Here is a 576,716-nt window from a genome sequence, read left to right as displayed (position 1 = left end):
CAGATCATGTCATATGAAAAACATTTGTTTAAACTACATTACCAAGCCCCCCAACAAGATATTGTCTTTAAAAAACATAATTTCTCATAAATCGTTTTTTAAAAAGAGAGCAGATGAGACCTTTCTTGACACTGTGATTTATGCTCATAACCATATAGCCTGTATAAACAGTGAACAGTTATCATTCCTTCATTATTTAACTGATTGACATTAAGTAAGACATGTTTGGTATTATTTTAGCACTGTTGTGGGCAACCAATTGGACCAATTTGCATACATAAAGTACATTAGCTGAACATCCAGTTGAAGTTCAGAAAGTCAAAAATGTGTTGTGAAAAACAAAAGTTATTACACTTATTGCCTTGAATAATTATGTTTAAATCTTCTTTATTAACAATTAGTGGCTAGACTGTGATCAATGGCAATGTTTCTTTGCAGTCACATTTTTTCAATTCATAAATAAAATACAAAACATGAAATTGTTTTAGCTGGAATGGTAAAAAATGGTAAAGAATGCAGTGTGAGATTGTCATTCATCTTAGAAAGCAGATGGATGAGTCATCTAAGAAAGTGACAAAAGTCCATTGAAATTATTGTTGCTGTTTTAGGGTTTAATGCCATTTTTCAGCACGTGATAGGCTATACATGGTGGCCAGTATTAATGGTGGAGGAAGAACCCGGGAAATCGCCGGAAAGAACCAGCAACCCTCGAGAAGCTAGTGGCAAGTTTTCGCACGTACCCACATTGGCCAAATCCAAGACTCGAACCTACACTGACAGAGGTGAGATGGCAGTGATCCATAATGGAAAGCGCTTTTAGACCACTCAGCCACTTGGCCCCCCCCCCATTAAAATTAAATTTCTTAACTTTGGTTGAAACTGCTGCCTCGCTAGGTGCTCAGCGTTAAGAGGTTAGTGTCAGGACAGGTAGGCCTGGTGTCAGGATAATGTGACTGGGTGGTACATCATGCTACATGTCTGTGGCATGATGCCCCAGTGCTAGACATCATTATAAACTGCCATACTGCAGACATCGTAGCGATATGACTGAAAAATTGTTAAAGCTACGTTAAAATTCCTAATCACACACACACAAACTTCTGGTTGAAGGAGTCTGAATTTGTGAAACTGGGCAGCAAAGCAAGCAATTTATACTTTTCTCATACTGCAAACACCATATCAACATTAGTCATTCCAGAGTGATGAACAGTAATGACATCTGCATCAATTTCAAACCCTCCATTAAACTAATACAAGATCAGCAAGGTCAGCAACTACGAGTTATATATATTCCAGTATAATGGATTTAAGAAAACAGAAACTCTGTGTGTGTATGTGTGTTTCTATGTGCAGGGGTCAAAACTAACTTTTTTATTAACTAGTCAAGCAGACTAACAGGGCAAAAGACATACTAGTCCGCAGCAAAATCCATTAGTCCTCAAAATACATGTACTTAACACAACAATAAAGATTTATACACATTATAAATTATATTGATTTGCCATCAGTATGTCCCAAATCATAATCTTCTCCATCCGATTCTGAATAGTCCTCCATATACAGTGGTCTTCATTGTCTCTGTCCAAAAGAGTTCCATAAATATATTCAGCAATGTCTTCACTTAAAAGGTTAATCATTAACAATTAATTCAATACACTGCTGCGCAATCGGCATTTCTAATCAGATTTCGTCATTTTCAATTCACTGAATCCCAGCTCTGCATCTGCAGACAAGGCTGGAAGGATCTCCACCAGCCAAGAATGTTAGTGTGACCTTCTTGAAATCTCTTGTTTACATCACACCATTGTAAGTTCTCTACCTGACATCCACACGCATAAAGTAAACTTTTCAAGAGTTGCCACTCCTCTTCAACCTTGTTGGAATAGAAGCCTGCGATTGTCATTACAGGGGGAAAATGTTCCAGCAGAGTAGTAACATCCTATGATTTGAGTCTATTGGCCATGAATGAAAATCTGCAAAATGTGTGGCTTTCAATACATCACATTGCTGTATGTCAAATCGGGCATCCAAGTGTTCTGCTAAACAGTTGATCATGTCCTCTCTAGCACGAAGTGATAACTGTAATGATGTTCGGGAACTGTTCTTTTAGTACAAAACCATGAAATTCTTTTCCAGGTCCATTACCAATATCCTGCAGAAACTTTTTTAACCTAGGTCCGTCTCTTAATTTCAACTGTTCCAAGACACCAATAGTTGCAAGAACTCTCAGGTACACATCAGACACCAAAGAAGACTCATTCTGAAGAAACAATGACAACTTGGACAGTAAATTTATGACATCTGCCAAGAAATGAGCATAATTAACAAGATGCAGATCTAGCAACATTTTCAGATAGCCAGCTGCCTTCCCAGTAGCTTCAGGTCTTCTAGGTGAAGGCTGATCGGTTTTAGTCATCGTCTGGAGGTGGCTGACTACTGCTGGATATGATTTCCAAAATATGTCCAAAGCCCTCTGCCAATGTGCCAACCATCTAGTTCCACCAACACAAGTAGGGACTATCTTGGTGATTCCCAGCAACTCACATGCACCTAACAAATCACTTCTATTTAAAGGGCTATTCTGATAAAAATAGTAAAGTCCTGTTAACAGCTCCTCAACTTTTGCATGGATAGGCTTTTTTGCAATGGCAGCTTTGTAAGCTAATTCCAAACAATGAGCATGGCAATGTATTCCTACAAGACATTTCTGTGATTCTCTAAATCTGGCAACAACACCAGGTTTTTTTTCCAGTACTGACAGCAGCTCCATCAGAACCAAATCAAACAAGTTTACTTTTGTAATCAGGCATTGCAATTGATGCAAATGCATCATCAATAGCTCCTAAAATCTCATCAGCATTAGCTCGTGAAACTTGTCATACCCAAAATTGAAGTGCATATTTGCCCACCCATGGCAGTTCTCACATAAACAACTTCTTGTTCACAGAACCCTGTATTAGTGGAACCATCAGTGATAATACTATTAAATGGTGCTGATTTAATCTTTTGCTCAAGTTTATTTCTTGCACACTGTGCAATAAATTCTGAAAATACTTGTGCCTCTTTGCCACTGACATATGTTTGACCCACATCAATTCCCTTTCTGGCATTTAACTGGACCAGCCACATATAATCGCTAAACAGCCTTCTCATTTTTACTAGGGTGTGTACATTCCTAAACAAAACTGACATTCTTCCAACAACTTTTTGGTTAAGTATCATGACGATATTACTTGCAAATGACTGTCCTTTGGGTTTTGATAATTCTTGACATGTGATCATGCATTTCTGATGGATTTGTGATTTAGTTTCATGATATACTATTGTTTCCAACAGTAAATTGGAACATCCAACTACAAATGAGCTTTTTTCATCCTCCATTCTGAATGCTCTCTGCAGACGCAGCAAAACATGCTATTTACTTTGGGGTTAAAGTTAAGCCACGGCTGACCACATTTCCACTTCACTAGAAAATTTTGGTCCTATTTTCTTTATCATACTGTTTGTCGTGTTCCCTTTTGTCCTCATTATTGCCAGTCTTCAGCCTTTTGGCCGGATTTTCCACACCTTGTACAAATCGCCACATTGTTCTCTTCACTTTCTTTGTTTAACTATGATCCTGGTCAGTGTGACAATAACACTTTGCACACCATTTGTAATGCTTAATATAAAGTGCCTTGGTGATCTGGATTTAGGTACGGGAGTTAAAAGTTCACTAACAAAAAATAGCAAGTTATTTGTCCGCATTTCTGTTATGGAATTCATTAAAATATACCAGAAAATCAAACTTTAAAATAATTACATGCATTCATTTTTTATTAGTCAGGCAGACTTGTATTGGAACATACTTATTAGTCCATGAGGAAAACTATTAGTCACGGACTGATGGACATCCATTAGTTTTGAACCCTGATGTGTGCGTGTGAAGCTGTAAACAGGTACTCATCTGTTCATAATTGTGCATTGTTGTGTTATTAAATTGCATGCATTAACTTCCCCTCAGGACCACAAAATATGCTTCTGAGTTTAACCCCCAGCACTGTATGTAAGGTTATCTGGGATGCAGCCACTCGTGAACAGTAGTTTCTTACAATTTCATCAGCCAATTTGCATGACTCTCTATAGCAGTGATATTACAGAGTGTAAGTTCTTAAATGCATAGTAAATAAACAAGAAATGAAGCGGACATGAGACGTTTTCTGACTCTACAGCTATGAAAGTACATAATGTAAGTTGTTAAATAAATCAAATAAATGAGAACTATTATGAACCAACTGCCACCACTCTCTAATGCAGTGATAGCACTGAGCCACATCGTATGACTCTCTGCAGCAGTGACAGTATTCAGTGTAAATTTATACACCTCTATGGTATTGACAGCATTCAGTGTAAATGTGTACACCTCTATAGCACTGACAGTATTCAGTGTAAATTTGTACACCTCCATAGTACTGACAGTATTCAGCATAAATTTATACACTTCTAAAGTAGTGACAGTAGTCAGTGTAAATTTGTACACCTATATAGTACTGACAGTATTCAGTGTAAATTTGTACACCTCTATAGTAGTGACAGTATTCAGTGTAAATTTGTACACCTCTATAATAGTGACAGTATTCAGTGTAAATTTGACCACCTCTATAGTACTGACAGTATTCAGTTTAAATTTGTACACTTCTATAGTAGTGACAGTATTCGGTGTAAATTTGTACACCTCTATTGCATTGACAGTGTTCAGTGTAAATGTGTACACCTCTATAGCATTGACAGTATTCAGTGTAAATCTGTACACCTCTATACCATTGACAGTATAAAGTATAAATCTGTACACCTCTCTAGTACTGACAGTATATAGCGTAAATGTGTACACCTCTATAGTACTGATAGTATTCAGGGTAAATTTGTACACCTATAGTAGTGACAGTGTTCAGTGTAAATCTGTACTCTATAGCATTAACAGTATTCAGTATAAATTTGTACAATTCTATAGTAGTGACAGTATAAATCTGTACACATCTATAGCATACACATCTATAGCATTGACAGTATTCACTGTAAATCTGTACACCTCTACAGTAGTGATAGTATACAGTGTAAATTTGTACACCTCTATAGTACTGACAGTATTTAGTTTAAATTTGTACACATCTATAGTACTGATAGTATTCAGTGTAAATTTGTACACTTCTATAGTACTGACAGTATTCAGTGTAAATCTGTACACCTCTATAGCACTGACAGTATTCAGTGTAAATCTGTACACCTCTATAGTACTGACAGTATAATTTAGTGTAAAAGTATAATTTAGTGTAAATTTGTACATCTCTATAGTACTGACAGTATTTAGTGTAAATTTGTACACCTCTACAGCTTTTACAACCTACTTGACACCTTAAGAGACTGGATCACCTCCTGTTTTCCACTAAGTGCATTTTCTTTATTATTTACCAAATCATTATCACAAAATATTTTTCTTCTGAATTTACATTCAAACGAGTGTTTCCTGTGTTGATAAACTTGTTATCTTTCTTTTCCAATGACAAGTCATATTGGAAGCAATAATAAATAAATAAACAGCCTATCTGTATTGCTATGCTGCAAAACACGAAACCAAACTAATATCCTGCACTTAGTAAAGAACATGACAAAATTTGAAGTACTTACGACTCAGCCTCATCTACTGACACATGTCTCTCCTTTTCCAAGTCTATTTTGTTTCCAACTATACAAAGACATATATCACTGCCAAGCATCTTCCGTAATTCTTTCACCCAGTTTTTCACCTGTATAGAAAATTTAAATCATTTTATGATACATACAAAGTAATGAGTAATTTTAGGCGGTTGGAGACACCCTGAACAATGTAAAAGATCAAAAGTGCATGCACCAAATAAAAACAAAAAGCTTGCTGCTACTGAATGGTAACTTCTTGGAAGGGTTTATAGCTCCAAAAAAATTTAACCATAGCCAACACAGACACCTGTAATTTTCAATATGACAGCCAACATAGACACCTGTAATTTTAAATATGATAGCCAACATAGACACCTGTAAATCTAAAATGTAGACAACTCAAACTATCTGCTGAAAATATGTTACATCATCTACTTCACAAATCACTACCAACAAAACTGAGAAGCCTTTACTGAGAGTTTAAAAATTCTATTTCATTATTAAAAGTGAAGTTATAGTCCACTTTTTACAAATGTAAAATGATGCAAGCCAACAAATATTTTAACCCAGAGAATCTTACTTTTTGAAAGGAGTCTTCATCTGTGATATCATAGACTAAAATTGCACCATTGCTGTCTCTGTAGTATATAGGTCCCAAAGCATGGAACCGCTCTTGTCCAGCTGTGTCCTGAAAATAACAGAGTTTGCTTCTTCAACACAAACAGTTCACACTGCTAGATTTGTGTTTGAAAAACATGTATGCCCTCACTGCAGACCAATTGCAAAAGTTCATTAAGTTCTGAAATGTTTGAAAATTGTTATAATGGCACAAAAGTCTACATATGTACGTATGCATACAAACATGTATATCAAATTTAATTTGACTACATACAGTCAGAGGGGGTCACGGGGTGGGATTTGGATTTTTAACATAGCTTTAACAATTTTTCAGGGGCCCAGAGCGGCCAAGTGGTCTAAAGCGCTCTCCGTTACAGATCACTACCATCTCACCTCTGTCTGCGTGGGTTCAAGTCTAGGATTCGGCCAATGTGGGTATGTGAGAAAGATTGCCAGTAGCTTCTCATGGGCTGGTGGTTCTTCCAGGGTTCTTCCTCAACCATTAATACTGGCTGCCATGCATAGCCTATCATGTGCTGAAAACTGGCATTAAACCCCACAACAAGAACTACAATTTTTCACTCATATCACTATGATGTCTGCAGTGTGGCAGTTTATAATGAAGTCTTGCACTGGGGCATATTGCAGCATACATGTAGCATGATGTCCCACAAAGTCACATTATCCTGACACAAGGCTGACCAGTCTTAACACTAACCTCCTAATGCTGAGTGCCAAGAGGCAGCTGTTAGTACCATTTTTACAATTGTTGGTATGACTTGGCTAGGGGTTAAATCCACGATCTCCCACATCTGAGGCAGATGCTCTAACCACTAGGCCACCCGAGTGGTCACATAAAGATCAACTAAGATCATCATCAATCTAATTTACTTTTGTGTTCTGGCTGACCAAAATCATAATTGCCCACACAATGGAAAGCTGGATGTTTCAGCATCTCCTTTGTTTATAATTAGTGTATGTCTTTTGTTTTCTGACATCAGTACATGCCAGTTAATCATTAAAACCCTGAAACTGGCTTGGGTTAAGAGGGAATTTTTACAGGCAACTATAACAGTACTTTGATGTTTAATTGCCTTTCAGTCTATAATATTAGCACGATTATTGTAGATTTGTAAAAATGGGTGTAAGGTCGCTTACAACAAAGCAAACTACAACTCAGTTTTTACGGTATTAGCAGAATTTTCAAAGCATTATTTCTGAAACTTCAGTATTGTATTGTGGATTTATCACTAAAGTTTAGTGCAGTGGTGCCCACGACTTGAATCCAAGGGATGTACTTTTTTCAATGGAATGTACTTCATTCAGCGCTTGTTCAAAACTATGATGTACATGCGGTGGCACCATTATGTAAATACGTGCACTAGCCTAACTGCAAGTGTTGAATCAAACCCTATTGTTGTTCATTCTTGTCACAGTGGGATAATATTTTAATGAGTTTGGTATTTACAATTTCAAGCCAAAAAGCCCCCGTAATTACTGGTGCAATGGTATAAAAAATCTAATGCAATAATGCATATACAAACAACTGAGTCAAAAGGGAGAGGTAGTGTTACAGCAACCCGCTAATGCTTAATTCTTGCCATTGACTGATCAAGTTATACATGAATCTGAATAAGGCAAAAAACATTAAGAAAACAGAAAATTAAATAAATCTCTTGACGTTTCAAACAAATTAATACCATTTCTATGTAATAACTGTACATACCAACCCCAAGAGAGTTATATAGGTACGTTATGCTAATGTAAGTTTGCCTTCATAAATGCATTCAGAACTTAACACTTTCATCTTACGATGTTGTCTCAGACGTTTTGGTCAGCTTATACGCAGGTCATGCACTTCCTAGTGTTTATACCTATTCAGTTTGAGAGGTTGGCTAATAAGTGAACAGGTTTATGAACGATCAATGAAAAACTGAAAATTTACTTTATATAAAATTTTTCACCATCTATTTTCTCCAATCTGTAAAAAATAGTACTACTTTCAAAATTCTTTCACATTTGTTGCCAAATGTGAAGCCTAGCAGAGACCCTGGTAAAGGCAAGTCCACAAATTCTAAATACTGTATTATATTACTGTGGAATTCCCCTCTCAAAAATTGTAAAGTGCTATTGATTTATCATTTCCTGATGCAACATGTTCTTCAATTTAATAACACCCCTCTCCTCTAACATTTTTCAATAATAAACATCCATGAATCATATTGATAAAGCCCATTTCACTTGATAATATTTGCTACCTTGTTTTTCAATATAGATTAGTCTGCTACGTAAGTGTGTATCAAACTATAATTAATCTCTGACAAAAGGTTAAAATTCAAGAAACCAGTCTGTTTTCTTTTAAATATGTCATGTTCAGTTACTATAAATAGAAAATACCATACATACCCTGCAAATGCACAAATACAACAAAAATACTTACCCATATAGCTAAATTTACTCTTTTACCACTAATGTTTAGTTTCTTGTTGAGGAATGAAGCCTGAAAAAGAAAAGAAAAATCACAACCATATTCAAGGACTGAAAATTCCCCAGCCTCAAGGTCCAGAACTCAAGCATTTACCCTGAGATCCATCAGTTATTCCCACTAAGCATCTGGCATACTCAGTCTTTATGAGTGTAACAGCTATGAGGAACCATGAAAATGTAGACGCAGGGATGGAAAATGAAAAGGCAACATACAGCACAAAAATGTCATTATCAAATATAGTACATGATAATACATAATGTTTTACATGCCTTACATGACTTTTGTTACATACTGCAGCACTCAGGGAACAAAAATTACTCACCCCTATCCACACTACTCTCAACAAAGTACAGTTCTCGACTACACTGTCTACTACAGAACCACAGGTAACTGCTGCAAGATTTCTATTAAAATTCAATGGAAACAATATATTTTAATACAAGGTTCCTCAGATAAACATAATAACAATGTCTTCAACTCAAAAAACTGCAGTTGAGCACCTATCCCTTAATTTTATGCCTTAAATTTCCATAAGGCAGAACATACTATTGTGGTATCTGTCAATCAGCCAATCTTGTGTGTTACTAGTTTTGCTTTTGCATAACGGCTCAAGTTTACCAACAGTTTTGTCATTAAAAGGTAAGAGATGAAGGTCACTATAGTCTTCTTTGTCATCACACATGTAAGCCATCCATAAAGTTTGTTAACTGTAGAAGTTAACAAACTTCATGGCAGCTTACACGTGTGATGACAAAGAAGACTATTGATTGTGGGGTCAAAAAATCAAGGTCACTAAGTGATCCATGTTCAGTAGTCCTGTGTGATATTTTGTCTTGAATAAAAGCAGCTGTGAAGAAACCATTTTTTTTAAACAGTTCTAATATAACCTTGACATTGACCATTAGACTCAAACTTGTACGTGTTTCTTCATTACCCAAGTGCAAGCCATCCACAAAGTCTAATCAAGGAAAAAAAGTAATTGTTTCAAAATCCAGTTTTCTTTGAGCCATAGTGACCTTTACCTCTTACCTTTTAATGACAAAATTACTAGGCCTCTTACTTACTTTAAGTGCAAGACCTCCACAAACTTTATTCAATGTACATGGTCTATAACTCAAGTTATTATGCCCCCCAGCTAAATGTTTTTATTATCTTTTTTCTGCCTTGACCAATGATGATTTCACCTGAAAATCAATAGGCTCCTTTCTTCTCAAAAAGATAATCAATCCATAAAGTTTAAGGAAGTTATATGCTCAGGAACAACAATTTTTGCTCAAAAACTTTTACTGTTTTAACCAGAGTGACCCTGACCAAAGCACTTGAACCTAAAATCAATGTTTCTATGATACTCCAAGTGCAAGCCATCCACAAAGTTCCATCCATGTCTGTAATCTAAAACTAAAGCTACTGCACAGAAACTGTATTTCTTTTTAGCTACTGATCATGATTTTCAACCTACTGAACCACAAATTGACTTCCCTACCCCAAGTGCAAGCCCTCCACAAAACCTGGACCAGGTCTATATTGTATAACTAATGTTATTAAGCAGAAGTCCTTTTTTCTTCTTTCAGTCATACTGACCTTGCCTTTCGACCACAAAATCAAATAAGCATTTTTCTTGCTTCAAATGCAAGTGATTTACAAAGTTTGGTCAACACATCTGCTATACAAATCAAGTTGAACTGGAAAGGTTCATTTCAACCAGTCTATGTTACTTTAACTTTTGAGCTGCACTCAGTTTGTTTCTTGCTTGCCACATGGGGCCCAGCATACTACAAACAAGCCTCCCACAATCTCAACATCCCATGTCTTGAATATGGGTTTTTATGGCAGTGGCTTCAAGTCCCAGTTCATCACAACATTTTGTCAAACTTTCTGAATATATTAGACACTCGTACAGGAAAACCAGAAGAAATAATTTGCATGAACTTCCATGCATTAATGTACCATGCTATTTTCACAAACCACTGCTCAGAGTCAGAATAAAAGCATGTCGGTAGGACAGTAGACCTTAGAACTAGGGGCCTAATTCTCAAGAATATGTCATACATTTGGCAGCAATGGCAGCCAAGATCTGCTGAAGTTAGTTAACTTGTGAAAGACTGTTATTAAAGTAAAACTAATCTCATTGCATTTTGGTCAAAAGTTATTATGTCTCAGATTTTGAAAAGCCCAATGACCTGGATATACTTCAGTACGGAAAAAGGCTTCCGTATAAATATAGTAAAACTAAAACAATAATCTATGCAACTATGTAAATATGAGATTCTTTACAGAAAAATTTAACCTCATGTCCTGATATTGACATATCTAAAACATCCAATGAAGCACTGACTGTTCACATACTATGACAGTGACCCTTCCAAGAACCCCTTCATCAACTTCTTCTACTGATGGATGTATCAACAGAAACAATGAAATATGCTCAAAAACCAAATACACATAGTTTTTGCTATAATGCTCATAAAGACAAATGTATCTGAATAATGATTATATAAAAAAATTGAAGCAATTTTTACACAATATATTTAGAGCAGAATTAATGTAATTAAGTAACTCGGTTGTACTTGATTGGACAGTTAGAATAAAAAGCAAATTGTAAAATATATACAGAATGAAAGTATTAAAAGTATCTTCTGACATTATATTATATATTTACAGTAACTTTAAAAAATATAGATATTGACAAACTTTCAAAAATTTCTTAACAAACCCTCTCCACATGACCCTTTTCTTGTACATGTGGTCTTTTTTTAATGCAGTATATATGTATCAGGGCAACTTAATATTTTTTTTAATCATTCTCAGATCCCTGATAGAAGAATGATTTGGGGAATGCATCAGCAGATGTATTCAACATACCATAGTTATCTATTTAAAAAAATCCATTATTTAACCTCTTTTCTAGGATTTTGCTCATTGTTTTAAGTGATAATTTTAAGACACATGGAATGCATTGTGATAGACTGACTTTAACAACAATTACTCAACTTTTTCCCGTTTCAAGAAAATTACCCTGATCTAATTTGCTGTCAGCTGGATGTTTGTATGTGACATATCTGTCTTTTATCTCATTTTACTATCAGTTTCATCTTTACTTACTTAAAAATACACAAATATATAATCTATACATCAGACAATGTACATATATCCAATCTTACTCTTATATTTTGTTTTGACTATTTGCCATTATATCATACCTGTCCAAGCAGGTACAATCAAGTATCGTCATTACATAATTTCTGACAGACATAAACATCAAAATCACTTACATCAACATTTGTTTTGCTTTTTATTGCAATTCAAACAATTACAAATCATAATATTGGAATGTATATATATATACACACACACACACACCTTTCCCTCGATAACTTGTGCACAACAGGGTCCACAAACATAGAGCCCCCACTATAAGCGAGGCACGAGTTACTGAGGAACCTCCAAAAAGTGAAATAAAATCGCCATGACATCGAGAAAACCATGGAGCGGGGATGGCATTAGGGAACTGGGCTGTATATTGACTGAATCCTCATTTTACAATCACATCGATAATAATTTTTTAATAACATGCTTTTTCTAATGAAGTTGTTCATTATTCTGTTTAAATAACATTTATTTTCAAAATGTCCAACATATGAAAGATCGTTCCAACTGGTTTCAACAACTATCATGCAACTGCAAAAAAAAGTCTGTGTATTACATCACAGTATTTTGTTTTCTTAATGAGTCTGGTTCCCGTACTGGTGTTAAATATTAACCTGCCAAATCAGGAGTCCCCATAGCAGGGAACTAGACTAACTGTTGATACACCACCAAACAAGATTCCTTTTTTCCAAAACCATGTGACATTTATTTTGTGAGACAATCGTCTACGCTGAAACTCAATTTTTGTATTGTTGAATTAATATAATATTAATGTCATGATTTTCTTGGAAGTAATAATGAAACTTCTCATCATCCTTGCCAGTTCAAGAATTTTCTGAAATTCGCTTGCACACAATGGTCCATGTCTGTGAAATCAAGCTCTTTATTTTACGAAGTATTCATTTCACTTGGCTGTCTTGTTATCTTTGTTCACAGTTATGAAACAGTCGGTTAATTTAAGGTAGTTTATGCTACATACACAAAAACATTTATAAGTGTTCAATTGATCAAATGATGTGATTTCACCCGACATAAGACCAGGGCCGCTAGATTTTAAGTTTGTCAGATTTTCGTGCCTTTTAACTTTTCTTTTCAGAGAAACACTCATGGACATAGCTGTTACAGTAGATTGCCGCATTTTACATTTAATTACAAGAGGACACATTGTATTGATGATGATTACACTTAAAGGAACTAAACACTAGAACTAGTACACAAATTTCACTTGATAATTTTTTTTATCTGTATTTATTTATTAAAGTGCTGCCTCCACTCAGCATAAGTGACATTTTCATTGATCATAATTTACTTACGTATCGTTATTTGCGGTGTACTAGGAATGTTGTTTGGAAAGAAAATGTAAAAAGTTGTATGACCTATTTTTTTATTTTATATTTCATAGTGCTGATTAAAATTTCCAGGTCCTATCTAAAATTTTCAATGATAAAACGAGCGATATATCATCAAAGTTTGTTACCAATTTTTATCTTGATTTTCTGGTTTAAAAAATGGGATCCATGCCTGACCCACGCGTTATAAATGATCAATAAACAAATGCTATTTAAGTTTCCAGGTTAAGATTACTCTGATATCACGATAATATGGAAGAAATATTGATACCATGGCATACGCTTGTCCTAATGTTGGGAATTTGATGTATATGTTACACACAGTGTAAATCAACTTGAAAAAAATGAATGCTACTTCCATGGCACTCATTCTGCCATATGTGCCATCCAAGAGAATGGAGCATGAAATTACATGCAGACCTCTGACTGTTTAAAGAACTCCCAGTGTTCCAATTACAAGTAGTAAATCATGTACAGCAAAGTTTTAATGTCATCACCTGATAGCCACCAGAAAACAGCAACCTTCCATACTTCACATTTTGACTCTTATTTTCTACCACTGATATGATCCCTTGGTTCTTGACAAATTACCTTTCCTATCCGATATTTTCGTTTAGATTGTCAACCAAATTAGTTAAAATAATTGCTAATTCCGTTCTCAGCCTCATTTGTTTGTGTGCCATATAAGGACACTGAGGCCTTATTTGGAAACCTAAACAGATCGTAGTAAATCTTGGTGCGGTTTGAGCTGGAAATTCTGTGCATTAAAAATAAAAGTAAATACGGTTTATAAGTAACTTTGAAATTCCACCAAGAAGCCATTATTCGTCACTTGACTGATAAAAAGGATGTATTTATCCTGCTACCCACTGGATCTGGAAAGTCAATGACTTTGCCTTTTCTCAACAAAACCTGGTTTCCGCAATTAATGCAAACATCCATTCTCCGTCTTTGTGTGCTGTTATTTAACAATTACAAACAGCATAGACTATCCAAATATGGTCTGGCAAGCCTAATTTAGAAAAGGGGTCATGGTGAGAGTCTTGCATTATCTGTTATGGCAGACATGGTGAGGTTAGTGTAACCATGCCAATTTATTTTATCATGTATGGGCTTAATAAATTCAATATAAGCCAAACTTCTTTCACAACATGATTATACTTACGTAGATTTCTACACTGTTTATTTTTCTGACTTTAGTGACGATTTTGTTATTGCTCCATTACATGATATGGGATCAGTTTGTAGCCTCAACCACAACAAATCAAGTTGAGGCTACGACATCGTAGCTAAATCATAAAATAGATCATAAATACGACTGATGATGGGTCAGGTTCAAAATACAAAATATCAGTGCTTACAGACTAAGAGGAAATTATTGTAACCGTTACATGCAGGTTCAAAATACAAAATATCAGTGCTTACAAACTAAGAGGAAATTATTGTAACCGTTACATGCAAGTTTATATTTAACTCAGTTATATTCAAAATACCTGCAACGTAGTTAAATGTTTGTCATTGAATTTATTTTCAACATAACGCAGAACCACTGATGTTTTTCCAACACAACCTTCTCCAAGCAAAACAACTTTAAAGGAATAGTTTCTGTCATTGGCAACACCAGCCATAGTTTTATATTAACAACTCCTTATATATCTTCTTTATACTACATTTGCAATATGAAACCTCTGCATTAGCACACAATCACGGAGATGTCACTTCCTCGTTCGAAACGAAAACATTACACCTCTTTTCCCAGTGGAAAGTAGAGGAAATACGTCATTGGTCACGAGAACATTATTGTATCGCATATGTAATTAAAAATATAAATATTTACAAGCTAGATTTATCAAACCTATCCCTGCCTTAATCGAACAAATATAATTTAATTTTATCAAAATTCTATTTTATTTGTTTCCTTCGTATAGTTGCTTGCAAATATGTTTAAATGAATATTTTCCCTTTTTCAGTGATGTAAAAGAAAACAGGTGATAAGTACGTCATTAATAAGAATAAAACAGAAGGATGGCATCGAAATCTCAGGTACCAGTTACTCAGCAACATGTCCAGTTAAAACCTGCATAATTTATTTGAATTTCATACATGCCATAGAGTGTTGACCAGCACTAGAGTCCAGTAAATGTGGACAATATTTTCGATGTCGCAATCAGAATCATTGTTACTGAAATTTGAAAATGGGGATGAAACCTGCAAGTTATATGCTTAAGCTACTATCATAAATACCATGAAGATTGTCATCAGGGACAAATGTATTGATTGACATAAATGATTTTATATGCATATAACAATATAAAACCAACTTTATTTTCTTTGCTGACACGACTAAAGTTGTTTTCACGCTTGTGTGATCCATGAGTCATCCATTACCTCAACCTTACCTGTGAGTGACCGTATCACCTTAGATGTATTGGTCATACTCTCGATAATGTTTACACAGGCAAATGACTGTAATTGAATATATAATCCAGTTTTTTCCACGGAACACACTGTTCTTTATTTCACATTTAATCTAACGTGTGAACACTTAGGATTTCCAGTTACATATATGTGCTTGGACTAATAAGCTAAATATTACTGAAAAACAATGCCTCCAAAAATTCAGATGCAGTTAGGATTATCTCGTTCAGCAGCCATTCAAGGGAAATTGAATCAGTTAAGGAAAAGATTAAACTATGTTGACAAAAGCTGTAGAATTTATCATAATACCGAGAGGAATTCAGAGAGGAATATGGTAAGTTTGATGATGATGAGCTGTTAAATCAAAGGTGTCTTAAAGTTTTGTCTAATACACATTCTGGGAAAAAAATTGAAAAAACTAATCCTTTTCATGATTTGAAAAGAAAGCGGTATATCAGTGAAAGACAAATGCACAGAAGATAATGATTGGGGCTAGGCATTCTTCGGAATGATCTGTTTGAAACAAAAACTAAAACAGGTTTGTAAATGATTTTGGCATATTTGTCATTTGAGCAAGCCCTTATAATTAGTGCTGAAGGACCCTTAATAACCCCTGGTCTCTTTAAAATTCATCAGTGTCTAATGATATATTTCTTGTGTGTGAAATATATTGTTTTCTCTGGGATTCACGATTGCACAGATCCCAATTAAATTTAATTGTCATCTTAAAATGAGTAATTGTGCACAAAATATACAGTTGATTTAGTGAGAAGATAGAAAAACCTGTAACATTCACTAATGTTGATGAAGCTAAAAATCTGATCACATTAAATCTAAACATTTTAATCAACTTCTTTACTCAAGCACTTATTATGTGACTCTCAGCAGTTGAGCATTTAGAAACTTTTATTGATTATCTGGTTATTAAAAGTTTTTTTCACCTCGTTGGGCATGGTTATACAATAGTTGGACACGAAGCTTGCAGCAGCAATGTCTACTGTTACATAAAGTCCAAATGCAAATAGTATCGAGCCATTGTCATAACATGATCTGCCCATAATAAAGATAAATGACTTTAAAGTTTATTGTTATTCATTAAAAGTTATTTATCAGACACATTTGCTGAGACATACTTTTAAAGATCCATTCATAGATTCTGTTCTGATATGTATATATAAATTGCCCCAACCATCACTACCATTACCACCACCACCACTTACATTATAAAATGAGATGGCAGTTTCATTCTGAATGAATATCCTGGAGAAATCATTGGAAATGTAACAATTAGGGCAGTATATGAAAGATTTGTTTTATATTTTCACTTGGAATGTAACTATTAGAGCTATATTATCACTGGAAATGTAACTATTAGGGCTAAAAGAAAGGTTTGTAGTATATTATCACTGGAAGTGTAATGGCAGTATGACCCCGCTATAGCATGTTCTGTTATAACACGAATTCGTATATAACATGGTTGTGGCGTGGCTTCCAAAATTTCATATACACCACTCCCTCGATAACTCACACCCTAATAACCCGTGAACCCACTTATAATGTGGGGTCAGGTGTGGATTCCCATTTTTTAAACCAGAAAATAACACCAAAATTGATCCCTTGTTCTTGAATTTGAAGAAAATCGTGATTAAATTGGTAACTGAAACTTTAATATATCACTCGTTTTATGGTCAAAAATGGTAGATAGAACTTGGAAATTTTAACATTTTGAAATTATCAACTTTTAATAAGAAGTCATATAGTTGGTTACATTTTTTTCCAAACGACATTCTTAGTACATGATAATTATAGAAATTTAAGGAAATTTGATCAATGATAATGTCACTTACATCTAGTTGTAGGCAGTACAATAATATTTCAGTGCCAGTTAAATAATTTTTATTAAGTGAAATTTGTGTTTTAATTCTATTTTTTTCGTCCCTTTTAGCTGTAATCATCATAAAGGCAGTATGTTTTTAAGCATAAAATGTGGCAGTCTACCATAACAGCTGTGTCTGAAAGTGTTTTTCTGAGAACTTAATTAAGTGCAGACTGTGTTTTGATAACTGATTTGTGGAAGTATATGTATTGTTGCACTTAATCAAAAGTTGGTTTTCTTTGTATTATCACATTAATTATGTCTTTTGAATCAAATAAAGGAAGTGGGATAAAAGAAAAGGTAAAAGGCATGCAAATCCCACATACTTCAAATCTAGTGGCCTCGGTCATATGTCGGGTGAACTCACATCATTTGATTAATCGAACACTGTTACAAATATTATTGTGTATGTATAATAAACTACCTTAAATTAATGGACTCATTCATAACTGAGATCAAAGATAGCAAGATAACCAAGCAAAATGAATACTTCATAAAATAAAGAGTTTGTTTTCACAGATACTGACCATTGTGGGCAAGCCAGTTTTAGAGACTTCCTGAACTGGCACTTAGAGATATCCTCAAGGATGATAAGAAGTTTCACTATAACTTCCAATGAAATCATGACATCAATATTGTACTAAGTGAACAAAATAAAATCTGTGTTTTGACATAGATGATTGTCTCACGAAATAAATGTCTTTAGTTTTTAATAACAAGGAATCTTGTTTGGTGGTGTATCAACAGTTAGTCTCTAGTTCCCAGCTACATTGACTCCAGACTTGGCAGTGTGATATTAGATACCACTCCAGAAACCAGACAAATCAACAAAACAAAAAGCAGTGACATAAATACACAGATGTTTTCGCGTACACATGATGGTTGTTGAAACCAGTTTAAATGATCTTATACATGTTGGACGTTTGAAAATAAATGCTATTTATACAAAATAACAAACAACTTCATTGGAAAAAGGTCATTATTAAAAATTATTATTGACATGATTATAAACAAGGATTCGGTCATTAAATAGCCCAGTTTCCTAACACATGCACAGACACACACACACACGCACACAGAGTTTTCTCTATGTTTAAGTCGACTTTTTAAATTTTTGGAGGTCCCACAGTAACTCACGCCCTCGCTTATAGTGCGATCTATGTTTGTGGACCCCATTGTGTGTGAGTTATCAAGAGAGAGGTGTACATGTACTTTTCTTCCTTCTTTCTTAAAGGTATGAAATGGAACATGTAGAAAGTTTATTATCATTTTGGAGGAAGAGAGAATTCTGATATAAAATGATCATGCCTTGGTTCCTGCAATTACATATACATGTATTTATCTTTCAGAACACTCATATTTTCTATAGTAATCCCTGTCAGAACAGAACATGTGTATTCATCGCCTGTTGGCCTTTTTAAACAAAAATTCTGATACATCATGAAAGGCATTATCAATCCGCCACCAGAAATGTCACCAAAAACAACTATTAAAAAAAAAACTAATAAAAGAGAATAATAAAAAAAACGAAAACGGAGATCTACTTGTAGGTCTATCAGTGCAACCGCAACTAACTACACTCACCAACTTTGAAAGCAGGAAAAGTAACTGATGCAATCGACCAAACGACAGCTAAATCCTCTTGTTTTTAAAATGCACCCAGAAAAAAATAGTTTTACTGAAACTTCAAACAAAACTGATCACCTTTGAAGCACCAATCTTTCTGTTTAAATACTAAGCAAATGAAGAAGTAAAAATCAGTCTCACTCAAAATGTTCTACAGTTATTTGATGTGTTGCCACAGCAGTAAGAACAGACATCTGTTTGGTCCTCCAATGCTGTCCTTTACCGGTAACTTCAATAACACATGCACAATTTATCAAAGAAAGCTGACTGCACTCTTCACTAAAAACAAATAATTTTTTATGAAAGGAAGTCAGCACCAAATTTAAATTAAAGCAATGGAATCTGATACATTGTTGCATGTACTAAAGTGACTGGAACACATTTATTTTGCCATGAAAGGTTAATTTTTGCAGTAAAAATGTATGCTTATGGTAGCTACCAACTGCAGCATAAAACGCAGTCAATTTAATTGAAGATGGGGTATCTTGCAAAGATGTTTGTTAACTTTTTAATTTGTTTAAGTTTTCATTTCCCTATCAATAGTCTCATACCATAGATAACCTCGGCAAGATAATAGCTGTCTCCAGCTGACCAAAATCTAATCCAATTTAAGTACATGTAAATGTAGCATGTAAACAGCTACAGCCATGTGCTACTTGCAACAATTGTAGTGAATTGTTAAGTGACAATCAGATATAAATCGAAACGATGACTACTGTTTGTTTTAATATATATGTGTTATTTGTGATTTCTAACGGGATGTGAGACATATATGAAGTTTTTAACATGTGATCTATGCTCAGCTTTATGGGTTTATTATATACAAGTACAGTACCTAACACATTAACCCCTGGCAACGAGTTAACATGGCAGGAGGTAGTAGCCTACTGCCAAGCTCTGTAGCTTCAAGGTCATGCATAATACACTAAAGTGGGTGGTATTATAGAAAGGTGGACAGATGTAGCTCTACAATGATACCAAATAATCTGGAAGTTCTAGTTTCACTGCAAAATACAGAGGGAAAAACCTCATTTTTTGGACCCTATTTTTTTCTACCCAAATTTTGCCTGTGGTTTGAATCAGATTTTGTGTCCGGATTTTAGACTTTGGTCTCAGATCTAAGGCAGACCAGTATGAACACCAAACAGACAGATGAACCTTTGCAAAAAGTATTGTAAGGTGGCCATTTGGAATAAAGATTGGTTTCATAACAAAAATAATGGGTCCGTTAAGCAAAAAAAAAAAAGAACTCCAACTTTTACCCATCTGCTCAAGCATGAGCCAAATAGCCAATAAAAAATGATGTTTCTAACACAACTAGGCATTAGGTTATTGGAAAATCACCTGGAAGTTAATGTCTTAGGATGTATTGAGAAATAGCTTTCAAAATGTGTTTCCTACTTGAATTTCAGGCAAAAATGACAAAAACCTCCAGGGGTTAATGTGTTAATGCATTATGGATTGTACTACACAAATGTAAATTGTCTATATACAAGTGTTTTTCAGACTAGCTTGTCTTCATTTGATCAAAATGACATATTTTTGCATGCACTTTTATTACCCCCTCCACCTGCCATAGTTTAAGAAAATGCATCATTTTCATCAGCTAACTGACTTGGTTGGTTATAACACAGTTCGGTCTATAACACAGTCAGTTTCTATGGACCCCAACTACCATGTTATAGTGGGGTCACACTGTATTATGGAAAAATATGAAAGATTTATTGTATAGTATCACTGGAAATGTAAGTGTTATTGCTCTATGAAAGGTTTATAGTATATTATCACTGGAAATGTAACTATTAGGGCTGTATAAAAGGTTTATAATATATTATTACTGGAAATTTAACTATTTAATTTAACTATTAGGACTGTATGAAAAGTTTATTGTGTATTATCACTTGAAATATAACTATTAGGGCTGTATAAAAGGTTTATTGTATATTATGACTGGAAATGTAACTATTAGGGCTATATGAAAGATTTATAGTATACTATTATAACTGGAAATGAAACTATTATGGTTATATGAAGGGTTTATAATATATTATAGCTGTGGCTACATGAAAGTTTGATAGTATATTATAACTGGAAATGTAACTACATGTATATGGGATACATGAAAGGTTTACAGTATATTATCACTGGAAATGTAACTATACAGGGATACATGAAAGGTTTACCAAGTATTATCACTGGAAATGTAACTTTTATGGCTATATAAAAGGTTCATAGTATATTTTCACTGAAAGCTTTCAGAAGCTGGATAAAATAAAGTAATACCCCTAAAATAGTGCCAAAATTTGTACATATATTTTCATTGTTAAAAAACCACACAGTTTTTATCTCTAATATAACAACGTCCATAATTATATTATTTACCTATTGGGTAAAATCTAAATCGTAAAAATGGAAAAATAAACTATACTTTATTAAAGAGAAGAGTTTTAAAGATTTGAATGTCAACTTGAAAGAAACGTCACCTCCATAGTGAATAAGTCTAAAACCTTCACCTAGTTATATAGGTCATATATCTAAGAACATGTTTCAGTGGAGAATAATATTTGTTTTAAAATTAACATAGAGAAAAATGGATTGTTATTTCATGTGTTTTTCATTGCTATCAATTTCTAAGTAATGTAATTAACTTTGATATTAGTCTTATGTAAACTCTGAACCTCTGAAAACCATGAGCAGTTGACTAATTCTGTTACGTGTAGTAATACATGTATTTGGACTCTGACAATATTTTTTCAGTTGCAAATTAAATACTGTTATTAGATCTCTGACAGTATGCATAATTATGAAAAAGATTCATGTGATTTATGTATTTTCATTTTTTCAGTTGTCTCTAAGAAGAGACAAATTTATATTATGGCCTTCATCTGTTGCGCATCATTTGTTTTCGATCCATCATTATTCTTTAAAAATAGTCATTTTCTCAGTTTGAACTAAATTTGGACTGCTTCGGTGACCTAGTGGTTAGAGCGTCTGCTTTGGATGCAGGAGGTCATGGGTTCAACCCATGGCCAAGTCATACCAGAGACATACAAAAATGATACTAACAGCTGCCTTGCTTGGCGTTCAGCATTAAGAGGTTAGTGTTAGGACTGGTTGGCCTGTTGTTGGGATAATGTGATTGGGTGGGACATAATGATAATGTCTACTGCATGATGCCCCAGTGCTAGACATCACTGTAAACTGCCACATTGCAGACATCATAGCGATATGACTGAAAAATTGTTAAAGCTACGTTAAAAATCAAAATCACATCACACATTAAATGTGGCAGACAGCATTATGATATGACACCCTTCTAAGTTAGTACAAATGGTCACTATCCAATATGGCCATTGTTGCTAAATATAGGAAAACCTTTGACTTTTCATAAACTGCTCCCCAGAAATTGACTGAATTTGAAAGCATCATCCTGACCCAGATTCATGTGATATCATAAGTATTCATTATCTGGTCTCAGACTTTTTGTCCGTGATATCATAAGTATTCATTATCTGGTCTCAGACTTTTTGTCCATTTATTTTTGTACACTGAAATATTTTAATATGTTTGGGACAGCAACAAAAAAAATTGGTAACCACACGTAACTTAATAGTAAATACATTATATGGAAATGCCGATATTGTTCCCACCTTTAATTGCCCTTTGAATTCTTCCTATTAATTTACAGTCAAGTTTCCATTGCAGGTGCTGTTTGAAAGAGACGGAGTGTATATTCATATTAATGTCAACTCGAACACATCCGACAAAGATGCTCATATTCCTGGCAAGGTTTACTTACTTCAGAAGGTATGATTTTTTTTTTAACAGACAAAGTGACATCACATGAATGAAAGCTATATGGAGGACATACTCCTTGATTTTGTATTGTGGGTGGTGTATACTGAAATTTGCTCTTGCCATCCTTTACTCTTTCATTTCTAGAGCATGTCCATATGTTCCAAAACCCTTCAAGATGTCCCAATGAAACTTGGTACATATATTAGTTTCAGCATTTTTAATGATGTCATGTATGTATCTATCCATTATCCACACTCTTGTTGCAGGGTAAACACTCCAAAACTGTTTTAGATATACATATGTTAGACTAGTGGTCCAGATGTACCATTTTGTGTCACAGTTTTTCAGATACAATATGTTTTTAGTTTTCATCCATTTATCATTTCTTTCTTCCATCCATCATTCCCACTTTTATTTTGATATAACTCAAAGACTTCTTAAGAATGATATATCTCTATCAAACCAGCTGCACATATTAGACTAGTGGTGTATATGACATATTAGACTAGTGGTATATATGTCATACTAGACTGGTGGTGTATATGACATATTAGACTAAAGGTGTATATGACATTAGACTAGTGGTATATATGACATATTAGACTAGTTTTATATATGACATATTAGACTAGTGGTGTATATGACATATTAGACTAGTGGTGTATATGACATTAGTCTAGTGGTGTATATGACATATTAGACTAGTGGTGTATATGACATTAGACTATTGACGTGTGTGTGTGTGTGTGTATATATATATATATATACAGGGCTCGAATTTAACACAAATTTCTTTGTGGCCAGAAGGATTAGTATATTGAGAAATTTACTAGTCCTGCCAAATCTTCACTAGTCCTGTTCACAAAACAATGTCACACAGCTTTCATGTACATTTACCAATTCAGTTTTAAAGTTCGAACAATCCCTAACAAAACTGGATGTTTTCTGTTTGTTTTTGCGAATTGCATACACCAGTTACACCACATAACGTTCCTTTCCTCGTCATAGTTAAGCCATTCCCTGTCTTTTGTCCATTTCTTATGAAACTTTCTATTACGCTTTTCCCTATCATAAGGATTGTTCCTCATCATTCTCATTCAACTTTTGCTTTTTTTCCCTTTGGCTGAACACTTTCTATCAAATGCCACATTTTGCCTGTCTTATAAGGAGGGAATTGTGATTTGTTTTGAAATACGAGATGTTATAGTATAGCTGACGTGAATTATTTAAAGCAAGAAAAGGAATGGCACATTGTCCTTTATATAAAAAAGTCAGAGCAAGAAACATGTTTCAAAACACATGTCTTTGCCTCCTCCCACAATTAAATGGACTCTCCCTAACAAAGACTTAACTTCAGCGGATGTTCTGCATGATCAAAGCAGTGGCTGTTGTAAACACTGCTATAAAATATTAGCATCAGAAGATAGTGTTAGTTTCAGCTTGGAAAAGGTGTATTCCTATCAAGCGAAGCCATCTGACACTCGGCGCGTTGTATTTAAAGCTCCAATTACGGTATCATAAGTCATAAGTTTGGTAATTGTTCCAAATTAATCGACCCTCAGTGTATTGTTGAAATTAATAATAAGGCGGAAAATTCTCAAATCTTAGATGCCCATGCTCACAGATTTTAATTCCTAACAAATGTACGGCATTCTGCTTGGATACCTCCACATGTATTCAATTATTTGCTCATTCTTGTAAGGGAAAAATATAAAAACTATTCTTATCATCATAGAAAAAGTAGTTGTATGGAAAGGATGTGTCAATAATGTGATCATAATAAATTGATCTAATTCTTATAATTATTTCGATGGAAATGTAAAATATGTAGTTTCCTGTTTTTGCCTGTTGGAGCATCTTAGTTGCGAGCACAAAAAAAAAGAACCTTAAACAAATAAACTTGCAAACTAATTTCTTTGAATAGTTTTTGCCGTGTTCTTTTGCTCTATACCCTACACTGGCTATCCATTCAATCCAGAATCAAACACAGAATTTGTTCTCTGTGCAACATTTCAGTGTCAGACTCCAGTCCAACATACCTATCTGACCTCACCCATGTGTACACACCAGCAAGATACTTACGTGCCTCTTCTGACAATCGTATACTCATTATTCCCACTATGAAAACAAAGTCATATGGACAGCATTCTTTTGCATACCAGGACCCAGCAACGTGGAATGAATTGCCCACTGACACAAAGACACAGTGATCACATTCAAGAGGGCTCTCAGAACTCACTTATTTCGACTGCAAGAACAAACTTAAAGACCTAATAATGTTTCCTACCTGAAATATTCTCAGCATATTTTTTTATTTTTTAATTTTTTCTAATTTCATGTTGTTTGTTTTTGTACTAATATTAATATGTTTCTTATCTTATAGGTGTTGTCTAATATTGTAAAGCGCTTAGAGCTTCTAAAGATTAGGCGCTATACAAAGTCCTCATTATTATTATTAGTAGTAGTAGTAGTAGTATACCGCTTTGTAGTTTGTTACTGTGGTCGAGTGAATAAAGTGTGATAGCATGTCATTTTTTCATTTAATTCGTTATCAGATTAATTAGGATCAATTACCAAACTTCCGTTGTTTATGAAGGGACCATAATTTGCACTGTTAAGTGAAATGCACAAAATCAGATGGATTCTTGTTATAGAAACGCACCTTTCCGAGGCAGAAATTGACTCCATCTTCTCATGCTAATATTTTATGACTATGTTTACAATGGCCACTGCTTTGATTCTACAAAACATCTGCTAAGTTAAGTCTTTATTAGAGAATGGCGTAAACAAATGCTGACTATTGATAACCAAAACTTAATAGCCCATCGTACTATTAACATTATGAAAGTTACTAGTCCGACAGGAAATCTGCAGCCTCGGGCTAGCGGACTACCTCTAATTTCGAGCCTCGTATGTGTGTATATATATATATATATATATATATATATATATATATATATATATATATATATAAGAAAAATTTCTTTCAAAGTACATGAAATAGTTTATTTTAAAAATGTATTATCATTTTGGGGAAGTGATCATGTGTGAATTTGGATATAATACAATCATGGCATGGTTCCTGAAATTTTAAATATATGTATATGTATTTTTCTCATACCCAGAAAAATATTTTTTTAAAGTATGAGAAATGGTGTGTAAAATGTTTATTATCATTTGGGGGAAGAGGGTTCACATATGAATTTGATTATAATATGATTGTGGCATGGCTTCTGAAATTTAACAGTTTTGCCAGGTTCTTGAAGTGCTATGCCAAAATAAACATTATCAGAAATGTTATTTATTACTGATCCATGAGTAAAGCCAGTAAGTAGTATTTGTGATTTTCTTCAATTAATTCTGTATACAATCGTTGCTCAAACATTGGCTGATGTGTTTCTTCTTCAACTGCATACACAGCCAAGCAGCAGACAATGCGGTGGTTGATGAAAGATTCTCACAATTTTTAATAAACATCAAAAAATGAAAGCCACCAACATGTTTGCTGGGCTTGGCGGTGTTATTAGACACAGTCAACTGACCAGTAAATAATGTCCACTTTATTAGCTGAAAATTAAAAGGGTATGAAATTGTACATGCGTTCAGCTCAAAAATCTTTATAGAAGTATTTTTCACACATTTCTTTCGATATTCACAAAATCTGAAGTAAAATTAATATGCACACTGAAACCATGCATAGTTTAATTATTCTTGTTGTAGTCGTTAAAAGGAATAGGCTTACAAGTGTTAATTATTTTGGAATTTACAATGGATAAAGGTACACGGAAATGCATAAAAGAAAATTTTAACAGTATGAAATTTGTACAGTTACCGTTCATAGACCCTAGAATGTAATGAATCATACATGTGCTTTATCTTAACCTAATTTTGCTGTTAATTTTTCCCATTGAATTCAGACACATAATGATCTGTGACAAAATTACTGAATAGTTTAAATATGTTAGCAATTTTTGCAATGGAATTACTTGTATCATGGATTAATTGCATGCCACGATGGTATATCAGATGGTAAGTAAATGGTGTTAATATTCTGTTCATGCTGTATATTAGACACTGAATTCAGACACAATAATCTGTGACAAAATAATTGAATATTTTAAATCAGTGTGCAATTTTTCAATGGAATTACATGCATTATGGATGAATTGGATGGCATGATAGTAAATGGTGTTGTTACCCTATTCATGATATACATTAGACTTAAATAAACCATATATGTGCCAATGCATTGTTCTCTGGAAAAAAGTAAAATACTGTACAGCCCCGCATTAACACGACCTCGCTATTAATGCAATCCAATTTTTTGGACCCCACTTATCGCATTATAGTGGGGTTCCACTGCAGTAGACTGTAGTATGATGGCATTGTTCATACCCATCAGAAGTTAATCCTGTTCTCCAAAGTCACCATAATACACAGAACACTGATATGACACTATGGTTTGTTACTCATTATAAAGACATTTAAGCATATTCAATGTGATATTAACAAGTTTACAAGTTAAAGGAACAGGCATTTGAATGGACTTATACTATAATTATTTGAAACTGTGCATACATTATTGTTGAAGTGTCCTGAAAAACAGAACCCACTTGCAACAAAAAAAGTGAAAAAACAAAACTAGAATTGTACTAGAAAATTCAGTCATTAAAAGCAATGCAGTGCCATACTTGGTCAGTGTCAACTATATCTGTTTAGTGATCCGTGTGTCCATTGCCTCTTCAGGTTAGACAGAAATTAGCTTGAGTAATCTGATTCATTCTCTGTTCATATTGTACATTAATGTATAATGATCTTGCATCTATAGGCAGATGGAACCTTCTTAGAGTGGAAGGCAGAAGAGGTTGTCTCCCTTGATGGGCACTCTGAACAAGACTGGGCTGTTATCAGCTCAGTAGGTTACCAGCCAGATAGAGACTCCGATCCATGTAAGTTAGCTCTTCAATTTTGTAGTTAGTAGAGCTATATATTTATCTTTCACTGACTTGGCGGTGTACACCCAACTGCAAATATAGACTCGTATTTGCTGTTGCATTATGCATCAGCAGATCAAGAACTAACAGCAAAACCTGCAAGTACATGACGTGAAGAAAGACCTGTCTAAGCACCCATAGGAGTAGCTTGTACATTGTATATAAGGATATACGCTATGGGTGAACTGATACACCTGTGCTGCATATCGATGCAATTCATGATACACGGCCTGCAATACATTACATATGAACTTTGTCATCTTTCCATCTTTAGACGGTAGGTGGTGCCCTTTTATGTATGTTGACATTCTGTTTGTATTTCTTATATATAATTTTTATATATATATGTGTTTTATTAAACAATTTAATGGTGGCTCTGTTTAACTCACTTTAGCCACCACTCCCATTGTTTTGTACTACATAAATGCCTTGAAAACATCTTATTACCAACTTCATGTCTCATATTTGGAAGACATTATGATATTATTTTAAAAACTGAAGAAATAATGCAATTTCCTCCTGCAAAGAAAATCTCATCTAGTACAAATCCAGTCATGGGATTGAGGATGAATATCTACAGAATCTGTCACATTGTACTTCCTGCAGATGCAAAAGACTGCTGTGGCAACAGGTACTTGTATATGTTAGTGAAGATGGAAAACTATTGGCAACACCCAGTACTATTCTATTATTTAACTTGCAAAAGGAGATAAACTTGAGTGATTTGAAATCTGACCCATTGCTGATTCTGTGCTAATTTATTTATTCCATAGGCACCTTCATTCACTGGTTAAACATCTCTGCATAAAAATAGAAATTGCATATTTTTCCCCATTGACAATTTATGAAGAGATGCTGCCAGGAGTTTATTTTAAGGAGTTCTCCCCCTTTGTCAAAGAAAAAATAGGAGGAGGAGGAAGAAACAGCCATAGTTAAATATTTACCTAAAATTTTATATCTGTCTCTCTTTCTTCCTGCTACACATTCTTAGAGCTCTACTGAGATCAACATATTTAAAGGATGTCACATCTAGTTGTATAAGCATTAATCTGTTAATTATTTCTGAGCATACTCTGCTCCTTATCATGTATGAATATTATTCTGTGCTTCTATCTGTAGGGGCATACACATAGCTAGCTTTGTCAGCTTGAAGATGATGGGAAACTGATCTTCGTGTATGTTATGTACAGTTTTCCTGAACTCAAAGATTCTTTTGGATACATCTGCTCCAAAATTGGATTTTTTTTCACTTACATAAACTTATTTTGTTAAATCAGTAGCTTACTGAATACAATGCCAGATTTCTTATCTGTTCCACAGTGCTGTATTAGGGTTTTAGTCCATCAGTGCCATAATCTGCTTGTGCCAACAGGTATTCAAATAAATATCTTTACTTCTTAATTTCACTTTTTTGCCCATATTTATTCAATTTATCTTAACCCTGATATGGATACATGGTTTTTTAACATATGATCCGCACAAATTTTGCATGAGTCATGCAATCCCACACTCAGAGAGCATATTTGTTTAAGTACTGTACTTATCAGTTAATGACTTCTGTGTGAAGTCTCTTTGTTGCTTTGCCGGTACTTCCCGTTTATCACACAAAGAATAAGCTACATTAATTTCTGACTGCTGGTTATGGTGTAACCTGGATCGGAACAAGCAATAACCAACAATAAGAATTCATTGTAACATATTTCACCTTGTGACACACCGGTAGTGTAGATTTGAAATTGACCATAGTAGACACGATACATTTCAAAGTAGAAACTTAACATAAAAGTGGTTATGAGATGATGAGTCAAGTACTTCATTATATATGTGGAACACATTTGGAATGTATAGTAAATGCTAAACATACTGCTAGGCCAAGATAATTAGCATGAAATGTGGGGGGTAGCAGATTATGAACCATGTCATTCGTGTTAATTTGTAGACAGCAAGCAAGTATTCTCAGATAGTCTTTTTCATTTTTACTAATAAAAATTAGTGCCTGAGACTGCATATGCTGTTTCAGATGAATTATAATTTTTACAGAATAACATGGTAAACTAATAATAATTATTCACGACTGTCTTTTGGTCTAGAGTCTACTTTTTGTGCATGATTATATCTTGTATTTGTTTTGGAAAATCAAAACTAGTGTACAAAGAACATACGGTTGAAATATCTCTGCTTGAAGATTCAAGATAAACTTTACAGTGGTGTTCATGTGTGCATCTGAGATAATTTAATTGAAATTGTTTATCTGTAAATTAAAGACTTGCTTATCATGTGGCCAAAACATTTGTATCCCAGCTTATATTAAGTATTTTCTTGCACTGTAAGATTAAGGTCTATGCATTTTCTTTGGAGTAATCAGTAGAACAAACAGTAGAGATCCTAATGTGTCAATGCATTATGAAATGGCAGATTAAAGTCTTTCCATTTTGCAGTTGGACTTGCCTTATATGCAAGTATATATATATATATATATATATATATATATATATATATATATATATATATATATATATATATATATATATATATATAGGGTATTTTGCTAAAACTTGATGTTTATGGGCTACTGCAAAATTGTTTTTAAAAAAATTAAGACTACGATATTCGGGCAAATTAAACCAGGGAGTTAAGAAAATAGTTATTTATTTATGGCAAAGATATACTGAAAGATAGAAAACATTCAGTTAGTTGAATGTGTAGACAGTTTTGTTGCCAGGATACAAAAAATGGTAAGAATTGTATGATGTCTTTGTTTTTTGTAATTAGTAACATCTGTTCTTTTAGGTATGAAAGCAGGCAGTAAGGCTGAATGGAAAAAATATAATGTAAACTTTGACATACTGGACCTGAAGAGTTTCAAGAGAAATGCCCCAAACCATGGATGGGCATATATTATCTTCATTCTGAAAGATGGCTCCACATTTCCAGCACTTCATTTTCATAGTGGTGGAAGTAAAGCACTTCTTAAAGAGCTGGAGAAATTTGTTCATATCAGGAGGTAAGGAAATTAGGATTCTCTCTATCCTTGAATTCTATTTCTCTAATGGATTTTTAGTTTCATGCATATGAATTTCTCAGAATAATTCTTATTTGATTTTTTTTTTAAATATATGGTTTCAGCATTTTATCACTGTCTTGGTAAATGGTCATCAGATGTGCCATGAATGATGAGTTTCATAAGTCATGGTAAATGATCATCAAACTTGCCTTGAATGATGCATGTCATAAGTCATGGTAAATGGTCATCAGACTTGCTGTGAATGATGCCTGTCATAAGTCATGGTAAATAATCATCAAACTTGCTGTGAATGATGCCTGTCATAAGTCATGGTAAATGGTCATCAGACTTGCTGCGAATGATGCCTGTCATAAGTCCTGGTAAATGGTCATCAGACTTGCTGTGAATGATGCCTGTCATAAGTCTATGGTAAATGATCATCAGACTTGCCATGAACGATGTATTTCATAACTCATGGTAAATGGTCATCAGACTTGCTGCGAATGATGCCTGTCATAAGTCATGGTAAATAATCATAAAACTTGCTGTGAATGATGCCTGTCATAAGTCATGGTAAATTGTCATCAGACTTGCTGCAAATGATGCCTGTCATGGTAAATGGTCATCAGACTTGCTGCGAATGATGCCTGCCATAAGTCATGGTAAATGGTCATCAGACTTGCTTTGAATGTTGCCTGTCATAAGTCCTGGTAAATGGTCATCAGACTTGCTGCGAATGATGCCTGTCATAAGTCCTGGTAAATGGTCATCAGACTTGCTGTGAATGATGCCTGTCACAAGTCATGGTAAATGATCATCAGACTTGCTTTAAATGAAATCACGCAAAAGACATACATGCCAACCATCACACTTTTTTCACCAAATTGTGTTCTCTGCTAGACTGTATATGGATTATGCTTCTTTGCTACATTAAAAAATAAAATAAAAATAAAGCAATAAAAAGTTGTTTTTGTTATTTTTATTGTTATCTCATTAATTAAAGTCATATAAATTTTAGAATATTCTTAAAAAGGTGACTGTTGTATAAGAATAGCATAAGTGTACTTCCTTATTTGCTACTTATAGCAACTGACCCATTTCCAAGAAAATGAATGAGTTTCTTCGAAAGTGAACTTGCCAAACAAATTCATTTTATTGATGAGTTAGTCATTGAACCAGTCTATAATTTTGAAGAAAATGCGCGAGATGTTAAGTGAGATGCTTTACGGTGCGAGTTGTGGATGTTATGTGACTGAAAATGTTAGAGTAGTTGGATCTTTTAAAACTAAAACATTTCATATCAGAAAAAGTGACAGAACAATACCACTTTACAAACTTTAAAAGAAGAATATGAGAATAACATAATACAGCACTCTGAGCACCTGCCCATGATCATTGCAGAATTCCAGTTCATGGTCATTCAGGAAAAGTTAGACATAGACTAGTTGAAGCTGCATATAAACGGTTTTTCAGTACATATTGTGTTTGTATTCTGGTTCTAATCCATATGGATTTATCCCATTGTGACAATAATTTTGACCAGCTCAGAACCAGGTTAATAGTAAAAATGTATCTTTTTCACATGTGCTGTAATTCTTGCATGTAATACAGACCTGCCAACTCTTATAATTTTGCCATAAGTCTTAAAAAAATTGCCCTTAAAATACGGACTTACAGCATACTAGCAAAAACTGCGGAAAAATGATTGTTGCCGAAAAATCCGGATAATTGGTTCATCTGTGTTTTATTTGGATCTGGGTTCATCTCATAATTATTGAAATTTGGGAACCAGACTAACTTTGCCACAGCACCCCAGACGCTTTAGACTGCTCCTGTTTGTTCATGCAAAGTGTCTGCATGATCAAGCTGTTGATTATAGAATTTTTTTATATGGCATCCAGAAAGCGATGCATGTTTAAGACTAAAGGGAAAACAAGCTTCTAACAAAGTGTTAATAATCAACACAGAATAATAAAAATGAGTATTCAGATTTTTGTGAATAAAGCTGGAAAGGACAAATTACATTCATTGCACATCACGTGCCAATTTGAGTATGTCTTGTGGTGGGAGATATGATTGCTGTCATCATGTGAAATGAAAAAGAATTTCCAAGAATTATGTGAAGTTGAGAGATAGCAACAAGCGATTGAGTTGCATAGGGTTTAGACCTAGAGTTTGTGCAACTGTACTAGTGGTAAATAAAGTCTACGCGTACTTTACAAACTTTTAATTAACGTTTTCCAGGTTTACAGTAGCAGTTATTGATATTCTGTTACACCTTACTGAAAGCTGGTCAATCTTACAGAAAAGAAATAGCTGCCTTACTAAGATGGACTTGTCGCGGTTGGCAGATCTGGTAATATGTAGATTACACTTGTATGCACAAAGTACACATTTTGCCACTTATAATAGCAATAATAATACTTATACCTCTTGGGGTTGGGTTGACATGTATGAAATAATTAACATTACAATTTGTTTTCCAGGTCCCGATATGACAACCGATTGTTCATTATACAGGACCATGACCCTGATGCTCTGTCCAAATCCTTTGATGAACTTAATCTCTTCTCTGATTCTCAGGTTGATTACATAGCAGTAAGTATTTTGTTTGTTTAAAATATAGTAATTATTCAACCAATTTACTGCAAATGTTTCCTTTAGATTTTGTACAGTTCAGCAGATCTACTGGTCGTAGAAGAGTTCTTACAGTGTCTATTCCTCAGTGAAAAAGATGTCAACAGACTCTCTTTATGGTGGTCATCTCGAAAAATATTTTTACATCCATCCATCCCAAATTGATGGCCTTATCAAAAAGAAGTTTTCCCCAGTGAACTTAAAGATACCTAGTTGATCCAAAATGAAAATGGTGTCAACCATAATTCCAATATGGCTGTCATGATGACCATCTTGAAGGTCTTGTTGTTTTTACTGCCCCTGAATGGATGGTCATGTTGACATAGGATTTTTACCAAAAAATTTTAATGATGTCTGTGTGATCCAAAATTAAAATGCTGCCAATCTGACATCCAATATCTAATTTGAAAGTTTATTATTGCTGAAGAATATTAGAGATACTTTCAACACTCAGCAGTTAATATGAAGAAATGGTTATATCTTGAATACTTGGAAAATCTTTTTGGCCAGTAGAGCATCAGTTCCTTTGAGGGACTCTTAACTTTTATTAGGCACTGATGAGTCTTTTTTGTGCTGATGTGCTTTTAAATTATAATACATACATTCAAAAGAGTTGAACATACATAGTCAGGGCTTGTGTTTTGAGGAGCATGAATGCTCTTGCATGCCATTGAGCTCCTTAAATTGCTTCTAGGTGAGCAATCCATCACTCTCCCAGTCATATTGTTCAAAGCAAAGATTTCCAGATGTTTTCTGAGCAATCTTAATTTTTGCCCAAGATTTCATGGCAGTCGCCTTACACAAATGCTGATATGTATACAGGTTTTAGTCTTTAAAACTTTAATTAATTTAGTTTAATGATGAAACATATTATTCCTAACAATTTAACTTATTTGGTAACATGATATAAAACCAGTGTTTATTTTTTGAACATGCAGTCTTACTTCAATGCAGGGTCTCTAGGGGACCTTGAAAAATAAATTGTTTCTTCAAGGCCTTGAAAAACACCTTGACAATACAAAATATTGTCGGGACCCCGAGTGGCCGAGTGGTCTAAAGCGCACTCCGTTACGGATCATTGCCATCTCACCTCTGTCTGCGTGGGTTCGAGTCCCGGATTCAACCTATGTGGGTATGTGAGAAAGCTTGCCAGTAGCTTCTCGTGGGTCGGTGGTTCTTTCTGGGGTTTTCCCGGGCTCTTCCTCCACCATTAATACTGGCCGCCATGTATAGCCTATCGTGTGCTGAAAAATGGCGTTAAACCTACAACAACAACAATAACAACAAAATATTGTCTGGGTACCTTGAAAAGTCTTTATTTTCTTGAAACCAAATGGAATTAATAAACAGTTTTCGTTGTACAGAATTAAATAAAAAGAAAAGAGAAAAAACAAAAACAAAAAACAATCTCTCGCAAAGTTTGTCCAGAATGGAAATTTTTCCACAGCTGGCCACTGTGCAGTCATACATTTGAACTTCAAATTGTACAAAGCCCACATGTAGTAGTGATTTAAATTTGAATCATTCTCTTTGACATGGCTGGCTGCCAATTTCAACTTCAGTGGCTCGATGAAGAAAAATGTAAAGTTTGGATTATGAGATCTTTCTCGGAGAGCTTTGCAAAATGCAAATTATGCCAGAAGGATATTGATTTGCGTGCAATGGGAGAGAGTGCTCCACAGTCACATGCAGCTGAAAAAAAGACCAAGCTCTTGTAATGGCGCTTAATACAGGCAAAACGAGAAGCCTTCAGCACAAAATCATTTTTGACAAAAGAGGTATGTCTCAATGACATTTACATTAACATCCATCAATGTTCCTCTGCGCCTATGCATACAAAAATGCCATGTGCTAAAAAGATAAAAGGGAATTCAGTTCATCTGGTCAATGGTGGAGTGTTCCTGTGTTGGATACAATACTGACAAGATTAATAGTTAAGAATTGGTGACAAAAATAAAGTGTAACATTCGTGCTAGGCATTTGCCATTTGCCAAAAATATTATATGATAGTCATGTTCGTATTTGAGGAGAATGAATAACTCTCTTTGCTACCTGGAGCACAGCTGTCCTGCATTTTACAGTTCACAAGGCTTGCATAGTAGTTGCATTGCTTGTATTACTGAAGTGTGATATTTGTGGTAACATCTGGAAAATGTTACCCACTTTGCATTGAACATCCTCATACTGTTGTGATTTATTTTATATTGATTTTGCAAATTCTTAGATATGTAACATGGACAGCTTAGATGCTCACAGTGTCATTCTTAAGTGACTAAAGTTGAATAACCTGTAGGAAAACACAAATTTGACTGGGTGTAAACTTGTCTTTACGTGAGCTGAAAACAGAAACTATAGAAGTGCAAAGTTAGCATGTTAACACAGATCTTGTATAATGGATCCTCACTAAAAATTTCCTTGCCATAGGAAAATGAACATATCATCACTCATCTGATATAATAATAGATCCTCACTGAGGATTACCTTGACATAGCATAGTGAACATATTACCTCTCAGGCCAAACGAAATTTAGCATCATTGTAAAAAAAAAAAAATAATCAAATAATAGATATATATGTATATAGTCTAAATTGTCACTAGCTGCCATTCATGGGAATATGCAAAACTGTCTGCTGCACACAGGTCACCTCTATACAGATTCACCTTTCAGAATTAGTTTTGTACTGAATATCATGTTAATAATAATAATAATATTATCCTAGAAACGAAATCATCACAGGACTTAAAATCTACACTAATTCTAGCTTATTCATTTTTTAAAAACAATATCAGTTATTTGCTGATCATGCACAGATTAAGACAGCCAGTGTACATGAGAAGCCTGTGATGAAAAGCAAATCAGACAAAGCCGTATGTAGCTCTTTTTTAACCCTTGAACTGAAATTTCACCTGCTTTTACAGACAAGTTTTGAATATGAAATTACCTCTGACCCTGGTAAAAGGGGATGTAACTTGTATCTCATCTTAAAAACAAACTTTGTTCTTCAGAGATAGCTTTGATTCAGAGGCAGATGGATGATAATACTCGAATACAACTCTACCTGTCACACTGGCACAAAAAATGAGATTGATTTCTGCTACAATGACACAATTACCTATTCCCACCATCCAGCAAATGAATTGCTTCGAACCTCTAGCTTCATGATAAACACTGTCTTGCTTTACATAGTGACACCTTTGAGTTACACTGTCAGTGTGACTGGAGTACAGTGAGTAAATCAAGATAAGAAATCTTTGTACATCAATTCACATGATATTCCTGTATCTAAGTAATGCTTTTCTTATGAATCAAAAGACTGAGTGGTCACTGCTGTAGATAAATAACATTGGCCACTTAAGGCAGGGAGAAAGCACTGTTTAGTTAGGAAAAACCTGGCTGCTACTCACAGAAGGCAGGTGACCATTACATACATGACTTTTAGTTATAAATTTGCAGAAGGGAAATAAGAATGGCCATTGTGAGCAGGTGACCACTGAGTAAAGGTGACAGTTTGGGCAGATTTGACTAAAAATATTTATATCAAATAGTTTTACCAACTTTGATTTCATCCTATCCGGTGGTGTGTTTACAAAACAATATTATTTGCATTACATCATGATCAGTGTTAAGAAAAAAGAGAAAACTCAACCAAATGACACAGTCCAAATGGTAAAGACCAAAATGACAGTCCAAATGGTACAGATTAAATGACATGTTCCAAATGGTACAGACCAAATGATGAAATTCAAACGACACAATCCAAATGATAGACCAGATGATGCAATCCAAATGACATGTTCCAAATGGTACAGACCAAATGATGTAATTCAAACAACACAGTCCAAATGACAGACCGAATGACACATTCCAAATGATGCAATCCAAACAACACAGTCCAAATGACACAGACTAAATGACATAGTCCAAATGACACAGACCAAATGATACATTTGAAATGGTAATACTAAATAAGAGTAATCATATTCTGTTCTCATCATTTGCTGAGACAGTGCTGACACCAAGTATACATCTGCTTGCTCTCTGCACTGCACTTGATACAGGGTTCTGCACAGATTTATGGAGTCTTCGCTGGGTCAAATTAAGTGAATCCCCAAGTAATTTTATTCTGGAAGTTTGTTCTTTCTGCTTTTACAAGTAATAATGAATATATGTTATCTTGAATAGATCTATCTCTACCATATGCTAACTAAACAGTGTAGACTCCTATACCACCTCATTCACAACAATGTGTTTGTGGAATTTTATGTAATAAATAAATTTCTATTAAATGCATTATCTTATATCGACTGCACTCAAGTCAGTCTGTCACTGTAAATTTAAACTGTCTAATCTCTTAATTTTTTTTTTAAAGAACTAAATAAAGCCACGAATTTGTTGGGATATATACTTAAGGTAAATCATCATTCTTATAGCCTGCTCATCTAGTGGATAGGAGTCACTGGTAACCATAGTAAATGTATTCATCAGAAAAATTTAAGAGAACGGATTTACTCCCAGATTTGCTTTATTTATCAAAGTTTTGACATATAGCAATTTCTATAATAGCTCTTGTAAGTCAATAATTTGGGATCAAGATGATGGTTAAGTTCTTTATATATACTGTTTATAATGCAAAAAATTAACTTTCATGATCTGTTAAGTTGATTGTAATTATTGTAAGTGAACGAGAACAAAAACTCCAACTGAAATATGATAACAGTATGGAAAAATCTGCATAAATCCTTATGCACAGATTGCATTGTTTGTCTGTGAAAGATGAATACATAGCCGCAGTATACACACCAGGTCTTTAATATCCATCATTGTTTGAGATGCAAATGTTAACAGGCATTTATTTATTTGGTTACTCTTTCTAATCCAAGAACAGGTAATGGACCAACAGTCACTGTTTCATATAAGATATTCTTTTAGTTCAAGGTTTTTAAAGGAGTACTATGTCACAGAACTTAGGATGAAAACTTAAGCATCTTTGATAGCAAATGGATGATGGGAAAAGTGTTTCAGATTTAACAAAATAAATCACAAAGGTGACATATTAGTCATTGGGTTCACACTTTAATATTATACCTACGTCTGTGACTTCTGAGACATCGAATTCTAGCTGCAGTATACTGAGCTTCTACCTCCTTATATATAATCAAAAATGTACTACATAAAAAATAGAGGAAAGGCTTGAAAGAATTTATTAAAAACCCATTCCCACCAGAATTTATGAATGATTAATCTATAAATTGGATCAGTTTAATAGGAAATTATGCCAGATGCCTGAAATAATATTAATAATAATAATAATAATAATAATAATAATAATAATAATAATGGTATTAGGTGCTTGGTATTCATTCAAGAACCAAGTATGAATGGTGAACTTGCATTCAGGTCACATGAACATCAAGGCTAGTTCGGCTTTTCCCATGGGTAGCTACAGGTATAACTGTGAATCAGAATCTTAATACTGTAAAATGTATACTGGATTGTTATAGATGTTACACATGGAAACTTTGGGACATGATGTAAAGTGAACTTAACATGTATAATTCATATCATAACATTCAAGAAAAGAAACCTCACTTGTTTCTATTTTGCTTATTCAAAGGCTGTGTATTTATTGTGGTGTTTGCCCAACTAGACATCACATCAGATTTAATTCACAGTATACTCTAGTGACTGTAATTTTGTCTACACCATTAATCCTCAGAAATTGGGGTGGCTGAGTGGTCTCTGTTACGGATCACTGCCATCTCACCTCTGTCCATGAAAGTTTGAGTCTAGGATTCAGCCAATGTGGGTATGTGAGAAAGCTTGCCAGTAGCTTCTCGTGGGTCGGTGGTTCTTCCCGTGGTTTTCCCGGGTTCTTCTTCCACCATTAATACTGGACGCCATACATAGCCTATCATGTGCTGAAAAATGGTGTTAAACCCCACAACAACAACAACAATCCTCAGAAATTGTTTACTCCATGCTGTCAGAGAAGTGTGGGTATATTTTGAGTCAGTCCATCAATCCATATAAATGGATGTTATGTACATAAATGTGTAATGTGCCACTACTACACTCTTAAGACTAAACATATGAAACCTGGACCAGTGATAGTTTTGTAGGTGCAGATTGTGCCATCAGTTTCAGAATTGTATACTGAAGGTAGGGCCAGGTGAGTGGTTTGATTTTGGCCAGGTAAGTGGCTTGATTTTACATAAATTTCTAAGAATTTCTTGTTGTATCCTTGGGGAAAGGCACTTGCTTATAATTCCTCTGCATGATATAGCAAATATGTGCTAACACTAGTCAACCAATGAGCCAAACTACTTCTGTAAATTATCTTACAACTTACAGATTTGCTTAGAGCTAGATGGGATACAATTACATCAAGTTAAACATTAGAATGGTTTGTTTGTCAACAGAAGTTTGTGAGGGATCCATACACTACAACATTGGGCGGTTTTTCACGTGTGACAAACTTCCTGCGGGAGGCACTCCTCAGTAATGACACACCAGTGACTCGTCCACATGAAGAAATGGCAGAGCTTTTACAGGACGATCTCTCTGGTGTGGAAGTCAGCACCCATGATGAGCCAGGATTTGAAGTTGTTACCAAGGTATAAAAAAAATCAGTTTATCTTTGATCATTTAACAGCTTTTGCAGGAAATACTTGGGTGACTACTGGTCTAATCTGTTTAGTGAAACAGGTTAACTACTAAATTTGTGATCTGCTTTTCTTTAACTCCTTTTTTCAAGCACCTGTCTCAACTCTGGCATATTGTGTTTCGGCAGTCTGTGCATGTCTGTACCACTATCTGTCCTTTAATATTTGCTTATCTGGACCATAACTTTATAACTGTTTCATGAATGTTCACTAAAGTATGTATCGTTACTAGACAGGTCATCATGTATCATAGCCATCTCTTCACCCATGTATGTATCATTACTAGACAGGTCATCATGTACCATAGCCATCTCTTCACCCAAGTATGTATCATTACTAGACAGGTCATCATGTACCAGAGCCATCTCTTCACCCAAGTATGTATTATTAGTAGACAGTTTGTCATATGCCATAGCCATCTCTTCACCCAAGTATGTATCATTACTAGATAGGTCATCAAGTACCATAGCCATCTCTTCACCCAAGTATGTATCATTACTAGACAGTTCATCATGTACCAGAGCCCTCTCTTCACCCAAGTATGTATCATTAGTAGACAGTTTGTCATATACCATAGCCATGCCCATTTCATTAACAAGGTTGTGTCAACAGAAATATGTAACTCTGACTTGTATCCTTGTCTGAAGCATAACCTTTTAAAGATCCAGTTAAGATATTTTAATAAAACTTGAACAATTATACGTCATGGCCTGACAGTGTCACAGCATATCCTTTCCTCCTGCTTCAAGGTAAAGGACACAGCAGGAAAACAAAAACATGTATGTATGGTATAGTCAAGTCAAGATAGTTTAATAAAGTGAAGTCTTTTGTATAGCTTGACTTGAATGTCTTGCAGTCTAACTTTAACACCCCTGGCTAAAGCTGTCAAAATTTTAGAAAACATTTACTGGGTACCCATCAGTCCTAATGATCGGTTAACCAGCTACCTGATCAAAGGGAAATTGTATTAAATGTGTACAACCCTATAATTAAGTCCACATATTTTAAAATTCACAGTATCCAATAAATATCAATACATAATATCATCTGCCACAAAGTCCAAGAAATTCATCTTCATTGTCTGATGTTATTCTGTAATCCTCCATTGTTGGCTAGTAAATCATGGTGGTCTAATCATCATAAATATTGTCTGACTCCTTTTTCTTGGCTTCACTGTCATATGCAGATGCTTAATTTAGAGATTGAGCTTTGTAAGTAACGCTTTGTTCATACCGTTTGTGAAATCTACTAAAAGTTGCTACATAACATGTGTCATTTGTGAGGTTAGATCAAATAACCACCCTTTGTTGCTTGCCACTGTACCACACTTGGGCAAGCATCAGAGGGTTGTCACATGGGAAAACAGCTATGGTCAGTTATTTACTGGAAGAGTCCTACCTCTTCTAAGCAGTGAAAAAGTAGGTGTATTTGTAGCTCAGTCAAAAAGGATTGTCAGCCTGAAAACAAAGTGCTGCCTTAACAAGCACTAGCAGAAAACTTGTATATGGTAAACGGGTACCCTATGGCTTATTTTATTATCCGGGTTATTGTCATCGGGCAGATACCCGAGTATCCAGTTACCAGTTGCCATCTTTGCCCATGACCCACAGATCTTGATATTCTGATGGCTCTTGCTGGACATATTAACCCAAAATTAACATGGCAGCCATATATTTGTGAAAATTAATTTAAAAACATTTAAAGGAGCTATAACAAGTTGTGACAAAAGAGAGAAATTTGGTATATATAATTATTGAATGTACTAGAAAGTCTGTCATTTTCAGTTGCAGTTTTTCAGCAGCTTTAGTAGTAGTGTTATCCTTCCATGATTGACTGGCTTCCTTTCAAACTAATTAAGCTTTAGTATTAGTATTATCCTTCCATGATTGACTGGTTTCCTTTCAAACTAATTCATTATAAAAAAACATTTTTTTTCTTTGTGAAAACTAAACTTTAGAAACCCATCCAACAGCAATATTTTATTCCACTGTACTGTGTTAACTCTACTGGTCATAGAAGAACTTGTGTGATGGTCTGTTGTCATCCATCCATTAGCACACATTTCTTACCACTACAACTCCTAAACTGTTTTGGAAATGCCATGAACTTTACACACACATTCATCTAGTGGTCTGGTTGGTCCTAAATGAAAATAGTCTTATGTCAGCCACAGCATCCAGATTGAAACTATCAGAACTTGATCCAGCCTCCAATGGCATCCAAATTACAGCTGCCCATAAATTAGATTTGCAGAAAAATGTGTTTCAGCAGTGGATTGTTGGAACTGGATCACATACATCCACACCAGCAGAATACAGCTGAACAGTTAACAACATTGTCATAGTCTTAACAGAGATCCTAGTTCTAAGCGAATTCTTTAACTATTTTTAAAGCATTGTTTTAGTTTGATAATGTTGTGTGTCTTTTGAATAGTGGCTGTGGGCATTTTTGTTGCCTTTGGGCATCCAGTTACCTTGCCACACTGATGTTGGAATTAGAAGTAGCATGTGTTTTCAGTCTGCTCAGATGCAGAAGAGTTTTTTATGGAGATACAAGCGTCTATTGAATGCAGACTACATGGAAATACAAGCATCTGTTGAATGCAGACTACATGGAGATACAAGCATCTATTGAATGCAGATTACATGTGGGTTATTTATCTTCTCAGCTGATCCAGATTCATGAGTGTTATTTATTTTTCACTTGGTTTTAATATCATAAAATATCCAATTTGTAAATTAAATTTATTCAGTATACCTACAAATACAAATGGTCAGATGGTCTGGCTACTCATTTTTTGCCCAAGTCCAATGTAAAATTAGCTGGCATCGGACTGGCAGGCTGGCAGCAATTTATACAAACCTGTACAGTTTGGATTACTTTTCGTTCTATAAATTGGTGTGCTTATCAACTTTTAGCTATTTCGAAACAAAAATATTCCAGACAAAATTACCACCAAGACCTGAGGTTGAGAGAGAGAGCCCTCTGACATCCCAGCAGTGGTCACAACACTTGGACAAAGATGGAAAAATAAAGGATGTGGACAAACTAATGGACCAAATATTCAGAGGGGTAAGCAGATGTCTTTTTATTTTTTATTTTAACATGATTCTTACATAAATTTTACCACAAAATTCTCAAGGCAGTCCAGTTTAAAATATGCCATTTATCTCTAGACCTTTTCATTAAATCTGATTCCTATAAGAAATTGAAAAAGTTATTTTTCCTAGAGTGATAATGTGTGTATATCTAGGCCATTTTGTTGTATTTAGCCTATACAAAAGTTATATTTGATATACTCTCCACAGCCAAAAAGTCAGGGATGATTGATGTCCCTGGCTAAGAAGTGGGGGATGATTGATGCCCCAGGCTAAGAAGTGGGGTATGATTGATGCCCCAGGCCAAGAAGCAGGGGATGACTGATGCCCCAGGCCAAGAAGTGGGGGATGATTGATGCCCCTGGGTGACAAGTGGGGGATGATTGACACCTCTGGCTAAGAAGTGGGTGATGATTGATGCCCCTGGCTAAAAATTAGAGGATGATTGATGTCCCTGGCTAAGAAGTGGAGGATGATTGATACCCATGTCTAAGAAGTGGGGGATGATTGATGCCCCTGGCTGAGAAGTGGGGAATGATTGACACCCCTGGCTTAGAAGTGGGGGATGATTGATGCCCCTGGCTGAGACATGGGGGATGATTGATTGCCCTGGCTGAGAAGTGGGGGATGATTGACACCCCAGGCTAAGAAGTGGGGGATGACTGATGCCCCTGGCTAAGAAGTGGGGGATGATTGACACTCCTGGCTAAGAAGTGGGGGATGATTGATGCCCCTGGCTGAGACATGGGGGATAATTGATGATTGGGTTAACGTATGTGAAGAAGCTGAATACCTTAGGAGGGGCCCCGAGTGGTCTAAAGCGCTCTCCGTTATGGATCACTGACATCTCACCTCTGTCTGCGTGGGATCGAGTCTAGGATTCGGCTAATGTGGGTATGTGAGAAAGCTTGCCTGTAGCTTCTCATGGGACCGGGGTTTTCCCGGGTTCTTCCTCCACCATTAATACTGGCCACCATGCATAGCCTATTGTGCTGAAAAATGGCGTTAAACCCCACAACAACAACAACACATCTTAGGAGAGAACTACTACTTCTTCATAAACCCAACCCTCCTAGGCTAAAACTTTTTAGCTGAGAATCTAAAAGTTGTTTGCCCACATAGGTAGAGGTCGTGGGTTCGATCCCCCAGCCAAGTCAAAATGATATTAACAGCTGCCTCGCTTGGCGCTCAGCATTAAGAGGTTAGTGTTAGGACTGGTGTCAAGATAATGTGACTGGGTGAGACATCATGCTACATGTCAGTGGTATGATGCCCCAGTGCTAGACATCACTATAAACTGCCACACTGCAGACATCATAGCAGTATGACTGAAATTTTTTAATGCCAAGTTAAAAATCAAAACCACACACACATACCCATATAGGTAGCAGCTAAATAGAGTGATCTCCCCTTTATACATGGATTGGTAACAAATTCTGTGAATGCTTCATTTACTGCTTATGTTTGTGCTGAGTAGCATGCACTCTACAGACAGAGAGGCCACACAAACTATACAGGTATTCTGGAAGTTTTTCTGCCATAAAGCAAATTGGAGGAGTTTTCTCTTAGAAGAGAATATTCTCCAGCCATAATTGTCCAACATTTCTTGTTCCTTTCTTTTAACAACCATGTTTTCTGTGCTTCATTCATTTTATTTGCACCCCATGGTTCAAGATTGAAACATCAAGCTGGGTTTTGAATAATGTTCAGGTGAAGACTTCACACCGGTTTAGACTTCAAAAAAAGATGCACTTTTTCATGTCCCGCTACACTAATAGTTTGTGATTTGCTTACAAAGGCACCATTGACAAGTTCAGGGCACTGCCATTTGGACTTGGCATTAGTACCATATACTACTTAATATACCTTGAATAAGCAGTTATCAGTCATGATTTTTCTCCATTTTAAAGTGAAACTCTGCTTTTCTCCTGATTTTTCTTGATATAGCCCCTTTTTTTTTATCATCTCCGATCCAGTTTTTTTTAAATAGTCAGTTTGGTCACATTTCACAATGACCCTTGCAACGTATTCGTTTCATCTATTAGTTAGCCCACGACTCTCATGAAGAGTATTCTGTTTGGTCAAAAGTTTAAATTCATCCAATGAATCTTCGTGTAATGAAAACTGATGGCAATGGAAAGAAGAAGCGTGGTTGCAAAAAATGGCATCCCGAGTTGTTGAGAGAGACGATGACACGAGAAGTTTAGATAAAGGTTTAAAAAACATATGCAGTTGACTGCAGCGAAAAGTCGACGGAAATTTAGTTGGTCAGTTTATAAGAAAACTGAACACTAGAGGGCTGGCATTTTGTGACCTCTGCTCTATGGTAATTGTGGTTGGAAGAGTTTGGAACAGCACCTACAAAAGAAGCTGCAATACGGAACAACTGAAGCTCAGAAGGCATCTGGAAAAAGTACGGTCAGTTACTATAAGAAGAAAGATTTCTTGCATGAGAGAACAGATGTAGCTCTGTCAGAATATGCACACTGCATGTCGCCAATACAAGCACCAGCTTGAAAGTATGGGATTATTTGCATATAGTTGATGTACTTGGGTGTTTATTTTACAGATTTGTTATGAAAAGAGAGAAATATAATATATTTGCTGCAAAAGTTGAGAAATTATTATGACTTAATTACAAGGTGAACACTGACATGCACATGAATTAACTTAAGCACCAATAGTATTGGAGAACAAATTCATGTGACAATAAATATTGAGAAATTATTCAAGTCAAGTTGAAAATTGTTGGTAAGTTTGTTAGTTTTTCAAATGATTATTTTGTTATATATTAAGATCATAAGTTGCACCAGGAGCAGTTTTCTATGATTGTAAAATGCAGTTTTGGCTGCGGGCCTTTGGCCCCCTGGACACCCAGCTCAGGGGCACTGCTTCTCGAGACACCATTGGGGGAGAACCCCCAAACCCCGCCCATTTTCAAATTTTCTGCTTTTTTTGTGGAATCTGAGTTATAGATAGGTCTAGTCAGAAACAGATATATTATCAGAGAAAATTTGAATTTGCTTGAGTTAAAAATGTAAATTTTCAGCAGCAAGAAACTAATAAACAAACAATGTTAATTAAATATGCATAACAAAAGAATGAATACAAATAAAAAATATATAGTGGATTATATGATCTATAAAAGTTCAGTGTAGGTTACCTCAAGTTAGCTGTCATTTCAATTGCTTCTATCCCCAACCAAATATTAAAATTGCTTCTACCACCCACTAACCCCTAGCCAGAAATTATGTTAAATAGCATGCTTCTGTAAGGGGAATTGTTTTTCAATTAAAACATACCAGAAGTTGGATCATAACTTTTTAAAATTGCTTCTGTTGTGGATTAGTTGAATTTGAAAGTGCTGTGGGAGTATGTTTTACTGGAACAGGTCCGAAATATGTTTTTTTAATAATACTTACCAAATCCAAATACATACACACCCTTATTGCCTCCCTTCAGTTTTATCCATATAGTGTGCACTCATCTCCAGTAGTAACTGAAGTATTCATGGGATTTGGTGCCAATTCCTGTATCATGGGAAAATCACTCCATCTAGCTGCAACCTATGTGTGCAGAAAACGTTTAGCTTCTTGGCTAAAACGTTTTAGTTTGGGAGGACTGGATTTGCAAGGTAATAGTAGTTTTCCAATGATATTATGATAAGGAAAATGTTATCAAAGAAATGTAGTTTGCTAGAAAATAATGGGTATTTGCAGTTGCAAAAATAAAGTTGTTCCTTGGAACTGTGGGAAATCAAACAAACTTAAAGCTTTGGTTGGCTGGTTTTGAGGACTGAATGGAAAAAACTTTTCAATATGACCTTATTCAAAGGTCAGAGTTGCATGCTGGGCAATTTCAACAACACATTGAGCACACATTTCTGGCTTTAATTTGATCTGAAGTTGAAATATGAGTGCTTGCTATTTCATCTTGCCAGCTAATTTTTTTTTTTTATATGTATGACTTTACCTCAGATCCATTAAGTTGTTGGATTAGAAGAAGAATATATGAGTTAGACTAAATAATCTTTATATTGTCTCTTTTGTAGGGCATAGAGCCATCTTTTAGGTTAGAGGCTTGGAAATTCCTGCTTGGTTATTATGACTGGAACTCTACTTCCAAGTCCAGAACAGAAGCAAGGAAAAGGAAGGTGTAAGTATTGGATTAAATGTCATAATAAGTTATTTTTGAGGGCCTGTGGAACAGGTGCTGTTTATATGATAAATCTTGAATTTCCTCTGATCAAGTAGGAATTAGATCCCAAATATACTTGATAAGAGATTATATTAAGTAACAATACATTATGCTCAATCAAAAAGGGGTTATATTAAGTAACAATACCTTATACTCAATAGAAAAGAGGTTATATTAAATAACAATACATTATACTTAATAGAAAAGAGGTTACATTATGCACAGTTGAAAAGAGGTTAAATTAGGTAACAATACATTATGCTTAATCAAAAAGAGATTATATTAAGTAACAGTACATTATGCTCAATAGAAAACAGGTAATATTAAGTAATAATACATTATGCTCAACAGAATAGAAGTTATATTAGGTAAAAATACATTATGCTTAATCAAAAAGAGGTTATATTAGGTAACTACATTATGCTTAATCAAAAATAGGTTATATTAAGTAACAGTACATAGTGCTCAGTAGAAAAGAGGTAATATCAAGTAATGATACATTATGCTCAGTAGAAACGTGATTATATTACATAACAATACAATATTTCAATCAAAAGTAGGTTATATTAAGTAACAGTACATAATGCTCAATAGAAAAGAGGTAATATCAAGTAATGATACATTATGCTCAGTGGAAAAGTGATTATATTATGTAATAATACAATATGTTCAATCAAAAATAGGTTATATTAAGTAACAGTACATTATGCTCAATAGAAAAGAGGTAATATTAAGTAATGATACATTATGCTCAATAGAAAAGAGGTTATATTAGGTAACAATACATTATGCTTAATCAAAGAGGTTATATTAGGTAACTACATTATGCTTAATCAAAAATAGGTTATATTCAGTAACAGTACGTAATGCTCAATAGAAAAGAGATAATATCAAGTAATGATACGTTATGCTCAGTGGAAAAGTGATTATATTATGTAATAATACAATATGTTCAATCAAAAATAGGTTATATTAAGTAACAGTACATAATGCTCAATAGAAAAGAGGTAATATTAAGTAATGATACATTATGCTCAATAGAAAAGAGGTTATATTAGGTAACAATACATTATGTTCAATAGAAAAGAGGTAATGTTAAGTAATAATACATTATGTTTAATCAAACAGGAACTGTTATATTAAGTAACAGTACATTATGTTCAATCAAAAATAGGTTATGTTAAGTAACAATACATTATGCTCAATAGAAAAGAGGTAATGTTAAGTAATAATACATTATGTTTAATCAAACAGAGGAACTGTTATATTAAGTAACAGTACATTATGTTCAATCAAAAATAGGTTATGTTAAGTAACAATACATTATGCTCAATCAAAGAGGTTATACATGGTAACAATACGTTATGCTAAATAGAAAAGAGGTTATATTAAATAACAATACATTCTACTTAATAGAAAAGAGGTTATATTAAGTAACAATACATTATGCTCAATAGAAAAGAGGTTATATTAAGTAATAATACATTATGCTCAATAGAAAAGAGGTTATATTAAGTAACAATACATTATGCTCAATAGAAAAGAGGTTATATTAAGTAATAATACATGTTGCTTAATAGTAAAGAGGTTATAGTAAGTAACAATACATTATGTTCATAACAATGTTTATTCCTATTCATTATAAAAAATTTAAGTGCAAAAGAAATACTTGAATTGTGTCTCATTTTACAGTAATATTAATACACAGTATATAAAATTGCTCTTTAATCAGAATTATTTTTACTCAACTTTTGCTACTTGATAAACCATTTTCTACTGGGCAAACCATTTTCTACTAGATGAAACATTTTCTGTTGATCAACTGTTTTGTTACTTTGTAAATCATTTTGCTACTTGGTAAGCCCATTTGGTAAATCATTTTCTACTTGATAAACTGGATAAGCTGTTAGCAAAATTGTGATACCGAATACATGGTGATTAGTTCTAACCCTGCCAAGGAATGCATTTGTTACTTCAGAGAATTTGCAGTAGTAAAATTCTTATTTGTGAGGAAGAAAATTATGAAATTTAATTTAACACTTTCAATTCTACTTCCTCTATACTCAAGAAAGCAAAAAATGAAACTTAGGCTGTCTTGTCATTTTTTATGGCTCCATGGATACAAGAAATGATCAGAATCACCAGAGGTGATACAGTCTTTTAAATAGCAGTTCATTGCAACTCAGAATGCAGATTTGGCAATTGAACATTATTTAATGTGTCTTTTATTATTTTTGCAGCTAACTGCCAAACTAATGTATTTTTTTAAGTTGTGCTAATAATTTGTATGTCTCAGTTTTTTTAAGAAAAACACATGAAGAAATGTGTAATATGTTATTAATTTCAAAGTAGAAAAAAAATACATTTTTGAGGTAAATAGATTAAAATAGCAGTATAAGAATGGAGTTAAATATCCAAAAGGGCAAGATCCAAAATTGAACTTTGTCTTTGTTTTAAAGCTTTTGTCTGGTACACCAGATAATCAAGCATCATAAATGTCAGTATTTTATACCAGCTGTCATCTCATTTTTCTTTTGCTATGGAGGCTTGTGTCCCTGTCTATAACTACCATATGTACTCACATATAAGTCAACTGCAAATAACATAGACCCTAATCTACCCACACATAAAACACAAACAGGTCAAGGTCCATTTTGTATGCTCTAGTGATTACTCCTAGCAGACTGCAGAGAGCCAGATTATCTGAAAGCATTATGTGATCAATGTGTATGCAGTGTGCTTGACTTATAAGCAGGTATATATGGTAGTTTGAGATTACAACCAGGGGAATTTGAATTTAAATGAGCTTTCTTACCTTTATGAAATAATATGCACATGCGTTATGTATAATATCAGATTAATATGTAAGGGTTGTTGGTAATTGGTTTAGTCACTGTGCTTTATGGATCAAACTTGTTGATAATTGGTCTGGTCACTGTTTCATTGATCAGAGTTGATGATAATTGGTTTAGTCACTGTGTTTCATTGATCAGAGTTGATGATAATTGGTTTAGTCAGTGTGTTTCATCAATCAGAGTTGATGATAATTGGTTTAGTTACTGTGCTTTATGGAACAAAGTTGTTGATAATTGGTTTAGTTACTGTGCTTCATGGATTAGAGTTGATGATAATTGGTTTAGTCACTGTGCTTCATGAATTAGAGTTGATGGTAATTTGTTTAGTCACTGCTTTATGGATCAAAGTTGATGATAATTTGTTTGGTCAGTGTGCTTCATTGATCAGAGTTGATGATAATTGGTTTAGTCACTGTGCTTTATGGATCAAAGTTGATAATTTGTTTGGTCACTGCTTCATGGATCAGAGTTCATGATAACTTGTTTAGTCACTGTGTTTCATTGATCAGAGTTGATGATATTTGGTTAAGTCACTGTGTTTCATTGAACATAGTTGATGATAATTGGTTTAGGCACTGTTTCTTCGATCAGAGTTGATGATAATTGGTTTAGTCACTGTGTTTCATTGATCAGAGTTGATGATAATGGGTTAAGTCACTGTGTTTCATCAATCAGAGTTGATAATAATTGGTTTAGTCACTGTGCTTTATGGATCAAAGTTGTTGATAATTTGTTTGGTCACTGTGCTCCATGGATCAGAGTTGATGATAATTGGTTTAGTTACTGTGCTTAATGGATTGGAGTTGATGATAATTGATTTAGTCACTTTGCTTCATGGATCACAGTTGATGATAATTGGTTTAGTCACTGTTTTTCATTGATCAGAGTTGATGATAATTGGTTAAGTCACTGTGTTTCATTGAACAGAGTCGATACTTGGTTAAGTCACTGTGTTTCATCAATCAGAGTTGATGATAATTGGTTTAGTCACTGTTCTTTATGGATCAAAGTTGTTGATAATTGGTTTAGTTACTGTGCTTCATGGATTAGAGTTGATGATAATTGGTTTAGTCACTGTGCTTCATAGATCAGGGTTGATGATAATTGGTTTAGTCACTGTGCTTCATGGATCAGAGTTGATGGTGTGTGTGTGTGATTAAGTTTATTAACATAGCTTTAACAATTCGTCAGTCATATAACTAAGATGTCTGCAGTGTGGCAATTTATAGTGATGTCTAGCACTGAGGCATCATGCCACAGACATGTAGTATGATATCCCACCCAGTCATATTATCCTGACACCAGGCCAACCAGTCCTAACACTAACCTCTTAATGCTGAGCGCCTAGCGAGTCAGCTGTTAGTACCATTTTTGTTAGTCTTTGGTATGACTAGGCTGTTGTTCAAACCCACGACCTCCCGCTTCTGAAGTGGATGCTTTAACCACTAGGCCACCGGAGCAGTCAGAGTTGATGGTAATTGGTTTAGTCACTGTGCTTCATGGATCAGAGTTGATGATAATTGGTTTAGTCACTGTGCTTCATGGATCAGAGTTGATTGTAATTGGTATAGCCACTGTGCTTCATGGATCAGAGTTGATGATAATTGGTTTAGTCACTGTGCTTCATGGATCAGGGTTGATGATAATTGGTTTAGTCACTGTGCTTTGTGGATCAGAGTTGATGATAATTGGTTTAGTCACTGTGCTTCATGGATCAGAGTTGATAATTGGTTTAGCCACTGTGCTTCATGGATCAGAGTTGATGATAATTGGTTTAGCCACTATGCTATTGATCAGAGTTGATGATGATTGGTTTAGCCACTGTGCTTCATGGATCAGAGTTGATGATAATTGGTTTCACCACTGTGCTTTATGGATCAGCGTTGATGATAATTGGTTTAGTCACTGTGCTTCATGGATCAGAGTTGATGATAATTGGTTTAGCCACTGTGTTTTATGGATCAGAGTTGATGGTAATTGGTTTAGCCACTGTGCTTCATGGATCAGAGTTGATGATAATTGGTTTAGCCACTGTGCTTTATGGATTATAGCTCTAGATAAACAGGATATCTGCAAATTTTACATGCACTCAAACAAATGTATCAGAAAATATTTATTGACTTAGGTGATGCAAAATAGTTTAAATTAAAGCATTTAGTCCAAAGTTGACAGCATAATTGCTCCTGCCATAAGCAAAGCACATTTTTTGTGATTGTGCATTCGACCAATGTAAATTAGGGCATTGACATAGGTTTCAAATGTAATATGCATGTTGGAAATGACAGTACTTGATCACTGTGAGAACACTTACATAGAATGATATAATCAAATGCACCCTGATTTAGTCTTTCTTACTGAGCCATTTGATGCATTCTTAGAATACAGTCAAATGCACCCTGATTGTTCTTGGTCACAAAGCCATTTGATCTGTTCTTAGGCTGTAATCAAATACATCCTGATTTAGTCTTGTCACTAAGCCATCTGATGCATTCTTGATTTAATATTTGTTCATGGTTAAGACTCAGTATATAATTATAAGGTGTCAGTTTTGCATGGTTCCCTGTGAAAATGTTAACTCAGACTAGTTATTAAAATACCCAATTCATTCCATTATTATATAGGCTGAAGTGGAATTTGTCTTTACAAGCATACCTTTATGAAAGTCATGAAAATGGATGACAAAATTAAAACAGTAAATAACATGAAGTACCAAAAAACGGAATAACAATAAGTTTTATTATTTCAGAGATTCCTATTTTGCTATGAAACTACAATGGAAGACAATCAGTGCAGAACAGGAAAAGAGATTCTCTCTCTTGAAAGAAAGGAAAGGATTAATAGGTGAGTATAAACTATTTTGAGCTGACCAGTGTTTAGATGATTTGATGCTGGTTAAGATAAATTATGGTCATGCTCTTTCTTTGGCCATGATATTTACAGGACATTTTTTTATGTATCATCTCTTTTGCTATGTAGAAGTCTTTATTTAATGTGTTGGGAAAATGTGTACCATGTGCTTAGAGAGGACTACAAGCTGCCTACCATGTGTGTGAACAAACCTTTTGCCTCTCAGTAGATATTTCTAACATTCATCATGTCTGGTTAAAAACATTGGTATTTCATTGAGTATACATATAAAAACTTCATGGTGCCAAATGAAATGTGGAAGTGTACATTAACGTATAAATTTTGGTACATTTTATGAAATAAAGTTCACCCAAGTGAATTATACACAACATTTAGTGGGGAACAAAATATATAAAGTGTGTTTGGTGTGGACAAGCTTTCTGAATTTTTTTTATTTTACTGGTAATAATTCTTTCTATAAGAAAGTTTTACATAACAGTTTGTGCTTGTTGTTACAGAAAAAGATGTGACTAGGACAGACAGAACTCACAAATTCTTTGAGGGAGAAGGGAATCCTAATTTACAAGTCCTGAATGATATCTTGATGACATACTGCATGTATAATTTTGATCTGGGTGAGTTATTTTTAATTTTCATGCATGAAAGGGCAGAAAAGTTGATGCTGTCTTCCTGATATTCACTTCCATTATAGTTGTCATCATTTCCATTACAGTATCATCATTTGCATTAACAAATGTGTAGTCATTGCTGTTATAGTCATTATCATTTGCATTAACGGAATGTGTAGTCATTGCTGTTATAGTCATTGTCATTTGCATTAATGAATATGTAGTCATTGCTGTTAAGTCATTGTCATTTGTATTAATGAATGTGGAGTCATTGCTGTTATAGTCATTATCATTTGCATTAACGAATGTGTAGTCATTGCTGTTATAGTCATTGTCATTTGCATTAACGAATGTGTAGTCATTGCTGTTAAAGTCATTATCATTTGCATTAACGAATGTGTAGTCATTGCTGTTATAGTCATTATCATTTGCATTAACGAATGTGTAGTCATTGCTGTTATAGTCATTATCATTCACATTAACGAATGTGTAGTCATTGCTGTTATAGTCATTGTCATTTGCATTAATGAATATGTAGTCATTGCTGTTAAGTCATTGTCATTTGTATTAATGAATGTGGAGTCATTGCTGTTATAGTCATTATCATTTGCATTAACGAATGTGTAGTCATTGCTGTTATAGTCATTGTCATTTGCATTAATGAATGTGGAGTCATTGCTGTTATAGTCATTGTCATTTGCATTAATGAATGTGTAGTCATTGCTGTTATAGTCATTGTCATTTGCATTAATGAATATGTATTCATTGCTGTTAAGTCATTGTCATTTGCATTAATGAATGTGTAGTCATTGCTGTTATAGTCTTTATCATTTGCATTAACGAATGTGTAGTCTTTGCTGTTATAGTCATTGTCATTTGCATTAATGAATATGTATTCATTGCTGTTAAAGTCATTGTCATTTGCATTAATGAATGTGGAGTCATTGCTGTTATCATTTCCATAAAAGATGTAGATTTTTTTGCTTTTACCATTTTCTTAGTCCCTGTTGCATGTCTTAGTATATTTATACATCCTGTGGAGAAATAACAAAACCATGCTCAAAATAGGTCACTGACCTATATTCTTCAACGAATTTGTAGATGATTTATGTGTAAGCAGGTCAGGTTCTTGGACACTTGTGAGAATATGAAAATATGACATTTGTATGAATGTTGAAATCACAAATATTTGATCTAATGATCAATAAATATACCTCATTATCCAAACTTCCTTAGGAACTCAAAAAGTTTTAGACATTTGCATGAAATAATTAGGCTGACACCAAATCGTGGCAGTTGCTAGAATATAACAAGCGATCACTAAATGCTGACTTGAAAAATTTGGATATGTGGTAACTAGTGTACTAGAAAAATAGGGCTGCTTTGTGCATGTTTCCACTCACAGTCTGACTGTTGTTCATCTGTAGTCATTGACCATTATTATATTTTATTTTATAGTCTCCCATTTTATCTAAAATTTTATTTTGAAAACTAATAAAAGATTGGGGGGCCCCGAGTGGCCGAGTGGTATAAAGTGCTGTCCGTTATGGATCACTGCCATCTCACCTCTGTCTACGCCGGTTCGAGTCTCAGATTCAGCCAATGTGGGTATGTGAGAAAGCTTGCCAGTAGCTTCTCGTGGGTCGGTGGTTCTTTCCGGGGGTTTCCCCTGGTTCTTCCTCCACCATTAATACTGGCCGCCATGTATAGCCTATCGTGTGCTGAAAAATGGCGTTAAACCCCACAACAACAACAACAACAATAAAAGATTGATTTGTTGCTGAACTATGCCATTCTGCAGATTCTTTTATTAAACTACCGGTATTTAGTCCATTCCAATGTACAGCTTCTGAAATGCACTATCTCAAACATACATTACACTGACAGAAGTTATACAACCTCAAAAATAGACAGCATTTACAGAAGTTACACAAACTGGAAAATATATTTCAATAACATAAGTTATACAACCTCTGAATACACTACACTAACAGAAGTTCGTGAACTGACTATGAAAAGTCAAGAGCAAGCCCATTGCTTTTTAGTTGCTGAATATATGCTGTTTTCTTTGACATAACAAATTTTGAGGACTTTGATGAGTTTTAGTAATCACTTTTCAAACACAAAATGCGCGCATTTTGAGGACACATCGGTACATATAATTTATAGAAACCAGTAATAGCGATAACTGAGTTTCAGATGAATGAGTTTCTTCTGTTGTGACATTGTAAATATTTTTCAGTTTTTGTCCTACATTTTCTCCACCAGGTTATGTTCAGGGTATGAGTGACCTTTTGTCCCCCATACTGGTTGTCATGGAGAATGAAGTGGATGCCTTCTGGTGTTTTGCTGGACTTATGGAGAGGATGGTGAGTGTAATTTAGATTCTTTCATTATATATTCACAGTTGGCCAGGACTCAGATGGCTGGTGAAAGAGCAATACAAATCATCTTTTGGACTGAGATGTCACCTTTTAAATGCATCTGAGCAATTTCCACTTTGCATACTGATTTTTTACAGATGCTCCTATTGAAACATGATTTTGAGTTGTATCCTTGTTACTTCTGCCACAGTTTCTTAATGATCTGAGATCCCTGGTGTCTGAAACAGCGTTTATAGTTTATAACAGGATACTAGTATGCCACAATAAATGTAAGACACACCTAGACCCTCTTATCAGATATTTTGTAATTAACAGTCCCACTTGCCCCTACAGATTCTCCATATTTTGTATGGATGACGCCTGAATTTCCAAAATCTTATGTCTTAATGTTTCATTCCACTTATGAAATTTCTTTTTTGTTAAAAAAAACTATTTGATCAGTATCAGATAAGTGCTTATTCAATGGTTCCCTCATAAACTGGTAAACCATCAGCAGGCATTGAAGGGAGCAGTTGTCAGTTCTTGAAAATGGCAAACCAGCATCGTGTGAAAAGAAAACTGTGGAGGAAGTTGAAACGTGTGCTAGCCAGAAGTTTTTAAAGATTTATACATATATGGCCATTAATAAAACATTCTAACAAAGGAGTTCATTATGTTCACTGTGGTATGTGTGTGCGTGCATTGGATTTTTCTGTGACCCTTGGTAGAAGTGATGTAAATAGACATGTTAAATGCAAATTCCACAAAGAATGAGCCAAAATAAAAGACACAAATGTCCTCATTCAGTAAAGAACAGTGCTGACAATGAGGAAATGCATATTGTCAATGTTGAAGTGATGATAAGTCAGCTTTTGGCTAAGTTAAACTTGCCACTGAAAACAGCTGATTCATTAAACAGGATTTTTACAAAATAATTGTAGATAGCAGAATCGCAGCAGGGAAGGTAAACTATTTAAGAATATAGTTAAAAAAGGTAGAGTGGTACTGGTTTTAGGACAAGACGTTTCTTTTCTTCATAAAAGAAACATAACTATTATTTTGTCGGGGCCCCGAGTGGTCTAAAGCGCTCTCCATTACGGATCACTGCCATCTCACCTCTGTCTGCGTGGGTACAAGTCTAGGATTCGGCCATTGTGGGTATGTGAGAAAGCTTGCCAGTAGCTTCTCGTGGGTCGGTGGTTCTTCCCGGTGTTCTTCCTCCACCATTAATACTGGCCACCATGCATAGCCTATCGTGTGCTGAAAAATGACGTTAAACCCCACAACAACAACAGCATTATTTTGTCATTGCCATCAAAGACAATAAATGTATTTGTGGATAAAGTTTCTTTTTTTATTCTTTGATGAAGTTTCTGTTATTGTTGAACTGTTAGCTTTATAGCTATTCTACTGAAAGCTGTCAAAAACTAATGACAGACTGTTTTTGGACTACTGATGGAGCGGGGAAATGGTAAATAGGTCTGATTTAGTCACATTCATAGATGGGGTACATAAGACACACATAGAGACTCTTATCAGTCATTTGTAATTAGTCACATTCATAGATGGGGTACATAAGATACACATAGAGACTCTTATTAGTCATTTGTAATTAGTCACATTCATAGATGGGGTACATAAGACACAGAGAGACTCTTATCAGTCATTTGTAATTAGTCACATTCATAGATTGGGTACATAAGATACACATAGAGACTCTTATTAGTCATTTGTAATTAGTCACATTCATAGATTGGGTATGAAAGGCAGACTTAGACACTCTTATCAGTCATTTGTAATTAGTCACATTCATAGATGGGGTACATAAGGCACACTTAGACTCTCTTGTCAGTCATTTGTAATTAGTCACATTCATTGATGGGGTACATAAGGCACACTTAGACACTCTTATCAGTCATTTGTAATTAGTCACATTCATAGATGGGGTACAGAAGGCACACTTAGACACTCTTGTCAATCGTTTGTAATTAGTCACATTTGCAACAGTATTAAGAAGCATAATTAACAGCTTAGCCCATTATAGAATTGTCCACTAACTTGGATGTTTATGATTTACGTTAACTCGATTAAACACGATTAATTGGAGTATATTATCCTTAACATTAAACTACTTGCTTTAGTCCAAAGGACAATGTGTACAAATACCCATATACGTGTACAGTAATCAGTAAGGTCACCACCAAGGTATTCCAAATAGGACAGCTTTTTTTTCATTAGGATGAACAGTGTATAGTGGTTGGAACTAGGCATATAGAAACTTCTGAGTGAAAACATTACAGGGAAATACATATTTCAAGTAATTTGGGCATTTTTTCTAAATCTCCCATGAAAATAGTAATATTGCATTGATTACCATAGTTTTTCACCATTGTTTGAGAAAGACCTTTTCATGATGAGGTGAAAAAGGTCATTTTACAAAAAAAAACAATTTACAATAATTGTACTCCACAAAATATTTCTTTTCAGAAGATGAGTAGAGAATCCGATGCAGATCATACAAAGTTTTTCTTTTTGTTAACCACATAAAGTACCATTGTTATTTTAAATCAATATACATATGTGAGATGACAATTATAACCACATAAAGTACCATTGTTATTTTAAATCAATATACATATGCGAGATGACAATTATAACCACATAAAGTACCATTGTTATTTTAAATCAGTATACATATGTGAGATGACAATTATAACCACATAAAGTACCATTGTTATTTTAAATCAGTATACATATGTGAGATGAAAATTATAACCACATAAAGTACCATTGTTATTTTAAATCAATATACATATGTGAGATGACAATTATAACCACATAAAGTACCATTGTTATTTTAAATCAGTATACATATGTGAGATGACAATTATAACCACATAAAGAACCATTGTTATTTTAAATCAGTATACATATGTGAGATGACAATTATAACCACATAAAGTACCATTGTTATTTTAAATCAGTATACATATGTGAGATGACAATTATAACCACATAAAGTACCATTGTTATTTTAAATCAGTATACATATGTGAGATGAAAATTATAACCACATAAAGTACCATTGTTATTTTAAATCAGTATACATATGTGAGATGACAATTATAACCACATAAAGTACCATTGTTATTTTAAATCAGTATACATATGTGAGATGACAATTATAACCACATAAAGAACCATTGTTATTTTAAATCAGTATACATATGTGAGATGACAATTATAACCACATAAAGTACCATTGTTATTTTAAATCAGTATACATATGTGAGATGACAATTATAACCACATAAAGTACCATTGTTATTTTAAATCAATATACATATGTGAGATGATAATTATAACCACATAAAGTACCATTATTATTTTAAATCAGTATACATATGTGAGATGACAATTATAACCACATAAAGTACCATTGTTATTTTAAATCAATATACATATGTGAGATGACAATTATAACCACACAAAATACCAGTTATTTTAAATCAATATACATATGTGAGATGACAATTATAACCAAATAAAGTACCATTGTTATTTTAAATCAGTATACATATGTGAGATGACAATTATAACCACACAAAATACCAGTTATTTTAAATCAATATACATATGTGAGATGACAATTATAACCACACAAAATACCAGTTATTTTAAATCAATATACATATGTGAGATGACAATTATAACCACATAAAGTACCATTGTTATTTTAAATCAATATACATATGTGAGATGACAATTATAACCACATAAAGTACCATTGTTATTTTAAATCAGTATACATATGTGAGATGACAATTATAACCACATAAGTACCATTGTTATTTTAAATCAATATACATATGTGAGATGAAAATTATAACCATATAAAGTACCACTGTTATTTTAAATCAGTATACATATGTGAGATGACAATTATAACCACATAAGTACCATTGTTATTTTAAATCAATATACATATGTGAGATGACAATTATAACCACATAAAGTACCATTGTTATTTTAAATCAATATACATATGTGAGATGACAATTATAACCACACAAAATACCAGTTATTTTAAATCAATATACATATGTGAGATGACAATTATAACCAAATAAAGTACCATTGTTATTTTAAATCAGTATACATATGTGAGATGACAATTATAACCACACAAAATACCAGTTATTTTAAATCAATATACATATGTGAGATGACAATTATAACCACACAAAATACCAGTTATTTTAAATCAATATACATATGTGAGATGACAATTATAACCACATAAAGTACCATTGTTATTTTAAATCAATATACATATGTGAGATGACAATTATAACCACATAAAGTACCATTGTTATTTTAAATCAGTATACATATGTGAGATGACAATTATAACCACATAAGTACCATTGTTATTTTAAATCAATATACATATGTGAGATGAAAATTATAACCATATAAAGTACCACTGTTATTTTAAATCAGTATACATATGTGAGATGACAATTATAACCACATAAGTACCATTGTTATTTTAAATCAATATACATATGTGAGATGACAATTATAACCACATAAAGTACCATTGTTATTTTAAATCAATATACATATGTGAGATGACAATTATAACCACATAAAGTACCATTGTTATTTTAAATCAATATACATATGTGAGATGACAATTATAACCACATAAAGTACCATTGTTATTTTAAATCAGTATACATATGTGAGATGACAATTATAACCACATAAAGTACCATTGTTATTTTAAATCAGTATACATATGTGAGATGACAATTATAACCACATAAAGTACCATTGTTATTTTAAATCAGTATACATATGTGAGATGACAATTATAACCACATAAAGTACCATTGTTATTTTAAATCAGTATACATATGTGAGATGACAATTATAACCACATAAAGTACCATTGTTATTTTAAATCAGTATACATATGTGAGATGACAATTATAACCACATAAAGTACCATTGTTATTTTAAATTAGTATACATATGTGAGATGACAATTATAACCACATAAAGTACCATTGTTATTTTAAATCAGTATACATATGTGAGATGAAAATTATATTTTTACTCCACTTCTTTATCCACTCACTTCTCCATTTTTTATCCAGAGGAAAAGTCACTTCTCCCATTTGTCTAAAATTTTATTGGAATATTGTTGTTGTCAGGAAAATTAAGGCTAAGTCAACCTCTAACAGCAATCAGAATTGCTGATTTTATATCAGTAATATTTCTGGCTGTCACTATTTTATAACTTGTCCTTTCTGAAAAACACTTGTCAATGTCATAGGCATTATTCTGTCTTCATTCTATTCACAATGAAATTTTCTCAGCAATGGAAATTCCATATGATTAGCAAACAGTATTCCTCATTCCATTGCTTATCAAATATTCTTTTGATAGTTCAGTGTGATAATTTTCCTTGTATTTGATCATGACAGGCCTTGAACCCTCCCAACCATTTGTGGGTTTGGGAATTATCTTGTAATAAAACAAAAAATTATATTTGGTCATCAAAATTCACTTGAATTTTATCCATCTATATCAATGGTTCCCAAACTTTTTTGGTCCACCACCCCCATGGTTATCTTCAGCGCTCATTACCTTACCCCATAAAAAGCATTATTCAGCATTAGCAGGCCCTCCCTCAGTAATCCCACTGCTCTCACACACCCCCCATTGCGGTACCGCCTACTTTGGGAAGCACTGATCTTTTGACTTTATGTATTTACATTTAGTGGGGGGGTCATTGTCGTCAGTGAAGTTTATAGCATTATGAATACTTTAATCTCCTAGTCACGTTATTAGAGACTACACAGTGTGCAGTATGAATACTTGAATCTCCTAGTCATGTTAGTAGAGACTACATAGTGTGCATTATGAATACTTTAATCTCCTAGTCACATTAGTAGAGACTACACAGTATGCATAATGAATACTTTAATCTCCTAATCAAATTAGTAGAGACTATAATGTGCTTTATGAATACTTTAATCTCCTAGTCATGTTAGTAGAGACTACATAGTGTGGATTATGAATACTTTAACATCCTAGTCACATTAGTAGAGGCTACACAGTGTGCTTTATGAATACTTTAATCTCCTAGTCACATTAGTAGAAACTACACAGTGTGCTTTATGAATACTTTAATCTCCTAGTCACATTAGTAGAGACAACACAGTGTGCTTTATGAATACTTTAATATCCTAGTCACATTAGTAGAGACTACACAGTATGCATTAAAAATACTTTAATCTCCAGTCACATTAGTAGAGACAACACAGTGTGCATTATGAATACTTTAATCTCCTAGTCACATTAGTAGAGACTACACAGTAATCTCCAAGTCACATTGGTAGAGGGTACATAATAAGTATTATTAACAGTTTAATCTCCAAGTCACATTATTAGTAGAGATTACACATTCCTCCATTGATTATTTAGTGAGTTTGACATAAGGTTTTGCTAACGTATGTGGGGTTTTACATGTGTGGAGGGACAGCATGCCTTATGGAATTATGTGACTATAGCAGTCTTTGTTCATGTTTTGATTGCAGTGTCATAACTTTGAGATGGATCAAGGTGGAATGAAGGCACAACTGGCAGAGATTCACAAGCTGATGCAATTTACTGACCCAGAACTGTGTAATTATCTTGGTGAGTCAATCATACTCATTACCTACTTCAAAATTTACGTTATCTAGGTGAGTCATTCGTACTCAATACCTATTACAAAATTTATTTTATCTTAGTGAGTCAATCCTCATTGCCTATTATAAAATTTACATGGTGAGTCAGTCATCCTCATTACTTATTCCAAAATTTACCTTACCTTGGTGAGTCAGTCATACTCAATACCTATTACAAAATTTACCTTATCTTGGTGAGTCAGTCATATGCATTACCTATCAAAAAATTTATTTTATCTTGGTGAGTCAGTCATACTCTACCTATTACAAAATTTACTTTATCCTATTGAGTCAGTTATATGCAATACCTATTACAAAATTTACTTTCTCTTGGTGAGTCAATCACACTCAGTACCTATTACAAAATTTACTGTAATTTATTACAGACATCATGTTACTAATGTGGGTTTGCATGATGTGACACATTTTTGTTATCATTCAGGGGGTGGAAAATGCACAGTATAGCTCAGTCCTGCTGCCCTTAAGCAAAGTGCTCCATTTTAATTGTTTCACAAAATGAGACATTGACACTTGGTTGCTTGGTAACATAGTTATGTCCTGAAGCAAATCACTAATGTGATTGTGCATTGTGATGCAGCATATATTTAGCTCACTTGGCCATAAGACCAGGTCAGATTATAGTATGGCACTTCGTTTGTCCTTCCATCATCTGTTTGACATCTAAATTTGCTTTATATTACCATTCTGATCCAGTTTGGATCAGACATGGAATATAGGTTTTTATATTCAGGATCTCAGACAAGGTTGAGTATGTTGAATGAGGGTCTTGCATACTATTGAGGTGATATTACATCTGATAGATTGAGCATCTTATCAAAGCCATATTTCTGATTCTTATGGAATTAAGATTTCAAAAGAAATAAGGCATTGTGTGATTTGCATGCTTATTAATGAGATGGTCTAACTTTTATAAGAATGGCTGAGATTGTTACTACTTTAGAAACTGTTTTTATGTTCTAATTATATTTAAACTTGGCAAATTAACATAAATCATCAAGATTTTGCATGGGTACAGTTATAAGCAAGATCTGCAGATTTTTGAGGTGTTCATGCATTTGATCGGTTAAGCTTGTCAGCAATTTGGCAACTCTATTTCTGATCAGATTTTTATCAGACATGATAAATAGGCCAAGATCATTTACATAACCAGCTATTTTTGTCATGAGCAGGATGTATTAAAAGTTGATTTTACATCTGTATTTCTTATCTTCTTACCATTTGAAATACATTCTTTCCTACCCAGTCTTAATAAAACTTAAAAAGCCATGCATCCTTCAAGGTCAGTCATATACTGACTAGACAGTGTGTCACACTCCAAAGCCATACATCCTTCTTCAAGGTCAGTCATATAAATCCATTTTCTGTCCATTGAAATTTATAATAAAACTTCTTGGCTCTTTAGTTTCTCATGTATTCACAGTCATACCACATACATCAAGGTCAAGATTGCAATAATGGACAATGCAGGCCATTGTTTAGTTTGAAAAACCAGGCTGTCACTTTTTAAGCCCAGCATGTTTTTGATACAAATCTACTTAGGTCCACGTGATATGATATAGTAGCCATGTCCTAAGCTCAAAGGTCACTTTCATTAGTACTGAAAAGGGCGTATCATGTGCTGTTTGTGGTAGTTTTCTTATAGGTAATAAGTACATCCCCAGTTAGCTTAATATGAAAAGAAAATACACAAAGAAATGGTTTGGAAGCAACAATATACACTCGTCTGGTCCAGACGATCAAAGATGAAGAGTATAGAGACAGACATGTGTTATATACTATCATTGTTTTCTCTTTCAGAGAGTCATGAGTCAGGAAATTTCTACTTCTGTTTCCGCTGGATACTGATTCACTTCAAAAGAGAATTCCCTTTTAATGATGTTCAGAGACTATGGGAGGTAAATTTAGTCATAACTGAAGCTCGAGATTATATTCTTTAATGCTTACATGCATTTTATTTAATATTTTATATATTGTTATGCTTATGTGTTTTAAAATTCACCTGTATTATAATCTTTCAACTTTATTCAACTTCATTTCTTTCAATATCATATGAAATAAGGCAGTTATAAAAGATGTCGTCCCTCTCAGCACTGAAATGATATAGGATTTTCATCAAATAAATTATACAGATACGATTATTACATGAATGTGTCTGAATGTTAATTCCATATATAAAATACCTACTTACATTCACACACAAGTGTAATCTGCAAACTGCATAGACCCTATTGGGAGTTGTGCTGTTTTTTTATTTATAGGATTAATCAATAAACTGGACAACATGCACCCTGATCTGCTTGTATATTATGAGATGGTAGACCATGGTCTATGATGTTTGCAGTTTCATATGTTTGTATATACATTTGAACTAGGACTGTATATAATCCTTATGTTGTATCCCTGGAAGATTACATTATTCAGGAGACAGGTGTGTTTTCCACTAAACATGCATTACTATAGTAAAATAAAGGTCTACTGTTTGTAAATGAGTGCTGTCTTTGAGACATGCATTACTATAGTAAAGTAAAGGTCCATTGTTTGTGCAACGAGTATTGTCTTTGAGACATGCATTACTATATTAAACATTTACTGTTGCATAATGAGTATTGTCTTCGAGACATACATTACTATAGTAAAGTAAAGGTTACTGTTTGTATCATGAGTACTGTTTTTGAGACATGCCTTACTATAGTAAAGTAAAGGTTACTGTTTGTATCATGAGTACTGTTTTTGAGACATGCCTTACTATAGTAAAGTAAAGGTCTACTGTTTCGTAATGAGTACTGTCTTTGAGACACGCATTACTGAAGTAAAGTAATGGTCCATTGTTTGTGTAATGGGTACCGTCTTTGAGACACACATTACTATAGTAAAGGTCTACTGTTGTGTAATGAGAACTGTCTTTGAGACATGCACTACTAGAGTAAAGTAAAGGTCTACTGTTGCATAACAAATACTGTCTTTGAGAACTGCATTGCTTGAGTAAATAATTGCATATTTAACTGTCCATAATCTCAAAATTAAATATTCTTAAGGTACCATATATGTGTGCTTGTATGTGTGTGTGAATTCTTTATCATAAGGTGATCAACATGTATATTCTTTCATGTTAAGGTGATTTGGACAGACAGGCCATGTAAAAACTTCCACCTGTTGATATGTCTGGCCATTCTAGACAGTGAAAAATCCACATTGATGGAAAATAAATTTGGCTTTACAGAAATTCTCAAGGTAAGACTATCAAGTATTTCAAAAAATTTTTATCAACAGAACTTAACACAATAATTGCCACAGATAATCGAGATTATATGATAATGATATGGAACTATGTTTACCTTTTTAAAGTGCTTCAGTATGATGTAATGATGTAAGTTTGCCAGTTCATTCAGTATTTAAATGCTTGCACAAATAGTTTTTAAAAGAAAGATAACAGATGTGAACAAGGATTGTAACCTGTGCTTATCCATGCCTTGAAACATTCAACCCTCTTTGTAACATCAGTACATTATCTTGGTTTATGTTGAATGTTCAGTCACAAATCATTTAAACAGATTACGTTGGATATCTATTTGATACATTGGGTATTTATTTGATACATTGGATATCTATTTAGTACATTGGATATCTATTTAATACATAGGATATCTATTTGATACATTGGATATCTATTTAATACATTGGATATCTATTTAATACATTGGATATCAATTTGATACATTGGATATCTATTTATTACATTGGATATGTATTTGATACATTGGATATCTATTTAATACATTGGATATCTATTTAATACAATGGATATCTATTTAATACATTGGATATCTATTTGATACATTGGATATCTATTTAATGCATTGGATATCTATTTGATACATTGGATATGTATTTGATACATTGGGTATTTATTCAATTATAACTACACATTCACTTCTTTCATCATAGCACATAAATGACATCTGCTTTGCCATCCACCTGGAGGACACGTTGAAGAAAGCAGAAGGCATCTATCTTCAATTAAAAGAGTGCAAAAAGCTTCCTGATAGTATTCAGGAGATTCTAGGCTTTAAGGCTTCTCCTACAAATTCAGGAGCCAGTTCAGGGTACAGTACTCCAGTTGGGGCATCTGGTTTGACATCTTCCGTTCAGAACATTTCTGTTAGTTCTTCATCAAACTCTTCATCTGCATCGGCACCTCTTACTAAGAGTGCTAGATTCAAACCAGATAGCAGTTCCAAGTTACAACTACCTGTACCAGTCAAAGAAAATGGTTTGAGTACCACGTCTGGAAGTGGCTCAACAACACCGGATGATAGCAGTATTGAAATTCTTTCAGAAAACTGTAATAACGGAATGAGCCAGTATTATAGTTGAAAACAAGAAATGCCATGAATTGTGTGTATGCATTTTTGTTCCAAAATTGACTGTGATGTATATCATTAGAAAGTTACATTTCTACTTAGCCATCATGCCAGTTTTCACTTGAGGTGCTCATGTTTTTAGTAGTCATGTTTGTGTACTTCATCCTTAAATATATCAGCACAAAGCCAAATTACCAGTTTGGTATCATTGCTTTTTACAGATGTGGATTTGAAAACAGGGTGACAGAAAATTCTTGATGCAATTAATAAGATACTCTTGAAATAAAATGCCACTAGTTACAGCTCAGTTCTATATGCTTATGGAGTGTGAACACCTAAAATAAAATGCCACTAGTTACAGCTCAGTTCTATATGCTTATGGAGTGTGAACACCTAAAATAAAATGCCACTAGTTACAGCTCAGTTCTATATGCTTATAGAGTGTGAATACCTTAAATAAAATGCCACTAGTTACAGATCACTTCTATATGCTTATAGAGTGTGAATACCTTAAATAAAATGCCACTAGTTACAGATCACTTCTATATGCTTATAGAGTGTGAACACCTGAAATAAAATGCCACTAGTTACAGATCACTTCTATTTGCTTATAGAGTGTGAACACCTGAAATAAAATGCCACCAGTTACAGATCAGCTATATATGCTTATAGAGTGTGAACACCTAAAATAAAATGCCACTAGTTACAGATCACTTCTATATGCTTATAGAGTGTGAACACCTGAAATAAAATGAAATAAAATGCCACCAGTTACAGATCAGCTATATATGCTTATAGAGTGTGAATACCTGAAATAAAATGCCACTAGTTACAGATCACTTCTATTTGCTTATAGAGTGTGAACACCTGAAATAAAAGGCCACTAGTTACAGATCAGTTCTATATGCTTATAGAGTGTGAACACCTGAAATTAAGTTTCCACAAAACAAGTTCAACCCATGATTACACCAGTAATTTAAATTTGTTTCTTTTTTGGATGAAGAAGGAAAAATCAGTAGCCAAATAGATTACTGTGAATTCACTATTTTTGATGGTGTGACAAACTACGCATTAAAGGACCAATGAACATACATACTATACATTATAGAATCCAGTGAGCAATTATCCTTCTGTAGAAACCTTTTCACACTATGTAAATTTAAGTACTAACAGACATTTCATTTTTGCCAAATGCAAGTAGAAATTGGGAAAGGTTAGTAGCCACTGGCTATTGTGGATACTGCTAATGGGAACATTAAGATAATGAATTTATATCTTTGCCATATTAATATTACATTAACTTCATTGCTGGCTATAATAATAAAAATTGCTGTGTAATCTGTTACCCTAACAACCAGTTTGTTTTCCTATCTTTTTTGATGTGGCAACATGGACAAAAAATGTTGAATGACTGTGATACAGTAATATCATATTTTGACATAACCTCACACTAGCCTTCTGTTTTTCTTGCTGACTCTGCATGGTCACATACACAGTCTTCACAGGACTCATTATGACCAAGGAAAAAGCAAGATATTTAGACCAGAGGTACAGTAAAGACTTATACCAGGTCTCCACATGACACAATTTGATCAGGGAAAAATGAATGAACTTGTTTGAGATTGGGTAAATAAATCCATGCTGTTCATGTTCATACAACAGTACTCTGATCTTTGAATACCATCACATCTCTAGATGAAACATAAAAACAACTTACTTGATATCATCCTAACTTGTATTTTGATGATTTTATGTTTCGATGCAGTGTCATAAACTCCTGGTTCTCAAGAAAATGCATGATGTCATAACCACAACATTTCTTTACAACTGATCATCCTGTTATTAATAGTTTTTTATTTTAAACAAAGGCACACAAAATGAAAAATTACTCAGTTTTACCAATTTTCTTTTTTCCAATCAGTACTAGCTACTCTGTGGTGAATCAACTTCCAACCATAACATATTCATTCAGCTATTTAAATGTGATAACTTTATTATTTATTAACTCTGTAGAATATGTACTGCTTATAAAGTTTCATGTGGAACTGTCGTCACTGCTATTCAATGCTGGATCTTTGATTGATGTGTGTAGATTTCAAGGAAAACATTATTCTACCATATTTTCATAGATAATTCTGTGTCCTCCAATTTTTTCTTCTTTCTATTAAACTTTTGCTTTTTTCTGGCAGGTAAAAGGACAATTTGACTTAAAATTTATTTTCATTTTCTGTCCTCTTTTGGAGAGTCTTTTTTCTTGTTTTGACATCATTACAGTTCCTTATTTCTAGTTTTGTAGATAGCGGAAAGAATGATTAGAAATTTAAAATAAAACCTTTCTCTTGTAGCATGATATTTTTTTATCCATGAGTATGTGTACTTAGCGTGAAAGGATTCATGAAGAATGCTAGTAATTTGTGTTGTTCCAAAACAACATTTACAGATAGGTATTTAGCATAGCACATTGTAAATTAATTTCTACACACTGTTGATTTGGGAATCAAAAGGTCAAAATGAATGCTCTTTTCAACTGAAAAAAAGAAAACTGGTTTTTTGCATAAGAATATTAACTCGAGGCCATGTACCTTCACCAAAGTTTGGTGGGGGGGCTGAAAGATGCCTATTGATTTGGGGGTAAAAAGGGTAAAAAGTCTAGGAAATTGTGACTGATTGAAAAATGTTTTGTGCAGGATAACTTATGTTATAAAGAACGTTTCTTGAGCAAACATTCAGGATGGCATACACTCAAGGTAACAAGGAAATATGCAGATTTTGAGGTGTAAAAGTCAAAGGTCATGGGCATAGTAAGTTGAATAAATGGAAAATAATGATTTTGGCACAGTAAGCTTGTATCAGAAACACTTACATTTTCTAAAGGTCTGGGTCATTAAGACTTCTTGGTCTGTAATCTCATGCCCTGTTCACGCCTACAAAGATGACTATTAAACATGGGGAGGCATATAATGTGTCATTCGAGGTACTTATAAAAATAGATCATAATCAACATCTAATTTTTTGGGCTTACAGGTTAAACAAAACTTTCTAATATTGATTTTCCCAAATTTGATTCTTTTGACTTTTATAAAAATTTATCCCAAAACCAAAATCATGATGTAACTAAGAACAGCTTTAGAAATGCTAAATTAAAGTTCTTTATGTAATTTCCCCAATAAACATTTTTTTTCTATGTTATATTGAAGTTATTTTGCCATATATTAGCAACATATCTTGTGTACAACAGTGTAATGGGTAGAAATAAATTCTTGGAAAGCATATCAAAACAGGTGACATTACACACCGACTTGCTGACAAGTGGTCACCTAGTTGCAAACAGGCCTAAAAGAGTATGAGAGTCCTTTACTTTTTATGTACATGTTTTAGAAACTGAATTTATTTTCAAAATGAAAGGAATCAATTTGATTGGAGTATATTTCTGGATAGGTGAAGGTCAGTGCTTAAGTGCATCAAAGCCATCAACTTGTGATATATATCCTCATCAGTATCACTGATACTTTGATTCCTGTCAATTGTGTAAATAGTACTTTTGATTTTGTAATATCAGTAAATTTCACATATTAATAATTATTCTAGTTAGTCATATTTTTGATGTTAGCTAGATAGGTATTCTATGAATTCCTAGTCCTAGCAATAATTTGATAATCTTTCTAGTAATTTGGAGTGATTACAGCCTTTGCCAATATATAAAGCATACCATACCCAGATCTACCAGTACACATTGCATCAGCAGATCAGGTCTATGTCATTTGACTGAAAGCAGGATTAGAATGATAGACATAGACCCAGATCTGCCAGCACACCTTGCATCAGCAGATCAGGTCTAGGCTATTTGACTGAAAACATGAATAGAATGAAATGTATAGACCCAGATCTACCAGTACACATTGCATCAGCAGATTAGATCTATGTTATTTAACTAAAAACATGTATAGAATGAAGTTTATAGACCCAGATCTTCCAGCACACATTACAATGTTAGATATATCTGTTCTATCAGTTAAAAAATATTTACAAATTAGGTGAGCAAACTAATATTTTGCTAAATTATTTTGGTCTTTATACTAGTATTTTGTGATGGAAGCTTGTAACCAGAGTGAGAGATTTATAAAAACCATTCATAAATGCCATGTTGCATGTATACTGTGTGGATGTAATACCTATAACTGTCTTGGATTTGGCTATAAAGAAAGTTTCAGATTTGTTTATATTCTGTCAGTAATTTATTTATACGTTCTTTAAAGTCAGCAGCAATACATGTCATATAATTTGATAATTCCTTGTGTAGGAATAAAAAGAACACAGTACATTTCCTCCATCTTGCATTTAAGGATTCAAAAATATTAAGATTTACTTTTCACAGTTGGTTGCATGTTTTGCACAATAAATATGATTATAAACAGCATCTTGAACTGCCTTTTCATGACCAGCACTTTCAGTATTTTGTAATCATTTGAGAACTGTCATCAGTATTTCTCAAATGAAATTTCTGTCTGTGCCAAATGAAATTGTTACAGTTGCAATGTATCCATTCCAATAAACATTAAACATTTTTATTTCTTCATCCTGAGGCATCTTGATTTTAGACTTGTCTGTCAGTACATAGATGTCCATATGCATATGTCTTCATCCTGTGGCATCTTGATTTTGGACTTGTCTGTCAGTACATAGATGTCCATATGCATATGTCTTCATCCTGTGGCATCTTGATTTTGGACTTGTCTGTCAGTACATAGATGTCCATATGCATATGTCTTCATCCTGAGGTATCTTGATTTTGGACTTGTCTGTCAGTACATAGATGTCCATATACATATGTCTTCATCCTGTGGTATCTTGATTTTGGACTTGTCTGTCAGTACATAGATGTCCATATGCATATGTCTTCATCCTGAGGCATCTTGATTTTGGACTTGTCTGTCAGTACATAGATGTCCATATACATATGTCTTCATCCTGTGGCATCTTGATTTTGGACTTGTCTGTCATTACATAGATGTCCATATGCATATGTATTCATCCTGTGGCATCTTGATTTTGGACTTGCCTGTCAGTACATGGATATATATATGAATCATCCTGAGAAACTCGTTTAACACAATTGTGACAAAACCAATTAATGTATGTGAAATTGTCTGCATGTGTAGTAATGATTAGATTATCAGAGCATGACATCAAATTTTTTCATTTAAAAAAGGCACCACAAATTTTGGGACTATGGCTTTTTTTCAAGAAAACCTTGTTAGCAATATTTTCTACATTTTTGAACTTTTTGGACTACATTTTTGTAGGAAAATATAGCTAGAACTAAGCGAGAATGACTTGAAGTAGATAAATTAAATTTGGTAGGCATATTTGTGTGCATGTGTACATGACTTTTATTTTCAGGCCATTGTAGCAATTTGTAAGCTTTTTTTTAAAGGTTTTGGAATTTTGGCCTGCATTGAGGATATAATTGATTACAAACACAAATCCAGTTTATTCTTGAAAAGTATGTGAACAATTTGTCTGTAAAAAGTGCATCTGAAGAATCAGATCTATTATAATTGAAAAACTTTTTCAGAAATGTTATTTTTATACAAGAACTTAAAATAATTAAATAAAAGTTGTTGCACAAATTAATAATTAATCTCAGTAATGGAGTCTTATTTTGCTTTGCAAGAATTAACAACATATTTTCAAGAGACTATTTGCACATCTTTTTAAAAAAAATTGGTTGTTGAAAAGTGGTAAGAAATGATTTTGTAAAAATAACTTTGTTTTATTTTATTTTGTATATTCATAACCATTCTAGTCAATCAATACTTTATTGACAAAGTACATAAAGACTACTTCATCTAGGAAGAAATGCATATTAATTTGTCTTGGAGTGACAAATGTCATTAGAATCTTCTAACCCTCATCACATAATTTGCAAAATGACATTTTGTTTCTTCAGATAATTTGCATACCCCTCAGTGAAAGTTTCTTTTGGTAGTATATTTACATCAGGTGATGTAATTAGAAATGAAAAATAATGACAACTCTCACGAATGCTTTGCAGGAACTATATAATTGTATTACGATGTTCTGTTTGTATTATTAAATTAGAATCTTTGCTCTAAGTCATTGAATTAGGATGTTTTCTTTGTATCATTGAATTTGAATTTTCTCTATATCACTGAATTAGGATTTTCTCTATATCATTGAATTAGGATTTTCTCTATATCATTGAATTAGGATTTTCTCTATATCATTGAATTAGGATGTTTTCTTTGTATCATTGAATTAGAATGTTTTCGTTGTATCATTAAATTAGGATGTTTTCTTTGTATCATTTGAATTAGAATGTTTTCTCTGGAATAAATGTCAAAACTTGTAATATAAAATCCCTCAGCTTCAGTTGAGCTCAAAGAAATGTTTAAATAAATGTACAGGTGTATATGGTTTACATTTTGGAAATAGATTCATCTAACATGTGGACTAGATGACTACAAGTCATGCATATATTCATGTCATCATGTTGATAAGTTTGAAGATATATTGTAAATTGTACTTTTTTTGTAATGCTGATCATGCAGTTTTATCTTGATTTTGGAATAATAATCATACAGTTGTATATTATCTTCTCCCTTTGTGAAACAAATTTAAAATCTGATTTATGATGATTATTTGATTTTGACTGCTATGTATATAATTTTTTAAATTATCTTTTTATGTATCAAAAGAATGTGTATAAACTGTAAAGCTATAGATTTTTTCAAATGGTCCTTCATTATGGACAAACTTAAGATTTACATCTTGGAATACAAATAAATGTTGTCTTACTTTTATTCACAATTGTTTCCTTTATTATGGTGAAGATAGAAGTTAAAGAAAGTGGAATAAATATAATGGTTTTCTTCAATCTGTAAAACATCCTTTGCTTTACATATATGTTCATTATCAATAGACTTGGTATTTTTGAATAAGCAGAGAATGGAAATTAACAGTTTTCATACACATAGTTAATTAGTGGTTTGTGGTAAACATAGCATGTAAATGGAAATTAACAGTTTTCATGCACATAGTTAATTAACAGTTTGTGGTAAACATAGCATGTAAATGGAAATTAACAGTTTTCATACACATAGTTAATTAACAGTTTGTGGTAAACATAGTATGTAAATGGAAATTAACAGTTTTCATGCACATAGTTAATTAACAGTTTGTGGTAAACATAGCATGTAAATGGAAATTAACAGTTTTCAATAACATAGTTAATTAATAGTTTGTGGTAAACATAGCTTGTAAATTAACATAGGGCAAGAATAGGAGAATTCCACCCAAGACTTGGCACCAAAGGTGACATTGATAACTTAAATTCCTCCAAGTGGAATTTTCCTAACTAACATACCTGCTTGATAAAAACGTTATTTTTTTCGCATTCTTTAATAGAAGCTTGGTTCAAAGTAAAAATCTTGATTTGGTGATGCAGGTACAGTAATAAAAATTAAAATTCCAGTTGAAAACCAGTTGAAATTGTATTCATGATTTAAAAAATAGCATAAGAGTAGAAAACTGAGAAGTGAATGAGTTGAAAATGAAGGCCAGAAGGAAATGGTTGATAAGTGTCTTATCAGCTTGAAAATGTTCGTTAAACTGTAATGAAATTCATTGGTTGAAACACTCTGTGATATGACATGGACAAAGGTAAAAAATTAAAAAAAAGTTTGAAGAAGTATACAATGTCATCTTTTCCTATCCCAGCACAAATTTTGTCCTTTTTATATGTGCATGATTTCAGAGTAATGAATTTTGTAACTGTCATGTGTGGTGAGAATATCAAGAAATCAATTCCACAACCTTCGGATATAACTATTGAATAGAATTGAAGCAATGTTTTATTTGGTATGAGAAGGTAAAAATTAGGCAATATTACACTTGATATAAGGAGGTTAGTTTAGGGACTGAATGTGCAGATTGCAATGCAACTTTATTTGTTCTTATTTGAAGCTTCCTTTTAAAAGATTTATTTCACAAATGACTTCCCTTTTTAATTATCATCATGATCATCATCATCACCTTTAATAATATAAATTATCATAGTATTTTTGTAATGATAAATAAGCGGAGTGGTCTGTGTTTTGAAAGGTGGGGTGCACACTTGTCAAATCAAAAACTTTTCTTGAATAAAGGTTTTACAAAAAATATGTAAGAAAGTCAGAAATGGAATGGGATAGTTCTTTTTGTTATTATTATTATTATTATTATCTGGGGCCTGTTTTTCCATGTAATTCTGATTGAAATTCTTCATGTCCATCATGGTTTTACTTCTTTTTTTTCAGCCACAAATCATTTTTACTATGGTGCAGTTTATCATCTAGTCTTTGCATTATTACTAGAGCTAGTTTTATAGATAAATACTAGTTTCATTTAATATTATTGTGAGAGTGGTTTTTTTTTACCTTTTAGTGTTAAGTAAATCAGGTTTTTCAAAGCAAAAGAATGACTGTTAGGGGTCAGTACAGACTGAAGTAATAACATCTCAGAGTAGCCTAAAATAATACAACTCAACTAACACTTTCAAAACTATGGATAGGTTGTAAGTGCCAGCTAGAGTTAATTACCCCTGAAAAAGGAGAAGAAAAAAATTGTAATTGCCACCTTGAGGTTATCTTTTTCTATGATTATGTTTGACATGAATAACAATTTGTACTATATGTACAAATAAAATCTGTCATATTATGCCATAGAAATACGATTTATCTTGCTTATGGTACTGGTCATACACTTAAAAAAATCATGCTCACTTTTCAAAATAAACTGGCAACCTAAAACCATGCTATTCATAAGGAAACAAAGATTTTTTCAGTGACAGTGATCAAGTATTATCTCCCATTATTGCCATATCATTAGGTGATGCATGCAACTACAAGTGCTGATTTGATTATGAAGAGACATGCCAAATATTTAAAAAATTTAATGTCATTTTGTGATTCTGTTTAATTGCAGTTCTGAGATACAATAATCTTTATTTTGTACTACCATTGTCACATTTTAAAAATATATTTCATGGTCAGTGTTCATAATTGATTCAATGACAGAACTTTGAAAAAAATGAACTCTTTTTATCATAAAATCTAAATGTTAATTGAACATTGCGCTGCCATTTAGTAAGATGGGCAAACTTCTATACAACCATTTGAATATAATTTATGTTTTCCAGTACTCGTGACAAGCCAATTTTTCCTATGAATTGGTGTGAAAATTTAACACAAAGAGAGGTTCAACAGTGATTTAAAGGGAAGCAAATTATCTATGACATACAGTGAATATATTTTGAATGCTGTGAGACATTGAAATTGTTTTCATTAATGCTAGCCAGTCTTATGGATTCTCACAAGTATTTTTTGCATAAAGGTTTAACATTCAGTAGAAAATACATGTGCTTATAGTGGAACATTATTTGCAAAATATTTATTTTAAACATGCAGACAAGTTCACAAAACAACTCATAGCATTAAAATACCCCTATTGTATTAACTACTTTTGTATTTCTTTTGTATTGATTGATGTAGCAGTATTTGCCATATTTACAAATTTTGTAAGCTGTAAGACTGTAAATGACAATCATAAAGAGTAGTCATTAAATTTTGAATGTTCAGCAATTATTATAATCATACATGCTGAGATGGGGGAGGTCATCTTCCAATGATGTATTGCCTTTTTTTTAAAAAGTGCTTTATATTTCATTACCTTGGAGGCAGGCCCATTGAGGAGATATTTCCCCATTGAGTGTACCGGAAATCGAGAAGTTCCAAAGTCTCTTGACTAAAAAAGTTGGTATGAAATAATACTCATTATAAAAATAATGACATGCAAATGGATTTTGTTGTATTGGTTTCAAATAAAAAAGATTTATTGATAATTATGGATTTAGAAACTTCTGTTGATTAGCTATCACTATTTGTCATAAATACTTCTAGCAAGAGACGAAGCTTTTAGGTGACAGCAAAAAATCACTTGCACACATTCCTTCAGGAACAACAGTTGTGTATTAAACAGTTTAAATAATCAATACTGAGTGACGATAAAGACCAACCAGATGTTTCTTGTAGGTCACAGTTAATCTTTTCTTTGATGTGCTGATGCAGTAATCCTCAGATTGAACACATTGTATACATTATGATGACTGTACAAACAACAGCTTAAAATAAACTCAGCAATCATCAGCAATGTATATAATGACTGAAATTTAATAAATAGGTTGCAGTGACTGACATTTAATATTGGGCAGAATCACGATGCATATATGTTATGTTTCATGACCGTACAAACAACAGTGTCCTTAAAACTAACCTGAACATAATGAAATTTGCATGATCACTAGAACAGTTGATCTGTATATGCATCCTGAAGAATAATGTTCTAGTGCTCAGTACTGAAATAGAATGGCTGTAATGACTCTTATTGGTAAATGCCATTGCCATCCATTGTTGATGGGCCTGAAAATGTATTTTGATTTGTAAAAATGCACATTCCGTTTAAACCTGCAAAACAGCTCCTTGTTGCCTACTAATTTTGATGGTGCTGAGGGAGGGGACATTTTAAGTTTTGCTTTTTTCTTCGAGTAATGCAATCAGATTTGTTGGCATATCAGAATTATTCATGCCTACCTGAAAGGCCTTCTTACATCTTGTTTATTGTTGCATTTGATGACATTTCGCTCAGAAGTTTCTAAGAAGTTTATAAAGAGAGCCAGAACTCTATCATCAGGCTTAAAACTCCATTCCTGTTTATTTCTGTCATACTTTAAATTTATCTTTGACTGAGTATTGTGAAGATTGTTATTCCACAATCCTTTGACAACTTCTATTTGAAATCAGAGTCAAGAAGATTAATCTTGGAATCTTCATTGGAAGGAAGTTTCCCTTTTAATAGCTTCAGTGGTCTGCAGACAGTATGTCCAAATACTAATTCAAATACTAAAACCCAATGATTCTTGAATTGATTCCCTGTGAGCAAGCAGCAGTAAATGAACACCCTCAATCCCAGTCCTTTTCCTTCATCAAAACAAAAACGAGCAAACCATATTCTTCAAAGTTTGATGAAGTCTTTCCATAGCCCCTTGACTTTCAGGGTGATAAGCAGAAGATTTCAACTGTTGGACACCTGACTTCAAATTTCACCCTTGATCAGACTGGACAGATTTGTCAAGGTCACCAAGTGTAAAGAACTTGACTAAAGCTTTTACAGTGGTTTTAATTGTAATATTTTCAAAGGAATTGCAGCTGGAAAAAAAATTGTGGACACATTATGGTTAACAAGTATTGGTTGCTTGACTTGGTCTTAGGTAAGGGACTGACACACTGTCTTCCATTATTCCGCGAAACAGGTTACAGATGAGTTGTTGCCATGTTCTGGTAGGATTTTCCTACCATTAGACAAATGAAAAAATTTACAGTATTTACGACACTTTTGATTTTCAACCAACAGAAATTATTCATGATTTTGTGATACGTCATATGGACTCCTAAATGACCAACCAAAGGAGTTTCATGGACTAAACTAATAATTACCTGTCAGTATAACTTTGGAATGACAGTTTGACAACTCTCTGACCACACCTCACCAGCGGGTCCCTCATGTTGTCTCCATTTTCTTGTAAGGACCCCATTTTTTTACAAATAACAAACTGCGACTTGTGTGGCTTCAGTTTCACTAATTGCCCTCTGAAGCAAGCAAGAGATCTCAGGATTGGTCAATACTAGGAACAAAAGTGATCAAATCAAAAGACTGCCATTAAATGTGTCAGCTAAAGGAATAATTTCCTGATCAACATTATTTTCAAGAGCTTTTTCGCCATAGCTCTGGTAACTGCACAAACATAATACAAATAGATTTTTTTCCTCATTAGGATAAACTTTTTTGATCCAAGCAAGGCTTGTCAGTTACAAGTGGATTGAACGCAACCTCATCTCCAGCTAGGTCATTGCCTAGTAATAAATGAATACCCTCTACTGGTAAAGAAGTCACTTCTCCAAACGGTTCTTTCTGAGACTAAGTCTGATGCCAAATTGAAACAGTGGACAGGAACATTAAAAAAGCCACACTCTACTCCCTGAATAAGAACATTCTTACTAGAAGAAGGCTTCTCAGATAACGACAAAGTACTTGACAACAAAAGACTGAGAATCTCCCGTTTACCTTAATTTATATGGATAGGCCTGTCAAAATCACCAATAAAAGTTATAGAACCTTCTGATACGAATGGTTCAGAACCCTGCAAAATAGAATCAGACTGGGTTTGTTTGATCCAAAAATATAGTGCTTTCAATACAAGACTTTGACCTTGACCACTTTGAAATAAGGGCATTTGGAATAGCTATGTATTTATTCTGTTGCTTACTTTTAACCAGTAGCGATCGGAATTGACGTATCCTTTCTTTTTATAAAAAGTGCACGTAGGAAGAGCAAAGGATTTCTAATGAGTCTTATCAGACGTTCGATTTTTTTAAAGTTGTGTCATATTGAGATTTGAAATATTTTAGCAACGTAAAAAACTGCCGAGAAGAAGACTTCATGACAAATGGAACCTGCATCAACAGGTTCATATTTAATTTGTTTTTTTTAAAACACGGTTCTCAGTTATCTTAGTTGAGAGAGAGCTTTCTTAACTCCATGTTATATTCCAATAACATGTATAAACAGTGAACATTCGTGCATAATACTCATGGCAGACTATCACATGTATGCAGTTTATACAGTTGATTGTCACAGGTGATTAAAAGGTAAGTTGGCTAGAGAATTAAAAAAGTACCCTTGCACGTATTAACTGACAATAGCTAGGATGATGCTGAAGTTATGAATCCTTTGTGCACGAAGCCACTTTATTCATTTGCATAACTAAAATATAGAAAGTGGAACAACACAGTTCGTTTGATGTTAAATAAATTAAAGACAAGTGCACTGATGTTTTGGAGAATTAATCAGTAGAAGTTGGGCCGTTAAAATGTTCGTTTTATGTTGTGCTGTTTGGAGTTATTTCAAATTACTTTGATTCAAAAGGATTAACTCCATTATTTTTCTGGAAAATACGCGTGCTCGGCTCGTGTAATATTGTGGAACAAGGACAGTTTTTTTATAAAAATTTTTTCAGCTATCAGAAACGGGAGTGATATTTTTTTTCTACAAGGAACTGTAGATTTCAACACTACATATTGTAGCATATGTCATCGTCTTCCATCTTGAATTCTTCGTCGGGATTCGAACGTGAAATCAGTAGAACATTTTGTTATTAGGACTACTAAAATTGTATTCTCGGATTATTTTTGGATTTGATTCTATAAAACCGTAAGTTCATGTTTTTTTCCTCATTTGTACAGAATTTTTCCAGGGAATAAATTGTCGTATTTTTAAAAGCCTCTTGTTTTCACTCTTTCATGTGTTAAGTTTCTTCGAGCCTAAACAAGTGACACAAGAATTCAATATTACTTTTTTCAATGTAATCGCGTTTAAAAAAAAAATATTTAAAATAAATAAATGTACTCTTAAATGTGCGATACCCAAACCGTCTACCAGACTGCGAGACTGATGATGATGATGACTCTTCAAATATAATAATTCTATTGGATGGGTTCAACACTGATAGAGTTATTATTTGGAATAAAAAGTCATAAAGATGCGATCTATCTTAATTTTACTGGTAACAAGAAACTAATAGAATGATTATTGTGATGGACTTCCAATGAATATTGGTTAGAGGTGATACTGGTATACAGGTTTACCGTCGTATATCAATGACACAACTCACGATACTTTTTTGCTCTACAGGTACTTCGTTAGTTTCCGTCAGCAAGGATTTTATGGAAATTCCAGATTGATGTTACAAATTTAAAGATATAAACATTATTTTTCATGACAAAATAATTAAAACATTATCTTTTTTGCAGAATAATTGTATTCGTCACAAAAATAATTTTGAATATTGAAAATATATTTATATTTATGATCCTTTAATCAAACGTTTGATATATGTCACATGAAACAGCGTGGTGGCCAAATGGCATGTGAAAGATATTCGGGCCAAATACAACTCTAGGATAAATTTCGCATTTTAAAACAAAGGTATTGGAGTGGGGGTATTAACAAGCGTGTTAAATTAAATACACGTATTTCTTTTGTAATACAGCGGATAATCCTAAGATTTTCAGGGTTGCACTTTATTTCTATTTAAATTTTACATCATTTCTCAAGTTCAATAAATATTATAATAAAACTTGTTTTATGTGTTATTTGTCGTTATATCTCCGTTTATAGACTGTTTACATTTTAGTTGTGATTTGTTTCATTATGAGGAGTCAGTCCTTTGAAGATATTTCTCAGACAGAGTAACTAGTTAATTTTTAGAGGCAAATGTCTTAATCTACATTATTCACGTGACTTTGTAACAATATGGATTAGTTTCGTAAAATGGATCGTCGCTAATTTCGTAACATTAGGAATTCCTTATATATGTGTATGTATATGTTTAGTAATTTGAGATAGGAATAATTCTTTGTATTGGATGTTTGTGTCTTTTTTTGTATTTCCCACGTATTGGCATCCCCTTCAAAGTTTCCCCGTCCATTATATCAATAGTGACGCTAGTGACCTGAACTCTTAAGTGTTACTATTTCTTATTTTCTCAAAAAGCTATATAATGTCAGTAAAGTAACTTTTACAGGGTGTTGACCATAGTGGAAGCATAATCATCCCGCTTAAGTTAAACTTTTTAGCAGTCAACTTATGCACCAATTAACAAATATATAGCAACTTCATCTAATTTAAATTACTGACCTTCAATTTTCGGAGGTTGGGGGCTGCATTTTGCTTTTGAACTGAGACATTTTATTATCGAAATATAATTTTTTGTCAAATAATATGATAGACATAGTATGGTGTTATTTTGCTGTAAATCAGAGCAAAATATTTTTCTATCTACTGACAAATGGAATTGTATACTGAAGTAGGTATCGCGGTATGTTCAGAAATACCGCAGTAAAATGCGGTACGAAATTGTTCATGGTACTCAACTCTAGTACTGATTGTGGGGGAAAAAATGCGGAGGAATAGTGCGATAAAACTTGTACATATAGTTTTAGAGAATATCTAAAATCCTACCAGTAAGGAAAACATGCACAACTGACAAAAAAATAATTAACATTTAGAAATAAAAATATATGTAACCTACACAACCTGCTAAAACATACATTTGCTCATATTATTTAATCAAAATTCAATGTATCCAATGAAAATGAAATAAAAAAGAATAAATGGAATATATCTCCATTTTCTCAGCTCATTTACATAATTACTAGTGGCCATTCATGTCAGAAGTGCCAAAAAGAACAATATTGTAAAGTAATGTGTTACATTTAAAAAGTAACACATTATAATCTGATTAAGTTGAAGTATGTTCCTTTAACCAAACGAATAAAAAAAATAGGCTAATATTGAAGAAAGCGTTTTGTTATGTATATTTCCTTTGCATTCTTTGTTAGTTATTGTTTTGTTTTTTTATACATTTTTTATTTCATTATATGCTATTATAAAGTAACATTGTATGTTGGACTTGACCATGTCCAAAATTAAGTTCATTTTCTACTCCACCTGAATCATTGATGTCTTTTTATTCTGTAAACAACTATTAATACATAGTTAAAATGTTCTTTGTTTGTATGGGTTTAACATTAAGTTCATTGTTAATAGAGGTAAACATATTTGTTTGGGTCTGGGTCTAGGTTATTGGAATTCCTCTATAAATATACCTGGTCTAACTGATATATTCCACATCCTATATTAAAATTTTAGTAACAGACCTTCTAAATATAACTAAGACATTATAAAGTTTCTAGAAGGTTATTTTCCTTTAGGTAATATTTTTTTTCTTCTTCAGACAATGCCAATTGTGACCAGAGGTCAAGTAGAGTACTTTATAATTTTTGTGCTGAAAAATTATGCACTCGTGCTTTAAGTTCTTAGTAGAATCAATTGTACTATTGTTGTGTCCAGAAATTCATTTGGACTGGAATTGTATTTGTTAAATTCAAGTAACAAATTCTCTTTTAAAAAAAAAGACATTTTTGGAAATAGAGACTTGAATTTTTAGAGAAATTTCAAATAAAGATTTAATTCTTAGATTGGAGTATTGTGATCCAATAAAGGACTGTTGGCACATCAGCATTATAAAGCGTTGGATTTAATTTGGATTTTCATTAAAGTTTATTCAGAACTTCTCCAGGTTAAAATTTCTCTAAAATATTTAACAAAATTTTGTTTTGAAACTTAATTTCCCCTTCGTTTTGGAATTTTTTTAGTCCCAGTTAATCTTTCGCATTTTATAAATCTGTAGTGAAACCAACAAGATTGTACAATGTCATCTACATTGGAGAACTTTATTTTAAATCTTAGGAATTGCTTGGTTCCTTGAAAAAGAACGAATTACGCCAGCTTGCTAAGGCGAAGGTTTCTTAAACGAAGCAAGAAATAAATAATATTTTGTCCAATATTTGGTGGAAGATAATTATTTGGATAAAGAGCTTTGGGTTGATTAGTAAACATGTATCAGACTCTAACATAAAAGTAAAAGAATTGAAATTAAAATACATTATGGTATTAGAGTTAAGAAAGCTTGAGCTTTAAGAAGAAGAAAGAAAATTGCAGAGGAGGAGAGAGACAAATGCAATTACAGAAAAAAAGAAAGACAATCGAAATGAGAAAGAGAGAGAAACACAGAGAGAGATGTAGATGCAGAGAACGCCAGATAGAGAAAAGGAAGAAAGGGAATTTCAATTTAGATCAACAGAATTAGAACTGGCAGGTGGAAAACAATCGCCACTTTACATAGAAGTATAAGTTTTTATGAGGCTAAAATGTTAGATTAGTACCCCTTTTTAAAGAAAAAGAACATAAATATTTTCCGCATTTTGGAAAAAAAAATGCTGAAATTTTGAAATGGCCAAGACAGCATTGGACTCTATTATTATAAAGTGCACTTTTGGCAAAGCTCATGACATCTACATTTTCCAGTCAGTACAGCAAAGTGTTGATTATGATCTGATCAAGAAATGTATCTTGAAGGGTTATGAGTTAGTATGTAAGGCTTATCGACAAAAGTTTAGGAGCTATAAAAACCTGGACAAACCCATGTCAAATTTGCAAGAGAAAAAGAGAAGTTATTTGATAGGTGGTCCTTAGCCAAGAAGTTTGATAAAGTTTGCGAAAATCTCAGACAACTCATATTAGTTGAAGAGTTCATGAATTGCGACCTTAGTGACACTAAGACTTATGTAGATGAACATAAAGTCGAAACTTGAGAAACTGCAGCTCGCGCAGCTGAAGAGTATACTTTAGCTCATAAAGTTTCTTTTGTCATTAAGTCTTCCACTCAGCAGTCTTCTGGTAAAATATAAACTATTTCAGACTAGTGTAAGCCCTTCCAAATTTCAAACTGGCACAGCTTTTAGAAATCAAGTTTCTGACAAGACTGATCAGAAATCCTTATCTCTACCTACATGTAATTATTGCAAGAAGAAATGTTACGTTATTTCTGGTTGCTAAAAACTGAAAATAGCATCAAAATCAAGACAGAACTATTTCAAATGCTTTTATTTCTAAGAGGTCATGGTCATGTATTGAAAGCAATACATTTGTTGGGTCATACAAACCCCAGTCTGATTTTATTATTGAAAATTATAAACCATTCATGTAGAAGGGTTCTGTATCACTCATTAGTGATTGTGCCAATCCTATCCCTATTAACATTTTAAGGGATGCAGGAACTTCTCAGTCTTTTATTATAACATACTTTGCTTCTTTCTGAGAAGTCTTCCTCTAATGAGTGTTCATATTCTAGGTATAGAGTGTAGCTTTGTATAAATTTGTCATCAGACAGTCTCAGGACCCGTGATAGTCGGAACAGTATAGTCTTTACCCATCGAGGGTATTCATGTATTACTAGGCAGTGACCTAGCTGAAGTAAAGGTTGTGGTGAATTCGTTTGGAACTGACAAGCCTTGTATGGATGAAACATTCGATCCTATTGAGAAAGAAATCCTTGATTTATACATATTGCATAGCTTGTGCAGTTACTAGGGCTATTGCAAAGAAAGGTCTAGAGAATGATGTTGACCAGGAAAGTAGTCTTGTAGGTCACACATGTATTAGTCAGATATCCAATTTTGCTACTTGTTTGGATCAATCAGAAGGTGTAAGTCACAGTGATCCTCTTTTAGCTACTCATTTTCTTTATTCCAATCAAGGTGACAAACGATGATCACTTGTCGTCGAACAGGAAATAGATCCAGAGATCTCCTGTTTCTTTCAGAGTGCTGTTAGCGAAACCGATTTTGTTAAAAATGGAGTCCTTATGAGAAAATAGAGACTACCTGAGGTACCTGCTGGTGACGAGTGATCGGTGAACTATCAAACTGTAGTTCCAAAGTCGTACAGACAGGATATTCTCAGACAATGCAACGTCTTTGGCTGGTCATTACATGATCAGTAAGACTTTTTCACAAGATGCTGAGTCACTTTTATTGGCCAAAAGTTAAAACTGCTGTCTGTAAATAATGCAGATCTTGTCACACTTGTCAAATGATAGGAAAATCCAATTAGAAGATACCTAAGGCTCATCTACAACCTATTCCTTTATTTGATGAACCATTTAGTAGAATAATGATAGATTGTGTCAGTCCCTTACCCAAGACCAAGTCATGCAGCCAATACACACAATAATGTGTTTGTCTACAAGATTCACAAAGGCAATTCTTTTTGAAGAATATAAAAATTAAAACAATAGTAAAGACTGCTCAAGTATTTTTTTCTCCTCAAAAGTTAGCCTTCTGAAATCCGTCCAATCTGATCAAGGATTAAATTTGATGTCTGGAATTTTGCATCAAGCCTTGCATCAATTATGCATCCAGCAATTAAAGTCTTCTACCTATAACCCTGAAAACCAAAGAGCTTTAGAAACCTTTTATCAAACTTTGAAAAATGTGATTCGGTCATATTGATTTGATACTGGAAAAGATTGTGACGAAGGTGTTCATTTACTGTTGTTTGCTGTTAGAGAATCAATTCGAGAACCTGTAGAATTTAGTCCCTTTTAACTAGTTTCTAGAAACACTGTCCACAGACCACTAAATTTGTTAAAAGAGAAACTTCTTTCAAATGAAGAGACAAAAATTAATCATCTCGATTACATTTCTAACTTTCAATACGTGTTGTCAAAAATGTGTGAGGTTGCAAGAATCAGTATGCACTGTACTCAGTTAAAATTGAAATTAATGTATGACAAAAGAATGGAATTTACAGCCTGGTGATAAGAGTTCTGGCTCTGTTGCCCATACCGCAAAATCCTCTTCAGGCTATGGTCCCTACACAGTTGAAAAGAAAGCAAGTGGATTAAATTATATCATCAATACTCCTGGGAGGGGAAAACAAAAACAACTTTGCCATATAGATACATTGAATAAGTATGTGGATGGAGATAGCTAGTTTAATCATGCAGTCAATTTAGTTGTACCTTGTTCCATACAGCGAGGATTTAAGCAAATGAATCCAATCAGACTGAAATGATTTTGGTGCAACCAATCATCGGAATTCTGAAATTATGAATAATCTGGACAAGAAGCTTTCACATCTGCGGCAACAAGAAAATAATGAACTAAAACAGCTGTTACTTGAATATAAGCACTTGTGTCCAGATCCTCCTACATGAAGAAATAAAATCTACCATGACGTTGAAAATGTAGATTCCAAACCTATGAAACGGCACGTATACTTGTACCGAAACCAGATAAAACTTTCCGTATGAATACAGACTATATAAAGGTGAATCGTGTGACCAAAAACAGGTTAGTTTCCATTGCCAAGAATTAATGACTGCATTGACAAAATTGGAAATGCAAAATATGTCATCAAATTTGACTCTTTGAAAGGATTCTGGCAAATTCCACTGATGGACAGGGCAAAGATATTTCATTATTCATGACTCCAGATGGACTTTTTCAATATGAAGTTGTGCCATTTGGGATGAATGGTTCAAATTGTACTTTTCAATGTTTAATGACCACTATGTCTTGTCTAGATAACTGTGATGCTTATATCGATGATGCCATAATCTATGACGACACCTGGAATGATCACTTAGAAACAATTTGGAAATTCTGACAGACTCACTGATGCAAACTGGTTTATCCAAAAGTCAGATTGTCATGCTTGAGTTAGATTTCGAGGACATATCGTGAGACATGGACAAGTTAAAGATAAAGATGCTAAGATCAAGGCTATCTCTTAATTCACTGTCTGTATCAGTAAATAACAACCGATGCATTTTTTGGGTATGGCTGGATACAATCGGAAATTTCACTCCAATTTTTCCATAATTGATAAACCCATGAAAAATTAAGTTGAGTATAAAAACCAAGTTTCATTGGTCTGAAAAATGTTAGGAGGCTTTTAACACATTAACCCCTGGAGATTTTTGTCATTTTCGCCTGAAAATCAAGTAGGAAACACATTTTGAAAGCAATTTCTAAATAGATCCGAAAACACCAAATCTCCGGTGATCTTTCAATAACATACTGCCTAGTTGTGTTAGAAACGTCGTTTTTCATTGGCTATTTGACTCGTGCATGAGCAGAAGGGTAAATTTGTTGGGTTTTTTTGCTAAACGGTGTCATTATTTTTGTATGGAGACCACTCTTTATTCCAACTGCCCATCTTATCCTACTTTTTGCAAAGGCTCATCTGTCTGTTTGCAGTTCATACCGGTTTGCCTTAGATCTGAGACCAAAAGGTCTAAAATCCGGACACAAAATCGGATTTGACCACGGGCAAATTTTCGGTAGAACAAAGTCGGGTCCAAAAAACGTGTTTTTTATATCTGAATTTTGTAGTGCAACTAGATATTCCAGATTATTTGGTATCATTGTAGAGCTACATCTGTCTACCTTTCTATAATACCACCCACGTTAGTGTATCATGCATGACCATGATGCTACTTAGCTCGGCAGTAGGCTACTACATCCTGCCCCGTTAAGTCGTCGCTAGGGGTTAATGTGTTAATAAGTTATGGCCATATGTACATAAGAGTACACCATTTTTCCGGTCCAGATTTCAGTCAATCATTTAAAATGTCTGTTGATAACAGTGATGTTGGGGTTGGAGAAGTACCGATTCATGAAGATAAGCATGGTGTAGATTATCAAGTGTGTTATGTTTCTAAAAAAATTAAATAAGCACCAGAGAAATGATTCCACAATTGAGAAGGATTGTTTGGCTTTGCCATTGGCTTTGCAACACTCTGAAGTGTATATTAGTTCAGCTCCTTCTCCGATTATTGTGTTTAGTGATCACAACCCCCTTGTTTTCATTGGCAAGATGATAAACAAAAATCAGAGATTATTAATGTGGAGTATGATGTTGCAATAATTCAACATTTTTGTCAGGTAAGTAAAGGGAAAAGACAATTTAAGTGCAGATGCACTTTCATGTGTATAGAGATATTATATTGTTTCATGTATACTTTGTGTAATTTATAAGATTTTATCTTAGGTAATTTTTGTTTGTATCAAAGTTATATTTAACTATAAGTAAAAAGAATGCTTTATTGTATAAATCTTTAACTTTATGAGGGGAGGTGTTATGTATATTTAATTTGCATTATTTATTAGTTTTTTCCTATTTTTTAAAATTTCCTTTCTGTTATTGTAATGCAACATTTTATGTTGGACTTGACCTTGTTGGAGTTGACCTTATTTATCCAAAATCAGGTTCATTTTCTACTTGACCTGTATCACTACTGTTTTTTTAATAATTATTCTGTAAACAACTAATATAAAAACTAAAATATTAGTTATGTGTATCTGTTTAATAATTAGGATCATTATTAATAAAGTAAACATGTCTATGTAATTGGAATTCCACTATATATACCTGATCTTAGGAAATAGTCGTAATTTTTTCCTCTTTACGGCTGTGAATTTAACTTTCTGATTTATGACAGTTGACTGAAGACCGAGTCCCACAGTGAATGGATGGCTGTGTTTATTCAGTGATTTGATGGCTGAGTCGGTTGTAGCTTCAAAAGGGATTAAACCCTTTGTGTGGCTAAGGCTAGATTTCTGTGCTCACATATACATGTGAAAGGGTCTTGCCACATGCTACAAACATCAAACCTGGCATACCAGCCAAATGTAATTAAAGAAATTTAAAACTTATCAGAAGGAGATAATGTTAGACAAGGAGACATGAAACATCTAGCCTGTACCTGAGTGAAATTAATCAATGGTTCCTGAACTTTTGAAAGGAGCAGAGGATATAAGAATTATAAAAATAGTTCTAAGGGAAAAGACCACTCCAAGTGACAGACTCATAAAAAGGAAAAAGAGGAATTGGACTGGGAAAAGAAATAGGAAGCTTCTACAGGTAGTAAATATCTTAGCTGAATATTTGTGTTGATTTGTGTAAATAGCAATTTGTTATATTGTGTACTATAACGTATAGCTATTTTATTATGACATGGAACATAACATATTGTAGAATTATTAGAGAATATTACATCATGGTGTATAGTTGAATCTATTAGAATTTGATTTGGGGTAGTCTTTGCTTTTATTATTATTTAGAATAAAAATTATGTGAAGTAGACTGAAATTTTGTATGCATATGTATTTATGTTGTTCTATGTATTATTCTAGTATTCTTAGGACACAAGCGATGTGAACAATTACCATAACAACAACAGGTTGCTATGTCGGAATGTAGCATTTAGATGTGTGTGCATATGTTACGAAACTTCATTATTTGTATGTAGAGCAAGGCATGTATGGGATGAGGTATTCCAGTGTGGGAAAAGGACCTGGTAGAGTGTTCGCCATTTGTCTGATGAGAAGTCTGTGAGTGGAAAATTATGAGAGGAGTACTGGGAGAACCGTGTGTACTTCCCTTATATTTTCCACAGTAATCTCCCTGGATGCATGTAGTGATGGCACTAGCAAGTAGGAGACTAGTACAAGGAGTAACGGAATAGAAGGAGTAGTACAGGAAGGGGGCAGGAGGAGAAAAGTGTAAAAAGCGGTACAGGAAGAGGACAGGAAGAGGGCAGGAGAAGGGAGAAAGGAGAACTGATACAGATGAGTACAAGGGACTACTCAGTGGAAGAAGACTCTCACTTTGGACATTAATTCTCATTTGTAACAGGCCAAATTAATGTATTTATGAGTGCAGTGTAATTGAAATATTTATATTCTGCAACTGTTTGAATACATTTTTTCTTATTAACATTGATTAAATTGTTATAAACATTATTTAAGTATGTTTTGTGTATTTAGGTTATCAACAATGCTTACTGGGGGCTTGTGAGCCACTCATAATGTAAATATCCACCTTTCTACTGCATTATTCCTAATACTGTTGGGGGTTGTGACACATGATATATTCCACATCCATTATCACAATTTTAGTAACAGACCTTCTAATTATAATCAAAATTTTATTTTGTAATCATTAAGAAGTTTCTAGAAGGTTATTGTGACCTGAGATAAAGTGAGAGGACTATATAATCATGTTATTCATTTATGTTTTAAGTTCTTAGCAGAATCATTTATTTTATTGTTTTGTCAGAAATTCATTTGGGTTGGAATTTTCTTTATTCAATTAACTAATTCAAGATGATTCTTCTCTGGAAATACAAATGCTCTTCAAAAATAACAATTCTTGGAAATACAGACTTGAATTTATAGAGAAATTTAAAATAAAGGTTAATTCTTGAATTGAATTATTGTGATCCAACAAAGGACTGTTGGCACATCAGCATTATACAGGTCACCACAGGAACATCAACACTTTCAGTACTGGACTTAATTTGGATTTCCACTCAAGTTTATTTAGAACTTTAATTATTAGGACTTGTGTTTGTAATTTTAGATTTGGGATTCAGTTTGCAATACTGTGATTTTTTGTGTTAAATTTTCACTTTATATGCTATAGAAATAAATTATTTGTTAAATTTTATAAAGTTTGTTGCTTCTCATTCTTTTCTATTACTTCTTTTAAGATCATAGAGTCATAATAGTTCAGAACTTTTAACCAATTTCAGCATTCTTGGCTTCCATCGCATTCCAGCCAACTTAACCTTGTGATTTTGTGAGAATTTCAATTTATTAGAAAAAAGACATCAATGGAAATAAAGTCTACAAAATCAAAACAGCAATAATTTGAAGAAAAGTGTCAATATGAGCTGCCAAATGTGTGAGATATTCCTGAAAATCTGACTTCTCATTCTGATGCTGGTCAACCTCAGAAAACGATACACTGCGCTGTTATTTAGGAGTAAAACAGTAACATAAAAAACAGTATCAGCATTGTAGGACTAGTAAGTTGTATGATTTGTGTAGTCATGTCCAAAAATCACAAAGGGGATAGGAAGGATCAGATGAGACTTGGATTACTATTACTTTACAAATACCATGCCTCGCTTATCAAACAAAGTAAGTTTAAGTTGCATACTAGTAGTGCTTAATATGCTCCAGTGACCATGGAAGGCAGGGTGAAACCACTCCATGGCTAAGAAACACATGGCCACTCACAACTGAAGACAGGTGAGCTCTAATTACATGATATTGATGTAGGAGATTTGCCAAGTGTGGAATTAGAATGGCTGTTGTGACAAGGTGACCGCTGAACTCAGGTGACCATTCGGACAGGTTTGACTAAATAAATAAATATATGTCACAGATTAAGAAGTAATGAGTTTACCTGTCCTACCTAATCACCTGAGTATGTCTACTGCCCGTAGAAATATGCTTTACCATGTTACGTGTTTAGGCTCTAACAAACAGTAACAAAAGAAAGAGTGAAAACAACAATATTTGAAAAATTTAAGAAATAATTTATTTCCCTGGAACAATATTGTAAAAATGAAAACATTAGAATTTACGGTTTTAAGAATCAAATCCAAAAATAATCCAAGAATAATCCATGAATAAAAGTTTAGAAGTCCTAGTAATGAAATGTTCTAATTAATTAAAGTCTGAGTCCCAACAAAAAATCCAAAATGGAAGGCAATGACCAATACAGTAGTCAGTATGATGCTGTAGTGTCTACAGTTCTTTGTTAGTCCACAGACAATAATATTCTGGTGTTCGAATTTCCGACTAAAATTTGAAGAAAAGTCTTTGTTCAAGAATTCTGTACGAGCACTAAAATATTTCCAGGAAAACGAATTAATCTTTAAGAATCCAAATAATCTGAATAAAAATTAAAATATAACTCCAAAATGGTCACAACAAAACGAACACATTACATCGCAGTGTTTAGAAGCCCAACTGACTAATTTCTCCTTAGCAAAAGCTTATACAGTAACTTGTGACGCCAAACAGATTCCCCGATGAGGGTCACATGATCACATTCCAGAACATTTTAGAAGGTATTCACATGTCTATGATCACATATTCCAGTACAGTCTCGATTTCAATATTATGATTCACACATTAAAAATGGATCAAAAAAAAAAGAAGTTGTTTACTTGATTTTCAATCAAGGCCAGGAACTAGGTCAGCAAAAGATACAAAGTTCGGTGTTTACGACTAAACAGGTCAAATTAATTTCTGGAAAATATTAAATTCCTAGTAAACAAAATTACATTACTTTGACATGTAATGAAACTAGAAATAAAAAGATTTTAAAACTTACAAACAATTAAATTAAATCAAATATAAATTAAATCAAATATAGTTAACAGCTTAGAGCAAGCATTCAAATGATCCATACAGCCACTGTAGCTCAATGATTCAAAAATTCTGCAAATACCAAATATTCCAGTAAAAGCTCAATAAATTTTACTCCTGACCTGTGCAGTTGGGTGATTAAGTGTTGGCTGCAAAATCCCCATTTTTTCCCTCAACCATGATCTATCCTGTATTCGTAAAAATAAAGGTCTTTTCATGGTTGTGAACAAACCTATTATTATTTATGACTTTTTCTTATCTCCAGGCAGCATTGGAACCCTGTATCTCAGACTACCATGCAAGTAAGTTAGAATCTAAAAACCTAGCCCACCAAATATCACCCATTCTCTATTTTTTTTAAATGAGGTATGCAATGTACTATAAGACTATTTGTTGCATATACTAAAGGGTTCACAGAAGCTAATTCAAGGTACATATTTTACATATTTTGTAAAACACATTGCTCCTTTATTTCATCAGTAACATAAAAAGCAAAATTACAGATTTACTAACAAAATATATGCATTGCTGAATAATTTATTTGGAATTAAAAGCAAAATATTTTGAAAAATGAAGTAAAACATGAATTTCATATTTACACAGAAAATTGCACCATGGCTTCTTGAAAACCACTTTACAAAATTTGTATGGAAGATAACATGAATACAATTTACATTATATACTCTCAGTTCACAGTAACTTCAGTCTGTCATTTTGGAAAGCACAGATAGATTTATAGCCTGAGGGCAAATTGACTATCCCTGCCATGCCTTTGATTTTACTGCTCATTTGCATATCCAAAGGTAGCGGGTGATATCTAGAAGTTCTCTGACATTTCCAGTCCCTGTATTACATGCTGTCCCTGAAACTATACAACAATCAAAGCATTGAGAATACTGATAGTTTTGACAGTTCAAGCAATCCTAATTTACATAAGATCAGATGAAAGAATATAACTGCAGAGATATTTCTGTTTATGACCTTTTTTGCTATTATAAACATCGTGCTCTAAATAATGTTCATAAAATTTTTCAAATTTTTCTTTTTTTATATGTTGCGTGAGAATTTACTTTAACATCTGAAACATTATTACAGGAATTTTTGTGGTGATTTCCTTTTAAAAGCATTTTCTACTACTGTTTCAAGTTTTACCATCAGTGGAACAATATCCAATGGAGGCAATCAATACCTAAATATGCACTGCCTCCCTGGATGCATTGCTTAACATTGACCTGAAAGGTCACTGAAGCTATACTTTGTTACAAATTTTATTAGGTTCATAAAGTTTGTAACTATTATAAGTAATATAAATTATATCAAGTAACAGAGAATGGACACTATGCTACAAATCCTGGAGGGACTGAAATCCCACCAAGCCAAAACAAAGAACCACAAAATGGAAAGAAAATTCTACAAATGAGTATGATGAAAATTGAATTTATTCCATAAAATAAATCAAAGCATTAATGGCTATTGTATTTTACTAGAAACAAAGTAGACAAAAGTTGGTAGCACAACACAATGCATGTTGAGGAAAACAACATATCCTCGACCTACAAAATCTTCTGATGTAACAGCATCCAAACAGCATGACTTTGTAACATCAAAAGGTTACTTGTTGCAATTAACTGAAACAAAAAACCTTTGCCAAACAGAGTCAAGCATTCTGAATGTGCTAAGGTGATATCGTACATACACTCTAATGGAACATGTCTTCATAAATACAAAAGATGGGAATATTTACGCACAAGTTAGGAGCTTTATGACTAGTAAGATGTTTTATAATGATTTCAATCTTGTAAATAATTCAATGAAATGTTAGAATAATGAGATCTGATGACTGACTATATGTAGAATACTAGTAAATATGCCAGAAAGAAAAATATATTAGAAATGAAAAAGAAATATTTCTTTATTTATGTTACCTGAGCATAGCTCTGGAATTTTTTATACAAAAACTTTTCAGTTTTCAAGGTCTTCTAAAGTTTCTGAAGAGTAATTTTTCTTAAGGAAATTAAATATTTCAATAACGGAGTTTGTTTATCACTGCATGCATACACTGTAGATACAAAAGTAGAAGAACAATACATAACTGCACCATAACAGCAAAGGGACACCACTCCCATCTGATAATTACTGGTGTGTCTTTTGACCCACCTAGTTTTAACCAATATGTACTTATTGGTTGTTTTTAAAAAAAAATTATATACAAATAACTATTCTGAAATTTAAAATGTTTATATTTTTTACATTTAAATATTTTGTATTCATTCAAATAAATTCAAGACATTTTTGGCAAATTTAAGATGGGTTTCAACAAATTCAAGTATGTCTCAAGGATAAAATTAACTTTTGAAGGTCCTGGAGTTTTCGAGGCAACCCCAAAAATTTAAAAAAAATTCAAGACCGAATGAACCATGTGAAACATTTCCACACATCAATGCAGATGAAAATTCTCAAGTATATTCAGTGAGTGTGTGTTTGTTTGTTTGGATTTTTAATGTAGCTTTGCAATTTTTTCAGTTATATCGCTACAATGCCTGCAGTGGGGCAGTTTATAGTGATGTCTAGTACTGGAGCATCATGCCACAGACACATGGCATCATGTGCCACCCAGTCACATTATCCTGACATCAGGCCGACCAGTCCTAATACTGACCTCTTAATGCTGAGCGCCTAGCTAGTGAGCTGTTAGTACCAATTTATATGTCTTTGGTATGACTTGATCAGGATTTGAACCCGCAACCTCCCATATACAAGCGGACGCTCTAACCACTAGGTGTACGGTATATTCAGTGAAGTAAACCCAAGTGTAATCGACAATTACATTATGCATCTCCACCTAAAGTCATCTCTTGTAGCCACTGTAAATATGAATTATCATGCCAAAAATAAGTTGATACTAACTAGAGCTTGAAAATGTAATGTTTGGCACATTTCTCCTGTTACAACTAAAGTTCTTTTTTGCATTTTTCCCTGTTTACACATTTAACTTTCAAGTTTCTAAACTTTAACATTTTACCTACCTACCAACCAACCATAAAATACAAACAAGAGTGTCTTGAAGGGACTGATGCTCTTCTGGGCAAAATGACTTTCCAGGAATTCAAGATAATTTTGTCCTTTTAGCTTATAAATGTCAAAACCATCTCTAATATTCTTCAGTGATAGCAAGATTTTCAAAATAACTTCTGTGGTGGACATAATGGATATCAGCTTGGCACCAATTTCATTTAGGACACAGTACACATTATTATTAGTATTTTGGTCAAAAACACCATATTGTAATAATCATACATTCAGGAGGAGTAGTGACAGCAAGAATTTCATGACAGCCATTTTGGATATATTACTGGTGTACTATTTTCATTCTGGACCAACAAGTTATCATTAAATGTCCATTTGTGAAAAGCCCATGTTGATATAGCCATCCATTTGAGTAGAGATAACAACATTTTCAAGATTGCCGCAATGGTGGCCACATTGAGGGTTAGCCATGTTCATTCAGGACCAAGCAGACAAAAAGAACTCTCCTGGTGAATACCTCATGTCAGATCAGCACCATTTTCAGTTAGACTCAAGAAGTCTTTTGCTGAAAATCCCTATGATTTTCTGTTCAGCAAGAATAAAGATAGAACAAAATTCTATATGAGTGCTCTGGTGGCCTTATTAAATGTCTAATTGGTTTTGTTTTCATTTTGGACCAAGCAGACATCATATTAAATCATTTAGTTAAAACCTCAGGTTGATATGATAATCCATTCAGGGGATTAATAAGATTTTCAAGATAGACATTGTGTGGTAGCCATATTGTATGCCAGATCATCACTATTTTGATTTTTGACCAAATGAACATCATAAGAAGTCTTCGAGTGAAAACTACCAAAACAATATAACATTCTGTTCTGATTTTCAAGATGGTTGTCATGGTGGTCATACTGGATGGGCATGCAGTGCCAATTTCATATATAACCAACTAGACCACAAGAGGAATGTGTATGTAAAGTTTCATGGTAATCCTCCTTGTAGTCCAGGAGACGTAGCGATAAGAAACTTGTGATAATGGATGGAAGGACATCAGATGACACACAACTGACCATCTCATAGGCTCGTGTGGTCTATGATCAGCTGATCAAAAATGTTAAAAGAAAACTTCTGTATGATTTCAAAGTAGAGGTACTGTACAATAAGTTGATAAAAACCAAAGATTAATGTTATTTTTCTTCAAATCAATGTTGTTAAATTCTGCTTAAGAAGCTACTGTCATTGTCTACCCCTAGAAGCCACATTTTACTGGGTGATAATCTCTGACCTTGAGTAACCTTGGACTGAAAGCCAGGAGTAGATGCATATTTAATGCATCAATAATTACCTTGATTAGCCACTACCAATGAGGCATTAGATGAAAAGGGAGCAGCATGTAGTCCACTTAACTAATTTCGATACTCAGTATTATGTAAAATACATAGGGTTAACCTGCTGAGGGTAGCCTATCAAAATATTTACAATGTACTGTGATATTCATTCCATCTGCACTGATCAGAATGGGCCTTCCACTTAGGCTACATGTATGCAGCATGGAAGAATCAATGTAATAAAATAAAAAAACACACCCTATGGTTAGTGAAGCATAACATGTGGGTCACCATGACCTTTTTTGGTTGTGAGGGTGTATTGGTAACACAGATGCATCCAAATTATCAACTTTCATGACTGGAACATAAACAACACCCAATAAAATAACTTTAAACACAAAATTTCAACAAATCTACTGAGGAATAAAATAAAGACCTAAGAGATCTTTACTGACAATTAGGATGTAGAACTTGTCAAGATACATTCACTCTCCAAGATTCATAATTTTAGGTAAGATGGTATGCATACAGCATGCCAAAAATTCATGTGCTAAATGCAAAGACTTATCAAAGTGAAAATTATGTTAAATATTTGGTCAAGGTGAACTTCTTTCACTGTAAGAGTGTGGTAGTAATGGAGATATCATCTATTTCACAACTTTAGCATGAACAGTGCTTCAGAAACAAACACAAAATGTAACCCAAGTGAGTGAAGTGTGAAATGTAAATAATGATCTATCATGACCTAGTACTGAAATGAAGGAACAGTGCTCATCAAAATGCATACCCTCATCAAATTTCATGATCGGAAGAGGACAGTATGTACATAGCAGGCAGAAAATGCACGTGGTCATGAGTCAAATGCAAAAACTTAATAAAATGTGAAATGTAAGTCATGGTGCCCTTTCTGTATTGGTGTGGTAATACTTTATGATTTAAGCAAGAACTGTCAAAATGACATTTACCAACATCCGTGAGGCATGAAATCTGGCTCACAATGACCTTCTTTTAAGATCAACTTGTACCTCATTAGGATACATTGCATCATCAAGTTTCATGACTACAGGCTAAACAGTTGTACTGGAAGTCAAAATATTTTTTTTTTTTTTAAGTTGCTAAAAACCTAAACACAAAAACATAACCAAAGGCAACAAAATGTTAAATGTAGGTAACTGCTACCTTCTTTTGTGAAATGTAGGCAACTACCATTCAAAACTGTTGCCTAGTCTTGAGGTCCAGTGAGGCTGAGGATATGTATGTGCCTTTACCTGTGCAGACCGCGACACTGATGCCTGGGATACTACAAAAGCTTATGTCTACTTTGTATAGGTGAGCTAAATATGTCAGTAAAATGAAACTTTCAGCATGTTTGTCGAATCTGAACCTTCTAAGAGAAATAATAGGAATTAGTCAAAAACCACAAATCTGGTTTCAAATTGGAAAATTAATTACCAAACTGGCTGAAATTCCACCCCAAGGCTTAGAATAAGATAAGCATGATAAAATTCCCAATCCTTTAAAAAAGAAGGAATAGGATAAATTAATATTGTAAAGATGCACATGAAATAAAATGCATATCCTTCTTGTGGCACTGCCATGCCCACCCAATGTGCCAATGCTCTATGCCAAGTTTTTCTTGTCCTAAATGAGTTTTTACATTTGGATACTATGAAGTGATACATTCCCTCATGTGGCTGAGGTGAAAACATCATCTTCATCTTTCAGACAGTCATTAAGTTTAGGGCTTTGTCTTACAGCATTGACCATATCATATACTTAGATAATGTTGTAAAGATATTCAAGTCTTTTCTTCAAAACTTTCAGCACACTCATGGAAATTAGGCATAAAGACTTCAATTTTCACTCAAAATCATTCTGCATAAACTAGTTAAAACCAAGTCATTCACTTGTCGAATGTCACATGTCATTCACCTGCGGCTATCTTCATAAGGAAGGCAAAAACAAACAATAGATCTTAATATTAAGAGATTTACTTTATTTGACCATCAACTGTACTCTCTTGATAGCATGTGCCCAACTCTGGGCAGAGTAAACCCAAATCTGCTGTCACATAATGCACCAGCAATTGGAACATCCTCATCTTTTTCTAATGTCTGACTCTCTGAAAGAGACTTGGATGTATTCATAGTGACACTTCTGAAATTGGTAAGACTTTGTAAACGAACTTCCATCTAGATCTGCAAAGAATATATCCTTAAAAAATGACAGGTGTTTAAAATAATACTTGATGATGCTTTAACCATCAACAAAATACCTATGCTTCTCATTTTTATGATGTAATAAGAATCACAGGCTTAAGGGCAGTTAAAAATGGCCACCATTTAAAGCCAAGATCTTTTTCAAGCAAACAATGGAAAAAGCTAAGTATGTTTTAATGAATGCACCAGTAAATCATAGTCTATACTGTGCATTATTTGAACAATTTCAAGCAAACAGCATTGCAAGCACATTATGCAACTGGAAATCTAAGCCTGCAGTGTTCAAAATTTTAAAAAAATTGTACATGTATCTGCAAATTTTTGTTGCATATATAGTCAAAACACTGACCAGTAGGATAGTGCAAATATTGTCAACTACTGGAAAATGCACAATGCTATGCAAGCAAAACAGAATAAATGATAATGCTGAGTCACAACCAAGATGGGCAAAATTCACAAAAAAGACCCTTTCAAGATACTGTACAAGGGTAAATGACAGCTGAAGGTATTGTCAAATCAAGTACCAGCCACTTGAAATCATCCATAATACTGAATGCAATATGCACTGAACTCATCACAATAAATCTGCAATGAAAAGTACGATACTCATAATTTTCAAAAGAATACAAAGATCTTTGAAATTTGTCTGTCTGCATTATTTCACTTTATGGACCTGGGTTTTGTAACATATTCTAAAACAAAAAATGAAGGGGATTCATGATTCCACCAATCAAGATAAAGTACCCATCAAACACCATTGAAAAAACAGACTGAATTCAATCACATTAGTTGCTGTAATGATGCAAAATTCTGTATACCATTTATTCCGACATAATGCAAAAGCAAAGATATACGGCCAATAAATGTAAATCAGATGGAACACTTTTCTCCATCATCTTAATTAGGCTAATAAAACAATGAATTTCCTTTATACTGCAGGCTTGACATTTTTAAATGCATCAGTTTTGATGAGAAATGACTATGTCATAAATATCAAATTGTAACATTCTTGGTAGCCACACATAGAAGATCCGTAAAGCTCCATGCACAATTTTCTCCTGTATTGCAGAGTCTGGCCTGTGAATATGGAAAAGGAAGATTGTTTCTAAAGTTTTGGGCAACCTTTTCTCCAGTAATTCTAAATTTATTATGGTGCTGCATTAGGATTTTGAATCTCCAGTTTTCTCTTTTAAACTGGAATTTATAACTCCTCTGTACACAGCAATGAATGATAATCAAGTTCATTTATTGATTTCATGATACAAGTTTCAATGTGCAAGAATCACAGAATAAGAGTGTCCATTTTTTAAAATGCCCATCATGATGTATTTGATGACAAAGGAGGCTGAACTTGCCATATATAATGTCACTTCTTAGGTCTGTGATCCAGGACGTGCAGTCTGTTCAATTTTTTTTCTTATTTTACCTGGGGTGTACCCCTCAGGATCCTCACAAATATGAACAACAATGGCAGGCTGATTTTCTGATGGAGGGTGCAACTCATGAGCCTCACCTGAAAATAAAGACAAGAATGAAAATATAGTGGTCTTCACCTTAAACTGCTTCAGTATAACATGATCCCCAATATAACATGGGTATGGAAATTTTGTCATACTGGCTAGAGTCTCTTTTTCCATATAATTAAATGTACTTCAAATAACATGGCCCAAAATATAACATGGCTTTGGTCATAGATCACATCATTCTGACTGAATTATAATTTTCCACACAATGGTTGAATTTTCCATACAATTAAATATCCCAATGTAACATGGGTTTGGCCATGGATCCCATCATAATGGCTGAATTTTCCATATAATTAAATATATCTTAGTATAACAGTCCCCAATGTAACATGGGTTTGGTCACAGATCCCATCATAATGGTTGAATTTTCCATATAATTAAATATACCTCTATATAACAGTCCCCCATCTAACATGGGCTTGGTCATGGATCCCATCATACATCAATGATTGAATTTTCCATACACTGGTAATTAAATATATATCAGAATAACAGTTCACAATGTAACATGGGTTTGGTCATGGATCCCATCATAATGGCTGAATTTTCCATACACTGTAATTACATATATCTTAGTATAACAGTCCCCAATGTAACATGGGTTTGGTTGCAGATCCCATCATAATAGTTGAATTTTCCATATAATTAAATATACCTCTATATAACAGTCCCCAATCTAACATGGGCTTGGTCATGGATCCCATCATAAATTAATGATTGAATTTTCCATACAATGGTAATTAAATATACCTCAATAAAACAGTCTCCAGTGTAACATGGGTTTGGTCATGGATCTCATCATAATGGTTAAATTTTCCATATAATTAAATATACCTATACGGGTGCTCACCCGTTATTATGTACTTTTGAGAGAGTGAGGTAAGGTGAAGTTGTTTGCATTTAAAACATGCACAATGGAGAGAATGTTGGCATACCTCTATGATACATTAATGTAATGTGGATGATATTTCTTTGGATATTGTACTTTTGGAAATTGTACATGATCTAAGCACACTGCTAACTAAAATGACTGCTCCCTTGTGCTAAAAAGTCAGTCTGAATTAGCCTAAAGCACACTATCCATAGCTGCTATTTAAATAGGGAAAATGAATTTTGCCAGACTAGACAATACCAGCTTCTGAAAGTGCAATGAATAAATTACCAAATATACAAAATCTAAAAAAAAGTTATCGGCTCTTTTTTTATGCAATTTATTTGTTATGTTTAGTAATAATTTCAGAGGAATCATTTATTTAAATTATTCATTGGACTTATAAAGTGCTCATTGACTTTTTGGGCTGAAACACTACTTTGGGATTAGTCTTAATTCATTCATAGACAGAGATTATATTATTATGATATATCAAGACTATTGGTCAATTAGTACATTCAAGACTATTGGAACATTAGCACATTGAATTCATTCGGAACATTAATTCTAAACTTTTTAACTTGTTATAGAATATTTAGGATCATTTGGGATTTAGTTCATAATACTGTAAGTTCCTCTTAAATTTTCACTATTTAACCTATGAGAATTAAATTTGTTTTTGTTGACTTTGCTAAACTTGTTAGTCAATGAAAAATAGGGTCAGTCGGCTGACCGGAAACACATTTATTGAGTGCCTAATAGCCATCCATTTGGAAGGAGTAGAGATAACAATATTTTCAAATGGCCACTGGCCATACTTGGGTCAATTTGCATAATTTTAATTTAGGACCATCTTGACAAAAATTGGCATTGTTTTCATTTAATACCACCTAGACAACTTTCAAGAACGACACATGGTGACTATACTGTATACCATATCATCACTTTTTTAATTTAGAGCCAACATGACATTATAATAAGTCTTCTGATGAAAACTCCATGTTGATATGACTTTCCATTTTGGAGGAAAAACAACAGCAATATTTTCAATATCTTTGCAACTGTGGCAATATTAGTATCACATGAGCACCATTTCTATTTAGGAAAAATTAGACATCACGTCGCCAAGTGAAAGCACATTATCATTATGACAAGCAATTCTAGTAGTAGTGATAATAAGTTTTTTTTTCAGATGCCCATTATGGCAGACATATCGGAGGTCAGATTGGCACCATTTTCAATTATGACCAACTAGACATAATAAGAAGCCTTTCAGTGAAAACCCTATGCTGATATCATCATTCATTCAGAAGAGGTAACGATAAAAAGATTTCCAAGATGTCTGAGCTGCACCATTTTTATTTAGGACCAATGAGACATTATAAGAATTCTTTTAGTGAAAAGCCGATGCTGATATGACCATCCATTCTGTAACAAGATTCTCACAAGATGGCAGCAGTGGCAGCCACATTGGATGTGACAGCAGCACCATTTTCATTTAGGACTAACATCAGACCTCTGGTAAATACTGCTTGTCAATATGACTTTTGAAAGTATGATTTTCAAAGTTGCTGCTATGGCAAATTTTAAACATCAGATCAGCTCCATTTTCATTCAGCATCAACTAAACATTTGAAGTGTTAAAAATAACCAAAAAAAACATGTCAATATGAATCTCCATTTAGGTGGAATAGCAATAAGATGAGTTTCAAGATGGCTGCCCTGTGGCCATTCTGGATGACAGATCAGTAACATTTTAATTTACGACCAACTAGATCATGGGGTGAATGTGTGTGTAAACCTTCACGGCATTCTTCCAAGTAGTTTAGAGAAGTAATGCCAACAAACTTGTGCTGCGTGATGGATGGATGACAACAAAAAAAATTTCATAAGCTCTTCTGATCTATAACCAGTAGAGGTAAAAATAGTGACACACTAATTAACAAAATATTTGCAGTTTATATGTTCCTATTATTCATAAGTTTTACTTTCATAATTTATTATTTTTAATTTTATCAAGAGTATGTTAAGAATGGAACAAAACAGTTCCAAACACTTGGCCCTTTACTTTGTTCATTGAGATGCCTTGCTAGGGTCAATCTATGTCTTGAATGTAACCTGAACAAAATAAAATTCTTCATGAAACTGTGTTAACATTTGTTTCTGCAAAATGTAAAACTGCCCATGCTCACTGGAATACTTCTGTTTTGAAATCTTCAGGTTTGGAGGTATGTAGTTCTTGCACATTGTCAAGCTCTTCAATTTCAAAGGAAAGTAAATCTTGCAAGTCCTAAATCCCATAATGCCTAAAGAGAAGTGATCAATTTTGAAACTCACCAGAACTCATGAAATTTGCCAAACTGACCCTCTAACTTACTCCCAACTCCCATTTTTTCTAATACCATATTTTTTAGTAAACATTATTTCTGGAACTATTCACATCTGGTCTGTTCCAGATTTTTAAAAACAAATATTATGGTATTTAGTATTGATTACTCAGAATAGTTCATAGTTCATACCAGTAGTTCTTAAGTTTGCCAAGTGGAACTAATTGACAGAATATACAAATTCATATTTTTAACAGATTTTTAAAACGTCTACCCACCAGCATAACATTTTTCGTGCAAGTTACTGAAAAAATATAACTTCTGTTTACTTGGCCTTGTCCTCTCACAGCTAATATAATAATTCTATAATTAGGTAGACAATCTTTTCAGTTTGAACAATAAATCATTTCTGCTTCTAATTTTATACAGAACTGAAGATAACATAATATTTAATAAACCAATTTTGAGTGTCAGGCATCATAATTATATTCAGGTGAAATAGCTATTAGTCACTAATCACTCCTAAAATCAAACACATAAATACTAAATGTTGTTGCAAAAAAACATTCAGACTATTACTTCTGATAAGAACACAGGAAAAAATATATAATTATCCAAAAAGATGACTACCAGGGTAGATCCCTTGTGTGTGTGTGTGTGAATAATTCATCTGCAGTTCCATGCTGTTTTTTAAAAATATGAAGTACATGTGTAGAATGAATGCACAGAACCTGACCTGCCAGAAAAGGTCAGCATCATGTGATATCAGATCAGGGTCAACCCTATTTGTAATATGTCACACCTTACACAGGAGCAAATATGACATTCAAAATCCTCGTAATATTATACAATCATTGAACTTTGGTGAAATTAATATAAAGCTGATCTCTGTTTTGCTTCATGTTGATCAATATGATGGTTTACATAATATTCCTTAATATTCACCCCACGATGATCAAATATTCACCCCCAATAGTGATCTGATAATTGTTTTTATTACACAGTTTAGCACACAACTTTGATATTTAACTTGTTTCCGAAGAGTGAAAATACAATTTCAGCCACATGGTACCACTAGCATAGTATTAATATGTCACATAAATAATTATGAAAACACAACAGTACAATAAAATGCATTACTGCAAATCACAAGACATCTTGTTATCTGATGAATCATAACAATAATAATTACAACAATATTAAATAGTGAATCCATAAAGCAAAGATCAAATACTGGACTCCAGAATGGCTTTTTAAATTTCTTCTTTAATTCCACTACACCCGACTGCTTGAAATCAAACCTTCAAAAGCATACAGATTATAGCTTCTATTTATCATAAATCGTGGGCTGGACAAATAAGCAAATTATTTAATTAAGGAAGTGATCAAATTTTATGTTTTTATATAAAGGGGGCTCTATTTAATCCTATTCTACCCCAGCCCTGATTACATGAGTTCTCTGCTTCTTTTAACTGCAAATTTATTTCATTTTGCTAGCCATAACTCATTGTCCTATCTTGTCTAAACATTTGCAATCCCTCATAGCCAGATTTGCTAGGTTCACATCTAACAAATAACACATTCCATCTTTAACCATTATTTTTTATTGTATTTATTGAATGAATTTTAACATCTTTTCCTTTTATCTTGTAGCAGTTCATGTTTACATTTATTTGCAAGGGTTTATATTCCTAAAGTGTTGTCAGAATTCTTTATATTACAGTTTCGAACATTACTTTTAATTTTCACCATATACATGTAGCTATTATTGTGTTGATGAAATATTAAATAAACACTAATACATAATCTTAAAGCTAACTAGAGTGTTGTCAATAAGTAAGACAATTCAAGTTGCCCCCCCCCCAATCTTAACAGGCTACCAGTAATCCACATTTGTAGAACTACCTCAATGCCTTGTTTGAAATGACACCACTGTTAGGCTAACAAGAATTGTGGCTAAGAGCACTATAAGATAAAAAGAGCAGTGACAAATAACAGACTTTGTTAAAAAAGATTCTCAAATTATGTAAAGCCAGAACAGATACACAATTATTGGGGGGGGGGGACATGTAGTGGTCAGTTAAGTTTTATGGATGTAAATTAAAACATGTTTAGAGGTGAAGTGGGGGGAGGGATGTAAGTGCCCCATTCCTTGCCTGTATGTGTGGGCGCCCATGGAGACACATCAATCTGTTATAACCACACATGCAATATTTTTTTTTGTCAGACACTCATGTCCCAGCAGTTCATGAATCAGTAGCTAAGCCTGTTTGTCAGTCTATCCATATATAGTGCAGCACCCTTTCTCTCGAGGACTGCACAGCTGCACATTTGTGGACATCAGTGAAAGAAGAGTGCAAGCAAAAGTTGAGAGCAAAATGATAGTGTCAAATGTCAAAATTATGAAAAAGATAAAGTAAAGCATTTTTTTAAGGATATAAAATCAATGACTACTGTTAGAAAACAGCTGATTTGAAGGAGGCTAAAAGTGCACATCAATGTGGTCATGTACATACATATATAGATCTTAAATAAAATAATAATTATTGTTCCATAGTTTATACTAATATAGTTTTTCATTCTCAATTACTGAATGCTCTGCACTTTGGTTGTCAAAATAAAACTTACAGATGAAAATTACTGATTGCTACAGACTTTTACAATGTCAGATAGTTATTAAACTGGTCAAGAAAAGAGGAAATCAAGTCTATCATTAACAATGTAGGGTAGTACAAATTTTGTTCAACATCTAGTGCCTTCTTTCTGACATCACAGCACACAACAATCAATCTGGTTTATACTTGAACATGTCTCTCACTTAACCTCATCCAAAAATGTCCACATACCATAACATTTTGTAATATTGATTGATTGATGGGGAACAAAATAAACTGAACACTGATTATCTACAGACATGTGTAATCAAATTCTTCAAAATGACACCAATTGCTGAAATAATTGGTACTGAACTCCTACATGGTCAAGTATGACATGTGTTATGTAGAGCTATATTGTGTGTTTAACGTATGTCCATTGTTGTAGACTGTAAAGATCATTTGTAAACAACATATTAAATAGCTAATTTTTGCCCATGACTGTAGATTATATTTTAAGATAATGATCATCTGTAAGCAAAATGCTTACTTCGATTTGAGTTCAAGAGATGAGTTTTTACCTTGGAAAAGCCAGGGTCTACCTGATATTTGTCAGGTTGATTCACTAAAGTTTAACTAAACAGCCTGACTTTGTTTACAGTTTGGTGAGTTTGATAAGTTTAAAAAAATATTTGAGCCATGGGAAAACATGAAACATTCCTGAATGAAAATAGTGGAAGGAGGTTTCCATCTTCATTTATATCAGTAATGTTCTTGCTGATGTTGTCTCAGTATACCTTTTGTGAATCATGAGTCCTTGAATGGACTGACACTCTACTGTCATAAAAGAATTTCCAAGTATACAACACAATTTCTTTTTTTATAACTGCTGAGTGTTGAAAACATCATTGATATTCTTGAGTGACAAAATTTTCAAATTAGACAATGTGGCAGCTCCAATGATGTAAGATTAGCAACATTTTCATTTGGGATAAACTAGACACCATTAGAAGACTTTGTTGTAAAAACCTCATGTTGATATGACCATCCATTCTGGAAAATTAGTGACAACATTTACAATATGTTCATTGTGGAATAATAATAATAATAATAATAATAATAATAATATTAAAGTGTCATTAAGCATAATTTGTGAAGTTTTTAGTTAAATTTATCAGATAAATATATTAACCAAAAAGTGTCAGACTTCTGAACCCCATGGCACCATCGTGTGTGTGTGTGTGTGTGTGTGTGTGTGTGTGTGTGTGGTTTAAGAAAACATCATCACAATCCTCACTATATAATAAAGATTAAAAGGTAAGATCTATAAATGAAACCATAATGAAACACTAACTTTAAGATGATAAACCCTTTCAAATAAATGTAAACACTAGTAGTACAAAAGATAAAAAATAAAGACTCTTGGACATGATTCTAAAGAAAAGATGAAGGAAAAGAATATAAAATCCTTAAAATAAAGCCATCATTTCATGCTATTCAAACCACAATTCCTCAAAATGTTGGAGACTGACCTGGATCCATTGAGGCAACTTACAAAACAAAGAATTTGTCCTATGCAAAACATTTACCTATTTGCATCAGGTACCATATAACAGTCATCCATCATTTTGCTTTCAGCGATAAAGTTTCAGTCATGGGGGTGTATTAGAAATAAAAGATAAGGTTTGCAGGCTTCAACTATTTCCATACACAAATAAGGAAAACCCCTACAAACTTCTCTTTCTAGATGCAATATAACAGACTAAACTTCCTTTATTCACTTTTTGCCAATCATTGTGCATATGTGATAAACAATCAAAATCCATATTATGTCTAACAGACATTCAAACCAAACTACTAATCATATTTGATACCATGCATTTTATTAGATTTACTCAATGGTGGTTTCATTACAAAGAAACACCATTGATTGCTAACATGCAAACATTTGCTAACAACTTTTAGTAATATTAAACATTATCTGCAAGAAAACAGTGCCAAGACAACTGCCATGATTGTAAATGTGGTGCAATTTCCAAAACAGAATTCACCTTTTCATGATACATATTTTCCCTGATCAATCTTAGTGGAACACCCATTATGCATTTTGATTTTTAAAAAAAAATAATCTTAATTTGCCTTCTTTGACCTGAATGTGAAATCTACTTTGTTGTCTGAAAGGTAAAACTTCAATGTGACCTGAATCTCAGACATGCATGTTATATGAGATGATTCAAGATTTTGCTTATTGTCATTTCTCTGCGAGCTCCCATCTGGAGTTTTCATTTGGAACAATTTTGTTCAGTTTTTAAGATTCCCTGTGGGCTGGGAGATGTATAATAGGTCTAATGCACTCTCCCTGATGACTTAGGAGGAAACTATTGAATGCTAGTTGTTGTTGTTGTGGGGTTTAACGCCATATTTCAGCACACGATAGGCTATGCATGGCGGCCAGTATTAATGGTGGAGGAAGAACCCGGGAAAACCCTGAGAAGAACCACCAACCCATGAGAAGCTACTGGCAAGCTTTCTCACATACCCACGTTAGCCGAATCCTAGACTCGAACCCACGCAGACAGAGGTGAGATGGCAGTGATCCATAACGGAGAGCACTTTAGACCACTCGGCCACTCGGGGCCCCATTGAATGCTAGAAAGCAGTGCCTCAGTGTTAAGCATGCTAGACTCTTGACCAAAAGGGCATATTGTCAGATCTGCCTCAGTCAACTGCCATAGTGTGTCCCTGGGCAAGATACTTTACTCCAGGTACCTCAACATAAAATAACCTACCTTGAAAATATTGTTATTGCCTCTCTTCCTGAAAGAAAAGTCATGCAGTAAAACCTGTCTTGAGAGACCACTGCTATGTGAGACCACACTCTTAATGCATAAATACATTGATCATATAGCATTGTGACCTGTTATGAGAGACCACCTGTTTTGACAGACCATACTTTTTGGCAAAAGAGGTGGTCTTTCAAGACAGGTTCTACTGTATCAAAATAGGGGTTTTACCAGAAGACATTTTATGATATATACATAGTCCTAAATGAAAATGGTGCCACAAGGGCAGCCAGAATAACCTCCAAATTGGCCATCTTGAAAATTTTATCAATATTCATCCTGATTAGATGTTTATATCAATATTGGGTTTCTGCTCTACTGTATATCACCATTTCAAAAAAATTTTCTTTCCTCTCCAGACTTGGATATAACTGATGAAAGTTGCTGAGTTTTAGAGACACCTGTAATTCATATTTTCCAGTCATCGAGAAGAAAGGAAATGTCTTTTTTCTCATGCTTTGGTGAATTTGGACAAATTACAAGTTCATTATCAAAACTTTGTCAAGTTCCATCATCCAAAGAATGTACTGTATACATGGAATAGGTACACTGTGTATTTTTCCTCTCCTACTTTTAGGAGTCAATATGTTCCCTAGCTTGAAGTCCATTTTCTTTTTGTCTCATCTTTGTCATTATTGTCTTTAATCTTCTTCAAGTTATTTATTTCTCTTCTCAAAAAAATGTTTGATAAATTTCCAAAAGTGTTTGTGTTTGTTTGATTTTAAAGTAATTCCACTGAGCCAAGCAGAAGACAACAATGGTTGTATTCTTTGATAAAGTAGTTACTAATTCATGGATATCATAACTGGGACAACCAGGCTGATATAAAAATAAGGTTAACAAAAAAAGTAAGATTCCTGTCTCATGGGTGAGAAATTTTGCACCAATCCTAACCAATTTTTGCAAGAGGTGGAGGAACATTTTTTTTTTTGTTTTACATGAAAACGGTGTTGATCAACAAACTGCTTATAATATGTTTCAACAAATGTGTGTCATTAAATAACTTTTAATGAATCAAGATAAAACATACAGTATAAGTATTACAGCTGCATAAAACAGCCAAGACATTTCCAATGAATGTCGAAAACTGCATTTCTTCCATTGTACAACCATGTTTAGTGTAGTCTGTAACATCCTTTTAATAGCCAGGTAATGAAAGCATTTCATTGCGCTTAATTATGGTGGTTGACCTTGATTATGGCAGTTGACCTAGAAGCCAAAAAGTTGCATGATCAGACCAAGCTTTGTTAATGAAAACAAATGTTACAGATTTCATTATGCTTATAGTCAACTGACTGTGCTTAATTTTTGTGCACTTATCCATTTTTAATGTGAGAGTAATTCAATTTGGGGGATACACGCATTAGTGCACATTTAAGAAATCCTGTTGTAGTCTTTCAGTTTTGAGTAAAGGTGGTTCATTTTCCTTGCAATGAAGAACTATAGACATTTTTCATTGAAAAACATACTATTTTAAGGTAAAAATATGAGTCATTTGAACCCCTGCTGAATCTGCACCTGCGCAGACAAATAAATTGGACAGACTTCTGGACCATGTCTCAACCCTTGTGTTCCTGGTACATTTTTAACTCAATAGAACTCATCTAATGTTTGAGTAAACCTATAGACTGGGAAGTAATCAATCAAGGTTGTGCACATATTTTATATTATCTGCAGCTTATTATAGTGTGGTAGAAGTGAAACCAAACGACAATTTCTTTACATAAGGCATGTCTGATCTCACAGATATATGACCAGCTGAGCCATAAAACACAATTGATTTAAATCCAGGGTGTGAAAATTCCCAATTTTTTAAATTCTTATTTAGAGTTCTCATGCTAGACCCTGATTTACTGGATAAAGAGGACAGATCTTGGATTATTGGTCCAAATTGCTTCCTATTTCATTATGGTGTCTATTACTGCCAGAATTAAGTGCTTACATCTAACTATGGTAATACAGTCAAGACCACCGACTTCAACAACTCTGATATCTTTTCAAAGGAATGTAATCTGGCCAACTGGCCACTCCTTACAATAATAAAACAGTCAGGATACAAACTTCAATATCTTTTGCCAAATAATAAATAATGCCACTTTCTGAAAGAAAAGTATTTTGTTAGTCATGCCAACAAAACCAATCTGACCCTCACAGTGGTGATAGTGATGTAAGGTAGCTGATTAACAAATTGCACTGATACCAAATGCTTGCTGGAAGATCAGAAGCTACACAAGTATATAAAAATACACCACATGTACATGATTATGAGCAAGTCGTTACTGCCACTGATCAATATCACTGATGAAGGATCTCTCTATCCAACAAGCTAATAGAAATTGCTTCCAATCCTAATGATTTTGTGCCAATTTGCCAGATTTATGTCATCAATGGAGTAAGGAAACCCAAGATAATCCAAACATAAATACAAGGTTATTGTCACTATAATGGGGAAGACTTGGCAAGAAAATGACATAACAATTTGTACTTTATCTAATCTCAAAGATTTGTTTGAAGCTTTGTCATCAGCAAGATCGAAAAAACAAGAAAACAAAGTTTAATCATGAATAGGCATTTCTTTCAAAATATCTCAATCCAAAGTTAGCATTTATCTTGTTTAAGGACCAACAGGAATTTGTCAATGGTAGCCAGCAGGGCTACTAGACCGATCAATTTATGAGCCCAATAAAAGTTTACTGCAGACAAGCTTTTGGATTAGTGAGTGCAAGGTTTTTCACACTAAGAATATTTATGCAGTAGTACTATACAGCACCCCAGCACAAAAGTACCTATCAAGTGCCAACAAAATGATAAATCTTGAAAGTGCAATATCGAATTGCACAAAAATTTAAAAGGATGAGTGTGTGTGTGTGTGTGATTAGGAGTTTTACCGTAGCTTTAACAATTTTTCAGTCACATCGCTACGATGTCTGCAGTGTGGCAGTTTATAGTGATGTCTAGCACTGGGGCATCATGCCGCAGACATGTAGCATGATGTCTCACCCAGTCACATTATTCTGACACCAGGCCAACCAGTCCTAACACCAACCTCTTAACACTGAGCGCCTAGTGAGGCAGCTGTTAGTACCATTTTTGTAAGTCTTTGGTATGACTTGGCCAGGGATCAAACCCATGACCTCCCACTTCCGAGACGGACACTCTAACCACTTGTCCACCGGAGCGGTCTTAAAAGGATGAAACATTTCAAATAAATGTACAGTGAAGTACAAGATAAAACACTAAGATGTAATATTTCTGCAAAATTGTAAATAAATAACAAATAAAGGTAACCCATTTAAAATTCCTCAACATATTAAAATTTGTTTTCTAAACTGCATTCTTTTAAAAAGTCCAAGATTCTCTTGGATGGAATGTCCTTGTACAGTTTCTAGAAGTGTGGCTGTTGTTTTTACAGTAAAAACTGAGGTTTTATCAAGTAACAAGCTCAAGATTATGCCATGAGATGCTGCATGGGCAGCTCCAACTTTGTCGCCATCTTTCAAACTGTACACATGACATTTTGCTATTACAGAAGGCTCTGATTTCATTGAATTTACTCTGAAAACGGAGAAGATTAGTTGAAGACCTTTTGAATTTGCAAAGGTTAAATATTATGTTACAAGGTTTTCATAACCACATTGTTGATGTGGGAATACAGACTTCTGCATTATTCCACAACTAATTCTTACTGTTTCTAAGCGAGGAAAAATTTGTATCCCAAAATATGGAATGAAGTTTAGTTTCTGAATGTACAAATTGATATAAAGTAATGGTTCATATGCCTCAACACAGAGGCTTTCTGAAGGGGAAGATCTAACTGCATTCAAAGAAAGTCCATGTCCCTGACTGTGTATATCAGATCAAGAATATGGCATGAATTGGTAAATACAGCAATTATTCAGATTTTCAGTTCTTGGATTAGAATTGAAATGCTGAAGGACAATTTCCTACTATCAGATAGTGTCTTTGCAAGCATCATCAAACCACCATGGTTTAGGAACTGTCCAAGTTGTTGATACTGTATCCCCAACAGAATGTCCTGATGATAGGAGTATTGGATCTATGCTGTTGTCAAAATGATGGGTTGTCAGCTTGGACCTACTGAGGAATTTAAATGTTTCCCCATCTGTTTTATTCATTTGTTATATCTGCCTGAGCCCTTGAAAATTACTCCTTAACTTATTAACCCCTAGCGATGACTTTATGGGGCAGGAGGTAGTAGCCTACTGCCAAGCTCTGTAGCGTCATGGTCATGCATGGTCATGCATGATACACTAAAGTGGGTGGTATTATAGAAAGGTAGACAGATGTAGCTCTACAATGATACCAAATAATCTGGAATATCTAGTTGCACTACAAAATACAGATAGAAAAACCTCATTTTCTGGACCCGACTTTTTTTACCCAAAATTCACCCATGGTCGGAATCCCATTTTGTGTCCGGATTTTAGACTTTTTGGTCTCAGATCTAAGGCAAACCAGTATGAACTGCAAACAGACAGATGAGTCTTTGCAAAAATTAGGATAAGATGGGCATTTGGAATAAAGAGTGGTCTCCATACAAAAATACAAGCTCCATTTAGCACTACAAAAAAAAAAGAAGAAAAAAAAAGGCCAACATTTACCCTTATGCTCATGCGCGAGACAAATAGCCAGCAAAAAAGGATGTTTCTAACACAACCAGGCAGTATGTTATTGAAAGATGACCGGGAATTTTGGTGTTTTCGGATCTATTCAAAAATAGCTTTCAAAATGTGTTTCCTACTCAATTTTCTGGCAAAAATGACAAAAAGCACCAGGGATTAATGTGTTAAATATACTGAAAAGTGTTCAGTACTATATAGGTCCTCACCAACTTCCCAAGAGATTATGTGGAAGGATCATAAAGTCATATTACAGGACTTGTCATTAAAATAACAAAGATTGTTTCTGAAACAAAGTCTTATATCTTCTTCCAAAGTCATTAATATCTTCACAGCCACCAAGCAAAACAAAACGGTACTGGCAACTGTTCAATAAGATGGTCCAGATAAGAATGAGTGACCAGAGTGCTTGAAGGGAGATGTATGGAACAAAGTGAAAGAGCTTTATATAATAATGATGTACGAATGGGCTACAACTTGTAAAGAAATATCGAGATTAACATGGCTGTGAGGAGTTATATTATTTATGATGATGGGCACTCATATTGCAGCCTTGAAAGTGGCAAAGTTTAAAAGGATGAATCTATCTTTTCTTTTTAATAGGTTTCCTGAAGACAAACAGCAATTGGATCATGTTCTCTAAGTAGATCAATATTTGCCTTTAATCCCTGGCAATTCAACTGTATTACTGTGTAAGACATATTTATGAATCTGGTGAGAGTAAGAACATTTGAAAGCTTTCCCTGGTATAATATCACAGGGCTCTCCAGTGTCTACACTCACTAGACTCAAAAACGTTTCAAAAAGCTTTTTAGGATCGTCCAATCCTTTGGGAAATCGAACAGACCCACTCATCCCCTTTTGTTTGGTTAAAGCATGTATTACCAATGGCAACAACAGTTTTAGCTAGTTTATCTGGAGCAGAGTTCTGAATCATCTGTCATATTGGTTCTACATCTAATGGGATCAACGGTTTGCTGCTCTTTTTGAGAGCTGGATATAGTTGGTTTGCAGCATTTATTTTCAGTTCATACTATGTCACACTGATTCTTTGCACTATATGCTTCAAATGCTGCTAGGATGACTTGCTAACAATTATTTTGATGGCATCCAGACTGAATCTGGCTTTATCTTCTGGTCCTGCAATGTCTGGATGCATATAGTACCTGTACGAGTTTTCTCCTCCACTTTAGCATGTTGGCATAGGATTTGCCAGTTGTGTTCAGTGGAGTCATAGTTTCCAAAAGTTTCCTAGCCCAGAAAATCTGATGCCTTTCTTTCATTTCACTTGTTGGAATTCCTAATCCTCTCTCCACTAAAAGCAGTCTATAGAGTACAAGAAATTTTCTCTCTGGCAATTGTAACAAAAGACTTTCTCTATGCATACTCTTCCTGATGGGGCAGACTGGTTTCATCTTTCAGCCATCCTTGGGGTGGACTTATTTCTGACAGATAAAACAAGTAAGAATTAGGGATGAAAGGGTCAACAGGGATATTCATGTATTGGCACAGCTGATCACAAGGATTATAATATTTGTGGGAATCAACTTGCCATTACAACAAATGTTTATTCAGCCAATACAACAAATGTTTATTCACATCTGTCACATTCTGAGAGCTGAGATTACCAAACATCTCAGTTTCACTGCACCAATCTAACTCTCAAGATTGTACAAGACCTCTTGATAAGTTGAGAGATCTGTGTGGAAATACACAAAACTGTTTACAGCAAAACAGGTCAGCTGAGTGATCTTTGTAGCTAAACTCTACAAGCAGTTGCCCTAAAAAAATGCACTTTTTGTCCACCTTTTGGCTATCCAACCATGCCATGAAATGCTTTAGCTATCACAAAAGGTAACAGCTTGCTGCGACAGTGACAGGTTTCTAGTCATTGTTCTTAAAATAAATATGTTGAGAATTATATGTTCTTTCTGGTTTTTACAAAAGGTATATGACTTTCATTTAATTATTGATATTATGTGACTATTGGACTTCCAATGTCAAAGTTTGAGACTTGTGTAGTTATGTGACTAGTAATTCAAATGGTGAGTACTGGGTCAGGTTTCACCTATGCTGTACTTTCATCTGGTCTGTCAGTGGATTACAAACCTAATGATTATAATACTTGCCATTTATGAAAAAATTTAATCATTTTCCTAACGATTTCATGCACGTATGACTCAATGTAACATTGCTAGTAGCATATTTCAATCAAAATTTTCAAGGTTTTTCAAGGCTTTTTGACTGCTCCGGTGGCCTAGTGGTTAGAGCGTCTGCCTCAGATGCGAGAGGTCGTGGGTTTGATCCACGGCCGAGTCATACCAAAGACTTACAAAAATGGTATTAACAGCTGCCTCGATTGGCACTCAGCATTAAGAGGTTATTGTAGGACTGGTCAGTCTGGTGTCAGGATCATGTGACTGGGTGGGACATCATGCTATATGTCTGTGACATGATGCCCCAGTGCTAGGCATCACTAGAAACTGCCACACTGCAGACATCATAGCCATATGACTGAAAAATTGTTAAAGCTACGTTAAAAATCCAAATCACACACACACACACACACACACACACAAGGCTTTTCAAGGTTCAAAATCGTGTTTTTCAAGGTGCATTATTACATTAATTTTAATGGATACATAAATGAAACTGTATGTAAACACAAGTTAATACTTACTATTCCTCCATACAAGGAACATTTCTTGCCAAATTAAAAAAAAATATAAAAAATAAAAATAAAAAAATGAAGTCAATAGTATGATCATTAATATTAAATATCCTGCATTTGGGCATTAGTATAATAAAGTCACTGAACAAAGTTCATTTTAATCAGTCTACACTACACTATTTAGAAAGTTCAAAATATTTTAGAGTGAATTTTTCAATTCTTGTAGCTTGTCATCAAGCTGTTTTTTTCAAGAGCTCCAGGTTCAGCGATTTTGTCCTTTTCACTTTTTTTCAAATTATTTTGATATCATGATAAAAGAAATTTTCCTATGGATCTTTGCTTTCAATGCATATAGTCATCATCAGCAGCTGTCATTGTCTCAATGTCTTATTGATTACCTTCCTTTCTTCTTCACTCAACCCCATAAACAAAAAAAGAAAACATTTTTGTTATATTACTGCTAATTTAAAAACTGCCTATTGATATTTTAAACTACTTTATATTAGATATAGTAATATTTCTCTCAGCTTATCTATATTCTATATTTCTAGATTTATCGTGTTCACTGCAATTATCGTCTGTCCTATCTCCACTCAATCCCAAAACAGAACTGGATTAAACAAATATCATTACTAAGAAATATAGTTTCTATTTTAAAACTTGAATCTCTGTGTTCACAGACATACCTCTTTCGTCAAAAACAATTTCATGCTGAAGGCTTCTTGTTTTGCTTGTATCAAACGCCATTACAAGAGCTTGTTTTTTTTCTCAGCTGCATGTGACCATAGAGCACTCTCTCCCACTGCATGCAAATCAATATCCTTCTGGCATAATTTGCATTTTGCAAAGCTCACCGAGAAAGATCTCAAAATCAAAACTTTATATTTTTCTTCATCTAACCACCGAAGCTGGAATCGGCAGCCAGCCACGTCGAAGCAAATGATTCAAATTTAAATCACTGCTACATCCAGGCTTTGTACAATCAAAAGTTCAAAATGTACGACTGTGCACTAGGCAGTTGTGGAAAAATTTCTGTTCTGGCACAAACTTAGTGAGAGATTGCTTTTTAGTTGCTTTTTCCCCTTTTCTTTTTATTTAATTCTGTAAAACGAAAACTATTATTAATTCCTTCTGGATTGAAGAAAATCAAATCTTTTCAAGCTACCTAGACAATATTTTGAATGTTCAAGGTGTTTTCAAGGGCTTAAGGAAACAATTAATTTTTCATGGCTTTTCAAGGTTCTGAAGGTCCCTTACAGACCCTGTAAATAAGTCACAGGAGAAATTGGAGATTGTTGTCCTTTGTATTATATATTAAAAAAACAAAGGGGAGCCCCATGTGTGTATCAATACAGGTTTAGGGACTGGTTTAGTGCATTACAAGCTAGCATATACTTTTGAAGGTCTTCTTGTCAAAATTTAAATCAAGCCTTTTGTAAAAAAAATGTTTTTAATGAAGGATTTGAAACAACACACTATTGGTCAACTGTATCCAAAAAGCTTGACGTTACTAGCTTTCTCACTACAAATCTAGCTAAAGCTGAGGTCAAAGATATGTGTTGCATTAGAGCAGCAACTTTTGGCCTGGATTTCCTATACTCATCTACCAGGATCCACTCCTCCAACAACACAGGATACAACCCATAGGAAACATGTTGCCTCCATCCATTGTTTGCTACCTTACAACATGCAGCAGGGATGCATCTGGCCTATTCTAGAACCTGACCCAATTGGGGATTTGAATTAAAAACAAAAAGAGAAAACACAATCAAAACATGAATTAAACCATAACCCAATGCAAGAAAAATTAATCAACCCATGTTGAGCTACTAATGTGAATGAACAGTTTACCAGCTCTTCCATCTTTTTGTACTAGATTTTAGAATTGAACCTTGTTTGGCTCTGCAAACCAAATATGCATAGCTTCCCAGAAGATCGCACAAATAGTATTCACAATAATTATAGGTTACTGCATTTGTATGGGAAAATATGAATGATTTTTTTCTGATAGATATACAGCATGACCTTGGGAATGCAGTACATGTATATCTATCAGAGAAAATGAATTCATATTTTCCCATACAAATGCAATAATCTTTTTATTATATGCTCATTTTCTTATTCTGCCTGGCTTAATTATATATACAAAAATACACAAAGTAACAGAATTTATGCTGTATTTCAAACTAAATACACAATCACAGATTCATCAGTACACAATAACAATATTAATGTGCACATAACTCTGCCCAGCAAAATCTGAACTTAGTCATGTGCTCTACATCATTTTCTAAACAAAGTCATTTTAGTCTACTTAAAATTGAAATTTAAGGTCATAATTTGAATGAAAGCGAATTGCAACAACTTTACCATTTAGTCTGTAATGAATAGATTTTGGTATTTTTGTCGATTCTGCTAAATTTTGTGATTATGGACTGGATTTATCTGTGTCAAGTCTACATGAAGTAACATCTGATTTGTGCAGCAAGGGAGCAGCATCTTGACTCATCTGCATGTGTTGCCGTTCTGTCATTGAATGTTTGGAATCATAGTGTGAGAAAAATATGAACTTTTTCAATTGTAATTATCAAAAAGACACTATGGAATATAATGTTTATTTCATTTTGAGTGCAGTAAGGAGGATGTTATTGCACTTAGAATGTAGTCGAAATTACAGTACAATTTTGAAATGTGTAATCAAGCTTTAGAACCCATGACATACCTCATGTAATTCAGATTTGTAGATGTAAGAAAGTACATTTTGAGGAAATTCATGATGTAAAACTGTAAGTATAGTGTTTGCCATTCTTATTACCAACTAAGGAAGACACGTTTATGCCTTGTCACTTGCATGCTATTTGTAGGGACCCCAGCAATTTTATGACCTGTCTGGCATGTATCACTAGCCTAAATCCAAAAAGTTGTATCAAAAATGTTAACGCAGAATATTACAAAGCAGCTGGTGTGTGGCAGTCCAGACTTATGTCACTTGTTTAGGCTCGAATAAACAGTAACAAAAAAGTGAAAACAGTAAGTTTTGAAAAATACAATAATTTATTTCCCTGGAAATAAATTCTGTAAAATTTAAATAAAATATGAACATATGGTTTTATAGAATCAAATCCAAAAATAATCCAAGAATAAAATTTTAGTAGTCCTAATAACAAAATGTTCTACTGATTTCACATTTGAATTCTGATGAAGAATCCAAGATGGAAGATGATAATGTATGCTGACATCTGAAGTGTTGAAGTCTACAGTTGCTTGTAGAAATAAAAATTATCACTCTGGTTTCTGATAGCTGAATACATTTTTATTAAAACAACTGTTCTTGTTCCACAACATTACATGAGCACATGTATTTTTCAGACAAATAATGGAATTAATCCTTTTGAATCCAAGTAATTTGAAATAACTCCAAACCAAGTAATTTGAAATAACTCCAAACAGCACAGCATACAATTAACAGTTTAACAGCCCATCTTATACTGAGATTAATTCTCCAAAACATGGGTTATATGGGCTTTCTAAAATGTAAACAATGGTCACGTGATCATCTCCTGGAAGCAAGTACTTGTTACAGATCATGTTTACCCAGTGTGACCCTGACAAACCAATCATTTTCATCATGGCCTTGGAAACAACCAATCATTTTAAAATAAAATAGAACTTGTTTATGAAGGTTGCTACAAATTCTGAAACAAGGTCAGGATTTAGAACAACACCTGGTGTTTATAAACTAACAGTAAAGGTCAAACTATTTTCTAAAATAAAGTATCATCTCTAGTGAATAAATTTACATTACAATATTATGTAATGAAAAATAAAAAAATTTAAACTGACAAACAATTAAACTGAAATAAATTCATATTAAATCTGATATAATTAAATCAAATATGCATAACACCAGAAAACAGCTACATGGGTGTACATAATTTGTTTTCAAAGTAGTTCCTAATTCACTATACTACTATAAGACAACATGAAGGTGTTCAATATTGTAAAATATTGCATGATTCTGACAATGTAAAGTTAATGGAGACAAAAATGAGCATATAATAATGACCATTACCCATCATATACAATTATCTATCATGAATTCATGAAATGTTTTGCTGCAGGGAAGCTGATATTAGTGGTTGCCTCAATATAAAGGACACATGCTAACAGTGGATTTATAAATCCCTTTCTTTAATTTTGCCTTCAGATTCAACTCTATGCAAAGGACACCTTCCAATGACAAACCTTTTTTTTATCATTTCTGCATCCTTTCTAGACAGATTTTACTGTATTTTAAATTAAATTGCTCAAAGCATTCAATCTTGAACTGTACTTACTGTGTAAAAAGCATTATTTTTTATTTGATTTGCTATGACCATTGACCTTTACACATGCAAAAGTATAGGTTTCTTTATTGCCCAAGTGTAAGCGATCCAAAGTTTGGTCAATGAACTTACTCTAAAGCAAAAGTTGTTTTGCAAAACCCATTTATTTTTTAATGACCTTGATTACTGACCTCATTATCAACAGTCCTCTTCCATACCTTATGTGCAAACTCTCCAGAGGGTCAAGGTACATGCACTTAAGTTATTTTACAAAACCCATTTTTCATCTTTCAGTTACAGTGACAATGATCTTTGACATTTTAGCCCCAAAAAGAACAGACCTCTTTCTTACCCAAAATGTGAGCAATCCACAAACTTTAGTAAAGGTACATGGTTGAGAAATGATTTTTTTTCTTCATTTTTAAGCTACAGTGAAACCAACTTTTGACCCCAACAATCAAGTTTCTTCCTTACTCCAAGTGCAAGCTATCCACAAAACTAAAAATCTAGATGTCTGAGGAAGAACTAAATTTATTGCACAAAAACCATTTTACCCCAAAATCAACAGGCTTCTCTGTATCCTAAGAGTGCAAGCTATCCAAAAAGTCTGGCCCAGATCTGTAATGCAGAACTAGTTATGGTTTGCAGTTTTTCTTCTTTCAGCCACAGTGAACTTGACATTTTAATCCCAACTCAATTGCTTTTCTTTACCCCAAATGCAAGCCATCCACAAGTTGAGTAAAGCTTGATGGTATAACACAAACGTTTTTAAGCAGAAACAAGAAAGGTAACAGGTGGACATCATACCAACAAACATATTACCTTTCTGCAGACAACCAAATAAAAGTGTCAACTGACAAAACATTATTTTCCTACAAAATGATAAGATGCAAGTAACACAAAATGATATGATCACACCAAAAATCTTGTAGCACTGTTGACATAATAATCCTGCTGCCATGGTCACTACAAAAGCCATGTCTCCTTATGTGTGTACATGGGTGAGACAAAAATAAACACTTACCTGGAGCCAACTGTACAACTGCTGACAAAAGATCTAAGTTAAGAACAGGTTCTGCCTCTGGCTGTTGTTCCCACCCAACTGGTGGTGAGGCAGGAGGAGAGATCAGGAACTGCTTCGTGGGGACTGGAGGGTGTAAATGAGGGCTACGATTACCTTCCCCTGGCTTCAAAGTCTATAAAAATAAGTAAATTCTTTATTAAAAATGTTATTATGAAATGAAAGCATTTATAGTACATAAAAAAAACTAATTATCTACATACAATATATACTCACATAAGTCAGGTTCAACTAAAATTAACATAGATCTGCCACTGGTTCATTTGTTATCAGTAGTAAGTTGGGTCATTGTGTCTAGAGCTCTACACTGTGTACTTGCATATTTAATGCTGACAAATTGTCTTAAAATTGCATAAAGAAAATTGTATATGCATTCAACATATGAAAAGCAATTTAATTTCAAGCATTTATTCCAAAAGATGTCAGTGTATTGCTCTTGTTGTAAGCTCAGTCCAGGTTTTGTGATGGTGTATTCGATGAATAGAAAATATGCTGTTTGTAAAAGTTCCAGGATCTACAGTGCACATTTTTGAAATTATAACACTTTATCACTATGATAACTGTAAACCTACTGGAATTACATATCAAGGATATCTTAAATTAGTCTTGGTCACCAAGCCCTTTGTCACATTCAACTAGGCATTATTAGTGTCTTGATCATTCAATTTGGAAATACCCCATCAAATTTGTTAAAAAAATGCAATTTATTAAATTCCTCTGGGATTCACATTGGTTAGAAACTGGCAAATTCCAATGGGAATTCAAAGCACCAACAAAACTTATGTAGTTTGATATAATCTTCTGTCAAAAAAAGTATGAAACCAACGCTCTGACCATTATTTAGGTGTCCATGTTAAGTCTAAATGACACTTTATTCCATAATACACAGCTATGACCTTCACAAAGGTGCCCATTTAAGTCCCAATGACACACTTTATACTGTAATACACAGCTGTGATCTTCATTAGGTGCCTATGTAAAGTCCCAATGACACACTTTATACTGTAATACACAGCTGTGATCTTCATTAGGTGCCAATGCAAAGTCCCAATGACACACTTTATACTGTAATACACAGCTGTGACCTTCATTAGGTACCTATGTAAAGTCCCAATGACACACTTTATACTGTAATACACAGCTGTAACCTTCATTAGATGGCAGGGTAAAGTTTCGTAAATTGGCCACTGGCAAATTTCTTAACTTAAGGCTATGGTGCGACTTTTTCAGCTACCGGGTATTATTATTTACTATTTAAAGATATTGATAAATTTGTGAACTAGATGTTTCGGGCTTGTGTTGTTCTTGAAATTGATGTCAGGCATGTACACCTTCCATAGTTACTCTGCAGTATGTTGATAGTGAAGTACCAAAATTCAGCTAGGAAGAAAAGCTAGCCTCTCATAGCAATAAACACATGGGTTTGGGGCAAGTAGAATATCTCAAAAGCAGCTTGGATGACAACTATTTTCAGTTGCATCAGCCTGTTTAGTACACACTCTGTTTTGCAGAACTGTCATCTAGGAAAAGGGCTTGTGTTTGCACTGTGAGCATCACATGGTGTCAAAAATGACCTTCAGGCATGAAAATTGCAGGTATAAATTTGGGATTGGGGGTGCATAAACTTCTGCTATGAACTGCCATTGATTTCTTTGGTCAAGTGGATAATATTCTTATGCTTTGTTTTAATATAGTTATCCAAAAATATGGACCTTTTTGACCTCACTTGTGTATTTGATATTTTTATGATTTTTATACCAAATCTGTACATAAAAACTGGCCCCTGCCACCATAGGTGTCCATGTCAAATCCAAATGACACACTTTATTCTATAATACACAGCTATAACCTTCTTTCAGGTGTCAATGTTTAAGTCCAAATGACACACTTCATACTGCAATAAACCAGAGACATTCAGTAAGGCGCCCATGTTAAGTCCAAATGACACTCACTTTATACTGTAATAAATACTGAGACATTCATTCAGTTATGCAACATAAGTCCAAATGACACTTGATCACTGTAGTACACTACTGTGACCTTCATTCAGGTGTCCATGTCGAGTCCAAATACACACTTTATCTGGTAATACATAGCTGTGACCTTCATTCAAGTGTCCATGCTAAGTCCACATGATACATACTGTAATAACAGAGTAAAAGTTCTTCACCTTACTATTCTACATAATAGTTGAACTGATGTTTAAAACAGACTGCAATAAAGGTTTCTTTGAAAATAACAAAGAGCACACAAATGAATCAGTTATTTAGTCATGTTTTAGCTCTTCAGTCCAAAATTGGACACACCTCTAAGCCTTAGCTGTACAATGTATACAAAATTTGTATATTCCAAAATACTACTGGAAACTATGTCATTAATTCCACACAGAGTATAAAAACTGGTCCATTTGCATGTGTAAATAGTGGAACCTTCACATTATTTGATGTCGGTGAGCTCAATACTGATAAGCAGTTTCTCATTCAGCACTAGCTTAGCACCAAATGATTTTGGTTAAGTGAATTAATTATTCATCTAAACCTGACTAATCAAAGTGACTAAAATTAGATTCACTGGTAAAAATTAGGCATGAACATGCCACAGCCACACCTCTATATATAACTAATGCAATCAATGTCAATTTAGGTGATCTACACAATTCCTTATATTAGCAGATATGTGATAGCTGATCATCTTCTGCAATTGCTTCATCAGTAATTACAATAAATAACTGACTGACATGGTTAACCTGAAGCTGATAATTTTAGTTATCATGAATGCACTTTTTTCTCTTGAAATATAACATTTTTATGCTTCTTGGTAACAAATATACAGGAAAATCTTCCAAGTCAGTAAACCCTTCTTAGCATGAGTAGCTAATGTTATCGTGCAGAAACAATTTTTTCTTTCAGCCAGCAACCTTGGTCTCAGACCTTTTGAGTCCCAAACTAAAAGTAGATGATAATGAAAACTTCAGTTTTTGTGTCAAAACCATATTTCATCATTCAGTCAGTGACCTTGATCTCTGTTCTCAACACTAGAATTTATAAGGTACTTTCTTCCCCTAAAGTGCAAGCCATCCACAAAGACTGGTCTAAAGGTTTTTACTATCTTTTGTCTCCAGAATCCAGAAAAAAAAATGCAATCAGAAAGACAGTGATTGGTTTCGTTAAGACAAATAATAAGATATATCAAAGGCTCATGTTACATCTGCATTCAAGCTGCCCAAATTTATAAGAAAAACAAAATAAGAGTCCCTCAAAAGTACTGATTCTCTACTCTGCAAAACGAATTTCTGGGAACTCAAGATCAGACCATTTCTTCCTCTCAAATGTCCAATGCTGAGACCATCTTTCTTCAGCAATAACATGTTCAAATTAGCTGCTGAGATGCACATATTGGATGTCAGCTTGGCATCATTTACATTTAAAACAAAACAGACATCATAAAAAGTATATTGGTAAAATCCCATGTCATCATGATCATCCATTTTGGAGAAGTGACAAATTTTTAAGCAGTTGTTGTGGCAACCATACTGGATATACAACTGGCACCATTTTCATTTAGGATTAACTAGGTACCATAAGACATCTACTGGTGAAAACCCTGTATTAATATAGCCATCTAGAGAAGCAGAGATAACAATATTTTCAAGATATAACTTTCATCTAAGGAGTAGCAAATACAAGAATTTAAAGACGGTTGCTGATGTGGCCATAATGGACATTACGATCAGCACTATTTTTTAAAGTTAAAATCAACTAGATATCATAAGAAACTGGCTGTTATGGTGGCCATTTTGGATCTCACATTGGCATCATTTTCATCTATCACCAAATAGACATAAGATATCTTTGAGTGAAAACCCCATGTTGATATGACCATCTTCACTAGAGAAGTAGCAATAAAAAGATTGTTGCTGTGGTGCCCATACTAGATGTCAGATCAGCATGATTTTCATTTATGACCAACTGGGAATCATAAGAAGTAATTTAATGTAAACCACTGTTGATAAGACAGTCAATGTAGGAGTAGTGATAACAGGATTTTAAAGATGGCCATTTTCAATCCAGATGAACTAGACCCAAGTCTTTATGTGTAAAATCCATGTTGATATGACCATATATTCTGGAGGAATAGTGATAATAAGATTTTCAAGATGGCTGCCATGGTTTATGTATGTGTGTGTGTGTGTATGTTTGTGTGTGTGTGTGTGTGTGTGTGTGTGTATGTGAAGTTTGATGGCAACCCTCCAATCAGTTTAGGAAAAGCAGCAATAAGAACCTTGTGTTAATGGATGTTAGATGATAAACAGACAATGAACAACAGACTACATCCCATTAGCTCTTCCGGTAATGACCAGTAGTAGTTCGTAAGAAAGAGGGAGATGCAATAGCTCAGTTAGTACAGCATTTGACTTGTAATCAATGGGTCATGGATTCAATACTACCCAAGCTGCATGGGTTGGCTGCCTCATTGTCTCCGTCAGAAAGGCACTTGGTTCTCATTTCTTCAGCATGATACAGCAAATAATGTGTTAAGAGTGTCATAAATCAACAAGTAATCAGTGAGACAATGCTACTCTATGTGTGAACAAGTATTTTAAAATGTTTTATGAAGAGCACCTAGTTGTACAAAAAGTCTCATCTTCATGCAGACAAAGGATTATTTCAGATTTTAAAAATGTCACAATACAAATTCCAATGAGTCATGAACCAAGAGTGACTAACAGCTAAGAAATTTAATTTATATTACAAATATTGCCATGGGAAATTCTATAATTGTAGTTTAATTAGGAAAGAATTTCTTAAGCCATTATGGCTGGATGGAACTTACAGCAACAATAGTACTGATGAAAGGCAAGTATAAAATTGTGTGACACTCAAGTCTTTTATTTTAAAAAAGCTGGAAAATATCCTTTTCTACCCTTACAAAAGGATATTCTAGATTTTTAATTGAAATGCCTACCTAAAGCTCAGGTTCACTTTAATACCAAAGAAGCAAACGGTCAATGCTACTGGAAGGAAAGAAAGATCCAACAACTGTCACAAGCAAGATTGTAAAAAAAATGTAAGGCTTATAAGCTACTGTTATTGCATGCTAAATTGATAGAGATTCATGACTTATACCAAATAAACTTGCTTATACATCAGGTCCAACTGCAAACAACACAGAACCTGATTTGCTATCTTATAATATACTGGGTCAATGTTTTTGTTCTACTGATTACTCCTAGCAAATTGCAAAGACCTGGATCTTATGCACATTATGTGATGGCAGATCTAGGTCTATGCAGTTGCAGTCTGATCCAACTTATATGCAAGTACATATGGTAAATTCCTACTCTAAAGATTAGCTAAAGGTCAGTAATGATGGGAGGAGGAAGACCCAACAATTGTCACAAACAATAACATAACACACTTAAGACTTTCAAGCCAGGCAAAACAATGATTTACAATATAAATAACTGTGTTGCAATATGTATCACAATGCATTACTATTAAGCTGACCATAGTGTGAGCTGCTGAGCATGATGTTGACAAATTATCTGAAATCCCTCTAGAATGCCTCATACTATTAATGCATTTATGGCATAATGCTAATGATTTATCAATTTCACCATCTTCTTATCATATAGAGTGAATCAAAACAGCACTATCTGCCTGCCTCCTACATACAAGTTTTGATTCAGGCTTCTTCAACAGTTATTGACCAAAAGGCATTTCTAAAGCACACATCTGAAGGCATCAATTTGTAATACAAAGCAACACATGAGTAAACAAAAATAGTTCCACAACCAGTTTAATAATTAGGGTTAAATTACCTGCAAGGAAGAGTTTGGATCAAATAAAGAATGCAACACAGAGCATACTGATGCATTCTTATAAATTCATATCTGTATACTGTTGTATCTATAAGATATATATACTGTTGGGACTTTCCTCATAAAGAAAATCTCGGCATCCCTCTAATGACTTTCCAGTCTAAATTACATATTGAAAGGAAGAAGTAAAAGACAATCTGAAGATCAAGATATAAAGAATATTCCTTCTGGAGCAAAATAGTTTGATATTTGATTTCTTTAATACAGGTCAAATCAAAGTAAATTATTCAGTTAGCCCGTTATTTCTAACACAAGTGACTAATTTTACAGGATTATCCCTCTTATATATTTACCTGCAGGAAGAAACAATTGATATTTTGACCACAAGCTTCTGTTCCATCTAAATCCAGCCTTGCTCTAGCAGCAAACACTGGTGATGAATAGTTCACTCTTGCCCTTCGAAAGCTTTTGAAATACTGAAATGTTGCATTCTCATCATACACCTTGAAGAGTTTCTCAAACTCAGCCTGTAATGGGATAAAAACATCTCTCTTATCATATTAGTGGAAGGAAATCTATTCGGCACCTAATTAAGTTACTTGCATAGAGTTTTGTAATTTTACTTTTTTTTGTCTTTTGCAGGTCTGACTTCAGACGAGGAAACTAAATCTTATTCTGAAAACACTTTACACAAAATCTAAGTGTTGGAGACAATGACTAAGTCATCCACTTGGTGTGGAAATGGATAGTTTAGTGTTTGAGTGTAATACAGTATACTGAAGGTCAGTTTAACAAAAATAATAGAACTGATTCATTTTCATGTAAATATTAGCAATGGTGTTCCTCCATCTGATGTACATGCCACTGATGGTCACAGGGAGCACCATAATGATAAAATATGGTAACATTTAACAAATTACAGCAACATACAAGATCGGAGGTTACAAAAGATACAACAAAAGTAAAAATGCAATTATTTTTGATGCTACAACAAAATGTAAAAACAGTGCAAATATTCTCTACATGCAATTAATAAAAATAAACAAAAAATGTGATAAACAAATATGAACTCTTTAAAAAAATCTCTCGGTCACAATATCTACATTTCTGGGACAATATTATGATGGAAAATTGTTGTTGTTATAGGGTTTAACGACATTTTTCAGCACAAGATAGGCTATACATGGCAGCCAGTATAAACGGTGGAATAAGAACCTGGGAAAACTCCAGAAAGAACCATCGAAACACGAGAAAATACTGGCATGCTTTCTCATGTACCCACATTGGCCAAGTCCAAGACTCTAACCCACACAGACAGTGGTGAGACGGTAGTGATCTGTAACAGTGAGCACTTTAGACCCCTCGGGGCCCCCTTGTAACGAAAACAAATTACGTACAGAGATACAATATTTTTTTTACATGTATAGTCATCCCACCTTTCTTTATATCAATGCGAATAATACTATTTAATAACTTACAGAGCGTAATATTTGCTTAATGCTAATTGTGAGTTGTCAAAAACCAAACAATGCCCTTCTCTCTTTCTAAGCATACTGTCAGCTACTGCATGGTTTAAGGCTTATTGTGTGATGTAAAGCTAAGAGAAAACTGGAACATTAACCTACGGTTTCATGCCAAACATGTATGTTGGAGCAAGGAATGTTGTATTATTTGATGATAAAAAGCAAATACATCAAGATAGGTACATGTACTACCATGAGAATCAGCACTATGTAATGTAGATTGCATGTGATAGAAATGCAGAATAACTGGCACCTGAGTATATCTACTATATGTTGCCATAATAAATTAATAACAACGCTGTCCTCCTATTACATGTATGTTTTTAAAGAATGCTATTAAAGTTTGTAACCTTTGACTTTGGGCTCGTGAAAAAGGAGAAAAAATTACTGATGATAAGGTGTAACCAGCTGAATAAGTGCCTACAGTCCAATGGTTCTCTGTATAGCCGTGTTTGGAGAAATACAATTTGTTGGACCAGGCCAGGAGATCAGAAACTTACCAGATTGAATTTGAACTAGACATTTTGTGCAAACCAATTAAAATGACTTCACCCAATCACATGTACTTCACTTCTGAAATGACACTGGACTGGCTAAGAATGGAAACTGGTCTCAAATTTCAGTGTAAGGTTTATAGATCAGGGATCCCAGATATCTAAATTGATGGTAATTCTAAAGTTTCCAACCAAAACTATTCCTTCCATGATACAACTAGTGGCCATCATAATAAAAATGTCAAAAATGAGGGGGCTGGCTTATAATCAAAGATATTCTTACCAAAAATTACCAGAATGGTGTAAAAGACATGCTAGATTTATCATTATTCATGATTTTTTTTTCACTGACTAAATATGCTACTGGATTGCTTACCTTTAAAAACATGCTGCCTTTCACCAACATTTTCAAAATCTTACAGAGAGCTAGTATTGTGTGGGGTATTTGGTATATCTGTAGTAATGAAGGCTCAAACACTGACATTGCTAACAATGTCCACCTACAAAACATAAATTAAGGAATTCAGAAAATCCATGCCAACATGGCAAATATTTAATCCGTCCATGCTGTGTCCATCACAGATCTGGCACAGTGATTGCCCTTGTAGTCCACATTGTGTTTTAAAGTGGCTGGATTAAATTGTATTGCCTCCAGCAAAAAGTCATACTAATATAACAATGTAATGGCAGTCACACCTTACTTAACTGTTGGCTGAGCTACTGTTGGTAAATTTATCTTTTTGTGAGTGTGATTGATTTGAATTTTTAACATAGCTTTATAAAAAAAATCAGTCATATCACTACCATGTCTGCAGTGTGACAGTTTATAGTGATGTCTAGCACTAGGGCATCATGCCACAGACATGTTAGCATGATGTCCCACCCAGTCTTATTATCCTGATACCAGGCAGACCAGTCCTAGCCCTAACATCTTAATGCTGAGCACCAAGTGAGGCAGCTGCTAGTACCATATTTATAAGTCTTTGGTATGACTCAGCCGAGTTCAAGCCTGTGACATACTGCATTATATGCCATCTTGACGTATCAGTCCCTAACCCTCCACCTTTATTTGCTACTAAGAGAAACCTCCATATGATAAATAGAACTAAACTAATGCATGACATCCAAGCAAACCTAACAACTTGCTTACCTCCTACAGCTGAACAACTCGATAACAGAATGTGTTCATTGCTCGACAAACATGCCCCAGCCACCAAGTGCAGAGTATCAATTCAAAAGTGTTCTCCATGGTATAGCAGTGTTAGGGACCAGCTTTGCACTGCTAAAAGAGACCGCCGTAAAGCTGAGAGGCTCTGGCTTTCCACCAGACTCACTGTTCATAAGCAAATCTATGAAGCCACTAAGAAGAACGTCACAAACATAGTCCATGCAGTGAAATCAGCCGACTACAGTAATGAAATCATGGAAAGTTCAGCCCAATTAATTCGTCAACCTTTATGTCAACTATCCAAGAAATACCTCTGCGCATTGCATTATTCAATGCCCAGTCGGTAGGACCACCAGAAAAACGCACAAAAATAGTTAATTTTATCAACGACGAAAATGTTGACATATTATTATTGACAGAAACATGGCTAAAAACATCAGGCGATGAGCCCAAGTGTGCGGATCTAACACCCACTGGTTACTCCATCAAGTCGATCCCCCGTAATTCTCGCAGAGGTGGAATTGCTGTCATCACAAAGAACTCCATGATAAAACATCTGAACTACACCACAACATTCAATTTCGACCACACATCGTTTGAACTAGTCCAAACCACACTCACACTGGAGTAAAGGTCAGTCCATTTTTTCTGCCTATACCGCCCTCCTCCTAGTAGAAACAACAAGCTCGCTGACTCTCTCTTTTTGGAGCAGTTTCCGAATCTCCTGGACTATGGAAATTCAATAGGTGGCAACCAAATTGTTCTTGGAGATTTCAACTTTCACTCTGACTGTCCCGGAAACTCAAATACATCAAAACTCCATGATTCCATTAATGTTTTCAACCTCAAACAGTCAGTTAACCAACCCACCCATAAACATGGTCACATTTTAAACTGGATTCTTCATAGACCTGATGATAACATTCTACGGTCCTCCCTGGTATCCCATGACCTTGCATCAGATCACCTCTGCATTTTATGCCATCTTGACATATCAGTCCCTAACCCTCCACATTTATCTGCTACTAAGAGAAACCTCTGTATGATAAATAGAACCAAATTAATGCACGACATCCATGCTAACCTAACAACTTGCTTACCTCCTACCGCAGAACAACTCGATAACTGTCTGCGTTCATTACTTGACAAACATGCCCCAGCTACCAAGTGCAGAGTATCAATTCAAAAGTGTTCTCCATGGTATAGCAGTGTTAGGAACCAGCTTCGCACTGCTAAAAGAGACCGCCGTAAAGCTGAGAGGCTCTGGCTTTCCACCAGACTCACTATTCATAAGCAAATCTATGAAGTCGCTAAGAAGGTCACAAATATAGTCCATGCAGCGAATTCAGCCCACTACACTACTAAGATCATGGAAAGTTCCAGTTGCAAAGAGCTTTTCAAGATTACTAAAAAGCTAATGTCAAGGAACAAATGTACACCACTTCCAACTACCTTCTCTATAGTTGACCTAATGGACCTGTTTGCAAATTAATTTCTTATGTGACAAAGTAAAAACCATTAGAGATAAGCTTGACAACACAATATCAATTGACTCATCGTCACCATACAGTTGGGATACAGAACCATTAGCAGCATTTGAACCTGTCTCTGTGGATTTCATTACGTACAATCGTGATGAAGAGTGCACTAAAAGTCATGGGAACTTGATCCAATTCCAACATCACTGCTGCTTGAGTGCTTAGATCCAATATTGCCTTCGCTAACTGCTGTTATTAATACCTCTGTCTCATCTGGAGAATTCCCATCATTTTTAAAAACTAAAATTGCAAAGCCTCTGCTGAAGAAACCAACACCAGACCATAACGATTTAAAGAACTACCGCACGGTTTCTAATCTCCCATTCATATAAAAAATCTTAAAAAAGGTTGGTCTATAGCAGCTTGTATGTCATCTGAATTCAAACAGTCTTTTTAACGATGTACAGTCTGCATATCGCCCTTACCACAGTACTGAAACTACTCTTCTAGTAGTAGTAATGACATTCTCTCTGCTTTGGATAGCAGAAAGATTACAGTCCTCAACCTCCTTGATTTATCTGCAGCATTTGACACAATAAGACCATGATATATTACTTCACCGTCTCCAGCATGTATTTGGCATTCATGATACAGTCTTACTGTGGTTCAAGTCCTACTCAGTCAACAGGACACAAATTGTGTCTGCAAATGGAATACACTCCAGCCCAGTTAATCTATGTTGTGGTGGTCCACAGGGGTCTTTTCTTGGATCTGTTCTTTTCATTCTATACACTCAGCTGCTCTCAAGTGTCACAGATCATCATCCAGTGTCTCACCAATTGTACACTGACGATACTCAAAAATACAAATCTAGCCACCCAACTGAAGTTGATGCTACCATCCAAGGTGTAGAAAGGTGCATTTCTCATGTGAAATCATGGATGACATGTAACAAGCTGCAAATGAATGATAATAAAACTGAGGCCATTTTGGTCACAACAAAAAGACTTTCTCATTCACATCCTTTACCTCAAACAAAAAATATCAACAACACCAACATAAAATTCACACAGTCAGTACAAATCCTAGGTGTTACTCTGGACACTACTCTCACATTGCACCAACACGTCATGAACATATGCATGGCTGCATATCTTGAGCTGAGATGCATCAGCTCCATTTGCAAATATCTTTCAATTAATGCCACTAAAACACTTGTGTGTTCATTAGTACTTTCAAGATTGGACTAGTGTAACTCAATTCTGTCTGGTTCATCTCAATATCTACTCCAGAAACTTCAAAACACAGCTGCTTGGATCATACTTAGAGTTCCACAACCAGAGCACACCTCCCCGCTGCTCTCTACCCTACACTGGCTATCCATTCAATCCAGAATCAAAACAAAATTTGTTCTCTGTGCTATGTTTCACTGACAGACTCCAGTCCAACATACCTATCCGATCTCACCCATGTCTAGACACCAGCAAGATACTTATGCTCCTCTTCTGACAATTGTATACTCATTATTCCCACTATGAAAACAAAGTCATATGGACAGCATTCTTTTGCATACCAGGGCCCAGCAATGTGGAATGAATTGCCCACTGAACTTAGACACAAAGACACAGTTATCACATTCAAGAGGGCTCTCAAAACTCACTTATTTCAACTGCAAGAACAAACTTAAAGACCTAATAGTTTCCTACCTTAAATATTCTCAGCATGTTTTTTTATATTTTCTAATTTCATCGTGTTTGTTTTTTGTAATCATATCATTATATGTTTTTTATGTTATAGATGTTGTCTAATTGCACTTAGAGCTTCTAAAGATTAGGTGCTATACAAAGTCCTCATTATTATTATCATTATTATCTGAGGCAGACTTTCTTACCAGTAGGCTACCAGAGCTGTTGTTGAAACTGTACAATATGCATTTTAATATTACTTATTCTTGAAAAAAGAATCTGATGAAAATAGGCTTCCTAGAGCCCTGAGTGGCCAAGTGGTCTAAAACGCTCTGCGTCACAGATCACTGCCATCTCACTTCTGTCTGCATGGGTTCGAGCCTCGGGCTCGGCAAATGTGGATATGTGAGAAAGCTTGCTGGTAGCTTCTCATGGGTTGGTGGTTCTTTCTGCGGTTTTCCAGGGTTTGTCCTCCACCATTATTACTGGCTGCCATGTACAGCCTATCTTCTGCTGAAAAATGGCATTAAATCCTATAACAACAACAACAAAAATACATGCTTCCTAAAATACTGGTGTAATAAAGAAAATATATAAAAATACAAGTGTATAGGATTTCTGCCTATTGACTTATGAATGATGGTAAAAAGTCAAGTCAAATCTACCACAGGAGGTGGGGAAAAATCTTAGTTACAATTAGAAGTTCTGCTACTAAAACTATAATAAAGAACATGGTAAACACAAATTTCTTGGGTTTTTTTTATGTAGCCATAACAATTTTCCAGTCACAGCGCTATCAATTACTTTAAGTTCTACTGATAATGATACTAACATTAAACCCACTCTCAAAGACAAAATATTATCTTTGTAATAGCTATTTACAGAATTAAAACAAAATCAATGATTCTGGTCAGGTGGACAGTGAATTTGACTTTGGACAAAGTCAGCTACAAAATACAATTTTGCATAACCCATAGCATTTAAAAATAAACCAAATAAACAACGTAAATTAAATATACATAACAATATGATAATAAAAACCCTACCTACCTACCATAATTTTAAACCAGTGCAGTAGGAAACATATTTTATATGGGCAGCAGAGTGCTGAGTATCAATTAGTTTAATGGAATGCAAGTTAACACAACGACTGGTTAAAATTCATTTGTATATGTACAAGTCACCAAGCTCATACTCTTAAAGAATTAAAAAAATGCAAGCAATGATCTTTGGATAAACGCAAAATTAAACACAAGTGGTTTTCAAAACTTCTTCAAGGTGTGGACATTTTGGTGGTGAAGTCTGCATCATGCAGAACCAGTTAACATATTCACCCCTGGCGATGAGATAATGTGGCAGGAGGTAGTAGCCTACTACCAAGCTCTGTAGCATCAAGGTCATGCATGATACACTAAAGTGGGTGGTATTATAGAAAGGTAGACAGATGTAGATCTACAATGATACCAAATAAACTGGAAGTTCTAGTTGCACTACAAAATACAGAAGGAAAAACCTCATTATTTTTACCCAATTTTTTTCCACCCAAAGTTCTCCCGTGATCGGAATCCAATTTAGTGTCCGGAGTTTAGACTTTTTGGTCTCAGATCTAAGACAGACCAGTATGAACTGCAAACACAAAGATGAACCTTTGCAAAAAGTAGGATAAGATGGGCATTTGGAATAAAGAATGGTCTCATAACGATAATAATGGGTCCATTAAGCAAAAAAATACAACAAAAAAACACCTCCAACTGTTACCCTTCTGGTCATGTACAAGTCAAACAGCCAATGAAAAACAATGTTTCTAACACAACTAGGCATTAGGTTATTGGAAAATTACCTGGAAGTTGATGTCTTAGGATGTATTCAGAAATAGCTTTCAAAATGTGTTTCCTACTTGAATTTCAGGTGAGAAAAGAAAAAAAAATCCAGGGGTTAATGTGTTACATATTACAAGACATGCTGTAGTGAAAAACCCAATACCTTGTTCTTCCACAAGGAGTAACAATAACAATATTTTTCAGATTGGAGGTTAGATAAGAATCATTTTCACAGAGAACCAGCTACAGTGCTCAGTACAGCTGATGCAATTTTTTACTTCACCTACTGCAATGGGGCAGTTATTCTCATCAAGGCTCACTCTGTGCTTAAGTGTCACAGTGGGTGGCAACATAAGAATCATCTTTATGTTCATTTTATATCTGCCTTTTAAATACAAATAATGTCAAGAGTATTGTATATTCAAAACATGTTCTTTTTTAAAAGAGGTCTATTTCTATGCATGACTTGTACTAGCCTTTATTGCCAATGTCAAAACTTAGTACCATCTATACTCGCTTACAAGTCATGTCAAACTCCAAACAAAGCAGATCCTTATCTGCTGTAGCATAATACAACTGCAAATCAGGGTCTATGTTGCTTGTTCTACTGATTATTCCTAACATAGCATTATGTGATGACAGATCTGGGTATTTCCAATTTGCAGTTGGACTCGTCTTATAAAGGAGTATAGATGGCAATCATTTCAAATGGTTTAAACAACGTAGCCTACTAATTTTACACGATGATCAATACAAAGTAGCAATCAATCATGTTTTTACTTTAGTTCCAGGATATCTGAACCAATTTATGCACTGACTTCATGGGATGCTACTTTAAAGCAGCATAAATTTATCCTTTTGTTAGAAAGGTCAAGCAGACCAATGAGATATGCACAATCAAATTCCAAAGGAGACCCACTGCTATTTAATATAAAGAACAGAACAGAAAACACAGAATTTCCACTGAAATGAGAACTGTGCTGAGCCCTTAACTAGTAATGGTGATGCCTACTGTCAACATGTGCTGGCAATGTTATGTAACACAACTTAGAGAGAGACCTTAACTTGAGCCAACCATCTTCAGTTTAGTCATGCTAAAATAACCTAGATTTCATGTGTTACTGCGCCACAAAACACTCCACCCAGCCATATCAAATGTACTTCAAATCATGTATAATTTTTCAATTCTTCAAAATAAAAATAAAGTTTATTGTCCAATATACAAGACTGCTTAATGTACCTTTAAAAAAATACAGTCATATAAGAAGTCATATAGTTGCCTGTCATTGGCAGTTTTATATACAGGGGTATCTCTATCTCAAATTTGGAAAACTACGTTCATTTGATTTTAGCTAATAATGAAATCAGTAGTTCTCAATATTCAATATTCATGGTGTTGTGACAGTTCAAATCCACTCTGTAATCCTTGTTATTCACTATTTATTCGGTTCTATTATGTTATTCTCATCATACAATTTTACATCTTTTCCTAATCATGGTTAATTTTAAATGATAAAATTCACTTTTAAGAATAACTTGTCTTGCATTTAGCAACTGCCAACAACCTACTCTCTCTCTCTCTTCATGTTGTTAACAGAACCTTTAGTTTATTTTTTAATATATAAAAATATCTGTAAATATATTAATATACATATCAGAGCTCCATATTAGATATCAACTGACCACAAAGTTCTCAAATCTTGGAGTCACATTCAAATATTTTGTAATCAATGATGATGGTTGATATGATTTGTGTCCAAGTATTACAGTCCATTATTTCCAACACATACAACTGCCGATGATGTAGACTCAGATCTGCTGGCACATAATACACTGTCACTGGTCAATGCAGTTCACTTCAAATCATCAGAATAATAAAAGGGGACAAATTCTGATCCACAAATGTATCATGCACCAACATGCACACGGTTCATATTAGCATGACCTCTTTACAACGCGGAAATAAGGTATTAAAACAGCTTTATCCAACACTCGTTCAGAATGTCAATGCAATGAAATGAGTGATAAAATGAGGCAGGGTACCTAATAATTTGCTTGCTCAGTACTTGCTAAGAGGAATATCAAAACCTCACGGACTGACAGTTTAGTAGGATAGCTAAAAATATTGCGAACACTTGGTGTTTGTTCAATACTGGAGTAGAGGGATATTGGCAATAAAATACAGAGAGTAAACAGAATTCCACATGACCTCGTCAAAGTTGGGAAAGACTTGAAACTATTGTTGCTAACAAAATAATAATTATAGGTTACATTATTTGTATGGGAAAATATGAACGAGTTTTTCAGATGGATATACTGCATGACCTTGAGAGTGCACTACATCCATCCGACAAAATGAGTTTTTATTCTACCTAAAGCTTAATTAGTTCATTTTCAGATAGATATACGGCATGACCTTGGAAGTGCAGTACATGTATATCTATCAGAGAAAATGAGTTCATATTTTCCCATACAAATGCAATAACCTTTTTATTATATGCTCATTTTCTTATTCTGCCTGGCTTAATTACATAAACAAAAATACACTACAAGAAACAAAGTAACTGAATTTATGCTGTATTCCAAAGTAAATACACAAGCGCAGATTCATCAGTACACAACAACAATATTAATGTGTACATAACTCTGCCCAGCTAAATTTGAACTTAGTCGCACTCTAGATATCACTTTCGAAAGAAAATGGCATTTTGGTCTAGTGAAAATTTTATATTTAGAGTAATATGTGAATGAATGTGCATAGCAACAACTTTTCCATTCAGTCTGAAATGAATATATATTTTTGTAAAGTTTGCTAAATTTCATGATAATGACTGGATTTATCTGTGTCAAGTCTACATGAAGTACATCTGATTTCAGCAGTGAGGGAGCAGAGTGCTGGCATCTACAAGTGTTTCTGTTCTGTCATTGAATGTTTGGAGTCATAATGTGGGAAAAATATGAAGTCTTTCAATTTAAATTATCAAAAAGACGCTATGGAATATAATGTTCATTTAATTTGTAGTGCAGTAGGGAGGATGTAATTGCACCTGGAATGTACCAGTAGCCAAAATTACAGTACAATTTTAAAATGTGTAATCAAGCTTTACAACCCATGACATAGCTCATGTAATTTGGATTTGGAGAAATATGAATGTACATTTTGATTAAATTCAGGATGTAAAATTGCAAGTATATTTTTTGCCATTCTTATTACCAACCAAAGAAAACAAGTCTTGCCTTGTCACTTGCATGTTATCTGCAGGGAGCCAGCAATGTTATGACTTCTCTGGCATCTATTGCTAGCCTAAATTTGTATCAAAAAGTTAATGTGGAATATTGCAAAGCAACTCATATGTGGCAGACCATGAAACTTCTGCTTTAGTTCATTCAGAAAAAAATTTAATCAACCAAAACGTAAAGCATCTACTACTAGAGTGTACATGTTTTGTTTACAAAGTAGTTCCTTATACACTATTGGGCACACGTGTCATGCACATGAGTGCAATATGAAGGTGTGCAATATCATAAAATATTGCACTATTCTGACAATGTAAAGTTAACGAGACAAAAATGAACATATAATAATAATAATAATAATGATAATATCTAGGAAATAGAATTTATCCATCTATATGGCCATGAATTTAACTTTCTTGCTGGCTAATGGCTATATAAGGTTTATGACAGATGGCTTAGAATTTGAATGTGGCAATACATATTACTGATGTGAAAGTTGCTGGTGACAAATTTTTATAAAGTAAATTTTTAATTTTTCATTGATATAAGTGACTTGGGTCACTTAATACATGTTTTCACTATCTGTGGCATTCAGTGGATCATGTCGGTAGATAATAATACTACTAATAATAATGAGGACTTTGTATAGTACCTAATCTTTAGAAGCTCTAAACACTTTACAACATTAGACAACACCTAAAACATAATAAAAACATATAGTGATATGATTACAAAAAACAAACACCATGAAGTTAGAAAGCATAAAACATGCTGAAAATTATTTAAGGCAGGGAACATTATTAGGTCTTTAAGTTTTTTCTTGCAGTCAAAATAGGGCAATATGCAGACTGTACATTGCTAAAAAGACTGTTTGAATTCAGATGAGATACAAGTTGGGATAGAAAAACTTTTTCTAAGATTTTTTATATGAATGCGAGATTACAGACTGGGTAGTAGTTCTTTAAATCATTATGGTCAGGTGTTGGTTTCTTCAGCAGAGACTTTACAATGGCCGTTTTGATAAATTATGGGAATTCCCCAGATGATAGAGAGTTATTAATGACATCAGTTAGTGAAGGCAATATTGGATCTAAGCACTCAAGCAGCAGTGATGTTGGAATTGGATCAAGTTCCCATGACTTTGGTGCACTCTTCATCACTATTGTACGCACTAAATCAAATACTGCTAACGGTTGCCGCTGAAATTCTGTAATGCAAGGGTATGGTGACGAGTCAATTGTTATCAAGCTTATCTCCAATGGTTTGTACTTTGTCACGGAAGATATCTGCAAACAGGTTGGGAAGGTCGACTGGAGAGAAGGTAGTTGGAACTGGTGCACATTTGTTCCTTGACATTTGCTTATTAGTAATCTCAAAGAGTTCTTTGCAGCTTGAACTTCTGTGATCTTAGTACTCTAGTGGGATGATTTCGCTGTGTGAACTATGTGATGTTCTTCTTAGCGGCTTCATAGATTTGCTTATAAACAGTGAGTCTGGTGGAAAGCCAAAGCCTCTCAGCTTTATAGCAGTTTCTTTTAACAGTGTAAAGCTGGTCCCTAACACTGCTATACCACGGAGAAAACTTTTGAATTGATACTCTGCGCTTGGTTGCTGGGGCATGTTTGTCATGTAATGAATGCAGGCAGCTATCGAGTTGTTCTGCTGTAAGAGGTAAGCAAGTTGTTAGGTTTGTTTGGATGTAATGCATTCGTTTGGTTCTATTTATCATATGGAGGTTTCTCTTAGTAGCAAATAAAGGTGGAGGTTTAGGGACTGATATGTCAAGATGGCATATAATGCAGAGGTGATCTGATGCAAGTTCATGGGACACCTGGGAGGACTGTAGAATATTATCATCAGGTCTATGAAGAATCCAGTCTAAAATGTGACCATGTTTATGGGTGGGTTGGTTAACGGTTTGAGATTGAAAACATGAATGGAATCTAGGAGTTTTGATGTACAGTATATGGGTTTCTAGGACAGTCAAAATCTCCAAGAATAATCAGGTTGCCACCTATTGAACTTCCATACTCCAGAAGATTTGGAAACTGCTCCAAAAAGAGAGATTCAGTCAGCTTGTTTTTTTCTACTAGGAGGAGGGCGGTAGAGGCAAAAAAAAATGGACTGACCTTTGTTCCAGTGTGAGTGTGGTTTGGACTAGTACAAATGATGTGTGGTAGAAATTGAAGGTTGTGGTGTGGCGAATAAGATGTTATTAGAACATGATAACAACTAATTGCAAGCTATCAGTTGGTTCTGAGAAGCAATTAAATTTGATAGCAGCAAATAAGGATATACTCTACTGCTGAACAGGTTGGCAAAAAAATTCGGTGTCATTTGCTCATGTTGATATGTTTATTGGAAACTGAGAGTGTGAGATGCACTTGGGACTGCTTAGTGTTTTAGGGATCATTTACATAGATGACATGCTTTGTGGTCTGAACTTAACTGAGTAACACAGGATGCCACTTCAAGGATGCCAGTCATTGACTGTAATGGGCCTGAGTCGCTTATATCGATGAAAAATTACAAATTTACTTTATAAAACACATCTGTATCAGGCACAAAGAATACAGCTACCAGGCTACTTGTTGCCCCTGTTTCTACTGCAGACTATGAGAGGGGGATCAGTCGCCAGAATCTGATCAAAACAAACTTAAAAAATTCTTTGGATATATCTATCCTGAAAAATTTAATGAGAATTTCTATTGATGGGCCCAGTGTTGAAAATTCTGATTTCTGGAAGGCATTTAAGAAATGGTCTGATGGAAAAATGAGGTGGATACTGATGAAGTGTCAGTGAGATTGTTCATAAAGACTAAGCAGTATTTTGTATTATCAGTTACAAAGAAACATTCTTATTCATTCTTGCTTTTCATATGCTATACATTGAACTTCAAGTGTATATAAATTGGTATTGTTATATTAATAATTATTCTTGTGCTTTGAAATGTATGAAAAACATGTTAAAACTGTTTAAATGTCATATTTATATAGATTAAAAATAGGGCCAATATAACATTATGCATATATTTAAGTCTCTGCATCATTGAATAAAATGGCTACTATGGCTGAAAAGTGGCTCCAAATTTTTTAATTTGGCTAATTTCATGGCACATAGAAAAATATTTCCAAGGGAGGCCCTGCATGTGTTAATTTGAATAGATTGGAATTTGACAGATTGTGTATTACAACATATAGTAATCTTATTATGACATGGAACATATTGTTCAATTATTAGATAATATTACATCATTGTTTATAGTTGAATCTATTAGAAAATTGATTTGGGTTGTGTAATTACATTTATTAGAATGTAGTCTAAAGAATTATGTGAAGTAGACAGTGGATTTGTATGCATATGCATTCACGTATTTCTATGCATATGTATTCATGTATTTCTATGTATCATCCTATACTCGTAGGACACAGGCAATTTGAACGATTACTGTAACAACAGTAGACTGTTGTGTCAGAATATAAAATTTTTATGGTGTGCGTGTGTTATGGAACTTCGGAAGTAAAAATATTTATATTCAGAGCAAGACATGTATGGAATGAGATATGTCAGTGTATGAGAAGAGCCTGATAAAAGTGATTGCCATTTGTCTAATGAGAAGTTCATGAGAGAGTGATAGATTATGAGGATGTTTATAGGGAGAACATGATATACATCCCTTATATTTTCTTCAGGAAGCTCCCAGGATGCATGTAAGAGACGGCACTAAACTTCCAAGAGAGCGAAGAAGGAAGTACAAGAATTAGTACAGAAGGAGTGCAGAAAGAAGAGTGCAAGAAGTAGCGCAGGAAGGGTGCAAGAGAAGGAGAAAAGCAATAGAGGCATATAAAGGGGTGCAGGAGGAAAGAAGAAGGGAGAATACAAGAAGAGGGAAACAAATGCACTGTACTTTCTGGACAACAAATTTGTTGAATTTATACCAAAAATGTATTTTTTTGATGATGCACATTTTTGGATGACCAAATGAATTTTAAAACAAACTTTTGTTCAAATAAGAAGAAATCTGCAAATTTAAAATCAAAGATTTTGTTACACAATAACATTTAAGTGTTTTACATAATGAAACTTGCAGTAAATTTGTATAAACAACTGTACTAATAGTGTCTTCCTTAAATCATGACATATATTTACAAGCAGACTAGCATGCTATACATACAAAGCTATCACTCAGTTGAAGATCAATGTAATAATCATTTTTCAGGGCTTGATACCATTGTTTTCTGAGACAAAATCAATGCAACCAACATTAATTCTACAAAGGTTAAGATCTGCACAATTCCTGAATCCATCACAAATTAGCAAAAACAATGAAAAATCTGCAGGTGTGGTCATCTGTACATTTTGCAAAGCTGACATCTATCAATATAAAACCTATACAGACATATCTTCTGCTGTATCAAATGTGTGTTGCAACAAATTTATTCCTCGAGATGTGTGCATGTTGCTGATCAATGTTCCTGCTTGTTACATGTCATCCATGACTTCACCTTGCCTTGGATGGTAGACTCATTTCTGTGAGGCAGCGATATTTATATATTTGAGTGTCATCAGTGTACAACTGGTGACACACCAGATGTCCATCAATGACAAATAAGTGGCTGAGTGAACCGAATGAATGGGCCAAGAACTGGGCCTTGTGGAACACTAAACCCAAATGCATATCAGCTGGGCTGGAATGTTTTCCATTTATGACAAATTTGTGTCCTGTTGACTAAGTAGTACGGTTGTATCATGAATACCAATTATATGCTGAAGATGATGAAGTAATACATCATGGTCCACTGTGTCAAATGCTGCAGACAAATTAAGGAGGGTGAGAAGGTCATTACCTACTTGCAGAGGAGCAGTTTCAGTACTATGGTGAGGGTGATATTCAAACTGTATTTTGCCAAAAGGACTATTTGAAGTCAGATGAGATATAAGTTGAGATAGAACAATATCTTCTCAGATTTTGGCATGAATGAGAGGTTAGAAACAGGGTTGTAGTTATTTAAATCATTATGGTCAAACATCAGTTTCTTCAGCAGACACTTTACATGTCAATTCTGAAAAATGATAGGAATTCACCTGAAAAGAGAAAAGTATTTAAAACATCTGTGAAGGCAATATTGAATCTAAGCACTCAAGTAACAGTGATGTTGGAATCAGAAGTTCCTTTGGGGTGCTCTTCATTGCATTGTATCAAATCCATATAGACAGGTTCAAATGCTTTTAAAAGTTGCCATGTATATTAGGTATCACAACTATATGGTGACAATGAGTCAGCTGAATTTGTGTTGCCAACCTTATCTCTAATGGGCTGAACTTTATCAAAGAAGAAATTTGCAAACAGGTCCAGAAGGTCGACCAGGGAGACAGTCATTAGAAGTGGTGTACATTTATTCCCTGTAATTAGTTTGTATGTAATTTAGAAGAGCTCTTTGCAACTGAAGCTTTCAGTGATCTTAGTACTGTAGTAGGCTGCATGAACTATGTAACATTCTTCTTAACAACTTCATATATGCTTATGAATAGTAAGGCTGGTGGCAAGCTAAACCTCTCACTGTTGTAGCGTTCTCTATTAGCAGTGTATTACAACTCTACAGTCTCAAACTGAATACACAAAAGATCAAAAACCAACAAGTTTTGTAAAATTCAACAAAGTTATTTCCCAAGAATGCGAAGTGAAAAATGTTTAACAAACTTAAAATATTTCAAAATAAATTCTGAATAATCCTTGAATTTCTAACACATGTCCTAAAGATTAAAGTTCTGAATAAACTTTAGTGGTATTCCAAAATAATCCAATGCTGGAAAGGCTTAAGTGCCTGTGATAGCCTGTGTCATAATGATGTACCAACAGTCTTTTGCTGAATCACAATATGTACATGCAATACTAGAGATGGGAATTGGTCAGAAATTCATAATCGATAATTGGTTCCATTTAACAACTGATAATTGATTATAATTGGTTACTAAGAGCAAATATTAATTTTTGTTTGTTATAGTTATTTCATTGATCAAGAGTCAATCTACAGCAGTAATCTCTTTTAATGACATGTATACTTTAACCTGAAAATAATATTACATTTTTGTATGTTGTGTTGGGTGTTATTTTTGTTGTACAACTTTGTTAAATTAACACAACTTTTTATGGCTGATCAGTCATATGTAACTGAAATACAGCTACAATCCGCCAAAGTCCTTTCAATCATGGGATGTGTCTATTAATTATAGAAGGACACGGTTTTCTTGTTTGTCATTGTTTACAAATACTACAAGTGATGTTGCATTTAAGCTGAAACAAATCATCAAAATGTGTTTAAATTTATTAACTTAACAATTTAACAACTTAATCATGTAATAATGACTATACGTTCCTAATTATGACATTATGCACCTATGAAATATCCTATGGTTGCATATTTGTAGTTGTAAAGGAAATTAATAAATTTCAGGTCAACGTTAGTGGCTGGGAATTTATTAACCTCTGTGCTTTGCATAAAACTAAAAAGTAGTCTCTCTTTACACACAATCAATTATGGAGTTCACAACTGATTATCTTATTGGTTTGCTCAACCAACTGATTATTGATTATAATCAATAATCAGAACAACACTATCTAATACAATCAAAGAAGGTATCCTTATTTGAATTTCACTATAAATCCAAGTTTCTTTTTCCAAGAATGTTATTTTTTTAGCACTTTGTATTTCCAGAGAAGAATAAATTCAATCAAATAATTTTAATAAATTCCAGCACAAATGAAACAATGGACACAACAATAATAAAACTGATTTTGCTCAGATCTTACAGCACGAATAAATAATTTCTAGATAAAAAGATTATATACAATATTATATAGTCCTCTACTTGACCTCAGGATATAATTAGGATTTTATAATAAATTTTAAAAAAACTATTACCTAATGGAAGAAAATGGAATTGACTTTGGATAGGTTTAGTCCAAAATACAATTATCCATAGCATGGAATGAATATTAAAAAAACTAACAAACAATGCAAATTAAATACACATAAGTAGTGTAAAACTAGTCCCTAACACTACTATAAAATCAAGAACACTTTTGAATTGATACTAAGCACTTGGTTACTGGGGCATGTTTGTTAAGCAATAAAAACAAGCACTTCTCAGGTTGTATTGCTGAGGGAGATAACCAGGTTGTTAGGTTTGCTAGGATGGTTTACTTGGGTTTTATTTATCTTATGGAGGTTTCTCTCTGTAGCAAACAGAGATGGAGGGTTAGGTACTGACACATTGAGATGGTATATCGTGCTAAGGCGATCTAATGCAAGTTCATGGGACATCAGTAAAGACTGCAAAATATTATCATCAGGTCTATGAAGAATCCAAACAAAAATGTGACCATGTTTTGGGGTGGGTTGGCTAACTGATTATTTGAGGCTGAATATGTGAACTTTACAGTCATATGACTTTTGTGATCTTTGCTATATCTCAACCAGACTCTCAAACGACTGGGGAATATTTGCTATATAATGATCGGGTAAAATTCAACCAAACTCCGATACGACTTTTTGTCATCTTAGGAACTTTGAAAACCAGCTACAGAAAAAATGAATTTTGATATTTTTTACAGACTGAGTGTGGTTGTTGTTTCACTAACACATTCTAATATTGAATAAGAAAACATTCTCCTTTCTTTTCAACAATAATATTATTCAAGGGAAAGTCTGGATAAGAAAACCACTGAGTACCTGTTAAGTGTGAAATGTATTAATACCAATGAATGCCAAGGTGGTTACCCATCAGTGATTTTGTAAATGAAACTAAAAATACTTATGAGTTTTATTTTTAAAAACTTTTGGAAGTGAAGTATGACATAATTCTTCCTTCATTAAACTGTCATACACTGGCTCGTATCAATTAAACACAATGACTCTAGAAGTAAATTTTCTTTCTTGTCTCAGAAATGACCTTGTTGTTATTGTTGTAGGGTTTAATGCCATTTTTCAGCATATGATAGGTTATACATGGTGGCCAGTATTAATGGTGGAGGAAGAACCCAGGAAAACCCCAGAAAGAACCACCGACCCATGAGAAGCTACAGGCAAGCTTTCTCTCATACCCACATTAGTCGAATCCAAGACTCAAACTCACACAGACAGAGGTGAGATGGCAGTAATCCGTAACGGAGAGCACTTTAGACCATTCGGAAATGACCCTGTGTTGTGTATATTTAGTTTGCATTGTTTGTTAGTTTTTCCTCATTGATTATATGTTATGTATAATTGTAACTTGTGATTCACCTTGTCCAAAATTAATTTATTTTGTAAACAACATAATACGTGTAGATAGTTAACATTTCTTTATGAATGTGGACTAAATATGCAGATTATTATTGATATAAACATGTTTATCCTAATCTGAGTCTGGGACATTGGAATTCACATGGAAAAAAAACCTGATCAACCTAAGTTTATTGCATTCTTTATTATAATTTTTGTAACAGATTTTATCTTGTGTACAATATAGAATTTTCTAGAAATGAACTTTTGACCATAATCCTGGTTTTGCTTTTTTCAAATAGTTTTTTTATGTAATGTTGTTTACATGTGATAACATCTGAAGCAGAACCATTTGTATTGTTGTGTTGAATATTTCATTTAGGTCGAAATAATTTATTAGAATTATTATTCACTGGAATTACAAAGTGCTTAATATTTTTAGAGATGTTAACTTAAAACAATAATGAATTCAGACAAATGTTATGTTAATATGATTCATTAAAAGACTTGGCACATCTCAACACTCTAGACCACTAACATACTACATGTAACACATTTTAAACTACAGACACATCAACATATTCAATATTGGATCTTATTTGGAATACCACTGGATTCAGTTGGAACTTTATACATTTGGACTTGTGATAAAACTTGCAGAGCTAATGGAGATTCAATTGACAATGCTGTAAACTCTTTATAAATTTTCATTTAGTACTTTCGGAAAATAAATTACTTGTTGAATGTTAAAAACTTTGTAGTTTTCATTCTTTTCTGTTACTTAGCTTAAGACTATAGAGTGTTATGTATATTTTATTTAATTTGCATTGTTTGTATCTTAATTTTTTTCCCTTCATTACATGCTGCTGTAATGTAACATTGTATGTTGGACGTGACCTTGTCCAAAATTGAGTTCATTTCTGCTTGACCTGAATTTACTTTATTTTATTTTATTCTGTGTAAACAAATAATACATAGCTAAATTATTCTCAATGTGTATGAGTTTATAATCAGTATTATTATTATTAGAAGTAAATATATTTATTTGGGTTTAGGTCTAGGTTTTGAAATTTCCTTAATGTATTTTACAAAGTCCAGATTCTGGTTTTTATTTTGTTGTTGTTGTTGCTGCTGCTGTAGGGTTTAATGCCATTTTTCAGCACAAGATAGGCTATATACATGGCAGCCAGTATAAATAGCAGAGGAAGAACCTGGGAAAACCCCCGAAAGAACCACTGGCCCAAGAAAAGCTACTGGTATGCTTTCTCACATACCCACATTGACCAAAGCTGAGACTCGAACCCACGCAGAGGTGTGATGGCAATGAACCGTAATGGTGAGTGCTTTAGACCACTTTGCCACTCGGGCCCCTTTTTATTTTGTAAACATCAGGATCATTCTAGACGGTTATTTTCCATTAGATAATATTTTTTTAAGAAAATGTTTATTGTGACCACATGTCAAGTGGAGAATCTTGTAAATTGTTGTTGTTGTTGTTGTGGGGTTTAACGCCATTTTTCAGCACGATAGGCTATACATGGCGGCCAGTATTAATGGTGGAGGAAGAACCCGGAAAACCCCGGAAAGAACCACCGACCCACGAGAAGCTACTGGCAGGCTTTCTCACATGCCCACATTGGCTGAATCTTAGACTCGAACCGCCGCAGACAGAGGTGAGATGGCAGTGATCCATAACGAAGAGCGCTTTAGACCACTCGGCCACTCGGGGCCCCCCTTGTAAATTGTATATCTTGAAATATAATCTTGTAACTGAAAGGATTTTTCAGTTGTATTTTAAGATCTAACACTTTCAAGTTGTATTATATCTAGTGTCCAGTATTTCATTTTTGGGATGGAAATTTTATTTCTTCAAATCTTTTAATTCAAGCAATTATTTTCACTGGAAATAAAACTTTGTTTTCGAAATTTACATTCACTTTGTTTCGGAATTTTGTACATTTCAGTTATTATTTCACATATTTTAGAAATCTATACTGAAACCAACAAGCTTTCACAATGTCATCTGAAGTGGAGAACATTATCCTTATAAAGTTAGTAAGTGACTTAAACTGCATCATTAAAAACCCTGGGGTGTTAAAATGTAAAAGGAATATGTTGATACAGATAGCTTTGCTAGTCATGCAGTCAGTTTAGTTGTACCTGTCCCACAACGAGGATTTTAGTAACTGAATGAAACTGTACTGTGTAGTGACTTTCGTGTAACCAATCTTTGAAATTCAGAAATACTGAATAATCTGGACAAGAAACTTTCACAGCTACAGCCACAAGATAAGAATATCCTAAAACAGCTATTACTCAAATAAAAGCACTTGTTTCCAGATGTTCCAACATGCACAAATAAAATCTACCTTTACACTGAACTTGAAGATTCCACACCTGTGAAACTGCAAATATCATAAACAGGAATGTTCGAAAAAAGAAATTCAGTATTTGCTGGAGAACGATTTAACAGAACCAAATAAACATGACTGGAGTTCACCATGTATTCTTGTGCCAAAACCTGATAATACTTTCCATATGTGCATTGATAATAGGAAAATGAAGTGTGACCAAAACTGATTCATTTCTATTGCCAAGAATCAACAATTGCATTGACAAAATTGGATGTGCAAAATAGATCACCAAATTTGACCATTTTGAAAGGATTCTGGCAAATTCCACTAATGGAAAGAACAAAGGAAATTTTGGCATTCACAACCCCTGATGGACTTTATCAATATAAACTGATGCCATTTGGGATGAAAGGTTCACTAGGTATTTTTCAATGTTTAATGAACATGATTATATCTAGTCTAGATAATTATGACACTTATATCAATGATGTCATCATCTACAACACCTGGAAAGATCACTAGAAGACCATCCAGAAATTCTTTAGACAGACTCAGGATACAATCTGACAATTTCAGTGAAAGTGAGTTTTGCAGTGCAGTGCCTGTGTTACATTTCTAGGCCATATCATGGGGCACGGACAAGTCAAACCTAAAGAAATTATGGTCAAAGCTATCTGAGTTCCCTGTGCCTATCAGTAAAAAGCAGCTGATGCGATTTTTGGGTATAGCTGTTTATTATCAGAAATATTGCCCCCATTGTTCCATAAATGCTGAACTAATAAGGCTGCTGTGTTTACAAAAATATGTAAACGTTTATATGGTATACAATAACTGAAACAATACTATTTAACAGTTCTATCTAGCACACAGGTCTGAAAAATAAAAAAAAACAAACACCTCAAATACAAGTGCCAGCTTGTCACCTCTATAAATCCAACAGACCCATTTTGCCATATGCATGTAGGATAAGTTGCCATTCATAGTATCAATCACTAAAAGCAAAATGAGGCTATCACTGCTGCATTAGTAGAGACTGGTGATGGAAATAGTTGCTAAAGTTGGAAAGAAATAGTCATGTTCCATCATTACTTTTAACCAAACAAATAGTTCTTGACTAAAATTTACTGACGATCATTTTATTCTGAAAATGGATGGCCTACTCTCACGAAAGGACAAGATGAAACAAAAAAATCTGCAGTTTTTATGAAATTTTCTGCAACGAGTCTCTAGATTAAGTAAATGATTTACTCCCACTTTGTTCACAATACACGTTGCCTTATAATCCAAGAAACTCAAAAGAATCATTTAATACCAATGTAGAAACTCTTGGTTTAAAAAAATCGTACATACCAATTTATCAAAACGATATGAAATATTCTGCCAAAATCCCCATAACTTTGTTCAACTTAATAAGAGAGATTATTCTTCAATAGACATTCCTGCTCTCGAAATAGGACACAAAACTTCTATGCACACAAAATCATTGTCATTTAATATCAAAAATGTTTCCATCTACATTTGTTTCACAGCCAGACTTAGCAAAATATGCAAATTTTCTTGACCTCAAATTGCACATCATTTTATGTTTTCTTAATTGTTTAGTCTGCCAAAATTCTATTTTGCATTTTGAATTTACATTCTTAACAGTTAGAAAAAGTTTGAAATAAAAATTTATAACCTAGATGTAAAATTTGAATTTAAAGTTTGTGATTAAACTGATTGAAAAATTTCAGAAGATCAGTGACTATTACATGTACATATGTATACCAGTAGCACCTAAGAAAACAACTACAGCACATGCTGTGTTAAGTTCCTGGGCCTCAACCAAACCAACAACATGAAAATGTAATGTTCATGCATCTAAAAGTGTAATTATGGAGAATAAGATATTTTAGTTGTTTTACTTGTTATCACAGGCAATGGGTGTGTCCATTTTGACAGAATACAAAAATAAAATGTGTTTTTAATGGTTTAGTGTATCTGATCAATGTTTAGTTAATATTTAACCAAAAGAATAAAAGGAAAACAATTCCTTCTTTGAATTTAGCATATCCTACAATGCATTTATGCCATGATAGAAGTGATGCTTGTTTTGCAAACAGGAACTTTGTACATGTTCAGTTTAAGCCAAACAAAACTATATGTGATTCCGGTTGGTAGATCATTGGCTTTTCATTGCTGACCCTAGCACTTTTTCCCCCATAGGTTTAAATAAAACACATAAAAAAATCACATTAAATATATATAATGTTAAAAAAAGACCTGACTGCCCCAATTTTAAAACCAGTGCAATAGGAAATACACGTTTTATTTCTTGGCCCTATGTATGCAGTAGTAACTTCATACAACCTGGCTGGCAACAGCAGAGTATTTTATCATACTTAACTATATTTACAGTAATCATGCATACAATATGAGAAACATTTGTTTCGTTGTCTGTAAGTTTATTTTTGTTCCTCAACCAATCAGTGCATAAACACTGTACTAATTTTAAGATAAATTGATATAAATCTGCCATATGTTTATATTCTATTATCTACAGTGCAGGTTCAGGCATAATGAATAAGTAAGATGTACTCTCCTGCATACTGTGAAACTGAAAGGCAACATATGGAGGTTAGCATAGTGGACTCACAACATATAGGGTGTGGGTTTGAATCCTAGTATTGCATCATCCTATCTCAGCTGCAATGCTGTTATTCGGAAAGGCACCTTACTCCAATTGCATGAGGGAACTGATAGTGTTAAGTGATTAGTTGTTGGTTTAACGCCACTTTTAGAATACGATGGGCTATACATGACAGCCACTATAGCTGGTGAAGAAGAACACTAGAAAACCCTAGCAACAATCACTGACCCACGGAAAGCCAATGGCAAGCTTTCTCACATAACCACAGTGGCCAAGCCAGAGTCTCAAACCCATGACAAAAGAGGTGAGATGGAAATGATCAGTAAACTAGGTAAGCTCTTTAGACCAGTAAGCCACCTGGGACCCCGAGTGTTTAGTTTGATGGACTCATGACTGACTGGGTGGTCAGCATAATGGATTTCTGATAAAAAAGTTCAAATCATACCATTGGTACAGTATGGCTACCATAATGTGCCCTCAGGCAAGGTATTTTGCTTCAAACTGAAGCTGAACTGCCTTGGCACCTAACTGTAACAACCTACTCGTATTGCTGTGCCGCAATACACCAAATCAACTGCCTCAGCTATAAATCACCAAATCAACTGCCTCAGTTGGAAATCACCAAAATCAATTGTCTCACCTATTAATCACTTAAATGTGTTGATATGCTGTAAAACACTAAGCCCAATCCAAACCATACAACTCAATTTCCTGTGCAACAAATACTCGAAATCTGGAAGCAGTAGCTTGGATGTTGCATCACCGGTTGCTTAACGTTTCGTGCATTTAACACAAAAAAAGAAGAGAAAAACACGACAATTTAATAAATTAAAAACAAATACCAGTACTTATTATAATTATATTTATAGTGCAGATACTGGGATTTTAATGGGGGGGGGGGGGGGGGTCTTTTGAGAAATTTTCATCGGTTGTAATGGACAAAACGTCAGACTCCCGCGGGTACAATCGTAACTTATTTTAGAACCTACCTTGGAATTGTCATTCTCATATACTGATATATCCACGTTTGTAACCATTAGCTTATCTGGTAAGTCACATTTTATGTCATCAAACAACTCATGCAAGCCTTCATCATTCCGTTCGTTAGGATAATCAACCACGTTAACTACATTTTCTTTATTATCCGAGGACTCGTCTGCTTCCGCCATATTGTTAACGTTATTGGTATTTTCCTGTGAACGCATATTTTGCAAACTGAATCTTCTTTTTGTAGAACAGGCAGCACTACAGTGAACAACTCTGATATACTTAAATAGTTATTTCCTTGTTATTTTATACACAACTGCATTCTGGAAGTCGAAACACCAAGATATGCCAGGGCGAGATAAATGCATCATCATAATCGGAAACCTCCATACTAACAGACGTCACCGTACTTAATCATACACTTCACGATGGGTTACCTCCCCTAAGACCGCGATGAAACACCCGACATTGGGTTTTCTCCCCTTGCTAGGATATTCTGTAACGTATGAGCTCGGCGAGTTAATGGCACCATTCGCGGACTATAGCTTTTGGTGATCTGACCAAAGCTAGATCGCTGAGAGCTTATCCTAGTTGTAAGTATATAAAAAAATAATAGAGACATTGTTTTATTGATGGAATTTCAGTTATTTAACAGTCTTGAGTTTGAAACACTCATTGCTAAAATTAGCACCTGACTCTTTGGTGCGGAATTAAATACACCTTTTAAACACGTGCATCTCCAGAAAATGCCGCGGTTCACATCCTTTCCTCTACACAGAAGCTGACACCCAGGTTTCGTCTATACTGATAAATATAGGTTTGATCATCAGCACTCAGAAATTTTAAGTTATTTCATTTTAAATAACCTGGTGTTTGCATAGGCTTACTAAGGGAACTGAATTAGTACCCTGAGTCCTTCAGTGTTACGCATATTGTGTTAAATTTTCTGAAAGAAAAGATGCTTTATAAACTGTATTTCTTTTTTTAATGGTAACATGTCTTTTCGGCAATTTGCATAAACATTATGTACAGTAGATAACAAATTACCACATGTAATTTATTTTTTATATACAGTGTCATTCACTAATTCATCGTCGTACAACATGTATAATCGATTTTGTTTCTACAACTACGTACAAGCTATCGGGAATTTGCAATATATCTTTTCTAGTTTCTCGAGAAAGAATTTGAACGATTCGGCTATCTCGATTGGTACCTAGGACCTATTCGACGTAGAACGCATTACACATAACAAGAAGCATCTTTGCTAGCCAAGGTTCCGATGTGTTAACCCTATCTACATCTTTGGCGGATCGATCAGATATTTGAGTGCTTTTTCACAGCTACATCTAATGGATTTAAAGAGTTGTCTTCCATATTATGTAATGACAACTAACCAACAGCACGTAAGGAAAGGATGTATTTTGACAAACACCGACCGGCAGTGGAAAATTGCTTATATATCAGTTCATTTCAGTTGGGTGCTCCCCTTGTATCGATCATGTGAGAGCAGTGTTCCAATTTGAACACCTTGATTTTGATTTAATACGGTGACTTACCTCCGCATCCTATGAAATTCACCGACCCGAAGCACTGAATAATCTGATCGATCCGCCAAGGTGTAAATAGGGTTAACACATCGGAACCTTGACTAGCGAAGAGGACCAAGAAGACAGATCGTGCTATTACGATCCTGGCAGCAAAATAGGAAAATTATGTCTAAGAGATGTGCAAAGATCTAGCAATGTCGATTCAGCTGTATATAGGACCAACCCAAGTACAAAGCGGCCAAAAATGGGGCAAAAAGTGTTGCTCTTCTGGCAATGGTTGTTGTATATGTGTACAAAACTGTTCGATTGTCTTGGCAAGAATCTTCGAGCTACCAACAACAAACTCCATTTTCCACGCCTGCATAGGAATCGATGATGGTTGGTAAGTAGGGTAACAACAATCACAAGGAGCAACAACGACCGTGTTGGGAAATCATACTCTTCCTATTTCCTTGGAACGCTTTGCTCTCTCGTTGTAGACAATGAGCGCACCATATTCCAACTAGATTCCGTATACAAGATTGGAGAATCTTTCGTTGATCGCACGATATAGATTGGTCCACTCCATGAAGACAAACGAGTCGACAACACCAACGAAACATAATTAGGTATTACACGTGTCCACAACAGTCGTTGTAGTTAATAATAATAATAATAATAATAATAATAATAATAATAATAATAATAATAATCAGCCGTGTGGTCCTCAATTTTTTTAACCGCTCATGTTTAAATAAATAAATAAATAAAACAAATTTCCAAATGCCTCTTTTGCACTCAGGTATCCTCGTACACGTACTCACACAGATTTAAGATGAATTAATAAGTGTGACTATACCGGTCAACAGATACAAGTAGTTAAGTGGGGCACCCTAGGGACAATGGGACTTAGCATTAAAAAGACCCCTGGGCAACTCTAGGGACAATGGAAATTTAACATGGAGAAAAATCGTGGGCAACTCTAGGGACAATGGGAATTTAACACAGAGTTTGGGTCTGTCTAGGGACAAGGGGAAATTAACATGGGAATAGAGTTTGGGCTTGTCTAGGGAAAAGGGGAATTGAATATGGGATTTTTTTTTTTAAATTTTTTTTTTTTAAATTTAAATTTAAATTTAGGCAATGGAAAGGCTACCTCTTTTCGAGAAATATGGCTGGCCCTGAAAAGGGCCTTTGGGTTTATGTTAATGTATTCATTAACATAAAGGGTACCGCATTGGTCTTCTTCTTGTCCTTAGGCTACGTCTCACTGTTGGTCCGTAAATCAGCACTCTTTTCAGGCATCCTTGTCTTTCAACGTAGATCCTACGTATCCACAGGCTGGTGTTTGTCCTGTGGACAATGGTCCACTTGGATCGGACATACATGGGTATGTCCGTCCGGAACATCATGGAAGACACAAGCGTAGAAGATTGCACATCGGTCCACATCTTGAAGCGACGAGAACAAGTGAATCAATGCACTGAACTGCGCTTATTTATAGGTAGAGGTAGGATTGAAACGGATTGAGTTCATTCACCAATCCAAACACGCGTTACAAAATTGAGTCAGCTCGCATCCAATCCGAAGAGAGTAGTCTGTGACGTCAGTTGGTCTATATAGATTCGCTAGCGCTTGTGTGCAGTCAATCTATGCGACAGTGATTCAACATGACGGAAACTCAGAAAACGATCCATTGGGGTGCACCAGCAGGGGAGACTGCCCAAGGGAACCCGGACTTACTTTCAGAAGAGGTACATTGGGATTTTGTGGATTTTCTTACCTCGCAAGAATTTGTTCCGGAACCTTCGTCACCTTCTTCATTACCGCAAGTGGAGAATTTTAGACAGAGACAGAAAGAAGAATTGGAGAAATTTATGCAACGACAAAAGGAAGCGGAACAAGCTTTTCTCCTACAGCAACAGCAACAGCAACAAGAAGAGGTAAGAAAAAAACATCAGCAACAACAGCAAGAAGAAGTAGCAGCAAAGAAACAAGAGGTGAAAATCAAACGGCTACGGTACTGTTGGACATTTTAGCGGAGTTAAGAAGTCTGAAACAAATGTATCAGACTTCTTTATCACGACCGAAGAGAATACGACCTTCCCGAGCTAAACACGCCAACCCTGTGACTAAGCCTGTCGTACCACCCTTAGTGATTTCAACCCAATCATCAGAAGTAGGCCTTGGCCGTGGCAAAGGCTTAAGGCAGTTAAAGTTGATTGGTTAAACTCACCCCTACACCAAAATAAAAAGGCCCTTTTCAGGGCCACCCACATTTCTCGAAAAGAAATACAATTTCAATTTGCCAATAACTCAAAAATAAACCCCACCCACTTTACCCTTATAGTACGTGTCTGTGTATGAGTGCGTGAGTGTAGCTTCTTATTTTAAAATCAAAACTCAAAGACACTTACCTTATATCATTCATGTATTCTTTAATCCATTGTTACAATCCAATTCACAATTCACCACAGAACACTTTAATTAAAAGTTCATTAACTTCTTCTTTCTCCTTGTTTAGTCTCTCTGTTTTTTGAATTTCTTCACCGTCACACTCTTTTCCTCTTCTTCTTCCTCCTCGCTTTCTTCCCTTCTTCTTTTTTTCTCCTGTTTCTTTGCTTCTTTTAAATAGAATTGTCTTTTTTCTTCCTCTTCTTCCTCTGAAGAATCCCTCTCTTCTTTCGAAGAATCCCTCTCTTCTTCTGAAGAATCCTTCTTTTCTTCTGACTCCTCTTGTTTCTTTTTTGGGCAATCTGGAGACCAATGTCCTTTTTCTTTACAATAATAACAGGTATCTTGACTTTTGTCTTTTTTAGCCCCTGTTTTTTTTTCTTTTTTGACGGTCTGGACACTCTGAAGACCAATGCCCTTTCTTCTGACAGATATAGCAAGTATCCTGACTCTTATCTCGAAAGGAAGGAGAGTAGTCCGTCGGCTGGTGTGAAGAGAATTTTCTAATGACCCCTCGCAAAGCTCTGACGAAACGTTCCATCTGGGTAGTCTCTTCCATCGTTCTCCTCGGTTTGAGAGTGAAATGAATAGTGAAAGGACAAGACACGCCCTTTTTATATACGCTGGTTTGCCATGACTATAAATTAGTCTATGGTGTTTGAACTTGAGTCATTTGACGTTTTGCACTCAAGATGAAACGATCCTATTCATTCGAGAAGAAAGAAGAAGAAGAAAGTAAGAGGTAGAAACGTGATCTATCGCCTCGTACCAGGGATGAAATCTTGGCACAAATTCATGCCAGTGACTTTGAAGAGGACATGAGTGAACCAGAATCCGAACCCTCTAAACCAAGTTCGTTACCCTTAGTCAACCCTGAAAAATACTATTCCATTCGAGAGACGGAAAAGCGCTCCTCTAGAAAATTTAGAACCACGGCTTACACCTACACGGTGAAGTTTAAAGATTTCAAGGCCGACGTACCCTTAGAGAAAGCAGAAGGGTTTATCACCGAGATGTGGGATTCTTTGCTCACTGCACTCAAGCGACAATGTCAACCCAAAGAAGACGATCGCTTGACACTATCCATAGATCACGACGGTTTGAAATCCCCTGTTTGGATCGAGTTTAGCAGACCCGTAGAACTGACCCCTTCCAAAGTCATGGACAAGATTCAACACGTACAACAATCTAATGACCAGTTTGACATCACCGATGGTAAAGCCACACTGAAAATGGCTCACGTCTCTCTTCCTCAAGGGACGGGACGCAAAAAGATGTTATTGGTGGACGACCTTCGCAACACCAAAACAAGTCTCGTCCGAATTAACAACCCTCAAGACCAGATGTGTTTAGCTCGAGCCATCGTGGTGGGACGAACCTATGCCAACAAGAACGACACGGTAGAATGGAAAAGAACCTGGGAGAACATTCGAAAATCGAACAGAACCAAACAACGAAACGAAGCAGAACTCCTGTTGCAACAAGCTGGCCTGTCCAAAGACACACCCTGTGGCATTCCTGAGATGCAAAAATTGCAAGATGCCCTAGCTCCACGCTACACCTTGAAAGTGCACCCTCAAGAAATGCGCGGGTCTCTGTTGTTTCGAGGTCAGGATTGTAAGGACGGAAAATACATTCATGTCTATCATCACGATGACCATTTCGATACCATTACCAGTATCACCGGATTCCTGGGATACAGTTATTATTGTGAGAAATGTGATTATGGTTATAACAATCGAGAGCAAAACAAGCATTGTGGATTGAAATGCCCAGGATGTTTGGCCTCTCCACCCTGTCTGAGCGAAGAACCAGTGCCTTGTTCGACTTGTCTGCGCACGTTTGTCAGCCCTGCCTGTTACCAGCAACATTTGAAAACACAAGGTTCACAGAAGAAATGTGCTTGTCAACTCCTGAGATTGTGCCCTAAGTGTGGACAAGGCATACTTACCAACAATGCCAAGGCACACGTATGTCGAGGAAAGAAAAAATGTCACATTTGTCACCACATCGTGGACTTGGAACACGAATGCTACGTGCAAAAATACCAATCCCCACCAGAGAAAGAGGACGGTCACAAGAAGAAAGGCAATTTCATCTTTTTCGATTTCGAATGCATGCAAGAGACCGGCATTCACATTCCTAATTTCTGCGTGGCTCATCGAGCGTGCGAGAAGTGCATTCAAGAACCTATCTTCAGTCATTGCCCTCACTGCAGCAAGATTCCCGGAGGGCGTGAAAAAATCTTTCGGGGACCAAACATGTTAGCCGATTTTGCCCAATGGGTCTTAGACCCCATCGACAAGACGTGGAGCCAAGAGGAGATCGAACGTTACGGAGATTGTCATCGTCATGCCACAGTGATGGCTCACAATTTCTCCGGATACGATGGACAGTTTCTTTTGAGGTACTATACGGAACATGGCACCGAACGTCCTAAAGTGATTTTGAACGGAGCCAAAATCATTTTCATGCAAGTGGGACAAGTACAGTTTAAAGATTCGATGAGTTACTTGGCCATGCCTTTGAGCCGAATGCCTAAAACGTTTGGAATGACAGAAATGGCTAAAGGGTACTTTCCACACTTTTTCAATACGGAAGCCAATCAACATGCTGTTTTACCCCATTTGCCTGAGGCTCACTATTACGACCCAGACAACATGCGTACCGAACAACGAGAAGCTTTCTACGCTTGGTACCAAGCTCACGCCTCGGACCCTTTCGACTTTCAGGAAGAAATGTTAAAGTATTGTCGTTCCGACGTGGACATTTTACGGCGTTGCTGTGGAAAATTTCGAGAACTGTTCATGGAACACGGAGGGGTCGATCCTTTGAAAGAAGCTTGCACCATTGCCAAAGCGTGTTCCTTAGTGTACCGCCAACGATTCATGCCTGAAAACACCGTGGCTGTCATCAGTCCTCAAACGACCCACTATGTCAAGCGTCAATACTCGGTCAAAGCCCTACGTTGGTTACATTACTTGTGCGACAAGGAAGACAATGGATTCAGCATGCCCGCAACGGAGGAGGCGAAAAGACCATCGGAACGTATTCGGTCGATGGCTGGGACTTAGAAAACCCCAAGATCGTGTACGAGTTTAACGGTTGCTTATTTCACGGATGTCCCGTCTGCTACCCTGACCGTGACACTAAAAATCAGTTTTTACAACGGACCATGGAAGACCTGTACCAGGACACTTGTCAGCGACGCCTAAAGCTAGAACAGCAAGGATACCAAGTGGTGGAAATGTGGGAACACGAGTACGATCACCGTATGAAAACCGATCCCGAGTTTAAACGCCTCGTGGAAAGTTACCAGTTCATGGACCCGCTGAACCCGAGGGATAGTTTGTACGGAGGAAGGACCAATGCCACCTGTTTGCTGTACCAAGCCGACGAAGAGAAAGGAGAAGAAATCAAATACTTGGACGTGTGTTCGCTGTATCCCTACGTGTGCAAATATTGTCGCTTTCCTGTAGGGCACCCGCAATTGTTAACGGAACACATCGACCTGAAAAACATTCGACAATACGAAGGCTTGATCAAGTGTAAAGTTTTGCCTCCCACGAACCTATACCATCCCGTCTTACCTCACCATTGTCAAGGCAAACTGATGTTTCCCTTGTGCCGTACTTGTGCCGAAACGTGCAACCAGGACCAACCTTGCCATCACAGCCAGGAAGAACGGGCCTTGACGGGAACCTGGGTCAGCGTGGAATTGTTCAAAGCTCTGGACATGGGATACCAACTGTTAGAAGTGTACGAAATTTGCCACTTTCCCAAGACACAACAGTACCACAAGGGTGACCCTACTCAGAAAGGCATTTTCGCCGACTACGTGGATGCCTTTTTGAAACTGAAACAAGAAGCCAGCGGCTATCCTTCCTGGTGTCACACTCCCGAAGACCAAATACAATTCAAAGAGAAATACTACGAACAAGAAGGCATCTCTTTAGACCAGATAGAAAAAAACGAAGGCAGGCGATCGTTTGCCAAAGTGATGTTAAATTGCTTGTGGGGTAAAATGGCACAATGACCGTGTTTACCCAAGACGGAATATTTGACAGAACCTTCCCGCTACTTCCAGATGATTCACGACAAAACCAAATACATGAAACACGTGGACGTCGTTCGAGAGGATTTGATCTTGGTCAATTACGAAGAAGATCTGGACTTTGTACAAGACGACCCTTTTGGAAATGTCATCATTGCGGCTTACGTGACAGCTCATGCTCGCTTAAAATTGTACGAAGCTTTAGAACTGTTAGAAGAACGCGTCCTGTACTTTGACACGGACAGTTGCATTTACATCCATCACCCGAGTCAACAGCACCCTGACATCGAAGGAGACCGTTTAGGAGCCTGGACAGACGAGCATCCCGACGACAAGATTCTAAGTTTCGTCAGTGGTGGTCCCAAAAATTACTGCTACGAATACCGGGACAAACAAGGAGAAGTGCACACGACGTGCAAAGTGAAACGACTGACTCTGAATCATCGTACCAGTCGAGTGGTTAACTTTGGGGTATTGAAAGAAGCCTTGCAATCGGGAGAGGATGGAAACTTTAAAGTGACCACCTATCAACCGAACAAGATTGTACGTTTACCCACTCACCACATCGTCAGTCGACCCTTGGAAAAAGTCTATCAAATTGTATACCAGAAGCGAGTGCGACTTCCCAATCACTTCACCTTACCGTACGGTCACGTCGGTATTGGTCTGTATATGAAAAGGAACCCTAGGCAAGATCGATAGTTCATTGTTCATTGAAGTAACTTACCATGTCGTTGACGAAGAAGAAACCAGATTGGTTAGGAGTCAAATGTTGGACATCACCGAGACCAGGGTTTTGAGGCTTGGACACAAGAGGTGGTCCAGTATGCACGGGAGTTATTCAAGGAAAAAAGTTACTTTTCAACCTGTGTTAGGTATGGTCCCAGAAGAACCCGTCACCCAGGACAGGACTGTCGTGGACAGGCCTGAAAGACCCTTTCGGGAGGACACTTGTGTGACCTTACCCCTACTATAGAACTGGTTAGAACTTTACCCAAAACATGTTGTACAGACACTTGTGTTTATTCCACGTTCGTGGTTATCATGTGCCTTTTATTCTTGTACTTAAGCCTTTGGCTTTTATGTATTTTTTGTCTTTCGTATTCATGTTTGAAAAAAACATTCAATAAACGTGTTCTGAAAAAGTATATAAACTCTTGTCTTGTTTGTTTTTCGTGTCACAAGTGACATTTCTCACACCATGGCTACCTCTGCTGTCTCTGTTCCCTCTTCCTCTACTGTCAAAGTCATCGACGAACACTTAGATCGTGCCAGTTGGGAGGCTTTGTATCTTCGCCATCCCTTTAACATGCTCATTGCTGGACCTAGCGGTTCAGGCAAAACCGAATTCGTCAAACGTTTGATCGAACATAAACATCATTTGATCGATCGACCCCCTCAACGAATCGTGTGGTGTTACAAAGAGTGGCAATCGGCGTACAGCCTGTTGCGAGAAAGTCAAGGCGATTCCATCGTGTTTGTGGAAGGCATTCCTAAAGAAGACGATGGCATCGTCTCTGACTCCCGTCTAACCCATTTGGTCATTTTCGACGACATGTTAGGAGAAGACGAAGAAGAAATTAAACTGTGGTTCACGCGCAAAGGGCATCACCGTAATGCCAGTGTCGTTTACATCACCCAAAATTTGTTTCAACAAAGTAAAGCCCATCGCACCATCAGTCTCAATGCGCATTACGTGGTCTTGTTTAAAAGCCCTCGAGATAAATCGCAAGTGCAAGTCTTAGCCAAACAGTTAGGAACGCCTTGGTTGACTCAGGCGTACGACCATGCCACTCAAACTCCACACGCCTATTTACTCGTCGATTTGAAACCTACGACTCCCGAGGATTTGCGATTTCGTACCCACTTGTTTCACCACTGGTGCCAAGACGGAGGGCCTGTCCTGTACACGTCTCCGTCCTCGACTTCATTTCACTCCCCATAAAAAAATCTATAAAAACCTCAGACCCTTTTTCGTCTGTCTCACTCTCAGTGCGAACATGACGTCCCTTCAGTCGCATCTTCCCGTCAAATTGATTCGTGCCTTGTATGGCATCAGTCGAGAAAAAGATCCACAAACACGAGCTCGTGTCTTAGAAGCTAGTCTCAAAGAAGTCTTACGATGGTTCACGGTGACAGCACGTCAATTACTCCAAGGAATCATTCAGATTCCTCATCAAACCAAACGCTTTTTCGATCGAAACAAAGTCGCTTTGGTCCAACTGGCCGATCCCCGCATCGACACTCAAACCAAAAAACAAATCATTTTGAAACCTGGAGGGAGCGGTACTCTAGGAGGGGTCATCATTCGCTCACTCTTAAGATGGGATCCTAATGCCCCCAAAGTTATCCCCAAGACAAAAGTCCAACGAAGCCCCAAGAAGAAAAAGACCAGGTCAAGGAGAACTTCTCCAGTGGCAGGACCCTCCTCTGACCAGACACCACCACCACCCCGGAAAAAGAAAAGAAGCCCCCAGAAAAAGAAAAGTCCACAGAAAACTAGTCGCAAGAGAGGCACTTCGGCCAGGACGCAACCTTACACTCGCAAACCACGACCTGCCACGGCGGTGACTGCGTCTCCGGCAGCTTCACGTTTGTCCACTTCTCCGTTAATGACACCCAGAACTGAAGAGTACTTGGAGACGTTGATCACACCAAGAACTTCTCCGTTGATGACCCCCAAAAGAACTTCCCCAGTGGCAGGACCTTCCAATTTAGTGGCAGTGGCTGCTGCTCACAAAGTACCTTCTCCCAAAATCAAAGTTCAAGAAAGATCGGGCATGTTACAAAGTTTGCTGGATTTGTCCAAGCAAGAACTGGCTCGATTTAGTCCGTTACGTACCCCTGCACGACGTGTCATGCCTGTCCTCAAACTAATACGACGTAAAGACAATCAGTGGCGACGCGTTCCAGTATAATAAAGGCCTGTGACCAAGTCGGGTATCAGTGTTTTTTTGGTGCTCCTGAAGACTCAAAGATGTCACTCTCCAGAAAACCCCAAGGAAAGAAAAGGAAAGGACTGCCACCACGTTTAGCCAAACATGGGGACATGTTATCTGTCCTGTCCAAAGCTTCTCCACCCCTACGAAAAAAACTCATTCAAACAGCCTCCAAAGAGGTCATCGATACCGTGTGCGAATGTTGTTTGAACGTTTTGAAAGGCACGATCCCTTTGTCCAAACACCAGAAACAATGCTTAGGCAAACATCGTCACGTTCTTCGCCAAATGGTTCAAAAGAAAATTCCCATTCGTCAAAAAAAGAAGATGTTAGTGCAACGTGGAGGTATTTTACCTCTCTTGTTAGGCCCCATACTGAAAGGAGTCTTGGGAACCATGTTGGGAGGACTGGTGGGAGCAAGATAAAAAGGCCCTCGGAAGTTCCAAGATCTCAGAATCGACCCCTGACAACCCCATGGAAGGACGAAAACTAGCTTTAGTACCTTACAAACGATGGATGGAATACCATCGGTGGCAAGAACAACGCACCCCGCATTTGCCTCCCAATCCCCATTTGAGCGAGATGTCCCAGTTACAACACGAATTGCAGTCCTTGATGATCGACAAGATTTGTCCGAAACAGAAAAATCGCAAAAGTACGGTCAACTCTTGCAACGACTGCAACTCTTTCACCAGAAAGCTTTAGACGAAACAGCTCTACCCACTCTCAAAGATTTTAAGACCTTGATGAAAAGTCCAGCACCATCACCAGTACCAGTACCAGTACCACCAGTACCCGTGACCAAGACAGAAAAAGGAGAAGAAGAGGAAGGGTTTCAAACTCCACCAGAAAAAGTACGCAAGTTAACAACACCACCTACCTCCAGAATTGGATGGATTAAAAAGATGATGGCCACCCCTTCTTCCTCACAAGAGAAAAAGAAAGTGAAGACAGAAGTGAAGACAGAAATGAAACAAGAACCGATATCCCCCGCTCAGACATCCTTCTCCTCTTCGACACCTATTGCTGGCCGCACACGCAAAGCATTGCAATCCAAGAAAATACCCCAAGAGAAAAAGAGTAGCATCCTCCAAGAGTGGGTGTCTTATTAACACACCAACCAACACAAAAAAAATGGAAAAAGTCTTAGCCAGCATTTACTACGATCCCTCCCATCCTGCAGGTTACGCAGGAGTTCAAAAATTGTATCGTGCTGCCAAAACGCGACTGAAAAGTCTCCGTTTACCTCAAGTGCAACGATGGTTACAAGAACAAGCTACCTACACTTTACACAAACCCATTCGACGCAAGTTTGCCAGAAGTCGCACCCGAGTGGAAGGCATCGATCATCAATGGCAAGCCAATTTAGCCGATGTCTCTCATTTGGTCAGCTACAATCGTGGCTACAAATATTTGTTTTGTGTCATCGACGTCTTTTCCAAATTTGCCTGGGTCGTGCCCTTGACTTCCAAATCGAGCAGCGAGTTAGTGCGAGCCCTGCAACGGGTGTTGAAACAAAGCGGTCGTCACCCTCTTCGATGGCAAACGGACAAAGGCACCGAATTTCTGAACCAAGCTTTCCAAAAAGAATTAAAGAAACGTGACATTCATTTTTTTACCACCGAGAATCCCGAAACCAAAGCCAGCATCGTGGAACGTTTTCAACGCACTTTGAAAGAACGCATGTGGAAATATTTTACGCATCACCACACTCTGAAGTACATCGACATCTTACCGCACCTGGTGCAAGCGTACAACCAATCTTACCATCGAAGCATCGGACGTGCCCCGCAAGACGTGACTCCCGACAACGAAGTGTTGGTGTTTGAGCGCCTGTTTGGTACGTCCCCGACGAGGGCTGTCCCCGAGAAAAGTGGAATGTTGGCCGTAGGAGATTGGGTGCGCATTGGCAAAACCAAACGCACTTTCGACAAAGGTTACTTACCTAACTGGACGACCGAATTGTTTCGCGTCACTGGACGAGTGCATGGCCGTCATCCTGCCGTCTATAAATTGGAAGACATGAACGGAGAAGTGCTCAAAGGAACGTTTTATTTGCCCGAGTTACAACGTGTGACCAAAAAAGAAGACGACGTGTACGACATCGAAAGCATTCTCGAACGCAGAACCCGTAAAGTGGGCAAACGACGTGTCAAAGAAGTCAAAGTACGTTGGAAAGGATATCCACCCAGTTTCGATTCTTGGATCGACGCTTCGCAAGTCATCGACTATAAAAAGAAGTGACCATCATGCCCTTTCACACAGCAGACGCAGCTATGTCGACCACTCCTCCTTCACCTAGTTCTTCTGTGCAAGATTTACAAAAACAACCCTTGTGGGTGTGGTGTGGAGAACGTGTGCCTAAAACGCAAATCGTCTTTTTCTGCCAAATCTTCGTGGTGTATTGTGTCATCGGGGCAGCCATTGCCAATTTGAGTTTGCAACAAGGAGACAAACAATTGTGGACCATTTTATTGAGCAGTTGCATCGGTTACCTGCTTCCTAATCCCTCCCTGAAATTCTCCTCGAACGGGAACCCCGGGAACCTTGTGTCCAGTGCCAGTGCCAGTCACCACTTCAACCACAATCAGAACCCCATTTTAGATGGAGACACGCCTCTGACGTCCAGTAATATCCCCTCGGACAGCCACAGAACTCTGGAATTATGAGTCACCAAAACCAATTTTACTTAACTTTACCCAGTGACAGTTCCATGGAGGTGTTTCCCAAGAACACGTTGTGCTGTTACACGGCCGAATTACCTCAAGCCATCCAGTTAGATCACGAAGCCCATTGGGAAGTGCCTTTAGTAGAAATGATTCACCCGACCCAAGTCCTCAATGTCCTTCCCAGTCAAATTTTTTTTGATGTGGAAGTTCATGACGAGCAAATGCAACAGTGGATGGATAGTAATGTCAAATATGACAAGAAAACCCGTACACAAAAGTACAACACCTATCACTTGTTCATTCCCCCAGGCTATTATTTTAGTGGTCAACATTTGGTCAGCACCATAACCTCCAGGTTTAATGTCGTGTTTCTGAAAGCTTTGGAGCATGTCAACAAAAGTGTCACCATGGAGTACCACAAAGCAGCTCGTCGCTTCTTGATGAAATTTGAACGAAGTAAAATCGTGTCCATTTTATTTTGTCCTGAATTGTTTGACATGTTGGGCGGAGACATGAACATGAGAAAGGCCATGCTCAAGAAAAACGAATTACCCATCGTTTACGACAACGAGTCTTTTAGCAAGTTATTTCGTGCCCCGGTAGAACTGAACCAAGGACTGAATTTGATGTTCGTGTATTCCGATGTGGTGGAGTACAATGTGGTGGGACACACCTCCGTACCGTTACTGCGTGTCATTCCTTTCAAAGTAGATTCTGCCACGAACGCTGACGAGGAAGGTGGAAACACTTACCACGTTCACCGCGAATTTGTACATCCTCACTATTTGCCTGTCAGTAAGTCGTATTTGGACACGGTCAACATTGCTATAAAAGGAGATCTGGGACAAAATATTCCATTCACCAAAGGAAAAGTCACGGTGAAACTCCATTTTCGAAAACGGTTCTCTCACGACTCGTAAGTAAGTCATGTATCCAGTGTACCGAGGGGTTGCTCGACAGCGAGGACACGGCTTAGGAGATATGTTAAAATCGGCCTTTCGTTCGGTGGCCCCGGTGTTGAAACCGATGGTGACACGCGGATTGCACGCCTTGAAAGATGCGGCACTGACGCAAGGCAAAGAATTTCTCCAAAATGTCATCATCGACAAACAAAACCCTAAAGAAGCCTTCATGAGGGCAGGCAAAAATGTCTTGCTGCAAACGGGCAAAGACATTTTAGGCCAACGAGAAACACCTATAAATGCCCTGCACGCTACCGAGTCAGGCATTCAGCAAGGACAAGGCAGAAAGAGACGACGAAGAAAACACCCTTTCACCAGACTTCAAACGAGAAAGGCCAAGAAAAGAAGAACCGTTCGAGACTTAGACGTTTTCGATTATTGAGAAAAGAGACCAAAAAAAATGATGCACCGAGAATCTTGCGCTTGTTCCAAGACGGAACTGGATCTGTTTGCCATGCCCCCCACAATGATGACGATGCAAGAATCCCAGTGGGTGGAATTTCACCCCGTCTCCTCACTGACCGATTCCGCTCCCATCAAGTTTGAAATCAAAGGACAGCCCGAAGATTACATCGATCTGAATAGCAGTTACTTGTACCTGAAAGTCAAAATTCTAGATAAGACTGGAGGTGCTATAGACGATGAAGCAGTAGCTCCCGTCAACAATTTCATGCATTCCTTGTTCAGTGGAGTGGACTTGTATTTGAATAACAAACTGGTCAGTAGCAGCATGGATACTTACCCTTATCGTGCCTACCTGGAAAATCTCTTGACGTACGGAATAGATGCCAAGAACACTCATCTCAATGCCTGTGTGGTATGGGAAGCTGACGAACCTACCAAGTTTGAAATATTGGAAACTGATGAAAAGAAAGACAACAATGATGGATTTCTAGAACGAAGAAAGAGAATCACGGGAGCCGACACAAGTTTAGAACTGATGGATCGTTTGCATTTGGACATGTGGTTGCAAGAAAAGTATTTGCTGAACGGGGTGGATGTCCGCCTGAGACTGAATCGTAGCAGTGCCGCTTTCCATTTGATGGCTGATAGTGACGGTTACAAAACCAAAATCCTAGAAGCCAGACTCTACGTACGCCGTGTGGAAGTGTTACCTAAAGTGGGAAACGACATCAGTCAGACGTTGAGCAGAACGACCGCCAAGTATCCCACACGACGCGTGGAAGTGAAACCTTCACCATTCCCAAGGGACAGCGATCCATGATCGAAGATCATCTGTTCCAAGGACAGTTACCCAAACGTTTGATCGTTGGTATCGTCGAGAATACAGCCTTCAACGGAGCTGCCGAAAAAAATCCTTTCTACTTTCAACACTTTGGCGTGTCCAAAATCGAAGTCAGTCGCGATGGCAAGACCTTGTGTACCCGACCTTTCGAACCTGACTTTACCAAGAAGAATTACTTGAGATCGTACTTGTCCCTGTACGAAGCCACCGGACAGTTAGGAACCAATACCAGTCACGGTATTACGTACGAGGATTATGCAGGAGGCTACGCTTTGTGGGCTTTCGATTTCACTCCAGACCAAGGCAGCGACGAGGGACATTTCCACCCTACAAAATCCGGTCAGATTCGTGTGGAAATTCAGTTTAAAGACCGAGACCCTGATGAAACGGTGAATGTCATCCTGTATGCAGAATTCGATAATACCATAGAAATCAACAGTTTGAGAGAAGTCATCCTAGATTACTAGAAACCATGGAAGACTGTTATCCCTCTTTACCTAGTGGAGAAACTTTAAAGATGGAATGTGATGAGACTGTGGAAAAAATGTTGTATTTTGAAAAAAATTGTTTGATGTTATGATGTTGGATTATTGTTAAAAATGTTAGAGTTGTTGTTTAGTGTTAAGTGATTTTTGAATAAAAAATGTTGTGTTTTGAAAAAATGCCTTTGTCTTTTGTTTAGCTATAAGAATGTTGGATTGATGCTCTTTCATTTCTTACTATCCCTCTCATGACACTCACTAAACGTTGCGACTCAAAAACCGTGTGGGGGATGTTTTCCTTTACGTCCGCGCTTTGACTTTAAGAACCGGGTTGTTTCCAGTCTAACCATCCATTGTCGACTCATCCTCCTAAGAAGATGTGCTCCAAACTAGCTAAACTCAACGAAGCCTACGTGAATTTGCATAGGGTCAGACACAGTCTGATACCGAAGCCAGAAGAAATAGAGAATGTGAGAATGTTAAAAGTCACTGAAGACCTGATAGAAGAGCTCTTCAGAGAAGAAATGAACAGGGAGAAAGAAGAATGGACAGAGAAGTACAGACTTCAGAGACAGCAGCAACAGCAGCAACAACAGCAGCAACCTGAAGCTGACAGAGGCTTTGTCGATTGCCGTATCGACACCAAAGAGTTCTTCTTCTCTTTCCGAAGAAGCAGACCTATCGCCAGAAAGTCTATCCTCAGAGGACATCGCATTCTTAGAAACTAAAAAAGAATGCCATAGCAAACAAAAAAACAGCCCTTTTCAGGGCTACCCAAATACTCTAGAAAAGAAATAACGATCGATTTGCCAATGTGTGTAGGTAGAGTAGTGTGAATATAAACACTAACTCTTTATTGATAGTGAGAGTGTATGTGTTTGTGTGTTTGTAAGTGCTCACGTACATTGGTGTGGATAGTAGATTAAAATGATGTCTTTATTTGGTGTTTGAGGTGTAGATTTGAGGTTAGATTGGATTGCTTTGCGTATGTGGATAGTCTATTGAAGTGATTTATAAAAAATTTTAAAATAGTGATGGGTAGCATAAAAAAGTGAGTGAGTGTTTCTTTTAGGTCCGCGCGTTGTTGTTTTTGGTCATGATGTAGGTAACATCAATTTTATGTTTTTTAGGGGGATGTTTTCCTTCACGTCCGCGCTTTCACTATAAATTGAAACTCGCTGGGCAGTCTAGCTACCCTTGTTGATTGATCAACACCAAAAATGAACACGAGACTGTCTAAACGGTTGGAACTTCATGTGCATCTGGAATATGCCAGGCGCCTGTTGAATGAACTGGCCACGGAAGCCATTGTGGAGGAGGGAAGGATAAGAGAGGAGGAGGAAAGAAGAAAAAAAGAAGAGGAGGAGAGAAGATATAAAGAAGAAGAAGAAAAGGAAAGAAGATACAAAGAGGAGGAGAGAAGAAACAAAGAAGAGGAGGAGGAGAAGGAAAAGAAGAGAAGAAGAATAAATTTCAGAATCCCAGAGAGCGAAAATTGGGATTCTGAAGCGACATATCCTGCCTCTGCTCTCTCCCCAAAAAAAGTAAAAAGTAACTGGGGGATAAGATGTGTATGTGGCGCCAGGCCTGGAAGGTGCCACCATTAACCAGGTGTCCATGAAGTTCCAAAAAAAACCAAAAAAAGAAAACAGCCCTTTTCAGGGCTACCCAATACTCTAGAAAAGAAATAACCATCAATTTGCCAATGTGTAGGTAGAGTAGTGTGAATATAAACACTAACTCTTTTTTAAGATAGTGTGAGGGTATGTGTTTTTGTGTTTGTGTTTGTACCCGCTCACGTACGATTGTGTGAATAGTAGATTATGGATTTGTTTATTGTTTCTTAGTGTATGTGTTTGTGTGTTTGTGTTTGTGTGTTTGTGTTTGTACCCGATCACGTACGATTGTGTGGATAGTAGATTATGGATTTGTTTATTGTTTCTTAGCGTATGTGGAGAGTAAAGTTTGGGTTTTGTAAGCGCTCACGTACGATTGTGAGGATAGTAGATTATGGATTTTGTTTATTGTTTCTTAGCATATGTGTTTGTGTGTTTGTGTTTGTGTGTTTGTGTTTGTGTGTTTGTGTTTGTACCCGCTCACGTACGATTGTGTGGATAGTAGATTATGGATTTGTTTATTGTTTCTTAGCGTATGTGGAGAGTATAGTTTGGGTTTTATTATATGAAATGAAAAAGTAGGGGATGTTTTCCTTCACGTCCGCGCGTTGTTTGGTCATGATCTAGGTAAGATCAATTTTACGTTTTAGGGGGATGTTTTCCTTCACGTACGCGCTTTAAGTATAAGAACCCAGAGTATTCGTCGTTCAAACCATTCTGCAAAGAATAAAAAAAGAAGATGGCTTCTAACCAAATGGACAAAATACAAACATTACAAGACGTTTTAGACAACTTAGGAATGATGGAGCAGATGTTGATAAGACTGGTTGAAGACCATTATTCCTATAGTCCCCATCGTGTAAAGATGCAAATTAATAACTTAATAAAGGTAAAGGACAAGATTAGTGGTGTCATGAAAGAGATAAAAGAGGAGAAGGAGGATGAAGAGGAAAGAATAAGAATAAGCAAATGGAACCAAAAGATTGAAAAAGAAGAAGAAAATGAGAAGAGGAAGAAAGAAGAGGAGGAAGAGAAGAAGAAAGAAGAGCAGGAGAAAAAAAGAAAGAAAAGAAGAGAAAGAGTGTTGGAGATAAAATAAGAACTTGGTGGAGAGAAAGAAGAAACTAGAAGCAGAAGAAAACCCAAAGGCCCTTTTCAGGGCCAGCCATATTTCTCGAAAAGAGATAGCCTTTCCATTGCCTAAATTTAAATTTAAATTTAAAAAAAATTTTTTAAAAAAAAAAATCCCATATTCAATTCCCCTTTTCCCTAGACAAGCCCAAACTCTATTCCCATGTTAATTTCCCCTTGTCCCTAGACAGACCCAAACTCTGTGTTAAATTCCCATTGTCCCTAGAGTTGCCCACGATTTTTCTCCATGTTAAATTTCCATTGTCCCTAGAGTTGCCCAGGGGTCTTTTTAATGATAAGTCCCATTGTCCCTAGGGTGCCCCACTTAACTACTGATACATATGTGAATAATATACTATACACAGATATACACATCTCAGCATAACCGGTATATACATACTATATACATACACCTCTCAGCATAACCGGTATATACTATATACATACACATCTCAGCGTAACCGGTATATACATACTACATACAACACATCTCAGCATAACCGGTATATACATACACTATAAATACATCGAATGAAACATGCACATATTATTCTGGACAAAATGATAAATTCTCTACGGGAAGGTCTTCATACGACTTTACAGCTAGTCAAGAGAGAATTTTTTTTAATGATGTTTTAAACAAAGCAAGGGAATTTGAATTACATCTGCTCAGGGTTAAGAAATTCCGAACGGTAGTTGATGATACAGTGAATGGGCTTTTAAAATGGTTGGTTTTAAACCATGGAATCTGGAGATTGCTGTTGGTTGTTGATGGGAGATTATGCTCGGTATTTGATGATCTTAGTTCAGTTAGGTTAGAGACATACTCTTGTGAAAGGTCGTTTAAAGACGTATATGTCATCATTCCTTTAAAATGAAGAATACGTTTTGGTATGGGTAGCCCTTTTAGACGTGAAAACAAACGATTCGAGTGAGTCATAGTCGGAAGTTTCAGAATTATTCCGTCGGTCCTTTTTTGGAGTTTGTCAGTTTTGGGTAGATTAGAATTGGATATGTTTATCCATATGCTACAAGCAAAACCTATCATATATATCCCGAAAATTTAAAGTTCAATTGACTGAGGAGGTAGACATTTCGACAGTAATTTTAAGAGAGTTACTCTTTTGACCACCAATGCACATACGTGATCAATATGTGTGTTTCAGCTGAGATGTTTTTCTCGATGTAGATACCAGGATGTTTTGGGGTTTTTTGGGGGGTTTTTTGTGTGCTTTTTTGTTTGTTTTGTTTTTGTTGTTGTGGTGGTGTTTTTTTTTTTAATATACAGTAGACACGTCTAAACCATTTTGAGTTAGAGGTAAATCCATGCTAGTCGATAGGATAGACTCTGCCTTATTTCGATTGTCATACATTTCATTTTAGAGACATTAATATGGATTAAATTTTGTTTACACCAAACTGATATTTTGTTGAAATCGATATCAAGTTTCTTTTCAACGGAGTCAAGAGATTTACTAGATGAATGCAATGTAAAGTTGTATGAGATCTGTACTAAAGTGCATTGGATGCAAGTCTAAGTCACTGATAAACAGCATAAAATGAAGAGGCCCTAATATAGATCATTGAAGAACACCACTTAAAATATGACTTGATTCGGACGTATTGTTGTTACCTGTGCAAGCAACATGGGGTCTGTTAGTGTGACACGACGTGAATCAAACCGAAGAAAACAAGCAGGATGAATGAGAACAACATGGTCAACCAAATCGATTCCTTTTTTAAATTGAATTGTCAACCAAACTGAATGGTCAACCAAATCGATTTTTAAAAAATTGAATGGTCAACCAAATCGATTTTTAAAAAATTGAATGGTCAACTAAATCGATTTTTAAAAAATTGAATAGTCAACCAAATCGAGTGCTTTTTTATATATAAAAAATTCAACTGGTCTATTTTATTAGTGTTATTAATAGTGTCAGTTATTGTTATTTCGGGAATATTGTAACTAACATTATTGGGTTCCTTTTCATTCTGGAAGTTAGTAAGTTTGTCTATGTTAGACTCTGTAAAATTGGACCTGTCAAGACTTGTGATATATTATTGAAAAAGAAGTTCAGCTGGTTTGCAATATCGAGCTCATCAGTATAACTATAGCCAGGTGGATCAGTGTCATGTTTACCCCGACCCAGAGTAGCCCAGTTTGAAACATGTATAATCAAGGTAATTCTGACGGGTCATTGTTTGATGTCGAACATTGCCGAAGGCTAGCACTAATCCGTTACATAAGATTGTTGTGGCTAGAATCGAAGGACCGGACATTGGGGTTGCAAAGTCACCTAGGTGTCGAAATGTTTCCAAGATCAAAAGAAATTGCCTGAAGAAGTGGGAGTGTCCTAACTTCTTTCCCCTGCAAACAGACAGACAGGTTGAACTGGCCGCTAAGACGATTGGACAGGGGCACAGCGCCACCCAATCAGAATCGAGATGGGGGGGGGGAGACCTTGATTTGGGTAGAATGATATCCCTGCGTTTTCCGGCAAAAGTTAGTTCGCTGAGAGAAATTACCCAGAGAAGAGGTTAGTGTAACTCCGAATAGCCATTCGTTATTGGCGGGAAAATCTTAGAGCCGGAAGGTCTAAGTACAGAAAGCTTCAAACGGTCAGTAGATATTTGTTCGGTCTTTGTGGAATGCGACTGCATTTTAATTGTAGGTCGTATGTATACTTTATTAGTACTAGAATCGTAGTACGAAGAATTACTTTGTTTTGTTAATATGTTTGCATATTTTGAAGAAATGAGTTGATATTTGTAAAGAATTATATAGCTTCCCAGCCGTCGTAAGAGTTAATATTGTAATTTACTATGTGGGTATTTTATAGTAGACTAACACATATGTTCATATGATTATAGATTTTGGCATTGTTGAATATTTGTAAAGTACAGACATGCGTCTGATTTTGTCAGATTGTAGTACGATGAGATTAAATATATATGTGTATATACTGACGTGACGCAATGTATTGATGTCTGTATAACAATTCGCTGATACTGTGTTATTACGCCATTGTTTACCCTGCAAGAAGTGTGTGGGAATTTCGATGTGTATGCATGCGTGGCCGAAACAGTGACAGCTATCTGATGGTTAATTGTCGTTATAGTGTGAGGTGAGGTTCGATAAAACATTTGTTAACGCCTTGTGGTTTTTCACAGGAAGCTTTGAGGGACAGACCAGTTAAAGTTTGGTCCCGTTGTCTCGGATAGAGAGACGGAGGAAAGGAGGGAAGGAGAAGAGGGTGGAGTTGAAGTCTGGGAGCGGAATTGGAGGAGGAGATAATAGAGAGGGAAAGGAGAAGAAAGGAGAAGTTGAAGCGAAGCTGGAGGAGATAGTAGAGAGGAAACAGAGACAAAGAAGGAGTTAGAGGAACGGAAAGAAGGAAGGAATCAGCGGGAAGAAATAGATGAGTAGATGCAAGGACAGGGGGAAAATCGAACTCACACTGTAAATCACGGGATGAATTAGGCTGTCACTTGGTCGAGGGAAAGACGAGTGATTGGAAGTTATCGTTTTTTTAAATTATCACATTTATTAAATTGTTATTGATTGAATTTCATCTTCGTGTTCTCTATAATTTAACCGTCGGCATCGCTGACTGGGGGCTCAGAGCTGTAAATCTACATCATCACTAATTTAACTTTCTAACCTAACGAGCCAGGGTGGAACTTTCAATTTAATTTAATTAAATTATATTGGGAGAACCCGACCCCAATACGACAGAACGTCACAATCAGTTATAAGTGGTAAGGTGGGGCACTATACGTACAATGGAAATTAGCATTACGGAGACCCCTGGGTGAATATACGTACAATGGAAATTTAACATGGCGAAAAATCGTGGGTTAATATACGTACAAGGGGAATTAACATGGGAAAAAAATTGTGGGCCGATATACGTACAAGGGGAATTTAACATGGGAATAGAGTTTGGGGGTTCGTTTAGGGACAAAGGGGAATTGAATATGGGATTTTTATTTATTTTTTTTTTAAAAAATTTAAAAAAGGGTAGGCAATGGAAAGGCTATCTCTTTTCGAGAAATATGGCTGGCCCTGAAAAGGGCCTTTCGGTTTATGTTAATGTATTCATTAACATAAAGGGCACCGCATTGGTCTTCTTCTTGTCCTTAGGCTACGTCTCACTGTTGGTCCGTAAATCAGCACTCTTTTCAGGCATCCTTGTCTTTCAACGTAGATCCTACGTATCCACAGGCTGGTGTTTGTCCTGTGGACAACGGTCCACTTGGATCGGACATACATGAGCATGTCCGTCCTAAACATCATGGAAGACACAAGGGTGGATGACTCAACTGTGGTCCACATCTTGAAGCGACGAGAACAGGTGAATAAATGCAGTGAACTGCGCTTATTTATAGGTACAGGTAGGATTGAAACGGATTGAGTTCATTCACCAATCCAAACACGCGTTACAAAATTCAGTCAGCTCGCATCCAATCCGAAGAGAGCAGTCTGTGACGTCACGTGGTCTATATAGATTCGTTAGCGCTTGTGTGCAGTCAATCTATGCGACAGTGATTGTCCATGTGGTTACCATTGTAATTGCGTAACGGAGTTTGCAGACGAGTGCGATTGTGAGCCTTGCGATGGATACGATGCTGTACCTTGTGACCTGAGCGATGCCGTAAAGCATCATGGGAACTTTGTTCTCACTGCCCCTATCATGGAAAGTGATGCTGTGCGTGTCAAACCCGAGGGATGCGAAAGCGATGCCGCTCGTCCTCTTAGACATTTTACCGGGTTTAAAGGGGAATGTCGACCTTCACGTTTACCTCCCTACGGATGTCATCCAGCCCTGAGCAAACTCCTGTTCATGTCACCCAACCCTCATCGAAACGAACCTGTGAAAGACGAATATTCGTTTCCTGTGCGTTTGTCGGAATACTGCGACTTTGAAAATCGTCTTCAATCGTTCAAAGGAAAATGGCCTAAGTATCTGGGAGGACCGACCCCCGAAGAATTAGCCAGAGCCGGATTTTTCTACTTGGGCGAAGGAGATAAAGTCAAGTTCTTCAGTTGCGGTGTGTCACTTCACCACTGGGAACCGCAAGATTCGGCCTACGTAGAACATGCTCGATGGTCACCGAATTGTCATTACTTACCCTTAGTGGGACCGAGACATTGAAGTAACTTCTTACCATCATCTGTTCATGGATACTTTACAAGAGAACATTCGTGCTTTGCCTGTGGAGTTGAGAGAACGCATTTACCGAGAGCTGGTCAAAATACAAGTGAAACGTAAAGAACAATTGCATCCGTTACGTCACCGGTGTTTGAACCACTGGTACCTGAATGCTATACAAGGACTGATTGAGTTGAAACTGTTCCATTGGACAGACATTGATCAACGACCTCCTGGTTATAAAAAGGAATGGTTTGGTATTGACGATTCTATCTACTACATTGTAAACGTACTGCATCGAATTCCAGAGAAAGAGTTAACGAATTACCAACATCTTTCACGAAATGTCAACTTGGTGAAAGAGGAAACTTCTGAACGAATTGTAATGTGTAGATTAGTGGTGAAACGATTTAGATTCGACAATGAATTAAAACCATGTTTGTGCAAACAGTACATTTCTTGTGTCAGACCAAAGAGGATTTAGTATGACCTATTCATGGATACTTTGCTAGAGAACATTCGTGCTTTGCCTGTGGAGTTGAGAGAACGCATTTACCGAGAACTGATCAAAATACAAGTGAAACGCAAACTCAAAGTGATTCATCCGTTTTTAAATTATGCTCTGTTCCAAAGTACAAGAAGACTGATTATGAGTGGATATTACATTAGGCACAAAGTTAAACGAGGCTATTGGACACCACGCAACGATTCCAAAAACAGTGTATATACTTATGGATACTTTACAAGAGAACATTTTGGGCTTGCCTGAGGAGTTGAGAGAAAGGATTTACCGAGAGCTGGTGAAAATACAAGTGAAACGTAAAGAACAATTGCATCCGTTACGTCACCAGATCTTTAACCACTGGTACCTGAATGGTATAAGAGAACTTATTCGTCAGAAATTGTTTCAATGGTCAGACATTGTTCAACACTTTGAGGTCGCTAATGATCGACATGTTCATAATTATGGTTACTTCGACATTCACCTAGTGCAACGCATTGAGGAAGACAAGTTAAAGGATTACAAACATATTTTACGTGGAATCTACTTAGAGGAAGAGGAAACACCTAAACGAACTCTGACGTTTCGGTTACAGTATGCAAGATTTAGATTCCCTACTGGAGAACGAAGATCTCTGGCTAGAAAGTACGTGTATTGCATCCGAAAAAAAGAGAATATAAAAACAGGCTGCCATGCCACGGTTTATGTCACATGTCATCCAACAGATTCCGTGGAAGGAACTCAATGACCATATTCAAACCGTGGATCATTACCATCAATTATTACAAGAACTGTATCCATTCAATTTGGGACGACAAGTGGTGTGTGTCTTAGTCACTTGTTTTCTGGGATTTCGTTTACCAGCCGATTCTTTGTGGACTCTTTACGATCAGTACTTACCACCTCAATGGCCTTAAATGGTCACGAAAAACTCCTTTTGCTCAAAGCCTTGCGTTTTCATCTGGATACTTCTCGACCTCAACAGGAAAAAAAGATTCGTCAACTTTTAGCTACTCAAGACGTGTATGACGATGTGTGCGTAGCTTGTGACTTACATCCCCATTGGACAGATGTCCGTGCCTGGAAAGAATGGGATTTTGAGGCTTGGACCCAAGAAGTGGCCCAGTATGCACGAGAGTTGTTCAAGGAAAAAAGTTACTTTTCAACCCGTGTTAGTGACGGTGCCAGAAGAACCCGTCACCCAGGACGGGCCTGTCGTGGACAGAACTGAAAGACCCTTTCGGGAGGACACTTGTGTGACCTTACCCCCTACTATAGAACTGGTTAGAACATTACCCAAAACATGTTGTTGTACAGACACTTGTGTTTATTCCACGTTCGTGGTTATCATGTGCCTTTTATCCTTGTACTTAAGCCTTTGGCTTTTATGTATTTTTGTCTTTCGTATTCATGTTTGAAAAAAAAAACATTTAATAAACGTGTTCTGAAAAAGTATATAAACTCTTGTCTTGTTTGTTTTCGTGTCACAAGTGACATTTCTCACACAATGGCTACCTCTGCTGTCTCTGCTCCCTCTTCCTCTACTGTCAAAGTCATCGACGAACACTTAGATCGTGCCAGTTGGGAGGCTTTGTATCTTCGCCATCCCTTTAACATGCTCATTGCTGGACCTAGCGGTTCAGGCAAAACCGAATTCGTCAAACGTTTGATCGAACATAAACATCATTTGATCGATCGGCCACCTCAACGGATCGTGTGGTGTTACAAAGAGTGGCAATCGGCGTACAACCTCTTGCGAGAAAGTCAAGGCGATTCCATCGTGTTTGTGGAAGGCATTCCTAAAGAAGACGACGGCATCGTCTCTGACTCCCGTCAAACCCATTTGGTCATTTTCGACGACATGTTAGGAGAAGACGAAGAAGAAATTAAACTGTGGTTCACGCGCAAAGGGCATCACCGTAATGCCAGTGTCGTTTACATCACCCAAAATTTGTTTCAACAAAGTAAAGCCCATCGCACCATCAGTCTCAATGCGCATTACGTGGTCTTGTTTAAAAGCCCTCGAGATAAATCGCAAGTGCAAGTCTTAGCCAAACAGTTAGGAACGCCTTGGCTGACTCAGGCGTACGACGATGCCACTCAAACGCCACACGCCTATTTACTCGTCGATTTGAAACCTACGACCCCCGAGGATTTGCGATTTCGTACCCACTTGTTTCACCACTGGTGCCAAGACGGAGGGCCTGTCCTGTACACGTCTCCGTCCTCGACTTCATTTCACTCCCCATAAAAAAATCTATAAAAACCTCAGACCCTTTTTCGTCTGTCTCACACAGTGTGAACATGACGTCCCTTCAGTCGCATCTTCCCGTCAAATTGATTCGTGCCTTGTATGGCATCAGTCGAGAAAAAAATCCACAAACACGAGCTCGTGTCTTAGAAGCTAGTCTCAAAGAAGTCTTACGATGGTTCACGGTGACGGCACGTCAATTACTCCAAGGAATCATTCAGATTCCTCATCAAACCAAACGCTTTTTCGATCGAAACAAAGTCGCTTTGGTCCAACTGGCCGATCCCCGCATCGACACTCAAACCAAAAAACAAATCATTTTGAAACCTGGAGGGAGCGGTACTCTAGGAGGGGTCATCATTCGCTCACTCTTAAGATGGGATCCTAATGCCCCCAAAGTTATCCCCAAGACAAAAGTCCAACGAAGCCCCAAGAAGAAAAACAAAAAGACCAGGTCCCCACGAAGAACTTCTCCAGTGGCGGGACCCTCCTCTTACCAGACACCACCACCCCGGAAAAAGAAAAGAAGCCCCCTGAAAAAGAAACAGAGAAAAAGTCCCCAGAAAAAGAAAAGTCCACAGAAGAAAACTAGTCGCAAGAGAGGCACTTCGGCCAGGACGCAACCTTACACTCGCAAACCACGATCTGCCACCACGGCAGTGACTGCGTCTCCGGCATCCTCACGTTTGTCCACTTCTCCGTTGATGACACCAGGAACTGAAGAGTACTTGGAGACGTTGATCACACCAAGAACTTCTCCGTTGATGACCCCCAAAAGAACTTCCCCAGTGGCAGGACCCTCCAATTTAGCGGCAGTGGCTGCTGCTCACAAAGTACCTTCTCCCAAAATCAAAGTCCATGAAAGATCGGGCATGTTACAAAGTTTACTGGATTTGTCCAAGCAAGAACTGGCTCGATTTAGTCCGTTGCGTACCCCTGCACGACGTGTCATGCCTGTCCTCAAACTAATACGACGTAAAGACAATCAGTGGCGACGCGTTGCAGTATAAAAAAGACCTGTGACCAAGTAGGGTATCAGTGTTTTTTTGGTGCTCCTGAAGACTCAAAGATGTCACCCTCCAGAAAACCCCAAGGAAAGAAAAGGAAAGGACTGCCACCACGTTTAGCCAAACATGGGGACATGTTATCTGTCCTGTCCAAAGCTTCTCCACCCCTACGAAAAAAACTCATTCAAACGGCCTCCAAAGAGGTCATCGATACCGTGTGCGAATGTTGTTTGAACGTTTTGAAAGGCACGATCCCTTTGTCCAAACACCAGAAACAATGCTTAAGCAAGCATCGTCACGTTCTTCGCCAAATGGTTCGAAAGAAAATTCCCATTCGTCAAAAAAAGAAGATGTTGGTCCAACGTGGAGGCATTTTGCCCCTCTTGTTAGGCCCCATACTGAAAGGAGTCTTGGGAACCATGTTGGGAGGACTGGTGGGAGCAAGATAAAAAGGCCCTCGGAAGTCTCAAGATCTCAGAATCGACCCCTGACAACCCCATGGAAGGACGAAAACTAGCTTTAGTGCCTTACAAACGATGGATGGAATACCATCGGTGGCAAGAACAACGCACCCCGCATTTACCTCCCAATCCCAATTTGAGCGAAATGTCCCAGTTACAACACGAATTGCAGTCCTTGATGGATCGCCAAGATTTGTCCGAAACAGAAAAATCGCAAAAGTACGGTCAACTCTTGCAACGACTGCAACTCTTTCACCAGAAAGCTTTAGACGAATCAGCTCTACCCACTCTCAAAGATTTTAAGACCTTGATGAAAAGTCCAGCACCATCACCAGTACCAGTACCAGTACCACCACTACCAGTGACCAAGACAGAAAAAGGAAAAGAAGAAGAAGAAGGGTTTCAAACTCCACCAGAAAAAGTACGCAAGTTAACAACACCACCTACCTCCAGAATTGGGTGGATTAAAAAGATGATGGCCACCCCTTCTTCATCACAAGAGAAAAAGAAAGTGAAGACAGAAGTGAAGACAGAAGTGAAACAAGAACCGATATCCCCCGCTCAGACATCCTTCTCCTCTTCGACACCTATTGCTGGTCGCACACGCAAAGCATTGCAATCCAAGAAAGTACCCCAAGAGAAAAAGAGTAGCCTCTTCCAAGAGTGGGTGCCTTATTAACACAGAAACACAAAAAAAATGGAAAAAGTCTTAGCCAGCATTTACTACGATCCCTCGCATCCTGCAGGTTACGCAGGAGTTCAAAAATTGTATCGTGCTGCCAAAACGCAACTGAAAAGTCTCCGTTTACCTCAAGTGCAACGATGGTTACAAGAACAAGCTACCTACACTTTGCACAAACCCATTCGACGCAAGTTTGCCAGAAGTCGCACCCGAGTGGAAGGCATCGATCATCAATGGCAAGCCGATTTAGCCGATGTCTCTCATTTGGTCAGCTACAATCGTGGCTACAAATATTTGTTTTGTGTCATCGACGTCTTTTCCAAATTTGCCTGGGTCGTGCCCTTGACGTCCAAATCGAGCAGCGAGTTAGTGCGAGCCCTGCAACGAGTGTTGAAACAAAGCGGTCGTCACCCTCTTCGATGGCAAACGGACAAAGGCACCGAATTTCTGAACCAAGCTTTCCAAAAAGAATTAAAGAAACGTGACATTCATTTTTTTACCACCGAGAATCCCGAAACCAAAGCCAGCATCGTGGAACGTTTTCAACGCACTTTGAAAGAACGCATGTGGAAATATTTTACGCATCACCACACTCTGAAGTACATCGACATCTTACCGCACCTGGTGCAAGCGTACAACCAATCTTACCATCGAAGCATCGGACGTGCCCCGCAAGACGTGACTCCCGACAACGAAGTGCTGGTGTTCGAGCGTCTGTTTGGTACGTCCCCGACGAGGGCTGTCCCCAAGAAAAGTGGAGAGTTGGCCGTAGGAGATTGGGTGCGCATTGGCAAAACCAAACGCACTTTCGACAAAGGTTACTTACCTAACTGGACCACCGAATTGTTTCGCGTCACTGGACGAGTGCATGGCCGTCATCCTGCCGTCTATAAATTGGAAGACATGAACGGAGAAGTGCTCAAAGGAACGTTTTATTTGCCCGAGTTACAACGTGTCACCAAAAAAGAAGACGACGTGTACGACATCGAAAGCATTCTCGAACGCAGAACCCGTAAAGTGGGCAAACGACGTGTCAAAGAAGTCAAAGTACGTTGGAAAGGATATCCACCCAGTTTTGATTCTTGGATCGACGCTTCGCAAGTCATCGACTATAAAAAGAAGTGACCATCATGCCCTTTCACACAGACGCAGCTACGTCGACCACTGCTTCACCTAGTTCTTCTGTGCAAGATTTACAAAAACAACCCTTGTGGGTGTGGTGTGGAGAACGTGTGCCTAAAACGCAAATCGTCTTTTTCTGCCAAATCTTCGTGGTGTATTGTGTCATCGGGGCAGCCATTGCCAATTTGAGTTTGCAACAAGGAGACAAACAATTGTGGACCATTTTATTGAGCAGTTGTATCGGTTACCTGCTTCCCAATCCCTCCCTGAAATTCTCCTCGAACGGGAACCTTGTGTCCAGTGCCAGTGTCAGTCACCACTCCACCAACCACAACCAGAACCCCATTTTGGGCGGAGACACGCCTCTTACGTCCAGTAATATCTCCTCGGACAGCCACAGAACTCTGGAATTATGAGTCACGAAAACCAATTTTGCTTAACCTTACCCAGTGACAGTTCCATGGAGGTGTTTCCCAACAACACGTTGTGCTGTTACACGGCTAAATTACCTCAAGCCATCCCCTTAGATCACGAAGCCCATTGGGAAGTGGCTTTAGTAGAAATGATTCACCCGACCCAAGTCCTCAATGTCCTTCCCAATCAAAATTTTTTTGATGTGGAAGTTCATGACGAGCAAATGCAACAGTGGATGGATAGCAATGTCAAATATGACAAGAAAACCCGTACACAAAAGTACACCACCTATCACTTGTTCATTCCCCCAGGCTATTATTTTAGTGGTCAACATTTGGTCAGCACCATAACCTCCAGGTTTAATGTCGTGTTTCTGAAAGCTTTGGAGCATGTCAACAAAAATGTCACCATGGAGTACCACAAAGCAGCTCGTCGCTTCTTGATGAAATTTGAACGAAGTAAAATCGTGTCCATTTTATTTTGTCCTGAATTGTTTGACATGTTGGGCGGAGACATGGACATGAGAAAGGCCATGCTCAAGAAAAACGAATTACCCATCGTTTACGACAACGAGTCTTTTAGCAAGTTATTTCGTGCCCCGGTAGAACTGAACCAAGGACTGAATTTGATGTTCGTGTATTCCGATGTGGTGGAGTACAACGTGGTGGGACACACCTCCGTACCGTTACTGCGTGTCATTCCTTTCAAAGTGGATTCTGCCACGAACGCTGACGAGGAAGGTGGAAACACTTACCACGTCCACCGCGAATTTGTCTATCCTCACTATTTGCCTGTCAGTAAGTCGTATTTGGACACGGTCAACATTGCTATAAAAGGAGATCTGGGACAAAATATTCCATTCACCAAAGGAAAAGTCACGGTGAAACTCCATTTTCGAAAACGGTTCTCTCACGACTCGTAAGTAAGTCATGTATCCAGTGTACCGAGGGGTTGCTCGACAGCGAGGACACGGTTTAGGAGACATGTTAAAATCGGCCTTTCGTTCGGTGGCCTCAGTGTTGAAACCGATGGTGACACGCGGATTGCACGCCTTGAAAGATGCGGAACTGACGCAAGGCAAAGAATTTCTCCAAAATTTCATCATCGACAAACAAAACCCTAAAGAAGCCTTCATGAGGGCAGGCAAAAATGTCTTGCTGCAAACGGGCAAAGACATTTTGCGCCGACGAGACACACCTATAAATGCCCTGCACGCTACCGAGTCAGGCATTCAGCAAGGACAAGGCAGAAAGAGACGACGAAGAAAACACCCTTTCACCAGACTTCAAGCTAGAAAGGCCAAGAAAAGAAGAACCGTTCGAGACTTAGACGTTTTCGATTATTGAAATACAGAAAAAAAAATGATGCACCGAGAGTCTTGCGCTTGTTCCAAGACGGAACTGGATCTGTTTGCCATGCCCCCCACGATGATGACGATGCAAGAATCCCAATGGGTGGAATTTCACCCCGTTTCCTCATTGACAGCCTCAGCTCCCATCGAGTTTGAAATCAAAGGACAGCCCGAAGATTACATCGATCTGAATAGCAGTTACTTGTACTTGAAAGTCAAAGTTATCGATGAGGATAATAATTTGACCCTAGAAGGCGATGAGGTAATAGCTCCCGTCAACAATTTCATGCATTCCTTGTTTAGCGGAGTGGACTTGTACTTGAACAACAAACTGGTTAGCAGCAGCATGGATACTTACCCTTATCGAGCGTACCTGGAAAATCTCTTGACGTACGGAATAGACGCCAAGAACACTCATCTCAATGCCTGTGTGCTATGGGAAGCTGACGAAGCAGGCCAGTTTGAAACATTCGAAACTGATGCAACAGCCAAAACAAACAATGATGGATTTATAGAACGAAGAAACAGAATCATGGGACCCAACAAAAGTTTAGAGTTAGAACTGATGGATCGTTTGCATTTGGACATGTGGTTACAAGAGAAATATTTGCTGAACGGGGTGAATGTCCGCCTGAGACTGAATCGTAGCAGTGCCGCTTTCCATTTGATAGGTAATACCGCTTGCAAAACTGTCATCGAGGAAGCCAGGCTCTACGTACGACGCGTGGAAGTGTTACCTAAAGTGGGTAACGAAATCAGTCAGACGTTGAGCAGAACGACCGCCAAGTATCCCATACGACGCGTGAAAGTGAAAACGTTCACCATTCCCAAGGGACAGCGATCCATGATCGAAGATCATTTGTTCCAAGGACAGCTACCCAAACGTTTAATCCTTGGTATCGTCGAAAATGAAGCCTTCAACGGAGCCTTCAATAAAAATCCTTTCAACTTTCAACACTTTGGCGTGTCCAAGATCGAAGTCAGTCGCGATGGCAAGACCTTGTGTACCCGACCTTTCGAACCCGACTTTGAGAAGAAGAATTACTTGAGATCGTACTTGTCCCTGTACGAAGCCACCGGACAGTTAGGAACCAACACCAGTCATGGCATTACGTACGAAGATTACGCAGGAGGCTATGCTTTGTGGGCTTTCGATTTCACTCCAGACCAAGGCAGCGACGAGGGACATTTCCACCCTATAAAATCCGGCCAGATTCGTGTGGAAATTCAGTTTGCAAAGCGAGAGCCTGATGTAACGGTGAACGTCATCCTGTATGCAGAATTTGACAATACGATAGAAATCAACAGTTTGAGAGAAGTCATTCTAGATTACTAGAAGCCATGGAAGACTGTTATCCCTCTTTACCTAGTGGAGAAACTTTGGAGATGGAATGTGAGGAGACCGTGGAAAAAGAAGAAGAAGTGATCATGATGAAATCGAGATGGCCAGAACAAGAAGCCCATTTAGTCTCCTGTTTTGCCAAACACTTGGTGGAAAAAATGACGGAATTGATCAAGAAAAATTGCTATGGATGTCAAAACGATCATCCCAGTCAAATTCAACACGATAAATGCCTGATGTTAAGTCAAGAAGAAAAATTGGACGAGTATCTGGACGAAACTTGGAGTCTCATCTCGGACAAAGACGTGTTGCACCAGTGGTATAAAGACTTGCGTGAACATTCTTGTCCACCATTAACCACTCAAGAGATCCATCGTATCGAAGCTCTCCTGAATCAGAGTGAGGAAACAGAACGAATAACCGTTTATTCGTCAGACATTTTCAAGCAAAAAGTCAGGATCGAATTGACAACTTATTATTACCTGTGAAGAAGAAGAAAAAAAGCACACACAAAACATGGATACCTGGGAACTTTATTACCTTTTAAACCACAGTTCGTATACGGCTTCTTGGAATCCTGTCGTCTGTGCTAAAGATGAACTCCCTCATCGCAAACCTAAAGACCATCAAGCTTACGTGATCAACACGGACGACAGCCATCTCCCAGGAACCCACTGGGTAACCGTCTACTTTCCTCAAGAAGGATGTGTGGAATATTTCGATTCGTACGGATTGCCCCCTTTGGAAGACGATATCATTGACTTTATGAGAAGAAATGCTCAAACCACCCGATTCAATAACGTGAAATTACAAGGCACAAATTCCTTGGTGTGTGGACAGTACTGTGTGTATTTTCTGCATCATCGCAGCCTGGGCTATTCCTTAGAACATTTAGTGACTCATTTTGATCCTCGTTCTTCTTCTAGAAACGATGTGAAAGTAGATCGATGGTTCTGTGACCATTATGCTTATCTTTTGTCTCAAGCTAGGAAACGTAGTGTCCATCAATGGCCTAATGACTTCCAACAGTGGAAATCACAATTTCATTCACAACGTTGTCAGCCCTGTTTAAAGTAGATTGTCAATTGAGAAAAAACATGTTTGTGATTTGAAACAATTGTTTGATGTTATATTGTTGGATTATTGTTAAAAATTTTAGAGTTGTTGTTTAGTGTTAAGTGATTTTTGAATAAAAAATGTTGTGTTTTGAAAAAAATGCCTTTGTCTTTTGTTTAGCTAGAAGAATGTTGGATTGATGCTCTTTGACTTCTCTCTATCCCTCCCATGACACTATTTGAACGTTGCGGCTCGAAAACCGTGTGTGGATGTTTTCCTTCACGTCCGCGCTTTGACTTTAAGAACCGGGGTTGTTTCCAGTCTAACCATCCATTGTCGACTCATCCTCCTAAGAAGATGTGCTCCAAACTAGCTAAACTCAACGAAGCCTACGTGAATTTGCATAGGGTCAGACACAGTCTGATACCGAAGCCAGAAGAAAAAGAGAATGTGAGAATGTTAAAAATCACTGAAGACCTGACAGAAGAGCTCTTCAGAGAAGAAATGAACAGGGAGAAAGAAGAATGGACAGAGAAGTACAGACTTCAGAGACAGCAGCAACAGCAGCAACCTGAACCTGACAGAGGCTTTGTCGATTGTCGTATCGACACCAAAGAGTTCTTCTTCTCTTTCCGAAGAAGCAGACCTATCGCCAGAAAGTCTATCCTCAGAGGACATCGCATTCTTAGAAACTAAAACAGAATGCCATAGCAAACAAAAAAACAGCCCTTTTCAGGGCTACCCTAATACTCTAGAAAAGAAATAACGATCGATTTGCCAATGTGTGTAGGTAGAGTAGTGTAAATATAAATACTAACTCTTTATTGATAGTGAGAGTGTATGTGTTTGTGTGTGTGTGTGTGTGTGTGTGTGTGTGTGTGTGTGTGTGTGTTTGTAAGTGCTCAAATAAGTTGGTGTGGATAGTAGATTAAAATCATGTTTTTTGGTGTTCGAGGTGTATATTTGGAGTTAGACTGGATTGCTTTGCGTATGTGGATAGTCTATTGAAGTGATTTATAAAAAATTTTAAAATAGTGATGGGTAGCATAAAAAGTGAGTGAGTGTTTCTTTTAGGTCCGCGCGTTGTTTTTTGGTCATGATCTAGGTAAGATCAATTTTATGTTTTTAGGGGGATGTTTTCCATCACGTCCGCGCTTTCAGTATAAATTGAAACTCGCTCGGCAGTCTAGCTACCCTTGTTGATTGATCAACACCAGAAAAATGAACACCAGAATAGTGAAACTGTTAGAACTCCAGATGCACCTGGAATATGCCAGGCGCATAGTAAATGAACTATCAGCGGAGGCTATCGTAGAAGAAGCAAGAATAAAGAAGGAAGAGGAGGAGAGAAGAGAGAGGGAAGAAGAGGAAAAGAAAATAGAAGAGAGGATGTCGTACAATATTCCCGAGACAGAAGATTGGGGTGCTGAAGCGAATCATCCTCCCTCTGCGCTCCCCAGAAGAAAGGTGAAAGGAGACTGGGGAAGAAGATGCGTGTGTGGCGCCAGGCCAGGAAGGTGCAACCATTAGATAGGTGCATCTGGAGTTCAAAAAAAACAGCCCTTTTAAGGGCTACCCAATACTCTAGAAAAGAAATAACTATTAATTTGCCAATGTGTGTAGGTAGAGTAGTGTGAATATAAACACTAACTCTTTTTTAAAAAAATGTGAGTGAATGTGTGTTGGTGTGTTAGTGCTTGTAAGAGCTCAGGTATGTTGGTGTGAATAGTAGATTATAGGTTTCTTAGCGTATGTGAAGAGTATAGTTTGGGTTTTATTATATGAAATGAGAAAGTAGGGGGATGTTTTCCTTCACGTCCGCGCGTTGTTAGGTCATGATCTAGGTAAGATCAATTTTATGTTTTTTAGGGGATGTTTTCCATCACGTCCGCGCTTTCAGTATAAAACTAACAGTGTTGGTCATTGGAGCCCATTCTACGGAATAAGCAAACAAGAAGATGCCAGCAGCTTCAGCTTTATACAACGGTCTTATGGGAAGTTGGTATTGGATGGTAGATGGATTGAGTGTAGCAGAAAGGGTTGAACAGGAATGGAGGTATGCAGTGACAAAAGACTTCGTCTCAAGACAAGTAACCAGCCTCCACTTATCCGTAAATATTGTAAAAGAAATGATAGAGGATGAGGAGAAGAGAATCAGAGGTTTAATTAACCCACCGTATGTGAAAGTGGGTAAGTTAAAAGAAGCAATAGATCATGTGACGAGTGCAAGGTGCTTTCTAGAAGACATTGTAGAATGGACAGATTGGTGTTTCGCGAAGTGGGGGTTAGAAAAACTTAAGAAAGCTGAAGAACTAATGAGGAATGTGCTGACCGAAGAGGTCAAGAAGATCAAAGAAAAGTGGTCAAAGGAAAGAAAAGAAGAAGAAAATAGAAAAAAAAAGGATGAACTAGAAAAACTGAACACAAACTGGATGAAAATCCAAGAGAAGTTCCGGGCCATGGGCCACCCGGACTGGATGCCGGAAACAGAAAAGAAGAAGAAAGGAATGATGGACAAAATAAGAGGATGGTGGAAAAAGTTAAGAAGTTAAAAGAAGAAGAAAAAACCCAAAGGCCCTTTTCAGGGCCAGCCATATTTCTCGAAAAGAGATAGCCTTTCCATTGCCTACCCTTTTTTTAAATTTTTAAAAAAAAAAATAAATAAAAATCCCATATTCAATTCCCCTTTGTCCCTAAACAACCCCCAAACTCTATTCCCATGTTAAATTCCCCTTGTACGTATATTAACCCACGATTTTTCGCCATGTTAAATTTCCATTGTACGTATATTCACCCAGGGGTCTCCGTAATGCTAATTTCCATTGTACGTATAGTGCCCCACCTTACTACTGGTATACGATTATGAAACACTGACTTCATTGAAAAAGGATCGTTTGCGTTTTACAAAGAGTGAATTGAATTTGTTCCGCCATAAGCGATAATATGTAAAATCTTTATGATAGTAGTTTCGTTTACGTTGCGCCTTAGCGAATTTATTAATATACCATTGTGGCTGTTTTGGTCGTTTAACTCTTTTGATTTGTATGGAAGCGTGATTATTTAGGATAGTAAGAAAACGGTGGTTTCAGACAGACAAGTCATAATCTGGGTCTGTATTAGAGAAAGTTAATATTTTATGATAGTTCAGAATTCAGTTTTTAATGCAGTTCGTCGGCACTCGCTGCACAAATTTGTTGTAGCCATTCGTTCACGTTGGCGTTCTCTATTACAGTCGTCGATGTCTTTTCCGAAAAAAGCGAGGTGGTTTCTCTCATTACCAGACTAGACTTTAACCTTAATTGCCTAAGCTAGGTTTATCATAGCCAGTTTAAATACCCCCTCCCCTAATACATTATATACTGTTTACAAAAAAAAAAAACAAAAAAAAAAAAAACATGATTACTGTTATCGTAGTAGTACCACTAAATCACAGCTTGATAAAGTAATGATTGATAAATGAAATAGACATATAGTTAAAACTATACCTGAAAACGAAACAAAACATTGATTGTAATATCAATCATTGAAGTTAAGCATAAGTTCGGTTTAGGCAACCCTCCAAAACCGGATGAGGAGTTGAAGTGGATGATATAGCTAAGTGATAAGTAATGTAAACCAATTACAAAGTTCGCTCAATGCCGCATTGTATCAGATAAAATAGATTCAATATGTTAAACTGATTTGGTTCACATTCAGCAATTTAATAAAGATAATAAATCGTATACATATTTACGATGATTCATACCTTTAGGAAATTGCGTGGGCGATTCACTTCAGAATTAAACTTGGATTATTATACAATTGCTGTTAAAAAAATATATTAATGAAAACAAGGCACATAATGTTGTAATTAAACGTTTTGTACGTAGTTGGATGATAACAATGTTAAAATGTCTAATACGCTTCACGAACGAAAGAGTGTGTTTGTTGAACGTTTTAATGTAACTCTTAGGCGTTTTATCCCGGATGATAGGTAAATATAACAATACAAAACACAGTAGTATTGAAATGAACCAATAATGTAACTCTTTTGTATAATTTAGATTAACTTCTAAAGGTATCCTCTGTGCTTATCGTGTACAGTATTTGAGGTTGGCTATTTCAATTCCAGTTTTATTATGAATCGATAATCTCCAAGCGTATTTACTAAATACACTAATAACGTTTAGTAAGTATTTATACCTTTTATTCCATTTCCTGAATGTTTTCATATCAACTTAATCAGCTGACCAATTATCATCTATTTTGTTAATTAGCAAACCAGTAAACTTACTTTTTATTGGTTTATACTACTCTTCAGTATACTGTATTGTCCGTTTTAGCTGACACGAGTCTTGATTATTTTTTTTTTAAATTTTCCTTAGGCCGATAAATCAGCTTCACACCTAAATTGATACTGACTGGCGGTTATAGTCCACCAGTATCAACACAGTAGTGAGGGATTAATTTATTGGACTGGATTTGCCTAAAGTAACCCAACCTTATGTGTGTGATGTGTGTGTGATTTTGGATTTTGAACGTAGCTTTAAAAAAAATTCAGTCATATCGCTACGATGTCTGCAGTGTGGCAGTTTATAGTGATGTCTAGCACTGGGGCATCATGCCGCAGACATGTAGAATGATGTCCCACCCAGTCACATTATCCTGACACCAGGCTGACCAGTCCTAACACTAACCTCTTAATGCTGAGCGCCAAGTGAGGCAGCTGTTAGTACCATTTTTATAAGTCTTACATTCATCGTTAATAATTAACCTTGCAACGATTTGTTTAATTTAGTTTTGGTTCATTACTTTATCCATATATTTTGCTCATACAACATTTCTTTATTGTGGTTACATTGGTCTTTGTTAACAGGTATTTTCATTGTAACAACAGCCATGCATACATATGTCACTGACGTATTTCCAGGACCACAGTGTTTGTAAAAAGGCAGCATTATCTATCTCTGGCAACAATGGCATGTTTGCCTTATGTACGTCCAGTTTACCGCTATTTGTTGGTGGAAACTATTTTGTACTTTACACAATTACCTTTCTCTTGTCATTTTGTTTAATTGTACTCATTATTTGTTATTCTGTATGTTGATTTTCTATATCTTATACAATATGATCTCATATTTATATAAGCATTTACTAGATTGTTATCGCAGAAATTTTGTTTTCCTTTGTTTAATAAATTTTTCATTCTCCTTTTATGATATTTCTATCAGTTTTAGTTTTTATTATAGCTTCTTTGTTTGTGTCTGTATTTTTTCTTGCATTTCAAACAATATGAATTTATTATATAATTAATTATATCGTTTATATTATTTTGTTTTATAAATTTTATTTTAAAAGTGAGTTTGTAAATAATAAATTAAATAATTTATTATTTATTGTTTTCTTTAATAATTATGTCATACACACAATAATATCTACACATAACCGCATAAGTATGTTGATAATTTGTTTCGTTTGTTTTGCTTTCTGTCATAAATATTTTAATAATATCATTTGAAGGTAGGTCAAATGAATCAAAATAGTCAATATTATTACTTTAGGATCATTAGTAATGTATTCAATCTTCTTTAAAACAGTCGTCAATATTAATAGTTACACATTCTTATATTTTATATTTCTTGGCAACAATCTTTGCTAAACAGCCTCAGGTTGTTATCTTATTATTTCTTATATTTCTTTTATTCTCTGTCTCTTCAAATGACTGCATTTTTCCTCTTTTAAAAAAGAAAAACATCTTTCTGAAATATGTTTACCTCTAGGCCCTGGTTTTATTCTCTTCCCAAAAGGCTATGAATCAATGTTCCTTACAAATCAGCAAGTAAATAAACCCACCTTGTTTGCTTCGTTTTAACTGTGGATGTGAAAAGTTGAGATGAAGACCGTGATTTTGTTTGTGTTTTTGTCAACCTCAGTTTTTCACATCCATGTAACAGAGACGGCAGCAGATTAAGTGCAGCTGCTGATGTGGTTTTTCTATTCACAGCATCTCATAGTTTCTGTTTGTCGTGCGTAAATACAATCCATATTCAATGTATGGCATCTTCTATTATTATATTATATTAAATACGGTTATTTCTATTTAATCTCATCCTAATATCACAATATGTGGATGCGTTTGTAGTTTCCCTGTGATAACACCACAAGCGGAAGTGTGGCTTGCAATACGCAACATTAATTTTATTATATATATATTTTTTTTTTAAATTTATAACTGAAATATTTGTATGCTGCTACTCTTTCACAATTGAGATCAACACCTATCCCAGACTGGCTCGCAGTGCGCACTAAAATAGCATTAATTATATTTTTTCTTTTATTGAAATACATGTATAATGTTACTCTTTCACAACTGAGATCAACCTCTTTTCTAGAGTGACTTGTAATATACAGTACAACGCGAGACATTTCATAGATTTTATTTATTGGCTCATTCCTATGTATATTTACTCACTCCTATGTATATTCAATAAACTATCTGACGGTGAATTTGGTGAAAATATATTTTTTAAATTTTAAAAAATCGTTTTTTTCTTCCATAAAAGTAATTGTTTTATATATATATATATATATATATATATATATATATATATATATATATATATATATATATATATATATATATATATATATATATATATACCAAACTAAATGTTATTAAGAAACTGTTAATTTCTGCTACATTTACTGTTGTAATTCTTTTCCTCCATGTTTTTAATCAAAGCCTACTGTGTTTCGAAGGCTGTTCTCCATTGGGTATTCAATGTCGTAAGGGTGTTTTAACTGTTATGCATCACGGTGATTTAACACTTGGTTCAATTATTATCACTTCTTGCTTCTCTCAAAACATCCTTTGTTTACAGTAATTTATATGTAGGACGGTTGCTTGAAGCAAGCGAATAACGGTAATATGTCATCGAGGGTGTGAAGAATACAGTATTTTTACGAATATTTCAGTTTTTCACTCTCGAATTATATGCGTTATTCATTCGTAGCAAGCACATCTGCTTTTTATTTTATGCTCTGACGTACTGGCTAGCAAGATGTACTGTTTAACAGATATTAAAAAAAAACAGATTTCTTGTGGATCCCTCATAATAGCAGCCGGTTCATCGTTTATGTTCTGCTGTCTTTCGTAGTTATTCGCACAGTAAACATGCAGTAACATAATCCCCCTTCCCAATTCAAAGTAAAACAGCACATTAGGAAAAAGAAAAGTTGTCCCTTGTTGGAATTGAAGTCGATTTCGTCTTTAACGGGATGCGCTCATATTAACCTTTTGACTATATAAGCGTCTAAAAATGATTTCCTGATTATTTTGACGGCCAGTGAAATATCAAAATTACTTCTTTCAGTAATTCACTGCCTACCATAAAATAAACCAGTACTATTATCTGCTGTTGTTGGCATTATCATTAAACTTAAAGTTTATCAATTGTTACGACTCTGTGGTCTCAAATTAAGTAACAGATAAAGCAAGACGAACAAGTTTAGACAAATTTAACAAATAATTTATTTCCCAAAAAAACACGAAAATCTTTGACAGGAATTTACATTATTTTGAATTAAATCCCCGTGGCGTGACGGATTGACATGCAGTCACTGTGGTAGGTGTGGGGTGGGGTGCTTCCAATATTTTATTAAAATTATTATAAAAGTCCCACACAGGCTCGATTTTGGTTGGAAGCTAAATTATTGAAAGATAGATGTAAAGCTCCGAGCCCCCAGTCAGCAATGCCGAAGGTTAAATGATTGAGTATACAAAAAGTGAAATTCAACGAATGACATTTTAATCATAAATCAATAGTCAAGTGCTTCAAATTTCCCAAGTACTCTCCTTCCACTCAACCCTGTGATAGCCTATTGCATCACTTGATTAGTAGTGTGAGATAGCTTTCCACCCGTCCCCGTATTATACTCATCTGTGTATTCTTCTCTCGTATTCCTCCAATTCCTTCTCCTCTTCCTCCCGACTTTCTCTAAATTCCTTCTCCTCCTCGACTTCTCTATCCTCATCCTACTTCTCCACTTTCTCCTCCTCGAATCCTTTTCCTCCTCTTCATCGACTCTTTCCACCGACTAGACTTGTCGACTCTGACTGCTTTGCTAGTCTAACTTCCGTCTCCCGTCTTAGAGACTCGGGCCTCACCTGAACCGAAAGTTCTGTCCCCCAAGAAGCTTCTTGTGAAAACACAAGGACGGTACGGAAGATCTTAAAAAGTTATCAGAGAAAGGATTATTTGGTCAAGTTGAAGAAGGCCAGAAGAAAGTTGCAGACCAAGTTATTGAGCAAACAGGTAAACAAGTCGACATCCAGAAAGAGACGATAACGATAATTGACGAACAGAACATGTCAGCTGAAGAAATGCAAAAATTGATTTTAAAGCAAATCATGGAGGAACAACAACACATTATTAATACGCTAAAAATAAAATTTTGAATAGGAATACTGATGATGAGAACATAAAGTTTGATCATGAAGTATTTGCAATATCGGAGACGAAAAAAGAAATAAAAGGAATGAAAGACGATACAAGAAATTAAATCGTTAGACAACTAGAAAATATTAGAGCATATAGTGAAAGCGCCTTTAACGATATGGTTTCAGCTGCTGATCCGTTGAATGCAATACATTTATCTGACAAATACAGAAAATGTCATTATATTAAGATCATTAAGTATATACTAAAGGGAAAAAAGTTTACTGATGGAAGAAAATTTAGTACATTTGCAGGTGATCTTGATGAGCTACGAGTAAGGGAAAAGAGAGGATACGGCATCAATATATATAAATCCCAGGCTAAAATAGATTACCGGTTGATGTTATTAATAGAATCAAAGGAAACCGGAAATACGAACACATAAATCGATAACGAAATTGTTGAAAGTTTAGATAATCTAAGATCAAACGGTTATCTAACATCGGACGAATATTATATTTTACATTGTGATTTAATTCGCTAACTGCAAAAGCACAAACTGCTAGCAGTTCAGTTTTATCTCTCAGATAAATTCGGAATGTTATCAACTACATCACCGCTGGTTCATCACAGACTATGGCGGACAGTGCAAAAGTTTCTTTTATTTATAATTCTATCAATCGATTTGGACTCAGGGACGCAAAAGTCCCCGACGCAGTATGAAATAGGTTTAGTTTCAGCTACTGCTTGGAATACTATGGCAAATATAAGAACTAATGTTAATGACGATTTCACATTTCAATTGATCCAGCCAGTTGGCCGGGTTTAGATTTTCCGTCAAGATTCAGCAAAGTTATAAAGTTACAGATATAAACAAAGCAATGAAGTTATTAATTACAACTAAAGTTGAATCTGCGTCAGATAATTTTGAACTCATTCCAAACTATAACACACTGCGTGACAGAATTATTTTGAAAAACGGTTTTGTTGATTTTAATACCACAAATAGCATGGGGCCGTTATTAGGTTTTGATCGAAAACAATACGGTTCTGAATCGCAATGTGCTTCGGTTTCATAGGATGGCGAGTCACCCGTTAATATAATACAAGTAAATTCGATTTTAATAAACTACTATATTGCCAGCGGGTCATATACAGCATGTGGTAGTAAAGGCGAAACTATCTACAATTTATCTCCTGACGTACCACCTGGGTCGCTAATGCAAGTAAATCCAAGACAGAGAATCCACTATCCTGTTAGTGTTGAAAATCAAACATCTTCTATCACGATGACACTGTCTGATCAATCCGGCCAGCAGCTAAATCTCAATAACGAAATTGTAAATATTATCTACACATGAGCTAGCAGCTAGAGATCTGCTCACCACAGCTAACTAATCACCGTGAGCTAACTCACCACAACTGTTAATTAATCACAGTGAGCTAGCTCACCAAAGTCAATTTTATCAGACAGTTTTGTATAACAAAATGAAACAACGAAAAATTTATCATAGAAATAACGGAGGAGGTTTATCTGAAAATATGTTCTTTAAAATAATTGAAAATGTACTTGCAAAAAATAGCGCCTATCGCGTAAGTTGCATCAAAAGCTTTTGCCACATCAGCCTCATCTGCGGCAGGTGCAGCCGTTGGACAGAACGTTGTTGATAAAATTAAGGGCGGACCACAAAGTGGTCTGCTAACGGTGTCGGTGCCAAGCAATAGGATATAAAAAAATGAAATTTATATCACCAACATCAGAAACGACTGCGCCGTTAATAAAACGACAGAAAACTGCTATATCCACCAGGCGAAGAAATTATTAGAAAATTAGTAACTAAAACTAGACCTCGGAGTGCTAGCACTCTACTAGTTATTGCGGTGTTCTAATTTTTATCTAACAATAACAGGAAAAGAATGTATGTAAAAAATTACCTTGACCTGACCGAAAAAATACCAACAAATGACTCGACAGCTTAATTGAATACTCTGGGTATCTCGATGAAAATTCAAACGAACCTATCAAAACTGGCATTCGAACTTTTATTACAAGCGAAGAGGACATGTTTTTGCTCCCACACAAAGCCGTACTTGAAGTACGAGGTAGTATAATTGCAGGTGGTACACAAGTGACACTTGTTTTTAGGATTGGAGTTTGTTTAGAAGTGCTAGATATCAACTATCTAATCAAAGAAGAAGATATTTCAATGCACTTACCAATTGCAAGTACAATTATAACATAGATTCGTTCAGTGACGATTACTCCAGATATGTTGCAACAAAATATGATGTGGTTAAAGAATACCGGAACTGGAGATGTTACTTCAAACGAATTTAATTATCTTATTGCAATTGTAAATGGTGCTGATGCTACTGCTGATCTAGCTTTAGTGAGATATTTTCTTAATACAAAAAAAAAGAAGATATCTCTTGGAATTAATGTACCAGCTGAAGCCGCAGATAAGGCTGCTACAAGGACTTCTCTGATAGCAGTTTGTAATTTTCTTCGAAGTACTGCACCAGCTGGTGCATCTGATGGAACTGCAATGTTAGCCATTGTAATCAGATAATAAATGTAATACATATTAGAAATGGAGAGTATAACGAAGGTTACCACTAAACAAAGAGCGTCTACAGACAATTCACATCTTAAATAGTTCACATCTGATCAAAATGATGTTTCCGCTTAGCACAATATTCGGATTTTGCAGAGACTACAAGTTATTTTTCGTGGGATAACACATACACTAATACTTGTATGATGCGAGTTGGTGGTGATGATGCTCAGTTTGTAATTTCGCGAATAGTGTTGTGGAAGCCACGTATAGTTTCATCGATCCATCAATCGATATTTCAGTAGGACTTGAGACGATGCTAACAACATTCACACAACAATTATATTTTATGGAGAGCAAAGCTAATCAAAGACTTTATTCAATACTTCATTTTTATGTCAGTAAGCATAGCGAACGAGCTATCGGGTCAAATTCAGGCACTGACGTCACGTGGACACTTGGGCAGGTTTCAGCTTTTGATTATTATGCCTACGCGCTAATTGTATCTGGTAGATTTTTAACGATACTTCTAAGTGCAGGATGACCGACCAAATCTAAATACTAAGTGCTAAGCGATTGGGTTATAACTTTATCAAACAAGTAGTGGAAATATATTGATTTTCTGATCAAGAATGACTACCGGGTGTTAGGTCCTCCGCACCTTACAATTTTATCAGAGAAGCGGTCGGAATGTATTGATCCCCTAACATGCGGCGGACTGACTACATTACAAATTTCATCCAGCGGAAGAAAAATAAATACAGAATGTATTACATTGTGCATGAACTGAAATTATCACCAGGATAAGTTTAAAAAAGTGAACACATGCTATTGTTAAACGACAGTCTGTTTCGTTGAAGATAGATTTCGGAACAAGATTGCAGAGCGATCCACCAGCAGCAAAACTAATGTTAACACAGCGGCAAATCAATAAAATACGACTGAAAAAAAAACCTTTTATTTTAAATTTATCAGCGACGCAAGTTACTGAAATGTCTAGATTGTAAGCAATTCGTGGAGGATTTATGGGACCACCGTTGGCAACTATTGCAAAAACGGTACTGCCCAAATTACTGCCAGTGCTAGGCACACTGGGGATAGCTGCTGCCTCGAGGCGATATCCGGTGCCACAAAGAAGGATGTGTCGGGTGACGGTATCAAACAGTTAGTGTAAAATGCATTTCACTTTTGTCTAACGATTATAAATAAAAAAGGCTTAAAACAGAAATTTAAAACAGCAAAGAAACGTAAAACAACCTTAGAAAAAGACGAACCGGAAAGCGATCTAATGTGGATGTATCAGGCCGTTGCTTTCTTGAATAGCGGGAGGTCTACTTCCCAATCTACTGGGAATAGTATGTGCGAGAGGATTAATGCTACCCGGTACCAGGAGGTAGATTGCTCTGCGATCCATCTCTAAACAACTTTGAGATCTTAGATAATCTGAAAGATTTCAGCGGATTTCAAGGAGTATTTTCTAAGGATGAGTTATCAGTTTTCTCTCCGCCAGTTGCAGCAAGCTGTGTCATAAATGTTCATAATGTCAACGATGGATCTGGCACGCATTGGGTAACTCTTTATAAAAACAATTATTTTGATTCGTTTATGCTCATCCGAGTGATATTATCAAACAGTAGATGCTATCGTCCCAAAGTACAAAAAAATCATTTATTCGACTAATCAACTACAGTCAGTTGGAACTGCAGTTTGTGGATATTATTGTGTTATATTTATCATACAAATGTCCCAGTCCGATGGCGGGCCGGGTGATTTTCTGAAATTTATATTACAATTTACACATAACCCAAGCCTGGAAAATTATACAATTGCAATTATATCTAACAAGCAAATATAAAAATGACCACGTATTGCCTGAAGTGTAAAACGGAAAATACAAACGTCGGCTCGGAAAATCCCACCATAGAAACTATTAGGAATAACAGACTGATGCTGAAAAATATTTGTGCTAAATGTGGCAGGAAAATGAGTATGTTTCTCAAACGTGACTCACTATTACCTGGAGATCAGGAAATGCCAACATTCATAATACTATTTTAGTCGATGATTGAATTATAATAAAAATGCAAAGCCAATTTGCAAGCAAATCATGTACATGTAAAACTGACCATGCTCATTGTATAGAGCAGGATAAAATAGTAACTTATTGTTAGTGTTGTAATCAACGAGCTGTAATCGGATCCGGCTCAGATATTGACAATTTTATTGGTAAATTACCGAAATCTAAACATGGATGTACCGTGCCTCGACATTGTAATACAAGGCCTTGGAATCTGCTCGATAAGCAGCTTAATGAAAATACAATCCTATCCTGATGGAGGAGCCGTACAAGCAGGTGGATGAAATTGCCATGCGTCATGATATACGTTACAGTGACAACGAAAACGATAAATATGGTTGCGACCGTATTATGCTTGATGAGCTAAGTGATATGAAACCAAGTGGAATAAGAGAGCGAATTGGTCGTAAGCTAGTTCAAGGTATCAGTGGAGCGAAATATAGACTTGGACTCGGTAAAAATGTATTTTAGGACGATGGACCACAGAACGCTCTAGCACTGGAGACTTGACAGACCTAAAAAAAAGTAGTCGAGATGTTACACATTGCAAAGCATAATGACAATAAAAAGTACCTGATGAATACAACTGATATTTTCAGTAAATACGCATTTAATGTGCATGTTACATATAGAACAGGTAAAACTTTAACTGACGTGATGCGAGGTATTATTGTCAGCACAGACAGAAATCCGAATAAGGTATGGACAGATCACGTATCATAATTTTTTAATAAACAATTCGAGCAGTTTCTGGAATAAAATGACATCACCAAATGCACCACTGGAAATGAAAGGGAAAGTGTCGTCGAAAGATTTAATCGTACGCTGAAAGAAAAGATTTAAAAGTAACTTACAGCCAAAAGCACTAACAGGTATGATGACGATCTGCCAAAGATTATATGAGATTACAATAACACGAAACAGAAAACAACTGGAATGTCACCAAATAAAATTGTAAATAATCCAATAATGGCGAACGAGAATATGTACCGACGACACAAGTTTAGCGTGGGTGATAGAGTTAGAATTCGTTAGAGAAGAAAACGTTTGAAAAGGGTTTCACTCCAAACTGGTCCCAGGAAGTATTCGTTGTGGTTCAAATTTTAACAACAGTACCTGTGACATATGAGATGGAACATTCAGCGGGAGAATAAATTATCGGAAGTTAATGTGAACAGGAGCTACAGTGGACAGAGCGGGATATAAACTTCTAATTGTCCACGGTCCATAAATGGCTTCAACAACTCCCAGAATATATGATGCTCAGAGACAGTAAAATAAAACCTGTTAATCTTTTTAGCTAGGTGATATTTTACATTACATTGTGATTTTGCTGTTACATAAACTTGTTTATCTTATGGTATTATACCTTACTCATCATCTAATTTATCATCAGTGACATAAAATAAATATGTTTCTAGATCAAATTTGAAATGATTTACCTGACTGTTATTTAAATTCGTCAAATTCTGATGCGATGGCTGATTGGCGGTGTCACTATCGCTATCAGAGTAAAAATCTAACAGTCTTTTCGCAAACAAGAAATTTGCTTGAGACATCTTATGCATAAGTATTTTATCTAAATTACTGTAATAAAATGCAAGACGAAATAAAAAGAATCGCCATAGCTAATATCTTAAATATGAACTTGCTATTCGACGCTGTCTAGTTGTTTATGAGTGATCAAAAACACAAAGAGCATATGAATTTTCTCGTTGAATACGATCCTCATTCGGAGTTTGATGTGCTACTGCCAGATTCTGAGGTATCAGAACTTGAGAAATATTAAAAATATTTGTAAGATATGATAGAAATACAATTATGAAATGGGGTCACTGCTGTTTGACAAGGGAAGATCTAAAAGATATTTTACAATTTTATATGTGAATAAACTGCAGTTTTATGCTAATTAACAAATAATGGATAAATTTGTTACCCGAGCTAATATTACACTGGACAACAAATTTTTACAAAAGTCATGTTACTGAAATAAAATTAGTCAATTCTTATCAATTTTTATGTGCTGAACACGAATATGACAGTCAAATTGCAAAATTGGCTCTAGTTTTTTTGTAATCTGCAAGAAATTAATGTTTACATAACGAAATGCATTCCAATAGTAAAAGGTCAACTGTAATAGCCTACCTATAAAAAATCAAGTCATTGACTACATCTTAGATTTCTTCGCCTGTCTCTTGTACAGCTGTTCGGGAGCATCTCTGAGGAGTGTCCAGCAGTAGTCAGCCAGCATTGTAGTGGACCATTTTCCCTGGTATCTTTGTTCCATTGTTGCGATATCTTGATGAAAACGTTCGCCGTGTTCATCACTAACAATACCACAGTTGCTAGGAAAGAAATCCAAATGGGAATGAAGGAAGTGAATCTTTAGAGACATATTGCAGCCAAGTTTCTTATACTTCATCAACATGTCTTCTACTAGTTCCTTATAGTTTTCTGCCCTAACATTTCCGAGGAAGTTTGTAGAAACTAGGCGAAAAGCATTCCATGCTTGTTTCGCGTCACCTTCCAGCAAGTTGTTGAACCGGTCATCTTTGAAAAGCTCTCGAATCTGAGGACCCACAAAAACTCCCTCTTTAATCTTTGCTTCGCTGAGTCGAGGGAATTTTTCATGCAGGTATCGGAATGCTGGCAAAGTCCGGTCAATGGCTTTCACGAAGTTCTTCATCAAACCTAGTTTGATGTGAAGGGGTGGTAGCAAGATTTTCTGAGCCTCAACCAGAGATGGGTGTTGGATATTCTTCTCTCCAATGGCTACATTCTGCCTGTGAGTCCATTCCTTCCTCATGTAGTGCATTTCCCTTGCTCGGCTATCCCACTCGCATAAGAAACACATGTATTTTGTTAATCCTTGCTGCAGTCCCATTAAAAGGGCAACTACCTTCAAATCACCACAGAGGTGCCAGCTGTACTTGTTATACTCAATGGAATTCAGTAGCTGCCTTAAGTTATCGTATGTCTCTTTCATGTGGACAGCATACGCTACTGGAATAGATGGAAGAATGTTTCCATTGTGCAAAAGCACAGCCTTGAGACTCAGTTTCGAAGAGTCCACAAATAGTCTCCATTCTTGTGGGTCATGAGTGATTTTTAAAGCATTCATGAGGCCCTCAATATCGGAACAGAATATCAGATTACTTTCCTTTCTGAAGAAAGGCTCCAATTGCTGGTGGCGCTTTCGATATGCAGTAATTGTGACATCTTCTTCTAGAAGATTCCATTGTTGGAGTCTTGATCCTAGCAATTCTGCCTTGTTCTTTGATAAGTCCAAATCACGAATCAGGTCATTTAGTTCTTCCTGTGTTATTCTGTGTGGGGTTGATGATGCACCACAGTGAAAATCTGGATCACTGCATGCTGATGGACCAGGAGAAGAACAGGTCGACTCACCTTTGTCTTCGTCAGATGAATCAAGAGAATATTCTGCTGGAGGTTCTGGAATAGGAAGTCCCTCACCATGTGGAACTGGTCTCAATGCAGACGGAATGTTTGGGTAGACTATTCTCGACTTCTTTCGCTTCGTTATTCCGCCGGAAAGAGGAGGAACCAAGCAGAAGTAACAGTCATTTAGGTGGTTGCTTGGCTCTCTCCACACCATTGGGACTGCAAACGGCATTGATGACCTTTTGCAATTCAACCACTGTGAAAGCTGTGTTGTACATGTAGCACAGCATATATGCGGAGCCCAAGGCTTGTCTTGGTCACCAACCTTGCATCCGAAGTAAAGATGATATGCCTTCTTCACTTGAGAATTGATACTTTTCTTCTGGTTGGCAAATGTCACTTCCCCACAAATATAGCAAAAATTCTCCGCGGTATTAACACACTTTCGAGGCATTACTGTTCTTTATTGTACGTAAATGGATAAAATAATAAGTTTTATGTAACAGTAGCTTGAACTGTCTCGCACAACGTCTAAAATATTTTAAATGCTGAACCTATCTGATTGGGCTTTATATAGTACACTGCTTACGTCAGCTTCAGCAGCCGCCTGGCATTAGTATAATAGGCCTACACATGTATAGTACACTGCTGACGTCAACTTACTTCAGCAGCCGCATGGCATTAGTATTGCACTGCATCAGAAAATGATGCAATCAACTGTGGATGATGTGAGCATGATGGTATTATGCAATGTTACATCATTATTCCGGATGTTGCTGCAGTCCTACTGGAGAAATTTACACAGTGAAACATAGAAAATGAGGTATATGAATATCTTCAAAACGAGAGCCAATACAAATTTTTCACGGTTATATTCGTGTTCGGCACACCAAAATACTACAGATTAGGGCCTTTTCAAGTCAGTAATGATTTCACTGTTGACCAGTGTTATAAATCCCTTTCAGTTGGAAGAGGCTGTAAGAAATATGGTCCACGGTGACAACAACGCGGTAGCTCGCTTTGAAGTAGAAAGAGAAAAAACAGCTGATTTTGTTAAGCAGCATAGAACTTGATTATATGCTGAAAAACGGAAAGCTCCTAGTCGAATACGACAAAGAAACCTTAAACAAATCTCTCAATTACTGCCTGACTAATAGCGACGTCGCTAATATTTAAAATATGAGGTGATACGTATCGAAAGAAGATTCTACTATTAAATCTTTTTGATAAAGCTGATTTAGTGATACCATCTTTGACAAATTTGATTGATTGTGAGTGAACATTAAAATACTTTGAAGCTGATGTAATAAAATTTAGATTTTTGAAATTGTTAGGATTTTCTACATTACTTCGTCGTGTATTTTCTTTCTGTGTTACAAGGTCTAACTTCTCAATTCGGTTATCTGTTCTGATGTTGTTAAGAATATCAACTACCAAACCATCTGAAATAAGTCCATGAAAAACCTCAAACACGAACCTGTGAGATTTGTAACAAATATGATCGGTGTTTGTTCCTCGAATCTTTATAGCTAGATAACCCATATTATTTATATTACCAACAACTTTTTCGTTTTAACATATCTGATCATACATCTGTCATTGGCCTCGTACAGATCATATACTGGATGTTGTTGAAACTCGTCTTGCAATGAAAATTAGCAATGTTATTATCTCTAACACTGCCGTTGTTATGGTTAACTCTCATTCCGTCTGGAACATTATCACCGCTAAACAAGATCCAGAAAAAAATTGTGCAACAACCTCCCGGTGTATTCGGTATCATAACGCCTTTCACTTTCATCTTATAATCCACCGGCGTTAGGATTCCAGTTGCATTATTTCGTTTTCATATTTATCACAACGCAATGCTCGTTATTAGCGAAACGATTATATCTCGGGTGACACCAAAAAATCTCTTGATGTCTAGCAAGACTGTTGATGATCATCGGCATCTGGTATAAATTGTTTAGTAATATACTAATAGCTTTTTCGTTTCTCTAATTGACAATTTTCACAGCACATTCTATTAAAGAAATATAAAATAGTAAATATAAAATGTTGAAACTTGCCGATATAGCAAACAAAAGCCTGTTCTCAACAGAAACATATCAGGCAGCAAAAATCGCAACCGCATTTGCCGGTTTTGATACGTTTTCTATTCGATAATAAACGTTTGCAAGTAAATTTCTCTCCCACAAACTTGTATCATCTGCTTCAGCCAACAGTTATATCCCAGCTTACCATACTCAAGGGCTTGAAAATAATAGTTCCGTTCCATATTAAATTTAATATGCTAAATATATCTCTGGAATTCCTACAGAAAGCCAAGGATGGGCGTGTCAATCAGACGAGTGCGTCAGAGCACCTTGCGGCAGAGCAGCTTGCTGCAAAGCAGCGCGAGGAATTCGCCAATCCTTAGATCCCATTAAAATCTAGTCGAATTCTAACTGCGACAACTTTAATATCGCTGTCAGATAATATAATTTAAGGAGATATGGAAGAAAATAGATGCGTACACTGCATCTGGTTCTGGTTGGAAATTTGATACTGTTCCACAACATAAAATATAATCCATTGCTGGGTATGTCGATCTGCCAACTAAAATAAAAAACTCGAAATGTTGTGTATATATCCAGAACAGTGATAAAAAATGTTTCCAATAAGCACTATTACAAGCGTCATTTCCAGCACGATATCATACGTATCGAGTATCATAATTATACTGGTCATGTTAACAAGCTAAACTTTAGCGGGATTGTCTTTCCTTTTTCTGAATATCAAATTACAGAACTCGAAAAGTAAAGAAAAGCTGTTAACATTAGGTATTAAAGTATTTGGCATCGATGACAAACACAATATATATACCACTTACATCAGCGAGCCATCGTCACAAAAACAGTAAATTTACTATTTAATAGAGATCATTATGCGTTGATAAAAAAACCCTAATGGGCTATGCGGAGGTCAGTATGACAAGCATAAAGAAAAGAAATTTTTGTGTCAGGTGTTTGCTCAAATGTAAATCTTAGCATGTATTTGATAAACATCTCGAATGCTGCTCTAATGTACGGAGAATAGATATGCCTGGCAAAGGCGACTTTTTAACAATTTACAAATTAGATGCACAAGATGAAAGTCCCTTTTATAGCATACGCAGATTTCGAGGCTATTTTACTTCCAGTGCATGGAGCAGAAAAGAACCCTGATAAATCTTCGTCAAGAAAAATACAAGAGCATATTCCGTATAATGTCGTCTGTGCTGTTGAGAAATCTTTATGAAAACCAGTAAAGATTTATCGTTGAAAAGATCCTGCTGTCTGGTTGGTAAGAAACCGTATAGACAAGATCAAAGCTATTATGATGTTAGTGGCTAAGACTAAAAAAAAAAAAATGAAACCACTAACAGTAAAACAAGAAGCTAAATTTACCAGAGCAGAACTATGCCATATTTGCGAGTGGGCGCTTTTGCCTCAAGACCGAGGAAAAGATCGCTGTCATATAACTGGAAAGTATCGTTTAATATATACTACACCATATTTCGTTGTTGTTGTCTTTCATAATTTCAGAGGATATTATGTTCATATAGCTGAAGCATTCGGTAATAAAGATATAATGAACCGCCTAAAAATTAATAACAACAATAAAATAAAGTGCATCCAAAATAACACTTAAAAGTACAAGTCAGTGACACTAGGCAAGATAAGATTTATTGATAGCCTGCAGTTTATGGCAGCGCTGCTGGTTGAGATAGTAAAATGCTGCGGTAAATTTAATAACTTAACTGAACATTTCAGTGATAAATCAAGCTTGCTGACACAAAAAGGCATCTTTCCCTACGAGTATCTTGATAAAAGGGATAACATTAATGAAACGTGTCTACATGACAAAGATAAGTTTTATTCTATGTTAAATCTTGAAAGTGTTAGTGATGATAATTATGCTTCTGCTCGACCGATATGGGATTGGTTCGGTTGTAAAACTTAGCAGATTATCGTGGTTTATATAGTATCACAGACGTGCTGTTGCTCGCAGATATATTAGATATACTATTCGGTACCCGGACTAAGTTGGGACGCATTACCCAAGCACAGTAAAATAAAACTAGAACTGTTAACAGACCCATATATGTTCAAATTTATATAACGTGAAGTCCGAGGGAGAATTAGCGTCATAACGAATAATATGATAACGATAATAATAAATATCTACCCGACTCTGATAGCACAGCTCTATCATGTTTTATAACCTATCTAGATGCTAAAAATTTATATACATATCCAATGTCCGCGTACATACCATACGGTGGTTTCAGATGGATACGTGAAAACAGTTTTTTGATGAAACTGATAAAACAGTAACAGCAGATAATATTAGTTAATTTGCTGAAGTTGATCTTGACTATCTTGTTGAGGTTCATGATGCGCATAATGACTATAATTTTTTCCAGAATCAATGCTGATCGATTACAGTTTATTATCAGGAAAAATACACAGAAATTATTCGTCCAGTCCTAGCACTAGTGGTAAATCTGTTGTTCAAAAATTAGTTCCTCATCTGCCTGACAAACGGAGATACGCTTAACACTATACAAATTTTAAGCACGCAGTTGATAACAAACTTGTTCTAAGAAAAGTTCATCGGATGCTAAAATTTAATCAATCACAGTGGATGACGGGTTATATAGACCCAAACACAGCATGACAAAGCACCTGCCAAATTAGAATTTGAACAAAACTTTTTCAAGCTTATGAACAACAGCATCTTTGGCAAGACCATGGAAAACACCAGAAAGCGAGTCAATACTGAGATCGTCAATAACGTGGAACTTGTAGTATCTGGTGATTTTGTTAGTATGAAAATATTTAATGAACATTTAGTAGCCATTCAACGAAGAAAGACAAACTTGAAGTTAAATAAACCAGTTTATGTTGGTATGGCAGTACTTGAGATATCAAAGCGGCTAATGTACCAATTTCATTACGATTTTGTTGAGATTAATTGGCCGGATGCAAAGCTGTTATTCACAGATACTGACTCGCTAATATACAAGATAGAATCGACATTTACAACGAGTTTTACGATAACCGAGAAATGTTTGCTCTTTCAGATTGTCCACCAAAAAACCCAGAGGATTTCAATGCAACTACAATAAAAAAAAAATTGATAGGAAAATTTAAGAATGAGGTGCTATGAAAGTCATAAACGAGTTCATCGGAATGCGTAGTAAAATATATTGTCTAACATTAGCTGCAAAGTATATTCCAAAACTAGATAAAACTTTCTGCATGTGCACTGATTATAAACAGGTGAACATTGTGACTCAAACAGATTCATTTTCATTGCCAAGAATTGATAACTGCATTCATAAAATTCGAAATTCAAAGTATGCTACCAAATTTGACCTTGTAATGGATTCTGGAAAATTCCACTGACGGAAAGGGCAAATTTTCCGCATTTTTGACTCCAGATGGACTTCATCACTTGTACATTTAAGCATTTAATGAACATTTTCACATCTGGTCTAGATAACTGCAATGCTTACATCGATGATGTCATCATCTACAACGACACCTGGAAAGATCAATTAAGGACGATTCGGACATTCTTTGATAGACTCAGTGTTGCAAAAGCAAAACGTTCCTTTTAACACTTCCCCGTTCATGTCTTCCAATTTATAGACGACAGGATGACGGCCACGCACTCGTCCAGTGACACGAAACAATTCGGTGGTCCAGTTGGGTAAGTAACCTTTGTCGAAAGTGCGTTTCATTTTGCCAATCTCCTACTGCTAACACTCCACTTTTCTTGTCGACAGCCACCGTTGGGACGTGCCAAACAGGCGCTCAGAAACGGTCACTTCGTTGTCGGGAGTCACTTCTTGGGGGTCACGTCCGATGCTTCGATGGTAAGATTGGTCGTACGCTTGAATCAAGTGTGGTAAGACGTCGATGTACTTGAGAGTGTGAGCATGTGTAAAATACTCCCACATGCGTTCTTGCAAGGTAAGTTGAAAACATTCCACGATGCTGGCTTTGGTTTCTGGATTCTCTATGGTGAAAAAATGAATGTTACGTTTCTTTAATTCTTTTTCGAAAGATTGGTTCAGACATTCTGTGCCTTTGTCGGTTTGCCATCAAAGAGGGTGACGACCGCTTTGTTTCAACACCAGTTGGAGGGCTCGCACTAATTCACTGCTCGATTTGGAAGTCATTGTCACGATCCAGGAACATTTGGAAACGATTTTGGAAACGATATCGATGACACAAAACAAATATTTGTAACCACGATTGTATGTGGCCAAATGAGAGACATCGGCTAAATCAGCTTGCCTTTGATGCTCGATGCCCTCCACTCGTGTGCGACTTCAGGGAAATTTTCGTCGAATGGATTTATGTAAAGTGTACATGGCTTGTTCGTGCAACCATCGTTGTACTTGAGGTAAACGGAGTCTTTTCAGACGGGTTTTGGCAGCACGACATAATTTTTGAACTCCTCCGTATACCGCAGGATGGGATGGATCGTAGTAAATGCTGCCCAACACCTTCTCCATTTTGGTTAATAAGTTACCCACTCTTCACTGATGCTACCCTTTTTTTTTTCGTGTGGTAGTTTCCTGGTTTGTGATGCTTTGATAGGTTTTCAGGAAGAAGAGGATATCTCAACAGGGGTAATCAGTTCTTGTTTCAATTCTTTCTTCAGCTTCCTTTTTTGTCTTCTGATGAGGAATAGGTTGCCATCATCTTTTTAATCCATCCAATAATGGATGTAGGTGTTGTTGTTAACTTGCATGCTTTCTCTTGGTGGTGTTGTTAATTTGCAGACTTTTTTTCTGGTGGAGTTTGAAACTCTTCTACTTCTCCTTTTTCTGTCTTAGTCACTGGGGATAGTGGTGGTGGTAAACTTTTCGTTAGGGTATTAAAATCTTTCAGTGTGGGTAGAGCTGTTTGTCTACAGCTTTCTGTTGAAAGAGTTGTAGTCGTTGACCGTATTTTTGCGATTTTTCTGTCTCGGACAAATCGTTTCGATCCAACAACGATTGCAATTCGTGTTGTAAATGTGACATTTCGGTCAAAGTCGGAGTGGGAGAAACATGCGGAGTCCGTTGTTCTTGCCAACGATGGTATTCCATGGTATTCCCCAAAGGAAGAACCCAAACACGTACAGAAAGAGAAAAAAGAGAAAAAAAGAAGACGAGGAGAAAGTGTGGAAGAAGAGGAGGAACAAATGTGAAAGTGGAGAAATTATTTTAAAAAACAGAGAGAGTGAACAAAGACACAGAAGTCTATGAACTTTTTAAAGTGTTGCGTTGCGTTGTGTTGTGAATTGGATTGTAAAATTTGTACCAGAATAGACTAGGCATAAAATGTAAGTGTCTCTTGGTTTTGATTTTTTAGAATATGGACCTACACTCACGCACTCACTAACTCAAACACGTACAGTACGGGAAAAGAAATAGTTTTAATTTTAATTGACTTTGAAGTGGGTGGCTCTGAAAAGGACCGCTGGGTATTTGTTTAAAAAACAAACTCAGGAACGGGACGTAATCATCTTTAATTGCCTTAAGCCTTTTCCACGGCCAAGGCCTAATTCTGGACTGGCTCCTGTCAATGATTTGGTAGAAATCACTAGGGTGGTATCGCATGCGTAGTAACAGGTCTGGGTTCTTGTTTGGCTCGAGAAGGTCTTTTTCTCTTGGGTCTTAATAAAGAAGTCTGATACATTTGTTTCAGACTCCTTAACTCTGCTAAAATGTCAAAAAGTACCGTTATCGTTTGGCTTTCAATATTCTCCTTCTCTTCTAGACATTGTTTCTTCTCTGTTGCTTCTTCCCGTCGTTTCCTTCCGTCCTCTTCTTCTTCTCGTTGTTGCTGTTGAAGGAAAAAAGCTTGTTCTACTTCTTTCTGCTGTTGTAAAAAGTTCTCCAATTCTTCTTTCTGTTTCTGTTTAAAGTCCTCGACGTGTGGTAAAGAAGGAGAAAGTGGAGAAGGTACTGGTACCGGAACAAATTCTTGCGAAGAAGAAAGAAAATCGACTTAATCCCACTTAAAATCGACCTCTTCTGAAGTAAGACTGTGTTGACTTTGGTAGCCGCTGCTATTGCATCGCTTGCTGTCTCCACGGCCGGCGTACCCCAATTCAGCTTCATTTTAGGTTCCGTCATCTTTGAAAACTCTGCTGCATAAATTCACTGCGCACAGACGTTAGCGCATCTATATAGGGAATATGACGTTACAGACCGCTTTCTTCTGATTGGAAGACAGACTGTGTTGTATGGCCCCAAGTGTCCGAGTGGTCTAAAGCGCTCTCCGTTACGGATCACTGCCATCTCACCTCTGTCTGCCTGGGTTCGAGTCTCTAATTCAGTCAATGTGGGTATGTGAGAAAGCTTGCCAGTAGCTTCACGTGGGTCGGTGGTTCTTCCCGGGTTCTTTCTCCACCATTAATACTGGCCGCCATGTATAGCCTATCGTGTGCTAAAAATGGCTTTAAACCCTACAACAACAAAAACAACTCTGTGTTGTGACTGAATTTTGCAACGCGTGTTTGGATTGGTGAATAAACTCAATCCGTTTTAACATAAAACAACAACAAAAAAACAAAAAACAACAAAAAAACAACAAAGGTCCCTTTCAGGGCCACTCATATGCCTCGAATAGATTTGCTTTCTTTTCTAAATTTTTTTTAGTCGGTTTTATAGTTGTTTGTGTTTGTATGTTGTATGTATTATCTATGTTTCTGTCCCGCCAGTCCCGTTCCCGCCAAGCGTTCTAGTTTCCCCACCCCCACCCCCGCTGTTTGGTCGATTGTTGTCAGCTTCTTGCAACAGTGTTACCCATCTTCAGTATTGTGAAGTCTCCTTACCTGTTCCATTCCTATTGTCCGTATATAACCCTAACCTTTTGTCCCTACACAGGCACAATACATTTTTGACTGGGTTTTGCATTGTCCGTATACAGGCCCAGGGGTTTCTGTAGTGTATTTTTTCATTGTCTATAGACTATATATCTCTCCCCTTCACTACTTATATAGCGAAATAATGGGACCGCACCGGCTCCGGTGGTGGCGGATTCAAACCTGGGCAAGTCATACCAAAAAACGTGTGTGTGTGTGTGTGTGATTAGTATTTTTAACGTAATTTTAAAAAAAAATTTCAGTTATATCGCTACGATGTCTGCAGTGTGGTAGTTTATAGTGATGTCTAGTACTGGGGCATCATGTCGCATACATGTAACATGATGACCCACCCAGTCACATCATCCTAACATCAGGCCGACCAGTCCTAACACTAACCTCTGTTAATGCTGGGCGCTAAGCGAGGTAGCTGTTAGTACCATTTTTGTAAGTCTTTGAAAAGTATGACTCGGCCGGGGTTCGAACCGACTACCTTCCGCTTTCTAGGCCACCATAGGTAAAAAAAAAAGTTATAAAAATGATGCTAACAATTGCTTTGCTAGGCTCTCAGCATTAAAGGGTTTTTTGTTAGGACTGGTCGGCCTGGTGCCAGGATAATGTGATGGGGTGAGACATCAGGCTACATGACTGCGGCATGATGCACCAGTGCTATACATCACTGTAAACTGTCGGACTGGTGCCAGAATAATATGACACTAGTGCTAGACATCACTGAAGACATAGTAGTGATACAAGTGAAAAAATGTTAAAGCTACGTTTAAAAACGAAATCACACACACACACACACGCACACACACACACGCTGGGTATGGTATTAATTATAATATTCATGTATGCAAATAAAAGCTTTTTCTTTAATTTCAGATGTACAAACTTCATTCATCATCCACACATATACTAGTATAATAATATTTCACAATATATATATTTCTGTTTTTACTTCGGGAAAAAGTAATTGTTTGGTCTATCGTTGGACTACCTGTTGCGCATATTCGATGACACTTTGTATTTCTCATGGAAGCAGATGACTTCCAAATATATACACATTGTCACGTGATCAGGCGCCATATTTATAAAGGTGTTGACGCAAAAGTTGTCATCAGAGTGATGTTTTTCATGTAAATCAAATAGAAAGAGGAACAAAAATGGGTGAGTTTGTAAGGAAGTAACGTTGAAAAAACATTTTTAAAGTTCCGCAGGCTTTTGGGGTATGTATTAGGATGATCTTTAAAAGTAATTATACAATCGGCAGTCGTCTGATCCTGTCCTCGGCTCTAAGTTGCCCCATCGATGACACAGAGTATATTGCCGACTTGGTCAGCGATTTACCTTTTGACCTGGACAGCGTATCTTTGAAAAGAAGAATTACAATTTTCTTGCTATACTCTTGATGCTGTATCGTGGATTTGTTGGTCAGTGAATTTTGAACTTGGGTTTAACTGGGACTCTTTTGAGAATTGTATCCCAAGCTTCAGTAATGTACTCCTTATAGTAATCGCATGAGATAATAATATAGGCGTTGTTTATTTGTTTTTATGGAGAATCAGAATTGCCGTTTTGAAATAAATTGTGCAGAATTTAAATTTTAATAGTTTGTAATTTATTCTAAGACATCTTATCCATAATTAGATTAGGCACAGTCTACGTAATGATTCGGGTGTATAAAGATTTTCCATGGATTCTGGCACGAAAATGGCGGCCAGTTCCGACAGGAATTTAATGTTGCATTAGTTGTCAATAGTTTGCAAGACCAAGAATATGTCCAGGGTTCTCAGTAGATACCTACCCTTTGGTTTTGATGCTTGATATTTAAATTTGAACCATTTCTGATACCTGTGCATCAGTGTATCCCCCAGGGGTGTAAAATTGAAGGTACCAAAACAACCTTGGTGTCAGAACTGGGGGTGGGATGTCAAGTAAAAAATGTGGGGGTAAAAAATGTGCTGACAACTTATCATCTGACCTGTAATTTTTCAGCTTGAAACAGGATATTGCAACTTGCACATCTCTCTCTCTCTCTAAAATTATAAATAAACAAACATGAACAATTAACAAACAAACTGCTGAGTCATACCAAAGACTTACAAAAATGGTACTAACGACTGCCTCACTTGGTGCCAACATTAAGAGGTTAGTGTTGGGACTGGTCGGCCTGGTGTCAGGATAATGTAACTGGGTGGGACATCATGCTACATGTCTGCGGCATGATGCCCTAGTGCTAGACATCACTATAAACTGCCACACTGCATGCATCATAGTGATATGACTGAAAAATTGTTGTTGTAGGGTTTACCACCATTTTTCAGCACACGATAGGCTATAGATGGCAGCCAATATTAATAGAGGAAGAACCCTGGAAAACCCCGGAAAAAACCACTGACCCACGTGAAGCTACTGGCAAGCTTTCTCACATACCCACATTAGCCGAATCTGAGACTGGAACGCATGCAGACAGATGTGAGATGGCAGTGATCCGTAACGGAGAGTGCTTTAGACCAGTTGACCACTCAGGGCCCCTGACAAATTGTTAAAGCTACATTAAAAATCTAAATCACACACAGACACACAGAATTAACAAACAAATGCATTGTCCATTAAGATGAATAATTTTATTATTTCATTTTTCTTTTAGTTTAAAGTCCTATTTATAGTATTTTCCTTATGATCTTTTTGTAGCAATATTATACAGGGTTTATATGGTCTTTTGAAGGTCTTTGAGAGTTTGGGAAAAATGAGGTAGCATTTCCATGCCCTTGAAAGATTGGGAAAATCAAGTAGATTACCCCGAGGTCTTAAAAGTCTTTGAAAATTGAAATAAGCCCAAAATTTTTACTTTCTTCCCATAATCACAAGTAAAATTGTCCATGGTTGTTCAATTCTGATGTATAGTCTGATTAAACTAACCTGTTTGTTTGTAACTCCCATACCAATTTCAGTAATGGAAATCTTTAATGTGATAAAAAGTGTAAGGAACTTAGTCAATTCATTCATTAATTTATACATTAATTTATAATTTCTAACCTGACTGAGTAGAGTGGCCCTAACACTGTCATAATCTGCGCATTTCATGCTTAATGCAAGTATTCAGTATAATATATGGTCAATGCTCAAGATCCATTTCCAGTTCCTGGACAAGTCCATTTTAGCAAAGGGGTGTGTGCATGACTACAGATGTACATACATATGTCATCTGCTTCTGATATTTACAATGTCAAATCAAGCAAAGAAAGTGAATGACAACAACAAATTTGCCTTTCATGTGGATTTAACAAGCAGTTTAATTTCCATGTTTATGTGTGCAAAGGATATAATTCCAACGTTATGGTAATTTATGAAACTATTTAGCAGTTACCGATTAGAATGAACTACGTCATTATGTCTGATGGAAATAAAGTAACAGATAGTGTAGGCAATATGGCGCCATATTAGCATGGAAAGTCTGTTAAGCATGCAAGGTGCAGGGGATGCCAGTATTAGTGCCATTCTGGTCACAGTCAAGTTATAAATTATAAATCAGTGATTCAGTTGACTTAGTTCTGTGCACTTTTTATCACATTAAATGTTTTCGTTATTGAAACCAATGGGGGCTGGTACAAACAAATGGGGATGTATAGACAGACTATAGTCGAGTTTTCCTGGTTTCTTTTGATGACTCGTTCATTTTCATTGCCTCCACAATAACAAATGAGCACTTGTTTGGCCATCCAAATTTGAATCATTCAGTTTGATTGGGTGAGTCTGTCAGCTTTGGTCAATCAAGATGTTCATTACACTAATTCACAATTTTATTTAACAATACTGTTCAGCACACAAGACTGTTCAGCCAGTTGAATTTTGCTCATTTGATTCATCAATCCATTTTCATTTTCTGTTTTAGCTGAACAAATAATAACTCTCCACACAATGGAAAACTTCATGTTTCTGCGAATTTCTTTAATTTTGCGACAGAAGTTACAGGCCAGTTAATCACTAAAACCTTGAAACTAGTGTGTGATAAGAGGGAATTTTGACCGGTAGCTATGTAACTACATTGATGTGTAATTGCCTTTTATTCCTTAATATTAACATGATTACCGTAGTTTTGTAAAATGGAGGCAAAGGCATACCTATGAACTTTTAAAAAAGCAAGTAGGGAGACTGAACTAAAATAAAAAGAGATTGGGACCTAAAATCCAGAGGTTTTTCGTGGCATTCTTAAAGCTTTGTTTTCACTAAATATTGATTGATCTTCCTGGTCCAATGTGCATGAAATTCTCAAAAAGACTCGCCATTTCCCCTGTGACCTGCCCTATTTTCCCTAGTTTCATATTCTGGTCAGCTGTGGTCAAACTGCACAATAGCCAAAGATTAGTCTTAAATAAACAAGCAAGAAAGCCAGCTTAACTAATTAAAAGTTAATCCTTATCATTGCAACTATTTTGTGAAAATGATTGGTCCTCCGTCGTAATTCAAAGAAACCATGTTCTATACTATTGTGTGGTGTTACCAGACATGATTTTTCTCCATTTTAAAGCGGAATTCTGCTTTTCTCCTGACTTGAATCCGATTTTTCTTGATATAGTCCGATTTTTTAAAATTTATTATGTGGGTTTTCCCGGTTTTTTAAACTGTCTGTTCGGTCCAATTCCGCAACGACCCTTGTAACGTATTCGCTCCATATATTAGTTAGCCCACGACTCTCATAAAGAGTTCTGATTGGTCAAAAGTTTAAATTGATCCAATGAAGCTTCGTGTAAATGAAACTGCTGGCAATGGAAAGAAGAAGCGTGCTTACAAAAAATGCCGTCCCGAGTTGTTGAGAGAGACCATGATACGAGAAGTTTAGATAAAGGTGTAAAAAATGTATGGCAATGGGAATGGCTGAAGTCGATGGAAATTTAGTTGGTCAGTTTATAAGAAAACTAAATGCTTGAGGACTGGCATTTTGTGACCTCTGCAATAAAGATATAAATTACGAAGTCGTGGTTGGAAGAGTCTGGAACAGATGTAGCCCTCTGTCAGAATATGTGCACTGCATGTCGCCAACACAAGCTGGAGCTTGAAAGGAAAAGGGCTTTCGTTGAGAAGGAAAAGAAACGATTGCACATCGAGCCAACAAAATCATTGGTGACAAAAAGGAATCTTTGATAAAGCCGCAAAAAGAGCTCATCTGGCATATCAACAGGTTTTGTCCAATGGACTTCAATACAAGTGAATATATGGGATTATTTGTATATTGGTGATGTACTTGGGTGTTTATTTTACAGATTTGCCATGAAAAGAGAGAAGTGTAATATGTTGGCAGCAAAAAATGCCTAATTATTGACTTAATTACGATGTGAACACTGACATGCACATGAAATAACTTAAGCACCAATAGTATTGGAGAACAAATTCATGTGACAATAAATATTGTGAAATTATTCAAGTTGAAATTTTTTGGTAAGTTTTTTAGTTTTAAAACTGAATATTATGTTATATATTATGATCATAAGTTGCACCAGGAGTGGCTTTTCATGAGTGTAAAATGCACTTTTGGCCACCTGGACCCTGTGATCGGTGATGCTGCCCCTCGAAACCCAGTTGGGGAGGGACCCAAACCCCCTTTTTAGATTTTCAGTTTTTTTTTATGGAAGACCAAAATCATGTCTGCGTTATGCAAGCACCATAAATTGTTTGGCAAATAAAGTATTCCAGTTTTGTTGAACTAAAGGTACTAAAATAGCCTTCCTCACGGTACTGTACATGTGGCAACTATTTCCCCTCTTTGTATATCCGACCTTACTCCCTTATTGTCAGCTCATAAAGCATTTGGTATTGTTTATTATAAAACATGTATTCTGAATTAGTTTTTTAAGGACATATTTGCTGCTTGGTATGTATTTTCATTCCTTTTAATTTAACAATGGTAATTATCATTGGTATGTATGGTATAAAAATGCCATGTGTTCATTCGTGTAAGTTTCTTTCGTGGGAATGGCGCTGTAGCAGATGGAGTTATAGCATTCGTAGTGATCATTCTTGGGATTGAAATTAATTGTGGACAATTTTATTGTTGTGGGTTATTTTTTTATTATTGTAGAGGTAAAAAAATCATTAATTTACGTGAATAATGTTTAAACTTCACATTCTATTTAGTGAAGAAGTGAATTCTTTATAGTAAAGTAATTATTTTGTCACAGCATTAATTCTCAGATGATACAACAGAACATGTAGGACAGGACTTGTTTAGAAGAAATGAAAATCGAAGACATAATGTAATAATCGGGCGTTCTCTGCAAAAATCAGAAGATATGAAATCTGGAGGTAGACATGGAGTGACCCCAAAAATCGAGTTTTTTTCCCCCTCTTGGCATGAAAGTTGACAGGCTTACATCAAACCAAACTACAACTCAGCTTTTACAATATTAGCATCGAACCATATTCTTGTTCGTTGTGTTGTCATACTGGGATTACATTTTAAAGAGTTAGGTATGTACAATTTCAAAGCAAAGTAAAAACGTTATTACTGGTGCACTGATATAAAATGTCCAATGCAATAATGCATAAACAAACAATTGAGTCAAAAAAGAGAGGTTGTGTTACAGGAACTCACGAATGCTAAATTCTTGTCATCATTCGATCAAATTATACACAAATCTAAATTAGGCAGAAACAATAAGTGAACAGAAAATTAAATAAATTACTTTTCAAATAAATTTATACCATTTCTTTTTAATAATCATGCACACCAACCTCGAGATAACTATACATGTAATTTGTTTTAAATATAACTTTGCCTAAATAATGCATATGGAACTTGTACATCTTGAGATGTCTCGGAATTGTAGGTCAGCTTATGCACTTTTTAGTGTTTATACCTGTTCAGTTTGGTGGTCGGCTTATATGTGAATGGGCTTATACACGAGTATATATGGTATAATAATGCATTTAAAGTAGTGCTGATGTCTGTTAATAGAACAGTTCATTTTGTATTAAATTTGATGCATAAGTTATATATTTCTGAAATAACAGGTGAATGTTAACCTGTCTTCCAGATCATTATAGCACAATTTTAGGAAATTAATTATAGTTTGGATTTCATCATTAAACAATATTGTAGTATTTTGCATTCATTGTTTTCTCATATAATCTCTGTACAAAATGTTAGTGAAAATAAATCTTGGAAATCAATGTTTGTGGTCTCTGAAAGTTTGGGAAAAGTCTTTGAATTTATCATTCAGAGTTCAGTATGAACACTGTTATAGACCAACAGATTACATGTAAGCCAATACAAAAAGCCAAATAAATCTTTATAACCAAATGGCAGTTATTTTACTGCCTGTCATAAAATGTGTACTATCATCAGTTTCTTTGTACTTTGTCCTATGTGAAGAATGTCTTGGGTGATAATGTGTTCTTCAGATACCTTGTGGCAAACAAAAGCAGATGTTTTCAAATTCTTAAATCCTGTCACGATCAGAAATCACACTGGTAGTCAAGGGAATAATTTCTCCTTTTTTAATAAAGTTAGTCTTCTGTGTTCTTCTTTCACTTTCCTCACTAATGATCCTTAGTGCACACTGTTTTAGTCTGGAGATCACTTTCTAGTGCAACAAGCATTGAGGTTAAACATCTAGGTGACATCTTGCTGAGCTCGATGGAAATCACATGAGAGCTCGCAAGATATGGGGAAGCTACTCCATCATAACATTGTCAATGATAATCTGCAGCATGCATGTTTCGTATGCTGCCTGCATTGCACTCCGCTATATGAATAGCGGAGTGCAATGCAGAGAGCATTCAAAGCAGGGAACCAGACTATGCCTATGCTTGAAGTAGGCACAATGCCATCCATCATTCCAAAGATTTGGAATTAAATAAATCCTGATCGTATTATGCGAATCCTTTGTGTCAAAAGATGCACGGCAACAAAACGTGTGCATTTTAAATTTTTGATTTGGGCTGAAGCATCATTCTTAATTACCCTTTTTGTATGCATTCCTATGGAGAGTGTGCATTGCATTACATGTTGACTATGTGCCAGTGATCAATATTGCTAGAATTCTTTTTAAACCTCATCTGCCAATAATATCACACCTATGTGAAATCAGTATGAACTGGACAGAGATAATAAATCACTGGTATCACACTTAGGTAGTCTTAACTGAATTGAAGTTAGTTTGTTTTGAGATGACCTTTGACAAAGGCTTGATGAAGAGGGAATGAGTAATGAATTCATTGACCTAACTTTTGATCAACTATTGGCATTTATTTTGTTGCCCATCCATATACATCGATTCTACTGTTGCAGGACCTGAAAATTATGGTGGTCCAGCACTAACCTATTTCACCTTTATATTTCTTATTTATTTTAACTGCCTCTTGTACACTACTTCGTCACAAAATTAGTTTAAAACCAAGTGAACCAGTAATAGGGAAATAACGGTTGATATTGCTGTCTGGGAAGTACCAGTTTATTAGATTGCCTGTTTTCGTAAATCATCTGGCAATTATATTAAAAAAAATATGCAATTCATGTAAAGTAAAGTCTAGGTATTATGTTTTTTAAGATTTAACTTTAAAATGCAATTATATAGGTCAGAAACATATGGGACAATGTTGTGGAATTCATGAGAATGGAGAAGTGTTGTAACAGTAAGATCATAGTTTTCTGACCACTCTTATTTTTGAAAATACAGAAAATGCAGCAAAGCAAATACTATTTAAAAACCAATGCCTACAATTACTACAAGTACATAGACAAATAAATAAACCATAAATTTGCAATCCTATCAATGGACTTGTAATAAGGCAAAGTGAGTGATTGCACATTACGAAAACCCCTCCGACGAAAATTAGATGCACTCATGTCTGTGTTGATTTAGTTGGAAAGAAGACTTTAGTTTATATACCAACCATATCTGTAATTTTATGCATTTTAGTATGTTATGTATGAATGGTTACTGTAATGTTTTATCTGCAACAAAGAAATGAGGAAGAACAGTATGATTTGAAGACACGTGTGTATTAGCCCTCATGTACATGGTACAGGGATTGTTTCAGATGAATTTAGACATCTTTGAAAGTGCCATTATTGATAACCTATATTTAAAAAAAATAAAGACAAATTTAAAAAATAAGCATTGTTACTAACTTGCAATTACAATAATATAGTCTGGTTACTTGGTTAAAATTTGTTACAGTGTTGCTTCTGTTCTCTTTTAGAGTCATATGACCAAAACAACTCAGATAATTTTCAACTTGAAAATAAAGTATTGCTTTACTCCAATGGTAATGCAAATATGCAAGCTGGGAAATAGAGGGCATAATTCAAATAAGAGAATACACTTTATTTAGCTATATATTGCGTTCTTGCTTCACATCCGCTTACTTGCTTCATGTCCACTTCTCCCTGTTGTGCTTTCACTTCTCCCTGTTCTGTCCAGAAGGAGAAGTCATTTCTCCCTAAAATTAAAGTCTGACCCCTGATATCAGACATTGCTCTTGGATCTGTCCATGACTAATGCAGACATGGGCAATTTAGGGTCTTCCTGGTTGTGTACCAGTGAGTCAGAAATGAAATTATTTCGTCCTGCTGTGGTAGAAAAATATATTGTTTTAAGGTTGTCTACAGCACATACACCTCTCCCTCGATATCTTGCACACAACAGGGTCCACAGACATAGACTGCACAGAAGGCGAAGGTGCGAGTTACCAAGAGAGTTCCAAAAACTGAATAAAATCACTTTGACATCAAGAAAAACGTGGGATGGGGTGGAGAACTGGGCTGCTTAATGACCTAATCCTTATTTTACAATCATGTCGATAATTATTTTTTAATGACGTGCTTTTTCTAATGAAGTTGTTCATTATTCTGTTTAAATAGCATTTATTTTCAAAATGTCCAACATGTGAAAGATTGTTCCAACTGGTTTCAGCAACCATCACATGTAAGCGTATTACATCACTGCTCTTGTTTTCTTGATGAGTCTGATTCCTGTAGTGGTGTTTAATAGTATCCTGCCAAATTGGGGGTCCATAGAGCAGGGAACTAGACTGCCGGGTAACTGTTGATAACCATCAAACAAGTTTCCTTTTGTTTTTTTGTCAAAAACACATGACATTTATTTCATTTTACAATTGTCTACATCAAAACTCAATTTGTGTATTGTTCAGTGAGTACAATATTGATGTTGTGATTTCAAAGGAAGTAATAATGAAACTTATAATCCTTGAGGATATCTCTAAGTGCCAGTTCAAATCTGTGAAATCAAGCTTTTTATTTCACAAAGTATTCTTTTCCCTTGGTTGCCTTGCTATCTTTGATCACAGTTATGAAAGAGTTGGTTAATTTAAGGGGGTTTATGTTACATACATAATAACATTTATAACAGTGTTCGATTGATCAAATGAAGTGAGTTCATACGACCGGGGCCAATCGATTTTAAGTTTGTAGGATTTTCGTGCCTTTTAACTTTTCTTTTATTCCACCTTCTTTATTTGATTCAAAAGACATAATGTGATAATACAAAGGAGGCCAGCTTTTAATTCAGTACAACAATACAACAAAGACTTCCTCAAGTCAGTTATCAAAACACGGTCAGCACTTAATTAGGTGCTCAGAGAAACGCTTGTGAACATAGCTGTTTCAGTAGATTGATGCATTTTATGTTTAATTACAAGAGGACACATTGCATTTATGATGATTACACTTAAAAGAAACTGAAAGATAGAACTAGAACACAAATTTCAATTGATAAAAAATTATTTAATTTGTATTTATTTATTAAAGTACTGCCTCTACTCAGCGTAAATGACATTTTCATTGATAGAAATTTCATTACATATCGTTAATTGCAGTGTACTAGGAATGTCATTTGGAAAGAAAATGTAAAAAATTGTCTGTCCTATTTTTACATTTCATGATATTGATTAAAATTTCCAGATCCTATCTACCGTTTTTGATGATAAAATGAGCGATATATCAAAGTTTCCGTTACCAATTTTGATCGTGATTTTCTTCAAGTTCAACAAATAGGGATCAATTTTTGGGGTATTTTCTGGTTTTTAAAAATGGGATCCATGCCTGGCTCCTCATTATAAGTGGGTTTGCAAGTTATCAGTGCGCAAGTTAACGAGGGAGTGGTGTATAATTTTATAGTTGAAATATACCATTCAGATTTTGAAAATGATTATTACTTATATTATTACTATTTAATAACAAAAAGATCAGTATATTTGGGTGCTCTATGCCTACTTTGCTGGAACCAGTGGGAGCAGACCTGCCACCCTCACAAGTATGGCATGAATTTCACAACTTTTGATAGCGATTCATGGATTCACGCCACATTAAACAAAAATCATGATTCCCATATTCTCAATCAGCTTAAATCAGGAATAAAATAACTTTCATCCCGTTAAGTGTTAGTCGAGATAACAGCACTTGGTCACTTATGCCAGGAACAGATCTGTATTGCTAGTCACGATGTTAGTAGAACTATATCCAATTGTTACAGTTTGTCCTTTTGCAAGCATTGTAAAGTATATAATCTATATTTTGAATATAAGTTTTACAAATACTCATAATGAAAACTGGGGCCCAATTGATTTGTTTTTTTAGTGGCACATGTACATACTCATAATATTATTATATAGTACATGTATGACAGATAAATTGTAAGAAATGATATGTGTGACATGAGCCCCTTTGGGCACTTGGCAGAACAATGTGTAGCACGCTGCTAGGAAAAGCTTATAGATATTGGGAAAATTAAGAGCACTCCCAGCACCTGTGACGTCATTGCCGCATTATTATGATGCAGAGAAGACATCCTCAGTTCTTGACAGAATTGTGATTCACATAGTTCTCAATACATGTGGATGCTTACCCTAGTGTTGTGACACCTGGAATTTCAGTGTTACCCATTTCTGACACATGGATATTCCAACTTGTGTTTTAAGATGTACCTTGATTTTGGCCAGAGCATCAGTATTAATTACCTTTGATTGCCATCTGGCATAATATCCTGCAGAGCTACACTGTCATAACAAATTGGCTATGCATCAGTGATCAACATTTGGCAGACTACTATTTATATATCCACCCCTATGCAAAATCAATATGAACTTGGCAGAACCAAAAGATCACTGATGCCACACTAGGTAGGCATGCTGAATCAAGGTTATATAGTTTTGAGATTGTCTTTAATGTTTATGATAAAGGATGAGGGAAAGACTTACATGGATTTACTTTTGAATCAAATATCGATGTTTGTTTGATTGCCCCTCAAGATACAGTGATTCTGCCTGTAGCAGGACGAAAGTAACAATCTAAAGTCCATCTACTGTACATACTATTGCATTGTTAAAATTTATCACTTATAAGATATCCAGTTTTTTATTCTTGAGACAAAAAGAATCAGTGTATTTGTGCTTATTCTTATCAGATTACAGTAACCAGCACAAACCAGTCTAATTAGAGATGGAAATGTGATAACACTGCCATGATGTGAGGAAATCAGGTTACGAATGCTGATGTGTACACATCAAGCTATTTAGTTACTTTTCTGTTGTAATCTAGTGAATCTAGTATGGCCAAATGCAGAATGTTGTATGTGGTGATAAAGTTTGTGTGATTTGGATTTTTTTTAACGTAGCTTTAGCAATTTTTCAGTTATATCGCTACAATATCTGCAGTGTGATATTTTATAGTGAGGTCTAGCACTGGGACATCATGCCGCAGACATGTAGCGTGATGTCCCACCTTGTCACATTATCCTGACACCAGGCCGACCAGTCCTAACACTAACCTCTTAATGCTGAGCTGTTGTTACATTCCATCTTTTCTTATAGGTTGACAAAAAACATACAACCAATTAATCTTTCATGTTTAAAATGTAAACGCATTTTATAAAACATAAATAGAAGTCTTTGCAATGAAGTATGAGATATACGCCACTTCCATCATCAGTGAATTGTCATATGCTGGATTGTAATAATCACAGTGGCTGAAGGAAGTATATTTACTGTCTATCTTATTCTCAGAAACAAGGTGTGACCCTCAGACTCCAAAGAAAAATTAAAGACATTCTGAGAAGGAGAATAAATCAGAAGTCGCAAGAAATGTTCAGCACTAGTTTGCTCCACAGATAAGGAGCAATACCAGTTATGAGCTAATGACTCAGAACTCAAATGACTCTTGAGGTCTGTTTTGACTCCTGATCATGCACTACAGTCTGAATGCCCATTTTAATCCAACATTGATGTGATCTTTCATCACTTCATACCGGATTTAAGAAACACTGTGCAGTTGGAATAAGCCTCTCCTTTCCAAGTTCTACCATAATTCATGCAAGACGAGCTTATGCTGGCATTTTTTGTCCTACTTTACTGAATAACACTTGGAAACAAATTGTGCAGACCTTCATTGTTAGAATTTTCCACTATAATGATTGCAGCAAGAGGTCATATCCATGTTAGAATAACTACGTTCTGCGAGAGGCTTAGATATTCTTTGGATACAGGCATAAAAATGCTGGCAGGTTAAGAGAATAATTTCTACTTGCAGCAGTTATCCTTATCATTAAGATAAGTAGTGGTATACTTATATAGAGATGATAATTTCAAATTGGTGGTCACAGAATTTTCATTTTGAGATATCCCAATCGAAAGTCATGCTTACCAGAACTTGTTTCTTATTCTCTTTTTTTATCTGTGACATGTAATTAGAACAGAACCATAACTTTAGGTTTATCCGTAACAGAAGTCATTCTAATTATGCATATGCTCTGCATTGCTTTCAAGTGCATTTAATTATAGTACATTGGGGTCCAAGTTGAAAGCTAATATTGTGGCAAAATTACGTGTCTTTAGCCAGAATAAGGTGAACTTGGGGTATAAATGTAAATAAACACTTTAAAGTAATATTTATACCTTTTTTTAATGTTAGATTATTGAAATGAGGATGAAATATTATTAAACAGTTGTAAAAAATTAAAACTTGTTTTTGCTTCACCACATTTGTTGTATAATTTATGGTAACTTAGAAAATAGGTAACAGTAAAAAATCTTGAGCATCTTCCATAAGAGAAGTCCTCATTTCTTGTATATATATATATTAGGTGTGAAGTGATACATATATTAAATTTTGACTGTGTTTTCACCTTTGGAAGGTTTCATTTGTGGGGTGATGCCATTTTATATGTTGACATTTGGCATACATACATTATGCTTTTGGTGTAATTATTATGCATTTTTCCACCAAATTACATTTTAGCTAAACTGTGTATGGATTATGCTTTTATGGTACATTAAAAAATAATAATAAAGTGATACAAGTTGTTTTTGTCATTTTTATTATCATCTCATCAAGTCCATTCAAATACATTTGAGAATATTCTTACAAAATTTGTGTGTGTGAATATCAGTAGATTACTTTCCTTATTTGCTCTGTATAGCAACTGTGTATGACCCATTTCCAAGGGTTTTTTCAAATGTAAACTATGCCTTACAGATTCATTATATTGATAAATGAGTTATAAATGAGTTAGCAGATCAGTGTATACTTTTAAAGCAAATGGTGCCAGATGTTAAGTGAAACACTTTGATGTTTTGAGTTGTGTTATATGATGGAAAATGTAAGAGCAGATGGATCTCTTCAAACTTTAAACATGTCAGATCAGAAAAATAGGACTGATCAACACTGTTTTACAAACATTAAAAGAAGAATGTGAGAGTTGTAGTAGCGCCTTTCTGATGTCACTGCGCTATGGGGAATTAGTCACAAGCAAGAGGGTTTCTTCTTTTTCTACCTTTAATGATGTATGTTGCCCCTAGTTCTTCATGCTGACTCCCTGCACTATGTTTGACCTGGTTATTTAAACAATCCTAGCGGACTTCAGAGAAAACATTCCCTGAAGACCTATTCTAAACTAATATTCTGGTCTGATTGTGTTAGGTGCAGACCCTTTATCTAACTCTAATCTACGTATCAAAATGCACAGAATCTAAATTTTGTAATCCAAAATAAAGCCATATATGTACTCTCCATACACACTCTTTTTCCACTGATGCTGTGTGTTAGAATTTACAAAAATATTATTTTGAATATGAAATTACTTGTAAACTTTATCCTTTTGAGCAAATTACTTCAAAATTAAACTAAAACTACTCAACTCTATTTTAAGCACCTTATACCTACTAAAAGAGATTCAAATTTCCCTTCAAATGGTCACTAATTTTAATGTTTAAGCATTATGGCAAACTTGCTATAATTGATTTTAATTAGCTTTACAAACACATCTTCCAACTGTTCTACTGACTCCTTTGTTTCAATTTCTCTGGACTGTAACTTGACACCATAGCATTTGAATAGCTGCTGGTAACCTAGTATTGACCCCAAATCTCTGCCTCTAAATCTAACAGTGACTGTAGAGTTACTCCTCTATCCTAGACATACTGTTATTAAATTTATGTAGAGAATTTAGAAAATTTATACACAAATATATCTTTCCTTCTAAAACTAATATAAATACCATAGCACCTGAAATAACTAAATTTAGCCCTATAATATGTCCCTCCGGCCCAGCAAAATTTGGTCCCCAAATTTTTATAACATACTATTGTTTTTGTCAAATTATTGAATAAAGTGGATTTAGGCATGTATTTCATAATGTTTTATGTGGCATCAGTGTTCACACACACTTCCTTGCACACTAGAAACCTACAAAATCTACTCCCTAAATAGAATTTACATTCCATAGTGCAGGGTATTAAGGTACAAAAATATTGCGATTTATTACAATCTTTTCAGTTAGAAACAGAAATAACTTTATAATCCCAAGAGGTCTTATGGATGCTAATTTTAGGTAAATATCTTGATACATGTATATGTAAAATAATTTCAAACACTTAATTATTAATCACACTAATAATTTATATATCATCTTTGTCTACCAAAAGTCACATGAACAACAGTTCCATAAATGTCTGACTTCTCACCAATCTACAGTACTTTGTATAATGTTCCATGAATGTCACTTCGCTTTGAATGTAATCTGCAGGTATCACAAGGATTTCAAGATTTTCTTGAACTGAATAAGAACTGGCACTAACATTGTGCCATAGACTGCTTTTAAAATTACAGTAGTTATTTGTTTGCAAAGAATAATCCATTTGGAATGTGCAACATAGCTGTCAATTGTCCAAGTGTGGGATTTATACATCTGTTCTGCTATACCATAGGAAGGAAGATGTGCAGGATAGATATGGAAGAAAAGGTTGATAGGAAAGTATAGCACAGCAAAACAAATATAATGAGTCCACCTTTAAGAACTAATTGATCAAGTCCCTTTGGAATCTTCACTTTGCATACTTTCTTCTCTTTCCTTTTCGTGTCTTTGTTACATGAAATTCCCGGAGCAAAAACTGCGGTAAAGCTTCTTCAGGTTCCCATGTAGTCTTGGGGAAGTCTTGCCATTTAACCCTATAAACACGCTTGCCACGATGCCGACTACATGCAGGAATTTTATCAACATGCAGTAAAGTTAGGTTCTTTCGCATTAGAATGTGTGGTATCGGGGAGCTGTGTTTCTCCACATGTGTTCTTTCTGTCAACACAAGGGTGATTTGCAGCCTTGCTCTCGGTTCTTGTTAGTGGCCTGGGTTTAAGAAACCGTCATTAGCCATTGTACATGTCTCCCTCATTTCTTCCTTGGTGTTGTTTCTTTCGTTCCGTATGGGTTATCATTTTGTCTGTTTTCCGTTGATACACTGAGTGTAGGTCCTTGTTCCAGTGTTCGATATTGCTTTTTGTTTTTCTGTTAAGAGGTCCTTGCATATGTATTATCCCTGTTCAGTTCATAGTCCTTTATCGTTGCCTGGTTGTCAACAATTTTTTTTTTTTTTTTAAATCAGTCCAGTTTTGTTAATGATTCTTTTTTTTTTTTTTTTTGTTAAGAAGTCCGTGCAATAGTGTTGTCCGTGTTCAGATCATAGTCCTTTATCGTTTCCTGTTTTTTTATTATTTGATCCATTCATTTTCCCACTGCTGCGACTAGGCGTTCTTGGCTTCCATCACCAGAAAAAGTGGCATGAAACTGAAATCGATGCAGCTTCTATCCATTTTGATGCAGTAGAATCACAAGAATCAAAGGCACATATAGATCTCTAATGACAAATTTTTACCTGACAGATCACTTCGTAAAATTGTAGAATAAAGTGTAAAGAAAGGTCCTAAAGATGAATATACAAAAATTTTGCTACTTAACTTTCATATGGAGTCAGCACAGTCTAAAATAAAATGGAATTCCCCAAAATCCAGTAAAAGTTTTAGAATACAATTTAACACAACATTTCCATTTTAAATTCTCCACCAAACTGTAGTAGCGCCTTTCTGATGTCACTGCGCTATGGGGAATTAGTCACAAGCAAGAGGGTTTCTTCTTTTTCTACCTTTAATGATGTATGTTGCCCCTAGTTCTTCATGCTGACTCCCTGCACTATGTTTGACCTGGTTATTTAAACAATCCTAGCGGACTTCAGAGAAAACATTCCCTGAAGACCTATTCTAAACTAATATTCTGGTCTGATTGTGTTAGGTGCAGACCCTTTATCTAACTCTAATCTACATATCAAAATGCACAGAATCTAAATTTTGTAATCCAAAATAAAGCCATATATGTACTCTCCATACACACTCTTTTTCCACTGATGCTGTGTGTTAGAATTTACAAAAATATTATTTTGAATATGAAATTACTTGTAAACTTTATCCTTTTGAGCAAATTACTTCAAAATTAAACTAAAACTACTCAACTCTATTTTAAGCACCTTATACCTACTAAAAGAGATTCAAATTTCCCTTCAAATGGTCACTAATTTTAATGTTTAAGCATTATGGCAAACTTGCTATAATTGATTTTAATTAGCTTTACAAACACATCTTCCAACTGTTCTACTGACTCCTTTGTTTCAATTTCTCTGGACTGTAACTTGACACCATAGCATTTGAATAGCTGCTGGTAACCTAGTATTGACCCCAAATCTCAGAAAATTTATACACAAATATATCTTTCCTTCTAAAACTAATATAAATACCATAGCACCTGAAATAACTAAATTTAGCCCTATAATAGAGTAATGTAATACAGCACTCTGAGCATCTGACCATAATCAGTGCAAAATTCCAGTTCACAATCATTCAGCGAAAGTTGCACATGTAGATTACTTAAAGTGTGTGCTGAATATAAATAATATTTTGGTCTATTTCGTGTTTGTATTTTGGTTTTAACCAATGTGGATTTTGCCCTTTTTGACAAGAACGTTGACCAGCTTCAAAACCAGGTTAGTAGTAAAAATGTATTTTTTTTTCATACATGCTGGCACGTACTTTTTATGTCCAAATTATGCATTTTTACCACTTATAATAGCACAGTTGTGTTTATACCTTTCTGGGGTTTGGAATGTATGATTTGTTTGTATTTCTGATAATTCAGATTACAGACATATAAACAGTTCATTTTCCATTCTCATCCTTGACAAGATATAAACTGTACTGCCAAACAGGCCATTTCAGGCTGCTCCATTTGATTAGGTGCAGTTCTTTTCGTGGTCCCCACATAATTTGTTTTGTATTCCATGAATGTCTTTAAAAAAATTGATTACCAATTTCATGTTTTCACATAAATTTGGAAGTGAGTTTGATGCAATCTTCAAAACAGAAGAAATATTGTAGTTTTCTTGTGCAAAGGAAATCTTACCTAGAACAAGTCTGAGTGTGGGGGCAGAGATGACTTACAAACCAGATCCTTCACACTATACTTTGTTTAGATGGAAGAAAATTGCTGCAGCCATACACTATTTTCTGTGATTGAAAAAAGTAAATTGTTGGTAAAAGGAGACATTACAAACTTGTTTCCCACATACAGTTATGTACTTTATAGATCATGTAATAGTTGCTTTTGTGTGAAGTTTTTTGTTGCTTTGTATCTTAATGGACCTAATTTGGATTCCAATACCTCAAGTGTGTCATGCAGTGAATATAATACAGTTTTGATCAGTTGTTATTGTTTAGCTCTGAACTTCAATAAACAATAACTACCAGTCAGATTTAAATGTGACATATTATTCTGTATGACACACAAGAAGTGTAGCCCTCAATTCAAGTAGACAAGATGCAAAGCAACAGAGAAACTTTGTTTAATATTAAATGATCAGTCAAATACTTAAATCATGCATGGGGCACAAATCTGGAATGTTTTCTTTATATGTTATCAGAAGCTGATCACTTTGATAGGATAAAATAATCAGCATGGAAATGATGGGCTTGGGATGTGGATACATATTTCAAACCATGCAAGTTAGCCACCATGTGTTTGTTAATTTGTAGAATAGGAGTAGGTGTAGCTTTTCTTTCTGTCTGCCAGAAATGAGTACATTTATCTGTTACATCTTTTTCACATGAATTCTCAATTTGAAGAATGGAAAGGAAAAAAAATAATTAATCATGACTTCACTTAAGATTAAAGTAACTTCTGTAGGGTAAGTATCATTTTGTATTGGTTATTCATCTCTTTTAATCAATATGGAACAAGTATTGATGTGTCAGTTAATTGTTTCACCCCTAGTATATATATCGTGAAATATTTTATATTTCAGTTACAATTTTCATCAGATTGGGCTATAACATTTTTATGTATGGTTCATTCTTGTTATGATTCTTTAAAATTGAAAATGGAATATATATATATATATATATATATATATATATATATATATATATATATATATATATATATATATATATATATATTAAATAGTATATTGTATTTTTTTTTATACTTATGTCTGCTTGGTAAATATGCTGCCAAGATTCCTATCCTTTTATGATAAAGAATTTTAATTTAATGCGAAATAAACTTATTGTGTCATCCGGGCATAGGGCATGTTTATTCCAGTAAACATTAAGTTACAAACAGAATTAATATAATGTAGCCTAAACTTATAGCATGTTAGATGAATAAACAGAAACATGTATTTCATATTGAGGACTTTTTAAAAAAAGTTGCTGCTTTTCTTTATATCAAGAACAACAACTTAATACTACTGTTCCTGTTTAACAAGGCAACTTCTTCATAAAACAAGAACAAAATTGTATAACTGATTTAGTTTGTAATTATTAGTTTTTTAATCTTTCTTAATAGGGCATCTGAAAATTTCAGAAAAAAATTATAAGTGTTGAGAGTTACAAAGTTAGAAACTAAGCATGAGTTAAACAGGTGGTTGCTCATAAGAGTGCTCTCTCAAGACAGATTTTACTGTATATTGTACTTCCTCAGTCAGAGGTTCAGTTGACCTAGTGACAGGCTTTCTTTTGGCTGCTGTTTATCAGGTATCCTGATTGACTACTGACTGATTAGACAGTGAATCAACAGTTCAACTGACTATTGTTTTAGTATGTAGTAACTACCTCAGCACAACTTATTGAGTGAGTCATCACTGACTGAAATCATGCGTCTGAATATTTATTCCATTATAACCTGTACAAATGCAGCTTGCTATAACTTTTCCATTTCTTTGTCCAGTTTGGACAGAAATTTCAGGAGATCCTTGACAGTGTTGTTAAAATATGCATATACATTTTTCCAACAAAAAAATTCAGCCTCAAAGAAGTTAGGCTAATTAGTAGGTGGACAGTAGTCAATGGTTCAGTTACAACTTTAATTAGAGCTGTTTTGTTCCTTGTTTACAGTTGAGGTATTGGTGGAGTATGACTACCAGGCAGAACAGGAAGATGAACTGACCATCAAGAAGGGAGACATTATCAAGAATGTTGTCATGTCAGATGGTGGCTGGTGGGAGGGGGAGCTAAGTGGCAGAAAAGGAATGTTTCCTGACAACTTTGTTAAGGTAATATCTTGGATGTGATTATATTATGTGCTTTACTATCTTCAGTTGTTTATTTGTCTCCAGTGAAACCCGGTTAGAGCATGATGATTGGAGTTTACAGAATGCCATAGGCAGTTATGTGGAGAAGAATATTGCATGTGTATCCTCATAGCTATACAAAACTTGGCCAGGGTGGGTTATGGGGTAGACATCATCAACTCAGTTACATATTAAACAAAAATCACTTGGAACAGTTATTAAATAATTATTATTATTTCAAGGAGTGGGGCATAAAAAACATTAATTGATACATACATAAAAATGGATAAAAAACTGTCAGCTTAAGTGTCAGTAGAATATATGTACTCACCAGTCACCTGCCAGTCTGGTTATATCTCAGAAAGTTCAGATAAGCATCCTCTGGTAACTGAATACCAGACTCTACTTGGCATTGTAAGTAGTATCCACAATTGGCAGCTTCATCAAAAGTTTTGTAAACTGGGAAAACAAAGCAGATGCTACCTTTACAAGGTAATGGAATAAGTTGTAGCACACACCTTGTCACTGAACAAGTATTAAATTTTTGGTTCAATCAAAGATTGTCAATATTTAAACAAAAGGGGTTGCTGCCATTACAAACTAAGGGCTTATTGACACATGCACTGACAGACGAATTTGGAACTTTCACTTGGGAATTAGATTTTGGGCAAATGAAAAGGACAAATATAAATCAAACCAAATCATACTGCATCAAATACAGTGTTTGCACAGCAAAACAGAAAATATAATAGAGCTACAGGTTGTTTAGACTTGCTCAAAATTGGAAGCAGTATACTGACTGGTGATTACCGATGGTAAAAAATATTCCATTACACATCACTTTGTGTGAGAAGTATTTAATTTACACTTTACAAGTTATTAAAACTCAAATGTTGATATAAGTACAGTGGAACCCCACTATAAAGTGATAATTGGGGTTTAAAAAATTGGATCACATTAATAGCGGGGTCATGTTAATGCGGGATTTTGACAGTATTTTCCTTTATTTCAGAGAACAACTCATTAGCACATATGTGTATTCTTGTCTAATGTGTATGATGAATAGGGTATCAACACCGTTTACTATCGTGCCATCGTGGCATGCAGTTCATCCATAATGCATGTAATTCCATTGAAAAATTGCACACATTTAAAATATTCAATGATTTTGTCACAGATCATTGTGTCTGAATTCAGTGTTTAATATATAGCATGTACAGAGTATTAACACCGTTTACTTACCATCTGATATTGTACCATCGTGGCATGCAGTTAATCCATAATATATGTAATTCCATTGCAAAAATTGCATAAATATTTAAAATATTCAATAATTCTGTCACAGATCATTATTTGTCTCAATTCATTTGGAAAAATTAACAGCAAAATTAGGTTAAGTGAGGCGAAGCAGATGTATTGTTCATTACGTTCAGGGTCTATGAATGGTGTCTGTACAAATTTCATACTGCTAAAAATTTTCTCATATGCGTTTCCATATATATTTATCCATTGTAAATTTCCAATAAGGGGCCGTCCATTTAGTACATACGCATGGAAGGTGGAGAGGGGGTTAACCCAAATGTGATAATGTAACCTACACATTGGAAATATTGGGCGTGTGTGGAACCTCGATAATAATTTGTCTAATACATAACCTGTATTACTTTCAGTTGGCGTTTGAATTTTAGTGGACACTATACAAACTTATTAAAGTTATGTACCTTCTTTTTTTGATGCAGCCAGACATTCAACATCTGTGGACTATCTGTTTTATTAAACACGTTAATATTATTAATCCTTGATTGTTTCTGTGTGGATTAAATATAGGCCAGTCTTTAGATTTTGGGGAGGGGTGTATCAATCATACGTATGCATGTGGGTGGGTATGTGTAAAAAAAGTATGCATATGTACAGGATGGGGGGAGGGGGTCAACCTTTGCCAGATGTTTGTGTACGTACTGAAGGGATGGCCCCTAATTAATGCTTGTACACCTATTCGTTTGAATGACTATAGCAAGAATAATTAACAATCAACACATGCTTTCAGTGTGCATATAACTTTCACTTCAAATTTTGTGAATATCAAAAGAAACGTGTGAAAACTACTATACTAATCATTGTGCAAAGTGCAGAGAACGACTTGATGTTTGTGAACTTGCTTTTCCATAACGGTAAAAAAAGTTTTATAAAAAATAGGAAAGTTAATATCGAGTTCATAAGCAGACACCAATAACATGTAAAACCCGAGAACTAAACTAATAGCAGTAGGACTGCAATGGTCATGAGTCACTTTTATCATTTTTTTGAAGCTGTATGCATGCACAATTTCACACCCTATCAGTTGACCAACTAATAAAGCGGACATTTTTTTCTGGTCAGCTGATTGTGTCTAGTAACACCACAAAGCCCAGCAAACATGTTGGTGGTTTTCGTTTTTTTTGATGTTTATCAAATTGTGAGAATCTTTTATCAACTACCCCATTGTTTTCTGCTTGGTTGTGTATGCAGTTAAAGAAGAAACACATGTTGGCTATTGTTTGAGCAATGATTGTATACAAAATTAACTCATGGATCAGTAATATGTAACATTTCCGATAATGTTTGTTTTGGAATAAAACTTAAGAACCTTGTGAAATTGTTACATTTCAGAAGCCACGCCACGATTGTATTATATTCGAATTCATACACGAACTCACCCAAATGATAATAAATGTTTTGCACACTATTTCTCGTACTTAAAAAATAAAAATAATTCCGGGTACAAGAAAAATATAAGTACATATATTTCAAATTTCAGGAACCTTGCCACAATCTGATTATATTCAAATTCCTATGCGATCTCTTCCCCAAAATGGTAATACATTTTTTTAACACTATTTTACATACTTTGAACAGAAAATACTTTTTTTATGTGCAAATGAATATATGCAGTTTTGGGAGCCATGCCACAACCGCGTTAAATCTGAATTCACGTTATCGCAGGGTCACACTGTATTGTGCAATTAATGCCACAACAAATGCATTGCATACCATATATAGATGGGAATAGTGGCATGAAAACAAAAATACTTGAACGCATAAGTGAAGAAATGCAGTCTTAAAAGCAAGTATATATGGTACCTATTTTGGGATGTAATTAACCTGAATAACCAGAATTCATTCAACCTATGTATGAACCCCCATAGAATATTCTGGAAAGAATCCAGAATAGAACATCAACATCAGTCACTGGCGCATGTGCTATAGTCCTCATCTTTTTTCTGAACATCATATGCATTGTGTTCTGTACACATTGCTATGTAAAAATGATGTCTTTCACTTGCATTTAACTGTGCATCAGGCATTTTAAGGTCCCCCAAAAATGTTTCAGGCTGCTTCATTTGATCAGGTACATGACTCTTCTTGGTCCCACATAATTTGTTTTATGCTCCATGAACATCTTTAAAATATCTTATTAACAATTTCATGTATTCTCTTTATTTTGAAAGTTAGTTTGGTGTTATCTTGAAAACAGAAGAAATGTTGCAATTTTCTTGTGCAAAGTAAATCCTATCTACAAGTCGGAGTAAAAATTTTTCATCAACACACTGTGTGATGTAATATGCATTGCATTCTGTACACATTACTCTGTAGAAATTATCTTTCACTTGCATCTAATGTGTATGGGGGATTTTAAAGCCCCCAAAACTATGTGCATTTCCTGTTGCACTGGTTTTAAAATTAGGGTAGGTAGGTAATTTTTTTGTAACAGTATATATTTATATATCTGATTAATATATATAATATACTAAGTACTGGCAAAACTGGCTCAGATACACAAATCAAGTTTTTCACAAAATTTAAATTTAAATTATTTTCAATGGTGGAAAAACTGCAGGGTCAGCAATGAAAAATGGAGATGGTCCACCAGTCAGAAACACATCGTTTTGGGGGGCCTAATGCAGGTTTCTGTAATTCTCAAAATCTGTGTCCTCAGGCCATTACTTTTTAGTCATTGAATTGCTGTTTATTTTTGCTAGTGACCATCATCTTATGATTTTTATTTATGATTAACTGAGTTTAGTCTTGTATAAGAGGGTAGCTCACAAGCTTGTGTGTGTGTGTGTGCATTCACATGCGTTCAAAATAGTCATACACCTTTGATTTCTTTTCTCACGTCTTGATGGTTTTATAGTTTCCAGTATATAGATTAGTATTGCTGCAGTAGTGGTACCTTCCCAACATGAATTTGCACTATTGTCACAAATTATTACATTGGAGTCAGTTCACTTGCACACAATCTTTGTATTGAACAAATACAGCACTCTGCCATTGTAACACTCTTCGGTATTATGTGATTCTGGATACAACATACTAATACCTAGGATGCCATAATAAAAATTATTGAAATTATAATTGAGATTTTTTTTTAAAAAGAAATTGTTATTGACTATCAGCTGAACAAATTTTACTTCAAAACTACTGTATTTGATTTGAACACTACCATAAGATGTTTTTGCAGTCACATTTTAACTCAAATTAGCCACAGTTGTATTCAGACAGCATTAGATATTGTATTCCTAACAGGCTGTTGCACACCCAAATTATCTCTATCTCTAATAGGCCATAATTGGTCCTTATCAGCTATTGTATTTGGCTAAGTACACAGGACTGTTGAATTGGCCTTGAGCACTAAAGCCATGTCAGTAGATCAGTGACTTAATCTCTGTAAACACAGTTTGCCAATTGTACAGAAGACCACTTTATTGTTAAACATTGATTATTAACACCTGGATTGCACCAGATTACAGAAAGGATTAGCAGCAATTCTTTTGAACTTGCTGCAACTTTCTGTAATTTGTTTGCAGTGTAGCCCAGAAGAAATAGATGATCCTTTGCATAATGTAGCTAGAAATAAGGTCAATTCAGATAAATGTCACTTTATAGTGAAATCAGATTTAAAACCCAGTTCAGTGTTATCAGTATTTATGCATGACCTTAAGACATTTATTATGGCATTGGAGACATCCAGGAAAAGCAAGCTTATAGCAGGGATTCACAGAAGTTGATGTTAATAAGGCATAAGCTATGTTACGGGGACATTTTGATTAATTTGACAATGTTCAGGACTGGATCAAAATAAATGAGGACTGCACCACTATTGAATGTAAAACTGATGCTAAAATCATCAAGTTTTTTCTTTGAAAACTTAGATCCTGATAAAAAGGAAGTAGTGGCTACCATTGACAGTGACCATGAGTACCCATTGAAAAACTTCATACTGTTTCCAAAGCCATATTTGCATTCAAGACCTAGAACACAAGTCCCTTGCCTCCACACATGATCAGTCAAAACTGGCCAGGAAGCTTAGTTAGCCTAACTGCTTACAGGGGCCATCAGCCAAGTTCTTTAAAGCCAAACTACAAAAAGCAATACCATTTTAAACCTCCTTCTCACATATCAGATGTTTGATGGGATCACCAGAGAGCCCCAGGGATGATGTTTGCGGGTCCTTTCCCCATTTCTAAATAGGGTGGGGGAGTTTTCAGCTCAAGGAACTTGCTTCCTCTCCAGCAGTGTTTTCCTCTTCTATTAATCCAAGTAGACAATTTATTAACCATTTTTTTGGTGGACTGATTGGATATAACAGGTGAAGGTTGGATCCTTTCTGTCATCAAAGTAGGATATTGGCTTCAATTCCAGGAATATCTCCTTTGTCATGTACTCCCATGCAGTTCCACCACTCAAATTAAGTCAATCGCCTTTAAAGGAAAAGATGTGCTCCCTTCTGAAGAAGGGCATGGTAGAGTAGGTATTAAATGACCAGTCTCTGGCCTTCTAGTCCCAGAAATTCCTGGTTTCCAAAATATGTGGAACATTTTGGCCAATCACCAGTCTTTCAACCTAAACAAGTTTCAGCAGGAGGAACTTTCAAGATGGATATGACAGCCTCAGTCACAATTCCTATAAGACATGGTGACTGGTGGTCCCTTTCGATCTCCAGGATGAGTACCTTCATATTTCCTCCTCCGTGTTTGCTTGGATTCGGAAGTCTTCCAGTTTTACCCTCTGCCTTTCAGCCAAACCTCCTTACAAAGAGCATTGACCAGAGTAATGGGATTATTAGTTTTTGATCCAAGGTCATTAGGGATCCCTATCCTTCATTATTTCAATGACTGTTTGGTCCAAATTGGCCAGTTAGATTCCTTCCAGTCTGTCCCACTGCTGGTCCATGGTGACCTGGCTGGGCCTATTATCTAATCTAGAAAAATCAGAGCTTATCCCATCTCAGGTTTTCATACACTTGGGATGAATTTATTGCAAACAGGATATTAGTTCCTATTCCGTGTTCTTTGGCCTGAGTGGACAGAATATATATTTTTGATTGACAGGTATCTTTCATTCATGATGATTAAATCCCATGAGTCTGGGCCAATGCCACCTCATGAGCCTGTCTAACTTGTTCATCATTGGATAATGTTATCACTTGATGGTCACACACAACATTCTCCTACCTTCATTCTGTGGTGAACCAGAGCGAAGGGATTTAATCTCTAGGGCCCATGGTTGTGTCACAAAAAGTAACTGAAGCATATACAGAATTTACAATCCTACAATAAGATTATTTCCTTATTTATACCAGTTCTTGAGGCCACCAGCCTTCCACAACACTGGCAAATTCAGTTATGCAATACCGATAGGTAATATTATTGATATTAAAATTTAGATGTGGGTGGGATAAAACTAATTTTAATGTTATGCTTAACCGAGTGCATGGCCATATTCTTTCCTTCCTTCCTGTTCTGATGTCCCACTAGTTGTCTAATTCTGTAAAAACGTGATGACTTTGTTGCATTTGCTACTGACTTGAATAGCAGACTTGGTCTGTGCTCTGGTCTGGATTTTTTCCAGAATTCTCTTTGCAGGTTTATCCATGGGAGGATGAATTCCTATTTGGATGAGGGGAATTCTGTCCCAAATTAGATAAGCTATGCAATAAGAAATCATTTTCAGTAGAGCCACAGTGGTTCATTTGAGTAGATCATCTGAAATTGTAATTGTGGGGATGTTGTTATGATACCCGCTCTAGGCCACCCTGGGTCACCAGCCTCTATGTTTCTTTATAAAAGGCACCTAGCTTCAATTTCCAAGATCTGTTTAAGCCGTTAAGTGTTAAAAGTGCCATTAAAATCAGACACCAGTATTTTAAGTATAGTTTTTTAAAAAATGTTCTTCACTGATTAATTTCCTAAAAACTTTTCAATCAGATTGGTATATAGTAATTATTATGACAGAAATGTCAAGCCATCAGTGAAATGCAGTAACACATGAAACAAATAATCTGATTTTTTCAGGTGATGGATAAAAACAACAAAGAGAAAAAGAATGTAGATGACACTCCTGTACAGGCTTCAAAAAGGACCTCAGTGAAATTATTGGCTGATAAAATTAAAGATATTGTACAAGATGGACCTGGCCAGACATCAGGAAAGAAGAAAGGTACAGGATTATTCTTCTATGTCTGTAATATTTAGTTGATGAACTATGACTTTTAAACATGCAATATCCTTCACTTATTTCATTTTGAAAGATGCTAAAATTGTGAAATCTGTCAGAACCAACATGCCCTACCTACTGGTTATATTTTTCAATCATAATAGACAAACAAATTTTATTTTTTCCAGCTAGTATTATTTATGCTTAAGTACATGTGTCAAATTCTTACCTTCAGGTTTATTTCATCTTTGTGTTCCTTAGTGAATATGTGTACACTTACTTGGCAATGTTATTAATAGTTACCTATCCTTTCTGTAATTAAAATTTTCCATTTTCTTCTGCATCTGTCATACTTTTTTTATGTGATTATAAAACTTTCTCATATGTGCTACCAAACATGAGACTGTCCTATACCAAACAGCACCATCACTCCTATAGAAAATACTGCGTTAAAAATACTTTTCAAAGTGAATCATGCAACAAAAAATTCTTGTGAGGGTTCAGGTTTGTATCCTGCCATTGGATCAGCTTGGTTCAACTTAATTTACCTTGGCGTGTCTCTGTGCAAGGCATATTACTAAAATAACTTTGTGCTGAACAACCTGTGTTGCTCTGCCGTAAAGCACCAAACCAAACCAGTCTTCTGAATGGTTGGTCATATTGGTATGGGTTTTACTTGAAATGTCTTCTAATGGTGTCTAGTTTTGCACAATATCCAATATGGCTGCCAAAGCAGGTAATTTGAAAATCTTATTACTCAAGAATATCAGAGATATTTTCAAACCTCAGCAGTGAAAAGAAAAGGAATGGGCTTATCTTGAATTCTTGAAAGTTCTCTTTGAACAGTAGAGCATTGGACCCTTTGAGGGACTTTTCAGGTGGATGCAAGGAAACTTTAAAAATATCATGTTATCACCAGAAGATGCACATATTTAGGGATCACACTTTTAATCTGGATGTGCCTTTTGCTATTGAGAAGTCAGCTTCACTACCATTTAAGACTCCAGAATATTTTTTTCAGTGTACTGAACTTGTAGCAGACATTTAAAAAAAATTGTCGTTTTGTCAGGACTTAGGTGGAGCCAGTGGTGGCCGAATGGTCAAAGGCACTTTCCTTTAACAGATTACTTCCATCTCACGTCTCTATACACTCTTGGCTAAGCGGATGTTGGTTATGTGAGAAAGCTTGTCAGTAGCCTCCTTTGGGTTGGTGGTTCTTGGGGCTTTCCTGGGTTCTTCCTCCACCAAATATACTGGCTGCCATGTATATCCTATCATGTGCAGAAACTTGGCATTAAACCCACAACATGCAAACACTAATTGCTTATTTGTATTCTACTCATCTAAGTTTTTGGTCTTAGCTAGGCTAAACCATTGCCACAAAAGATCATTCGGTTTTTTGTCAAATTATCCTCGTTTGTGCATCACAGACCCCAGATTTTTAATTTGGCCCTCAGTTTTGTTACCGTGGTTTGTTTATTACTCAATCTGACCCCCCAGTTCTGACAGCAAGCTAATTGTTTACCTTGAGGGATACACTGGTTTATCTTGAAAATCTTTTCACTACTCCTAAATGAATGGACATGTCAACATGAGGTTTTTGATTAAAAGAATGTGATGCCTGACTGGTCCTGAATAAAAGTGATGCTGATCTTATTGTTATATTGACATCAGGTTTTCACCAGATGCTATCTACAGACATGCCACCACTTATGATTTTGCCTTAAGTCTGACAAAAATTACCCTTAAAATATGGACTTACGGCATACTAGCAAAAACTACAGAAAATTACCGTTGCCGAAAAATCAGATAATTGGTTCATCCCTGTTTTATTTGGATCTGGGTTTCATCTTAGAATTAGTGAAATTAGTCAGGGAACCAGACTAACTTTACAGCAGCACCCCAGACGCTTTAAACTGCACCAATTTCTTCATGCAAAGCATCTGTATGATCAAACTGTTGATTATGGAATTTTTTAAAATGGCATCCAGAAAGCGATACATGATTAAAACTAAAAGGAAAATAAGCTTCTAGAAAAGTGTTAAAAATCAACACAGAAGAATAAAAAGGAGTATTCAGATTCTTGTGAATAAAAGTTGGAAAGGACACAGTTACGTTTATTGGACATCACATGCCAATTTGAGTATGTCTTGTGGTGGGAGATATAGTTGCCATCATGTGAAATCACAGGCACTTGATTCCAGGTAAGCTAATCATGTGTACACTCACCAATTAACACAGGGTAATTAACTTCGCCAGTCACAATCTGACCCCTCGATGCTTCCAATCTAATTTTCTGATACTATCTGCACAGTCAGTCACTCATAACATACACTACTGTAAAGAAGACACTCAAACCTTTCATCCATTACCATTTAAGCAACCTTGTTTATCCATTGCTTCATGTTTTCCACACACAGGCAGCCATTTCAAAGATCAACTCCTGGTCTACTTTGGAGTAAATGCAATTTGATTGTGATAGCTTCAGTGATTGGTTCTTTCATTGAATCAGTCTTTTCAGTCATCGCTTTCAATCGTTACATCTCGGCTTCACCTGGCAAATATGCAATTGGAATATCCACAGTATTTTCTATCAAGTCAATTTGCAGTTCCGATTGTTACATGTGCTCAAGACTATGTAACTTTGCTGGGAAAATGTTTAACAACATTGCTTGACATGTTAATTAAACTGAATTTTTTCTTAGTGCTTTCTGAATAGCTTTATAGGTGATCTCTGGTTTTGCATGAAGAAAGTTTTTTTGAAAAAAACTGTAGACTTATTTAATTAATAGTCAAGTATTTACCCAAATTTCAACTGACATGTTATCTACATAATGTTATAGATTGCTTTGTAAACATTTCTCTGTATGTTAAATACTATCAGTCTTATATAGGATTTACACACTGTCAAGAAAACAAAAGGATTAACTTGGTTAATTCTTGTGTAGTTATTTGTCACTACATTGCTTACCCAAACACAAAATTTAATCTCGTGTAGGATTTACTCTGTCAAGAAAACAAAAGGATTAACTTGGTTAGTTCTTGTGTAGTTTTTTGTCACTACTTTGCTTACCCAAACACAAAATTTAATCTCATATAGGATTTACTCTGTCAAGAAAACAAAAGGATTAACTTGGTTAATTCTTGTGCAATTATTTGTCACTACTTTGCTTACCCAAACACAAAATTGAATCTCATATATGATTTACACACTGTCAAGAATACATAATGATTAACTTTATTAATTTTTGTATAATTATATGTCACTAGTTTACATATCCACACACAAAATTTTGTTCAAAATATATATTATGACCTGTAGAGCTAACAGTACTTAACCAACAATGTGGGATAGGTGATTGGATTTGGTTATGTAACAATATGCTCTTTGAAAATGAAATCTATTTTATTTTGGTATACTTCACTTGTTTAAGCACTGGATGTGTTTTTTGAATGCTAACTGAAAAAGCACAATTATTTGATGTTGAAAAGGCTGAAGAGGGCCACAGTGTCATTTTATTAGGCCAAAGTGGGACAGGCAAAAGTTTTGTGGTTAAGGAAATACAAAAGAAATTGTCTGCAGCAGGTAAAAACGTCATTGTGATTGGCACAACAGGCATTGCATCACTAAAATGTGAAAGGATGCACAGTGCATTCCTGGTCTGGGATTGGTGATGGTAGATATGACAGTGATGAACTATGTAGAAAACTTCTCACTGATGAACATTTTGATTCATACAAACAAAATATTTTGAAAGCAGACTGTTTGATAATTGATGAAATTTCTATGATTTCACTGAAACTTTTTGAACAAATGAACGTATATGTAGAATGATTAAACATTTAGATTTATATTTTGGAGGTATACAAGTTATTGCAAGTGGGGACTTTTTTCTACTTCTGCTGGTACCTGACCCATTGACATGTGATTCGGGCGAATATTATTTCAAATCCACAGTTATGGATGATAAGATATCTCAATGGGTGCCCACTCAGCGTGACTTACAAATTACAGTCAGTGTTGATGGAATATGTATATATGCCAGGAGCTTGCATCAACAGAATTTCCGGAGAGCAAATTCCATGCCAGTCATTCATGGTGAGAGAGTTTCATGAAAAAACATGGTTTTGTGCTCAGAAGCAGGACCTCTTTTACCCAATGTTTACTCAAAGATTTGGAAGAAAAGTTTGCTTTGTTACACAAGTTTGATGATGAGTTTATTATTAACATGGACGAGATACCGATGTACTTTGATCTTGTGCCAGGGAAAACGGTGGACAAAGAAGGAACGAAAACATTCTGATTCTTACAACTGGAGCAGAGAAGAGAGACATCACTGTTGTTTTAGCCATCGTAGGTTCTGGCGACATATTATCCCCAATAATCTAAAGGCATCAGAAGGGTGAATTATTGCAGTTCAAGAGAAAGCATAGATAAATGAAACACTAATGCTGCAGTGGATTGAAGAAATTTATTTGCCATTCACCAGAAGAGAGCAATCACTGTTAGTTATGGACTCGTTCCAGGCTCACATCACTGATGATGTGAACAAACAGTTGTTGTGCGGAAATGTTGTGCCAGCAATAATACCAGGAGGCTGCACATCCAAGTTGCAACCTCTTGATGTGAGCATCAATAAACCTATCAACAGCTACATATGCCACAGCTGGACGGAATACATCAGGGATGCTATGAATGCATTAAAATCATCTGAGGAAAGCAGCAACGGACAGATCAAGACAGCCAGCAAACAGACTATTGGACTGGATTGTAAATGCCATGGACACATTGAAGAAAAAGCGAACAATGATAATGCAGTCTTTCAAGGTGTGCGGCATCAGTGTCAGTCTGAGCGGAAGTGAAAGCGTGAAATCAGAAACGACAGACAATTAAACAATATGAATGATGATAGTGATACAGAATTTTAAGGCTTTTCGCCCAATGACCAAAAAAAGGCTATGGACAAGCTAGCATTAAATCATATTTCTTTTCATTCTTTAATATTGCTATTAATTGTGTATGGCTTAATATAACAATGTTTATCTGTCTATCAATCTATGCATACATACATACATACATACATACATACATACATACATACATACATACATACATATGATTAAGAATTTTAAATTATATTAGTTCATGGAAGTTTATGATCACATTAAATAATTGGTGACCAAATGAAGCGAACTTTGTATCAATTAAATTAACGGCAAACATGCTGTGAATTTTACATTAAAACAACACAGCAGTTCTTCCTAGATTGTGTCCTGAAACATAAATTGTTGACAAAATTATAGCGAAGCAGCATTCGAAAACTTGCAGAGCATTTAAATATTATATTCCTCCCCCCCCCCAAAAAAAAAAACGGTGTCCAAAAACATATGGTAAATATGGTAATATAGTCATAGGGTTTTCACCAAAAGACTTCTTATGATGTATAGTTGGTCCTGACTGAAAATTGTCTGATCATGATGTCTAATATGGCTGCCACAGTGGCCATCTTGAAAATGTTATTATCACTATTCCTAACAGGTTGGTTGTATCAGCACTGAGATTTTGCTAAACAACTACTTATGACTTCTTATAAGTGAAATGGTGGCATGTTGACAATCAATATGTCCACTACAACAGTTAATTTGGACATCATACCCATAAAGATATCAAAGATGGTTTCAGTACTCCACAGTTAAAAGTAAGGAATGGTTTTATCTTAAAGTCCTGAAAATTCTTTTAAGCCAGTAGAGTGTCAGTCTTTACAAGGGACTTTTGTTTATATTACCTTGGAAAAAAGTTTATTATAAGTAGTTTGTTACTTGAAAATACTAGATTATAAAGTACAAGCAGAATTAGTATAAAAATTGAGATTGCTGGACCATGAAGTACATCAGTACAAGTTTTTGCATTACTGTTGGTGGTTTTGAATAGTTCTCTTTAGATGACAGGGTCAGACTGGAATTGAATTTTAGGAAGAAATAAATTTCTTTTTTGGACAAAATATGGAGAATTTGAAGCAAAGGAAGAAATATGTATTTGTTTCAAGAAATACTTTATTTTCAAGTATAAAATTGTCTCATTTTATGTAGATTATAAACTTATTCTTAAAGTTCATGAATGTATTGTATTCATATGCAATACATGTATATTCATACTTGCAAGTGTGTATCTTTAGATTTAAATATGCAGTGTATTATGGCCATATGACTTCAGAAATGCACAGCAGAAGCTATACATTATAATTAATTTAACCTAGGTTACAGTATTGTAGTTATAAATAGGTATAAATACTTAACTAACTGTAACTTAAAATTACAAATTTAATTTTATTAGTTTCTAAGACTTCACTAGGTAATGGCGGTCAGAGACATTTTGAAACTAGGATGAACTTGTAAAGGTGTCTTCACATCATAATAGGGATCTTCACAACACAGTCAGACCTGCCAACCCTTGCGATTTTGCTTAAGTCTTATGAAAATGAACCTTAAAATACAGACTTTGGGAACAAAAGCAAAAATTATGGAAATATGATTGCTGCAGTAAAATATGGATAATTGGCTTATCCATGTTTGATTTGGATCTGGCTTTTATATTAGATTTAGTGGAGTTTGTCAAGGAACCAGACTAACTTTATGTTAGTACTTCATATGCTTTAAACTGCACATATTATTTCATGCAAAGCATCTGCATGACCAAATTCAGGATTATTGGTTTTTTAGAAAATGGCATCCAGCAAGTGATAAGCAGTATAAAAGAACAAAATTATTATTCAGATTGTTTTGAATAAATATTCAGATTGTTTTGAATAAAAGCAGGAAGGGACACAGTTACATATATAGGACATCGCATGTTGATTTGAGTATGTCTCATGAAGGGGAGATATAATTACTGTCATGTGAAATGGAAAAACAAATAATGAGACTTACTTTAAGTTGATAGATAATAAAAAGCCATTGAGCTGCATTGGGTTAGGAATGGAAGATTGTGCAACTGTACTAGAGGTAAATAAGGTTTATGTATACTTTACAAACATGGCACCATTTTTAACTACTGAACTTTTGAAATACACATTTTCCAACTTTACAATAGCAGTACATATTTGGTTACACCTTACTGAAAAGTGGTCAGACTTATGGAAAGAAAATCAGCTGCCTTACTGAGACAGTCTTGTTAGGTTTGGCAAGTGTGCATGCACAGTGTTCATCAATTCAAACTATTGTGGTTACTACTTAGTAACCTCAACTATGCAGTTTATGGGGGGTGGGGTGGAGAACTGACTAAAAATTTAATGCAAATCATTTGGACTGTCATTTTTTGGCAAAGTTTTAAAAGTAGAAAAATTAAATTGCTTGTTCTAGTGGCAGTTGATTAACTATTTATACCTATTTGTAATTACAATGATGTAATATAGGCAATCCCTTGTTTGAGATATTCATCAAAAAATAGTTTAAAGTACAGTTATGGAAAAACTGCAACATGTCTGTGGATGCATCTAATTTTTTCTTTAGAAATGGGGATTTTCTTAAAATGGCCACTCATAACTAGTTTCATTACAACAATCTGTAGATAGGATTGCACATCTATGTCTGTATTCATAACATGCATTGGTTAAATATTAATTGCTTTGCTGCTTTTTTTCTCTCGTATTTTCACAAAACTGAATGTAAGAAAACAAGATTGACCTTTCAGCTTTTCACGAATTTCACAACAAAGCCTTATCCTGTATGATTCTGATCTAAAATTGTTTATTTTAGGCAAAATCTTTTGTCGCATAATAGTTCAGACTTATAAAATTTGTATAGTGTTGTTAATTTTTGTGCCCAATGAATGTTGAAAACAAAGTCTAATGAAGAGGTACTTTCAGGACAAAGCAGTGTCTGCCATTATTACCTTTTGGCAGGTCCACTTTTGGTTTCAGTCTGATTTTTATAAAGAATATAACACAAGCACAGCATTTAAAATCTTATAAAAATAAATTTAGGAAGTGTTTTCATTAATTCTGTTAAAACACAAATTGTTATTTACATATAGATGTTTTAAGCCTTGACACACATATTGATATACTTTTATTGTCCAATGATAACTTGCATAAACCATTCAACATGGGTGATTAGGGGCAAATATGTGAGTGAGCAAGAGTTTGTTTTGTCTCTGCAGTTGATGTGAACACCTACCAAGGCCACATGTAATACATTTTTGCTGGGGCGACAGCTTTAACTACTTGGATGGGTTGATAGAGCATATCAGAAACCATAAACTGTTGTTGATCAGTGTACATCTAAAACATTTATGGGGCAAAGTTTTTCTTACTTTCCTAATAGAAGAAGGTGAAGTTTACATATTTTTTTGTGGCTTAGTCACTCACTTTGTGGGGGTAGCATGATGCCTGAGATGGCATGTATTTTCTTTTTCTGATGCTTCATGATGTTTTTTGCCTAAATTGGTAAGTCTTTTCTTTGTTTTCAGATCCAGTCCATCAAAAAAAACGAGCCAAAGTTCTATTTTCATATGAACCAGAGAATGAAGATGAACTAAAATTGGAATTAGGAGATATTGTTGATGTTATCAAACAGGTACATATCTTTTTCTATGGAATGGGCATCTTTGTCAACAAGCCTATGTCCATCCAACTTAATTTTTTTTTTACTGTCATGATTTTTTTATCTGCTCTTTAACCTATGAACAACTTAATGGGTAGAAAACAAATTTAGTTAAGGGTTTTATATTAAGAAGTATGGGTGAAATGATAAACTGTGGACACATATGGATATGATTCAAGATACACAGCCTGTGATACAATATATTATCAATACCCATATCAAATTTGATGGTCTTTTAATCTGAAAAAGGCGGTGCCTTTTTTTGTGTGGACATATTGGTTGTACTTCTAATAACCAGAATACAGAAAGACATAGACTTGTCATCTGTTTGCATGCCAGTCTCATCCTTGACAAGATATAAAAGTACTTCCAAACAGACTACCTGTTAGGTGTCAGTGATTTTTATTAGGCCTTTTAGGCCATTTTGGCTACCTCATTTGATCAGGTGCAGAATTCCTTGGTTACCACACCTATGTTTTGCACAGCATGAATGTTTTAGGACATCATATCACCAATCTTCATGTCTTCACTTGAATTCGGATGTCAGTTCAATGCCATCTTAAGAGAAGAAATAGTTCAGTTTCCTCTTGCAAAAGAAATCTTATCCTGAACAATTCCAGATATGGAAGTGGAGATGACAACCAACCAAACCCTTCACATTGTACTTTCTGCAGATTCAAAAGAACTGCTGTGGCCAGTGAAAAAGAAATTGACAACACCTGCTACCCTTCTACAATATAACAAGGAGACTATAGCTCGCATGGTTTGGAATCAGTTCCCTTGCTGGTTCTGTCAGTTTTTTTTTTACCCAGTGGCATGTTCAGTTATTGGTTGCATATATCAGTGTAAAAAGAGACATTACAAACTTGTTCCCAACATACAATTTAAGATCTTTACAGATCATTTCATAGCACCTTTTGCATGAAGTTTCTGTTGCTTGAGATGTAAAGTGACCTAGCTTGGATGCCATTTTTCCATCATGTCACACAGTGAATATGCCCAGTTCTCATTGGTTATTGTTTTACTCTGGATTTGAACTACCAGTAATCTCAGATCTGAATTATATGTGGCATATTTCTCTGTGTGACACATTGGATATATAGTCCTCAGATTTGATACAAGTAGACAAGATGAGAAGAAACAGAAACTTCCTGTAAATGTGGTTATTAAATGATCAGAAAAGTTTGTAAATTATACATGGGGAACAAATCTAGAATGTCTTCTTTACACTGATATAAGTTATCAGTCACTGACAGTGTTGTTGGAATACAATATTCAGCATGGAATTAGTGAGGTATGACCATGGGGGCATATTTCAAACCACATAAGCCACCTTATGTTTGTTAATTGGTAGAAGATGAGTAGATGTTGTCAATACTTTTTCTTTCTACTTGACAGAAATGAGTTTATGTTCCTGCTACAATGGTCTCAAATGAATTCTTAATTTAATTTTAATTTAAAGAATGAAAACACAATTGACTAATAATTATTCATGACTGCTGAAGGTTGAAGTGACTTGTATAGGGTAAGTATAGTTTTGTATTGATTCTTTATCTCTTGTATCAGGATCTTATATCTTGTATGGGTATCAGTATAGAAATGGTACTGATTCATCGATATATCTAATTAATCATTTAACCCCTGTTAAGAAGATCTTAGATTGAGTTTTCATTTATTTGCATCAAAATTTGAATTATGACCTTTGTATAACTTGAAGCATACCCTTGCATCATGAACTCCTTTTCCAAATTGATATCAACCTTTTATTGACTAGTCTTTACCCAAGTTTGATTTTTACATAATTATGTAAAAAGTTGAGTTGTATTGCCCAGTTTGACATACCAGTATGCAAACAAATATTTTTAAAGATAAATGCAGACCTGATTATTATTTTGACACCATGCTGAAACTTCTTTTATTTAAAATAAAAAGTATGAAATGTTTTAAATAGACAAATTTTCTGTGTCTATTGACCTTTTAAAATAGTTTTTAGAGTGTCACCTTGTATGGAAACATTTTGATTTGATTTCAGTAAAAAAAAATTTCTTTAATTCCTGATATAAACCATTACTCAGTAGTTTAATTTCCAAACACTAGAAAATCCACGTATTGATCAAAGAATGAAACATAAAAAAATTTGGAAAGAAAACATTAGCTTTGAGTGTTTTCATGTCATAGTGCTGTGGATGTGTCTCAGTTGGAGAAGCAATCCATATATCAATAGAACCGGATGCTACTAAATCTTTGAATTAAAATTTGATGTAATTATCTCAGCTCATCTGGTGTGAAAAATATCACATTGGAGTTTTGTCATAAGTTGCTAATCCATCATCTTAATAATTGTCTTTCACCTAGGTACTTCTTGATATATTTAACCAGTGATGCATTACCAAGTCAGTGTGAACCAGAGAAAGCTCATTATTATTTATATTATTTATGCAGGACAAGTGAGAGCTTTATTATTTATAACCAGTGAAATAAGGTGAACAAAATTACTACTGTTCCCCATTCATCAGCCAAAGCTTTGCTTTCTTCACAAAGTTCATAGCTTTTGAGAAGCTAAGCAGACAATCTTCATAAAGTGAACAAACTTAACTGTGGATCTTCAGCATTGTGTTGAATATCATTAATTTGACACTGACTCACTCAGAATACAGAATTGGCCCAATCTAGATTTATAGGGGTCCTGGGCATCGGGCTAACTAATTAATTCACCCCTGCATTCCATCTTTTTTGGAACCAAGATATGTTCTAATGCACCTTATTGGCAGGTAACTGTTTGTCGTTGATAAGAATTATAACTAACTCCAAATTACCAAGTTATCTTACAGAAATTCCTGTGGCTGATACTGGTGATCAACAAATGATAATGCATGTCTGATTTGGTCTTATGTTGCAGCCAAGTGAAAGCAGTAAACTTTATTTTAATTTTTTATGTATAAGTAATTATCATATTTAAATGTGTGTTGTTTACTTTTTTGACACATAATGGGCTATTTTGATTAACAATTATTTAACACCATTAGTTAGTATGAAACATACAAGTTCAGTTACTCATTTACAGTATACACATGCATATGGCTGTATGCACATTCTACTGTAAGATGTTAGTGTTTGTTGAAAAGAGGCAGTGAAAAACATTTCAGACTTTAATTGCTCATAAATATTACTTACTATATATGTTCATGTGCTACTGTGATAATAAAGACAGTTTTGACATATATGTATTTGTTAATTATAATTTCCTGTCATTTTCAAAAACATCACATTCCAGATAGATCAAAATGGAACATTACTGGTCTAAATAAATAAAAAATTAAAATAGCCTTTTTTTATCATTGCAAGTAGTTAAAACTATGGATGTTTGGTACAAACTTATATATTCTGATTTCTAACCTGTAAATAACAATATTTGCTGGTTGGAAAAATAATGTAAAACATTTAATTTTTATCACTCCGCTTTTACTTGTGTAGTTGTCCTTAAGAATGTTACTTGACTGTTATCTGAACTGTTAAGTTAAGCGATATATGACAAAAAAAGAGAATTCTGTAAAGAGGTAGCAAATAGACTTAACATGAATTGTTTATCTTTAATTATAAATATTTGGTGACCTTTAAAATGAAAGAAGTCAGTGAGGAAACACGTGTATTTTCTCTGCACTCTTGAGAAGGTCATTTATGACTGACATCCTGTCTTGTGTAAGATTTACTGAGCAGAAGTGTTCATCCATGTTATGTTGTGCATAAACAGCTGTAATCTTAGTGTACATAACTGAAAATCTGTACTGATTTATCATATTGACATGCCTGAAAGTAGCCTTAATACTAACATTTGTTCTGTTTTTGCAGTACAGTCAAATATTTTTTTGGGGATCAACTTGTGCGCAAATCACATGACAATGACAGAACAAAAATGGCAGTCATAATACTTGATAACTGTTTAGTGATTCTTATGTATTATGTTTGTAAGAGAACAGCACTCACATGCACCTAATTAAACTGAAATAAATACTGCATTTCCTGTTCAGGATTTGTATAGTTTGATTACTTCTGATTTAGATATGTGCCTCATTTAACATTTATGGAACAGAATTGGCAGTCATAGTATTGTGATTCTTAGCTTTGTCTAGGAAAGTTACACAATATAACATTGCTTTGCTTAAAATCAGATTTTGAAAAAATTGATTGAGTACTGTCAAGAGACTTCATAACATCAGGTCAACGATAAGGACCAAAATGTTTCCTCTGACATCAAGTGCTTATTCAGAAGTCACCGTAATAAAGTTGGCCTGCCACTAAGCATACATAAAAGCCAAGAGATACATAAAGAATTAATATTATATATATATTGCAAATGAAAATAATGCAACAAAATATAAATATAGGATTATATCAATATTTAAAAATACATACATGTCCTAATACATTTCAGATATATCATTTGTTGTTTTGTGCTAATTGCAAATGATTACTAATATCTATAAAAAGTATTATTTTAAATGTTTCACATGAGAAAATTTGTAAATTCCTAACATAATGTTTTGAAGCTATTTGATGGATTACGAGTAGATGGTAAATGGACACATTGTCAGTACTTGATAAATGGACACATTGTATATACATCTTAACAATACAGATGCTTCTGCTGATGTTGCTTTATTCATTATGTAGTAGTGATAAATTTAAGTTAATAAAATAACTCACAAGTTAATATCTAATTGTCCATACTGTTACATGAGTTACAAGATAATGATCACAGTTTTCAGACAAGCAATATTTTGGAAGGAAAACTGACAGTTATCTTCCAGCAGTTATTTTATAGAAGATGGGATACTATACCAATGATCCATAGCAAATTTGATATGAAAATGAAGCGTTTAAAATTTGGGTCTTTGTTGGTCATATAAGTCTGATCCAACTGCAGACTCCATAGACCCAGATCTGCCATTGTACAATGCATCAGCAGATCTGGGTCTGTCATTTTTACTGGGAGTAATAATTAGAACAAACTCCATAGACCCAGCTCTGCCATTGTACAATGCATCAGCAGATCTGGGTCTGTCCTTTTTACTGGGAGTAATAATTAGAACAAACTCCATAGACCCAGAACTGCCATTATACAATGCATCAGCAGATCTGGGTCTGTCTTTTTTACTGGGAGTAATAATTAGAACAAACATAGACCCTGATCTACTGGTGCATTATGAGATGGCAGGTCAGGGTATATGTGGTTGGACCAGTTTATATGCAGGTATATACAGTAGTCATAACTCAGAATTTGTCTACTGATTTCCTTGCAGTTCTTAGTAAATGCTGAGAATTAATTTTACTTTGAAGTGTTTTGACAAAATCGAGACTTTGATTTTGTGTAATTATTGTCATGAGCTGATGGAGCTATCTGCTTTGGTGATACATTAGTTGTTTTAGTACTTCATTCTTTGTGATCTATCATAGATGGTATGAAAATAAACTATGTTCCTCATTTGTATTAGGTCTGTGTTGATGCATCATGGCCAGTGATGATAATTTATATTCATTTGCTTTATAATGTAGAACATGTGTAGAATATTCAGACCATTTATATTTCATATAATGCAGGCATCTATATAGTAAAATTAACTGCAAAATGAAAAATAGTGGTGCAGATATATCTTGAACTGAAGAACACAGAGGACTTTCGGTCTTACAGTAGTCAAGCCGTGCTGTTGCATGTGTTCTTGTCAATTTGAGATGCAAGAAGTTTATGCAGCATTTACAAGGTTATGACTGTTTTAAAGATTACAGTAACATTATTTTGTTATAGTTAGGATGTATTGAAAATATGTTTTAGTGAAAATTTCCGTCATCTTGATTTCTAGGTAGAGGATGGATGGTATGAAGGATCTGTAAATGGAAAAACGGGAGTATTTCCGTCAAACTTTGTGGAGGTATTATCAGAGGAAAATGAACAAGAGAAAGAAGGCAAGTTATTGAGCATAAGCTTGTGAACATTCATCTTTCTTGTTGTTGAAAAATATGTCCTTGATTTTTAACCACGTAAGTTTCTGTCATGATATCTTCTGTCGATATCAGCATTTCAAATATCTATCAGACTTAAGTAGCGATAGGGCAGCCTGTTTGGAAATCTTTGTGGCCATAAAATAATAATAATAAGAAGAAGAAGAAGAAGAAATGGTTTATTTTATGAGGTTTACTTGGTTACTTATAATAAACTATTCTTCCCTGAGGTCTTGAAGATGAACAAGCTATTGTAAATACCACCATGCTTAAGTGCATTAAATATAAAAGCACAAAGTGTTTGTCACATGTTTTAAAATAATAAAATGGAGAGCATAAGGAAAACTGATTTTTGAGATAATGGTCATGTGATTTTGTTTTGAACACGTTTAAATTTATTTCTGAGACTAATAGTTTTGAGGGGTTCATTCATTAGAATGGCGAAAGTGTCAGCAATGATTGTTTTAAAGTTTTGTTTCTAGAAATGGTGTTCTGCAGCAAATACTTATATTCGATCTCAGTTATGTCTTTAGGGTTGTTCTTCTGACTTATAATGTAATATAGAATGCAGATATTTTGGACAGTTTTTATGTTGACAAGCCCAAATTGGCCACATTAGATATTGTAAACAGAAATAGTTTGAGTGGGGAAAACCCCCAAAAGGATTTAGAAAAATCATTTAAAGAAGAATTATAAGAAAGCATAATTTCATTAGCTGTACTGGTCATAGACCAGGAGAGCATTTGGATGTCAGTTGTCCATCATCTGTCCATTAGTGCAGGTTTATTATTGCTACACCTTCTAAACTACTTCGAGGTTTGCGATGAAACTGTCTACTTGGTCTTAAATGAAAATGGTGCTGCTTGGACTTCTTTGTGTCCACTGTGGTGGCCATCTTAAAAATCTTATCAGTGTTTCTCCTGAATGGATGTTCTTAACATGAGATCTTTACTTAAAGATTTCTTATGATGTTTAGTTGGTCCTAAATGAAAATAATGCCAATCTGACTGCCAATTATGATAGCCATCTTGAAAGTCTTATTGCTACTCCACCTGAAAGGACAAGCATAATGACAAGCAGTTTTCACCAGACAGAATCCTTATGATTAGTTGATCCTATATGTAAATGAAGCTGTGAACTTGCGAAAACCCCAAGAAGAACCACTCACCCACATTGGCCAAGCCAGAGAGACAAACCCATACAGAGTTGAGATGACAGTGATGTGTGAGTGATTTAGACCACTTGGCCACCATGAAGTCTGACATCTGATTGAAAATGATGCAACTTGCACAGCCAGTATGGCCATTACTTCCAGTGCTCATCTTGAAAATATTGTCATTTCTACTCATATTGAATGGATTGTCCTATCAATATGTTGTTTTCACTACTAATCATGTCCAGTTGATTTTAAAAGAAAATGGTGCTTATTTAATGTCCAACATAACTACCATCATGAAAATATTCTCTCTCTAAAATCTCTTGAATGAATGGTCATATCAACATAGGGTTTTCACTAAAAGACACCTGTCACAGCAGCCATCTTTTAACTTCTTGTAATGCTGCTGCTTCTGAAAAGAAAGTTATACTGACATGGGATTTTCACCCAAAAAAATTTGATATGTTGTCTTGTTAGTACTAAATGAAAGTTGTTGCTTGCACATCCAATATGGCTCCCACAATAGTAATCTTGAACAGGGTTTGCACAATCTTGAAAAGTGCTTGAAAATTTTGGTGGTCTCCTTGCAAATTGCTTGAATATGAGGTTGGCTGTTGAAAAGTGCTTGAGAAGAAAAATTAGTCTTTTAAATGAATTGAAAACAAATATATTCCTTTGAAAAGCATTATATATAGAAATATTTACAGTATGGATGGATTTAGAATATATTTTGCTTAAATATCAAAAGCAGCTCACAGTGGAGTTGTAAACACTCTCATATAAGAGTGCTAACTTCCAAACAGATGCAAGTGATATGACCACACTTCTACCGCTATGCCCCAGAATCCCTTGAGCTTAAAAATTCTTCATCTAGGCCTAGTTTGTTCAAAAGTATTTTGTAGTTCTTCATAAATTAATTCTTGCATTTGGTGGACTCCTCAAACCATTCTTCTCTCCTTTATATGTAGTTAATAATAGCATTTGCAAATTAAATGTGTCCTTGAAACATGCCTGAATTACCTGATGAAATATCTATGAACCATGTTGAATTTTTTTATATCACTACTTGTCCTTAATGGATAATCATGTCAGCATGTGGTTTTGATTACGAGACCTATTATGATGTCTAATTGGTTTTAAATGAAAATGGTGCCAATCTGATGTCCACTATCATGAAAATCTTATTACTACTTCTGAAGGGAATGTCATATTGATGTTGAGGTTTTACCAAGACTTTTTATGGTATCAGGTTGATCCTAATGAAAATGTTACTGCTTACACATCCAATATGACTATCAATGTGGCCATCTTGAAAATAATCTTGTTATTGTTACTTGTGAAGAATGGATAGTCATATTAGCACGGGTTTTCTCAAAAAGACTTCTTTTGTCATCTGGTTGGTCCAAAATAAAAATGGTGTCAATCCAACATTTAGTTTGTCTACACTGCTGCTTTTGCAACTGATTTAAAAATCATGTTAAACTCTTTCATGAACTATAAATAATCTTAGATATAGCCTTTTCTGTGGCACTGACTAGCCTGTATTGCTGGTGTCCCATGAAACAGTCAAGCAAGAAACCAGTCAATCAAGCAAGCAATCAATCATGTTATAGCTGAAGAATATCAAATGGTTTAAACTCTAACCAATTCTTTATGGCCTGTAGAGCATCAGCTCCTTTGAGGGACTTTGTTTTAAAAGTATTCTTTGTTCTTTCTGACAAAATTTCAAGAGTCATCATCTGTTTCAGCCTCAGGTCATTAAATAAATTGCACAATTTGGAGTTCTCTAATTTGTCTATCTACATATTGCCTGGCTTTAAATTTATTTACAAAGGGCTATAACTCTGATTTTTTCTGATTATATTTTATGTTAGCTGTCTCATTTGTTTCTGCATTTATTGTAGTTTGACTGGCAGTAATTTTATTTCCAGCAAAATCTTATCATCTTTCTCTCCCTCTCCACATTTTTTTTTAGCTCTGTACCACAGGCTGAGGTTGATTGCACAGGTCATATATTGTAGTATCAGTTTTCATGGGGGGACCAATTTTCTTGGTTTTCATTGTTGCCCAGAACCACAAATTGAAATCCCCAACGAAAAATGAGCTATGTAGTTTTGTTACAGTGTTTCATTCCTAGAGATTAACACAGCTACTAGAATTTGATAAATCAAGGTCAATACTGTAATCTGGTAAATCAAATATTAGCTTTTACATGTGTTTTTTTTAGTTTAGCCTTTTGAAAAAAGAATTAAAAATCACTTTGTATTGTTTCAATGCACACGTTCAATAAGGTATCCAATAGCTGTAATTTTACACTCACTGCCTTAAATCGATATGTGAGGTAAGTAAGAACAGAGAGAAAATAGAGAAAAAGCATAAGGTATTTAAACAATAGTAATACCGAAAATGAAAGACAAAATAATTCAGAATAACAGTATATGAAAATTAAATTCAATACTTACTCACTTTGATCCTTCATTTGAGTACAACTGTTGTTGAAACATTTAAATCCTTCTGAAAGCACATTTCATTTTATCCATGTGTTTTTAATCCAAAAGGAGAACAATCCTGTAAAATACTATAACTATTTTTTGAAACACTATTATTAATGAAACACTATGTATATACACTAATTACAGCAGAGTATTAAAGCTCACACTTCACAGGTTTTTGGACAAAGCCACTGTATCAACACGGTGTAAATATTGAACTTGCCAGGTCTTTGATTTGTGCTCATACGGTGGTAGTATTGCTTTAAACATTAAAGTGACCGCCATTTGCATTGGCGTAGTTTTATTCTTTTGTATTCTTTATTTTGGGTATTTTTACAGGTTAAATCATGAAATTAAATACCTAATAATATGCAAACTTCTACAGGCAAAACCATGAATTTAAGCACCCATGAAAATACCACTTTTTTTGTACAAAACCGTGAAAATTGATCCCAACGAAAATTAATGATACTACAATATTAGATTCATTAATAATTTGGCACATACATAGATGGTGCCTTAATTTGGAAAATAAGGCTCAAAAAAAGAGACTAAGCTTTGAATTAATTTAGAGTATAGCATACTTTTAAATTGAAAGTATTGATCTAGTTTTCAAGTTGCTGCATTATGATTTTGAAGTTTGCCAGAGGGTAACCAGTTAACAATTTTTACTCACCAATTGTGAATTTCTATCACAAATGAAACCATTTTAAATGCAATGCAGAGCTATGCCATATACTTAAAAATGTTTTATTTTATTTCATACAAATTCAGCATTAAATAATTGAATTAGGATTTGATATGGATGTTCAATCTGTAATTTTCTATCATATACCCAGATTGGAGCTGTTTTGGTGTTTTCACTCGCATCTACCTTTTTAATTCTCTTTTGCACTAATAGGAACTTGTTAAAATTTCAATCTGCTTTGAATTCCATTTATACCATATAGCAGAAAATATTTGGAGGGCTTAAAAGAGAATGTGTGTAATAAATACAAATACTATATTCATGTTTTGTTCAAAGTTAGAGGTGAGAACCCATTTGATTGGTGTACAAGTATCTGGATCTAACATCTTAAACATAATCCTGTGCCATATCATACTCCTTTCTGCCATGTATGTAATTTTGTGCATTTACTTCCAAATGCACAGGAATTGTCATTTACATGACAGCACCTAGGGTAAGATTCTCTGTTAAAGTTTCTGCAAGACACATCATTGTCATTGTCATAATCTACAGCAGCTGGACAGCAAGTGTTAATCATTTAATCATTGTTAAAGTTTATACATCCATTGTAGTCATTCCTTTGTGTATTGGAACAATATGATTTAGATGAGCATAATAGAATCTATACATAGGAATAAATTCTAACTGGTACAGATACATTTATTGCATTATGCTAATTGCTAATGGGCAAAAAAGTTCATAAAGGGCTACTAGGACAATGGATTTATGTTTACAATGTCGAAAACATTTCAAAGCTATTTTTGGAGCAAGCACAAATGTCTTCACACCATTGAAGTGTGGTCATTGATGTTATATGTGAATGACTTTAAAATTACATGTTTAAGGGGTAAATTAAAAATGAATGTGACTTTTTGAGAACTAACATAAACTAAATTGTTCAGCTGGCAAGGTTATGAGACTGAAATCTCAGATATGTTCTCTACAAGAATTTCCATAGTTATTTTGAATACAACATCAGTAAGCACTTGATGGATCGATCTCGTTTTTTTTTAGTGTTAGTGATGTTATTGTATATCACCAGTGCAATTGAAGAATTGTTGTTTGTTAGGGTGATAATGGTATTGGTGGACAAATGTAGACTGCAATATTGATTTTTGTTCAGCCTCAGTATTACTTTATTTCATTGTCAACACAAGAGTTTACGTGGTGGCCTTGAAACTGATTTGGTATGCATAGCATACTTCTTAACTTGGTAGGTTTAGCACACTTCAGTTTGTGTTCTTGTTTGTGGACAAGGCACATACAGATAATGTGAACATCATATAATTGCAACTGTTTCTCAACAAACTTGAAATATTCATATACCGTTTAAGGGCCACAATAATATCACATCTTTGTGAGTACATACTGGTACTTTTGTTTTTATTTTTATTTTCCCTATATCCTTTTGGTACAGGCTGTTCCATCTCAAACAAATGTAACTTTCATGCATATCAGTTTTATTTCCTTCAATTATTACCGTACATATTCATATAAAAATGTACAACTGTAAACAGCATAGGTCCAGATTCTAATGTTGCTTAATGCAGCATCAGATCTGTGTCAGTGCAGTTTGTTAGTGTTAATAGGTAGATCAAACAACGTAGATCCTGATCTGTTGGTACATTATGCAATAGCAGATCAGGGTCTACATGTTTTTCTCAGTTGGAGCTGACTTAGAGATTACATAAGGTAATTTATGCAAAAATCAACATTGGAAGTGTTCCTTTCAGATCTTTGCCTCACTTAATTAGGTGAGATAAAGAAAGAAATTTATACAGTAATGTTGTCTTACTTGCAGAAGAGGATAAGTCCCTCATAAAAGGAAAGAAGATTATTGGGGTTGGTTTGGGCAACATTTTTGGAAGTGGTCCAATAAAACTTCGGTCAACAGGTGCTTCTACAAAGCAAGTGTCAGATGATAAACCAGTAGAAAACAAGGTATGTTATAAAATTACTTGACTCACTAAAATGATGAGTGGAAATTCACAAAACAGTTATGTTGCCCTTAGGGTATAACCTACTGCATGAAAGATGGAAGGTCTCAGGCTTGATACCATTTCTGTGGTCAAAGGTATCATGCAGATATTTAAATGACAATGTCAATTTCAAATATTTTTGGACCACACTTTATTCTCTCACTCTCTCTCTCTCTCTCTCTCTCTCTCTCTCTCTCATTTTCATAGTTTCATTTTACATCTCTTTCTCAGTTGTGGTTAATTTTTAATGAAATTCGTTTTTTAGGTGAAACTTGTATCTTGCAGTGTATTTTTCAGCATCTGCTTGGAGCCTACTGTCTGTCTCTATGTTCTGAACTGAGCACAAGAGTTTATTTTAATTTTTTAAATTATATGCATAAAGATATTAATAGACATTAGCTTAAAACATCTTCATTATCGTTGTGACTTTAATGTTTCTTACACCTGCTTAAAAGACATTCTTTTGAAGAGAACCATATTTTACCAAGATTGTTTATGAATTTGTATCACATTTTACCAAGAGAATTGATCAAACTTTTTTTCCTTATCCAATATATGTTATTGTTTATATCATGCATATCTAACCTTTTCTTGTGAGGGGCCACATTGCAATTTTGTATCACTCATGGTGTTGTGAGTAAATTTCAGACAGATAAGGTGTTAGATGGCACAAAAGAAGGCACATGCTATGAAAGGGTGGCAGTCCAGATAAAAACCTTAGGCAGGATAGATTCTGATCTACAAGGCTGTATGTTGGACAGTCCTGGTTTATTTTAGTTTTTTGGGAGGGGCTAATGTATGTATTGCATATATCATGAAAATAGAGAACCAATTCAAATATCTTCTGCAGTCACAAGTTCAGTCTTGCATTGCGGCTCTCTATTTCTTTGAGCTCTAACTTAGTATCCAGTAGCACAGTTTTCGGCAGGTCCATTGTAAGTTTGCTCTGGATGAAACATTGCCTCAGTCAAGCATTGCCTTCAGCACCCCTACTCAGAAAAGTTATCACAAACTCAGCACTATGATGCCCTGGGCTGTCGCTCACATCTCCCATCATTTATAATGGCCCTAGTTTTCGGTGACCTCACAGTCTCACTTTTCTCTCACTTTGCAGCATTAGTACAGTCATCTCACTGGTAGATTAATAATTTCATAAAAACTTTTCTGTTACACCAGTAAAATGAAAGAGTTGCCTAAAGTCATATAATTCAATAAAATGCTGAGTGACCAAGTGGCCTACAGTACTTGCCTTTACAGATCACTGATCTCTTAATCTATCCTCTTAGTAGGTTTGAATCTCAGACCTGGCCAATGTGAGTATGCGAGTAGCTTCCCTTTGGTTGGTGACTCTTCCCAGGGTGTTCCGGGTTCTTTATTTCCCAGATATACTGGCTGCCATGTATGGCTGATCATGTGATGAAAAATGGCATTAAACTCGGAACAACAAAAATAAAATGAACATTCAGTAATATATACAGTGTTCAAGCTGTCTTTGTGCTCATTGTTGGAGTCACAGTGGCCAAGTGGATATTGTCCTACACAGTTAACCACAAGGGTGCACTTTTGAATCCTTCCATTGGGTCAGCACTTGTTGACTACTGTGATGTTTTCTTGGACAAGGCTGTTTATTGCCTCACCCCTAAAGATCTGACTTGTCTTCATGTGCCATAAAACCAACTATTGTTTGTGGTCCCCACCTTGGATGAATTGACCTTTCACTGACTATGAAAACAAGCTGGTGGGAAAGTTGCTGTTGTGCTGTAGGTTGTAAGTTTATACTTGAGCATTTGCCTTCTACAAGTTTACATGTGATAATGTCATGGATTAATTCTTATAAACCATTTTATTAATTTTAACAAGCACTGCTACTTTGATAATTAATACAAAATACAATTAAAATCAAACTAAAGAGTTGGAATTTTAATGTGGTGAAAGTGATCCATTTTTGTCTGGTCATTTATAGCACAGCACACACATAAACTCATCACTTTCTCTCTCACTAACACTGTTTTGATCTTGACATTTTACATACAGTAAAACTGATTATTTGGACCTCTTTGGGACATATTTCATCTAGATAGTCGACAGATGATCAAGTTTGGTCACAAGCTGATCTGTGAATGAAAGTATCTGGATTAAATGAGTCAAGTATTCATACAATCAACTGCTTTTTCAGTAATTAGGTATCATTTTGTGGACATTTCACAAGTTAAAGAGCAAGAAAAAATAAGAATAAAAATATTACAATGTATTAAGTAAATTCTTAGCATGTACTTGTCATTACTCAAACTGTCCATGCTTAAATGATAAATGGCTATGATGAAGGTAAAATTAGTTGACATGGACTCTGCTCACTCCTGTGTTGGTAGGTGATTAGATTTTATTACTTTAACAAGCAACCATTGACTGTTGATTGACAGTGAATTATGTTAACTTTGACTACATAACACCTTTGGACCATTATGAGTCTTTAACCATGCTTGATTACCTTGGCATTTCTGTATGATAAGTTACATGTTGCCTTGGCAGCATTCACTTAACAACAATTGGATTTAAGAATAAACTTATTCTCATTGTGTCTCACTTCCCACTTTCCAAAATTATGTTTATTTCTAGTTTAAAGATATAATTTAGTTATTGATAATAAAGATATAATTTAGTTATTGATAATACTACTTAAATTGTGAATACAGTACATGAGATAATGTTTGATTGTGATCGTTTCTAATTTGTTACTCTCTTCTGCCTCAAATTAGTTAAATTTACATATGTACATTGTAGTAAGTACTTTTTTGGACATGTTATTACTAAAGGTATGTATGTGTAAATAATCTGGTGAGTAGCATCTGGATAATCAACTTTACTGTATGTACTCTCCCAACTCATTGCATAAATTTACTATTTAGTGCATGAATGCGTGGTTTTTCTTTTTCCTCGCATTTTGAAATTGAGTCAGATAGTGCACTTGACTCATTATTGACTGCATATTTTTTATGATGTTTTGAATGAAAATGGTGCTGGATCTTGAATTCCAAGAAAACTCTCTTTCTAGCTCATGTCTACATGGGTCATAAATATTAAACCTTGCCCATTTTATCAACACTACCTCAAGGCGGTTGGCAGATGCACATCAGCAAGAAAGAGTGGTGTGCAGATGCTCCATTAGAATGTGTGGATGAGTTTTTTCTTCATCCTGTCCACCCTTTCTCCACTCCACGGCAATAAATGGAAAATTGAAAAATTCATGTGAACTGTACTCAGTGTGCCATGATGTGCATTTATTCATATATTGTTCCTATTTCATTTACTTCAAAAAAGTCTTGGTTCTTTTTTTTTTATATATCAGTATTCTGTTCTTTCTCCATATTACAACTTTTTATGCCCCAAAATAAATGTGGCAATGGGTTTGAGTGTTAACTTTGTCCTTTATTCCATAGTTCAAGATTGATATAGGTCATTTCTTGATTTTTTGGTAGGGCATATGTGTTCTACGAATGCATTTATAGTTACTGAGCTTATTTTACTATTTGGTTTTTCTTCCCAAATCACTGCCAATTGTCCGATAGAGAAAGGCAAGGCTTGTGTCATCGGACAAGTAATAGTCAGTGATGGATTGAGCGTTTTCTACATTGTAATCAAGCAAAAGGATGAGCCAATCTAAGATTATTTTTTTCTTCACACAGTTTCTATATAAAAAAATTCTAAAACAATATGTAAACAACCCCTTTAAATGTTTTTAAATAAAAAACAATTTACCATGTCTCAAGGTAGTTAAGTGTGCCTCTTTTAATAGAATTATAACTAGAGTCAACACACTCACACACACACACACATACACATTGTACAGTCAATCAGGAGACTACATGATTCAATGTTTTGACTGTTTTCTTGTAGGATACTAAACCACCTAATGAAGAAGCTGTTCTCAGAAGACCAAAAACAGGTAGGGCTTGATAAAACTTGTATCTTTTTTGTAGGTCTTCATTTCATCTATTTTAACATCATAGCAAAGCAAGATGCGTATAATTAAAATCAGGTGATACATTGAGCATATTAAATGGATCTAATATGAAAAGTGGAAAAAGATTCTTAATTACATGAATTTTTTAAAAGTATAATGTATTCCATGTAGAACTAATATTTACTGGTGCAGGGTTTTTTGTAAGAAAGCTTGCCAGTAGCATCATTCTGTGGGTCACGAGTTTTTTTCCAGGTTCTTACTCCACCCAATATACCGGATGCCATCTGCTGAGAAATAACATTAAATCTACACAACAAATACACAGTCTGTATAAATTAACTAGGTTGATCTCTGGTGGACTATGAATTGGACATGTAGTAGAAAAGTAATATTTGTCCAGGTACTGTGATTTAACTAATCACACCCTGCTAAAAATGAGCATGCATGCAGGAATATGCACAGTTATTTTCTTATGATTCTAATATTGCAATATACATTTTTTAATATTAAGAGATTTCAATATAATAACATCAACACTTAGCTTCAGGATCAACCATAATCTATTGAGATTTTTCCATTGATTATCTGCTTATTAAAAAAAAAAGAAGTCCATTACCAGTGACACTTGGCAAAGTTGTACAATGGCAGATACGCACTTTTCCACTTTTCAGTATTCATCTATAATTTCTCGGCAATTCTAATGCATATAGTGTACTGCCATTAACACAACACATAGTAACTGTGCCTGTGGTGAAGATAGCTTAAGATTTATCTTTATTTAGAAAAAGTCATTTTATCACATAATTTTGTTGAAACATTAAAAGGGATCTATTGATTGATACTGTTCTCATATAAAACTATGTGCCCTAAAAATCGAAATCTACCCTTACAGTAATGCATGAGGAGAATTTACCCGTCTCTCAGTGTGTGTGTGTGTGTGAGTGTATATGTATATCTCTTAGGAATAGACTGGTACTGGCAACATTTCCAAGCTCATCCATATATACTAAGAAAAGGAAAGAGAGACAGACTCACACACACAAAATGCTTGGATTGTTGGATTGATGATCCAGCAGTCAATTAATTAGAACCATTATTGAAAATAGACATGTTAACGAAGTTAGCGAATAATACAAGGACATAGGTGAATTAGCAGACAGGTAAACCTTTGTGTGAGATGTATTACCTACTGAAGAACAGCAATAATAAGAAACAAGAAGTCTATATTTAACCCTTTAGTAAATATTAGTATACAGATTTCTCTGGTATTCCATGAGCCTCACCCTCAGCAGCTTGAAATTAGTAACGGTGGGATGGTAGGATTATTAGAAGGATGTAACATATAGGCAGAATCTCCATAACTTGAAAATAAAGCAGAATTGTCACCCTTAGAAATAAAGGCAGATATCACTGGTAGACTGAATGTCAGAATAGTTATGGCAGAACTGCCAATAAATGAGGTGGAATCACCATTATGACATACACATGAATTTTATATGCAGAAATTGATTGAATGGAGCCAAAATGCCCAACTAATTGCCAAGAATACATATTTACAGAAAGAATCACACTGATCATTATTTTGTTAAGAAATAAGAATATAAGCAGACACCCTCTTCCACAAATTACATCTGCAAAAGATTCTGTATTCACTATTCCAAAATAAATATGAATATAGGCAGACACTAACACAAAGAATACACATCCACAGTAAGAATCAGTATTCACTATTCCAAAATAAATATGAATACATATATAGACAGACACTAACCTCAAAGAATACACATCCACAGAAAGAATCAGTATTCACTAATCCAAAATAAATATGAATATGTATATAGACAGACCTCAAAGAATACACATTCACATATAGAATAATGGAAATAACTATCCCATAAGAAATATCATTTGAATACAAGCAGTGGTTTACCTCCAGAAAATACACATTCACATAATCATGCAATCGCTATTCCACAATAAATATCAGTAGTAGATGTAAACACTACTCTACTAGCGTACACATCCACAGAATCAGTGATTACTATTCCATAAGAAATATGAATATATAAGCAGACACTAACCTCCAATAAAACATTAAAAAAGGAATCATAGCGTCATTTATCTTCCACAAATATACATCCATTCAAAAAAACATATTGGCATTCACTGTTCCATAAGAAATACGGTGAATACAAATAGACACTAACCTTCAAGAATATACATTTGCATAAAGAATCATAGTGATTACTACTCCATCAGAAATATGAATATAAGCAGGCACTGATAAACTTGTATGATACACATTCACATCTTAAATATATTTGTTGTAATTCATAACCATATTAAAACTCCCCAGAAGAAAGGAACATCTGAGAGCACTCTGGATTGCATGAAAACCCACTTGATAGGACAGGGTTACAGTATGCTTCTAGTGTCAAGCCGTGTCGCTGGTTGGATGCACATGGCCTGCTGACCAAAAAAGTGGGCACTAATAAATGTACAGATCGTTATAACTAAGGGGGCATAACTGATTATATTTTATTGCAGGTGAAATTTGAGAACCTAAGTATACCAAAAACTTGATGTTTCACTGTATTTAAATATTAGTTTTGACTCCAGGATATTTTAGGAATAATAATGCTTGATGATTTTGAAAATTAAAGAATTTTTGCAACTAATTAAGCTTGCTATTAATATACAATTACGTAAGTTCATTTAAACCAAATTTCAATTAAATTGGTGCTTTTTGAATTCACTAAATTGACATCAGTTAATTACTTACAACTAACTAGTAATGATTTACTACTAACAAAATAGTTTCAATCCATTTTATCTAATTCATATTTTTGAACCATCTGAACAGAAGAATGTCTCAATATAATTTCAGCTTTGCCTTACCTTTATTATGAAACTTTTGGTCTAGTGGTTAGAGCATCCACCTCAGATGAGTGAGGTCGCTGGTTTGAACTCTGGCCAAGTCATAACAGAGACTTATAAAAATGGTACTAACAGCTGCCTCGCTAGGTGCTCAGCATTAAGAGGTTAGTGTTAGGACTGGTGGGCCTGGTGTCAGGATAATGTGAAACTGCCACACTGCAGGCATCATAGCGATATGACTGAAAAATTATTAAAGATACGTTAAAAATCCAGATCACATACAAATCACACACACATACACACACACTCCATTCCGGTGGTTTTATTGCACAGTTTTCACAGTTTGCCTTGATGTACTTGTGTTAGCTGACAGTATGTTAGAAGTAATGAAAATACGACCCTTTACGACTAGAACTTTAGTTCCTGAGACAGCGTTATTATAGCAATAGGTCATTATCAAATGACACTTTGTATCACCTGGTTTCACATACAGTTGATACTACATTTCTTTTCCTCAATGCTGTAGCATGATGACACATAAGTACATTTCCTTGTCTTGATTCCCTTAGTATGGTGAGACATTTCTTTGTCTCATCTGCTTAAGCTTGGTGAGACATAGATAACACATTTCTTTGTTTCACCTGCTTAAATATGGTGAGACAGGTACATCACTTGGTCTCACCTGCTTAAACATAGTAAGACAAGGTACCACCTTTCCTTGTCTCACCTTCTTGAGCATGGTGAGACATAGTTACCAGTTTTCCAGTATCAGTGGTAATAGTAGCATCAGCATCTTGAAGATAAATCACACAATAGTTGATGAACATCCTGATGCCAACATAAAACATCATCATTGTTCATACATCTTGAAGTCAGGTACCTGTTGTGGTTTGTTGAGCATAGCATTTTCCAGTTTGGCCAGCAGGCTGCAACTTTTTTCTTTTTTTACTAAAAATAAAATTATTGAGTAATTACACCCCAACCAACCCTGTCGATCTCAGTTTACATAAGGTGGCTTGCCATTTATTTTGCTGTTTGTGCCATAGACAGTCTGATGAATTTATTACTAATTTGAGTGATAATAAATTGATGTACGAATAGGGGTTGTGGGAATGAAGCTAGCAAGGAGGTTACAAAAGAAAATCATTTTCTTGTTACAGGTGTTACAAGGTTCTCAATAGATTTAAAAACTGAAGAGTTAGTTGAACCTTGACCCCAAAATCTCAAGAGTCAAAACTGAAATCTCAAGATCCAGTTTTTTTTTACAGCCATGAGCCCATATCTGTGATTACTTGTTATTGGTGGAAACAAATGATATTTAAGATTTCTTGTTTTGTGCTGAATAATGACAAATACTTGTACAGTATTTTGTAACAAACATACAATATGATTTTTGTAAAAGTGTTTCTCTTTCTGAAACAGACAGAGGATTATTTTATATTTTATTATATTTTCAACTTCTTAAAAGAAAAGAAAAAACATTGCTCCACTGATTTTATGGTTCAAATGTATGCACTGAGTGTTACGTCCTTTAAATTTTTTCTGAATGATCCATTAATTAAAATGCTTGAGGTTTTAAACATTTTGCTGATTGAAGCAAATTATTTGCCAATAAAATAAAAACCCATGCTGAAAACTGGCTTCACAAGAAGTCGTATATTCCCATTTTGTCCAACTGATTATAATTTAAAGCGCAATCAAACAAACGCTAATATTTTATCAGAAGTAAATGCAGTGAAGTCATAAATGATTCCAAATTTTTAAACATTCTGTCTAATGAGGCAAATTAATTGCCAATAAAAAAAATTCAAGTTGGTCCACTTACCTTGGCAACCATCTTCGCAACTGGCCATATGCTCCAATTCTGACCAGTTGGTTATAATTTGATGTCCAAACATACCAATGCTGATATCTGATCAAAATGTAGTCCATTAATGTCTTATTTGTTTCCTCTTCCCCTATCATAAACTTCAAACATAATCCCAAAACAATCCAAACAAATTAAGTTGCACCTAAGCATGACATCAATGAACAGTTAGCTTCGCCTATTCATAAATATCTTCCATTGTTGCAATATTATTTGCAGTCAAGGTGTAAACTACTGTCGAGCAGATGTCAATCAGTGCCTCCTACAGTAAATTTGTTATGGACTGTGCACGCTTAGTAAGAAGCTAAGTCGGAGGCAGATTAAGAGTAATTAAGCTCAAAGGTCTGGTCCAAATCTACGTGCATTTTTTTTTGATGCACAAGTCAGAATTTCCGCATGTCAAGAATGGGTCATATTTATATTCTACATGTCAAAACCAGAGGGTATGCATCTATTGAAAACCAGGTGTTAAAATACAGTCACAACTTTTATTTGATAAGTCTTTGTTTAAGCATGAGAATGTATTTATATATCTATGCTTGGTTCCAAAATGATTGAGTAGTACAAGATATTGTTGAGGACAAGACTCATCTCTATTGCATGACAAGAGATTGTGTGTGTGAATGTTTGCTTGCTGCAGTTTCGCTCATCTTTCCAAAATCATCATCCTATTTTATCTTTCGGTGTAATTATTGTTTCCCTCTTTTGTCATTTTCATTTTCTTGTTTATTATTTCCATCACCAAAAAGTCTGATAACCAGACAGGTTTTTTTCTTTCTTTTTTAACGAGATTAAAAATCCATACAAAAATAAAATCACACAATATTTTCATGTCCGTATTTTGTTTTTGACATGATGTTGATTTGATTTGAATAATGTTTAATAAAAACTTTGCCATCCTAAATTAGACACTCCATGTTGTGGAGAGATTGAGAGGTGTATGGACACTGACAGATAGGTATATCTGAGGTTGGAAGGTGATTTAACACATTAACTACTATCGATGACTTAATGGGGCAGGATGTAGTAGCCTACTGCTGAGCTTTGTAGTGTCATGGTCATGCATGATACACTAAAGTGGGTGGTATTATAGAAAGGTAGACAGATGTAGCTCTACAATGATACCAAATAATCTGGAATATCAAGTTGCACTACAAAATACAGATTAAAAAACCTAATTTTTTGGACCCAACTTTTTTTAACCCAAAATTCACTTGTGGTTGGAATCCGATTTTGTGTCTGGATTTTAGACTTTTTGGTCTCAGATCTAATGCAAACCAGTAGGAACTACAAACAGACAGATGAGCCTTTGCAAAAAGTAGGATAAGATGGGCATTTGGAATAAAGAGTGGTCTCTATACAAAAATAATGGTTCCGTTTAGCAAAAAGAAATGAAAAAAGAACTCAAAACTTTTACCCTTCTACTCATGCGCGAGTCAAATAGCCAATGAAAAACAATGTTTCTAACTTAACTAGGCAGTATGTTATTTAAAGATGACCGGGGATTTGGTGTTTTCGAATCTATTCAGAAATAGCATTCAAAATGTTTTCCTACTCGATTTTCAGGTGAAAATGACAAAAAGCTCCAGGGGTTAATGTGTTAACATACATTTATACATGCAGAGCACATAATAAATTTTTTGTAACTGAGAACTTTATTCCTAAATTTATGTTTTATAGGAAAGGTATTTACTGCCTCATTTTTGCTTGTTAGCACAGTTTGGGAAAAAAATATAACAAAAAATATTTCACAAATATAAACTATCATATCTAAAAATGAATTTAAAGGCTAAGCTTCATTTTCAGGCATGCTGCTTGTTAATGGAATGGAAAAAACAAACAAATGAAAATGTTTAACTTTATCCCTGTGTGAAAGAGACTAGAAAATCTTAGATTCTATAACTTTTTCATTTGTGGGCTTTAACATAAAATAAAGTTAAATCATAAAAGGTATTTTTCATAAGCCTAGCAGTTGAGGTAAAAATGAACCAAAATTCATGACCTGCTGAAACTTATTAGTCAGTAGCTTTAAGTATACATTTAAAAAACGTGTTAATATAAATATGAAACAATGTGAACATGAAACTAATTAAAATCTGGCCAGGAATGATATGAAACAACAACAAAAGAATGACCTTTGTTTCCAATTTAAGAAAAGTAATGTATACCATATATGACAGATATATTCAGCATTGAACATCAGTTATTGTTTATCATTGTATGGGTGCGCTACTAAATAACTAATGTCAAATAGTAATGCTGTTAAATATGTAGGTAAGGGAGAAAACTGTAATTAGCAAATGAAGTCATTTGTAAAGTTTTATGATGGAATTTCACTAGAAGGTCATTACATACCAGTTTTCTCTGTTTTAGTTAACTAGTAATTATCTGTGTATACTTAAGATTTTTGGAAAAAATTCCATTTTTTGATTGTGTAGTTTCTAAAAGTACAAAATCTGCATGAGGAAGATACTTTGGATATATTGTGTACTTTTAATTAATATAATTATCACAGTTGTCATTTAAACAGACTGAAACATTGAGTTGATATAATAGAAAAGCAAATTCCATCCAAAACTGCTCATATTTAACTCACTGATAAGTTGCCTTATGTTGTCCTTTAACTGACCATAAAAGGCAACAATGTATCTTGAAAAGATTAGTGACATTAATATTTTTTACCAGCTTTTCACCAAGCTACTCATGTACAGCTCATGCATAGTTTCAAGAAAGTTGCAATTGTGGATACAAATAATAATAATAATAATAATAATAATAATTGAGGAATTTGTATAGCACCTAATCTTTAGAAGCTCTAAGCGCTTTACAACATTAGACAACACCTATAACATGAAAAACATATATAATGATATGATTACAAAAAACAAACACCATGAAATTAGAAAACAAAAAATGTGCTGAAAAAAAATAGTGTGATTTATCCTCAAGTTAAAGTTTTTACAGTCAGATATTGGGAGGAAATACCTCACAACACAGATGTAGGCAAGACACTTAGTTCCATGAAAACCTTCATGTATGATAAAAAAAATATTTCTTTTGACTCGTTAATTATTGATGGAGTTGTTTTCTAACAGAGAGGAGGCTTCAGCAAAATGGAGAAAACCTCTAACATAGAGCTGGGTTTCAAGACAACTTGTACTGCATGCCTTGTATGAACTAAACTGTTTACTGATTTATTATCTGCCAACACATTTGACTAAAGCTGTTTTTTGCATCCATTACTTTTAACTATTGCAGTATCTGACACAACTGCTTGTTGTTTGAGGTCCTGTTTTAAGGACCACAAGTTCCTAGTTTTAGACTTGGAGCTTTTAGAACAGGGTCTACAGTTATTAGTCCTGGCCTTGCATTTTTTTTAAAAACTGGGTCTGCAGTTCCTAGTCTTGGACAAACAGAATTTAGAAAAGGGTCATCAGAGTCCTAATTTTTGTTGAGCCTACCTTCAGCTTAACATAGCTGTCATTTTGGTGTCCATTTAGACATGTGTATAACCACACTCAAGATTAACTTTGGTCCTTTTGTTATTTAGCTAAATAAAAGACTGGCACAGCAAATCAGTATATATTATTTGAGACATGTACACCCATTTTCAGATGCAAAAGAGAGTTTTGGCTATGCCATCAGCTTTTCTGCCTGCTTCAATTGCAACCTATCAGCCTTTTTGCACCCTTTTATTTTAGATGCTACTCCAGGCACTGCATGCTATGGCTTTAACCATCCCCCTACTAACCCCTCATTGATTGTTGTGGAGAATATTGGTGAAGACCTTTGTGACAGTTTTGACAGTTCAGCAGAAGAGTATGAAAGACAGATAGCTGACCTGAAGATAAAATCACATGATATTATGAACAGAGCAAAAACAGAGGGAAAGCTTGTTAGTAAAGCTTTTTCAAAACTCACTGCTAGCCTAAGTAGAAAGTTACCTCATGATGTAGATTCTAGTAAAGAGGAGGATTTTATTGAATATATTGATGAAGTTCCTGATAGTGAAGAATTTGATATGAGTGTAGAAAGTCTAGCTTCGTATTATACACCAAGGTTAACAAATGTTCTGAGCACATACTATAGGGGTGCAGAAGGAATAACAGCTAATAACAGTGCTAATATGCATAAAGTTGGAGAACATAATGAACAGTATTTTTATACTCCCAATTCAACCCCAAACTCCAAAACTTATGGGCAGATTCCAGAGTCTGTTAAAGAAGTTTTAGATGATTTTGACCATTGTCTTGCCCAGTCATGTCCATCCTCTGAACCTCAAAACAGCATCCAAAACATTCTGCATGGGGAGGGGCATGGGAAGAGAAAGGCCAATGATTTCTTGACTTCTGATGGTTTGACTGATAAAAAGAAATCAAAGAGTGAACCTGATGGATTTTTATACCGAACATCATCACTGCTGGAGAAGCTTAGAGGGCTTAACATTTTTGGTCAGAAGAGCCACAGAATGTCAAAACCTAAAAAGGAGTCCCAGAATGACTACAATCCCACTTTTAGCACCCCCAAGAATGCTACACAACCACCAAGAGTATGCCAAGTTGTTGATAGCATAGCAGTCACGAAGAAAAGATGGTCAGAAGCTCACAGAAGGTCTTTGGAAAAGTCTTCAACAATCACTCCTTACAAGCAGTCCTTTGATACCCAGGAGATAACAGAAAATGTTGTTCATCATCCCACAAAGGACACAGGTTCTGAATCGCTACAGGGTGAGGCACATCACTTCATAAATCCCAAGAATCTTGAATTGAGATACAGGACTTCTAAGGAAGAACAGATTGGTCTGCAGCAGTCAGATACCTACTTTTCAACTCTGAATGAAAAAGGTTATCTTTCGCCTTTCATCAAGAATATTGCTAAAAAATACAAGCTTACAGCCCTCTATAAAAAATGCCTTGATCAGACTTGCTCATCAGAAAATGTTAAAGATGACTTAACAGACATTGATCAGATTTGCTCACCAGAATATAACGCAGGGGATGATGAGCCTTACAGTTCCTCCTTTTTCCAAGATGATGATGAGGTTGAGTTAAGTGTGTTTGAAGAACCAACGACATTCATGAACAGAGATACAAATGAAGATAATGAAGGACAGAAGATTGTCTATAACAAATTTGAACATGATGTGGCAGAACTTATGCATGACATCCTTAAGAGATCACAGGAGAGAGTATCCCAGCTAGATAATCAGTACCCAACAGATGTGCAGGTATGCAGTCACTCCACTGAAGACATATCACTCTCCTGCAGTTCAAAAGATGGACTGCATCTGTTAGACTCCATGTTTGATGAGGACAGTATTAATACTACTATCACAGGTGCAGAGATGAGCTGTTCTGTTGGTGGTGTACAAAAAAATGATGAGATAGGACCATGGGTTTCACCAGCTGCTCTAGGTAAGGCGTCTTCCAGAGCCTTGGAGATGGATAGGATAACATCCAGTTTTTGTGCTGTACCATTTATAAATGGTGAGTGGAATAGATGTTCACGGTACTCCATATCAGAAAATGATCTGAAGTGCAGCAAAGCTAGAAAGCAATCAAGTTTTTGCAGAATTCCATTTAGATCTAGTGAAAATTGCAATTGGTTCAGTAAAGATCGTGATGAGTCACCATCTGAAAGTCTTGAAAAAATTGAGAGAGTACCCATTGTCCAACTTTCAGAAAATAAAATTGATTTGGCAAATGAGGCTCTTAAGAGAGATTCCCTTTTCAGAAGCCAGGGTGTAATTGTTACAGATTATGAAGAAGTCCCCAGACCTCTTTCAGCAGATTTTTCTGTCAAGCACAGCAGATATTTTATTAGAGATAGCATTTCTTGCCATGCAGACATAAATCCGGTGGGTACAGTGGAGGAAGAAACTAAACCAGCTGCCAATGTTGCAAGTTACTCTGATAGAGGCAAATCCAGTTTTTGCAGAATACCATTTTTGCCACTAAAGGATGATGGCTATTGGTACAGTAGAGAATTATTTGAATCACCAACAAAAGAAGATGCCATCCTAAAATGTAAACTACATAACTGTGGAAGCAGAGAGGACAGAATCACCCATTCTAGTTTCTGTTGCATTCCCCATGATTATGGTCACTCTGAATGGTATAGTAAGGACTTTGAACAGAGTCCATCAGAAAATTTGGAAAGGGTATGTCACACTAAAAATGTTAAAAGTGATGATCCATGCGAACGACAGTCATCTGTTTGTGGTGCCAGTTCCTCAAAGTTTGATTCTGAGATTATTAGCACAAGTACCTCAGAAATTCTATGGCCTTTCCATGCAGATGACAGCACTGATGAGGAAGCCCATAATGTAATATCATCGGCAGCAAACACTAACCTGGAATTAACACCAGATGAAAATAAGCAAACAACTCAGTATATTGATTGGGCTTCCTTTTTATTTGGCAACAACAAGAACTTCATTCACCCTGGGGATGGAGATAACAGAAGCACAACATCAAGTGCAAAACAGAAAAGGAGGGAGAACAGTTTTGAAAATTCAGATGAGAAAATCCATATCAAGTCACTAGGTATGAAATCATCCAATTACACATGGACAGCTGATCTGGGCTCAGCTACCACTGCTAGTAGTAGTAGAAGCTCAAAATCAGAAGGAAGCATTTGCAAAGAAAAGAAACTGGGAATGGATCTAAACGATGAAGTGGCAGGGTTATGCTCTGAGAAAAGAAAAAAGCATTCTTTTTGGAGGAAGTTATTTGCTAAACAGTATAGAGAACCAGTAGAACTTTTATCTTATCATCCAGACTGCGAAATTGTGACTGTCAAAACTTCTTTCCAGAAAGATTTAGAGATGAAAACTCTGTCAGGTGAGTATTGTAATGATAGTAAATTATGTGACAGTTTTAGTAAATTATCTGACAGTTTCTCACCCAGCCAAGGCATTGTGGATAAGCTGGACTATATTGTGAATTTAGAGGAAAGCCCCAGATTCATATATGTTGAGAAAAAGTCTAAAATAAAGGAATCTGAAAAGAGAGGATTTTTTGAGTTAACTGGTCAAGCAAGTGAGAGAAGTTTAATCTCAGAGACCAGACTTTTGTATGAAATACCTGAGGATTTAGAAACTTCAACACAAGTAGTTCCTAAGATTGATGAAAATAGCTCAGACAGTATTGTACATTGTTTATACCATGATGATAGTAGTTATCAAGAAGCATCAGAGAAAATAACATCTTTAGAAGAAACTCAACCAGATGGAAGGTCATTCTTTGATGCAGAGATTGACAGTGATATTAGAGATATCATTGTTAAAAATGAAGACAACAAAAGGTGTCAGTCCCTCTATGAATATTTTAGTGAACTGAATAAATATGATTGGGTTTCAGAAAAGCATAGCATAGGACCCCAAGCTGTGCATACAAGAGACCCACTTGTACAAGAAAGTATTAAAACTGTCTGTGAGAAAGATAAAAGTCAAAATGCTATTGGAGATATTCCAGTGGAGATAAGGGAACAAACAATTGAACAGCAAGATACTCTTCAGGAGTCAGATCAAAATATGGCCCAGGACCCTAGTTCTGAAATGTTAGCAGAAGATTACTTTTCATCCATCTCCACAATAGAGGATGACAATGTTGAAGTGGATAATGAATACCCATGTCCAGATCCAGATACGTTGTTGCAGGACCTTAGGGGAATAAACTTCACAGAGACACCCCATTACGCGATCAGTGATGTTGAAGAGAGTCAAGAGATGAGGAAGTTCCTTCAGCAAGCCTTGCAGCCCATAGATAATTGCTTCTCAGAGTGCTATTCCTTTTCCAGCAGTAATTCAACACCATCAAAACTATTAGAAGAGCAGCTGTGTATGGGTGTGGATAAAATTGAGACTAATCAGGGAGGAGCAGAGTCATTGGAAACCCACAACACTTTCTCTATAAAGGGTTCAAGATCTTCACTGCAGTACAGTGATCACATGCATGATGTGCAGAGAGATTTGTCAGAGCTGGACACTATGGAAATTCCTACAGAAGAGGAAGGAATCAACTTTAATGCATGCAAAAGATGGGAGAGCCCAGATTATAGATATCTTGGAACAGTTGAGTCAGAACTTGACAGATTGGAAATCAGTTCTTCAGGAAATGTGTCATTTGACTCTAGAGACTTCAATAACTCTGCTGATGTGTGTAGAATGACTTATTCAGATATTCCTTTAATGAACCAATCATTGGAAAGTACTGAGGCTTGTATAGATGCAGAGTGTTCAGGTGAGATCAGTGCTGATATGAGTTATTTTCGTTCCAACAACTTCACTGGGAATTTCAGTCAGAGTAATTCAGCAAAATCTAGGCAGTATGTCACAGAGAGGATGAATAATTTTCGTGAAATTTTGAGGAGGTTTTCAGTTGATGACAGCTTGACGATATCCCCAGGTAAAACATCGGAAAGTAGCTTTCAGTCTCGTGGTAGTCCAGAGCCAGTATCATCAACTTTCAGCATTTCTATGTCAAGGTTGTCCCCGCAAACTGACTTTCATTTACATGAAGTGCAGATAGAGAGTCCAGTTCTGTCCTGTATTGGAGACCAGTCTTTCAACGTCAACTCCACACCTGAAGAGCAGCTAGATTTTTCCACCCAAAACAGTATTTATGATGGCAATAATGAGATGTACAAGCTTCATCAGAGTTTAAATAAGAGTTATACAGAGGTTTCAGATGAATTCTTGAGTTACAGTTTACCTGGCGATGAAGATTCTGAAATAGAGAGAGCTGTGGCTTGCTCTTTAGAAGCTCCTCACAGTAATTCTCCATGATAAAAAGGGCCACTAGAACATGTTTTATGTACATTATAAAGGAATGTCAGGTTATTACATCATATTATGTCCCATTGGAGATACAGAGAACACTTTCTGACTATAGCAGATACCCAAGAATCTTCAAGTTGATGCTTAGTTTTGCTTGCGTCTGATTGTTTTTTTTGTTGTTGTTGTTTTTTTATGTCTTATCAGTTTGTACGTTCAATCCTTTCTTCATGTGTTTCCTGGAAATAGTAAAATGATAATGTTTTTGATACTCTAGGTAAGTATATGAATGATTGACATGAAAGTAACCTGCCATATTTTTGTTTGCATGCTTCATACATTTTTTTGAGCATTTTAGCTTTTTTAAGTGAAGTTCACTAAAAGTTATTCCACATTTGCTCTTTGTTAACAGTAACTAATTCATAGATGCAAAGAGCTTATGGGAGAACCTGTTTCCTCTCACCCATAGCAAAAGTTTATTATTGCTATCCACTAAACTACTTGGAAAAATTGCAGCAAAACTTGATACACACATTCATCCAAAAGGTATAGTTAGTTCTAAATGTGCCAGTATGGCTGCCACATTTGCCATCTTGAAAAGCTTGTAATCTCTACAGCATGGCAGCCATCTTGAAAATCTTTTTATGCTATCATACTAAACAAAGTCATATTGACACAGGTTTTTTTTTTAACTAGACTTTTATTAACAAGTTGGTCCTAAATGAAAATGGTGCCAATCTGACCTCTAATATTGCAGCTATGGCAGCCATCTTTAAAAGTTATTGTTCCTTCTCATGATGGATTGTCATATCAAAATGTGTTTGCTTTTTGTTTTTATTCACCAAAAGACTTAGTATGATGTCTAGTTTTTCCTAAATGAAAATGTTGCCACTTTTACATAAAATATGGACACCATGGTAGCCATCTTGAAAATCTTGTTACAGCTGCTCCTGCTAATCAGAAAGTTTTATCAACATAGAGGTTTTCACTTAAAGAATTCTCATGCTATCCTGTTGGTCCTAAATGAAAATGATGCTGAACTTACTCCTTCAGAATGGATGGTCATATAAACATGTTTTATTTTTTACCAGAAGATTTTTTTTTTTTTAATGCTGACAGATGGTCTTAAATGAAACGGTTGCTATGTTACATCAGTTATATCTGCTACTTCTAACTTGAAAATCCTATCAATGCTCATGAATATTAGAGATGGTTTCAACATGCAGCGGTTAAATAAATACTGCCCCCCCCCCCCCCCCGTATAAACAGTGTGAGCTTGGATTCCAGGAAATTATTTTTGACTAGTAGAACATAAGTAATGTCAAAGAATTTTTGCACAGGGGAATGCATGAATTTTAACGCTCTCTGGTCTTGTCAGACTTGCATTTACAAGGATTTAATAAGTCCAAAAATATCCTTATTTGAAGCTTCATAATTCACTTAAGATGAATTCATTCAGTACTTTATTTGTTTAAAAATGGTTTTTGTCAGTTATTATTAAATATTTTGTATGATTTATTAGAAGGTTCTTAAAAAAAACACTGATCAAAGTAAATGTTACTATTACAGTATTGGCTGTAAAATTCAGCTGTTAGAAGTAACACACCACCACCAATATTTCTTTGTTTTTATATCAGTAATACAATAGCTGTAGCTTACTCATTTTTGAATGGAAATTGCCTTTGTCTGCATAATGAGAATTCATCCACTCAAAGGGTGTCTTCCGGAAATTTCTGGAAGCAGACCTGGCATCACTGGTCAATGCAGAGTCATCATCTGTTTTTCTGGACATGCTATTGTTAAGTGGTGAATATTGTCTTTATTGTATTTCTTGAGTGCATTTACACATAGTTTATCTCACTTGAATAGTTTTGTTTGATTTACAAACGTTTGATCATAGGCCGATTCATAGGATGATTAATCACAACCCATTGATCACACTACTGTTTGATCATTGGACATTTGATCATAGATGTCATGGATTATTCAGTTATGAATGATCAGTGATAAACAGATTAATGAAAAATGAATTAATAAGCCAGATTTAATAAATGAAAAACACATTTTAAGATTTACATTTTTTCTTTCCTACATCTTGTCAAATATCAAAAGTTACAAATTGGTGATTTCCTAACAGAAATTCTATGAGCACTTTTACCTGTTCATTTTAAATAAGCAATTGTATTATGTGGTGCAAAAATCAACTCCTACTTTGTAATAATAGATAGATAGATAGGCAGTGCCTTGTAAATGTGTTGGCAGATCTGTTTGACCTTAAGTAGCTACAAACCTAGTAACCCTTTCATGGAGCAAAAAAATATTTTATCCTGTAATGATTGAGTTGGATAATTGGAGGGGAAGAGGCTGATCTGATCACCTGCCCTAGTCTTGTGACTGCATGTCAGGAGGTATCAACTTGATCCCTAACCCTAAACTGAGGAGACTCCAATGTACAGTGACTTTGACTCATAGGAAGACCCTTCCACACAACTTAGAGGCTTAAATCATAGCATTGGCCTTACAGGTTAGCTTGATTATGTTGCCACTAATGGCTTTAGGGTTCTGAGAGGTGCTGCTCCTCCCTCATGGGGGATGGGGGATGTGGCTCACTTTCATCTGCATGGGAATGGATATGATGCTGCACACCTTCTGCAGGAACAGATGGGGGCACACAACTTTCATTCCTACCTTGGGAGTGGCCTTATGCATCTCCAAAGAGACTGATTCCATTCTCCCAAGACCCAAGGCACTTGACAGTGGAAAACCCTGAAAATTCTGACTTGAAATGGAAGATTCCTTCTTCCCTTTATATGTTCATCTGTTTTCAGCAAGGTTCCAGACCTTGCTTGCTTGCTTAAATTAAAGCGGTGTGCATACATAGGTACATGTACCACTGGTTCCAGACCTTGTCTGACAGAAGACAACAAAAAAGACATCTGGGTTTTTTCAATGCTACATGCCAGGCAGGTGGCGTACTTATCATAGAGGAGTTACTTGTACCCACATTTACCTGCAGTTTGTTTCTTAGACTCTGCTAAAAAAAAAATAAAAAGAATAAAAAAATCCCAAAACAACAATCATCTTGTATAATAATCTGGCAGAATGTGTGTGAAACTAAACTTCCATGCAATTTAAGGCAGTGATTCAGTACCTGCCTATCAGTTCCTTACTAAATTGAAATAAAACAAGTACAAAACAACTACAATCACAGTGATATCAACAATAATAATGGATGAACAGAGGATATGAATAAGAGCAAAAAGCCACAAAGTAATATGAAGTAATAAAAACGAATACAAGGCAGCAATGGCTTAAACCTCATGGGATTTAATCCTCAAAAATGAAAGGTCCTTCTTGGAAAGGGACTGATAAGCTCTCTTGATTGTGATGACAGTCCCCCTCAAAAACAGTGGGACTGTCAAAATGAGCTGATCAGCGGAGGTCCTTATTTTTTTTAAGTACTTGTGGAATTATCCAGAAGGCTGGGAAGGCATGAACAAACAGATGATCCCACTTCATGCTTAATGTGTGCACCATCCAGGCTCTATGCTCTGGAACTGGAAAAATATAAAAGGGGAGCATATTATTTGGCCATATTGCAAACAAATTCACCAAAAATTTACATCAAAGAATAAACAGGGAATGTCATTCTGGAAGCCACCCTTTGGGAGGTATGAATTCACAACATCATGGATGATGTTAATTTCTGTATCGGAAAGATTCAGTTATGCAATAGCTGCAGGTAAGTGTTATTCGTTTTACACACACACACACACAACTTCATTTTCCATGACATTCCATTGTTACAGGTTAATTGACAGATGCATGTATATTTTGACTGGTGTTGGGGGAGAGGGTTGTTTGCGTTTGTGTGAGGATGAAACTTTAGTACATTAATTTGTACACTTCTCACTTCAGTTTTGGTCCGCATATAATGTTTATATGTGATAGGATCAAATACACAGCTTTACATTTTCCTACACCTTAATAGATCTAATAACATCTTACGTTGTCTAAATATTTTCTGTTTCTCCCTACAATCTAATCAAAGTTGGAATAAGTCTTCCACATTGTAGGGGGGAGGGAATTCAGATTTTAGGGTATCAATTAGTTTGCATAGGGAACTCATTTTGTGATCTAGTTTTGTATTGCAAAGGACTGTGCAGTTTGTACAGTTTTAAAAACTTTAAGCCTTGTCTTTTAGAGCTAGGTATTTGATAAAGTAATTTTAATATATTCTGATCATATTCTAATTTCTTCTAACCATCCATCCATCAGTAACAATTTCATTTCTGCACAATGACTAGAATTCTCCACAACCTACTATTGCCAGATTTATTTTAATGGTTTGGACTTGTTAATAGAAAGGCCTATTGATTTCATGGTCAAAAGACCACTAGAATGAAAATGGTTTCAGAACAGTGGCATTAGTTGTACATCACATGTCTGAACCAGACTTTGTGGGAAGCTAGCACTTGTGGCAAGCAAGAAGCTTATCAGTTTTATGGTCAAATGGAAAAAGGTAAAGTTCACTGTGACTGAAGGAGAAAAATTGTCTTCATTCAGTGATGTAAGTGCTGCATGACAGATTTTTGGGATGACTTGCACTAGGGATAAAGAAGCCTTTTGATTTGAAGTCAAAGATCAAAGATCAAGGTCACTATTGCTGAAAAAAGAAAAATTGTTTCTGCTCAACAATATTAGTTTTACAACTATTACAACTCTTTGTCTTGAACACTAACTGAAAGTAGCAGAACAAGTTTATCAAAATCAACAAATAATTTATTTCAAGTTATTGTGGATCAATGGATATAAGTTAAAAGTATGCAAAAAAATTAAGAGAAACTTACATTGTTGTAAATTAAGTTCCAAATAATCCTGAGTGTCCTATCACAAATCCAAAAGTATAGAATGTTCCAAATGAATTCTTTTAGTCATGAATGTCATTATGTACCACAGCAGTATAATCCAAAATGCCTTTGAGTAAGTTCTCAATAATCCCAAAGTAGTATTTTAGTCCAAAAAATCAATGAGCACTTTGTAATAACAATTAATAGTTTAAATAAATGATTCTTGTCAAATTATATCAGAACACAACTACGATTCCACAAGTTGATATTAAAACAGAAATGAATAATTGTGTTCAGAGCCTCTATTTATACATATTTCACTTGACCTAGAGTTGCAGCAGAATGTTTTGGAAAACTAATCATTTCTTTGAAAATTCCACCAATGCTTGAACTCGGATTATAGTAAATATTTTGATTACCACTTATGATCATGACAGAAGTCAGGTATGCAAAAAAGCCTGATGTACAACTCTCAATCACAAAGAAAAAAGGTCAAGTACAGAATATTAATTATATAATCTTAATAAATCACACACCTGGACTAAACTTTGTGCATGTCTTGTACTTGGTATAAGGGAAGAAAAAGAAAAAAAATTGGGGTCAAAAGATTAAATATCAGGGTCTCTGGCTGAAAGAGATATTGAATTAAACTTTTGTTCCAGAATATGTTCCTTGATCAAATATTCTGGATGTTGTGCACTTAGGCTAATAAATAAGCCGATAAATTCAGGAGTCTGAAGAACTGTTTAACTTGGTGCAGGTGTACAATATACTGTTCATGGTATTCTTGCTTTGTATTTGTTGACAAATCTGTATTTCTTTGAAAGTTACATTTTTAATTACTTGACAAATGTATGATACATGAATGTTAATGTTTACCAATTAAGATTTTTTTATTATATAACTTTCCATTTTACTGTGTGAACTTAAATCACTTGTTACAAAAATTTGGTTGTTGTTTTATTGCATTAATCTTTCTCTTGTATTTTTTCTTGAAAGTTATTTGTTTAATAAAGGAAACTACTCAAAATCTTGTACTTTGTTTCATTTTAGTGAAAGTTATTTTTATTAGAATGATAAATTTCATGGGAGAAAAAGGATGTGGAGATCTAAATTTCCACATGTCTCGAGGCAAATAAAGTATTCAGTTATACATAATAAAATACAGAAGGCACTTGTCCAACCAGCATCTTATTTTTGTAATATTTCCATAAAATAGGATTTGCTTTGCTTTTCTTTTCTCCTATACTATTGGTCTTTCCTGGTTTGCTTTTTTTTTAAGGTCACCTTGGCATAAGATCAATGACCCTGTGTCTATTGTGTCTCATGAAATGTATTGTGCATCCATTTGTCCACATTTGCTTATTATTACCACTGTGGAGCCATTTTTCAGATCTGATTTCAGTCATGTTTGAATCATGCTTATAGTATGGGCTTATATCATAAAAATCTTGATGAGTTCAGTAACGAGCAAGATACATGCATGTTAATGATCTTGCATCTAATGGGTTAACCTTGTTGCCTTTCTGTCAGTCATATTTTGGAGCTGTTTTTGATCAAGCTAAAATAACATGTTTATATCAGAATTCAATAATGTGTAAGATCCGGGCAAACTCATTAGATAATCTTGCATCTGATTGATTGCCCTTGTTTTTAATAATGTTATTTCTGATTCAGTTTTGATAAAATTTGAAATAAATTTCTGTATCATTAAGATCTCAGAGACAACTTCATTAATAATGTGATTTTACATTAATTCACTGAGCATACTACCACACTAGAAGCCCTAATTCTGATCCAGTTTAGACCACAATTTCAGTAAGGGCTTGTAGCATCAAGATCTGGGGGAGAAAAGCTAACAGGATCACATGTATTAATGAGGTGATCTTGCATATGATTGACTGAGCTTATTGCCACTCAGCCAGGTCGTATTTTCTATTTTGATCAAACTTCAGATGTAGGCTGTATTTGAGATACCATGCATCAGATTGGCTGAGCTTATTACCACTCTAGATCTATAGACTGTATTTCTCATCCATTTTCTATAAATCTTGGTAAATTGGTTTTTGCCATCAAAATCTTAGATCACTTTGATTTTGAGTGTTAGACTTTGCACATTAATTACAGCTTCTCTTTAGATCAAATTTTTATCAGGGTGTTATAAAATGGGTACAGTCAAGATGATATAAAATTTGGGAAGTAGTTTAACTAGGTTGTTTTCTTACATTGCTTCATAAACATGCTGATTGAAAAAGGTCAACTGTCAAGTTAGTTGAGCAACATCACACCCACTTGGGTATCTTGTTAAATTTATAAGCATTTACTTTGAGACAAATTTTAGGATTTCTGAAAATGATTTAGTCCACATGAACAAGTACTGTGAACTTAATTCAAATAAATGGATGTTGACAATCAAGATGCAGTACTTATTTAATAAACCTAAGGCAGTGGTATTCACCATTTTGCAAAATCATTAGTCTGTCAGCAAGTATGGGGCCATCTATTTCGTATGTACGCATGGAGAGGGGTAACCCAGATACATACACTTGCATATGGGGAGGGTCTACTGATAATGCACATATGCATGGAAAATGAGAACGTGAAACCTCAATAATAATTTGTCTAATATGTAACCTGTTTGACTGTGCTCAATTGGCGTTTGAGTTTAAGTGGAAACTAGACAAACTTTTTAGTTACACAGCTTATTTCTTTGATGCAGCCAGACATTCAACATCAGTGGACTGTTTTAATAAACATGTTAATATTAATCCTTGATCATTTATGCATGGATTAAATATAGGCCGTTCTATAGCATTATAGGGGAGGTGTGTGCATCAGGCGTACATACACAGGTGGAGTGTGTGTAAAAGAAAGTATGCATGTGTACAGGGAAGGGGGAGGGGTCAAGCTTTGCTAGATTTTTGTGTACATACTAAATGGATGACCCCTATTGACTAATATTGTAAAAACCAATTTGCATGCTGCCAATTTGCGTGACTCAAAAATTTACTCTGCACAATAATTACTTACTGTTAACAAGAATCAGTTTTTACTGCAGTCTTTAATTGGGGCTTTTATTTCATTTCAAAAACTTTTTCTTGATTATTGACAACTCTGTGATTATAATTCCATGAATATTTCACTTTTACTCGGAACACTAAAATGCAGAACAAGTCAGTCAAGTTGGGCATTGGAATTGCACCATTCTGAGTTGTACTATTCTCACTTTATATAATAAAATCTGTTTAAAACTTGCAATCAAAATAATTATGCTTAAAACATGAATTTATTCATTTTTGTAAGTATTACCTTTGGGGTTTTTGTCAATACTTTAATTTGTTGTTGGTTGAGTCTTTAAATTCTTGGTTTGTAACAACCATGAAATCCAGAATACTGCATGATGTCAGGCTTGTAATACTAGTAGTGCACCAAAAAATTAACAATATATTTATTATATTTTATCAATAGTTAAAGGGTTATGTGCAAGTTTGTCTCACTTGTGCAGTGCTTATCTTGACCCATTTTTCTGTATAAGAAGAAGTAGAAAGGTCTGGCTTTTTTATAAGACAAATTGACACTTAACTAGTAATCATATTGTATCGGTGTCTTACCTTCCATGTAACTGATCAGTTTGTGAAGATTTAAATATTCAAAGTCTTAAAGAATCAGAGAATGGAAAACATTACATTTCATGATACAAATAAATGCCCCCCCCCCCAAGTTGCATGTAATTAAACTGTTTCTTAGATATGCTGAATTGCATATAAATACTACAAGGTTACATTGTTGCAGGTAAGTGATTCTTTTACGTTACTGCTATTGAGATAAGTAACCTTAGTAAAGTGCCCTTTTTGGACTGTCTCCATTTATTCACACTTTCAATAACCATTATATCAATGAGCTCTTGCACATAATTAAATACCATTTGACAGCTAAATTGCCTATTTCATGTAGATTTGCCCTTTTAAGGTTTTGTCTTTTCAGATCCAGTTATATTAAGTGGAACTATTGCTCAATTTGCATCAATATTAAATCTCTACAACAGGTACTTCTACTTGCATTAGGTATAGAACTATCCAGCATGTATAGTGTACATTGTCTCAAGACCTAGATGTACTTTATATTGGTTTTGTTTCATCATTTCCAGCCTAGTAGAGTTATATCCAGTGACAATAAACTTTTTAAAAAAAATCATCCATGGGATGTTGCTGTTAACCAGCATAGCTCAAGAACCATTCAGTATATTCTGATACTATCTGATATGAACACTGTCTTGTAGACCTGTACGTCTTACATGACATAGGTTTAGTCTTGGAAGAGTTATGCCCCCCAGATTGTCCTCTTAAATTGAGTCTGAAAGATAGCTTCACCAAACTTTTTGAGATTTAAACCAAAATTAGAATGTGGCTTAATATTTGATGAGACTTTGAATAAGATTTCCACAACATCGTTTGCTGGAGTTCCATGTAATACATGTGATTGTTCATCATCCTAACTTTGCTTTCTGCAGCATCACAGTACATGTATTAAGTTTTTGGCACACAGCTTTATATTGATGAGGTCTTGTCTGATTTTAATTTCATTCAGAATAGTTATGAGACATGATTGTTCACCTTTTTCATTTTGCTTTTCCCATTAGAAGTTTATTTAGAAATATTGCATTTCAGCTGAAGTTATTATGCAACTTTATATTAACAACACTGCAGTCAATGTCATCATTTAGAAGAGCTATGGCCCCAGAATGCCATCTTCTCAAAACTTTTGTTTTTTTTGTCGGGACTTTCTTTTTAAGGCCATGCAAATCAAAATGTTGAGAGTGGATCCCTTTCACTCTGGTTTTTATTTCCTTCATTTTGACGCATCTAGGATGGAACTTGTATTAATGTTTGAATGACTGTATATTGTGGATCAATGGATTGATAAAAGAGACATTTGCATCAGTTGTGTTTAGAAATTCCAGTTGTGTTTTAAAATTGTTTTTCCCGTTATAAAGAACAGCATTCACTAAAAAAACCCAGATAAACTGATAAAGCTGTTGTTATTCATAAATGTTGCAAGGGTAACTGTTAAGTGCCTTATTAAAAAAAGTATATACTGTATGCATTTACCCTGTTTTCTAATAGAATACCATTCATCATTCCAAGAATAGATATTTGCTTAGTAGAATCCTAAATTATGTAAAATTTACCTTTAAACTCAGACAACATTTAGAATTATTTAAAATCCAGTTCTGATCTGTACATTGCTTCTCCATATATGTAAATGACATGAACTTGTATATTTTTACTGGTATCTTTTAAGGCTGTTTCTTCTTTTACATGAGAGAGGGGCTTAAAAACATTATTAATTTACACCTTGTTGAATATCATCCAACAGATTCAGATGTCAGCATGAAAAGTTTGAATTTCTAATAATATTAATTAAAACACTAAGACACTGCATAGTAATGTTGAATAGTACTGTTTTTTGGGACATTTGGGCATAAAGGCTTCATTAGTAACTTTTCAATCTACTGAAAAGCTGTTTAGTCTTATACACACTGAAATGATAATGTACAGAAGTTCTGACAGCTGAACTTTTGACTTCAGTGACATTGACAAATGACTGTTTTGATGTAGATATTTTCTCCTTTGGAAACAACAGCATTTATATCAAAGATGACAGTTAATTTTGTATTGAGATTACAAACACAAACATTAATTGACCAGCATTGAAAAGAAAAACACAGGTTGATGTTTTCGCACTCCTACCCAACCCAGATTTGTCCGGATTTTTTTGGAATTATTTTCTTTGTCCCAAAGTTTATTGCACAATTTAACAACAGAAACTTGTTTTTATGTCTGAAAACGAGTAAAGTTGGCAGTCAAAAAGTTGACCTAGTAAATTTTTAGGAAAAACTTTGATTCTGTTGTACTTTGTGCAGAAATGCTGAAACTTATAAGACCAGATCCATTAAAAGATTGTCATTTTGGTCAGAAAATTTGTCATCTGGGTAACCGATTTTAATCATTTGTTGATTTAATTTTCTGAGAACATGGTGTTGGTGTGCATGAGTGAAGAAACTATATAATGAATATCTGGATAATGCCATTCAAATATAGCTTACAGTCAAATTCATTTTCAAGGGGATCAGTGTGGGTTGTGCTATTAAAACATTATTGACAGAGGTACTTAAATTCATAGATTTAGAAGGAAGTTCCAATATTTCTACAGAAATATCTTAGTTAATTGGACATTTAAAATCTTGCTTTGTAGCAACAATACCCAAAGAAATTGGTAAGCCACAACAAATTTTGTATTAGTATCTGGTCAGTTGTCTCTTAACTGAATTAAATTTCTTTTGAAATCTCAATGAATGTATTTAGGCATCTCAATTACTAGAGGTCTAAAATTCACATTAAAACTGCTGCCTCACTAGATGCTCAGCATTAAGAGGTTAGTGGTAGGATGGGTCAGCCTGGTGTCATGATAATGTGACTGGGTGGGACATCAATGCTGCGTGTCTATGGTGTGATGTCCCAGTGCTAGATATCGCTATAAACTGCCACACCTCAGACATTGTAGAGCTGTGATTGCAAATTTTTTGAAGCTACATAAAAAATTCAACACACAATCACACTCTTAGTCCACTGTGTTGTTGATAATTACATGTATAGCCAAAATATTAGGCTACATGCTTAACAGCTTATGAAACAGCTAAAGTATTGATGCTTAAGTAAGTCTCATTATACATTGTGGATGTATTTTTGCAGAATTTAATTGCTTTAAACAGTTTTACGAAGGATTTTCTATATATCGCTGAAACAATGACGTTATATTATTTGCGCACCTTCCCATTTGTTTGTATCCCCTACTGATTTTCAAAATAAAATGCATCAAGGATATAAAAAATGTATAAAATATTGTCTTATCATTCTTCAATTTATAACACCAGCAGGTCCCTAACACTGTCAGCTTGTTTGCATTTCAAAGCAAACAAAAGCTCTTGATGTAAACAAGCATACAAAGTTCACTGCGCTTTCTAGATTCCAGAACAGTCCATTACAGTCAAAACTGTTATCTGTGACCAATATTTGCAATGTATAGTTTCAATATTTTTAAAAATATTTGAACAAGTAAATTTGAGGAATTCTCATACACGTTTGTTCAGAGAGAAAGATATAACTATGGTTTCATAGAATTATTGTGATTATCAAAGATGGTGAACAATCACGTCTGTTGCTTTAAAACATTGACTCAGCCATGCAAATATGGCAACCATGTTACTAAAGAAATTCAAGTTTGAGTTGAAATGCCAACAAGTTGACAGTATTTGAGACCCCTATATTATAAATTGATGAATAAAATTATTTAGTTTGATGCATTTTGTATATCATTGATGCTTTTCATTTTTAAAATCAGTGGAGGGGTACAATCAGGAAAGTGTGTGAGTACTATCACAAAAAAGATCCAAGAGCTTAAAATCTAACTAGCATTTTTCACATTTAAATTGCAGTTTGCAAATATCATTAAATGTGAGTCCTGTATTCTAGTTTCTTGTTATCCTGGTGGTTATGCTGCAAAAGATTTCTGTCCTTCAGAACATAATGGAGCACTTTTTATTCCAATAACACCTATAAGTAACAAATAGAATTATTTTAATGCAACCAAAATGTATATTTTGTTTGATGACTGAAGAGAAGCATGTTTTGCTGCAAATACTCACTGTTATGTTAAGAAATTGTTATTCAGAAGCTTGGTGTGGGGGTTATACCAAAGAACACAACTATTCCTAATAATTCCATATTTAAAACAATGAGGTAATTCAGCTAATGCAAAGGTGTAGCTTTCTACAAGTTTTAATAACTATCTGCTACAAAGGGACACCTCAATTAAATTGTAAGAAAAAGTACATGGCAGCTCCATTAGACAAGTAATGAAGGATATGATGATAGAAACCAGAAGCCTGTGTTAAAAAAATTACCAAAAATACTTGTTTAATGATATTAAAGAATTCCATTTATAGGGATGCAGACCACAAAATATCATTTTTGGAATCATCGCTGACCCCATCTACAAACAGTGAGATAGTGTTGCATACTCAAAATTTTGCCCCCAATACTAGATTAGTATAGCTTTGTCCCCACTGAATATTCCTGCTTGACACTGTATAGCTTCAAGTCTATTTATCCTTTAGTCTCCTTATGTGACTTCTTTCCAGTTTTTTTTCTTCTCCTCCCTAAAATGGCAGAATCTAAATTTCACATGCACTTCTATATCTATATGGATATAACCTAACCCCATAATATAAAAAAAACTCTTCACTTTCAATGCACATTTGGTTTCATTTTAACCAACATATTATTTCACTTAAATGTTTGAAGGTTGGATTTTCTTTTGATAAATAACTCTTGTACAAGTCGATAGTTTCTTCAATAAAAATGTAGCAAATACATGAATTACTGAAGATGTAATCTTTGAGTAAAATCAAGAAAGTTGAGATGTTTTGTGAAGAATACCTTATTAAATTTGACAAATTAATAGAGCTGTGGACCATACTTAAATTTTTATGTTGTGTGTGCCATCATTTTTTATTCCAACTATATATTGGTAGATTTTAAATGTACAGTGGAAATATCAGTTTTACCTTCAGACAAAAATAACTAATCTTATTTTATGCTAGCCCATGAATTGGTGTATTTTCCAAGAGAAATAACTATGAATTGACTGGAGTGAATCATGATGTTTTCAATGCAGTCAATTGGCATCAATAACATTGTGACCAAATAATTTCATCTGTCATATTGTCAATTGCGTGGTTAGAGGTCAACATGTCATGTAGGTGAATGTACACAGAACACAGTAGAACATAAATGATAAACAGCTGCCATTACTGTGAGAACTCTGCTACTGAAATCTGTTGTTCACTATAGCTGCCAAATATGTTTTAACATAAAAGCACAATTTTCTTGTTCCGATTGAATACTGGATATATTTCTCTCAGGTGTGAAAACCTCAGGGGGTCTATGTTTTACCCTGAGCAATGTGTTTGTACTTTTCTCATATTGCATTAGAATGAAGTGATGAAGAAAGTTCTACAGAGTATTGGCTTTTACCTTTATCAGTATTTCTACAGCTTTGTTCATTTGCTTTAATATTGATGTTATTCAATCACAACTTGTGCAAGAAACACACGAGGGCAGCCAGTGACTGCAGCAATTATAGATGACATAATCTTCACCACATAAAAGGTATTTTCATTTGTTAATGGTTTATTGTACAGTTAAATATTCGTTTCCTTTTTTTTCTTTCTTGCATTGGCATGCATTTTCTGGTTCATTATGTTTGTGAATTAAACTTGTATCTTTTTATAGTTTTAGCCCACCTGGCTGTAAAGCCAAATGAGTTTAATTGAGCTTATAGTATGGCCTTGCTTCTGTAGTTCATCATGAATTGTGTCATCCATTTAGCAGCAATTACTTGTTACACTTCTGGAGTCCACATTTCTGATCCAGTTTCAGTCCGACTTGGAATATGGGTTCATATCATACAAATCTTGGATGAGTTTGATAATTAGTGAATAATTAGCCAGAGCCATGCACATTAATTGTTTAATCTTGTTATTAAACTTGCAACAGTACTTCAAGCCCCATTTAAGATCTTGGATGATAAAGGATAATGCATGGGATCCTGCATAGTAATGAGGTGATCTGGCATCTGGTTGGCTTGTGTTGTTTCCATTCTAGAAGGTGTATTTCAGAACTTATTTTGATCAAATTCAGAGTATATTCTTTTTTAAGATCTCAGACAAGGTCAATAATAAGTGAGATTCAGGCATGCTAATTAGGTCATTTTGCATATAATTGACTGAGATTTTTACCCTTATTGAAGTTTATTTCTGATCTGAGTTTGATAGACATGGATATATGCTCACATCATCAAGATCTTGGATGAGTTTGATTATAAAAAAGATTTTTAAGAGATTATCTTGCATCAAATTAGTCAGCCATGTTATTAAACTGGAGGCTATATTTCATACCCAATTTGTATTTTTGGATTATGATCGAACTTGTTCAACTATACATCTTATATTTTATATCATCGGTACATTGGATGAATTTGATCATGAGGAAGATCTGTGCATATTAGATATTAGATAATCTTACATTAATTGACTGCACTGTTACCATTCTGGAGACCAAATTTTAGTTGAAATTTGTTTAAGCATGGTAAGTATGCATGTCATCAAGGTATTAGCAGGTTCTATAATAAACAAGAATTACACACATAATAGGTCTGCATTCTATACTGGGTGAGCTAGATATCATCTCTAGAGATTGTAATTCTCAGATTTCAATAAAACTTGAAAAGGTCAATATCGTCAAGAACTTTTACTGGTTCAGTTATGAGTGAGATCTTTGCATATTATTATTCCATTACATATATCGTTGGAAAGAATTTTTATCACACAACTGTAAACAAATCAACCGTGAAATAAAGGTTGGAATATAGTTTACATAGGTCTTTGTTCTGACAATACCACATAAGCCTGCCTAGTAAAATGGTAGACCATCAAATTATGTGAACAAGTTCAGCAATATCAGGCATATTTGAAACTCTTGTTGAATATTTTTGGACCAAAATTTATGGATGAAGTCATAACAGGGAAGATGTCAGTGTAATAAATTTTGAGTTAATATGACATTTGTATCACAGTGGTGGGGTACGTGTCATAACTGAATTTAAAAAGCTTGTGGATTTAACATGGCAAAGATTATAATAACTCGAGTTCTAAATTGTGGAGGGAAAAGTTAGTTTTGTTTGGTGTTCTCTATAGTCTCTACAGGATTTTAATGAATTCTCCATTCAGCAACATAATTAATTAATATTAATCCATTTCAAGACATTTTCCTTGAATTATTCTTACAAGTTGCAGAGAAATCCACAATATGAAAAGGTGTGTTGCAGCCATGGAATATAATAGATTCTGATAAGGAATGTTTCTTGAACTAAAAGTGATAGGTATATGGGCAAGAATGTACAGTGGTCAAGTGTTTTTTATTGCAGTATGTTCGATAAAAGCAATCTTTATTGTTGGCTCCAGATCTTAATTATTCATCCTGCCAAGGGGAAAAAGAAAGCCTAGTATGCAATTGTAACCTTATTAATTGTTGATTAATTCATGATAAGCACTGAGGGTTCACTACTTTTGTAGGGCACCAATTTATGTAGTGTATGATTTCAACATAAAAATGTCAATTTTTGCAAACAACAAAGATTGATAGCCAAATGAATACATGATTTGACAGTAATATAAAGGTTAATTCATGGATTTGTAGATTTTAGAGAACAAAGTTTTACTTTATTTCATTTGGCATATTGTTTTTCATGTTTCTCTTTAGGTGAAAAGGTTGTAGAGAAGGCAGTTGTTCGCTACTCATACACAGCAGAGAATGAAGACGAGTTGACTCTAAATGAAGGGGAGATCATCAATGTTTTAGACAAAGAGCTTGAAGACAGCGGCTGGTGGAAGGGAGAAATCAATGGTCGTACTGGTGTATTTCCAGATAATTTTGTTGAAATTATGAAAGAAGAGGTATGCCTGTGGTTTACAATCTTTTTATTTTCAATTATATATGATGTCAAATTTATGCTTTGAGCACTCTTAAAAAATGTGAAGGGTTTGTTATTAATGCTCACCTTCGTATCAGTCATCTCCATCTATGATTTAAAAAATTATACAATTCCTCTTTGCCCACTGATCTAAAAAACAATTATACATTTTAGTGTATTAAGGGGGGTTAGGGTGGGAAGTAATAGGATCCAAAATATTGTTTTATTTATTCTTTTACATTTGTTCTCAGCATTTGTGAAATTTCTGGCTTGATATGAGCTTTGTTGCAGTAATGTAAAGAATGTAAAATGGAATGCACACTGATTTCTCATTGATTCTTGGGAGAGATTTCCATCATTTGACATTGCTGGGGCCTAGCTTGCAAAGGTCATAGCCCTAGTACAGATGAGATCCTCTTATAAGGGCCTAAATAAGCAAGCTTTACAGGTCTAGACCTAAACTAGCAACAACAACATCCTGTTAGAAAAACATGCATCATTCCTTCATAAACAAAAATGTTTCTGGAAATTTTACAATGATCAGGAACAAAAATACATAGAACAGTTAAAACCATTGCCTTAATCCTGAATATATTTCCTCATTTATAATAATTCATTGCCTGCAGCGGAAATCGATTGAAAAAGAAAAGTAAAAATCCATTAAATATTGGAATGATATAGAAAGACTCATGTGTACCTGTCATTGCAGAACTATCAGAAAAGATCTCATTGGAATGTTCTAATGTTATGTCAGTAAAAGAACATCCATGAGAGCTTGTTGAACTTATATGCACACACACACACACACATACACACACACACACACAGAAACACAGACACAGCATGCACACAGAGAGGATAAATGGTTAATATATATTTCTGGGACTAGTCCCAGCATATTTGCAATACCATTATATATTTTAATCCACAAATTTATAGAAAAAATATAACAGGTATTGAATTTAAGATATGTTATGCCTTCCTTGTAGATTGTATAGTTTGATCCTTAGGGTTTAACTTTGCAGCTACATATTATTATTTTTTATACAATCCTACATGTTGAAATTACATGTATGTGTCAATATCAGGAGCAATATATGAATAAGGGAAAGGCAATAAATCAGAGCAATTCTGTCACCACTGTCAGTGTTTAATTATGCCTGGCTTCCCTCTTATTGTCCCCTAGAGTCCAGTGTTTTCTTATTGATACAAATAAGTTAATCTCACTGATTTGTCTCATGTGGGTATTTTTTTTATTCATACTTTCCTAGTCAGTGAAATATTTATCATCAAGGTGTTTGATGTTATAGCAGTGTTATCCAAATAATGAGAACCAATTATTGTAACAATTGTTTGCATACTGGAATTAAAATTACACTAGTCCTGCTTATAAGAGAGCTGGTATGGCAAAATAATGGAGAAATGGTTGCTATAAATACAATTAAATGAATAAGTACATGAATTCAGCATCTGTTCATTGTATAGAAATCATTTTGAACGAAATATAAAATTAGTTGGTGGAAAAAAGACTGGAAAAAAAAGAATAAATACATAGCTAAAAAAATCATTTTAAACAGTTGAATTAATCTGAAAATAGACTAATATTTTCAATTTTATCAATTACTTGATTGGAAACAAATCCTATGCTAACCTCAAAATTGACAGAAAAACTAGTGTTGAGGAATGATTAACAGACATTTAAGAAATTAGACCACCATCAGAAGTTAATTGGGCAAAAAAAATCAATTGCTCTACTTAATTTATAAAGTTACATTAGTGTCATGACTATGGTCTTCATCTTTGTACCAGAAAAGAGTGAAAAGCGACAAGTTTTGTCAAATTAAAAATAAAATTTATTTCTCTAAAATAGAATTGAAAATTGAAAATAACATTTTGTATGGTGAATGAAATCCTGAATAGTTCTAAAGTTCTATGACAGGTCCAAAGTATCTAGTATTCCAAATAAGTTCAAGTGGTACTCCAAATGAAGTTTCTGTCTATTTTGCTGATGTGCCTTAAGTCGAATAGTTTTATGTGCTAACAGTCTTGATGTATCACAGTGATAATCCAAAATGTCTTTAAATGAATTCACAGTATTTCCAAAACAGCTATTTAATCCTAAAGTTTATGAGCATGAATTAGTAATTGAAATAAATAAATCCTTTCAACTGAACACAACTTAATGAGTCCACTAACATTGATGTTTTAAGATATTGTAGGAATAATTAATTTTCAGTAAAACATCCCTTATATAAAAGAAACTAAAACGCAATTTTAGAACTTGAATGATGGTCGACTACTCATTTCCAGATTAGTTTAACTTTATCAACAAGATCAGGTATGTTAGCAGCTAGGGCAGGGGTTCTTATTCTGTGGGATGCAACTGAATAATGGGTAATCATGCTGTTTTCAGTCGGTTGCAGAGTTCATGAGGCTAACACCTCCAACCTGTTAAGAACCACTGTCCTAGGGAGAAAGCCATAACCTGAACTAAAATCTCATCAAATTTGTTGCCAAGATTTCTTCTACACCTTCCAAAGTCAAAAGGCCACAATAACATGTTTACTCCAATTGAAAGTACAACCTACTATCTTGAAACAATATAACGTGTTTTAAAATGACCCTTACAATCTATTATCTTAAATTAAGACATAGTGTCAGGCCCTGAGGATCTGAGTGGTCTAAAACTCTCACCATTACGGATCACTACCATCTCACCTCAGTCTGCATGGGTTTGAGTTTCAGGCTTAGTCAATGTGGGTACGTGAGACAGCTTGCCACATTAGCTTTTCGTGGGTTGGTGGTTCTTTACGGGGTTGTCCCAGGTTCTTCATCCATCATTTATACTGGCCGCCATGTATAGCCTATCTTGTGATTAAAAATGCTGTTAAAACCTACAAAAAGAACATAGTGTGGATATAAATCACATTAGTGACAGGCTGAGAAAAGCTATAAACACAATAATGATGATGATGATGATGTTATTATTATTACTGCTACTAATGTTACAGTAAAATCTGTCTTGAGAGACCATAATCAGCATGCACCTGCAAGGATGTCATCTATTTTGGTCTCCTTGTCTCTTGGCCATGTACTTGACTTAGATATCAAGTTAGATTAATGAACATCTACAACACAGGTTCAGGGGCTTTATTAAGAGCTCCTCGGAGACTGAAAATAAACCCAGATCCTAAATGTAAATGGACCTCAGTTCCATTGTAAAATATTTAAAGTCTAGAGCAACTTCAAGGACTTGCCATGAAATTGTCCATCTTTTTCTTTTTTTTTTTTTTACAGTATATTCCACTTCCTCCACTGGGTTTCTTAGCCCACTCTCACCCAAAGAGTGACCCAGGTGGTTCAAAATGCAAAAGCTGTCGCATACATTATGCATCTTCTTAATATGACTGCATATATGAAGTTGGTTACAAAATATTTCATATCTGAAATTTTGTACTTTGAAACCCTCACCAAAGTGGGAACATAAACCTAAATGTTATAACATTTTCCTACTTGTTAGTTGATGGCACTAAGATGCCTTTCCCTTCCTATTGGCATGACAGACAGTATTAAAAAAATTCCAAATGTTTTTGTATATCATCCAGGGTTCGAGCTGGACACATTTTGGATGCAGTTACTTCTTCCTCCTTCTTATCAAGCTACATGACTGTGGCATGATGCCCCAGTGCTAGACATCACTATAAACTGACACATTGCAGACATCGTAGCGATATGACTGAAAAATTGTTAAAGATACGTTAAAAATCAAAATCACATCACATCCTCCTTAAATAGGGCAAAGTGAGGGAAAAATTAGGAGAAGCAAGCAGAAAGTCAAATTTTGAATGTAACAGAAATTATTCTTTTGTAACAGGTTTGGGATGCTGTAAGATTTAAATTATATCATTGCTCAAGAAATATCCATTATACTTACTTAAAATAGTTAAATGTTCCCGTTCTCAATAATGTTTGATGGATGGTATGAACCCAGTGTACATTTAAAGCTTCTTTTAAGCAAGAGCTTTATTTGGCATACATTTCAAGGCATATTATTTTAATAGCAGCTATACAATACCCATCACTGTTGCCTTTACTGAATTAATGGGGTGCCATGTCCCCTTATCCCCTTGTCCGAGCTCATAATTCCAACCTTCCATTATATGGAATGTTCTAGACATCTAGAAAAGCTAGAATCCAGAACTAGTCTGACTATTACATCATTGACTCATGTGGGATATTCTTCCTCTTTTCCTTGGATGCGTGAAATGCTCAGATGAATTAAATTCACTCTTGAAAAATTGTCTTCATAAGCATTTTTAAATACCTAATTCATCAGTTTATTTAAATTTTCCACTTTAATGGAGCAATTATTGCCTCAGTTCTTGCATTATTTAGTTGTATGATAATTATGGGGACTTGATTATGCCATGTTCATCTTATGGTGTATTTCTCAGTCTTCCCATTTCCTTTACCCAGTATTAGGGTAAGCAGTTCATCCTGTATGGTGTTTACAGAATTTTGTTTTAGTATTTGCTTTGGCACCACCTGAATATATTTCTTCCATGGTCAAGCAATACTATCCATTTTGTGTTTCTGGAATTTGTTCATCGATTTGAGGTATAAATAATCACTAGTAATTGCTTAGCCAGTGCCCTCAGTTGTTTTGTTATCAGATTTGGATATTGATGAATTAATGAGCACTTTTGCATAAGCATTACACTTAATTACTGCTTGAAATTGATTTATAGCACTGCTTCATCAATATATTTTTTAATCTGTAGTCCCTTAAATAAATTTAATCGTTGCATCAAATAATTTTATTGCACTGCTTCAGATAAGTATTTGCTGAAGCTGTACAATTTTGATCATCACATAAAAAAATAATTGTATTGCACTACTTTTAAAAAAAAGAAGATATTTTCTTTAAGAGAGTGCTAGCTTTAGTAGTCAATTCATTTCTTTTCAGGAATGATGCAAATATGGAGAGATGTGGTCACAAGACCCTAGATATTCTTAGCCCATATGTTTATGTTATGTAAATTTAATACAAACAGATGTTCTGTTGTCCATGGCCTGATGATGTTTGATACCTGGCCGAGAATCAGTGCACATATAAAGGGAGGAAGAAATGCCTTTCTTCTCCTTATAATCCTTGATCCTAGAAGAGTATAGAATCTTTACCTCCTCATTATCAGGAGTGTATTATATCTTATTACCTGGTAAAGAGTACTATCCAATATGGACAGTTTTATTCATAGTCCTATGAAACTCAGAATCTAACTCTTTCCCAGGACCATATGGGACCAGTTATTCCTTGATCCCAGTGGCAAATGGGGTCTGTTTCTTGTGAATTTGAGAGGTGCAGTGCTCATGAAGAGTTTCAGAACTCAGTCAGGATGGTCACTTCTCAATTCCAATAGGGTATGGGATCTTTCTCCGGAAGTTGAGAAATGTAAACCACCTGACAAGTTGTGGAACTCTGTCAGGGTAGGCAGTCTTCAGTTGGAGGAGAATATGGGAATTGTCTCTCACAGAGTAAAGGAACATGATGTCCATGAAGGGTTGCAGTACTCTTATCAGGGTTGCTATCCTGGTGAAGGCATAATATTTAAGAATAGGGAACACAGTGGTAATTAGTGTTGTTCCGATTATCGATTATAATCGATCATCAGTTGGTTGAGTGAACCAATAAGATAATCAATTATGAAACTCCATAATCGATTATGTGTAAAGGGAGACTACTTTTTGGTTGTATGCAAAGCACAAAGGGTAGTAAAACTCCCAGCCACTAAAGTTGACCTGAAATTTATTAATTCCCTTCACAACTACAACTATAAAACCATATAATACTTCATAGGTGCAAAATTTCATAATGAGGAGCATATAGCCATTATTACAAGATCAAGTTGTTAAATAGTTGAATTAATAACTTTAAACACATTTTGATGATTTGTTTCAGTTTTAAATGCAATATTATTTGAAGTATTTGTAAACAATGACAAACAAGAAAACCGTGTCCTTCTACACTTAAAATTATAGACACATCACATATGAATGAAAGGATTTTGGGGGATTGTAGCAGTATTTCAGTTGCATGTGACTTATCAGCCATAAAAAGTTGCGTTCATTTAACAAAGATGTAGAACAAAAATAACACACAACACAATAGACAAAAATGTAATATTATTATCAGGTTAAAGTATACATGTCATTAAAAGAGATTACTCCTGTACATTTACTAACATCTTGAACTATTGATCAAAGATATAACTGAATAACAAACAAAAATTAAAATTTGCTCTTAGTAACCAATTATAATCGATTATCAGTTGGTTAAGTGGAACCGATTATCGATTATGAATTTCTGACCGATTCCCATCACTAGTGGTAATACTTGAGATCATTTGATGGAATCTCATCCATCAGATCATTGTCGCCTGACCAGTCACTTGGTCACCAATCTCCAATCTTAATGTACCAGCCTTCAGTCAATGGAGTCGCATCAGTGGACCTGTGCCAGCAATGTGTCTTCATTTTAACTGGCCTTGAGGCCTTCTCAGAGTTCTTTAAAAGGATAAAGCTTCAGTAATCTTGAATGCAACATCTTCAGTTAAATTGAGGTGGCCAGAAAGGTCAAGGGAGAATCCTGTGGAATTGTCACCCTTTCCCAAGAAAACTAGGGGAGAGCCATAGGGACTTGAAAACTCTCCTGCTGTGATTCCCTCTTCCTTGTGGACACTCAGCTAGCCAAGCTTGTTTGTGCATAACAGAACAGTTACTTTGGTCCTTGTTATACTAGAGGAAGCATAATGGATTTGATGCTGGGAACAACTTCTCTTGCAAAGACCCCATTCTTGTTCATCAGTCAAAACTGGTTTCTTTTAAGGAAAGAGGTGCACTTCTTCAAAAGGGTGCAGTTGAAGGGTGGCAGACTACCATATCGTTGATCTTTCCACCCTAAACACATCTTCAGAAAGAATCTTTCAGGATGGAGATTACTGCCCCAGTCAGGAATGCCATAAGGCCTGGCCACTGGGCAGTGTTTATTGACCTTAAGGGTTCACATCCAAATTTCTTCTTCTTACTGGAAATAACTTCAGTTTTGCGTGGACCAGGATGTTTCCCAATTTCCAGTTGTGCCATTGGGCCTAGCCTCTACTTCCAGAACTTTTATCAGGGTGATGGGTCTAGTTGAATCCCTCATGAATACTCTAGGTATCTCCGTCTTCCACTATTTCAACTGGCTGATACATAGCTCTGCTGGTCCACAGTGGCCTAGCTAGGACTCAGCACAAACCCAGTGACATTGGCACTAGGCCTTGTAAGCTTGCCAATATATAACCCTCCTGGTAATCTTAAACTCGTTGGTGGACCTGGTTCCCTGCACCCTCTCCAGTTTCTCTTTATGACAAGCTAGAAACTGAACCAGGATTTCATCAGCTTGGACTCTTCAAGGGTCTGAATTTCATCACCACTCAAGTTGGTGTGCAAATCAAGACCCATTTCTGGCTTGAGGGACAATGCATATTGTGAACCCCTGTACTGTTTGTACTCCAACATGTCAGGTTGGGGGCACTCACTTGGGACCAGAAGGGGTAGTTCTTTAGGGTTTGCGATCTTGGAAAGAAGCTACCCTTCACATATACAATTTTTGGGCAGTATTTTAGCCCTGCAGGGCTATGTCCACCAGATAAAGAGTGATGGTGTTATGGTCTCCAATGACATCCTGTGAATTCATTTATTTGTTTATGTCTTCCTTTCATTCTGCAAGTGGTTCACAAGGCAAGACGTCCACTGCCCAGCTCATTCTGGTAGCCCCTTTGTGACCACAACAGTCATGGTTCAGAGATCTACTCAACCTGCTGGTAGACTTGCCCAAGATAATACCTTAGAGGAAAATGCTACACATGTGGTCTCTACTGTACTGCAGCCCACATGTTCTCTACCGTCACACTTGGCTCATCTCTAGCAATCTATCTGCCAGGACAAGTTTCCTAGTGTGGGTGTCAGTTTCATTATCCAGGCCAGGAGATGATCCACATTCAAGATTTATTAAGCAAAGTGGAGAATCTTTGTGATTGGTGCAGTAAGAAATGCATTAATCCATCTCTGAATGGAGTGGCATACTTCCTCTCTTCCCATTTGAAGAGAGAGAATGGTCAGTTTCTTCAGTTAAGGGCTAAGAGGCAGTGCTATACATGTCAAACACACTTCAGTTTTTCAAGGGTCTGGACGTTGTTTCAGACCCTCATCTTTACATCTTGTTATGCATTTTGAGCTGTAGACACTCACTCATTAATCCTTTAATGGAATTTCTCATGTGTTTTGTTGCTTTGTCAAAACCCGCTTATGACCTGCTAGGTTGAGCTTCCCTCAAGAATCTTACCGTTAAGACTGTTTTCATCCTTTCCTTAGCATCTGTGAGAAGGAGCAAGCTTCATTCCTTGCCTTTAGAAAATGGTAGTGTGTGGTTCAGTAGCATTTATGAGTCTGTTTCTTATCTGTCTTAGTCAAGTTTTTTATGAAGAGGTATGCTTCTTGTAACCAATTTAGGACTCGCAGAATCCACCATTCTGGGTGGATTATCATCACTGTCAAGAGAGCCCCTCAGTCCCTTACTGAGAGGGCTTTTCATTCATGAGAATTACAGTCCATTGCTTTTACTGCTTCATGGGTCTGTTTTTAATCATTTGTCTTTGAAGGGTGTTATGAGGTCCACATTTGGGCAGTCACATCCCACCTTCTCATCCTTTTATGATTTTCTCTTTAGTGCACAAGAGCAAAGGCATTCTTTTCCTGGGCCAGGTGCTGTAATTACAACATAAAAGTGGCCCAATTTCCTGCCAACTTACAGCAGTGTACACCCCTACCATAAGGGAAAGTATATTCATTTTATACAAGTGGTTTTTTTTTTTTTTAGGCCATCAACCTCCTCTGAACTGACCGGCAAATACAGTAATGAATTTCTGATAGTTTGTGCTTCTGTTATTAAAATGTCAAGATAAGGGTTTACACTAATTTTTTAATGTAATACTTACCAGACACCATTTTAAGATTTCCTCATACCAAGTGTACCCTAGTCTGAGTAAAAATGAAGAGTATCCCTCTTGAGCCAATGCCATGGTAGTCAGGCTGGTTCTGGGTTCTCTCTTTTGTAGTTTCAGGAATGTTCCATATAATGGAAAATTGGAATTATTAACTTGGATAAGGGGACATGGCATCTAGGAAGGTAAGCAAAGCAGTAGTGGCAGATATGTATTACATTATTAAAATTAGTTCCTCCTCCACCCTCCAGAAGACTTGTTTTTAAACAAACCACATTTTGTTACTCCTATTAATTATTTTGTCATATAAATCTGTGATATGATAGGCCAGAATAACTTAAACAGGGCAGTGTAGTTTAATTGAAGAATGGTCTGTACAGTTTTTCTCAATTGTTTCACCTTCAGTTTGCAGTGTCTACTGTGCCTGAATGGATATCATGCTGGACACGCAACCAACAGGTTGCAGGTTTGAATCCTACTATTCAATCAGTCCAGGTTGGCAACTGTTATTATATGTCCTTGGGCAAGATGCTTTACTGTAGTTGCCTGAACAATGAATAACTTTCTTGCGTTACTGTGCCATAAAAGACCCACTAAAACCAAGCCAAACCATTGACTAAGAATGGATGCATCATTAACACAATCAACCATCCACTAATGTATCCCGCCCACTTTTCTTTTTTAAGGCTTTCTAAATTGCATCTGTCCCACATTGTTGCATTATTGGCTTAACTTGATGTACACTTGTATCATGGGTTAGCTGTGTAAACATCCTAACATTCCTACTGACACCATAGGTTGTGGGGGGGGGAATATCACTGAAAATTACATTAGCTAAATAGTTCTAAGCCCACTTAAACTAGAAAAGATACTGCTAGTCAGGTCTCAATGTAGATGATGTGATGGATGCTTGCTTGTTAATTAGTTTGCCACTCTTATGCAAGTCATACGATGTTCACATCTTACACTCCTGATGGAGACATCATGTTAAAAAGTTAATGCACATAAATCTTAGTGGTACTACAATAAAACAAATATGGCTTGATAATTGCTAGAGTAAATTGAACAACATTTTGGTATATGCATTCTTGTACATGTACCTGTATTTTTGCAATCTGGCAGCAAACACACGAAAGTGTTCTATAAATGGTGACTTTTGCGCATTATGTATACATAAAACTAAATTGTTTATACTTCTTTTGTGGTCTGCAGCTTGAAATTTGCAGTTTGTGCACAAGCCATATGAGCCATCATTGTTTTAATAGTTGTATCAGTTTTCACTTTTTCATCTCAAATATTGCTGAACAAGCATCTCTCTTGCACCAAGACAATAAATTGTACCATATTAAACATAATATGAAATTGATGTTTTGTATTTTGGTCTCAAGATTCTTCATGTAGCTTTCTTGTGGGACCACTTTATTTCAGAACCTTTCCAGTTTCACTATAATTCTCAAGCTTTTCTTAATATTGTTATGTATTATCTGGCTTGCTCTTTACATACTTAGACTTCTATGTAATGTACAGTCCATACAAATGATTAAATTATACAATTAAACTCTGAGACCCTTAAAGGAGGCTTTTGGGGGCATAAAAGATAATTTTTTGAAGTTTGTTTGTAGAACGAATAATAGTAATTTAAGAAGAATTAAAATGAAGAAAGACTTTATTCAGACCCTTATTGTCTGATTTGCTTTCACAGCCAATTTCAACTTTATTAAGAATTCAATCAAGGAGATGTCATAAATATCAATGTAAAAGAGAAAAATTGAGAACTGTAATGAAACAGTGACCATGTATCAATATATACTTCATTTTTATGCTGGTTATTGAGGGCTCCACTCTCCTCGCGATTTTGCTTGCTGTTATAACTGCATGTGGAACAGTCATAACTTTGGCATGCATCTATTAACACGGTGCTAGATTTGCTAGTATGTTTAATCTTTTCAGTCTTCAGCAGAACATGTCAACAAAGCGCCTCAGCCTACAAGCAGTCCCCATCCAGAAGTATGTGGAAATTTATTAATACTTTTTCCTCATAGACTAGAAATTTTTCTTAATATGAACTGCACCCAGCAAATAAATGCAAATGCTAAGCAGGCCATGCAGGTGCATCTGTAGTATCTTCTGTTTTGGACTTGTACCATTAATGTCATATAAATTAATTAAAAGATGTAATTCATAAAATCTCATTTAATAAGAAAAACATATTTGTTGCACATTCTTTGTGAAATTTTGTGGATTTTTTAAATCTCCTGCCACATTCAGGGTATATATCAAGATCTATATCTGCCCATCATTCCCTCTTGGACTTATGAATGAAGCTAGTGCCACAAGTTCAAGCCAATCTGATGTCCTGATTGCCACCAAGGCAACTGTTTGAAAATCTTGTTAGTGCTGCTCCTGAACAGAAAGGCATATTGACTTGGGGTTTTAAACAGAAGGCTTCATATGATGTCTAGTTGGTTTTTAGTGAAAATGGTTCCACTGACATCCAGTATGGCTGTTGCAGTGGTCATCTTGAAAATCTTGTTATCAATTCCCCTTCTGAATGAATGGTCGTATCACCATGAAGTTTTCACTTGTTAAGATGTTAAGCTAGTCCTAACTGAACGGGGCCCTTGGTAGCCAAGATGTCATTGCTTGTATTTGCAAGTCTCAGCTCAGCCATTGTAGGTATTTGAGAAGCTTGACTGTAGCTTCTCATGGGTCTGTGGTGTTTCCTGAGGTCTTCCAGGGATCTTCCACCAAATAAAATGGCTGTTATGAATAGTTCTATCTTGTGCTTTAGTGGCACTACGCTCTACAAGACCAAACCAGACCTAAGTGAAAATGGGGCCAGTCTTATATTCAGTATCACCACCATGACTGTCATTTTGAAAAATTTATAACTACTATTACCCCTGAACCACTCACGAAATCAGGATGAGGTTTTTCATTAAAAAAAACTTATTGTATGGTCTAATTGTTCCTAAATGAAAAGGGTTCCAATTTGACATCCACTATGGCAAGAATTGCAGCCATCATACAAATCTTGTTATTGCTACTACTCAGAATGAAAAGTCGTATCAACATGGGGTTTCTACAGAAAGACTTCTTATGATGTGCAGATAAAAATAGTTCTGATATGGCCTCCAGTATCACCACCACAGTGGCCATCTTAAAAGTATTAACTATTGCTAGTCCTTCTTTATATATGGTAATATTGACATGGGCATTTTGACCATATAGTTTGAGCTGGACCTAAACAAACATGTTCTTCTGAAATTCAATATGGCCACTATTGTGAAGATCTTGGGGATTTTTTCAGTGGAAAGTCATAGCAACACAGGGTTGCAATGGTGTAAATAATATCTAGCTGGTTCTAAATGAAAATGGTGCCAATCAACCTCCAATTCGATTGCAGTGGTGCCCATTTTCAAAAACTGGAAAACTCTGGTATGAATGGTCATATTGGCATGAATTTGTCACCAAAATACTTTTGTGAAGTCTGTTTAGTCCTGAATAAAAATGGTGCTGATCTGTCATCTAATATGGCCACCATGGCAGACATCATGAAAAATCATCTTGTTGCTACTTCATATGAAACTGCTCTGGTGTCCTAGTGGTTAGAGCATCTGCCTTGGATGTTGGAGGTCGTGGGTTCAAACCCCAGCCAAGTCATACCAAAGACGTACAAATGGTACTAACAGCTTCCTCACTAGGTGCTCAGCATCAAGAGGTTAGTATTAGGACTGGTCGGCCAGGTGTCATGACAATGTGACTGGGTGGAACATGCTACTTGTATGTGGCGTGATGCCTCAGTGCTAGACATCACTATACATTTCCACATTGCAGACATTGTAGCGATATGACCAAAATATTGTTAAAGCTATGTTAAAAATCCAAAACACACACACACACTTCTTTTGAACAGAAAGTTGTATCGGCATGGGTTTTCAAAGGAAGACTTCATAAGATGTTTGGTTTTTACCAGATTAAAATGCTACCTATCTGACGTCTGGTATGGCCACCATGGCATCCATCTTGAAAAAGTTTTTATTGCTGCTCCTTAATAAAAGGTTGCATCAGCATGGGGTTTTCACCAGAAGATCAGTAATGATTTCTAGTTGGCCATGAATGCAAATTATGCTGATTTGAACTCAAATATGGTTGCCACAATTAATGCTCATGCAATTTTGTTTTAGAGTTATTGCCCTTTCTGTTTTGTTGCCTAATGCCATATATGACACTGTCTTCTTAATGCAACTAGTCCTGCAGTTTGTCTTCCAGTTTTTTTCTATGGATCACTAAAACTTTGCACTTATTATGGTCATCGTCTTAAGATGCACAGAGACAAATCTTTTGCCCCTGCGATTTTGTAAGAGTTATTGCCCTTTTGCACTAGTAGGTGAATGCAATTTACGATATGATTTTGTAATGCAGCTACCTTAGGTTTTCTTCATTGCTGTGGAATTTAGTACATATATGATATTAATGGTCATAAGAAAATGCGCAAGTTGACGGATCATTGTACTGCACTATTTTCAAAAGAGTTGTTTGCTTTTTTTCTTGCCCATCATGGGATGGGGGTAGAAGATATTTTTTTATTTAAGAAGCCAGAGTATATTAATGTGAACAAATTGCTTACCATTTATTTAGTTCAGACAATCTTCAGTTGAAATTATTCAACATAAAGGTAGGTCAGTCAGGCAGCTTTTAAAATCAATGATATTTTCTTTATTCACTAAAACATTAATTTGCATGTTGTAAACATTCAGTTATGGCTTTGGCAGGTTATTCCTTATGATACAGGATTAACCACTAGATGATGGATACTGTGTAAAATTCACTGAACGTTATAGAAGTTAAGTTACTACATAGATTTGTTTCTCAGATTTTCATTATTGTATTTTGTCATGAACTTGTCAGTATTAAATGTTTTTTGTGAAGTATAACTTGTAGATTCATCTTAATATCACTACAAAAGGTGGTTGCATTGCTATATAAATTGGCATCAGCTGCCAAATACTGTGCATGCCCATTAGCAGAAGCAAAAATGATTCCATCATCTCATATCATATCTGACAAATGGATTGTTGTAATCCTTATAACTAAATAAATCGATGTAAGTTTTGTAAATTATCAGTAGATGCATTTTGCATGACTTATTGAACTTTTTTTCATGTTAAATGTTACACATGACATCCAACAAACATTAATAATTTATTTGTGTTTTTGAATGACTCGGCATAGAATCTACATTATTTCTTTCAGCCTCTTTATTTTAGCAGCAAATTAAGACAGTAACTTTCTTTTAATTCAAGTCCTATAATATTTTTTAATCATTTATCAATAATGAATATGATAATGAAACACATTGACAGATTTTGTTTTAATTACTTTGACCAATAAAGATGATACTCCTTGCCATATCTACTTTCTCAAGTAAAACTTGTTTCTTTCATATCTTAACTACAACCATAAAAGAACAGCATGTTGTTTGTCTTCATTTTATTTCAAGAATCCAAATCAGTGGCAGAATTAATTTTGGCTACTCATCGAGAGGCGTTATAAAAAATAAAAATTGAATAAGAGTATGACTTTAAATTGTATCAAGATTACAATATAATTTCATGAATCATGAAGAAACTGTTTTTTTCACAAACATTTGTTAGGTTATTACTGTCCAAATTTTAATCACTTTTTCACATAAATAGTGTATACTGTGATATACCATTAACAATAAAGGATTTTGCACACACGATATTGTTTTCATGAGTCCTCTTTATGAAAAACCATATTTTCAATAAAGATTATTTTTCCTTGAAAAACTTAGTAGCTGTCTACCAGTTATCATGATGTGCCAGTTATTGTGATTGCCTGCAGATGTCTGCTTTGCATGCAGAATTTTGTTGGTGTGAGTGCTTGCTGCATGAGAATGGTCACTAGTTGTATCTTTTCAGTGGATATCACTAAGATGTATTCAGCTACAGTATTAAGCCTCCCATATGTTAAAAATGTTAACACCCAAATCACACTTGGGGGAGGTGGAGGGGGAAGGCTGATTCTGCCTGTCATATTTCAGCCCGTAAAATTTCTGACTGATGCATGTTAACAGTTTTACTTAACAATGGATATGATGTAATCCCTAACCATGATGTGAAATTCAAATCAAGTGAACTAAATGAACAAAGCTGGCTTACTACTCAGCTGTATGGTTTTGCCTCCTTGTATCAAACAAGGTGCCAATTGTAACTATGAAAAAATAACTGGATATTTCTGGTTAATGTGCAGACTCTGAAATGGGTAATTGAGCAGTGAATCAAAAACTATTCAGAATGAACACAAGTGATGAATGCAATATGAAGGAAATGGAGAATGCAGATGCCATACACAGACTGATGAACGATAAACTAAGTAAAATGGAACACAAATGCATTTCATTATTGATTTGAAAATCTATTTACCTGTAAATGAGACTGCTGCTATATTTCCTTGCTGAAATGCCCATTTGCATGATAAACCCTTATCAGTCTTGATTCATGACTCACAAACAGTTTCACTACCATTGATGTGGTATCATAATCAGTAATTATATCATTATAATTATTATTTGAACATAATGAAATAAAGTTGCTTTCAGATATTTTATAATTGTATTTTTATGTTTATTGCAGTCACAGTTATATTTTATTTATTGTGAATTTTATGCATTTTCTATTGTATTAAAGCAAACTTTAGATAAAGACAAGATACTGTTTCAATTTAATAATATTGAAAATGGAAATTCCGACTTTGATAAATGCATTCCAAATGGAAGAAAATGAAAGAAAATAATGAATAAATGCAAATCATCTTGCATATCTGACACGATACATGAAAAATGAGATGATAGTTCCAATGCAGAAATGCAGACATGAATGGAATGCAAATAAAATGCAAATTTGCTAAAAATTACTCATTAAAGGGTCTGTATTCTCATGTCTGGTATGTATTATTCATGTAACTTTATTTACCAGTATTTTGTTTTCATTTTCATGAAGCTTATTATCAAACAAATTAAAACATTTGCAGATCACAAAGCATTTTACAAAAATTCAAAATAAATTTTGCATCATGATAACTGTTACAGTGACTTCATTTATGGTACGGAAAAGTAGGGTCAGTCTTGCTGACTGACTGCTGTGAAACTTTACAAAGGAAAGAAATCAAGTGAAGACTCCACAAATAGGGTTTAAACCAAGTTTAGTTCTGGTGATAAAGTGATGTTTGATTAATGTTTAAATGATGATAATTGGTTGCCAGCCAGTAACTTCTTTCATGACATATTTTCACCAGTATGTGGGAGCACATCTTTAATAAAGAAAGTGATATTCTTCATGAAAATTGCATCTGTCTTCATGGTGAGGAAACTAATTGTGAAAAGAGAGAGTAACGTTTTTCATGGAAAGTTTGCATCAGCCTGTAAAAGCACTTTTTCAGAAAGTGACAGTCTTCATGAAAAGTTTGGGGTTTTTTTCTATTAAAACTTGCTTTGTGAGAGGTTTGTATTAATGTGCATTATTTTTCTAAAAGAAAGAGGTTCTTCATGTTCATTATACAATTTTAAAAATAATTTTGTTGGTAAACATTATGCCCTTCCCAGCCAGCACTCTTGGAATTTTTTGAGATCCTGCCTATATATGTAGTACCAAATTTTTGAACCTGCCTAATCCAGTTTGCCCATCCTAATGGGGTGCCTACCTTTTGTCCCCTAATGGACCCAACAAGATGATGCATAGCTCATGTGTCTGGTCAGTACACAATTCCAAAGTGATGGTCAGTAAATGATTTTAGCTACTAACAATGATTTTGCAGTTTTTCCATTAGTTCAGGATATTCCTCTTACATTTTCATTTATTTTGTACAATGTGTACAGCTATTCCTTGCTACAGCAAAGTTCACTGGTCAGTGCTGCATCCACAATGCTATTATTAATGGCAGATGATGCGCTTTGTGCTCAGCTGAAAACCTTACTCCAGTTGCACATGGAATTTTCACAAGAAACTATGTCCAACAGTGCAGGGTTACAGATAGGGCTGGTTTAGGCGTCTTCGTTGCAACTATATATAATGTCAGTATGGTTCATTAGCCTGAAGTTGATCATATTACTGGAGCTTGTGTCATGGGGCTGAAGAACAGTTATTTCAATTAGTACGGCCAGTTCGCCCTCTTCATTTCAGCTATATCTTGAGTTGAAATGATTCATGATCCCAAGGTCAGGCATGTTATTGAAGCTTATGTGATGGGGTTGCAGAGCAGTCATTTCAGTTATTAGGGCTAACTTTGCCCTCTTTGATTCAAGCAATGACATGAGTAATGTTATACCAACATTGTCACTTGTGTACCAGATAAATAACCAGTGCACTGCAAATATAATGGAAACATGAGCTGGCAATCAAGATTAACCTCTTAAAATGGCAATCTCATCATACTTGATATTTTCTCCACTTTCATATGCAAAATGCCAACATTATGACATCTGCAGGTATCATAGTTGAAAGGTTAGTTGTCCATCTGGCATCAGTACATGTACATTAGCTGTCCATAGTGTTGGAGGGATTTGGGGGATGGCAGATATGCCACTGGGGATTAGATCCAGGTGGCTGCTAATATCTTATCAAATTGTTGGCAAATAGTAAAAGTCTTCATGGAATTGTTCTTTGTTTTTGAAAAAAGTATAGTTTTCATGAAGAATGTAATTTTTTCACAAGAAAGTGCCTTTCATTACCTTTGTAAGGAGAAAATGGAACAGTCTCTAGGAAGGTTGTTTGTGAAGAAAATAGACTCATCAGAACAAGTTTGTTCATTAAATCACTTCGTTTTAGACATAGTTTGCAAAAGTACACAAACTGAGTGTAAAAAAAAAAAATTATGGCAAATCTTCATGCAGAAGTCACTTTTCTTCATGAAAGTTTTTCTCTGTGAAATGTCACAAATGTCATGAATTGCCATTGATAAAACATAACACTACAATGTCACTGAGAAACATAAGTCTTCTTATCTGCTGGATAAAATAGGCAGTCAGACTTGTGATGGACTCAAACTAGCTGGCAAAAAGTGAGTAGAATCATTCCTTGGCCCAGTTGCCTTTTTAATGCATATGAGGGATGATACCATTTTACATCACCTGTGATTGACCTCATCGGAAGTTAACCATAATTACAATCTTGCTATGCCCATTAATTTATTGCCCATGTTTTGAGCCTTCATGTAGGTCATGCAAAAGTATTTCTTTCTGCTGTCCACATTAAAGACTATATTTAATGATATTTGAATTGCATGGCTTGTTATTAAGTTGCAGGATGATGTAGTGTGACAAGACTTATATGAGTAAATTAGCACTGGCATCAATTATTTTATTCCAAAAGGTAAGATGAAATACCTGTTGGAATATAGATAGATATGCATAGTTGTCTGTATGGTAACATCCAAACGATTCCAAATAGGACAACTTTATTTCCAGGTTACAGTTAAAATGTAAATAGGTTCCAGAAACATGATGCATAAAGGCAGCTATTTAGTATCAAGCTAAAGGAATTCAAGAAAATGTATTTTCACACAAACTATGCTGTCTCTGAAAATTCTTCATAGGTGTAGCTATTTCATGGATTGGTTGAGTCTTTAGGAATGTACTTTTGAAAAAGACTGTCATTCTTTTAATAATACTGTATGAAATTTGCTTCATTCTGATCTTTAATTGCAAAGCATGATTTAAGTATTCATATGGATCTCGCAGAAGTATTTATTTTTGCCGTCCATAGTAGAGACTATATTTACTGATATTTAAATTCAATTAATATCCATTTGTGAATGAAAATTATATTTACACTTTATTATTCTCTGAAACTCTTTCGCTACCCTATTTTTTGATCTGGAGGGAGAGGTTCCTTCACTTAATTTTCAGACCCTAATTAGAGCACTTCTCATGTTCATCAGATATGAAATGAACTGAACCTTTTTTAGTGGTGCTATATGTTGCTGCAGAGTGCTTATGTTACTTTATATTATTCAACCATTTTTTTGATAATTTGATATTGATATTTGTGCAGGATCCCAGCACATTTGAAATACAGTATAAATGTTGACTGAATACATCTTTGCTAGCCAAGGTACCTATAACCCTACCTACACCATGGCTGATTAAACACTATATTGGTGCTTTGTCCTAGTGACATCTATTGGATTTTATATGTTGCCTCCCATAGTATATAATGCCAACTAACCAGTAGTGTGGTACATTGTACATCTGCTGAAAATGGTGGTTGCAATTGACCTAAAAGGATACTTTGTAAGTTTAACATTGAAAATATGGCAGTGTACAGACAGAAGCCATTTACAGATGTATTTAAGTAAATGGTATTTGTGCAAACACAGACAGACACTGGAAAATTGCTTATTCATCAGTCAATTCAAGTTGGGTGCTCCCCTTGTCTTGATCACATAGAAACAGTGTTCAAATTTGAACAACTTAATTTTGATTGGATGCGGTTGCTTGCCACCGCATCCAATGAATTTCACAGACCCAAAGTTCAGAAATATCTGCTCAATATGCCAAGTTGTTGGTAGGGTTATCGGAACCTTGGCTAGCAAAGATGGACTGAATATTGACATTAGGATCCTATCAAATTTTTTTTTAACGCTTCCTTGTTAAATCATGTTCATTACATTCTTTTTATAGTCCATACATTTGCTTGTCTTGCCCATAAGTTTGTATTGGTTGGAGAGAGTTTTTGGAACTATACCACAGTATGTATACAGTTTTGTGACTAGACAGTGAATGTGTACCCTGGCCTAAAGTTTAAGGTAATAACCAGGGAAAATGTAATTCATTGTCTTGTATCATTTTGCTTGATTATGTATTTTAAATCACTAAAGATATGTGTAAGAATTTTTGTCCAAGTATATGTAATGATTAGGAGACATTGTTTTTTATACAATAGCAATACCCTCTACCTAAAGGTCATGGCAAGGGAAATCGTAATTCTCTGACTTTGGAGTACAACTTTTGAACCACTGTTGATATTTTAGTGAAACTCTAACCATTTGTATATTATGTATAGATAGTGTGTTGCATATATAATAACCATATATCCAGCCTCAAGGTCAAGGCATTGACCAGGGAAAATGTAAATTATGTGATTTGTGTCTTTATCTGGAGTTTACCTTTTGAGCCAGTGAAGATTTTATAATCAAACTTTGTCCATATATATAATGATTATATGGTGTGTCACATACTTTACTCCTGCTTCATCTCAAGGTCAGGTTTGCAGCAAGAGGAAATTTAATTTGTTGACTTGTATGGAGTATTACTTTTAAACCACTGTTGACATTATAATAAAACTTGAACAATGTAATTCTTGTTATTGCAATAAAAAAGCATTCAGAGATGGTTTCAACATTCAGCAGTTAAAACGAAATTCATAGAAATTCCTTTCAGTCAGTAACGTGTCAGTCCCTTTGACAGCCTCTTATTTTTAATGACTGTTGGAAGCTCAGGTAAAGATGATATTTTTCATGACTTCATGGGAGTTTTCTTTCAAACTTTCTAAAGTGGCACCAAGAGCATTTGATCTCTTTTTTAAATCTTGCTAACTCATTACCAAATAGTTATGAAACATAAGTATATATATAATATGACTTTGAATGTAACCAGTTTGGCCATGTTAGCAGCATTAGTCTCAAACCATGTCAAGAAATATATGTCTTGTGTTGAATAATTTGAAAAGAAGGAGGTTGACTCATATACAGGGAAGCACAGATTGGATTTGTATGTCTTGCATTGAACAGTTTGGAAATTTATACAAAGAGGATGCATTATTTACAGGGAAACACACATTTGATGTGTATGTCTTGTATTGAATTGTTTGAAACTGTATACAAGAGGATGCATCATTTACAGGGAAACACAGATTTGTTGTGTATGTTTTGTGTTGAACAATTTCAGACAAGAAAGATGCACCAGGTACAGGGAAATGCAGATTTGTTGGCACATGCCTTTTCTCTACAAATGTAAATATTTTTGTCACAAAACACGGGCAGTCTGAAAAAAAGGGTAATGAGATTGAAATAGATTGTAACCAAGCATACTTAGGTAATTATAGATTGTGTAAACTGTACCCAGACAGATTACACTACCTCAAAGTACATGAATAACTTGTGATGCAGCTATGGGTCTTAGTTTATAGTTTGTTTGCAACCCGACTCTCCTGTTGATAAAATTTGGACTTGCCCATCTTTTTATATATTATGCTATCAGATCTGCATAAGACTGTGGTATGGTTTGAAGGTGAGGAAATATGTTCTGAAAACCCTAGTCACCAAATGTGTTATTTATTACAATTATATTTATTTATAATCATTAATATTTTTCATTTTAGCCCAAACCTAAAAAGCCTCCACCTCCAGGGTCAGTGAAACAGGCACCTAAACTTCCAGATAAAGTACCAGTAGCTGATATATCAAAAGCAGAGGTTAAAGGTAAGTATATAACAGGTTCTTTTGTTTTGAAAACTATTTTCAGTTTCACAGTCAAAACATTTCAAACCCTCCAGCTGCAAAACCCAACAAGTTCAGGATGAGGCAGTATCCTTTATTCCAGGGTGTGCAGCATCCTGATCAGTTGTGTGACCTTCATTTTAACCAAGTGTTGAACCACTTTTCTCATCCAAAAATTGATAGGGTTTTTCACTCAAAGACTTATTATGTCTGATTGGTCCTAAACAAAAATGGTGCTACTTGCACATCCAATTGGACGGCCACAGTCAACATCTTGAGAATTTTGTTGCTATTCCTGAATGGATTGTCATATCAACACAGGGTTTTTTAATAAGACTTGTTATGATGTCTAGTTGGTCCTAAATAAAGATGCTGCTTCTCCAATATCCACTATGGCTTCCACAATGGCCACCTTAAAAATATTGCACTATTTCTCCTGAAAGAATGTTCATATCAGCATGGGGGGGGGGGCCAGAGTGGCCGAGTGGTCTAAAGCGCTCACCGTTCCGGATCACTGCCATCTCACCTCTGTCTGCGTGGGTTCGAGTCCAAGGCTCGGCTAGGTTCTTCCCTGGGTTTTCCAGGGTTCTTCCTCCACCAGTTATACTGGCCGCCATGTATAGCCTATCTTGTGCTGAAAAATGGCGTTAAACCCTAGATCAACAACAACAACATATCAGCATGGGTTTTTTCGCTGAAAGACATTTTCTGATATATATATTTTGTCATAAATGTAAATGGTGCCATTCTTACCTCCAATATGGCCATCTTAAAAACGTTTTATGGCTACTTCCGTTAGAAAACTGGTCATATGAACATTATGTTGAATTCTTGCAATGCCTAGTTGTTCCTGAATGGAAATGGTGCGAATCTGATATCCAGTATGGTCACCATGACAGCCATCTTGAAAATCAGTACATTGTTACTCCTCCTGAATGGAAAGTCATATAAACATGGCGGTTTTACCAAAAAATTTCTTATAAAGTATGTTGGTCCTAAATTAAAATAGTGCTGATCGGACATCCAGTATTACCACCATTGTGGCCATCCTGAAAATCTCTCTAATGCTACTCTTAACTGGAAAGCCATTTTAACATTTTCAACAGTTCTTATGGTGTCTAGTTGGTCAGAAATGACAATGGTGCAAAATGAGTAGGGTAACTCCCAAATGATTGACTATATCAACATGGATTTTTTTACCTGTAGAGTTCTTATGATACCTTGTTGGTCCTGAATGATAATGGTCCCAATGTTAAATCTCATACAGTTGCCACAGTGGCTTATTTGAAAATCTTGCAGTCATTACTTCCCCTGAATGGATGGTCATAATTGACGTGAGGTTTTCTCCAGCAGATTACTAATAATGTCTGCTTGGTCCTAAATGAAAAAGGTGGCAATCTGGTATTCATTATGTTCACTACAGCAGCAGATAATTTGAATAATCTTAGTGAAGAATATCAGTGATGGTTTCAAGACTCATATGTTAAAATGAAGAAATGTTCTTATATTGAATTCCTGAAAGTTCAGTACACCCATTGGAGCCTCAGTCCCGTTCAGGGAGTCTTGTCTTTCTGTTCCAAATTAAGTGGGTGTGGGTAAATGGGGGCCCTATAGCATATATACCCCACATGCCTGTTGTGCACTGTTTGTGCATGCTTGGACAATTGTCCTGTAAGTTGTTTATAGACACTAATCAGCAGAAAGTTATCACACCTGTAGAGGGAGAAAGAAGGACCCCACTTATTCTCACCATCACAAGACCACCAGCTCAGTTACCAGGAGGTGTCTGCTTCCATTATTTGGGTCACGAAGTCTTTCCCCATGTGGTGCAGAAATACAGTTTTGAGATGTGCAAAAGGCCAAGGATCCTTGACACTCAGTTTGATGCCATTATTGTGAGTGAAGGACAGATCCATGGCCTTATCATGTGAGGGAAGGTGCCTGAGAGCAAGTCCTTCCTTCCTGGCAATGATGATCAGTGTCCTGACCTAGTGCCCTTGACTGACACCAGCTCGTTGCACTCTCCCTATGACAGGAAAGTACAGTGATCTTGTTCTGATGGATCTCAGATGGCTCATCTGTATGATCTTAATTGCCAGACTGGTCTTTGACCAGTGACCTAGCAACAGTGACCAGGCATCAATTGCTGGACATAGTTAGCTAGGTCATATCCTTCGAGCAACTGACCACCAGGCATTGATTGTCCATCTGGGAACAAGGATGAGGTAGATATCCCCATCTCTGTCTTACCCCTATGGAGATAGGGAATCAGGATTCACTCTTCTGTGGGATATGATCTACATAACCCAATTTGTTATGATTCCTTCAGGAATTGGGGACCCTCTCCCTCCTTGTATTGACTCCATCCTCTGTTAGCATCATATATGTCCCTGCCTTGGTTTCAAGGTATGGTAGACATCACCTCTGGCCTTATGCAACAAAAGTGTGGCAGGCCACAACTTTCATCCAAGATTGTTGAGAATGGATCAGCAATACCATTTGCCTAAGAGGACTGCTAGTAGGTTTACTCCCATTACCCCTGTTAATGGCCATGGGAATATAATTCCAATTTAATGTCTTTCTCTCCAAAGAGGGATAATGGGGGAGGACAATTCTGTTGCACCTTGGTGTGGGTTCAGGATGATAATGCTTTTCATTCTGGTGGATTCAAATGAGTTTACAGAAAAGCTAGTTTCAGCAGGTTCTTCCCTTCCATTCACTTGCTTCTTCCCACTTGAAAGAACAGACGTTGGAGGAGGAAGAAATCTGGATATTTTATGTGGTAGTAAGTTTACCAGTTACTTCACCCAGACTTGTTCGCAAAAACCTTCTGGAACTGAAGCTTTCAGAGGCCCACTCTCATTCATATCTTCGGCTGCTTTCGCATTCCATTGTGAGACCACTTCAGTGGTCTAGTGGTTAGTAGAGGTGGTCGCAGGTTCGAACTCCGGCCAAGTCATACCAAAGACTTAAGAAAATGGTACTAACAGCTGCCTCGCTTGGTGCTCAGCATTAAGAGGTTAGTGTTAGAACTGGTCTGCCTGGTGCCAGGATAATGTGGCTGGGTGGAAGATCATGCTACATGACTGCAGCATGATGCCCCACAGTGCTATACATCACTATAAACTACCACACTGCAGACATAGCAATATGAGTGAAAAATTGTTAAAGCTACTTTAAAAATCCAAATCACTCACACACATGCATTCCATTGTGATTCATTGCTTACACAAGTGGTGATATTGACTGGGACCTGGGCCTGTCTCCTTTTGAAAGCCTTTGATTCCTTAAAGCAGTAACTTAAAATTTGTGATGATCACCTCTCCTGTTGATCTCTTTTTGGCTGCCACATTCTGTCTTTTGAAGGAGGAATTCTTGTCTCCAGGAGCACAACTAAAATCTTTTAGAGCCACGCTTCTAATGATGGAGACACTATCCAGAGGTTTTGTTCACTCAAGCATCACAGGATTTGAGGGGCCAGCAACTACAGGCCTGTCGAAACTGGCCAAGAAGCATTCATGTCTTGACTGACCACAGGGACCTCCTCACAAGTTTTTCAATCTGGGTCTGCCTCAATAGACAAAGAAGCAGCCCCAGTTCAAAACTCCCTCCCATCCACCTTTCACTAACAGACTCTCACCTTCCTGAGAAGGGAAGTGGACCACCTTTAGGACTTGTACCCTATCCTGCAGTGTTATCCTTGTTCCAGTGCCCCAATTAATGCTTAACTAGCCATCTTTTCAGAAGTTTGTCAGCCATCACAGATAATTTGTGGGTCAATTCCACATGAAAGGAGGGATCCTAGTTCCATTTCCGAACCTTTTCCTTTCATGACCTGTGGTGACTCATCAAGATGTAATCCCCAACCTCGAAAAGTTGGATCTTATTGCTTCTAAGGACTTCAAAATATGTGGAGATTACTTTCTTCACCAATCTAAGGAGGGTTTTGTATTCCAGCAGACAGGACTTCTCAGATTCTGTCCCACATAGCCGGCCAAGACATTGTTGGTTCACCTTTACCTCTCTTTGCAAGGAACACAGAACATGGCTTCAGATCTAATTCTCTGAGGGAGATTTAACTGCTGCCCTGTTCAGTTCCTGCTTCCAGCAAACTGGGAACCATACAAAAACACTATTGTCTTGGATTCCCCTGGGATCTGATTAATGTGAACTTCAGAGACTGGTATCTTGTTCATTAATCCCTAGATGGAACATTTTGTGTGTTCTTTCACTATTATCAGAACCTGCTTACAGACCTATGAGTGAAGTTTCCTTCAAGAACCTTGCCCTTAAATCAGTACTTCTGTTTGCCATAGCATTAGCAAATGAATGAGTGAGCTTCGTGTCTTGCCAGTGGAAAAGAGTTGTCAGCTCCCTTCAGCTTCCCCAGTTCCTATTGAGATACCCCGTCTCAGTTGAATCTGTGCTGGGGATGATCAATATCAGCTTCTTTGTCCTGGTGGGATCTTAAGGTTGTATTTGGCTTCCTCCAAGGAGAGAAGGAGTTGTTGGAATCATCTCTTTCTACTTCTCATGGGTTCCTCTGACATTTTGGTTGCCACCATTTTCATGTGGATTGCCTTCACAAAGAGGGACCTATCTTTAATGAGGATTAAAGCGCATGAGATTAGGGCCATAGCTGCTACTTGGACCTACTTGAATCACTCTTGTTTGGATGATGTTATGAGAGTCACAATCTGGACATAATAAGATGTCTTTCAGTGAAAACTTCCTGTCAATACAACCATCAGTTTTGGCTGATTAGCAATATTCTTAGATGAAAATGGTGCTGATTTGGCCTCCAAACATGGCCCACACTGCAGCGATCTTGAAAATCTTGTTTCTGTTTCTCCTAAACAGAAAGTCTTATTGATTTAGGGTCTTATGCATAAGATTTATTATGGTGTGTAGTTGATCCTGTATAAAAAAAAATGCCAATGTGACATCCAATGTAGCCACTGTGACTGCTTGTTATTAACAATTTGACCAGTGACATTTATTTTGTAAAGAACACAATACATAGCTGTAGGTTAAATATTCAGATCATTATCAATTGAAGTACAGTGGTTCCCCTCTTATATGGCCACATCTTTTGCACCAGGAAAGTGGCCTTATGTAAAGATGGGTGGCCTTTCCAGAGGGGGTATTTGTGAGGTGGGAATGTATATGTGTATATAGTAGGAAAGTTACATATAACTTAAAGCAGCTAATATCTTCATTTAAAAGTAGCATTAATTATTCAAATGCTCTTCTTGTCTTAAAACCACTTATTTCAAGTTAAATAAATTAATAGTTCTTAATCTTAGGCGTGAAATGTGAGTAGGATATCGGTGCCATGTGCATTACAAAACCATTGAAAAACGTTACTTAAATCTTGGTAAATATGTTATTTTGTATATAAAATTATTTTCTTCCCAATTATTCCATTTTCCCATTGCTAGAGAATATTCTCCTTATCTTTTACAATCTTGTTTATTTGAGTCTTCCCAACATAAAATCTTTTGGCAAGTGAACTCCACATTGTCGTCAAGTCGAATAATTTTTGCTTTTTCATCTAAAGTATTATGTCTTCCTTTTATATGATGACATATTAAAGTTTTGTAATGATTTATTATTCTGTTGTTAATTGTACACTACTATAATTTAATTTTACAGACAAAACTTTTGTACACAAAAAACCTTTTTATAAAGGAAGTGATACATGTACTGTTACATGATTTTTCGGTCTTTGTCTGGTGCCCTGTTTTGTTCTAAGTTAATTGTTTCTCTGTGTATGTGTTTATCCGCAAAATCTATTTTTAGACTTATCTGACCGTATTATGATTTGACAATTGCTATATTGTAATTGTCAATTTAAAAAACAAAAAAATCTGTGTGAAGCCCAAAGCTCTGTCGAAACACTGCTGATTCCATTTCTATCTGACCATGTTATGATCTTGACAATTATGTCCGGTCATAATTGTCAATTTAAAAAAAAATCCACTGTGTGAAGCCCAAAGCTCTATCGAAACATTGCTGACCCCATTTCCTGCAAATGTTGGCATTAATGATATAATAATATGCTTAGTGGTACATGTACTTTAGCCCACACTTCTTTCAGTAATGAAAACCTGACATCTGGAAACTGACATCAGGAAAGATAATTTGATTACTTACCTTACCATAATTAAATATTGTTTCGGGTCATATATTAAAAATGAAATGTGGCCGCTTGTGAGGGGTTAATTTTACATTTGTGTACTAATATGTTGGCCTTTTATGAGGGGTACTTTTCAACACAAACTAATCAGTGCCAAGGGATTCTGACAGCAAAGAGTGTGTAGCCACTGGTTGGCAGGGGGCGGGTCATGAGAGGGACCACTGTAAACATGTTACTTATGTCTGAATGTAGTATATATTTCACCTGTAAATCCTTCAACTTGTTGACAACTTTAAATGTTTTAGGATGGAAACTGACCTACATCCTGGCTCTATACTTGAAAAATTATTTATTTTTGATTTAATATCTGAAACATTGTTTTCAGTTTTTAGTTTGGTTGGATTTATTTATTCAAATTATTATTCACTGGAATTATAAAGTGCTTGGAATTATAAAGTGCTCAACAATATTCTTGGACTGAAACATTAATTTGGAACTGTAGTAAATTCAGGCAAGAATATTTTGGATTATATTATTGTGATGTATCAAAAGAATGTTAACATATCATATGAGTCTCGGATTCGGCTAATGTGGGTATATGAGAAAGCTTGCCAGTAGCTTCTCGAGGGTCAGTGGTTCTTTCCAGGGATTTCCCTGGTTCTTCCTCCACCATTAATACTGACCGCCATGTATAGCCTATCGTGTGCTGAAAAATTTCGTTAAACCCTACAACAACAACAACAACATATATTCCAGGCCATTGGCACATTAGCAAATTTGAGACAACATGCACATCAGTATTGGAATTTGTTTGGAACACCATTTGAATTCATTAGGAGTTTTATGTAATTAGACTTGTTATAGAACTTTTAGAACTATTAGGGATTTAATTCACAATATTGTAAATTCTTTTTAAACCTTCACTTTCTGTCCTTTGGAAATAAATTATTTGTTGAATTTTACAAAACTTCTTGTTTTTTGCTCATTTCTATTACGTAGTTTAAGACCAGAGAGTTTTAACAGGTAGCTTCAAAATCTTGATATCACTGCTACTCCTGGATGTATGGTCATATCTACATTTGATTTTCATCAGAAGACTTCTTCTGCTATCTTCTTGGTTCTAAATGAAACTGATATATCCTCTTGGTTCTAAATGAAACTGTGCTTTATCTTCTTGGTTCTAAATGAAATTGTGCTATATCTTCTTGGTTTTAAATGAAACTGCTATATTTTCTTGGTTTAAAATGAAACTGTGCTATATCTTCTTGGTTTAAAGTGAAACTGTGCTATATCTTCTTGGTTCTAAATGAAACTGTACTATATCTTCTTGGTTCCAAATGAAATTGTTCTATATCTTCATGATCCTAAATGAAATTGTGCTGTATCTTCTTGGTTCTAAATGAAACTGTACTGATTTTATATTCAGTATGGTAGCTAGATGGTTTCAACACTCAGAAGTTAACATGAAGAAGTGTTCTTACCTTGCATTAATGGAAATTCTTTTTGGACAGATAGTGTCAGCGCCTCTGAGGGAATCTTGTTAACATTATATTTTATGTATCATCCATTTATACAATTTTAACATCTTGTATCTTTTTTTTTCTAGTACTTTATGTTTACATTTATTTGGAAGGGTTTGTCATCCTAACATTTTTATGCAACTTTTCATTTTACAATTTTGAATTTTCCTTTTTGTTGGTGCCATATCCATTATTACATTGAGATGCCATAAACATACATGCATTTGATGTGTGTTGTTCATCATACATCTGCTGGGATTTGCTTTTTCTAACTTATTTCAGATCACTTGACACAATATAGTAAATGCTTACAGGAAGCAATCTAGCATTAAAACTGTTCAAATGTAAACAATGTATGTACATCCATCAGTTATGGCTCAGTTATTGAATATAGAAAAAGGAGAGCCGTCTTGGGCCCATTTGTATCATGTAGAAAGAGCAGTATTTATTGCTGTTGCTTCATTTGCAGTGTAATCTTGCAAAATCCTACTTAATCTGTCTTATTGGTTTTGTTCAACAAAGTTATTGAAATGAAAAACAAAAAAAATAAATGCTCAATTCAAATTAGTTACATTCTTAGGCCTATTAAATGCTCTTTTATAAGTTCATTTTAAGCAAGGTTAACCTGTAGTCTGATCTTAAGTGAGACCTGATATGCTTTAATCTTTTGGTTTTTTTATTTTTTATTTTTGTAGATGAGAAACCCATTCCCCCAACACTTCCACTAAAAAAGCCCATATTTCCCCCTCCTGTGGGAAAGAAACCCTCCAAACCGGAGCTTCAACCCACAAAACCAACAGAACCAGAAAAACCTGTGGAGGAGAAGAAAGAGACAGTAGACCAAGTAAAGAAAGGTATTATTTGATCAAAATTATCTTTCAAAATTTATCTTCATATTAGATCAGTTGGAATGATAATCATGGAAATTCACAGATCATTTTGCCTGTTACTGTCATTTTTAAATGCACTGGTCTTAAACCAGAAGAGCTTATGGGATGATCTGTCATCTGTTGTCCAGAGTTTGTCATCCATCTATCCATTACCACAAGTTTGTTATTGCTGCTCCTTCTAAACTACATGGAGGATTGCTATGAAACTCTATGCATGCATTCATCAGAGATGCTGCTAGGGCATGCAAATCACACAAAATTTGTACAAATTCTTGCTTTTGGAGAGGGAAGATTATAGTCTGATTCTACATCCCCGTTTGTTTGTACCCCCCTACCGATTTCAAAAATGAGAAAGTATAATGTGATAAAAAGTGCACAGAACTAAGTCAGTTGAATCATTGATTTATAATTTCTAACCTGACTGTGGCCAGAATAGCACTAATACTGGCATCCCCTGCACCATTTCATGCTTAACAGACTTTCCATACTAACACGGCGCCATATTGCGTACACTATAGGCTAGTTTATTTCCATCAGATAACATAATGACATATTTCATCCATGTTCAGTAACTGCTGAATAATTGCGTAAATTACATAACGTTGAGAATTTGGAATTATATCTCACTGCATATATGAACATAGAAATTAAACCTCTTGTTAAATCCACATGAAAAGCAAATTTGTAGTTGTCATTATTTTCCTTTGCTTGATTCGACATTGTAAATATCGGAAGCAGACGACTTATGTACGTACATCTGTAGTCGTGATACACCCCTTTGCTGAAAATGGACTTGTTCAGAAACTGGAAATGGATCCGAGCATGTCCGTCTATTACACTGAAAACTTCCGTTAAGCATGAAGCGCGCATAAGATGACGGTGTTAGGGCCACTCTTCTCAGAGTCAGGTTAGAAACTATAAATCAATGAATGAATTGACTAAGTTCCTTGCACTTTTTATCACATTAAAGGTTTCCATTATTTAAATCAGTAGGGGGGTACAAACAAACGGGTTTGTATTATCAGACTATAGTTTCAAGTCACACATATAAATGTACTCTGCACAGGATACAATTTGTATTCAACTGTTAACCCTTTAAGTGCTTTTCGTGACAGAAGTCATGTTGCCGGTAGAGGTAGGCTAGGTAGTTAGTGAACCAATCTTTACATTTAAAGATAATGGCACCAGATGTTAAGTTCAACAGTTTACAGTGTGATTTGTGGATGTTATATAATGGAAAATGTAAGAGCAGATGGATCTTTTCCAAATTTCAAAACATGTCAGATCAGAGAAAAGGACAAATCAACACCACTTTACAAACATTAAAAGAAGAATGTGAGAGTAATGTAACACAGCACTCGGAGCACCTTACCATGATCATTGCAGAATTCCAGATACAATCATTCAGTGAAAGTTACACGTGTAGACTAGTTGAAGGGAGTATTGAATATAAATAATTTTTCAGTATATTTTGTGTTTGTATTTTGGTGCTAATCCATATGGATTTTGTCCTTTGTGACAACAGTTTTAAGCAGCTGCAGAACTTGGTTAGTAGTAAAAATGTATATTTTTCATATGTGCCGTAATTCTGGCATGTAATATATAGATTACACTCTTTACACACCCAAATTATGCTTTTTTTGCAACTTATAATGGCAATAATTACTCTTATACCTCTCGGGGGGGTTGGCATGTTTGTTAACCACTAATTTTATAAACTTGAGCTCAGTGTTGGAAAGAATCATCACAAATGTTAGAAACTCGATCTTCGTGGAATTGTAATCACCATGTTCTATAACTTGGTATTCAATAAGACTTCAGTTCAGTCACTTACATTCTTATTAGTGAAAATCCTTGTTTGAGATTGTGTGTATGTGTGTGTAGTTTAGATTTTTAACATAGCTTTAAAAAAATTAAGTTATATGGCTACGATGTCTGCAGTGTGACAGTTTATAGTGAAGTCACAATATACAGACATCAGGCCGACCAGTCCTAACACTAACCTCTTAATGCTCAGTGCCATGCTGTTTTTGTAAGTCATTGTTATGACTCAGTTAGGGTTCGAACCCGCAACCTCCCGCATCCAAGGTGGATGCTCTCCACCGAAGCGTTGTTGGAGATTGTTACCACCTATTGATTTAAATGAATGGACGCTTTTTTGATTGGCAATAAAACCTCAGACAAGTCCTCTTCTTTATGAACCATATTGTCAAGATTGCTATTGTATATATAAGTAGGACCAGGCAATAAATAGGAGCTATGTGTATAGTTTTTCTAAAGACTTTACATCAGTTGTCACCTGACAAAACCTGTTAAATAACAATTTCAACAAAATGGCTGGAAATAGCCTGTCATGGGTATCTCTGAATCAAGTTACCTTCCATGCTATTACTGCATTTGCCTGTTAGACCAATATATGACTGGTGGGCAATATCAGACCCATATCAGCCTCCAGTATTTGTATTTCTTACATTTGGTAATTGTATTTTCTCTATTTTGTGTATTCAGAGTCCAGTGCCATCAGTTTTGACAGCATAGAGTCAACATCAGATAAACTAATTCACCTAACGGCCAGTAGAGCCAAGGGACCATCCAAGAGGCCGCCTTCACAAGTATTTGCTCTCAATGTTAGACTGCATTTTTTCTTACTAATAAACACTACACTGGCAGAGTAGCTGTAAAGTTTTCATATAGGGAGGACACCTGCACCTGTGAGTGTGCAAGGAATATGTTCAGTCACTTGTGACTGCAACTTCTGTTATCAGCTTCCTGATTTTGCCACTCTTAATGTTACAGTCATGATTACATCCCAGATCGTGCTAACATTAGTCAATCATATACTCCATTCTTTTCATTAAAATTTTTAACTGATTATCACTTGTTTTATAATTAAAAATAAATAAGTGACAAAGAATATAGTTTATAAAATATGTTTTAATTCAACACAGATCGTGATGTTGCTTCAGTGCAAACACCTTCTATTAATTTGATTTGAGAAACTTGCTACATCAGATAGTCCCACACATTGAGATGTTTGTTTTGTTAAATCAAGACTAAATGTGGCATAGAAATAGCTGTTTAAAACTGCATTATCTTTTCTTGGTAGAAGAATTGATATCCTATTTCTCTTTATCTAATGAGGAGGAAGAAAAATACAGTATGTGCAGTTCTGTATGAACCTCTTTTTTCATGCATACAAAACAGTATTTATTGGCTGTGGACTACACTAAATGATGTCAGTAGCTATAGATATTCAGTTTTAAAATTTACATGATGCATATTTGAATCAGTGCTTTTAAAACTGCAATAAAAGTTGTATTTTGCAGTAATAGAAGAAAAGTAATGCAATAGGAGACATTTTACATGCTGTTGATGCCAGTGTAGACTAATTCACTAATGTGTCAGTTATTGTTTATTTGATGACACTGTTGACAACTGCATGATCGCCAGGATGAAACTAATGCTATGCTTTAATTAATGTTCAAGGGCATGTGACTAGATCTTTCGCTTACAAATATATTTTGAATTAATTTATATGTTAAGTGTATTTATCCAAGGAATTATTAACATGCATGCCATCAATTACACTTTTGGCATAATCAATATGCTTTTTTTCACTAAATTATGCCTTACATGTAAACACATATGGATTACACGTTTTAGTATATCCCCCTCCAGAACAATCAGTAATTTGTTTTCTCAATTTTATTAACATCCCATTAATCCCACAGATTGTATTCTAGAAAAGACGGCTTCTACGTAACTATGAAATAAGAGTATGCTTGTCCATAGACTTGCATGCACTTTCCTAACAGTATTGTTCTATTTATAACAGCTGTCCTATTTCTAAGAAACATGCTGGTTTCTACTTTCAAACTTTTGACCTCTGATTTTATTTATAGAAGCTCTATGGATTAGGAGAGAACAGACTGGTTTTCTAGTTTTTAATCTTTGTGTGCAGATTCTTTGTTCTAACTCATATTTGATACAGAACTAGTTTGTAGATATTTGGCGCTAAAAGTAAAGTCAGATTTATTCTAGCCAATGCGTGTGATAGAGCAAAAATGTTTTTGAAATAATTTCAAAGATGGATTAGAAAAAGATGAAATATCAATTCAGATATGAACACATGAATTACATAATACAGCATTCCATTCTAGGGCAGCTTCTTGCCCATTGCAGGCTGCGTATAAAGGATTTTAATATTGGTCATGGTGGTAAATTTGATGTGGAATAACATCTGAAAACAAAGAAACCTTGAATTAGCTTGTCCTACTAACTCCAATGTAGCTATAAAAGGTAGAGGCTTCACAGCATGTTGTAACATCTTACCAGTTTTAACCCACTGCAAAAAACTCCAAAAATTATTTTTGTTCCTCAAACATTTATTCAGTTTATACTTGCATACATTAAATTTTATGTTTTTTAGAACGGGTGCAATATGAGAATTCTGGATTTGTGGAGAAATGCATGTATATCATTTGAAAACCTTGAAAATGTAATAGTGGATTTAATCATATGTATGCTTGTTTTCTCTAAAACCATTATATTCTTGCCTTTTCTAAGACCGAATGTAAAGCCAATAAAAATTCCAAACACAAATTTATAAACGGCTATACTTTTTTGTATGCTTATATTTTTGGCTTTCAATTCCTCCATGCTCATGGCATTGTAGCCATTCTCTTATATCAAATAATTGTTCCAGTAGTGTCTCAGATTTTCATATAAATTCTCTTGTAACATATCAAAGAAAGAAAAGTTAGAATAATATCACACAGATTAATTAGAGCATTATGTTTATGATAGTAAAAAGAAACATCGGCATCAATATTTTAAGAGATATTTTCCCATTTGTTCTTGTATAAGTTGGTATAACTTTAACCCCTTCAAGCCATCAGTGTTTTCACTACTTTGATTTGTAATAGGATTGTCTTTTCAGTCATTAAATTGAGGATAATACACTTTTTAATAGTGATTATGTTTAATAATTATCGAGTGTCTAAGATCATGGAACTCACAAGCAAGTTTCTTGGTCTCAAACACGAGAATAAATGGACATTAGTGCTATGCATACATATATTGTTCCATTGTGTATTTTGTGAGCAGTCTTTACATCACCTTGTTTAATAGTTTAGAAAATAAAATAGTTGTGAAGATTGTTTCCACTTTAAACAAATGAATAATCTATACCAGCCATATAGATTAATAAAACACATGAGAATGAACAATGCATAATGACTGACAAAGCAGGCTTTATGACGTGATAGTATTATGTTTTGTTTCCAGTGCAAAGAAAATGTATCAATAACACCCCTATCAAATTTCAATTAGTATGTAACAAAACCTGCATCACTATGACAGCTGTCATTATTATTCAATAATTCACTAGTTAATTAAAAATGTGCACAATTAATTTAGTAGAAAAATGGTAAGAATTGTTTCAGTAAATTTGTCATATTTATTGAAATCTAAAACTATATTGATTTTTCTTCCTCATCACAGTACATTTTAGTTTATTTGCACATTTCAGTTTAAAGATCATGTGTTTTAAAAAAAAACATTGTCATAGTACTTAGTCTAATATTGCCACAGTACTTAGTCCTAATATTGCCATAGTACTTAGTCCTAATATAGCCATAGTACTTAGTTTAATATTGCCATAGTACTTAGTCCTAATATTGCCATAGTGCTTAATCTAATATTGTCATAGTACTTAGTCCTAATATTGCCATAGTACTTAGTCTAATATTGTCATAGTACTTAGTCCTAATATTGCCATAGTACTTAGTCCTAATATTGCCATAGTACTTACTCCTAATATTGCCATAGTACTTAGTCTAATATTGCTATAGTACTTAGTCCTAATATTGCCATAGTACTTAGTCTAATATTGCCATAGTACTTAGTCTAATATTGCCACATTACTTAGTCTAATATTGCCATAGTACTTACTCCTAATATTGCCATAGTACTTAGTCCTAATATTGCTTTAGTACTTTGTCCAAATATTGCCACAGTAGCCCTGATAGTGCCATAGTAGTCCTAATAGTGCCATAGTACTTTGTCCAAATAGTGACATAGTACTTAGTTCTAATAGAGCCATAGTAGTCCTAATATTGGCATAGTACTTTGTCCAAATAGTGCCATAGTACTTAAGTCCTTATAGTGCCATAGTAGTCCTAATATTGGCATAGTACTTAGTCCTAATAATGCCATAGTACTTAGTCCTAATAGTGCCATCGTACTTTGTCCTAATGGTGCTATAACTTAGTTTATCAAACCACAGTGATTTACTTTATTTTCATGTGTGACTTTGTTTTTTTTTAAGCTCCAGAATAAGGAACCATTCCTTTGCTTAAAAAAAATTAAAATCTCTATTTTGCAAAAGTATGAGGTTTACATTCACTTTATTTTAAAAAGCTGAAAGCAGATTTTGAAAACTGCAACTAGAAATGTTACAGATGGAAGTTGTGTAAGTTGCAGGACCATTTACTTTTTTGATTTTAATTTTGTTGATTTCTGTTGCGATTTAAATTTTTATGTTCAAATTGCAGAGGCCTTCTCCAAAATATATAGAGGTACTTAAAAATTTCAGATGATTTTGCTCTTCATTTCACAATGCTTCTTGAAAAACTTTCATATCATATTTATTAACAAGAATTTTGTTTAATTTTTTTTTTGGTCAGGCTTGTGACACATTTTCTGACTGTCCACTCAGTTATGCTTGCTCCTATACTCAGAATTAAGGCTTTTCTGATTTGTACATGTCAGGATCAAACTGGAACTCTGACAGTTGAGTCTTGTTAATACAATACTAAATGTTTCCATGAAATAATCATTTTAACCCAAGTTTAGGTTAAATAGATAAGACTTGATCATCTGTAAATTCCCTGGTCATTGCAGTGCTCCAAGCACCTATCAAACTTGAGTTTGTGACAGCCACCTTAAAAAATGTGGTGACCATTCCAGTTTTTAGGTTCCCAAGCTGTAATAATTTGGTTGATGGAGACACGGACACAAAAATCCACTGAGAGGGAAATTAATGGCAAAATATGACAAAAGTGAAGGTTTTAATACAATCGAATTCAACAATAAATTATAAAAGACAAACGGTTAATTTCATTAATATAAATAGATCTGGCTTGCGGAACTGTCAACAGTCATCATATGCTTCAACCTTAGGCCAGCCATTACAATTTGCTATTTTGATTTCTCTATAACATATCTCCCGATATTGCCTGGCCCAAAATTCGCTGGAAAAGGGCCTTAATGTTCATTGTATGGTGAAAGTTAATACTATTAAAACCAAGGTTACCACATATATACACTTATAAGTCAACTCCCACTTTCTAGGGCTACAAAAATGTCAATTTCTCTTTGACCCACCTGTAAGTAAGGGCATATTTTGCAAGTCAGATCTATCTAAAGGCATGACTTGTCATCAGTGAGTCAGAGTTGCACTTTGGAAAAATGAAGAAGCCAAACTGGATGGATGGATGTAAGAATAGATCAATAACAACACCACCAATGTACAATACAATTATATTACTTTTTTGGAAAATGTCACAGATAAATAGATAACTTAAAATTTGTTCCAATTAAATCCATTACAGTCCATAATGCTTGACATTTTGTATATATTTATATGATAAATCCTTTCAGTTAATAGGTCACATACCAGTATAAATATAACTCAGAATGATCTAATTTGTAATATCGCCAAATACATTAATTTCACACGTCTTACAAATAAACAGTGAATGTTAAGTCCACATTTTTATGATTCACAGTATCCCATATATGTCATCGGTCAAAAAGTCCAAGAATTCATCCTCAAATGACTGATAAAAGTTCTGAAGTCCGCTATTGTTGTTTTGTCATCATCAATATCATCCAACTCCATTTCCTTGGCTCCACTGTCATTTGTTCAGTGAAATGCATTGTTTTTGCAGCAAAACACAAACTATTAATAAAAATACAGGTTGTTAGGTCTTGTATCGAAATGGAAGCAATATACTTACTGGTAAATACCCATGGTAAACAACATTGATGGACACTTCACTCTGCCAAAGGTACTATTAATTTACTGATAAGATTTTTTCACATTATTAAAATCCAAATAACTAAGTAAAAGCATTGTGCAGCGAATACCATCATGAAATGGATGACCACAGTGCATACCATCTACATGTTTCTGAATGGGAACTGCAGCCTGAAAATGTAAAAAATATTGCAGTACTGCAAACATCTAGAGTTTCTAACATTACGCCTTGATTTATCAATTTTTTTGTATGTCACACATTTAAGATAACTCCTACCCTGCCTGAATCAAATTCTCAGTATAAAAACCTCCCAAAAACAATGACTTATAAGTGAGTACATGTGGTATATCTGCATTTATGGAAATAGTACTGACAATAATTTTCCTGCCATTAAAATTCTCCATATTTATCTACATGTCCACATTTTTCCAGTACCTTCAGAGGAGGTTGTTTTCACAGGTAGTGTATTGGACAGGACACTTTAAATAGTCTACAAGCTAGAGTAGTCAGATGTAAAGATGACTTTAAGTAGGAACCAGCAGTCTCTCTTACATCCTCTTTTTTGGCCTCCCCTTCTGCTTTGAAAAGCTTGCTTTATAAAAGAGGTAGACTGGGATGAGTGGACAACTTGGTTAAAATAACCAATTTTACTATTGGACAAGGTGACCGTTCTTCAATCGAGCATCACTAGGCAGGGACTACTGTATTTACCTTTAATTAGAAAGTGTTTATTCTGGTTGTAACTTTACAGTTCTTTGGGTAGAGAGCAAATATTTGACCATTTTCACTTGCCAATTCTGAATTTTTGTTACAGATGTGACCATTTTAATCACAACTTTTTGTGCTGCATTGAACATTGTAATGGATGGTTGCTGAAATGGGAGTTTGAACATTATGATAACTTAAAATGACTGGAATATAAGTTCAATGATAGTCATGTCTCAATTTGTCCTTTTCTGAAACTCAGTTGTGTAAACTTACATGGTTTTCTTGTACAGCTGAATAACTTCTCTCCAGCCTGTAAAAATGTACACAAAACATTATCAAAGAAAAATCATTATGGATAAATACCAGAGAAACATGCAAACTAGTACAGTCATTCTTTACATTTGAAATCATTGCAGTGCGGTTTTATGTTACACAACTTTGAATGTAGTGTTGGAAGTAAAAAAATTTCATAAAAATTGACATCCTTGCACATATCCCAAGCTTTGCTTCTTTCTGCACTTCAAAATTCTGCTTAATGCTGTATCATTCCAACAAGATGTAACACATTATAAGCTGAGTTTTAACACTCTTTTAAATCCAGAATGTTGTCACTTACTGGCTTAACACAATTTGCAACTAGTAATTTTTTTAAAACCTGTAGTGATATATGGAGACATTGGCTTAAACCAACCTACAACAAGTCATTTTTTTTGTTTTTGTTTTTTAAGCAGAATGCAGTTATGTATTGAGACATTGGCTTAACACAGCCTGCAACCAGCCATTTTCTTTAATTGAATAAGACTATTAGTCAAATCAAAGCTTATTAATAAGTTAAACAGGAGCTGTATGAATTTTCTGCTTTCACTGTACTTTGTTGAAATATAATTCATCAGTGTACAAGTCTTAAGTGTTGTTAACAGTTATTTGAGATTGATCAAGGCAAGAAAAGCTGTGTCGACTTAATTCCCATCCACTGTTCGGCAAACCTTTCACATATTTCCACAGAGAGCAAACTTTTGTTTATTTCTGTCAAATAGCTATTTCACTGGATAGCCTGTCAAATCACAGAAAGTGTCTTTCCTCTTATGGAATTGATGCTTACTGTAAGGTGTGATTAATGTGTATATTGATGCAGACTTTAAGCTTAATTTTGAAACACAAAACATCTTACAAGTTTGTTTTAATGCCTCACTGCCAAGACATTCATACTGGCATATGTTTGTTACATCCAACTTGAGAAGTACCTTTGCAAGATTGTGTCTTGCGCAAAAACCACACAGAAGAAAGAGATGAAATTGGCAGACATATATTTGTATGCATATGAAGTGATCTGAGTAGATTTTCAGGTCATTATAGTAAATTTAAAAAAAAAAATTCACACATTTGTGTAACATGAGTTAGAGAAATTAAATTAAGTAGGTATATTTGCATTCATATATATATGACCTGATTGGATTTTCATGCCATTTATCAATTTTTCAAGTTTTTAAACACATTTGACTAAGACTACTCAGTATTGGAAGCATGTTTCACAATTGTTTTGTTGCAAATCTTGTACACCTCTCCTTCATTAAGTTGCACATAATGGGGTCCAAAAACACAGACTGCAATATAAGGGAGTGCACAATATAACAAGGGACCTTTGATAAACTAAGAAGGGATGGCGATAAAAAAAAGAGAAGCAGAAATAATGGGTGTAGGTTTTTTTTAATATAAATTACCTTTAATTTCAGGATAAACAGTCTTCAGGAGGTTTCAGTACACTTCTCATATGTACTGCTGAACACGTGTATCATGTCACCGCTTTTTGTGCTGAATTGGATACATTCTAATGTTATTGTTCATTCAAAATTAAGTGAGATTTCTTTCTTCAGAAATGTAGCCAAATTAATTGTTAAAGAACAACAACACTGAAACTGGTGTTGTTTTCAATTTTTGATTCTTACTCAACAGTGAACAATGAAAACTTTTAGTTACAGTGTAGAAAAGTAACAAATGTAAAGAACCATAAACAAACATGAATTTATTGAGGCTCTTTGAACTAGTTTGCAGCCTGTGCCCATATCCATTTAAACCCATCAATGGAATCAAACTTCATGCAAGTAATCTCAAAACATCTGCTCATCCATGAGCCAATGTTTGAGAGTTAGGAAGTTTAAGTGCACAAAAACTTTCCATCCCACTTCTCCATTATAAACCTTATCTATGATACTAAGCACTTCATCTGCTGATTGCACCTTTTGTTTTGTTCTCTTACATTTCATGATCAATATGCTTGATTGATTGATTGATTTTATTTTTAATGGCGCATCAGCACTGTTAGGCTATTTAGTGTCAATCAAAATGTTATATGTATAATCTTTTAAAAATTATAAAAAGTCTCATATCAACCAGCGATATAAAAAACAAATAGTTGAAATTAAAACAGTAAGATGGTAATGGTGCAAAATAAAGCTTCCCGATCAACGGGGGATGTAAATGTTGTATTTAAATGAAAAATGATGAAAAGGTATTAAAAAGGGATGGTATATATATTGCATAAAACTGCACAAGGTGATAGCATAAAAGTTAGAGCTTAGAGTAAATATTCACTGCTTTCAGGAACTCTATAATACGAGTGATGTTTATAGTATCAAAAAGTTCCTTCATGTCATGCACATTATAATACTGATTGTGCATAGGTTGCAGGTCAAAGCACTCCATCATAAAGTGCTTGACAGTGAATGGTTCATTGCAAAATAAGCACTCTGGTCAATATGCAAAGATTAGGATAAATTACTAGTATATATAGTTGAGTGGTGTTAATTACATAAAATCTGAAACAGTTTTTTATTGGTCCAATAGAGCTTAATAAGCAGGTAAGATTTACATTCTTTTGAACTTTTTAAAAAAAAATTCCACTTTTACTTAACATTATGCGTTCAAGCAGGTTGTAGATCAAAACACAACAGACACTTAATTAGGTTCTCAAAAGAAGTTCTTATTGCTATCATTGTGAAAATCAACTGACTCTTTTCATGTTTGAATAGAAGAGAACATACTGCATTAGCCCATTTCATGCAGACTTCGGTGAACTTCGTAATTTGCTTGAAATTTTGATCACGTGGTGGGTGGTCAGCTGACCGTAGTAGGTGGTGGTCAAAATATGGCTAACGCTTCAGCATCAGCATCAACTTCTGTAACTACTTCAACATCGTTTATCGAGTTGAAAAATGCATATCCAACAGTGATGCTGCTGCAGATATTGATGAAATTTAATATTGGAACCATCCTGTCTTATTTTCTGGAAACCAGGGCGGATTTCAAACCCATAAGAGAGAGTAGCTTTAAGGTGTTTACATCTGGACATGTACATGTGAGTAAGGAAATGGTGTCGAAGTAAACAAATGTAATCCTGCCAATCAAAGAGCAAGTTGTGCATCTGAAACGTCACTATAATAAAATGCATTTCATGTGAGTTTATCATATTTGTTTTTGAAAGTCTGTGGATAATTTACATATAAATTTCAATCATTTAATTAATTTTATTTCTGAAATATTTCTAAAGAACAATGGATGCCATTTTGTTATGTACATGTACCCACCAGCGTTGGATTGGCTGGAGTATAAAGTAACTCGGGAGGTTATTCAGATAATTACAGAGCAACTCAGTTAAATTCGGTATGAAATGGGAATTAAAAGATTAAATTTTTAACTTAACCTGACAAGATATATTTAATTAATGTTTATTTCTTACAGTGTTGTCACCTGTTAGCATTTACCAGTATTTGTCACCAGTTTATATTTTGTCATATATGGTTATTTAGACTGTTAAAGAGAAAATATTTTTTCCAAGAAAATCTTACAAAAAATGTGATTTCTTATGTTGATTATAAATGTGTGGACACTTACCACTGTCTTTGACATTAAAAGTGTGATGTATCAAGACATATTTACCAGTTTTGTTATTGTAATCCTTCCCATTCAACAAATGATATAAATTCTTTTGGTATTTTTTTGGAAGAAATATGATCCAAGCCAGACCCCATGTTGTAAACGGGTCCACAAGTTATAGAGAAAGAGGTGTACGACAGCATGAACTTGGAAGCGTGTGTCTTACAAAAGCACAGTATGAAAGTTATATAGATATGTAATGCAAATGGAACTTAGAAAAAAGAGCATTTTGCAATCAATTCTGATTACTGATTTTTTATGATGGACTGAATGTTTGAATAGTAGAACTAATACTGATCGCATTGTGCTTATCATTAGTGCTGTATGCATTAACAGAAACTAGCATTAGTGTATCAATAGATGGCAAATCACAGATTTTGCTATGTTTGCTTTACCTTGACCATGCATTGCATATAATAGTAATTTCACAATATGAATCTTTGCTATATGCTTTTTTCATCATTAACGTTATTTTTAAGAATCAGAACATTAAACATGACTGTTGGAGAAAGTATTCATGCTTTACTGCCTTTGAAACCTGCTTTCTCCAATAATCTGTTCATGTTTTAATGTCATAGAAGTTAAGTATACCAGTATGGCTTGTTTTCATAGCAGTCAAAGAATCTTTTTAATAATGCTTGCCTTGACTATTCATCTGTCTGCCTGTTACCATTTTTTCCACACTTGAGATGAAGAAAAACCCTATCGATTTCAGGATCAAATGGTTAAAGGTCAAAGTCACTTGACTAATAGAAGAAAATGTTTCTGTACAGTAAATTATTTTGTCCTCCATCTTCAGTTATCAGATGACTGGCTTGTATTTGAAGTAAGGAAGAACCCTATTGATTGTTATCAACAGGTCAGTGATCAAGGTTACTGTGATTTGAAGAAGAAAAGTTGTTTCAGCACAATAACTTGAGTTCTCCACCATGTACAGTTACCAAATTTATGAGTTAATTACACTAATCACCTGCCATTATTACATTGCTATCTCTTTCCCTAGGGTTAATTCCCTGTCCAGTGTGTGAATTTCCTCTTCCAATCAGTTTTTGGATCACTTCAGTCACAAATATGATGCATTAGTTCTTTTCATTTGGAATACATTTCTCATCATTCTTTTCTATGGACTTGTTTGGTAAAATGTGTATTTGGGTACTCAGAAGTTTTGTATTAATGTAAATTGCTTTTGTCATCAATTTATTCAGAAGTAGTAATTGTTTGTGACCCTTTTGGGTCAGTTCATTGATTTGTTATTGTATCTTTGCACATTCTGTTACATTGTTGTTGTTTATAAATTTATTCCCTGTTGATATGTTTAAGGCTTTAACCATTGACAATTCTTTTGTTGTTGTTTTGTTTGACATTTTCTTTCACCCTTTTAAACAGTGCCACATCAAGTTAGTCAGTGTGGTCTCAAGAAGGCATTTGTAGGAGACACACTGAACCTGACTCGTGTGTACGAAGTGTCAGTACTTTGTTGGATGCACTTTCTGTGCCGATATTATACAAGATTTAGCAGAGAGCCATTGATCTTAAAAGCTAGGTAGATTGAAGCATTCTGCTTCCTATTCATGGGTGGAAACCCACCCACCGATCCATTCCATTGAAGAGTCAGTGTCACTCCCAGGCAGAAGGAGGTCACTAACTCACTGATCCCAGAAGTGATCATTTTCTAATGAGGGATCAGAGGCACTCTGTAGTAAGTTGCCAGTACCCTAGAGCAAGTCCTGTCCTTCAAGCATAGGAAAAGGGCATTCTTGTAGGACCAGCTGATCTAGAGGGTCTAGATTGACTTTTGTCTCTAGTCCTGACACTTTCTGATAGGATAGAGACTCCTCTTGACAATCATGTGACCAAGCACCAGGTACCAGGTTGAGTCATTGGGAACCAGTTGCCAGCTACTAAGCACTGAACACCAGGTACCAAACACTAGACACTAAGCAAAGCTACAGATATCAGGCCTGGGACAGCAGTCAAAGCTTCAGATACTGGGTATCAGGCAGAAATTGAATCTTCAGATACCAGGCAGTGAGATGCTGTGAACCAGGCACAAACTACTAGGGTTGGATAAGTAAACAAAGCAACATATAGCAGTCACTGATCACTGGGTACCAGATACCACCTCTGGACACTGGTCACTGTGTATTAAGTACTAAGCACCAGGCACAAGTTACTGGGTAAGTCAAAAACCAGTAACTGGACATTAGTTGATGGAAAGTATCACACCTCCTCTTGGACAAAAGCCCATTCTTTTGGTTCCCTTGAACCCCTATAGGGCTTTCAGACTCCTACCAATGAGTGAACTTGGAGATTCACAAATTCCATATCCCCAATGATGAGTTTTCCTTGACTCCATTAACTATTTGAGTATAGGGGTCTTTGGTCTTTGTGGTAGTTATTAAAGGAAAAGGATGGGGGTACATGAGGTGGGGATTCCATCATAAATGGCAGACTCTTGTATAGTTCCTTTATCCCCCTCCATGGCTAAATGGGCAGAAATGTATGGCCCGGACAAGAAGTCTGTGGATGGCTCCTTTCCCATTATTGATCCTAGGGAGTCAGTCCTCTCTTGCAAAGTATCATTCTTCCTGACATCCTATTAGTTGTCAGGTCAAGTCAATTTTCATTCATGTTTCCTACCTTAAAGAAGTTTATTCAGGAAAAGCAATTCCCAATCTCATGAAGTTACATCTGATTCCTTCTCAAAACTTTTGTTACATGGGAATTAATTTCCTCACAAAGCAAGGAATAACTTGTGTTCCTTCCTTCAGAATCACATTGGTTCTTCCCATCATAACTAGGCCAATAAATCAGCCCTTCACCTGTGATGATACTGATTTGGTGGTTAGGGGCTGATATCACCAGTCATTAAAACATGTAAATATCTTCAACCAGATTTTACTGCACACATTGGTGTACATGTTATGCACTTACCAGTATTTCTTGTGGCTATGGAGCCATTGTCTGCTGAAGGGTTCTTTTGGTGGCGTGTACATTATATTTCCAGAGCAAATCCTTTATTTGGAGACTTGTAAATCCACATGAAAAAGAACAACCCTCTGTCTTGTGGCCATTTTGAATTTTGCCCTAGATATGGCTATTACGAATTACCAGTATGTGCCTAAAGTGTACACATGTTTGTTCCAGAAAGATTTGCATGCAGCAACACTAAACATTTTAATGGACAGGTGACATCAGACCCACATATCATCCATCATTATCAACACAGATTTGAGGGGTTGATTTATCAGACTAACTCACGACAAAGGTGTTTGAGAGAACTTCATTGTCTGCTTGATTTGGTTCTCTTAAGGAGACTTCATACAAGACATTTCTAATTTCTGCTGTTAGCAAATTGGAGACCTGACAAGGACTCCATTTCAGCTTGGTTTCTGTTTAGATCCTAATTTCACCACCATCTCAGTTGTTGCGGTAATCAGGACAGGTTTCAAGCAGGAGTTCAGATTCTCCCCCAAAACACCATTTTCTTTATACCAGTGCCTAAGATTTAGAATGGGATGCTCACCTGGACCATAATAGGTAGTCTGTGAGGGATTGTGATCTGGGCAGGACTCTTCCCTACATATAAGCAATCTTGCAATGCAGACTATTTTTCTAGTTCTGCAGGGGTACATCAATCTTGTAAGACACAGTTGTTCTTATGGTCATCAGAGACAGATCAGACATGGCTTAACTCAAGACACCAAGGGAATATTCATACCTTCTTTTTGGTTGGAAACTTTGAATCACCTTCAATGGACATCTTCAAAGCATATCATTGCCAGATTCCATGACATTTAGGCAAGAGGAATGTTCTAATGGAAAGCCTGTCAAGGCAAGGAAATGTGATCCTCATAGATTGTCTCTGTACCAATCGGTGACTTGAGTGTTTTTAAGCTGTAGGAGAGGCCAATGGTTGACTTGTTTGCATGAGTACTCAATAACAATCACTTTATGTCTCCAGATCAGAGTGCATGGTCAGTATATGCCTTCAGTTTGAATTGAGATCAACTGTACGCCTATAGCTTCCCATCTTTAAGTTCTTCATAGAGTCAGCACCTCATCTTCTTGGTTCATCCTTATAACCTCACTGTGGTGCCAATGGTTATGGTTCATCAATCATAATTTGTTAGTCAACACCCTGGAAGTGTTACCACTGAGGAGTGATCTCCTGATCTCTGGCCCTTATCAATTGATCGTGATAATTTTTTATTCTTGCAAGGATGCCAAGTGCATGAATCAGACCAGGAAGCATTCAACTTCAGGGTCTTCAGTGCAGAGCAAAAATCTTCCAGAATGGGTGAAGTCAGAATTGATCCATTCGGCTCATCTTTAACAATAGTTTGCAGATTTCCTTCTGCTTCACTTTGGAAAAAAAGATTGTTACCATATATACTCACGTATAAGCCCATTTGCGTATAAGCTGACTCCCAAACTGAACAGGTATAAACACTAAAAAGTGCATGACCCGCATATGAGCCGACTTACAACTCCGACGCATCTCAAGATGCATGAGGTAAGTTCTAAATGCATTTATTTAGGCGAACTTGTATTTAATAAACTTCACTGTATACTTATCTCGAGGTTGGCATGCATGATTATTATAAAGAAATGGTATAAACTTGTTTGAAAAGTAATTTATTTATTTTTCTGTTATTGTTTCTTTCTGATTTAGATTTGTGTATAATTTGATCGAATGATGACAAGAATTTAGAAATCGCAAGTTCCTGTAACACACTGTCTCACTTTTGACTCTATTATTGTTTGTTTATGCATTATTGCATTGGACATTTTATATCTGTGCACCGGTAATTACCTTTTTACTTTACTTTGAAATTGTAAATACCTAAACTCATTAAAATGTAATCCCAGTATAACAACATAACGAATAAACAATACAGTTTGATTCAGTGCTCGCAGTTAGGCTGCTGAACATATTTACATAATGGTGCCACCGCGTGTACATTGTACGTTTTATTACACACTGAATTAAGTATTTCCCTTGGAGTCAAATCACGAGCACCATTGTGCTCAACTTTTATGATATCACCAAAATACAATAATAAAGTTTTGGAAATAATGCTTCGAAAATTATGCTAATACTGTAAAAACTGGGTTGTAGTTCACATTGATGTAAGCGACCTTACACCATACCTGTCAACTTTCATGCGAAGAGGAAAACAAAACTCCCAAATTTTGGAGTTGCTCCACGCCTACCTCCCAGTTTCATATCTTCCAACTTTTTGCAGAGAACTCCTGCTTATTACATTATATCTTCGATTTTCATTTCTTCTAAACAAGAAAAGTCGTACATGTTCTGATGCATCACCTGTGAATTATTGTTGTGACAAAATAATTATTTTAGTATAAAGAATTTGCTTCTTCACTAAATAGAATGTTAAGTTTAAACATTATTCACTTAATGATTTTTTTACCTCTACAGTAATACAAAAATATAAAATACACCAGAACAAAAAAATAAACCACAATAATAAAATCATCCACAATTAATTTCAATCCCAAGTATGATCACTACGAAAGCTGTTAACTCCATATGTTATAGCTCCATTCCCATGAAAGAAATTTACACAAGTGAACACCTGGCATTTTTATACCATATATACCAATGTTAGACTGGTATAGTTACCAGTCAAAATTCCCACTTATCACAAGCCAGTTTCAGGATTTTACTGATTAACTGGCCTGTACTGCTGTTGCAAAATGAAAGACAAATTTGCCAACTATCAACTTAGGAGACACCGAAACATCAAACTTTCCATTGTGTGGAAATTTATGTTTGTTCAGCTAAAACAAAAAACTAAAATTGATTGATGTTGATCTTTGCTGATCTCTATGAGAATTTTAGATATTATTATTACCACTCTTCATGAACATGTAAATTATGATGGTTATGTGCCTTGTACAAATAAACGTGTACCTTTTCAAAAATATTACCTCAATTTGTAGGATCGCTTATATCATTGAAAATGAGTAACTCGTGAGCACGTGATTCATTGTAAATGAAACATCTGTTAAGGACTAGCTGAAATGTTATCTGGAAGAATGCAGTTTGGTCGAAACAATGAATAAAGCAAAATCTGCTCTTATGTTTGGGAATAAGTAATGATTTAAGTGACACTTTGCACTGTGTAAGTACTGTACATTATAGTTCATCATGGTCTCCCTGGTAAACTCAGCTGGCTCGCGAATTATGAAGTCTGTATTTACCTTTAGTTAACTTTGTGTTGGAGAAATCATAAAATATGCACATGCAAAATAATAACAAAATCAATCATAGTACTTTATAACAGTTTAATAATTGTCGGGTTACCGAAAGTTACTTTTATTTTTACTTGTTTATGTCTTAGGACACAAAAAAATATTGTTTCATGTCACAAGATTTACAGCCATTACAGTAGTCAACAAAAAGACCTAAAAACTGTCAAGATTACACATTGGCCCGTGGATAAGCCGAGCCCCCCCTCTTCTTCCAGACCTTTATTTTTTCCTAAATTATTTGGCTTATATGTGAGTATACACGGTAAGTTTCCACCATTAAGGCTATAGAGCAGTCCTCTCTAAAACTCAAATGTTTTCAGTGGATTTAACCACTGGGTTGGATCCTCGTCTCCCAGATCTTGTCAGGTATTTTGAGCTTAGAGACCAGTTTCTAGCTCATTAAGGCCTTGGTGAAACATTGCATAAGTTCAGAGGAGGCTTCTTTCAAGCATCTCACAGTAAGGGATCTTGTTTCTTTGGGTAGGAGGATGAGTGAACTTTGTGCCTGTCAGTGGAAGTGTTGTCCTTGTTTCAGTTGCTTATACATTTCTGATTCAAACTCCTCCACCGACTTGGTTTTCTGGCTAAGAAACAGCTTCCTTTGATAGCACCAGAACTAGTTGAGATTCCTTATCGCAGTCACAATTGTACTAGGGATGGTCAACATAAAACATTTTGTCCAATCAAGGTTTTGCATTCCTATTTGGCTTTATCAAAAGAGAAAAGGAACAACTGACAACATTATCTTATCCCACCCAAATGTACTACATATATCAGTGGCCACTATGCCTAGGTGGATTAGTTTGAATATCAAAAGACTTGCTCGCCTCAGTGAGAAAGATCTTTCTTTAATGAGAATCAAAGCAGATTATGTTTAGGTTATTACTACATCTAGGGCCTTTCCTAATTATTCCTCTCCGGATGATATTAAGTATCATGAGCGCTGCATTTGTAATTCTCATTCAACTTTTTCCTTGCTCTTTTTCACCAAAGCAAGGGCATGTAAGCATTAAGTCCATTTATATGAGCTCATCGGGTTGTCAGCAAGTCATCTTCACCTCCTCGGTAGCATTCTGCTGAGAAGAGGTGGTAAGTTTTGCATGATGGCTGTTTTGGGGACCGTCAGCTTCCCTTTGAGCTGGCAAATTCAGCAATGTAATAATAGTAGGTATTGTAAGACTGCTATTAAAATGTAGTTTTTTGGGATAAAACTAAATTTAATTTTCTAATACTTACCTCTTATTATTTCTGGATTCCCTCCCTCCCCACACTGATGTCCTTTAGTCTTGGTCCAGGTTGTTGTTTACTAATTGGAGGAGGGAATTTTCTCTTTAGACTGCAGACTAGATCCCAAAAAAGAGATATCACTGCAATGGTAGATAAGTACTGCACAATAAAAATAACCATGTTTATTTTTTCCTCTAATATTCCAAAACATTTTGAGGTGTTTGAATAACAAATTGTTACACCTTTTTACTCAAGGGACCACATAGTTTTGTCATTTATTTCCAAATGTCATTTACAGAGGTGATACTTATAACATTTACAGAAGCAGTTATAAATGTTTGTTAAGAATATTGTCATTTACATATAGGTGCCTGCTAAATTGCATTTCAGATAATAAAATGATTCCTTACTAGCATATTTATATGGCAGCTAGCATGCAACAAAAAAAATTGAGCCTACATTGGAATATTTTTTCTTGCATTTTTGTTTATGTCTTTATCTCCATCCAAATGTTTGTCCACATCCTAAATTAAAGTAAGGGTTACAGTTTTTTTTATTTTAATAAAGCTTAAAACTAAAAGGCAGGCTTGACAATATGAAGGGTTTTATTTTCTCCTTGAAGTAAAAGATAAGCAATGGTATGTGGCAGCAGTATACCCCATACTTTTCTCTATCGATTCATGGCAAGGGTAGTTCAGAGTTTTACCATTTGGCAAAGATCAGATTGTCACCCAAAGTAGAGTGTTACTTTAAACAGCATAGGAATTAATATGTGGCAACATAAATGCTCAAACCTATATACAACCAGCAGTAGCACATGCGCAACACATGTTTTGTAAAAAAAAATTAATCCAAAACATCTGTTAACTTGGTTAGTATTTCATATTAAAGTTGAAAGGAAAGAAGACCAGATACAGTGAAACCCGTCTATAAAGGACTCTAAAGGGACCAAAATGTTCTGTTCTTTGTATGGAGATGAAATATCTTATAATACTTAAGAGATATGGCTTATTTGTTTTGTTCTCTTTGAGCAATTGTCATTTATATGGACATGTTTTCTGGGGCAGGTTTCATTATAAATAATTGTCCACAATTTCTGAATATTACTCATGGATGCTTTTGCTGAGATTTCTGCATTTTTCATGCATATTCATAAACCTGCCTAACCAGTCTCTATGCAGTGAGCAAAATTTGCCATTCATTTTTAACCCAGGATGATTTTCCATGCTACTTGAATGAGTCAAAGTTTTTCTTAAAGAGACAGTTATCAGTCGATAAAATCAGTACTTCATCAGTGCATAGGAGATTATTCCATTATGTTGTTGATGAAATCTTTTTCTTTATGCATATTCTAGAAAATGAGGAAATCTCAGCACTGGCAGCCACCATTGATAAACTTAGGAGAATAGCAGATTGTTGCCAGCGTCTTGTATCGATAAGACTAATCCAGCCTTGCAGTATAATACTGTGATTAGATTATTTGGTACAGATGGAAGATGTTACTGTCATCCAGTAGTTACCAAAAATAAAAAATTAATAAGTCAGTGAATATTCTCTCTTTTGTTTTACAAGTGATAACATTCTTTCAGGAAGATGAGAGAAATGGTGATGTGAAAGATCTCCATGGGATCAAGGAAGAAAAACCTTCCCAGCCTCCTCATCCCCAACCTCCAGGCACCATAGGCTTCAAGAAGGAAGAGTCTCCCAAGGTATACAACAGGCTGAGTGCAAATGTTCAGAAATAGATCTTTTTCTTTTTATATGCCTGCAGTTAGGTCAAGCATATCATGCTTATGATGTTGTACATCTTTCTGTCCATCGTTCTCATTTTGTATTTTTCACAATAACTCAATTTTTCCATTACTGAAGTCTGTACGTATGTTTCATTGGGGCCATGGATGAAACCTGTCAGTGTTGGGCTTAACAATCAAAGGTCAGAGTCACAAGGACTGAAAGAAAGAAAATGTTCCATGTAATAAAACTTTTATACCATTTATCTTGACCTGACTTTTGATTTCTTGTATATAAGTTAGACACCATTTTGATTTTGGACTCAAAAGGTCATGGTCACAGTGACTAAGAAGAAAAAGGTTTATACTCCATATCCTGAGTTCTTTATCACCAACTGTGACCACACATTGTGGATCCTTTGCATTTGAAACTGGAAAGACACCTGTTCATATTAGGGTCAGAGATCAAGGTTATGGGGACCAAAAGATAAAACTTGTCTAGGGGCCCCGAGTAGCCGAGTGGTCTAAAGCGCTGTCTGTTACGGATCACTGCCATCTCACCTCTGTCTGCGTGGGTTCGAGTCCAGGATTCGGCCAATGTGGGTATGTGAGAAAGCTTGCCAGTAGCTTCTCGTGGGTTGGTGGTTCTTCCCGGGGGTTTCCCGGGTTCTTCCTCCACCATTAATACTGGCCGCCATGTATAGCCTATCGTGTGCTGAAAAATGGCGTTAAACCCCACAACAACAACAACAATAAAACTTGTCTCTTTGGGATCAAAAGGTCAAATGTTACGGTCATAGACAAAGATAAAATGTGCTCAAAAAAATAGCATTAGATTTACATCAAAGTCATACTTTGTGAATGGCTCGTACTTGGGGATAAAGGAAGAAGACTTTCAGTTTTGGAATCTAAGATCATGGTCAGTATGACTGACAAAAGAAAAATGGTTTTTGCACAATAGCTGGACTAAACTTTGTGAATTGCTTGCAGTTGGAGTAGGGTAGAAGCCTGTTGATTTGGGGATTGGAAAGTCAAAGGTGAAGATCATTGTACCTGAAAAGCAAATAATTAGGTTTTTTTCTTCATATTTTCACCAAAGTTTGTGGACTTGCTCACACTTTCAGGTAAAATGAAACTTTTTGATTTTTGTGGGGTTCAAAGGTTATGGTGACTAGTAGATAAAAAAAGTAGTAGTTTTCAGCTAATAACTTAAGTTGTAGGTCTTATACCTTGGGAACATTTTGTGGAGGGCATGCAATTAAGTTTAAAAAGGGCTAGTTCATTTTATCATCAGAGGTTAAGGTCCTTTTGGCTCAAAGAAAGTGGTTTTGCATTAATGACTTTCTTCTGAAGTTCCTTGACCATACTTCATGGATGACTTGCCATTAAGGTTAAATAAAACCTAGATTTTGGGGTTTAAAGATCAAAGGCTACTGGTCTAGGTAAGTCTGATAACAAAATAATGGTTTCTTTTAAGTAAACTTAGTTAAAGACTGCATAACTTGACAACATGTTGAGGTCCTTGTGACATTTTGGCATTTATGCTGAGAATTTTAATTAAAAGTTGCTGCCATATATTAGATTTGTTGTAAACTTTTAACCCTTTCTAAGCAGAAAACTTTCACTTGCTTTTGTCTTTTCATTTCTTTTTTGAATATTTATACATATTACGACAGCTGGAAATGAATACATTAATGATGCCAGTTTTTCAGAAATTTATATTTGGTTGATAAACTTAATTTTGCTCAGTCATATGAATCAGTCCAAATCTCTGTCTTCTTTAGAAACAATCTGTAGCTGGCCAGCCCAATAAGCCAGTCAGTTTGATAATAGATAAAGAAATCACATGCTTTCATATGACTGACCTTGGGTGAGCTTGCTTAAAAGTAAATGCTCAGTAGAATTTTCAGTATCGTCCTTAATCTTAGATTTGAATTTTGTATGCTTGCTTCATGGTATTGCCACAAATTCTTAGGTTAAGTTTTTCCTTTGTTTAAATGCCATCCATTCCTATGCTTTCGTATTCTGGTTTGTTGGTAATTCAGAAGTCTTTCAGTTCATGTATTTAAAAAAGTATTTAACCTGAGTAAAATGAATGATTTATGTTATGGTAGGTAGAAGAGCACTTTCAGGAAATAATTTCCAGTAATAATTGGGAGCCATTTTCTACCTACATTCTGTTTAGTTCAGCCTTGAACAATATTTGGGAAATTTTTTATTTTTTATTCTGACATACACAAATTGTCAGTAAAGAGAGAATATTGGTTATTGTGTAGTCAATAAAAATATGCGCAAAACCACTTCAACGATATTTTTAAAATACATATATTAAGTTTAAGTTTTAGTAAACAAACGTAATTACAGCCACATATTAACATTCATTTCTTATAATAACTCTCACATGCTTGACATACACATATGTATGCTAAATTTGTAGATTTTTTAGAAGGCATATATATATGAAACTTCTATATAAACCATATCAGTAATTTTTCCATATCTGAAAACAAATATTTTTAAGTCAGTTCTGCTAAACTGATTAAGTTAGGACCACTGTAGACCTTTTATTTGCCTATTGAAAACATCTATGCTCTCCACCACATTTTGTTGTATTATTATTATGTGAAATGGCAGTCTCAAAAACGCTGAAAATCGACAACTGTTTCCATAGTAGATGTCAACTTTTCATGTTTATTGCATGAAAATTTTGATAAAATGTTTGATTTTATTAGTCTGCCCATTTATATTTCAGTCACTTCCACCCATTAAGGAATCACTACCCAAAGAGAAACCTCAGCAGCCACCTGCCAGACCACCAGAACCCACAACAGCAGGTAATAGTAGCTTTTTCTGGGTGCCTCATTTGCATAAATTGTGCCTTGAAATGGGTCTAGAATTAGGGGTTAACAGTTATCTTTTTGGATTTGAGAATATTAATGGTATTTTTTCTGTTGTACATTTCGCTTTACCATCTATACTTGCTTACAAGTCAGGTTCAGCGACAGACTGCATAGACCCGGATTTGCTATTGCAGTTTGTTAGGAGTGATCAGTAGAACATACAGTGTAGAACTTGATTAGCTAGTGCAATACATGAAGGCAGATCAAGGTTAGTGTAAAACAGCTAGCATGAGCCCTCCCAGATACTCAAACTTTAGACAGCTATCTTCATTTTAACCTACCTTAGACATTTTTAGTGGAACAGAAGCAAAAAATTGAAATTTATCTTGTGCTGTTAGCACTAAATTACAGAGGTATGATCATAATAATTTATTTAGGTAAAATCAATATGTAACACAAATAATAATGCATATAACAAATCTTGACAAGGTCTGTTACATGTCACACATAAAGCAACTACAATAAAAACTGACATGAGACATGTTTAAGACTAAAGATGTACAATTTACATAAATACTACAACACCTACACCGGCAATATGACATTGTAACACCACGCATACATTTATCAAGAGGAGAGTACATACTAATATTTCACCTTTTTTTTGGTTGAAAGAACAAATATCTTGAAGGAAAAAACTGAATAACATTTTTTTTTAAATATTGGAAATGTTCGTGATAAAGGAATAGCATTGAGGTTTCAAACAGTATATCATTTTGTTATTGCAGATTTTGTTGTTTGACTAATCAGAAAGCATGTTACAATAGCTTGTAAGTTAACTTGGTCATAAGACATGATTTTATTGTATGGTCCGGCATCCATCATGTGTCAGTTGTCATTAAATAATTGTATGTGACTATTCCAGACTTCTGATGTTCTGTTTTTTTTTTCTTCTCAAAACCAATCACTTTTATTAAGGCATTTTGGATTGCAGACTACATGAAGATTTAATTACATCAAACAACAATATGCAAAACTACACACCTTCAGACCTGAAGTTAACAAATGAAGTACTCCAATAAGCATGAGCTGTTTTACATTTTGCAGAATAAAATTTTTGTATGAAGGAAATTTAATTCATTTAAATTATAATGAAGATACATAGATTGACTGTAGCAAGTCATGAAAATAAAGAAATTGGGCCAGACGTTTGAAACTGTATTGTTGTTTTTAACATGGAGATGTGTCCTCTGAGTTTGTTGACATAGGGATTATGTCCAAAATTGGATATTAAATCACCAGATAGCAGAGACACAGACAGTAGTGCAGAGTGGTTATTACTGTGGAGGTCTTGTTTGATCAGACTATAAGTTTATTTGATAGATGTTAATCCTGTTTGCTAAGATCATTGCAATGCAGAATGAATTTTATTATCACCAAGTTGATCTTTTATCTGGCTTAGGTTGTTACAGTACAGCTCAGACAAGTTTTAAATTCTCCACACTTCATATTGTGGGTAGAGTGGATTAAGAAAAAGCCTCCACCAGCTATCTGTGCATATTGATGAAATTGCCATGGCTTCTTACAGAGAATAGCTCTGCACACTATGCTTTCCCATATAGTCATATTCTGTAACCACCATGAAGTTGACATCTTGATAAAATGGGCATGGTTTACTGTTCACAAACCCAGCCCAACAACATGCTTGAAAGAGGTTCACACAGACTCACCAATTTATCTAAATTGTTATCTTTGTGGGAGCAGTTTACTTAATTTATGGTTTTGAAAAAAGAATGAATGTTCAGTCAATAAGAGTGTAAGTCTCAGAGAGAAAAAGCATTATTAATATTTTGTATTTTTACTTTAATTTAAACTGCACTATTTTGTATCGGTCTTTTTGTTCAGGTTTAAATGCAAAACTATTCACACAAATCTATCAGGGTCAGTGTTCTTTTTTTATTTTATATATATAAATGTCATTATGGTGCAACATTATACACGGGATGCGGGAGGTCGTGGGTTCAATCCCCGGCCAAGTCATACCAAAGACTTACAAAAATGGTACTAACAGCTTCCTTGCTTGGCGCTCAATATTACGAGGTTAGTGTTAGGACTGGTCGGCCTGGTGTCAGGATAATGTGACTGGGTGGGACATCATGCTACATGTCTGTGGCATGATGCCCCAGTGCTAGACATCACTATAAACTGCCACACTGCAGACATCATAGCGATATGACTGAAAAATCGTTAAAGCTACATTAAAAATCCAAATCACACACACACTCATTATACATGTGTAACTGACCAATCAGAACCCTCTGTGCATGAGACATAGTTCCACTGGTACTATCTTCAGATGTCTACCTCCTTGTTACCACTCAGTGTTAAGACCTCACAGTAGTCGTTTGTATATTTTAAAGTTATTGATAGTTAGAACATGGCATCTCATCTTATGTTTTAACTCAATAACACAAAATAGTGTCAGAAGTGTGAACATGATTGGAATAGCACATGAATCATAAATGGATATTTTGAAGCAAAAACTTTACAATCCATGGAAAATTTTGCACGAATTTAGAACCTTAAAAATGTTGAAAATTCAGTATACGAACTTAATACCTTCCAAATGGATCTTTTCGGTGTGCCAAATCCTACCATGGACAGGGACAATTCCAACCTTGCCACATCATGGGCTAAATTCTAACAACACTGAATTAATATTTAATGGCCTGATAAGTAGAAGTGATGCGGTCAAAGCCAACTACATTCTACCGGTACTTTGGGCAGGAGACAAAGGTGGAGATATTTTCAACACATGGACTTTGACGGATGCAGAAAAAAAGGACCCATCAACGCTTTTTACAAAATTCAAACATCATGTGCAGCCAAAGTTAAATCTGGTCTTTGTCAGATTCAAGTTTAACAATGAAATGCAAGGCTCTAGGACAATAGACCAATGTGTGACTTCATTGAAACTCTTGGCCAAGGACTGTCTCTTCAAAAATTGAAGACAAAACAATTCATGAAAGAATTGTTTTTGGGGTATCGTCAATAAAGATACAAGAAAAACATATCAGTGAAGGTGAAATTTTGACTTTGGAAAGGGCTATTAACATCAGTCAACAATATGAATATGCCCAGGAGCAGCTCAAGACCATGTCTGCATCAGCTAGACTCAAAGTACTTGCGACAATTCAACAAAAGACCAAGGGGGCCCTGAGTGGCCGAGTGGTCTAAAGCGCTCTTCGTTACGGATAACTGCCATCTCACCTCTGTCTGCGGCGGTTCGAGTCTAAGATTCAGCCAATGTGGGCATGTGAGAAAGCTTACCAGTAGCTTCTCGTGGGTCGGTGGTTCTTTCCGGGGCTTTCCGGGTTCTTCCTCCACCATTAATACTGGCCGCCATGTATAGCCTATCCTGTGCTGAAAAATGGCGTTAAACCCCACAACAACAACAACAACAACAAAAGACCAAAAGAACTACAGCTGAGAAAGAAATGGACCACATCTTCCAGGCGGAGCATCAATGCGACCTGTGGAAACTGCAGATACAAATCCAATTTAAGCCAGGACAAGTGCCCTGCAAAGGGAAAGACTTGCAAAAAGTGTCATAAACTCAATCATGTTGAGGAAGTCTGTAGATCAAAATTGGTCAGTGTGATTAATACTGAACATCAAATCAAGGATTTATATATTGAAAGCATAAAAAAAAAACCTACATAATTGCAAATGGCTAGGCGTATGTGGCGATAGAGGTAGGACCTAATTTAGTTTCTATTGATTTTAAATTGGATACTGGCTCCCAAATTAACATCACACCCTCGCATATATTAAAAAAGCTAAGCATAAATCATCCCCTTCAACTTACATTAAACACATTATCCACATATGACGGCAAATTATTGTCTGAGTACAGTGGGTACAGTCAGTCTCATGTAAACGCACTGAGCATACACATGAACTTGAGTTCTACATTGTTAAAACAAAACCCACCTACACTTGGTTTGCAGTCTCGTATGGAGTTGGGCTTAGTCAAATTCACATGCAGATCAGATGCAGATGTCAAACGTACAATGTAACGAGTACGTCCCTTACTAAGGCAGTTCTCAAGGAATATGCCAAAGTCTTCAACAGCAGAGATCCCCAATGCTACACCTGTAGTGTACCCTCCACAGCAAGTACTTGTCACACTTTAAGACAAACTCAAAACTGAACTTGATCACTTGGAAAATGAAAATATCATTGCCCTAGTTAAATTACCAACAGCATGGGTAAATTCTGTAGTTGTCATAGAAAAGCAATAGAGTAAACTAAGGGTATGTCTCGACCCACAAGATCTTAATAGAGCCATCTTGTGTCCCCATTACCCCGTGAACAAATTAGATGATATCCTACCCCAATTATCAGGTGAAAAATACTTAATCAAATTGGATGCATGGTCAGGATATTGGGAAATAAAACTGTCATGTGACTCTTCATACCTCACAACTTACAACAACCCTTACGGTCGTTATCGTTTCTTGCATCTACCACCTGGTTTAAATCATCTCATGATGAATTCCAAAGGCAGATCAATGAGAGTTTTGAAGGTTTAAGTGGTTTTGTTTCAATTTGTTTTCGGACACATGTGCGACGAACATGATATTAATTTGTGAAATGTTCTCAAATGTTCCTTCGTAAAAGGAATCCAGGTAAATGAGGAAAAACTGGAAGTAGGTGTCACAGAAGTACAGTACTTCAGGCACATTCTGGCAGCAGAAGGTCTCAAACCTGACCCTGCCAAAGTAGCAGCTGTCAGAGAAATGGAACCCCCTCATAACCGCAAGGAGTTAGAGACCATTCTTGGTATGGTTAACTACTTGTCCAAATCTCAGTTGACATTTCCGATTTAGTGTCAGAATGCTGTATCTGCTTAAAGTGCAGAAGTTCTGACCAAAAGGAACCTCTCATCACCCAGAACGTTTTTGAATACCCATGGCAAAATGTCACCACAGGCCTATTTACATGAGATAATAAAGTGTACATTGTTGTAGTAGATTATTTCAGTCGCTACTTTGAAGTTAAGGCACTCACTAGCTCAAAAGTTGTACTCTTATCAATCACTTGAAAAGCATATTCGTGTGCTTCAGAATACTGAAGTCGTTATCAGGGACAATCAGATATGTTATTCTTCCCATGAGTTTGCAAGCTTCGCAAAAGAATGGGACTTTAAACATGGTACATCGAGTCCCACATACCCTCATTTGAATGTCCTAGCGAATAAAACAGTTCAAACTGTAAAGATAATTCTCTCAAGAGCAAAAACCAATGGTAGAGAACCACTTATAGGGATATTAGAGTATCAAGCCACTGCTCTCGATATTGGGTTCTCACAGCACAATTGTTGATGGGGAGACAACTTAGATCAATTCTCCCAACAACCCATGAAAAATTAATTCTCTAAACACCCATCACCGCTGAGGTCAAAAAGAAAATTACACTTTGTATAAAGAAAACAAAGAACTATTATGATAAAAGTGCAAAACCACTTAAGGAAGGGGATTCAGCCAGAGTTCAGTTGAAAGGTCAAAACTGGGAACCTGCCGTTGTAAAAAGAAAACACAACGAAAAGTCATACTCATTTCGCGCCTAAGATGGTACCATTTATCGTCACAATAGACGTCAGTTCATGAAACCTAATGAAGCACACCCCCTGCAATGTAATATAAATGTACTGTGTACAGCTGTATCACTCCCCACAAATGCCAGTAAATCAGTTTCAGAATCAATGGAATCTTAATATTTCAGCCAAAGTATGCCTGAGCCTGATGCAACAAATCTGTCAGCAAAGTAGATGCCACACACATTCTGGAAGGCTAGTAAAACCAAAGATAATAGTGTCAGTGTAATATTAGTTCCTAAAACCTGGACATATCCTGGAAAGCAGACAGTTGTGAAACCCTTGCAGATAAGAGAGACTCAGCTAATAGATCAGTCATTAGGTAGCACAATTTATGGTTTTGTTGTTAAGCACAGACAATATTTCAAGATATGGACCAGAAGTGTACATTAAATAGCAATCAAACAAGCAACAGGATCTTTGAAATATTTAAAATGCATTAACAGTCTGTCTCAGAGATTTATTCATTGATCAATGTAATAATTGCTGCCAAAGATGCTCTTGATTTTGATATATTATTCATAATGGCTTATGACTAGTTTAGACAGTTTATTAAAAGTTTATTAAAACTTTTTCTTTATAAGAAGAGAGATGTAACATTATACATGTGTAACTGACCAAACAGAACCCTCTGTGCATGAGTCATAGTTCCACTGGTACTATCTACAGATGTCTACCTCCTTGATACCACTGTGTGTTATGACCTCACTTTAGTCGTTTGTATGTATTAAAATTATTGATAGAACAAGTCATCTCATCTTATGTTTTAATTCAATAACACAGTTGATTGACACTTTCAGGTTTGATTAAGAGGGAGCATATCATATTTGTGATGATCATATGGACTGATTTAAAGGTATTTGATCACAGATCATGACATAAATGTGCCTCAGAATGGCTAGAACCAGCATTAGCAGGTTGCTTTAGTTATCACTCTTGAAATAGCAAAGACGATATCATCAATAGTCTGCAGACTTTATGTTGAAGATTTGTGTTAAACATTTTTATTTTGTGTTAAACATTTTTAAAGTCATTTAACCTGGATCATAATGTTCCTTTCCAGCCAGACATTTTATGTGGAACCTTTGCTTGTGGTGGATTCACAATTTTTAGACCTCTTATTTCTTGTCAGATATTGCTAAACATAATAATATTTTTCACTTTCTTCAGCCAATCCAGTTTTACAGTCTGCTTTAGAGGAATTGAGACGTGAAATGAGGGACCTAAAAGCCAGTATGGTGTCAAAAACGGCATTCAATGAACTGAAAGCTGAAAATGAACAGCTTAAGAATGAACTTGAGCATATCAAGAACTTGTATTCTCGACGCTTCAAAGATGTTATGCAAGAGATAGATGATGAGAAAAAGATTCGGCTAAGCACTCAAGTGGAGATGGAACGAATACGAAAACTGGTCACAGAAAGTAATGTATGACTGTGAATCCAGTTTCACAGACATGCATTACTTAGTTCAGTCATTCCTCAAACCAGTTTTTCAGAAAAAGGACTTCCTTTAAGTACTTCCTAAATAAAAGAGATGTTCTTACTCAGGTTGAAAATTTGAAAATGGTGTTATGCCTGCCTCAGCAGAAGCTTAACAAAGGTTTGACTTTGGTTTGTGTAAATGTCTGTCTTTGCAGTCATCCACACTTGATTAACCTCAGTGTTAAAGAGGCATTATTTGCAGTTTTCAGCGTAACAAAAACCAAAAATTTTATATGCATTATTTTAATTGTTGTCTAAAAGCTAGAAATAGTCCTTTTTGGAAACGTGAAAAGTGAACTGTTAAGAAATAAAAAGGGATATTGAATAAAATATAGAAATGAATAAGAAACTTGCTTCCAACAAACAGCAAAATTCTGTAATAGTGGGAAGATCCTTTTTTATTTTTATTTTGGCATTATTATGTGAATTATTTGACCAAGAATTGTGATATGATTTGGTATGAACCATTAGAAATCTTCATCCATTGATATTCATCACTTTATCATGTTATATTCCTGATATGACCTACATGTTTGGTCAGAATATATTTCTTTGTTAATTTTGAGGTATATTTTATTATAAACCTAGGAGTCAATTCTAATCTCATCTTATTCATTGTCCATAAAGGAACAGATCTGTTTATGCTGTATTTTAATCAAAAACAGCTTCATTTTTTATTCAGATTCTAGGACATTTTATTTTTAAAAACTCAAATATAAATTATAATTTGATTGAAATCAATATGGTGAAGAAATTTTTTTGTTTTTAGTGGATTAGCAATATCATATATAACTCATGTACCAATTGAAAACTGCATTGACCCAGATCTGCTGGTGCGTTATGCAATATCAGATCTGGTCTATGTTTTGTTAGGTGTATCAGTAGAAGAAACCAAATAGACCTTGACATGCTGGGCATTATTCATTGGCAGATCAGAGTCAGTGTTGTCAGCAGTTGGACCCAACTTACATGTGATTATATATGGTAATTCTTCAGATACAGGTTATGAAATGTGTAAGAGTTAAGTGTTCAGATGTTTGTGCAAAGAATACTCTTTTTCATAGGACATTAATGTTGAAAAGTTCAATTTGGACAGGTGTACATTATCGAAAGTCATACGTAAAGTTTTTTCCAATCATTCCATGCAAGCTAAATAATTAATGATCTTTCATGGGCTTGTTTATACTTGCTGATTCTTATGTTACTTTTCAGACTGATGCAAATTGATGTAGCATATATGGATTTCAGTTCTTGAAACATGTATGGTATAAGATTCTAAATATATTTTAATAACATGTACCATGGGATGTACTAGATATTAAAGAGCTAATGTAACTTATACAGGAATAACTTACCTAACATTCTTATCTTTCTTGAGTATATACCAACAGCTGATGCATTTTCCAGCAATATGATATGGGAATATGTATTACCCAGCAGCATTTTCTGATTCTGTATTGCCATAGTTTAAAACAGGAACAACTTAGTAATTTCACATAAACGACCTCCTCCTATCCCAACATATAAACATTAATTTATTGAATTGCAACAGTTGTGTTCTTGAAGTAATACAGCAACAAAAGTCCAACAGTATTTCTGGAAGTGTTTAAAGCATACAAAACTGCCCATCATTTGTCACATGAAGATTGAAGACTAGCTTTGAGTTTGACCTCTTCTAAATTAAGTTTGAATGGTTCAGTGCAATTCACGGATGACATTTAGAATACATCCACCATACGTGTTAATAATCCATAACAAATAGAGGATTCTATTAACTGGAATAAATGAAAATGCATGAAAAAATGCATCCTGTATCAGACATGAGATGGTACATACCAATATGTGTTATGTGGCATCTTCTATTAATAACCTTGTTATGCTTTAAAAAATGGTACCATTAATTTAAATATATTTTTCATTACAGGTATACAATAAAAGTATCATCAGTTTAGTGTGGCATAAGGGAAAACTATCTCATGAGTACGTGACATTATTGGATCACAAATACACTCAAGATGATATATCATTCCGTGACAGCATACTGTGCTAATAATATTTTTATTTCTTGTATTCATGTAGGTAAGTTGAAAGTTTAAAACAAATCTTGAAATAGTTCCTATGTAACATTTCATCATTCATATTTTTCATACAAGATCAATGGGCACAAAATCTTTCTCAAGTAAAAACTTTTCTACAGTGCTGTACATGTTAAATTGCTCACATATACATTTTAAAAACATCTTGCCATTTTTATTTCTCAGTAGTCATGTTGGACCTATTACTACTTATACAAAAAACAAATTTATGACAAAACAAATGTAAAATCAATAACAGTTCAGAACAGTCAGGTCACCTTTTGTATTGATCATTCAGATATTTTTCTTGAAGTATAAAGACTTTTTGTGATGCACATCCACCTCAGAAAGTGTTCTTATTTTTTGGAAAGGAAGAGCAGCTAAAGTTTTCTCAGCTTAACAATGATATATTCCTCTAGTCATTGTCAGTTAATTGCATTGTGAGGTTTACAGAACTGCTTACCAGTTATAGTTTAGTTTAGCCTGCTTTTTGTTATTCTACCTCCATAGAGGTTGGAGTATATCAAGTTCATATAGTCTGCTTTGTATTATGCCCTGCCTCTGTAGAGATTGGAGTATATAGGAATCTTCATGTCCATCCTTCTATCTTTATGTCCTTCTGTCCATTACAAAATCTTGTGAATGTAACAAATCACTAGGTGTTCAATGGAATGACATGAAATGTGGTACATCATCATTACCTGAAGATGGTCATGTTGATGAATCCTGGAATTTTGTAAGAGTTATTGACCATTTTTAACTAGTAGCTGAATGCAGTGTATATTATGATATCTTGTGATCTCCATGAAACTTGATAAATGTTATGATTATCATCTGGAGATGTGCATATTGATAAATCATTGTGCTCTTTTGGAGTTATTTCACTTTTTAACTTTGTGTTGAATTTAGTGTTGAACAATGTTCATAACACGACTAAAACAAATTGTCATTGTCCATTGTCTGGCATCTGTCAGCATTTGCTTTGTTCAGCTTTTTTAAAAATTATTGGTGCAGTTTCAACCAAATATGGCAAGGGTCATCCTGGCATTAGGCCTTTCAGCTTTCAAATTTATACAGATGATGCCAATCTGCCTAGAGATATTATGTCATTAGTAAAAATAGACAAACCTTTAAGTGACTATTTTCAAAAATGCTGAAAAGATTTTGAATGTGACAGAAAGCATACAGACATGAAAAACATTCAAGTTTATACAAATGATGTTACTTTTGCTATCCAATATGGCTGCCATGACCAAAAATTTACAAACATATATGTCAACCATCAACATATCCTGTGTTCATATACTCAAAAATTTCCTGACCGATTTCAGCCAAACTTTGCACAGATCACAGAGCATCCTTGCATAAAGGCTCTTCAAGTCTGTACAGATTCTGCCAGTCTGCTGTTAATCATACATGTTGATACTAACTGAAAATAGAAAATCATTTAAATGACTGCTCAGAACTGTTGAATATAATAATTTGACTGAACTTGACAGAAAGTGTCTTGGCAGTGAGACCTTTTTAAATCAGCTTAAATGATGCAGATCCACCATCAAATGCTAGTTACTGTTTCTTACAAAAGGAAAACCTTTAAACAACTTTTTCTTTACAACAGTTAACTAAATATTTCAGAAAGCATCCTGGCATCTGAGTGTTGCATATTTATACAAATGATGCCATCAAATAAGCTGTTACTTACAATTGAAAAATCTTCAACAATTTCTTTTGAATAACAGCTTGACAGAATTTGACCAGGTATTTTTACTTGAATGGCTTTCAGATTTGTACAAAAGATGCCATTCTGACATCATATGTGGCACAATTACTAAAGTATGAAAAAACATTTACACAGTATTATCAAAAAAGAATGAACATAATTTTAATGGCATCCTGGTATAGAGACCTTTCAACATTGGACAAATTATGCTGATTTACATACAATCAAACCTGGATGTAGGAGTATGAAAGCTCAGAAAACCATGAAACAATTGTTTTTACAGTTTGTAGAATCAACAGCACAAGAAATTTCAACAGAAGACCCAAACTTTCTTAGTTGACTGCCCTTTCTTTGTCTATTTGTCAGGTGAGCAACATCAGGCCAGCAGATGCCCTCTTTTTTTAGTTATTGCTCTTTTGTCCTGGAACTGAATGCAGCATAAGACAGCATCTTGTGTAAACTACTTGTCTTTCATTTTTTATGGATCATTGTGAAACCTCGAAATAAGGTCATCACCAAAACTTGCATGTGTTAACAAATTTCTATACTTGTACAATTTTTTTTTTGATTATTGTCCATTTTAAATTTGGAAGCAATATATGACACTGCAGGTACCCTCACTACTTTAATTGTATTGCTGTGTAAAATATTATGGTCATTTTCATTGGATATATACAGCCATTGTACTTGCACTATTTTTGGAAGACTCACAAGTCTTGTAATTCTTCTAGTGTATCAATGACACCGAAATCTCATCAGCACAGAAATTAAAAATGATTAAGATTTGGCTCAATGGGTATTGGGAGATAATTCAGATTTATTCATTAATTTGTTTATTTCAGGTTTAATTTAGATGTGCAGTGTGTAAATTGATTTTTATACACCTACCACAAGGTGGAGTGTACTATGTTATGATGCCTGTAAACCAGTTACCAAACTTTGTTGATGGCTTACACTTGGGGTAATGAAGAACCCTATTAATTTCTGGGAAAAAAATTAAAGATCAAGGTCACCCTGACTCGAACAAAAAATGTTTTCTGCACAATAACTCATGCTTTCCACCATTTATAGTTACCAAACATTGTAGATGGCTTGCACTTGGTGTAAGGAAGAAGCCTAACTATTTCAGAGTTAGAGAATAAGGTCACTGTGACTGGTTGATGAAAGAATAATGGTTTTCACATAATATTATATTTTCTACATTTAAAAAAACGAACAAAATGTTTGGATTGCTTAAACATGCAGTATGAAAGAATCCTATCAATTTTGTGTCAGAAGGCAAGGTCACTGGCTGAAAGAAGTAAAATGTTTTGTGCACAAAAATTTCAGCTTTCTACATAGAGGACTGTTATATAGATGCAATGGGCATAACATATACTATTTAAGGCATTCTTGTTACATTTAAAACATGGTTGTGCATTGTGTTGCATTTTTTCATTAATGCTTCATTTGTAAAATATGTAATAAACAATCCATGATGTGAATTGGCTATCCATTCTGTGTGATTGGATATTCACGCTATGTGAATGGGTTATCTATTCTGTCCTATTATACATGATCAATAGAATTGTCTCAAATATCTTGCCTATTGGCTATCTGTTCTGTCTTAATATACTTGATCAATAGACTCGGCTCAGATGTCTTACCTATTGGCTATCTATTCTGTCTTAATATACTTGATCAATAGACTCGGCTCAGATGTCTTACCTATTGGCTGTCTATTCTGTCCTAATATACTTGTTCAGTGGGGTTATTTCAGATGTCTTACCAATTCATTTCAGAAGTAAGTCATATTACTAAACAAAGATTGTGCACATATTTTTATACTTTGTAACTTCAATAAATTAAGTAGTTTCATCATAATACATTACAAATGATAAGCAGCAAATTCTGTTGTTATTGTCATGTCCATAGCTGAGGTGGGTGGGGGTTTTGTATTTATCTTTTTTATTTATGATACCCTCATGAACAATATTCAGAATGGATGAACATTTTGCACATTCTTATATAGGTATGTTTGTGTATTGGTTTGTATGTTTGTGTATTGGTTTGTATGTTTTTTCTTTCATTACACCCTCAATATGTTAGACCATATTTCACATATACATGTTAAAATTGGTATGCAGAGAAAAAAGAATAACTTGGCCTTACCAGATTTAGATCAATTACCTATAGCCCAGCTTTCATGCACAAGTGACTTTTGTATTTTTAGTTCTTCTTTCATTGCTATCCTTCAATACCTTGGACCCTATTTCACCAAATATCGGTTTGTAGATGTTGTCTTTGCAAACTATTTTCAATGCTAGAGTTACTTTTGTATTTTCAACTATCTATTCATTACACCCTAAATAGTTTGGACCCTATTTCTCCTATACTTGAAATTTGGCACATGGTTACATCTAAGGGGTGCCCCGAGTGGCCGAGTGGTCTAAAGCGCTCTTCGTTACGGATCACTGCCATCTCACCTGTCTGCGTGGGTTTGAATCTGAGATTCAGCCAATGTGGGTATGTGAGAAAGCTTGCCAGTAGCTTCTCGTGGGTCGGTGGTTCTTTCTGGGGTTTTCCCGGGTTCTTCCTCCACCATTAATACTGGCCGCCATACATAGCCTATCGTGTGCTGAAAAATGGCGTTAAACCCAACAACAACTACATCAAAGGAATAATAACTCAGTCATACCAAAATGAGATAGCATGACTCAGGTCTCCATTTAGAGTGATTTTTATATTTTCAGCCATCTGTTCATTTACATCCTCAATATCTTAGACATTATTTCATGTAAATTCTTGAAAATTAGCATGTAGATGCATCACAAGGACAGTAACTCAATCGTACCAAAAAGTGGACAATGTGACATAATTTTCCCACTTGAGTCTTGTAATTTCAGCTATCCATGCATTACTTCCGCCGTATCTGGAGTCCTGATTTTAACCCACACACATGAAGATTAGAATGTGACTTCATCTTAAAATGATTAACTCAACCACACCAAAAGTAGGTCACTGTGACCAAATTTTAATGCTTGAGTTACTCTTGTGCTTTCCACCTTAACAGTTTGTATATTGTCAGCTGTTCCAAATGTACCAGTACTTCATTTGGCAGTGGGGTTTTTTTCATTTCATTTTTCTTTTTCCTTCCTTTTAGAAGATGTGATTTAAGTTTGTAGAAATTAATATTTAATGGGCACCAAATGACCAGTATTGTGTTGACCTGCTGTTAACCCAAATTCACACACATGCATGCATGCACACACACACACAACACACACACACACACACACTATTTGAGTTGGGTACATAGCCTGGAACTATATCCATATATAGAAATATAATAACGAGGTGCTCTTTTTTTTAGGTAATTTTCAGATATTAACCCTTTACCTCATAGAATCTGTTGCTGTGTAGTCAGTTGATATACATGTACCAAAGTCGCACAAAGTGGTGTGCTATAAATGAAATGTGTTACCTATATCACTCTATATGCATAGGCCTGCCTGTTAAATTTATAGTAAAGTAGTATATGTTTCCCCAAAAGGTGGGCCTATGAATACCAGCTCAAAATGTCTCATGTTAATAATAGGTGTCGAAACTCGCTTCAGTGTGGATGGTGCAGAGGTGTCCAAACACCCTTGGTTGCATGGGCCTGCGTGTTTGTTTGGTCTAATGTGCTTGCCTTTACCATTCATTGCCTTCAGACCTCTGTCCATGTGGGTTTGTCACAGGTTCATTCAATGTGGGTATGTGAGAAAACTTGCCAGTAGCTTCCCTTGGGTCATTATTTCTTACCAAGGTTTTCTTGGGTTCATCCACCACCAGTTATACTGGCTGCCATGTATAGCCTAAATTGTGCTGACAAATTGCGTTAAACCCCAAACAACAATGCCTGCATGTGAATTGGGTAGCAGTGTCCACAAGCACTTCCATGAGAATATGTTAGAGGCATCCAGAGTTGCTAGCATGAGATAATGGGTTAATATGCAGGTTTGTTAATATTTTGATTTGTTTTTGGTTTCTTCAGAATTGCATGAAGCAGTTATTTCATGAGCTTCTGGAAAAGTAGAAATAATAGACTTCAACAATTTTATTTCAGCTGACCTCTGTGAAGTAGGGGAGCGCTATCATACTATCCCTCCCCCCTCGTTTCAGTATCCACACGTATAAGACAAATACAGTAAAACCTGTTAATAGTGGCCATCCAAGGAAAAAGTCTCAACTGGCCTGTATACATGGGTGACTTTTGTATACGGGTTTATCATTCAAAATTGGTTTTTGAACAAATACCATTTCTATTATATTTTTTTCTTTTTCTTTCAACATATTTAGTTTAGTACACCATTCAACAAAATCATAAATATACATTTTTCCCAAACTTACATTCCACTCCAGATTACTATAACCACCCCAGATTACTATATCCTGCTCACACTTTAATCCATCTTTTAAATTAAATCATCACTAAGGACTGACTCACTGTTTGACCAGCTTGTATAATTAGGCTTAGAAATGACTGTTCACACTAAAAACAGTATCTGGATTAACCTGATCTTTAACTAGTTGTACTCAAAAGACAGCATACCTGAGATACCTGTGATGAATAAGGAGTGGAAACAAGCCTTATATGGTTATTGTTAGGGAATGACCAATTAATTTTTTTACAGGAAGGTGGCTGATACAGGGGATGTTTTTGAGAAAAAAATTCTGGCTCCTGTGTAGTTTGAAACAAAAGATACTCCTGCTTTGATTTGTAGGAAAACTAACAAATTTTAGCCATTATATTTTTTGAAAAAATTAATTACTTTGATTGAAAAGAACAATATATCTTGGTTCAAAAGAAAATCCCAGCCACATCCTTACCTCCTGAAAATTAAATTATCAGCCCCTTAGTAACACATGAACCAAAACTTTACCTAATTTTACAGGCAAGGATGTTTGGGGTTTTTGTTTTGTTTTAAATGACTTAAGACCCTAATGGAAAGGTAGGTCTCATCTCTCAAAGATATTTTTACATCAGCAGTAGCTTTAATTCACAGGTTAATAGATGCAGATATCCAAGGGCTGTTCCATTAAAATGTACATGAGACCCAGGGAAAGCACTTTTAAAGTGGGGTACTCACCAGTAGATGCAATTTGGAATTTTCTTTTCATTTTAATATTAACTCTTTGAAATCAAAGTACACTGGCATATTTTTTTTAAAGACTGCCTTCCCTGAGTACCACGTATGTTTAAATGGAACAGCTCCAACTGTATTTGGCACAAAAGGCAACTTCATTTTTTGCTGTGACGTGACTGCTTTTCCCACTGTCTAGCAATTGAGTTGATTCAGCCATCTTCAAATATAATAAAAACTGCCTTCAAATTTAACACATTGACTCATTTAAGTTGCACTGACAATATGGCAGGTCCAAGTCAATAAGAAATGTTTACACGCTTATTCACGTTATATGCCTAAAACTATGCAATGCCTTCCTTGTCATGCAAGAGGTTAGTTTGCATACACAGAGCAGCAACTGTCAGTAAGCTTCATTGACAGCTTCAGGCATTGAGAAAGAAGGCATTAATTGGTTAGAAAAACCATGACTGCTAACTGCAGAAAGCTGGTGACTGTTCTGTGCATAACATATATATACAAAACTTTCAGGGTGGAAATTCGAATGATCATGAGATCAGGTGACCACTATGTGAAGGTGACTGTTCAGACAAGTTGGACTGTTTATATGTACAGCTTCCATTTTTTTCTACCTTGGTCATTGGCAACAGTTTGGAGTGTGTTTCAAGCACCTACCCAAGGGAGGGGACTGACTTGGTGCATATAACTTGTAATTCTTGGTTTTGTTTTTGCATTTAGCTTAGGTTTTTGTATTATATATACATACTGTGATACCTGTAATCAAGAAACCTGGTGAGGGATGCATCTGGACAAGAACACAAAAGTTGATTACTCACTTCACAGTTCATGGATTTGGGATAAAGACTGTGATGTAACTGTTTATACCACATCTGTGAAATCAATGACATGTATCTTACTGTCATACCTTTTCAGCTAAAGAGGCTAATAATGAACTATTTTTCATTTTTTACTGGCTTTGTTGAGTTTATACATTAAGCTTAGGAGCAAAAGATTTTGGCATGCTGTGTTCATGCTATCCTACCTACAATTTAGAAACTTGATGAGTGGATTTATCTTGACATTTTCTACATTGTTAATGCAAATAGAACCATTTTTTTTACATATGTCATGCTTCAGTGTCTTTTGTTGTTGATATTTTGTATTAAATGTTCATTATGAGTGTTCTTAAGTCATGAAGCTTGAGAACCATTTATTACATATGTCATGCTTCAGTAACTTTCTTGATATTTTGTATTTAATATTCATTAAGAGTGTTCATGATTAAGTCATGAAGTTTGAGAATTGCATGCATCTCTGCCAGTACTACACCCTTAGAACCAAAAAAAGTCACCACAACCTATATTTTATGCTTTACTACCATTGGATAAGTATTTGTATTTAGCTTATGACCAGAGAGCATTGCTAGCTCAGTTGATACAGCATCTGACTTTTAATCCAGGGGGCACAGGTTCATTACCTACTTAGGACAGCTGTATTGGTATGTTTTTGGGGAAGGGCACATAGCTTCCATTTCACCAGCATGATATATGCAATAATATATTAAAAGTTAAAACCAACAAAAACAATTAGCTCATGACCACTTAGGTTTTTCCTTGCTATTCACAGCCAAGCCTACTCAGAAGTCCCATTATGACCATTACAGTCATAATGTAGAATAAATATGTCCATTCAGTGATAAACATTCCATATCGATGTCTATACATTCATATTGTGATAGGTTACCTCAGCAGGTTGACATGTATGGTTTGCGTCAGTGAGTGGTCCTCCTCTTATCCTCTTATAAGGCCACCAATTCTGCAACAGGACAGTGACCTAATAAGATGGGTGGTATTTCCAGAGGGGGGAATCATACAGATGTAAATAATAACTAAATATAAAGAATGAAAAATATAACAAATTTTAAAATATTTAATACTTCATTTAAAAGCACAAAAATGTTATGGAATTGATGTGATAAACTTTTTATCACTGTCATTGAAAATAATTATGAATAATGATCAATCATGGTGAAAAACCCATGTCAATTTGACAGTTGCCAAGGTGGTACAATTGGAGTATAAACACCTGACGGTAACTAACCCTGTCTTTCAGTTTCATTTTACTACTGCAATATAATGTATATTGGTAGTGATTATTTTGAATCTTTCTGACATAAAATTTGGATCTTCCCTCTTTCTATTTAGATGAATTTCTTTCACTTTCTGTCTAAGTTGAGAATGTCTGATATTTTGCTACACCTTGTGCCTTGATTGCCACATTGTAGTTGTTGCATTATTGCATGAGATGCTCAGTGTTTACAAAGAAGGTTAGCATGTCACTTCGTCAACTGGGTTTAATCCTAATACCATTTCAAGTACTTATGATATCTGAAAGAGAAACGCTGCAATGGTTAACATGCCATTTTTACATTCTGGCAACCCTACGTAATGTTGACTTGAGCTGGTCAGTACTGTGCTTCTCAGCAGTTAGCTTTTGTCATCTGGTTATTAGGGGGGTGATAATAGCCAGTCATCATCAGAGTGACAAAACCTAACATATAAGGAATACACAACAGTAAGGATAATTTAAATTATTACTCCTTTGTATGAATTAAAGTTACATTGTTGAAACAACTGTCATTGTGTTCAATTTAGAAATTGACATATTGATGACATTGCTTTTTGTAAACACCATTATGTGGCTACTAACAAGGGGTTAATGTGACAGTAAAATCAGGCTTTTAGAGATGGACAATAATAATTGCTTCTTTAAAAGAAGTTAAAACAGTGATGAAAAAAATGTGGGGAAAAATCTACACTAATGTTGGTTTTTATTAACTCATTTTTATACCTCTCCTTTGATATGACAGAAATGGCCACACTGTACTTATTATGGTTGACTAACACATTTCATTTTGGTAAGAGTGTCTGTCAAAGAAAATAATGACCACACTGTACTTATAATTGTTTCATTCTGGTTAAGATTGTCTGGCAAAGCAGATAATGACCTCATTGTACTTGCAGTAATTGACTAACAGATTACACTCTGCTTAAGAGTATCTGTGAAAGCAAATAATGACCTTGGTGTAGTCACAGTGATTGATTAACACATTACATTAAAAAAAATTGTGACGTGGAAAAGTACAGTAATTCCTGGAACTGCATACCTGTTAGAAACTTTTGAGAATTTTCAGCTTGCATGTTGTGTATGACAGCAAACGAGAGGTAAATTGTTAATGATATTACCCTTATATAAATGTTTCATGTATACATCATATTATAGATGCAGATCATAGAGTTATGTACCTAATAACTAAAAAAGCATATAATTTCCAACATTCATTTTGTATCCAATATACATATATATTGTATGTTATATTATTGTATATATTATGTTAAACTTATTTCAGAATCTTTTGTTTACAATTAACTGTTGTGTTGAAGCATGCTATCAAACTGGGGCATGACAGAATAACATATCTACCGAGATACTCACAGTTTATGACCCATGGTGGCCTCATTTTTGACATAATCTAAAAAAAAGCATTTTAATGTATGAAGATGTATCAGCTCTAATATTTCTCATATAGTTGCCTAGTAATTAGGACAAGAGATCCAAGGAAAGACATCCTTAAAAAATTATAGGGTAGAATATATGCTTGGCTCTTAGTTTCCACTCTTCAGTTTGCTTTCATTTTGTTGTGAATTGTTTATTTTTGAATTACAGTCCTCCCTATTAATAACATTGTAGTTGGAGTCCATAATGGATGATGGCATTATGTACCATACCACAGTATAGTATTAATGATGATGAAAAAATCCTATGATTGCATATATGTATGTTGGGGTGGTGGTAAAAAAAAAGAAACACCTGTCTGATGAGTACGGTAATAACACAGAAGTTGGTTATCCATAACTGATGACTGTTAGAAAATAAAACACCAAGCAAACACATAGTAATAATTTAAATTTTTGCCAGTTAACTATATTTTTTTCACTTCTTGTTATTCATGCATTTAATTTTGTCAAATAATGTTTTAAAAGGAAATAAAGATGTAATATTGAGCTTTTTTTCATACATTTAATTCATTCAAACACATTGGTTTAATTTTTGGTCACAGTGGTCCAAAATGGCACAATGTTATATCCAGATCAATTATTAATGATGGGGAGTTATACAGTGTTGTATCCAGCTCCATTATTAATGATGGGGAGTTGTACAATGTTATATCCAGATCCATTATTAATGATGGGGAGTTATACAGTGTTGTATCCAGATCGATTATTAATGATGGGGAGTTAATACAATGTTGTATCCAGATCCATTATTAATGATGGGGAGTTATACAGTGTTGTATCCAGATCCATTATTAATGATGGGGAGTTGTACAATGTTATATCCAGATCCATTATTAATGATGGGGAGTTGTACAGTGTTATATCCAGATCCATTATTAATGACGGGGAGTTGTACAATGTTATATCCAGATCCATTATTAACACATTAACCCCTGGCGACGTTTTTGGACCCGACTTTTTTTAATCCAAAATTTGCCCATGGTCGGAATCCGATTTTGTGTCAGGATTTTAGACTTTTTTGGTCTCAGATTTAAGGCAAACCAGTATGAACTGCAAACAGACAGATAAGCCTTTGCAAAAAAGTAGGATAAGATGGGCATTTGGAATAAAGAGTGGTCTCCATACAAAAATAATGGCTGTTTAGGAGAAAAAAAGAAAAAGAACTCCAACTTTTACCCTTCTGCTCATGCGCAAGTCAAATAGCCAGTGAAAAACAATGTTTTTAACACAACTAGGCAGTATGTTATTGAAAGATGACCGGGGATTTGGTATTTTTGAGTCTATTCAGAAATAGCTTTCAAAATGTGCTTCCTACTCAATTTTCAGGCGAAAATGACAAAAAGCTCCAGGGGTTAATGTGTTAATGATGGGGAGTTATACTTTTTAGCTTGGGTATACAGTAATATCCGTACCTCTTATACCTGAAAAAATACAGCACTCCCCCTTTTTATTATTACACAGTTCCTTTTAGAAGGTGGGTGTGGTTGTGGATCATATTTCATTCAGTGGTAGTAAAATTATACATGGGTATGTACTTAATTATAAGTTAGTCTCACTATAAGGCAGCATACTCTGTTGCTGACATAGTCTTATAAGGAGGGAGTGCTTCGTGGGGGTCAAGTTGATTACTACATCTGAGTATGATATGCTGGCTAGTCTGGTTTACACTGTATTAGGGTGAACATTATACAGAGGTAAATATGGTACTGGATATAACTTCTGCAGTTTTTGAATTCATTATTCTGAAGCATGGCTGTATGTTGTACCAGTTAATTGATTGAACCATTTGAGTAACTCTCTCCCTACAATTTAAAATGTCAATTAGTGTGTTTCGATCTATCTGTGCATGTGTTGTTGTGTGATAAAGGAGAAAAGAGCTGGGAAAGAGACAGTCTTTCAGTATTTTCATTATGTGTATTTTTAAAACTCTTGTGATTTCTCAGTACATATATTTTCAGAGCCTGCATCTTCTTTCTAAACTTTCTCTGGAAGAAAATGAGAGAATGATATATTATTATTTTTATCTGTATTGATGTTTTGGGTTCAGCATTCTCAGTGTGTCAACAAGAAGCTCTATGTTCTAAGCATTGCTTCACCATAAAATGCTGTATATGCTGCTTATCTATCAATTTTCCAAGGGATATACAAGTATGATCATCTATAATATTGCATTTGATTATGCATTCCATGTACATTTTGTTATATAACACTCAATTAAAACATTACTAGTTAAATAGTACTGATTCCTCTTTTATTCTCCCTTTGCTGTAGCAGAAAAGGCATGTGCTTTGCTACTGTTTGTCTATACATCCATTCCAAGTCAGTTTTGCATATTAAGACAAGAGGCCCAAGTAGACCTGAACAGCTCATCACACCAACATCTGCCTTGTAGTGAAATGCAAGAGCAGCTGGCCAAGAAAGCAGAGTTAGTGGAGTACTTTCTGTTCAAGTTTTTTTTCTAATGCTTTTGGGCAGTTTTTTTGTGATAAAGTTGTTAAAATGTTTTTTTTAACTCTTACCTCCAGGGTATATTGTAATCCTTGTGTTCATCCATCCTTTCATAAGGTGCTGTCTTGTTTGCGCAGTGAATTTCTCCAGAACATGTATAAATTAAAACTGAAGAAAGGTAGGCACGTGATGGTGCTCTTCAAATTCATATTTTGCATAGGGTTCAATTTTGTAAGAAAAAGAATTTCCCCATTTTCTTTTCCTCATTGGTTATCCTGGTCATTCAAAATAAACATTGTATATCTTGGGTATTCTTAAAAGAACTTTTAATTATCTAATTTTAGTGTATGATTGATGGATGTAATTTGGGTTCTAGAATATACAGCTTGGCCTTACTTCTGATGTGTACCTATAAAAACATGCTAGCACTTGGTCATTTTCACTTTTGGGTTTTTAAAGGTAAATTATGAAAAATATGTTTTGTAATTCATTCATTGCACTTTCAGAAGCTGGTATTGTATGGCCTGGCAAAATTTCTTTTCCCAGTTCTAATAATTGCTAGAGATAGTGTACTTTAGATTAATTCAGGCACATTTTGCAAGCACATTGAAGCCATAGTTATGGTTAGCTGTTTTCTTAGGGCTATGTGCAGTTTCCACAGTTAAAATATCCAAATTACATGGAAGTAATGGAGGTATGCAAAACATTCTCTTCACTGTGCAAGTTGCAAATGCAAACAACTTCACCTTACACCTGTCACTCTCTCAAAATAACATAATATTGGTAGAGCACCTCCTAATCCAATAAAGTACAAAATATGAAGTTCCAAAACATTTGCTGAATAAACATGGTGGGAGGGGTCATCAACATTAAATATGGTGGTAGAGATATAAATGAACATATCTGAAGCATAATGTTTTTAAACAAACGGCTATGAAAAGTCAGATTGGCAGCTCTAATTACTCTATAAATGGTAAATTGTATAAACTTATAAATTATATATTAAAATTATATATTTGACTGCATAGATATTAGCCAATGTGCAGAACACTCTACCTATTACAGTCAAATCTACACACTCTACAAGCAGTACAAACCTGCCCTATTTCATGGCAACAAATGCCAGACCTGAAAGTTGAATATCCCACTGAAAATCAATCTGAGTTAGACAATATGTATTCATTTTGCCTGTCTGCTAATAGAATCAGAATTTTGCATTTATGTTGAAGTTAATTGTACATGCAAATGTGGAACTACTGTAAGACTGTTCTTCTCTATAACCTCACATCATTAACTCCGTTCACTTAGCAAACCTATGCAAACATCATGATGTTAAGACTTCAAATAACTTTACATTTCTGAATGCTCATGACCAAACCCCATATTTGCCAGTATAGACATACCCTTGATGCTATCATCTGTGCAGAGAAAACTATATGAACTGTGGCATTTTTATGATCTTTATGTGTTTAAACATGTTTTCAATTGTCACCAAAGAGTCTGGTGCTAATTTCAGTAACGAGTTCTTCAGGTTCAAGTCTAAAACGAATGAAATTCCATCAATGGAACCTTGTCTCTATTTTTTGAGGTCTCAAGATTTCTGTTACTAAAATCTTTCATTATGAACCTATCCTTCCTGGCTAACAAAATCCATAGACTGATTTTGTGTTCACACATTTTTAGACTGGTTCCCATTCTTTCATATGCACTGTAATTAGTAACCAGAGTCCTAGAGACTTAGACACAAAAAGGTTTGAAAACTGTGTGCAAATGGGAATGGTACAGTGTATCAAACAGGATCTGAAGGTATCGAGTGAAGTGAGATACATTATGTCAAGAAAGATTCAGAGGCAGATGCAACCCTGTGTCAGAGTATGGAATTGCATGTAGACAATACAAGGAGGAGTTTAAAGGGAAAAACAACAAACTCTTGTTGAGAATGAAAAGAAAAAAATTCAACATTGAGCCCAAAATTCATTCAATCATTACATAGAGGAAAGCAAAAAAAATCTTTGTCAAGACTGCAGAAAAGCAAGACTAGCAATCAGTATCAATAGGCTGTGTCCAAGGGTGAAAAAGACAATTTATGTATACAATGAAAACATTTTACCATGAAATAAAACAAAAATGATAAAAAATATTAAGGCTGAATTATTTTGTGAAAACTGACATGCACATGTAATAATGCTAATATTATTGGAGAACAAGTTAATGTGACAATGAACATTATGAAATTCATCAAGTATTGTTTAAAGTTAGGTAAGTTTGTTATTTTTCAAATAATATTTTTTGTTGGAACAAAGAACAACTTTGCAAAATACATGTATTATGATAATAAGGGTCAACGGTAGCAGTTTTGTTTACCATGTCTAAATTGCATTTTTTGTGGACATTGTCCTTGAAACTCCACTGGGGAATGAATCCCAGACACTTTTTCATATTTTCAGTTGCTTTTTAAAAATAAAGAACCAAATTCCTGTCTAAACTTGGAATATATGCTTATATCATTAACATATTGGATGGCTTTAATAATGATCTAGATCCAAGCATACTGCTGAGGTGATCATGTATGTGATTGACTGAGCACTCTGGAGGTCACATTTCAAATCAAACTTAAAATATATGCATACATAATTATGATCTTAGGCAATTTTGATGATGGTCAAGATCCACACTTGTCATCATGATCTTGGTTGGATCTGATGACAGATGAGATCCGCACTTGTCATCATGATCTTGGATGGATCTGATGATGGATGAGATCCACACTTGTCATCAAGATCTTGGATGGATCTGATGACATGAGATCCACACTTGTCATCATGATCTTGGATGGATCTGATGATGGATGAGATCCACAATTGTCATCATGATCTTGGATGGATCTGATAACAGATGAGATCCACACTTGTCATCATGATCTTGGATGGATCTGATGATGAATGAGATCCACACTTGTCATCAAGATCTTGGATGGATCTGATGATAGATGAGATCCACTCTTGTCATCAAGATCTTGGATGGATCTGATGACGGATGAGATCTACACTTGTCATAAAGATCTTGGATGGATCTGATGATGAATGAGATCCACACTTGTCATCATGATCTTGGATGGATCGATGATGGGCAATATCCACACTTATCATCATGATCTTGGTTGGATCTGATGATGAATGAGATCCACACTTATTATGATCTTGGTTGGATCTGATGATGGGCAATATCCACACTTATCATCAAGATCTTGGTTGGATCTGATGACGGATGAGTTTCACACTTATCATCAAGATCTTGAATGGATCTGATGATGGATGAGATCCACACTTATCAAGATCTTGAATGGATCTGATGATGGATGAGATCCACACTTATCATGATCTTGAATGGATCTGATGATGGATGAGATCCAAACTTATCAAGATCTTGAATGGATCTGATGATGGTTGAGATCCACACTTGTCATCATGATCTTGGATGGATCTGATGACGGATGAGATCCACACTTATCATCAAGATCTTGAATGGATCTGATGACGGATGAGATCTACACTTATCATCAAGATCTTGGTTGGATCTGATGTCGGATGAGATCCACACTTATCATGATCTTGAATGGATCTGATGATGGATGAGATCCACACTTATCATCAAGATCTTGAATGGATCTGATGACGGATGAGATCCACACTTATCATCAAGATCTTGGTTGGATCTGATGACGGATGAGATCCACAGTTATCAAGATCTTGGTTGGATCTGATGACAGATGAATTTCACACTTATCATCAAGATCTTGGTTGGATCTGATGACGGATGAGATCCACACTTATCATCAAGATCTTGGTTGGATCTGATAATGGACAAGATACACATATTTAATGAGTTAATCTTTCATCAGACTGGCTGACCTTGTAACCACTCTGGAGCCTGTATATCTAGTCCAGTTTTGATAAAACGTGTAACATATATGCTTGTATTATCAAGATTTCAGATGACTTTAATAATGAATCTTTCAAACATACTAATGAGGTTACCCTGTGTCAGATTGGCTGAGCTTGGAAATGGAGGCAGGATTCCAGCTCCAAATTCGATTAAACTTGGAATATATGCTTATATCATGAAAACGTTGGATTCGTGCAAGAGCCTTGTATGTTAATGATGTAATCTCTCATTTGATTGGCAGAGATTGTTACCATTCTCAAAACCATATTTGGGATCCAATTTTGACCAAACTTGGAATTAAGCTTATAAATCTCTTGGGCAGTTTTGGTAATAAACACATTCCATGCATAATGCATTGGTCTTGCATATGGTTGGCTGACCTTATCACCACTCTGAAAGCCTTGATTCTGATCAGATACTGGCTTACACTGTATGTCATCCAGATATAAGTTTTTTGTATGAGCAGGATCTATGCATATTTAATGAGGTGATCTTGAATATGATTGGCTGACCTTTCTACAATTTCATTATTTATGATGCAAGTTTAATCAAAAAGATGTTTGATGATTTTATTATGATTGATACCTATGCATATTTAGGTGGTCTGACTTTTCACAACCAGTGGCTATATTTTTAAATAGGATTTTGATTAACCTTGGTAAATCAACAAGATCAAAGTTGAGCATGATTATAAGTGAAATTCATGCATATTTTTGTATGTGACCTTGCAGCTGATTGGCTGAGCTTGTCAACAGTCCTGCACCTATATTACTGGTCAGAGTTTGATCCAACTTGTTATGTGATTTTAATCTTCAAGAAGTTGGAAGAGTTGAAGGCTGAAATCCAGCCAGTATATGCACACCTGAAGCTTTTTATATCTTTTTTATCTTTGTCGTAGCATAGTTCTACAATATGAGATCAGCACATATTATTGATACCTTGCACCTCCATAGGTCTAGAGTCTATATCTCTCATCCAGTTTCTATTAAACTCAGTAAATGGGTTTATATCACCAGGATCTTGGATGGCTGATTATGATAAAGAAACTGCATATTATCTGTAGAAAACATATTTATCACAATGTAGTAAATTGGCAAAATCAACACGATCAGATTTGTGGGGATGGTTCACTTACTGGGAAGGTTGTAATGTTACAGTAATAAATGTGGCTGCTTAATGAAATAGTCAAATGTTAAGTTATGTGAGGAGGGTGAACAATATAAAAACCACTTGGCCCCTGCTTGCCTGACTATAGACTTGTCTTCATCATACAGAAGAATTTGGGTGTGGGAGAGACTGGTTTATATTTATGTGAGCTTGCCATTCCCATCCTCTGTATTTGGTAATGGTTGCTATATTTGATGCTTTATTAATATTATGTGTACAAATTTAAAAGCCCTTCAAGCCACAGTGATGTCTATGAAATTTTGTCAAATTCTGATAAGGAGTTTTTAGCACATATGGCCCTCATCTATGGTTTGGCTCAGTGTTGGCCATTCATCTGTCATCAGTTGTTTGTAATCCTTCCATCAATAATTGTCTGCCAGCATTCTGAAGTCTGTATTTCTGATCAAATTTCAATCCAAAGAGGATTAATGAGTGAGACTCATTAATAATAATGAGATGCTCTTGCATATGGTTGGCTAACCAGTAACCACTCTGGAGATATATCTGATCTGATTTTTATCAAACTTGGAATTGTATGTAATGAGTGACAGCTTTGCGTACTAATGAGGTGACAACTTCAGTAATGAGTGACAGCCCTGCCTATTAATGAAGTGACAACTTCAGTAATGAGTGACAGCCATGCCTATTAATGAAGTGACAACTTCAGTTATGAGTGTCATACATGCATACTAATAAGGTGACAACTTAAGTAATGAGTGACAGCCTTGCATATTAATGAAGTGACAACTTCAGTAATAAGTGACAGCCATGAATACTAATGAGGTGACACCTTCAGTAATTAGTGACAAACATGCATACTAATAAGGTGACAACTTCTATAATGACAAGCATGCATACTAATGAAATGACAATTTCAGTAATGAGTGACAGCCATGCATACTAATGAAGTGACAACTTCAGTAATAAGTGATATCCATGCATACTAATGAAGTGACATCTTCAGTAATGAGTGACAGCCATGCATACTAATGAGGTGACACTTTCAGTAATGAGTGATAGACATGCATACTAATAAGGTGGCAACTTCTATAATGACAAGCATGCATACTAATGAAATGACAATTTCAGTAATGAGTGACAGCCATGCATACTAATGAAATGACAACTTCAGTAATGAGTAACAGCCATGCATACTAATGAAGTGACAACTTCAGCAGTGAGTGATGGCCATAATACTAATGAAGTGACAACTTAAGTAATCAGTGACAGCCATGTATACTAAATAAAATGACAACTTCAGCAATGAGTGACAGCCATGCATACTAATGAAGTGACAGGTAATGAGTGACATCCATGCATACTAATGAAGTGACAACTTCAGTAATGAGTGACATCCATGCAGAATAATGAAGTGACAACTTCAGTAATGAGTGACAGCCATGCACACTAATGAAGTGACTACTTCAGTAATGAGTGACAGCCATGCATACTAATGAGGTGATCATGCATCTGATTGGCTGAGTTTGTTAGCACTCTGGAAGTCTTATCTCTGATTCAGTTTTTATTAGACTTGAAACATAGGCTTAAATCATAAATGGTCTTAAATGTGTTCAATAATGATTGATATCCATGCCTTCTAACAAGGTGATATTGCATCTGATTGCCTGAGCTTATTACCATACTGGAAACCATATCTCAAATCAGAAATATATGGGATTGCCTTAGCAAGGTCATGGATGGGTTTTATGTTTATTTCATCAAGATCTCAGATAAGTTCATAGACTAAAAGAGCTAATGGGTTATACTGTCATCCATCAATTGGTTAGCACAAGTTTGTTATTGATCTTTCTCCTAAACTTTGCTAAAGAATGTCATGAAACTTTGTACACACATTCACCCCAAGTTGTTATTGTGTGGTTTAACGCCATTTTTCAGCCGACGATAGGCTATACATGGCTGCCAGTATTAATGGTGGAGGAAGAACCCAGGAAAACCCCGGAAAGAACCACCAACCCACTAGAAGCTACTGGCAAGCTTTTTCTCACATACCCACATTGGCAGAGCCTGAGACTCGAACCCACGCAGACAGGTGAGACGGCAATAATCCATAATGGAGAGTGCTTTAGACCACTCTGCCACTCGGGCCCCCGCCAAGTTGTAGTTGGTCCTATATTAAAATTGTGCCACTCAGACATCCAATATGTCTGCCACAGTGGCCCTCCAAACATCTTATAGCTACTCATTCTGAGTGTGAAGTTGTGAGTAGTTGACTTTTTATTTCTCATTAGTCCTAAAGAAATTTATTCTAATCATGTATTCAATATGGGCAACATGACAGAATATCTTAAAAGTATTGTTATTAGTACTTCTCCTGAATGAAAGTTATACTGGCATGGTATTTTTACTAGAAGGCTTCTTATTATGTCTAGCTGTCCTATATGAAAATGGTACCAATCTAACATCCAATATTACCACCATTGCCACCAGCTTGAAAATATTATTATTGCTCCTGTTTCTAAACAGTGTTATACTGAAACGAGGTTCTCTCAAGAAGATTTTTCATGATGTCTCTTGGTTCTAACTTAAAATGGTGCTGGTCTGTCCACTGCCATTTTGGTGGCCAGCCAAAATAGCTTGTTATTGCTACTCTTTTTGAAAGGATGGTCATATCAATATGGGCTTTTCAGCAAAAGGTTTGTCTTAAATAAAAATGGTCCTGATCTGATACAGCCAGTGTGGCAGCCATTTTGAAGATCTTGCCATCACAACTCCTCCCAAACAGTCATATTGACATGGGGTTTATCCAGGAGATGTCTAATTGTTCTTAAATCAAAATGGTGCCATGGCCACCATAATGGTGGTCTTCTTGAAAATCTTATTACTACTTTCCTGGCTGGATAGTCATATCATATTTGGCTTTTCAGCAAAAGACTTCTTATGAAATCTAGTTGATCCTAAATGAAAATGGTGCCGATCTTACATTCAATATGGCTGATACTACTCAAAACTGGCATTATCATTACACCTCCTGAATGGATAGTTACGTCTGCACCAACAGACTTTTCTCTAGTTGGTCCTGAATGAAGTTGGTACCAATCATACATCTGAATATGGTGGCCATCATAAATTCTCAGCACTAAAGAACATCAGACATTCAGCAGTTAAAATGAAGAAACAGTCTTATCTTGTATTCCTGGAAATTCTTTCTGGCCAATAAAGCATTGGTCCCTTTTGAGGAACGTGCTATATTTATTGAAATTATGTCCTTTTGAGGGATTTGTGTTAGATTAATTGTAGACATTAGTATCTTTTGAGGGACTTGTATTAGATTTATTGTAGAGCATCAGTCCCTTTTAAGGGACTTATGTTAGATTTATTGTAGAGTATCAGTCCTTTTGAGAGACTTGTGTTAGATTTATTCTAGAGCACGAGTCCCTTTTGAGGGACTTGTGTTAGATTTATTGTAGAGCATCAGTTCTTTTGAGGGACTTGTGTTCATAGCAATAGTTCAGGAAATGAAGAAGAAATCAAACAATTAGTCTAAACAGGCTTTATTTCTAAGGTTTTGCAACAAAATTATGATTTCTTCATAACATGGAATGTAATAAAATGAGCTAACTGCACAAATGAAATGATTTTTATGTGAGACACTGTCCATACAACCTTGAAAAATAACCAAAATTGATTATATTTTTTTAAAAGTTCATTATATCCTTAGTCCTTTGAATGTTATATAATGTTTTGTATAAAACTCCATGAATGTATCTGAGGGAATGCAAAACTTCCTCAGTGTATCATTGGGAATACAAAACTTCATGAATGTGTCTGTGGGAACGCAAAACTCACTGAATGTATCATTGGAAATACAAAACTTCATGAATGTGTCTGTGGGAATCCAAAATTCCCTGAATTTATCTGGGAATGCAAAACTCCCTGAATGTATCAAAGGGAATATAAAACTCCCTGAATGTATCTGGGAATGCAAAACTCCCTGAATGTATCACAAGGAATATAAAACTCTATTAATGTATCTGAGGGAACAGAAAAAAAAAGTTTAACCTAAATAAAACACATGAATTTTAAATTAAATTTTAAAAATATTTTTCAAATAATAATGAACACAAATACAAAAAGATGGATAGAACTGTGTGAATGGAAAGATGTACAACACAAGTGATTACTAGGTGAAGTAGCATCACTTTGCTGTAGGGAAAGATGTGCAACACAAGTGATTACTAGGTGAAGTAGTACCTCTTTGCTGTAAGGAAAGATGTGCAACACAAGTGATTACTAGGTGAAGTAGCACCTCTTTGCTGCAAGAAAAGATGTGCAACACAAGTGATTACTAGGTGAAGTAGCACCTCTTTGCTGTAAGGAAAGATGTGCAACACAAGTGATTACTAGGTGAAGTAGCACCTCTTTGCTGTAAGGAAAGATGTGCAACACAAGTGATTACTAGGTGAAGTAGCACCTCTTCGCTGTAAGGAAAGATGTGCAACACAAGTGATTACTAGGTGAAGTAGCACCTCTTTGCTGTAAGGAAAGATGCACAACACAAATGAATACTATATTACTATATGAAGTAGCACCTCTTTGCTGTAGAGGTACATTTGCAGTATGCAGTGATAGACAAAGTAGCACATGGACAGAAAGCTCACATTCCATAAGAAACAATACTCTTTAAAACAAAAAGTTCTTGAGACAAAAAATCAAGTGATATATGAATTATGTGATGGTATTAATCATACATTACTGAACACATTATTTCAGATTTAAAAATTATGTCAGAATAGCTTACACAAAACTAGCTATTCAACATGATGAATTCATGTTACAGTAGTTGTGCAGTTCAAACAAGTCAAGAAATAAAATTTCTCATCCATTCAAAATTATTTGATTAAGGCATAAATTATTCATTTTACCTGGATTCTATATAAAACAGAATTATATGACTTTAAATAAAATATAGTACATTTATTGAACACAAATATTTTTTCCAATGCAACAAAGAAACATACACAACAAAACCAGTGCAGAGAACATATGACTCCTCCCATCACATCAGTCAATTAGGCCTCCCATTTATTAAAAAAAAGCATAAAATTACAAAATTCACTCCCATTTATTACAAAAAAGGCATACAATTTCAAATTCACTCCCATTTATTATAAACAAGACATAAAATTATGAATTCAACTCCCATTTATTATAAACATCACATAAAATTACAAGTTCACTTTCTTATGCACTAACACAACTTGACTATGTATGTTGCTGAAGCATTGTCAGGCTATAAGGAACTTAACAAAAAGTTGTCAAGTTATAAAAATATAGCAGTCGAAAATATCTATTTTTAAAATAAGGCAATTGTGAGAAATTTTCTAAAATGTAAGACTCTTACAGTATTTTGTATCTTTTACAAGAATTATATGACAAATGTGCTCCATGAAAACTGTATCACCTTGCTACAAACAATATCGATCCACATCAGGCCCAAAATTTCTCAGCTTTTGAGCATGAATGTCAAGCCTAGGCTCAAACTCAGATAATTAAACAAAATGCAACAATCAACAGAGTTGCCTGTTTTAATCACAGAATTTTCAGCTCACCTTTGTAAGAACAAGGCTTATGGTAAATGACATCACTGATCCATCTTGTTTCTGTCAACATTTTGTCTTTGAAATTTAAAGAAAACCACTGGACCACTTTCAATTTAGCATGTTCTGGCATGAAAACCTTTAAAATTTACACCTATGTGTTGATCCGTCATTAAATTTGGTCACCCATTATTAGAAATAAAACCTTGAAGTGATGTCTAAAAGAGAGATTAACAGAATTTCAACAAATCTGAAAGAAAGCTTTACATTTAATGCCAATCAAATATGGTCACTGCTGCAAAATAAATATAAAAACTTCTAAATGACCTGTCAAAAAACCACTAAACAGAAATTCTGGCATGAAGATCTTTCAGGTTTCTACAAAAATGGCTGATCCAACATTAAATATGGCTGCTCCTACTTAAAATAGAAAAACAGTATCTTATGTTACGTCTTTAGGCTCAAATAGAGAGAAAGCATCTGAGCATGAAAGTAGTATTTAAAATTACTACCTGCCTATCAGTCTGAGCCAGTTGCTTTGCTGGACCAAAAGGGACAATAAAGTTGATAGTCATTCTAGTCAGCGGATTTCAAGTCTGAAGTACTCTTACCAAAGTTCTAGTAAATACCTAAATATAAACAAGTGACTGCAAGGGGTAAAACTTCCCCATTTCATTTATGAAGCATTTGACTGGACACTGAAAACAAGTATATTGATAAAAAAGTACAATTTTTTTAATGTTTTGACATGTTGTATATTTATGGTTTTTGAAATCACAAAAGTTAAAGTTTTGTAAAAAGCATTTTGATATTCATAAAAAGCACACACCAGGACACATTTTCACTATTTTCTAATCTTACAGATGTATCATGGTGTAAACAAATAAGTTAGTCAATCATGTACTTGTAATAATGTTTGCTAACCTACCTTTATTACATACATAGACCCAGTCAACAAAATATGCTGAACAAATAAGGCAAGATAATTATGTAAAGTATCAGTAGCTATTAAACTTAACAGCCAGTCTGGGTCTTAATTTAATTTTGCACCCTGCATGAAAACCTTTCAAGTTGGCAGAAATGATGCAGACTTACAATCAAATAATTTAGACCACCTCTTTTATAAAAAAAAAAATTCAACAAATTTTGATAAAATCTGACAAACACATCTTTGCATGAAGACTTTAAAAATTTATACAAATTATGCACATCTGCTGTCTGATAGATATTTTTTTAACTCAGTCCTTAACCAATCAATAGATTTTGATTTAAATAATATCAGAAATCATTATGGTTGAAGGCATTTACATTTGTAAAATTGATGTATATTTGCCATCATGTGTGGCTGAAAATGGTTTAAAAAAACTTTCAGACTACTTTTCATAACCAATTAACAAAATTTGACAGAAATCACACTACCAACACAGGTTTATTCACCAACTGCTCTTGCATTTTGGCACTTAGTAGTTCAGGCAGAAGAGCAATATCAGGCAGTCTTGAGTCTCTTGTCTTTACTCCCTCAACTAGAATTCTAAACACTCCAAGTATTTTATCTAATTTTTAGACTGTGAGTCTGAGCTTGAGTTTTGTGCTGAAAAAGCTTCACTAGTCAATACAAAGCTTGGTATTTCAGAATGTGTCAGTAGATAAATATAAATACTATTTGCTTATAAACAGCACAGAAATTTGATGTACCAGTAAAATGAACAGCATGTCACTTTGATATGCCAGCAGAATGAACATCATGTCACTTTGACATGCCAGTAGAATGAACAGCATGTCACTTTGATATGCCAGTAAAATGAACAGCATGTCACTTTGATATGCCAGTAAAAATGAACAGCATCTCACATTGACATGCCAGTAAAATGAACAGCATGTCACTTTGTTGACATGCCAGTAGAATGAAAGCCATTTCACATCAGAACAGAGTTTTCCAAGGCTCTGGCTTGTACACATGATATTTCACATCACAACAGAGTTTTCCAAGGCCCTGGCTTGTACAAATGCTGTTTCACCTCTCTAGATAAACAGAGTGTACACTGGAAACAAAATAAGCACATTCTCTGCTTAGCACCCTCCTAGGTTATCAATAGGCATGGATGTACTTTGAAATTTTCACCTGCACCTGATACAATTTGGGAACTGAAGTTACCAATACAGATGTAATGAATTCCAAAATAAGGTGGTGTGACTTAGCACATAAGGTATATACTTGTATTGTGCTACATGTTACCATGTTCAGGCAGTTGGCAATCCTCACCTCCAAAACAACCTGTTTAAGAAGATTTTGTGATTTTGTATGACAAACAGCACACACAAGACATAATTGATCAATTAGTAAAATAAAACATGATTTCACATCTTTGTGTTATTTTTTCATGCTAGTCCAAGAGAAATAATTTTAATAATTCACTGGAGTGGAATACCAGAAATATTTGTTCACTGCCCAACAGTACAGTTGTTGAACATTAGTGTTTTCAATTAGCTAGACTCTCTGAATTATTATGTACAACAGCATCCCATTTTGTGTTCATAGTGATGCAGCCTTAACGGTCATTCAAGTGAGTGGTCAATCAGTTGTTAAAACTTAATACATGTACATTCTGTGATAATGCTTTATATTTAAATCTACAGACCAGTACTTTGATGGTCACTCCTTGACAGTGATTTGCTTACTAGTTGCTTAGGCAACTTCTTGACATCATATAAAATTGTGAATCCATTTTATAGTTAGTGCTTGCAAATAGTTAAGTGATGTCCAAGTCATTCAGCCAAATGTGCTAATCATTTCATAATGTAGAATGTATTGTTGCTGCATTATCAAATTATATGCTTTGCAAAGTCATTCACTCTTAGTTCAGGCAGAGTCCAACAAATCATGTACTGAAGCAAAATCGATATATTTTCCCGTTAGTATAATTGTAGTCTACTAATTGTAGTGTACAAGTTCACCAGCAGTTGGCTTTCAATGGCTCTGAAGCACTTTTCCTTGCCAAAAATGTTTTACCAAACAAGTAAACCCCATCCCTGTCACGTGCCATCTATGCTGTGTCTTCTCATAGAGTCCTGTTCTTTAACAGCAAGAAGGAAGTTCTTGGACTGTAAGCCAGTTGATGGACGGTTCAAATGTTGCCGATGTTGTTGATGAAGCATGGCTCGTCTTGAGATTGTAGGTTTGGGGTATTCTTTTATCTCTTCTGCCACTTGTTCCTCAGATTCATCTGAGAAAAAAAAGAAAATTATAGCAACAGCACCTCCCTTTAATGAATGATAATAAATTTATATGAAGTGATCATGATATGGTAATCATTCATTATAAGGCACTCCATTATACCAAATGAACTGATCATTATATGGCAGTCCCCCATTATAAGGCACTCCATTATACCACATGAACTGATCATTATCAGTTCCCCATTTTAAGTCACCTTGTTATATCACATGAACTGATTGTTTTATGGAAGTCACCATTATAGGACACTTCATTATACCAAATAAACTGATCATTATATGGCATTCCCCCATTATAAGACACTCCATTATACCAAACAAACTGATCATTATATGGCAGTCCCCCATTATACCACATGAACTGATCATATGGCAGTCCCCCATTATAAGACACTCCATTATACCAAATAAACTGATCATTTTAAGGCAATTCCCCTTTATATAACACTTCATTATACCACTTAAACTGATCATTTTAAGGCAGTACCCCTTTATAAGACACTTAATTATACCACATAAACTGATCATTTTAAGGCAGTTCCCCTTTATAAGACACTTCATTACACCCCATAAACAGATCATTTTAAGGCAGTTCCCCTTTATAAGACACTTCATTATACCACTTAAACTGATTATTATATGGTAGTCACTCAGTGTAATGCACATCATCATAACACCATTACATATATTTGACAACCCTATATACACAGTTTCTTTTAGTGTTACCTGACAATAATGATCACAGGAAAAAATGTAATGTTGAATTCCTATTAAAACAGTTTTTTTCTTCAAAATCCACTTTAATGCCAAGTGGCCTTTAGAGAAGGTGTACATAAGTACAGAATTTTTTAAAAACTATTTTCATACAGTAGCTAAATTTTTGTATTCATTCTCATCTACATCTAAATTGTTAAAGAGTACTCCCCCATAAACTTGGGACAAGTCCATTTCCTCATCCCCATAAACTTGGGACAAGTCCTCACATATATGGGCTTTCAGTTACCTCCCCTGATGACATAGAAGAATGTTAATGGGTGAAACCTACAAAAATGATTGCTAGTTTCAGTAAAAGTTTTGATTTTCATTATTATTCTAAACACAAAGGTAAGTGGGCTGTACAAGTTTTGATTTTCATTATTATTCTAAACACAAATTTAAGGTTAAGTGGGCTGTAAAATTTTTATTTTCATTATTATTCTAAACACAAAGGTAAGTGGGCTGTACAAGTTTTGATTTTCATTATTATTCTAAACACAAATTTAAGGCAAGTGAGCAGTAAAAGTTTTGATTTTCATTATTATTCTAAACACAAAGGTAAGTGGGCTGTAAAAGTTTTGATTTTCATTATTATTCTAAACACAAAGGTAAGATTATTACAACTTATGCTGATAACTAAACTGAGAGCACTGACAGATGAAGAATCAATGCAAAGGGTCCAAAATCACACTCATATAGGTATTTGCAAGGTCCGGGTTCTATGTTCTTTTCTTCCAATCATTTAATTTACCATGCCAATCTATCATACATGAGATAATACATGCACATTTTAATATTACTTTGTAAACTTTTCCTACTTTTTCAAATTAAAATAAAAAGTACACATAATATAAAACTCATGCATTTTTTAAATATTTATATATGGACTTTTCCCCCCTTTTTCAATTAAAATAAAAAAGTACACATGAAATGAAACACCTGCATTTTAATATTACTTTGTGGACTTTTATCCCTTTTCCATTAATATTGGTATCATAAATCTGGGTTAAAATATTCTCACATTATTAAAATGGATATATTAAGGAAAGTAGGTTTACCTTAGTGAAAACCAGCTTTTAACTCTTATGTTTTTTTGAGAATAGTTACCTCACTGTAATGCTCTAGGAATACCACTGCCTTGCACATTGATCCCTTCCAATAAGGAATACAACCACTGCCTTGCAAACTGATCCCTTCCAATAAGGAATACAACCACTACCTTGCAAATTGATCCCTTCCAATAAAGAACAAGACCAATGACATGGATATCTAGCCATTAAGCTAATTTTTAGCAATAAAACAGTTCAAAGCTGTCTACCCAAACAGGTTAGCCAGACAAGAGTGATCTCCCTTCATGTTAGCCAGACAAGAGTGATCTCCCTTAGAATAGAGGAAATGGCATTAAAAAAATCATTCTGATACATCAAATACTGCCATAGCAGAAATACACTCTATCTGGTTTTAATGTATCTGGGTGGTGATTTGGAGGGTATGCATATATTATGATCAGAAATACAAACTCCATCAGGTGTTAATGTATCTGGGTGGGGATTTGGAGGGTATGCATATATTATGATCAGAAATATACTGTCAGGTTTTAATGTAACTGGATGGAGGTTTGGTGGGTATGCCCATATTATAATCAGAAATAGCTACACAATCTGTCAGGTTTTAATGAAGCTGGATAGAGGGGTTTGGAGGGTGTGCCCATATCATAATCAGAAATAACTACACAATCTGTCAGGTTTTAATGTAGCTGGATGGAAGTTTGGTGGGTATGCCCATATTATAATCAGAAATAACTACACAATCTGTCAGGTTTTAATGTAGCTGGAGAGAGGGGTTTGGAGGGTGTGCCTGTTTTATGATCAAAAACACAAACTCCATCAGGTTTTAATGTAAGTGGGTGGAGGATTGGAGGGTATGTCTGTATTATGGTGAGGCCATATCCAAAAGCATAGCACTGTTCCCTGTCGTATATTTGGGACTGACTTGTACAAAGTTTGTGTTGTTCAAGAACTGCTTGAGTGCAGTACTGACAGACTGTACATGGGTACCCTACTGACCACAACACATGCAGCATGTACTCATCTACCCTACTGACCATAACACATACAGCATGTATTGATCTACCCTACTGACCATAACACATGCAGCATATACTCATCTACCCTACTGACCATAACACATACAGCATGTACTGATCTACCCTACTGACCATAACACATGCAGCATATACTCATCCATGACACTGACCATTACACATGCAGCATGTCCTCATCTACCCTACTGACCATAACACATGCAGCATTTATTCATCCATCCCACTGACCATAACACATGCAGTATGTACTCATCCATCCCACTGACCATTACACATGAAGCATGTACTCATCTACCCCACTGAACATAACACACACACAGCATGTACTCATCTACCCTACTGACCATAACACATGCAGCATGTACTCATCTACCCCACTGACCATAACACATGCAGCATTTATTCATCCATCCCACTGACCATAACACATGCAGCATGTACTCATCTACCCCACTGACCATAACACATGCAGCATGTACTCATCTACCCCACTGACCATGGTACATGCAGCATGTCCTCATTTACCCTACTGACCATAACACATGCAGCATTTATTCATCCATCCCACTGACCATAACACATGCAGCATGTACTCATCCATCCCACTGATCATTACACATGCATATACTCATCTACCCCACTGACCATAACACACACACAGCATGTACTCATCTACCCTACTGACCATAACACATGCAGCATGTACTCATCTACCCCACTGACCATAACACATGCAGCATTTATTCATCCATCCCACTGACATAACACATGCAGCATGTACTCATCTACCCCACTGACCATGGTACATGCAGCATGTACTCATCTACCCTACTGACCATAACACATGCAGCATGTACTCATCTACCCCACTGACCATAACACACACACACAGCATGTACTCATCTACCCCACTGACCATAACACATGCAGCATGTCCTCATCTACCCTACTGACCATAACATATGCAGCATGTACTCATCTACCCTACTGACCATAACACATGCAGCATGTACTCATCCATCCCACTGACCATAACACATGCAGCATTTATTCATCCATCCCACTGACCATAACACATGCAGTATTTATTCATCCATCCCACTGACCATAACACATGCAGCATGTACTCATCTACCATACTGACCATAACACATGCAGCATGTACTCATCTACCGTACTGACCATAACACATGCAGCATGTACTCATCCATCCCACTGACCATAACACATGCAGCATGTACTCATCCATCCCACTGACCATAACACATGCAGCATGTACTCCTCTACCCCACTGACCATAACACATGCAGCATGTACTCATCTACCCTACTGACCATAACATATGCAGCATGTACTCATCCATCCCACTGACCATAATAAATACAGCATGTACTCATCTACCATACTGACCATAGTACATGCAACATGTACTCATCTACCCTACTGACCATAACACATGCAGCATGTACTCATCCATCCCACTGACCATAACACATGCAGCATGTACTCATCCATCCCACTGACCATAACACATGCAGCATGTACTCCTCTACCCCACTGACCATAACACATGCAGCATGTACTCATCTACCCTACTGACCATAACATATGCAGCATGTACTCATCCATCCCACTGACCATAATAAATACAGCATGTACTCATCTACCATACTGACCATAGTACATGCAACATGTACTCATCTACCCTAATGACCATAACACATGCAGCATGTACTCATCCATCCCACTGACCATAACACATGCAGCATGTACTCATCCATCCCACTGACCATAACACATGCAGCATGTACTCATCTACCCTACTGACAATAACACATGCAACATGTACTCATCTACCCTACTGTCCATAACACATGCAGCATGTACTCAAATTTGAAATAAAACCTGGCATGCAACTGCACTACAAAATAACATGAGAGAAGTTGAATATGTGTAAAATATCAGTTACTAACAATTACAAATATGCTGCATTTATAGTTTATTTTTTGACTTGTTACAGTACTCCTTTAGTATAACACTGTCCATAGGAGCTACAGAATATACCATCTTATTATATGCTCATTTTTTTTCCCTGTTAACTTTACATTTTCAGAATCGTTCAATATTACCCAATACTGAACTCATACGACAATACACATATAGCATTCACGTGCAAAAAGGAACTACTTTCTATTGTAAACAAACAATAGACGCAGACACCAGCACTTTTGATTTGTACACAAATCATGTACACTCACGTAAAAGGCTCTTTATGTTGTGGTTGTTTAAATTTGTTTCTGAATGAACTAAAACATGTTTCATGGACTGCAAAAAAACCCAGCTGTTTTGGCACATTCCACATTGATACAATGTTACGGATTTAGGCTAGCTACATTATATAACAGACGGAAGATAAGGTCCTTACAAATAACATACAAGTGACAAGTCATAAACTCTCTTCTTTAGCTGGTGATAAGAATGAAAAAATAAAATATACTTACAGTTTTACATCCTGAATTTCCTCAAAATGTATTTTCTTAATTCTTCAAATCCGAATTACATGACCCATGTCATAGGTTTTCAATCTGGATTACACATTTCGCAATTGTGATGTAATTTCAATGATAAGTGCAATTGCATCCTCCTTACTGCACTCAAAATGAAATAAGCATTAAATTCCATAGCGTCTTTTAGATAATTGCAATTGAAAGACTTCATATTTTTCCCACATTATGATTTCAATCATTCAATGCCAGAAACAGAAACACATTTGCAGATGTAAACACGCTTCTCCTGTGCCACTTCAATCTGATTCATTTCATGTATAATTTGCACAGATGAATCCAGTCCAAAATCACAAACTTTCGTCGAATCGAAACAAATACCAAAATATATTCATTCCAGATCAAATGGAAAAGTTGTTGCAATGTGCATTCATTCAAAATATGACTGCAAATTTCAATTTTAACTAGACACACCATTTTCTTTCCAAAGTCATGTCGAGTGCGTGACTAAGTTCAAATTTATCTGGGCAGAGTTATGTGCGCATTAATAATGATGTCATTGTGTAATGGCAAATCTGTGCTTGTGTATTTAGTTTGGAATATGGCATTCATTCATTTATGTTGTTTTTTGTAGTGTATTTTGTTTATATAATTAAACGTTAGGTAGAATAAAAAAATGATCATATAATAAAAAGGTTACTGCATTTGTATCGGAAAATATGAACTCGTTTTGTCGGAAGGATATACAGCACTCCCAAAGTCGTGCAGTATTCCATCCCAAAACTCATTCATATTTTCCCATACAAATGCAGTAACCTATAATTATAGCGAGACTGCTGTAAATTGTAATATATGATACGGCATTCTCCCAATATAACACTGTTAATTGAGGCCATAGAATACAGCACCTTACAGGGAGACTGCCTTATAATGAAGCATATGATATAGTACTTCCTCATTATAACACTGTCCATGGGGACTACAGAATATACCACCTTACAGAGAGACTGTCTTATAATGAAGTATATGATATAGTACTTCCTCATTATAACACTGTCCATGGGGACTACAGAATATACCACCTTATAGTGAGACTGCCATATAATGAAGCATACGATACATTACTTCCTCATTATAACACTGTCCATGGGGACTACAGAATATACCACCTTATAGTGAGACTGCCATATAATGAAGTGCATGATATAGTACTTCCTCATTATAACACTGTCCATGGGGACAATAAAATATACCACCTTATAGTGAGACTGCCTTATAATAAAGTACATGATGCATATAATTTTACTTAATGGCCATACTCACCTTATAACAGGAGTAGTGTACTAACTTATAATGAAGGCATTATGCTGTGTGTTGTATAATCCATCAATCTTTGATTTCACCAAAAACATGCCTGTCATAATGTAGTTTTTGCACAAAATGTAGATACTGTTACACTACTTGCTTGTAATGTACCAAATTTAACATTGCCCATAGAACATTACTCTTTTCTGGCTCCCTTGAAATGTGTAAAGGTCCAAAAACAATATTAAAGCAATCAACAATTTTTGCTGTGTGTCTAAACATAAGTAAATTTACAATTTTATCACACATAGTTTGTGGCAGAAAGTCTGTATTCTGCATGATATTTGTAACTGAAAATCATTTTGAATTTAAATATGAAGGTTACTTATACCCTTGTGTCAGTGACCTTTATTTTCATCTTTGTTGCAAGTTCCCTCCATGGTGCCTAAATGAGTACATAAAAATAGATTCAAGAAAATAAAAATAAAAAGATCATTATGGTTGATATTAGATTAGCACATTCCAAGTTTACTAAACAGAGTGCACTCATTGCCAAAGAAGCAATAGACAATCAATTTCATTGGCTGACAGAAACGTCTTGCTGATTTTGATTAACTTAAGCAATAATTGAGCACACATGATCCATGATCATTGATACGCAAAGAAGACAAGATGAAGTCTTCATCGATAACAAATAAGCATTTTTTCCAAAGAAATGTATAGGGAGGAAAAAATGTCCAAGATAAATTCCAGCAAGAAAACTTGCAACAGGAAGAGACTGGCAGTAATCAAAATTACTAAGGTCATGGATTTATTAGTTACTGCAACATATGTTCATTTTTTCAGCATCATATACTTTTAACCAGTTATTGTACAGTCAGACTAATGCACAGTTTGCTAAGATTTCCTTGTCAACCAAAATAACCGTGTCCTGATCAGTGGACACAGTTTCTGTAGCTAACACGGAAACTGTAGAAAACCATGCTGAAGTCTGCCTGCACAATGATCAATTTAAAACAGTACTGGAAAAATATTATATATTGCAGAAATTAAGTCCATGAAGCGAGTGTCTTAGATAATGATGTGTTTTAATTTCTTGAATAACAAAATGTTGGCAAGGGTATTTGCATCCCTCCTTTTTTTAATGACCCCCCATTTTGATCTGGTGGAAGCCATTTGGATCCCACTTTTTCCATTTCTGGAATGAAGACTGAATAAGTAAATAATGAATTAATTAACAAACATACCAATTATTTGAATCTTTGGCGGAATTTTGTAGTTAGATTTTACCACTGGTTCAGAACTACCATCCATGTACAGACCCCAGAGGCCAAGGTAAGGGGATATTACTCTGGCTAATAATTTCTCCATTTTGAAGTAGTTGTCTGTGCATGGTGATTCTGGAATGTTCTGAAAGAAGTGAAACTGATGAGAAAATTGTCTTTTTCTATCAGTGGTAAGTAATTTGATAAGCAAAGAAATGTTTTGTGCCAAATAATTCAACTAATATAAAAAATTTAAAAATATAAAATTTTGGGTAAAAAATACATTCATAATCTACATGACAGAAAGGTGTTTAACAATGTATGATATATAAAATAGAATTAAAGAAATCTTACTTAATATTAAGAGGTAAAAATAAATAGAACAGCCTGACCTAAATGTATATGAGATATAAATAAAACAGCTGACCTAAATGTATATGAGATATAAATAGAACAGCCTGACCTAAATGTATATGAGACATAACAAATTATTAATTTTTAAATTTCTAGATCACCAGCAAAGTTCCTTTGTAATACTACTTCATATTTAGCAACAGAAGTTACTGAAAGAGTTTCTTTCGACTAGAATTTCCTCTTTTTCTCTTGTTGTTTGTGTAAATGTTTCTCTGATCATTTCAGTCCAATATAACAGTTTTATGGTTAAAATTTTCAAAGCATGTATGTACATAAATTTACCTGAAGTTGTAGCAACATCTGCTGTATGGCAGGGGACACTTTGCAATTCACACTCTCTACACTTTCTGAGAAAAAAAAGAATTAGAAGTCCAAAAGTAAGTTCTTGCTTCAACTTTAACAGGAATGGTACTTTATGTAAAATGTTAAGAGATGTTTGATATAAATGAATAAATTAATCTTATATATTGACCCACTAAAATTTCAAACAAGTTTAACTTGAAGCACACTGCTGAATTTTTTATCTTTGAAAAAGAAATAACAAACCTGAAGATGCATGAGAAGAAAATGGTCAAACTACTGACATCGAATGCCATATACATAGATAATATGGTAAATAAATAATGAAAATATATCACTAAGATATTATCATAATTATTTTCTTAACTTACATTTACATAGGAGTCCTACCATTTCCCTTAAATTCTTTCTTATGTACACAGGGAACATTCATTTGTTCAACATGCCATTTTACTGAGTCCTACCAATGCTCCTTTTACCTTAAGAGAAAACATACATTTTCTTAACATTCGAATATACAGAAGTCTTAACACTACTACTGAAAACTTTCTTGCTTACCTGCAAAGGGAATTTTCATGAGCACGATATTTCTGAATTCCAATAATGTCACTTGTTTAATGGACATATCTACTGTCTGAAATTAGAAAGTGTTGAATTGTTTTAGTAAAGATATGAACGCACATACAATTCAATACCATCAAACTGAATAGTTTTATGGGTCTTTTTTAAAGTTCATGTATTGTAAACACACTATGTGGACAGAAACATTTTAAATATTCCTTTTCCTTACCCATACTCATGTCAGTGTCTTGATCCTGGCCCACAGTAATGACAGTCTTTATCCTGTCCTATAGTGATGACAGTCTTTATCCTGTCCTATAGTGATGAAAACATCTTGAATCTGACCCATAGTCATGAGTGTCTTGATCCAAAGCCATAGTCATGACAGGCCTAGAGCCATGATGTGTTTTGTTCCTGGCACATAGTCAAAACAGTATCAGGACTGTGATGCCTAGTAATGATTGTCTTGATCCCGACTAATAATCATGATAGTGTATTTATCCTGACCAACGGTCATAACTGTGTCTTGATTCTAGTCCATAATCATGCAAATGTGCTGATGATGGCACGTAGTCATGACATTGTCTTGATCCGAACATTAACGTGTCTTGATCCTGACCCATAGTTATGAATGTCTTGATTCTGACCCTTAATTATAATAATGTCTTGATCCTGGCCCACATCCTGATCCAGGCCAAAATTGATGACAACAGCTTGATCCAGACCCATAGTCATGTCTGTCTTGATTCTGGCTCATACTCAAGAGTCTTTTCACCCAGGACCAAAGAAACAACAGTGTCTTGATTCTGTAACAATAGTCATGACTGTTATGATCTTGACCCTTAGTGATGATTGTGTCTTTATCAAGGACCATTGTCATGGGTGTCTTATCCTGACCCATTTTATGACAGCATCTTGATCCTGACCCAGTGTCATGATAGTGATTTGATCCTGGCCCATGTATCATGACTGTGTCTTGATCCTGGCCAAAATTAATGAGTGTCTTGATCTTTCCCATTTTCAAGAGTGTTTTCATCAAGGACCACAGTGTCTTAATTCTGACCCATAGTCACAAATGTCTTCAACCTGACCCATAGTCATGAGTGTCTTAATTCTGACTCATAGTCACAAATGTCTTCATCCTGACCCATAGTCATGACCGTGTCTTAATTCTGACCCATAGTCACAAATGTCTTCATCCTGACCCATAGTCATGACAGTGTCTTAATTCTGACCCATAGTCACAAGTGTCTTCATCCTGACCCATAGTCATGAGTGTCTTAATTCTGACCCATAGTCACAAATGTCTTCATCCTGACCCATAGTCATGACAGTGTCTTAATTCTGACCCATAGTCACAAATGTCTTCTTCCTGACCCATAGTCATGACAGTGTCTTAATTCTGACCCATAGTCACAAATGGCTTCATCCTGACCCATAGTCATGACAGTGTCTTAATTCTGACCCATAGTCACAAATGTCTTCATCCTGACCCATAGTCATGACAGTGTCTTAATTCTGACCCCTAATCACAAGTGTCTTCATCATGACCCATAGTCATGACAGTGTCTTAATTCTGACCCATAGTCACAAATGTCTTAATTCTGACCCATAGTCACAAGTGTCTTCATCCTGACCCATAGTCATGACAGTGTTTTAAGCAAAGCATTTTAACTTCAATTCAAAATTTCAAACTGTTCTTTGCATTTCCAAAATAAAGATAGAACTAAAATTTTTTTAAATTTAACTTTCTTAATTATTGCAATAATATTTGTAAAACTGCACTGATCTCATATGACTCACAACAATGATCTCATATAACTCCTAACATGGATTCCTACTTCTGGTCTTCAGTACGAGTCCCAGTCTTCGGTACAAATTCTAATTTTGTGCTCAGTTTGCAGTTATCTTCAAAGATGGAATGTCAACACATTTTCAAGACAATCAAACAAAATTCAAATATACAATTCCAAGTTTGTAACATTTTTAAAACTGCATTAATTACACTCATGTTAATAGCAAATGCCCAATACACAGAAAGTACAATTAACTATAACCATCGTTGATGTCCCATGATTGATAAGTTCATTACCATGCCATTCATTATGACTGAGTCGTATCAGAATTACTCCAAAATGGGTTTCCAACAATGAATTTCAGTAAAGAGTGTGGGATCCAATGTAAAAGCTGGCCAGATTTTTTATATGTACTAGAAAAGCCTCAGTGGGGCCATACTATTTTTGCCAGGCAGCCGAGGAAGCTGGATTACAGAGGGATCATTTTATGTTTTTTTCAGTGTATACAAAACAAAAATGAAAGTAGAATGAAGTCTAAATATCAAATTTCTTATTAGAAATATTGTACTAGTATAGCACTATTTCCAAAACCGAGGTCACGTGTCGATTGCTGCAGCATAGTCCCTTATTTTTTAAATTCAAAATGTTTTATGAAAATGGTAAATAGTGCAATCTTTACTCCCAAATCTATACATTTATTTCTGAAAATAAAAAACTTTTTAATTTGTTTTGATGTATTGTTGTGAACCTCATCATATGTACATAGCAGAATAAGACATGTGACCTTGACTTCAGAAATAGTGTTACAGGACACACGGTACTAATTCAACTCCAATGGTAAACATATGGAAACACTATCATATTCAAAATTCAATAACTTAAAATTTATAGGTGCTGATGATGAGACCTTTAATTCTACATGCACATCTAACCTTGGTGCAAGCTGATGTGTGGAGAATATTGTCTATATTTTTTAAAATTACATATAGAATAAGCTCTCAAAAGATATTTTTACTAAAATTTTAATTTTCATTATTAACCAATTATGGACCACCAAACCCATAAATACTCTATTATTTCTTCACCCATTTCTAGACTGGTTCACAGTTCTTCCGTATAATTAGTACTGTGTGTCCTACACTGATTTTTCTGATATTTTATTCACATGGATTTGTTCTAGATTACTTTGAAACTACTGACCTTAATGGTATGCTACATATGATTAGAATTCATTCTTTTTAAGATGAGGTATAATCTGTAAAAATATTTTGAATAGTATCTAAAAAAAATGGTGAATATATATATATATATATATATATATATATATATTGCACCCCACCCACTACAGACTATATTGCCAACATTCCTTTCACCCTCCTCAGATATTATGATATTTCCTTACTAAAGTGATATAAATTCAAAGCCTGTGATCAAGGTTTGGGTAAATGTGGTCAAGAAAAGGATGTTGCAGACAGTCACCCCACCTGCTTAGTGTGTGTGTGTGGATGGGTGTGGCCTGACAAGGTACAGGGCTTAGCAGAAAGTTGATATACCTGTAAGGCCATGAAGAAGGTACCTGCTTCATTGTCTTTACCACTAGAAGACTCCTCCATTCACAGGAGAGGTTTACAGCACTTATGAACTTAGGGAAGTCACATGCTTCTATAAGAGTGGGATCCATGGCTTTTTCCAAGATATGGAAATCACCCAGTTATGCAAAGTGACACATGGAAGAAAGCTGTATGCTCACATGTGGAAGGAATCCTTGGCACTTTCATACTAGGGGAAGTCACAACCACTCTGCAGTGAGTCCCACCTTCCCAACGCAAGGGAAGTGATGTATTCTTCTTTTTTGAGTAGAACTGTGTTTGAATCTATGAATCTAGTTCATCAAAGTCAAGATCCCCGAACAGAGACTCCCTCACAAAGGGGAGCAAAGACAGTGATGGTGAACATACATGAGTTCTCAGAAGAACCAATTAAGTTGGGCCCTTTGCTTCATTTTGGTTTCTTTTGTCGCATCCTATGAATCTGGTGATGGAAGAGGAGGAAGCAGGGTCCTTTGAGAAGACACTGAATGAGGTTTACCTCCTCCTACCCCCAAATGTTTCTAAAACCTTCTGAAACATCTGATGCAAGGATCCTCTCCAGTTTGAAGGAAGCTAATTAGCTGTCTCAAGGCAGAAGTATTGGTCTGTCACAACTTATACAATTTGGCCCTAGTTCCAGGTCTAAACCATCTAATATTTAACCTAATATAGCTATACAAATTATACACATATAAATGGACAGTTTAAGGACTGCTTTCTGTAAGTATTTGTAGATCTTAAGTGCCCCGTGCCCCCTTAAGCCATAATCTGGCCCTGTTCTCACAGCAAGGTGACTGTAGAGACCAGGGTAGGAAGTCTACAGACCCCTATACCTTCCCACCAGAAGGGGCAGTCATCCCTACAGAGTGATATGTGATAGGCCCCTCTGCTCAGCATTTCAGCTGATGCCACATTAAACCTTTTTTCAGAGGCTTTGTCAGATATCAGGAGAAATGTTAGGGTCCTTTCCACAATGAAGTAGAGTTACTGGCTTCACTTTAGAGACTCTCAACCACTTTCAAGAACCCCCATTTGGTTCTATTGGTCCAAATTGGTATCTATGCTTGAAGAGGTGTGCAGCCTTATAAGAAAGGGCTCTGTAGAGAAAGTAATATACACCAAAAGTCCAGGATTTTATTCCCAGATCTTCCAAGTTTAAAAAAAGGAAGGAAAGTTTCAATTCATTAGCAATCTTTGTCCACTGACAAGTTTATTCTTGAGGAGACTATCAAGATGGAGTCATCCTTCTCAGACAGAAATGCAATCGATCCTCATGACTGGGCAGTTTCCATAGATTTCCAGGATGTCTGTCTTCACATTCACTATCTTTCCACATATGTTCCTGCAGTTTTTTGCTGGGACAGGAGTTATTTCTGCTTCGGACTGTTCCTTTTGATCTAGTTTTCGCTCCCAAAAGTTTCACCAAGGTGACGGGTATAATAGCTCTTCATTTAAGGTTTATAGGAGTCTCCATCCTCCATTACTTCAACAACTGGTTGATGCATATCATCCTCTGACGTTCCCTTCCTAAGGATTTGTTTCTCTGCTAGGATAGAGTGACCTGTCTAGGCCTAATCCCCAATCAATAGTATTTCTGATCTCTTCTATGAATTTCATATACATGGGGATGAATTTTCTCATCCACCTAAGGAGGTCTTTGTTCTTCTCTACAGAATCTCACAAGTTCTTTCACTCATGACAAGGCTAGACGAGAAGACACTGTTCTCTCCTTGCTTCTACCTTTCCTCTTTCTCTTGGTGATTTTGTTCCCATTGGAAGGCTTCATATGTGGTCTTTCCTGTAAGGTTAAATGGTAACTATGATTCGGTCTCTCTTCTTTGGCAGCCTGGGTTTCTTGGCAAGAATCATCTACCTTCCTACCTTCCATATTGAACATCAGATCAGCACCGTTTTATTTAAAACTAACCAGATATCACCAGATGTCTTTTAGTAAAACCGTATGCTGATATGACCATCCATTCATGGGGATTAGCAATAACAAAATTTTCAAGATCGCTGTCATGGTGGCCATAATGCAAATGAGATCGGTATCAGTATCATTAGGATGAACTAGACATGATAATAAATCTTTTAGTGAAAGCTCCATGTCGAAATGACCACCCATTTAGGAGGAGCATCGATAGCAAGACTAAAATGATGGCCACTCTGGCTGCCATATTGGATGTCCGAGCAGCATTATTTTCATTTATGACCAACTAGACCATGGGATGAATGTGTGTGTAAAGTTTCAAGGCAATCCTCCAAGTAGCTGAGGAGAAGTAGCGATAACAAACTTGTACTTACGGAAAGAAAGACAACATGTAAAGGACAACACTCCATACCATAAGTTCTTCTGGTTTATGACCAGAGTAGATCGAGCTAAAAAAAAAAAAACAACAAGTTCTTTCTTTTAGCTCATTTTCTATGCTGCTCATCAAAAATTTCCTGGACAACGACATAGCAAGCATGAACATATTCCATATCTCCTGTTTATTTGTGCATTTTCTCGGGTTTCCGTACTTTTCCCCATTGACAATCAAAACTGTCCATGGAAATTGTGCAGCCAGTGTATCGTAAATATAATCTATAATCAAGAAGCTTCCAGAACTTTCAAACTGTTTTGTAAATTCGAAACAAATATATGTCAAACAATGTGGACATTAGAAGACTTGGTTTACGGTTTAATATTCAATTAAACAATTAAGGGCCAATCAATTTTGAAGATTCAGTACTTACTTTGATTGGAAACAGAAGAGCTTGGAGAACAGGAAGTATTTCACCATGGAGATAGTTCCATACATTTTCTATCTTCTCTAACAACTCCTCACCTGCAACAGCAATAAATAAATAAAACATAGACAATGGAAATATTGGTTGTTAAAGACAGACTTTCCCCTTTCGACGTACAGATTTTCATTAGTGACTTTTGATAAGACAATGAGTAGAAGTGTTCAGACTTTGATTTTCAATTCTTATTACATACTAATCCCAGAGATATAATCAAATCATGATGCAAAACACATAATCTAAGCATGTTACATGACAGTGTAACAAAAACGGAGGCCTGTAAGTAAGCAACTTCACTTGCCAGTGTCATTCTTCATGTCTTCTCTCAAAAGCACCATCCCTTTCTTCATTAGTTTATCCTATACAAAATAAAAGCATAAAATAGAAATACAAAGTTGCACAGCGTATACATAAATGTTATTTAACCACAATCAGACTCTATTACTATTAGTGTTATCATTATATAATTTACATTGGTCTTTGTTATGTATGTTTAACTTGTGCTCTCAGGGACAGATACGCCTGCATAGTCAAGATAATGCATTAGTTCCTTGCTAGTAATATTTCTCTGGATAAAGAATATTGACTACATTATTTGAAAACATGAGTACTGTCTTATTAGTGTAATAAAAAACCTTTGCTACTATATTCGATAACATGAGTACTGTCTTATTAGTGTAATAAAAACATTGCTACTATATTCGATAACACAAGTACTGTCTTATTAGCATAATAAAATAACTTTTCTTCTATATTTGATAACACAAGTACTGTCTTATTAGTGTAATAAAAAAACCTTTGCCACTATATTTGATAACAAGAGTACTGTCTTATTAGTGTAATAAAAAACCTTTGCTACTATATTCGATAACATGAGTACTGTCTTATTAGTGTAATAAAAAACCTTTGCTACTATATTCGATAACACAAGTACTGTCTTATTAGCATAATAAAAAAACTTTTCTTCTATATTTGATAACACAAGTACTGTCTTATTAGTGTAATAAAAAAACCTTTGCCACTATATTTGATAACAAGAGTACTGTCTTATTAGTGGAATAAAGAATCTTTGCTACTATAATTGATAACATGAGTAATCTCTATGTAGTGGAATAAAGAATGGATTTTAAGGTAGCTTTAACAATTTTAGTAATATTGCTATGACGTCTGCAGTGTGGCAGTTGATAGTGACGTCTAGCACTGGGGAATCATGCCACACACAGGTAGCATAATGTCCCATCCAGTCATATCCTGACACGAGGCCGACCAGTCCTAATACTGAGCACCCAATGATGCAGCTGCTACTACCAATATTATAAGCCTTTGGTTTGATTCAGCTGGGGTTCAAGCCCGCGACCTCCTGTATCTGAGGTGGACACTCTAACCATTTAGGCTACCGGAGCAGTCCCACATGCAGCTACATACAGTCTGCCTGTATGACTCCATGCTGGCATGGATTAGACATACACCATCTTGAAATTTTTTACTGTACAAATAACGTTCTTTTTTACAACCTGGCAAAAGGGGCATCGAGTGGCCAAGTGGTCTAAAGCGCTCAACATTCCTTTAAATAAATAATTTAACTCAAATTTTTTATTAGTCTAGAATATTAAAAATGCAAATGACAAGTCTTAGCAAATACCAACATCCTCCATGATATCCAAGCAAATTTTCATACACAATATATGATTAAAACTCGGAATAAAACTTAGAAATTCAGGTAATTACAGCCTAATGCATAACATGTCCTTGTAGATTATACCTCTAAAGTATTGTCATGTATGGGTTCCTTCACTTGAAAAACTTGTTGGGGAATACTTTTCCCATGTCCAAGGGTTCTTTGAAGATTTAAGAATATTGTGAAAAATCAATGGAGTATAAATAAACTGTATTAAAGACATTTGTTCTGATCACCTGAGTTAAAGAAAACAGATGATAAAATGATAAAACTAGCACCATCAACTTTCTATTTATTTTTGTGAATTTTAATCAGGTGCAATTAGTCTAGAACATGAAAATGCACAGTATCATGACACTGAAATCTCTCTTCAAATTAAAATAAAATGTTTTGCAAAATTCCAATGCAAATCTTTTAATGATTGGAAACTAATTCAAAATTTATTGGTACCGAAAATGTTGTCATATAATTAAAATTTAATTAATTTAATTTTCTAATTTGTGTTTCTTTTCTTCACTTCATACCTTGTAATAGTCATATATTAAAGGTCCCGCTTCTGTCTTCACCAGGTACCTATCCATAAAAAAAGAATTGGTAAAGTCAATTACAGTTTATACCCATTTATAAAATCCTAATGACAAGGCAGTAGTAGTGGTAGTGACGACGATGTGAATACTTGTACATCTGATATTCATAGTGATAAAGCTTCATGCTTATAGTGGCATGCATAATTCTTTTCTTCCACACTTTATCACATTCTACAATACATTAAAACAAAAAGCATTATCATTCAAGTAACTAAAGCTTAAACTGTTTCAGAAGAGATGTCCTTTTTGATGGTGAGGATAAATATTTATAGCCTTTACAAAAAAAGCAAACAATAGCAAAGATAGAAAGAGAATTACATGGGTCTAAGATTGCTACATGGGTCTAAGACTGCTACATGGGTCTAAGATTGCTACATGTGTCTAAGATTGCTACATGGGTCTAAGATTGCTACATGGGTCTGAGATTACTACATGGGTCTAAGATTGTTACATGGGTCTGAGATCACTACATGTGTCTGAGATCACTACATGGGTCTAAGATTGCTACATTGGTCTGAGATCACTACATGGGTCTAAGATTGCTATATGGGTCTGAGATCACTACATTGGTCTGAGATCACTACATGGGTCTAAGATTGCTACATGGGTCTAAGATTGCTACATTGGTCTGAGATCACTACATGGGTCTAAGATTGCTACATGGGTCTGAGATCACTACATGGGTCTAAGATTGCTACATGGGTCTGAGATCACTACATGTGTCTGAGATCACTACATGGGTCTAAGATTGCTACATGGGTCTAAGATTGCTACATTGGTCTGAGATCACTACATGGGTCTAAGATTGCTACATGGGTCTGAGATTACTACATGGGTCTAAGATTGCTACATGGGTCTGAGATCACTACATGTGTCTGAGATCACTACATGGGTCTAAGATTGCTACATTGGTCTGAGATCACTACATGGGTCTAAGATTGCTACATGGGTCTGAGATCACTACATTGGACTGAGATCACTACATGGGTCTAATATTGCTACATGGGTCTAAGATTGCTACATGGGTCTGAGATTACTATATGGGTCTGAGATTGCTACATGGGTCTGAGATCACTACATGTGTCTGAGATCACTACATGGGTCTAAGATTGCTACATGGGTCTAAGATTGCTACATTGGTCTGAGATCACTACATGGGTCTAAGATTGCTACATGGGTCTGAGATCACTACATGGGTCTAAGATTGCTACATGGGTCTGAGATCACTACATGTGTCTGAGATCACTACATGGGTCTAAGATTGCTACATTGGTCTGAGATTACTACATGGGTCTAAGATTACTACATGGGTCTGAGATTACTACATGGGTCTGAGATTGCTACATGGGTGTGAGATTGCTACATGGGTGTGAGATCGCTACATGGGTCTGAGATTGTTACATGGGTCTGAGATTGCTCATCTAGATAATATCTGCCTAACAGCTCAATGGAAGAACAGTTGGACAAGAAATATGGGTCATAAAGATGACTTCTGTTTAAATTCTTGCCAATATATATATATAATCTGTCTCTGTGCATGTGTCCTTATTTGATCGCACATCGGCAATTGAGCCATATTTGATTGCAGAACGGTATGGTTGGTATAACTCGGAAAAACATCCAAGCTATGACAAATTTGCTAAAATTCTGTCAAGCGGTTATTTAGAAGTTCGTGAACATTTTTCTATTTTAAGTAACAGCAGACATATTCGATGGCAGATTGGCATGATTCCTACCAACCTAAAAGAACTAATGCTTTCTGTAAAATTTGGAAAAATTCTTGCAATTGTATTTTTTTAAAAGAATCCATTGAAATAATTGTCTACTAACAGCAACCATACTTGAGGCAAATTTACATTATTTTATACACATTTTAAAGCCCTTAATGCAAAATGATTTCTGTCAAATTTTTCACATTCTGCCACTTAGTTTTAGAGATGTTGTTTTAAAGTGCTATTAATTTTAGTAATGGCAGCCATATGGATTTGTAGAAACCTGAATGCATAGATGTTTCTGTAAACTTTGGTCATAAGCTGTGAGCCGTTTTTCAGCAGACGTAGGTTAAAAGTCTTTCTATTTTTAGTAACTAGACATAGTTGATGGTGTGTCAGCACCATTTATACAGACTTGAGAGTCATCTGTACAGGATGCTTTATATCATATTTAGTCAAATTCCGTGTAGCATTTTTTTCTTGTATGTTTTACTAAAGCTTTTTCCATTGTTAGTAACAGTTATTATATTTGATGATGGATATGTATCATTTATATAACTCGGAATGACCACTATGCCTGGATGTTGTCTTTCTAATTTGGACAAATTTTTGCTAATTATGAGAAGTCATTTAAAGGTTTTATAGTTTGAGTAAAAGGGGTCATATTTGATGGCATATTGGTATCATCTGTAAAAAAGAAAAAGTCTTTATGGCAGGATACTCTAAGTTTGGCTAAACTTGTCTGGTTGGTTTGTGAGAAGAAGCTGAAAATAGCAATTATTCACGTAAGTTTTAAGAATGACACACAATGTACTCAGCAACATACAAGAAGCTCACTAGGCATTACGAGCAGACCAGCAAATAAATAAAAAAATTAAAAAAAAAGAAGAATGTCTCAAAGCTGAAGCTCTCCTGGCGAAAAGAATTTTCTGGAATTTAAGATAAGACCATTTCATCCTTTTAACTGTCGATTGTTGAAACCATCTCTAATATACTTCAGTAAAAGTTTTTCAAATTAGTTGCTCTGGAACATGTATGGGATATCAGACTGGTATCATTTTCATTCTGGACAAAGTAGCTAGGTACATGTATCATTTGAAGTCTTTTGGTGAAAACAGATGTTTTAATGATCATCCATCGAGGAGGAATAGCGACAACATGATTCAGTTGTCATGATAGCCATACTAGATGTACGATTGGCATTATTTTCATTTATAACCAACTAGGTAAAATAATAAGCCTATTGTTAAAAAATCCATGTTGAGATAACTATCCATTTGGAGAGGAATAGTGATAATAGCTTCAGGATACGACTTTTCATCCAGGAATGACAATAACAAGATTTCAAGATGGCTGCTATGGTGGCCATATTGGACTTGAGATCAGCACCATTTTTATTTAAGACCCAATAGATACCATAAGAAGTCTTCTGGTAAAATCCCCACTTAAATATGACTTTATGTTTAAGTAGAGTTGTGAGAACAAGATTTTGACTGCCACAATGGTGATACTGGATGTCAGATTGACATCACTGTTTATTTATGACCTGCATAGAAAATCTTTTAGCGAAAACCCGATACTGTCACAACCATCCATTCAGGAGGATTAGTGATAGAAAGATTTTTAAGATGACAAATGTGTCGGCAATATTAGATACCAGATCGGCTCCATTTTCACTTAAGAGCCACCAGGCATCAAAAGCAGTCTTTTAGTAACATCCCATATTAATGTGACATACATTCCCGATGAGTAGCCATAGCAAGATGTTCAAGCTGGCCGCTTTGGCGGCCATGTTGGATGTCCAATCATCTATGGGAGGAATTGTGTGCGCAATTTCAAGGCAATCCTTGAAGTTGTTTGGAAGTAATGATAACAAACCTGTGCTAACGAATGGATGGACTACTTACAGCACATTATCCCATAAGGTCTTCAGAGCTATGACTAATGGAGCTTTAAAAAGGCACGAGACCCTCAATGGGACGAAAGTTTTTTTTCTGAAAAACGAATTTCTAGGAAAGCTTGATTGATAAGACCATTTATTTTTCCTTTTAACCGCTTAGCACTGAAACCACGTCTGGTAAACTCCATTGATAACGAGAGCATGAACCTTTTGTAAATATGACCATCAATTATTAATATCAGCAAAAGTAAGATTTTTTTCTCTCAAGACATTCATTATGACTCTATTAGTGGCAATAACACTTTCCGTTTGAAAAGTACTTGATGTTTCGGTCAGGAGAAGTGATATCAACAATAATAGGGACATATATCGAAGTAATCATGACGATGTCGATTTACGTGACAATGTTAGCCATAACCCTATGGAAATCAGCACAATGGAAACAAACTGCCCTGAATAGATGTCAATGATGACAACTAAGCTGATGGAGAGACTTTAAGTTTTATAAAGAGAATCTTTAATTGCAAAGTTTGTTTATTGAGTTGACATAAAACATAATGGAATTCAGTTAAATGAATTTTAAAGAAAATAAAGAATAACAAAACACATTAAATTAAATGGGCATTGTATGAAATATTTTCCTATACATGTAATTAGAATGTGTGAGTATACATTTTCTTTTTTCAAAAATATGGAGATTTTCTTATGCCAAAATTCCAAGATTTTCAAGACAGACACTATCGCAGCCACCATATCTGATGTTTGTCCGAGTTTCCTCTGACAATTGCCACCCCATTTTTTTATATTTGGACATTTATGTTGGGGTGTAGGGTCAGAGCGCATTCCCTATCAAAAAGTTGGAATTCCCCGACACCATTTGGTGTCGGCATGGGGTAGCCGCTTTCTAGCCGACCCAGCACACTTTAACGACCTTCATCGAGATATACCTGCATGAAATCGATAGGAATATGATTTATTTTCTCAAAAATCGTGAGCATAGCATTCGTCATGTCTTCAATCCCCTGATACACGAGACGAAAGCACGTCGTTGCTAAAATTTGACCTGGATCTGGCCATTTGTATTCCTAGTCACATGACTACACAACTCTCGCAGCCGACATCTGAATGACAGCAGAGGTCATCAGTCACGTGATATCAACAACAGATCTTTTCTAGTGTTGCTGTAGGAAAACAAATCGAACATATAAATAAAAGTAATGTAATTTTTATAGAAAAGTTAAAAAACATAAACTTCTCAAAATATTTATTGTGAAAACAACGACGAAAATCTGTAAATGTTGCATAAATTTTGAAGAAAACCAGATTCCTTATGAAGAGCACGTGACAATGTGATAGTCACGTGACACCGACAAAAACATCGCTGACACGTGTTGGGTACTTCTTGAAAACGGTTTTCTCCACCCTGCTGCGATACCGACAGGTTTCTGTTCGTTGCTCTCAGAATAAATATGTTGAGAATTAAGTGTGCATTATATTTATTTATAAATATTAAGTGACTTCTATATAATATGTCCAAATTCTATGTACAACAACTTGGGAAATTTGTTTATTTCGATATCACGTGACTATATGACCTCTGATGTCATTGACATGTAGGTTCCGAGATTTGTATAGTCATGTGACTCGGAATGCAAATGACCAGATCAGGTCAAATTTCAGCAACGACGTACTTTCGACTAGTCTGTCAGCGGATTAAAGACATGACGACTGCTATGCTCACGATTTTTGAGAAAATAAATCATATTCCTATCGATTTCATGCAGGTATATCTCGATGAAAGGTCGTTAAAGTGTGCTGGGTCGGCTAGAAAGCGGCTACCCCATGCCGACACCAAATGGTGTCGGCGAATTCCAACTTTTCAATAGGGAATGCGCTCTGACCCTACACCCCAACATAAATGTCCAAATATAAAAAAATGGGGTGGCAAGGGTCAGAGGAAACTTGGACTAATCTGATGTGTGAGAAGCACGTTTTTATTTAGAACCAAACAGACCATGCCATAAATGTATAAAGTTTCATGGCAATCCTTCAAGTAGTTCAGGAGGAGTAGCGATAACTAATATGTGCTAATGAACTTCGGAGGCGGACACAGCCCGTCCCATAAGTTATTCTGGTCTGGTCTATGACCAGTGGAGCTAGGGGGAAATAAACGAGTAAAACTGACGGTGGAATAAAATGTGAAAATACAATAATTCTTGTGAACGGCTTACTATAGTACAAGTATCACAGGCCGTGTAGGCATTCAACACCAGTTATTTCAGTAATGGGTGTCATTGTTTAGAATTTAGAATTTGAGTCTCCATACCTTTAAGTGCCAAGTCTTCATCTCATTTTGATTCATATATATCTATATTCCTTTGGAAGGTCGTTATTTAGACGCCCCAAGAGGTACATATGGCAAAATCAATGTTAAAGTACATAGACATTTTTAGACAAAATGAACCTAAAGGTGTGATCCAGTACAATCTGGATCGAATGTCGTGCACTGTGATGTCACAATTAAAGCTAGGAATACTGATAAGAAAAATTCGTACTACCCTCGATTGTGATGATTCCACTCTACGCGCTCTTATTTTGACCCAAATTTAATACATAGCCACCACTGTAAAAGTCCATAGCGATAGATAATTTTCATCTGGAGGTTTCTTGGTGACAGTTAAGTGCAGAGCATTAAATAATCAGGATTGAATAGAATTGGTTAAAGAAAATTAGCATTAAAATTTAACAAAAAAAAAAAAAACAAACAAATAATATTTAATTTAAAATGAGTAAATGTGCATACATGACCCATGTAACTTGCACTTTAGCAGAGTCCTTGAATCACTGAAATCTCACGTGGGTATTCTTGAGATACAAGTCTTACCAAACACAACTGCCTTTGTCGTCTGGGGGTTCTTCGTACAAGTGTTTGTAAATTTAAAACCTACAACTCTGTATAGAAATAAGTGTAGAGCTATTAACAAACTTCGAATAGACAATGTTTTCGTAACATAACAACCATCCTTACCTGACTTTCTCTTGCAGAGTGGAGAGTTCCCCCTCCTGTAACTTCTTTCTCTGAAATAGTTGCACAACGGCCATCGTAATGCTGAAATAATGAAATAATGCATGTAATACATCCTTATGATTTCTTTTTCTTAATAAAGCAAATTCATTGAAAATGTCATGATATTATGTTTCCTTCTTGAATAAACTCATTCGATTCTTTGTCATCATACTCACGCGCAAGTAGGCATGAAAGATATATCACCTTGACCTTGAATTTAGGACCTTGCATGTGGCAAGCTTCTGTAGCTATTTCAACATATTTGAGATTGTGTGCATCTGGCCTTTCACTCACTGCAAGGTACCACAGAGGTAGGAGCTAAGGATTACTCCTCTTTTGTAGATGGCTACCCAGAGAGCAACGCAATTAACATCTATCGTGACCATCGGTATAGAAGATATTATAAATGACAGATGGACAGACGGTGGTTATCACAATAACACCGGCTGAAGAGTTGAGAAAATAATGTCAAAATATTTTAACGAACTATAAAACGTTTTGAACTGCTTGGCTTAGATCCCTGATGAATGTGGTGTGCTATACACATTCTCCTGTATTGTGTATTTTGAAGAAAGTGACATACTATTTAGTCTGGACATGGATCCATTTTGTCGACGGACAGACCAAAGGATGTGGACAATGACAAACGGACCAATGGAATAAAAGAAAAATGTTTTGTTAATCGTAAAAATATAAAGATGGGGTGAAGTTAGTAATAATTTATCAATAATACCAGACATGCCTTCATATTATCACAAAAATGCAAATCCGAAAATACAAGTGTGATAAAAGTTTGGTTATATCAAATGTCAGTCTGAGGTAAAGGAAAGCTATAGCAAATACCAAATCTATTAAAATGTCATCATCACTACATCGTTATAAGCTAAACATGTTTCTCAAGACGTTGACATCATTAGTTATTTGTCCAAACTCAGATACTAACATGACTGATTATTGGAATGTAATGATAAATAAACCATTCTCCACAATTGTATAAATGGACCTACTTATTGTCGAAGGAAACAAAGTCTAAGCGGAAATAAATTATTGATGGAGATTAAAGATGTATATCCACACTTATACTTGTTACAAAGTAAGCAAACGTTTGAAAATATAAACATATCTGATCTCTGAATTATGTAACGAATGTAAATAGAAATGCAATATAGCGTGACATATCTTGTGGAGTTTCGAGTTCTCGGTGATAGATATAGCACCTGACGTAACACCATTTTTCAGACATTAAGAATCAAAAGAAGAAAAAACGATTCATCATCAAATGGATAATGAAAGTAACATATTTAGAGTTCTGCGCTTTTGTTATTATAGCATTTGTACATACAGGACATCTGTCTAGAAACCTGGGAGTAACGTTCATTCTTGGTCTTTCATTGCTTATGTTTCTTACATCCTTCCCTGTCCTTGTCTTCATCTGTTTCTCATTAACCTCAAAATATTCTAAAGTTAGTTTACAATCTTGCTTTAAAGAGATATCTCCCCAATTGATGTTTCGATGTTCTTCACCCCCTCCTGTACCCCAAAGTGCTTGTTGTTGTTGTTGTTGTAAGGTTTCACACCATTTTCAGCACAAGATAGGGAATACATGGCAGCCAGTATAAATGGTGGAGGAAGAAATCAGGAAAACCCCGGAAAGAACCACCGACCCACGAGAAGTTAGCGGAAAGCTTTCTCACATACCCACACTGGCCGAGCCCAAGACTAGAACCCACGCAGACAGAGGTGAGATGGCAATGATTTGTAACGGTGAGCGCTTTAGACCACTAGGTCACTTGGGGTCCCACCCAAAGGTCATCATCATCATCAGTCTCTTGACCTAGTGTGGTCGTCGAGGCACTGTGCTGCTGAACATCTGACCAGTTCCCTCCACTTGTCTCGATCATGTGCCAATGCCTGTGTCTCCGCAAAACGTTTCCTGGTCCGTTCTGTGATGTTGTCAGTCCACTTTATTTTTCTCTGTTTACCTCTCCTTCTGCCACCCTGGACGCTGCCATGCAGGACTGTTGTGGATAGACTGTTGGCTCTAGTGACATGGCCATACATTTCAGCTTTCTCTTTTTGACGGTGGTGAGGAGGTCTTCATATTGGCCTACTTTGCGCCTGATGGTGTTACGCACTTCTTCATTGTGATTTGGTCCATGTAAAAGATGCCATGGATGGTTCTGTAGCATCTCATTTCAAGTGCCTGGATTCTTCGTTGTAATTCTGCTGTCAGGGTCCAGGCCTCACATGAATACAAAAAGACTGAGATGACTAATTGCAAGCAATAATATGATTTTAGTTTTCAGACATATTCTTGTCTCTCTAGATGGGTCTTAGCTTTGACATAGCTGCCGTTGTTTATGCTGCTCTTGACAAACTTTCTGCTCGTGATCCCTCTTCGGTGATTATGGAACCAAGATATTTGAACTGGCTCACTGTTTCCAGTTCCTGACCTCTGGCCTCTGACTTTAATCTTGGCTGAGATTTGCTTGCCACTATTTGTCATCAGCTTTGTCTTCTCAGCGCTTAATTCCATGTCAGATCTGGAAGATGTTTCATCCAGGTTCTTCACTAAGGTGGCAAGCTCGTCTTCACTGCCTGCCATCCCATCAATGTCGTCTGCAAAGCGGAGGTTGGTGATTTTACCCAAAAGTGCAACATATTAAAACATAAAGTGTTTAATAAAGATGATGGTATGTTATGGACAAGCAGTGAGGATTCAAATAGTTTATTCATGTGATCAGCACTAATGGCCTTAACAGTGATGAGTTATATGATGCTTTTTCATTCATGAACTCTACCAAATATCTGGACTTCTTGTGTATGAGTGAAGTTCTTTGTGTTATATCTCTGTTGTTGTTGTTTAATTTAAAAACAACTTCTTCAAGCACAGCAAAAAACAAGGGTTTCTTTCTTTGAAAAGTAGTTCCTTGCGCTTGGACACCATTAATGAAACAAGCGGTGTGAGACAATCAGCCTGAGATAATAAAAGTAAGATTTGCAAAATCAACTAAATCTTTCTGTCTAGTGGGCGAAAATATTAAATATCAAGATGTTTTTTTCTTCTTCTGAGTTAAAGTTGGTGGTTCGATATAATTTATGGGGAATTTAATCGCGGTAGATTTCCGCTTCATCGTTGCAGAAACATCGTTGCAGAAACAATCACTGGCTGCTGTTACGTTTGACGGTGTATTTAGCGACTATGCGTTTTCGCGCTCATGCACTATGATTCCAAGTTGGCCTTGAGTTGGTATTGGTACATTAGGGTGGTCCCAATGCTTGATTTCTACCGAGCTCTTGCGTAGATTATATGTCAGCGTATACGCGAGTCTGGTAACACCACCCTGTCGCTGCTATTCGTTGTAAAGCAGGCCAAAATTACCACCGATGTTAGCTCGCTCTCTCAGCGGGCCTAAAACCCCGCCGATAAATTCAGCAACATCTTCATATAGTTAATGGACACTCTTAAGCACAGACACCAAAGATAGTTAAATGCACTTCTGGAGATTCGTTGAAGGCTCCAAACTGAATTTCATCTCCGTCGACCACTGATGCTGATAATGAATATATAAAACTTTCTCGAGCATTACCGTAATCAATGGTATGCGTTATGTGTGAATCATAATGGACGTAATCAATATTCTCATTGCATCCCACCCGGCAGTAAATCCACTTACTCGCGCACGTTTAAGATGTAAGATTTAGGTTGATCAAAACCATCGTCAACATAACCAAAACTAAATAGACCGCTTCGTATTTTGTTACCTCTTTTTTTCGCTTTTATCAACCAATATTCCTTAGAAAAAAAAAAACAATGAATCTATTTCACGTATTGTTAGTAACTAGGCGGCCTTTGCGTCCATATATTGTTACGTTGCAGCATCACCATCGTCGACGTAGTTTTTGATGTAAGCAACCGATACGCCAGAATATCCTATCCCCTGGTCCCCGGTGATCTCAGTCAGATTTTTCGCGACGGAGCATCGCTGCTTTAAAATAATGTCGCTGATGTCCACGTTTCCAGTTTTTGTCTTGAAAAATCACAACTCGTTTGGATCGACGCTAGAAACAACCCGATTACCCAACTTGATAAATTTGGCCATAACCACACTCACACCACGTCAGGTCCCTGCGCGTGTGCGTTCGTGTGTGTGAGTGTATGTGTTGGATTTTTAACGTAGCTTTAACAATTTAACACATCGCTACCATGTCTGCAGTGTGTCACGGGGGGGGGTGGGCATCATGCCACATACACGTTTCATCATGTCCCACCCAGTCACATTATCCTGACACCAGGCCGGCCAGTCCTAGGATACTAACCTCGTAATGTTGAGAGAAAAGCTAGGCAGCTGTTAGTACTATTTGTATACTTCTTTATTATGGCTCGTTTCGAACCCGCGACCCACATCCAAGGCGGAGGGTGTAATCACTTAGGCCACCGGAGCGGGTTTGTGCGCTCGTAAATGTCAACAAACACTATGCATACGTTAAGTGTAGTTTCTAAGTCACTTTTTATCTTCGACAACGCAAACTCGACAGACGCGGCTTCGGTGAACGTTCAAGTGCACACAACGTTCTATCGGCGAGATGTCCACATATTGACAATCGGTTTGCTTTTTCAACGGTAGCGTTGAATAAAACAGGTTGAGGAGCACCGCTTCCAGAACCTTTGAAGCATCTGTGCATATAATCAACAATTTTACGTGACGTTGCTAGCCCGTACGAGCCAAAATCCCCAAAATCCTAAAGTGTTAACTTGTACGTGATCCAGTGAGTTTCAGGCCCCGTCAACAATCCAAGTTAATGATGCCGGTTTCCCACTCGCGTAGAATCATAGACGCAAATCCGTTTCGCATGAAGACGCATCGGAAGTGCATAACTTTATCATCGTGAATAAATCAAAACCGATCAACGTACGCGCTTTCATTGTCATCAACGACGAGGCCACATCGGAAGACCTTGGTCCAGGTTCGTCCGGATAGTTGAAGATCTTTTATATTTTTGTACGTGCTGCGTTTCCACCAACTGTCTTTTTGAGAGCCATCCTGGATGCGGTTCTGATGGCACCTAACGCAGTCACTTTTAAAACCGTAGGAGCTGCAGCTGCAATGCGCAGTGGAATTTTCGCATGCAATGGAAATATTTCGCCGTAATGTTTGTCGCAGAGACCTCAGCCGTGGACATCTTAAATATATTCCGCTACAAACTGTTGCACCTATGTTGGTGTCAACATCAGTAGGAGTTTCCCGGATAACTTACCAGATGAAATTATTTTAATGAACTCCGAGGTTGTTTTTTTTTCCGTCCCGGTCGAATTTTTTCCGAGTTGACTCGGCTTAACGTGACAGGTTTGCGCTAGCACAATAGTTCATTTGAAATATCACATATTCAATAACACGCTTGCTGAAACCAATACGGGCTTTTGGCAACCATCTACGAATTTGTGAAGGCGCATCAATAAACCTCATTCGTCCACGCATGCCCTACAAAAACAGAAAGTTATTACAGAGAATCACGGCAATACATCTGTACTCAGGATCACCGTTGAGACTTCCTACGCGTGTTTTGAAGTCCACTATAGACTGCTTTACCAAGTCTAGATACTCGAGAGAAAAGTAACAACTCGGGTACAAGGCAGTGGAGTTTTTTTTTCTAGAAAATCTGCAAGCCCATATCAATATTTTGGTCTCAAAGTTAACTAAAATGTTTTTGGTGGGTTCTTGATGATCTTTTAACCTCATCAAAACCTTTGTCGCTTCCAGTTTTGCAAATATCAGTGGATTTTGCTGGGACTTGGTTGCCATGAGACTTCACCTCGGACGCCGTTTTGCTTAAAGTCTTTGGGCATCACGAAAAATTATACCATACGTGCTCTGCAGACTCCATAATGTGATGCCAAATGTTCTTCTGTGGTCACTGATGGACTCATTGAAGGCATCTATTGAATAATTCAATTTTGCCATCGTTTACCGCAGTATCATGCCAAATTGCATCGTTGCCAATGTCTTTGCGGTTGAACACATCTGGGTCTTTGACCCCTAAAATAAATTTGAAATAGTGTCCACAAAACCAAAAAAATGTTTGAGAGTGGAATCGTGCAGGAAAACTCACTCGTTCGTTAGGCTACTTTCGTCACTTTGCAAAACCAAGATATTAGGACGAGGCATAACAGCGGGTTGCAATTATCGAATCGGTATTGGCTTGCGACAACAGCTTGTTGAGCAATTTCAATGATGATTTTATCAACCGGCGCGGGCATTTTACCTTGGTTAGAAACGTAACCGCCTTTGATTGTGCCTTTGGAACCTTTTGTTGCCGAGTCACTTATCATTAAAATCGAGCTCGAATCGAATCGATTGAAACGCAAGCGATCCAAGATTTTATAACTTATTCTCAGCGGTGTTTTTGACGCTGACAACTGTTTACATTGCAACTTGTTTGGAGATAAGTATCGCGCGAAAGGTCAGACCCGCACGCATCTCAGGGGCTCCAGTGGACTACCCCTGGACGATATCACCAAAACCATATCTGCAATATGTCGCGTAAAAGGGTCCTCTCTTATTGACAACGCGTGTCACACATTCACGCGATCTTCACCCATGATGGTAACTTCCAATTTTGGGACAGTGACTAGTAAACAAACTTTTCACCAGGCAGCAGAAACTGTGTATTATTATCAGATAGTTTTTACTGCTCGAATACAATTTTATTCAAGCCCGCATCTGACCAAATCACTGTAATCTGACCAGTATAAATAATGCGACAACTCGTAAATGACCGCCTCTTGAACAATAGTATCCGTTGATTTAAACGTCGTGAACTGCTTGCACATTGACTCCATAGTTTCTGTCTTTGTATGTGACTCTTTTCTCGTAGAACTCCTGAAATTGCATCGGCTGCTCAAAAATTGAAGTTTTCAGATAGTTAGCTGTGAGCTTTTCTTATATTATATGCTGAAGGCATCTCTCTAATCAATTTGTTCTTGGTGGTGATGTTGAAAATCTTGGCTGTCTTCACTGTTTTATAACGTCTTCTCCGTCTCCACTTTTTGTCGTCTTCGTTAAATATTTTATTGCCATAACTGGGTGTTTCACCGTCTTCAAGATTGTCAACGGCAAGTTAACATCTAATACTCAAAGGTTTACACGCTTCTTGTATTCATCGATCACAGTTTTCTCCGCGCATGTTCAAACGCGATCCACAACCTGGTTAATATTTTCAATATGTTCCGCATGCAGGTTTAAAATAATATACAACATTTTTTATAATATTTGGACTCTGTGGTTAATCGTTATGATGCATTCAGACTGAATAGTGACTTGTTTTTTTTTTCTGAGGCGACACAAAAGCGCCATTTGTCGGGCAATTTAATTCCTGCATTGACCTCTGACACGAATTCTTTTATGATACTGCGCGTGTCAAACGGTGATGACTTTTGGAATCTGTTACGACTCTATTGTTTTAATGATAATAATAATAATGAGGACTTTGTATAGCGCCTAATCTTTAGAAGCTCTGAGCGCTTTACAACTTTAGACAACACCTATAAGATAAGAAACATAATATTATTACAAAAACAAACAACATGAAATTAAAAAAACATTAAAAAAATAAAAAAACATGCTGAGAATATTTCAGGTAGGAAACATTATTAGGTCTTTAATTTTTTTCATGCTGTCGAAATAAATGAGTTTTGAGAGCCCTCTTGAATGTGATCACTGTGTCTTTGTGTCTAAGTTCAGTGGGCAATTCATTCCACATTGCTGGGCCTTGGTATGCAAAAGAACGCTGTCCATATGACTTTGTTTTCATACTTGGAATAATGAGTATACGATTGTCAGAAGAGGAGCGTAAGGATCTTGCTGGTGTGTACACATGAGTGAGGTCAGATAGGTATGTTGGACTAGAGTCCGACAGTGAAATGTAGCACAGAGAACAAATTTTATGTTTGATTCTGGATCGAATGGATAGCTAGTGTAGGGTACAAAGCAGCGGGGAGGTGTGCTCTGATCGTGGTACTCTAAGTATGATCCGAGCAGCTGTGTTTTGAACTTTTTGAAGTTTCTGGAGTAGATATTGAGATGAACCAGACATAATTGAGTTACAATAGTCCAGTCTTGAAAGTACTAATGAACACACAAGTGTTTTAGTGGCATCAACTGAAGCATATTTGCGAATTGAGCTGATGCGTCTTAGTTCAAGATATGCAGCCTTGCATATGTTCATGACATGTTGGTGCACTGTGAGAGTACTGTCCAGAGTAACACCTAGGTTTCGTACTGATTGTGTGAATTTAATGTTGGTGTTGCTGATATTTATTGTTTTAGGTAAAGGATGTGAATGAGAAAGTCTTTGTGTTGTGATCAGAATGGCCTCAGTTTTATCATCATTCATCTGCAGCTTGTTACAAGTCATCCATGATTTCACATCAGAAATGCACCTCTCTACACCTTGGATGGTAGCATCAACTTCAGTTGGGTGGCTAGTTTTGTATATTTGCGTGTCATCAGCGTACAATTGATGAGACACTGGATGATGATCTATGACACTTGAGAGCGACTGAGTGTACAGAATGAAGAGAACAGGTCCAAGAACAGACCCCTGCGGAACACCACAATATAGATCAACTGGGTTTGAATGTATCCCATTTGCAGATACAATTTGTGTCCTGTTGACCAAGTAGGACTTGAACCACAGTAAGGCTGTATCATGAATGCCAATTACATGCTGGAGACGGTGAAGTAATATATCATGGTCTATTGTGTCACATACTGCAGACAAATCAAGGAGGGTGACGACTGTAATCTTTCCGCTATCCAATACAGAGAGAATGTCATTAACTACTTTTACAAGAGTAGTTTCAGTACTGTGGCAAGGGCGATATGCAGACTGTACATTGCTAAAAAGACTTGTTTGAATTTAGATGAGATACAAGCTGGGATAGAACAACCTTTTCTAAGATTTTTGAAATGAATGGGAGATTAGAAACTGGGCGGTAGTTCTTTAAATCGTTATGGTAGAGTGTTGGTTTCTTCAGCAGAGGCTTTACAATGACAGTTTTGAAAAATGATGGGAATTCCCCAGATGAGAGAGAGGTATTAATAATATCAGTTAGTGAAGGCAATACTGGATCTAAGCACTCAAGCAGCAGTGATGTTGGAATTGGATCAAGTTCACATGACTTTAGTGCACTCTTCATCACGATTGTACGTACGAAATCCACAGAGACAGGTTCAAATGCTGCTAATGGTTGCCGCTCAAATTCTGTATCCCAACTGTATGATGACGACGAGTCAATTGAAATTGTGGTGTCAGGCTTATCTCTAATGGTGTGTACTTTGTCACGGAAAAAAATTTGCAAACATGTCCGGAAGGTCGACTGGAGAGAAGGTAGTTGGAAGTGGTGTTGATTTGTTCCTTGACATTAGCTTGTTAGTAATCTTGAAGAGCTCTTTGCAGCTGGAACTTTCCATGATCATAGTAGTGTAGTGGGGTGATTTCGCTGCATGGACTATATTTGTGACGTTCTTCTAAGCGACTTCATAGATTTGCTTATGAATAGTGAGTCTGGTGGAAAGCCAGAGCCTCTCAGCTTTACGGCGGTGTCTTTTAGCAGTACGATGCTGGTCCCTAACACTGCTATACCATGGAGAACACTTTTTAATTGATACTCTGCTCTTGGTAGCTGGGGCATGTTTGTCAAGTAATGGACACAGACAGTTGTCGAGTTGTTCTGCGGTAGGAGGTAAGCAAGTTGTTAGGTTAGCTTGGATGTCGTGCATTAATTTGGTTCTATTTATCATACGGAGGTTTCTCTTAGTAGCAGATAAAGGTGGAGGGTTAGGGACTGATACGTCAAGATGGCATAAAATGCAGAGGTGATCTGATGCAAGGTCATGGGATACCTGGGAGGACCGTAGAATGTTATCATCAGGTCTATGAAGAATCCAGTCTAAAATGTGACCATGTTTATGGGTGGGTTGGTTAACTGACTGTTTGAGGTTGAAAACATTAATGGAATCTAGGAGTTTTGATGTATCTGAGTTTCCGGGACAGTCAGAGTGAAAGTTGAAATCTCCAAGAACAATTAGGTTGCCACCTATCGAATTTCCATAGTCCAGGAGATTCGGAAACTGCTCCAAAAAGAGAGTCAGCCAGCTTGTTTTTTTTACTAGGAGGAGCGGTATAGGCAGAAAAATTTTACTGACCTTTTAAACTATGTAACAGAACAAGCGAAAGCCAACAAGTGTTGTAACATTTAGCAAGTAATTTATTTCTGTAAAATACAAACTAAAACTGAAACATAACTTACAGTTTTGTGAATGAAATCCCAAATAGTCCTACAAGGTTTATCACAAGTCCAAATGTGTAGTGTATTACAAATGAGTTTGAGTTGTGTTCCGAATGAAGTTCAGTTTGTATGTATTGATGTGCCAGTAGTCTTGAATAGAGCTGATATGTTAGCAGTATTGATATATGACACTGATATAATTCAAAATGACTTTAAATTGATTCACAGCAATTTCAGAATAAGTTATTTAGTCCTAACGGCTATGGGCACTTTGGAATTCAAATGAATAATTGAAATAAATCCTCTCAACTAATAAATTAACACAACTAAATGACTGTCTCCACTACATAATTTTATAATAAGAATAATTGTGTTGCTCACTACCTTATATAGGGGCCCCGAGTGGCCGAGTGGTCAAAAGCGATCACCGTTACAGATCACTGCCAGCTCAGCTCTCGTGGGTTCGAGTCTCGGATTCGGGTAACGTGGTTATGTGGTTATGTGGTAAAGCTTGCCGGTAGCTTCTCGTAGGTCGGTGGTTCTTTCCGGGCTTTTCCCGGATTCTTCCTCCACCATTTATACTGGCCGCCATGTATAACCTATCTTGTGCTGAAAAATGGCGTTAAACCCTAAAACAACAACAAGAACAACAATAACACTACCTCTTATAACAAATATAAGACATAATTTTAGAATCAATATGAGGTCATAAGTTCATTTCCAGAACATTCCAACTTGTCAACAATGTTAGGTCCATTAGCAGCCAACCAATCAGAGATGAGGTGGGACAGAATTTCCAAGGGAGGAAACAAATGGCTTCAGGTCAAAAGACATCAAATTCGTCAACATGATATCTCATATCCTTTCCCAGGTCAAAAGGCCACCTAATCATGTTTACTTAAATTAAAAGTGCCACCCCATATCCTGAAGCATGTAATGTGTTTTAAAATAACCATTTACAATTTAAAATCATGAAGGTAAAAGGAAACACATACTATAGATATACATAACATAATCATTATATATTAGTCACTGATAACAGAGAACTGTCGCCACTAGGGCTTCGCTTGTTGATAGTATTTTTTTACACGATGGCCATTGAAGATAAAACTTTTACCAAGGCAGAGTTTGAGATAGTGCTGGCTAAATAAAAACTTGCAAAGATTCCGGTCCGCAAATACGAAACCGGGGCACAAACGCGGAGACAGAATCAAAACAGATAAGTGATTTGCTCAAACTAAAAACATCCGAAGGTGGCGTTCTACAGATTCGCATGTGACCGCTCCGGTGACCTAGTAGTTACAGCGTCCGCCTCGGTTGCAGTAGGTCGCGGGTTCGAACCTCGGTCGCGTTATATGAAAGACTTATAAAAATGATACTAACAGCTGCCTCGCTAAGCGCTCAGCATTAAGAGGGTCAGTGTTAGGACTGGTCGGCCTGAAAGTTAGGACATTATCTAACCCGTGCATTCGTCGCGGAGATTCAATCGCGCGTGTGACAGGGTGTGGGGGGACAGAAGAATTTGACCCAAACCGGTAATATAATCAATATATATATATATATATATATATATATATATATATATATATATATATATATATATATATATATATATAGAGAGAGAGAGAGAGAGAGAGAGAGAGAGAGAGAGAGAGAGAAATAGAGAGGGAGTTACACACACACACACACACACACACACACACACACATACATACATACATACAATTCTTGAATTCTTGAACGTGAAATATAACTTCATATTGGACATTTGACTCACCTCTCGAAGAATTCATTTCGCCCTGATATGGAGGTCCTCCTTGGAGAGTATGATCGCAGCGGTGATACTAACGTGGAGTTTCTCTCTCCCCATATGTGCCCCTTCCAAGCTTCAGATACGTTGGCAAAACTATGTCTGTAAACAAATGTTTTCTATGAATGCGAAAAAGCAGATAATCAATACAAATGAAACTAAATGACAATAAACAAAATTGATGGAGAGAAACACAAATCCATAGACAATAGTACACCCAACGGTATATTTTACACACTCCACGACTCTGGAGAGTATTTACTTACTAGCAGAAACCATTATTTTCTTATTACACTTATGACCTTGACCTTTTACATCTTTACTCCAAAATATGCATGTTTCATTTCTTTTTCTAAGTGCAATCGATGAACAAAGAAACTTACTCTCAAAAAAATGATACTGTTGCAAAATCTATTTTTATTTAGGTCACAATGACCTTGATTAGCTTTGAGCTATAGATCAACCCATGTAAATGTAATAAGCAACTGTGCATGCAATGAAATTTTTCAACATTAAATATAAAATAGATTACACGACAGTTGACACACTTTGTTATATTTTGCGGTTTAAAGCTTTATTGTAATTATAAGACATGGTATTACGCTAACGGTATTTGGTAACATTCCTTCCAATGTTTTGATGGAAATAAAAAAGACGGACTTTTACCTCTGACCAAAGCCTGGCTCTCTGCCGCGAGCCTCAACGATGGCCTATTTCATGAAAAACACAAAGATTACTTTGAGTAAAACCATCCAAAACAACAGGAATCAAGATTGATGTCTAGTGTCTGGTTGTTGTTTTTTTTTTGTAGGGGTGAGGTGAGGGATTTTTGGGAATGGCGCGGGGGGGTGGGGGTGGCGAGTAATCTAAGGCGCTGGCCTCTATAGATCACTTACACATCTCACCTCTATCCTCGTGAATTCGAGGCTCGGATCGACCGACGTGGGTATGAGACAAAGTTTGTCAGTAGCTTTTCTTTGGTCAGTGGTTCTTTATGGGTTTTCTTCCTCTACCAGATGTACTGGCCGCCATGTATAAATTATCAAGTGCCGAAAAATGGCCTTATTCGCACAAAAATATATAACTGTAGTTTTAGGACATGACTGGCTATATCACGCTTATGAAATAGGAGAAAACTGACTTTCCGAAAGATACACCGAGGCTGCCGACTCTGACTGACCTGCGATGGTATCGAACCCAAAGCCTTGGATAACAAGTCCAACACTCCGCCAAATGAACTATTCCGGCTCTGCTGGAATTGATATATAATGGAGGGATCGAGTTAATAGGAAGGATCGAGTTAATAGAGGAACCGCGGGCTTCCTTCACTGAAATTTGCTAATGAACAAATGCGCTAAATTAAAACGGATGCTGTCTATTATTAGAATCATTTTTGTTTAGAGGAAACAACTTTTTTTGTAAACTTTTAACGTCTTCGATCGAGTCATATAGGATTTGTTATAAGAGAATACTGCTAAATTTGAATTGAAAACGTAGACTGAACGCAGTTTTATAGTTGGTGACAGCGCATCCATCGCTGCAGTGTACTCAGACTGAGTGTCATCACCAAAGCATTGACCGCACTCGTTCAAAATTTAATCCATATATTAAGTTACAAAAAATACTGTAGGAAATTATCTAGCTTTTCGGATCGTTATAAAGAAAAACTTCACAATATAAATGTCACACAGGTACATTTTCCACGTCCCGAAATCTGGCGGACTGATCCATACAAAAATGTTAAAAAAGAAGCATCATTTGGGAATATCGTCTTTCATTGCCATTTATTCACATTATAATCACCATGCTTTTCTACACGATGCATAGTTATAGTTATGGACGTCATCATGCCGATCGATCAATAACAATTTGAAAGTGGGATAAACACATCTTAAAAGTGTCTAAACCTTGTCCTTTCTGTGTATCCATTTTAACTATATTTTAAGGAAGCTACCAGGTTGAACCAGTTATGGATTATACCTGTATCTGGAATAAATGTTTGGGGGGAAGGGGTGTACTAAAAATGTAAATTCAAACAACAGAGAACATATGATGGGATTTCATTTTAGCACGTGTGATCAGATCGGGATGAGTTTCAACAAAATATTTTCAACTAATTCAAGTATTTCCTTATTTCAAACTTGCATATCGAGACTAAAACTTTGCATATCGAGACTAAAACTTTGCATATCGAGACTAAAACTTTGCATATCGAGACTAAAACTTTGCATATAGAGACTAAAACTTTGCATGTCGAGACTAAAACTTTGCATATAGAGACTAAAACTTTGCATATAGAGACTAAAACTTTGCATGTCGAGACTAAAACTTTGCATATCGAGACTAAAACTTTGCATATCGAGACTAAAACTTTGCATATCGAGACTAAAACTTTGCATGTCAAGACTAAAACTTTGCATATCGAGACTAAAACTTTGCATATCGAGACTAAAACTTTGCATATAGAGACTAAAACTTTGCATATCGAGACTAAAACTTTGCATATAGAGACTAAAACTTTGCATATGGAGACTAAAACTTTGCATATCGAAACTAAAACTTTGCATATAGAGACTAAATCTGAATCTAGGTTGAAACTTAATGCAAGAGGTTCATATCTGCAAGTATGAAAGGGCGGGTGAAATTTAAGAACAGTGACTTAATAATATATATTAGAACCTGACATAATACATTAACAACATTATCAACATATGTGACCACATGTATACTACAAAGTGAGTGACGCATATTCATTGTATCATCAATTCAAAATTGTATGTCATTTAGTCTCTTCCGTCCAGATCCTCGTTTCAAACATAGCCACACAAAGAGCCATGTTGAACGAGACATGGCCTATGGCGTGCTCAGTGTAAAAGCTTAGGATATTAAGCTCAACTTCATTTCTATTTGACATTTCACTTCCATGAAATCGAGCTATGTCCAATTACTTCAAGTATCCTATGTTTTGTCGTAAGACACATTCCTCACCTAGATCGGAGCTAGATTTACAAAAATCGTCTGAAATTGATAGGTAGACGTCATAAAAAAGTTTTGTGCAAGTCCACTAAGTCACGTGACAAAGTTGTACGAATCTAAAATCCCTATGTATGTTTGTTCATAAAAAGAAAGCCAATATATATATTTCCTTATGAAAAACGAAAACATGTTAATAACATTAAATTCATAACAAGGATGCTCAGGACTTTCAATAAATTTATATTGACGAAAAATACTGAAGTACCGTTACAGCGAAAAAGTACAGTAGTACGCACCACCGGAAAAAAATAGCGTATAAACCGTTATACCAGTAATACCGCGCACCTGTGTTTTTTGTAATACAGAATAACTAACTCACTTTCAGGATTTGAAGAATCAGTTTCTATTAGAGATACAGATACCATAGCACTGCTCAGATAGGTTTAGCACTAGGCAGATAGGTTTAGCACTGCTTAGATGTAGCACTAGATAGATAGGTTTAGCACTAGATAGATAGGTTTAGTACTAGATAGGTTTAGTACTATATAGAGAGGTTTAGTACTGCTTATATAGATTTAGCATTAGATAGACATTTTTAGCACTGCTTATATACGTTTAGCACTGAATAGATAGGTTTAGCACTAGATAGATATATTTAGCACTGCTTAGATAGAATCAGCAACGCTTTGATATATTTAACCTGCCTAGACTGATTCAGCACTGCTTACATTCTTCATTCGATGTGATGTTCCATGTGTAGATCTTAAGCATGTCAACTTAAGTTTAGGAAACTAATCCACTGAACGCCCATCTTCATCCACAAATGTCTATAGAAATTTCTATAGAAATGTGACAAAAGCAATTGCAACTTATATGAATCAATGAATATTAAAAAATCGTTCAAAACGAAAATTGTGAAATGTAAGGGTTATTTGTGAAATATTTTACGGAGAAATCACATGGATCCGACTTCAGGAAAAAAAAATCTCCCAATTTTCCCCTCAGTAAGAGATCTTAAATTATTATGCTTATGATACTTCAGAAAATAATAATGTTTTTTAAAAGATAGAGAGATAGTGGAAAGGATGCTAAATCACATCATAGTTTTAAAATTTAACACATAGAAACCTTTATGACTTTGAAAAATGAGTTGAGAAATTCCCAAAAATTTCTTCAGAAATAAATCAATATATCTTTCAGGAAAATTAAAGATTTTTTTGTTTGTTTTCTTAATCCTTGATAAATGTTCCGTGAAAAAAGTCCTTCTAACCAAACGACACTAAAACAATCTCATTTTGAGAAGAAATGTTTAGAAGTATAGTGCAACGGGGTCCATATCGCATAAAATAGGTACATTTTCTCTCGTATAGAAAACATTACTCTTTTTTTAAGCTATTACCTTTGCTGGAGTAATTGAGCTCAGATAAAAGTGCTTTTGTATGTCGTTCTGTATTTATTTATATTGCTCAAATATAATAATATTTACTTTAAAGACATCTATATTCTTTCTATTTCCTTAAGTTTTTCGCGCAATGTTCGTGATTATCATCGACAAACTGGTAAAATGGGATCCACGGTAAAATGTTATTTCCGGTTACAGTGTACTGTAATATCCTCTGCTACTTAGAAGATTTGGGTTTAGGTCTGGTGTTTTTAGAGAACAAATAGGTTATTTAAGGCTGAGGTATTTCTAACAGGGACGCTCGGCAGACACGGGCTTTCTTGTTAGGTTTTTTAATCTTTGGCTTGAAATGTTCTAATATTTTTGCTACAGTAATTTTCAGTGATTGCCATTATCTCTTGTATAATAGCAATTGAACACTCCGCCTCATTTGTGGCGAAACTCATGATTAAACATATTTTGTGAAATCTATGTTTGTGGTTTCATTGACAGTGTTTGTATCTAACCCGTGCAGAAGATGACCACTGAGACATGTCAGCAGAGTAATCCTGTTACAGTCACAAAGATCATGGTGTAAATGACCACTTAGACACGCCAACTCTGTAGTCCTGTCTCAGCCACGAAGGCCGTGGTGTAAATGACCACTTAGACGCGTCAGCTGAGTAATTCTGTCTCAGGTCTCATTTATCACATGGTGTAAATGACCACTTAGACACGCCAACTCTGTAGTCCTGTCTCAGCCACGAAGGACATTGTGTAAATTACCACTTAGACGCTTCAGCTGAGTAATTATGTCTCAGGCCGCATTTATCATTGTGTAAATGATGAGCTGAGACATATCGAACGAGTAGTCCTGACTCAGCCACAAAGACCATTGTGTAAATGACGACACATACACCTCAATTGAGTAATCCTATCTCAGCCACATTGATCGTGCTGTAAACGATGAGCGGAGACATATACAATAAGTAATACTGTCTCATCCACAAATAACATGGTGTAAATGATGAGCTGAGACATATCAAACGAGTAGTCTTGTCTCTGCCACAAAGACAATGGTGTAAATGACGACTTAGACACGTTATATGAGTAATCATGCCTCAGCCACAAAGACCATGGTGAAAATGATGAGCTGAGACATATCCAACGAGTTGTCTTCTCAGCCACAAAGACCTCAGTGTAAATGGTGAGCTGAAACATATCAAACGAGTAGTCTTGTCTTAACCACAAAACCATGGTTTAAATGATGAGATGAGATATATAAAACGAGTAGCCCTTTCACAGCTACACAAATCATGGTGTAAACGATGAGCTAGATGCTTCGCTATACTTCATCTTTCAAAGACGGGTACGATTTCTTCGTTTGCTAATATTATTTGTTGTTTACCGATTCAGAAGCTTCAAGTTGACAAACATTTGCTTTGGATGCAGAATTATTGATTTTGACTGTACCTTTGATCCAGCAACTTCTATGCCATCAGTGGGATTTATGTTAAGAACGTTCAAGAGGAGTAGTAGTAGTGATAGTAGTAGTAGTAGTTAACTAATGAATTAGTATGGGTTGTTCACTCTTAAGCTTTAAACACCCCAACGCACACACACAAAACTTAAATTAAACAAGCACGCTATCGTCGAACGTTCAAACAAATCTTCTAGCTAAGTTGTTAATAAAGAAATCTCAAACCTCAACATCGACGTAGTCTAGTGATTCTTTACTGGTAAATAATATAAGGTAAGAAAAAAGACTCAAGTCGACCTTAGATCGCTCAAATGGCTGGCATCTACCCAACAGTCAAATGCATGTGCAGAAGGCCAATAAATATAGGTCATTATGAGCCTCTGTTTTATGGATTTCTTAAAATGATGTTGATTAAAGATGTTATCAAAACAATAATGTCTATGTTTCTCTCTCTCTCTCTCTCTCTCTCTCTCTCTCTCTCTCTCTCTCTCTCTCTCTATATATATATATATATATATATATATATATATAATTTGTATATATTTGTTCATATTTGGTGGCACATCATCATGATTTGTTCAATATTTATAGCCATCTATGACATGATACTTTCGTTTATTGTATATATTTAATTTGTATTTTTTAAAAATATTTTCTTTAGGATTATGTTATATACAATTGTATTTTATTCCAAATCAAGCTCACTGTGTACCTGACTAGGGATATTGATTTTGAAAGCAAAATAATACACAGCTAATATTTACCTGTAATAATAGATTTTATATTAACATCATTATCAATGGAGGTAAACGTGTTTATCTTAATCTGAGTCCAGAACATTGGAATTCCCCCATGGAAAAACATGTTATTCCTGATGTTTGCCATGTTCTTTATTATATTTTAATAATAAACCTTATCTTCTTGACAATTTAGAATGTTCTAGAAGTAAACTTTTGACACCCATCCTGGTTCTATTTTTGTATCTTAGCTTTTTATATAATGTTATTTATTTGAGAAATTAATAGTTTTTTTTCCCTAAAACATCTTGAAGTAGAATCAGTCTTATGGTTGTATTCAATTTCTCATTTGGGTGGAATTATTTTTTTTCAAATTATATTTCACTGGAATACAATGTACTCATCAATAATATTGTTAGACTCGAATAATAGTGAATGAGACAAGAACATTTTTGGACGCATTTAAAAGTCGAGTCATCCTGCAAACAACAAAGCTCCTGATCTGCCGTAGCATAATGCGCCTGCAGATCAGGGTCATTGCTTTTTGTTCTACTGCCTAGTCATAACAAAATGCACAGACCCAGATCTGAAGGAGCAGTATTTGTAGGAAGGGATATATTTCCAAGTTCCAAGCCAAAACAATTCCTCGACACAAATATACCTTGTTTACAAAGGTCTGTGGTTGTCAGGATCGTTTCTTGTTTTTTTATTCTTTTTCTGTTTCTGAAAGTTCTTTTTCGAGTCTTTTGTTTTCCTTTATTCGGTATTAGTTGAGTTTGTGCATAGTTATGTCTTTGTGCATTTTTATATGGTGCTTATATAAAGCCAAGCTATCTGTCATATTATTATTTCTGAATCTTCTAAGTGCATCGAGTGCGCGATGTTTTGCTGCTTTATAGTCTACATCATGTGAAGTTTGTTTGTTGACCGAAACCCGATCACTTCCATTTTTATATCATTTTGATCTGTCATTGTCAGTGCTGATTGTTTGGGTTAATAAATTTAAGAATCAACTGTAGTCATACGAAATGGAACAAGTTAATCAAGGGTGGTAGGGGTGGTGAGAACCTCGGGTTAATCAAAGGGTGGGTGATGAGAACCTCAGTTAAATCAAGGAGTGTGTGTGTGTGTGTGTGTGTGTGATTAGGATTTTGAACGTAGCTTTAACAATTTTACAGTCATATAGCTACGATGTCTACAGTGTGCCAGTTTATAGTTGTTGTTGTTGTTGTTATAGGGTTTAACGCCATTTTTCAGCACAGGATAGGCTATAAATGGCGGCCAGTATTAATGGTGGAGGAAGAACCCGGGAAATCCCCGGAAAGAACCACCGACCCTCGAGAAGCTAGCCAGTTTATAGTGATGTCTAGCACTGGGGCATCATGCCGCAGACATGTAGCATGATGTCCCACCCAGTCACATTATCCTGACACCAGGCCGACCAGTCCTAACACTAACCTCTTAATGCCGAGCGCCTAGCGAGGCAGCTCTTAGTACCATTTTTGTAAGTCTTTGGCATGATCGGCCGGGGTTCGGACCCACGACCTCCCGCTTCCGATGCGGGAGTGTGTGATGAGAACCTACATTTCATTATACGTGAAAAACGATGTAAAGATATATTTTGTTTTACAAGAACCAAATAGAATTAAATTCAATGAATTGATTGTATAATAAGATCAAAAACGATTTGCGTTGTAATTGCTATATGCGTTGTAATTGTTATATGCGTTGTAATTGCTATATGCGTTGTAATTGCTATATGGAATCCTTAAACTCTTGCCACAGTGTTCGCTTACAGAAAAGGAAATTTTCTTTTTAATGATAAAATAGATCGGATGAAAAATATTCCCTAATTTGGAAGACTGCGCCATTTGTGCAGATACAGAAAATGAGTTGCACTTCGCTGTTAAATGTCCCATGTATGATAATTTGAGAAATGCCCATTTACCATCGTAGTTTTATTGTAATGTAAATCACATAGAGGTTTATAACTTTATGCAAAAAAATCAATACTAATCTAGCGAAACCATAAAACTTAGAGTCAGTATGTTTATTCTAGAATTGTTATGCTTTGTGATTGCGCCGTATAAGTATGTAATCTTGGTTCTTCTTCTTCTTCTTCTTCTTCTTCTTCTTCTTATTATTATTATTATTACTATACAAGTGCAGACCGAAAGGCCAAGTGAAAATCGTATTAAGTCTGATCCTGTGAGCCACGGTGACTCAATGGTTAGCGTGGCGGACTCACGATCGAAAGTGTGCGGGTTCGAATCTTACCATTGGACAAACATGGGTCAGCTATCGTGGTGTGTCCTAGGGCAAGGTACTTTATTCCACGTTCCTCCGCTCTAAATAACCTACTTGTGTTACTGTGCCGCAAGGCGCCAAAATCAAACCATAAAAGCGGTGTACATATACTGTCGACATCTACTATTTTCAACCTCTCCCCAAACCACATGGTCAATTTAAACCGAAACCGACAAAATACAATGTCATGAATCTCTTTCAAATCTGTAGAGTTTTTGATGCCTCCACCACTGACAGGGGCATTTAACATTAGGCTTGTTCGTCCTGTTCGAATGTCTCGAAATCGTGTGTGTGTGTGTGTGTGTGTGCAGCTACTTCCTCATCTTCGAAAGACTGTGTTTAAACAATGCAGATAGTATTAACGCGATCTGTTATCACGTTCTGATGCGTGTTCGTGAGTCATGCCTCAATATTAAGTGCTCGATGTACATAATTAAACGATTAAAACTGTGTTCGCAACTAACGTTTTTGCTTTTGAGGAACTGCCATGAGACGTGACAAACATTATACTCACGTCGTTCTCTCGCTGTACCATGGTACCATTTCCAAGAGGTATGTCCCTTTCTGGTGTTAAGCTTGTTAACTGGATTACAGGGACAATTCTTAATTTAGGAAAATATTTTTGCAAACGTCACCTTTAGTTGGCACTCTATAGTCAATATTGTGCTAAGGTGCCTTAAACATTGCTACATACATACATACATACATACATACATACATACATACATACATACAAACAAACATACATACATACATACATACATATTAATACACTAAAAGGTCACTACTCCAGTGTATACGGTCGTGTTATAAACACACACGCACTGGGTCGTGTTATAAACACACATGAATTGATTGCAGTGACGTTTCGTACCATTCTGTCTTATCTGTCAGTGTACTGGTTCCGTTACCAGAACACATTTAGTAGTTGCAACGTGCTCTCGTATTAATCTGTTATGTCGTATGCATGCTGTCATTTCCTCAGAAACGGCAATTTGATCCATGTACGATTCTAATTAATACATATTTATAGCAGGTAACTTGAATTCATGTTACTACATTATCCACATCTAACTTGCTATGTAGTTATGGAAACAAACGGCTTTTTGCGTCCAGATACCGTTCTCATCAATTAACTATATGTTAAGCTTTATGTGAAGTTATTTAATCATACAGCACACTAATTGTGCCATTCATGTATCATACAGCACACTAATTGTGCCATTCATGTATCATACAGCACACTAATTGTGCCATTCGTGTATCATACAGCACACTAATTGTGCCATTCATGTATCATACAGCACACTAATTGTGCCATTCATGTATCATACAGCACACTAATTGTGCCATTCATGTATCATACAGCACACTAATTGTGCCATTCATATATCATACAGCACACTAATTGTGCCATTCATGTATCATATAGCACACTAATTGTGCCATTCATGTATCATATAACACACTGACTGTGTCATTCGTGTATCATACAGCACACTAATTGTGCCATTCATGTATCATATAGCACACTAATTGTGCCATTCTTTAATCATATAACACATTGATTGTGGCATTCATTAATCATACAATACACCGAATGTGCCATTCTTTCATCATATAACACTGTGCCATTCATTTATCATATAACACACTGATTGTGGCATTCATTAATCATATAATACACTGAATGTGCCATTCTTTAATCATATAACACTTATTGTGCCATTCATTTATCATATAACACACTGACTGTGCGATTAATATATCATATAACACACTGAGTGTACCATTCTTTTATCATTTAACACACTGACTGTGCCATTCATTAATCATATAACACACTGAATGTACCATTCTTTAATCACATAACACACTGATTGTGCCATTCTTTAATCATATAGCACACTGAATGTGCCATTCTGTTATCATATAACAAACTGACTATGCCATTCCTTTATCATATAACACACTGACTGTGCCTTCCGTTATCATATAGCACACTGAATGTGCCATTCTTTTATCATATAACACACTGACTGCAATTCGTTGATCATATAACACACTGACTGTGCCATTCTTTTATCATATAACACACAGACTGTGTCATGCTTTTATCATATAACACACTGTGCCATTCTTTTATCATATAACACACAGACTGTGCCATTCTTTAATCATATAACACACTGACTGTCATTCTTTTATCATATAACACACTGAATGTGCCATTCTTTTATCATTTAGCACAGCGACTGTGACATTCTTTCATCATATAACACACTGTGCCATTCTTTTATCACATTACACATTTAAAGTTGCAAGTGCAAAACAATCAGATTTAATATATTCATATAATGTTTGTCAATTTCTTGTAAATTTATACTATATTAGAGGCGAGATCCACAGTATATGAAAGTTCGTCGACGTGTAGGTTCCATTTCAATTAAAGCAAAGTGTAGTATGCATAGGTACTTCACGTTCGTGTTATTTTCAGAATGCTTCCGAAATGGTTGGCATCAGGACGAGTCCAGGCAAAAACATCCAAGTGACAAAACAAAACAAAACAAAAACAAATAGAACCGCCGCAGATAATAGACCCAGCAAGTACACTGCATTCCCAATGAAAATAGGTACTTCAGTTGGACCAGTCCGTAGCACTAGAAATAACAAAACATGTCATCGGAACAGTCGTTAGAATGCGAACCTTGTCTAGCGACCCATCTACCAGCATCTTCCTAGCATTGATCCCTCCTCTGTAGAGACCAGTGTTGTCATACCAAACGCTACGCAGGCCAGTGGCGCTTCATCCAGCCAAGCAGTGATGGCGCAAGTTTGAGATGTTTCTACACAGTCCTTGACGTTTGAGATGTTTCTACACAGTCCTTGACGGGCCAGTGCACCTTAAGAAATTAACCTTACCACTACCCAGTATGTGTACAAGCCCATTTATTAGCATATCCATCCCAATCACCTCCTCAATCTTGGAAAACTTGAAGCGTAACTATGGTCAAAAACCATACGTATATTTTTGTTTTTGTTTTCTTCTCTTTCAATCAGCTTCAGTGACAGCTGCAAGTCAACATGCGAAGCGATTCGTCTCAGCTTAATTTGGTCCCTCCTTTGTATAGAAATTACATCCACAGTAATGAATCTACAATGGTTTGGAATAGTTTCGTTGCGAACTACTATGAATAAAAACCACAACTATAACCATGCACCAAACTACCTCATCATACTGAGGCCGTTCTGGGTCTCTATAAAGCAGATTGACATTACTGTACTGAGAATTTCCGTCCCCTACATGAAAGAAAAAGCTGGTAGAGACACAGCTCACCTTCAACATACATACATACAAGCTCAGCTTAACGCTACACTTGGCCCAAACATTGGAGCAGGCACCTAAGTTTCAGGGGCTAAACTCCTGAAAGACGGATGCCTTCCCTGTCACAGAGGCATCGGAGTCTATCAGGCCAGAATTGTAAGTTTTAGCACGTGTGCTTAAACTGTCATCGTGTAAATCTCCATATATCGGCACTTAAAATGTCCTGCCACAATACGGTAAGTAAAACACTAACTAGCCCACGCTGCCAACCCTTAATTCCTAAAACGTTCCACAAACACTGCTGGCACAGGTGTAAAACCATAATTTCACTGACTTCACTGCCAACACGCTTCCAACTTCGATATATGCAGATCAAATGGACTTCAGGCCTTAATGTTATGATATCAATATAAGTCAACAACTGGTAGAAGGGTCAAGCTTGGCTTTGATGTACAATACACAGAAATGTATTTTATCCCCTCAAGAGCCCGACTAACTAAGATGTACCGAGCAAATTAATATCCCTAGAGCTGCCTCAGCAAAGATAAAAAAAGGTATTCTCTGCAACTAGAATAGCTCGATATCTTACAAAGCTACCATGGAGACTCATGCAAAATTTACCCCTTGTTTAGCAGAAAAGACACTTCAGTTTATTTTCGCCTAATTTCCCATATCTCGGGGTTGTTAATTAGCAATGGCGTTTGACAAGAAAAGTAAACAATAACATTGCAAATCTTTGTAAAGACTGAAACAGCTAGTTTTTCATTAAACAGCTTGGCCCGAGGTATTAATCGGTTATGGCTAATATCGCTAAAGCCCTTCGGGTTGCTTCCATTCTGTCCTCCCAATTTGCCTGTTTGGTTTTAAAAATGCGCGTACTTCAGTTATAAGTCCTGGCCTGTCGTAGCGTGTCGCCGATTTATCAAACGTTTTGTTTGTTTTTTAATTTAAAAAAAATTAGCACTGCTAATCTATGGAATACAGATCCGAAAATAATTATCCACTGTATAGCTCATATACAAGGTGATTTCTTAATACTGGTTACAATCCATACTTGCTGCATGAAATATTCGATTGCTTTTGCCTGTATGCTTGGGTGTGGGTATTCCAATGGCACCTGCACAACCATAACCTTACGGGTTTAGGAATAGATTCGTTGGCAATGGAGGCGTGTCTTCTTGCTGACAAACGAGAAAAGTCTAAATCTTATCAAACAATGGCTCGAAATAGACAAGGCAACCGCCTTGGGCCCCGCGCTTTCAGGCCATGCAATTTTTGTGCTGGGACCCCAAGCTCATCGCTTGCTGCCTTGGGCCCCGCACATCCTAGGGCCGGGCCTGAATATATCAGATAGTGGTTGGAAATGCGACCACTTCGAATCCGCAGCTATTTCATAGTTTATATTGAAACTTCATCGAGCTACACGAGTTGTTCGTGTTGCTACGCAAGTTTAGTACTGAATATTGCAATGGTATATACAGCCACTCCAGTGGCTTAATGGAATGAGCGTCTGCCTCGGATGCGGGAGGTCGTGGGTTCGATCCCCGGCCGAGTCATACCAAAGACTTACAAAAAAATGGTACTAACAGCTGCCTCGCTTGGCGCTCAGCATTAAGAGGTTAGTGTTAGGACTGGTCGGTCTGGTGTCAGGATAATGTGACTGGGTGGGACATCATGCTACATATCTGCGGTATGATGTCACATTGCTAGACATCACTATAAACTGCCACACTGCGGGCATCGTAGCGATATGACTGATTTTTTTTTTAAAGCTACGTTAAAAATCTAAATCACACACACACACACACACACGTATATACAAGACTAGAACACGGTGACCTGTACATAATAGATGGATGTGATTTCAATCGTACTCTGTTTTAATGCATATATACTGTGGTCTGATCTATCCTGCATGGTCGTTTTGTTCCACTTCTAGAACATAGTTTGATCAGTCGCTATCAATGTCCGTCCTCTTTTAATTTTTCATACTTGTTTTGGTTGTATAAGCATGTTATAGTCGCCAGGACTCTGCAATGGATCTAAAGTTTATCATGTACAACTGTAAATAATCTCATCATCATCATTGGCGACTCGGTCTCGAAAGACCATGCGAATAGCGCCCTCGGGGTGTTGTCTGTCTCCGTTGGCATCGTTTGCTGTGGCTGTGCAGGCCTATACGTGAGTGACAGTCCCTACTGCAGTTGGTGCAGACATACTGGGAAGTCTGTGTTACTGTGGTTGCTGTTGCGTTCTTCTTTCTCTTACGTTTCTCTGCCGCCAACTGGCCTCTCCTCACATCAGCGACTGATATGCCATTGTTTACCATCAGTCTCCAGGTGCCTCGGTCCTCAGCCAGCTCTTCCCAGCCATCGGGTGAAATGTTGCATGCCTTCATGTCCCTCTTGCACACATCTTTGAAACGGAGTGAGGGGCGTCCGACTCTTCTCGTGCCAGTGGCCAGTTGTCCATATAAGATGTCCTTTGGCAGCCTTCCATCCTCCATGCGTCGGACGTGACCCAGCCATCGAAGGCGGCGTTTAATTAGCAGGGAGTACATGCTGGGGGTACTTGCACGCTGCAGGATCTCACTGTGTGGAACACGGTCTTGCCAGCTGATTTTCAGGATGCGTTTTAGGCACCGTATATGGAAGGAGTTGAGCCTGCGTTCTTGCCTCATGTAGGTACTCCACGTCTCACTTCCATATAGAAGGGTGCTGAGAACGCAGGCCTGGTAGACTTGGACCTTGGTGTGCTCTGTCAGCGCATTGTTTTCCCAAACCCTCTTTGTTAATCGAGCCATGATGGTGTTTGCCTTTCCAAGCCTTCTGTCCAGCTCCATATCAATCGAGAGAGTGTTGCTGATGGTTGACCCTAGGTAGGTAAAGTTGTTGACTGCTTCCAGGGTGACACCGTTGATTTTGATTGAAGGGGCAATGGTGGTATCTTGCACGCTGACATTTGTTTTTTCCAAGCTGATTGTGAGACCAAAGTGCGTGCAGGCAACAGCAAAACGGTCTCCCAGTCTCTGGAGGGCTTCCTCGGTGTGGGCCACAAGAGCTGCGTCATCTGCAAAAAGCATCTCCCTGATGAGCACAGCTCTCACTTTGGTCTTTGAGCGCAGTCGTGCCAGGTTGAACAGCCTCCCATCGGACCTGGTGTGTAGATATATGCCATCCGTGGACGTGTCGAAGGCATAGGACAGGAGCAGGGAGAAGAAGATCCCAAAAAGTGTTGGTGCCAGCACGCAGCCCTGCTTCACACCACTGTTAATTGGGAAGGAAGTTGAGGATGATCCATCATACAGGACTGTTCCCTTCATATCTGCATGGAAAGAGATTATCATGCTGAGGAGTTTTGGGGGGCAACCGATCTTACTCAGAAGTTCAAAAAGGCCCTTCCTGCTGACCAAGTCAAAGGCCTTGGTGAGGTCGATGAACATCATGTAGAGTGGTTGACCTTGCTCTCTGCTCTTCTCTTGGAGTTGTCGTAGGGAGAAGATCATGTCTGTCGTCGACCTGCCTGCTCTGAAGCCGCACTGTGATTCCGGGTACACACGGTCTGCCAGCAACTGCAGCCTGTTGAGTATGATGCGGGCGTACACTTTACCAACAATACTCAAGAGCGAGATCCCCCTGTAATTATTACAGTCACTGCGGTCGCCCTTGTTTTTGTAGAGGGTCACAATTGTGGCATCACGCATGTCTTGGGGGACTACTCCTTCCTCCCAGCAGCGGCAAAGTAGCTCGTGCAGTGGTTTAATCAATGCTGGTTTTCCACGTTTGATAGCTTCGGGCGGGATGCTGTCACTACCTGGTGCTTTGTCGTTTGGAAGGCAGTCGATTGCTTTGCTGAGCTCCTCTAAGGTTGGCACTTTGTCGAGCTCTTCCATGGTGGGCAGATTCTTTATGCTGCTGAGGGCTGCATCAGTGACTGATGTTTCTCGGGAGTATAGTTCTGAGTAGTGCTCCACCCATCTGGCCATCTGTTGCCCACGGTCTGTGATCTTCTCTCCCGTCAGGGATTTCAGGGGAGCGACCCTTTTCACCGTGGGGCCTAGAGCCTTCTTGATGCCACTGTACATGCCTTGGATGTGTCCGGACTCGGCACTGCGCTGGATCCCTTCACACAGTTGTTGCCAGTACTCGTTCGCACACTGTCTAGCAATGCGTTGGGTGTTACTTCGGGCACTTCTGAGAGCAGCAAGCGTCCGTTCATTAGGGCATTTTTTGTAAGCTATGAAGGCTTTTCGTTTCTCCTCGATTTGTGGTTTCATCCTTGATAGGTGTGCATTGAACCAGTCCTGGCTGGGTCGTTCCTTCTTGCCAAACGTTGACATAGCCGTACTGTAGATGGCACCCTTCATGGCATTCCACTTGGCTGTAGCGTCACACTCAGGCAGGTCCTGGAGAGCCTTGTTCAGGGCAGACACATACTCCTCCACCTTGGCAGGGACTGACATCTGTGCAGTGTTTATGCGAGGACGTCCTTTTGGTTTTGAGCGGTGTAGCACGTGTGGCTGTAGTCGCACTTTGCAGCTCACAAGGGCATGGTCGGAGTCACAGTCTGCACTGTGGTAGGTTCTGGTGGAGAGGACGCTGTTAAGGGCAGAGCGCCTGGTGATGACCAAGTCGAGTTGGTGCCAGTGATGAGATCTGGGGTGTTTCCATGACACTTTGTGTTGTGGCTTACACTTGAAGAAGGTGTTTGTGATGCACAGGCCATGGTAGGTGCATAGCTCCAGCAGTCTCTGGCCGTTTTCATTGGTCTTTCCAGTGCCATGATATCCTAGGCAGGTAGGCCATGACTCGTGGTCTGCACCTACTCTGGCATTAAAGTCGCCGAGGAGGAATAGTGGTTCATTTTTGGGGCATCCTTTGATCTGTTCGTCCAGCTGCCCATAGAACTGATCCTTCACGTCTTCTGATGACGTGAGGGTTGGGGCGTAGACACTGATGATGTTGACAGGACCTGAAGTAGTGGTGAGGCGGATGGACAAGAGACGCTCAGTGCCCCCTGTGGGAGGTTCAACCGAGGCCAGGAGATTGTTTTTGATGGCAAAGCCCACTCCGTGTTGACGGGGCTCCTCAGGTTCTCGACCCTTCCAGAAGAAGGTGTAGTTTTCCTCTCTGAGGGAGCCACTAGAGGCGAGCCTGGTTTCCTGGAGGGCAGCTATGCTGATATTTAGTCTGGTGAGTTCTCTATCGATGATGGCCGTCTTTCTGGTGTCGTCCACTTCTCTGAGGTCGTCGGAGATGCCTGTACACATGGTGCGCACATTCCAGCTTGCAAATCGAAGAGCTGGAGTCTTCTTTATTGGTTTCTTGTTTCTTTTGTCTGGTGTGGAATTACCGTCTGCTTGTCATGCTGAACAACACACTGAGCTCCAGACACCCACTGGAGCAGGCAGACGATGGCGGGTCAACACTTTATTGACCGGGGGCTGCCCGGCTTGAGGCGGGCGATAGTTGGCCAGTGGGACACGATGATCCCTCCCACCGTCAAAGCTGACCCGTGGCGCCCCTTCCCTACGCCAATCGGGTGGGACTTATAACCCGTAAACTGTCAGCTTCCGTGTTGTTTCCTCACTCAGTAGCGAGACTGGAGTGTCCTCTCCAGGGCGCAAGCCTGGGCGTGGAGTATGGAGATCCTGGGCTGCCCAGACGTCAGGATCCCCCTCTCGTCCTTGCTGGTGGGGTCCAAAGGAATGCTGAGCATGACATTTGGCACCAGTTTGGATGCAGGAGCTGCCGGAAGGAGGTCGTAGTCGACCCCCAGCCGCCTTAGGGGCTCCACTCCTGATTTTCTGTCTGGGTTTACTCCCGTAGCCTTTCCTTCTCCCGAAGATATCCACAAGGCAGTGGAGCCATAATCCAATGGATGGGACTTGGTTGGTTTTGAATCAGAGTTTCCTTCTCCTAGATGAACTGCCTGACAAGGCTAACGAGCTTCATCTGCCCGGGTTTGGGGTCAGAGTTTCCCTTCTCTTAGACTGGTTGCCTGCCAAGGCTAATGAGCCCAGTCTGCCCACCCAGTTATACCGCCGGGTACTCGGTCGCGCCACACAGCAGGCTCTGTTAAAACAGGGGCACCGCGTGAAGGTGCTGCTGTGGACACAATAGTGTAGGAGAGGCCATATGCAAGTAACCTCCCGCCCCGCAGAGCGAGACAGTGGTCCTGCGGCGATCACTACACCTGGGAAGGAGAGGCTATGAGAGACGCTTCACTTTCCTTTGGCAAGCGGGACGTCGGACCCATATATAGATACAATTATATGGCAGGCTTTTGGCTTTGGAGTTGGCAACTCTTTTATATTAAGCATTTTGAATTTGAATCATGACATCTTCGACGTTAACTCTTTACCTTCCTTATTACCACGATACAATCAAAATTTGACCTGCTGTACATTAATGTCAAAATATTCCTACCATCTGATGTTGGGAGGAGGTACAAGTCGATAGAGACTCGGAAGTTTTATTTCCTCTCTGTTGGGGCTGCGTGGAAGGTTGGATTAAACCACGCCTTTCTGTGCCGTGGCGGATCAGCTCCACAAGATCTAAAGCGCATGTCATGAAGACTGTGATACATTTTCATGAGATAAGTGTTTTTGGTTCAGCCTCAAGCCATTCATTACCTCTTATAGTTGCATATTTCTAAACAATAGCATAATTACATGTCATAATTTCCAGACAATAGCAGTCACATATCGAAATTTCCAGACATCAGCATAATCACGTCATAATAGCCAGACATTTGGTACAATTATTAAATGTCACAGGCTTGCATCGACAAATCTCGAGTCATTTATATAATGTTCACGCATATCCATTCTTTTCTCAATCCGTCCTCTCGTCTTTGTTTAAAGTTTTATGTGTGAATTATAAGCCAAGCAATTTTCATATTTCCCATATTCTTTATATGGATTTTCATCTTTCATAAGTAGATATCACGCCCTCCTTTTCATATGTAACTATCACTCCCTCCCTTTGATATCAAGCTATCACTCTTTCCATGTGATATCTAATTATCACTCCCTCCCTTTGATATTCCGCTGTCACTCTCTTCTTTTGATATCTAGCAATCATTTATTCCCTATTGTATGTAACTATCACTATCTGCCTTTGATATCTAGCTATCACTCCCTCAGTTTGATATCTATCAATCAATCCCTTTGATATTTAGCTATCACTCACTCCCTTTCTGCATATATACAAGCCATACTACTATCGGTGTGTGCCAAATGCATTTATATTACGATTCATTTGACATTTATAACGTTTAAACTATTAACAAGATAATCCAAACCATTTCTTTCTTTTTTTCAAGCTAAGAAACTACTGTAATGATAATAATGGAAGTTTAAGTTACTAGATTATATAAGACGAATTTGCCTTTATGAAGGAGCCCCGTTTTCCAGGCTTTCTCTTTGTACTAGAGAAAGATGCAAATAATCCTATAGTTCATAATTGTGCAAACTGATGCCGAAATTTTTTAAGGAAATCTACTTTTCTTATACTTTGACGAAACAGACAGGGTTCTGAATTTAATAATTGCTTCAGAGAGAGAGAAAAAAAAAGAAGAGAATGATCGGAATCAAATACCCAAATGCAGTTTCTGTCTTATTCTGCAGTATTCACCAACGAATATTCTCACCTGCAATCTAATCACAAGTAATATATACATGTTATCAATACATTAACTTCATATTGGTGCTTGTATCGCGTCTCATTTGATAGCTGCAGGACATCGGATCATGCTCGACCTCGGATATCGTTTGATCATGAAAGGATATAAAATCTCGCGAGATCAGTAGGATGGCACATAATCCGATATCCTTCAACTATCGAACTAGACGCGATAAAAGCGCACCGATCAAATTGTTAAACTGATGATGTGTTTACCATATATCTTAAACAATTATTACATAATTAAAACATAAAGTAAAAAAGTATGTTGCTGATGTTCTATGACATTTATTGCAATAATAATATTCCCTTTGTACATTGCGTGTAAATATAGCATAAATAGTATAGTTGACCTAGCAATCAAGAACAAATAAAAATATTATAATCATATACATGCATGAGATAATCTTCTGATTCAAGGTTTAGGATCAGCCTTAGTAAAATGGCTTTTATCATGATTTGCAAAATGATGGGTATATAATAACAAAAGTCCCTCGAAGGGACTGGCGCTCTACTGGACGAAATGAATTTCTATTTTAAGATTGGATCATTTCTTCCTGTAACTGTCGAGTGTTGAAACCATCTCTGATATTCTTCAACCATAACACGATTTTCAAATAAGCTATTGTGGTGCACACATCGGATGTCGGCTTGGCACTAACTTCATTTTGAACAAAGTACACAAAGTTAGAATTCTCCTTGTCAAAACCCATGTCATAATGATCATCCATTCAGGTGGGGTAGTGACAATACGCTTTTTATGGACAGTCGTCGTTACAGCCATATTGGATGTATGACTGGCACCATTTTCGTTTAGGAGCAACTACATGTCATCAAAAGTCTATTGGTGAAAACCACATGTTGATAAACCATCCATTTGGAGAGGACTACAGATGACAATATTTTCACGATATTATTTTCCATTCGGAAGGAGTAGCAATAACATGTTTTCAGTTGAAGTTAGATCTACATATTTTCATTTCAGACCAGCTGGATATCATAAAAAGTCTTCTGATGAAAACCTCACGCCACTATGACATTCTGTTGAAGTAGAGTTGTGACAAGATTTTAAGGGGTTGTCATGGTGGCCATATTGGATGTCAAATCGGCACCATTTTTTATTTAGGGCCAACTAGACATCATATGAAATCTATTAGTACAAACCTCATGTTCTTATGACGATTTAGGAGAATTAGCTATAACAAGATTTCCAGGATGTCCAAGCATATTGGATGCCCAAGCAGCGCCATTTCCATTTAGGACCAACTAGAGTAGACGATGGGATGAATGTGAGCATGTGCATGCGTGTGCGCGTATATGTATAAGCTTCAAGGCAATTCTCCAAATAGCGTAGGAAGAATAGTGATAACAAACTTGTGCTAACGGACGGACGGACGGACGACGGACAAAATACCATCCTATAACGAATGACTAGTAGAGCTAAAAGCATAAGAACATTTTTTCCTGAATTACTCAACATAAAAATGATAACGTTCTTATGGGCTTCTCTGTGATAATGTGCATTTTTTTGTAAAATAGCAACATAAGTTAACAGTCTCTTAGGCTGGGCGGTAGACTTTCAAGACAAACTTGTTTACTGGCTCTTTTCTATTAGATTGCAAGTTTAAAATTTAAAAAAAAACAAAAAATAGTGCTAAAAGCGTGTGTGTACAAAATTAATATATTTGGACAGAGTTAAATCTTCCCACTTTAAAACAACAACAGCAACTTTTCATCACAATAGATATAAAGGAAGTAACCTAATTATGTCTTATGCGTAATCTATTGTTCGTCTAATTTTTGTTCGAACGGAAATGCACATGGTCTCAGTCTTGATGTGGGTCATGTTGGGGTTTAAATAGACAGGACGATTTCAAGTAAAGGAAACAGTTCGACACTTCGAGGACGATGACACACAGTCATCCAAATCTTTATCACGATTAGCTGACCTTGTATAATATCAGAGTATACATTTAATTATTCGTGTCTGCAACTTGTAGAAACCGTCTAAACGTCGAATGCACTTTTCTGCCCTTTTTTCTAAAATACAAATTAAACAATATCAGCGAAGAACGACAGATATTGCTAGTCAAGTGTCTTTACTGGCTAACGTAACGTTCCTAAAAATGTGTTGATTTGTTTTCTCACTTTTTGTTTAGGTCATTAAGCGCAGTGAGTCAAATGACTGGCATAGAGATTAGTTTTATATTTCCCTTATTTCTCTGTCAAACATGGTGTTGAAGAAACCATATGACCATACAAAAACTGGCATTGTAGTCCTGCCTTAGATTAGGATTCTGCCCTTGAACATTTATTCATGATATGCATTTAGATGGCATCATTACGGTTCGAGCATGGGTCCTCTCCAAAGATATTCCTATCACCTAATATTACAACAAATGACCCTTGGCTTACTACCTCATGTTCAACACCGCTTATTATGAGAGAGAACCAAAATTTGTCTGACAGTACATTTTACTGTTATTATACCTGCGAGCCTCGGCGTCTTCAGGTCAAAGTGCATCAAGCGTTGTCTTTATTTCTGTCGTCGTTGCAGCTTTGATGTTGCTGTTGTTGATTAAAGGACTAGATTCTTTAAATAATGCGTAAACATATCGCTCTGTGAGGATTCGAAACCATAGCTTCGGGCTTCAAAAACCATCCCCTTTATCTGTCCCTGTTATGGGCGCATATCCATTGCACAATGAACAAACTAGTAAATGTTAACATAGCCGCATAGTGTGTATGCATTCTAAACTTATTGCCACTAATCATCTACATTCGAGAAATTTTGGTGGCTAAGTGGTTAAGCCGTTAAATTCGTGACTAGAAATGACCAGGTTCGATTCCAACGAACGGATAAACCCAGACAAGATTGTGTGCTTAGACAAGGCACTTTACTTGCCTGGGCAGATCTTAAGATTATTGCTGTGCCGTAAGGGACTAACCTCCACCGTAACCAAACAAAAGCAGGACCTACATTTCGTTTCGTTTAGAACATGCCAAAGGGTGTAGTAACTACTCATGCCAGACGTCATGAACCTTAATGAATCAAAAATTACACTTAAACCCTCAAGTTTAATGTTATTCGTAACAGCTCCATCTGGTGGTCGGTTAAAACTGTAAATTACAATTAGATGGAACTGCTGTCAGTAAATATGGTTTCATTATCAAATGTGCTGATATCAATGTTAACGTCACAGTAGAAGATAGGTATTTTCGGCATATGTTCTCGTTACCTTCGAGTGGGAGCACTTGACATCGTTTTAAATAAAAGCAATCCTATACAGCCTAAAATTCAAAACAGTGTACTTGTCTCAATACAGATGAGTCTTAATGTTGGTAAAATATGTCCCCGATGCAAAATTGATTCAAAATGGTCATGTATGTATGCATAGGGTCATGTTTGCATGCATATGTTTTAAAGGAATGTCAGCACCACAATAACTGTGTCTATTAAAAATAAGTAAAGTTCTAACAAGAAGCTTAATGCCTAACAGCTCAGTGAAAGAGCAGTTCACCAAGAAATATGGGTCAGTAGGATGCTTTCTGTGGAAATTTCTTCCAATGCTATTGATTTCATATGTTACGAAAACAAGTTGCAAGGTTTCTCGAGCTTTTCTATCTTCGTCCATATCTAATGGAACATAAGAGTCATTTGTCCGATGCTGAAAGCCAAATATGCCAGATCACTTTGAGTAAAACAGGAACAATGCTTTTGACTCAATTTTTTCATAGATAAATTTGTGCAAACTTGTTTTAAAAATACTTAAAGTGTTCGATTGAAATCTATTGTACAAATGTGAAACCCTCAACGCTAGCACGTCTTCTACCAAATGTAGTCAATTCAGTAAAGCGGTTTTGGAGAAATCATGTTAAAAAAATCTTCTGTTCTTGGTACAGAGGCGTAGCTATGATATTTTGCGCCCGGGGACGAACTATAAAATTGGCGCCCCAGCCCCCTCCCCGTTTAATCACATTTTTGAATATTACCCTTGTTTACTTATTATAATGTAACGTTGTAAGCCTCATTTTGGCGCCCCTGTACCTTGGCGCCCGGGGACATATGTACCCCCCTGCCCCCCCCCCCCCCAGCTACGCCTCTGTCTTGGTAATGGCCGAACAGCATTAGATGTATAAAGCTGAGAAGATTAAAGAACAAGGTCTGGTATTGGGCCTACAGACAGCATCATATGCAAAGTTATAGGGATTAAAGGACAAGGTCTGGTATTGGGCCTACAGACAGTATCATATACAGACATATGGATTAACGGACTAGGTTTGGTATTGGGCCTACAGACAGCATCACATGCAGAGTTATAGGGATTAAAGGACAAGGTCTGGTATTGGGCCTACAGACCGCATCATATGCAAGATTATGTGGATTAAAGGACAAAGTTTGGTATTGGGCCTACAGACAGCGTCATATGCAGAGTTATACGATTTGAAGGACAAGGTCTGGTATTGGGCCTACAGACCGCATAATATGCAAGATTATGTGGATTAAAGGACAAGGTTTTGGTATTGGGCCTACAGACAGTATCATATACAGACATATGGATTAACGGACTAGGTTTGGTATTGGGCCTACAGACAGCATCACATGCAGAGTTATAGGGATTAAAGGACAAGGTCTGGTATTGGGCCTACAGACCGCATCATATGCAAGATTATGTGGACTAAAGGACAAGGTTTGGTATTGGGCCTACAGACAGCGTCATATGCAGAGTTATACGGTTTGAAGGACAAGGTCTGGTATTGGGCCTACAGACCGCATAATATGCAAGATTATGTGGATTAAAGGACAAGGTTTTGGTATTGGGCCTACAGACAGCGTCATATGCAGAGTTATACGGTTTGAAGGACAAGGTCTGGTACTGAGCCTACAGACAGCATCATATGCAGAGTTATAGGGATTAAAGGACAAGGTTTGGTATTGGGCCTACAGCCAATATCATACGCAGAGTTATAGGGATTAAAGGACAAGGTCTGGTATTGGGCCTACATATAGTATCACATGCAGAGTTATAGGGATTAAAGGACAAGGTTTGGTATTGGGCCTACAGCCAATATCATACGCAGAGTTATAGGGATTAAAGGACAAGGTCTGGTATTGGGCCTACAGACAGTATCATATCCAGAGTTATAGGGATTAAAGGACAAGGTCTGGTATTGGGCCTACATACAGTATCATATGCAGAGTTATAGGGATTAAAGGACAAGGTCTGGTATTGGGCCTACATATAGCGTCATATGAAAGGTTATATGGATTAAAGGACAAGGTCTGGTATTGGGCCTACCGACAGCATCATATGCAGACTTATAGGGTTTAAAGGACAAGGTCTGGTATTGGGCCTACAGACAGCATCATATGCAGACTTATAGGGATTAAAGGACAAGGTCTGGTATTGGGCGTACAGATAGCATCATATGCAGAGTTATAGGGATTAAAGGACAAGGTCTAGTATTGGGCCTACAGACAGCGTCATATGCAGAGTTACATGGATTAAAGGACAAAGTCTGGTAGTGGGCCTACAGACCGCATCATATGCAAGATTATATGGATTAAAAGACAAGGTTTGGTATTGGGCCTACAGACAGCATCATATGCAGAGTTATATGGATTGAAGGACAAGGTCTGGCATTGGGCCTACAGACAGCGTCATATGCAGAGTTATATGGATTAAAGGACAAAGTCTCCTACAAACAGCATCATATGCAGAGTTATAGGGAATAAAAGACACGGTTTGGTATTGGGCTTACAGACAGCATCATATGCAGAGTTACATGGATTAAAGGACAAGGTCTGGTATTGGGCCTACAGACAGTATCATATGCAGAGTTATAGGGATTAAAGGACAAGGTCTGGTATTGGGCCTACAGACAGCATCATATGCAGAGTTACATGGATTAAAGGACAAAGTCTGGTATTGGGCCTACAGACAGCGTTATATGCAGAGTTATATGGATTAAAGGACAAAGTCTCCTACAAACAGCATCATATGCAGAGTTATAGGGAATAAAAGACACGGTTTGGTATTGGGCTTACAGACAGCATCATATGCAGAGTTACATGGATTAAAGGACAAAGTCTGGTATTGGGCCTACAGACAGTATCATATGCAGAGTTATAGGGAATAAAGGACACGGTTTGGTATTGGGCTGACAAAAACAGCATCATATGCAGAGTTATATGTATTAAAGGACAAGGTCTGGTATTGGGCCTAAAGACAGTATCATATGCAAAGTTATATGGACTAAAGGACAAGGTTTGGTATTGGGCATACAGACAGTATCATATGCAGAGTTATAGGGATTAAAGCACAAGGCTTGGTATTGGGCCTACAGACAGCATCATATGCAGAGTTATATGGATTAAAGGACAAGGTCTTGTATTGGGCCTAAAGACAGTATCATATGCAAAGTTATATGGACTAAAGGACAAGGTTTGGTATTGGGCTGACAGACAGTATCATATGCAGAGTTACAGGGATTAAAGGACAAGGCTTGGTATTGGGCGTACAGACAGCATCATAGGCAGAGTTATATGGATTAAAGGACATGGTCTGGTATTGGGCCTACAGACAGCATCATATGAAAGGTTATATGGATTAAAGGACAAAGTCTGGCATTGGGCCTTCAGACAGCATCATATGCAGAGTTATATGGATTAAAGGACAAGGTTTGGTAGTGGGCCTACAGACAGCGTCATATGCATGGTTATATGGATTGAAGGACAAGGTCTGGTATTGGGCCTACAGACCGCATCATATGCAGAGTTATATGGATTAAAGGACAAGGTCTGGTAGTGGGCCTACAGACCGCATCATATGCAGAGTTATATGGATTAAAGGACAAGGTTTGGTATTGGGCCTAAAGACAGTATCATATGCAAGGTTATATACATTAAAGGACAAGGTCTGGTATTAGGCCTACATACAGCATCAAATGCAGAGTTATGGGCATTTGCCACAGCATATATGTTATCTGACTGGGAAGTTCTAAATGCTCCCTGACGAAGTCTCTGTGTACGTTATCAAGGATCTGCAGGTAGTTTTATGAACTGTCACGTACACAGTGGAGTGATAGGCAAGCATTGATCTTACCCAGTTGAGTGATAGGCAAGCATAGATCTTACACAGTTGAGTGATAGGCTAGCATTGATGTTACACAGTGGAGTGATAGGCAAGCATTGATCTTACACAGTTGAGTGATAGGCTAGCATTGATGTTACACAGTGGAGTGATAGGCAAGCATTGATGTTACACAGTGGAGTGATAGGCAAGCATTGATGTTACACAGTGGAGTGATAGGCAAGCATTGATCTTACACAGTTTAGTGATAGGCTAGCATTGATGTTACACAGTGGAGTGATAGGCAAGCATTGATGTTACACAGTGGAGTGATAGGCAAGCATTGATCTTACAAAAATCATGCATAACAAGAGCAATACCTGCAGATCTGCTCCTCAATTTGCGCTTCTCATGACCTACTTATTAAATCCTGAGCTCTTTGACATTTATTCCTGAAGTATTTAATATGTGGAAATGAGTTATACTACCGTAAATAAAATACGAATTTAGTCTCCAACATAACAATGTCAAAACCATAAATACAAGAATTTCTGTCACCAATAATTCGAAGTAGTCAGCAGACGTGCATATAAACAATTTTAGATTTCTACAAATTATGAGCCCGTTTTTCTTCTGCCAAGCATGAAATTCTAAGTAAACGCATATGTAGTTGACGTACAATAATAGTATGTATACTTTGTTCGACATAAATCGAAAATTCCTTGATATATAATGAGCGACCAGTTACCTGGATTAGGGCATTACACTGTCATGTTAATTTTGATGCGGAAAGGTTAACAGACAATAAGCAACCCTGAGCTATGTTGTCTTTGTGTTGTTGTGGGGTTTAACGCCATTTTTCAGCACACGGTAGGCTATACATGGCGGCCAGTTTTAATGGTGGAGGAAGAACCCGGGAAAACCCCGGAAAGAACCACCGACCCACGAGAAGCTACTGGCAAGCTTTCTCACATACCCACATTGGCCGAATCCGAGACTCGAACCCACGCAGACAGAGGTGAGATGGCAGTGATCCGTGACCACTCGGCCACTCGGCCACCCTGAGCTATATCAATATCCTAAGAATAGAGTATATTTATTTAGTATATACTTAAGTGCGAGATATAGAAACTTATTGGCGAAATAATTTTCATTTCATTTTCCTTCCTATATTTTCACATATGACAAATATATCCTTATGTAAAAAAATAAGATTTCCTATCATGCTATGCGACGATTACTTGAGTGTGCCTACAAAAGTTCAACCCGCAAAAACAAAAAATGAGTACTTTGTAACCTAAGAACAAATAAATAGAAACTGCCCAATAGTACACGCATGGAGGTTAATCTTTGATAAAGGAATTTCACCCTGTATCTCTGAAGCTATTTCCCCTTACTTCCTTTATAACAACGGCAAATCCGCAGTGATGAATTGCTGAGTCGGAATTGCATTGTTTTCAGACAGGGTAAAATTGTTTACAGAATGACAAAAATGTAACTTACTGTGACAGATTAGGTCACCCTAATCCTACCGCTTTCTTAATTTACGTATATTTATATGAACGGGCTATGAAAATGAAATAAAGTTACGAAAAAGGAGGTGGGTGAGCTTTTGTGCCGAAGGGTGAGTTTAATCTTCTAAATTTCCTTTCTGGAGTAAGTTTTGTATTTAATCAAAAAAATTTTAAAAAATTCCTACGTTAATACCGGATAAAATTTATATAGTGGTACCGAAAACTATATATTTGAACGTCGCCACCGGTTAAATATTTGCTTTTGATACCACACGGCGAAATATATCCGGTATTAAGGTAGGTAAAGAAAATATCCTCTATATTATAATTTGATATGTGTAACACGTGTATCAAGACCTCATGAGAATTCAAATGATATCTTGCCGGCATACAAACATGAGCGTAACGACCGAGGTATCCGAATGTAATAAACTCATGTCACGACAAGATTATGCGGTTTGGTAGAATCAGATAAGTATTTTTCATTGTGTTAGACATAAAATGTAAACTTTGTGCTCATTTTAAATTAAATTTTTGAAACTTGTTCAATAAATGTAATCGTTTGCTCGTCAAGGCTCGCTAAATATAGCGATTGTTTGACTCGTTCCGTGAATTTAATGAGCACGGATGAAATACACTCTTTATTCCAACTGTGGTTCTGACTCGCACCCAGATCTTGATTTTTGAATGCAGACAAGCTCCCCCAGGGTACTGACACTGACCAGCGTACTGACATTGACCAGTGAGTTAAACAAAAGTTTTGCGAAACGCTACGTATCGCTTGCGATCCGTGCTTTGATACCCCACAGGAAATTGATAGTTGTTTCTATTATCTGCAAAATGCAAAAACACAACAGGGTGTTACACTCGCTCTCTTTGCTAGGGTTTGAGTGTCCCTTACCCACCCAACCCCATTATGGTAAGGTGACAGTGATAATGTCACTATATTCATTTGCAATACACGTAGTAATTATGAAAAAAATTATATATTAACTTACACCCTCGGAAGGCCACTTCCTTCCATAGGATACTTAGATGACGTATCTCTAGGGGGCGAAGACAACGGTGTCACGTCAGCGCACATCGGTTACGTAAGTGGGGTTTGCTGTTGTCCGTTCTACGAGGCTGTGTGTGGAAATCACCGACAACACAAGTCGATTCCCTTCTAGTGTGTAGAAATCACCGACCATATACAATACAAGCTGATACGCATGCTACAAAGGCCGAATAAGTACTTCATACAATCTGACAGCAGAATGCTCTTTGACCTCCAATTTGATAAACAATTCTCGCGTCGGTGTAAGAGGACATACATTAATATAACCCATTTATTATAAATGTAATAGAGTAAACAGTGTGTATGTGTGGATTTTTAACGTAGCTATAAAAAATAAAAAAATTCAGACACATCGCTACTAAGGCAGCAGTGTGGCAGTTTATAGTGATGTCCAGCACTGGGGCATCATACCTCAGACAAGTAATCACGTCCCAGCCAGTCACATTATCCTGACACCAGGCCGACGAGTCCTAACACTAACCTATTAATGCTGAGCGGCTAGCGAGGCAGTTGTTAGAACCATTTTTATAAGTCTTTGGTATGACTCGGCCGGGTTTCGAACCCGCGACCTACCGCATCCAAGGCGGACGCTCTAACCACTACACCACCGGAGTGGTCAGTAAATAGTGTAAAATGGGATAAAATAAAAGAAAGAAGTAATATGTATATTTGGGCTAGTTTCTACTGATACACGAGCATCTATGATTGACCCTCATCCACATGTTAAGTATGTAATCAAAACAGTTTTAAAGGATTGATATCATGACTGTCTCCAGACATGATCATTTTAAGCGTTCTCTCAGTAACTCTCTAGATTACCTTGAGGCCCTTGTGGAGTTGCATGTAGATAAATGCAATGTAAATGACTTCCCTGTTTAATCATTCAGATACCCTGCTATTACGAATGAATTAGGATTAAGGGCGCACGCACATATGGCAAGGGTGGGGGACATCCGTTTTGGATAACATCTGTAAAAGTTCATAGCTGACTACTACATGTTTGCCCCCACCCCACCCGAAAATAATTCTACTGGCGCCCCTGACATAGGAATACTTCGTTTAGCGAGGACTCCCATTTATCAAAGTCGTAATCTGTCCAGTTACTTCTCATTTATCATAGAGCCAAATATATGAGTTTTTTTCGGGGTGGGGCTCTTTCTTATTATGGAGGGGAAAATACAAGAGTAACTTAATTAAATTTGTATTCTTACGGCGGCGATAAAAAAAAAATAAAATTAAAAAAATTATATATAAAAAAACATGTATATACTTTTCCCTCAGTTCAGTTCATGGTTTATAGGTATTTTCAGGGGTATGGGGCTTAATAATTGTTTTGTTTTCGGTGATTTTTCTTCTAGGCATCACGCTATCAGCTTGCACGGAAACGTTTTTTTTCCCTCTATATTTCCTGCGTGGAATGCATCTTAAGTCCGTTCTCGTAGTTTGTTAAGGACAATTAGTCAAGTACTCACATTCAAGTTAAAAAAAACTCTGAGCAGACCAAATCTTGAATGAAGTCTCAGCAAACTCCTGGCACATAACCCCCAACCCGACCGCGACCCATCATAGTAAACTCTTAGCTCCCGACCTCCAACCCGACTGCGAACGATCAGAGCAAACTCCTGGCTCCAAACCCCCAACCCGCCCACAACACATCATATCAAAATTCACTTATGTTAATGAAAGAGAACTTGCAAGAAATGTAGCTCCAGAAAGAGTACGAAATTAGAAATATGGTATCAGTCAACAATTTACTAAACAAAAAGAAAGTAATAGAACGACGAAAACGGCTTCTGCCAGAGTATAGGAAAGCTATAAAAAAATGGTATACGCGGCCCAAGTTTATGCTAGACCCGAACTACATCGGAACTCAGATGTACTACACTTACCCCGCCACGTACCCGGCGGTCAGGTCGATGACCCATGAACTGATCATACGCATTATTGAGTTTTCGGCCCAAAACAGATTCGCACCGTCATTTGACTCGAGTACAGTAGCGTATTAGCGGAGTAAGGAAGGGCGTGGAGGACGGGGCGGTTACCAGAAGTCCTGGGGCGCCAAAACAAACTGATAAAAACTAAATTGCAGGAAAATCGCTGGCAGGTCATCATCGTTGCTCCGGGCATAATTTACCATGAGTTCGTTACTGCTTGGACACGTGTTATTCCGAAGCGCAACACAGTAACTGTGATACCAGTGATTCATGTGGTAACTCACCACACACAACTACACGAAACTGAAACTAGAGTCGATGAAACAAATCTGATTTCTTCTCAGAAGAAAACTGTACTCAGATCCGTGCAAGTGAATAACATGTACTCAGATCCGTGCAAGTGAATAACAATGAGAGATCGAGCATGACTACAAAGGACGAAGTATGAGTTGGATGGAGTTATATCCATTGTTTAGGATTACCAGTGTGGATACTGTAAGAAAATAACTCATTCTGACGACAAAGCGATTGGAACAGCAGGACTTCAGACACTGAGAATTTTATTACATTGTCAACGAATGCTCACAACCACGATAACCTTGATACGAATGCTCATAGCCATAACCTTGATACGAATGCTTACAAGAACGATAACCTTGATACGAATGCTTGCAACAACGATAGCCTTGACACGAATGCTTGCAACAACGATAAACTTTGATACAAATGCTCGCAACAACGATAACCTTGATACGAATGCTCGCAACAACGATAACCTTGATACGAATGATTGCAACAACAATATACTTTGATACAACAAATGCTCGCAACAACGAAAACCTTGATACGGATGCTCGCAACAACGATAGCCTTGACACGAATGCTTGCAACAACGATACACTTTGATACAAATGCTCGCAACAACGATAACCTTGATACGAATGCTTGCAACAACCATAACCTTGATATGAATGCTCGCAACAACGATAGCCTTGATACGAATGCTCGCAACAACGATAACATTGATAAGAATGCTCACAACTACGATAACCTTAATATGAATGCTTGCAATAACGATAAACTTTGATACAAATGCTCGCCACAACGATAACCTTGATACGAATGATCGCAAAAACGATAACATTGATACGAATGATCGCAATAACGATAACCTTGATACAAATGATCGCAACAACGATAATTCTTGATACGAATGCTCGCAACAACGATAACCTTGATACGAATGCTCGCAACAACGATAGCCTTGATAAGAAAGCTCACAACAACGATAAACTTGATACGAATGCTTGTAACAACGATAAACTTGATACGAATGCTTGCAATAACGATACACTTTGAGTCAAATGCTCAAAACAACGATAACCTTGATACGAATGTTCGCATCAACGATAACCTTGATACGAATACTCGCAACAACGATAACCTTGATAAGAATGCTCACAACAACGAAAAACGTGATCGAATCCTCGCAACAACGATAACCTTGATCAAGTCGGTTCTAATTACTTTAGCAACGTACAACGTCTCAGTATTATTGGTGTCCCAATGAAATGTCATGCCAGTGATAAAAAGGGTAATGTGTGTGTGCGTGTGTGCGTGTGTGTGTGTGTGTGTGTGTGTGATTTGGATTATTAAGGAAGCTTTAACAACATTTCAGTCATATTACTACGATGTCTGCAATGTGGCAATTTATAGCGATGTCTAGCACTATGGCATAATCCCGCAGACATATAGCATCATGTCCCACCCAATCACATTATCCTGACACCAGGCCGATTTAGTTGTAACACTGACTTTCTAATGCTGAGCGCATAGCGAGGCAGCTGTTAATACCATTTATATAAGTCTTCGGTATGACTCGGACGGGGTTCGAACAAGCGTCCGCGACCTCCCGGACGCTTTAACCACTTAGGCCACATGAGCGGTCCGATAAATATGGACCAATTAACGTTGGCAATCGCATTTTGGAACTTGGTTAAAATTGCAATATGTATCTAGCCAGCTGTAGAATCGGATATTATAAAGGAATAGGCAAATGCGTAAGTAAAGGTGTAAATGTAATAAAGGAATATGCAGCTGTACAAGTAAAGATGTAAAAGTAATAAAGGAATATACAAATGTACAAGTAAAGGTGAAAATGTAATAAAGGAATATGCAGCTGTACAAGTAAAGGTGAAGATGTAATAAACTATCTTGTTAACACTGTATTAGGTTTTAATTGTATATGAAAAAATTGTTCATACATTCATAATGCATTAACTTTCATGGTATATTCTATAGTGAGGTGAACGTGTGCTTACAGGAGTCAAAATCTACCAAAACACGATTATGGAGATATGATAAGAAAACATGTCTTCGTGGAAAGCCATCACAAACTACATCATTTAAGAGAAACTATGAATATTAATAAACTGACACTATGTAAAATTTCTGGTGAAACTGTAAAAAAACAAAAACTTTTGGATAGCGCTAACAAATTATTTGCAAATAGAAACAATAAACAAATATATCATAATTAAGTATAATCAAGCAAGTTTTGTGATGAGGATTAATCAAACTATAAATATAATTGCTACACTACTAGTACTACTACTTCTACAACTATTACTACTACTGAAAAAAATTCAATCACAATTGAAAACCCCAGAGTCAATACTATACATTATGACTAGAGCAAATGATGGCATATCAATCGAAAAATGATCTTCTTTAGTGATCATTTTAGGAAAGCTCGTCCCATGAGAAAAAGACACGTCAAATATAGAACATCACACAATGCTAAATAAGAAACGTTTTGGAGGAAATTCTGAGAAATTCAAAATCTATTAAGTTTCCTGGTGCCGATTCCATTTTTAATGAATATTTTAAATACACAGGGGTGGTTGTTTATTCCTATATTCGTAAACTTTCTTAAACTGTGTTTAAATACAGGTGTTGTTTCTGAAACCTGAACTACAGGGTTGATAAAATCCTATATATAAAAACAAGGGGGATAAATCATATCCTTCTAATTAAGGGCATCGTATTTTACCAAGTTATCTTCGTAACGATTTTACTGCTCTTCTTGACAATAAAAACAAATTATTATCTGAGGCGGTGGAAGGGTTTAGTTATTGAAAATCCACAAGCGATAATAATTTTGTTTTATTTTCTTTAATACTACTTTTAAACAAAGATATAAATCATGGTTATTTTTGTGTGGATTTTACTTAGGCTTTTGATGGAGTTTGGTGAGTTGTTGTATGGTGTGGATTTTACTCAGGCTTTCGATGGGGTATGGAGAGTTGTTGTATGGAGAAATTTCATTAACACTGCTATAAGTGGAAAATACTCAGTGTAATAATGAACATGCGAAGTTTCTTTTAAAATCTTCTTCAAGGAAAAGAAATCGGGACTATTAAAAAAAATCAAGGAGTAAATTAAGGCAAAATCTTTCTCCTGTGTTATTTGCTCTGTATCTAAATGACATCGAGACCCACTTTTCGAGATGGAATTGTAATGATGAAACAGCTCATTTACTGGATGGGGTACAGTAGGATTGTCTGCTGTATAAGGTCTCTCAATTGTACGAATAATGGAAGCCCCATGTAGCCCAGTGGTCTTAGTCGTTCGCCTTTGTAGATCACTCATTCATCTCAACTGTCCGCGTGAGTTCAGTTTCGCCTTGACCAACTTGGATATGTGAGAAGTTTACCAGTAGTTTTCCGTGGACTTGTGGTTCTTCCCCCACCACATATAATGGATTTCGTGTATAGCGTTAAACCCCATACAACCAAGATCATTAATAAGGTTAAGTCCTATATCATACGATGATTATTTAAAGATCAGATTATGAATCAGAATGTTGCATCTGTAAGAGGTCAGAACTGGCTATCAAATCAATCAGGCATATAGCTAACCAATCAGGCATATAACTAACCAATCAGGCATATAACTAACCAAGCAGATGCATAAATAACCAGTCAAGCGTTTATTCAGAGATCTGCTTCCTCCCATAGACAGGGGAAAATGACAAATTGGTAAGTCCTCATTTAATACCTGGAACCCCGTGTCAGGTATTTAAGTTCTTAGGTGAAATATAATTTGGATATAATATGATAGCAGATTTGTACGAATAATCGAAATTGGCATTAGAGTTGACACATTTATGCTGTCATCTGGATAGGTATGACCTGCTCAGCGCGGCAGCCTCAGAAAAAGACGGTAATGGCTTGTATTTTATTCTTCTATAATTGTCCAGTTGGATCGTACACGATTTTAAACGCAGTCAATTCTTTTCATATTTGGCCATTTAGGTCTAGTATACAGTATAAGAGCCACGGGTTGTTCTATGATAATCAGCGGTTGTTGTTGTTGTTGTAGGGTTTAACGCCATTTTTCAGCACAAGATAGGCTATACATGGCGGCCAGTATAATTGGTGGAGGAAGAACCCTGGAAAACCCCGGGAAGAACCACCGACCCACGAGAAGCTACTGGCAGGCTTTCTCACGTACCAACGTTAACCGAGGCTAAGACTCAAACTCACGCAGACAGAGGTGAGATGGCAGTGATCCGTAACGGTGAGCGCTTTAGACCACTCGGCCACTAGGGGCCTCATAATCAGCGGTTATTCTATGGTAATCAAGGATTTATTCTATGATAATCAAGGATTTATTCTAATCAAGGATTGTTCTATAATAATCAATGGTTATTCTATGGTAATCAAGGGTTTATTCTATGATAATCAAGGGTTTATTCGACGATAATCAAGGGTTTATTCTATGATAATCAAGGGTTTATTCTATGATAATCAAGGATTGTTCTATAATAATCAATGGTTATTCTATGGCAATCAAAGGTTATTCTGTGATAGTCAAGGGTTGTTCTATGATAATCAAGGGTTGTGCTATGATAACAAAGGGTTGTTCTATGATAACCAATGGCTATTTTGTGATAATCAAGGGTTGTTGTTTGATGATCAAGGGTTGTGCTATGATAACGAAGGGTTATTCTGTGATAATCAATGGTTATTCTGTGATAATTGAGGGTTGTTATATGATAATAAAGGGTTGTTCTGCGATAATCAATGGTTATTCTATGAAAATCATGGGTTGTTGTTTGATAATCAAGGGTTGTTCTATGATAATCAAGGATCGTGCTATGATAACCAAGGGTTGTTTTATGGTAACCAAGGGATGATATAATGATCAATGGCTATTCTGTGATAATCAAGAGTTGTTGTTTGATAATCAAGGGTTGTGCTATGATAACCAAGGGTTGTTCTATGATAATCAATGGTTATCCTGTGATAATCAAGGGTTGTTATACGATAGTCAAAGGTTGTTCTGTGATAATCGATGGTTATTCTATGATAACCAAGGGTTGTTGTTTGATAATCAAGGGTTGTGCTATGATAACGAAGGGTTGTGCTATGATAACCAAGGGTTGTTCTTTGATAATCAATGATTATTCTGTGATAATCAAGGGTTGTTCTATGATAATCAAGGATTGTGCTATGATAACCAAGGGTTGTTCTATGATAATCAATGGCTGTTCTGGGATAATCAAGGTTTGTTCAATATGAGGACCAAAGGTTGTTCTTTACTTCTGCTTCTTGGAACTCGAAATTTGAAAAAGGTCGCTATGAAAAATAGAACAAATTCTACCGCCGTGATCTTGAACCAACCACTGCCGAATGCTCAATTATGCTGGGCACTCACAACTTTAATGGGCGAAATTTATGTGCGGTGCTACAGATTTTGTGCATTAGGTATTTGTTCCTTCACGTCACCGAAGCATATTGATTTTTGGAAGGTATTTCAGCCAAATTTATGTAAATGCACCCGAAAATCAAACGAGAAAATACACCTGACCGGCCAAAAGTTTCAATCTGAGACACCGGTGCCATAATAAATTATTGCTCTATATAGACTGGGCTTGCGTGCTTGCAAAGATGTATCAAAGTTTAGGTATAAAATATATATTTCATTTAAAACTACATACAAGTTACTTTGGCTGTTTAGAGTCACGCAATCTACTTTCTTTTCTATCTACATTTTCAGCATCTAATGTTTATGCGAATAACTGTAAAAAGCCCTTTTATTAATGTACATAAACACGCATACTTGTTATTTTCATTGCTACACACGCCAGATCTCAACCTGAGACAAATCTGTATGTTCAACCGGAGGTTTGGAGTGAGTGGGGTAAAAGCGTTCGGGTTGTATGATTCAGAATGCAGAAGCAGAACTATTCTGAAATGTGAATTCTTATCATTGTGACTATATTAAAACTTTAAAAATTTAAAACAGTGAAATCGCATCAATTGTTTCTACACTTGTGGGTTTAATCAGCCGGATCAGCAACGATTGAACTTTAACATTATCTTTAGTCGCAAGGCATAACACATGTAACTTTTACTTTAATCAGATGTATGTTATTTAAATGCCACATTTAAAAAAAAAGTTTCCTTCCTTTCAACTCAAATACTGAATTAAATACAAGGGAGCAATCGAGCTGCGGGGAAAACTATTCAGTGTTTATATTCGTTTTGGAACTATAAAGACTTCATGACCTTCCAGTTCATGTCTATTGATAGAACAATGCGAATCAAACACATCCACACTCTTATTCTTTTGAATGAGTAGAGATAAGGTGATAGCGTAAAGGTATGATCATTTAATTCGTCTGAGGCTGCATGCTCGTTGTGTGTGTGTGTGTGTGTGTGTCTGTATGTGGGCTGACAAGGTTGTGAAGTTCACATGCATTTCGAATCACCATCGTCGACACACAGTAACATTGTCAACTGCAGCTTACTACTGCATGGTTTAAAACAGAATGTTCTGGATAAGATACCTAGTGAACTTCAGAACTGACCATGTTCAAAGAATCAAAGAAACTGAGTTCACCAGTCCGACCTAAAACCAGAATACACATAATGATTGGGAAATATCATAAAGATGTCATCAGTGAGTATCGTGTCATAGCGTTACCGCAACTTTAAAGTGGGAAAACCGGGAAAGATCTTTAATTAAAACTTAGATTCTGGTAAATTTTGATGGAAAGTTGAGTATTATCATCGACCGTTCTCTGCATATACATGTCGTTCCAGATAGGTCTGACACTCGAGTTAAAACTTAAAAACAATGATGCCGCTTATGCACTTTTAAAGAGTCGTCTGCTAAATTGATTATGCGCTTTTAGAGAGTCGTGTGCTAAATTGATTATGCATTTTTAGAGAGTCGTGTGCTAAATTGATTATGAGATTACTTTATTTAAGAGAAGTCATTTTTCGATTATCATCACGATGCAAGATCTAATGGGTGAGAAAGATCATCTGCGAGGCATTTCTCATGTAATAAATCCTGAAGTGAGTTATGAAGCTTAATTGTCGATGTGATGTTCGAGTCAAAACAGGAAATGCAGACAATTCCCCACGTAAAAAGTGCACAAAGTCAAATCGATGTCGAATATGGCATATCTCGATATGATACTGTTTGCTTTGCGAATTCAGTGTACACACACACACACACACACACACACACACACACACACACACTGTGTATGATCTTGATGAACATTTCTCACTACCAGGAAAGATTGATCATAAAGACCTACTTTACAAGCGCAATTTAGCGATTAGCTTTATAGAACGTTTGTTGGTGGTAAAGAATTTTATGTTGGCCAAATTTGGATGTTTTATCGGGAAGATAATACTTTTGTGTTTTCTTGATACTATTGTACGTACCATAAAGAAACCTGTAAGGTGTATGAACTTCTTAATGGTACTAGTTACCATGTTAGACGTTTTGAACTATACCTTGCAGCAACATTTTAGTGGCATAAACGGGTAATTTTCTAGATTTGTTAATTATACGCTTCTGTTACTTATATTATGGCAAATTGCACCGTGCAAACAATTTAATTTTGAAAAGCATCAATATAGTTTACTTTTTCATACACATACACACGTACCCGCACACAGATCAAATCCCTGTAGAAACCTCTGTGTGTGTTTTATCACCTGACATGGTCATATCACAATCGATACAAATAGTGCTAAATTAATAAACTCGTATCCTCGTGTCAGTGACCTATACCTGGGTCTGAAAAGTTAAACACGTTTGAAAGGCCCATGAAGCCTAAATATAGTGGTGTCTGTGATTTAAGGACGGGGAAATGAGTGTATCAATTTCGTGGGAATTTGAGTCACGTGACAAATATAGTTTGGTCGACTCGAGCTGAGCCAACTGATCCAGTCTCTGTCATCAGCGCCTTGTCAAATAAATTACACAGTACTGTTAATCTAAATATTGTTCTGCGCAAGGTCTGTAATAATATACCTCCAAACATACATTGTATAGCATGACTGTTGTGTCCATTCACATTTTCAATGCACTTCTAGTAACCATATATATATATATATATATATATATATATATATATATATATATATATATATATATATATATATATATATATATATATATATATTGTGATTTTGTTTCCACGCTGATGCCAGAAGACAAAGAAGCACGAATTTACACATGGTATTTTCTTATGATATATTATCGTAATACTTAAAAAAAAATATTTTAATAATATTATTACTTTTCTGTTTTCTTTCTACATTCTTTGATTGTATGTGTATAGTGAAGTTAGAAAATGTTTAGGTTATCAAACAAACATTAGCCCTACCGTCAGGGTAATTTATTACTTTACATTAGCCCTACCGTCAGGGTAATTTATTACTTTTGAGTGGACATAATACCGACTGTTACACATTTGCCATTTTCTAAGACCTGTACTTGGTTTTGTTCTTAGCTGGGTTCAGATGAATACCATATTACCAATTAACATTTGTAAAGCCACTAAACGTCATACTTGACATGGAACTTCATTTATATTACTAATAATAAGACAAGACGGCATTTATATTATCAATAATAAGACAAGAAGTCATTTATGCTGCAGATGATGAAATGAGAATTGTCAATCAAGTGTTTATTGCATGGCGTTGAGACCAGTTGTGACACTTTTTGATCACTTATGCCATACCTATGCCTATCACATAATGTCAGATAAGCCTGGAAGTATATTTCTAGGTCTGTATATAACGCCAACCCTCAAACAATTAGTTAACATATTATCTTTCTCTCCTGATATCTGTTAAAAATAACAAAACCAAGATATGAAATGCATTGTGTCTAGTTATTTCTCTACTCATTGAAATATTACGCATCTGACTTCAATATAATCTATGTAATATCTATTGTCTTGCACCTACTGTGCCACTTCAATTATTCTGACAGTTTCAAATATACACGAGTATTCCATTATATATTACAGTATATACACGAGTTTTCCATCATAATATTACAGTCCATGCACGAGTATTCCATCATATACTACAGTATATACACAAATATTCCATCATAATATTACAGTGCATGTACGAGTATTCCATCATAATATTACAGTCCATGCACGAGTATTCATTCCATCATATACTACAGTATATGCACGAATATTCCATCATAATATTACAGTGCATGTACGAGTATTCCATCATAATATTACAGTGCATGTACGAATATTCCATCATAATATTACGGTCCATGTACGAGTATTCCATCATAATATTACAGTCCATGCACGAGTATTCCATCATAATATTACAGTCCATGCACGAGTATTCATTCCATCATATACTACAGTATATGTACGAATATTCCATCATAATATTACAGTGCATGTACTAGTATTCCATCATAATATTACAGTCCATGTACGAGTATTCCATCATAATATTACAGTCCATGCACGAGTATTCATTCCATCATATACTACAGTACATGCACGAATATTCCATCATAATATTACAGTGCATGTACGAGTATTCCATCATAATATTACAGTGCATGCACGAGTATTCCATCATAATATTAAGCCCATGCACGAGTATTCCATCATATACCCCATTATATGCACGAGTATTCCATCATATACTACATTACATGCACGAGTATTCCATCATAATATTACAGTGCATGCACGAGTATTCCATCATAATATTAAAGTCCATGCACGAGTATTCCATCATATACTACAGTGCATGCGTGAGTATTCCATCATAATATTACAGTCCATGCACAAGTATTCCATCATACCATCAATACACCCGGACTCCATGAACCACTCGATCCCTCTTCATTATACACTATGCATACAACTATGAAAAAAACTTCTGTCTAGGATATGACCCTGCCAGTTCCTCATCGTCAACTGTTGGGTTTAGCATAGCAACATCGGCATCCGTTTGCTGAAATCAGGTGCTGTAAGGACTTGGGTCTTAGTAAGAACATCCTTCAACAACTGAAAGGATCAGACTGCTTCTTCAGTCCATTAAGGCGATTCGGACTGCCTCATGGAGGTTAATAGTAATTGCTACTTTTGCAAAGTCATTAACGAACATTCTGCAGTGTCCAGCCATTCCCAGAAATGAGTTTAGCTGTGAATTTTGCAGACATCTGCGAACTTTGCAGGTGTCATTGTGACACATAGAAATATCAAATTAATGTATGCGATTTCGCATGGAATTAACTTCATGGCGGGGCCCCGAGTGGCCGAGTGGTCTAAAGCGCTCTCCGTTACGGATCACTGCCATCTCACCTCTGTCTGCGTGGGTTCGAGTCTCGGATTCGGCTAATGTGGGTATGTGAGAAAGCTTGCCAGTAGCTTCTCGTGGGTCGGTGGTTCTTTCCGGGGTTTTCCCGGGTTCTTCCTCCACCATTAATACTGGCCGCCATGTATAGCATATCGTGTGCTGAAAAATGGCGTTAAACCCTACAACAACAACAATCATTAACTTCATGGCATGTTGAGGATGCCCATACTTTAACACATCTGGTATCTATTTGATTGATTCTTAACGAGGTTCCGTTTGATAACTATGTCGGGCGAAGCTATTCAACGGGTAAGGCTTTGGTTTTGTTTATCAAAATGACAAGGGTTGGAAGTGATAGCGTTGGTACTTACTCAAATAATTTTCATGCGTTGAAACTATACATAAATCTGTTTCTTAAGGGAAGAGGGAAAATATAAAAACTTCCAACTATGTAGGAAAGTGTTTAAATAATGGCGGTTAGATACATCTGAAATCCAATTGGACAAGTTAGTCGTCTGGAGTGGGTTTCCCAGCTGAAGTCAGTATACATTTTTAGCTTTAAGTAAAACGTCTTGGCTTCTGGTGTAACAAGAAGTACTCATTCGTAACGATTGTCCAGTGGACATTAGTTAGAAGTCTATGAGTTGTTGTTGTGGGGTTTAACGCCATTTTTCAGTACAAGATAGGCTATACATGGCGGCCAGTAATAATGGTGGAGGAAGAACCCGGGAAAACCCCGGAAAGAACCACCGACCCACGAGAAACTACAGGCAAGCTGTCTCACATACCCACATTGGCTGAATCCGAGACTCGAACCGGCGCAGACAGAGGTGAGATGGCAGTAACGAAGAACGCTTTAGACCACTCGGTCACTCAGGGCCCCAAAGTCTATGAGAGACACGTAACTAGGGATGTTTGGTCGGTTCGGCTACATGTAAAGGAGACGCGAACCGTAAAGCGAAAGGTACAATCTCTTATTTTCACACTATATTTTATTTGTATGAGTCTTAAGATAGTTGTTTGAATTTATTTGGTTCAATGCCACATAAATCATTTATGCTTAGAATTGATTATTATTAGATTTGGAAGATGTTTATGTCCATGAATAGTTAGTTAGCAAATACTGTTGTTAGAACGAACATTGAGATTTTTAAATCTGTTTGAATAACTTACAAATTCGGGCCGAATCCGAATATTGGAAACATTTCGTATAAAAAAATGTCATCATTTTGTTATTTACTTGCGTATGTTGATGTATTTGATACATCTAATCATTTGTAAGAGTGCGAATCATCGTCAGACTTTTAGGACGGTAGTAATGTTGTTTTTTTTTTTTTAATTTTACGTCATTCTCAAGTCCACGAAATATTTTCGTGTGTGTTGAGCAAGTGTGTTTTATGTTTACTGACCCTCTCTGAAAAATATCTTGACTGGGAATTGACATCCAACTCTAATTTACCTGCGAATTATATCTCTACTAATTATTTTTGTGTGTGTTGAGCAAGTGTATTTTATGTTTACTGGATCTCTCTGAAAAATATCTTGACCAGGAATTTTAATTATTTTCTTGTGTGTTGAGCAAGTGTATTTTATGTCTACTGGCCCTCTCTGAAAAATATCTTGACCGGGAATTGGCATCCCACTCTAATTTCCCTGCGAATTATATCTCTACTAATTATTTTCTTGTGTGTTGAGCAAATGTGTTTTATGTTTACCGGCCCTCTCTGAAAAAAATATAATGACCGGGAATTGGCATCCCACTCTAAGTTTCCCTGCGAATTATATCAATAGCGTAGCTAGTAAATTTGCGGGCACCAGTGGCAACACTTTCTATTTTATTCAACAAGCTCTCTGACGCCCGCACAATGTCTTTCACAGTGTTTCAGCTATGGTGTAAGCTTAACCGTCTCACTTTAGTTACAACTTATACAACAATTAATATACAACTAGCAAACTTGCTAATCTACTATAAGGTGCTGACCATTTAACTTTCGGGAAAGGGAGTCGTGAGATTTTCTTTTGAGGTGAGATATTTTATTTTGACTTATCTCAATTAATTTTTTCTTTCAATAAATATCATGGATATAGTACGGTGTTATTTTGCTAAAATTCAGAAGAAAGATGTTGTTTTGCCAAGATTTTGACAGGCGGCAAATTGAGAAGAAAAAAAATGTGTCAGGCCCCTACCTCAAAGCAATGAATTGTCGTTTGCTATGATTGTGGTATTCCGTGGTACGTTTCGTGGTATCTTCTAAAATACCGCGGTATACCACGGTACAAACGTGTTCGTGGTACCAAGGTCTATAGGTATCATAACTAATTTAACATCCCTCTTATTTACTGTAATATTTCTTGCATCAAGCCTGATTCAATAACCCTCGTATTTGCTGTAATATTGCACATATCAGACCCTATGTAATAGACTTCGTCGTAACGGTATGAACTTTACAAATGTCATTGTCACACATAGTCATTTTAAGTTGATATATGTGATTTGGCACGGAATTAAATCGATAGCAGGGTAAGGATACAATACTTAAATCAGTCTGTTGGGAGCATGATTGGTTCTTAATTAGGTTCTCTCTGATAGCTGTGTTAGCGAACTGGTCAAGATGAAGTGAATTAGTTTCATGTATAGAAAAATGCCATTAAGTTGAAGTATCGCAGAGAAGGCGTTTGTACTTGCTGAAATATTTGCCATAAGTTGAAACTTTGCAGCGACCAGTTTATGAAGGAAAGCGGGAAGAATGTGAAACTTTCTAAACTCTGAATGTGCGTGTGCAAATAATGGCGGTCAAGTAAACCTAAAATCCGATTGGACAAGTGACCGCGTGGGTGTGTGTGTTATTATCATGCAATAATCATTTCGTGTTTTATAAGTGTATTACCCGCAAAATTCGCCAGCAACCAGATCAGGTTATGCATATATGCTGGGCAATTAAATTCCAAACGTTCGATTTTTTTATTAAATTTGTCACAACTAGTTTATTTCGTTGACCTAAATAATTAAACTTGTATTCTGTATACCGGGGCTCGTGTTGTTCTATTCTATATTTCTGCTCAGATCACTTCTTCCAGCCATTATTTCAAAATTTTAGCATTTACTCAATCACGGCGATAACACTCAGATCGATCATCCTCTACACATCGATACCCACCCCACCTCCTACACCGACATAACAGATTAAAGACCTCGTATTTACTATAATATTATTTTCACCCTATTTACTGTAGTATTACTTGCATCAGGCCTGATTTAACAGACTTACTATTTGCTGTAATATCACTGCATTAGACCTGATTCCATAGACCTCGTATTTGCTACAAGTAATGAAACAAGAAGATGTTTAAGTAAAGTTGATTAAAAATTGTATGGAACTACGAAATAGACATAAACTGGATGAATCAGCCACTGCGCATGCTATCCGTAACTCTGTACCATTATCCAAAATAAGCCATTCCAATGTGCAATGAGACATTAATATTATACTTGCGGGTTTATGGTCAGGTGACCGCATTCAGCCGATCTCTGACAGTTTCAGATTTAAAAAGACAAAGAAGAGAGTCATAATGAACCTTAAGATTTTCGTTCAAACATATGGTGTCGCTTGATGTAATATTTATATCTACTTTCTGTGACAATGTTTGAAATGAATACTATTTAAACCAAATAATACATAATATTAAAGTTACTTTTACTCGTTTCTTCTATAAAAAAATATCCATTAGATCAATATCCTAATGATAAAAAATATTACACTTTACAAAGAACGTTGACGATCTGCCCAAACAACTAAATAATATTAGTCACTAAAAGGTGGTCCCAACCACAGATGACCAGAACTGGCAATACAAGGTGGCAACACTTGGGAAAATATTAATAAAAAACTATAAGGTGGTAACAAGCCGAGACCACCAATTTAAATCATTACAAATAAAATATTGCATATGGTTACAAAATTATGCTTGCACTACGCTATGTCTATATTATCCTCTTCCAACCGTCCTACAATTAAAACTTGTTTAGATCATCAAATAATTACTGTCCTGTCGGTACAACCAGCAGATAATTTAATAAATCCGACAACTAACATGTCGAACAATCCAATTGAAATTAGGGGTTGTGCACTGTGTTTTGTTCTGAATAAAATTATTTTCATCAAACATATGGTATATTTTAAGTGATGATAATCCGACAGCATGTCAAAAATGTACAGAGATTCCCCTTGATCATTTCTCGGTAACAATCCAGGGTATTAATCCATATATTGATGGAGTTCGAAAAGGCAACCACTTCATCTCTTGTTAAGCAAAATTTTGCCGTTACTGCGTTTGGGGGAATTAGAGGGTTTTTCTTTGTCACATTTAATTAGACTAATACTTCTAGTTCTACATACTTACTCCCTGCACAACTGATGTTTTATTTAGGACGAGTTCGGACATTCGACAATGTCCGACCAGCTTTCTACGCACCGCCATACTGTGTGAACAACACACTATTTATTGGACATATACGGACGGGAAAAAGCAGAAAGCGAACAGCAGCAGAGGAATGCATCGACGTCCCTGGAGGGCTCAATGGTTAAGGGTGGGATTGCGATTTTGATTTCGCGGCCGAATGTATAAAAAAACCCCAAGAAAGTTGACGTCTTGCGCCTGATCTGATTACAAAATATTGAAACCAAACTCCGTGATTGATGATCTAATTCAGTTTTTCAAGTGCAGGACGGTTAGAAGAGGGTTATGTAGACAGGGCATAATGCAAGGGTTATGTAGACATGGCATAATGCAAGGGTTATGTAGACATGGCATAATGCAAGGGTTATGTAGACATGGCATAATGCAAGGGTTATGTAGACATGGCATAATGCAAGGGTTATGTAGACATGGCATAATGCAAGGGTTATGTAGACATGGTATAATGCAAGGGTTATGTAGATATGGCATAATGCAAGGGTTTAATATTTATGGATAAGCTAATTTTATAAGCATATGCAATATTTTATTTGTAGTTGTAAGGGAGTGATTTAAATTGGTGGTTTCTGCTTGTTACCACCTTATGGGTTTATATTCGTAATATTTTTCCAAGTGTCGCCACCTTGTGTGGCCGGGCCTGGTGGTCTGGGGTTGGGACGACATAATAGTGACTAATTTTTGTTGTTGTTGTCGTAGGGTTTAACGCCATTTTTCAGCACAAGATAGACTATACATGGTGGCCAGTATAAATGGTGGAGGAAGAACCCTGGAAAACTCAGGGAAGAACCACCGACCCACGAGAAGCTACTGGCAGGCTTTCCCACATACCCACGCTAGCCGAGCCTTGGACTCGAACCCACGCAGACAGAGGTGAGATGGCAGTGATCCGGAACGGTGAGCGCTTTAGACCACTCGGCCACTCAGGGCCCCTGACTAATTTTTGTTTGGAAACAGTTGTTTCTTCGTCTATCCTATTGAGAAATTGAGCACAAGCTTACCCTACTTAGTTGTTTTTAAGGGATTGGGGGGGGGGGGTCATTAGTTATCATCTTGTGCAGTGGAATCCTGATGGTCTTAGTTTAGGACTACCTTACATATCAGCTTTTATAGTGACCCAAACTAATGGTTCGTATCACTGAAAAAAGTCACTACTTGTAGATTCTTTACTTTTCCGATCTCTTCACATGTGCGGGTGAACCTGGTAGTCTGGGTTTCTGACCACCTTAAAATATGACCTTTTTTGAGAGTTAAGAAATTTTCAAATTTTTGTATTACTGGTTGGGCTTCTTGCCGAAGACCGTCAGCGAGAGAGAGACGGGGAGAAAGATACAGCATTTATTATTATTATTATTATTATTATTATTATTATTTGTACAGGATAGGGTACATGCAACCTTTTGGGGAGGTTTAGCATGGGTTAAAGTTGGCGATGGATGAGAGAGAGTGTTTACATTAAGTTGTGTACTGCACTATGGTTGACCGTACCTTATGAAAGAGCTAAGCGGATCTCAGAGAACACATTCCCTGAAGAGCTTTATCTACTTGATGTCTTGCTAAACTTGTGGTCTGATTATGTTAATTACAGACCTTTATCTAACACTAGTATTCTTACAACAATGCACCAAGCCCAAATTCTATAACCAAATTTTTTAGGTGTACCACAAATACCATCTAGCAATACTGAATATGTATTAGAATTTCCGTTATCTTAAATGGGAAATTTCTTGTAAAATTGATCTTTATGAGCTAATTAATTCCAAATTAAACTGTAGCTACTTGACTATTTTAAGCCCTTTATACCTACTAAGAGAGCAATAAATTTCACAAAAAATGGTCACCAAACTAAATGTTTGGTTATAAAGTGAAGCTTGCTACTGTTGAGTTATTGAAAATTTACAAGTACACAATTCCTCCAATATAATAACTGATTACAGTTAAAAGATTGAAAATCGGGACCTGTAATGAAAGGCAGTGAAGTCTAAGTACAGTAGTGTCTATGCTTTAAGATGTTAAAATAATGTCAAATTTCGTGGGAATACGAGTCCTATGAGAAGGTGAGTTTGGTCGACTCAAACTGAGCCAGCTGATGCAGGTTCTGTCATTAGCGCCTTCCCAAATAAATTACACAGCACTCTTAATCAAAACGTTTTTCTCCACGTTATTTTGTTTCCACACTGATGCTGGAAGACAAAAAGGATCGTGAAATTACACCAGGTAAATATTTCTTATTGTGTATTATTGCAATACTTACAATCTGTCTTTTGAATATTATAATTACTTTTCTGTTTTATTTTCCATTCTTTAACTTAATGAAGTTAGACGGCGATTAGGCTGTCAAACAAACACTGTTGTTGTGATCATAGATATTCATTACTTTTGACTGGACATATTACAGGCTGTTACACATTTGCCATTTTCTAAGACCTGCACATGGTTTTGTTTCTAGCTGGGTTCAGATGAATACCAGATTACAAATTAACATTTTAAAGCAATTAAACTTCGTACATCTACGAGTATTCCGTCATATACTACAGCACATGCACGAGTATTCCGTCATATACTACAGTACATGCACGAGTATTCCGTCATATACTACAGTACATGCACGAGTATTCCGTCATGTATTACAGTACACATGTCCTCAACCTGCCATGGTTCATGCCCTTGACGTGATTTGTAATGCTCATATTTTAATATTGCGTGAAACTATTAAACTCGCCACAGAAAGTATTCAATTATATCTGCTTAATTTATTCAAAGTTGAAAATTATTTATAAACTCCAAAAATTCTTTGACAGCTACCGTTTTTACAAACATGTAAATATTTGTCTAATTCCGGAAGTACGGAGATGGTTCGCGCCCATGAAATAAATGCCACGTGACGTAAGACTGGACTGTGACAAGTAGGCCAATATGTATAATTCGATCATTTATGATGTCCTGTATTATTAAATATTTGCATCAGTAATATATTTCATTTCTTTACATGCATATGAACTGCAATATAAATAAAGATGGCAAAAATATGAAAGAAGAAAAAAAAATAAGATGCTTTTTTTTTCTTCTTTCAGACTATCGATAAATTTACAATATTTACACACGTGGTGAAATTTTATGAGATTTTGTTTCTTTCAATTTATTAAATAACAAAGAATTTTCCTTTATATTTAATATGTCAGTGAAAAATTTCTGTACATTTGTCAATTTAATGTGCATATTACGGTAACAAAGTTTTTGTGTTGTCTTTACCGTGACAAAAATATTTATCTTGGGTTTCCCGCTAATAAATATGGCCAGTGAACGAACATGTGCACGGCGGCCCTGACTTTAACAGCTAACACTCGCTCTGGGGCCACACACTTGAGTCAAAAATAGCATTAGTTAAACAATGGTGCTTTCATTTATTTGAATTGTAGTAGACATTTAAATTTCATTTCGTTGAGTATTTCTTAATCGGTTCTCACTGTCGCTATGGACGAAAGGTATTGACCCATTTAATGGTATCAGGATCTCAAAACATGCGGGTGAAGGCGCGAGAAAAATGGCACACGAATCAAGGACGGGCACGAAGTTAGGACGGTCGACGAGATATGAGCATAATAATAAAGCTGTAGCAAATGCTGGGAAAAAATCTTGAAATAATTTTTTTTTGTGATTGATATTGTTTTCTTTCGTGTTGGTCTTTCATTGGGTCATTTTTGGCTACAATGACAGTGGTATAACAACAGGCTTGGACACGAACAAATATAAATGACAAACAAAGATACAATTTGTAAAACCCAAACTCCAGGAACCATTCCAACACTCCACTCTGCATTTTTCACCATTCTTACAACTTTACGTAGAGCTAATGGTGTAATCTCACACAAAATTTCCAGTGTTATTAAAATACCGAGCCCAGTCATATAATTGACTGCATTCTGACTCCAAAGTTGTTTTAGCAAGGGTTCGAGATAAAGTTGTTGTTTAAATCTAGGAGGTATTCCTTAACAAAGGACACAGAATTTGTACAGGCTCAACTAACCATGGGTTAATCTAAAACAGAACGGTGCCTCTTGACAGTCTTTAGTATCCAGGATGCTGTGATTACAAACTGTTATGCACTGAACGTTAAATTATGCCAACAACACCTACCTTCTCAAGAGAAAACTGTTTTTGATACAATGGTGAAAATATTTTGCTGGCTTTGATCGTCTGTAAACTAATGAATTTTGCAATCTTAATGACGCTAATTTTAAATTTAGCGAAATAGGATTTGTGTCTCACTAAGAACATCCTTCAGGATTGTTAAGGATCGGACATATTTTTCAGTCAGTGTAAGTTGATTTGGGCGTCCCGTCTGCCTCATGGAAGTAAATGGTATTGCTACTTCTGCAATGTCATTAATGAACTTTCTGCAGTTTCCAGCCATTCCCAAAAAGAGCACATCACATTTTTGATGTTGTGGGTAGCGGAAACTCTGGCATTCCTTTATTTTTATTGTTGTCTGTCTTAATGTTGCCCATTATCCACTGGACAATCCCGTGCAATATGTCCGATCTGCAGGCATTGGTAACACTACATGTTCTTGTCGTTGCGTTGGTCATTCTTCTAGGTTTGTTTCACTTGCTGTTGTGCAGTCTGAGCATTCCTTTTTTTAGTAATCACCTTTATATTTGTTTATTAGTAGGAATGTAATCTTCTGCAGCCTTAACAACTAAACTAAATTCATTGGTCATCCTAATCCACGGTGTCCGATCTTTGTGGCAAGGCCTTCATGAATACTTACTCAATGGGACAGATAACTGGTCACATTCGTCAAAGAAAGCTTTGTGTTTTTCGATTCTGGCCATCAGACCTTAGTACCACTCAGCATGTTGCTTCTTCACACTTGCCAACGTAGCGAAATCATCACGTGGTCGTTTAACTATTTATTAATCAATCCTCTCCCGAGTTCCAAGTAGTCACCACAAGCTTGCGATTCAGCATGTCTAGCCTGACCTGTCACAAGCTTGCGATGCAGCGTGTCTAGCCTGACCTGTCACAAGCTTGCGATGCAGCGTGTCTAGCCTGACCTATCACAAGGTTGCGATGCAGCGTGTCTAGCCTGACCTGTCACAAGGTTGCGATGCAGCATGTCTAGCCTGACCTGTCACAAGCTTGCGATGCAGCATGTCTAGCCTGACCTGTCACAAGCTTGCGATGCAGCATGTCTAGCCTGACCTGTCACAAGGTTGCTATGCAGCATGTCTAGCCTGACATGTCACAAGAGTCCTTAGCTGCACTACTTTTAAGTCACCAGACCACTTAGCCTGCTTTGCAACTGCTTCAAACTCTGCTACGAAGATCAATTTATCTTCTCATTCCTGTTACGTGGCAATGAAGGTGAAGACATTTTCTCTATTGCGTTTTTATGTTTAACTCTGTCTGTCTATTTCTCTCTCTCTCTCTCTCTTGTTCAATTACAAGCACATTATTATCAATCCATGTTCGATACTTAATTTATATCTTTCTAACTCCAGTTTTTGAAGTTCTTTTCTAATTCAAGCTTTTTGACTTAACTATAATTCACTTTCCTTTTTCTTTGAGATATAATATAGTTTTGTTTCCTTGGATGGCGTTATGTGCTCGAGATCAAGGTCCTCTTCATATCCTTGAGTCTCGGTGTCCTTAACTTACTTTAGCTTCTATAAAGTCACTTTTCTTCGATAGCGTCCTGAAGCAAACGTTGCTCCCGCAACTTCTGTGTAACCAGTAACAGACATACTGACAAACTATATGCTTATATTGTAAGTTCTATCATGTATTCGCAGCCACTGAGTTTGACTTTTTCTACGAATTTCTCGGCTTATACGTGTACATTTGTTACAGTGATACGCGCCTTGTACTTGAAAGTCAGCAACTCTACATTGTATACTACAATACAACCAGTCAATGCTAATAATACATACTGAATCCACAGCTTCCAGAATTATCGAATACAATTCCATCGTATTGAACAGTTCCAAAACAAAGTCACTTCAGAAGTATTGGAATCCCAGCGCTGACACCGAACGTTAAATTCACGGGTTCAAAGGAAGCACAAACACCTAGAAACGGTCCCACAACTTTATGTGATGTTAAAGTTGAAATCTCCAAAAATCCAAATCCTGTGTTACTTTCATTACCAAGCGCAGTCATATAACTGACTGCTTTCCGACTCCATCAATGTTTCAGAAAGATTTCGAGAGAAAGGATTTAAATTAATTTACCATTTGTGCCTTTTCGACTGGCACTGCACTGGTCCATGCTTAATTACCCTTGGGATGATCGACAAAAGCACGGACGTTCAAAACAGAATCGTCAGCAGAGTACATAATAGGTAATAAGTAAATTTACGATGTATAAACAACACGCCTTCATTTCATCGATAAAGGCTCATTAGTATAAGACATATTCTTGTTGATCAAATGTTCAATATTACTATAAAACAATCTGATTTTTGTGAAGATTTTCCACAAGGCAAACATTTATTACCCAACATTATGTAATATTATTAGCATGGGAACTTATTTAATAGCACCCCCTTGCTGTAATATTACTTTCATCGGGCCTTATTTATAGTCCTCCTATTTACGTTTCAGTCATATCGTTAAGACATGTAGCATGATGTCCCACCCAGTCAGATTATCTTGAAACCAGGCCGACCAGTCCTAACACTAACCTCTTAATGCTGAGCGCCTAGCGAGACAGCTGTTAGTACTATTTTGTAACTCTTTGGTATGACTCGGCCGGGGATCGAACACACAACCTCCCGCATACGAGGCGGACGCTCTAACCACTAGGCCACCGGAGCGGTTGCTTGCGTATGTTAATGTCTTAAATACTTGTTTTCCTTTGTAAGAATAATCCTTAGATTTGCAGGACATCAGTTGTTTTCTGTTTGAATTTTAAGTCATTCTCAAGTCTACTAATTATTTTCTTGTTTTTTTTATATAGCAAATGTGTTTTATGTTTACCAACCCTTTCTGATAAATATAATGACCAGACGTTGGCATCCCACTCAAAGTTTCCCTGCGTATTATATCTCTACTAATTATTTTCTTGTTTGTTGAGCAAGTGTGTTTTATGTTTATTAACCCTCTCTGATAAATATATTGACCGGACGTTGGCATCCCACTCAAAGTTTTCATGCGTATTATATCATTAGCATAGCTAGTAAATTGCTGGTCTCAAAGGCAACACTTTCTGTTTTAATCAACAAGCTCTCCAATAGCAGCACAACGTCTTTCACAGAATGTCAGCCATATTGTAAGCTTAACAATTTCACTTCAGTTTTTAGATTACAACTGATACAGCAATTAACATGTACATAACACATTCATCTTCTATAAAGTACTGACCATTAATTTTTGGAGAAAGAAAAAAGGGGGGGGGGGCTGAAATATTCTCTTGAGATGAGATATAATATTTTCATTTATTTCAAGATAATTATTTTTTCCTGTCAAATAATGATGGATATAACACGGTGTTTGTGATTTTGAAACAAATCAGAGCGAGATGATTTTATCCAGCTATTGACAGACAGAAAATTTAAAAAAGTACCAGGTCCCTGTCCCAAAAGAAGAAATTGTTGGTCCCTAATATAATCACAGTATGTTCTGAAATACCGCTGGATACCGTATAACAAAATTGTTGGTAGTACCCAGGTCTACTTGCATCAGGCTTGATTTAATAGCCCTTTTATTTCCTGTAGCATTACTTGCATCAGGCTTGATTCAATAGCCCTCTCATGTTCTTTAATTAATGAAACAAGATGTTTACGGTTGATTAACAGTAGTACGGAACTATGAAGTGTGCGTAAACTGAATCGAATCAGCCACTGCACATGTTGTCCGTAACTGTATCATTGTCGAAAATAAGCCCAACGATAGTAATGTGCAATGAACCCAGAATATTATATTTGCAGGTCTGTGGTCAGGTGATCACATTCAGCCGATCTCTGGCAGTTTATTTTTTAAAAAAAACTCTGTTTAGATAGTAATTTCGCCATGTTTCACAGACAAAATTATCTACTTTTTAATGCCGTTGTATTTTAATTACTAACTGGTTAGTATCCCAAAGACGATGTGTAACTGAAAATAAAGCTACATGGTGGCTACAGAGTTATACCAACCATAAAAATAAAATATGGAGTGCCAGGATATTGTTTGAAATAACTGCAGTTAGTATTAAGAATATGAAATAGAAAAAATGCAAGCCAGAGGAGATATAATGATCTATTGGGCCATAAAATGTACGTGATGGAAAATTCTCCCTATGGAGGTCAGGAACAATCCTTCATTATATGATATTAAGATATTCCTAAATAGGAATGTAGAAAAAGTCTCAGATTATTAATATCAACCTGCGTAATTAGCACAAATTTTGCACTCAAGACATCGACTAGGATGTACCTCATCAAACGATGGATAGGATAGATCAGACCCCAATCCGTTTTTTTTCTTCCGATTGTTGTTGTTGTTGTTGTAGGGTTTAACGCCATTTTTCAGCACACGATAGGCTATACATGGCGGCCAGTATTAGTGGTGGAGGAAATCCCCGGAAAGAACCACAGACCCTCGAGAAGCTACTGGCCAGCTTTCTCACATACCCACATTGGCCGAATCCGAGACTCGAACCCACGTAGACAGAGGTGAGATGGCAGTGATCCGTAACGGAGAGCGCTTTAGACCACTCGGCCACTCGGGGCCCTTTCTTCCGATTGTTCAGAATATACTGTTATCATTAACCGTAAAATTGACATATTTTCCACAAATATATACTTATCTTTCTTGATAATGGACAAAAGCGTAGTAATCGCTTGAGGCAAATGAGGAGATACTCAGCGTGGTCCAAAAAAAGATAATGAACAGTATCGTTTTACCTTCACACTTGGCTGGTATGATCCGTGGTATGATCCCTGGTGCTACGGTTTATGTATCCCACAAAAATCATCTGAGCTAACTTTACCCACCCCCACCCCCTTTAGCACCAAAACTTTTTCGCAACTTGTCCATTTGTATTTAGCAACATCTTCCTTCTATCGGTACTTGGTAATGGTAATTACTATTCAATGCTATGTGAATACTAAATGCACACTTTTCTTTCACTACTTCATTAGCTAGTATAAAAGCTTGCATCTATCTGTGTGTTGTTTTACTATTCTCATGTGAGTCAGATCATCTGAGGGGCCCCGAGTGGCCGAGTGGTCTAAAGCGCTCACCGTTCCGGATCACTGCCATCTCACCTCTGTCTGCGTATGTTCGAGTCCAAGGCTTGGCTAGCGTGGGTACGCGGGAGAGCCTGCCAGTAGCTTCTCGTGGGTCGGTGGTTCTTTCCTGGGTTTTCCAGGGTTCTTCCTCCACCAGTTATACTGGCCGCCATATATGGCCTATCTTGTGCTGAAAATGGCGTTAAACCCCAGAACAACAACAACAACAACAACAGATCATCTGAGTCAAACTAACCGTTAATGAGGAGAGAGTCCTGAAGAAGATAAAGCCTTTCCTTCAATCCTCTGTTATCGCTCGATGTAATATTTATGCGTACATACTGTGACAATGTTTGAAATAAATAATATTTTTTGTTTTAAACAAAAAAGTTAGTTTTACTCGTTTCTTCTCGAGAAAAAAACCAAAATATCCATTAGATCTATATCGTAATGATCACAAATATTAAATTTTACAAAGAACGTTGACCGATTAATTAAAATTGAAACAATCAAATATATGATGAGATAACGACACAATCCTGTCGTTATGACCTGCAGATAATTTAGCCAATCCGTTCACTAAAATGTCAATCAATCGAATTGAAATTAGGGGCTGGCCACTCTGTGTTATAGTTCTCTGACTAAAAGAATTTTCATTAAACCTATTGGCATATTAAGAAGGCTAAAACCTGACAACCGGACAAAATTGTATACAGATTCCTTGATCGTTCCTCAATAACAATCCATGGTATTAACCCATATATCGATAGTTTTCGAAAGAGCAACACATACGTTTCTTGTAGAGCCAAATCTGCTGTGACTGTGCTTGGGGAAATTCCTTTTACACATTTAATTAGACTCTAATACTTCTGTGTCTGCAAACTGACTTCCTGCACTACTTTTCATTTATTTAGTTCGTCCTGGGACATTCGGCCATGTCGACCACCGTTTGTACGCAACCATTCGATTTTTTACTGTGTGCGCAACATGCCGTTTATTAGACATCACCGGACGGAGAAAAGGAGGTAACGGACAACTGCAGAGGGCGCCTCTATGACCCTGGAGGGCTCCAACTGTACAAGGCTGGGATTGCGATTTTTGAATTTTCGGCCGAATTTAAAATAAGCTGACGCATCTAGATCTAAATTTAAATTTGTAACTGTAAGGGAGTGGTTAAAGTTGGTGGTCCGGGCTTGTTACCATCTTATGGATTTCTGTTCTTAATATTTTTCCAAGTGTTGCCACCTTCCTTGTGTGGCCGGGCTTGATGGTCTGGGGTTGGGATCAACTTATAGCGAATACATTTTATTTCGAGACATTTGTTTCTTGGTCATACGCTTACCGTTAGTTATTTTTAAGGAGGGACTCTTTAGTTGCCTCCTTGTGCAGTGGGGTTCTGGTGGTCTTGGCTTAGGACCATCTTACATATATAGTTTTATATTGATCCGGTTTAATGGGTCGTACCTCTAAATTCTTAGGTTTCTTTTTTCTTCAATCTTGCTACGGTGTGTCGTTGGGGCTGAGGTCTGGGCTTGTGACCACCTTATATTTATAATCTTAAGAGCGGGCTAGACTAATGGATCGTGTCACTAAGTTCTTTAGGTTTCCAGTCTCTACCATCTTGTGCGGCTGAACCTGATAGTATGACCACCTTATAATATGAACTCTTTTGAGGGTTAAGAAATTTTTTCAAGTTTTAGTATTATTCTCTGGGCTTCTTGCCGAAGACCGTCACTGCGCGAGAGATTATTATTATTACTATTATTATTATTATTATTAGTAGTAGTAGTAGTAGTAGTAGTAGTATTTGTGCAGGAGGGGGTACATGCCAATCTTTAATGGAGGTTTAGCATGGGTTAAAGTTGGCGATGGACGAGAGAGTGTTTACAATAAAAACCCCACATGGGACTGACTGGCTACAGATAAAACAAAATTGAGCAGGAATTACAGCCGATAAATTTAACAGTAAATGAAGATGTATCAGTTTATCACAGACATACATTATTAAATTTATCAAGAGAATTTAGAGAATTAAATACCAGTGTATATTCTCATCTAAGACCTAGATTAATACAATACCACCTTAAATAATTAAATTTAGCACCATAATACATCCATGGCTAAAGAAAGGGCGACCGATAAATCTATGCGTTTCGAAAAGGCAACCGATAAACCAACGATTTCGAAAAGGCAACCAGTTAGTTTTTGGAAAGCTAATACGTATTCAACAGTGAAAAATAACACCATGAAGGCAAAACTCTGACAGATTCAACGCATTTGTAAAATTGAATATGTATGGGGCTCAATGGCACATCAGCACAATCCTGGCTATATAGTACCGAATAGCAAATCACATATACGCACAAGGCACACCAAAGCAAGTACAAACATGGGTAAAATCTTACAAATACTAAATCAAATTACCCATACAAATTGCACTCTTTTAAAAGTTCAAGACCGTCTCGGCTGGAATTTCATGATGGGCGCATCACAGTGGAAAATGTTGCCTCTAGTCCGAAAATTTATGATATACTTGTGGGGGAGGGGGTCATAAATAATGCTATAGCCAACCTGTGATGTGGACAAATCGATATACAGAAGAAATTATCTCAAAGAAACCTATAAGTGTTGCCTTTAAGATTTTGTATCGTCCTCTGTGGAAAAGATTAACTACGCTATCTTTTTATGGTGAAGTTTCACTGAAGTTTGCGATAGACATAACATTTAAGTTAGGTCGTTTAAGACAGCCTTAACATTTAAGTTAGGTCGTTGAAGACAGCCATACCATTTAAGTTAGGTCGTTTAAGACAGCCATAACAGTTAAGTTAGGTCGTTGAAGACACCCTTAACAGTTAAGTTAGGTCGTTGACGACAGCCTTAACATTTAAGTTAGGTCGTTTAAGACAGCCATACCATTTAAGTTAGGTCGATTAAGAAGCCTTAACAGTTAAGTTAGGTCGTTGAAGACAGTCGCAACATTTAAGTTAGGTCGTTGAAGACAGCCATAAGATTTAAGTTAGGTCGCTGAAGACATTCATAACAAATAAGTTAGGTCGTTTAAGACAGCCATACCATTTAAGTTAGGTCGTTTAAGACAGCCATACCATTTAAGTTAAGTCGTTGAAGACACCCTTAACAGTTAAGTTAGGTCGTTGAAGACATCCTTAACATTTAAGTTAGGTCGTTTAAACAGCCATACCATTTAAGTTAGGTCGTTTAAGACAGCCTTGACAGTTAAGTTAGATCGTTGAAGACAACCGTAACATTTAAGTTAGGTCGTTGAAGACACATTAACAGTTAAGTTAGGTCGTTGAAGACAGCCTTAACATTTAAGTTAGGTCGTTTAAGACAGCCTTAACAGTTAAGTTAGGTCGTTGAAGACAGTCATAACATTTAAGTTAAGTCGTTGAAGACAGCCATAACATTTTAAGTTAGGTCGCTGAAGACAGCCTTAACATTTAAGTTAGGTCGCTGAAGGCAGTCATAACAATTAAGTTAGGTCGTTGAAGACAGCCATAACATTTAAGTTAGGTCGCTGAAGACAGCCTTAACATTTAAGTTAGTTGTTGAAGACAGCCATAACATGTAAGTTGGGTCGTTTAAGACAGCCACAAATGGCAAATCTGGTCGTTACTGTTTTGTCTTTTAAAATCACAATAAATTAATAAACTAATGAGAGGAAACTATGATAATACATTTTCTTCTTTAGCCATCTAGAGCTGTTAATTCCTTTCACTCTAAACATAAACAGAAAGAAGAACACAAAACTTCTGTGTAATCATAGCATCGAGTGTTATATTTGCGACTATATATATATATATATATATATATATATATATATATATATATATATATATATATATATATATATGATGTAATTAAATCCACAGTGTGGAAATCATGTGACTTTCACCTTGAACAACAAAACAGCAAAACACGTTACTCTTATCTTTTTCTTAGACCACAAGCCAAATGGGAAAACTGATACCCTCATTACATAAATTAGTCTGGTTCGGTTGGAATTAAGTTCTTAAATGAGTGACTGAGTAAAACAAACGACCAATAGCTTTTTAGTTTTTACATGGCATTTATACCATTTTTATGCAGCTGACGTTGTATATTATTATTGATAGCTTGTTTTCATCTCCTTGGATTACCTCTCCCCCAGAATCTTAACATTTTTATGATACACAGATACAGATAATGGTATTCCAGTTGTCCGTCCAAAGTAAACATTGGAGTTGATTATTGCAGTGATACGTGGCGAATAACCATTGTCTAATACCTAAATTGTGCTCATGCATTCGAGTCAGTTCTCCTGTTGGTCGCACAATTGTTTTTTATACCTCTTTCAGCAAGCAATTTTTTAAATACATGGAGATGGTCAGGCAATCAATATTTCCAAATATACACTACAAAGTTTATTCCGCTCAGGTCACGAATGTAACAGGTGCAGAACACAATGTAAATCAAAAGTAGTTAAACATACGTGTAACATTGATATCACATGTGTACATGGGCTAGTGACGAGGTTACCGTCCTAGTGCGCTAGATAAATTACATGCGTGTAACATTGATATCATATTTGTACATGGGACTAATGACGAGGTTACCGCCGTAGTGTGCTAGATAAATTACGTGCGTAGTGTGCTAGACAAGTTACATACGTGTAACACTGATATCACATTTGTACAGGGGACTAATGATGTGGTTACTGTCGTCGTGTGCTAGATAAATTACATGCGTAGTGTGCTAGATAAGTTACATAGTGTAACATTGATATCACATTTGCACATGGGACTAATGATGTGGTTACAGTCGAAGTGTGCTAGATAAGTTACATGCGTGTAACATTGATATCACGATTGTACAGGGACTAATGATGTGGTTACAGTCGTAGTGTGCTAGATAAATTACATGCGAAGTGTGCTAGAGAAGTTACATAGTGTAACATTGATATCACATTTGTACATGGGACTAATGATGTGGTTATCGTCGTAGTGTGCTAGATAAGTTGAATTAGACAACTGAGTTAAATGGTTGTTACAGTATTAATCCACTAAATAATATAATTCCATTTGTCAGGGTTTTGGTTAATTACGAGGACATTCTTGTTTAGAATTTAAATGTTATATAAATAAAATATATGTATATCAAACATGTTGTATTAAATATATGGTGATTGCAAATACTGTGTTTAAAATTTTGTTTCATTTCATGAAATAGTAGTTGCAGAGGTGGTATTTAGCTGTCTCAAAAATACAGTTGCCACACTATCAAGTGAATTTCGACATAATTCTATAAATTTACACAACTTTAAAATCTCAGTATTTCTTCAATTAAATAAATCATTGGCAAGTAATATATTTCTCCTTCGATCATATTTATTTATTTTTTTTTTTTTTTTTACACCGGCCAATCCAAAGATCAAAGTAATTATTAACCTCTTCAAGTATCATATTCGTAAAGTCAGAAGCTTACGGAAAATTAGTACTTCTCTTTTATTGACATTAACTTTTAATTTCCAATCATCGCAATAATTACTACAATTAATCATCAAAGGTCGGAGATCTGCGGGGACCTCTGTGAGAGGTGTACTATCTGCATAAGGAAGTAAAGTCAGGCGAAATAGGGAGCGATTTCACCATCAGAAATGTTTAGTTTGACTGAAATACTGAGCAATTTCACCGCCCGAAATGTTTAGTTTGACCATTTGACCATCAGATATAATTGAGAATGATCAAGGTAGGTAAGGTTATCTTGAAAAGTTATCATTATTCGATTATGTAGCAAACTGAGAAAGTGTATCGAACAGAACATATTCTGGATAACTGTTGTTTCATGTGAACAAGTATTAATCAAATTTCTGATAAATATGATAAAATTTACGATTGAAATTAGATTTATATTGGCAGATCAATATTTGATCATATCAAGGAGAAATGCCTCGTTTTTATAAATATATAAAAGTACAAAATTGTAATACACGCGCACTGATATTCTAAAGTATCGTGACCTTTTCAAAGTACTAAAATCTGGTTAAGAAATATTACCGGATTTATAACATTAACAGCTCATACATTTTAGCCTTCTATATAGTAAATAAATACAAAATTTTTCAAGTATTTCTTAATTACATGATTCTGTAGATTAGTGCAACTGATGTACCTTTTACATACGCATTTTATAGTTCATTGTAGTTGGTATATGCCACGTATCTCAGAATAACATTGACGCGAGTTTGAATAAAGTTGGGCTGAGTCTACATATGTTGTCGCCAGTGCCCTTTTGTGCTTTAAAAGGTCATTACTTTCGGGGGAAAAAATCGATTTCGTTACCCAAAACTACCATGCACAACATATCTCCTCTGCCATCAAAGATGGGACATACGGCACCAGAAAAGAGCCGCCCGGTAAGTTTGTATTGATTTTGAATTGCATTGTACGCGATGCTTTCCTTGTGCTAAACACAGTAAACTAAATATGACTTCCACTTAGAACCAAGTGATCAGTCATTTAATCTACATTTAATCTACCGAAGGGGTGTATGATTTTCATTCCACCATCATATTTCTATTTTATTTTATCTCAATATTGTTTATATATATATATATATATATATATATATATATATATATATATATATATATATATATATATATATATATATATATATATATATATATATATATATATATATATTGCTTGTTTCATTATGTTTGTTCGTTTGTTTTGTTTTCAAGAAATATAATGTATAATGGTTAAAAACGTTCCACAATTCTGAGCAAGAGTAACTTGTTTTTACTTCAAGCTATTTCTGATTGAGAAAGTGTATCGAACAGAACATATTAATTTCGCCCCCAAATTTCATCCCCATCCCCCATCAAAATAAATGGCTGGTCCATAAACTTTCCAAGTGCAACACAAAACGTGTCTCCTTTGAGCTTTCGTGTTATGATAGTAGTAAGCAAACTCAACAATCCAACAATGCCTAATCTAGACCTGTCTACATTTCCACAGTAAAGTAATCTCTCCCTAAGGGCATATATTTTCCGTTTTTAAATATCTTTATTCCAAAGTAAAATTAGATTATTTTTGTTCATGTTGTCTTTTCTTAATACAGCCATGACTTCACTCGATGTCTGACACGTGATCCTCAGCATGATGCGTGCTTCGTAAGTAACTTCTGACAAGTTAAAATAATAGCTCTGTTTATTACGGCCTTTAAAGCACGTGGTTGCAAATCATTTGTATGAATCCGAAGCAGACACGGCGTATTACAACATTTCAACATACGACCAGGCGTTCTGACTCCCATTGTAATTTCCATATGAATCATGCATTATGAATACGTGGGTACATCAAACGTTTTTGCTGTATTAATTAGCGTCAGGTTGCCTCTGATCGCTTAACTAGTGGCCTTGCTCGATATTCGCCCCCCCCCCTTCCAAGATGCCATAGCATATGTAGTCACTGTTCGCCACAGTTCTGTGACAATATGGAAAAGAACAAAGACAAAATATAAAGTGTAATGACCCGTATTAACCGAGATGTTGTTAACACAGTAGGTATTAATAGACAGTATTGTAAATCTGGTATTAGGCCAGAATTACAAATATTACTGAAGAAAAGGTGAACAGGTCGTAAAGCGATGAGCAGGATACAAACGCAGTATTGTAATATATCTCAGTAAGATGATGGATTCCCGTAATATCGTGTATTGGTCTGTGTACGAAGGTAAATATTTGCAATCAACACTGCCGTCGGTTACTAAAGAAAACTACACATATTTTTAATAATAAAAAGCGAATAAAACAGAGGAAACTCGGTTTACTGGGACCACAAGGTGCACTCATTAACACGTGTGTGTGTGTGTGTGTGTGTGTGTATATATATATATATATATATATATATATATATATATATATATATATATTGCAATGGTGCAAATTTGTTATTACATAATTTCGCAGTAAATACTATCTTGGGCAGCGTGACACGTAACCATTAAGATAAACGTATGTGCGAGGCTCACAGTGAATTGGTAGTTTGCGACGGTTAACCTCTCTTGGTTGGAGACATGATTGAATTTTAATCAGGACGCGATAGGATAAAGGTCTGACAGATATGTTATCGTTAGGATAAATGGAGGAAATGTAAAAGTAGAGGCAAGGCAGAGACACATTTTGGGAAATTTTGGGGCCATTTGATATAGGTGTCATGAAGTTATATTTTACAGGAACAGTTATTAATAAATGCAGGCTAGAGAGAATTATTCTGACTTCGATGGGAGAGTTAAAATACTGACGGTTAGACAATGTTATTCCTGATTGGCTAAGATAACTGCGGAGTGTGTTTCTAAGATCAAATTCATTGTTTTAAGTAATTTCTCTTAGCGAAATTCGGCGGTCCAAGTTTTGCTGTCAGAAGAAAAGTCTGTGGGACGCGGATGAAATTAACAAGTAATTATTTTACATGCTTTTTGACTTACAAGTCGGTGTCATTACTAAGGTGCATATGAGTGTATTTCTTAATGCTGTAACAACACAGGACTGTCGTCTTTATAACCTGTGTAGCATGTAGTGTTACGTACCAGTAACATCACGCACCAGGTAAAGCTATGGCTCCATCTTTATGATTGAAGTTTATAACTACAGCTGAACTAGATGCCCCCTCCTACAATTTATGATTTATGATTGCTTTGATTGATAACGATACATAACGTTTGAAATTTAATGTAGTTTTCATAGGCTTTGATTGAATAATGGTAACCAGTGATGTACTTGTTAATTAAACAAGTACAATTTATATATATAAATGTGTGTGTGTGTGTGTGTGTGTGTGTGTGTGATTAGGATTTTAACGTAGCTTTAACAATTTTACAGTCATATAGCTACGATGTCTGCAGTGTGGTAGTTTATAATGATGTCTAGCACTGGGGCATCATGCCGCAGACAAGTAGCATCATGCCCCACCCAGTCACATTATCCTGACACTAGGCTGACCAGTCCAAACACTAACCTCTTAATGCTGAGCACCAAGCGAGGCAGCTGTTAGTACCATTTTTGTTAGTCTTTGGTATGACTCGGCCGGGGTTCGAACCCAGGACCTCCCGCTTCCGAAAGGGACGCTCTAACCACTAGGCCACCGGAGCGGTATATATATACAATTTTGAAAACGAAATAATTATTACAGGGAAAGGATTATTACAGGAAAAGGATTTTCCACAAACAATCACATGCATTGGAAATAGTCTTCATTTCAAAGATGTAAAATCGTGATTTATCTCAATTTAATTTCAGACAAAATATATATGGGAAGATATTAATCATCAGTCTGCATTATAATATAACGCAAAAGCTCTGGAACTTTCAGATGGATTAAACTTCTATCAATAACGCTCTGGATTTTCCAACTAATGCGTTAAAATAGGTTGTAACGCGATGGCATTTAAAAAGTTAACACAGGCTTATAATGATATAGAAATTTCAAAGAAGATCATATATTCGTTGCATCGTAACATGCATTTAAAACCCATATTGACTGGATATAAATATAATCTCTAGCGCTTTATAACGTATTGAATATCGCAATTAACGCGTTAAAATTGCTTCTAACGTTAAGTATGCTTTTAACGCGTTAGAATAAGCTCAAACGCTTAGCTGTATAACTTGTTGGACGCATGTTCTAAAAAGTTAGGTGCAAAATCTAACGGGTTAGTTCCACACGTTTTGGATATAACCGGCATTTGAAAAGAAAAAACAGTCCTAGACTAATTTATGCGTGAAAACGGTAAGCCAGATACATGCATTAAGAACAATAAGTGACATTTATGTCCTTCTCATCTGACTAGGACATGCTAAACTAGACAAGGGCCATGCTCGTCATGCTGCATAGCTTATGCCCCTGGGCATGCTCATTATTTTTAGTGTTTAATATTTCCGGATACACAGTAATATAGTCTGAAGTATAATTAATTTACCGAATCATAACGTTTGGGTGAGAAAATATAGAATATCAGATGGGAACAGACTATTAAAGTGTCAAGAGACTCTGATATTAATATCTTACTAAATTACTTTTGTGCTGAAACCGGCAAACCAAGCTGATGGGCGATCCGTTCAAGAGGAAACTTTTTTTAGACCATGAAAATGATATGGTACGCGGGTAAATTTGGAGAAAAATTCCCATATAATTGTATTTTATGAAAATCAGCTCCGATGAGATCTTCCTGTTTAAATCCATCAATACAATGTTTTTTTTGAAAAACGTAATTTTTTTACCCTGTAAATATTTTCAGCCAAGCAACGACCTTCGGTTTTTCTCGATACGGCATTCAATATCTCCCACACATAGCTGGTTCCATGGGTTAGAAAGAAAAAAAAAAAAAAAAACAACAAAAGAAACAACAGCACACAAAAAATAAAAAAACAAACACCAGCAACCCCCCCCCCCCCAGTTCCCTGTTACCAGATGGGACAGGGTTAGTGGAAATGCTCTTGTGTTCATTTCACTAATATTTGTTGGCTACAAAAGCTCCATTTAGTCTTTCTTAGATAATTTTTTTTTTAGCCATTGCATAAATTGTTCCTATCATTTTTCCAAATGTAACGAATAATCATGCTAATATCACCAGTCCGTGTAGCATCAGGGAATAATGTTATTCGAAAGTGTTTAAGATGTATATTGTCAAAAGAGGCCTTTGGATAAGAAAAGTCTGTCTGAGTGTTTGTAATTAATAAAATGTCTGTTTTCGAAGTGTTAAAAAATAACAAACCTGTTGTTTGTCCATGCATTTTGTTTTTCAAGATCATTGTTTATAATCCTTTGTACTTGTGAATAGTCTGTACAAGAAGTCGCAAGAAAGGTATCATTACAAGCGAGTTGAAAGTTGTCTGCTATATCGCGGACATAAAAATGTAATAGTCAAGACCCAAGCTCGGAACCTTGGGGAAGCCCAGCAGTTACATGACATTTTCATGGTACTCAAGTTCGATAGAAAACTCTCTCTTAGCGGTTTGTTAAATAGCTTTCTAGCCATGATCGAAGTTTACCGGCATTTCCACATCGTTGAAACGTAAAAACGAACCATTTAATCCATACTGTATAAACAGTTTTCCTGACATCAAGGAACGTTTAGCACTTGATTTTATTCGAACTGAGAGATGAACATATTTTGTGATAAATTTCAAGTAGTTGATGATTTGTTTAACTGCTGGGAGAAATGAAAATTCATATTTATACATCCAACACACACACACACACACACACACACACACACACTATATATATATATATATATATATATATATATATATATATATATATATATATATATATATATATATATATATATATATATATAATTCGAAAACCTTGAACAATCAGCTCATTCGAGAAACTGGTCTATAATTAAACAATATCATTTTGTCTCCTTTCTTACAAGCCGACATGACATGAGCTACCTATCACTGTGCAAGACCATAATGTCTTTAACTGGTTCATTGATTAGTATTTGCAAAGGCACATATATTGTTTCAATTATATTTTAACAGATCAAGACTAATTTGACTACTATATGTTAACATATTAAGACTGATTTTACTACTATATTTTAACAGTTTAAGACTTATTTGACTACTATATTTTAACAGTTTAAGACTAATTTGACTACTATATTTTAACAGTTTAAGACTTATTTGACTACTATATTTTAACAGTTTAAGACTAATTTGACTACTATATTTTAACAGATCAAGACTAATTTGACTACTATAAGTTAACAGATTAAGACTAATTTGACTACCATATTTTAACAGTTTAAGACTTATTTGACTACTATATTTTAACAGTTTAAGACTAATTTGACGACTATATTTTAACAGATCAAGACTTATTTGACTGGGTCAAGAGGATTTGTTTAGGTCAAGACTATTTATTAAATTTATAATTTCTTGTTTATGTATAATAATGTCAGAAATAATAGCTTGATTTCTAACTTCAAAATGCGGTAACTGTTGAGCATTATTTGTTATTTCTTGGACAGTTGTGTTTTGAAATATTGCTTCATTGGGCGATAACAACAATTCATTTCGATACCTAATACCTCGCATATTATTGTTATTTTCTTTTTAATGCCGAAATTGTTAAACAAGTTGTGCATGAAACATGCAACAGCTCGGAATGGGCATCATCACTGTGGAATATGGCTACACGCGTCAACGGGGAACACACACTGTTTCTTAAAAAATTTCCTTTTAGGCCAACATTTCTAAAAGTAGCATTACGTAACAGGTCAAATTTTGCCTTCAAAAAGGACAAACAGACGCCTTAGACTCGTCCCTCAAAATAGGAACAAATACAAATATTGTCATGCCTCTGATGTTATAAATTTACGAGGTATAAATTATTCCCGCACACCGACGAAAATGTCAAAAGATGTTTCTTGAAAGTTTGACTTCAAAACACGCCGTAAAACTAACCAAGCATATTCTCTAGAAAGACCACAATAATTTGGAATTCCAAGTTGTTGAGCGCAGTTTGTCAAGAAAATGTTCATTCCAAGTTATCGCCTACAATAACCACGAAATTCGAAACGGCCACTGTAGGCAGACTTGTATTTTTCCACGTGCATTTACAACTTGCTAAGCATAGGATTTGATCCGGAAAGATTCTGTACATGTTGCTTTAAGGACCCTTCATCCGACCGCAAATCAAGACCCTCGACAAATACCCGTGACTAAAATGTACACCGATGTGTGTGGACAAGAATGTCTACATGGAATTTCACATTTTTAAAGAATGGGCGAGATCATGTATACGTTTCATCAAAACATGATAGATGTTAATATATTTAGGTCTGCATGTATTTGGAATTATGTTTGCAATGTATGCATCAATATTAGTAAAACTTGTGACACATAATTTTTAATTCACTTATATCGGAAGTATGTTACTAAAGTAATGATCTTTAGCTAATATGCAAACGAATCCACACAAAAAACCCAACCCAAAATCCCATCGAGAAACAATATATTTACCTGTTCGATATTTTTCGTCAGTTTGAGTCATGAAGAAAGAACTATCGAAAGAGCAAAGAAAATAAACAACAACCCTCACCCCAACAACAAACAGCGGTTTATTTTCCGCCAGAACACAATTTCATACGACATACAGTCATACACCATAAGAGTAAGTAAGATGTATTTCAGACAGAGAATAACCGATCACAACACATTGGCTTAGTCTGCAGGCAGACCGTATGCACCCTTTTATAAGCCCAGCTCTATAAGGAATGCTGTTATCCTGATTTTCTTTAAAACAATGACCCGGCAGAAATTTTTTGCACTACTTGTTTTTTGCTATGAATGTTCACTGCATTATGCCGTAAGTAATACTGACGTTGGATAAATTTGTCAATGTTTCACGAGATGAGAGAGTATATTTATTGTTGAAACTTCTTCTGTAATTTGACATGTGTAGGATAGTGTCTGGTTAAACATGATTTTTGAGTTTCATCATGAAATAAATACGTTTTTCAGTTATTTCGCGTTTCTGATGAACTTCGTATATATAGCTAGATGCAACTATACACTTTATGTACAAGTTTGGTGGGGCCCTGAGTAACAGGTAGGTTATTTAGTGCAAAAGACAATCAAGTGAGGTAACTTGCCGAGGGACACTACAGCAGGCGACACAAGATAATCCGATTATATGAATGAACCCGCACCGTTTCGGTCGTGAATCCGCCACACTGACCACGGAGCTATCCCAAATCCTACCTCATTAGCCGCCTCGAACGACATACATGTGAGCAGTTCCGCAACCCACAGTGAGTTTACATGGAAGTACTGAGTTTATATTCTGAGGAAATTATCCCATGTGCTAAATCGTATACAATTTATATGCTATGTTATTTACTATAAATGTGTTATTGTTCAGATTGCTGCCACGTAATGAAGAAACTCGAAATTGGGGAAAATGCTTCCTTGTTAATATATATATATATATATATATATATATATATATATATATATATATATATATATATATATATATATATATATATATATATATATATATATATAATAGATAATGTGCCTGTAAGGGTCATTTTCCTCGCTAAACACTGATACGGCTTTAGATACAAAATCCCGTTTACCCACCCCTCTCATTCTCTCTGTCTTCTCTCTCTCTCACACACACACACACAAACACACACACACACATCTACTAAATTAGTATGTATAAAGGATGTATTTTGAAAAGGAACCTAATTCAAATGAGATGGTACATTAATGGCTGGGATGTTTGTTCACCAAAACCACTAGCAAGTGTTAATATCTTAAGTAAACAATAATTGCATAAGTATACTTGGTTCTATACATGAGCATTGCTTATATGAACTTTTTAATGTGTGTCACTGAACATCGAAGTCCTGTGACTTGGTAAGAGGTCTCCATAAGTCCAAGTGGTAATTGCGTATGTTGCCTCTACCTCTAAGCTCTTTTCTTTATAAAATTAATTAATGAAATCCCTCTGACAGCCTTATAATTTCACGCAAAACACCTGTCAGTAATGTCCGACCAGCTAACCTCATTTTTCTCCTTACAGTCAAAATACATCTGAGAGAGAGAGAGAGAGAGAGAGAGAGAGAGAGAGAGAGAGAGAGAAAGAGAGACTGACCTCTTTAAATACTTGACTCCGTTGGGAATGAATGACATTTCTAAAATCAGCTAGTTCGAAATTGCTGATCCATACGCTTTGGTGTGCTGTGCAAAATGCACGAGAAATACACGTCAAAAACTAATCAAGATGAGAAATGTACATTGCAAGTTTGTGAATTCATCTAGTGCACATCATCTGTTTACACTTGCCAATGGAATTTTCGCGTGTGGTTACTGTGTCCGTTGTCGCCAACTGTAAGAAAATCACACTCGCCAGTCATCCCGCAATAACAGTCGGGATAATATTCAAGTTATACCGTTTAGCTAAATACATGTTAATTGTGCAGAAATGCCAAAAAGTGAATGAAACAACACAAGTTTTCAGTATTACTACAGACGAATTCGTTCCTGGAATATGATGAGATCAACCTATTCTAGAAAACAAATCGATGTTCACAGAGAGTGTAAGTAGATACACTGATATAAATAACCAGCCCTGAGGCTTATCGTCGAGAATATTTGAACCACAAAATTTTATTTCCTCGTTTTAGTAAGTAGTCGTCCTTGTTCAAGGCTTACGACCAACAACTTTATTAAGTAATTGTGCCCGACTGTCATCTGTGGACCCGATATGTACATACACTTATTTATATAGAAAACCATATCTACAAGGGGAGCCGAAGGGAAAATGAAAACACAGCTATGTACCAGTACTGATTATTCACTTTTCCTTAGATATCAGTAGACATCGTATGCAATTAAATTTCTCCAATGCAAAACTTAGTTGTGTATTAGGAAAAGGTTACCATAGTTTAACTTTAAGAAAATGAGAATATGTCCGGGACAGAGAGGAAGTATGGCAACTCTAGTATTTGGTAAATAAAACAATGAATAAAACGGTAAAATAATATTAGAGATCACCAAGTCGTATGCTTATTTACTGTTACCGTACGTTTCCGTTATCTGCACATCACGCGCAGTTTATTTTTTTTCTAACACAATCGTCCCTGATTACCCAGATCGCTGATATTTTTCTCCGCTGTGTAAGATACACACATATACAAAAGTTCAGTTTGAATTAAATCCAAAGCAGTCCTAAAAGTTATATCACAAGACCAGATGTATGAAGTATACCTATGTATTCCGAATGAATTCCGACTTTGAATATGTTTATGTCCATGTAATCTCGAACGTGCTAATGTGCCAATTGCATAGAGTGTGGAGATATTCTAACAGTCTTGTAATGTATCACAATAAATAATCCTAAATGTTCTTGTCTGAATTAACTATAATTCCAAATGAATGTTACAGTTCAAAAATATTATTGAACATTTTGTAATTCCAGTGAATAATATTTTGAATAAAAAAATCCACCCAAATGAAAAACTGAACTCAACAATAAGACTGATTCTGCTTCAGACGTTAAAGCAAGAATGAGTACTTTTCAAGTTCAAGTTAACAGCATTATATAAACATCAAAGACTGAGCCAGGGTGTAGGTCAGCCTCCTCTCTAAAACATTTAAAGTTGTTCAGGGATTTCCATATGGAAAACCGATGTCCTCTACTTACATTCAAATAAAATGTTTGCATCCGTTTGTAATGATCTGAATTTTTTTATTCACTCTCATAGAGAAATATTTGCTATGTATTACGTTGTTTACAAATAAATTTTACTAGTCACGTACACCATGACCTTAGTTTAGGAAAAGGTCAAGTACAAAATCCAGATGTACATAAACTATAATTATTAAGAAAAGCCAACAAATAATACAAAATAATTATACATAACAATTACAAATAAAAATTACACTTAGCCTTATATAAAATTATGATGACAGCCTGGAGCATAATTAAGTACACATTGGTTTACCACCGTCATCTTCGTAGTTATTATCATTTATTATCATTTCTTCTTCTTCTTCTTCTTCTTCTTCTTCTTCTTCTTATTATTATTATTATTATTATTATTAGTAGTAGTAGTAGTAGTAGTAGTAGTAGTAGTAGTAGTAGCAGCAGCAGCATCAGCAACAGCAGCAGCGGGGGCAGTAGTAGTAGTAGTAGTAGTAGTAAGAGTAGCTGAAACATTAATTTTCCTCTACACTCTTGTTTTCCGATGTTCTTTGAGCGTGTGATTATAATATGAAATCAGATCGATGGTGGATTTTTATAAACATGTTTGTACTGAAAAACCGATATATTCCAAATTCAGCCTTACTTAAACATCAGATTTGGGTTATAAGAAGAAAAGACAAGACAAGACATATAACCCCTCTATAAAATTAAAATGACAAGACAGGCGTGTCACGCTTGCTCAGCCCCAGTTAGTAAGTTGTGGATAAACAAAGGTATTATTATAAGCCATGGTTTGATGTCTGAACATAGCCGCTGGCTAGAGTTACTCTCTTACGCAAGGTTACCGTGACCAGAGAGAAGATCCGGCATCTTGGATCGGCACAGGCGTTAGATCGAGCGACTTCCCACCTATGTGTTACAGCTTTGTCCAAAGATCAGAGGAACCCGCGAGGAACGGAGCGTGTTCTAAATCTGTCCCCACGTGGACAGACAGTGAGAAGGATATTGTCCGCTAAGTTTGATTGGATCGAATCAAAGCCACATCCAATCGGAATTGAGATAGAGGGTATGGTAACAATTTCGATCCAATGTATAACTTTTAACTAGCAAGCGAAAATTTAGCATCGCCTAGGAAGATTGATGAGCAATACAGGGTTATTCCGAGAGAGCCACTCGTAATTTGGCGGTAAAACTTAGAGAGGAGATTCTAAGGAAAACAAAGGTTCGTAAAGGTCAGTAAGTTATTTGCTCGATTTTTGCAGAATATTACGGCATTGTAATTGTATTTGTGTGTAGAATGTATATTTAATTACTAGGATCATTTAGTACGTAGAATTACCTTTTTAGTGTTTAGTTTACGTGCGTATTTGAGAAAAGAGTTTGAGTATTATATAGAGAATTATACAGATTGTTTGCTTGTGGTCAGGATTGATTTTGTCATTCACTAATAGGATACTTCGTAGTAAACTAGTGCATTTATTTCTGTGATATGTTAGATTTTGCACATGCTTAAATTGTGAATTTGGAAAATGGTTGGAATGTGTAAGATTAGTTAATATGGATGTATGGATATATCAGAGCATGGACATTTGAAAAATTGTGTACTTTGTATGAGTTACAATGCAAAGAAATGCGTCTGATTGCTGTGATATTGTTTAGTATAGTGTGATTAGGAATATGTAATGATGTGACTCAATTTATTGCTGTATGTATGAGAAGTAACTGATACCGTGCTTTTATTACGACGTTGTTTTACCATACAAGGACGTATGAGTAATTTGATGGGAATGAATGCGTGACCGAAGAATTTAATAGCCGTTATCTGATGATAGGCTGGGTGTAGTGTGCGTTGAAAGGGCTTAGGAAAATATTGTACCGTCCTTGTGTTTTCACAGGAAGCTTTCGGAGGACAGAACTTCCGGTTTAGTTAAGTCCAGAGTTTCTAAGAGGGGAGACGGAAGTGAGACTAGCAGAGCAGTCGGAGTCGACAAGTCTAGTCGGTGGAGAGAGTCGAGGAGGAGGAGGAAAGGGAATCGAGGAGGAGAAAGTAGGGAAGAAGGAGGAGTATCGAGGAGTCGGTGGAGAGAAGGAATTTGGAGAAAGTCGGGAGTAAGAGGAGAAGGAATAGGAGGAGTAAGAGAGAAGAATACACAGATGAGTATAATACAAGGACAGGTGGAAAGCTATCTCACACTGCTAATCAAATGATTCAGTAGGCTATCACAAGGTCGAGCGGAAGAAGAGTACTTGGAAAATTGTAATCATTTGATTATTGAATTGTCATTTTGTTTAAAAATTATTCTTTGAATTTCACTTTTATTGTATATTCAGTCATTTAACCGTCGGCATTGCTGACTGGGGCCTCGGCATTTTACATCTATCTTTCACTAATTTAACTTTCAATCAAAATCGAGCCTGGGTGAGACTTCTATAATAATTTAAATAAAAGTATTGGAAGCATCCCACCCCACACCTACTACATTGACGGAATAAAAAACTCTTCACGTCACAAAGACAAAACTTTATTACATTCAGTCTTTATAATTAAATTGGCGAGGCAAAAGAAGACGTCACTGCATTCAGCTGACATAATGAAAATGACAAGACAAGAAGTTATTAAACTCAATCTATATAATTAAAATGACAGGACAAAACAGAACAAGGCGTTAATACACTCAGTCTTTATATACTTCAAATGACAAGATAAGACAAGACTTTATAACACTTAAAATCTATATAATTTAAACGACAAGACAAGACAAAAGACTTTATTACACTCAGGTTGTAAAGTTTACAACATATCACGTATGTAAAAAAAGAACACGAATATTACATTACGTCATTCACATCAAAAGTTATAGAATTCTAAAAACATAATTTAAGAAACTGCATATACTTTTTAAGAGTCATGTGTTACCCGTATTAACTAATTGATTGTCGTTTTCAAAATGCTTGTCCTGGAAATGTAAAAATGTGGTATACATTTTGGTCTTTCATCATTAAAATAAGAACACGACAGAAGATAATGACGTTCATCAACTAATTCTTGCGACTGAGAGTGTACTATATCTTTCTTTGTAGGAAACATTAGCCATTCAACCAGTTTCAAGAAGAAACTTGTGATTTGCAGTTCAAAACTAATGAAGCTGTTAGATATATTTTTGGGCAATGAGAAATGTATCTTGTCAGAATCCAAACTAGTTTTAAATAACCTGTAATTAAGACCTCTAGATGACGTATTGATGTTAGCTGCACATACTTGTCTGTATTGGTTTTTAGCTGTAGTTCTACAAATTTCGTTAACCATTTAACTGACAAAAAGTTTTGATTTCAACATCCGTAGCTAAACCCGACATCATCATCACGTGACTTCTAGCATCCATTTATTCTCAAAGCATCTAAGAAGAAAATGTTTGTAAAATAAGAAGACATTTTCTTCTGTACAACCACAAATTAATCCTGCCCATTAGTTTATTATACGATATAATGCTAATAATGAAGGGGAACCGACTAAGTTCAAAATATATAATTATTCATTAATCCATGTCAAGTTTGTATATCGTTCTTTGGGACCGCTTTTGTAAAAATTACGAGGCTTGGACGAAGGAATAAAGGTGGGGGGGGGGGGTATGCACAATAATTTTGTCCTCGTTCTTTTTAAAATTGAATACTAGACCTAATGAATCACGAGAGTACGTGCGCTTGCTTTAAAATTCAATACGAGACCTACTGAACACCGTACGTGTGTGTGTTTTGGTATCTATATAGGCACGCTTTAAAGTTCAATACGGGACCTACTGAACACCGTACGTGTGTGTGTCAGTACCTATATAGGCTCGCTTTAAAATTCAATATGGGACCTATCAGTAGTGAATGGGGGCGATAGAGGGACAACAAAAAATCCAGTCAAAAAGGTCGTCGGACTATATAGGAATAATGGGAATTTAACATGGGGAATTTTAACATGGGTGGGACTATAGACGGACAAAAAGTATTGGGGCTGTATAGGGACAAGAGGAATGGAACAGGTAAGGTGAGGTCACAGTACTGACGATTAGCAACAGTGTAACAAGGGACTGACCTCAATCGGAGCAAACAACATGGAAAAAAAAACACAACATAGAACGCTTGGTGGGAATGGGACTGGCGAGACAGAGGCAGAGGTAACACAGACAGTATACAGCATATAAACAACTATACAACACATTAAAAAAAAATTAGGCAAGAAAGTACCTCTTTTCGAGGCATATGAATGGCCATGAAAAGGGCCTTTGGTTTTTTTCCGTTAACACAGAAGGCATGTCATATGTTTTCTTCTCTTCCTCAAACTTCTTCTGACTTCTGGTCCGTAGATGAGAACTTTCTTCAAACAGTCTTGTCTCTCCACATATATGCTGAGGGGCCCCGAGTGGCCGAGTGGTCTAAAGCGCTCTCCGTTACGGCCATCTCACCTCTGTCTGCGTGGGTTCGAGTCTAGGATTCGGCCAATGTGGGTATGTGAGAAAGCTTGCCAGTAGCTTCTCGTGGGTCGGTGGTTCTTTCCGGGGGTTTCCCGGGTTCTTTCTCCACCATTAATACTGGCCGCCATACATAGCCTATCATGTGTTGAAAAATGGCATTAAACCCCACAACAACAACAACAATCCACATATATTCTTCTTTTCCAAACGCTCGTATCGGTGATCCGGATGACTGTCCACGATGATCTGACATACATGGGCAAGTTAGTACGGAACAGCATTGACAAAACGAGGGTAGATGATTCTGCTGTGTTGACACACCTCTTCGTCTCATCCCCACACATTTAGTTGGTTACAACTTAGAAGTGACACCCTGGATTTCTAATGATGTTTTGTGCTTTGTGTATCCCTGTCCACCCATAAGGTGTTATAAGTTTGTTTGTCTCCAAGAAGAATAAAGATAACAATTTAGTCAGGGGTAGTCTAAGTTTTGTTCATCATATGATATAGTTTAAATTATCCCATTAAAGTTTGGTTGGTTGTACTCCCTTCCCTATACCTGGGCTGGCATTGGACCTGGTTTCTATCCTTCCTTACTTGGAACCTAGGGTAGTACTATCCACCCTGAGGACTATTTAAACCTCATGGTAGTTTTCCTCCCCTGACCCTGTTGTTTTAATACTGAGTAGTGACTCTGCCAGAGTCATTTTAGTCAAATGTTTTGTGTGCTTATATGTGTTCTGTTGTACTGTGTCCCCTTTTTCGTGTATGGATGGCTCTATCTAGGTCAAATCTTCTATGGTTTGTTTTCTTATCTAATCCTGTCTTGTATAATTTTGAATTGTATCCAAAAATATATATGTGTTGAAAATAATAAAGTATCTATATGCGTAGTATTTTTGTACCATGCGTGTATGAGTTGCAGTTTGTTATTTCTTATTTAGTTTTTCTATATGCCATGGCATATTGTTGTCCAGTTATTTTTGTATTGTTGCACCTTAGTGCCTGAAAAAAAGGATTGAAATCTTCCATCACGCAGACGTGATGGAAAACATTGTTCTGTGCTTTAAGTTTTTACTTGAAAGTGCCTTAGCACTTGATATAGGGATTGAAGTTTTCTGTGTTAGTCCTAAATGTCTCTGTAGTAATTTATCTTTAGAGTACACATTTATGATGGCATAATTATCAAGAGAGAGTTATTCTTTTGTTAGTTACAGTTATGATTTAGTAAAGTTGTATAATTTTCTGGTGTATGTTTCAAGTCATTTCATAGTTACTGTTGAAATACCTTAGCATCCCAACACGGATCGACAAACGCTATCACACGGACGTGATAGAAAACTTGTAGGTGGTATGTTGAAGTCTTTAGTTATGTTGTGGACGTGATTAAACATCATAATTTATTCCAATTTGTACCATTGTTTTTTGTCATTGGATAATATCATATTTATATATGAGGTTATATAAAGAGGGTTATTAATTCTAGTAAGGAAGTTCTTTTTAAATTATTTGAAAGTTGAGCTTCATTCAGTGCTGTTATGCGCAGAGTTTGGATACTATTTGTTTCGGCAAATTGAAAGTTATACATGGCTATAGTGAATTGAAAGGAAGTGTTGTTCTTTTAAGCAAACTAATAATTTCAAAATCTTGTATTCTTTAGATCCAAGAAAAGGATTGGTTGGTATAGTTTCGGCAAATTGAAAGCTACACCACAAGTTATACTACATTGTTTTTGGTTTAAGTGTTGTAGTGTTATATGATCATAATGCTTATAAAGTACCGAGCTTGATAAGAAAAACGGACATCAGGATTCCATAAGACAGGAGGATTCCCCATTCCAAGCACGGCTTTCGATACACACAGACGTGCGGTTGTGTGCTTGCTGCAGCGAGAGGTGCTTTGTTTAGCAGGAGCCTGTAGTGAACAATCTTCTAATAAAGAAAGAAAGAAGAACAAGAGTGGAAAAAAAAACAGGAGTCCGGAACAAAGGAATTGAGGACCAAAGCAACAATAGAAACCCGTCAAGCTGAAACAAAGAACAAAGGACATGGAACAAAGGAATCCCGCCAAACAAAGAATAAGGTTAAAAACTTTCACTAAACCTGTTGGTATACAATAATTCTGTTCTGTTTTAAACTAATAATAACTTTCTAACTACTTTTAACTACTCCATTTCACTCTATTCTTTACTACATAACATAATAACTCTTCTTCGGCGCCATCATCCTAAAACAAGTGATAGGTACCACACTAGCGAACACTTGGACATAGTCCTTGCATATTTTAAGAACCAAAAATCACTGCAAGATTCTCAGTTATTAGATAATGCCAATTGTTACTTACTAATCTATAAAATATTAATCAATATTAACTAATCAATATTCTTCCTTTTCCGATTATTCCGAAAACAGGTGCTAGGCCGCACACAAGCATTCACATGGACCGTGTCCTTGCATATTTCTAAGCCCACAAGAAACAGTGAAAGATTCACGGTTATCAGATAATCTAACACCTCTAAATACCATAATTTCCCCAATCATTCTCTACTAAAAACCTATCCCCTCTCAGGCGAAAAAAAAATCCGAAAACAGGTACTAGTAAACACCTGGGCAGAATCCTAGCAATTCTGTTAGCTCTTAAACACGTCTGCATAGATTTTCTGCATTAGAGGATATCGCTTTCTTTTAAAAAACCTAACCTAACTCGAAACTATCTACTAAAATTAAAACTAATTAATTAAAAATAACAACACTTTTCATTCATTTTACAATAGTAACAAACCGAAAACACAACTATCTAAACAAAATGTCTCAAAAAACTGTAATTAACAAAGCCGCATTTAACCAAAGGCAAAACATAACTAGGAAACAAAACACCATTACAAAACAATTGGCCAAATGTAACCCTCAGTATCAGGATACCACAAAACATCAACCCCATTCTCAGGGCACCATTAGTACCTCCCCCAAATAACAGTAGGCAATATTAAATATTATACAAAGCCGTCTATCAAGCAATTAGTAGAAAAAACACTAAAATGCACAATTAGGACCCCCACTAGCCCCAAACAAGTAACTTAAACTAACCAAAACCCAGAATTCCTACTCTCACCGGTCTACTTCAAAGACCCAAATGCATCATACAAATATGAAGAACTAGATGACACTATCCACATGTCATGAAATGAAAATATTAACGGAGACTTTGCCATGATCACAAGCTATCCACAATTAGGAACAAACATATAATCCAAAACAACCCCAATACGATTACAAACACCAACTGAACTAGAACCAAAGAAAAAACGTCAAAATACTGAAAAACCAAACAGAGCAACCAAAGTAAAAATTGTAAGCACAACACCCACCCTAAGAACCCCAAAGGAAGTAATCCATAATAACCAAACACTTGGCCCATCAGGAATTACAAGTAAAATGGGAACTAAATCCCAACAAAAACCAAATAACTCAACTAAATCAGACAACCTCCCCACTAAGAACAGCCACAAGAAACCAAAAATTCCACCCACCCTCACAAACAACACAATTAATGAAACCAATTCGAACAAACATTGTCCATCCAAAACCACAAAAACAGGTAATACACATCAGCTAAACCCCAGGACCATCAGGGACCCACCTTGGGAGCAAACACCCTCCCAAACAGAACACCATCACACCTAACAAATTTGATTACGAGAAAACCACCAAAAAATTTAAATACATAGGGAAAGGAAAGGACCCCATGAAACCCAAAACTCAAACAAACCCTAACCATTTTGAAACCAAAATCACAGGGACAATCCACCCACAACACCATCAAGACAACAAACCAAAATACCACTTACTATACATCAGCAGCAAGTCCAACCAACTATTAAACCTAAGCACTAACAGCATCATGTCAGCCCTACTAAGAGTAGATCAGGGACAGTTTAGACTATTAAGGCCAAACACTAACTACTTAATCATCCACTGCAGCACCCTCAGTCAAGTAGAAAAACTACTACAAATTGAAAACATAGGGCACATTAAAATTAAAATAGAAAGACACTACAAGATGCAAAAAAACCTGCATCTTCTAAATCAACACCCCCAAACCAACAAATAAAGCAAACCCCTGTAATGACCCTACCAACCAACCCCACAGACAAACTTTAAGGGAGTATTAACACTCAAAAGTCAGAACAAAGACCTAAGCAATGAAATATTATTCAAAACACTCAACGAAAATGGTACTAAAGTCCAAAAAATATATAGACTTAAAAATTACAAAGGACAAAACACCTTAAAAGCTGTACTAGAATCCACCGAACCACGAGCACCATTGATCAGGCTAGGCCCATACGGGGTGAGACACAGACTCGAACCCTTTATTAACAAACCTAGGTTTTGCACAACATGTCAACATTGGGGACACTATGCCCTCAAATGTCGAAACAAACAAAGATGTCAACACTGTGGCGGCCAACACAAGGGCACATGCCACTCACACAACCAAAAATGACCTAACTGCAGGAACCCTCACCATCCCAAAGCAGCAGAATGTCCCTACACAATTAAAGAAAGGATGATCATTACTCTAATGAACACCAAGCATCTTACATGACTTGCAGCCAAAAACATAGTAAACAAAACAAAAATACCCACCAAACAACATGAGGCTAGAGAAAAACTAAATAACCAAAATCAAACTATACTAAGCTGAAACCTCACCCCCAAATCACAACTTCTCCACCCCCAAAACAAAACCATAACTAACCAATATTCAAGAAACACAAAATAAACCGAACACAGGAAAAACCTAAACGAAATCAGCATCATATCAATTCTAGCTGTAACCAAAAAAAATAAACCCACCACTCAATGATAGTAAAACCACAGTATCATCTTAGACATACTAAAGAAACTATCCGAATTAGATAGCAACAACCCACCTAACCTAGCAACCATAGTAACAACAATAAACCGAATAATAACTAACATTTCAAATCCACACTTGCAATTACTCCCCTGGCCATCAATGTAGCAGAACAATCTAACACCAACAATGGATAATACAACCCCCCCAAAAAGAACTTATAATCTGGCAATGTAACTGTAGGGGATTATTTAAAAACCTCCCAGAGCTATTTTTTAAAATTAATAAATCAATCAACAAACCAGATATCATTTGCCTCCAAGAAACAAACCTATCAGAAAACCTAAAACGTTTACATAAGATCCCAGGGTACTCATATTCAAACACCGTAATAATGGACAAAGGAGAGGAAGCCTGGCAATATTTTGTATTAGAAACGTTAACAAACTCAGAAACCCTACCAATTCCAATTGCCAATGAACCCCAAAACACCCTTGAAATACAATCTTTCATAATAAGTACTGGAACAAATAATATTCAAATTACAAACATATATGACCCAGGAGGCAATATCCAGCAAGTAAACTACCACCAAATCACCAAAAACCCAACAAACAACTTAATCATCTGTGGTGACTTCAATGCACACAATGAATTATGGGGAGAAAATAGGAATGACAAAAGAGGAAAGCTGCTGAAAGATTGGATAACAAAATATAATCTAGTCATCCTCAATGACGGATCAAAAACCAGATTAAATCCTGAGGATGGCTCCCTCTCAGCCATTGACCTAACCATATTCACACCCAAACTTGCACAAATGACTAACTGGTATGTAGACCAATACATTAGGCAGTGACCACTTCCCCATCATCATCACCATCCAAATTACAACCCAACATAACCCCATTCAAGCCCCCACTCCCCCCGATAGAAATATGACAAAGCAGACTGGGATAAATTCAAAAATATCGTGTGGACTCTGAAGATTTTGAAAACCCAGATACCAACAGCTTCCACGATAATATAATTAAATCCATCCACAATACATCTAGTTTATGCATACCAAAAATGTAAGATCCCCAACTAAAAGTCAATATCCTAGTCAATAATCAATGTATCTATAAAGATTCAGCTATTCTGGAACATACTGGATGGCATCCGCACTGTCCTTACCTTTCTATGGCCTTTCCACCTATCACATTACGGTACATTTATGACGGTACCTTAGAGAAGGTAGTTCCTTTGTCCAGGAAGAAAAAAGAAAGACTTCCAAAACTAGACATAAAAAGGAAAGATGTACAAACTCGAGACTTCATTACGGCTAGTATAAAAGGGACAACGTACAAGATCGATAGTTCATTGTAACTAACAAGACCAAGCGAGAAAGATGAATCCTTTTCAACAGACATCATTCAAGTTCGGTGATTCTGTGCCTTGCGATGAGAGCGATGCAGTAAAGCATCATGGGAACTTTGTTAAAACTATTACTACTACTACCACTACACCTACCATGGATGCGAAAGCCATGCCACTCGTTATCGTGGACTCTTAACTGGTTTTCATGGTTACGTGAGACCATGTGTCTACCACCCTACAGATGTCATCCAAAAGTGAGCAAACTCCTGTCAATTTCACTCTACCCTCATCGAAACGAACCTGTGAAAGACGTTCCCTTTGCGTTTGCCTGAATACTGCGAAAATGGCATAAGTATCTGAGAGGACATACCTCCGAATTTTTCTACTTGGGTGAAGGGGATAAAGTCAAGTGCTTCAGTTGCGGTGTGTCACTTCACCAGTGGGAACATAAAGATTCGGCATACCTGGAACATGCTCGATGGTCTCCGAATTGTCACTACCTACCTTTAGTGGGACCGAGTTATTTAAGGGACATACCATGTCGTTTAAAACCCCAGATTGGTTAGGAGTCAAACGTTGGACACCACCGAGACCAGTATTTAAACCCCATTTAGAAAATAATATTCAAGGATTACCAAACGACCTGCAAGAGAAGATCTAAAAGGAAGTTTGGCAAGGACTTGCCAGAGCAAAATCTCAATGGGTGACTGTAGAACTTTTGTGTTGAGAAATTCACAAGGCGAAAGTGAAAAATGTCAACAAACGTGTCAGATTTTTCTGGATCAAGTGTGCGTTCATCCTATTATTCCGCTTTAGACCGTTTACATCAGAAGATTTTATTGACATTCTTGACTGTTACCCTGGATGGATGTGGGCAGAAATTTCTCACCATGCCCATTACTTTCGCTCTGAGAAGATTATAAATAAAATAATCCTGACTGACATGATCATGGATACTTTACAAGACGACATTCGTGGCTCGCCTGTGGAGTTGAGAGAACGCATTTAACGAGTGCTTGTCAAAATACAGGTGAAACGCAAAGAACAATTGCATCCGTTACGTCACTGGTGTTTAAACCACTGGTACCTGAACGCTATAAAAGGACTGATTCAGATGAAAGCGTTCAAGTGGTCAGACATTGATCAACTACCCATTGGCATAAACGTAGGGATTGTTGTGTCTCGTTCTTTTTACTACAAGGTAAACTTACTGCAACGAATTCCAGAGGAAGAGTTAGAGAGTTACCAAAATCTTTTACACAACGTAAACTTAGTTGAAGAGGAAACTTCCGAACGGTACGTTATGATGTGCAAGTTAGTGACTAAACCATTTATATTCGCTACTGGAATAAAATCATTTATGCAGAAAGTACACTTAGTGTCTTCAACAAAAAAGAGGTATAGAAAAGACTATAAGGGCCACAACCTTTATCACTCGTGATTCAACTAATCCCGTGGAAGGAAATCAATGATACTATTCAGACAGTGGACGGTTACCAACACTTATTACAAGAACTGTGTCCATTGAATTGGGGTCGTTATGTGGTGTGTGTTTTAGTGACTTGCTTTATGGGATTTCGTTTACCAGTCGATTCCTTGTGGACTCTTTACATGCATTCCTTGCTCAGTGAAGTGGATTTGTACTTGAATAACAAATTGCTCAGAAGTAGCATGTATACTTATTCTTACCGAGTACCTGGTAAATCCCCTGACGTACAGAACAGAAGCCAAGAACACCCATCTGGATGTCTGCGTGGTATGGAAACCTGACACGGCAGGCCAATTTAACGACGTAGATGACGATAATAAGGGTTTTATTGAACGTAAAAAGAAAATTGCTAAAAGCGGAAGTTTACAACTAAGGGATCGCTTGCATTTGGACATGTGGTTGCAAGACAAGTATTTGCTGAACTATTACAAAACCATCATCCAAGAAGCCAGACTGTATGTGCGACGCGTGGAAGTGTTACCTAAAGGAAACGACATCAATCACACTTTGAGCAGAACAACAGCCAAGTATTCGGTACGACGAGTGGAAGTGAAAACTTTCACCATTTCCGCTAGCCAGCGATCCATGATCGAAGATCATCTGTTCAAAGAACAGTTATCGAAACGTTTAGTCATTGATATCTTCAGCAATGAAGCTTTCAACGGTAAAAACATTGCCAATCCTTTCGAATTTAAGCACTTCAACGTAAACAAGATCGAAGTCAGTCGCTATGGCAAAACCTTGTGTACCAGACCCTTTGAACCGGATTTTAGTGACGAGAAGAATAATTACTTGAGATCGTACTTGTCCCTGTACGAAGCCACCGGACAGTTAGGGACCATCACAAGTCATGGCATATCGTACGACGATTATGCAGGAGGTTACGTGTTGTGGGCATTTGATTTCACTCCAGACCAAGGCAGCGGCGACGAGGGACATTTCCACCCTATAAAATCCGGCCAGATTCGAGTGGAACCTGAGTTTGCTACTGCTCCAAGCGAGACGGTGAACGTCATCATGTATGCCGAATTTGATAATACCATAGAAATCAACAGTGTGAGAGAAGTCATTCTAGACGATTAAAAGAATTGGAAGACTGTAATCCCTCTTTGAATAATGGAGAATTGATGGTATTAGAATGGGAAGATACAGTGGAAACAGAACCCCAAGGCAAAGACGAAAAGGTCATAATGATGAAGTCCAGATGGCCAGAACAAGAACAACATTTAGTCTCCTGTTTTGCCAAATACCTGGCAGAAAAAATTATGGAATTGATCAAGAAAGATTGCTATTGATGTCAGAACGATCATCCCAGTCAAATTCAACACGATACATGTCTGATGCTGAGTCAAAGAAGAAAAATTGGACGAGTATCTGGACAAAGCTTGGAGTCTCATCTCGGAAGAATCTGTGTTGCATCAGTGATATAAAGACTTGCATGAAACATTCCTGGTACAAGGTATGCTTAAGGAGGAAGAGGGAAAAATAAGAAAATTCATTCAACCTCCGTATGTGAGAGTAGGAAGCTTGAAGGAAGAACTTGATAAAGTAATCAAAGTGAGGACTTTCTAGAAGACACATTTTATTGGACAGAGTGGTTCTTGCTAAAGTGGGGACTAGGCCATCTAAAGAAATCAGAAGAAATGATGAAAAAGGTAATGAAAGAGGAGGTGGAGAAAAAAAAGATAGCTCGACAAAAGAGAGAAAGGAACAAGAAAAAAAAGAAAAAGAGGAGTTTGATAGATTGAATAACAACTGGATCAAGATACAGGAGAAATTTAGTTCTTTATATGTTATACGTGTTATCTCTGTCTCTGTTTCGCCAGTCCCGTTCCCGCTAAGCGTTCTAGATTTATTTTCCTTCTGTTTGCTCCCATTGAGGTCAGCCCCTTGCTACATTGTTGTTAATCTTCAGTACGGTGATGTCACATTACCTGTTCCATTCTCAATACCTATTGTCCCTTTATAGTCCCACCCATGTTAAAATTCCCCATGTTAAATGCCCATTGTCCCTATATCGCCCCACAACCATTTTGACTGGATTTTCCATTGTCCCTATATCGTCCCTCTTCATTACTCCTATTGAACACCGTACGTGTGTGTGTTTTGGTACCTATATAGGCTCACTTTAAGATTCAGTACGAGACCTATTGAACACTGTACGTGTGAGTGTGTTTTGGTACCTATATAGGCTCATTTTAAAATGGAGTTTATTTCAACACAAACTATTAGAGCTACAATACAGAAAAAATGGAACAAGTCTGAAATATAATAGCAATCTGCGAACGCGCACACTTCTTTGAATTTTTATTAGTTCCAAATTTGCGGAAATCTGTGATGTCAGGGTTGTTGGATAATTTTGCTCAAATGGTGGAAGATTAAGAGATATGGGCGGCAGCGAGAAGCGAGAAGTGCTGACATGTGCTCTTTCTCAGCAAGTTGTGTTGTAATGTTGCTGTTGCATAACAATGCTGTACCAGGCCTGTCATCGTCTCTAAGTTTGATACTTGCTCACTGGCTGGCCGTCTTCGTATGCCAAGGTTCCGATGTGTTAACCCTATCTACAGGCTTAATACATCAGAGCCTTGGCTAGCGAAAATGCTGGCCGGCATGTGGAATTAGATTTTGGCTTGGTTTCCACAATAAGGACCGCTCCGATGGCCTAGTGGTTAGAGTGTCCGCCTCGGATGCGGGAGGGAGTCGTGGGTTCGATCCCCGGTCGAGTCATACCAAAGACTTTAAAAAATGGTACTAACAGCTGCCTCGCTTGGCGCTCAGCATTAAGAGGTTAGTGTTAGGACTGGTCGGCCTGGTGTCAGGATAATGTGTCTGGGTGGGGCAGCATGCTATGTGTCTGCGGCATGATACCCCAGTGCTAGACATCACTATAAACTGTCGCACTGCAGACATAGTAGCGATATGACTGAAAAATTGTTAAAGCTACGTTAAAAAAATCCAAATCCACAATAAGGGGTCATCAGCAACATTTTAGTGTCGAAAAGGAAGGAAAGAATATGTAAACTTTGCATGAAAAACGTTCTGACTGATATAAAGTTAGATTACCAAATATGATTTAAAAAGAATTTGTTTGCACTTGAACTGCCCGACAATCTCGTGAAATTTATACGAATTTCATGATATCTGCATTTTGGAAAACTACTAAATTGACAAAAAGAAACAGAGAACTGCATTAATAATGGACTTGTGCACACGTTAATTGTTCTGAACAAATGACTTAAAATATACCAGTTTTAATCTTTGCGCATGTCATTTGGTACGAGGAATAATGTTGATATCACTGACAATTTCAATCTGAAATGATACCACATTTATATTGTCTGACTGCGACTTTCTCGTGTTCTAAATTATAGTAACCCACAGATTACCGCTAGCAAGAGGAATTAATGACGACTATGTTGCTGGGTGGACCACGTAATAGTTTACTCTTCTCGCTGGTAGAGAAAAGACGAAAATGAATCAACACAGGAGGAAAATAATATCCATACCAATTACTCTGTATGTGTATGTGTGTGTGTGTGTGTGCCAAAGAGAGAGAGAGAGAGAGAGAGAGAGACTACTAACGTTTATTTCAAACCGGAAACGATCGTTCACACTAGAGAAAGTTAATCAATTCAGTGTCCTAAGAAATGAAAAATATTATAGTGCTCTCCCCACCCCCCCAAAAAAATGTGAAACTCAAATAAAAAATATTAAAAGCTAAAATGATGGGAAAATACCAGTATTGTCATCATTCCAAATCAAAATACTCGTACATGCAGATCGCAATAGTCATATATAAATAATTTAATTTGATCATGAACAATTAATCTGAATTATATTTGGTACCCCTGTTGGGCGGGTTCCTTATGCTTAGTGTGCTTAATGGGTAATCAGGCACTGATCCCCACCCTACAACATCTCTGCTGTCTCACTCTAGCATATAGTGTACCTGATGCTAAGAATACGCCTTTCTTCCAAAGTGAATCCACAAGTATTTAAAGAAACTTGGAAAACCCGTTTTCTCTTTAGAATTTCACATGAAGCATGTAACCACGCATTTTACACTTCGTTTTATTCAGACGTGTATCCAACTCTAATCCTGTGTGCGTGGTCTGAGATATTTTGAACAAAGAAACAAACAAAAGAAAAACCAAAATGTACATGTTTATGCTCTGCACTGGTATCAAACTACCTACTGTGGTAAAGTAACTAGTTGAGAAAAAGTGAAACAACTGATATGATTCTAAAAAAGTCGATTGCTATACTTACTTGCCCTTTTGACTGTTCGGTCATGGTTTCTTTCATGTACGATTTGACGTAAAGTGTAGGTTGAAGATATTTATTTACTTATAGTTTCTAAATCCATTGATGCGTTTTGTTCATTCTTGAACGGATAACCTTTGAAGCCCATAGAATTCTGACACTCGTTTGTCCGTTTGACTTGAGGGTCGAGGTATCGGTCGTACAAGATGTGTTTAGATTGGGTCAATGTTTACAACTGTGTATGTTTTCTAAAACATCTGACGAATTCGTTTTGTTCTCGGCATGTCTCAACAGGAACCAATTACAACTGAGTTTAAGGTACACTTGATCACTTTTCTCGGCCAAAGTAACAAAAGCCACGATTTAAGCATCGTTTCGACATACAAGGCTCCAGTTATCTTGTATTGATACACTATGTATATATACTGATACCTTATGTATGTATTGATACCTTATGCATGTGTTGATACATTATATATGATTTGATACCTTATGTATGTGTTGATACACTATGTATATATTGATACATTATGTATGTATTGATACCTTATGCATGTATTGATACACTATGTATATATTGATACATTATGTATGTATTGATACCTTATGTATGAATTGATACCTTATGTATGAATTTATACACTATGTGTATATTGATATATTATGTATGTATTGTTACCATATGTATGTGTTAATACACTATGTATATATTGATACATGATGTATATATTGATACATGATGTATGTATTGATACACTATATATATATATATATATATATATATATATATATATATATATATATATATATATATATATATATATATATATATATATATATATATATATTGATGCTCTATGTATTGACACCTGATACCCTATGTATGCATTAATACCCTCTGCCTGTCTTGATACCCTATGTATGTATTGACATCCTATGTGGTGAAAACTCAGTTGGAATAGATCCAGCTAGTAGTATAAATTTAAAGGCTTTGAGCCATTGTTTAATTTAATACTACGTAGTTTTGTTTTGTGGGTTCGTTTTATAGTGTCACAGTCACACATTCTTGGTTGAGTGGCCGTTTATTTATCCGTCACTACTATGCAAAGTAAAAAAATGGCATCATCTGTAGGGCAAAATTATTATATAAATTAACGTAATCCGCTTTTCCGCGGTTGTTTGATTTGTCGGCATGTTAGTAAAACCCAGCTGTTGCTGGTCTGTTGGTAGAGTGAAAATTACCGCCGGTCAACTATCATAATAGATAATAACTTAAGAAGTGGCCGCGAGATGTCATTTCCTGTAAGGGTCAATTGATCTGTTTATTTTGCTAGCTTAGTACCTATCAACATCCGGCAATTGACGAGGTGAAATAAATGTTTGCGCGCAAATGGATATGTTTTCATACTCATCCTCTCATCAAGTAAATTTGTGTGATTATTGTCCAAACAGTCTTCGCCTATATAGAACTAGTATGAGGCACTACTCCTAAGAACGGCTATCATTACTGATTGTATAACAAAATGTATAAAGTCTCAGGCTAGTATTGGCCCATTGGCCCATTGGACCATTAGTAAGCTCGATATCAAACATTTGGATCATGGCTTAGATTTATATTGATAGCTGCCATTCTGATTTTCATTCACCTCTCTGTCAGTCTTCCAGTCAGTCAAATCGTAGAAACAGCAGTGGTGATCCGAACAGATTGGGGTTTTGGAGAAATATCCGGTGAACAAAATGCATGAGTAATCTTTAAATTGCTGCGACCACATACATCCGAGGCATGATTTTGTTTCGCAGAAATAACTGAGGAATTTTCGAATGCGATTGGAAAAGGTCGCGTTTGCAATTTGTGGAAAAACCCAGAATTATGCCGAGCAGTATTTTTAATAAATATTACGCGGTGACAATTGTAAACACGTGGACGTATTTGCAAATTGCCCAGCTGCAACCGAATTGGAATAAATTAGATGCTTATAAGTGAGTGTGGCATAGTGGTTAGAGCGTCCTGGTCGGATGCGGGAGGTCACGGGTTCGAACCCTGGCAGAGTCATGCCAAAGACTTGTAAAAAAAGTACCTGCAGCTGCCTCACCTCAGCATTAAGAGGTTAGTGCTAGGACTGGTCGGCCTGGTGTCAGGATAATGTGACTGGGTGGGATATAATGCCACGTGTCTGCTAGACATCACATTAAACTGCCACACTGCAGACACCCTAGCAATATGACTCAAGTTGTTAAAGGTTTGTTATAAATCCAAATCACGCTCATGCACACACACACACACACACACACACACACACACACACACACAGAGAGAATGGGATCACAAATATGATCAAGAGACGTGTTATGTATATCTATTATTATGCATTTTAAATTGTATGATTATAGATTGTAAGAGTCATTTAGTCAAAACCATTAAAATATTTAAATTTGTCTAGTATGGGTTTGTACTATTGGATGAGGATTTTATTTTGTAAACATGTTATTGTGGACTTTTGGCCCTGAAAGGTGTAGAAGAAATCTTGTTGGCAAATTGAATGGGATTGAGTTCAGGTCATTGGTTTGCCTCTCTGAAAACTAGGTCACATGAATTCTGATTGCTGACGGTCAAAGGATATGACCTTGTTGACAAGTTAAGAATGACCTAAAAATGAATATTTGATCCTAATCCTGGTTCTGAAATTGTCGTATGTTTTTTTTTTTTAAATATCAGGAATCATTATCTGAGAATGAATTATTCATATCTTAAACACCAGTCTTAGTAAAGCCATTTAGCTGTGCGTAATTATTGCTTGAGAGGATTTATTTATTTTAAATTTTCATTGGAAGTACAAGGTGTTCATAAACTTTAGGACCAGTAACTATTTTGGAATTACCGTGAATTCTTTTAATGACATTATAGATTATATTTATTATGCATCAAGACTGTTAGCATATGAAACTATTCCAGCACATATCACCACAATAAATTGTACTTCATTTGGAACACCGCTTAAGAATACATAATCGTAGCAGAAGAGATTATGAAAATACCAAACATGCTGTGCAAATGAATATCAATGGGTTAAGTACAACCCAAGAAATTATGCGATGTTGTGCACTTTCTCTGCATTTCAGTATTCGGAGAAATACAAAAGTGCGCTGGGTACTTCATTCGTTGAAACATGGAATAGCACAACGCAAACTCCATACACATATGATAGAGAAATACGCGAGATGAAAGCAGAAAGTTGGTTTCTCAGAAGCAAAGCAAATTGTGGTATCTTTGAACACGAGCGTCTTGAAGAAGCTTTAATAGGAACATACCTTTTGCTGAGTGTTGTTATTGAAATACAGTTGTTGTTTGAGTTGATGTTAATATATAATACATAAGACGTTAAAAGCTGACTTGGTTTCTGTTTGAGTTTAACAAGATCGGCAAAATTTAGGCAGGATCAGTAAACAGTTTATTATGGTGATTCTGGTGGTTATTTAAAAATATCCTAATTTCGTGCCCTGCTTGTTGTACAATTGCTCCTTAGCTGTGTCCTTAAAGTTTGAAAATATTAATTAGAGTGAAATCGAAAGATGTGTGTGTGTGTGTGTGTGTGTTTGTCTGTGTGTGTGTGTGTGTGTGTGTGTGTGATTTGGATTTTTAAGGTAGCTTTAACAATTTTCAGTCATATAGCTACGATGTCTGCAGTGTGGCAGTTTATAGTGATGTCTAGCACTGGGGGCATAATGCGGCAGACATGTATCATGAAATCCCACCCAATCACATTATCCTGACACCAGGCCGACCAGTCCTAACACTAACCTCTTAATGCTGAGCGCCAAGCGATGCATATGTTAGTACCATTTTTGTAAGTCTTTGGTATGAATCGGCTGGGATCGAACCCACGACCTCCCGTATCCGAGGCAGACACTCGAGCCACTAGGCCACCGAAGCGGTCGAAAGTTGCAATATTATTGATCAAGGACATCAAATTTATGCAATTGAGACGCCTTTTAGTCAGTTTTATTTGAATCTGCTTAGACAACCACAAGGTAAGATGACGGCCGGGTTTTTCCTATTCCTAAAGATAGATCCCTATAGACTAATCATAAATGCTTCCTAAACATGTGTTTTTCGTTCGTGTAGGTGCTAAATATAAATAAATAAATAAATAAATAAATAAATAAATAAATAAAGTACATTAACCCTAATGTTCTCAAAATGTATCATGCTCTAGAAAATATTGGAACAGTCCGAACTGAAATTATTATTTCACAAATATACAAATTACTAGATGAGTCAGACTTAGGAGACATATTTAGCAAATTTCCTGGACCACCATAGTTTTGCCTATTACCAACTCGTATACAAGAAATATAAAACTTTAAAACTATAACAAAATAGAAATCACTGAACTACTCACATTTGTTTGTACAAGGTCCCATAAGGGATAATGAACGATCAAAATTAAAAATCTTTATACCATTTAGATTTTTGTGGATGTCACCAAATGTTGCATATATTTGTCATATATCTTCTAAACCCCATTAAAAATTCCTTCTATTCTTAGCCATTATGGCCTCCTGAGATTTGAGATGACTCATTAGAAGACAAGTTTGTAAAAAGACAGAGCCATTTTAATAATAAAGTACATGCATTGGTAAGCAAAGGCTTACACATTCCCACTCCACTCGGACAAAGTTAAAAAACATATTTGGGGCGGTCAAATTATGAAATCTTACCTTTGTCGGGACATTGACCTCGACCCTTGTGGCCAGATCAAATTAAAAAAGAACTTCCTTATGTAGTATGATAATAGCGAATTTGTATGTTTTTACTAATCTATGTAAACGTCATCTACCCCCTATCATTTTGTCCTCGCATCACGCGCGCACTCCCGTCGTTAATGGTACTAAAAGGCGCCCCTGCAACTAACGGGGTTGGGGTGGGTGTGTAGAAGACTTCAGCATAGATCGGTAATGAACAAAACCCCTTTTATTATACTACTCGAGCAAGTACAATGCATAAGCGCAAACAAAATGCACAAGTACAGATACAAGCTTTTTTTCCAGCGTACCGTTTAATTCTAAAAAAGAAAATATACTTAATCGAGAAATGCATAATTTTGGTGTCTGTTGTATTAGAGCAAAATTATATTTCTTTTCCTTATACAATACTCATCCTAACTGATACTCATCAATGTGCAAACTACTCAAATTAATTCTGGCGGAAGTTCTGGTAATCTTTGAGAGAATTAAAATTATTATTTCAGCAGTTTGTATACTTACTATTACACTGGGCAATACATGCATATACATGGAATATTAATTAAAAGATGCATAGTTTTTACATGTACTTACAGCAGGAGGTATGCACGTGGATGTTTTTCAGTAAGCCTCTTAACTTCATATATGAATTCTTTCATTTACTTGTTAAGTGTTCTCGGTGACCTATTCATTTACCGTGTTATACTGTTGGTCAGGAAATTGCACGTTAGACTTAAACTTGCGAAAAAATATTTTTCTTAAAAGCTGAATGAAATTCGAAGCTTGAGTTTGTTGGAAATGAAAACAATGGTGAAATGACGATGTAAGGTCGCTGTCAATTACAAATACGACGACACACATAATTTTTTTCAGATGTATTTTCATTTGAAACAACCTCTGAAACTTCAAGTCTGTTACAATGCACGATGGGGTGTCATCTAAGATTGCTAATTAAACCTCTGTAATTGATACTCATTTCACGCGTCCGTTGATCGCAAGAACTTCATGTGTAACTGCATAAAATAGACAACGTGCTTATAACCTTAAAGATATATTTCATGCCAAATACAACCTAAGCGGAGAGTCTCCTATTATATCAAACAATTACTGCGGTATACATAATGGTGAAAATTTTCTTATAGTATTTTGGAAGGATTTATGAACTAATACAATGCATGCACCAGATTACCCGAACAAAGGAGTGTTCTAACATTACAGAAAATATTAAATCGCTGTTTGGTTTAAATGCATCATACAGAAATGTTAGATATGCCAACATATGATTTTTCAAATACGTAACCGGAGCTTAGTGATGGATTATTTGATTTAAGAATTATCTTCCAACAGCAACAACGTAGAATTGGCGAGGAGTACAACAAAAAGCGGGGCAAGTCATTATTTTATATCGTGCAAGAAATATTTAAGCCGTTGACACCTAGTGCCTAAGGTGGTTCTGTCACGAGTCAACACAATTATATGAATTTCAATTCTTTTATGATGCACCCAGGAATCATATTGACGTTGAAGTGCACTGGCACCTTCCCTGTTAAGATCCAAATTGTTCTCCATGTGTATTTGATTATGATGAAGTATTTAAAATCACAAATCCGAATTTATAGAGCGTTGCTCATGTGATCCTGAACCGTAACGACACTTAGATCATTAACGATTTAATTGAAAATGCTTTAGAAAGGATTCTTAAGACGCTGAATTTTTTTCCTAATTTGGGATCAGGATGGACTTACATAGATGCCTTGAAGTTCAACTGCCCGTTTTCGCGTTCAGTCTATCCACGGGCTGAGTTACATCCCAACACCAACATGTATTCCTCGGAGAGAAGTAATCAATGTGCAAACATGTGACAATCGATGTTTTTAATGTGCGCTCTTGTCTGCGTTGCACACCGTGAGCGGTGATCATGACCATGTCAGAAAATACAATGAGCAACTTAAGCTTAATAACTTGGAATTTTGTACAAGTTACTGGCATCAAAATGCTTGAGCAATTTATTCTGGCATCGCTATTAACGTATTTTCTTGGAATAAAAATCCACAGCCCATCTGACAATCGATATGCACATCCTGACAGTTTAATATTGAATTGCTATCTATTACACAGTTCAGAGTCTTTATACCATTATGTGTGGATCAATAAGTTTTATCGAATAATATATCGCTATATTAAGCACAAGGGTAAGACGTTTCCATGCAAATTTTGCATGCATGTTTATAGTACCAAACAGCTGCTTGATGAGCATAGCTTTTACAGGGGCGGAATCATCCGCAGAGACCTATCATGCAAGAACCAGGTTAAACGTTCTAAACATTACTGCAAGTCAACAAAAAAATGAAAGGATATAATCTACGCTGATCTACGCGGACATCGAATGAGTGTGAGTGTGTGCGTCTGTGTGTGATTTGGATTTTTTTACGTAGCTTTAACAATTTTTCAGTGATATCGCTACTATATCTGCACTGTGACAGTTTATAGTGATGTTTAGCATGATGTCCCACACAATCACATTATCCTGACACCAGGCCGACCAGTCCTAACACTAACCTCTTAATGCTGAGCGCCAAGCGAGGCAGCTGTTAGTACCATTTTATAAGTCTTTGGTATGACTCGGCCGGGGATCGAACCCACGACCTTCCGCATCCAAGGCGGACGTTCTAACCACTAGGCCAACGGAGCAGTCTCGAATGATTGAAGATTCCCACAAACGACAGCTAGAAGTTGTCATCAGACGTTCAGTTGAATACAACGTAGGTAGCTGAACAAGTCCCATGCGACCGGCGAACTGAAACATGAATGTTGTATCGCGGCCAGCGCTCATCCAACAACAGATCTCCTCCCAAGCAGACGTGATTAAAACTAATGACAACATTCGCCAGCTTTCCGCTTCACGCATTGCTGAATTTGTACTGATCCTTTTAACACCAACGGTAGCTCTAAAGTTCGCGATCTCTGTCACGTTATTGGCATGCATAGAGGAGCTGCACACGGCTGATGCAATCTACAGTTGCAAATTTACTCAAGACAAACAAAACTCTCTGTGGTGCTTCATAACTTCACTTGATTATGTAAAGAGTCGAAAATAATCGTCATCCCCAATAACATGGAAAAATACATGCCGTCTAGGTTGGGTTAGCTGCAGATTGTTAACAGTTTTAATCCACTTGGTTTCATCCCTTAGTGCTTGTATGAGTGATGAAAGTCGTATTAGTAGCACCTTATGTTTGTGACCATCATCTGCTCCCAAGAATGATTTGCCTAGATTCATTTACAATAGCTGTGATTATGTTAGTGGTTTTCGAGTATCAGATCCGCGACACTCGCTGAATTTTTGGCCGCTAGCGGCCCGGCTTCTTTGTACCTGCTGAATTCGACGGTTAACGCGTACTTGTATGTACGTCCGTGTACACGATCGTACACAAGATTAGCCTGATGAATTTCGTTGCGAGTCCTCACATGAAACCATCTACGGGAAATCTTATTTGGCATTGGTAGGTAAATTTGCCACAGCGCTTGTTTGGTCAATAACTCTCGAGCGGCCCTTTTGGTGAACATTTCCATGCTAGCTACCTTTTCAAAGGCAGCTTCATCTTTCCGATAAACTCGCGGACTATAACAGATGTTATCCACGTTTATTATATTAATATGCTTTACCTTCAAGTCTAATGTCAGCCTTCATTCCTCATTTGATTATTCATCTGGCAATTCTTTCTCCAAGTGTAGGAATGATCGAGATCAGGTCAAGGATGAGGTCTCTATGAATACACAGACGTGTACAGACATCACTTGATGCTTGGTAAGTGAGATCATATCGGTAGCATGCAGCATTAACACGATTTATATGTGCTTCCCAGGCTATGAATGGTTGTTAAAATGAAGTAGTATCTTCAGGGGCGTATTAGGACAAAATGAAATGTATTGAGAGATTTGCTTATCACCATGGTATTTGCTCCACGGTGTTCCTGATAGTTTTGCTAACAAAGCAAGCGACATCAAACCAGATTATTATTTTTTTTAAATCCGCGACTGCGTTTCCCCGTGGACATGGGCCATCCTCCGCCCACAAACTTCTTTGGTCCAGAACGAACACAAAGCGATCTCAGCTTTATTGTACGTGTTTAAACAAGCGTTCACTATGCAGTACGTGTTTTGTGTACAAAGTATCAAGGTATGATTAAACTATAAAACAATTAATACTTAACATGACTACAGGAAAGAAAAACAACACCACTTTTGTAGTTATTTATTTTTCTACGCAGGCAAACCCCAAGCTAGCAAACCATGGTGACATCACAGTGACATGTTTCCAAACTCGATTCGTGCGTTGATCGTTGACCCGGCTGGACCAGGGACACCGCAACTGTTGTTTGAATTTGATTTTGAGATGCTGAGGGTGGATCGGTTGTACATAAATGTCCGTCAGCACACTATCAGCCATGTGATGACGTACTCTTTGACCTTAATCAGAGTGTGGATAATCTTGTCGCGTTTAGTGATGTGAATCTTGAACACAAATACAGTCCTGGAAGAATGTTTTCTCGAGGTCGACACAAACACACGGACGTGATCTGTGTCCAACAACGATGCGCACACGTGCCTAAAGTGATCTTGGACAAATGTAATTTGCTAATGATATGTTGCATCATTCACTCACATAATCTGGCAAATATTCATTGGACTTGGTTTGCTTCCGACCACTCGTTGGATGAGTTTTGGAATATGTTTGCTGACGTCACCCAGGAGCGTATAGTTTTCTCACTATTTATTTGAATGGTGGGGCACTCAAATATCGAGTGGATCTGGACATGACAATTTAAACGCTTATGATAAATAAGTGTCCAATTATGCCGGTGATGTCACAGCAGAGTATGGGAAGCAATGCCTTCAAGCATCCGCGAACACCTGAAACTGATCGATAATACCATAGCCGGTCGCAACCGAAGCAAAGATATGTTACAATCGCTACAAACAACACGGGAAGATCACACAAATATTTGCATCGCCAATCAAATCCATTGGCAAAACGTGGAAGATGTAAAGAAAGTTGCGGAAACCACCACGGCGATAGTGCGTCAGGTCGTCAGGACAGCCCAAGCCACTGAACAATTGCTTTTTTGTCGTTTGGGTCCTGTGGTCCAAAAACAAGCTGATGTGCGTCCAGAGCCGAATGAGCTAACGGCGCCAAACAAACGCAAGTCGAAGTTACCACGGCCTGATATATTTAACGAGCTCGGCCACAAAAAGATTGAAGAGAATGTTACAGTTTGCAACGACTGCAAACATTATACAACGGGACAATATCATGAGATATGTACCGACTATGTGACATCTGAGAACTGGTCTAAATGTGTATATCGATATATGAATTTTTCGATAATATAAAAAATTATACAAATTAAAGGCCAGGACGACCACATCCTGAAGAAGAAGTTGAAAAACAGCAACCAGAAGAAGAAGAATACCCTGGTGAAGAGATCCTTTTGCCCAGTGTTCATTGCGCGACCGCCCGTCCATGTTACTTTATAATGACTTATCCGATTATACAGATAATAAACTGCATTCTATTGGGCAACCTCAAAATCATGCAAACAATGCTGCAGCAGAGGTGCAAGCCGTAGTCCTTGGCACCAACCTGAATTATAACGTTGGATTTTCACAGCGTCGATTACAACGTCATGAAGGCTCATTATCTTTTCGTGTGCGATTCCACTCAGTCACATATTTGGGTTTAGCATATATATTTGCAAGGATATTTTCAGAGCCAAACACACAGTCATGCTATCCCTTAACGATACTACCGACTATACAATATGGTTTGATGCAGGTGCCGCCGATAGTAAGGTTGAGCCATCAACGTTAACATTTTAGATGCCTGCACTATTCCTGCCAATGACCACATAATCACATTTGTTGTCGGTTATGCAGTTTGGAACTACATAAACGCTGTCGTTTCTCGCGTACATCATAGACTCAAGGCGAAGTTTACTTGAAATGTACCCATGTGGCTGACCCAAATAAAACTTACTCAGCTAAATGCTACCACACAAAATAACATCTAAGTGATATTTCAGCTGTCAAAGTCAAAAGGTGACACAAATTCAAATGACCGGTGGACTATTTTCATTCCTCGAAGCCATTCCAGTACTTTTATCGGCTATGACTCGCTCGGTTGAAATTGCACGAATGGCTCTGAAAAGTTGGTTCGAGGCCGAATAGCGTCGCGTAAACAAATAAAAAGGAAAAGATCTTCGATTACCCGGGACGATTCGCAGAATACATTCGGGAAGAGGTCTACGACTACCCGATAAGACTCGATAATGGCCGCGCGTCCGTTGACCAGTTTTGAATTATTTGCTACGGAAAAGGTATGTCAAGCATTTTAGAAGTGTCTTTGTGTGTAACGAACTTTTATCGATGAAAGGAATCCAGCATCGTCAACCTGGATTTGACAACATGACATGGAACTTATTGGGTTGCATACGTGGGAACGCCTAAACATCCTCTATATTCTAACTCGTACTGGCTTGCACCACCACTTGAAGTTCTTAATTATTCAATCGGAGGCGGTGACGACAATCACCAATGTTTTATTTGACTGCAAACTAGGTTGGACTAGCCAGCACGCAGAAAATACACTTAATAGTATACGAAATAACTGTTAACATTTACATTGATGTGGATCTGAGTAGGCTCACCATCAAAGTGAATCTGACCGAGTTTACCAGCCGGGCGGTTGTTGACACTGACCAGGGAAAGCTTGTGCTTTTCAAAGATCGAACTGAAAAATTGAAAACGTCTAACGTGGACATTCAAAGTACTGCATTAAAGCTGCGAGATACCGTCGCGTAAATATTTTCCGAAGTCAGTGAAATCGGAGGAATCGGAGACTGTTTGTCGGTTACGTTTATCAAAGATTATGTCGAAGCTGCCAATACAAAGATGAAACAGTATGTGGATTAAAGATCACGGAGGTGCCCCCAGTAATAAGCGTAGTAACATCATGGATCCAAATTCAAGGAATATTAATCAGCTAAGTAAAGGAAGAAACTGACCTGATGACCTTAGCAAATGGTAGACTTATTTTCAGTTCTCTTGACAATGGTTTTGATAGACATAAACGTCACATCTTTAAATACGCGTGTCCGGATCATAATTGTTTATCATAACCGGAAATAAATGAAGAAACCCACAATTAGTATTCATCACGAAGTTTTAAATTTTATAGTATCAACATCATTTATCGCCAGAGATCAAAATCAGTTTGAAGGAATCAGCAGTAATCAAGACGGGCACTTAATCGTCTGGTATTTTTGTTTAGGATTAGATTTATGGTTACATAGAAGTGATGGATTTTTACCTGGGTAGTGAGGTTGAAAAATTTGCCGACGGGGGTGGGTTGATGGGGTGGATCAGTAGACAGGGATGTTAACATTGATAGCAGTTTTGTTCCATTTGTCGACGAATACTTGCTTAAACATAGTGATACCAGACACTCGTATACATTAAAATATAATCTAAGCGAACGTGAGATAGAAATAGACCGTTGGAACCACCCTGATGTACCAATACCAAGGCGAGGCCTGCTTGGAGTCATAGCATTAGCACGTGAAAAAGAAAATACCCCCGTCGTTGACTGCAACACCAGGCATGAAAACGCTCAGTGATATGTTTCTACAACAACGAGGTGGAGTTCACTGACTAATCCAGCTGCATTTCCCATTGATTATTTTGCACCAACATTGACTCAACAAAGAAAAATCTCGATTGTTATTTAACAAGGACGCACTTTTCTGTGTAATATTTCCTGGAAGAAGATGAGAACGATCATTTCAGACATTGTTTAATGGGGTAATCGGTGTTTATCTATATGAACGTAGTGCTAGGCTACAAGAACTTTCAATCACTAGAGATTTAAATATTCCTCAGGCAGAGATTATCTATAATTGTAAGACAGTTCTGAAGAAGGTCAACCTGCCCAGTAAATATATATGGCGAAAACATTATTAATAGAAAAACAATGATAGACCTCCATACCACTGTCACAAGAAAGTAATCGAAGTAGATAGAGCACAGTTGCGAAATTTAATCACCTAGAGAATCGCAATACTAGTGAAATATAAACTTATGTGTGGTCTTTATGTGATTTGGGAATCATGACAACGTTAATTATTATAGGGACATCATTCATTTGGAATTGTTGTTGGAGCCATATCAATATTAATAAGTGTTACTGGCGGCGCTGATACGATAATCCCTTTACAGCTGTATACTTATCAGGCTGTACTCGATGGGTGCTGAGGATAAAGCGATTACCATGGCTGAGTTTGAGACCATATTGGCGGAAATGGAACTCCACCGATAACTCAGATCACAGATACGGAACCGGGGAGTAGTAAAAGTCGAATAATTTCCTTTTGAAACATCAAAAGTATATAAATGCGAACAAAACAAACACACCTTCCAAAGCAGATACATTGTGGAAATGCAGTGTCTGTATATTTCTATTCCTACAAAAGAAGTCTAAGCATTGCATAGAAACAGATAAACCAGATTATGTCAGATATGGAATGCTCTCAAATATTACTCAACCAGAAAGATATAAGCCTATAAATGATAGTATTAAGCCCCTTAAAAGATCTGATTTCGACCTAAAGCTCATAAGTGAAAGTTGTTGTTGTAGGGTTTAACGCCATTTTTCAGCACACGATAGGCTATACATGGCGGCCAGTATTAATGGTGGAGGAAGAACCCGGGAAAACCCCGGAAAAAACCACCGACCCACGAGAAGCTACTGGCAAGCTTTCTCACATACCCACATTGGCTGAATCCGAGACTCGAACCCACGCAGACAGAGGTGAGATGGCAGTGATCCGTAACGGACAGCGCTTTAGACCACTCGGCCACTCGGGGCCCCCATAAGTGAAAGTAATATGCCATGTGATTATTGGATTCCAGGAGAAAGAACTAACAAATCAGATCTAGATGAAAGAATATCAGAAATGGAAGCTCATAATGCTTGCAACAATTTCAGCAGTATCCGAACGTTTAATTGTAAAACCCACAGAATAGGCCTATTTTATCGGACAACGTATGGAAACGAAGAACAAATGATAAAAGACATTGTTAATTAAATGCGACGTGATGTGATTTTGATTTTTAACGTAGCTTTAACAATGTTTCAGTCATATCGCTACGATGTCTGCAATGTGGCAGTTTATAGTGATGTCTATCATACATGTAGCATGATGTCTCACCCAGTCACATTATCCTGCCACCGGGCCGACCAGTCCTAACATTAACCTCTGAATGCTGAGCGCCAAGCGAGGGAGCTGTTAGTACCATTTTTTTAAGTCTTTGGTATGACTCGGCCGGGGATCGAACCCACGACCTCCCGCATCCGAGGCGGACGCTCAAACCACTAGACCACCGGAGCGGTGTTAATTAAATGCTGAAAGAAATGAAGTTTGAATAGCCAGTCCAAAACCCGGTCAATCCACCGACTATGTTGTGCTAGGTCGGTGTCGTAAAAAATTTAATTAATAGTTACTGCTTTTTTAACCATGCGAGTGTTGATGCAAATCATGAAAACTGTTGTACTCGCGTCGTATCTTATCTGCATTGCACTTGCGCCGTATATACGCTTGTACATGTGCTAGTGCATCATACTTGCGCTTATGTATTGTATTTTATATATGTCACGTCTAAGAAACGTGTACTGAGAATTCTCACCCATACGATAGTGAAATAAACCTGTTTTACTAACCTCACTTTTCCTATCTTTGGTTATCTCAGTTCGGTCATCTCAGTCATGGTGTTCACGCGCTAGGAACTACTTTTAGAGAGACATTGACGTCTTCTGTTGTGAATGGCGGAATTGTTATACAATCCCACAATAACGACAGATATATAACAAAAGGAAATTCACTAAGAAAGCAACTTAAGGTCTCTCCAATTTTGATAATACTGTACAAAACATTCTGACACACACACTCTCACGCGCGCGTCCAGCTATCTGATAGAGCTCCAAACACATAGGCACTATGCATCACTGGCCACACAAAACCGAACTCTTTCAAATGCTACTGCAAAGGAGAAGAAAAAAAAAACAATAAGTGCGTTATGTCAAACCTGTTTCTTCTAACTTTATTGAATACCCATAATCCGGCCCAGTTGAATCAAATATAATAATGCAATTGCATATGAAAGCTGCACTTACCAACCAGAATCGTTTATTGATCCGTCCATATGCAATTCCACAACAAGATATCCATGTAGCGTATTATGTTTCCAGGGCAGAAAATATAAATGTTCAAGAAAGTCATGAATTAGAAGTTTCCTGTTGTCAAAACACACTTCGTTAAAACTATATCCGGTAGGCATATTGTAACTGCACACTATCGCACCGTTTTCCTAATTAGAATTGATGAAAGTTAAAACTTAACATATAAAAGATGCTAATTATTTATTGTCAATTTAATGTGGTGTCCATCGACTAAATGTGATATTACAATAATAATATCAAACGATTTTATGTTTCTATTTTCTCATGCATAGAACTTGTGTATTTATAGTCGACATGTCACCCCATTGCCCTCATTAACATATTCGTCTTAATGTACAGTATATGTAATTAGAAAATCCAAGCATGTGGATCGAGACGCTGTTTGCTCAATACTTCCAACACACAACAATTATAAATTTTTCCTGATTTTTTTGTTCCTTTTTTAAGATCGGCATATATATTTAGATTCAACTTAGATAATTATTCAGATTTTCATAAAAGAGTACAAAATCTGACGACCTATATATAAACTGGGAAGCAATATTACACTGGACAACAAATTTTTACAAAAGTCATGTTACTGAAATAAAATTAGTCAATTCTTATCAATTTTTATGTGCTGAACACGAATATGACAGTCAAATTGCAAAATTGGCTCTAGTTTTTTTGTAATCTGCAAGAAATTAATGTTTACATAACGAAATGCATTCCAATAGTAAAAGGTCAACTGTAATAGCCTACCTATAAAAAATCAAGTCATTGACTACATCTTAGATTTCTTCGCCTGTCTCTTGTACAGCTGTTCGGGAGCATCTCTGAGGAGTGTCCAGCAGTAGTCAGCCAGCATTGTAGTGGACCATTTTCCCTGGTATCTTTGTTCCATTGTTGCGATATCTTGATGAAAACGTTCGCCGTGTTCATCACTAACAATACCACAGTTGCTAGGAAAGAAATCCAAATGGGAATGAAGGAAGTGAATCTTTAGAGACATATTGCAGCCAAGTTTCTTATACTTCATCAACATGTCTTCTACTAGTTCCTTATAGTTTTCTGCCCTAACATTTCCGAGGAAGTTTGTAGAAACTAGGCGAAAAGCATTCCATGCTTGTTTCGCGTCACCTTCCAGCAAGTTGTTGAACCGGTCATCTTTGAAAAGCTCTCGAATCTGAGGACCCACAAAAACTCCCTCTTTAATCTTTGCTTCGCTGAGTCGAGGGAATTTTTCATGCAGGTATCGGAATGCTGGCAAAGTCCGGTCAATGGCTTTCACGAAGTTCTTCATCAAACCTAGTTTGATGTGAAGGGGTGGTAGCAAGATTTTCTGAGCCTCAACCAGAGCTGGGTGTTGGATATTCTTCTCTCCAATGGCTACATTCTGCCTGTGAGTCCATTCCTTCCTCATGTAGTGCATTTCCCTTGCTCGGCTATCCCACTCGCATAAGAAACACATGTATTTTGTATATCCTTGCTGCAGTCCCATTAAAAGGGCAACTACCTTCAAATCACCACAGAGGTGCCAGCTGTACTTGTTATACTCAATGGAATTCAGTAGCTGCCTTAAGTTATCGTATGTCTCTTTCATGTGGACAGCATACGCTACTGGAATAGATGGAAGAATGTTTCCATTGTGCAAAAGCACAGCCTTGAGACTCAGTTTCGAAGAGTCCACAAATAGTCTCCATTCTTGTGGGTCATGAGTGATTTTTAAAGCATTCATGAGGCCCTCAATATCGGAACAGAATATCAGATTACTTTCCTTTCTGAAGAAAGGCTCCAATTGCTGGTGGCGCTTTCGATATGCAGTAATTGTGACATCTTCTTCTAGAAGATTCCATTGTTGGAGTCTTGATCCTAGCAATTCTGCCTTGTTCTTTGATAAGTCCAAATCACGAATCAGGTCATTTAGTTCTTCCTGTGTTATTCTGTGTGGGGTTGATGATGCACCACAGTGAAAATCTGGATCACTGCATGCTGATGGACCAGGAGAAGAACAGGTCGACTCACCTTTGTCTTCGTCAGATGAATCAAGAGAATATTCTGCTGGAGGTTCTGGAATAGGAAGTCCCTCACCATGTGGAACTGGTCTCAATGCAGATGGAATGTTTGGGTAGACTATTCTCGACTTCTTTCGCTTCGTTATTCCGCCGGAAAGAGGAGGAACCAAGCAGAAGTAACAGTCATTTAGGTGGTTGCTTGGCTCTCTCCACACCATTGGGACTGCAAACGGCATTGATGACCTTTTGCAATTCAACCACTGTGAAAGCTGTGTTGTACATGTAGCACAGCATATATGCGGAGCCCAAGGCTTGTCTTGGTCACCAACCTTGCATCCGAAGTAAAGATGATATGCCTTCTTCACTTGAGAATTGATACTTTTCTTCTGGTTGGCAAATGTCACTTCCCCACAAATATAGCAAAAATTGTCCGCGGTATTAACACACTTTCGAGGCATTACTGTTCTTTATTGTACGTAAATGGATAAAATAATAAGTTTTATGTAACAGTAGCTTGAACTGTCTCGCACAACGTCTAAAATATTTTAAATGCTGAACCTATCTGATTGGGCTTTATATAGTACACTGCTTACGTCAGCTTCAGCAGCCGCCTGGCATTAGTATAATAGGCCTACACATGTATAGTACACTGCTGACGTCAACTTACTTCAGCAGCCGCATGGCATTAGTATTGCACTGCATCAGAAAATGATGCAATCAACTGTGGATGATGTGAGCATGATGGTATTATGCAATGTTACATCATTATTCCGGATGTTGCTGCAGTCCTACTGGAGAAATTTACACAGTGAAACTTAGAAAATGAAGTATATGAATATCTTCAAAACGAGAGCCAATACAAATTTTTCACGGTTATATTCGTGTTCGGCACACCAAAATACTACAGATTAGGGCCTTTTCAAGTCAGTAATGATTTCACTGTTGACCAGTGTTATAGTACCCAGTGAATACAGTGTTTTGCTAACTAAATTGCAAGGGTGCAGAGTTATTTAAATTTAGTTGGAAACATTGGGCGAGAAAAATAATCCATGTTGGTGTTTGTACCAAGACATGGAAATCCCAATCGTGGGGTTACATTATTTGCCTCGTGGGTAGACAAAATAATATGACCCTTTGATTGCGACTTCCTTTTCTCGGTCCAAACCCCAACATAGATTCTATTAGTATTATGCTAGCGGTATTGTTGGTTACTGATCTAGTTTTAAGTCTTCTATCCCACATCACTATTCTCTGACGGGGGGGTTGGGGTTGGGGGGGGGGGGAAAGGATTTTTGGAACTTTCACGCGTGGGCATGCGTGCGTAATATGAGAGCAAAGTCATGGGGGTGGGGTTAGAAAGGCTTTATCCGAGATCATTTAAAAGATCGCTATTATCACATTACCACTTTAGAAGAATTATATAAACATGTTATCAAAATATTTGCATTACTGCAAACGTTTTGGAGGTACTGACCTTGATATTTGATATAGGAACATTTTATCGGGTATGCAACAATATGTAGTTATTACAAGGTAGTTCACTAAAATGCCTTAGGCTTGTCACATAATAATGTTTTGACATTTAATGATTCATCAAACGACCCCCACACAGTTATATACACAAATCTTTCATAAACTAATCATTCTGGTTTTAACTTGATACATTTTGTAACAAAAATTAATTTATATATGTATAATCCAGGTGTTAGTTACTTTGATTAGAAAAAGATTAAAAGTTGAACTCACAGTCACACAGATGCAATCTAATTCAGTCAATGACTGTTAGGACATTATTACAGAACGAAAATGGAATGCGAATCATATTTGACACATTACACCATTAACACCCCCCCCCCCCCTCATTTCTGCCTCGCATTTAAGAACCTACGTCAACTACACTTTATCCATCGAAATATCAACTGTCTTATCACATCTCGAATTTGTTTACGTTGATAAATTGGGAGGCCGTGGTAATTATCATATTAATAAATGTGTGAAGCTATTGAAACTTTAAAGTTGGGCCGCGGTTTAAAACCATAATGCACCTGTCAGAAGTGAGATAAGGGCTAACACATAGCCATTGCGATACAATAGATTAACGGCCGACAACATTTCTTCTCGTGCTGGGATACCTACTAATCGCACTTGTGCTAAAATTAATTGTAAAATTATATCTCTGAACTCTGAAAAAATGGACAGTAATTTGTAATTTACTTTCCCGAAGGTATACCAGCCACGTTTAGAAACCATATGACGGTGAAGCCGAAGTGGGGAAAAGCAGAATTGGTGATTCTAACGATGATGCAGAGGCCAGGAACATACACTGATACCAAGCCCCTGTCGTGTTTTGTTTCTTATTTATGAAATTACGTCACCCAAATATTATGCGCGCTTCGGGTTCTTGTCAGGAAAATGTAATCGATAAGTACTTAATAATATCTTATTCAAAAAGATCACAAGAATTCTTCTCGAAGTCTGACACCTAAATATTTTCCCGTAAGAAAAACGAATCAATTGTGAAAGCGTACATCGATGGCTGAGTTTAAATAATTCTAATTCGACTGACCCTTTCCTTAATTTTGAGCTGTATGTTTCGAATCAAGCGATATCTATCTATCTATCTATCTATCTATCTATATATATATATATATATATATATATATATATATATATATATATATATATATATATATATATATATATATATATATATATATATATATATATATATTAGTATGTAGGTAAACATATAGATAGGTGGAAACATACATGCACACTCATACATACATACATACTCCGTTTAACATCTGGCAAACTTTGTTATACAACTGAAAGTTTCATCATCTTACAGGTCATCAAGTTTACATCACGATACTTCTGTATCACATGGTGTAAGTCAGCATACTCGACAAGAATGTCAATAGACACTGGCATGGTATGCACTCTGTATCACATGGTGTAAGTCAGCATACTCGACAAGAATGTCAATAGACACTGGCATGGTATGCACTCTGTATCACATGGTGTAAGTCAGCATACTCGACAAGAATGTCAATAGACACTGGCATGGTATGCACTCTGTATCATATGGTGTAAGTCAGCATACTCGACAAGAATGTCAATAGACACTGGCATGGTATGCACTAAGTGGCTCACTTATCATTTGGCATACATGAAATATAGACATGTAGACGAATAAATTGGATGGATGAACGTACAGACACACGTACGGATAGTTGGATGAATAAATAAGCAGGTAGACGGACAGAAAGAGAGATTCTAGTATAGATAAGTAATTTTCAAATGAACCAAGAAAAGCTAAAATGAAAACAAGCATGCTTGTAAAATAAACGTATTAACACTCAGACAATACGATCAATAATCAAATAAAACAAACGAGGCACAGACAAAAGACACATAAAGCAACCAAAATGCGAATAAAACAAACAAAACACCCGAATCAATCGTGGTCGCCAATGCTCACTCCGATGACCCCAGTGCCATTGGCAGCAGTAAGATCTCCCATCGAATTGATTACAGCAACATCATCGACATCGCCTACCGCAAACAGCATCATCAGGGAACATAAACAGTTATTTCGAAGAGTTTCCAATGTAAGTAGGTTTAATTGGTTATGACCGTTTATTTTCCATTTCTTATACATACATACATACATACATACATACATACATACATACATACATACATACATATATATAGATATAAGTAGTATAGTGGGATACCCTAGGGACAATGGGACTTTAATGTTTAACTAGGGGGGGTTGTACCCTGGCGACAATTGTAATTTAACATGGGGAATTTTAACATATGTGGGACTATGGAGGGACAAAAATGTACCGGGATTGTCTCGGGACAATAGGAATGGAACAGGGGTGGTGACGTCATGGTACTGAAGAGTGGTAACAATGTAGCAAGGGTCTCAGCTCAATCGGTCCAAAGAGCGTTGGAGAAACACCTAGAACGCTTTGGCGGGACATAGACATTTATAACACAAACAACATACATCATACAAACACAAACAACTATACAGCTGAGTAAAAATATGTTTGGCAAGAAAGCTAATCTTTTCGAGGCATATGAGTAACCCTGAAAAGGGCCTTTGGTATTTTTGTTAACATCATTCCGTTAACATTGTAGGCAACACATAGGTCTACCTCTCTTCCTCAAACTTCTTCTGACTTCTGGACCGTATATGAGAACTCTCTTCAAACAGCCTTGTCTCTCCACATAAATTCTTCTTTTCCAAACGCTCGTATCGGTGATCCGGATGATTGTCCATGATGATCTGACATACATGGGTAAGACCGTACGGAACAGCATCGATGATACGAGGATAGATGTTGTTGACACCTCATAGTCTCATCCCAACACATTTAGTTGGTTAAGACTTAGAATTGACACCCTGGTTTTCTAATAGTGTTTGTGCTTTATGTATCCCTGTCCACTTATAAGATGTTATAAGTTTGTTTGTCTCCGAAAAGAATAAATAAAGATAAAAAGTTAGTCAGGGTTGATCTATGTTTTGTTCATCATGTCATGGAGTTTTAATTATCCCATTAAAGTTTGGGTGGTTATACTCCCTTCCCTATGCCTGGGCTGGCATTGGGCCTGGTTTCTATCCTCCTTCACTTGGAACTTAGGGTGGTACTATATCTCCTTGAAACTTTAAAGTTCCAGGCTAGAGTTCCTTCCCTTACCCTTGTTTTGTGTATTAAAGACTAACTCTGCCAAAGTCAGTTTAGTCCATTGTGTTGTGTGATGATGCGTGTTTTGTTGTGGTTATTCCTTTTTGTTGTTTAGACGGCTCTGAGTCAGATCATATATAGTTGTTTCCCTTGTCTTGATGCTTATAAAAGTACCGAGCTTGGTGAGAAAAACGGTTGAAATGTATGAAGGCGCGGACGTGATTGAAAACACCCTGGTATTGGATGGTTTCATTTTGAAGTTGCTTGCTTAGATTAAAGTGGTGTGCGTACATCAGTACATTTACCATTGGTTTCTGACTGCACGGCAGCCTGATAATTGTTCCTGGGGGAAGGAAACAGAGCCTCATCCCCCAGGCGTTTATGTGTACAAAGTTCACTTATAATTTTAGCCTCAGCCGCGAGTCTTTTTTTTGGACTGGGTCGCTTTCCTCATGCGCTGCTGCTACATCCTCTACTTCCCTTTCACTCCTTAGTGCATCTAAGGCTTGATCGTGAATGACATCCGTCGCTAGTTCCATTATTGGTCTGTGTTGCTCGCTGCTCTGTTGACTGCGAACTTTATTGAAGTACCTTCGCACTACCTGTTGGATTTAAATTTCTCATCACGCGGACGTGATGGAAAACATGTCTGTTAAATCACGCGCCTTCTTCTTGTTTTTATTTTTAAGCAATTTAGAGACTTTTTTTAAATTGTGTATAGGATGTTGTGTTACATATGTTGGACTCTTGAAACAAGTTCTAAAACACAGTTACAAGGCTCCTTTTGTGATCTCTTTTTAAAGTGCATATCTTTTCAATGGCTCAACCACTTTTAAAGAACCCTATTTGTTTTTCTTGGTAATCATGTAAATTTGAGGTATAGTGGCAAAGGTGTTCATTAATTTACATTGTTTCATAGCTCATGAGTTCTTTTTAGATAGCTTAGGGTTTCCCATGAGTATGGTTATGAGCATTCAGTTATTGGCTCTTTTTAGATAGCTCAACAGCTTTCCCATATTCTGAAATTTTTTATATATTTTTATTTTTATTCAATTTCAGTGTACCAGGATTTTGTATTCCTAGTTTCAATTGATATATTATGAAATTTGTTACTTCTTCGTATAATTCTTTATCATCAATTAGATTTGTATATAGTAAGATGTAATCTTAAAAAAAACGAACTTATTTTTTTTTTTTGTTTTATATTTTCTCTCTGTGTTTCTAATTTTTTTCAGAATAATTCAGTATGTCTTTTATTGTCGAATTGTGTTTTGCATATTGGACATAGTGGGTTGTTTCTGAGTATTTTTCTTTGGAAAGCATTTTCTCCAGTTCATCAAGCATCATGTATATATTCAATTATTTTAGCTTTATTATTTGGTCCTCTAATGTTTTTAAAAAAATTTCCGAACATCTTTATTTGAGGTTTTTGCATTTCTATTTTGTTTGATGGTAATTTTTGGTCTCTTATGAAATTGTAAATTTCATCCTTATTTTTTTTATCCAAATTTTCTTATTATTTCTATAATCTTTTAATACATTTGCTTGTCTGTATGAATCCATTGGAGGATTGATGATTTTGGTAAGTTTATTGTTTTGGTATATTTCTTGCCTATGGGACATTAGAAAACCAAGCCAATATAATTAAATAGCTTGCCAGTAATATTTTGGTTCATGACTTAGAATTTTGAATCTTTCTATATAGTTTTTTGTTTGGTTTTCTTTTAAATTAGAGATATTCCCCCCCCCTTGTTATTTTCCTTTTTGAAGTGTCTTTTTTTTTGATAATTTATGTTTTCTACTATTTCATATAAGGTTGTATATTAATTTTTCTGTTTTATTAATATAGTATAATTCAAAGTCAATTATATTAAGCTCATACCATATGGAGTTATATAAATATGTTTTTAGGAATTTGTGTATTTTTCTACTATATTGAAAAGTCTGTTTCTCCATGTGTTCATGTGTTTTATAATCTTATTTTTGATATGTGTTAAGTTTAGACTTTTACTGTTTTGACCTAAATACACTCCTAAAACGTTTACTTTTTGTTTATTTTTTCTAGAGGAATTCCAGGATGATAATCTTTTCCTTTTCCTATGACATAAATTTCTGTTTTTTTTCATGATTTATTTTTGATCCTGAAGCAAGTCCAAAAAGGTCATATTGTTTTATTAGGTATTGATATGATTGATATGTTGTAATAAAACCAGAGCAATCATCTGCATGCTGGAAGGTTTTACATTCTTTTTTCATATTGGATATGCTTATTCCTCTTTTTTACTCCAATACCAAATACATATAACAACATAGACAAGGGACAGCCCTGTCTTACTGATCTACTGATTGGAAAGAGCTTGGTCCTAGCCCCATTTGTTTGTATAATAGATTCTATATTGTTATATAGTGTTTGAACCCACTGTATAAAAACTGGTCCGAAACCATATTTGTGAAGTTTATGTATTATAAAATTGATTTCTATCCTGTCAAATGTTTTCTCCAGATCAAAGAGAACCAATGCACCTGACAGGTCATTTGATTCCATGTACTCTATTATTGTTTTAATAAACAATATATTATTTTGAATATTTATACCACATGTTTGATTTGTATTAATAATGTCTTCTAAAGGTGTCTTTGTTAAGTTCATCTATTGCTTTTTTAATTTCATTCTCTGAAATTATGTCATCACATTCATTTTTATTAATTTCACTTATTTTTGGGAATAAAGGTTAGTATAAAAATCTCTTTTCCTTCTATTTCGTGACTATTGTCTTTAGTTTAGTTATATTTCTTTGCATTCCTTTCCTAATTTCTTCACTTTTATATATATCTCTCTTCTTATATTATATATATATCTTGAAAAAGACCTGCTTTTATTTTTTTTTCTTTAGTTCTTACTTCATTTATTTCTTCAAGGGTTTTTTGTGCTTGATCTTTTATTTTCTATTCTGTTGTAGTATCATTTATTATTTTGTACACTCCATTTCACAAATTTTACAATCCACTTCACAACAAAACACAACAATTTAAAAAGTTCATAGACTTCTGTGTTTTTGTTCACTCTCTCTGTTTTTTCAATTTCTTCACTTTCACAGGTTTTTCCTCCTCTTTGTCCTCCCTTTCTCCTCGAATTTTTTCTTCTTCTCTTTTTCCTCTTTCTACACGTGTCTGGGTTCTTCCTTTGGGGAGGGTACCTCTTCTTCCTGTTCTGAACCCCTCTCTTCCTCTTGCTCCTGTTGTGTCTCAGGACATTCTGAAGACCAATGATAACAGATATCTTGAGACTTTTGTCTCTTCTGACACCCGTTTTGCTTTTTTGTCGGTCTAGACACTCTGAAGACCAATGTCCTTTCTTCGTACATATATAGCAAATATCTTGACTTTTATCTCAAAAGGAGGGGAAGTAGTCCGTCAGCTTGTCTGAAGAAAATTTACGTATGACACCTCGCAAAGCTTTTATCAGAAGTTTGATCTGTGTGTGCTCTCCCATCGTTCTGCTCGGTTTGAGAGTGAAATGAATATTGGAAGGGAAGACACACACCCTTTATATATACGCTGGTTTGATATGGATATAAAGTGACCCATGCGTTTAAAATTTAGTCATTTGACTTTATGGAGTTTAGATGAAACGATCGCTTCATTCGTGGAGAAAAGAGAAGAAAGTAAGAGACAGAAACCTGATTTATCGTCTCGTACAGTAGCTGACGTCTTGGCACAAATTCATGCCAGTGATTTTGAAGATGACATGAGTGAGCCATAATTCAGACCCAGAGACTCACCACCATTAGTAAACCCTGAAACGTAATACCACATTCGAGAGATCGAAAATCGGTCCTCTAGAAAATTGAGAACGATAGTTTACACGTACACAGTGAAGTTTAAAGATTTCAAGTCCAACGTACCGCTGAAGAAAGCAGAGGGCTTCATCACCGAGGTGTGGGATTCTTTGTTAGTCACACTGAAATGACAATGACAAGCCAAAGAAGATGATAGCTTGAGACTTTCCATTCATCATGACAGTTTAAAGTCCCCCATTTCGATCGAGTGTAGCAGCCCAGCAGAATTAACACCTTCCAAAGTCATCGACAAGATTCAACACGTGCAACAATCCAACGACAAGTTTCACATCACCGATGGAAAAGCGACACTGTTTATGACCCACGCGTTTCTTCCCCATGGGGCCGGACGCAAAAATGTGTTATTGGTGGACGACCTTCGTAGCACCAAAACGAGTCTCGTCTGAATTAACAACCCTAAAGACACGATGTGTTTAGCCAGGGTCATCGTGGTGGGACGAAATTATGCCGACAAGAACGAAACGGTAGAATGGAAAAGAGCCTGGGAGAACATTCGAAAATCGAACCGAGCCAAACAATAAAGAGAAGAAGAACTCCTGTTACAGCAAGCGGGGCTATCCAAATAATGCGGACCTCTATTGTTTCGAGGCAAATATTTCAAAGACGGAAAAGACATTTACGTCTATTATCACGATGAACGTTTCGATGCCATCACCAGGATCACCGGATTCCTGATACGGTTATTACTGTGAGAAATGTGACTATGGCTATAACAAGCGAGAGCAGCACAAGCATTATCTATCGAACTGTGAGGGATATTTGGCCTCTCAACCCTGTCTGGACGAAGGACAAGAACGTGTGCTTTGCCCTGTTTGTCAGCGAACTTTTGTCAGCCTACCTGTTACTAACAACATATAAAAACGCAAGGTTCACAGACGAAAAGTGCTTGTCAGCTCCAGAGATTGTGCCCTACTTGTGGACAGGGTAAACGTACCAATAATGCCAAGGCACAAGCATGTTCAGGAAAGAAACGATGATTCATTTGTCACCAAATCGTGGAATTGGAACACGAATGCTACATTCAAAGATAACAAACACAACAAGAGGAAGATGACTAGTATAAATGCAAATCTTTTTCGATTTCGAATGCATGCAAGAGACTGGCATTCAAATTCCTAATTTATGTGTGGCTCATTGAGCGTGCTAGAAGTGCATCCAAGAGCCTGTCTTCAGTCATTGCCCTCACTGCAGCAAGATTACTGGAGGAAGTGAAAGAAATTTTCGGGTACCGAGCACGCTAGCCTATTTCGCCAATTGGATCTTAGACCCCTTCGACGAAACGTGGAGTCAAGATGACATCGAACGTTACGGAGATTGTCATCGCCATGCTACGATGATGGCTCACAATCTATCCGGATACGATGGACAGTTTTTTTTAGATACTGTACGGAACAAGGCACCTAACGTCCTAAGGTGACTTTCAACGGGGCCAAAATCATTTCCATGCAAGTGGGTTAGGTGCAGTTTAAAGATTCGTTGAGTTACTTGGCCATGCTATTGAGTCGAATGCCTTAGGAATGACAGAAATGGCCAAAGGCTATTTTTTATGCACTTTTTCAATACCAAAGCCAATCAACACGCCGTTCTACCCGATTCGCCTGAGGCTCACCACTACGACTCAGATAACATGCGTACCGAACAACGAGAAGCTTTCTACGCTTGGTACCAGACTCACGCTTCGGACCCCTTCGACTTTCAGGAAGAAATGTTAAAGTATTGTAGTGGACATTTTACGGCGTTGCTGTGGAAAACTTCGAGAACTGTTCATGGAACACGGAGGGATCGATCCTTTGAAAGAGGCCTGCATCATCGCCAATGCGTGTTCCTTGGTGTACCGCCAACGATTCATGCCCGAAAACACCCTGGCTGTCATCAGCCCACAAACGACCAACTTAGTCAAACGTCACTACTCGGTCAAAGCCCTACGCTGGCTACATTACTTGTGCGACAAGGAAAGCAAATGGATCCAACATACCCACAGCGGAGCAGGCGAAAAGACAATCGGAACGTATTCAGTGGATGGTTGGGACTTAGAAAACCCTAAGATCGTGTACGAGTTTAACGGTTACTTATTTAAAGGATGTCCCCTATGCTACCCTGAACGTGACACTAAAAACCAGTTTTTACAACGGACCATGAAAGATTTTAATGAAGCCACTTGTCTGTGGCGCTTGAAGTTAGAAATGCAAGGATACCAAGTGGTGGAAATGTGGGAACACGAGTACGATCGCCGTTTGAAAACCGATCCCAAGTTTAAACGCATCGTGTAAAGTTAAAAGTTGGTGGACTCACTGAACCTGCGGGATAGTTTGTACGGAGGACGGACAGAAAGCCACATGTTTGTTGTACCAAACCGACGAGGAGAAAATAGAAGAAATCAAATACTTGGATGTCTGTGGATCAAGTCTGCATTCTTCCGATAATTCCGCTTTAGACCGTTTACATCAGAAGATTTTTATTGACAGTAGTCAGAAATTACTCACTATGTTTATTACTTTCGCTCCAGGAAAAGATTTTAAATTAAATGATACTTACTGACATGATCATGCATACTTACAAGACAATATTCGTATTTTGCCTGTGGAGTTGAGAGAACGCATTTACAGAAAACTAGTCAAAATAAGTGTTACGCAAAGAACAATGGCATCCGTTACGTCACTGCACTGATGTTTAAACCACTGGTACCTGAATGCTATAAGAGGACTAATTCATTTGAAAACGCTCCAATGGTCAGGCATTGTTCAACTGGACGAGGACCAGAAGACTTTGTTGTCTACTAATTCTTCTTGTTACAAGCGGGCCATACTACAACATGTTCCAGAGAAAGAGTTAGAGGATTATCAAACTCTTTTACGCTATCAAATTTTGTCTCTAGAGGAAAATTCTGTACGATATGTGGTGTTTGAACTAGTTACTAAAAAGTTTGGATTCACCACTGGAGTACGATCCGTTTTGTGCAAAAAGTACACCTGTGTGATTGTACCCAATCTAGAGACTTTAAGAACATTACACACTGTCCCTAGGACACGTTGGTTTCCAAAAGCATGTTGTACAGTGATTTGTTTATATTCCACTTTTATCGTTTTGATGTGTTTCTTATTGCTGTACTTAACCATTTGGATTTTATGTATTTTTGTCTTTCGCTTTGTTCCATTTTAACTTGCAATAAACGTGTCCTGAAAAAGTATTAAAAAAACACTTGTCTTGTCTGTCTTCGTGTCAAAAGTGACATTCCCTGCACTATGTCTACCACTGCTGTCTCTGCTCCCTCTTCCTCCACTTTCAAAGTCATCGACGAACACTTAGCTCGTGCCAGTTGGGAGGCTTTGCATCGCCATCACTTTAACATGATAATTGCTGGACCTAGTGGTTCAGGCAAAAGTGAATTTGTCAAACGTTTGATCGAACATAAACATCATTTGAAATTAATCTGTGGTTTACGCGCAAAGGGCATCATCGTAATGCCAGTGTCATTTACATTACTCAAAATTTGTTTCGACAAAGTAAATCCCATCGCACCATCAGTCTCAATACTCATTACTTGGTCTTGTTAAAAAGCCCTAGAGATAAATCGCAAGTGCAAGTCTTACCCAAACAGTTAGGAACGCCTTGGCTGACTCATGCGTACGACGATGCCACTCAAATCCCACACTCCTCTTTACTCGTGGACTTAAAACCCACCCACTCCCGATGATTTGTTTCATCTGTTTCACCACTGGTGCCAAGACGGAAGGCATGTCGTTTACATGTCCTCGCCGTCGACTTAACAAATAAAATCTTAAAAAACTCGGGCACTTTGGATCTGTCACACAAAACGTCAACAACACGTCTCTTCAGTCCCATCTTCACGTCAACTTGATCCGTGCCTTGTACGGAATCAGTCACGAAAAAAATCTGCAAATACGTGCTCGTGTCCTAGAAGCCAGTCTCAGAGAAGTCTTACAATGGTTTATGGTGACAGTATGTCAATTACTGCAAGGCATCATTCACATTCCTCATTAAATAAAGCTCTTTTGACAGAAACAAAGTAGCCATGACACAAATGGCCTATCCTCTCATCGACACTCAAACCAAAAAGCAAACCACTTTAAAATCTGGACGAAACGGTTCTCATTCGCTGCCTTTTAAAATGTGATCCTAATGCCCGCAAAGTTGACCCCAAGAAAGAAGTCACTTCAAAATGTGAAACGAGCCCCAAAGAAGAAAACGAGAAACAGTGTCAAGACCAGGTCACAACCCCAGAAAAAGAAAAGCCATCAGAAAAAGAAAAAGAAAAGTCCATGGAATACACCTCAGAAAACAGCTACTACCTACTCGAGAGGTACTTCGATCAGGACGCAACCTTACATTCGCAAACCACGACCGTCAGCGACGGTGACCGCGTCTCCAGTAACCTTAGGTTCTTCCACATCTCCGTTGTTGGTGATGCCTGCCAAACCCAATTTGACACCCGTTCTTCCTCAGTTGATGAAACAATGGAAACCCGAGTCTCCAAGAACGTGACCTCCAACGGTGACACCCTTCTCCTTTTTAGATGCAGTAAAAGCTGACAACAATATACCTGCTTCCAAAATCAAAGTCCAAGAGAGATCGGGCATGTTACAAAGTTTACTGGACTTGTCCAAACAAGAACTGTCCCGATTTAGTCCGTTTCGAATCCCTACACGACGCGTGATGCCTGTCACCAAGATGATACCACATAAAGACAATCAGTGGGGATGCGTTAGAATATAAAAAGACCTGAGGTAAAGAATGGGAATCAGTGTTCTTGTGATCCTGAACACCCAAAGATGTCACCCCAAGAAGCCATCCCTCTTCTAACCCCAAAGGAAAGAAAAGGAAAGTACTGACAACTCGTTTAGTCAAACATGGGGACATGTTGTCCGTCCTGTCCAATGCTTCTCTACTCATGCGGACAAAACCTCATTTAACCCTCCTACAAAGACGTCATCCCAGCAGCAGCTTCCATTCCTAGCAAGATTGCAGCGTCCTTGTTGCCGCTTTCCCCCACACCCCAACGAGAAGAACTGAAAGCTTGCATTAAAAAGATGATGTATACTCCTCATTCGACAGAAGTGAAAAAGAATGAGGAGAAACCAGAAGTGAAAATGAAAAGAAGACCAAAGCCATCTCATTAGCACCTCCACTGCCACCACTACTACTGACTTCTAGGGTGTTTGTATCTGCTGTCAGGATGCGAACTGACCCATATTAGCCCTAATATCTGTTGAATTACGACATGACGATATCTGACGTAATGAGAGAGATGATGAGGTTCGATCCCAGAGGAAAAAACTGACAAATATGTACTTTGTCTCTTACTTCATTTTAAAAGGAAAATATTTCCATACACCCATACAGTGAGCAAAGGAAGGAGACGACTAGAACATGCTTGATGACCCGAAAGGAGGCTGGGAGAGAGAGAGAGAGAGAGAGAGAGAGAGAGAGAGAGAGAGAGAGAGAGAGAGAGAGAGAGAGAGAGAGAATATGTTTCTACTCTAGCCTCTGACCGACGTTGAATTTGGAAGGACGGGCAAGCAACCAAGTTATGCAGGCATACTAGGCGAGAAGAGATTTGTCCTATTGGTATGAACAGAATGGTTAATTATATTTCTAAAAACTTGGTAGTTATTTCTAAGAAAGCGCATCATTCAAATGTCATGTTCGATTTCCTTTTGTTTTTATAATTGATTATATTGTTTTATTCTGCATTTGAAGCCTCGTGTTGTTATATTCTGTATCTCTGCTCATGTCTCCATTTATTCTATTTCATATTTTGTTTTATTATTTACTCGATCCGCGCAATCACTCCGTTGTCTATCATCCGCTTGATAACAATAACCAAACCAACATGTAACAATGGGGTTGGTGCATGGGGTGATGGTGTCTTTTATATATAAAAAACCCCCATTAAGAACAGATAATAATATTGCTATTTACAAACGATATGCAGTGCAAAGACCAGCAATATTTTGTCAACCAGAAAATCCCTTCCATGTTGAGCCCAATACCATGCCGATGTAAGCTATAAACCTAAAATGGTTTAGAAAATCATTGTCTTAATTAACAAACTTGGATGCATGACGAGAGAAACAAAAATGAAAGAAAAAGAAAATTTGATAGAAGAAAAGAAATTCAAACAATGTAAATACATACTGCATATTGTGAATAATTAGAATCAGTATTAAGATCAATCCGTATACAATTTAGTTTGGATTTTACTCCATATTGAGTCATATTGTTGTATTGCTTTTTTAATTCTTGTTTGAATGGAAATTTTAAAGATATCAAATAATATCTGGAATATGTAAACAGTCTTAGAGTTTTTCTTTCTTTGAAATTCAGCATTCTAACCTCAACCCCTTCATAGTAAATATCGTAATAACCCTATTCTACTTTTATGAGCAAACAAAGTATTGTTTGTTATCCAACTTGGGACACACTACAATTCCGACAGTAAGGAAATAAAGGTTGATGAATACAGTCGTGGCAAGCGCAATTAGATACACAAACGTTCGGAATGCAAAATTATGTTTCTTTAGAACATTCAATTTGTGTGGTAATGTGTGGGATCGTTTGCCATGAGCGGTTGCAAAACGAAGAATGAACTTTTCCATAGTTGGATATTTTAAATCGTGGTCACATGCAAGTCACGATAGGCAGAACACTTTGTTTTCTTCATCCACTTAAATAACAGATCGTGGATTTCCAACCTCGAAGGTGTTTGACAACAACAACGTCTAGTCAGTAGACTCATCTTGCTACATTTCTTTCCATGAGTTTGGCAGGAATATGGTATGAAATGGGCGCAGAGAGTAAGGAGGTAGATCCATAAGAAGCACAGTTTTGCTCACCATTAAATTAATCCTCCAAAGAAGACGATGCATGTTGTTCATCGTCAGTCGGGACTAAACGTGTGAGCACCTTTCTCTTCTACGACAGAAATGCCTTAAATGCTTCACTGATGCGGGCCACCAGTTTCTCTTCGTGGCATGTACTGTTAGAGAACTTGCAACCATCCATATTGGAAGTGTTCGATTTATCGGAAGGCATCTGACTGTTTGAGGTAGGCGAGTGGCCTCGAACCTCAGAGACCTCTCGTTCCTGGCAGAATAGTAAGACTACATTCGATGTATGCAGTTTTCAATATCTTTGCGAGCGTCCCTGTGCCTTCATTGTGCGTGATGTATTCAGGTTTATGTTTGATGTCTGAAATAAGTGTCAAAATGTGCAGTAGCCAACCTCATTTAACACATAGGAGGAATAGTAGCAATTGAAAATGACTAACTCAAATTAAATGTTCAAAATGACTAGGTGATGCAAGGAAATTAAATGGAAAACACTCCTAATTAACCGATGCCTGTTGCCTTTCCCGATTACCCATGCAATATCCGAAATATATCAGAATATGTAGAAAAAATATATTGGCGTAATGATAGGTAATGGGTTTTTTCATTAAAAATGATCGTTGCCCCGGGTGAGGATCGAACTCACAACCTCCGCATCGCCTAGGATACTGTCTATAAGTACGGCGCGCTAACCGATTGCGCACCCGGGGCTGACTGATTGGTATTGCTTAACAAAATGTTACAGGAATAAATAAACATTGAAAAACAGGATCATCTCATTTTGATAGCTTACTATAGATTTTAACAACAATAGTTTCCTACCCCATCGCATCTTAGTGGCAGTTATCCTGTCGTATTAAGCATATAGATGCCTTACAGTTAAATATTTTATATAATAATTTCACTTATTGCTACGGTATGACGGATCATGGCATATCTCATGTAAATTGGATTTATGCACACAAAGAAATGACCTATAATATCACAGGAAAAAAGTCACTCCCAAAATGTGAAACGAGCCCCAAAGAAGAAAAAGAGAAACAGTGTCAAGACCAGGTCACAGCCCCCCAAAAAGAAAAGCCCACAGAAAAAGAAAAAGAAAAGTCCCAAGAAAAGACCACAGAAAACAGCTACTACCTACAAGAGAGGTACTTCGAACAGGACGTAACCTTACATTCGCAAACCACGACATGCAGTGACTGTGACCTAGCCTCCAGTAACCTCAGATTCTTAAACTTCTCCGTTGTTGGTGATGCCTGCCAAACCCAATTGGACACCCGTTCTTCCTCAGTTGATGAAACAATGGAAACCCGAGTCTCCAACCCTTCTGCTCTTTAGCTGCAGTAGCAGCTTTTGACAAAGTACCTGCCCCCAAAATCAAAGTCCAAGAGAGATTTGGCATGTTACAGAGTTTACTGGATTTGTCCAAGCAAGAACTGTCCTGATTTATTCCGTTGCGAATCCCTCCACGACGCGTGATGACTGTCATCAAGTTGACATGACATAAAGACAATCAGTGGCTAAGCGTTCCAGTACAAAGAAGACCTGAGGTAAAGAATGGGAATCATTGTTTTTGTGATCCTGAGCACCCATAGATGTCACCCCAAGAAGCCATCCCTCTTCTATCACCAAAGGAAAGAAAAGGAAAGTACTGACACTTCGTTTAGTCAAACATAGGGACATGTTGTCCGTCCTGTCCAAAGCTTCTCCACTCATGCGAAAGGATCTCATTCAAACCGCCTCCAAAGACTTCATCCATACCGTGTGCGAATGTTGTTTGAACGTCTTGAAAGATAAGATACCTTTGTCTAAACACCAGAAGAATGCTTAGCCAAACATCGTCACGTTTGTCTCCAATTGGTCCAAAGAAAATATAAATTTATCAAAAGATGAAGATGTTGGTACAACGTGGAAGAATTTTGTCCCTCTTGTTAGGACCCTTGCTGAAAGGAGTATTGGGAACAATGCTGGGGAGACTCATGGGAGCAATATAAAAAGGAACCAAGAAGATAAAAGGGACCTCTGGAGTCCAAAGATCTCAGACGTGACCGTTGAAATCGAATGGAAGGACGAAAACAAGCTTTAGTGCCTTAAGAAACGATGGATGGAATGCCATGGTTGGCAATTACAACGGACCCCATATTTGCCTCCCAATCATCCGAATTTGACCAAGACGTCCAAGTTACAACAGGAATTGCAATCGTTGATTGATCGTAACGATTTGTCTGAAACAGAAAAATCACCAAAGTACGGTCAACTCTTGCAACGAATACAACTCTTTCACCAGAAATCTTTAGACGAAACAGCTCTACCCACTCTGAAAGATTTTAAGACCTTGAAGAATAATCCATCACCATCACCACCACCCACTACGACCCCAGTGGTCAAGACAGACGCAGCCCTACGAATGCCTGATGAAGAACAGGTACGAGAAGTTTTCAAGCACCGTCAGCAGCTCCCATTCCTAGCAAGATTGCAGCGTCCTTGTTGCCGCTTTCCCCCACACACCCCAACGAGAAGAACTGAAAGCTTGCATTAAAAAGATGATGTCCACTCCTCATTCGACAGAAGTGAAAAAGAATGAGGAGAAACCAGAAGTGAAAATGAAAAGAAGACCAAAGCCATCTCATTAGCACCTCCACTGCCACCACTACAATTGATTTCTAGGGTGTTTGTATCTGCTGTCAGGCTGCGAACTGACACACATTAGCCTTAATCTCTGTTGAATTACGACATGACGATATCTGACGTAATGAGAGAGATGATGAGGTTCGATCCCAGAGGAAAAAACTGCCAAATATTTACTTTGTCTCTTAATTAATTTGAAAGGAAAATATTTCCATACACCCTTACAGTGAGCAAAGGAAGGAGACGGCCAGATTATGGTTGATGACCCGATAGAAGGCTGGGAGAGAGAGAGAGAGAGAGAGAGAGAGAGGGAGAGAGAGAGAGAGAGTGTGAGACAGTGAGACAGAAAGAAAGGGAGAGAGAGAATATCTTTCTACTCTAACCTGTGACCGACGTTGAATTTGGAAGGAACGGCAAGCAACCAAGTTATCCAGGCATACTAGGCGAGAAGAGATTTGTCCTATTGGTATGAATAGAATGGTTAATTATATTTTTAAAAACTTAGTAATTATTTCTAAGAAAGTGTATCATTCAAATGTCATGCTCGATTTCCTTTTGTTTTAATAATTGATTATATTGTTTAATTCTGCATTCTGAGGCTTGTTTTGTTTTATTCTATATCTCCGCTCAGGCTTAAATTTATTCCATTTCATTTTTTATTTTATTATTTACTCGATCGGCGCACTATCTCCGTGGTCTATCATCCTCTTGATAACAATAACCAAACCAACATGTAACAATGGGGTTGGTGCATGGGGTGATGGTGTTTTCAAGATATATATATATATATATATATATATATATATATATATATATATATATATATATATATATATATATATATATATATATATATATATATATATATATATATATATATATATATATATATAAACCTATAATGAACAGGAAATAATATTGCTATTTACAAACAGTATGCAGTGCAAAGACCAGGAATATTTTGTCAACCAGAAAATCCCTCCTATGTTGAACCCAATACCATGCCGATATAAGCTATAAACCTAAAATGGTTTCGAAAATCATTGTCTTAATTAACAAACTTGGATGCATGACGAGAGAAACAAAAATGAAAGAAAAAGAAAATTTGACACAAGAAAAGAAATTGAAACAATATAAATAGACACTGCATATTGTGAATAATTAGAATCAGTATTTTGATCAATTCGTATACTATTTAGTTTGGATTTTACTCCATATTAAGTCATATTGTTGTATTGCTTTTTTAATTCTTGTTTGAATGGAAATTTTAAAGATATCAAATAATATCTGGAATATGTAAACAGTCTTAGAGTTTTTCTTTCTTTGAAATTCAGCATTTAAACCTCAACCTCTTCATAGTAAATATCGTAATAACCCTATTCTACCTGTATGAGCAAACAAAGTATTGTTTGTGATCCAACTTGGGACACACTACAATTCCGACAGTAAGGAAATAAAGGTTGATGAATACAGTCGTGGCAAGCGCAATTAGATACACAAACGTTCGGAATGCAAAATTATGTTTCTTTAGAATATTCACTTTGTGTGGTAATGTGTGGGATCGTTTGCCATGAGCGGTTGCAAAACGAAGAATGAACTTTTCCATAGTTGGATATCTTAAATCGTGGTCACATGCAAGTCACGATAGGCAGAACACTTTGTTTTCTTCATCCACTTAAATAACAGATCGTGGATTTCCAACCTCGAAGGTGTTTGACAACAACAACGTCTAGTCAGTAGACTCATCTTGCTACATTTCTTTCCATGAGTTTGGCAGGAATTTGGTATGAAATGGGCGCAGAGAGTAAGGAGGTAGATGCATAAGAAGCACAGTTTTGCTCAGCATTAAATTAATCCTCCAAAGAAGACGATGCATGTTGTTCATCGTCAGTCGGGACTAAACGTGTGAGCACCTTTCTCTTCTACGACAGAAATGCCTTAAATGATGCGGGCCACCAGTTTCTCTTCGTGGCATGTACTGTTAGAGAAGTTGCAACCATCCATATTGGAAGTGTTCGATGTATCGGAAGGCATCTGACTCTTTGGGGTAGGCGAGTGGCCTCGAACCTCAGAGACCTCTCGTTCCTGGCAGAATAGTAAGACTACATTCGATGTATGCAGTTTTCAATATCTTTGCGAGCGTCCCTGCGCCTTCATTGTGCGTGATGTATTCAGGTTTATGTTTGATGTCTGAAAGAAGTGTCAAAATGTGCAGTAGCCAACCTCATTTAACACATAGGAGGAATAGTAGCAATTTAAAATGACTAACTCAAATTAAAGGTTCAAAATGACTAGGTGATGCAAGGAAATTAAATGGAAAACACTCCTAATTAACCGATGCCTGTTGCCTTTCCCGATTACCCATGCAATATCCGAAATATATCAGAATAGGTAAAAAACATATATATTGGCGTAATGATAGGTAATGGATTTTTTCATTAAAAATTATCGTTGCCCCGGGTGAGGATCGAACTCACAGCCTCCGCATTGCCTAGGATACTGTCTATAAGTACGGCGCGCTAACCGATTGCGCCACCGGGGCTGACTGATTGGTATTTCTTAACAAAATGTTACAGGAATAGATAAACATGGAAAAACAGGATCATCTCATTTTGATAGCTTACTATAGATTTTAACAACAATAGTTTCCTACCCCATCGCATCTTAGTGGCAGTTATCCTGTCGTATTAAGCATATAGATGCCTTACAGTTAAATATTTTATATAATAATTTCACTTATTGCTACGGTATGACGGATCATGGCATATCACATGTAAATTGGATTTATGCACACAAAGAAATAACCTATAATATCACAGGAAAAAAGTCACTCCCAAAATGTGAAACGAGCCCCAAGGAAGAAAAAGGGAAACAGTGTCAAGACCAGGTCACAGCACCCCCAAAAGAAAAGCCCACAGAAAAAGAAAAAGAAAAGTAACAAAAAAAGACCACAGAAAAAACAGCTACTACTTACAAGAGAGGTGCTTCGAACAGGACGTATCCTTACATTCGCAAACCACGACCTGCAGCGACTGTGACCGCGTCTCCAGTAACCTTAGGTTCTTCCACTTATCCGTTGTTGGTGATGCCTGCCAAACCCAATTTGACACCCGTTCTTCCTTAGTTGATGAAACAATGGAAACCCGAGTCTCCAAGAACTTCTCCAACGGTGACACCCTTCTCCTCTTTAGCTGCTTTTGACAAAGTACCTGCCCCCAAAATCAAAGTCCAAGAGAGATTTGGCATGTTACAGAGTTTACTGGATTTGTCCAAGCAAGAACTGTCCTGATTTATTCCGTTGGGAATCCCTCCACGACGCGTGATGACTGTCATCAAGTTGACATGACATAAAGACAATCAGTGGCTAAGCGTTCCAGTTCAAAAAAGACCTGAGGCAAAGAATGGGAATCATTGTTTTTTTGATCCTGAAAACCCATAGATGTCACCCCAAGAAGCCATCCCTCTTCTATCACCAAAGGAAAGAAAAGGAAAGTACTGACACCTCGTTTAGTCAAACATGGGGACATGTTGTCCGTCCTGTCCAAAGCTTCTCCACTCATGCGAAAGGATCTCATTCAAACCGCCTCCAAAGATTTCATCGATACCGTGTGCGAATGTTGTTTGAACGTCTTGAAAGATACGATACCTTTGTCTAAACACCAGAAGAATGCTTAGCCAAACATCATCACGTTTGTCTCCAATTGGTCCAAAGAAAATATAAATTTATCAAAAGATGAAGATGTTGGTACAACGCGGAAGAATTTTGTCCCTCTTGTTAGGACCCTTGCTGAAAGGAGTATTGGGAACAATGCTGGGGGGAATGATGGGAGCAAGATAAAAAGGAACCAAGAAGATAAAAGGGACCTCTGGAGTCCTAAGATCTCAGACGTGACCGTTGAAATCGAGTGGACGGACGAAAACAAGCTTTAGTGCCTCACGAAACGATGGATGGAATCCCATGGTTGGCAATTACAACGGACCCCATATTTGCCTCCCAATCATCCGAATTTGACCAATACGTTCAAGTTACAACAGGAATTGCAATCGTTGATGGATCGTAACGATTTGTCTGAAACAGAAAAATCACAAAAGTACGGTCAACTCTTGCAACGAATACAACTCTTTCACCAGAAATCTTTAGACGAAACAGCTCTACCCACTCTGAAAGATTTTAAGACCTTGATGAATAATCCATCACCATCACCACCACCCATCACCACCCCAGTGGTCAAGACAGACGCAGCCTCACGAATGCCTGATGAAGAACAGGTGCGAGAAGTTTTCAAGCACCGTCAGCAGCTCCCATTCCTAGCAAGATTGATGCGTGCTTGCTGCCGACTTCCCCCACACCCCAACGAGAAGAACTGAAAGCTTGCATTAAAAAGATGATGTATACTCCTCATTCGACAGAAGTGAAAAAGAATAAGGAGAAACCAGAAGTGAAAATGAAAAGAAGACCAAAGCCATCTCATTAGCACCTCCACTGCCACCACTACCACTGACTTCTAGGGTGTTTGTATCTGCTATCAGGATGCGAACTCACACATATTAGCCTTAATTTCTGTTGAATTACGACATGACGATATCTGACGTAATGAGAGAGATGATGAGGTTCGATCCTAGAGGAGAAAACTGCCAAATATTTACTTTGTCTCTTACTTATTTTAAAAGGAAAATATTTCCATACACCCATACAGTGAGAAAAGGAAGGAGAGACCGAGACTATGCTTGATGACCCGATAGAAGGCTGGGGGAGAGAGAGAGAGAGAGAGAGAGAGAGAGAGAGAGAGAGAGAGAGAAAAGGAGAGAGAGAGAATATCTTTCTACTCTAACCTGTGACCGACGTTGAATTTGGAAGGACCGGCAAGCAACCAAGTTATGCAGGCATACTAGGCGAGAAGAGATTTGTCCTATTGGTATGAACAGAATGGTTAATTATATTTTTAAAAACTTAGTAATTATTTCTAAGAAAGTGTATCATTCAAATGTCATGTTCGATTTCCTTTTGTTTTTATAATTGATTATATTCTTTTATTCTGCATTCTGAGGCTTGTTTTGTTTTATTCTATATCTCTGCTCAGGTCTCAATTTATTCTATTTCGTTTTTTATTTTATTATTTACTCGATCCGCGCAGTATCTCCGTGGTCTATCATCCTCTTGATAACAATAACCAAACCAACATGTAACAATGGGGTTGGTGCATGGGGTGATGGTGTTTTATATATATGTAAACCCATGATGAACAGGAAATAATATTGCTATTTACAAACAGTATGCAGTGCAAAGACCAGCAATATTTTGTCAACCAGAAAATGCCCTCTCTGTTGAGCCCAATACCATGATGATATAAGCTATAAACCTAAAATGGTTTAGAAAATCATTGTCTTAATTAACAAACTTGGATGCATGACGAGAGAAACAAAAATGAAAGAAAAAGAAAATTTGACAGAAGAAAAGAAATTGAAACAATGTAAATAGATACTGCATATTGTGAATAATTAGAATCAGTATTTTGATCAATTCGTATACTATTTAGTTTGGATTTTACTCCATATTAAGTCATATTGTTGTATTGCTTTTTTAATTCTTGTTTGAATGGAAATTTTAAAGATATCAAATAATATCTGGAATATGTAAACAGTCTTAGAGTTTTTCTTTCTTTGAAATTCAGCATTTAAACCTCAACCCCTTCATAGTAAATATTGTAATAACTCTATTCTACTTTTATGAGCAAACAAAGTATTGTTTGTTATCCAACTTGGGACACACTACAATTCCGACAGTAAGGAAATAAAGGTTGATGAATACAGTCGTGGCAAGCGCAATTAGATACACAAACGTTCGGAATGCAAAATTATGTTTCTTTAGAACATTCAATTTGTGTGGTAATGTGTGGGATCGTTTGCCATGAGCGGTTGCAAAACGAAGAATGAACTTTTCCATAGTTGGATATCTTAAATCGTGGTCACATGCAAGTCACGATAGGCAGAACACTTTGTTTTCTTCATCCACTTAAATAACAGATCGTGGATTTCCAACCTCGAAGGTGTTTGACAACAACAACGTCTAGTCAGTAGACTCATCTTGCTACATTTCTTTCCATGAGTTTGGCAGGAATTTGGTATGAAATGGGCGCAGAGAGTAAGGAGGTAGATCCATAAGAAGCACAGTTTTGCTCAGCATTAAATAATTCCTCCAAAGAAGACGATGCATGTTCTTCCTCGTCAGTCGGGACTAAACGTGTGAGCACCTTTCTCTTCTACGACAGAAATGCCTTAAATGCTTCACTGATGCGGGCCATCAGCTTCTCTTCGTGGCATGTACTGTCAGAGAATTTGCAACCATCCATATTGGAAGTGTTCGATGTATCGGAAGGCATCTGACTGTTTCGGGTAGGCGAGTGGCCTCGAACCTCAGAGACCTCTCGTTCCTGGCAGAATAGTAAGACTACATTCGATGTATGCAGTTTTCAATATCTTTGCAAGCGTCCCTGCGCCTTCATTGTGTGTGATGTATTCAGGTTTATGTTTGATGTCTGAAACAAGTGTCAAAATGTGCAGTAGCCAACCTCATTTAACACATAGGAGGAATAGTAGCAATTTAAAATGACTAACTGAAATTAAAGGTTCAAACTGACTAGGTGATGCAAGGAAATTAAATGGAAAACACTCCTAATTAACCGATGCCTGTTGCCTTTCCCGATTACCCATGCAATATGCGAAATATATCAGAATATGTAAAAAAAGAAATATCTTGGCGTAATGATAGGTAATGGATTTTTTCATTAAAAATGATCGTTGCCCCGGGTGAGGATCGAACTCACAACCTCCGCATCGCCTAGGATACTGTCTATAAGTACGGCGCGCTAACCGATTGCGCCACCGGGGCTGACTGATTGGTATTTCTTAAGAAAATATTACAGGAATAAATAAACTTTGAAAAACAGGATCATCTCATTTGGAGTGGGACTCTTACTTTCTTCAACAGTCGACTTCTCATACAGGGGATCCACAATTTAATTGTTGGAGAATTATTGAAACTGGCACTGAGAGTCAGTAGGAAGAAATATGGACATTAAACAACATGAATGATCTGTAATTAGGGTGAAACGTGTTTAATTAACTCTTTTTCCTTCGCCCTTTAATGAGTCTGGCTGGAATCCACAGCTAGATAGATGAAAATGATGAATTCTTACTGCTCATGACATGGAACAAAGCAAGATCGATGTTTGCGTTACATTATTAAAACACTTTGAATGTAAAATGACAGCTGGATCTTGTGATCATTTCATTTATTAAACGCAAAAGGAAAAAACATATATTAATAATAATAATCAAGTTTAAACGATATTAACGAGTTACTAACTTCTCTTTCGGGCGTTTATCACCCCCGTCGCATTGAACAGTTTATGGCCATCAGATTTATCTGCCCTTTAAAATGTATAACTCGCGTAAAATAATTACAGAGAAAGGACCAGGTTTTGGCACAAGCCTGTAGGATAAAATTTAAAAAATAGTTACAGAGCGCAAACCAGAAAGCTATCTTTTTATTACTTCATGAAAACTGGTTTACAAAAAAGTTTTATTTGATGGAAAATAGACAAGCGTAAAGATGGAAACGACCTGTCAATTTTCACAGGTCTTTGAAAGGCAGAAACCAAGGAACCAGCCTGTTACATTGTCCATGAAAATTGGTTTATAAATACATTTTTGGATTGACTCGGGCTATGATTTTTGTTGTTGTTGTTGTTGTTTATTTTAAAATTGGGCTTTGAATTTGGAGGGAATTTAGAACAGATCCAATATGTTTCCATATCACTCGTGTACTTAAAATTGCTTTATCAAAGAGCATACATGACTCATGAGTTAGATACAGTTTGTGTTTGCATTCATTGATAAAGACAACTATTCTTTAATATTGTTCATGTTAGTGTGATTAATGTTAAAATCATCAAACATGAGTAATCTTTACATTTTCTACTGGAGTCAAGTCTTCTGAGATAGGATATCTAAAATACAATGATCCGGGTTGTAGATAACTTCTCGGTGAGCTTATGTATCGAATTCATTTGTTATAGTTCTAACTTCATGTCTTATTGCATGTTTAGTTACACCTAACTCTCTACCAAAGATTGTGTATAATTATACATTATACATATATGGAACAAATTCTTGTATACTCATAAACTAAAATTAAAAGAGGATCAAGAAGAAGAAAAAAGTAGAATAATCAAAGAGCTATACGATAATCCTTCAATCACTAAAATTGTCAAATTACATCTGACAAAACTTATTAAGAAATTTATGTTATTATTGCGTTTAGAAATTTAACAATCAGAAAAACTAGACTATACTAACAACAATATAAATAGATACTGCATATTGTGAACAATGAGAATCAGTATTTTGATCAATTCGTATACAATTTAGTTTGGATTTTACTCCATATTAAGTCATATTGTTGTATTGCTTTTTTACTTCTTGTTTGAATGGAAATTTTAAGGATATCAAATAATATCTGGAATATGTAAACAGTCTTAGAGTTTTTCTTTCTTTGAAATTCAGCATTTAAACCTCAACCCCTTCATAGTAAATATTGTAATAACTCTATTCTACTTTTATGAGCAAACAAAGTATTGTTTGCCATCCAACTTGGGACACACTACAATTCCGACAGTAAGGAAATAAAGGTTGATGAATACAGTCGTGGCAAGCGCAATTAGATACACAAACGTTCGGAATGCAAAATTATGTTTCTTTAGAATATTCACTTTGTGTGGTAATGTGTGGGATCGTTTGCCATGAGCGGTTGCAAAACGAAGAATGAACTTTTCCATAGTTGGATATCTTAAATCGTGGTCACATGCAAGTCACGATAGGCAGAACACTTTGTTTTCTTCATCCACTTAAATAACAGATCGTGGATTTCGAACCTCGAAGGTGTTTGACAACAACAACGTCTAGTCAGTAGACTCATCTTGCTACATTTCTTTCCATGAGTTTGGCAGGAATATGGTATAAAATGGGCGCAGAGAGTAAGAAGGTAGATCCGTATGAAGCACAGTTTTGCACAGCATTAAATTAATCCTCCAAAGAAGGCGATGCATGTTCTTCCTCGTCAGTCGGGACTAAACGTGTGAGCACCTTTCTCTTCTACGACAGAAATGCCTTAAATGCTTCACTGATGTGGGCCACCAGCTTCTCTTCGTGGCATGTACTGTCAGAGAATTTGCAACCATCCATATTGGAAGTGTTCGATGTATCGGAAGGCATCTGACTGTTTCGGGTAGGCGAGTGGCCTCGAACCTCAGAGACCTCTCGTTCCTGGCAGAATAGTAAGACTACATTCGATGTATGCAGTTTTCAATATCTTTGCGAGCGTCCCTGCGCCTTCATTGTGCGTGATGTATTCAGGTTTATGTTTTATGTCTGAAAGAAGTGTCAAAATGTGCAGTAGCCAACCTCATTTAACACATAGGAGGAATAGTAGCAATTTAAAATGACTAACTCAAATTAAAGGTTCAAAATGACTAGGTGATGCAAGGAAATTAAATGGAAAACACTCCTAATTAACCGATGCCTGTTGCCTTTCCCGATTACCCATGCAATATCCGAAATATATCAGAATAGGTAAAAAAAATATATATTGGCGTAATGATAGGTAATGGATTTTTTCATTAAAAATTATCGTTGCCCCGGGTGAGGATCGAACTCACAGCCTCCGCATTGCCTAGGATACTGTCTATAAGTACGGCGCGCTAACCGATTGCGCCACCGGGGCTGACTGATTGGTATTTCTTAACAAAATGTTACAGGAATAAATAAACATGGAAAAACAGGATCATCTCATTTTGATAGCTTACTATAGATTTTAACAACAATAGTTTCCTACCCCATCGCATCTTAGTGGCAGTTATCCTGTCGTATTAAGCATATAGATGCCTTACAGTTAAATATTTTATATAATAATTTCACTTATTGCTACGGTATGACGGATCATGGCATATCACATGTAAATTGGATTTATGCACACAAAGAAATAACCTATAATATCACAGGAAAAAAGTCACTCCCAAAATGTGAAACGAGCCCCAAAGAAGAAAAAGGGAAACAGTGTCAAGACCAGGTCACAGCACCCCCAAAAAGAAAAGCCCACAGAAAAAGAAAAAGAAAAGTCCCAAGAAAAGACCACAGAAAAAACAGCTACTACTTACAAGAGAGGTGCTTCGAACAGGACGTATCCTTACATTCGCAAACCACGACCTGCAGCGACTGTGATAGAGTCTCCAGTAACCTTAGGTTCTTCCACTTATCCGTTGTTGGTGATGCCTGCCAAACCCAATTTGACACCCGTTCTTCCTTAGTTGATGAAACAATGGAAACCCGAGTCTCCAAGAACTTCTCCAACGGTGACACCCTTCTCCTCTTTAGCTGCTTTTGACAAAGTACCTGCCCCCAAAATCAAAGTCCAAGAGAGATTTGGCATGTTACAGAGTTTACTGGATTTGTCCAAGCAAGAACTGTCCTGATTTATTCCGTTGGGAATCCCTCCACGACGCGTGATGACTGTCATCAAGTTGACATGACATAAAGACAATCAGTGGCTAAGCGTTCCAGTTCAAAAAAGACCTGAGGCAAAGAATGGGAATCATTGTTTTTGTGATCCTGAAAACCCATAGATGTCACCCCAAGAAGCCATCCCTCTTCTATCACCAAAGGAAAGAAAAGGAAAGTACTGACACCTCGTTTAGTCAAACATGGGGACATGTTGTCCGTCCTGTCCAAAGCTTCTCCACTCATGCGAAAGGATCTCATTCAAACCGCCTCCAAAGATTTCATCGATACCGTGTGCGAATGTTGTTTGAACGTCTTGAAAGATACGATACCTTTGTCTAAACACCAGAAGAATGCTTAGCCAAACATCATCACGTTTGTCTCCAATTGGTCCAAAGAAAATATAAATTTATCAAAAGATGAAGATGTTGGTACAACGCGGAAGAATTTTGTCCCTCTTGTTAGGACCCTTGCTGAAAGGAGTATTGGGAACAATGCTGGGGGGAATGATGGGAGCAAGATAAAAAGGAACCAAGAAGATAAAAGGGACCTCTGGAGTCCTAAGATCTCAGACGTGACCGTTGAAATCGAGTGGACGGACGAAAACAAGCTTTAGTGCCTCACGAAACGATGGATGGAATCCCATGGTTGGCAATTACAACGGACCCCATATTTGCCTCCCAATCATCCGAATTTGACCAATACGTTCAAGTTACAACAGGAATTGCAATCGTTGATGGATCGTAACGATTTGTCTGAAACAGAAAAATCACAAAAGTACGGTCAACTCTTGCAACGAATACAACTCTTTCACCAGAAATCTTTAGACGAAACAGCTCTACCCACTCTGAAAGATTTTAAGACCTTGATGAATAATCCATCACCATCACCACCACCCATCACCACCCCAGTGGTCAAGACAGACGCAGCCTCACGAATGCCTGATGAAGAACAGGTGCGAGAAGTTTTCAAGCACCGTCAGCAGCTCCCATTCCTAGCAAGATTGATGCGTGCTTGCTGCCGACTTCCCCCACACCCCAACGAGAAGAACTGAAAGCTTGCATTAAAAAGATGATGTATACTCCTCATTCGACAGAAGTGAAAAAGAATAAGGAGAAACCAGAAGTGAAAATGAAAAGAAGACCAAAGCCATCTCATTAGCACCTCCACTGCCACCACTACCACTGACTTCTAGGGTGTTTGTATCTGCTATCAGGATGCGAACTCACACATATTAGCCTTAATTTCTGTTGAATTACGACATGACGATATCTGACGTAATGAGAGAGATGATGAGGTTCGATCCTAGAGGAGAAAACTGCCAAATATTTACTTTGTCTCTTACTTATTTTAAAAGGAAAATATTTCCATACACCCATACAGTGAGAAAAGGAAGGAGAGACCGAGACTATGCTTGATGACCCGATAGAAGGCTGGGGGAGAGAGAGAGAGAGAGAGAGAGAGAGAGAGAGAGAGAAAAGGAGAGAGAGAATATCTTTCTACTCTAACCTGTGACCGACGTTGAATTTGGAAGGACCGGCAAGCAACCAAGTTATGCAGGCATACTAGGCGAGAAGAGATTTGTCCTATTGGTATGAACAGAATGGTTAATTATATTTTTAAAAACTTAGTAATTATTTCTAAGAAAGTGTATCATTCAAATGTCATGTTCGATTTCCTTTTGTTTTTATAATTGATTATATTCTTTTATTCTGCATTCTGAGGCTTGTTTTGTTTTATTCTATATCTCTGCTCAGGTCTCAATTTATTCTATTTCGTTTTTTATTTTATTATTTACTCGATCCGCGCAGTATCTCCGTGGTCTATCATCCTCTTGATAACAATAACCAAACCAACATGTAACAATGGGGTTGGTGCATGGGGTGATGGTGTTTTATATATATGTAAACCCATGATGAACAGGAAATAATATTGCTATTTACAAACAGTATGCAGTGCAAAGACCAGCAATATTTTGTCAACCAGAAAATGCCCTCTCTGTTGAGCCCAATACCATGATGATATAAGCTATAAACCTAAAATGGTTTAGAAAATCATTGTCTTAATTAACAAACTTGGATGCATGACGAGAGAAACAAAAATGAAAGAAAAAGAAAATTTGACAGAAGAAAAGAAATTGAAACAATGTAAATAGATACTGCATATTGTGAATAATTAGAATCAGTATTTTGATCAATTCGTATACTATTTAGTTTGGATTTTACTCCATATTAAGTCATATTGTTGTATTGCTTTTTTAATTCTTGTTTGAATGGAAATTTTAAAGATATCAAATAATATCTGGAATATGTAAACAGTCTTAGAGTTTTTCTTTCTTTGAAATTCAGCATTTAAACCTCAACCCCTTCATAGTAAATATTGTAATAACTCTATTCTACTTTTATGAGCAAACAAAGTATTGTTTGTTATCCAACTTGGGACACACTACAATTCCGACAGTAAGGAAATAAAGGTTGATGAATACAGTCGTGGCAAGCGCAATTAGATACACAAACGTTCGGAATGCAAAATTATGTTTCTTTAGAACATTCAATTTGTGTGGTAATGTGTGGGATCGTTTGCCATGAGCGGTTGCAAAACGAAGAATGAACTTTTCCATAGTTGGATATCTTAAATCGTGGTCACATGCAAGTCACGATAGGCAGAACACTTTGTTTTCTTCATCCACTTAAATAACAGATCGTGGATTTCCAACCTCGAAGGTGTTTGACAACAACAACGTCTAGTCAGTAGACTCATCTTGCTACATTTCTTTCCATGAGTTTGGCAGGAATTTGGTATGAAATGGGCGCAGAGAGTAAGGAGGTAGATCCATAAGAAGCACAGTTTTGCTCAGCATTAAATAATTCCTCCAAAGAAGACGATGCATGTTCTTCCTCGTCAGTCGGGACTAAACGTGTGAGCACCTTTCTCTTCTACGACAGAAATGCCTTAAATGCTTCACTGATGCGGGCCATCAGCTTCTCTTCGTGGCATGTACTGTCAGAGAATTTGCAACCATCCATATTGGAAGTGTTCGATGTATCGGAAGGCATCTGACTGTTTCGGGTAGGCGAGTGGCCTCGAACCTCAGAGACCTCTCGTTCCTGGCAGAATAGTAAGACTACATTCGATGTATGCAGTTTTCAATATCTTTGCAAGCGTCCCTGCGCCTTCATTGTGTGTGATGTATTCAGGTTTATGTTTGATGTCTGAAACAAGTGTCAAAATGTGCAGTAGCCAACCTCATTTAACACATAGGAGGAATAGTAGCAATTTAAAATGACTAACTGAAATTAAAGGTTCAAACTGACTAGGTGATGCAAGGAAATTAAATGGAAAACACTCCTAATTAACCGATGCCTGTTGCCTTTCCCGATTACCCATGCAATATGCGAAATATATCAGAATATGTAAAAAAAGAAATATCTTGGCGTAATGATAGGTAATGGATTTTTTCATTCAAAATGATCGTTGCCCCGGGTGAGGATCGAACTCACAACCTCCGCATCGCCTAGGATACTGTCTATAAGTACGGCGCGCTAACCGATTGCGCCACCGGGGCTGACTGATTGGTATTTCTTAACAAAATATTACAGGAATAAATAAACTTTGAAAAACAGGATCATCTCATTTGGAGTGGGACTCTTACTTTCTTCAACAGTCGACTTCTCATACAGGGGACCCACAATTTAATTGTTGGAGAATTATTGAAACTGGCACTGAGAGTCAGTAGGAAGAAATATGGACATTAAACAACATGAATGATCTGTAATTAGGGTGAAACGTGTTTAATTAACTCTTTTTCCTTCGCCCTTTAATGAGTCTGGCTGGAATCCACAGCTAGATAGATGAAAATGATGAATTCTTACTGCTCATGACATGGAACAAAGCAAGATCGATGTTTGCGTTACATTATTAAAACACTTTGAATGTAAAATGACAGCTGGATCTTGTGATCATTTCATTTATTAAACGCAAAAGGAAAAAACATATATTAATAATAATAATCAAGTTTAAACGATATTAACGAGTTACTAACTTCTCTTTCGGGCGTTTATCACCCCCGTCGCATTGAACAGTTTATGGCCATCAGATTTATCTGCCCTTTAAAATGTATAACTCGCGTAAAATAATTACAGAGAAAGGACCAGGTTTTGGCACAAGCCTGTAGGATAAAATTTAAAAAATAGTTACAGAGCGCAAACCAGAAAGCTATCTTTTTATTACTTCATGAAAACTGGTTTACAAAAAAGTTTTATTTGATGGAAAATAGACAAGCGTAAAGATGGAAACGACCTGTCAATTTTCACAGGTCTTTGAAAGGCAGAAACCAAGGAACCAGCCTGTTACATTGTCCATGAAAATTGGTTTATAAATACATTTTTGGATTGACTCGGGCTATGATTTTTGTTGTTGTTGTTGTTGTTTATTTTAAAATTGGGCTTTGAATTTGGAGGGAATTTAGAACAGATCCAATATGTTTCCATATCACTCGTGTACTTAAAATTGCTTTATCAAAGAGCATACATGACTCATGAGTTAGATACAGTTTGTGTTTGCATTCATTGATAAAGACAACTATTCTTTAATATTGTTCATGTTAGTGTGATTAATGTTAAAATCATCAAACATGAGTAATCTTTACATTTTCTACTGGAGTCAAGTCTTCTGAGATAGGATATCTAAAATACAATGATCCGGGTTGTAGATAACTTCTCGGTGAGCTTATGTATCGAATTCATTTGTTATAGTTCTAACTTCATGTCTTATTGCATGTTTAGTTACACCAAACTCTCTACCAAAGATTGTGTATAATTATACATTATACATATATGGAACAAATTCTTGTATACTCATAAACTAAAATTAAAAGAGGATCAAGAAGAAGAAAAAAGTAGAATAATCAAAGAGCTATACGATAATCCTTCAATCACTAAAATTGTCAAATTACATCTGACAAAACTTATTAAGAAATTTATGTTATTATTGCGTTTAGAAATTTAACAATCAGAAAAACTAGACTATACTAACAACAATATAAATAGATACTGCATATTGTGAACAATGAGAATCAGTATTTTGATCAATTCGTATACAATTTAGTTTGGATTTTACTCCATATTAAGTCATATTGTTGTATTGCTTTTTTACTTCTTGTTTGAATGGAAATTTTAAGGATATCAAATAATATCTGGAATATGTAAACAGTCTTAGAGTTTTTCTTTCTTTGAAATTCAGCATTTAAACCTCAACCCCTTCATAGTAAATATTGTAATAACTCTATTCTACTTTTATGAGCAAACAAAGTATTGTTTGCCATCCAACTTGGGACACACTACAATTCCGACAGTAAGGAAATAAAGGTTGATGAATACAGTCGTGGCAAGCGCAATTAGATACACAAACGTTCGGAATGCAAAATTATGTTTCTTTAGAATATTCACTTTGTGTGGTAATGTGTGGGATCGTTTGCCATGAGCGGTTGCAAAACGAAGAATGAACTTTTCCATAGTTGGATATCTTAAATCGTGGTCACATGCAAGTCACGATAGGCAGAACACTTTGTTTTCTTCATCCACTTAAATAACAGATCGTGGATTTCGAACCTCGAAGGTGTTTGACAACAACAACGTCTAGTCAGTAGACTCATCTTGCTACATTTCTTTCCATGAGTTTGGCAGGAATATGGTATAAAATGGGCGCAGAGAGTAAGAAGGTAGATCCGTATGAAGCACAGTTTTGCACAGCATTAAATTAATCCTCCAAAGAAGGCGATGCATGTTCTTCCTCGTCAGTCGGGACTAAACGTGTGAGCACCTTTCTCTTCTACGACAGAAATGCCTTAAATGCTTCACTGATGCGGGCCATCAGCTTCTCTTCGTGGCATGTACTGTCAGAGAATTTGCAACCATCCATATTGGAAGTGTTCGATGTATCGGAAGGCATCTGACTGTTTCGGGTAGGCGAGTGGCCTCGAACCTCAGAGACCTCTCGTTCCTGGCAGAATAGTAAGACTACATTCGATGTATGCAGTTTTCAATATCTTTGCGAGCGTCCCTGCGCCTTCATTGTGCGTGATGTATTCAGGTTTATGTTTTATGTCTGAAAGAAGTGTCAAAATGTGCAGTAGCCAACCTCATTTAACACATAGGAGGAATAGTAGCAATTTAAAATGACTAACTCAAATTAAAGGTTCAAAATGACTAGGTGATGCAAGGAAATTAAATGGAAAACACTCCTAATTAACCGATGCCTGTTGCCTTTCCCGATTACCCATGCAATATCCGAAATATATCAGAATAGGTAAAAAAAATATATATTGGCGTAATGATAGGTAATGGATTTTTTCATTAAAAATTATCGTTGCCCCGGGTGAGGATCGAACTCACAGCCTCCGCATTGCCTAGGATACTGTCTATAAGTACGGCGCGCTAACCGATTGCGCCACCGGGGCTGACTGATTGGTATTTCTTAACAAAATGTTACAGGAATAAATAAACATGGAAAAACAGGATCATCTCATTTTGATAGCTTACTATAGATTTTAACAACAATAGTTTCCTACCCCATCGCATCTTAGTGGCAGTTATCCTGTCGTATTAAGCATATAGATGCCTTACAGTTAAATATTTTATATAATAATTTCACTTATTGCTACGGTATGACGGATCATGGCATATCACATGTAAATTGGATTTATGCACACAAAGAAATAACCTATAATATCACAGGAAAAAAGTCACTCCCAAAATGTGAAACGAGCCCCAAAGAAGAAAAAGGGAAACAGTGTCAAGACCAGGTCACAGCACCCCCAAAAAGAAAAGCCCACAGAAAAAGAAAAAGAAAAGTCCCAAGAAAAGACCACAGAAAAAACAGCTACTACTTACAAGAGAGGTGCTTCGAACAGGACGTATCCTTACATTCGCAAACCACGACCTGCAGCGACTGTGATAGAGTCTCCAGTAACCTTAGGTTCTTCCACTTATCCGTTGTTGGTGATGCCTGCCAAACCCAATTTGACACCCGTTCTTCCTTAGTTGATGAAACAATGGAAACCCGAGTCTCCAAGAACTTCTCCAACGGTGACACCCTTCTCCTCTTTAGCTGCTTTTGACAAAGTACCTGCCCCCAAAATCAAAGTCCAAGAGAGATTTGGCATGTTACAGAGTTTACTGGATTTGTCCAAGCAAGAACTGTCCTGATTTATTCCGTTGGGAATCCCTCCACGACGCGTGATGACTGTCATCAAGTTGACATGACATAAAGACAATCAGTGGCTAAGCGTTCCAGTTCAAAAAAGACCTGAGGCAAAGAATGGGAATCATTGTTTTTGTGATCCTGAAAACCCATAGATGTCACCCCAAGAAGCCATCCCTCTTCTATCACCAAAGGAAAGAAAAGGAAAGTACTGACACCTCGTTTAGTCAAACATGGGGACATGTTGTCCGTCCTGTCCAAAGCTTCTCCACTCATGCGAAAGGATCTCATTCAAACCGCCTCCAAAGATTTCATCGATACCGTGTGCGAATGTTGTTTGAACGTCTTGAAAGATACGATACCTTTGTCTAAACACCAGAAGAATGCTTAGCCAAACATCATCACGTTTGTCTCCAATTGGTCCAAAGAAAATATAAATTTATCAAAAGATGAAGATGTTGGTACAACGCGGAAGAATTTTGTCCCTCTTGTTAGGACCCTTGCTGAAAGGAGTATTGGGAACAATGCTGGGGGGAATGATGGGAGCAAGATAAAAAGGAACCAAGAAGATAAAAGGGACCTCTGGAGTCCTAAGATCTCAGACGTGACCGTTGAAATCGAGTGGACGGACGAAAACAAGCTTTAGTGCCTCACGAAACGATGGATGGAATCCCATGGTTGGCAATTACAACGGACCCCATATTTGCCTCCCAATCATCCGAATTTGACCAAGACGTTCAAGTTACAACAGGAATTGCAATCGTTGATGGATCGTAACGATTTGTCTGAAACAGAAAAATCACAAAAGTACGGTCAACTCTTGCAACGAATACAACTCTTTCACCAGAAATCTTTAGACGAAACAGCTCTACCCACTCTGAAAGATTTTAAGACCTTGATGAATAATCCATCACCATCACCACCACCCATCACCACCCCAGTGGTCAAGACAGACGCAGCCTCACGAATGCCTGATGAAGAACAGGTGCGAGAAGTTTTCAAGCACCGTCAGCAGCTCCCATTCCTAGCAAGATTGATGCGTGCTTGCTGCCGACTTCCCCCACACCCCAACGAGAAGAACTGAAAGCTTGCATTAAAAAGATGATGTATACTCCTCATTCGACAGAAGTGAAAAAGAATAAGGAGAAACCAGAAGTGAAAATGAAAAGAAGACCAAAGCCATCTCATTAGCACCTCCACTGCCACCACTACCACTGACTTCTAGGGTGTTTGTATCTGCTATCAGGATGCGAACTCACACATATTAGCCTTAATTTCTGTTGAATTACGACATGACGATATCTGACGTAATGAGAGAGATGATGAGGTTCGATCCTAGAGGAGAAAACTGCCAAATATTTACTTTGTCTCTTACTTATTTTAAAAGGAAAATATTTCCATACACCCATACAGTGAGAAAAGGAAGGAGAGACCGAGACTATGCTTGATGACCCGATAGAAGGCTGGGGGAGAGAGAGAGAGAGAGAGAGAGAGAGAGAGAGAGAGAGAGAGAGAGAGAGAAAAGAGAGAGAGAATATCTTTCTACTCTAACCTGTGACCGACGTTGAATTTGGAAGGACCGGCAAGCAACCAAGTTATGCAGGCATACTAGGCGAGAAGAGATTTGTCCTATTGGTATGAACAGAATGGTTAATTATATTTTTAAAACTTAGTAATTATTTCTAAGAAAGTGTATCATTCAAATGTCATGTTCGATTTCCTTTTGTTTTTATAATTGATTATATTCTTTTATTCTGCATTCTGAGGCTTGTTTGTTTTATTCTATATCTCTGCTCAGGTCTCAATTTATTCTATTTCGTTTTTTATTTTATTATTTACTCGATCCGCGCAGTATCTCCGTGGTCTATCATCCTCTTGATAACAATAACCAAACCAACATGTAACAATGGGGTTGGTGCATGGGGTGATGGTGTTTTATATATATGTAAACCCATGATGAACAGGAAATAATATTGCTATTTACAAACAGTATGCAGTGCAAAGACCAGCAATATTTTGTCAACCAGAAAATGCCCTCTCTGTTGAGCCCAATACCATGATGATATAAGCTATAAACCTAAAATGGTTTAGAAAATCATTGTCTTAATTAACAAACTTGGATGCATGACGAGAGAAACAAAATGAAAGAAAAAGAAAATTTGACAGAAGAAAAGAAATTGAAACAATGTAAATAGATACTGCATATTGTGAATAATTAGAATCAGTATTTTGATCAATTCGTATACTATTTAGTTTGGATTTTACTCCATATTAAGTCATATTGTTGTATTGCTTTTTTAATTCTTGTTTGAATGGAAATTTTAAAGATATCAAATAATATCTGGAATATGTAAACAGTCTTAGAGTTTTTCTTTCTTTGAAATTCAGCATTTAAACCTCAACCCCTTCATAGTAAATATTGTAATAACTCTATTCTACTTTTATGAGCAAACAAAGTATTGTTTGTTATCCAACTTGGGACACACTACAATTCCGACAGTAAGGAAATAAAGGTTGATGAATACAGTCGTGGCAAGCGCAATTAGATACACAAACGTTCGGAATGCAAAATTATGTTTCTTTAGAACATTCAATTTGTGTGGTAATGTGTGGGATCGTTTGCCATGAGCGGTTGCAAAACGAAGAATGAACTTTTCCATAGTTGGATATCTTAAATCGTGGTCACATGCAAGTCACGATAGGCAGAACACTTTGTTTTCTTCATCCACTTAAATAACAGATCGTGGATTTCCAACCTCGAAGGTGTTTGACAACAACAACGTCTAGTCAGTAGACTCATCTTGCTACATTTCTTTCCATGAGTTTGGCAGGAATTTGGTATGAAATGGGCGCAGAGAGTAAGGAGGTAGATCCATAAGAAGCACAGTTTTGCTCAGCATTAAATAATTCCTCCAAAGAAGACGATGCATGTTCTTCCTCGTCAGTCGGGACTAAACGTGTGAGCACCTTTCTCTTCTACGACAGAAATGCCTTAAATGCTTCACTGATGCGGGCCATCAGCTTCTCTTCGTGGCATGTACTGTCAGAGAATTTGCAACCATCCATATTGGAAGTGTTCGATGTATCGGAAGGCATCTGACTGTTTCGGGTAGGCGAGTGGCCTCGAACCTCAGAGACCTCTCGTTCCTGGCAGAATAGTAAGACTACATTCGATGTATGCAGTTTTCAATATCTTTGCAAGCGTCCCTGCGCCTTCATTGTGTGTGATGTATTCAGGTTTATGTTTGATGTCTGAAACAAGTGTCAAAATGTGCAGTAGCCAACCTCATTTAACACATAGGAGGAATAGTAGCAATTTAAAATGACTAACTGAAACTAAAGGTTCAAACTGACTAGGTGATGCAAGGAAATTAAATGGAAAACACTCCTAATTAACCGATGCCTGTTGCCTTTCCGATTACCCATGCAAATATGCGAAATATATCAGAATATGTAAAAAAAGAAATATCTTGGCGTAATGATAGGTAATGGATTTTTTCATTCAAAATGATCGTTGCCCCGGGTGAGGATCGAACTCACAACCTCCGCATCGCCTAGGATACTGTCTATAAGTACGGCGCGCTAACCGATTGCGCCACCGGGGCTGACTGATTGGTATTTCTTAACAAAATATTACAGGAATAAATAAACTTTGAAAAACAGGATCATCTCATTTGGAGTGGGACTCTTACTTTCTTCAACAGTCGACTTCTCATACAGGGGACCCACAATTTAATTGTTGGAGAATTATTGAAACTGGCACTGAGAGTCAGTAGGAAGAAATATGGACATTAAACAACATGAATGATCTGTAATTAGGGTGAAACGTGTTTAATTAACTCTTTTTCCTTCGCCCTTTAATGAGTCTGGCTGGAATCCACAGCTAGATAGATGAAAATGATGAATTCTTACTGCTCATGACATGGAACAAAGCAAGATCGATGTTTGCGTTACATTATTAAAACACTTTGAATGTAAAATGACAGCTGGATCTTGTGATCATTTCATTTATTAAACGCAAAAGGAAAAAACATATATTAATAATAATAATCAAGTTTAAACGATATTAACGAGTTACTAACTTCTCTTTCGGGCGTTTATCACCCCCGTCGCATTGAACAGTTTATGGCCATCAGATTTATCTGCCCTTTAAAATGTATAACTCGCGTAAAATAATTACAGAGAAAGGACCAGGTTTTGGCACAAGCCTGTAGGATAAAATTTAAAAAATAGTTACAGAGCGCAAACCAGAAAGCTATCTTTTTATTACTTCATGAAAACTGGTTTACAAAAAAGTTTTATTTGATGGAAAATAGACAAGCGTAAAGATGGAAACGACCTGTCAATTTTCACAGGTCTTTGAAAGGCAGAAACCAAGGAACCAGCCTGTTACATTGTCCATGAAAATTGGTTTATAAATACATTTTTGGATTGACTCGGGCTATGATTTTTGTTGTTGTTGTTGTTGTTTATTTTAAAATTGGGCTTTGAATTTGGAGGGAATTTAGAACAGATCCAATATGTTTCCATATCACTCGTGTACTTAAAATTGCTTTATCAAAGAGCATACATGACTCATGAGTTAGATACAGTTTGTGTTTGCATTCATTGATAAAGACAACTATTCTTTAATATTGTTCATGTTAGTGTGATTAATGTTAAAATCATCAAACATGAGTAATCTTTACATTTTCTACTGGAGTCAAGTCTTCTGAGATAGGATATCTAAAATACAATGATCCGGGTTGTAGATAACTTCTCGGTGAGCTTATGTATCGAATTCATTTGTTATAGTTCTAACTTCATGTCTTATTGCATGTTTAGTTACACCAAACTCTCTACCAAAGATTGTGTATAATTATACATTATACATATATGGAACAAATTCTTGTATACTCATAAACTAAAATTAAAAGAGGATCAAGAAGAAGAAAAAAGTAGAATAATCAAAGAGCTATACGATAATCCTTCAATCACTAAAATTGTCAAATTACATCTGACAAAACTTATTAAGAAATTTATGTTATTATTGCGTTTAGAAATTTAACAATCAGAAAAACTAGACTATACTAACAACAATATAAATAGATACTGCATATTGTGAACAATGAGAATCAGTATTTTGATCAATTCGTATACAATTTAGTTTGGATTTTACTCCATATTAAGTCATATTGTTGTATTGCTTTTTTACTTCTTGTTTGAATGGAAATTTTAAGGATATCAAATAATATCTGGAATATGTAAACAGTCTTAGAGTTTTTCTTTCTTTGAAATTCAGCATTTAAACCTCAACCCCTTCATAGTAAATATTGTAATAACTCTATTCTACTTTTATGAGCAAACAAAGTATTGTTTGCCATCCAACTTGGGACACACTACAATTCCGACAGTAAGGAAATAAAGGTTGATGAATACAGTCGTGGCAAGCGCAATTAGATACACAAACGTTCGGAATGCAAAATTATGTTTCTTTAGAATATTCACTTTGTGTGGTAATGTGTGGGATCGTTTGCCATGAGCGGTTGCAAAACGAAGAATGAACTTTTCCATAGTTGGATATCTTAAATCGTGGTCACATGCAAGTCACGATAGGCAGAACACTTTGTTTTCTTCATCCACTTAAATAACAGATCGTGGATTTCGAACCTCGAAGGTGTTTGACAACAACAACGTCTAGTCAGTAGACTCATCTTGCTACATTTCTTTCCATGAGTTTGGCAGGAATATGGTATAAAATGGGCGCAGAGAGTAAGAAGGTAGATCCGTATGAAGCACAGTTTTGCACAGCATTAAATTAATCCTCCAAAGAAGGCGATGCATGTTCTTCCTCGTCAGTCGGGACTAAACGTGTGAGCACCTTTCTCTTCTACGACAGAAATGCCTTAAATGCTTCACTGATGTGGGCCACCAGCTTCTCTTCGTGGCATGTACTGTCAGAGAATTTGCAACCATCCATATTGGAAGTGTTCGATGTATCGGAAGGCATCTGACTGTTTCGGGTAGGCGAGTGGCCTCGAACCTCAGAGACCTCTCGTTCCTGGCAGAATAGTAAGACTACATTCGATGTATGCAGTTTTCAATATCTTTGCGAGCGTCCCTGCGCCTTCATTGTGCGTGATGTATTCAGGTTTATGTTTTATGTCTGAAAGAAGTGTCAAAATGTGCAGTAGCCAACCTCATTTAACACATAGGAGGAATAGTAGCAATTTAAAATGACTAACTCAAATTAAAGGTTCAAAATGACTAGGTGATGCAAGGAAATTAAATGGAAAACACTCCTAATTAACCGATGCCTGTTGCCTTTCCCGATTACCCATGCAATATCCGAAATATATCAGAATAGGTAAAAAAAATATATATTGGCGTAATGATAGGTAATGGATTTTTTCATTAAAAATTATCGTTGCCCCGGGTGAGGATCGAACTCACAGCCTCCGCATTGCCTAGGATACTGTCTATAAGTACGGCGCGCTAACCGATTGCGCCACCGGGGCTGACTGATTGGTATTTCTTAACAAAATGTTACAGGAATAAATAAACATGGAAAAACAGGATCATCTCATTTTGATAGCTTACTATAGATTTTAACAACAATAGTTTCCTACCCCATCGCATCTTAGTGGCAGTTATCCTGTCGTATTAAGCATATAGATGCCTTACAGTTAAATATTTTATATAATAATTTCACTTATTGCTACGGTATGACGGATCATGGCATATCACATGTAAATTGGATTTATGCACACAAAGAAATAACCTATAATATCACAGGAAAAAAGTCACTCCCAAAATGTGAAACGAGCCCCAAAGAAGAAAAAGGGAAACAGTGTCAAGACCAGGTCACAGCACCCCCAAAAAGAAAAGCCCACAGAAAAAGAAAAAGAAAAGTCCCAAGAAAAGACCACAGAAAAAACAGCTACTACTTACAAGAGAGGTGCTTCGAACAGGACGTATCCTTACATTCGCAAACCACGACCTGCAGCGACTGTGATAGAGTCTCCAGTAACCTTAGGTTCTTCCACTTATCCGTTGTTGGTGATGCCTGCCAAACCCAATTTGACACCCGTTCTTCCTTAGTTGATGAAACAATGGAAACCCGAGTCTCCAAGAACTTCTCCAACGGTGACACCCTTCTCCTCTTTAGCTGCTTTTGACAAAGTACCTGCCCCCAAAATCAAAGTCCAAGAGAGATTTGGCATGTTACAGAGTTTACTGGATTTGTCCAAGCAAGAACTGTCCTGATTTATTCCGTTGGGAATCCCTCCACGACGCGTGATGACTGTCATCAAGTTGACATGACATAAAGACAATCAGTGGCTAAGCGTTCCAGTTCAAAAAAGACCTGAGGCAAAGAATGGGAATCATTGTTTTTGTGATCCTGAAAACCCATAGATGTCACCCCCAAGAAGCCATCCCTCTTCTATCACCAAAGGAAAGAAAAGGAAAGTACTGACACCTCGTTTAGTCAAACATGGGGACATGTTGTCCGTCCTGTCCAAAGCTTCTCCACTCATGCGAAAGGATCTCATTCAAACCGCCTCCAAAGATTTCATCGATACCGTGTGCGAATGTTGTTTGAACGTCTTGAAAGATACGATACCTTTGTCTAAACACCAGAAGAATGCTTAGCCAAACATCATCACGTTTGTCTCCAATTGGTCCAAAGAAAATATAAATTTATCAAAAGATGAAGATGTTGGTACAACGCGGAAGAATTTTGTCCCTCTTGTTAGGACCCTTGCTGAAAGGAGTATTGGGAACAATGCTGGGGGGAATGATGGGAGCAAGATAAAAAGGAACCAAGAAGATAAAAGGGACCTCTGGAGTCCTAAGATCTCAGACGTGACCGTTGAAATCGAGTGGACGGACGAAAACAAGCTTTAGTGCCTCACGAAACGATGGATGGAATCCCATGGTTGGCAATTACAACGGACCCCATATTTGCCTCCCAATCATCCGAATTTGACCAAGACGTTCAAGTTACAACAGGAATTGCAATCGTTGATGGATCGTAACGATTTGTCTGAAACAGAAAAATCACAAAAGTACGGTCAACTCTTGCAACGAATACAACTCTTTCACCAGAAATCTTTAGACGAAACAGCTCTACCCACTCTGAAAGATTTTAAGACCTTGATGAATAATCCATCACCATCACCACCACCCATCACCACCCCAGTGGTCAAGACAGACGCAGCCTCACGAATGCCTGATGAAGAACAGGTGCGAGAAGTTTTCAAGCACCGTCAGCAGCTCCCATTCCTAGCAAGATTGATGCGTGCTTGCTGCCGACTTCCCCCACACCCCAACGAGAAGAACTGAAAGCTTGCATTAAAAAGATGATGTATACTCCTCATTCGACAGAAGTGAAAAAGAATAAGGAGAAACCAGAAGTGAAAATGAAAAGAAGACCAAAGCCATCTCATTAGCACCTCCACTGCCACCACTACCACTGACTTCTAGGGTGTTTGTATCTGCTATCAGGATGCGAACTCACACATATTAGCCTTAATTTCTGTTGAATTACGACATGACGATATCTGACGTAATGAGAGAGATGATGAGGTTCGATCCTAGAGGAGAAAACTGCCAAATATTTACTTTGTCTCTTACTTATTTTAAAAGGAAAATATTTCCATACACCATACAGTGAGAAAAGGAAGGAGAGACCGAGACTATGCTTGATGACCCGATAGAAGGCTGGGGAGAGAGAGAGAGAGAGAGAGAGAGAGAGAGAGAGAGAGAGAGAGAGAGAGAGAGAGAAAAGGAGAGAGAGAATATCTTTCTACTCTAACCTGTGACCCGACGTTGAATTTGGAAGGACCGGCAAGCAACCAAGTTATGCAGGAATACTAGGCGAGAAGAGATTTGTCCTATTGGTATGAACAGAATGGTTAATTATATTTTTAAAAACTTAGTAATTATTTCTAAGAAAGTGTATCATTCAAATGTCATGTTCGATTTCCTTTTGTTTTTATAATTGATTATATTCTTTTATTCTGCATTCTGAGGCTTGTTTTGTTTTATTCTATATCTCTGCTCAGGTCTCAATTTATTCTATTTCGTTTTTTATTTTATTATTTACTCGATCCGCGCAGTATCTCCGTGGTCTATCATCCTCTTGATAACAATAACCAAACCAACATGTAACAATGGGGTTGGTGCATGGGGTGATGGTGTTTTATATATATGTAAACCCATGATGAACAGGAAATAATATTGCTATTTACAAACAGTATGCAGTGCAAAGACCAGCAATATTTTGTCAACCAGAAAATGCCCTCTCTGTTGAGCCCAATACCATGATGATATAAGCTATAAACCTAAAATGGTTTAGAAAATCATTGTCTTAATTAACAAACTTGGATGCATGACGAGAGAAACAAAATTGAAAGAAAAAGAAAATTTGACAGAAGAAAAGAAATTGAAACAATGTAAATAGATACTGCATATTGTGAATAATTAGAATCAGTATTTTGATCAATTCGTATACTATTTAGTTTGGATTTTACTCCATATTAAGTCATATTGTTGTATTGCTTTTTTAATTCTTGTTTGAATGGAAATTTTAAAGATATCAAATAATATCTGGAATATGTAAACAGTCTTAGAGTTTTTCTTTCTTTGAAATTCAGCATTTAAACCTCAACCCCTTCATAGTAAATATTGTAATAACTCTATTCTACTTTTATGAGCAAACAAAGTATTGTTTGTTATCCAACTTGGGACACACTACAATTCCGACAGTAAGGAAATAAAGGTTGATGAATACAGTCGTGGCAAGCGCAATTAGATACACAAACGTTCGGAATGCAAAATTATGTTTCTTTAGAACATTCAATTTGTGTGGTAATGTGTGGGATCGTTTGCCATGAGCGGTTGCAAAACGAAGAATGAACTTTTCCATAGTTGGATATCTTAAATCGTGGTCACATGCAAGTCACGATAGGCAGAACACTTTGTTTTCTTCATCCACTTAAATAACAGATCGTGGATTTCCAACCTCGAAGGTGTTTGACAACAACAACGTCTAGTCAGTAGACTCATCTTGCTACATTTCTTTCCATGAGTTTGGCAGGAATTTGGTATGAAATGGGCGCAGAGAGTAAGGAGGTAGATCCATAAGAAGCACAGTTTTGCTCAGCATTAAATAATTCCTCCAAAGAAGACGATGCATGTTCTTCCTCGTCAGTCGGGACTAAACGTGTGAGCACCTTTCTCTTCTACGACAGAAATGCCTTAAATGCTTCACTGATGCGGGCCATCAGCTTCTCTTCGTGGCATGTACTGTCAGAGAATTTGCAACCATCCATATTGGAAGTGTTCGATGTATCGGAAGGCATCTGACTGTTTCGGGTAGGCGAGTGGCCTCGAACCTCAGAGACCTCTCGTTCCTGGCAGAATAGTAAGACTACATTCGATGTATGCAGTTTTCAATATCTTTGCAAGCGTCCCTGCGCCTTCATTGTGTGTGATGTATTCAGGTTTATGTTTGATGTCTGAAACAAGTGTCAAAATGTGCAGTAGCCAACCTCATTTAACACATAGGAGGAATAGTAGCAATTTAAAATGACTAACTGAAATTAAAGGTTCAAACTGACTAGGTGATGCAAGGAAATTAAATGGAAAACACTCCTAATTAACCGATGCCTGTTGCCTTTCCCGATTACCCATGCAATATGCGAAATATATCAGAATATGTAAAAAAAGAAATATCTTGGCGTAATGATAGGTAATGGATTTTTTCATTCAAAATGATCGTTGCCCCGGGTGAGGATCGAACTCACAACCTCCGCATCGCCTAGGATACTGTCTATAAGTACGGCGCGCTAACCGATTGCGCCACCGGGGCTGACTGATTGGTATTTCTTAACAAAATATTACAGGAATAAATAAACTTTGAAAAACAGGATCATCTCATTTGGAGTGGGACTCTTACTTTCTTCAACAGTCGACTTCTCATACAGGGGACCCACAATTTAATTGTTGGAGAATTATTGAAACTGGCACTGAGAGTCAGTAGGAAGAAATATG

At 36.2% G+C, this 576,716-nt stretch overlaps 5 protein-coding genes and 9 non-coding genes across 19 annotated transcripts in view; 2 read left to right on the top strand and 12 right to left on the bottom strand.

Moving 5' to 3' along the window:
- Positions 1 to 15,048, bottom strand: part of LOC149792260 (ras-related protein Rab-21-like) — a 37,063-nt gene extending 22,015 nt beyond the window's left edge. Inside the window, exons 1-4 of the mRNA XM_089970793.1 lie at positions 14,769 to 15,048; positions 8,732 to 8,791; positions 6,254 to 6,361; positions 5,665 to 5,783 (exon numbers count right to left, since the gene is read on the bottom strand). Of these exons, the coding sequence (XP_089826919.1) occupies positions 5,665 to 5,783; positions 6,254 to 6,361; positions 8,732 to 8,791; positions 14,769 to 14,903 (422 nt within the window). The 5' untranslated portion in view covers positions 14,904 to 15,048. The remainder of the gene's footprint in view (positions 1 to 5,664; positions 5,784 to 6,253; positions 6,362 to 8,731; positions 8,792 to 14,768) is intronic.
- Positions 15,049 to 15,252: 204 nt separating this feature from the next.
- On the top strand, positions 15,253 to 77,307 carry LOC149792259 (TBC1 domain family member 15-like). Of its 2 annotated transcripts, none has more exons than XM_089970788.1 (15): positions 15,253 to 15,318; positions 22,901 to 23,002; positions 27,822 to 27,942; positions 30,778 to 30,991; positions 33,478 to 33,589; positions 40,050 to 40,244; positions 43,236 to 43,364; positions 47,442 to 47,545; positions 53,189 to 53,283; positions 53,808 to 53,924; positions 56,187 to 56,287; positions 62,893 to 62,992; positions 64,843 to 64,940; positions 66,160 to 66,276; positions 66,991 to 77,307. In XM_089970788.1, exons 1-15 carry the CDS (start codon positions 15,301 to 15,303, stop codon positions 67,417 to 67,419), a joined length of 2,052 nt encoding a protein of 683 aa, XP_089826914.1. In that variant the 5' UTR covers positions 15,253 to 15,300; the 3' UTR covers positions 67,420 to 77,307. The 2 variants fall into 2 exon arrangements, with proteins under 2 accessions (XP_089826914.1, XP_089826913.1); XM_089970787.1 differs by lacking the exon at positions 15,253 to 15,318 and adding an exon at positions 15,337 to 16,027.
- A 14,988-nt stretch (positions 77,308 to 92,295) lies between these two features.
- LOC149792258 (calcipressin-2-like) lies at positions 92,296 to 154,477 on the bottom strand. Of its 2 annotated transcripts, none has more exons than XM_089970786.1 (5): positions 154,070 to 154,477; positions 128,781 to 128,954; positions 122,550 to 122,721; positions 101,084 to 101,241; positions 92,296 to 94,022 (listed from the first exon to the last, which is right to left on the bottom strand). In XM_089970786.1, exons 1-4 carry the CDS (start codon positions 154,283 to 154,285, stop codon positions 101,102 to 101,104), a joined length of 702 nt encoding a protein of 233 aa, XP_089826912.1. In that variant the 5' UTR covers positions 154,286 to 154,477; the 3' UTR covers positions 92,296 to 94,022; positions 101,084 to 101,101. The 2 variants fall into 2 exon arrangements, with proteins under 2 accessions (XP_089826912.1, XP_089826911.1); XM_089970785.1 differs by having other exon boundaries at positions 101,155 to 101,241.
- Positions 154,478 to 214,912: 60,435 nt separating this feature from the next.
- LOC149792257 (SH3 domain-containing kinase-binding protein 1-like) lies at positions 214,913 to 373,816 on the top strand. Of its 3 annotated transcripts, none has more exons than XM_089970783.1 (15): positions 214,913 to 215,003; positions 234,565 to 234,722; positions 242,075 to 242,219; positions 250,684 to 250,790; positions 256,676 to 256,778; positions 262,991 to 263,130; positions 267,063 to 267,111; positions 296,881 to 297,074; positions 308,086 to 308,142; positions 318,537 to 318,636; positions 327,009 to 327,167; positions 329,712 to 329,815; positions 348,982 to 349,101; positions 351,875 to 351,956; positions 358,792 to 373,816. In XM_089970783.1, the coding sequence occupies exons 1-15, from the start codon at positions 215,000 to 215,002 to the stop codon at positions 359,052 to 359,054; spliced, it is 1,785 nt and encodes a 594-aa protein (XP_089826909.1). In that variant the 5' UTR covers positions 214,913 to 214,999; the 3' UTR covers positions 359,055 to 373,816. The 3 variants fall into 3 exon arrangements, with proteins under 3 accessions (XP_089826909.1, XP_089826908.1, XP_089826910.1); XM_089970782.1 differs by having other exon boundaries at positions 329,712 to 329,830; XM_089970784.1 differs by lacking the exon at positions 308,086 to 308,142 and having other exon boundaries at positions 329,712 to 329,830.
- Positions 373,817 to 382,638: 8,822 nt separating this feature from the next.
- On the bottom strand, positions 382,639 to 495,481 carry LOC149792256 (proline-rich protein 5-like). 2 transcript variants are annotated; one of them, XM_089970781.1, is made up of 10 exons: positions 494,868 to 495,481; positions 424,328 to 424,462; positions 412,221 to 412,301; positions 405,518 to 405,566; positions 403,617 to 403,674; positions 403,265 to 403,356; positions 397,141 to 397,216; positions 396,565 to 396,629; positions 395,851 to 396,013; positions 382,639 to 387,924 (listed from the first exon to the last, which is right to left on the bottom strand). In XM_089970781.1, exons 1-10 carry the CDS (start codon positions 494,903 to 494,905, stop codon positions 387,734 to 387,736), a joined length of 948 nt encoding a protein of 315 aa, XP_089826907.1. In that variant the 5' UTR covers positions 494,906 to 495,481; the 3' UTR covers positions 382,639 to 387,733. The 2 variants fall into 2 exon arrangements, with proteins under 2 accessions (XP_089826907.1, XP_089826906.1); XM_089970780.1 differs by lacking the exon at positions 494,868 to 495,481 and adding an exon at positions 453,837 to 454,078.
- Positions 495,482 to 545,918: 50,437 nt separating this feature from the next.
- On the bottom strand, positions 545,919 to 546,008 carry Trnai-uau (transfer RNA isoleucine (anticodon UAU)). Its single transcript is given in 2 exon segments — positions 545,919 to 545,954; positions 545,971 to 546,008. It is a non-coding gene; the product is annotated as a tRNA-Ile (tRNA).
- A 4,369-nt stretch (positions 546,009 to 550,377) lies between these two features.
- Trnai-uau (transfer RNA isoleucine (anticodon UAU)) lies at positions 550,378 to 550,467 on the bottom strand. Its single transcript is given in 2 exon segments — positions 550,378 to 550,413; positions 550,430 to 550,467. It is a non-coding gene; the product is annotated as a tRNA-Ile (tRNA).
- Positions 550,468 to 554,724: 4,257 nt separating this feature from the next.
- Positions 554,725 to 554,814, bottom strand: Trnai-uau (transfer RNA isoleucine (anticodon UAU)). The gene is given in 2 exon segments: positions 554,725 to 554,760; positions 554,777 to 554,814. It is a non-coding gene; the product is annotated as a tRNA-Ile (tRNA).
- A 2,802-nt stretch (positions 554,815 to 557,616) lies between these two features.
- On the bottom strand, positions 557,617 to 557,706 carry Trnai-uau (transfer RNA isoleucine (anticodon UAU)). Its single transcript is given in 2 exon segments — positions 557,617 to 557,652; positions 557,669 to 557,706. It is a non-coding gene; the product is annotated as a tRNA-Ile (tRNA).
- A 4,248-nt stretch (positions 557,707 to 561,954) lies between these two features.
- Trnai-uau (transfer RNA isoleucine (anticodon UAU)) lies at positions 561,955 to 562,044 on the bottom strand. The gene is given in 2 exon segments: positions 561,955 to 561,990; positions 562,007 to 562,044. It is a non-coding gene; the product is annotated as a tRNA-Ile (tRNA).
- A 2,802-nt stretch (positions 562,045 to 564,846) lies between these two features.
- On the bottom strand, positions 564,847 to 564,936 carry Trnai-uau (transfer RNA isoleucine (anticodon UAU)). The gene is given in 2 exon segments: positions 564,847 to 564,882; positions 564,899 to 564,936. It is a non-coding gene; the product is annotated as a tRNA-Ile (tRNA).
- A 4,258-nt stretch (positions 564,937 to 569,194) lies between these two features.
- Positions 569,195 to 569,284, bottom strand: Trnai-uau (transfer RNA isoleucine (anticodon UAU)). Its single transcript is given in 2 exon segments — positions 569,195 to 569,230; positions 569,247 to 569,284. It is a non-coding gene; the product is annotated as a tRNA-Ile (tRNA).
- Positions 569,285 to 572,086: 2,802 nt separating this feature from the next.
- On the bottom strand, positions 572,087 to 572,176 carry Trnai-uau (transfer RNA isoleucine (anticodon UAU)). The gene is given in 2 exon segments: positions 572,087 to 572,122; positions 572,139 to 572,176. It is a non-coding gene; the product is annotated as a tRNA-Ile (tRNA).
- Positions 572,177 to 576,444: 4,268 nt separating this feature from the next.
- On the bottom strand, positions 576,445 to 576,534 carry Trnai-uau (transfer RNA isoleucine (anticodon UAU)). Its single transcript is given in 2 exon segments — positions 576,445 to 576,480; positions 576,497 to 576,534. It is a non-coding gene; the product is annotated as a tRNA-Ile (tRNA).
- Between the last annotated feature and the right edge of the window lie 182 nt (positions 576,535 to 576,716).

The sequence above is a fragment of the Sinohyriopsis cumingii genome, chromosome 9 (assembly GCF_028554795.1).
Source record: "Sinohyriopsis cumingii isolate HCF-2022 chromosome 9, ASM2855479v2, whole genome shotgun sequence".
NCBI lineage: Eukaryota > Metazoa > Mollusca > Bivalvia > Unionida > Unionidae > Sinohyriopsis > Sinohyriopsis cumingii.
Note: the sequence above shows the minus strand (reverse complement) of the source record. Positions and strands in the feature narration are given on the sequence as shown.

What these genes read in the sequence shown, in the direction of transcription:
- LOC149792259 (XM_089970787.1), top strand. Translation starts at nt 15,881, where the DNA reads ATGCCTCCAAAAATTCAGATGCAGTTAGGATTATCTCGTTCAGCAGCC. An exon ending in AGGTTTACTTACTTCAGAAG is followed by an intron (nt 23,003 to 27,821) that starts GTATGATTTTTT and finishes TTGCATCTATAG; the next exon opens with GCAGATGGAACCTTCTTAGA. An exon ending in TGGACCAAATATTCAGAGGG is followed by an intron (nt 43,365 to 47,441) that starts GTAAGCAGATGT and finishes TCTCTTTTGTAG; the next exon opens with GGCATAGAGCCATCTTTTAG.
- LOC149792258 (XM_089970785.1), bottom strand. Translation starts at nt 154,285, where the DNA reads ATGCGTTCACAGGAAAATACCAATAACGTTAACAATATGGCGGAAGCA. An exon ending in ATGAGAATGACAATTCCAAG is followed by an intron (nt 128,955 to 154,069) that starts GTAGGTTCTAAA and finishes ATCCCATTACAG; the next exon opens with GCTGAGTTTGAGAAACTCTT. An exon ending in TCCTGAGGGGTACACCCCAG is followed by an intron (nt 94,023 to 101,154) that starts GTAAAATAAGAA and finishes ATTGTTGTATAG; the next exon opens with TTTCAGGGACAGCATGTAAT.
- LOC149792257 (XM_089970782.1), top strand. An exon ending in AGTAGACCAAGTAAAGAAAG is followed by an intron (nt 327,168 to 329,711) that starts GTATTATTTGAT and finishes TTGTGTATTCAG; the next exon opens with AGTCCAGTGCCATCAGTTTT. An exon ending in AGAAGGAAGAGTCTCCCAAG is followed by an intron (nt 349,102 to 351,874) that starts GTATACAACAGG and finishes TTTATATTTCAG; the next exon opens with TCACTTCCACCCATTAAGGA.
- LOC149792256 (XM_089970780.1), bottom strand. Translation starts at nt 453,922, where the DNA reads ATGTGCGCTGACGTGACACCGTTGTCTTCGCCCCCTAGAGATACGTCA. An exon ending in ACTCTGCAAGAGAAAGTCAG is followed by an intron (nt 405,567 to 412,220) that starts GTAAGGATGGTT and finishes TTTTATGGATAG; the next exon opens with GTACCTGGTGAAGACAGAAG. An exon ending in CTCTTCTGTTTCCAATCAAA is followed by an intron (nt 397,217 to 403,264) that starts GTAAGTACTGAA and finishes TTCTAATTTCAG; the next exon opens with ACAGTAGATATGTCCATTAA.